The 531,313-nt window shown below is 46.5% G+C and overlaps 5 protein-coding genes, 1 long non-coding RNA gene and 3 other non-coding genes across 19 annotated transcripts; 2 read left to right on the forward strand and 7 right to left on the reverse strand.

Annotated features, from left to right (window-relative positions):
• Nucleotides 1-1,771: 1,771 nt before the first annotated feature.
• Nucleotides 1,772-221,904, reverse strand: C14H12orf49 (chromosome 14 C12orf49 homolog). Of its 8 annotated transcripts, none has more exons than XM_032603173.1 (6): nucleotides 221,651-221,892; nucleotides 212,245-212,401; nucleotides 208,232-208,383; nucleotides 207,726-207,839; nucleotides 96,679-96,736; nucleotides 1,772-1,812 (listed from the first exon to the last, which is right to left on the reverse strand). In XM_032603173.1, exons 1-6 carry the CDS (start codon nucleotides 221,759-221,761, stop codon nucleotides 1,787-1,789), a joined length of 618 nt encoding a protein of 205 aa, XP_032459064.1. In that variant the 5' UTR covers nucleotides 221,762-221,892; the 3' UTR covers nucleotides 1,772-1,786. The 8 variants fall into 8 exon arrangements, with proteins under 8 accessions (XP_032459064.1, XP_032459067.1, XP_032459069.1 ...); XM_032603176.1 differs by lacking the exon at nucleotides 1,772-1,812 and adding an exon at nucleotides 93,704-93,908 and having other exon boundaries at nucleotides 221,715-221,892; XM_032603178.1 differs by lacking the exon at nucleotides 1,772-1,812 and adding an exon at nucleotides 93,704-93,908 and having other exon boundaries at nucleotides 96,650-96,736; nucleotides 221,715-221,892.
• On the reverse strand, nucleotides 74,917-75,022 carry LOC116739400. Its single transcript, XR_004345574.1, has one exon. It is a non-coding gene; the product is annotated as a U6 spliceosomal RNA (small nuclear RNA).
• Nucleotides 221,905-222,021: 117 nt separating the features above from the next.
• On the forward strand, nucleotides 222,022-284,593 carry RNFT2 (ring finger protein, transmembrane 2). Its single transcript, XM_032603594.1, has 11 exons — nucleotides 222,022-222,206; nucleotides 223,849-224,019; nucleotides 224,533-224,591; nucleotides 229,674-230,152; nucleotides 232,181-232,257; nucleotides 235,645-235,745; nucleotides 238,907-239,060; nucleotides 273,826-273,975; nucleotides 275,301-275,366; nucleotides 275,503-275,604; nucleotides 281,633-284,593. Exons 3-11 carry the CDS (start codon nucleotides 224,545-224,547, stop codon nucleotides 281,765-281,767), a joined length of 1,311 nt encoding a protein of 436 aa, XP_032459485.1. The 5' UTR covers nucleotides 222,022-222,206; nucleotides 223,849-224,019; nucleotides 224,533-224,544; the 3' UTR covers nucleotides 281,768-284,593.
• A 22,658-nt stretch (nucleotides 284,594-307,251) lies between these two features.
• Nucleotides 307,252-307,527, reverse strand: HRK (harakiri, BCL2 interacting protein). Its single transcript, XM_032603193.1, has one exon. The coding sequence runs from the start codon at nucleotides 307,525-307,527 to the stop codon at nucleotides 307,252-307,254; it is 276 nt and encodes a 91-aa protein (XP_032459084.1).
• Nucleotides 307,528-327,336: 19,809 nt separating this feature from the next.
• On the forward strand, nucleotides 327,337-441,791 carry FBXW8 (F-box and WD repeat domain containing 8). The gene is made up of 11 exons (XM_032603687.1): nucleotides 327,337-327,744; nucleotides 342,379-342,483; nucleotides 355,215-355,379; nucleotides 359,112-359,200; nucleotides 372,486-372,643; nucleotides 393,408-393,604; nucleotides 396,999-397,205; nucleotides 422,393-422,520; nucleotides 435,643-435,816; nucleotides 438,068-438,178; nucleotides 438,885-441,791. The coding sequence occupies exons 1-11, from the start codon at nucleotides 327,424-327,426 to the stop codon at nucleotides 439,027-439,029; spliced, it is 1,800 nt and encodes a 599-aa protein (XP_032459578.1). The 5' UTR covers nucleotides 327,337-327,423; the 3' UTR covers nucleotides 439,030-441,791.
• LOC116739393 lies at nucleotides 337,289-337,391 on the reverse strand. Its single transcript, XR_004345569.1, has one exon. It is a non-coding gene; the product is annotated as a U6 spliceosomal RNA (small nuclear RNA).
• TRNAV-CAC lies at nucleotides 416,201-416,273 on the reverse strand. The gene has a single exon. It is a non-coding gene; the product is annotated as a tRNA-Val (tRNA).
• LOC116739340 lies at nucleotides 427,396-435,573 on the reverse strand. Of its 2 annotated transcripts, none has more exons than XR_004345538.1 (3): nucleotides 435,266-435,573; nucleotides 431,004-431,072; nucleotides 427,396-430,180 (listed from the first exon to the last, which is right to left on the reverse strand). It is a non-coding gene; the product is annotated as an uncharacterized LOC116739340 (long non-coding RNA). The 2 variants fall into 2 exon arrangements; XR_004345537.1 differs by having other exon boundaries at nucleotides 427,396-430,302.
• Nucleotides 440,467-509,510, reverse strand: TESC (tescalcin). Of its 3 annotated transcripts, none has more exons than XR_004345535.1 (11): nucleotides 509,306-509,510; nucleotides 482,312-482,381; nucleotides 460,904-460,984; nucleotides 454,992-455,131; nucleotides 453,377-453,438; nucleotides 453,173-453,280; nucleotides 449,279-449,326; nucleotides 446,841-446,994; nucleotides 445,484-445,669; nucleotides 442,953-444,003; nucleotides 440,467-441,644 (listed from the first exon to the last, which is right to left on the reverse strand). XR_004345535.1 is itself a non-coding variant. In XM_032603688.1 (8 exons), the coding sequence occupies exons 1-8, from the start codon at nucleotides 509,361-509,363 to the stop codon at nucleotides 446,917-446,919; spliced, it is 645 nt and encodes a 214-aa protein (XP_032459579.1). In that variant the 5' UTR covers nucleotides 509,364-509,510; the 3' UTR covers nucleotides 446,735-446,916. The 3 variants fall into 3 exon arrangements, 1 of the variants encoding a protein (XP_032459579.1); XR_004345536.1 differs by having other exon boundaries at nucleotides 445,484-445,673; XM_032603688.1 differs by lacking the exons at nucleotides 440,467-441,644; nucleotides 442,953-444,003; nucleotides 445,484-445,669 and having other exon boundaries at nucleotides 446,735-446,994.
• Between the last annotated feature and the right edge of the window lie 21,803 nt (nucleotides 509,511-531,313).

The raw sequence follows: 531,313 nt of genomic DNA on the forward strand, positions 1-531,313 counted from the left end.
CACATGGAGGAAAACCAAGCACCCCAGCTGACAGCCAACACCAACTACCAAACAGATGAGGGAGGACATCTTGGGTCTTTTAGCCCCAGCCAAGATCCCAGCGGAGTGCAGCCACATGAGATGAAGAAGTGGGCCCCAGCTGAATTCCTGATCCACAGAATCATAAGCAATACAATATCTGTTATTTTAAGCCACTGCGTCATGGGATGGTTTCTTACGCAGCAATAGATAACTGATACGTTAAGTTTTTTCTGAGTAAGCAAACAAATTGGTGGTGGGGGGTTTTGTGGCTTCTGAGCTGGGAGTTAGAGAGGGTATGACTAGAATTCAAGCTTTTCTATTTGTTTTTAGCTTTAAAATATAGAGGCACCCCTTACCCAGTGATCACAGTTAACCCCATCACCAGAATGGGGCAAATTGTTAAGGAGGCATTGAGGAGAATGCAGGACATTTCTGTGATCGTCCAGTTGAAAGTGTATAACCTGAAAGTAATCATGAAGAAATATCTGACAAACCAAAACTGAGGGGCGTTCTACAACTAACCGACCACTTCTCTTAAAAATCGTCAATGTCTTCAAAGACAGAAAAACGAAGGAACTCTTCTAGATTGAAAGAGGCTGAGAGATATGACAACCGAATGCCATATGGGGTTCAGAGTTTCCTTTTGTTATAAAGGACATTCTAGGGACAAATGGCAAGATCTGAATAAAGTTTGTAGATTAGATTATAATGCTGTCTCAGTGTTAATTACCTGATTTTGGTAATTACATTGTAAGATATCATATTGTAAGAGAATGTCATTTGTTTTTAGGAAATATGCGCTGAAGTATTTAGAGGTAAAAGAGGTGTTCTGTCTGCAGCTTACTGTGAAACGGTTCTGAAAAAAAATACATCTTTCTCTCCTATATATCTATCTAGAGAGAAACAGAAAAGAATAAAGCAAATGTGATAAAGCGTTTACATTTGGAGAATCCAGGTGAAGGGTATATGGGAATTCTTTGCACTGCTCTTGCAACTTTTTTGTAAGCCCAAAATTATATTCAAATAAAAAGTAATAAAGAAAAAGAAAGAAGCAAATTGTGGTGGGCGCATGGTTGCCCCCAAAGAGGAAAAAGTGATCCCCTCTGGGGGCAGAACTGTCCCTGGAAATGCCTGACTCCGAGCTGACTTCTGCTCCTTTCCCATCTCCCTCTCACGCAGGGGACAGGGAGCCACCGGCCAGCCTGGGCTACCGCTAAACTCATCCCCCCCACCCTCACTCACGCCCAGGGTTCTCTGAAGGCAAGGCTGGGTTTTGGACTGTTCACAGCGAGAATCCACAGGCTCTGAGGGGACTGCTAGGGAAAGCTTTCCCTGGGAGCTCCCGGGAGCCCACGGCCATGGAGTCACAGCTCCGCCTTCCTTGCCCATCTGGATTTGGAAGATTCCAATCAGAGCCACAAAGTAGAGGATAATGGAGATGAGGGGCTAGAGCAGCCGCCCTCTGTCAGGAAGCGTTATTGAGAGCACTACCTGGGGTGGTCTCGCTGTTTTACCTGCCAGGGCCAGGCAGGGGTGAGAGGATCTTTACGGCCCAGAAGAAGGGCAGCGTGGGTGGCATTGGGATCCGGACCAACCGAGGCTCCCAGGCTGAGCAATGCCAACCGGGCATGTTTCTGGGCAGAGCTTCCTTCCGGAGGGGAGCTGGCTGAGCAGGAAAGAGCCAGGAGTTTGGAATCCGAGAGAGCCGGGAGGGCAGCCTCTGACTCACCCCTTCCTGGTTGGCTGACACTGGCGGGGAGACATCTCATAGTGCTGGGTGAAGGCCCCCATCTGCAAGGGAAATGATCAAACACACATTGAGACGTGAATGAAGTGTTAAGACAGTGCCTGGCACAAAGGAGCATCAGAGCTTCAATTCCACCCACGCTTACAGAGCACAGACTCAGAGCCAGGCACAGTGGGGTGCTTGAGGGGCTGTGCTCTGCACCTCTGACCCCGAGAATGGACACAAGGCCCTCCCCTCTTGCCCCTTCACACTGATCTTCCCCCTCTTCCATGCCAGCATCACCACCAAAGCCCAGGTGCTAGAGGGTTTCTGGGTTCAAATATGAGCCTCTCCTCTGAGTGACTGAGGTTAAGTTATCTAACCTGTATGTGCCTTGGTTTCCCCACTTGGAACTGGGCACAGTAATAGCATCCACCTTTTAGATTCTTCTGGCTATCAGCTGAATCCATCCTTGCAAACTAAATAATAGCAGTGAATGCTCGTATAGCAGTTACTACGTGCCAGACACAGATCCACACTTTTTATTAGTATCTCCCCCATTTCAGAGATGAGGAAGGTGAGGCACGGAGATACTGCATAATTTGTCCACGATCACAGAGAGAAGAGGCAGAGCTGGGATCTGTGCTCCTAAGCCCTGCTGTCTCCTGCCATGGGCATACAGTAAGTGCTCAATTCACGCCTGCTGTTACTAATGCTCTGAGATGGGGCCAGCTTCACCGATGCACCACCCGCACAGTTCCACAGGGCCTGGCACTTAGAAGGGTGACGCTTGTTCATGCTCTGTCGCTGTCTTGAAATTCTCAATGACTGTAACAAGGGGCCCCACATCTTCATTTTGCACTGGACCCCGAAAACTCCGTAGCTGGTCTTGCTCAGAATCTTATAGGAGGTGACCACCTCCTCCTCTTTCTTCCTCCCCCACCTAGACTGTGAGGTACCTTATCTCTCCATCCACCCTACTCCATGTCTGGCAGGTAGCAGGTGCTCCCCTTCTGGCCGAGAGGGACAGAGGTGGCCAGAGTCACAGCTGTTGTCCCCACCCCTACTTCCTCTCAACACCCCAAAAAGAGCTTTCAGCCCAGGGAACCTCAGGAACTGTCAGGGAAGAAACTTTTCTTGAAGCGTGCAGGGACTCTGGCCAGCGGCCACCAGAACCAGGTCTTTCCTGAATGGCAGGGGGAGGGAGGTGCAGCCAGAAGACACTGTAGCTCACTGCAGCTGGGGAATCCCAGCCGGCCCGAAAGACCCTAATAAACAGTTAATTATGATGCTGGCTCTGTAAACAGTGGCAGTGAGACCCAGCATAATGTGTAATTATGCCGGTTGGAGCTGGAGCTGGGCAGCGTTTTCTCCGGCAATGCTGGAGGGAATGCAGATCTCAGGGCAGGCTTGTGGTCAGGGCACAAAGGTAAACAAGACCTTCCCTAAAGGCAGACAGGACTCAGTCCAAATGTTCAAGTACGGCAATGACGGTGGTTAAAAGAATTATTTTCCTTTTTATAAAGGGAGCAGGCAGTGGGGAGGGGGAGGGGAGGAACAGACATTTGTTCAGCACCTACTATGTGTGAGACTTGGTTTGGGGCCAGGCAGGAGGGGGCTTGGGCATTTCTGGGACTGGATGTCATGCCCCTCCCCTCCCCGCCTGCCTGCCCTCCCCTCCTCCACACACATTTCTAATAACTGATATTTTAAACATTGAGGTGAAATTCACATAACATAAAATTAACCATGTTAAAAGTGTACAATTCAGCGGCCTTTTGTACATGCACAACTTCTTCATTAAATTGAAACTAACACAGTTTAGTTAGTTTCAGATGTACAGCTAAGTGATTCAGTTATACATATATATAGTTTTTCCTATTCTTTTCCATTACAGGTTATTAGGAGACATTGAAAATAGTTCCCTGTGCTGCAAGGTAGGTCCTCATTGTTTAGTTTATATACAGTAGTGTAGTACATTCACAGTCTTCTGCAACCATTACCTCTATCAAGTTCCAAAACATTTTCATCACCCCAGGAGGAAACCCTGTACCTGTTACTCACTTACCCCCTGGCCACCACTAATTTCCTTTCTGTCCCTATGGATTTGCCTATTCTGGACATTTTATATAAACGGAATCGTATCACACGTGGCCTTTTGGGACTGGCTTCTTTCACATTGCCTCATGCTTTCAAGGTTCATCCACGTGGCGGCATGCATCAACACTTTATTACTTTTTATGGTCAAATAATATTCCATTGTCTGGATATGCCACATTTTGTTTATCCACTGGTAGATATTGGGTTGTTTCTACTTTTTGGCTTTTATAAATAATGCTATGAACATTTGTGGACAAGTTTTTGTATGGTCATGCTTTCAGTTCCCTTGGGTGTGTGTGTGTATATATATATATATATATATATATATATATCTCATTACCTAGGAGTGGGATTGCTGGGTCATAGGGTCACTCTATATTGAGCTTTTTGCTGCTTTCTATGGCACCTGTACCATTTTTCATTCCCATAAGTAATGCACAAACGTTCCGATACCGCCCCACCATTGCCAACACTTTTCTTTCTTTCATTTTTAAAATAATCACTGATTTCTCACGGGGGCTGAGGTAAGCTCCTGTCTGCCACTGGGGCTGAAACACAGAGCCATGTCTTCTGGAATTACAGGAAAGCCCTATAAAGGCCAGAGTGCAGGACGAACAATTTGGGTCCCCCCAGAAATAATTCATCACACAGAAAGAGACAGATAAAAACAGCAGCTCCAAGCTACACCAGTCCTACGGGGCCTGGTGATGATTTCAACATGGCAAGCTGCCCCCAGGTGCCATGTGGGTGCCATGGGGGGAAACGGCTGTGTGTGACTTGAGAGATAGCCTAGACCCTTGGAGCCCAGCCAGCTTTGCCACGGACACCTCTGCCTGACTGTCACTGAGGGAGGCGATGTTTTGCCAGCTCTGCCGGAGCACTGATGGCCTGAGGGACCTGGCACAGGGCAACGCTGACAAAATGAGGGGCCACTCGGGTACTGGCAGGTGGTGGGAACAGGGCCAGCTTGTGTGAACAGTCACATGACTTCTCCCACCCGCGAAGGAACCAAGAACAGCCATGCCTTGCTTCATTGTGTGTCGCAGATACTGCATTTTTTAACAAATGGAAGGTCTGTGGCAACCCTGTGTCAAGCAAGTCTATCGGCGCCATTTTTCCAACAGCATTTACTCACTTCCTGTCTCTGTCACATTTTGGTAATTCTCGTCATATTTCAAACTTTGTTATTATTATATATCTATTATGGTGATCAGTGATCTTTGATGTGACTAAAGGGAAAAGATTACAACTCACTGAAGGCTCAGATGATGGTTAGCATTTTTTAACAGTAAAGTATTTTTTAGTTAAGGTATGCACATTGCACACTTAATAGACTACAGTATAGTGTAAATGCAATTTTTATATGCACTGGGAAACCAAAAGATTTATGTGCCTCGCTTTATTTCAATATTCACCTTATTGTGGTGCTCTGGAACGAAACCCACAATATCTCAGAGGTCTGTACTACTGCATCATGCTTGCAAGGGAAGAGAACCAGAAACATTTGGCAAACAGCACTGGTGACTCCCATGTGTAACTGACTGCAAATAATGTATTGTTTATAACGTATTGATAAGTAGTAATTACAGTGGTGTTTACGAATGCTTTCTATGTACCATGGGCTGAGCTAAATGCATCATTTCATGAATTCTCACGGCAATCCTGGGGTGTAGGCATTATGATCTCTAATGATTCTCGTCTGTTATTTAGGATGCTTTAGGCTGCAAGTTACAGACAACACAACTTAGGCTCAAATGGCCTTAAACACTAAAAGTCATTATTTCACGTAATAAGAAATCCGAGGAAGGGCACACTCTGGGCGTGATGCTCATGGCTGCGTGATATCCTCAAGGTCACCATTTCTTCCCATCTCAGACTTGACATCCTCAGGGTTGACTTCGTCTCAGGCTGCAGGATTTGCAATGTCACCATGATTGTCCAGCATCACCTTCTTATGAGGGAGGAGGGGTTTTCCCAGAAGCCCCAACAGACTTTCCCGCGTGTCTCCTTGGCTGTCATTGGATCACATAACCACTGGGGAACCAATCACAGCAAGAGAAATGGGAGCCCCATGCCTGCCATCCTCACTTGGGTAGAACAGACTCTGGGGAGGTGGGAGGGGTGGGGTTAAGCACGGTGAACAGATCCAGGGTTTGAACCCGGAGCTGCCTTCCTCTTGACCTCCTGGATATTCAGGAAAGCAGCCCTGGCAAGGGTGGTCCTGAAACCTCCAGCCCAGTCACTTTCCACTCCTGATTTCCTTTTTAGCCATGGTTTCCAGCACCTGGGCAACATCCTCCTTCAGTCCCCCCTGCCCCCCACGCCCCAGTGTCCAGCCAACCAGTGACCCCACACGTCCATTCCAATCAGCCAGCCCAGCTCAGAGCCAGCCAGAGAACTTTCCGTCCTGCTCCTGATCATGTGTCCACCCGCATCAGCCTTTCCTGACTGCCCGCAGGGCTGAGGCGTCTCAGAACTGTTCCTGTGCAGTCAGACGTATCTGGCTGATCAGCAGCTCTGGGCGGAGGCCAGCAGGGGCAAGGGCCTTTTGGATCCTGCCTGTCCACATGCATCAGCTGTTCCCAGCCAGCGGCTCCAGCACTGTTGGGCAACACGGCTGGGCCTGGCCCCATCAGCCTCTCTCGTTTGGGAGGCTGAAGCCTGAGATTGGGCGAAGGCGATGGACAATGGCGGTAAGGGTTTGGGAGGAGTGAGAGGAAGGAAGTCAGAGGAAGAAAAAAAAGAAGAGAGAGAGAAACACCAGCAGATTCTGGGACAGCAGAGACCTCATCTTGGTCCGGTTTGCATCCACAACACCTAGCAGGGCGCCTGGTACAAAGCCGGGAAGAGTTGGTTCAACCGGCCTGCGAAACAGAAGAGAGAGACAAGATGCTGAGCGAGGAGGGGAGGGACGTGGAGAGAGACACAGAGAACAACAGAGCAGGGCAGGAAGGGGTGAGTACAACCCGTCTTGTTTGTCTTTCCATCCTGTCACTCTCACAGCCCCTGGTTTACTGTAGCTGCTCCACAAATGTTTATCTTGCTGAACCAAGCAAAGAGGAGGAGAGGGAACCCAGAGTCGGAGAGGAAAGGAGACAGAAGGAAGAAAAGCCTGGGGTAGGGGGCTCCGGGGGGAGAGACATTGAGAGAGAGAGGGAGAGGGGAGGGGAGGTTAGTAATCAGGAAAGAGAACAGGCAGGACCAACCCAGCAAAGGAATCGGAAGCAAAGAGGTGAGGCAGGCAATGGGAGCTGGGGCAGGCTCAGCCCTTTGATGAAAATGCGCATCAGCAAACGTGCTGGGATCGACAAGTGCCAACAGGTCCATCGCAGAGTTAAAAAGTGTCAGGGTTTCAATCTTTAAGTCAGCACTTTCTTTCTCCTTCTCCCAGAATGCTGGGATTCTGCAACTGTGGTCTTTCCCGCGCGTCTCCTGCAAGCATGTGGGGCTTGTCGTGGAGCCCTCAGACTTCCAGGGAGGCTGGGAGGATGGGGTGAGCATGTCAGGAGGCTCCATGGGTCTGCGGGGAGGGGGTGTGTGGCTGCCCCGATGGCAGCTGTTGCAGGGGTGTCCTGCGGAGGGAGGGCACGGGAATGCAGGTAAGGTTTTCAGCAGACACTGGGAGGACCCAATGCAATGAAGCTCTGTATGTACTGGGTTGAATAGGGTCCCCCCAAATTCATGTCCATTGGTAACCTCAGAGTGTGACCTTAGTTGGAAATATGGTCAAAGACCTGGAGATGAAATCATCCTGGGTTTATGCTGGGCCCTAAATCTGATGACTGGTGTCTTATAAGAAGAGGAGAGGATGCAGAGACAAAAAGAGAGGAAGGTGATGGGAAGACAGAGGCAGAGATTGGAGTGATGCAAACACAAGCCAAGAAATGCCAAGGATCGCCTGGAGCCACCAGGAGCTAAGAGAGAGGCAGGGAACCGACTCTCCCATAAAGCCTCCAAAAGGAACCAAAGCCTGCTGACACCCTGATTTTGGACTTCTGGTCTCCAGAACCGTGAGAGAATCCTTTCTGTTGTTTTACACCACTGAGTTCCTGGTAACTTGTTACAGCAGCCCCAGGAGACTAATACAACCGCCTGTCCTTGGGGGACCCATTTTGCCTGCTCTTGGGTCTGACGGGATGACGGCACAACTGTTACAGATAAGGAAGGGCTCCCGGCCCTCAAACCTGGTCCTGTCCAATCTCCAGAGCTGGAGAGTGACTTGTTTTCTCACCACCTGGGAATCATGTTTATTCTCTCCTCTCCAAAACAGGTCCCTGCTCTGGCAGCTGAAGGATCTGTCTCCGTTGGCTGGGACGGGGTGGGGGGCACTTTCATACAGCTGTGCATGCAGGGGCTAAGGGAGGCGAAGGAAACCACCAGACCTCAGAGGACCCGGGTGCCGGAGAGGGGCTACCTCTGGGTGCTCTTTAAGCAAAAGCTACGAAATCTGACAGTCCTGGGTTCCTATCCTGCGACTTCCTAGGTATGTGAGCTTACCTTGGTCTTGCCTTCAACTCTGGCCTTTGAAAACAGCCTCATCTGTAAAACGAGAAAGAAAATCCCTACTTCGTGCAGTCATTGGGAGAATTAAAGAAGAAAATGTACAAGAACAACTTAGACGAGGCCTTCGGAAATGGTGATGAGAAAGATGAAGACCTTTCCAAGCCTGTTTGTGTCTGGCCCTGAATGGTTATAGTGGGCCATAAAGAAAGATGGCCCCTGTCCTTTAGTAATATTGGAAGACTGCCACAAATGTGTGAAATTATTAGAAAGCCATTAAAATACACAACAGTAGCAAGTGACTGGGATTTAGTGCAGCCTGACTGGGATCAGGCCTTATAGGGGGTCACAGAGGCGGTAGGTAGAGTAGGATGACTAACTCATCCAAGTTTGCCTGGGACTTGCCCGGGTTAAGCACTGGAAGTTCCACATCCTGGGCCAATGGGGACGGCTGGTCACTCTGTGTGGAGGAGGTAACTTCACACAGGCCTTGAAGGAATCATTCATTTATTCTCTGAACATTTGTTGAGGCTCACCATAGGCCAGGCTCTTTGAGGCACCGGGCACACTGGACACAGCCCCTGCCTCCAGAGCGCTCGCATATGCATACTTGCACGCACACACCTGTCATTCAAGAGAGCATCTCCTGAGCACCTACTGGGTGCCAGGCACTCAGGTGCAGTAACAGCAAAGATAAGTGATGTCGTTTCTGATCTCAAGATGCTCACATCTACTTGGGGAGAGGATGGCAGGTAATTCCCTCCAGTGCGGGAAGGACTGCTGCAGAATTTGGTGGCTGGATAGGCCTCAGGAGAGAAAAGGGACTCCCAACCCTATTAGGGCAGGGTGGGGGGGGGGGGGTTTCAAGGAGTCTTCTGGAAAGAGGTGGCGCTGAGAGGTGGCAGGAGCTGGTCAGAGGAATAGGGAAGGGTGTTGAGGCAAAAGGATCGGCTGGAACACAGGTAGCCGGGCAGGGGCCCACAGGAAATACAAGTATGGTGCTTTGGTGCCGAGAGGAGGCTCGGGCCCGCGGCGGGGGGCGTCAGGATGAAGATGGGCAAGGAAAGGGCGGGGGAAGGAGGGCGTCTGTTTTGCAAAGGCACAGAGCATGGAGCTGGCAGGACCCGTGGATGGGTCTTGACTGAAGGGAGGTGTTTAGGGCCTGTACCCACTCTGGCTGGGGACGGGGCAGCTGCCCTGGCTGCTGGCGCAGAGCACTGTGGGAAGGTGCAGGGGAGGGAGGACATGCATCCTTGGCTTCAGGACCAACAACTGCTGGGAGAAATAAGCAGAAGAAAGAAAAGTCAGGACACACTGGACGCCATCCTATGCTTGGGCCCCGGTTTCGGGGATTGGACGGTGGCACTGCGTCTTCCTTGGAGTTTGGGTCAGAGATGCACATTGTCCCTACTTGTCCTATAATTGTTTCTATCCAATGAATAAACCCGTGTTGAGCATCTTGGAGCTGGGCCCCATTACTGAGGAAGCAAAACTGGATATTGTGAGGGAGAGAGACCTGAGGGTCTCACCTTGGGGCTCGAGGGGGCGTGGGTGGCCAGGGAAGGTCTCCCTGAGCCGACCCCCCAGTGATCCAAAAGTAATAGTCTTGGGAAGATGCAGGGAGAGGAGGAGTCTTCCAGGCAGAGTGAACGACAAGTGCAAATGCTCAGAGGTGGGAACAAGCAGCAATATGCAAGGAACAGAGAAGCCAGGACGGATGGAGCGGGAGACTGGGGGACGTGGGAGCTGATGCAGGTACAGAAGTGGGCCAGGGTCAGATCAAGGCTGGCAGAAGTGAAAGGTGAGTGAAAAGGCTCTCACTCTCATTGGACACTGAGGCCCAGACAAACAAGCTACCTCTTGTGACACAGCATGTTAGCATCAGAGCTGAGGTTAGGACCCAGGACCCCGACTTTCTGATTTCCTCTTGAGCTGATCCTGTTTCCTCCTCTGGAGAGGTGAAGACAGTGACTCAGCTGGCAGTGCTGGAGGAGACCTTTCAAGGCTCTGCTACCGCCCGCAAAAAGGCTTGGCTTGTCCGGGCAGTGGGGCACTGCCCCCAGAGCCCAAGAGCCAGCCTGTGTGCTCTGCTGCACAGCCTTTATGTCTGCCCCTTAATTTCCAGGCCTTTCAATTTACCAATCTCAGATAATTTTACAGACATGGTGTGTGTGGCTGGCTGTAATAACCGTCTGTTGAATAAATGACCCCTTCTGTCTTGACTCACAGGTAGTTAAACCTCATGCTGAGAGCAAAGGTGAAGTAGCTGGGGCTGGGGGCTGGGGGCGGTTTGCTTTGCCAGTGACCTGCAGGCTGTCTTCACTCTTGGGGGCTTCAATTTGTCATCGATAGAACATGACTAACAATGTTTATTTAACTCCTTTGGTGTTTTGGAACTACTCAAGCAAAAATATTTGGCGTAAGAAACACTTCCTGAATTCTGTTGTTGGGTCCCCCTGGTCTAGCTCCCCAATTTTCCTCTAGGGAGCCACCTCTCCCCTGCCACCCCTATGCACAACCCCTGGGCTTCAGGGATCATGTGACTCTGGACTGGCCAATCAGAACCCTGCATTTCCCGGACAAAGGGAGTGAATCAGAAATGGGCATGTGGCCCGATCAGAACCAACGGGACACAATGAGTTTTGTTACAGCCTTTGGAAAAGGCTACTCACTCTCTTCTGCTGGACTCGAACCTGGGAAAACTGACAGGAGCTGCGGGCAGCCATTTCATGGAAATTGAGAGTGGAAGCAATATGGAGTTCTGGCGACATTTGTACTCCTAGATCCAACAGTGCCTGAAGCGCACCTCTCCTCTAGGCTTTTCGGTTGTGTGCATCAAGAAATTCCTCATTTTGCTTAAATCAGCTTGAGTTGAGTTATAGCCTACTTGAAACCTGAAGAGTCCTGATATGATCATCATGTAGACTGGGGTCAGCAAAACACGGCTCATGGGCCAGTTCCAATTTGCTGCCTACTTTCCCCCCTCCATTAAGGACTTCAGTGAGATATAATTTACATAAATTTATTCACCCATTTTAAATGTAAAGTTTGATATATTTTTATGAATCTATACAGTCATGCAACTGGCACCAAAATCAATTTTGGGAACATTTCTATCCACTCCCAAGATTTCCCTCTTGCCCCCTCTTTTTTTGGCTTTATCAGTAAATGAAATTTTTTTTTTTTTTTCTAGGCTACGCCGGGCGGGTCTTAGTTGCAGCACGCGGAATCTTTAGTTGCGGCATGCGAACTCTTAGGCGCAGCATGAATGTGGGATCTAGTTCCCTGACCAGGGATCGAACCTGGCCCCCTGCATTCGGAGCACAGAGGCTTACCCACTGGACCACCAGGGAAGTCCCAGTAAATGAAATTTTTAATAGCAGCTTTACTGAGATATGATTCACATACCATAAACGTCGCTCATTTAAAGCGTACAATTCAAAGGCTTTTAGTACAGTCACAGATAGGTGCAACCATCACCACAGTCAATTTTAGAATATTTTCATCACTTCAGAAAGAAACCCCATATCTTTTAGCCATCAGCATCCCCCCCTCCCCCGCCCCCAGTTCCTTGATTCTCCCCACTCCAGTCCTAAGCAATTACTAATCTACTTTCTGTCTCTATGGATTTACCCATTCCTGACTCTTCGAATAAATGCAATCATACAATAGGAGCGTTTTGTGTCTGGCTTCTTTCACTTAGCGTAATTCAAGGTTCATCTGTGTTGTAGCATGTATCAGATGTACTACATTGCTTTTTATAACCAAATAATATTCCACTGTATGGACAGACCACATTTTGTTTATCGAGTCGTCAGTTGATGGACATTTGGGTTGTTTCCACTTTTTTTTTTTTTTGACTATTATTTCATGACTATTTTGCTGCTGTGAACATTAGTGTACAAGTTTTTGTGTAAACTTATGTTTTCAATTTTCTTGGGTATATACCTAGGAGTTGGATCGCTGAGTCATGTGATAACTCTATGTTTGACCTTTGAGGTACCATGTTTCCCAAAGTGCTATACCATTTGACATTCCCACCAGCAGTGTATGAGGATTCTGACTTCTCCACATCCTCACCAACTTTTCAATTATCGTCATCCTAGTGGGTGTAAAGTGCTGTCACCTGTTTTTGTAAATAGTGTTTTATTGGAACACAACCATGCTCATCTGTCATTTCCATATTGTCTATGGCTGATTTTATGCCACAAGGGCAGAATTGAACAGTTGAAAAAAGATGACGTGTCCTGCAAAGCCTAAAATATTTACTATTTCGCCTTTTACGGAAGAAGTTCACCAACCCCTGATGAAGACCCATCCTTCCACTTTTTTGTAACAGGAAACTTAGGCCCAGAGAAATGATATCTCTACCCTGGGGCACACAGCCAGGACTGGAATCTTTCTGGGCCTCAGTTCCTACATTTATAAATCGGGAAACAATATCACAAGATGTGGTGAGAATTAAATAAAGCAAGGTCAGTAAAGCGCTTAGCCCGGGGGTAGACATTCATTAAATGCGACACTTCCCTAGAAGCTGAGGTGCCTGACACCTAGTCTAATGGTCCACCCACCTCCTAATTTCCCAAATAGATGCTTTTTCAACTGGTTAGCTGGACTCAGCTGAGTTACTAGTGTGTGAACTGACACTTCGTTACCCTGATCTGGAGAAGCCTAAATGTGCATCGGACGTAAAAATCAGATTCACGCTTCTGGTAACATCACTCAGCATGAAGAATGGAGTCCTCTTTCCTCTCCCACGTCCTTTCTTCTCTGCTGTCCCGTGGGCCTCTGGCACGCCATTGCTCTTGCTGGCCTGCAAGCTGGCTCTCACAGCTCTGCAGCCTTCACTCCTTCCTAGTTCTGTGTCAAAGGGTCCCCTCTCTGGTCCCCATTGCCACCTCCTGCCTGCACGCAGCTATGTACCACGAAACAGGCCACTCTTCCGTGGTTGAGAACATGGGCTCCATCCGAAGTCAGTCAGGTCAGGGGTGGGATCTGGCCCCGGGACCTCGGATGCTACTCAGCCTCTCTTGGCCTCAGTTTCCTTAACTGCATAGTGGGGACAGCCGTGTCTACCTCTTAGGGCTTCCCTGAATATTAAAGGAGCTGAATGTATGAGAAGTACAAAGCACAGGGCCTGGCAGGGTTTAATAAATGTGTTCTTGGAAAAGTAGGGGTAGAAGACAGCAACCATGTTGCAGCTGTGCAAAGCCCTTTCTGTACATTCTTCCCATTTTACAATGGGGATGGGGGCTCAGAGGCATGAAGTGAGCTCCCCGAGGTTACAAAACAAGTGAGGGGCAGAGTTCTGTCCCAAACTTCCTGTGCCACCTCAGGCCAGGCCTTTCCCCTTTCTGGGCCTCATGTCCCCATCTGTCCCCATCACTGGACTGATGATCTAGAAGTCCTCATCCCGTTCTAGGTCTAGGGTCCTAGCTCCCTCAGAGTCCATCTCCTGGGAGGGGGGAATGGCTTACCCCTCATCTGGCCTCCTGACCAGCAGGCAGTGCCCACATCTCTCCCACTTGCTGCCCTCCCTTCCCCTGCCCTTCCTTCTCTCTTTTCTGCGGCTTAAGAGCATCCCCTGACTCAGCCAGGGAGGGCGGGTTTGGGGTCCTACAGGTGTTTCTACTCCTGGCTAACTTGTTTTCACTGACAGTTCTGCAAACCTCTCTTCGAGCTGGAAATGGGGGTTTAGTGGCACTGCTGCAGCCAGGGTCCAGAGAGAATCTTTTCTCAACTCGGATTCACGAAATGACTCCTCTTTACCAGCCCTCTCATCTGAGTCAGCTGTCCAGGATGCTGTAAAATATGTAGGAAGAGACCCCTGATGGGAACTTCAATCTTGACAGTCACTCTCCCTGGAGCTGCTGTCTCTGCTCACTTCCTGCCACCTGTTCCCACTCTTCATGGCTGACTCTTTCTCCTCCTTCAGGTCTTGTCTAAAATGTCACCTCCTCAGAGAGGCCCTCCCAGATTGCTGGTCTAAGTAGCCTCCTCCCTCCATTCTTCTCATCGTCATTTCCTGTTTGCTTCCTTCGGCACACTTAACCCAAGACAATTTTACACATTCTTGTTGATTTATCTGCATACTTGTTGAGTATTCCAGGTTCCGGGAGGGGGGTGGAGGGGGCAGCAGGGCCCGCATCTGGGTTTTTCATCTATCTATAAATAACCCAGCTCTGTCAGTGCCTAGCACATAGTAGGCGCTCAGTGCCTTTTGGGTGAATGAATGAAAACCTTGTTTGGAGCAGTGAGGGAAGTCCGGGGAAGCTGCTCTTTGGCAGTGAGAACACGCTGAGCCAGAGGGTCCTCCTGCAGGGAGCTGACTTCATCGCCAAACTTGTCCAGAGGCTACAGGGCTGCACGGAGGGTACTGTGTGTGTACAACTATTTTCACAGCTTTTCAGACTTCCGAACAAGCTGCCTTCCCAAGAAAACACATTACACAGAGCCTCCCCACCCCCTCCCGCTCAGCCAGCCAGTGTCCCAAGGATCAGCCCTTTGTTTATGATAATAAAGCAGGGCCATGGCAACGCACTGTGATGTCATGGGAGTGTGAGGTCATAAATCCTTCCAGAGGAAGAACAGGATGGAGTGGACACAATGGATTCCGAGCCTCCCCTGGCCTGGCTGGGGCTGTTGCTAGATACGTTTTTCTTATACCGAGTGGCTCGTTTCTTTTTTCTGTTTTTTTTTCATTCTCCCTCTTTTTTTTTAATCCCCCCAAAATTAAAATAAATAAAGTTTTAAAAGACTCTGAGTGGAAAGGTTTGTCCCAGGAATTTCCTGTTGGCTAATGTCCAGTTAGCAGGGAACACCGGCAGTAATGTGAACAATGCTTGCTCGTCCCGGACCTGCCACGGGAAAACTTCCCCAGTTCCCCAGTTTCATGGCTCAAATAGGGCAGAGCCTTGGAGAGTTACTGGGCTCAGGACCATGGGGTTTGCAAGGAAATCTTTCCCTTGCTCACTCTCTCCGTCTTCCCTTCCACTCAATCCTTCTCTCTCTGGCTCTTTCCCGGTCTGCTTCTCTTTTCGCTAACCTCAATCTGTCTTACCTTCTCTTAGTCTGGTTTCCTCTCTCTCTCTTTCCCCCACAACTCTCAGTATGTCTCCTTCCATCTCGGTCTCCATCTCTCAGTCTTGGTCTGTGTTTTTCTTTCTTGGGGGTTCTTTCTCCTGCTGAGTCTGTCTCTCCCAGTCTCTCTTGGTCAGCCTCACTGTTTTTTTGTGTTTTTTTTTTGACCGCACCATGCGGCACATGGGGTCTTAGTTCCCCGACCAGGGATCGAACCTGCACCCCTGCACTGGAAGTGTGGAGTCTTAGCCACTGGACCGCCAGGGAAGTCCCCCAGCCTCACTGTTTTTGACTCGCTGTCGATGTCGCTCTCTCTCTCTTGCTCACTTTCCTCTTGTCCTTCCCCTGTGCTCGTGTTACTAAAACAAATCAACATTTCTGACTCAGAGGACTGAAGGGGAGGCCCGCTGCCCAGGCTTTGTGATCTGCAAGCTGAGCGGTGAGGGGTCCAGGTTTCTGGCAGGGGGCTCCAAGTGGCAAGAGGCGCATGGATGTCGGACATCTGCACCCACTCAAGGAACTTGTTAGGCCTGTGACTTGGGAACTGCACGCGCAACTGGAGAGAGCGTAGCCTGCAGTCTGCCAGGGCCTACAGACCTTCTGGCGACATATACCTCCCCCAGCCAGCCCCTTCTCTGATGCTCATTTGGTGAGGGAAGGAGAGGATGGGAGGCAGCAGGGAGACTCTTCCAGTCGCTGGCCACCCCAGGGCCCTTGTCCTGCCCAGAGCCTCCTTCTGACTATCCATACTGTGTCCTGCAACAGCCCCCATCATATTTCACCTAAACTCAGGTTTTTCCACCTCAAACCTATTGACATGTGGGCTGGATAATTCTTTGGTGAGGGCTGTCCTATGCACTGTAGGATACTTAATGGCATCCCTGGCCTCTACCCACTAGATGCCAGTAGCACCCCTCCTCCCAAATTGTGACAACCAAAAATGTCACCAGACATGGCCAAATGTCCCCTGGGGTGGGGGTAAATAAATCACCCTGGCTGAGACTCACAGTTCTAAACCATCTCTGTGCCTTTCCTTCTACCCGAATTCCTCACTCTCATCTTTTCCGTTGCTAAAATCATCCACGGCTCCCTATTATAAGTATTATCACTATTACTATTTACTATTACTACCATGCAAACATCTATCTGGGACTGTCTATGTGGCCAGGAACTGGGCTAAGTGCTTTGTATATGTATGAACTAACTTCCCGGCACCTATCTCATAGGGCTGGTGAGGTTGGTCATGATAAAGCAACGCTTCTTAGCCCAGGGCTAAGCCAGTAGCTATTATTGCTACTGCATGTGGGTCTTAGTTTCCCTAAGCCCTTTCATGCCTCTGTGCTTTTGCACCTGCCCTTCCCTCTACTTGCATGGACCTCACCCCCTTTCTCCACCTGGCATCCTCCCCCTCTTCCCCCAGGACCTGGTTCTGATCTGATTGGTTCTCTAAAGACTTTCCTCAGGGCCTGGAGCACCCTTGGGCTCCTCCATTGGAGGCTCTTATCTCTTTTTCAGCAGTTCCCATAGTGGACCCCTGCCCACCCCCACCTCCGCAAGCTGGGAGCTGGGGGTGGGGGCAGAGGCGATGGCTCATTCATCTCTGTGTCCTGGTGGCAGACGCACTTGGGGCTTGGCGATCACTGAAAATTCTGATGAGAGTAGATCAAGTACCTTGGGTGGGAAGCCTATGATAGGGGCAGAAAAAAGAGGAGCCGGCCCAGCTCTAATTCTTCTCTCCCCATCTTGCTCCTCACTGCCCAGCCGCCCTCTCTTACTGACGCCAGAGGTGGCCACGTGAACCAGGCCTGCCCAATCAGGGGAAGTCCCACCCCCCAGCCACAACAATTGGCTCATGGATGGGCACATGACTCAACTCGGTCCAATGACATTTTTTGGAACAAAGAAGACTTAAAGGCAATCCTGAGGGTCCCTGAAGCCTTCATGGCACCTGGAGGGGAATCAAAATTGAGAGAGACAGGACTGAAAAATGGAGCGAGAGCCCGGATGTCACTATTTGAAGCCCTGGGGCAGGTGATGCCTGAAGTCTCCACCTTGAACTCCCCATTCTGGGGCTAAAAATTTGCCTATTTCCTTGAAGCTGTTTGGAGTGAACTGTCTGTCCCTTTATGTCACACCCCCTGACTTCCAAACCAGTGCCCTCTGAGCTTCAGTGCCTCCTACAGTGCTCTTCCAAGTCCTCCTTGCTAGAGAGCCCTTCATGCTTATGATCTCAGACCCAAGAGCTCCACAATTGATGAGGGACACTTGGGGGTTCCCTTAGCTCTGCACGCTGTTTGCTGCCTGCCCTCCCTCAGCAAACTCAAGGGGGTACTTAGATCAGGAACTGAAAACACATCCTTAGGTCCCCAGGGAGGAAGAGGGGACTGCCGAGTGGCTCTCACCTTGGCGTCTGTCTGATCAGCGTCAGATCAAGACACGAGGCCTCCCCACAGAACAACGGCAGGCCGGGCGTAGGGGCGAGCTCACCTGGCCCACAGCTGCACGCCTCCCCGCGAGAGATGCACAGAGCGCTCCGACTTCCGCCACAGCCCCACCATCTCCGTGCACAGCCCTGACCCCCCCACCCCCACGAGCTTGGGCAAAGGCAACTCACTGAGAAGTGAGCCGCGGAGGACGGGGGGGCAGGGCCCCAAAGTCACTGATGTGGGTGCAACTGCACCTTCCAAAATGAACCACAGATGGGCAAGTGTGCTCATGTGTGTGCGAGCCCAGTGCGTGAACCACCGTGCATAGCATGCCGCAGACCGCACGTTCATACTAACAGCATGGTTTGGGCGCGCTAGAGACAGGCCCGCATGTATACATGCACACATGCCTCTTGTGTTAAGCACTTTCAAGCGCCTCTCCACGCAGGATTCTGAAATCCTAAACCGGGAACAAACATGGGGCATGGCGCTTTTGGGCAGTGAGTGTAGGTAAAAACCAACAGACAGCCCTTCACGGTACCCAAGGTGTCCTCCAGGCTGTCCAAATGTAACCATCCCCCAGTATCTGGGGTTCTGGAAGGCACCCCAAACTCAGCTGCTTTCCTACCACTTCCCACCCTCCGGCCCAGATGGTGCCTGCAATATAATCGAGGTATAACCCCCTCAAGGCTGCGAGCCATGGAATAAATTTCAAGCCATGCTATAAACTGTGCTTTTGGATGTCATTGAGCGCTCCCGTGCCAATGACATCACTGTTTCCATGGCAACTAATGTAATTAACATGAGAGAAAGTGCAAGGAGAAAGAGAAAGGAAAGAGGGAAAACACCAAGTCTAACCCCAAACAGAGCAAATTACACGGTGTGGGAGAGGGAGGGGGAGCGAGGGGCCTATAAAATGTTTTACTGCCACTTGTTAGAAAGGCCCGACATAACTCTGTTCATGGCTGCAGGGGTAATGAGATCATGTGCAAACTGTATCTCTCGCAAAATACAGAAAGGGCTTTGTCGCCTTCACAGTTTATGGAGTTGAAACAGACGAGCCTGCTCCAGGTGAAGCAGGAACACCTCCGCCTCCCTCCCTGTTCAAGGTTCTTATTAAGCCAGAGTCTACTCCACCCAGGGCCCGGAGGGACTTAAACAGACAGCGGGTTTGGCCCTCTGGGCATTCACGTCCTCAAACAGGCAGCAGGGACACATTGAAATATATCCAAGTGTGAAGCAGAAATGGGCAAAATGATGCAGCAAACACTGTATACTTGCTGTATACGGTGACGACACCTCACATCCAAGTCACACTTTCCCGCACCTGAGACCCGCGTGCATTATCTTGATCAAGCTTAGTCCTAGGCACCTCGTGTTTTACACCCATTCTACAGATGGGCACATCAAGGCTCAGAGAGGAAAGCACACTTGCCTGAGCTGAGTCTAGAACCCAGCTCTGTCCAACTCCTGGCACAGCAATCTCTCTACCACCTCAGGGTCTTCCCAATGGTTCCACAGCTGGCAGCCAACTCTGGGTGGGGCTGGAAGAAACCCCTAGTCCAACCCTGGCTTTCATGCTGTGTGCAGAATAAGTTATTCTTCCTCACTGCGCCTCAGTTCCTCCAGTTATCCGTTACTTGGTGACGTTGGGCCTTGCATGACCCAGAAGGGCTGTGCCCTCTGGGTCCGTGGCCGGCCTCAGGTCAGAGTCAGCTGGGCCCACAAAAATGCCACCTGCAGGGCTCCATCCCATGGAGAGGTGGGGTTTCTCAGAAAGATTTGGGGTACAGTGTGGGGTGGGGACACTAAGGACAGTTAGGGCAGGACTGGCTATGTGTGGAGCCCAGCGCAAACTGAAAATGTGGGGCTCTTGTTCAAAACAGAGGAACAGGGCTGTTAAAAGTACTAAAATATAAAAAGCTTTCTCTTTCTCTCTTGACCTGAGTGTTTTTATTAGATATTCAATGTTGTGCTCTCTCAGGCATGGAGATACTTGGGGGCAAGTGCAGACCCGGGTGCCCAGGGCCCTGCCATGACTTGGCATGCACTCATGCGTGGCCCACTGGCTGCTGGATCCCCTCCCACCAGCCACCGGCCTAACCTGCTCTCCCCTGGGTAGGGTGGGGAAACTGACCAGGACTTCTTCCCTTCCCACAGGCCTGTCACCCTGGTTCCGGTGGGCAGGTGACCCCACGGGTATTGCAGTCTCCGTGCCAGACCCCGCTTAGCACCTGGACTGGGGTGTGTAATAGGTTTGCCCCCTCTGAGTTGCCTGCTGAATGCACCATGGCGCTGCCAGTCTAGGGTACAGATGGTTGCCACTCTGTCCCCACTCTGAGATGCCACGGGACACACACGCCCAACTCCAACTCTGCCTATACTGCCCATAGTCCTGCCAGGGACAGGGTGGCAGCAGTCACTGGGTGGGGCTGGGGAGCAGGCAGAGAGAATCCACTCTGGGGGGATGGGAAGGCAGCAGAAGCAAGACCCCAAGGTCAAGGCTCTACGCCCTCTGTGCACGTTGCATTGTCCCATCAACTTCCACTTACAAAAGACATCCAAAGATAAAAGTATTAAGAATTTCAAGATGGTGACAGCACAGCCTCAATCACCAAGTGCGTGCCCTGTGGGATGGCACCTGTCGCCTGCCCATGTAGCCGGCCCCAACCATGAGTCTTGTCAGCTGTGATTATAAGTAAGATTTCATACGGTGGAAACAAAGAAAGATTCCCTAGCTAGAAAGAATGTGAACTGTAAATGATAAAAAGATAACCCCCAGGAGGAAGAAAAGTAACTTTACAGGAGAGAAACCTGACAAACACTACCTCAGCCAGGTGATCAAGGTCAACCTCAAGTGTAAATCAAGTTGATGGTGTGTACTCTTCCTGTGATGTGAGAAACATGGCACTTTACCTCTGTGGTCTTCCTCCCTAATACCTACGACCCCAGTCTAATCAAGAGAAAAACATCAGACCAATTTTAATGGGGGGGGCATCCAGCAAAATCCCTGACCACTGCTCCTCAAAACTGCCAAGGTCATCAAAAACAAGGAAAGTCTGAGAAACTGCCACAGACCAGAGGAGGCTAAGGAAACACAATGACTAAATGTAATGTAGTAACCCAGATGGGATCCTGGGACAGAGAGTGGACCTTAGGGAAAAGCTAAGGAAATCTGAATAATGAAGTATGGGTTTTAGTTAATAATAATATATTAATATTGGTTCACTCATTGTGACAAATGTACCAGACTAATGTAAGATATTAATTATAGGGGAAACTGGGTATACGGTATATAGGAACTCTTGGTATTATCTTCATAATTTTTCTGTAAATCTAAAGCTGTCCTAAAAAATGAAGTCTATTAAAAAAAGATACTCCCCCAAACCCCCTCCCCAAATCCCCCTGACCTAGTCCAAGGCCTTCCTGGTATAGATGAAGGCAGTACAGTGAAGTGGTCACAATCATGGGCTCTGGAGGCAGGAAATCTGGGTTCAAATTCTGGCCCTGCCACTCTGCTGTGTGACCTGGGCAACTGACTTTACCTCTCTGAGCCTTAGTTTCCTCGTGTGTCAAAAGAGAGTGAGAGTGACAGGGATCAAAGTGGTAACTTCAGGTGAAGCTCAAAGTACGAAATCTGGCCAGGCTAGTGATGCTGCACCGAGGGTTGGGGACCCATCTATGGATACAAAGTAGCCAAGTCTTTTCCATCCACATCGGAGCAACCCTGGGACAGAACATGTCTTTTGAACATATCCACATACAGAAACGGCTTGATTTACATGATGGCCCTATTGAGTCAAGGTGACTCTTAATTGGAAATGCCAGTTTACACCTGGTCACTGCGTTGTATCACTGGACTTCAGAAAAGATGGTATGATTGCAATCTCTCTCTATGATGAAGCCACATTCAAAGAGGAAGGTGGGTAAATCCAGCCGGAGGGACTGCAGTATTGAGAGAAGTGGATTTCTTAAGAGTTTCACAAAAAGGGGAGTTCCTCTCCTCCCCTCCCCACCTCTGAACTCTTGATGATAATGCTGCAAGGTTGTCGTGAGGACTAAGTGAGACAGGGCATATAGACAGCAGAGACCAGAGGCTTGGCAGAGGGCAAGCATTCAGCTGATATGAACTATTATTTACTGACTTCCAACTAGGAGCTATGCCAGACTTCATGTTATTATCCCCATTTCACAGATGAGGAGACTGAGGCTCAGGGAGAATAAATGACTTAGTCAAGGTCAACTAGGGGGTGAGTGGGGGACTCAGTGGTGTCCTTTTGAAGGATGGGCATCCTTTCCTAATTCCCACAGTGGTGATGGATGGACCAGCAGCAGCTCTGTGAGCAGAGAGGGGATTCAAACTCACACTTATGTTTCTCCAGAGACTGCACTCTTAGCTGGATTATTCTGTAGTAAGGGAGCAGCTCTACCTTCTGTATTTTCTATGTCCTCGGAACAATTTACTAAATCATAGCCTTGGAGCTGCCCAGGGAAGAGGAGCTATTCAAATCCAAGGTGTTAATTTTCCTTCGCATGCAGAGTACAAGGTCTGCTGTTTGGGGCATTTGTACAAGGTGTGCAAACACTGCCAGCTGTAAATATAAATGTTGAGAGTCATAGCTGGGCCATTATCAGCGAGTTGACTCACAGGTGGCCATCTGAAGGATGCAAAAGGCACCACTTGGCCCCAGCCGTCCCTGCCGCTGCCTTCCCGCTGGCTGGCCTGCCGTGGCCTGAACTTCCTATATTTGACCTTCGTGGGCTCCGAGGCAGCCTGTTTCTGACTCCTGCAGGCTGCTGTGAAAATACGTTTCCTAGGAAGGACTCTGGTGCCAACCTTGCAGGCAGCTGGGATTGTTTTAAAAAGTTGCCCCGCCCACATTCCAAATTCGGAACCCAAAGGCTGGCAAGCTCCAGGCTTGGCCAGAGTGTTGTACTTCCCTTGCCCTCCACCGGAAAGTACTTTGTGCAATTATAGAACCCCAGAGGAAGAGAAGGAATTGTTATTCCGTTTGTGTTGGTTGGTGCGGCCTCCTTGATCACGTGTCTCAACTTCCCTGCCCCCCCACCCCATAGCATCTGCCTCATAAACATTTTCAAGTCACCATGGGAATAGCGCCCATCCATTTCTCAGCGGCTCTTCCTGCACCCCCCTTTCCCGTACATTTCCTCCAGCGCCCTGGGTCAGATCTCTGGCCCCTGGAAGACCTCCGTGACAAGCGCACTTTGCTAGGGCACACTGGGGATGGGGACAGGGAGGGAACTTTGGTGGTTGTGGGGCCGCCAGATAACTTTGAAGGAGGGAGGGGGGCATAAAGTTAGGGGCACATCCCCATTGAATCTTGGCCAGGATGATTTTTCCCAGGGCTGCCTTTATTGACTTCTATAACATAGCAGGACCTCTACTGGGCACTGTATGTGCCATACGTTTCTTGGTAAGATGGGAGGATTAAATAATGATGCATGTTGCTGTTGTTGTTTTGGTTAAAAATTTATGCCCTAATTTGTGCCAGAATGTGTCCTTTCCTCTCAATGCTCACCATCACCCACAAACATTTACAAAACCCCCATCTGGTACAAACCCATTATGTACCAGATGCAGGGGGTAACACGCATCTGTGGATGGGAACTTACTGACTGCTTACATAGGTACCAGGCACTTTACCTGCGTTACTTTGCTTAACTCCCCAAGAACCCTAACAGGGAGACAGAATGACCCCTATTTTATAGATTCGGAAACTGAGGTGCAGAGATGTTAATGTTTCTTGCCTAAAGGGCAGAACTGTGAGACCAGAGCCCAAGGGCTTTCCTCTGTGGCACAGAGTCCTCATGCAGAAACACAGTCTCTGCCTTCATGAAGCCATGGTCTGCGGTGGAGCAGAGAAATGAACATGTGGAAAAAGAACCACAGGTCAGGGTCAGTGACCCAAGTGAGCACCTGTACGGGCCATGTGAGCCCAGCAGAGGCAGACTTCACTGGGAACAGAAGGCTTTCAGGAGGCACTGCCTAGCAGACGCGGGAGGATTTTGGTAGAAGCGAGTAGACAGGACACAAAGAAAAAACTGGGAGAATTCAGGTTATCAGCTGGGCTTGGGGGTAAGAGGTGAGAGAGAGAGAGAGGTAATTCTGATGGAGGACCAATTGCAAAGCCCTTACTAACTAAACGAACAAGCTCAGACTTTGTTCTGCAGGCAATGGGAAAACTCGTTTGTTTTTAAGGAAGACAGTGATTAAACAAACAAACAAACAAACAGTGCCTTGGGAAAATCTATCCAGTTGTACACCATCACAGTATATGTACAAATACTTCTACTGCTACCTTTCACCAGTGCATTTCTTTATTAGTCACGCTCTGTGCTAAGCCTGTTAAGGACTTATTTTACTGTCCAAATGGCACTTGGTGAGAGGCTTTATAATCACCCCCATTTTCCAGTGTCCATCCCTCCATTTCCAGATGTTGGGATAGGGTGTAAGTATTCTGCATTATGGGGTAGATGTGAATTGTGCGGGTCCAGAGTGCGTAGTGGGTTTAATAGTGTCCCCCCAAAATTCATGTCTATCTGGCATCTCAGAATGTGACCTTATTTGGAAATAGAATCTTTGCAGACGTAATTAGTTAAGGATCTCAAGATTAAATCATCCTAGGTTTACGGTGGGCCCTAAATCCAATGACTGGCGTCTTATAAAAGAGAGGACACAGAGACAAAAGGAGAGGAAGGTGATGTGACTATGGAGGCAGTCTGGAGTGATTTGGTGACAAGACAGGGAGCGCCAAGGATTGCTGGCAGCCACCAGAAGCTACGAGAGAGATGTGGAACAGATTCTCCCTCAGAGCCTCCAGAAGGAACGCATCTTACTGACACCTTGATTTCAGATCTCCGGCCTCCAGAACTATGAGAGAATACATTTCTATTGCTTTAAGCCACCCAACTTGTGGCAGTTTGTTATGGGAGCTCTAGGAAAGTAATATGTATTTTGTTATGAGTGAGTGGCTTTCTCTGCTTTGGTCTGACAGAGCAGAAGAGGGGACGGTAGACTGGACCCCAGTTAGAAAGCCTGCTGTGGTTGAGAGTGGCAAACGGCTTCGTCCACAGGAATCTGTGCTCAGGGCTGTGCTCGGTGCCCGGCACACAGAAGGGGCTGCAGGTTTGCCTGCAAGAATGGGAACTGTCCGCCCTACTAGGTGCTGATCTATGAATGGGCACGTGACCACCTTGGAGCCGGATTGAGTGAAAGGAGGGAAGTGAGAGAAGATAAAGAGTCTGGGTCAAGGTTTGGGGGCCAGAAGAAAAGCAGAGACTTCCCCTCTTCTCTTTCCTTCGGCCATCAGACAGGGCTTGGCTAATTTGGAGGCTACAACTTCCATCACACATTTCAGAGGAATTTAAACCCGCCTTTCTCCAGCCCAGAGAACTAAGATGATCGGATTCCCAAACCCTCATCATTCACCAAAAGCATCCACACAAGTCTCACAGTAAAGAGTCCTAAATGGCCCCTGTGACTCTGAAAGGCCAGGAAGCATATTTGACTTTTGTGTTTTTTTTTTTTTATAATTCTCATCTCTCAGCATAAGGAGAGATAGCAGATAGTTTTCAGATAGGCTGATTTTTTTTTAATCAGAAGGAAATTAGAGAATAGGGAATGATGTATATTTCTTATGGGGATAGTGGGAGCCTTATTCCTTGCTTGCCTTAAAATAGCCTTACAGAACGCAGTATTGCATTATGCTCAGGGTCAGCTGCTCTGGGGACCACGGCCCAGCCTTGCCTGGAGTAGGGAGCAAGGGGCTGAGTTTCGAGATTTACTGCATTAATGCTTCTCCAGTTTCTGTGGAGTAGCCACTGGAGAGAGGCTTGGCTGCGCATGTAGTGAAAGAAACACATGCAGAAACACAGTATCAATAACTAAATATAACTCACATCTGAAATGCCTTTCACTGTACCCAGAGTGCTTTCCAGATATATTATCTCATTAAATCCATACAAAAGTGGAGGGAGGCGGGGTCCTCACTCCCTCCTCTTATGGAGGGATGGAGATTCAAAGCCCAGGCCCTGTGACTGCATGTGGTGTTTCCTTTCATCTGTACCTGTGGTTTTCCACATGGCTTCACAGAGGACCAAGAGTCCGTGGAGGTGCCCTGGGGGCAAACATCAGGGACGGGCTAAGGCAATGCCAGCTGCTGAAACAAACTGACACCCACCCCCCCCCGCAAAAAACTATGACTTAACACAACAGACATTTATTTTTTACTATGTGAAATCCAAGATGGATAGTTTTGATTGGCAGGCAGCCTTCCACACGATCCTTTGGGGACCCCAGTTCCTTCCAGCTTTTGACTCTGCCCATCTCTCAGCCTCAGAATCCTCTGCATTTAGCCTACAGATGGGGCAGCATTTTACGGGCCAGGCCTGGATATGCCCCATCACTTCCACTCCCATTCATTGGCTAGAGCTCACCTACTCACAAAGGAGGCTGGGAAATGTAGTCAGTTCTGTCACATGGCTACACCTACCTGCAAAGGGGGCTGGGAAATGCAGTCTGGCTCTGTTACAGGAGGAAGAGGAATGAGTGCGGTGAAGAGCCAGCCAGTCTCTTTCATGGGACCCTCCATTCCCACTTCCTGCTCCAAGCAGGGCAATTCCGATTTTATCTATTTTATATACAGCATTCTGCATAAGATTTAGTTTGGAAAAGGACCCCAGGACGTAAAAAAATATGTCAAGGCTCTAGATAACAGGGTCACTAGATTAGGGCCACTCGATTATCTGGACCACTAGGGGAGGTTATGAAAAACACAGATTCCTGGGCTGCTCCCTTGGCGATTCTGAGTCAGTAGATACAGGGTCCAGTGCAGGTACAGCCAGTGTATATGCTGGGCTCCTCCACTTGCCTTTGAAAATTTATGAACAGATTGGTGCAGGATAAAGATGGCAGATGATCATGGTGAAGAAAAGATAGGAGAGAGTAAAAAAAAAAATGCTGGTGAGGACTTGGAGGAACAGGAGCTCTTGCACAACCACTTTCTAGTACAGTTGAAATGCACACAGTCTACGACCCAGCAATTCCACTCCAAGTTTATGTTCTAGAAAAACTCTTAACTGTATGCACTCATAGACACATGTAACAATGCATCATTGTCATGATGGCCAAAAACTGGAAATGACCCAAATGTCCATCAACGGTCTACTGCACATTCGTACAATGGAGTACAACAAAGCAATGAAAACGAATGAACTACCGCTATGGACAAGAGTATGTCTGAATCTCCCATTTTGTTGAGCACGAAGAAGCCAGGGAAAAAAGGAATTTATGAGAATGATTCTATTTATATAAAGTTCTAAATCAGGAGAACAAAACGAAATAGTTTAGGCATGTAAACGTATGTGGCAAAACAATTAAAAATAAGTATCTAAAGAGTTTAGATGGTGGATACCTCTGGGAGAGACACACAGGGGCCCTTGAGACACTGGCTGTGTTCTATTTCTTTGCTTAGGTGGTTGATATATGAGTACTTATAATTGTATTTATAATTGATAAGTATTTTTATACTGACATATATGTTTCACGCAGGGAGGGAAGGGGGGCATCTGTTGGTCCATATGGCTCAGCAGAGCAGCACAGGATCAAGAGAACAGAAAGTCTCAAGATTCAGAAAGTCCCAAGTTCAAACCCTAGCTCTGTCCCCACTACCCGATTGCTTAGCCTTTGAGTCTCTTGGCTTCCTCATCTCTGTAATGGAGATGAAAAGCCTTCCTCGTGGGAGGAAATGTACAATGCGTTTAGTCTTCTCCTTGGAAAAAAATATAGAACGTGTTTAGCACAGGAATCAATACAGAGTAGGTGCTCAATAAATTGCAGCCCGCCTAGGCAAACAAACACCTAACGTGTTTGAGCCGACAGATGGCTGGCTGCGAGACAGCAAATGCCAAGGACGCTGTGGTCATCATCATTGTACCAGCCTCATTCCTGTCTCATTTTCTGTCTCCATCTCTGTCTGTCCCGCCTTGCCCCATTCATCTCCTTCCGTTAACGTCACTTGGCTGAATTTTTCAGCTGCCTTAGATGGTTGTGGAAGGAGGCGTGTAGACATACAGACACTAGACATCCCTGCTGCCATATTGCCTTGGGGTAGGTGACATTTGGTTCCTTTCATGCCATCAATGCCCATCTGGCATGATCTCAAGGAGCATTTCAGAGGCTCCTCACCTGAGTCCTAAGCTTGTGCACCGCTCCTGCAGGGCAACACCACTCCTTGTTTTCTTGGCTCCATCTTCATTCCCTGCTTGGGATCCTCCTCAGTTCAACCCAACACTATCCCCAAGGTCATACTCCCATCAATTTCAGCACCAGGCAACAATTCTGCCCCAGTTTAAAAATGGTTGGAAAATACTGACATATGCCAATGGTGAAACTGTATCTGACCTGACATGGGCAAGGGCATTCTTAAGGTCTGGGGGCCTTCAGGTTCAGAGACCTAGGGCATTTGTGAAACATAGGGAAGATTCCCCAGAAGCTGCCTTGCTATCCTGATCACCAAGCCCATCCTCCAATGATGGCTTCTGCTTCCTTTATCCCTGACTACAGGTCCTCTCTGCAAAAGTTTTTGGGACAACAGACACCATTTAAGTATCTCAAACACAGAATTACCAGAAGGGCATCCAGGGTGTGTTAAGGGATATGTACAATATTCTGCGGTCAAATAAGTTTTGGAACTATCTGGTTAATAACAATTAAAGAGATGCCTTTACTACAGGGCTTCTCAGAGTCTTTAATATGCCAATGTACATAAGAAAATCCAATGAAAGACTAGAGATGAGCATTTTCCAAGCTCCCCACAGAATTTCTTCTGAGACTAGTGTTCCCCAAAACACTACTTTTCCCCAAAAAAACTTTTGGGAAATTCTGCTGTAGCTGGAATTTCAGATTGACGGCATAGAAATATGATTCCTGCTTTCATTGAGCCCACTGGACAAGTCTCCCTGCTGGGGCAAGGTGAGCCAGGCCCCTGGTGTTTCTTTGCCTCACTCTAACCAGCAGCCAAATGGGTACAGGGCCATTAACACCAAGGCTTTCAGAAGAGTTTATTACATTTTGTTACATGACCCTGGAAGGAGACATTATTATTATCATCAAGGGTACCTAATAGTGGGCAGCTTTACAGCATCATATAATTTCTGGATGACAAAAATGTTTCCCATTAGATCATCTAGTTGGTTCCTTTGGTCAGAACAGGAAGATCCCGCCTGATCTAATCACACTCTTGGCTTTGCAGGCACCCCTTCCTCCAAGGAGCTCAAAGGGCTTAGCTTTTATTAGGGTCAAGAGTCCTTCTGGAGGTGAAGGAGGAAGGTAAGGGGTGATTTCCTCAACTCCAAAAAAAAAAAAAAAAAAAAAAAAATTCTTTTAAGTTACAAAAGAAGAATCATTCCCAGATGCCAAATGGCAACCCTACTGGTGTAAACAACTGACACAACCCTACAGCAGAAATTATTCCAACAACACTCAGAATCTTGGATTTGGATGCCCATAGCTCAGGAAATCCCAACCCCTGCCCCCTTGAAGACAAAAGCAAGGAGCCGTGGAGGCTGCATTTTTTACTTTTCACCTACTTGATTTGGAATCATGAAGGCAGAAATGTCAATCAGTAAACAAGAGCTGGTTACAGACATTTTCTTTACCCACTGGTACGCTTTTTATTGAAAAGCACTACAACTCAGGGTCAAATGCCCTCGCCATTCACTAACTGTGTAATGTGGGGCAAGTTATTTAAGCTTTGTGAGCTGAGCCTCAGTGTCTCCTCTGTGAAATGGGACAGTAATAGTGCCTTCCTCACAGAGTCAACGTGAGGATGCAGTGGGATGGACCGACGCCATGAGAAATGTTCAATAATGGCAGTTGACCTCACAGAAGAAGCCTGGGTGTGAGAGAGATTCTCTGCTGGAAAGATCTTTGTGATCACTGCAGGGCTCTTCAGGAGACCAGTGGTGTTAAATTTAAGGGAGGTTTTAGGTTCTCACGTCAGCACATAAGACATAAAGGATGGAGTCAATTTATCCTTGAAAATTCCCCGCCCATAAAGTAGGGTATATATAGTATTGTATATAAACCACTCAGGTTTGAGAACCACTGAGTCAGACCATAGGAGGGAATAAAAGGAATATTTGTCTAGAGCTGCCTGGGCATTGAAATCATTCTGTCTCTAAATAAGTGGGTCTATACTGGGGGTGACTTTTCCCCACCAGGGGACATTTGGCCATGTCTGGTTAAGGACACTCGCATGAACTTTTGGTGGGAAAGCAGACCTGCCAGCCAGCTGTTCTGGGGAGCACTTTGGCAATAAGTAGCAGTAGCCTTAAAATATGTGTGTCCCTTGACCAGCAATTCCACTCCTAGGGATTCATCCCAAGGAAATCAGAGAGTGTTCAATGTGTCACTTAGCTGTAATGATATTCACCACAGTTTTGGCAAAAACAGCAAAAGATGGGGACCTACTTGAACGCCCAACAATAAGGAACTGATTGAAAAGGGTGATACTGACGCATGATATAGGCACTACGAATGATGCAAAAGTGTGTGTGCTGACACAGAAAGACGTCCTTCCTGGAGAAAAAAGGCAGATTACAAGGAAGCAATGCAATACATCTAAAAAGTGTATATGGCTGCATATGTATAGAAAGAAGGCTGATGGCCAACAAACATGTGAAAAGATGCCTAGCTTCATAGTAACCAGGCAAATGCACATGAAGATGAGGTGTCTACCCAGGAAATTGACCAAAAAAGACTGATAGTTTCCAGTGTTGCCAAGGGCATGGGGGATCCTATTTTCTCACGCACTGTGAGGAGAGGTATAATTTGGGACAGTCATTTTGGAGAGGCACTTGATAATGTCTACCAAAATTTAAGTCAAGTGATCTATAATTTCATTTCTATGACTCTTTCCCACAAAAAAAATGCTTGCACAGGTGGACAAAGACATACACTTTGCATTAGTGACAAATTGGAAGCAACCTAAGTGCCCATCGGAGGGGAGTGGGGCTATAAATCATGGTTTGTGAATGCAATGGCATGTTATCCAGTTGTCAGAGAGAATAAGGAAGATCTGAATGAGTGGGTACGGAAAGCTCTCCAAGACACATTGTCAGGTGACAAAAAAAGCAAATCAGAGAAACATACACATTGCATGATCCTGTGTATGTTTTAAAAAATATTACGTATCTATCTATACATACATGCATGTCTACAAAAAACAAAACAGTGGACAAGTTCACACCAAACAGTTAATAGTAGTGACCTCTGTGGGGAGGAACTGGGGAAGAAGGAAAAGGGGTACTTTTTTATATCCTAACTCGTCTTCAATAGTTTGCATGCATTCATGCAATTGGCTGAACCTGAAAAACAAACAAAGAAGAACCATGGAAAGATGTTAACGCTGGGTCTTTCTGGGTAGAGGGATTATGGGTGATTTGTTTTTGTCTCTTGTGGCTTGTCAGGATTTTTCTGATTTTTCTACAATGAATATGGGTTCTCTGTGCAATTTTAAAACTTTTTCTTAATTGTAAGAGGAATGATATTGTTTGAATACCTTCCAAAGGCATTTTAGTAAAGAAAGCTACTGCAAGGTAGGATCTAGTTGGGACTCTCTTTCTCCTTCTGCACACACACACACATGACAAGACAGAACAGAGGCAGTTAGTTCTTCTAGAGGTCAAAGGATACCAAGAATGGTCTGCAGTGATGTGGCAGGGAGGGTATCCTGGGGGCTCTGGTAGTTAAACACTGCCTTGTAGAAACAGGAGGGCTTTAATAGACAAGAAACCCTCCAGTAATTGAAATTCTATTATCTGTGCTGGTGGCATCCTGCTCTGGGGATTAATGACCCTTGTTATCAATTAATTCTTCCTGGATTCCAAGCTAGATATCGGCTGCCACGACTTAAGCGGCTTTCTTTTGCTTCTGTCCTTTGTGGACACAGAGACCTTTCTGTACATCTCAACAGGAAAAATAAACTGTGTGTCCCATACATCTCCTAGATTAAGACCACAAACAAAGGAGAGGAAACTCTCCCTGATGTGGAAACACACCACTGCCACCCCTGGCTGGTCTTCTCTAGTAAAGAAATGTGCTCTATGAATCCTTTTCCTCTGCTAGGTTTGCTCGCCTGCTGTCTAATGCATGTCTTTATCATGAGCAAACTACTCAGGGTGCATCACCTCTGTCCTCAAAGTAACCCTGGGAGGTAGCTGTGATGATTGCCATTATACAGATGGGAAAACTGAGATTCTCAGAGTCAACTGACTTTGTGAACCACAGAGATCGGGTTTGAGACCTGGAGACAGGGTACCTTATTTGCATCATCCCTGCCTTAAACTGACGAGGTCAAGGATGTGGGTGACATGCTCTGAGCTAATGAGCTTCCAGCCTTCTTTGTGGTGACTACAGCCCACTGTACCTAACCTGGGCCAGACACACAAGCTTTCAATCTCTGCGGAACAGATTGACAGAGACGTGCACCAACACGCACTTTTCCATCCCAACAAAAGCTAAGCATGAACGCAGGGGCTGGGGTTAAAGACCTCTGCTCCTAAGGGCTCACAGGCAGGTGCAGGAGACAGACTCTTAAACACACAACTTCAGTACAAGGTGGGACACGCTGTGGGGGAGGAGAAATGTCCTGGATTTGGGAGAGGTTGAGAGGGGCTTCTTGGAGGAGCTGATGGGTGAGCTGAATCTTGAAGGACAAACACAGTTTGCTGGCCAACAGAAGGGGGAGAAAGGTGATGCCAGGAATACGGAACTAAACAAAGCAGGGCATACTAGCACCAGCCAGCGTTTACTACGTGCTGGCTGTGCAGCTGTTTTTCATGGATCACCTCATTTGACAGTCACCCAATACTACAAGAGAGGAACCATTTTGTCTTCATTTAAGGTGACTTGCCCAGTGCTGTGTAGCTCGGAGGGCAAAGGGGTAGATCCAGGCCTGTCTGGCTTGAGAGCGCATGGTCCTGGCCTTCTGTATATGCCTACAGAGCAGTGATTCTCAATGGCGGGGGGGGGGGGGAGGGGGGGGGTGATCGGGCCCCCTGGGAAATCTGGCAATATCTGGAGACATCTCTGGTTGCCACAACTGGGGTGGAGGGTGCTACTGGCATTTAGTAGGTGGAGGCCAGGGATGCTGCTCAGCACCTGATAATGCACAGGACGGCTCCCACCACAAAGCACAGAGGAGGCAGGGTGTCTGCTGCATGCTGCGCACTTGGTGCGTAGCTGGGGAAGGTAACGCAGGCAGTGACGCCATGGCGGTGGGCTGGGCAGTGAGGCCTGGAGACAGGAAGGGTTTGAAGTAGGGGCAGATTTGCACCTTAGGACCATCCCCCTAGCACTGCAAGGGAGGACGTCTCAGAGGAGAGAGGGACAGCCGTGTGGCAGGCTGGGGCAACAGACCAGGGTCCAGTGGAGATTCGTGGGCAGAGGTGGAGTGAAAGGGGTGGAGGAGACAGAAAAGCAGCTCCTTTGAGCGGCTGATGGGCTGACACTGCGTGTCCCACTATGAACGATGGTACATTAAACCCTCTAAATGAGAGTAGCGACCTGATTACAGATGGAGTCTAGGGGCTCCCCCATCGGGACGCACACAAATTAACACGGTTATTCAAGCAGCCGGGCGCTCCGAGCCGAGGGAGAAAGTGCTCAGCCCGGCAGTCACATCCGGCCTGTGGGCGCTAACGCTCCCCTCATCTGCCCTTAGTCTCCCTGCGCACTCCCCACCCCACACGCCCCAGTTCACCTGTCCTGTTCGTTCCCATCCCTTGCACCTGCCGATCTCCTCCCGCCCACCCCAGGAGTAAGGCAGGGGCTGGCGGAAGTGCACAGACCCAGGCCTCCTCCAGGTGAGGACTCATTGTCTGGTCCCGCCCCAGGGTGGACCAGATTGGGGGCCCAATTCCTGGGGTTGGGGTAGAATTTATTGGTGCTGCGGGTCCAGATGGAGCTGTTTGGTCTGAGCTTAATCTTTTTGCCTGATTCTTAAGACAGGAGGTCCTGGAAATGGATCCCTGAGGACTCCCCACCCTGGGTTAGGCTATTGGTTGCTTCCTTCAAAAAGGCTTGAGTATCTGAGCCCTGGGACTTGAGCTGCCGTTGCTGCTGGGGTGTGTGTGTGTGTGTGTGTGTGTGTGTGTGTGTGTGTGTGTGTAAAGACTTCTGGGCATAAGCACAGCCTCACTGCCTCTTAAATCAGTTAGCCCCCGGCTCAAAAGCCATGGCCACCCAAGGACCCCCATGATCCTATCCTTCCAGCACTCTGACCCCACCTACTATTTTTCTCCTGTAATGACCCTGCTGCTCCAGCCAGAACAGGTTCTTCAGCATCCCCCAAATGTACCCTGGTAACTCTCAGCCCCAAACCCTTCCTGGGAGGGGCTCCCTGTGCTCCTCCCCCAAGGCCCCACCCCCCACCCTCTCCCTCTCAGGGGACTATGTTACCTTTCCTTCATTCCCACCTCCTCTCCAAGGCTTCCTCCATACTCTCAGCCCACACTCCTCCAGTACCTCCTATGACACTCACAAGTTTGAGGACGTGCATTTCTACTCAATGGTTGTTTCTGGGGGCAAGTGTCTTGGTAAATGGGAGAGGGTGATGGACATGCAAAGTCAATATTTATCATTATTATTGCTGCTGCTGTTGTTATTTTAATTCTCCAACCCCGCTCTTCCCTGCCTTCATCTCTAAGTAACCACTGATCTACTCTCTGTCTCTATAGATTTCCCTATTCTGGACTTTTGTGTGAACAAAATCATACAATCCAGGATATTTTGGGACTGGCTTCTTTCACTTAGCATAATGTTTTCAAGGTTAATATTTGTGGTGGTGTGAATCGGTCCTTCCTTCCTTTTTATGATTGAGTAATATTCCATTGTATGGATAGACCACATCTGGTTTATCCATTCGTCCACTGATGGCCATTTGGGTTGTTTCCACCTTTTGGCTATCGTGAATAGTGCTGCTATGAACATTTGGGTACAAATTCTAATTGTGGACATTTATTTTCATCTCTTAGAGTGTGTATTGTTTTAATTGTTTTCTTTTTTCCTGGCCATGTTTCATTTATTTTGAAATTCCAAGTAACATTAAAACACGGAACGGTTGAATGTGTGAAGAGAGAAGGCACGGGTTTAAATAAAGTGTCTTCCCGATGCCACTCGAATAGTAACCCTCTGGAAGGGCAGCGATCCCATCTTATCTTTCTTTTGGATCCAAGAAATTGCTCAACAACCCCTTGCTGAGTGATGTGAATGACTAAATCCAGTTCCACAAACATTCACGGCACCAAGTCCCTCTACACGCCTGCTGGGTGTAGGATACTGTAGAATGCAAATATCAGGCCCATTTTACAGATAAGGAAACTGAGTGAGGGGCGACTGCCACAGCCCTGTGATCTGTGAGGAGCTCTAAAGACAGCTGGAGGTGTGGCCATTTGCCTTTTATTCTGCCGGCCTTCCCTGTGGGAATGAGATGCTGGGGGCTCTGCTTTAAACTGGAAAATCTGGATTGTCCCCACAAACACACGAGCTGGTATTACTTGTTTTAGAAAAGGATCCTTTATTGTACCAAAGAACTGAGGATCCCATTCTTGGCCGGGTCCCTGGGGGCCTGTGCTCTTTGCGGTGCCACAGAATGCATCATTTTACACACCAGCCGGGCTTCTAAAGGAGTAGTAAGTCAAAGTTTTATAAATTGGATCATATTTTAGAGAATAGATAAAAGAATAAGACTGAGAATCCTTGGGAAGAACCTTTGCATGAGGTGATAGTCAGAACCAGATTTATGATTTCTGGGAAGACAAGAATCTGAGATAAATGTCAACAATGCCTGGAATTCTGTGATGATTAATTAAGAGCCTCCTCGGGTAACAGACACTGTCCTAGCTTTAAAGATGTTTTCTCATTTAAATCTCGCCAAAAAAGAGAAAGAAAACAAAAAACTTTTGAGTTAGGTGTTATTTATCTCCAGTTTAAGAGGTGGGGAAACAGAGGCTTGGTGATATTATGTAAATTGCCCGATGATTCCAACCAGGTCCACCCTTCTGGGGAAGCTCCGCTTCTTTCCAGGAGGCAGTGCAACAGTTGCTTGTGGACTCTGAGGTCATCCTGCCCTGCTCGTACAGCCCGATGCCCCCTAAGCATCAGTGCTGTGATTGGATCATCTGTGTTCCATACCCACCCTGCCACTCACTCACGTGGGACTCAGCAAACTGCTTAACCTCTCTGGGCTTCAGACTTGGGGCCACAGATAGCACCACCCCAGAGGGTAACTGTGAGGAATAAATGAGCCACATAAAGTGCCTTAAACCAGGCATCACTCAACTGGTAGCTGTCGTTATTATCATATGCTAGGAGATTTACAGATGCTATTTCAAGTTGTCCACGATCCTGAGTGTTTTTTTACAGAGGAGCCGGCTGAGACCAGAGAGGTTAGTAACGCTCCAGGTCCTACACGAGCAGTCCAAGTGGGGCCGGGGTCTGTGCTCATCTGATACGGTGCACACCTGGCAGGCTACCTACCCGACAGCCACTCCTCGTTCCTGACTTTGTGTGTATACCATTTCATGTGTAGGGAATGAAGCCTATTTCTAGACCCAGGGGGCTATGTGGCAATTTGAGTCCCCTGGGAAGCAGACGTCAAGACAACAGACTGGCTCGAGAGACGTACTAGGGAGCCGCCTGTGAAGGACAGAGGGAGGGAGCACGAGGAAGCAGGGAGCTTTCAGATCACAACGCTGGTCTGACGCATGGGAAAGGATAGGGGGAAGGAAGGAAGGAGGATTGGTGAAGAGGAGCCTCAGATTGCAGCGCAGCTCCGAGGAAGTCTCAGCCGGGCTGATGTGGAGTTAGAGTCCCACATGGGACAGAAACGTCCCAGCTCTAGGGCCCCCACCGAATACAGTTACTATTCTGGAACAGCCTGGGGAGAGCAGGGTATCTGCATGAATGCTGCAGCAGGTCTGAAGGTGCAGCACCTGCAGGCTGTCAGGTAACTACCCTCATTGCATCAGGGAGATCTGAGTAGCATGCCTCCATGGCCACCACTGGTGCTTGGCTTTAGCCCAAGCCATTCGAAGTGATTCCATTGCCCTTGGCAGTGCCTGGTTTCGGCAGGAGTATGTGATGTGCCTGGACCAATAAGACATATGGAGAAGGCTATTGGTGCACTTGTGGGAAAAGTGTTTTTACCTCTTTCACTCAGTGCAGTTCTATAGGGATGTGGTGTCTGGAGCTGTGGCAGCCACTTTGAAATCATGAAGAGACAAACTTGAAGACAAAACCCAGCACATTCAAGATGGTAGAGTGAGGAGATTTAAAAAATGTGGGTCGTTGATGGTATCAATGTATCACTGAATTAACCACTCTAGAATATTCTCCCTCAAGAGGCTTGCTATGTGAGATAATAAATCCCTTATCACTTATCTATTGCTATTTAACAAATTACCACTAAATGTAGCAGCTTAAAACAACACACATTTATTATCTAACACAGTGTGGAGAGTCAGGAATCTAGGAGCAGCTTAGCTGGGCGGTTCTGGCTCAGGGTCTTTCATGAGTACAGTTAAGAGGCTGCCCTGGGTTGCAGCCATCTGAAGGTTCAACTGGGGCTGGAGGATCCTTTCCCAAGATGCTTCACTCACTTGGCTATTGGCAGGAGGTCTCAGCTCCTCACCACATGGGCGTTTCCATAGGACAGCTTGAGTGTCCTCGTGATATGGCGGCTGGCTTTCCCCAAGATTGGCGATCAAAAGAGAGAGAAAGGAAAAAGCCACAATGCTTTTTATGACCAAGTCTCTAAAATAACCCACTGTCACTTTTACCTTTTTCTATTCACTAGCTGCAAGTCATGTACACCAGCTTACACTCAACAGGAGAGAAATTAAGCTCCAGTTCTTAAAGGGGGGGGGTAGCAAAGAATTTTTGGATTTAAAGCCACTACAGTTACTTGTAGTTGGGTCTTCTTTACTTATAAAGATCCCAGAGACAATATTCTTTATACCCCTACGACATTAACGGTGGCGGAAACTGTGTGCCGGGATGGAGACCCAAACCCTCAGAAGATTTTCCAACCTGGAAACTCTGCAGCTCCGTGAGATTCCCACAGAGTGGGCCTCCCAAGTGCCACAACTAAGACCTGGCACAGCCTAAAGAAAGAAGTTTTTAAAAAAAAGATAGGCATACCTCTAAAATATGTCCTACCTAAAAATAAATGTAAACACAACACATTATGAGGAAATATGAAAAATATATTATGAAGTATAAAGAATAATTCAAAATTCCCATGAACAGCACCTAGCTTAAGAAATAAAACAACACCCATGTAATGGAAGTCCCACATGTTCACACGCCTGATCGAGCTGGTCTCCTCACCCGCAGTGGGAAGCATTACCCACATTTCAGTGTTTTCCATGCTCATCACTTTCTTTGTATTTTAACTGCACAGAGTGTAGCTCCGCGTAATCTATGGTATTATTTTGTATGTTTCTAAACTTTGTAGAAATGGGGTCATACTGAACAGATTCTTCGGCAACTTGTTTTTTGTCTACATTATGTCTGTCAGATTCAACCACACGAGGGTATGAAGAACTGGAACCCTCAGACATTGCTGGTAGGAACGTAAAATAGTGCGGCCACTTTGGAAAACAATCTGGCAGTCAAAAAGTTAAACGAGGAGTTGCCTTATAATCTAGCAATTCCACTCCAAGGTATATATTCAAGGTTATTAAAATAGGGACTTCCCTGGTGGTCCAGTGGGTAAGATTCCGCACTCCCAATGCAGGGGGCCCGGGTTTGATCCCTGTTCAGGGAGCCAGATCCCTCTTGCATGCCGCAACTATGAGTCCGCAGGCCGCAAATAAGAAGTCCACATGCTGCAACTAAGACCCAAAGCGGCCAAAATAATAAATAAATATTTTTTAAAAAGATTATTAAAACAAATGTCTATGCAAAAACTTGTATGTGAATGTTCATAGCAGCCTTACTCATAAGAGTGAAAATGTAGAAACAACCCAAATGTCCATCAACCGATGGATAAACAAAAGTGGTCTATCCGTACGATGGAATGTTATTCAGCCATAAAAAGGAATGAAGTACTGTTATGTGCTACAAAGTGGACAAACCCTGAAAACATTATGCTAAATGAAAAAAGCCAGTCCCCAAAGACCATATGTTGTATGATTTCATTTATATGAGAGGTCCAGAATAGGCAAATCCATAGAGGCAGGAAGCAGATTAGGGGTGGCCTCGGGTTGCAGGTGGGGAGGAATGGGGAGTGGCTGCTAATGGGTATGGGGTTTCTTTGGAGGTAATGAAAATATTCTGGACTTAGTGGTGATGGTTGCCCAATGTTGTGAATATCCTAAACACCACTGCATTGATGTGTGAATTACATCTCCATAAAAAAGACTCAACCGTAATACACAGCCCTGGTCATTCATTTTCACTCCTGGATCGTAGTAATCCATTAGTAGGAATATTCTAAATCCATCCATCCTCCCGTTAGGGACATTGGTGTGGTTTCTCTCTTTGTTGCTGTCGCAAGCGGTGCTGCCAGGAGCATTCCCTGCATATTTCTTTGTGCACGTGTGAGGGTTTCTTGGAGGTACATACCAAGGAGTGTGGTGGCTGCGGGGTAGGGTATAGTCATCTTTGACTCCACACCACCCCTTTCTAAAAATCCCTGTGAATCTGGGGAGAGGAGGCAAGGAAGCCAGCTCTGCCTCCACCCTTGGCCCCTGCAAACCACTTGAGGTCTCAGAAAATAGGGCAAATGAAATGGAAAACAAGTAACAGAAATCAAGTGGTGGGCGGCTTCCCTGCCACCATTCCAAGACCCGCCGGACGGGCAGCAGGGCCTCCCCCACCAGAAAATATTAACAGCATTTAATGAATATTCACAAGGATTCATTAAACATTTCCCCATGTGGCTGAACAAAACAGTGTTCAAATCCCCAAGCCATTAACAAAAAAGGAAGAAGAAATATTACAGGGATGATGTGCACAAGCTAGAAACGCCACAGGCAAGAAACAGCTGCTGCTTTTTTTTTTTTTTAACTCAACCTCATCTTCTTAATCTCACTGGTGTTTAAAATGTGCCCAGTGTCCTAAGCCTCTGTGACTTCTTTGAATAGGACAGTCCTGATTAATCGGACGATGGTTACATTTTTCTATTTCACGTACACAGCAAGCTGCCTTTGTCACAGCAATAGTATTTAAATGAGACAATCCTGTTGGAAAGGGCTTTTCTTTGAAACACCTCCTTAGACCCTCATAGCTAACTGATGTGTGGTCTAAGTTCTACTATCATCCGTCATTTGACAGACAAGGAAACAGGTCCATGTTCATTAGTGGACTCACCCAAGGGCACTACTTAGACAAGACCATTATGTCCTTGGTTCTTTCGGCATCTTCTGAGAAAAGTTGGCCTTGTGACCTCATGGCCTCGCTACCCTGACCACAGCCTCCTGGACCAGGCGTGGGCTTGATCCAAAGACTGAGGCTCAGACGTGGTCTTGGGTGAGAGCACTGCCCAACGGAGTTGTCTTCCACTGCACAGCAGCGAGAGAGCCGGGGAGAACTTCTCTCTGGGGGGATCTGAGGTCAAGACGTAGAACAGGCGGACAGACCCACAGCACACAGCATGACCTAGTCTTGGAAGTCACACACCGTCACTTAGCCACATTCCGTTCCCTCCAAGTGAGTCATTAAGTCTGGCTCACACTCAAGGGGAGAGGAATCAGGCTCTACCCTTGGACAGGGGGAGTATCAAAGAATTGGTGGGTATTTAAAACCACCCCAAGGCCCAAGTCATATTAAAAGGAAATGGTGAAAGTGGGATTTATCAATCCATTCACTCTGCAAATATGGGGATTTTGATATCTTTGCTTTCCAATATGGTAGCCGTTGCCACATGGGCGATGGGGCACTTGAAACATGGCTGGTGTGCCTGAGGCACTGTAGTTTTAATTTTACTTTACTTCAATTTAAAGTTAAAAGCCGTTCACTCCACTGGAAAACTTCTATGTACGTTCGGCACAACTTGGGTAAGCGAATGGACTCTCCCCATAAATTTGATATAATCCAAATAAGATTATTTCCCGTGAAAATTTAGCATCTTAATGGAGATGTGCTGTAATATAAAATATACACTGGAATTTGACTGCTTAGTATGGGAAAAAAGAATATAAAATATCTCATTAACAGTCTTTGTATTGACCACATGTTGAAATAATATTTTGGATTGTCGGGTTAAAGAAAATATATTATTAAAATTTGTTTTGCCTTTATCTTTTTTTTTTTTGGCCTCTCCCGTTGCGGAGCACAGGCTCCGGACGCGCAGGCTCAGCAGCCGTGGCTCACGGGCCCAGCCGCCCTGCAGGATGTGAGATCTTCCCGGATCGGGGCACGAACCCGCGTCCCCTGCATCGGCAGGCGGACTCTCAACCGCTGCGCCACCAGGGAAGCCCCTACCTTTCTTTGCTTATTGAATGTGGCTCTTAGGAAATTGTAAATTACATATGTGGCCCACACTATATTTCTATTGACAGCACTGTAGGATGTCCTAAACGTTATGGATTCATTGCTCCTGCCTTCCTGGAGCTTACAGTCAAAAGCGAAAGACAGATATTAAGTGATTAATGAAAAGGAAAATGAGTGTTACCAGGCAGAAATCAGGGAGCCATGCGAGTTTCACAGGGGACCTGATCCAGATTGGTCTGTCTCCAAAGCAAGCCTGTGATTTGAGGGAAGGAGAGAGTTACAAAGCCCAGGGCTGGGAGCCGTGGGTGCGAGGTGAGGGGTAGAGGCTCTGTGCTGGGGGGCGCAGTGCCAGCCCTCTGGGTTTGGGGCCAGAGGAAGTGGATGTGCCAGGAGCGTTGCCACTTTGATGTGCAGGTGGTGAGGCGGCAGGGAGGGGCTGGGCTGCCATCAGCTATCAGGTTGGCACTTGCTGGCTCTGCCCACACACTAGCCGGGCTCCGGAGGCCCCCGGGGATCTCTGGGTGTGGCTTCATGTGGCTGTGCTGGAAAGCACCTGGGAAAGCCAGAGCACTGAGCAGGGGCCTGGTGCCGGCTCTGATTCAGAGTGTACCCTGAGCTCTGGCTCTCGGGCTCCTTCCCAAGCACAGGCCAGAAGGTAACTTTGACAACTATGCTAGGACTGGACTTGAACAACTAGGACTCGTTGGTCTTTGCTTCTGGCCAAAGTGATGTTCACGGCAGTCTCAGATGATTCAAATTCCATTGCCCCCTACCTGGTCCCTTGCCACATCTTTCCTTCCCCAAACCTGCCCTTTGCATTGTCACCCAAATTCTTACTGTTCCTAAAGCATGTAAGCATGTTGCTGCCTCGGGGCCTTTGCACTTGCTGTATCCTTGTCCTAGAATACTTCCTCTCAGAATTTACATAGTTGGTGTCTTCTCATCACTTAAGTCTTAGCTCAAAGGTCACTTCTGTCCCTGACCACCCTTTCTAATATTGCCATGCCTCTGTGTCTCATTTCCCTATTGGATTTCTGTTCATATCATACTCCTCACAATCGGAGATTATCTTCTTCATTTATCAGTTTGTTGTTGTCTGTCCTCTCAACCAGAAAATAAGCTCCAGGAGAACAGGGGCCTTGTCCAGTGCCTGGAACAGTCCCTGGCATGTGCTCAGAAAACACCTGTTGAATGAATTCATTCATCTTCCGAAAACGTGGATCTGAAAACAATTACGGAGACCTCAAAGGAATGCGAACAAATGTTTGCGATGAAACGCTAAGTTAAAAAAGGAATAGAAAACGATACTCTCTGATAGTGCACATGCAAAATATATAAGTGCAGGGACAAAGAAGGAAATGTACAAGTGGTACATAGCTGTATGTTGGGGGTGTAGGACTAGAGGGGATTTCTATTTTTCAAACTTTTATTTAATATGGTTATACTGTTTTTTAATAACAGTTTTACTAAAATATAATTCATACACCATAAAGTTCACCCTTTAAAATCAGACAATTCAGCAATTTTATTTCTTTCGGTATTCTCAAAGTTGTGCATAGATCTAATTTCAGAGTATTTTCATCATCAGACCCCACGCCCATCAGACCCCACGCCCATCAGACCCCACGCCCTTCAGACCCCACGCCCATCAGACCCCACGCCCTTCAGACCCCACGCCCATCAGACCCCACGCCCATCAGACCCCACGCCCATCAGACCCCACGCCCATCAGACCCCACGCCCTTCAGACCCCACGCCCATCAGACCCCACGCCCATCAGACCCCACGCCCTTCAGACCCCACGCCCATCAGACCCCACGCCCTTCAGACCCCACGCCCATCAGACCCCACGCCCTTCAGACCCCACGCCCTTCAGACCCCACGCCCATCAGACCCCACGCCCATCAGACCCCACGCCCTTCAGACCCCACGCCCATCAGACCCCACGCCCTTCAGACCCCACGCCCATCAGACCCCACGCCCTTCAGACCCCACGCCCATCAGACCCCACGCCCTTCAGACCCCACGCCCATCAGACCCCACGCCCATCAGACCCCACGCCCTTCAGACCCCACGCCCTTCAGACCCCACACTCATGAGACCCCACACCCATCAGACCCCACACCCATCAGACCCCACACCCATCAGACCCCACACTCATCAGACCCCACACCCATTAGACCCCACACCCATCAGACCCCACGCCCATCAGACCCCACACTCATTAGACCCCACACTCATTAGTCTCATTCCCTCTGCCTACCCAGCCCCAGGCAATTGGTAATCTATTTTCTGTCTCTATGAATTTACCTATTCTGGACATTTCATGTAAGTGAAATGATATAGTACATGGCCTTTCATGCCTGACTTCTTTCACCTAGCATCATGTTTTCAAGGTCCATCCATGTGTTAGTACTCCATTACTTTTAATGGCTGAATACTATTCCATTGTAGAATCTCCAGTGTGTATATACCACATCTTGTTTATCTATGCAGCAGTTGATAGACATTTGGGGTGTTTGCATTATATTGTTTTTACCGCGCCACCCCTGACCCCACGCCAAAAACAAAAAGTGAAGTGGGATATTCTCTCTGTAGCTCTATGAGCATGACCTTGTCATTCTCCTTCAAAATTTTTGCAGGATAACCACGCAGCCTCCTTTGCCTACACCTGGCTATCTTCCCAGCATCTTCTTAAACTCCTTTCCCTGGATCCCTCTGCACTTCTTGACACAGTAGTCATGCCCCCTCTGCCACTAATGCCTTGGCCAATGCTGTCCCCTCTTCCACTTCCTGGGAAAAAAAATCATCCCCCTCTGCTCAGCCGTTACTTCCTTTGCAAAGACACCCCTCCTCGTGGTCCTCTGTCTGCAACTCGTTCCACTGCTAAAGGACACGGTATTTTGTTTCTGCCTGCCGTGGCCTGTGCTAGAAGTGCTCTCGGACTCCCATTCATCTTTGCCTCCCTGGTATCTGACTTGGTCCCTGGCACCCATCGGGTACTCACTCAAGTCTGACTGAATGTATGAATGGGGCTGTGAGCTGCTGTGATATACTGAATAGACATCCGATGATACGACCCTCGGGCAAACAAGACATCAAAACGTCGAGGTTGGGACTTCCCTGGTAGCGAAGTGGTTAAGAATCCGCCTGCTAATGCAGGGGACACGGGTTTGATACCTGGTCCGGGACAATCTCACATGCTGCAGAGCAACTAAGCCCGCGTGCCACAACTACTGAGCCTGCGTGCTGCAACTACTGAACCCCATGTGCCTAGAGCCCGTGCTCTGCAACAAGAGAAGCCACCGCAATGAGAAGCCTGCGCACTGCAACGAAGAGTAGCCCCCGCTCGCCACAACTACAGAAAGCACCCGCACAGCAACGAAGACCCAACACAGTTAAAAATAGATTTTTTAAAAATTAAAAAATATATATATTAAAAAAACAACAACAAAACGTCGAGGTTAAGAGAACAGGCTTTGGGGTCGGACAGACTCAGTTTGAATCCTGACTCAGCTACTTGCTAGCTGGGTGGCCGCTCAGAGATCACTTCCTCTTCTTTAAAATGGGGATAATTTCTCCCACCTAAAGAGTTGTGCAGATTAAGTGCAGGTAAACATTTAGCATAAAGCAGTTGCTCAATACGTTTTGTTTGAAATTTAGATAGACATGACATAAAATGTATCATTTTAACTGTTTTTAAGTGTATAGTTAGGTGGCATTAAGTACCTTCACATTATTGTGTCAATAAGTGTTTTGATGATGATGATGTCAGAAAACTTAATGGTATTTATTTTGCTCGAGACTAGACATGCTTTTCTGAATTAGTCAAGTACTCTAAGTCTCTGCTTTAACTAAATCATTTCACCTTCCCAAGAAGGTGGGAGATTTTATCATGCCCATTTATAGTGGAGGCTCTGAGTGCTCTAATGACACGTCCAAGGGCACTCAGCAGGCAGGTAGCAGAGCTGGAACAGCCCCCCAGATCCACTACCTCCCGACTACCTATCTACAGCCACCTGCTGGGTTATGATGACCTCCTTTTTGACAAGCCACTTAAATTGCTTCTCAGAGGTTTTGACTTTGGCAGTGAGAGGGCTGTAGCTGAATGGGAAAAGAGGTGATGCCATTCCAGGACCGGGTAAGTGAAGCCAGGGGCGTGTGGCATCCTCAGCTGGGACCATGCATTCCACATGTGGCGACAGGGCAGGGACTCAGCCCCGACGAGCTGCTGATGTCTTCATGCAGCTGGGATGGACTCTGCCGTGGCAGGCCCAGTGTGCATCGCCCCAGTGACAGATGATAAAGATCTCATTCAGCCTATGAGATCCACTCGAGGAACTGAATGGAGACAATTGAAAAGCCCTGCACACCAGCCACCGAAGCTGAAAGCTCACAGATTCTGCTGATTTAAGGTCTTCTGTGTGGATTTGCTGATCCTGGAGAATCTCAGCTATTTGGGATTTTTAATAGAGTCTCCGGGCCTCCTTGCAGGGAAACGGAGTGCCAGAACGCGAGGAGGACCTGTCTGGTTGAGTCTGCGGCATGGAGAAAGGATGAGCGTCTGACATTTGGCCCATCGTGTTTCATTTTGAAGACTAATTATGATTGCTTTTTAATTCCTCACTGCCTCCCGGGGAAACTCTTAAAGGGGCCCCTCTCCCCTATTCCCTTTGCCACAGGGACAGATATTTGCCCTTGCAATTGCAATGCTTCCTCCTGCCATCATTGCTATATTTCAGCAACTCCTGAGAGCCCAACAAATGCTAGTTAACCAGCTAATTGCAGCTACAACTGACCCCTTGAGTGTGTGAATGAACGTGACAAGTGGCTGGTGACATGCTCAAGTCACTCATTTGTGTCGCGGAGTTTATCATTTGACTGTGCTCTTTAAGTAAACGGGTCTCACACCAGGTGATTCCAATTCATAGCGCCTTTGGAAACAATCATGAAATTGGCTAAAAGATTTAATAGTCACGGCATTTACAGGGAGAGGATGCTGGATAAAACCCTATAGAGATCTGATCCACTGCCTTCTAGGTGCTTACGCTCCGGCCGCACCTGATCAGCAATATTCTAACCTTTCTTATAAAAAGCATTTTAAAATGAATGGGACTGGGCAAGTAAATCATGCTTCGTGCATAGAATGGGATGGCCTTTGGGCATTGAAAAGGGAGAGGCACATCTCCCACACCTGGCACCGCTCACCCGACTTCCCACCTGCACACCTTTGCATATGGTTGTCCCTCCATTTAAATACTTTTCCACCTTTCCCAATCCCCTAGCACACATGTGTATGGCATTCAGTAGATGTCCAACAAATGAGTGGACTTCTATGGCTTTTCCCTCCTCAGGGGTTCACAAAGTGAGGCACACAAGGGGTGTCTTGGGTCTTGGGAGTGGCTGGGAGTGGAGGGAGGTTGATCTTGTTGTGTTAGAAAGGTCTACAATGTATAGCGAAGTGGGAAAAAGTAGGTTACAAGCAGTGTCTTATGACCCCCTTTTTTTGTAAAAAGAAAACTCCATATTTACATGTTTGTTTCATGCACAGAAAAGTCTGGGATGGCATACAGTGCATTTACTGTGATTACTTCTAGGGAGTTAGGGGTGGCGGGGTAGAGAGCATGAACAGGGACCTTTTGCTTTTCATTTTCTTCTTTCTAAAGTGTTTATTTTTTTCCAAAAGGCATTGTATTCATTTTATAACTAAAAATCTAATAAAGATTTTTTAATGTGCTTGGGGAATAGAATAGCTATGCTTCCAAAATAGTTGCAATTGGCCTTTGTCACAGATGTGCCAAGCTGTTTTATCATGTTGAGTGCATGTGTTTTAATTATCCACCCAGTCTCTGAGCTCTACAAGGGCACGGACCAGGTCTAACAGCAGTGCAGATAACATAAATTCCGATACTAACTCCACCATTCCTCAGGCTAAACGTGCTACATACCGCACCTAGTTAATTTCATTTACTTTTAAGTCTTCAGAGCCCCTTACTGCCCTGGGCAGGCATAAGGGCCCAATAAATATTTTTGATTGGGGAGTGTGATTGGCAATACTCTGGGGAAATATACAGTTGGGGCTCCTTGTTCAACTGTGAACACTTTTCTGAGTGAGACTTTAAAACATCTCTCCTTACAAAAGGAGACAGTAGGTAGCAACTAAGAGGGCAAGCTCTACCCCCAATCAGGGACAGAATTCTAAAGGCATGAGTTCCAGAACACACTAGGTCATGTTTCCCAGAGTAGGTTCTGTGGAGCCCCTGTCCTGCACAATACTCTGTGAAAAAGAGCGTCCACGATTTGGAAAATGCTTCTTACAATGGACCCTCTTGGAGATCGCGTGCCTGAGTGTGTTAAAGGCTCTGAAAAGTCCTGCAGTAAAGAAGCAGGTTGAACTTTGCTCAACCCCAAATTTCCCCAAATCATTTGATCACAGAGCCTGTTGTTTCATGAACAATTCTGGACATGTTTCATATAATATACTTTGGAAAATGCTGTGCTAGAATGTTCTCAATCAGCTGCCACCAAGAAATGTTTGATCTCCCTTGGAGGCAGATCAAGGCTCCAGCCCAGGCTTGAAAAGAGGTCAGTACTGGGTGCTCTAAGTTTCCTCCAATCTGGTCCAAAAAAAAAAAAAAAAAAAAAAAAATTTTAAAAACAATCTGGCAAAGGCTTCATGGTGTGGAGGGAAGCAAATCATCCACCTCCCAACTGGTAGAAGGGCACAGCACACCAATTCTTGGTGCTTTTGGAACAGATGATCTAAAGACCATGAGATCTGGGGTCAGACAGCTCTGAGACAGTTCTACCATGGACTCACTGCGTGTCCTTGGGTAAGTCACTGTACTTCTCTGAACCTGTTTCCGCATCTAAAAATGAGGATTAAAGTGCCTCCCTTCAAGAATTTTTGGAGGAATGGACATACTATACAGAGGATGCTTGAGGAGGGAGAGTTGCTATTGGTATTTCCCTAAAGTTATTCATTCCACCGTTGCTCTGCTCACCTGTGGAACTGCTGGGATCTCTCTTTGCTTCTCTCGCTTTCTATCCCCCAAACACTAGGAGTGCTCTTTGGCACAGACCTACAGGGCCTGAAGAGAGTTAAGACTTCCAAGGACACTACAGGGAAATATGGCAGATATAAAATAAAATTCCTCAGATATAGTGAAAACCCAAATTGAAAAACCTTAAAAAGAAATGTCATCTTACAAAACCAACACATCATCAGTCTAAGGAGAATCTTGTAAGTGTTTTAAAGATAGATAAAAACAGAAATGTAACTACATGTACTGTTCGTGGCAGAAACACATACAACCATAGCCTCCGTAGTCGCCCTGTCTTGGGATGGAGGGTCAGTTACAAGGTGTCCTCATTGGATAACCCGGGGTAAGCAACTAAACCGCTCTGTGCTTCCGATTCCTCGTGGGTATAATGGAGAGAAAGAGGATTACCAAACCTCACATAAGTCACGATGTAAAACAGCAAAACGTGCCGGCAGAGGACCTGGCCCAGGGTCAGCGCCCAATATCACTCATATTACGACTACTATTAATAATTACGCGCTGGGTTCTCGGTTTCTTTTGCTGATAAATATTTTCCCTCTCCTGTCCTTTCCCCACGGCCATCCCCCCACACCCTTTTATTTTTTCCATCAACACAAACAAAAAGGCCAACCGTGGACGCTGCTCAGCCGCTCAGGCATTTTCTAGGAGCCGGGTCAACGTCAGGGGTGGGTGCTGAGTGTGGCTGCCCCGGCGCCAGGTCCCCTGCCCCGCAGCCGGCCGGTATTTGCGCATTCCCAGGCCATGCCCGGGTCCTCCGGGGGCGGGGCGGGCGCGCGGGCTGCACGGGCGGGAGAAGGGGCGCCGCCGGCAGAGGGGTCCCCGCGAGCCTGGGGCCTCCCGCCGGCGGGACGCCGCGTCCCCAGGGCTGCTGCGCTGCTCAGCCCCAGCGGGACCGCCGCGCCGCCGCCGCTCTCACTGCCGCGTGCGTGCCAATTAGGCCCTAATTTGATTTCTGTTCTATCTCTGCGAACCCCATTAAAACCCAATTCTTCTTATTACCAAGAGCTTTCTTGCATCGCAATGCCTCGCCCTCCCAGGGTTGCTCCGGCGCGGTAAGGATCGGGGCTCCGCACGCCCGGCGGGCTGTGACCCCCCCCTTCCCCGGGGCCGCGCCCGACCCTCCGCCCGCTGATGCGCCGGGGACTCTGCGTCCCCCACCCCGGTTATCCAGGCCGAGGCAGGGGCCCAAGCCCCAGCGCCGCCACCGAACCACGGGACCGTTTCTTCGGAAACAATGGGATCGTAGAAAGCTGGAACTGGGCGTTGTTGGGAACTCGGAGGTCATCAAGTCCCGCCTCCCACGCCCAGCAGGAATTCCCTACACGCCGGGCGATCCTCAGTTCTCCGTCTGTGCCTGGGCTGTTCCCAGTACCGGGAGCTCACTCCCACTCTCGAGGAAACCTGGCTGGGTTCAAGTTTCCGCCCCTCCGCTGTGTGACCTTAATCAGAGCTCTGGACCTCTCTGGTCCGAAGTAGCCTCATCTGTAAAACAGGCGCGATGATGCTTGCCTACCTAAGACGGTTGAGAGGATAAAATGAGACAAAGCACGATTATAGCGCCAGAGTGAGCGCTCAATAAAAGGCAACTGTGAGAAGCAGGACTCCAGGTCCCCGTCTAGGTACACAATTTAAGTGCCGGCCAAAACTCAGTAATCAAGATTAATATTTTAAAACAATATTTTTAAGAAAAGTAATGCTAGAAAATCAATGATGAACAAATTATGAAAATTTTAAATAAAGACAGGACTGGCGTTAGGGTGTTGTCGAACGAGGTCCTGCGAGTTCAGGGTGGAATCTTTCTTTAAAATTCTGATGTTTTGTTCATTGTGGAGTTTTTGGCACTCATTTTGAGTTTTAAAAAAATTCCATTAAAATAATATCATTCTTGATCAGTGACTTTTTTTGGTGCCCTTTTAACTTTTTCAGCCAATAGCCCCAGCCCCCAGCAGCAGACACAATAAAAACCTCTCAGAGCCTCAGGTTTATCTGCAAAATGGGGCTAAGAATGACTATCTATAGGGGTGTTTTGAGAGTTAAAAGGCAGGCAGCATAATTAAGAGCAACTGTTCTAGAATCTGGCAGGTTCAAACCCCTCTGCCACCTACTAGCTGGAAGAAGTCACAGCCTCTCTGTGCCTCTGTATACTCATCTGGATGATGGGGGTACTGGTAGTGTTCAGCCTGGAGATGTTGCTGGAGGTTTAACCCCAATAATGCTCACAAAGCACGCAGCACGTACGTGCCAAGTGACAAGAGATAATTCGTGTTCCTGCAATTATTAGTGGAAGTATATACTTGAACTTGATTGTCCCTGGCAGCATAAGCCCTCAATGAGTGTGGGTAGTGGGGATTATTTCACATTATTTTTGTAAGGGGCCTGGCACATAGTAGGTGCTCAACTGACTGAAAGTGCCAGAAGGGCAGAGATGACTTCTGACTTGTTCCCTACCTCAGCCCCTAAAGGCTCTGCACATAATGGGTTTGCAAAAATATTTGCAGAATGAATTAATGGTTAAGTGATATAAGTCCATTCCATCTTTGGTTTCTGCAACTCCTGGAAAACTCTGTCCTTTCATGGACCAAACATCCCCATCCCTGTATAATAGCAACAATGCTGATGACCAGGGGGAAGGGGCTTGTCCAACTTCAATTCTCAAAAAGCACACGGAAGGACCCTGGAAACTTTCATGTTTGGCCCCTTGGCCTCATGGAGAAAAATAAAAAGGATAGAAATGCACTCCTTCTATGGCACCTGCAGCCAATCTCCTGACATAACCCTGGGCCAGTAGCCCTCCCACCACAAAAATACTCTTTTTTGATGCTGTAAGAATTATAGAAATGGCTTTTGGAAGTGTGTTAAGGCTGTCCCAGTATTAGGCTGGGGGCAGCTGCTTTAGCTGCCCGGCTCCTGTGAGTATTTGAGTTGATAACCTCTGGTCCATCTGGAACCTCTAAACCCTGGATCTGGCTTTGTCTTCTTGCCTGCTGGCTCCAGACCCTTGACTTTCAGCAGGGTCCACAGACAGTGGGCTTCACAGCCTGGACTTGGCTTCTGATCTTTCTTTGACCTTGGTAACTTGCAGGCATGGGTCTGACCAATCTGTTCACTGGTCTGTGTTCCAGAGCTCTCCCCAGAATCTTTTCAGTGCTTTTGTGGGGACAGGTGATATCTCTGAGGCTACTTTCCAGGCATGGAAGAATGACGTACACAGACCGGTTCACCCTTGCTTGTCTTCCGTGCACCTAAGGCATGCAATTTCAAGATGACTAACTGGGATTAAATAGCTGAGATACACAGGTTCAAAGCCAGCCTTTTATTCTCTTGGCACTGAGGTCTAGTCAGCGAAGACAGTCAAAATATGTGACACTCAGAGGACAGCAGGGACCAGTCAGAACAGATCCTGGTTGTAGCACAGAAGCAGGATCCTGGAGGGGTCCACTGTACCGAGGTACCATTCTCCCCCTATTGCTGGATGGTGAAGAGGTCCATGGGGACCTGCAAGGAGAGGGGCTGGCACAGCCAAGGTGGCAGGTGGCACTTAGGGGTTCAGATCAACAGCTCATTACCAACTGCTCCAGACAGAAGCGTTCCACCATTTCAACAAACAGCGTTGCTGTATCAGTACATCCCAGTGAATGTCGGCGCTGCCTCTAAGCACGGGGGCTGACATCACTGCTTTCCCACCAGATTCTGAGCCCCACGGGGATGGGGATGGGGCTGTGTGGTACCCTCTTCAGAGCCTGGCACGGGGCCTCCCACATAGCGTGTGCGCGCGCACACACACGTTCCGTGTTTGTGGGAGAGGGAGGGATGGAGGCATTCTTGGACATTAATGAATAAACCTGGGGCTGATGACACCCTTCCCGTGAAGGTGCCTGGAGCAACTTGACTTCCTGTCTCTGTCTAATTACCCTGCTGACTTGTCAGCTGCCCTCTTTTACCAGCTGGAAGTTCGGGGGTGGAGGATTCCACTGCATTTGTTTTAGCGACTTTCCACGAAGAACTTGCCTGGTTGTTCTGACAGGGCATGAGAGGGTCTGGTCCACTGAATTTTAACATGTGCTGCCTGGGTCATCTTGCAACCAACACTTCTTTTTTTCCCTTCATTCTCAAAATTATCCCCTTTCAGGTTATATTCTTTTCCTGGGGCAGCCATGAAAAGTGACCACAATCTGGTAATCACTGACTTAAAACAACAGAAATTGATTCTCTCACAGTTCTGGAGGCCAGAGTTCCCAAATCAAGGTGTTGGCAGGGCCACGCCCCCTCCAAAAGCTCCTGGGGCGGATGTTTCATGGTCTCTTCCAACATCTCACGCTCCAGGCGTTCCTTGGCTTGTGGCTGCATCTCTCCAATGTCTGCCTCTGTCCTCACGTGGATGTCTCAAATCTCTCTTTGCCTTTCTCTTATGAGGACACTTGTCATTGGATTGAGGGATCCAGGATGGTCTTATCTTGAGATCCTTAACTTAATTACATCTGCAAAGACCTTATTTCTAAAAAAGGTCACATTCACAGGTATGGGGATTCAGAGGTGGACGTACCTCTTGTGTGGGGGGGGTTGGGTCACCATTCACCCCACTGCTTATCTACTCATTCACCTCTGTGCCCCACACTAGCACAACACCAGGCACATAGTAGGCCCTCAAGGACTACTATGTGTTGAATGAGCGAACAATCCGGACAGAACTCCCCTAGCAGGGAGACTGGTCATCTTTAGGATGCAGGCCTGTCCCTGAGCGCTCCACGTTTCCGCTCTAGCACTCTGTGCTCAAAACCTGACAAGCCTGCAGGCCTGGGCACCAGAGGAGGCAGCAGACGAAGGCAAGCCAGGGGCCCAGCATGCGACCTTGGCTCTACCGCCTACTGGCTGTGTGATCCTGACTGAGTCCCTGAAACTCTCCAATCCTCAGTCTTCTAACCAGCAAAACATGAGTGATAATAACCACCCCCACAGGACTGCCATTCCAGTAAAACAACACAACACCTACACAGGCTGTTCAGCGAGACACTGGATACGTGGGGAGTGGATTGTGGTAGGGGCGGATACCAACAAGGGTGGTTTTTCTGTCCAGGAAGCAACTGCAGTTGACCAGCTATGGCCACTGTCACCTCCCAGCAGTGCCCAGCAGTGCCCAGCAGCCCTTGAAAGGAGCAGCTGTCTCCAGGGTCTGGGTGGTGCAAGACAAATTCACCTGCTATACCTCATGTTAAATGTGCAGAATGCACACAGGCACCCAGCTACCCATGTGCGGTATTCATCTGGGGTTCCAGGATTGCTGTGAAAAAGCAGAGCTTCCTGTTTTCAATTCCCTGGCTTGACAGTTAACCGCCAGAATACCTGAAGGAATGTTTACACCTTTAGCCCCTCTCACTAAAGTTCCTATTCAAATGCAGCTTGGCATAGAAGGAAAAGCTTGAATTCTATGACAGGAAACCAGGATTCAGGTCCTTGGACTGTGTTTGAAACACCACGTGCCTTGGACAAGCCTCAGTTTCCTCATCTGAAAAATGGGGATGATAATAATAGCATATTGCTACCTGCCATGCCATCTTGCATCCAATTGTATAAATGACAACTTACAAAGTTAAAAATTCTAAAGCACATCCCAGGCATTTCGTATGACTGAAGTTGTAGTATAGAATGGTGCTTAAGAGCTCAGCTGCCTGAGTTTGAACCCTGGCTCAGTTCCTTAAAAGCTGTGTGACCTTGACCAAGTTCACTGACTTTCTCTGCCTTGGTGTCCTCATCTTGTAATACATTATTCCTGGTTACTCATAACATTTTACAATGGAATAATTTTATAGAGTTGCTAACAAGGATTTAAATGAGGTGACTGATTTAAAATCAGCATACAATAAATTGTTGTTACGATTGTTTTTACTTCCCATCCAGCAGAGGGGAAACAAGCAGTGGTGTAACAGGACAGTGAACTTTGAGATATCATGGGGGTGATGCTGCACAGAGGAAGCTTCTATCACCAGGAGAAAGGGAAACCAGGTGTGCACAGACCAGTGGGTCTCAAAGGGGGGTGATTTTGCCCTTCAGGGATATGTGGGCAATGTCTGGAGTCATTTCTGGTTGTCACGACAGGGTGGAGGGTGCCGCTAGCCAAGGACACTGCTAAATGCCCTACAATACACAGAACGGGGTCCCAAAGAATGCCCCACAGAATGGGGTCCCAAAGAATGCCCGGTCCCAGAGGTTGATCGGTCCCAAAGAATGCCCGGTCCCAGAGGTGCCTTGGTTCAGAGCCCCTGGGGTAGACAGACCCCTCATGCTTCAGTGTGGACCCCAGAATGGCACACAGCCGGCACATCCTGCAGAAAGCTGGGGACTGATGGGTGTCAGTCCCCATCAGCGAGGGGAAGCCCCTAGTGCAGCCCCGACAATGTGAGGTGTCATCAGCGCTCAGCTAAGACTCCAAAAAGTAAAGACTCCTTCCATCCAAAGCCTGCTCTGCTCCCCGATCCCACTGTGGCCACTCCTCTGTGAAACCCTGGGAACTAGAACCAGAAAATGCCATAACTTAAGCAGGAATTTCCCTCATCAGTGACTGGCTAACTGGGAAACTAGAAGTCAAGGCGCTGGTTTCTGTCAGTGCTGTGAAAATCTGCTCCGGGTCAGAAATTAATCTTTGGAGTTCTCTGAACATGAGAATATTCTCATGGGGAGAAGACTCACTCAGCACTGAGGGCCTTCCTTGCCAGATGGCAGGCAAGAACTGAACACAAACCACTGTCCCTCTGACACACCAAAAATCAGATCCAAGTACCCATCCTCCAAAAACACGTGGAGCTGAGCGCTGCGCTGGGAGGCCCAGGAGCACGGGATCCAGGTCAGGGCATGGAGGACACAGAGTTCTGCATCTCCAGGCATCTAGTTTGTAGCTAAGACCTATTCCTTTTCTTGCAGAGGACACTGCTAGGCAGCCGGCTTGGTCTCGGGGGTATTCTGTGGGTTCCAGCATCAGCTGGTTCATGAGATGCATTTTCTGCATGTGCAGTGGCCTCCGTCTGCCCTCTTTCTGTGCTACCAAAAGGAGCTGGTCTCGGCGGCTGTTGCTCTCTTCCCTTGACCCTGAACTTTGGAGATGGCCCTCTGGGTAACATATGGCTTCATTCCTCACCTCTCAAAGAGGCCAGGAGGGATGTGACATGACACATGCTGGATGCAGAGCCAGGACACCCGGTTCTACCATCAATAAAAGGTGGGAGTTTGCCCACCTCATGTATTAGTTTCCCAGGGCTGCTGTCAAAAACTTCCACAAACTTGGGTGGCTTAAAACAACAGAAATTTATTCTCTCACACTTCTGGAGGCTGTAAGTCCAAAATCAACGTGTCAGCAGGGCCATGTCCTCCCTCCCTCCCAAGGCTCTAGAGGAGGATCCTTCCTGATTCTTCCAGCTTCTGGTGGCTCCAGGTATTTCTTGGCTTGTGGCCGCATCACTCTTATCTCTGCCTCCATAGTCACAAGGCCTTCTCTTCTCTCTGCATGTCTAATTTATAAAGGTACATGTGATAACATTTAGGGCCTACCTGGATGATCCAGGATTATCTCATCTGAAGATCATTAACTTAATCACATCTGCAAAGACTTTTTTCCAAATAAGATCACATTCAGAGGTTCCAAGGATCTGATGGGACTATCTTTGTGGCAGGGGGGCATTTTTCACGTTACTACACTCACTTCCCATCTTTGGTCTCTTCTGGAAAAAGGACAGGCTGGTGAGCCTCAAGTTCCCCTCTGGCTCCAAAAATCTGTAGGTGATCCTCAGAGAACAGACTGCATCTGTCCTGATGTCCACGGCAGCAGCATCTCAACAGAATGTCTAGTTTTCTCAAAGCACTTTCACATCTGCCTGGCTTTGCGCTGCCAACCTCCTGGGTGAGGCACACAGGATGGCTAATATTAGACCCATTTAACTGATGAAGCAACCGAGGTCTGGAAACTTCCGACTCATTCTCTCCTTGGATGATTCAGATAATTAGAGCCAGGAGCAGGCCTCTCAGTTTCCCTGAGCCATGCTGTTTCCCACGGTATAGCCTCTCAGCACTGTGGGCTTTGTTCTGGAAGTGGAGGGAGGTGCTTACCGTGGAGATCCAAGCCCACTGAGGATCTCTAACTCACACTCTCTGGGGTGTGTTGGAGGGACTTCATCTGAATTCGAGGTGGTCCACACGGCAGCAGCGACCTGGTTCAGTGTCTGGCTGCAGCACCCTGTGCGGGACCTTTTCTTCCCTGTGGGGATCTTCCTAAGCAAGGGGTTTTCTCAAACTTCAGGAACTGAGAGAACATTAGGGACGTTAGCAGAATTAGAAAGATCTTCTTTGCTTCCAGGCAAAAAAGATTTTGGGAGTCTTAGATCAAATTCGGGGATGGGGACCTGGGGGGCAGGTTCCCCCTAGTTCCCCCTGCCTGTGACTTTCAGATCTGGGCAAAGTTCCTGTCCTAGGCCTCAGTTCCTTGAAATAACATCGATTTGGTGGGAGGGCATAGGGGTGGGTAGAATATCCCACCCCTGCCTTTTATTTTATTTTATTTATTTATTTATTTATTTATTTATTTATTTATTTATTTATTTATTTATTTATTTATTTTTGGCGGTACGCAGGCCTCTCACTGTTTTGGCCTCTCCCGTTGCGGAGCACAGGCTCCGGACGCGCAGGCTCAGCGGCCATGGCTCACGGGACCAGCCGCTCCGTGGCATGTGGGATCCTCCCGGACCAGGGCACGAACCCGTGTCCCCTGCATTGGCAGGCGGACTCTCAACCACTGCGCCACCAGGGAAGCCCCACCCCTGCCTTTTAAACCTAACTCAGAAATGAGGATAAAGAGCTAATAACAGTCGAGTTTTTGGAGTTCTTGAGAAGAAAGATGCATCATCTACACAAAGTATCATTAACTTTATTACTTCTCAGGAAGAGGTGGGGGAACCAGTTAGGAATCGGCTAGATGAGAAGTGAGGGTACTGCATTAAGATACCCAGAGGGTGTGGTGGGTAGATGGGCTGGAAATGACCATTATTTATTTATTGCTTTTGTTAAGTGCCTGTAATGTGCTGGGCACTATGTGGGATGTGTGTGGAACACAGACATAAACAAACTACCCAGGGTCAATCTTCTGTGGGGGAGGGAAGCTCTCACATCTCCTCTTCTCACAAACGGGAGCATCTTCCTCCTGGGCGGAACCTGGTGCCAGAAATCCCTGCCATTAGCTACCGCTCCTTGGGGGTAGCCTGCAGAGAATGTGTATCTGGGTTAAGGCATCTTATTACCTGGGAGGAGTAAGGCAATGCCTGGCTCAGGAACAGCACACTGATTTAGCTCATTTCACCCACTCTTGGCCACTGATGCAGCTGGGACCTGAGCCTCCTGTGTGCACAGTGGGGAGGGATTGGCCCTGGGCTGATGGATCGCTGCTGGGTGGGTCCATGGGAAGTCAGGGGTTAGCATGACTGGAAGGTGGGGAGGGAAGGGTCAGTGCAGGCAGCCGCTTGCCACCAATCGGCTTACAGACTCGAGGAAACAAGACATCAACAAGCAAATGTTTAACTAGATCTCAGAGCAGGAGAACAACTTCAAGGGCCAGTAGCAGTCCCAACTGCCAGGTGTGTAACACCATTTACCCTATGGTGGATCATGGGTCTCTGAGAAACCGAGAGTTTTGGAACCTCTCCTTTGAAAAACGCACTGACCTTCGTATGCAGATGTACACACATGATGCACACTTTGTATGCAATTTCAGGGGGTCCACCGAGCCCTGAAGCTCATTCTAGGACCCCAGTTAGTTACCCTTCTTTACCAAGTTCAAATGCTGTGCTTTCACTGCCTTAGCTTGAAAACTCTCAACAACCCCGGGAGGTAGGTGTGGCGTCATCTTCTTTCATGAAACCGAGGCCCAGAGGGAGCACGAAACTTGCCCAGGGTCGTGCAGCTAGTGAGTGTCCAAGCTGGGACCAGGACCTTGTGCTGCCCAAATCTAGGAGTCACTATTTCATCCAAGTCGATGCTGTGCTCCAGGAATGCATTTACAGAGAACACAATGAGAATGGTACCTTCTTGGAGTCAGCCGGTGCAGCTGCCCTGGTAAACCCATGCCTGGGTCTTCCCATAACCATGTCTTTAGAGCTCATTTATAGGCATATATGCAAATGGACCAACTGAATGATAGAAAAATGAGTCCTGCTGGAAATTCTGATAGGGATGCAATTGCTGAAGACTTTTGATGCCTAAGCCTCCAAATGGAAGGATATTTCTATATCATCCATTTATCCAACAAATTCATAATGTGGAGCATCTCCCACGTGAATTTTAGTCCCCAACCAACTTGAATAAAATCCAGACTCTTCACAATGGTCTCCACGGCCCCTTGCCTTTCTCTCTCCTCACCTCTTGCAACTCTCTTCCTTATATTCCAGCAACCCTGACCTGTCAATTCCTAGCTCTTGCCAAGCTTTTCCTACCCCAGGGCCTTTGCACTTGCTGTTCCTGCTGCCTTGGAATATTCTTGCCCTGGCTGTTCCCATGCCTGGCTCAGTCTCATCCCTCAGGTGTCAGCTTGAATGTCACTTCCTCCGAGAGATCTTCTTTGACTTTATCTAAGAATATCTCTCCACTATACTCCAGCCATCTGTTTCTGTCTTCTTAGCACTTTTAACAATCTGTAACTGTTTTATGTCTTTATTTGCTTATGTCCTCATTATCTCTCCCTCTCCCTTGACCATATAAATATAGCTCCATGGAAGTGGGAGCTGTGCTATCTTGTTCACCGTTATATCCCCGGCCCCTAGCACATAATAAGGGCCCAACGGTTAAAGAATGGACGGCTGAAAAGTATGTTTGGAAGCAGGAGCGCTCTTCAGCCACCACTTTATCCTACTTCGTGCAGCAATACAATCAAATTTGGCTCCAGGGTGTGACGGTGCCCTCATCTTGAGCTAGCGGGCGTATGACTCTCCAAGATGGTGGCCTCTGGAGCCAAGCGAGAAACCAAGTTGAAAAGATAAAGGTCCTATGACTTCAGCTTGGAGAAGCAAGAACAAATGCAGTGTAAGGCGAGGGTCGGGATGCTCCTAACTTAAGAAAGATGAGACAGTGATGCTGGCTTAAAAAAAAAAATGTCTTGCTAACCGGATCCATCATCAAAGGAAACCACCCTATGGACGGTTTTATGACACAGTCTGAAGCACAGGAAATGGGCTGCACGGGAGTGTTAGGGGACTTTTAGAAGTTGTATTGCTTTCTTAGGAAAATGCTGTTGGCTTCTGGAACTGCAGTTTAATTAAGTTCAGTTGGCTGGATACCTTCAAAGCCTGTTCCAGGTTCTTACCAGCCCTTGCAGACACAGACATCTTCCAAGCAAATGTGTGAGCATAAGAGTGGCAAGATAAGGTAGGCGTTCTCCAATCACGGATCATGCCACCCGGGCGTGTGGTGGGGCAGGAGGCCAAGGGACTTGACTGTCCAGTCCTGCCTCCCCTCCCCCACCCTGCCTCCTCGTGCGACAATGGAGGCGAGACAGTGCTTTCTTCATGGAGGTGTGTGGGGCGTCCAGGCTATCAGAGAGGCACCAAAAGGGACAGACAGACCCACATCAACTGATTTATCTGTCTTGAGCTCTGATGCAGACCCTCCAGGGTGACTCACCTCCACCCCAGGGGTGGAGCCTGTTGGGCAGGTTTCTCAAAGTTGATCTCCAACAGAAGAGAGCTTTGGGGGCCACAGGGGCTGCTGTCATTCTGAACTGACCCTTATGATGAGCCCAGAACCAGGCTAGGTACACGCACACCCTTCATCTTATTGGACCGTGTCAACAACGTTGAGAAAAAGGTTTTGCTAAGCCCCTCTTCCAAATGAGGAAATCAAGACAGAAAGGTCATCATCACTGGCCCGAGATCACTCAGCTTGTAAGCGGCGTAGGTTGAGAGGCTGAGCTTGTGCATTTGGCACTCTTTGCTAACGACCTATCACAACTGATTATCAGGCACTGTTTTGGGTGCTATGGATATAAGAATATATAGAGGGGCTTCCCTGGTGGTGCAGTGGTTGGGAATCTGCCTGCCAATGCAGGGCACACGGGTTCGAGCCCTCGTCTGGGAAGATCCCACATACCGCGGAGCAACTAGGCCCGTGCACCACAACTACTGAGCCTGCGCGTCTGGAGCCTGTGCTCCACAACGGGAAAGGCCGTGACAATGAGAGGCCCGCGCACCGCAATGAAGGGTGGCCCCCGCTCACTGCAACTGGAGAATGCCCTCGCACAGAAACGAAGACCCAACACAGACAAAAATAAATAAATAAATTGATAAAACAAAAAAAGAATATATAGGTATTTTACCCCACCCCTCAAGAGCATGTTTTTTAAAAAATGCAGTGCTTGCCCTCAAAGAGTTTACTCTTTTCTTTTACACTTAAGGTTGCATCTTAAATATTGGTATGTGTATCTGTCTCATTCTCCAATTAGACTGCATACTTTTTAAGAACAGGAGCCTCACCTCAGCTTCCCAGGCATAGGCTATGGATGCGTCCCCTGGGCAATTTGGTGAAGGCCAGGGACCCCTTTTCGGAATCAGGCTACATAAAATAAAGCACATAGGATTGCAAAGGAAACCAATTATACTATAATACAGACATCAGAATATGAAAACGCGAGTTTGTGAAACGGTACTATACGAGCTTCTTTATTATGCCTTAAGTATCGAGATCTAGATGCGGGCCTGTCTACTACTGCAATTTGTAAGTTGTGAGGAGCACAGACAATATTTTGATATCTTTGCAACAACTGTTAGTGACAGGAAAGTCTCTGTGATTTGCACGTGTGCTGAAGTCACAGGAACTGCTGATGCTACAGGGGTTTGTCACCTTCATTCTTCATAGGAGAAAATGCTGCCTTTCTACTAGAGGTTAGTGAAAGTAGAGATGTCATTTTTTTCCCCAGCTAAACTCATGGACCCCTGAATTGCACCCATGCACCTGCAAAGGCTCTGAGGATGCCAGGTTTCGAACCCGTGTTAATCCAGTGGCATTTCCACACACTGTGCTACTTTCCATAAGCGGCCAGGGCTACTGAGAACCTCAGTAACCAAGCTGGGAAGACGCCGCCTGGGGTCACTGTCCTATCTTGTCCTGTGATTGAGTGCACGCCTGTTCAGTTTTTCCATGTCATCCGAGAAGGTACGGTGATGACACGTGGCGATGAAGCAACAAATAAAGGCAGGAGGGCAGCGTGGTCAAGAGCATGACTGGGGGTGGGGCTGTCATAGGGGATCAGATTCACAATTGGATGTCCCCCACTCATTAGCTGTGTGTCCTTGGGTGGGTCAGTGACGGGTCAGGACTCAGCTCTCTCACCTGTGCAGTGGGACTGAAACATACGCCCCGGTGGAGTGGCTGTGAGGACCCAATGAGACAAGCGATGGGGAGTTCTGGTACAATGCTGGTGCGTGGAAAGCACGCAGTAAAAGACAACTGTTTGAGAGCCACATTGCACTTTCACTGTTTATCGAGTGCCTCTCTCCAAAGTCCACAGAGTTCAATGGATAGCATTTGAATCACAATGTTCCAGATTGCTGCTTCGCTCTGTCTCACCCAGGATCCCACTCTGGGAAGTGGAGGTTCACAGTTGGGAGAGGCTCCCCGTGGGAGGCTCAGAAAGTTTCTCTCTTCCTCCCAGCCCGGTCCAAGCTGATGAGTTTGGGGAGTGCATATCTAACCATTGGTTGCATGGCTTTTCTTTTCTTTTTTCTTTCTTTCTTTTTGTTAAAAAATTGTCCACCAAAGCTGAGTTGCCGAGTGAATCGTTAAGGGAGCAAATTCCAAGAGCATGAGCTTCTCTTGTTTCCCAGGACAGGTTTGGGCCAAGACAAACCTCAGTGATGCCAACAGCAGTTGCTTAAACAGTGGAGCTCAGAGCTGGCTTCCCGGCCTGGCTTGCGGGGCTCTGTTTGAACTTTCTCCTCTCTCCTTCCACCCAGTGATTAAAGGAACCACATGGAACTTTCTCCTTATGCCTCTTTCCCCTTCCTTCCCCATGCACCCCCGTGGAAAGGCTCCGCAAAGTCCCCATTTCTCAAAGATCCGGGAGCTGTGGCCTCTTGATTTATGTTCACTTGGCAATGTGAGGTTGCAATGGCCTGAGAAGCCTGAATAACTGGAAAAGGGAAATGGAGGAGGGTGGGGCTGATGGGAGGGTCTGATTGTGGCATGAGCTTGGCCCTCCCTCCAGCAGACCAGAGCCAAGGACCCCAGCACCAGTAACCAAAGGAAAATCAGACCAAGTGGCTGGAGTGTGAAAAAGAAGTCAAAGCTGTTCAAAGAAACAAACAACATCTGTCCTTTCTGGACGCTTGGTGATCCCTTGGTTTTTCACTTTCCACAGATCCTTCCTCCTGGCCATTTTGGGTTTCATGTGTAAACAGGGACAATCTTAATCCCTATCCCACTATAGGTGCTCCATAAATGCTATTTGAATTAAGTCCTCTTATAAAAGAAGAGGAAGTCGACCCTTTTTGGTTTGGTTCTGTTATGTATCTTGCCTGGGGCTGCAGTACATGAGTTCACATCTCCGTGAAAGCATGGCTTTCACCCGGCACGTAAGGTTCTGTTTCCTGAATTAGATCTTGTGTGACTTGAGGGCAGGAACTATTCTTTCCTTCCCTCCTTCCCTCCTTCCCTTCCACAAATATTTATTGAGCACCTACTATGTGCCATCATCATCTCCTCTCTACCCCAACTCTAACAATTAGCATGTCTGTCTCCTAATAGGTGCTTAATAAGTGTTGGATGGATGGATGGACAGATGAATGAATGAACAGATGGAGGTTTAGGTGGGACTCCAGAAAGTAAGCCAGGGTCTTTGGTTCTCCTAGAAAGTTGTACACATGGTTAACATCTCAGAATTGGGATCCCAGGCAGCAAAGAGGTGGGCTGGGACTGGAGCCGGGAATAAGGACCCCTAGTTGCCAGTCCCAACTTGGCCACCATCTTGCTGTGGATCTGGGAACAATTTATTTAACTCTTTGGGCTCAAGTTGTCATATCTGTAAAATGAAAACAATCTCAAGACTACTTTAGAGTTTCGCTATTCTCCAAAACACTTTACCTCCAAACCAATGAAATCACATCCTTCCATAAAAGATTTATGAGACCACCAGATTCACTCCTAGCTCATTCATTTCTTTGACTATCTCTCCTTGGTCTGACTTGGAATTGCCCATGTCTTTTCTTGTTCAAGAATCTACAGTGGCTCCCAAGTGCCTGTCACATCCAGTATACTTTCCTTTCCTTGGCTTTCAAAAGATTCACAGTCTGTCCACAACCCACAAACCCACCGCATTTCTCAGCATTCAGCATTTGGAATCTCCCACTGCAGTTCGGCTGCTTCCTCCCTGACACTGATTTACCTCTGGGCCTTTACTTATGTCCCTTCCTGTTCCATTTATGACTTCTAAATCTTAGTGATTTCATAAAGCTTCCAGTAGAGTCAACCAAATTTGAATAGATCACCCCAAAATAAGAGCTTACCACAGGAAAGGGAAAAATGACCCATATCTCCATACCCAAAGACAAGCTCTGTGGACATCTGGGTTTATTTCCTTCTAGTCTTTTTTTCTTTTTAAATCTGAGCAGGGTTTTAGGGGATGAACCACATGATTTACTTATCAATCACCTATAGTTGGTTGGCTATGGAGGCTGTTTGTAATCTTTTGCCATAGTCTATGTGTTGTGAGAAACATCCTGTCACTAAGTCTTTACACGTCTTTAATTATTTCCTTGGGCTACATTCCTAACAGTAGAATCACTGGGATTAAAGGCTTTTTGAGGATGGTGGTGGGCGTTGGGGGGGGGGAGGTGCATGGCGGGGGGAAGAGGAACCACGTTGAGATCCAAATCCCTCTGTGAGTCCAGGGAGCACACTGAATGAGAAATGGCCATCCCCATCTTTTCTTTGGGAACTGGCCAGTTTGACAGGCACCCTGGCACCCTTGCTTCCCTGCCTACTCATGTTCTGGCCCAACATCAAGCTTCTGAGACCTCGAGGAGGTTTTTTAAAGGCAATACGGTAAAGAGAAAACCGCCAGTGTACCTTTAGCTGGGACTGAGGATTCAGAGCTAAGTCTCTCCGGGGTCTCCCCCCACCCCCATCCTCGGTTGATGGAACTGTGCACTTGGACATGTGTGACTGACTGTGGTATTAAGGAAATATGTATGACACAATGTTTTTAAGCTTTTTCCAGCGATATTTATATCACACAAATGGCATGTTGGGTTTTTTTTCCCCTCTCAACCACCGAGAATGAATAAATCAGTTGTCTTAATCAAGCTAATGGAGAGGGCATGGGCTAGAAAGATGGGTGAGAGGCGGCTCTTTCCCTGAGCCTGTGGCTTCCGTATCAGGGGGGGCCCTGGCAGAGTCGCTTCACATCTCTGGGTCTCTGTTTCCCTGTCTTCAAGACGGGCATGGTGACATCCAAAGGCTGATGACTTCGCGGGATAAAGATCGTCTTCTAAGCATTTGGAATTCCTTGGAAGAGAGTAGCTGCATGAATTTTTTTTTTTTTTTTTTTTTTTTATGCGTTACGCGGGCCTCTCACTGTTGTGGCCTCTCCCGTTGCGGAGGACAGGCTCCGGACGCGCAGGCTCAGCGGCCATGGCTCACGGGCCCAGCTGCTCCGCGGCATGTGGGACCTTCCCAGACCGGGGCACGAACCCGTGTCCCCTGCATCGGCAGGCGGACTCTCAACCACTGCGCCACCAGGGAAGCCCCGCTGCATGAATTTTTAATCCTCTATTTTCAGCTCTTTGGACCTGCGTGTAGGAGCAGAGCTGTAAACACAGAGAACTCACCACTACAGTCTAGTTTATAAGGTTTTTGTCTCATACCATCCCATAGTTCTGACCTTAAGAATGACTCAGAATGTAGGGGAAATGCAGTGTGTTGTGGTGGCTGTTATTACTTAAAAATTAATGGCTTGGCAAACACAGGGATCACCCTGTCATGCCGAGGTCATGTTTACACCAAGCATATATATTTCAAGCTCCTAAACCTTCAGCAGCACTGAACAGCAAAATCAGCACAATTCCCATGCAAGACTCAGAATCCCGGGCCAGAATCACCATGGCTCTAAAGGGAGTTGTTAGCGAGTATGCATTCTGCAACCAGAACGTCATCAGCCTCCACATACCTTATGGATGGAGCAGGCTTTTCAGGTTCTAATTCATGGAGACCTACCAACTCCACGGAGAAGTGAAAAAAAGAAAAGAGAAATTCATAAGGATGCAGGACCCAAACTTGGATCTCATTCATTGTTCATCCATCCATCCAACAAGTATTTATTGAGCACCAAGAATCTACCTGGGACTGTGCTAAGTGCTGGGGATACAGAGGATGGCAAAAGCAGAATTGTCTGTGCCTGGGGGGAGGTTGTAGTCAAGTCAAGAAGACAGATGTTAATCAGTAATCACACAGGAAATGTAAATTCATAACCAAGTTGGGACCAATGAAAGGAAGGCTATGGCACTTAGATACATCATCACTGGGAAATCTGATCTAGCTTTGGAGACAAGGGAAGGCAGAAGTCACTGTATATACAAGCTCCCTTTTAAGAAAAAGTGGTATATTTGAGGATGTGAAAGGCCAGAGAAGTAAAAGTGAGGGGAAGAGAACTAAAAGATGGAGCTAGGCACACCCATTGGGATGGCCATTAAAAAAAAAAAAAGGAAAATAACAAATGTTGGCAAGGATGTGGAAAAATTGGAAGACTTGTACTCTGCTAGTGAGAATGTAAAATGGTGCAGTCACTGTGGAAAAGAGTTTTGGTGGTTACTCAACAAGTTAAACATAGAATTACCATATGACCCAGCAATTCCACTCTTAAGTATATACCCAAAAGAACTGAAAACAGATGTTCAAACAAAACCTGTACACAAGTATTCACAGAAGCACTATTCACAATAGCCAGAAGTTGGAAGCAACCCAAATGTTCATCAATGAATAAACAAAAGGTGGTCTATCCATACAATGAAATATTATTCAACCATCAAAAGGAATGAAGTTGCTACAACATGGATGGACATTGAAAACGTTATGCTAAGTGAAAGAAGTTATAAAAGACCACACATTGTAGGATTTCATTTATATGAAATTTCCAGAGTAGGGAAACCCGTAGAGATAGAAAGAAGATTGGTGGTTGTCAGAGGCTGAGGGAGGGCAGAATACGAAGTGACCTCTAATGGGTAAGGGGTTTCTGTTTGGGTGATGAAAAAGTTCTGGACTAGATAGTAGTGATGGCTGCCTAACAGTGTGAATCTACTTAATGTCACTGAGTCGCACACTTTAAAATCATTAAAACAGCAAATTTTATGTTATGTGTATTTTATAATAATAATAAAACATGGAGCTAAGGAGGTAGGCTGAGCCAGCTGGTGAAAGACCTGGATGGTGTTTTAATGCTCAGATCAATGAACAGATCATCCTGACTGCAGGTGCAAAATGGATGGGAGTGGGCAACAGTGTTAGGATGGGGACCCCTGAGGAGGTGGGAGCATGGTCCAGGAGCAAGATGGCTTGGACCAGAGGGCACAGTGGTGGTGGAGAGAAGGGGGCAAATTTGAGTGATACGTAGCAGGAGGGCTTGGCCATTCCAAACAGACCCAACTCTTCTCCCTCACATACATGTGTGCACTTATCATTCATGGGGCTTGAAGGGAGAAAGTCTGTGTCCTCACAGGGAGTCTGGAAAGCATGCAGGAAGAAGACCCTTGGATTCAATTTTTTATTCTTTTTGCTGCCAGATCTTAAGCAAGTAACTTCATTTCTTTGTGTCTCCATTTCTTCCCCTGTGAAAATCGGGACCCTAAGATCCATTTCATAAATTGTTATGTGGAGATGGGAAGAAGTAAGCGTATTGAGAAAACGGCACCTGCCCTAGCTTTCTTCCGGGATTCTTGGGAGACCCAAAGGAGCTGTTAATCTTTCAAAGACCACATAGATCACCCAGGGAAGGCAGCCCACACCGCTGGGGCTGATGTCACAGCTTTCAGAAGGCAGGTCTCTTGAACAGATTTTCCAAAAGCGGCGACTTTATAATAATCTCCAAAGTAACAGATTACAGTTGTTAAAGCTAGGGTAAAAAGACAGAGGACTGTAGGAAGCAGTGGGAGATGAGAAGCAAAGTCGCCGATCACGTTACTGTCTTTCTTCTGTACTCACCCCGCCCACTCCAGCGCGGGCTCCGCCCCTGGCTAAGCCCCTGGCTAAGCCCCACCCAGTCTCCGCCCCCTATTTTAGCGCTGGCCACGCCCCCTCAGCTCCCAGCTCCCAGGGTTGGAGGCTCCCACCTGCGCTAAGCATTTGGTACCCGAGAGGGGATGAGAGGGCATTTGATGGGTGAGGATGGGAGGGCTAGAAATTGACAGGGTGAGAATTGGGGAGACGAATCCCTCCCTGTCCCCTGTCTTCACTCACTCCCTTGTTGAGGGCCTTGGCTTTTGCATAATGTAAGTACTTATATAATGCGTGCGCTGCCTCGAGAGCTCTGCATTTGTCTTTCTGTCCTTCATATGCCAATGTGCTTCCGCCTCGGGTCTAGGTTGAAGCTCCTGGAAAGGAGGGTGCTACCTAACAGGTCCTGTTCGACCCCAGCCCCGGGCCAAGGGCCGAGAGAGGCTGGGGCTGGGGCGGGGTTGGGGGACGAGGGGGGAGGAGTGAGAGCCCCACATGACAGGCTTCTGGAACCAGATCCGGTGCCAACTTGGATTCTGTTTTTTCCTTCAATAAAAAGAACTTTTCACTTCTTTTTTCAAAAACGCTTTAAATTTTTTTATTAAAAAAAAAAAAACGGGTTCCCATCCATCTGATTGGAGGCATCACAGAGCAAAAGGCGAAGCTGAGTCCCGCACACACTCGCGCCACACACACACACACACACACACACACACACACCCTCCCAAGGTCTTCCCGAACACACACACACGCGCGCACCCTCCCGAGGTTTTCCCGCACACACACACACACACACACACACACACACGCACCCTCCCGAGGTTTTCCTGAACACACACACACACACGCACCCTCCCGAGGTTTTCCCGAACACACACACACACACACACGCACCCTCCCGAGGTTTTCCCGAACACACACACACACGCACGCACCCTCCCGAGGTTTTTCCGATATCTACTCCGTTACAACTAGACGCGGCCCCTCCCCCCACCTCGCCTTTCCCCTTTCTCTCCTCAATCTTGGGAGGAGCATTTTCTGTGTCTTCCCAAGTTCCCGAGGGGGACCTCCTGTGTTGGAGTGGGATGGGGGGGGGAGGGTCACATAACGAAGGCCAGAAAGAACAAATTAGATAATCAAAAGAATTATAGTAATTGCTTTCACTTTCCCCGAGCCCGCTCTACGGATTCTCTCCCCCGCCCCTTCCCTGGCTTTCTGTCTGTCGGGAATACTCCGTCTTTCCGACCCTCTCCCCTCCGCCAGGCTCCTCCTCTCCTCTGCCTTCGCTCGCGCGTTCCCTCTCTTCCTCCGTTTTCTGGTGTGCTGGAACGTTCAGCGGAATATGATGAATGATCACCTGTCACGGCTTGTTTATTATAATGCAGGCAATCAATTACACATCCCCAACGCTGGCCGGCCCGCAGGAAATTTATATGCTCAGCACAAACCAATGTGAAAATGGAATCTCATTTGCCAAATGTCTTTCTCCCCGTACAGCATGATGATTACAGTCTGTGTTTGTTTCAACAGTCGTGTACAACTGACAGTGCCATCATTTACTGCCTGGCTCAGGTCACGTTTCTCTCAGGGTTTATTTATTGTGTTACGAAGGCCAGCACAGGAAAAGGACAAGGGTGTCTGTCAGGGATGCCACTGTGTTAAAAAGTGGGCGGGCTAGGCTGCATTCCTGGGCAGCACTGCAGCCTCAACCCCTGGGCCCTGCCTCCGCAGGCCACCTCCTCCAGCATCCTGTTGCCAGGACTCCTAGGCCCCCAGAGAGAGGCAGCTCTGGGTATCAGAAGCTCTACAGGTCCCAGTATCAGAGGGACCACAGTTTACATTCTGGTTCTGCTACTGTCTAGTTGTGTGTGGTCAGGGTGTCAACCTCCTCATCTGGACAATGGGAGTTTTAATGTGCTCCTCGCAGGAATCCTGTGACGTCTGGGATATCAGAGGGGTCGCTAAGTGTTAGTTCCGGTGACTTCAGATCACGCTGTGGCCGCACGAAAACCCACTCATCAGGAGGCCGAGAGGAGAGGTCCCGTTCGAAGAGATGTGAGTTGGAATTCACGTCCTGTGTTATTATCTTCCTCAGTCTCTACTTTCTGAGACTCACCTGTCTCAGGATCTGTTCTCTTTCCAGGCAGAATTTTGCACTTATGTTCCCTCTGCTCTGACACATAGTGTGTCTTAGTGTGACTTTGGGAAAATAAAATGGCCACCTTGCTCTGCTTCCGCTTCTGTCATTGTAAAAATAGGCGTAGCATTCCTGGCCTTTCTAGCCGTGTGACCTCAGGCAGGCCAGTCCCTTTATCTCTCCAGGCCTCAGATTCCTCCCATGGGAAGTGGAGGGAATAACTCCTTAACAAGCCAGCCCAGTCTTGCTGGCAGGATCCAGAGTGCCCATGGTGTAAAAAGTGCCATGTAAACTGCAAAGTGCCACTGTCACCGCGGGTCCATCCTCTTTCTGTCAGGAGTTCTGGTTGGTCTTTGGGGTTTGCTGCACAGGCATTGATTCAAATTTGTGGCCCTCACAGCACGTGGCGTAGAGTGGGAGATCAGTAAATGAGGAGCACGAAGATTCTCATGGGTATTTGATTGTTCTTTATTGTACTGTATATTTCTTTATTATTCTACGTAGGTATTTGTTTAATGGCTGTCTGCCCCACTGGGATGGAAACTTTAAGAGGAAAGGCACCAGATTGACTGTGGGTCATCTCTGTGTCCCCAGCATATAGCCTCAAATTGGCACATCCTAAAGAAATCAGTAAATATCCGTGGCTTTAATGGACGAGTGAATGAATGGCTACATGAGTAAATTCATTACTAGGGTAATCTGTGCGGTGCAGAGGGGGGGCCCTGGTAAATGGATGTTTACAGGTATCTTCACTATCCCTGACCCTCACCGAATCAGCTTTGTGGGTGCCCAGGGTTGTGCATACTATGTGTACTCAGTGCCAGCTGGTGAGAGATCACAGACGTGTCTGCCTGGTTTCCTACCCACCCCTCAGACCAACATCCCCTGGATAAACTTCCCATTTATCACTCTCCACCCAATGTTGCCTTGAAATCTCTACACCTCCTTATGGTATTTGGGTCCCCCAAATGTCCAGCACACTGCCTGTCTAAAACAGATGTTTTCAATCAATAAAGATGGCCTTTTCTAAGCACTGATGTATGGAATACAACTTAGAATTCCATTAACACATGCTGGGTCAGGGAAAAAAATGATTCAAGTTCATATTTTAAAAGCAAAAAATTAACAGCTGCATTGTATATTTTGGTCAAGTGCTTTGGATTTGTGGAAGGGATTTCTTCCCATGAATATAATTATTAGTTGCCATGATTATACTAATAACCAGGGGGACGGCACAGAGCTGTGCCTCCCCAGCAGGCTGGGCTGGGTAGGGCCGGGTATTCCCTCTGCTGACTTGCTTCACTAGTTGACTAACAGACCTTATTCCCTGGCCGAGCCCATCACATCCTGCCAACGCCAGCTTCCCGATATGGAGGGGGGGCAAGAGCAAGCGCCGTGCGTGGGGTCCTGAGGGAAAAGCAGCCTGTGTTTGCTGCTGCTTTGACGGTTGAGGCTCCGAGAGGGGCTGGCAAACAATGGGAAATGAAACATTTGAGTGGTTGCAAAAAATTCCGTGGGAAATCCCCCCTGGTTGTATTTATGTGCGCCAGCAGTGACAAGGGGAGCTGGGGGCTTTCGATTTCAAAGGTTCCTGAGCAGACCACAATAGCGTTCTGAGCTGGCAGTCCCCAGAAACAGCTCTTATGGGCCACAAAAGGCTAGCCTGAGTCTGTCAGGGAAGGTTTGGCCACGTGCATGGCGTTGGCCACGAGCTGCAGTGGCTTGTTGGGAGCTCATCCACAGTTGTAGAGCTCAGGCCTCTGAACCTTCTGCTCTAAGACAAATCCCTCTCAACTCTTCCTCTAGATTTTCCCTGGCCTCAAGAGCCTGGGCGGGGTGGGGCGGGGCTGGGGGAGGTCTCCCTGGGGCTCAGCCCTACCTGCTTATACTGGTGGGGTCTCCCTGGGGCTCAGCCCTACCTGCATAATTGTAGGAGCCTTAGTCCCCTGCAGACCTCTTCCCCACCATCTAATTGAAAAAATCCGAAATTGAGGACTCACATGCATTCCCCTGGCATTTTCCCGTTAATATGGGGTCTGCTCCTGCTTTCTCCGTTCCCTTTTATAATGGACATTTATTTTTCTTTTGCTCCTCCCACTCTCTTTAGAGAACAAAGTGAACTGATATTAACCAACTCTTGTTTTGCTTTCCTTAGAACTAATAAATATTCAAAATACTTAACCACTCTTGCTAATGTCTTGCTACTGCTGCTGTGATAAAATACATGTGTTTATAGATCCCATTAAAGGTGAGGTTTATGGATTTTTAGAGACACTTAGTAGATGAGAAAACTGAAGCTTAACGGAGGTGAAAAGCTTGCCCATTGTAGTAGTCGGGAGGTTTCAGTTGCAAAATGACAAACTCCTAACTTGAATGGACTTAAGACAGATCAAAAATGAAGTTTTTAACCGAGAAGCAAAGGGCTTCTTGCTTCTTATTAACTTCAGGCATTGCAGGATCTAGGCTTCCTTTAAGTTTTCAGGAATCTGCCTCTCCCCATCTCTTCAGCTCTGCTTTTCCCTGTTTTGGTTTCATTTTGAGATTGGCTCTCTCCACCTGTTGTACATCGTCGCAGAGTCAAGTCAAGGCTTTCTCTTGCTTGCTTCTGTAAAAGTACGAGGGTCACGTCTGGTGGGTTCTGATAGGTTCAGCTGCCCACTGCTAAACCAATGACCAGGACAAGGGGGCTGGAATGATCTGAACACCCAGAGCCCAGTCAAGTGCTCACTGCCGAAGCCTAGCTAACCCACAGGGGCGGAGTGAGAGTGAGTGGTTCCCCCAAAGAATATCAGGGCTCCTACCAGGAGGAATGGATGATGGGCGGGCAGAAAGCCATGGTGTCCTACACTCCCATGTCATGCTGCCAAGTGTGACATGGGCAGGCAAGCCTGCACATAGATCTGCCCTCCACCTCCTCCACGCTGCTGGAGACTACCTCGGGGACCCCCTCATGCTCTATCCAGCCCTGGGACTCCAGCCCTGCCCCTACCCCATGAATTCATTCCAGTTGGCAGTTTTCAAAACATGTATCTTGGGCACTGCTGGAGGGAGGAAGACAGCAGGGGGAAGCAAGGAGGATGGGTGACAGAAGCTCAGCGTCTGGGACTATATAGGACCCCCGCCCCTATTCCAACCATGTGGCAACTCTTGTGTCCATTTGTATATTCAGTTCCCTTGAACAATTTTATTTTATCAGACAGCTCCTCATATTTTTACAGCTTGAAAATCAGTGATTTTTCTACAACCCTTGCCCTCTCCCTCATTCATAAATGAGGAGCAATAGCCAGAAAGAGGCAGGAGCCTGACCAAGGCCAGGCGGGCAGCAGCAACAAAATGCATAGTCTGGGAAATCACACCTTGGGATTCCCTTGTCCTGCCCTTCCCATGTGCAGCCTTGCGGGTAGATTCGGGAAAGAGATTACCACACGCACCTCTGCAGTACTTCACTGACTGCTTAGCCAAAAATGCAGAATGGAGCAGCTTCCCAGAGGACAGCAGAAAGAGGGAAACTTTGTGTGGCTTTCTCTCTGCTCTCCAGGTACAGGCAGCCGCTGGGGACTCTCTGTAGGTAAAATCCTACCAGAATGGAGAAAAACAGCCAGATTCTGCTACTCCTGCCTCATACTGGGAGCTTACGTACATCCCAGAAGAACTTACATGAGGAAGCCATGTGCTTCTGTTTAAGATATTTACAAACAACTTCTCTTCTTGTTCTCCCACGTCTCCAGGCACCAGCCCTGCCACATACTTCAAACCCACCTCTCTACAACGCTGGTCGCTGCTAATCATCATAGCTAACCTTCCTGAGTGCTTACAATGTTCCCAAAAGTGTATGCTAAGCGCTTGACAGATATTGTTTCATCAAATCCTCCCAAGAACCGCATACAGTAGGTACTATTATTAGCCTCGTTTTACAGGTGAGGAGACAAAGGTGCAGAGAGATGAATTAACTTCTCCAAGGTGCTCAGCCAGCTTCCAACTCAGGCAGGCAGAGTCAAGCACGAGCTGACGGTTAGGTAGTACGTAAGGTGCGTGATGAGTGTGGGGGTAGCCGTACCTGTACTCAGACAGAAAGTTCTCCACGTCCCCTTACCTCCTCTCCTACACTCTCTTGCCTGGTGTCTCCAGCAAACACACACAGGGGATTTCATGAAGAGAAGGCTCCTAAGGTGCCGGCACAACAGGGGTAAGCTGGGTAAGGAAAGGCGCGTGGGCTCGTTACTTAGACTACCTTGCAGCCGCTTATTGAATTAGTGTGATTCTTAACATCTTCAACTTGGATCTCCTCCAGGCCAGCCAGCTGGTGCATTCAGTACGACTCAGCTCGCCTTAACTCAATTAACTAAGCCAGGCTGCGCTGAACTCAACAAGTATTTCTTAAGCACTGAGCTGGCTGCAGGGGGAAAAAAAAACAAAGGAGGGCAAGACTCAGACTCTGCCAGACTTGGCCCTTAAGGAGAGATGCCTTGCGCTTTTAACGCATAACACGGTGCCGTATTTTCTAAGTACCACCTTCGCTCTCCCCTTGTGCTATGATTTACTTCATATTTTTCTTTAAATAAATTAATTTTTAAGGAAATTAATTTCCTTCTCTAAACTTAAATAAGTTAATTGTTTAATTATTGAGGTGAAATTGACATAACATAAAAGCAACCATTTTAAAGTGAACAATTCAATAGCATTTAGTACATTCGCAGTGTTGTGTAACCACTACCTCCGTCTAGTTCCAAAACATTTCCATCACTCCAACATAAAACCCCATACCCACCTCCCCTAAACCCCCTTACAAGCACTAATCTGCTTCCTGTTCCCATGGATTTGCCAATTCTGGACGGTTCACATAAACTGAATCATATAATATGTGATCTTTTGTGTCTGGCTCCTTTCACTTAGCATCACGTCTTTGAGGTCATCCATGTTGCAGCATGTGTCAGTGCTTCATTCCTTTTTATGGCCAAATAATACTTCGTTGTCTACATCCACCACAGTCTGTCCATTGTCTCATCTGTTGATAGATATTTGAGCTCTTTCTACCTTTAGGCTATTGCGAGTAGCGCTGCTAAATAAGTTTACTTCATTTGTTCATTCATTTCGATATAATTGACATATAATACTGTAAAAACATGAAACACTTCACATATTCGCATGTCATCCTTTCGCAGGGGCTGTTTAATCTTTTCTGTATGTTCCAATTTTTTGGATAGGTGGTGCCGCAGTGAGCACTGAATGTTTATTTTAAAAGGAAAATTTAATCACTACTATAAATAGGAACACTGTATTTTTCTAATAGGAAATAGAATAGATATATAACTATTATAAGTAAAAATTTCACCGGTGTAGCACATAAAATCACCCGATGTACTCTCAGATTCAGTAGTAAAAAGCCTGGACTCTGCATGTGGTCGGCCTTGACTTTGAATCCTGGTTTTGCCATCTGAACCTGGCCAATGTCCTGTCCTCCCCCAGCCCCCTGAATATTGCACAGGTTAGCAGCACGGACCCCTGCGCAGTCAAAAAATCTGAATATAACTTTACAGGCGGCCCTCATATCCATGGTTCCTCACGGAGGATTCAACCAACTATCGGTTGTGTAGTACCGTAGTATTTACTGAAAAAAACTGGTTGTGTAAGTGGACCCGCATTGTTCAAGGGTCAACAGTACTTGTAATTGCTTCCTCCTGAAGTTGTTGTGAGAATTAAAAACATGTAAGGTGCTCAGCGCTGTCAGGCACATAGTAAGCGCTCAGTGTGTGAAAGCTGGTAGGTAGGATCACAGGTCATAAACAGGAACAGTAACCGTACTAGTAGCTAACAAAGCAAGTATTTGCCATGTGCCACGAACCTGTGGAGCGTCTTGCATGTGCATTATCTCACATAATCCCCCCAAAGTTCAAATTATTAGTACCCCCATTTTGTAGGTTAGAAAACAGGCTAAGAGAGGTGGAGCCAGTAGTTGAAGGTCATACAGCAGACTTGAGCTCTGGGAAGGTTAAATGACACTATGAGAAGTAACTCCAAGTCCACTGGAATGTCAGGCTGACCCTGGGCACAAATGATTAATTGCAAAAGGGCTGCCTGGGCCTTTGAAATCCCAGACCTGGCAACTCACTGCGGACCCAGCCTGGAGGCACCTCCCAGCTGTGTCTTCACATTGAGTCACTCTTTCCCAGGTCTGCCAACAAGAGGCTCCTCACATCTTTTCTAGTTGACTTACCTCTCATAGTTCATGGGATTCACCTGCCCTCCCTGTACCCCATCATCCCTCAGTGTCCCTAAAATTGCCCCTTTCCTCTGCAATCTCTCCTCTTCCACGTTGCATGGAGCCCTCAAGACTGTCACGCAGCCTCTAACTAATCATCCAGCGTTGGTGCAGAAGTTAGCAGGTCTCGAGTTCACATGTATCCATTACGCCTTCATCAACAGGGATGTATCTGATTCACAGTTTCAGGCTGTGTGGAAATCCTGTCGCACCCAAGGGTGAGACTAGCATCGGCTTGTATTAATTTCCTGGGGCTGCCATCATGAATCAATACAAACTTGGTGGCTCAAAACAACAGGAATTTATTCTCCCACAGATCTGGAAGCCAGAAGTCTGAAGTCAAGGTGGCAGCAGGGCCATGCCACACTCCCTCCAAAGGCTCTAGGGGAGGATCCTTCCTCACCTCTTCCATTTTCTGGTGGTTCCTGGCGTTCCTCAGCTTGTGGCCACATCACTCCAATTTCTGCCTCTGTCTTCACATGGCCTTCTCCCTGTGTGCTTCTTTTCCATCTCTTATAAGGACACTCGTTGTTGGATTTAGGGCCCACCCTGATCTAGTATGATCATCACCTTAATTACCTCTGCAAAGACCTTATTTCCTAATAGGTTAACATTTCAAGACTCCAAGTAGACATGAATTTTGGTGGGATGCTACTCAACCCTATTCTTTATACCAGGTTATTGAACCCAATGGGTACAAACAGAAAAGGGTTGAATTTTCCTCCAAAGACAGTTATCAGCCATATTCTTACAAACCTCCCTTTCCCAGCCCTTAGTGGCAGCCTGGGCATATCCTATAGCTTTCTGGCCAGTTTCCAATATTAACAAGTCGCGTCCAGGTCTGGCCAGTATAAAACATCCAGCTTAGTCTCCCACCCTCCAACTCAGTTTTGCCCCAGGGCCTAAGAAACCCAGGGTGGGCCTGGCCACCTCTTGCCCTGCCCCTCCCCTGTGCTTCTGGCTGCCAGAGTGCACCAAACAGGGTGATTCCATGGGCAACCAAATTTGGTCAGTGCTGCATTAAACCAAGTTACCCAGGTGTCTTTACTTTAGACTCAGTTGACGTGTGAATACACATCCAAAAGCAGGTAGTTTCCAACCGTATTCCACCCAGGAAACTCTTGTTCCACAGAACACTCCGCCACCCTGGTGTTCCCCAGACCACGCTTTGGGAAATGCCACACTATATAAAATACTGCAAAATGCAAAGTACATTCACAACTATTATGTGTGCATAGCAAGAGAAGATGAGCTTTTGGGTAAATATACCAACTCTGGAGCATTTTTGTGATTTATTCAGAAAATTGGTTTCTGGATCACTGTGGACAAGACCCAACTTGGCTGGAAGACTGTAATCCCTCAGCAGAGCCACACGGACAGCTAAGCCGGCCAAATTTATTCTGAGAAAGGATAACTCTCATAGTGAAAGGCAAGAACTTTTAAGAAAAATTTATGCTATAGTCTAGTCCTACAATGTATGCAGTTGTGTTCTGTACATTCATTCAACAATAGGGACTCAGCAGAATAGTAATAATAACAATAATATGATAGCGAGAGAAAAGATAGAATAAATACGTGTAAGTGCCAGGCAAGGGTTCACCTGCCTTCTTTCTCTGGGGTCCATGCAGCGGTCTCAGCTCCAAGCCCCTCTCAGCCCTTAGCATGAGTCCAGTGCTTAAGTATCTGCGGTTTTCATATAATACAGCCTCTAAATTTTGGCCAGCTTCATCTGGTGCTCAACTGAGCAATCAACAACCTTCTCCAATTCGGTAGAAACCCAGCTATGCTGGACTGACTGCAAGAAACCACGACAGCCTCCAATGTAATGTCTCTCCAAGGGCTTTCAAGGTTAATTTCTGATCATGGTCTGAATTCTATTAACCGTAGAGCTGTACTATCACCTCCCATGTGACTCCCATGTAATCGCAAAGATGAATAGAAACTGGTTTTGTCCGTATTGTCAAGGCAAATATTTTCTGAAAGCCAGGACCAACCTTACAACTGGGTTCAGTAGGGGCCATCAAGGCAATAAGATTTGAAGAAAGTCAGTCACCATCACTCCATGCCCCATTTCCCATTCCCTCCCCACCCCATACTAAAAAGCCTAGAGAAAAAAAAAAAAACTTTTAAAATCTGATGATGTTGGGAATTCCCTGGTGGTCTGGTGGCTAGGACTCCCCACGTCCACTGCCGAGGGCCTGGGTTCAATCACTGATCAGGGAACTAAGATCCCACAAGCTGCGCGGCTCAGCCAAAAAAAAAAAAAAGTTAAAATCCGATGGTGTCACCTTAATGGGAAACTCTTTAATCCTCAGTAGTCTAGCAAGTTTATCAGTCTATCCACTTAGCCACCAGCTGCTAAAGGTCAGAAGGGGCAAGGATTCACAGTGGCCTGGGGAACACAGCCAGTTCTCACTCTCTCTCAATTTCGTCCCCTGCGTAAAATTTCCTACTGCCCACAGAATGATGTCCAAACTCAAGGACCTTCGTCTGCTGGACCTTGCCCACCTCATGAGCTGAGCACCAGGGCAGGGTCTGGTTCTCATTTACCTGCAGGTCTGCCCAGCACCTAGCACAGATTTTGGCAGATAAGCCAGAGCACAGGGAATAAAGAAATGTCAAACGAGTGAAGAAGTATCCTCTATAAAACACAGGTAACACATAAGCAAGTCTCGTCTTCATGTCATGTAAAATTTTTTCCTTAAAAAAAAAAAAAACTTAACTGGAGAGCAATTTAAATCTTTACCAAATTTCTCAGGGAACACCCAAAAAATCCTATTTATAATGAAAAGCAAAACTTCGGAACTTTTGTACTTCTCTTCCACAGCACCTGGCCCCCACATCTCTCTCAAATTCTCCCCAACTCTCTTTCAGATCTAACTTTTCTCATTTCTCCTCCCATCTCCCTTTCCAAATACAGCTCCCACACTTTTCCAGAAGTATAGGGTAGCTGGCTAAAAGCATGAGCTCTGGGGCTCACCTTGCCAGGTACAAACTCAGTTCTGTCACTCTAATTTGAGCAGGAACCTGGCATGTTAAGTGCCCCATAAATGCAACTTGTTATTTAAATCCTATTGGCTTCTCCATTATTCTTTTTTTTTTTTTTAACTTGGCCCGCTTTTCCATTAATGCAGTAAGAAATGTGTATGAGTTTCCTAGGGCTGCCAAAACAAATCACCATAAACTTCATGGCTTAAAACAATAAGAATTTATTCTCTCACAGTTCTGGAGGCCAGAAGTCCAGAATCAAGGTGGCAGTAAGGCTGTGCTCCCTCCAGAGGCTCCGGGGAAGATTTTTGCTCCTTGTCTCTTCCAGTTCCTGGTGGCTGTTAGCATTCCTGCGCTTGTGGCCACGCAACTCCACTTCCTACCTCTGTCTTCACATGGCCTTTGCCTGTGGGTCTGTCCTCTGTGTGTCTCGTGAGAACATTTGTCATAGGATTTAGGGCCAACCCAGATAAATCTGGGATTATCTCATTTCAAGATCCTTAATTTAATTACATATGCAAAGACACTTTTTCTAAATAAAGTCACATTCACAGGTTCTGGGGGGTCAGGATATGGACATACCTTTTGTGGGGGGCCAGCATTCACCCACTACAAAATGACACTGGGTCCTTCCTTTTGTGGGTGGTGGACGGGGACAAGGCTGCACACTCCTGTAATTTTTTTCTTTTTTTTCTTAACTTTTAAATTCTTGTAACGATGAATATATCAAGTCAGCAGCCAGCATCAGGTACTTGGCAATGTGGAAGGAAAGAGGCAGATGGCAGAAAGGCACCGTCAACTTTTCCTTTTCACTGACGTTCATCAACTCTTTCATCGATGCAAGTTTGCAGCCATTGCACACCTAATTGCAAGAGCTGCTGCATCTTGCAATTAGGTGTGCAATGCAGGAGGTGAATTGGGTGCAAGAAACAGTGAGTTTCAGCCACATGGTCAGACCCTCAAGCAGACACATCCTGCCGAAGGCCTAGGGACAGAGCATCTCGGCTTTCCCACAGGGGGTGGTGAGCTGCATGTGTTGCTGGCCGCAGTGGGTGGGAGGAGGTGCGGTTCAGGTTAGTTATTTATTGGTATTCTGTGTTAAGATTCCTTCCTCGGCTGCACCGAAGGGATCTAGGAGGCAGTGACTTCACGCGACTCAAACTGCAATCAGACAGCCTCTTGGCTCAATGTGTTTATCTACCCAGAACTATTTTTGGTGTGTGTTCATAGACAGCACACACTAAAGTATTTGGGATTTGAGATGCAAGCGTTAAAGAAGATTAAAGTTAGCTGCTAATGAGCATGCCCAGAATAGATATACTCTGTGTGTTTGTGTGTGTGCGTGCTCCATGTGTGTGCTCTGTTGTGTGTCTGCAAAGCAGATGTCTACAAGCCTGCCCTTAAGTGGCCTCACCAATGTCCCAGATAAGCTAAGATGTCCATGGATGGAAGACGGAAATGGATGAAAACTGGACTGTCTCAAAATACTGCCTTGCCAGACAGCCCGACCCCCTCAACTCTATTCTGCCTGCCCTTCGAAGCCCAGCCCACTCCGCCTTAGCAAAGAGCCTCGCTTGACCACTCTCTGAACTCCCAGACCACAGACAACAAACAGGTTTCATCTCCAGTACCAACCTGGATCAAACGGGCAGGGAACACCCAGAGCAGCATGCCGAGTGGGATGCTGAGAACATTCAGACCACACCATAGCTTAAAGCTTCTAAATGTCCCTGCTGTCTAGCCCAGGATCTAGATGGAGCAGGCACTTAATCCATACTTGTTCAGTAATTAATTTTCATTGTTTGGACTCTGAAGTTAGGTCAGAAGAAAGGTCTCTCTCTGAAGCACAATTCCCTAAGGACTTCTGAGAGTAAACTTGGATGCCCACTAAAGGGTTGAGTGCCCGGGCTTGCTGGCCTGCCCTCTGTCTTCCCAGCCCTTCCCTCCATTCTGCACATCTCGTCGACCAAATCCTACGTTGTACTGGGGAGTCCCCCTCTAAGAGGCTGGCCCTGTAATTGTTCAGTGAGATAGTAATGCCAGGCTCATCCATCAAGCCTGCCTCTAACAGTTTGGCTTTCCTAATGGAATGTAGTGTCCTTAAGAAGAAGAGAAGCACCATAATGTGAGGTTTTATGCAGGCTGGTTTCTAGCTGTGAGCTATGGACCTGAAATGATAGTTAAATCGATGAAGAGGCACTAAGCTATTGCCTCTGGATCTGGGTGTCCGTAAAACCCAAGTATTGACAGCCCTGAGTGGATGTGTTGCAGGCTGGCTCTTCCAGCCTTGATTGGGGCTCCCTTTCTCTCTCTCTCTCTCTCTCTCTCTGGACAGGAGCAGCCCAAGAGAAATGGAAATATGACGGCTCCCTGATAGTTTTCACAGTCTGCATGACAGACCACCCCCAGAACAAGACTCCAGGTCAAGTGCTCTTCTCCATTCTGGGAATACTCTCAGTGGTATTCCCACTTATGGAGAGAAGCAATTCCTCCCTGGTCTGGCTGTAAGGGGTCTGGCAATGGACCGAGAGGCAGGAAGCCTGTCTTCTTCCCCAACGTCTTTCCTCGTCTCGTGATGTGACCTTAGCAGGTAACTTAACCTCTCAACTCCTTCGCTGCCTCATCTGTAATGATCCACCTTTATCACTTCATAGTCCTGCTCTAGGATAAATGAGACAAGCCTCTAAAAGCCGTATTTTAGTCCCCAAGAAAGACCAGAACCAGGTAAATGCTAAGGGTAGCCATTTCCTTTGTTTTTGCTGTGTGCGTTACTAACCTGTGGGATTTTTAAAATAATGGCAAAAATGAATGGATTTATGCAATTGTTGTTTATGCAATTTATGCAATTGTTTATGCAAGGTGCCTTGAGGCATTTCTGGAGTACTGTTTCATTGCTCACCTCTTTTATGGAGTGGATATTGTTAAGCCCATTTCTTAGTCAGCAAACTAATAAGGGAGCTGGCTTTGAAGTGAGCCATGTGGACGGAAGTAATTCCTACTCCTAATCTACTGTGGGGCTCTTCCCTGCCGATGCACAAGTCCCTAGGGGACACTCAGGGATACTGGCTCAGCCAATTGTTGAGCCACATCTCAGGCATTTTCCCACCCTCCCTCCACTCCAGCTATGCTGACCTTCTTTTACTTCTTTACAAGCACCAAATGCTTTCCAATCTCAAACTATGCACACCTGTTCTCTGTGTGGGAGGCCCTTCCTGCCCATGTTTCCTCTGGCCAATCCCTACCCATCCTTCAGGCATCAGCTTCAATGTCACCTTTGCAGTGAAGTCTTCCATGACCCCCAGGCTTTGCCAAGTCCCCCCATTCTCTGCTCTCACAGGCACTATATTTGTCCTTTATAGAGCTTATCACACCTGTATCTAAGTAATTGTTAGTTTAATGTCTGTCTTCCCCACTAATGATGAGTTCCATGAGGGCAAAGAACTGTTTGTCTTGTTCGTTACTGTGAATCCAGAACTGAGCAGGCACCCAGTAAAAATCTGTGGCATGAGAGGATGGATGGATGATGGATAGACGGATGGATGAAGGGAGGGAGGGAGGGAGGGAGGGATGAATAATAGATAAATAGGTGGATGAATGGATGACAGACAGATGTATAGATAACGGATGGATGGATAGATGGATGGAGAAATAAATGGATGGATGGATAGATGGAGAAATAAATGGATGGATGGATAGATGGATGGATTAACAGACAGATGATGGATGGATGTACAGATAGTGGATGGATGGATGAATGGATGGATATAGTCTGTTTGTAAATGAGAGTGATCCAAATTACCAGTATTCATCATCAAGAGAAAGTTCTGAGTTCCAAATGTTCAGAGAAGCTTATGAATGCAGACCTAGGCTGTATGTCAGCAGGGTCACGCTCCCACTGACACTCTGACGATGGCTGCCAATCCTTGGTGCTCCCTGGCTTGCAGCTACATTACTTGAATTCCTGCCTTTGTCTTCTCACATTGTTTTCCCTCTTCTTATAAGGACACCAGTCATACTGGATTAAGGGTCCAGCCTACTGCAATGACTTCATCTTAGCTAATTACACCTGCAGCAACCTTGTTTCCAAACAAGGTCACATCCTGAGGTACTCTTGGTTAGGATTTCAAACGTACCTTTGTGGGGGGTACTCAGTTCAACCCATAACAATATATGAAACAGCAGTGCCTCTCCCAGGTGTGTATCCTAGAGACACCCCTGCCTAGGATGACAAGGAGACACGCATGAGGATGTTGGTGGAGGCCAGGTTTGTCAAAGCAAGGAGCCAGAGGTGACCTACCTGTCCATGACAGGCTAAATAGATAAACCACATCCGATAAATGCAGATCATGGAATAATATGCATCCGGCAGAAATAATACACTGGATTTGCATATATCACCATGGATAGATCTTAAAAACATAGCGTGAGATGAAAAAAGTAGGAACTAGACTGAGATTTATGATACAACCCCAGGGACATAAATTTAAAACATACACGCCCAAAGAACAACATTATGCATGTTTCATAAGCACTGGAAAGTGGGTTGGAAAGTTTATGTTGTGCACACTGGAGTCGCTGCCCGCGGAAAGCAGGGACAGTGGCGGCCCTAGATGAAGGCAGGCACGAGACGGGTCTGGGACGGACCAGCGCTGGGCCTGTGGCCTAAACCGGGACGTGTGAATCTATGCATGTGTGCATCGGGGTCCACACTTTACAAAGGGAAGAACTCCTGTAAGGGACAGATGAGTGATAATTGTGCTGAGGACCTGGGGGGAGTCCAGGGTCTTGCAAGGACACACAGCAGGGATACTTGATGTGCTCTGGAGCAGCAGGGAAGACTCTGGAGAAAACAGCGCTTACGCTATGACCCGGAGAAGGACCGGAGTTGGGCTGGGTGGGGAAGAGTAGGACAGAAAGTGCTAGGCAGAAGGACCACATGTGTATGAGCCCAGGAAGGCCCAGGCTGGCCTGGGTGCGTCAGCCTGGGAGAAGGGCACAGTCCTGGCGCCATCGCTCTGCCCTCCCCACCACCCCTAAGGAAGGACAGCAGACAGAGCTAGCTGTGGGTGTGTCACCCGCTCAGATGCCCACGGGGACCAGGTGGCAGAAATGAGTAAATGACACAGGCGCATATGAAACACTTCCACAGAGAATTGCGGGTCTTCCTCTACTTCAAAACAACAGGGCTTTCCAAGTCTCCTTTTCCTCACTTTTGATGGAGACATGGGTGCCGGTTTCTTCTTTAAGAAAAAGAGCGGTGGAGTGTGATGAGAAGCAGCAGCTGACTCAGAGTTGGGGGAACGCTAAGGCGGGCTGGAGCCTGTGGAGGACCCGGAAGGGACACCCCCGAAGGGGCAGCTGCCACTGAGCTTCAGACAATGCCTGCCTTCTCCCGAATGCAGTCCCAGTGTTGACAGCTCTTTCCTTTCTCAAGAGAAGGTGTTGCTCTGGATTTTCATGTGAAATCTTTTCCTTTTACCTGCTACTATCTAATCTGACCATAATGAAGTACCACATCACACCAACTAGGATGCTATCATAAAAGAAATAAAATGGGAAGTAACAAGTGTTGGGGAGGATGTGGAGAAATTGGAACACTCATACTTTGGTGGTGGGAATAAAAAGTGGCCCAGACACTGTGGAAAACAAAGTGGTGGTTTCTCAAAAAGTTAAACATAGAATTACCATGTGACCCGGCAATTCCACTCCTCATTATGTGCCCAAAACAACTGGAAGCAGGTGCTCAAACTAGCTCATCTACAAGCATGTTCATAGCAGCATTATTCACAAATAGCCAAAAGGTAGAAACAACCCAAAGTCCATGAAGGGCTAAGTGCATAAACAAAATGTGGTGTATCCGTACAATGGAATATTATTTGGCCATAAAAAGGAATGAAGTACTGACAGAGGCTACAACATGGATGACCTCAAGAACGTGATGCTAAATGAAAGAAGCCAGATACAAATGGTCACATAGTATATGATTCCATTTATATATAGTGTCCAAAATAGGCAAAACTACAGAGACAGAAAGCAGATTACTGGTTGCCAGGGGCTGGGGGGAGAGGGGAATGGGGACGAATGAATAATGGGTATGGGACTTCCTTTTGGGTGATGAAAGTTTTTTAGGACGAAATCAAGGCGGCAGCTGCACAAGACTGTGACTGTACTGAATGCCACCGAATTGCTCACTTTAAAATGGATAATTTCATATTATGTAAATTGCCCCTCAATTAAAAATACTAGAAAATATGTATTTCAAACATTTAAGAGAAAATATATAGGCCAAAAAATAAACAAGCCCACAGACTGAATCTCAGGTCTGTGGTGCCCAGGTGTAAGTCCGGTGCACTTAAGTAAGTCCCGACAGACGATCTCGTGAAGAGCTGGGAGTTAGGATCCCTGTTTTAACTGGGAGGAAACTGAGGCTCCAAGAGATAAAGGGACTGGATGAGGGTCAAGGGCAGGAGCTGGGGCTGGGGGCCAGAGTGTGGTCTCCAAGCAAACTGGTCCCATGTTCCGTGTGCTGGGGCTGAGGGCTGGGAAAAGCACAAGAGGGGTGACAGCTACTGAAGAAGGTGGTGGTGAGAGGCCCTGTCAGAGCTGCAAGTTCAGACAAGAACCACGCGTGTCGAGACTCCCTTGGAACTGTCACCTCCTCCCCACAAGGCTGCGCGCTCTCGTTCCGAATTTAAGGCAGTTCAGAAGACCCATGCTGAACACTTACTGTGCACAAGGTTTGCGCTACGTGTGAAAATCACACAAGTACCAAGTCTGACGCCTAAGGGTTCGCTCTGTGCAAAGCCCATTCTACACAAGGGCCTCTCAGATGCTCACAGCAACTCTATGAGGCAGAAGCAGGACTGGCACACCCTGCAAGCGTTGACTTACACCAATTCAGCCATGCACCGCTGGCCAAAAAAAAGAGGGAGAAATGCTCATTGAAAGGGTGTGGACAATGCCCCCTGTCTTGTTCGCATGTGGACTTGCCACACAGGAAGCATGGAAATGGAATATATGGACCTGCTCATCTGCAGTCTCCAATCCTGGGAGCCTTTCCTGTGATGAACAGCTGTCTGCGCTAAGTGTGATTCTAGAACAAGGTTTCTCAACCCTTCAGGGGGAGGGCAGTCTATCAGATTTTCAGGTGTTTTTTTTTTTTCCTGTTACGCGGGCCTCTCACTGTTGTAGCCTCTCCCACTGCGGAGCACAGGCTCCGGATGTGCAGGCTCAGCGGCCATGGCTCACGGGCCCAGCCGCTCCGTGGCATGTGGGATCTTCCTGGACCGCGGCACAAACCCATGTCCCCGGCATCGGCAGGCGGACTCTCAACCACTGCGCCACCAGGGAAGCCCTCAGGTATGTTTTTGCCTTCACCCTGGCTTTAGAATCTAGTACCCATACACACTGCAACTCACAAGTTATAGTATTATCCCATTCCACAGGTGAGAAGACAGAGGATCACAGGGAATAAGTTACTTGCCCAAGGTCTCTGAGCTAGTAAATGATGAAGAAGAGATTTGAGCTCAATCTGTTTTACCCTAAAACTCCTTCCTTTTTTCTACACTATACTGCCTCCCTATCTGCAAGAGAGGCCCAAAGGAAATCAGCATGCCAGCACACAGAGACTCTCACTCCTGGAGGTGGCAGTGAGCAGTCATCTGCATACCTCTTGGCTCTGGATGAGGCCACAAGTAAATTCAAACACAAAAAGTTACGTACTGAGCTGTGTAATACTTAGGAGTCATCAGATTGCAAGAGATAGAACCTAACTCAGACTGGCTTAAATCAAAAAAGGAAGGTGTTGACTCATATAACCGGAAAGATCATGGGATGACGGCTTCAGGCATGGCTGAATCAAGGGCCTCAAATGGTCAGAACAGTCTGTTTGTCGGTTTGTTTGCTTTCTTCTGTGTTGGCTTTATTCTCAGGGAGATTCTTCCTTCCTTTACATAAAGAGATCAACCACCATCACCATGTTTAAAATTTGACCCCTTAGAAATCCAGCAGAAAGATTTTCTCCATCCCAATAATTCCACCAATATCCCTGAATTTGGCTCTGATGATCTCAGCTTGGGTCCCGTGAACATCCAGGAACTAATCACTATGGCCAGGGGTGTGTGAGATTCTCCATGATCAGTCCTGGGCCACAAACTCACCTGCAGAGTTTGAGGGTAAGCTGAGCCCGAAATCTTTACGGAAAAGAGTCGGATGCTGTGGCCAGAAGGCAAGGGATCAGGCTCAGGCAGGTGAAGCGGACGGACTTGGTGCCATCCTGGAACACCAAGAACTGGGCTGGGCATGTTCAATACATGATGTCATGTCACGACAACCCTGTATCATTACTGCTGTTTCACGAGGCTCAGAGAAGCTCAACATCGTGGCCAACGCCTCACTCCCAGGTGAGGAGACAGCGCTCCCTGCCCAGAAGCATTCTGCTCTTAGGTAGTGGAGCTAGGACTTGAACCCAGATCTGTCTGACTCGAAGTCCACAGTTTGCTCCTGTCCCAGAGGATCCCCTCCAAGCTGAGGCCCCATTAAACCTCTTCAGCGCTTCGTTCCAGTCTCTTAACTTGCAAATCCAGTCAGCGAGTTCTTTATTTCCACAAATGGTGCTATTAAACTAATGGCTCTGGGAACTACAGGCTGGCCTCTGAGCAGTCAAGCCTTCCCCACGTTCTGCCTTGCAAAGAAATACATTAGGAAGTCCAGTAGCCGAGGCCCAGGTGGAAACATTTACCGGCCGCCATTTTGTTTCAGGATGGCAAAAGCACCTCAAACCCTGAACTTGAGCTCCTTGTACAGCCTCTAGTCGAGAGCTAAAGGCGGCGGGGGTCAGTCACCTCCTTGTAAAGGGCGGTGGCAGACCTCATCAGGCAAAAAAGCTGAGAAGCCAGGGTTGAAACAGAGGCCTGTTTCTGTTTGGTCAATAAGCAGCTGTGAAGGATGCGTAGGATGGAGCTAAATTTATTTGTTCCTTTCTTTCTCGGAACAGCAGCAACGAGGCTCAGAATGCAGCTGTCTCGCTCTCCCGTGAGCCTTCTGCAGGCACCAGCATGCACAGACGTTGGCTCTCCAGGACGCAAATTTTTTTTCCTGTTGGTTCCCTTCCTGCTGCAGGCAGGACTTCCAGGGCCTCTCTCCAGGGGTAAAACTTTGGAGCTGCCTCCCAGGCCCAGGGTGAAATCATTACCTTTTAAACAGAGAAGGGCTGCTGAATGTAGATACCCTGGCCCTTGTGGCCACACCCTGGAAAACCACAGAAGTCCCGCCAGCCTCTGCTTTCACTGCTCAGACCTGTGGGAAACTTGTAAGACACAGCCGTGTGGGGAGGGGGTGTGGGCATCTTGGGAGGGGCCTCCCACAAAAGCCAGGCTGCTTTGCCAGAGTCCTTTCTGGAATCCATCTGCCTTCGGAAAGCCTAGCTGAGGGCCACCTTCAGCCAGGCCTTGAGCATACTGGTGGAAGCGGGAGTTTTTTAAGAAGTGCTTTGTTGAGACTTTCGAAAGGTCCCCGCGGGTGGGGAAGTGAAAGGAGGAGGGGACGTGGGGGAAGAAACTGCTCCTTTATTTCTAGCCTTGCCTGAGCGGCTTCTTGACGGTTACTGCTACGGTTCTGCTGAGTCAGAAGCATCCCCAGCTGCTCGCCGGAAACACAGCTGTTAGGTGAAAATAACCACAGAGCCCAGCACTGAGCATCGTGCACCTTCCAGAAAAGAGGGCAGAAAACCTCAAAACAGAAAAGTACAAAACAATAAAAGAGGCACTGTCAAAAACCCACCACGGCTCACTCACTCAGCCAAGCCTGTGGCTCTCTCCACATCGGTCACAGCTCAGAGATGGAACAAAGTTTGGCAGCTTTTCCATAGTAGTAGGTTAAGTAGTGCCCCCTTCCCCCCAAGAGGGAGATGCCTGTATCCTAACCACTGGAACCTGTGTATGTGACCTTACTTGGAAAAGGAGTCTTTTCAGATGTAACAAACTTAAGGATCTCAAGGTGAGGTCATCCTGGATTACCTGGGTGGGCCCTACATTCAATGACAGGTATCCTTAGAAGAGTGAGGCAAAGGGAGATTAGACACTCAGAAGAGAACATACACACAGACACACAGAGGGGAAGGCCAGGGGAAGACAGGGGAAGATTGGACTTTATGCACTCCAAGCCAAGAAACACCAAGGATTTGGTATGGCAGCCACAGGAAACTAACAAAGCCACCATGGCTCCCATTTGCCAGGTCTTCTCCCCACCACCCCTTTCCCCTTGTCCAGACGGAAAACATTCAGAGTATCTTGGTTGCAAGGTGTCTTACATAAACATTGAGGTTCCCTTTCCTGTGGGCTTAGTAATTATCAGGAAGTAGGATGGTGCCTCAAGGACTCCAGGGTCTAGGGAGGAGCTGGGATCCCAAGGTCTAGGTAAGACTCTGCCACAGACAGAGACGCAGGTGTGTGACCTCATTAACCAGCCACCATTCGCTGATGTAGCAGAGCATGGTGCGTTAAAAAACGGGCTCTGGGGCTTCCCTGGTGGCGCGGTGGTTGGGGGTCCACCTGCCGGTGCAGGGGACACGGGTTCGTGCCCCGGTCCGGGAGGATCCCGCATGCCGCGGAGCGGCTAGGCCCGTGAGCCATGGCCGCTGGGCCTGTGCGTCCGGAGCCTGTGCTCCGCAACGGGAGAGGCCACAACAGTGAGAGGCCCATGTACCACAAAAAACAAAAAAAAAACAAAAAAAACAGGCTCTGGGTTTGAACACTGGTTCTGCTACTTACTAGCTGTGTTGCCTGGGGTAAGCTACTTAACTTCTCTGGGCCTCAGTTTCCTCACTGATACAATGGGGAGATGACCCATTATACATTGGGGATCCATCTGTACAATGGAGAGATGAGCTGAAAACCATCCTGCTATTAAACATATAGAGAGATGTTGAAAAGAATAATTAACCGTTAATGCATAACAAAGTTTCTAAGGAAACTGGGGTAATTCCCAGGGGCCAAAAATAAAGAAGGAAAGAAAGCCCGAAGTTGACAGTGCAGTACCTGAAGTGACTGGGGACAGGAGGCACCACCTTGGGTCACACAAGGCTGGGAGCTGGAACCAGAAAACCATCATAAAGCTCGGTCCTTCATGAGCTTCCATCCTGATACAGTTGTAAGGATTAAGTGAGTTGGTACATGCAAAGTTGTACTTGGATGAGGCTGTACTCGACAGCTCTTATTGTTTAGTGCTTTATGCAAGTGTAGTAACTGACTATTTTTTTTTGGCAGTTCAACATCTATGGCACCATATTTTGGTAACAGCGTCCCAATTTATCTTTGGGAGAGCATCTCTCTTCCACCCCCCGGAAGGAGGATATACAACTCAGACCTGGCCGATCAGAGTCAGGAATTACTCAGGGATGGGTGTGTGATCCTAAGTGGGTTAATCAGACTGAATAATGGTTGAAATATGGGGAAAGAGAAATTCACTTTCTCTTGGATCTGCATCTGTGTGGGATATGAGCCTGGAGCTGCTGGATGCTATCTCTGTCACTATCTGGGTACAGCCTGCCTGAGGATGAGGCCAAAACCAAGGAAAGCAAAGATGAGAGATAGAGAGATTCCCAATGACACTGTCTGAGTTCCTGGATCCAGCAGAGCCTGAAACCATCAGTACCTCCAAACTTCTGCCCTCCTTCCATACTGAGACTCCAATTACATGTAGGGTCAGCCATCTAATATTGTTTCAGAGTCTCTGATGCTGTGGTCATTTTTTTCCTAGTCTTTTTTCTCCCTGTGCTACAGTTTGAATAACTTCTATTATTGTGTCAACATGTGTACTAATTTTTTCTTATGCAACTTTTAATGTGCTGTTGTTTAATATGCTAAGAATATGTTGAATATGCTGTTTAATATGTAAACCTATCCAGTGAATTTTACATTTTAGATATTGTATATTTCCTTTCTAGAAGTTTCATTTGGTTCTTTAAAATTTTTTTCTTCCACTTCTCATTATGTTCATGTTTTCCTTTAAATCTTTGAACATATTTCTAATAGCTGTTTTAAAGTCCTTGTCTGTTAATTACACCATCTTTATCATTTTGAATCTGTTTATAGTGACTGATATTTCTCTTGGTAATGGTTCACATTTCTATGCTTCTTCTTTAGATGTCTAGTAATTTTTTATTAGATGCTAGATATTATTAATGTTATGAATTGAATGTCTAGATTTTGTTGTTGATTTTGGAGGGAAGTTAAGTTATTTACTGGTCAGCTTGATTTTTTGAGGCTTTTTGAAAAGCTTTGTTGGGGTGGATCTAGAGAAGCCTTTCTTCTAAGGCTAGTTTAGCCCTACTACTAAGGTCTGACTTCACTGTGGTCTCTAATGAATGCACTGGATGTTCAATAGGTTATTCCCATCCTGGCTTGCTGAAATTTGAATGTCCCCCAATCCCGTAAGAGCTCTGGGAATTATTCAGTGTATACTTCCACAGTAGTTGTTCTTTGCCAACTTTGTAGCATTTTATCCAAAGCCTGAGCAACTTAGTATTCAGCCAATGACTCAAAGGGCTCCTTATACAGATTTCTGGCACTGTTTATCTATGTAGTACCATCGTCTCTGGAACTTTGCCTCACAAGTTCCAGCCTCATCAACCTCTGCATATGATCATCTATGTCTCCTCAACTCAAAGAGGCCACTATGCTCTGCTTAGAATCATCCTTCCTGTGCTGCAATCTAAAAAGTACTTCCAGGCAGAAAGGTGATCACAGGCCCACTCATTTGCGTCCTTTCTTTCAGGCTCACAGTTCTGCACAGCCTGTTGCCCAATGTCTGAAACCAGTTGTTTCATATATTTTGTCCAGTTTTCTAGTTGTGTACAGCTGGAAAACAAGTCTGGTGCCAGTTACTTCATTATGGCCAGAGGCAGAAGCTTACTCTAACTAGCTTGAGAGAAAAAAAAGTATGCATTGGAAGGGCCTGGGAGATTCACAGAATAGATGTAATAGCCCAAGAACAGTCCTTAGAAGGCCACAGAAGCTCTGGAGGCCCAGGGGAACTAAGAGTCAGTCTCTTCTGGGCACAGATGCCTGGATGAATGAGCTCCGACCCTGTGGAGTCCTTCTAGACTCAAATTTCTGGGAGAATATATCTGGACAAGCCACAGTCATGGGCTTCTATCTTGGCCAGAGGAGAGTAAGGCACTCTGATTAATGACACTACCAAGACGACATCCAGGACTTCTCTGGTGGCACAGTGGTTGAGAATCAGCCTGCCAGTGCAGGGGACACAGGTTCGACCCCTGGTCCAGGAATATCCCACATGCTGTGGAGCAACTAAGCCTGTGCGCCACAACTACTGAGCCTGCACTCTAGAGCCCGTGAGCCACAACTACTGAGTCCATGTGCCACAACTACTGAAGCCCGTGCACCTAGAGCCCGTGCTCCACAACAGAAGCCACCGCAATGAGAAGCCCACATGCCACAACAAAGAGTAGCTCCTGCTCACTGCAACTAGAGAAAGCCCGCGAGCAGCAACGAAGACCCAACGCAGCCATAAATAAATAAATAAATAATCTGTACAATTGATTGTATTTAAACAAACAAAAAGACGACATCCAATGGGGGAATATGGATCACCAGAACAAAACTGGGTTGCTCTTTCCAGAAGAAAGGAGAATGGCTGATAGGCAAGCAAAAACAATAGACACAGTACCCAACGTCCACTAGAGAACATCTTTAAGAACGGTTGACTTTTAAACTCAGAGCCTTGGTGTTTATTTTTGCTGTTTCCACACTAGACTGCATAGCTGTCCTTCCCCTGATATCCCTACCTTCCCCTGCAACACAGAAAGACTTTCCCAGCGACAACTGCTCTTTATGGGCAACATATAGACAATATGAACTTCACATGAGGTTAGAAACACCAGTTTAGGGCTCATTGGTAACAGATTCTCTGAGTCTGCCAAGGTTCAGGGAAGACTTCCAGAGAATAAAACTCATGGGATGGGGGTGGGGGAAGCAAGCTTGAACCTGTGTCCTGGGAACAGCAAGGAACAGAACGTGTCCATTCCCCTTCCCCTACTCATAAGCAGCCAGAGCTGGAAGCTCTGTACCTGAAAGAGAATGTGTTGTGTTTCAAGATCAAGTATGAGGTGGCTGCAGGCTGGTTTATCCAGCGGCATAATTCAACCAAACATATAGACAAATGCATCAACAGGTAAGGGAACCACATGCTGTCTGCTGAGGTTGTCCTGAGGAAATTCTGCCACCCCCACTCTGCCTACATGTTAATCAGATACTCTGTGTGTATTTGTGAAAGTTCTACAAAACTCATCACCTGAGGTTCTTAAAATTTCCACAGACATTATTTTCTTGTATAATCATACCCATTTCGGAGATGGAAAATCAGAGGTACAGTACGTGGGAACGGTGAGTCAGTGATAAAACCAAGAATCAAGTTCACAACTGCAGTATAAATTTCTCCTGATGCCTTGAAAACAATTTTGAAAGCATGGGCAGTGGGGAGCAGGGAGGTAAGAGAGAGGGGAGAGAGAAAGATAAAAAGGAAAACAAGTCTTCCCAGTTGCGGGTTTTCAGTGTTGAGAGATGCTGTTTGTATACAATCAAGATTTAAATTGAAATCATAGTCAAGTAAAAGCACATCGAATCACGTGGCTACGTTTTTTTTCTCCAGCTTTCTTTATTAACTGCATCCATTGTCTGGTTCGATGTAGAAAGAAGTCTTTTCATTCCTTGTTGGGGCTTTTTCTTTCCCAAGAAAGAAATCGTGGTACGTTCCGGTGACTAAGCTCGCCTCCCAGGTCATTGGGAAAAAGATATGGGGATTAGGATAGCCTTCTGGGGAGGTTTCTGGAGCCTGCAAGGTCTGTAGAGGGACAAAAGATCATGTTCACTGTTGTATTTCTGAGCCAAGCACAATGCCCGATCCATGGTAGGTGTTCAGGAAATTATTTGTCAAACGAGAGAAGATGGAGTGAGTGTGAGTCTTCAGTCACTCCTACCCTACATATTCGCCAGAACAGACCCCAGGGCTTCCAGGGCTTCGCACATTTTTTCCATTCTTTGTTGTCCTGGCGATTGTCTCCTCACCCTTTTAAGGCAATGGATCTTAACCTTTTGTGGGTCATGAACTCTTCTGAGAATCTGATGAGAGCAGTGGAGCCTCTTCTCAAAAAATGCACAGACTCAGACACACGAATTTGCAGATCCTGTCCAGCTGTGAGCAAGTACCCTGAACCTCACCCACAGTCTCAGCCAAACAATCCCAACCCTCCTCTCCTTCTTCCCCACAAAGTTATTTGCTCCTTCTCTGGGTTCCCACAGCACTTTCTTTTTAGTTCGAAACAACAATAGTTTATTTTGGGACTTCCCTGATGGCACAGTGGTTAAGAATCCGCCTGCCAATGCAAGGGACACGGCTTCGAGCCCTGGTCTGGGAAGATCCCACATGCTGCGGAGCAACTAAGCCCGTGGGCCACAACTACTGAGCCTGCGCTCTAGAGCCCGCGAGCCACAACTACTGAAGCCTGTGCGCCCTAGAGCCTGCACGCCGCAGCTCCTGAGCCCATGCACCGCAACTACTGAAGCCCACGTGCCTAGAGTCTGTGCTGTGCAACAAGAGAAGCCACTGTATGAGAAGCCCACTCACCGCCAACGAAGATTAGCCCCTGCTGGCCGCAACTAGAGAAAGCCCACGTGCAGCAACGAAGACCCAGTGCAGCCAAAAAAACCCCACAATAGTTTATTTTGCTCATACATCTGTCATTTGGGCAGGGCTCAGAGGTACCCTCCACTCTGTTAGCTGGGGTGGCTTGAGACTGCAGCTGGAATCATCCAAAGACTCTCTCACCTACCTGTACCTGGAGGTTGATGCTGGAAAGGCCTAGACAGCCAGGAGCAGTAGCCAGGGGCCTGGGGCAGCTCTGCCTGTCTCTCTCTCTCTCTACTCAGTCTCTCTGGAACGTCCAGAGCACTTTACACCTACTTCTTTTACAATTTAACACACAATACTGTAGTGATTATTTATGCCTGTGGATGGTGGTAATTTACTTAGTCTGTTTCACCAACAACAGCACTGTAGGTCCACCGGGGACGACAACCACAACACGTTCATCTCTATTTCCCCAGGACCCTAATGGGTACCTTGCATATGGTAAGCATTTAATATACACTAGTTGGATTACACATGTAGGTATGTGCTTATCTTATTATTATGCTCCACTGCATTTCAGAAATAGGATTAGAAGGTAGCCTATTTACATACATCAATACAACATAATAAAAAATTTTAAACAAGGAAATGGGGACTCATTGAAAAGGTAGGAAAATATGTTGAAATAAAGGATAAGATCGGTACCCAAAATATATACCACAGATTTCTATACCATTATTGGCAGTGACCCAGAAATCTGGTTTGAGCATCCTGGCACTATGGGCAAAGAGGGAAACAAAACTGATGGTGTTGGATATAAGCAAACTGATTGCTTAGGAAAGCACAGCTTCTACTAGTAAACTTGCAACCACCTGGCATTAAAAATGATAGCAAGTTTATGCTCAATGCAGGTTAAGGGAAGTTCAATACAAGCCAACCTATAAGTGGCCAAAACAAAGGAATAAAAGGCTGCAATCCTCTGAGAGTCTGGTTTTATCCACGGAAAAATGTAAGGCTATCTAGTCCAGCTTTTCCTAAAGGACATATGATGGAATACCAGTCCTGGAGAAGTTCTGCCCACAAAGGGTTCTGCAGTCAAGGAAAGGTGGGAAACCCCCCATGGCTTCCTCTTGGAACCTCACAGCGAACACTAGCATTTTAAAGGCTCTGAGAAGTCCTGCAGTAAAGAAATCCAGCACTTCCCAAGCTCCTTTGCCCCCTGTCGTGCAAGAACCTAGGGACAGTCTCCAAATGGGACTTAGGTCCATTGATCCTACTTGTAAAGAGTGTTTCTTTCTCATAAGTACAGGTAAGATGAACAGACTGCCATTCTTTTTTTTTTTTTTTTTTTTTTTTTTTTTTTGCGGTACACGGGCCTCTCACTGTTGTGGCCTCTCCCGTCGCGGAGCACAGGCTCCGGACGCGCAGGCTCAGCGGCCATGGCTCACAGGCCTAGCCGCTCTGCGACATGTGGGATCTTCCCGGACCAGGGCATGAACCTGTGTCCCCTGCATCAGCAGGCGGACTCCCAACCAATGCGCCACCAGGGAAGCCCCAGACTGCCATTCTTAAGCAAGGTATGCCAATATGTCTTTCCTCTGTCCCTTCTTAAAAGGACCTAGGAAGGAAACAAAGTAGTATGTTCAAATCTCTTCCTTAAAGCACCTTTATTTAAACTCCTCTTTGCTCTTTTTTTCTAGGCATGACTTCAAATAAATAAATGATTTTTGGAAAAGAAATTGGTCACTCAAATTCCAAATAAGGCAGAAGAAAGGTGTGATGGACCGTCACTAAGAGTCCACAATTTCTGCCCCCGAGAAACTAAAAAGGGGTCAGCATACCCCTTTTCCTTGCTGGTCACCTCTGTAGATGTCAGATAAGACCCCTCAGTTACCCATAACCAATAGCCATGTCCTTGGCTACCCATAACTGAGCGCTAAATGAGCAGTACTTACTCAGACCAGTCAGAAAACAAGAGTCGCACCTTTGGCTGATGGCGGGGAGCAGCAAGGGCAATAACTGTCTGTTTGTTTTGGCATCGCCTATGAAAAGAAATTAAGGGTGTGTGTTACCCTTTGTCCAGTTTCTGTCTCTTGGTACACTAGCATTTCCATCTCAAAAGAATCCAAGTGTGAGCTAGTTCGAAAAGGGAAAGCGTGCCCGATTTTGGCAGGCCATGGAACAATCTCAGAGTCCTTTCTTCACAAAGCGCTTGTTAATATCCTACTTAATATGCTACGGAACACACGGTAGAAAACTAATGAAATGATGGAGGGACTGCAGAGCCTTTAAGATCGATTCTCAAATTCGGTTCCATGGAGCACCAGTGGTTCCCCCAGTGTCTCAGGGGCTGCTGGAAGAGAGGGGAAGAGGCCTCTCTCAGGCAGAGATCTGAGCCCCCAGACCCAATTCAACCACATCAGTTTCTCTTTTTTCAACCCAAGGACGTATTTGGAAAAAAAAAAGGGGGGGGGTCGGTTACTTAAATTAGAAAATGTTTGAGAAGCACTGCTTAAATAAAGCTCCACATATATTATTTCTCAGAGCTGAGATTCTGATAAGAATTGAAAAGTTAACGGTTTTAGTTATATTCTTAGCAAGAACCTAGTGGGCAGAAATTTAATTTTTTTTTAATCAAAAGCAGAGCCATGGCAAAACATATGATAAACAAAGAAAATATGTGCAGCCGTATAATTAATAAAGAGCTAATATGCTTAGGTTATAAAATGATCCTACAAATTAATAAGGAAAAGACCAATAACCCGGTAGAAACACGGGCCAAGGCTACAGAAATTCACAGAAGCAGAAATGCAAATATTCAATAAACATATGAAAAGATGCTCAGGCTCACTTGTCAGGGAAATGCAAATGAGAACAATGAGCTACTATATTTTACCCATCAGATTGGCAAAAATGGAAAATATGTGTAACATCCAGAGCTGGCGAGGGTGTAAGGAATCTAGTTCTCTCAAACACCATTGGGGGAGGACTGCAAATTATTATAAAGTGGTGGAAAATCAACTGTTGGTATTTTTGAAAATCTAAACTGTAGCCCGGCGCTCCCACTTCTGGGAATATATCCACCAGAAATGAAAATGCCATTGTATAAAGACATAAATATATGAAGAAGTATATTACAGCATAATTTGTAATAGTTAAAAAAAAAACCCAAAAAACCTGGAAGCAATCTGAATGTACATTAAGAGGAAAATGGTTGAAAAAAATCAGGAGGTATTTACATTAAGGAACACAGTACAGATATCAAAAATTATAAAATAAAATTGTACACATTGACTGGGAGATATGCCTGCGACACCTTGTTAAATAGAATAAAAGCGAATGTGATCCTATTTTTATTTTTAAAAAAAGAAGACCAAAAAAAGTCACACCCAGTAAGTGGGTTTCTATATGTTTTTATAAATAAAGAAAACAGTAGGGAAACATTTATACCTAATTGCTAACACTGATTGCACCGGGAGCTGGATTGGAGAGGAGTGGTGAGACTATTAATTTTATTTTAGATACTTTATTACTTGAAATGTCACAAAAGATATGTATTACTTTTGTAATTCAAATGACCAGAATTTTTAAAAACAGAATTAGGACAGGAAATTCAAAGCAAATCAAATTACTTTGACAATCACTGGAAGGCAGAGTGGGGCTGGCCATCTGGTATGGGGTCTTAAGCACTAAACCCAAGGAGATATACAGCTAATTGAAGGCACCCCAACTATGCAAGGGAGTAGACTGAAGGAGAGCCTTTTAATAGGGCTGACATTTTCCTTGAAAAACAGTCCTGACTCTTCTCTAATATAAGCAGAAGGACTGAATGAGACCCCAAAGTGATAGGCTATAGAAAAGGAGTCAGCAAATTTTTTTCTGTAAAAGACCAAATACTACGTATGTTAGGGTTTGTGGCCCATTTGGTCTCTGTCACAACTACTCAACTCTGTCATTGTAGCACATCAACAGCCATAGACAGTATGTAAATGAAATGGGCATGGCTGTGTCTCAATAAAACTTTATTTATAGGGACTTCCCTGGTGGTCCAGTGGGTAAGACTCCACGTTCCCAATGCAGGGGGCCTGGGTTCGATCCCTGGTCATGGAACTAGATCCCGCACGCATGCCACAGCTAAGAGTCTGCGTGCCAAAACTAAGAGTCCGCATGCCACAATTAAGAAGTCTGCACGCCGCAACTAAAGATCCCGCATGCCACAACTAAGACCCAGCACAACCACAATAAATAAATATTTTTTTAAAAACCTTTATTTATAAAACAGGTAATGGGTGGATTTAACCCAGGGGCTACAGTTTGCTGACCTCTGCTACAGAACAAGGACATAATTTTTATTTTTATTTTTTTTCGTTACGCGGGCCTCTCACTGTTGTGGCCTCTCCCGCTGCGGAGCACAGGCTCCGGACGCGCAGGCTCAGCGGCCATGGCTCACGGGCCCAGCCGCTCCGCAGCATGTGGGATCCTCCTGGACCAGGGCACGAACCCGTGTCCCCTGCATCGGCAGGTGGCCTCTCAACCACTGCGCCACCAGGGAAGCCCCTATATAATTATTTTTTAAAAGCAAACTATTTCATTTAAGTATACTTCAAGATATACTTAAAGTGATGAAAGAGAAAAACCTACAACCCAGATTACTCTACCCAGCAAGGATCTCATTCAGATTTGACAGAGAAATCAAATGCTTTTCAAACAAGCAAAAGCTAAGAGAATTCAGCACCACCAAACCAGCTTTACAACAAATGCTAAAGAAACTTCTCTAGGCGGGAAGCACAAGAGAAGAAAACTACCCAGAAAAACAAACCCCAAACAATTAAGAAAATGGTAATAGGAACATACATATTGATAATAACCTTGAATGTAAATGGACTAAATGCCCCAACCAAAAGACACAGACTGGCTGAATGGCTACAAAAACAAGACCCATATATATGCTGTCTACAAGAGACCCACTTCAGGCCTAGGGACACATACAGACTGAAAGTGAAGGAATGGAAAAAGATATTCCATGCAAATGGAAATCAAAAGAAATCTGGAGTAGCAATACCCGTATCAGATAAAATGGACTTTAAAATAAAGACTGTTACAAGAGATAAGGAAGGACACTACATAACAGTCAAGAGATCAATCCAAGAAGAAGGTATAACAATTATGAATCTTTATGCACCCAACATAGGAGCACCTCAATACATAAGGCAAATGCTAACAACCATGAAAAGGGAAATCGACAGTAATACAATAATAGTAGGGGATTTTAACACTCCACTTACACCAATGGACAGATCATCGAAACAGAAAATAAATATGGAAACACAAGCTTTTTTTTTTTTTTTAAAGAAGATGTTGGGGGTAGGAGTTTATTAATTAATTAATTTATTTTTGCTGTGTTGGGTCTTCGTTTCTGTGCGAGGGCTTTCTCTAGTTGTGGCAAGCGGGGGCCACTCTTCATCACGGTGCACGGGCCTCTCACTATCGTGGCCTCTCTTGTTGCGGAGCACAGGCTCCAGACGTGCAGGCTAAGTAGTTGTGGCTCATGGGCCTAGTTGCTCTGCGGCATGTGGGATCCTCCCAGACCAGGGCTTGAACCTGTGTCCCCTGCATTTGCAGGCAGATTCTCAACCACTGTGCCACCAGGGAAGCCCAGGAAACACAAGCTTTAAATGACACAATAGACCAGATAGATTTAAATGATGTTTATAGAACATTCCACCCAAACGTGGCAGAATACACTTTCAAGTGCACATGGAACATCCTCCAGGATAGATCACATCTTGCTTGGGTCACAAATCAAGCCTGGGAAAATTTAAGAAAATTGAAATCATATCAAGCATCTTTTGTGACCAAAATACTATGAGATTGGAAATCAATTATAGGAAAAAAACTGTAAAAACCACAAATACATAGAGGCTAAACAGTGCACTACTAAATAACCAAGAGATCACTGAAGAAATCAAAGAAGAAATAAAAAAATACATAGAGACAAATGACAACAAAAACACAATGACCCAAAACCTATGAGACGGAGCAAAAGCAGTTCTAAGAGGGAAGCTTATGGCAATTCAATCTCACCTCAAGAAACAAGAAAAATCTCAAATAAATAATTTAACCCTACACCTAAAGCTACTAGAGAAAGAAGAACAAAGAAAACCCAAAGTCAGCAGAAGGAAAGAAATCATAAAGATCAGAGCAGAAATAAATGAAATAGAAACAAAGAAAACAATAGCAAAGATCAATAAAACTAAAAGCTGGTTCTTTGAGAAGATAAAAAAAATTGATAAACCCTTAACCAGACTCATCAAGAAAAAAAGGGAGAGGACACAAATCGATAAAATTAGAAATGAAAAAGGAGAAATCACAACTGACACTGCAGAAATACAAAGGATTATAAGAGACTACTACAACCAACTATATGCCAATAAAATGGACAACCAGGAAGAAATGGACAAATTCTTGGAAAGGTACTATTTTCCAAAACTGAATCAGTAAGAATTAGAAAATATAAACAGACCTATCACAAATAATGAAATTGAAACTGTAATCAAAAATCTTCCAACAAACAAAAGTCCAGGACCAGATGGCTTCACAGGCGAATTCTATCAAACATTTAGAGAAGAGCTAACACTGATCCTTCTCAAACTCTTCCCAAAAATTGCAGAGGGAGGAACACTCCCAAATTCATTCTAGAAAGCCACAATCACCCTGATACCAAAACCAGAAAAAGATATCACAAAAAAAGAAAATTATAGACCAGTATCACTGATGAACATAGATGCAAAAATCCTGAACAAAATACTAGCAAACAGAATCCAACAACATATTAAAAGGACCATACACCATGATCAAGTGGGATTTATCCCAGGGATGCAAAGTTTCTTCAGTATACGCAAATCAACCAGTGTGATACACCACATTAACAAATTAAGGAATAAAAACCATATGATCATCTCAATAGATGCAGAAAAAGCTTCTGACAAAATTCAACAGCCATTTATGATAAAAACTCTCCAGAAAATGGGCATGGGGGAATCTACCTCAACATAATAAAGGCCATATATGACAAACCCACAGCAAACATCATACTCAATGGTGAAAAACTGAAACCATTTGCTCTAAAATCAGGAACAAGACAAGGATGCCCACTCTCGCTACTCTTATTTGACATAGTTTTGGAAGTCCTAGCCATGGCAATCAGAGAAGAAAGAGAAATACAAATTGGAAAAGAAGAAGTAAAACTGTCACTGTCTGCAGGTGACATGATACTATACACAGAAAATCCTAAAGATGCCACCAAAAAACTACTAGAACTAATCAATGAATTTGGTAATGTTGCAGGATACAAAAGTAATGCACAGAAATCTCTGGCAGTCCTATATACTAACAACGAAAAATCAGAAAGAGAAAATAAGGAAACAATCCCATTTACCATTGCAACAAAAATAATAAGTAGGAATAAACCTACCTAAGGAGGCGAAAGACTTGTACTCAGAAAACTATAAAACAGTGATGAAAGAAATCAAAGATGATATAAACAGATGGAGAAATATACCATGTTCTTGGATTGGAAGAATCAATATTGTGAAAATGACTAAACTACCCAAAGCAATTTACAAATTCTATACAATCCCTATCAAACTACCAATGGCATTTTCCACAGAATTAGAACAAAAAATTTTACAATTCATATGGAAAGACCCCGAATAGCCAAAGCAATGTTGAGAAAGAAAAACGGAGCTGGAGGAATCAGCTTCCCTGACTTCAAACTATACTACAAAGCTACAGTAATCAAGGGGCTTTCCTGGTGGCGCAGTAGTTAAGAATCTGCCTGCCAATGCAGGGGACACGGGTTCAAACCCTGGTCTCAGAAGGTCCCACATGTTGCGGAACAATTAAGCCCGTGCACCACAACTACTGAGCCTGCGCTCTAGAGCCTGCGATCCACAACTACTGAGCCCTCGTGCCACAACTACTGAAGCCCGCATGCCTAGAGCCTGTGCTCTGCAACAAGAGAAGCCACAACAATGAGAAGCCAGCACACCGCAACGAAGAGTAGCCCCCACTCACCGCAACTAGATAAAGCCCGCGCACAGCGACGAGGACCCCACGCAGCCATAAATAAATAAATTTATTTTAAAAAAGCTTTTGCACAGCAAAGGAAACCATAAATGAGACAACACTCAGAATGGGAGAAAATATTTGCAAATGAAACAACAGACAAAGGATTAATCTCCAAAATACACAAACAGCTCATGGAGCTCAATATCAAAAAAACAAACAATTCAATTAAAAAATGGTGGAAGACCTAAATAGACATTTCACCAAAGAAGACATACAGATGTCCAAGAAGCATGTGAAAAGATGCTCAACACCACTAATTATTAGAGAAATGCAAATCAAAACTACAATGAGGTATCACCTCACACTGGTCAGAATGGCCATTATCAAAAAATCCAGAAACAATAAATGCTGGAAAGGGTGTGGTGAAAAGGGAACCCTCCTGCACTGTTGGTGGGAATGTAAATTGATACAGCCACTATGGAGAACAGTATGGAGGTTCCTTAAAAAACTAAAAATAGAACTACTAACATGACCCAGCCATCCCACTACTGGGCATATACCCTGAGAAAACCGTAATTCAAAAAGAGATATGTACCCCAGTGTTCACTGCAGCACTATTTACAATAGCCAGGACATGGAACCAACCTAAATGTCAATCAACAGATGAATGGATAAAGAAGATGTGGCACATATATACAATGGAATATTACTCAGCCATAAAAAGAAATGAAACTGAGCTATTTGTAGTGAGGTGGATGGACCTACAGTGTCATACAGAGTGAAGTAAGTCAGAAAGAGAAAAACAAATACCGTATACTAACATATATATATGGAATTAAAAATATATATAGTACTGATGAACCTAGTGGCAAGGCAGGAATAACGATGTAGACATAGAGAATGGACTTGAGGACACAGTGGGGTGAGGGGGAAGCTGGGGTGAAGTGAGAGTAGCACTGACATATATACACTACCAAATGTAAAATAGATAGCTAGTGGGAAGCAGCAGCATAGCACAGGGAGATCAGCTCAGTGCTTTGCAATGACCTAGAGAGGTGGGTTAGGGAGGATGGGAGGGAGGCTCAAGAGCGAGGGGATATGGGGATATACGTATGCATATGGCTGATTCCCTTTGTTGTAAAACAGAAACTAACACAGTATTGTGAAGCAATTATACTCCAATAAAGATCTATTAAAAAAAAAAGCAACTATTTCATTGAAGTGTACGTAATATACATATGATAAAAGTACACCAATCTGATGAATTTTTACAAAGTGAACACATCTTTCTAACTACCACCCAGGCTAAGATGTAGAACATTACCAACACCCCAAAAGTGTTCCTTGTGCTCCTCCCAGTTATCCCCACCCCCCACCACCAAAGATAGCCACTAATTTTACTTCTGTCCTTATCATGTGTTTTGCTTGGTTGTAAACTTTAGGTAAATTGAATCATATAGCACGTTCTTTCACTCAGTGATATGTGAGAGAGATCCCTCCATGCTATTGTGTGGGTTTGTCCAATTTCATTGCTACACAGTATTCTATACACAGTGTTGCAATTATCATATTGTAAGAATATGTCACACTTTATATATCTGTTCTGCTATTGATGATACTTGGGTTGTTTGGGGTTTGGGTCCAGTTTGGGATTTGGGTCCAGTTTGGGGCTTGCTATAGACTGAATGTTTGTGTCCCTCAAAAATTCTTATGTTGAAACCTAATCCCCACTGTAATGGTATTAAGGGGTGGGGTTTGGGGGAGGTAATTGGGTCATAAGGGTAGAGCCCTCATGAATGGAATTAGTGCCCTTATAAAACAGACCTAGAGTGATCTCTGTCCCTTCCACCATGCGAGGACACAGTGAGAAGATGGCCATCTATGAACCAGGAAGTGGACCCTCACTGGACACTAACTTGACTGAAACTTTGATCTTGGACTTCCCAGCCTCCAGAACTGTGAGAAATAAATGCCTGTTTTTTATAAGACACTCAGTCTATGATATTCTGTTATAGCCGCCTGAATGGACTAAGACAGGGCTAATACAGATAATGCCACTATGAATATTCTTAGCCATGTCTTTTGGTGCACACATTTACTTATTGCTATTGAGCATATTCCTAGAGTACATGTGCTACAACCGGTTTTTGTAAATACTGAATAAGTAACTTCCCAAAGTGGGTGTCCTAATCTGCCCTCCTATCTTAAGTATATGAGTGTTCCAGCAGCTCCTAGCATTGTCAACACTTGATATTGACAGATTTCTTTCTTTGTAATTTTAGCCATTCTTGTATGTGTATGTGTAAAATTTATATACAGTAAAGTTAAAAAATGTTAGGTGTCCAGCTAAAAGCTTTTACTCATATAAAAATTCTTTGCGGTTTGAATCATATTCCCTTAATTACTAATGATGTTGACTCTTTGACAGGTTTATTGGCCCTTTGGATTCCTCTTTTATGAAAATCATATTCATATGTTTTGCTCATTTTAAAAAAATGGATTGTTTTTCTTTTCCTTATTGATTTACCGGAGTTCTTGAAATACTCTGAATATGAGTCCTCCATTGATATCTTTATTCCAACTATCTTCTCCCACTCTGTGGTTTGCATTTTCATTGTCTTAATGGAGTCCTTTGATGAACAGAAGTTCTTAATTTTTTTTTTTTGGGGGGGGGGTGGGTACGCGGGCCTCTCACTGCTGTGGCCTCTCCCGTTGCGGAGCACAGGCTCCGGACGCGCAGGCTCAGCGGCCATGGCTCACAGGCCCAGCCGCTCCGCGGCATGTGGGATCTTCCCGGACCGGGGCACGAACCCGTGTCCCCTGCATCGGCAGGCGGACTCTCAACCACTGTACCACTAGGGAAGCCCCAGAAGTTCTTAATTTTAATGAAGAACTGATCAATTGTGTTTTCTGGTTAGTTGTGTGTGTGCCCTGTTTCAGAAATATTTGTTAAAGGAAAACTGTTTCTATACTCACAACACTTCTGAACCAAATGTGTTGGATTTTTTTTCCCCCAAAACCAACCAATTTTCCAATTTTGGGACACAAACTGGGTGTCCTATAATTTAATTCAATTCTGACACCAACTACACGCATTTAGCATCAAACTCCACAGGTTAAGGGCTGAGTCCCAGAAGACTAATCCCAGTCAGACGCCTGTCACAAGTAACGGTTGCCCCAGGTACCCATAATTCTGTCTGACTTGGCTAAAAAGTCAGGAGTTCCCACTCCCCACATTTGATAATTTGCTGGAACAGCTCACAAAATTCAGGGAAACATTTACTTATAAAGGATATAGATGAACAACCAGATGAAGAGGTACATAGGGTGAGATCTAGAAGGGTCACAATCACAGAAGCTTCTATCCCCATGGAGTAGGGATGCTCCACTCCCTGAAATATGATGTGTTCATCCACTCAGAAGCTCTCCAGAACCCACAGTTTAGGGATTTTTATGGAGGCTTCATCATATAGGCATGATTGGCTTAAACTCAGTCTCCAGCTCCTCCCCTCTCCCCAGAGGATGTACAGTGGGTTTGAAAGTTCCAAGCCTCTAATCATGGCTTGATCTTTTTGATGACCAGGCCCCATCCTGAAGCTATCCAGGAGACCATGAAGAGTTGCTTCATTAGAACAAAAGAACCTACTATCACTCAGGAAATTCCAAGGGATTTAGGAGCTGTGTGTCAGGAAACAGACACAGAGTGCAATGCATGTGTCTTATTATGTCACATTTGCCTATCCTGAAGTCATGAAGACATTCTCCTATGTTATCTCCTAGAAATGTTCTTGTTGTCTTGTCCTTGCACATCTGGGTCTACAACCATCCTAATAATCTCAACCAGGAATGTTTAGGAGTAAACATTACCCACTGCAATATTTTCAGTCCCTCGTGTTCTTCCAGAATCTTGCCATTTGCCATCAAGAGGTAGAGTCTCTTTTTCCTTCTTTTCAACCTGGGCTGGCCCCTCTGACCACCTCAACCAACAGAAGGCAGCAGAAGTGACAGCATGACTTCCAAGGATAGGTCACAGAAAGTGATATGGTTTCCACCTGGTTCTCTCTGTCTCAGGACATCTGCTTTGGGTGCCTTGGCCACCATGTAAGATATCCAGCTGCCCTAAAGCCACCATGCTGGAGAGACCACATTGAGATGTAATATATACCCAAGGAGCCCAGCTGTTCCAGCCCCCAGCTGTACAAGTCTTCCCAATCCAGATGCCAGATATGAGCATGAAAACTTCGAGGTGACCCCCGCCCTAGCCATAGGAGATATCCTGAGCTAGAACTGCCCAGCCAAGGGACCCATCTTTCCAGGCTCTAGCTTAGCACTAGTTTTACTGGGAGAACTAACCTGTGGACCGGAGTAGGCTGGTTTCCACCCCTGCTGTTTATTTCAGGGGTGTGTTTTCAAACCCTAAAGACAAAGCAAGCTTTGACTTTCCTTTTTCAAACCTCATTTCAATCTACTTAGTGTCTACGCAAATGGAAGAGCCCATTCATGAAAGGAGAAAGACTCCTGGAGATCAAACAGATGGGAAAGATGAGATAAGACATCCCCCTTGGATACTCTTGAAGGGTAGTGAAGTCTTGGTGTTCATCCAGAGAGATTAGCTGGGGATCACTTCACGAGCTTTGTTCAGAGAGATAAGACCTAAAGCAGGGCTGGGGGAACCCCTACCCCATCCAAAACTGGAATATGGCCGATCTCACAAAGAGATCTCCTTGCTCCAGAGTCCCTGTCACTCAGCTTCTGTTTCCAGCCATCTAGCAGCTCACGTTAAAGAAAAAGCTCCTTCCAACTAGTACCCAGGGATTAAGCAGGCCTCTGGGATCCAAGCCCAAAGGAAACGGCCGGTTCTACTTCCTGGAGGTTTAAGTGTAGCAGGCAAATCAGCGTGATTGATTAATTAGCAGAACTGCATTTTTCACTTTTTAAACACATGTCTGACTTGCTAATAATGGCAATAACACCTACCTCTATGCACAATCATATCACTTACTTGTTTATTCCCCACCCCCACCCCACCATACAAGTTACAGGAGATCAGAGATCTGGGTCATCTGCTTCTCGCCACAGCCCCTGCACCCAGCCCAGTGGGCTCCAAGACTACTTCCTGAATGAATGGGAGAATGAACGAGTGAATGATAAATGATAATAGCAACCCTTCGGGGCACCTGCTCCAGGCAGGCACTGTCCATTATTTCACGTCCTCCTTCAGCTTCCCTTGAGGGAGGGGCGGTTGTTTTGGTTTTATAGAGGTTAGGAAATTTGCCCAAAATCTCAGACTCACTAAGGGGTGGAATCCAATTTCGAACCCAGCCCCTCTGACTCACACGCCATCCTCTTTAATACCAAGCACAATCTTGGCCACAGAGGGGCCTGGGAAAGACCGCCCACCCTTTTTCTCTTTCTCAGGATAAGAGTGTTTTCACAAGGGCCTTGGAGACCAGAGTCTAAAACTCTAACCTGCTCTGCTGAGCCCAGCCCCAGCCCCACAGCCCCGCCCGGAGCCTCTGGCTTAGACCAGGGTTCCTGTCCCACTTCTGTGGCCTGGGAACTCAGGGGAAAGGGCAATTAAATTAACGGGGTCACGGAAAGAGGAGGAGGGTGAGAAGCTGGTGGCCAAATCCAGAAAGGGCAGATTTCAATTTGCATAATAATTTTGTTAGCAACAATAGGCATCCAGGACATCTATTTAAAGGCTGTAATGTTAATTTAATGGGAAAAAAACTAATACAATTCCCCCAGAATTTTTCAATTAAATTAATGTGATGGGCTTTAATGGATAGCTTAAGTAGAGAGTGCGAATAGGAGAAATATTGCATAAATTATACATACATTTATATATATGCTACCCATATATATAATTTCTCTGCTCTGAGGTTTTGACATATGAGAGGCCCTGTGTTTAAATCTGGTAACCAGTTATAACTCTATTGCAAGTACAGTGACCCTTTTTTCATCCAAAGAAGGGGAGGGCTCCTCCCTGTGGGGTTTCTGCAAACCCCTTCCCTTCAACAACACACCAGGAGACTTGGGTCTTAAAGAAACAGAGGACTCAACAAACGATAGGCCACGGTAACACATACGTGCACAAAAAGTCAACGATATGAGAAATCTAGCAACGCAAAATCCTCTTCCTCGATCCCTGCTCCCTAAAGACATCTAATGGGACAGTAAATAAAATGGACTAGGTTTCAAGAACCACTTTACTTTCTCAAGCATGAGTTCATTCACACATCTCATTCAGTGAGTGTTTATTGAATAGCCACTAAATGCTGGACACTGTTGTAGGTGCTTCCAGGAATGTTATAGTGAACAATCAGATGTGACCCCTGACTCACAAAAAAATCCAGGATGTGTTCAGGTAAGCTCTTCATGCTTCCATTTTGTCACTTGTAAAATAAAGAGGATGACTGCAGAAGCCACGGGTCGGTGTCCAAGATGGTCCCCAATAATCTCACCACCTGGTTTTCACACCTTTGTGTGGGACTCTCCTGCAATGAATAGTGGAACCAGTAGGATATTGCAGAAATGGAGTGAGACTGCTAAGCCAAGGTCAAAGACATCGCCGCCTCCTCTTTCTTCTCTCTCTCTCTCCCTCTCTCAGCTCATTTGCTCTGAGGGAAGCCAGCCACCATGTTGTGAGGATGCTCAAGCAGCCCTAGGGGGACGTCAATGTGGAGAGGAACTGAGGCCTCCTGCCATTGGCCAGCATCATCTTGCCAACAGCCATGTGAGTGAGTCACTTGGAGCAGATCCTCCAGCCTCAGCCAAGCCTTCAGATGAGACTGCAGCCCCAGCTCCCACCCACTCTCTCTTGAGAGAGCAGGAGTCAGAACCACCTCACTAACCATCTTCAGATTTCTGACCCACAGAAACTGTATGCGATGATAAATGTTTATTGTTGCTTTAAGCTTCTAAGTGTCAGAATAATCTGTAATGCACCAATAAATAGCCAAGACAATATTCTCCCTTTTCAGCTGGCCTTGGGTGAAATCATGATGGAGGCAAAGTCGGTCCTCTTTTCAGGGTCTGCACCTGCTTCCCATTCACGTTTGTGCATCGTGTGCCCTTTCCTAAGGCCACACTCTCTGCTCCTTTGCTTAAGCTCTAAGCTGATGCACAGGCTCAAACCTTGACTGACCATTCTCAGAGGTATTGTCATTTTAATTAAAGTCTTTCAAAAATCAAAAAGGGGGCTTCCCTGGTGGCACAGTGGTTGAGAGTCTGCCTGCCGATGCAGGGGACACAGGTTCGTGCCCCAGTCTGGGAGGATCCCACATGCCACGGAGCGGCTGGGCCCATGAGCCATGGCCACTGAGCCTGCGCGTCCAGAGCCTGTGCTCCGCAACGGGAGAGGCCACAGCAGAGAGAGGCCCGCGTACCGCAAACAAAAACAAAAAAAAAAAAAAAATCCAAAAAGGATTTCAGACCCTAAGAAACGAAGGTCTCCAGGTGAAAATCTCAGGAAACCAAGGAGCTGTTAGGTGATGGAGCTCTTAGGGATCCTCACATCACTTCTCCCAGGGTCCCCATGCTTTTTACTCAATTTCAGCAGCCAAAACAGAAAGGGCACACAAGTGCTTAACAATGATTCATTTCCAGTTTTTAGCATCAATCTTTGTTTCCGTGGGCAACTTGTCTCCCTCACAGGCTATGATGCTTCATGAATTGCTGATACAAAAGATAAATAGCTAAGTGAGGTTTCCATTGATTCAACTCCAGAATGGACCAGCAGTGAGCATCATTGAAGTCCTGGCCACACCAGTCCACAGAGGTGGCTGTGAACTTGCAGGGGGCCCCAGATTGAGTCTTGGCTCGTGCATGAACACGAGTTAGTCCACGCATCTCTCTGAGCCCATTTTCTCTTTCGTAAAGTGGGGATATTAATAGCTGTCTCACGCGGGTAGGAGGGAGCCTGGCACGTAGGAGGAGCTGAATGCACACTGCTCCTGTACAGCGCCCCATGGACAGCGTGGCAGAGGCAGCGGGAAAGAGCCTTTCCGCTCAGCATCCAGCCAACTATTTCACTGAACCTCACAAGAGCTGACACCGAAGTGAGACGGGGGGTCTGCTGTGCTTGATGGTGAGCACTCTCTGACTGGCAAGCTGGACTCCAGAGGGCTGCCCAGCTACCAATAGCTCTGCTGCCCGCCAGTGCAGGTGGTCCCTCTGGGCTGCTTCCCAAGAGGGTTTCCCTCTGAGACTGACTGCTGAGTTGGCCCCTTTCCCGGGAGGCATGAGGGCAAGAGCAAGGGGAGTAGGGAAGCCAGAGTCCCACAGGGCAGAGTGCTATGCTCTCCCTGTTGGGATCGACTCCATCTGAAGCGGAGGCAGGCTGAGTCTCCAACGGGCAGCACATTTAGGAAAGTCACGGCAGGGCTGTCTCCAGAGCATCAGATCCAGGATGCCTGGGTCCTTCTCCTGGCTTGTACAAGCCAGGGTAAGAGAGCTGCCACTCTACAGAGCTGGAAGGATGTGATTTGAGGATTACCCCAGCCATCTCCACTACCGTATGGATAAAGTCTGTCTACAGGAAGAGAGAGGGGGGCACACAGCTCCTACTTAACGGTCTCCTTCTCTTTTTGAGCAGGCAGCTGGGTCCTTGTCCTCTGCAGCATGGTTCATTACTGTCCGTGATGATCAACAGTAGAACCAGGATGAAATTCACTAGGCAAATGAGCACTAACACCTTGTCTTGTAAATGAAAGTGACCAGGTTGTGTTACAGAAATCACACAGGTAGCCAGACAATGAAAGAATCAGTGAGTTTTCTGCCCTTGGTAGGAGTTGCTCTTTGCAGTGGAGGCTGTGACACAGTGATGATCATGAGAGCACCTGTCAACTCACCTCTCCAGCCATGCATCCATACATCGACTTGCTCACCTATCCATTCATCCATTCATGCATCCACCCATGCATCAATGCATCAGTCAATTGATCCAGCCAGCCAGCCACCCATCTATTCATCTATCCACCACCTATTCATGTGTCTATCCATCCATTTATCCATGTGTCCATCCACCTATGCATCCATCCATCCATCCTCACATCCATCCATCCATCCACAGAACCATACAATCATTCACTAATTCATTCAGCAAAATTTTATGGAGTACCTAGGACATCCGTAGACCTATGAGAGATTCCCAATTCAATGCGCATTTACTGAGAGCCTACTCTGTGCCTGCTGTACTACATACTGATTTGCAAAGGGGAATAAACCAGGGCCCTTCAAGGAGTTTACAGTCTGGTTATGGGTGGGGGATAGAAAAGTAAACATCCATTAGAGTGAAAAGAGTCAAGAGAAACACAGAGGAGACCAAAGAGCCCATGGTTCAAATTGGCCTGCAGCAGTGGGAATGGGGCTGCCCAGAGCCTTTTACTCTCCACCCAGTCACCACTGTAAGTAACTGTGTATTTGCTGAAGAGTCAGCAAAGGGGCAGCAGAGATAACCCACCACTGTGTTTCACCTGACTAACACCTTTGAGGAGAATGAGTACGGTCCCATTCTCAGACATCGTGGTTCAGGTGGAGCTGACCCCACTCACCTGCTCCAGGTCTGGCCAAGCAGAGAACCAAATACTCTTGGCTATAGGACTAGGTTCTGGGGTGTGGGCAGCAAGCCCTCCTAGGGACCTTGGTGGGAGCCTGGGGAAAGGGAAGACTCTCCTTTCAGCGCTGGTGAGTCTGGAGCTGCCAGAACCATGCTTCCCACCACAGAGCAAGTGTGTCTGAAAATGATGCCAACACAAGAGAAGAAGGACCGAGAGGAGGAGAGAGGGAGGATGAGGACAGCGTTGTTTGGCCTCCTGGATCCAGCTGTGTCTCCTCTGATACATGAGCCAATAAATTCTTCTTATGGCTTCAACAGTCTACGGTGGTTTCTATCACATACAACCTAGAGTCCCAGAGAACACACTTGGGAACATTCAGAAGTAAGACCCGTGTCCATAGGAGTAGGAACTGCTCCATCAGGTGCTTTGCTTGCATGTTGGGAGATAAAACAGTGGAATGGTAGGTGGGTGGATGAGTTGATGAATTGATGAATGCTGTCTTGATCACCAGTCAGTCTCAGCCTCATATATAAAGAGTAGCTCCTATCGAGGACAGACAGGGTTCACTGACTCTCTTCTCCAGGAGAGTGGTGACCTAGATTTTCGTTTTAGCCCTGTCCCTAATCTGCTGTGTGATCTTGAGCTAGTGACTGTCCCTCTCTGGGCCTCAGATGCCTCAACTGCAAAGTGAAGGAACTATATGAGACACATTACTTGAAACATAATCAGAAGAACAGTAGTCTTTTGAAATGAAACGGAAAAACTATTTACATATGTGTATGATTAGGAACTGTGATGAGTTAAATTGTGTCCCCCACCCACCCCCCAGCCAAAGAAACACTGAAGTCTTAACCGCAGACTTTCAGAGTGTTCCCTTATTTGGAAATAGAGTAATTGTAATTAGCTAAAATAAAGTCACAGTGGAGTAGGGGAGGCCCCTAGTCCAGTATGGCTGGTGTCCTTATAAGATGACCGCCATGTGAAGACAGACACACAGAAAGAAGGTCTTATGGTGATGAAGGCAGAGATCACAGGGACGTAGCTGCAGGCCAAGGAATGGCCAAAGACTGCCAGAGAGACTGCCGGAAGCTACAAAGAAGCAGGGAAGGGTCCATCCCTAGAGACTCCATGGCTCTTCTGCCATCCTGATTTCAAACTCCTAGCCTCCAGAACTGTAAGACAACAAACTTCTGTTGTTTTAAGCCCCCCAGTTCATGGTGCTTTGTTATGGCCGCCCTAGGGCCCTGCTAAAGGAGTCAGGACATCTGCTAATTCTGTACGGCGCACCCCCTCAGAGACCACCAGTCATACTCTTGCATTAAAAGCTCTAATAAGGGGCTCCCCTAGTGGCACAGTGGTTGGGAATCCACCTGCCAGTGCAGGGGACACAGGTTCGAGCCCTCGTCCGGGAAGATCCCACATGCTGCTGAGCAACTAAGCCCGTGCGCCACAACTACTGAGCCTGCGCTCTAGAGCCCGCAAGCCACAGCTGAGCCCATGCGCCACAACTACTGAAGCCCACGTGCCTGGAGCCTGTGCTCCACAACATGAGAAGCCACCGCAATGAGAAGCCCGCTCACCACAACGAAGAGTAGCCCCCACTCGCCGCAACTAGAGAAAGCTGGCGCGCAGCAACGAAGACCCAACGTAGCCAAAAATAAATAATAAAATTTTAAAAGAAAAAAATAGCTCTAAGAAGTCCTCCAGAAAAGACTCACTTAAACGCATCAAATCCAGCATTTCCACGACCTCTTTGATTACTGCTAAGATTTGATGATCTCTAAGATCAGTTCCAACTGTGACTTTGAGGGATTGCTCTTAAAGTTAATCATCTCAAAAGGAGAAGACATGGGTAGGAAGGGGTCAGACAGGGAATGTGGATAGGTCGAGTCAAACTTTCATCCTTTTTATATTTTAATTTTTTAAAGAATCCACGTATGTGGTTTAAAAATATTCAAACAGTAAAAAAAAAAAAAAAAAAAAGCTGTACAATGAAAATAAATCTCTCTTCCACACCTCTACCCCAGGCCGTCACAAGACACGGCTCCCCACTCTCTTATTTACTCATCCGGAAATAATCCTATGCATATATAAGCACATATATAGATATGCTCCTTGTTTTGCACAAGTGGTAGTCTACTATATTGATTGTTTTCCACAGTGCTTTTTTTTTAACTTAACATATCCTACAGATTTCTGCATCAGCAGATACAGAGCAGGGTTTCTCAGTCATGGCACCACTGGTACTGTGGGCTGCGTAACTCTCCACTGTGGGGTCTGTGCCATGCATTGTAGGATGTGTAGCAGCATCCTGGCCTCCACCCCTACATACCAGTAGTGCTGCCCCTCCCCTTCAGTTGTGACAACCAAAAATGTCTCCAGACTTGGACAAATGTCCTTCAGGGGGTAAAGCTGACCAGAGTGAGAACTACTGATATAAATCTACCTCATTCTTCCAATTGCCATCCAGTCTTCTGCTGCATAATTTACCCACCCAATCCCTTTCTGGAGGCCACTTAGGTTGTTTCTGGTCTTTGGTTAGTATAAACAACGTCATAATGAATACTCTTGCACATGTGTCTTTGGCCCAAAAACACAAGTTTAACTGTTGGCTAAATCTGTAAGACGTTGTCTTGTTCACCACTCAGTAAATATTGGTTAAGTAAACATATGAATAGAAGGAGAAGAATGGGAACTGGGAGCTTCCAATTCCCATCTTTTCCGCTAAGTGGGGTAAATGCTGCCTATGGTTGGAGGAAATGAGGCCAAGGCAGAGAGAGAAACAAGCACCAAGAGATGGAGTTCTCATCTAAGCCCCTTGATCCAGTCATGCCGGAAGCCAGAGCCTCCTGGATTTGCCCATTCTGTGAGTTAATGTATTTTCTTTACGGCTTAAGCCTGTTTGAGTTGGGGTTTTGTAACCTATAACTAAAAGACTCCTGGGTGTCAACAGAAGCAACAGGAGTACCTCCAAGAAGCCTGTCCTGACCCAACCCTCTTCTCTGGGCTCCTACAGACCCTGTGCTGTGTGCACTCAGTCAAGTACTTCCTCTGTGAGACTCACTGTCCCCTCACGGGTCTCCTCACCACTCTGTCCACAGCCCTTGCCCAGACTGGATGCTCAGAAGGCTCTGTTGGATGAATGAGTGTGAGTACCATATGACTTGCAGCCTCAACACCTCCGCTAAGTGAAGGGCTCAATAAATCCATGCAAGGAGCCTTCTGGCAGCAGAAAAATCCTCTTAACCTCGATTCTGGAAGCTCTGCCAATGGAGGCAAAACAATACCCACTCCAGGGCACGAGGCTGTGCAGGGAGGAAGGGGTACCTAGGGGTGAGGGGCTGCCTTCCGGGAATCTTTGCTGTCCCGAGCCACTCACTGGACGTCACTGGGCAAATGGCCCCTGAGGTCTCTGACTGCGCTTAAACTTTCCACTCACTTCCAGAACAGGTTTGGCTTCACTGGGAACCATCCTGCTTCGGCAAATCATGCCCCACCTGCTGCAAACAAAGTACACCATTTATGTCATCAATGTTTATAAAGTGCTCTGAGTGTCTTGGCCAAGAGTTTCCACACAAGCACAAAGCTTTACAGGCCAGCAGAAAGGACTAGAATCTCCTTCAACAGCTTCCAATCTGTAAAGTGGCCCAAACCCATGCCAGTTCACGCAAGAGGATCCCGAAAGATCGAAAGACTAAGGAGGGAGGAAAGCAACAAGCATGCGTGCTAAGTGTTAGATGCGTTCACACACATTCCATATTGTAAAATGAGCACCTACTGTGTGCAAGGCACTGATCTAAGCGTTGGTCTAAGTGTTCAGCAGTGAAAAGCATTCATTCTAGTGGGGGTGGGGCAGGCAAAGAAAGAATGGAGTCATTTCAACTACAAATAAATGTTATAAAGAAAAGAGAGGGCTTCCCTGGTGGCGCAGTGGTTGAGAGTCTGCCTGCCGATGCAGGGGACACAGGTTCATGTCCCGGTCCGGGAAGATCCCACATGCTGCGGAGCGGCTGGGCCCGTGAGCCATGGCCGCTGAGCCAGCGCGTCCGGAGCCTGTGCTCCACAACAGGAGACGCCACAGCAGTGAGAGGACCGCATACCACAAAAAAAAAAAGAAAAACAGGAAAAGAGAACAGGGACTTTCCTGGAGGTCCAGTGGTTAAGACGCCTTGCTTCCACTGCAGGGGTCATGGGTTCGATCCCTGGTCAGGGAACTAAGATTGCACAAGCCGTGTGGCATGGCCAAAATAAAAAAAAAGAGGGAGAGAGAACAGTGAGGATGGTATAAAGAAGGTCTCTGGAGAGGTGTTCCTTGAGGCTGGGAAATCACTTCTGTCAACTGCTCGATCCCCACAAGCACTGGACATCACTGTCCCCGTTTTATGAAAGAGGAGGCTGCAGGTAAGACAGCACAGTGACCTGCCACAGTCACACAGACAGTCAGAGCACGCTGTATTAAGGGTACCTGGGATTCGTTTTCAGCAGGTTTGATAAGACACTCAAGACACAGAAATGACTGTCATGAAGTAAGAAGTGTACTGTACTCATAGATCCCTAGAAACAGGAGGCAGGGCCCAACATGCAGGGTCACATGGGGAAGCACCAGGGTCAGTCAGGAGGCAGAGGCAGTAAGGGAAAAATACAGGCAAGAACTTTTATTGTGGTTTCTCCTGGAAGGAACGGGTGAGGCCGGGTAAACAGGCTCAAGAGGAGCTAGTCTGAATAATCTCAGCGAGATCCGGGGCATGGGGGCTGTGCCCAAGTTGTGTGTCCTGCGGTGATTAGGGCAGGTAGACAGTGGCTCAGAGGGTGAGAGCCCCATAAAGAAGAGGGTTGGAGATGTGAGCTTTGGATTGGTTGGTCTGCATTTGAAAGGCGTGCTTCCTGGCTAGTTGTTCACTATCTCTAGGAACTGGCTAAGCCCAGGAGGAGCAGTCCCTCCCTGGGTAGCAAGGTTCCAAGATGTTCAAGGCATCAGAATATAGAAAATAAGACACAGTTAATACATAGACTCAGCCTGGGGCTCAAGCTGTCCCCTTGGCTGCCCACAGTCACTGCAGGGACCAAGACCCTACTAAAAGGAACTCTCCACCTGGGGGAAGGATGCAACAGGTTGGGTTCAGCTACGTACGGAAAGAGCAGAGTTGCTCTTGTGTCACTTAGACACTATCTTGGCGTGGGCTCATTAATCCTCATAATCCTGCAGGCAGAAGGGCAAAACGAGATAGAGAGAGGCCCTTAAACTGTGAAGCTGATGGAAAGGAAAATGAGTCTGTGCTGGGATGCCCAAGATTGTTTTATTTTCTTATAAATTCTGCCCCATTTCAATTCAGAGCTTTTTGTCAAGAGCAAAGGACAGAGGAGGTGGTGTCCTTGATTAAAACAACACAAATACTGTTTTCAAAAAATGTAGTTGGCTGGTGCCCATGTTGTTTTAATTTGCTGAGACCAGATTGTCCAGCCCTCGTGGATTTGATCCCAGACAGGCTCGTTTGACTTATTCAGAGAAAAACTCTGTTTTCAGCCACAAACTGTACGCCTCACCCTGGCCAAATATGTTGCAATCCTTCCTAACAGTTCTTGTCCAGGAATCCCAAGCCCACCTTCTGGATCCCATTTCCAGATGTCACTCGTATGTCCTCCACATGCCACTGACCCCAGGAGGAGACCACAGAGCTGGTCTAGGTTTACCCTCAGAGTAAAAACAGGAAAAGGTACAAGCATATGGTAGGTACTCCATAATTGTTTGCTGAGTGAATGAGTGAGCAATTGGATGGATGGATGGATGAACAGATGGATGGATGAGTGGTAGATGGATGGATTCATGGATGGATGGATACATGGATGGGTAGATAGATGGATGCACGCATGAGTGGATGGATGTGTGGAAGCATGCATGCATTTTCTTTAGCCATTCATTCATTGATGGCTTTGGGCTTTAGGCTTGGTTCAAGTTCTACCAGGCTGGTAAAAAGAATTTTCTCTCTCTTTTCCAGTGAAAGGTTTCTCCCCATATTGATTAGAACAGCTCTCTCTCTTTTTTAAAGGGGCTACCTTCTTCCTCAAGAAAATAAAAATAGAGCTACCATATGACCCAGCAATCTCACTGCTGGTTATAAATCCAAAGGAAATGAACTCAGAATCTTGAAGAGATATCTGAACTTCCATGATCACTGAAGCATTATTCACAACAGCCATGATATGGAAACAACCTAAGTGTCCACTGACAGATCAATGTCTAACGAAAACGTGGCATATTTACACAAAGGAATATTATTAGGCCATAAAAAAGGAGATCCTGCCATTTGCAACAACAAGAAGACATTATGCTAAGTGAAGTAAGACAGACACAGAAGCACAAATATTGCATAGTATCACTTATGTGTGGTATCTAAAAACGTCGCTCTTGCAGAAGCAGAGAGTACGATGGTGGCTGCCGGGGCTGGCTGGGGAGTACAAGAAACGGGGAGGTGTTGGTCAAAGGGTACTAACTTACAGTTTGAAGATGAGTAAGTTCTGGGGAGCTATTTAATAATACTGCTGGTTAATAGTACTGAATTTCATACTTGAAATTTGCTAAGAATGTAGATCTTAAGTGTTCTCACCACACACGCAAAATCGTAACTATGGAAAATAGAAGAATCCACCTCTGTCTCTTTCATTTTATTCTTTTCCCTTACTTTATGCCTTCAAACAAGCCTGGCAGCACGGAGAACACAGGGAGCTCGTGAGGACAGTCTCTCCTTTAAAAATGACCATGATCTCACTCCTCCTCCCACCCCCGTGGAAACTGGAGCACGGCTCAAGGAGACCTGCTGTCACAGGATCCTGCTTATGGGCACAAAAGCCGGGAAATTTCAGAGCCAGTCTGGGCCAGGGGAGGCCAGAGCTCGTGAGCTGGGCTTAAATGATTCTTCCAGACTGCAGAGAAGAGAGTGGCCTGCCCGCCGGCCAGCCTGCCCAGCGGCAAACAGGAAATCTCAGAATTTATAGATGACCCCGTCACAAGGCAAATGTTTTGGAACAAATTGTTCTTCTTTCTAAATCCTTGTTTTCCACAAGTTTTTCTTTCTGGATTTCCCCCTCCTTTCCACCTCCCGCCGTCCTTGTTAAACCGGGGCCACAGCGCCACCTGCTGCCTGACATGGGCAGCAGGACTCCACTGGGCCCGGCCCTGGGTCCTGTCCCCAGCTCCCCTGCCCTACAATGAATGGGTGGGAGAGTGGCTTTCTGGCTCCTGTCCCGAGAGTTTGTGCTTAAGATCACATACCAAGCGCAAAAGAAGTGTTCTGTGGTTACTATGTGACCTGAAGACTTGCAGCAAACTCTCCCCACCGCACGTCCTTTGGGAGAGCCAAAACTGGCAGAAAAAGCAAGTCATGTGGCATCACTGTCCAAGGCCAGGTCTCCACTCCCCGCACACCAGCTGTGCCAGCTTTGGCCAATCACGTCAACCCAAGGAGCCTTGATTTCTTCTGGACTCAACTGCAGCTACTTCGCCAGGTGGTGTGGAAAACATAGGTGCACATGCCTGGCCCACAGAAGATGCTTCATTAACATTGGTCTCCTTTCTCTCCTATTTGGGAGTGTTGCTCACTGGGAGGGAACAGCCTGGAGAGTCTGAGAGGAAAAGGCTGGACCTCAGAAAACTGTTATGTCTCTCTCCTTACAAGAGTGAGAGCTCCACACAAGCACACCACACCAGGGAACACGATGAGCCTCAGCAGAGCCCCCACTTGTGAGCTGAGTGACCCTGGATGGGTTGCTTTTCCCTCTTCAGTCTGTTTCCTCCCCTGTATCTGGGACAGTAGTTGTACCCATACCACAAAGCTTGCTCCGAGCATTGAAATGAAGGCACATCCAAAATTTAGCAGAGGGACTTGCAGGTAGTAAAATCCCCCACGACCCTAGCTACAATCATCATTATGAGACGAACACGGTGCCTGACACATACTAAGCATTCAGTTAATGAATGAATGAAAACATCAGAGGATAGAAGGCAGAAGACTTTGGTTAGTTATAGACCAGGCACCAACGTGCCATGAGACACTAAACGTCACTGTGCCTGATCCTCCTAATCCAGAAACATTTCTTTATTGAGTATAGGACCCTCTGCCCGGGACCTCAGTTTTTCCACCTGTCAGATGGGCATGACATCCATCCTCTCTTTTTCTCAGAGATACAAAGGGGATCTGTCCAGGGCTGTGTGTGAAACTGCTTTGAAAAGTTTAAAGAGTGTAGGAAGGAAGGAAGGCTTTATTTTCATTTAGAGTGGTTCCATGTGCCTGGTGGCTTCACCCTCATCCTCCAAGGATTCCTGGGGTTCTCTGGGGTATGTGGGATTTCTCTTGACACAGAGTGGTAGCCATATCCCTGAGCCCTGACTCACTGTGGGGGCGGGGGGTTCAGGTGAGTTTTATACTATTTACAAAGGCTGGGCTAAGTAACTCTTTTGCTACTGACACAAGTTGAATACACTCCAAGAAGTGAGTTCCCTCTCTAGGAAAGCTCCTCCTCTAACCCAGAGAGAGAGAGAATAATACACAGCGCGTCTCCAATATGGCAACTAGTTGGAGTGATTCATGGCAGGTGGATCAGGTGACATCAGGAAGCAAGGCTGGGGACACCTTGGGCACCATGATGGAGAGTCCCAAGCTAGTTTGGAGGGCCCTAGGGAGCCACAGAGGATTCATAGGCAAGGGAGGAACATGTCCAGAAAGAGAATTCAGGCAGCTGCATGAGGGATAAATTACAGCAAGGACTACACAGTTCCTTCCATGCCATGTGGCCTAGAGGTAGGATAATCAACCATCCTGGATCACCCAGGACAGAGGGAATTCCTGGGACATGGGATCTTCAGTTTTAAAACTAGGAAAGTCCCTGGGACTTCCCCGTGGTCCAGTGATTAAGACTCTGCACTTCCAATGCAGGGGGCATGGGTTTGATCCCTGGTCCGGGAACTAAGATCCCACATGCCATGCAGCACAGCCAAAAAAATAATAAATAAATAAAATTAGTAAGTAAACATTAAAAAAAAAAAAACTAGGGAAGTCCCGGGACAAGTTGGTCACCCTAATTCAGTGTAAAAAGCACCTCCTGGAGTTGTGCAATACTGATTCCAACTCCTGCCCTGTAAGGCGTGCTTTCCCCCACCTCCTCACCTGCTCTCACAGATAACCTGTCTCCTGTCCCTCAGTTCTATTCTGCTGAGCAACGACTAGTTTATTGAATTAATACACAGGGATGGATTGCATGCTTATCCCTTCTAGGTAATCTCTGTGCATTTAAACAAAGGCCTCCTGGAAACAGTGTTTGATCCAGTGGAGTGACTCTAACCATAAACATTTTTAAACCAGGCGAGGTGGGGAAGACTTAGGGGCAGTAAGAGGGGGGTTGCCTGCATCACATGCCCCACATCCTGTCAGCGGCTATCTAGTTTACCTTGCACAGAGCCAGCTCTGTCGTCCTGGCTTTCCATTCACCCTCCTCCCCTGCCAAGCAAGCCTGCAGCAGCCTGGCCTGCTTAAATATTCTGTAAATAATGCTGACTACAGAACTTTATAGATAGACTCACAGAATCACAGCAATAGGATCACAGAATGTCAGAGTAGAAACAGATGCTAGACATCATAGAGTCCAGGGTCAGAAAATACACTGCACTCATGCTGCCACTTCCCCCTGCCAAGCCCATGGCAGACATCGCTAATCAATCATGACACTGTCTAGCTGAGCTTGTTTGTAGCCTTAGAATCCTTCAAGGCGTTCCAGGAAGCAACTACCAATTAACTCAGATCTACTAATAATAGCTAAGGTTTATTGAATACACTTACTGTATTCCTTTTCCCACACCCTTTCTCACAAGTACCACCTGAATCACTAATTGTTTGCCGGGCCCTTTATATCAGGGTTTCTCAATCACAGCATCACTGATATTTGGGCTGGATAATTCTTGGTTGTGCGGGGCTGCCCCGTGCATCCCTGGCCTCTATGCACTAGATACCAGTAGCACTGCCCCCCACCCCAGTCATGACAACCAAGACTGTCTCCAGGCATTGCCAAACGTCCCGGGGTGGGGGGGACGGGGGACAAAGTTGCTTCTGGTTGATAACTATTTGTTTATAGATTTTCTCTGATCTTCCTAACTCCTCTGGATTTTTATTTTACAGATGAAGAAACCAAGGCCAAGAAAGGGCCCAAGACTAGTTGGTGACAAAAGCAGGATGCAGGGCCCAAATTCTCCTCCAAGGGCTCTCCCTCCTCCAGCCATTCGGGAAATTCCGTTCAGCTCATTGTCTTTGGCTGCAAATTCCCGGGGGAAGGAATGGAACCTGCAAGGCTGAGAAAAACCAGATGCCTAATCGATGCTCCTGCATTTGACAAGGGGCTGGAGGTGGATGAGGCCTGATGCCGCATGGCAAACGTCTCAGGCTCTTCTCCCCTGAAAATGGCTCTGGGTGCAGAGGCAGCCCGGGGGAGAGGCTATCTGGGAGCCTGTGATGCTTGAAGTGGCACGGAGGCTGTTAGAGAAGAGGCAGCACTATTACTAATAATACCCTCCTTCCCGTGAACGTTGACAGGGCTCTCCCCACTTCATGGGAAGCACAAGAAATGTGGCTTTGCCCCCAGAGGTTTGGGATTGAAATCCTGACAGTTTGGACATACAGCCCGTGGGCAATGTTTCCCTTCTCCGGGGCCTGTGTCTGTGCCAAGAATTCTTAACAAAGGGGGGGAAATTAATTAATTTTAAAAACCCTTAAAAAAAAGGCTCATGCAACTGACTGGTAAGAAACTGTCCATTTTTCTCCTTGGTAGCGATCAAAATGTCGTGAGTTTCTACACACGTATTTTACAGACGTTCCATAAATCCTCTCCTTGTGCTTCTTCCCTATAAGTGAGGTCCCCTGGGAGGTCATTGAGTTTCTTCACTACATGTATTCAAGAGAAAATTGGATGTAACACTTAGAGAAGGCAGCAGTCGGGGGAGCAGGGGTGGGGGTCTGGTGGGGTGGTGGAGGGTGTCTGAGGAGAGAGTACAGACTGAAAGTTCAGGGCCAAGGACAGCGACACCCCTTGTCTTGGAAATTCCTGACATTTCCAGACCGTCTTTGGCTTCTAGTGCACAAATAATCTCTTTGTGCTATCTTTTTATCCCTTTTACGTATTTATTTCCAACTACAAAAGTAATACTTTTTTTGCACAAAATCTGAACAGGGAGAGGAAAGTAGAAAGAAACAAAACAGGTCTCCCCCCACCCCCACTCCCCAAAAAAAACCCCACCTCCGATCCCAAGGTTTCTTGCTTTGTTCTGTTTTGTTTTGAAGATTTTCCTGGGCAGTTTGATAGCATCATTTCAGCCACGGGGGTCCCACTTTCAGTGTGTGTGACAGTCACCCAGGGAGCTTGTTAAAACTGCAGAATCCCCAAGCCTGTACTCCCAAGGGTGGGGGGTTGTAGGTCAGGGGTGGGTCCCACAGACCTGTGTTTTAATAAAACCCTTGCTTGACTCTGATGGGGGCGGACATTGGACCACACTTTGAGAAATAATGAGTTTCAGGTTTTTCAGACCCTCGGCAAATCAGAGATGCGAAAATCCAGATTTAAAACAAAAATCGGGGTGGGGGGTGCTGAGGATTTGTTTTCTGGAAGGGCTTGGCTTAAATAGGCATTTCCCTTAGTGCCGTTAACATATGATTCCGTTCACACTCGGTGATTCAGCGACGCAGCCAGGACTTCATCTGCGGCACTCTGGGCCAATACGGCAAAACGCCACCTTTTTACAGAGCAGCGGTGACACCCATCTGCTCAAATAAATTAACGTTTCCATCTCAAATAACTCATTTGGCTGGATCATCAAGGTTACACGCCAACTCAGAGACAGGGGAGGAGGTGATGCAGGGGATGGGTGGGGGGCAGGAGAGGCATTTTGCAATGTATAAATTGCAACACCGCTGCATTTTTATAGCCAAAGGGTGCGGGGGGGGGGGGGTGAACACAGTTATAGTGTAAATCACAGGCACTCGGTTACTGTCTCCTTCCATAATTCCCACTGATGCCTCGGGGTAGGTCATAGCCAGGGCTGCATCAGCTGACGGGTGCAGAGAGCTGGGGCTGATGTTCCTGTGCACGACACCGTGTGGAGTGTGCGTGAGCATGTGTGTGTGCACACGTGTGTGCATGTGTGTGTGTTTTGGGGGGACAGTATCGCGAAGTGGGGATTGTTCTAGACAATAAGATCAAGAAGTTCAGTGAAGGGCACAGAGTACGTAGTGGAAAGGTATTTCTTTTCTTTTTTTTTTAACTTTGTACTTTGAAATAAATTTAGAGTTGAAGAAAAGTTTCAAAAATAGTACAGAGATTTCCCGTATGTGCTTCACCCAGCTTTCTCTACTGATAACATCTTACACAACTATCGCACAATGAGCCAAACCAGGAAACTGACATCGGCGCATCACTGTTACTAGCCTTCAGGTCCTATTCCCATTTCACTAGTTTTTCCACTCATGTCTTTCTTCTGGTGAGCAGGTACTTTCAAGTCAGAGAGATTTGGGTATGAATCCCAGCTCTGTCACCGTGAAATTGCCCAAGCCCTACCATCTCTCGGAGCCCTGGTTTCTTCCCCATAAAATGGGAGATGACCATCTCCACCTAATAGCATCCTGGTTACGACTGCATGCAAAACTGTGTGTCCAAAGCTCAGCACACAAGTAGGAACCCATGTTCCTTTTCCTTTCCCAACCTCTTTCAATGGAGCACACTCCATCCTCAAGGACAAACCCGGACATTTGCATAAATTCCTGTTGGACCAGCTTGACTTAATCTCAGCTGCTGGATCAAGTGGCTCTGTTTTGGAAAAGAAAAAAAGAAAAGACAGGAGGCGAGGAAATTAATTAGGAAGCCATTGCAATAACTCGTGTAAGCTAAGTCTGCTCAGTGGCAGCAGAGAGGGAGGGAGAGGAAAAGTTTAATAAACATTTCAAATGCAGAATAAAGAGGAGCTGATGACGGTTTGGATGTGGAGAGGGGAAGTGGGAGGAGCCTACGATGAACAGATTACACTTCTGAATGACTGCTAATCTCTTTCACTGAGATGAGCAAGAGGGAACCAGCTCAAGGGAGGAGAGAGGCCAGAAGCAATAGTAACCCTGACCAGCACTTGCTGAGTGCCTGCTGTATGCCTGCCAGGCACTGCACTTAGCGCTTTCCAAGACCGATGTCACTGAATTCTCTTAATAACCCAAGAAAATTGTCACACAGAGAAATTGAGTCACTTGCCCACATACTTTTTTGGGGAAGTATTAAAACAAAGTACCTGTAGGCAGCACCGGCTACGTAATTTGCAGGGCTCACTGCAAAATATAAATGAGAACACCTTGTTCAAAACGTATTAAGAACTTCAGGACGGTGAGAGGCAAACATTAAACCAAGCACGGAGTCCTTCTGAGAGTGGGGCCCGGTGTGACCGCACAGGTCTCAGGCCCTGCTGCAGGAAATCTATGTGAAGGCAGCCACGAAGAAATACTTTGAGACAAGAAGAAAGCTAAGAGAAAAAAAAAAGATAGAAGAAAGCTAAGGAAGAACACGGACCGCCACACTCACTGCAAGCCGCAAGAGAAACTCACAAGGAGTAGCCGGCAAGTAGAAGCAGGAAGAGGAAGACGCAGTCAGAGCCACCGGGGTTGAAGGAGCCCCTCTGTTTGCCAACTGGGACACTGCTGTTGGCTTCGGAAGCCCAGCTTCTCGGGAGGCGGGGAGGCAGAAGCCGACTGCATTACACAGTGGGCTGAATGGAAGTGCGGGAGCCGCAGGGCAGCCCTGGCATTCTTATCTCAAGAAGTTCTCCCCTTGCCAAGATCAGAGGGCAAGTTTGTGGCACCACAAAAGTGATTAAAAAAAAAAAAAATCAAACTGCTGAAAGACTGCTTCTCATTTGGGTCCCCTGGGCGCTAGGAAATGCCTTTTTCCTCCTTCTGCTCTTTCTCCTCCCGCTTAGCCTCACAAATGTTTGGCTGACTCCATCCTTAAATTGTGGCCGGGGACTGGAGCTGAAACGCCTTTGAGGATTCTTGCACAGCAACCACTAAAATCTCTTTCTGGGGACTCAAGTGCTGCCAAGGCTTCAGTGTGGCCAGGGGGGCTTAGATCCGGGAATGGGCTACTTTCCTTTGTTTGGACAAATGCAACCAGGAGGGACAAATCATCATGGGCTGTTTATTTATAGATATTGGCTGGGCTGTTGGTCTCATTCCGAATAAAGATACTAAAAGGAAAAGAGGCAGCTCGTAGCTCCTAGACTCAGCCTCACAAAAAGAAACTTGCCTTCCATTTCAAAGCCTCCTGTTTTCAGCGTTATCCTCCTGAATGTCTTCACTCCCCTTTTCCTTCCTAAGCCGTAGAGTCCCCAAACTATTGGAAGCTCCCCCAAATGACTGGCCTTCCACCCAAGGATGTAGATCAACACTGACATTGGCACTGAACCCCTAGACTTCCCATGACTGGTTAATTCCTGAGCCTGATAATAATCGGTGTTTTCAGGAATTTGTATGTTTCTAAAGCCACAGGACTTGTCCGTACCACAGCGAAAGTTTAACTTTTTAAAAAACAGACTTCATTTTTGGAGCAGTTTTAGGTTCACAGCACAACTGAGTGGACAGTATAGAGAGTTCCCATGTGCCCCGCCCCACCAACACACACAGCCTCCCCAGTATCCATGCCTCCCGTCACGGTGGGGTATTTCTTACAGTCGATGAACCTACACTGACTCACCATCATTGCCCAAGTCCATAGTTGACACGAGGGTCCTCGCCTGGTGTCGTACACTCTATGGGTCTGGACAAATGAAAATGACATGTATCCACCGTTACAGGATCATACAGACTATTTTCATTGCCCTGAAAAGTGCTTTGTGCTCCACCTATTCATCCCTCTCAATCCAACTGCTGGCAACCACTCATCTTTTTACTTTCTCCATAGTTCTGCCTTTTCCAGAATGTCATATTATAGACATTATATTATAGAATGTTGGAATCGTATAGTATGTAGCCTTTTCAGAGAAAAGTTTAATTTTAACTTTTAAAATGCATGCTTAATGTGGAAAAACCCAACTGCACAGAAGTAGATGCCATTTCTGGTGTGAACCGGTCTGTGCTATGCTATGTTGCAGCCCCCAAATCTCAGTCACTCCTAACGAGTCCATTTCTCAATTATACAAAGTCTGATGCAGGACAATGGGGATTCCCCCAGTCTCAGCCCATGGAATCAGAGTCACTGCAACAAAGGGGAGAGTAAAGTAAAAAAACTCCCACCTGCTTCTAAATACCTCCACCCAGAAGGGACACACAGACACACTCACTCCAATGGCCAGATGAGTCACTCAGCCCCTATCAGACCACATGGAGATGAGGAAACGGATGTGAACACAGGGCTATGCAGTGAGCATGACTATCTCTGCCACAGACTGAAAGTTATCTCCAAGCCCCGATCCCGCTCTGCAGAGGTAACTAGTTCCTGGTAACAGCTGGGTCAGTATCCTTCCAGATCGTCCTCTAATACATGCGTATTTATGTACGTTGCTCATAACCTACTCTACTACACAGTCACGTGTGATACGTAAAACTTCTTCTTTTACATAAATGGGACGGTACTTTGCCTGCATTCTTGCAATATACTTTTTTTTCATTTGACAGTGTATCTTGCGCATCCACTGCAGTAGAGATGAGTTTAAATGTGATTTAACAATAAAACAGTGACAGTAAACTGTTCTCTCTGGTGCTCTCTGCTCTGGTTGTGAGTTCCCGGGCCACAGGGATAGCATCTCATCACTGGTGCCATTAACTGGGGCTTTCCTGTTTACTAGGTGTGGTGCTAAGTGACTTACCCACTCCCAAAAATGCCAGAAGGTCGATGACATTATCAACTCCCTCCAATGTTCAGACGATGTACCTGTAGCTCAGAGAGGTAAAGAAATGTCCTATCCAAGGTCACACAGCTGGTGAGTGGCAGGAGGCAACCTACTGGACTCCAGAACTTGGGTTTTCTCCTCCTTCTTGCCTGTGGTGCATCTTCAAAGCCTCAGTGCCTACCCTAGTCTTAGTACTTGATAGGTGCTAAGTAGTATTTATTGAACAAATGGCTAAGAGGTGCGCAAAGACTGAATGGAATCCCCAAAACTATTTGGAAATGGCTGTAGGCACCTATAGACTTACTGCCACTATCAGTCTCCAGACTCTTAAATATAATGTGTACTTGTATTCGTATTCTGATGATACTACAAATTCCATGTGTTTCCTGCTAAGTACCTCCAACTCCCACCAGCACAGGGTGAGAGCATCTCACCGTCCTGCTGGGAACCCCCAGGCTCCCTCGCACTTACACTGAAACCCCCAGTCCCACCAGGCAGTGTGCCCCCACTCTGCTAACAGATTTCCTTTACTCCTCTGTGTCTCTGCTCAAATGTCCCTCTCCAGAGGCCTTCCCTGACCCCTACCTCGAAGAACACACTCTGTCTTCTCCAAGCTAGGGGTCCTCAGCCTCAGCACTAAAGACATTTGGGGCCAGACAATTCTTTGTGGTGAGGGCTGTCCTGTGCATTGTAGCATGTTGAGCAGCATCCCCGGGCCCTCCCCACCAGATGACAGTGGCACCCCTACACAAACACCCAGTTGTGACAACCAAAAATGTCTCCAGACATTGCCAACTGTCCCCTGGGGGCAAAGCCTCCCCCACTGAGAACTCCTGTTCTAAGTGATTAGCATGTACACAGCAAGCTCTCAAAAAAGGTCAAAAAGATGAACCTCTTCTAAGAGGCTAGCATAGCCCCTCTAAAGAGGCATTTCTCTGTGTCCTTCTGGAAACGACCCAGACCACTAAACATGGCAGCCCTAGAAGGAACCTACGACTGGTCTTCTGTTAAACAGAATTAGATCTTCTAAGCAAAGATCTTCTGTGAAAAGACTTTCTGGGATGTACAGGGGGGAAATGCTCAGGTTTTCTCTTTGCTTCCTAACTAGCCACAGAAGGGGAAATGAATAAGGGAAGCAAGCTCATTCTTCATTACAGCCTCCAAGAATTCCTGCCTGGACTTCTCACTCAGAAACCAGGTAGGGGCTGCTGACAGGAGCAGCTGGGCTAAAAGGCAGGGAGCCAAGGGCTGGCTTAAAACTCTTTCCAGGTCTACTCCAGAATAAAGTTGTCTCTCTCTATATAACTAACCCAATTCCATGGTTAAGAACACAAGTTTGGAGTGAGCCTGAGAAATTCATGCTGTAAATGAATAGCTGAGGCAAAAGCAATAAAATGCATTCCTTTGGGACACCCTCCCCCTGGGGTTTCTGGCTTCGAACGGACAATCCAAACCTGTGCTTCAGACCTTGCCATTTTCCTGCGGGTCTGACCTCCAAGGCAGGGCATGCCGTAAACCAACCAGGAACCTCCTACATGTGCCCCCAGGAAGCTTGGCTGGAGGCTAGCTGCTCTAAGAAGTACCTTCAGCCCCAAGCAGGGAAATGTGATAACTGTTTTGCTTCTTGGAATGATTTTCAGGTTCATTCATTCAAACATTCTGCAAATGCTGATGGGGCCCTAACCATGTTCCTCGTAGTCTATGAACAAGTGGTTAAGAGTGCTGCTGGCTCTGAAAACAGACAGCTCACTTAAATGCCAGCTCTGCCACTTACTAACTGTGTGACCACAGGAAAATTACTTAATTTCTCTGAGCCTAATTTTACTCATACATAAAAGAGGGGAAAAAAACATCTACCCTTGGGGCAGTGGTGATTAAATGAGATAATGCATATAAAGTGCTTAGCAGAGTAGCAACAAATGGGAAGCAGGTATTGGTATTATTATTACTAGTATTATTACTCTATATTCAGAAAAATGTAAATAGCTTTGTAATCCCTGGACACAGAGTGCAAAGGGACAGTGATGGACAACAAGGCTGGCTGGTAGGTAGAAAAGCATTGTTTCTGACTGGCAGAGGATATAGAAGCACACAATCTTAGAACAGAAAGGCGTATTCTTGATTATTCAGTTCAACACACTTTACAAGTAAGGAAGTAAAGTTGAAGTACTCGGATTTGGGGTGAAGTGACTTGTCCAAGGTCACAGAGAAAGTTAAGGGTAGGCCTGGGCTGGACAGAGCTCAGGTTTCCTGACGCCCAGAGGCTTTTCCATTGCTTTATCTACCACTGATGCGAGGGCGAAAGGGAAGTACCTCCTCCCTCAATGTAAACCAAGTCCATGGTCAGACAGATGTTCCAAAGACGTTGCTGGTGGAAAATTCAAGTTGACATATAGTATTTTTAAGGAATGTTTCCATAGAGATGCACAAATAATTAGAACAATAATCCCTTATACAGATAGAAAAGAACCATTCATTCGAACAGTATGGGTAGAGGGGGTGGGGGTGATGTGCTTGTTCTCCCGGAACGGTGGACAGAAAGGCCAGGCTGAACTCCAGAGATCTGGGTTTAAAAGCCAACATTCCAGATGGGGGTAGGGGGTGGGGAGGTGGACTGAAATCTTTTGACAGTCCTGCTCATGGATAACACCCAGCCGGCACATCTTCATTGAACAAGCATGTTTTTCTGTAAGCAGGGCCCTGGCTGAGGTGCTGACCACAGAATGTCAGCTCCTCTCTTGAAAAGCATTTCTGCCTTATGAGTCTCCTCTTGCTACTATAACATATGGCCACAAATCTAGTGGCTTATAGCAACACAAGTTTATGTTCTGGATGCCTGAAGCCTGAAATCAAGGTGTCAGCAGGGCTGGTTCCTTCTGGAGGCTTCAGGGGAGATGGGTTTCCTTGCCTTTTTCCACTTCTGGAGGCTGCCCATGTTCCTTGGCTTGTGGCGCATTCCTTGCATCCTTCCAGTCTCGTTTCCATCATCACATCTCCTACTGCTGACGGCAGCACAGGTGCAGGCGTGTACTAGTTGAGGGGTCTTTGGAAAGGTACTTAACTCCTTTGAGCCCCAGTTTCCTCTTCAGAAAGACAGAGGTGATGGGAACACATTGAATGAGGTATGTGTGAATGTTGAGCACCCGGCCTGGTACACAGTAAGGACTCAAGAAAGGCTGCAGTTTTTACGACAACAATGATTATTATTACAGCCACCGTCATCATCCAATACTCTCATTTCCATGACAGAGCTCAGGGGACACAGATGGAGAGGTGTGCCATCTGCCAGGGGTCTCAGGAAAGACTTCAGAAGAGTTAAGCCCAGAGCTGGCTTGATCAGAAAACTGTGAAGGAATCTGGCCAACAGACAAAAGGGAGAAGAGGCGTTCTGGACAGAGGAACCTGCACAGTGAAAGGCACAGGTGTTGGAAAGTATATGGGGCGTTTATAGAATCTGGAGGGCTCGGGTGGACAGAGTAGAGGGTCAAGGGTCAGTGTCAGGAGACAGGATGGATGGCAAAGAGCTCAAGAGTTCGGTCTTTGGAATCAGGGGGCCCTGGGCTCAAGCCCCAAGGCTCCACATAAGAGCTCTGTAACCTGGGGCATCTTCTTTCTCTCTCCCCATCCTCCTTTGTAAAAAGTGGGTGGTGACAGCACCTACCTCCCACGGTTGTTGCAATCAATGATCTGGGAGCGCTCAGGGGTCCCTTGGAAAGGGCTTTGCAGACCTGGCTGAGGAGCCACTTTCTCTCCTCTCATTTACCCTTCACTCTATGCCCTCTGTCCCTTCTCCTCCGCCAACAGGAAGTCTGAGCACTGACCTTCCTAAACTCATGTTTCTGTCATCGGCCTCTTGAACTTAAAAATAATAGTTTTTTCACAGGTGGAAAAGATGTTATGAGACCTTTGCTCGCCTATAAAACATGGGTAATGATAGCATCAGCCTCTTATGGTTGCTTTGAGGATTCGCAGAGACCGTGCGGAAGGTGTTTGAAATCGTATCGTGGGAGGTTAATGGCGTAGGCTCTGGAGTCGGATGGATTGAGCCCAGATTCTGGCTGTGTCAGTTACCAGCTCTGTGACTGTGGGCAAACCTCTTTCAGTCACAATCCCTAGTCTGCAAACTAAGGATGATAATGTCAATCACAGAGGACCTCTGGGAGGGGAGTACTAAGAGAGTGCCTAGGATATACTCGTTAACTATTATTATGATGATGCTCTTTTCTTTTACATATGAGGAAAATTATTCTCAGAGAGGGGAAGTGCCTTGCCCAAGGTCACACAGCAACTTGGTGGCGATCCATCACACAGGAGGCAGCTTCCTGTAGGATCAAAGGTCCAGGAGAGCTCTTGGCACAAGTTCCAGTGCCTGGAACCTGAGACTATGCAGAGCGCTCCCTCTTCGTAGGCTGTTTTCCTGTGTGAAGGGCAAGGTGGTATCCCCCAACCCACAGCCGACAAATCCGCTTCGGTGGCCACTGCATCCCAGGGCTGTGCAGCTCCGCCTGCTGAGGAATCAGATGGCACCAGCAGACGGTCTCTCCATGCTACTGGAGCCTGAATCGCTCCCATCATTTATTTTGGACAGGACACAAGATGGGATATCAAAGGAATCAGCTGCTGGTCAGAGGAAACGGCTAAGGGGCCAGACCTCCTCCTGAGGCTTCCAGGAGCAGAGTAAACACTCTGTGCGAGTGGGAATCTGGCTCCCCCATTTTAATCTGACTTTATAAATTGAAACTTAATCCATTCAAAGATATAAGAGGCAAACTGTCCTGGTATAAAGTTTTTTACTAAAAAAAAAAAAAAAGTTAGTTTTATATACTTTTTTAAAAACTGGAAGTATTTACAGAGTTCAAGTTAAGATTGAAGAGTTTCAAGCAACAGTTGGGGCCAATGAAAGGAAAGGGTTAGGACTCCTGGTTCCCCACATTCAAACAAGCCAAAGGATGACCTTTGGCTCGGGGTTGCATTTTTCCGTCGTGCTCTGCTGAATAAGTGAGCTTCTCAGACTTCTTGGGAGCAGATGCTGGTGTGAGTAATGCCTTCCTTTGCTCAAGGCACAACATAAACACCCCCTAATGCCCAGTCAGTGTGCACACAAGATTTCAACTACCATCCAGGCCAACAGGCACCACTGCCATTGAGAGGCGATTGCCACAGTCTGGCTTCAACAGCAAGAATGCTTGAGGAAGAGGTTCTGGGGAGGGTGGCTCATGGGGGCCACAGACGCTAGTGTTTGCGGCTTCCATTCTGAGTGTGGGCAACCAGGTCACGGATGGGGTGATGCTGACATTTTCCTTGGCAGATAGAGCATGGTGGAAAGGACAACGACCTCAAGGTCAGCAGATCTGGAATCAGATGCCTACTGCATGCCCAAGTCTACCCTCAGCTTTCCCATGTATAAACTGGAAATCTCCAGGAGACATACTCTAAGTTTTTTGTGTGTGTTGTTTTTAATAGACTTTAATTTTTGGAGCAGTTTTAGGTTCACAGCGATGTTAAACAGCAAGTACAGAGAGTTCCCATATACCTCCTACATACCCACACATGTGCAGCTTCCCTCATTCTCAACATCCCCCAGCAGAGTGGTACATCTGTTACAGTACAATCGATGAATCTACACTGACACATCACAATCACCCAAAGTCATAGTTTACATTCAGGTTCAGTCTTGGTGTTGTACGTTCTATGGGTTCTGACTAATGTGTAACGACATGCTTCAGCCATACATGTATCAAACAGAACAGTGTCACTGCCCTAAAAGTCCTCTGCACTCTGCCTGTTCTTCCCTGCTCCCACCCAACCGCTGGCAGCCACTATCTTTTCACCATCTCCTCAGCTCTGCCTTTTCCAGAATGTCATATAGTTGGAATCATACAGTATGTAGCCTTTTCAGATTGCTTTCTTTCACTTACTAATATGCATTTAATTTTCCTCCATGCCTTTTCATGGTTTGATAGCTCATTTCTTTTTAGTGCTATTAATAGACCACTGTCTGGATGGACCACAGCTTATTTATCCATTCACCTCGTGAAGGGCATCTTGGTTGCTTCCAACTTTTGGCAATTATGAATTAAGCTGCTATAAACATCTGTGTGCAGGGTTTTGTGTGGACATAAGTTTTTAACTCCCGAAGTCTGAAAAAGCAAACCAGCTGTGTCTCGGATATACAGCATCCTTCTGATAGTTTGCCGTCTAGAAGTAAGCCCAAAGGAATTTACTCTGCTGTGTCAGTCACATCGGCCACTAGAATCTGAAAAACTATAGCTAAGAATACCAGGGAAATGGCTGAAGTGACGATCAGAAGCTATGAATTATCTTTATACCCATGGGAATAACAACCTTTTGTTCAACCAGTTTTTCATAGCAGAATCAAAAGGTTATCAAGGAAATACTCCCTCCACCCCCACCCGGGCCCCGCCAATCAATTAAAGGCATACCTCATTTTATTATGCTTTGCAGATACTGCATTTTTTACAAATGGAAGGTTTGTGGCAACCCTGCGTCAAGCAAGTCTATCGGCACCATTTTTTCAACAGCATTTGCTCACCTCCGGTCTGTGTGTCACATTTTGGTAATTCTCGAAATATTTCAGACTTTTTCATTATTTTTATATTTGTTACAGTGATCTGTGATCGGTGACCTTTGATGAAGGCTCAGATGATGGTTAGCATTTTTGAGTAACAAAGGATTTTTAACTTAAGGTATGTACATTGTTTTAAGACATAATGCTAGTATACACTTAACAGACCACAGTATAGCGTAAACATAACTTTTATATGCACTGGGAAACAAAACAATTCATGTGATTTGCTTTACTGCGGTGGTCTGGAAGCAAACCCGCAATATCTCTGGGGTCTGCCTGTACTATCGTTAGGTTGAACAACAACAGAATTGCCCTCTGCTTCAGCCTGTCTCGGATTCAAAAGTGCTTTGGGAATGCCAATTCATTCATCTTCACAGTAACCCTGGGAGTGTTCCACTAAATAAAATCTGTATTACTTTTACCACTACAAAATACATAGTGCCGTTCTCTTGATGGAAAACATACGCTAGCTATGATCTGAAAGGAATAACGGTGAGAAAATGCTCTGGGTGGTCTGAGCTCACATGGACAGTCTGAATAACTCCCAGACGTAAGCACTGCACCCTGACCTCTGCACTGGTGAGGAAGCGTTGCTTCTGAAGGGTCAGGGCCGGGAAACACCTTCTGATGACCTGAGTAGCACGGGGCCCTGGGAAGCTCTTAGGTTCACTGAGTTTGAGTCTCCTGAAATAATATTATTTATTATTCTTGGCTCTGCAGCTCACTTACTGGGTGACTTTAGGGAATCATGTAACCTCTCCAACTTTACTCACTTGTAAATGGGTTCATTGTTTTTGCCCACCTCGTGGAGGTGTTATGCCCATAAAACAATTGAGGGCATACCAGTAAGGCCCTTTAATCATTTGGTGGGCTGCCTCAGAAATCCTAACTGTGCACAGTGAAAGAGCTTACAGAGATGACTGAGGTCCTGGCCAGCGATCATCAACTGGGGACAGACTTTGCAATCAGCAAACCAGAGCCCAGGCTGCGGGGACCTGGGGCAGTGCAGGTCTGGGGTAAATGCATGGACTTCTGAGTCGGAAAGACCTGGGCTCAAATCCCAGCTCTGCCACTTGCTGGTGGTGTGACCTTAGGTAAGTCAACTAACCTCTCTGAGCCTCCACTTCCTGTTCCATGAACTGAGAAAACCTAGTCTCTTAGGGTTGCTATAGGGATTAAATGAAGCATCTGACATTTAGTAGGTGCTTAATAAAGGGCAATGGTTGCAAGGGTCTATCATCTTCCATGAGGTCTTATGAATGTAATGCAGTGTTTCCAAAATGTGCAGTATTTTCACCACTTATGGGAAACAAGGAGAGGGTTTTAGGTGGGACACGGAAATTCTTAGATATGTGGAATTAGGAACAAATAGGGCACATCAGATTGTTACTGATTAGAATGGGGATACATTTTTAGAGAACGAGTCAATTTTAAAATGATAGTAAAGAAGTGATTATATAGTTGGACTTCGGGTAACAAAATTTGAAGGTGGTATACGAAAGCCTTAAACCACAAATGGCTGATGGCATAGCACAAAGGTGCTGGGCTAAGAGCAGGTTCTGAACTTAGATTTATACCCATCAGTCATTTGGCTGAGGCCAGGCTCCTAAGTCTCTATGAGCCTCAGTTTCCTCACCTATAAAATGTGATGATAATATCTAGGAAGGTAAAAATGAGGTAATAAAAATAAAAGCTCTTGGAAAACTGCAATAGCACCATCCAGCAAAAGGGAAACCTCTTTTTTGTTTTTCTTGTTTTTTGTTTGTTATTTGTTTGTTATCCCTAATGTGTGCTTTGACAGAGAAATAATCTACACTTAGCTGCCAGCTGAGAAGACTGCAACATAGATAAAGTTCAAAGTCAAGGATGGTTTCAATGCTCACCCTGCCATTTACCATCCCGCAGACTTGAGTAAACTGTTTTAAGGTTTCTGTGCTTCAACCTCCTCACCTGTAAAACGGGGTTAATAATAACAATACCATTTGCAATTCAACTCAAAGGCCAAAAAGGCCAACAACCCAAAGGAAGATGGGCAAAAGATGTGACAAGACAGAGGACCAAAGGTGAAATACAATGGCTCTTCAACATATAAATGTATTCTCTATCTCACTCATAAGATACATGCTAATTAAAACCACAATGGGTATGACTTTTTATCATCACATTTGCAAAGATCAGTTTGAGAAAGCTGTGCTGGTAAGGTATAAGAAATAGTTTTGCCTTTATAGTGATGGTGAGGAGGTAAATTGTTACCACATTTATGGAGAGCAATTTACATTTTGTCAAGAGTATAAAAGTACAGACCCTTTGAGGCTGAACGCTAGGGTCCACATTGTAATCCCCAGAACGTGTGTTACCTTATGTGGCGAAAAGGATTTAAGATTAAGTTAGGAATTCCGAGATGGGGAAATTATTCTAGGTTATCCAGGTGGGTCTGATGTAATCATAGGGGTCCTTATAAGAGGGAGGGAGGAGATCAGAGAGGAGGAGGTGATGTGCTGACAGAGCAGAGATTAGTGTCCTTTGGAAATGGAGGAAGGGGCCACAAGCCAAGGAAGACAGGTGGCCACCAGAAGCTGAAAAAGGCAAGGAAATGATTTTTCTGGAGCCTGCAGAAGGAATCTGACCTGCCAACACCTTAATTTTAGCCTGATGAAATTGATTTTGGACTTCTGACCCCCAGGACTGTGAGAGAATACATTCTGTGTTGTCCTGAGCCACTCGTTTGTGGCTAAGCAGCCAAAGGAAACTAACACACATTCTGCCACTCAGCAACCCCACTTCTAGGACTTCATCCTGTAGACACACCTGAGTAGGTACAAAATGATGATGCATGAGGTTATGCGTTGATCTCTGCAGGTCAGCCGTTCTGTCCACGAACAGGCTCAGGCTGGGATTTCATGCTGTCTGTAGGGCTCAGTCACACCCAGGTACGCCTCATCTTTCCCATTACACTGAAACTGGCAAAGCGACACCTCTCTGCCAACCCCGCGTCCAGTGTTGAAATTGCAGGCAGATCACCATTGCTGCAAGTTTCCAGCTCACACCCCCGGGGTCAAGTGCTAAGGAAGCCCCTCATTATCTAGTCCTGAGAAGCCTGCGGGTGAGCCCAAACGGAGCTCTCCTCTCTCTACAAACACAATACACCACTCTTTGTCTTCACTGCAGAGCGAGTCTTTTTCCTGACATTCGAGAAATACTCCTGCGTGAGTATTTCTCAAAGAGGGAGAAAGGGGAAAGCAAAATAAATCTATTTCCATGACTTCGAGTACAAGTCCCTGTGTGAGGCCTCGTGCCATCCTCAGAGCTGGGCTAGAGCTATTTTAAAACTAATGTTGTGCATGAGACGAACCTACTCGATTGAAAAGTCTTCTGTTACAGGATAGAGATGGGCAAGAAATCCGCGCTGGGGCTCTCCGAGTGCTGGATTGTGGCTGCATCAGCAAACCTGCTCCGAGTTGACCGTAAACCTTTCGTGGGGGACTCAGGAAGCAGGGCTGACAAGGTAAGTTGAAAACCTGAGCCCCTCTGACTAGCAGTCCTCCCAGGCTGCTAAAAATACCCAGCGATCTGCTCCAAGCAGGGGCAGGCCAGGGAAGCCTTTCTCCCTCACTCCTCCCCCACCTCCCTGTGTCGGGGAAGAAAAGGGGCCAGTTAAGGAGGTGGAGATGGTGGGGCAGAAGAATTCACCAAATACAAGGTAAAGCAACTCTTTTTTTTTTTTTTTTTCAAAATATAGCTATTTTTCAAAAAAGGTAAAGCAACTCTTGCCAGACCTGGTGCTGTGTGCCAGAGACGCAGAGGTGTCTCCCTAGACTCAAAGAGCTTAGATGGAGGTGAGGGCAAAGCACAGACTTCAGAGCCAGAGAGATCTGGGTTCGGATCACAGCTCTGCCATTTATACTTGTTTGTACGGTCCTGTGCCCAAAGCATGTGGCGTTATAAGCCTCAGTTTTCCCATCTGCAAAGTGCAGCTAATAATCCGAACTTGTGGACTGCAAGCTTTAGGGATAATGTATGGCAAGTGCCTGGCACAGAGTGGGTTCTTTACAAATGGTAGCTGCTATTATTGCTCTGACAGTCTAGTGAAGAAAGATCTTTAAAAACAAGGGGAAATCAAACAAGGAGGAAAATTGCATACAATTCCAGGGTTGTATGGTTTGGGTAGCAAGTATCAGAAAAATTCTCAGGAAGGAAAGGTTCTTGCTGAGACCTCAACCAATCTCTAGTCATAGAAATCTCTCCCAAGCTTCTGAAGCCGATAAATGCTGCATTTCTTCCAGCCTGCCCCGATCTGCCAAGGCTTTGTCCTTTTTTTGGAATGCCATTGCAATATTCACCCATTTAGTGTTTGTAGCACTGACTGGCATCATTCCTTCTCTGACACCCAGGGAACCGGAAAACGACAAGTGTGTGATAAAAGAGTAGAGCAGAGGGTCTGGGTGGATAGCAAAGAATACCCTGGGTAGAGGAGGCAGGGAGCACTAGCAGACGAGGCATGTGTATCACCCAGAGGCCAATCAGAAAGCCTGGGCCACTAGACACACCTGCCCCCACTTCAGACACCAGCCCCAAGTGGGGTCCCCAGGCCACCTGCACGTCTGGCCACAAAACCAAGGGGTTCCCATGACCCACTTTGGTTTGATTATTCCCTAGAACAACTCACAGAACTCAGGAAAGTGCTAAACTTATGATTACGGTTTTGTTGTAAAGGACACAGATCAGGACCAGCCAAAGGAAGAGACACGTAGGGTGAGGTTTGGGAGGGTCCCGAACATGGAGCCTCCCTGCCCTCTCCCCGGGAATCAGGGCATCATCTATGTGTTCCATCATCAACGTGAATTCTGGCAGAGCTATGTTTTCACCAACGAGGAAGCTCTACCAGGCTTTTCTGTGCAGAGATTTGGGATTTCATCACATAGGCATGACTGACTGAATCATCGGGAACATACAGGGATGGGGATTCTGGGAAACGTGGGTGAGCCCAGTCAAGGTGACGTGGTAAAGCCACCATGTACATGAGATTGGTGAGAAGCCAACCCCAAAGCAAGCCCAACCCTCATGGTGGGGGGCAGGGGAGGAGACACCCATCTCCACAGTGTGAATTAATGGGTAGTAACAAAGATGTTTCCAGAACAACCCTGGAGCCCCAGGACTCTGGGACAACACTGACTGTTCCTTTGGTCTTTTTAAGACTGCAGACACCCTGAGAGAAGAAGTCATCAAGACACAAGCCCAGACTCACTAGAGTCTAGGGGATTTCTGGTCCTTTCTCTGCGTCTAACTTGTTTTCTCATCCTTGACTGACTCAAACCTCCGATGCAGCAAAGCAGACTTTGTTTACCCATGGTGTGTAGGATTGAGTTACTCTTTGGACTGTGTTTCTATATGAGCCAAAGGCAGACCCAGGAGCCCTCAAGCTGATGGCTTTGCATGGCCCTCACCAAATCCATGCACCATCGTCCCCATTAAGGGTTATGTACAAAGGACCTGACACGGGCCACAGGCTGGGTGAGCCCGTGAGTCCCACTTCCTGCAGGAAGGATGGGGTCTCTCCTGCCACCTCCTTCAGCCTGCCTCTCAACCGTTTCACAGCCTGTTAGCACTTCTGTCACAGAGGAGCTGAAACTCAAATCAGTCCATTTCACCACCTGGAAGCCCACTTAGAGGAGACAATGGAGGGGAGGGGGGAGCTCAAGAGCTAACATGATGACCCAGGTTATCAGTTCCTTCCAGATACTCATTCACAAGGTATCTGGAGAAAATTGAAACATACAAAGAAAGTAGATGCAGAAGAATATTCTGGATAACAGATCCACTTCTGAGGAGCAGGCCGATAGATCTGATAATGTCCTCAGTTTCCCAGGAATTGTTTAATTTCAAAACCCCATCTTGTTGCTCCCAGCAACAAGAAAAATATGGTCAAAATATCTATAGACTAGAGACCGGCACCTCAACATTCATCCTTGAATTTTCCCTCCCTCTTCCCCCACATCCAAGCCATTAATAAGTCCTACAGCCGTGACCTCCAAATCACTTCTCAAGACCACCTGCTGCTCCTTGCCTAGCTCCAGGCACCGAGCTAGTCCCAACTCCATTGGCTCTTGCCCTCGTGACTGCAACTGCTTCCCAGCCAGATCCAAGTATCCTGCCCTGCCAACATGGGCTGCTGTCGTGTTCTGGCAATATGACGTGTTCTTGGCTGCCCTCTTGGACTAAAGAATTGCCCTCACATGAGTCCCAGCTGCTCAATGTTTTAGACTATAGAATGCAGATTCCCAGGCCCCCTTGTGGGCGTGTGACCCAGAACCCACGCATCGGCCGCTCCTCACGATGAGGAGTGAGTCCCAAAGGTCTGGGTTTGCTGGTGTACATGGCAGAGACCCCCGACTGCCTGTGGCCAGAACAGCAGCAGCGGTGGCCCAGAGGCTGCCAGTCGAGTGGGACCCTGGTGGAAAGCCGTGCTCAGAGCATGTGGCGCCCGGCATCAGCTGCACAGGGGTTTAAGCGACAGGCCCCTTTGCAGGCATCATTTTGGGGGCTGCTCTTGGAAGCTTAGCTTCAAGTCTGGTCCTCTCCAATAACTCTGAGAGTGACCTCACATCGTTTTAAAAAATCTCTTTTCTGCTTAAACCAGAGTGGATTCTGCTGTTACCCTAAGAACTGCCTGATAGACCCCTCTGCAGTCTGTTCTCCAGGCGACAGCCAAAATGAGCTTTTTTAAAGCTGAAATCAAATCGCACCCCTTGCCTCCTCAAGAACCCCTGTGTGACGGGATCTCGCTCAGCTCTCCAACCTCATCCGACCCCACATTCATCCTCTTGTCCGCTCTGCTCCAGCCACACTGGCTCTGACACAAGTACCTTCCCAGCTCCGACTCTGCACCAGTGATTCCCTCTGCCAGGCAAGTTTTCCCTTCGGCCCCGTCCATGCTTGACCCATGGATCGCAGGTCAATGTCACCTCTTCAAAAAGGCTTGCCTGAACCACGCAGTAGCTGAAGAGCACACCTCCCTCATTATTCTCCATCTGACCACACTGTTGATTCCTTCAGAGGATCTACCCCAATTTGTAATTATTTCACCTGTTTACTTGTTTATTGTCATGTTATTGTTTATTGTATTACTTGTATTGTTTATGGGCTACCTCTAGATGGTAAACTCTATGAGGGCAGAGATCAGTTTTCTCATGAATGCAAGGCCCCCAGACCTAGCACACTCCCTGCTCCATTGTAATAACTCAGTAGGTCTTAGGTGAACGAATGAATTAGCATTGACTGAGCTAGAATTGTTATAGAACCTGTGCTATACATACATATTAACCCACTGAATCCTCAAACTAACCCTATGATGTAGGTACTATTATTCTCCCTATTTCACAGATGAGAAAATTGAGTATAGAAAGGTTAGGTCATTTGCCCAAGGGCACACAGCTAGTAAATGGAGAGTGGAGTTTATACCTAGATAGACTAGCTTGGGAATCCATAGTGTCAACTAGAGCTGCCTTGAAGGAAGGAAGGAAGGAAGAGAGGGAGGGAGGAAGGGAAAGTAATGAGTGAAAAAATGAGTGAAAATTATATAAGTCCAGTATTTCCAGAAGCAGGGCAACCTTTAAGGATCCCTTCGAGTCCTAGGACTCTATTATTTGAATAGAAGCTGACTAGGGCTGCTGTACGTAATGAGCATTTGCACTCACAGAGCATGTGGGTATTTTACCAACCCCCCTGCCAGACACCAGGAAACATTACGTCCACATCTCACAAGGGAATTGGGGTTTCAAACTCAGAATCACAGATCTTTTACTGTGTGCTGATTCATAGACCCTCCTGTGAAACTCAGAGATCTCCAGGAAGAGAAGAGTTTGAGCTTCCCAATTTAAACCCTGCAGGAATAACTGAGCTGGTCAATAGGTTTAGATATTAGCCAAGGTGAGCCCTCCAAGACATCTCATTTCACACCCTGAGCACAGTCAAATTCACACATTCAGGTAATGATTCTCTTAGCTGCCCCCCCCCCACCCCAAACACTTTTTGGACTAAATTCTGAACAAGCCGAAGTGCATTTTTCATTAGCAATGGTAGAAAATACCATTTTGTCATGATTATGATGATATTTACCATTAACTGTTCTGTTATGATGTTATAATATACCATTACAGATGATGTTATGAACAATAGAATCTCCATATCTGGGTCTCTTCTGAGTATCTAGAATAATCACGAAGGAGATACAGTGGAAACCACAGTCATATTTTCCCCAGGCCATTAAAAAGTGAATGAATTAAATAGGATACGACCAGAAGATTTGAGACTTCCTTGTTTTAAAGATTAATAAACAGGTCTGGGCTTCCCTGGTGGCGCAGTGGTTGAGAGTCCGCCTGCCGATGCAGGGGACGCGGGTTCGTGCCCTGGTCCGGGAGGATCCCACGTGCCGCGGAGCGGCTGCGCCCGTGAGCCGTGGCCACTGAGCCTGCGCGTCCGGAGCCTGTTGCTCCGCAACGGGAGAGGCCACAACAGTGAGAGGCCCGCGTACCGAAAAAACAAAAAACAAAACAAAACAAAAAATAATTTTAAAAAAAGTAAAGAAAAATAAACAGGTCTGCACAAAGATACTGATGGTATTTCCCCCAAGAGCTGAGATTCAAGTGATCTCTGTTTTGCTCTATTTATAGTCTCTGTATATTTATATTCTCTTTATTTTTTCTGCATTTTCTGAGTTTGTTGGTATTCTTTTTTAATTAATTAATTTTAAATCGAAGGGTAGCTGATTTACAATGTTATGTCAGTTTCAGGTGTACAACAAAGTGATTCAGTTATATATATACATATATAATATATATACTTTTTTTTCAGATTCTTTTCCATTATAGGTTATTACAAGGTATTGAATATAGTTCCCTGTGCTATACAGTCGGTCTTAGTTGTTTACCTCTTTTATATATACTGATGTGTATCTGCTAATCCCAAACTCCTAATTTATCCCTTCCCCACCCCAGGTATTCTCTGTTGGTAAGGATGTTTTAGTTGTTTTTATAATCAAATAAAAATAATAATAAACCTATTTTTGAACAAGTAGCCAAAGGAACGCATTTGATAAGTCACTGTGGACATCCATCAATGCGGGAACCTTGACATTCTATAAGTTCTACAGGGCAATGAGGCTAAAGGATGGGGTGTGGGGGGAGGGAGAGCATTGCCAAAGAGGTTGGAGGGGAGACTGGCAAATGCCTGGAGCCCAAAGGAGGCAGGAAATGGAAAGAATGGATCTAGAGGGTTTAGGGCTCAGATAGGGCATGAGGCTGTCCCATCTTTAGTACTGAAAATCCTGTGTCCCGGGAAACCCTCAGTCCCCGGCACAAGGGGACAGTTGGTCAGCCTACTGGGGAGTGAGGCCGTTCTGTAAAGAGACAGCAAACTTAGAAGGCAGCTGTTGCCACCTTATGACTTTATCTGTCACCTCCATGAACATTCAGAATCCTTTAATTGAATGGCTTGTCCGAGAGGTCTGCTCTTTCTCAGTCCCCAAGAGGCCCCCTTCATTTCCTGAGAGATGACTTTATTCTCTATTTGTGTTCACAGTGGTCTCTTTAAAGTCTCAGCTGTTCCAGGGAGAGTAAATAGGTTTTAAAATTAATTATCAATTAAAGGGAGGTTAATCGGCACTGGGCTGGCCATCTATTTTGTCTATAACTGAGGCAGCCCCCCTCCCCCCGCCCCGAATCCAAAGACCTACACGAAGGCCAATAAACCCTGGCAGCAGAGGCTGTTCACATGTGATCTGTGGACTAATGAAAACAATCCTCAGTATTTACCTTTCCCCTGTTGGAAGGTGAATTCTGTGGTCATTTTGATTTTCCAGCTCATCAGTATGTATGCCAGCGTTCCAGGTGGGCTTACCAAATTAAAAAAAAAAAAAAAGTAGCTTACAAATATTTTATTGGCATAAAGATTTTTCACCAGCCCCCGCTGCACTTAGGGAAATTGCCACGATAGAGGAAATGAGGGCAGCAAGGCCTAGAAGAACAGCGCATTTGTCACCGGGAGTGTATTTCCCCCTGTAATTAACATCTGGCGCATCTTCTCATGTCCTGATTTCATTTAAACTCAGTCTGATTTCTTCTAAGCTCTTGACATGTGATCCTGTGCCTTCCTTGCTCCTACTGGAAGGCCCAGGGTCCCTTCAGATGGGGAGAAGGCTGTGATTTGTGTCAATGATGATCCTTTGTTGAATTCCACAGCTTCATCTGACCTTATCATTAATGAATATTTATAGGGAGCATTTGCAAATTCGGCTCAGGCCAGACAGGTGAGCACTTGCAACCAAGACGATTACGTCACCTGGTGTTATGATGGGCACACATATGGAAATACACCAAATTACAAACAGGACCCGAGAGGACGGGGCAGGCTCTCCTCTGCATTCTGTCACTAACCTAGAATGCCTTAAAATGAAGAAAACAGTATTTTCAAAAGACATGCATCATCTGGTTATTCTGGGAATGTCAATTGATGATCTGAAACCCAGGGAGTCTCTTGGGAGTCAGTCAGTGGAGTGTGAGAGTCCGTAGGTAGCATTAGGCGAAGACGCGTGTGGGAACTGCCCTGTGACCACAGTGATGCTTTCTCCCTACTCTCTCAGCTCCTGCCCCTCCGTTAGGCTCAGAAGGGTCAAACCTACGAATCTACGCTGGTGGGTGACATGGGTGCCATCAAAGGCCCCGGAGGTCAAGCACGTTCAACCCCTGGCAGTACCTTGCAAAGTCACTCTCAGTCACTATGTCAGGCACAGGGGGCTGGCGTTAGCCCCACTAAGCAGAGGAAGATACTGAGGTAGAGGAAAAAAAGGGACTCAGTGATTAGGGAAGGGGACCAGGCTTACTGGAGAGGCGGGAAGAAAAGCCCAATTCGTTTTCCGACTCCCAGGCTGCAGTTCTGGCTCTGGCTCCCTGCGGTAAATGTGTCCACTCCTGTTTCTTTCTCTCCATCCTCCCTTCTCCGGGTCAACGTCCATTTCTTTTCCTTCCTCTTCCTTCTTCCTTGTATCTCTTAAACTGGGGTTTCTCAATCTTGGCACTACTGACAGGGCCAGGTAATTCTTGGTCTTTGGGGGCTGTGCTGTGCCCTGCAGGATGTTTAATAGCATCCCTGGCCTCTACCTACCAGATGCCCGTAGCACCCCAACCAAGTTGTGACAACAAAACATGTCAAATTCACAGAGACAGAAAGTGGAATGGTGGTTACCAGGGCTGGAGGGTGTAAGGAAAGGAGAGTTAGTATTTAACGGGTATGGGGCTTCAGTTTTGCAAAATGAAAAGCGGTCTGTGAATGGCTGGTGGTGATGGTTGTACAATAATGTGGATGTACTCAATGCCACTGAACTGTACACTGAAAAGTGTAGGTTAGGATGGTAAATTTTATGTATGTACATCTACTACAGCTAAAAATAATAGTGAAATAAATGATTTAAGGAAAAAAGGAACTAGAGCTGAGTTCAATAGGGAAATGCCAGGGATGTGGCAAAAGCACTGGAGTTGGATATTTGACTTCTTGTCTCTGTCATGAGTTTTGTTCTCCCCCAGCAGAGAGGAAGGAGAGGATATGGACACAGCTGCACTTGTCCCAAGAGAGAAGCTATGCTGCCTGAGGCTTGAGAGACCCCGTTAGCAGAAAGAATCTTGGAGAGCATTCTCTGTTTCTCAAATCCTACTGCTCTCCCCTTGCCCCCCGCCCCACATTAAAGAAAAAAAAAAACCACTCATCATCTTAACCCAAGCAGCCAACAGAAATAGCAATAACCTCCTTGTGTATCTCTGTGTAACATCCCTGCAATCTCTTGTTTGCAACGATTTTCTTGAGACACTATTTTAAAAGCCCCTATTGGCAAAAAGGGAGACTGCATCTTCTCCACTGTCAGATTGCCCACTCCACCCTGCTCAACCCATTGACTCCCCCAAATGTAAAAAACTGAGGACAATTTGTTCCGATCTGCCACCGTGAGTGACGAGGGGGGAGGCTCCGCTGTCACCGTCTCAGTGGGCCTTCTGCAAAGCACTCCCTCTGGGACTGTGCAGTTCACTGGTCAGACCGGCTCCCACCTGGTCTCTGAGTGGAATTTGCTGTGAATGGGGTTAATCTATACGATCCAAAAGGTGACCACCAGAGGACTCAAAAGCAAAAGGGTACAAGGTTGGAAAACCTTGCCGCTCCAGTCGGCGAGAGGCGAAGCTGACCCAGGTCAGTGATTAGGAGCTGCTTTGAAGCAGCTTGAGGGGCAGCATGGAATGGGTTATGCGGTGTGTACACAGTGGGTACAAGATCATTTAACAGGGTGGAAAGGTGGCGAGTTTTCCAGATTGCTTTAGCACTCTTTATTTACCCTACAAAAGGAGGTATGAGTGAACTGGACAGCTGACGATTCTAAACAGGAAGACTATGGTGTGCGTGTGCGTGTGTGTGTGTGCGTGTGCGTGTGTGTGTGCATGCGCGTGTGTGCGTGTGTGTGTATGGTGGGGTCTAGAGTCAACCTAAGATTTCAGGCAGAAGTGAGACGCCCTGCTGCTCTCTCTGCTGAGCCATGAAAGTCTGTCTCAAACAGCCGAAAGGCAGAGCTGGTGAGTCTGGGGGACAAATATTGGCATAGCTTTTATTTTGAGCAGTCAGGCTATTTCATCTTCCACTGGGCTCCTTGGGAAAATATTTTCCAGGAGCCGAACTGCGTCCAGACACAAAACAAAACCTTTTCATGCCGTTGGGAGTTAAATATGCAGGGAAATAGAGTTTAGCATGTTTCTGTAAATATTCACTGATTCAGCAAAATGATCTTAGCACGGGCAAGGCGCTGTGCTCTCTAGGTCTGTGGATATCAAGATAAGAGCATTTTTAAATGACATATGTTTAAGTAAAAATACCTTGTGCTTAAACACCAATGTATCTTCCTCAATTTAGGACAGAGATCAGGTAGGGGCCCAGTGTGGCAAACAGGGGACATCCCTTTCCCTGGATGATGGGAACAGCCTTCTTGTTTCACGTTACTTCTGCTAACTACACTTCTCAGAGTGAAGGTAAACATGAAGGAGCTTCACAAATATTTGCTCTTTGGTTAATATTAATGTATGTTCATGTTTGCTCGAATTTTCAAGTATACCCTGAATTGGTACCAACTGGCCGTAAATGAACTAGTAGCAAAACCAGTAAGAGCAACAGGGGGAACAGGTGCTAGTTTCTTCGTAACTACTTTCAGAGCCCTTAAATGGTGTCCTGGCTTTTTTTTTTTTCCTGTTTTTCATCTTTATCACCAAATTAAGCCCTGATATTGAGGAAGAAGAGAAGTTAACATTTTTCTCAGCACCCCTATGAAAGCGCTTTAAATTGTCCCGTTTCACGAACTTAGTCCTCATCTAGCCTCTGAGAGTGAGTTACCGTCCCCATTTTACAGACTGAGGAAACAGGCAGAGAAACAGTCATTTGCCAAAGGTCAAATGATTTGAGCCTGAGTCTGTCTGGCTGTAGGCTTTCTATAACTATGCAAATAAATGAAAAATACGCTCCCCTCGTAGCACAGAAGTATGGAAAATAAATGAAATCAGAATTTGTTTTCCCTAGTACATTATAAAAGCTTGTTTTTCAGATCATTAATCGCTTGATAGAGAATAGGGAAGGGATGGGGAAACTGAGAACTCAAATATATACCCCAAACCACTGGTGGTTGCAGATGAAGCACCACTGAAATCATAATGCTGATCAGTGGGAAAATACAACTCGATTTGAAATGTCTGATCTACACCCAGCTTTTAGCAAGCTCATTTATAGCATAAATTAAAATAGATCAGCAACAAGGGCAGAGAAGCAGGGGGGTGTATTGAGAAGAGGAGGGGCTTTGGAGTCAGACCATCCTAGACCCCAAATCTGAATGCCCTCTGCTACTTCTAAGCTGTGTGACCTTAGGCAAACTGCCTAACCTCTCTGAGTTTCAGTGTCCTCATTTATGCACTGAAGGTAATAACACTCACTTCAGCAGGGTTATGGTGAAGTTTAAGTAGGACAAAGTATACAAAGTATACAAAGCACCCAACCCACTGGGGATAATCAATAAATATAATCAATAAATATAAATATAATCAATAAATATTCATTTCCTTCTCTTCTCCATTCACTAGATATAAAATTGTAACAAGTGTCTGAGGCGACTTCTAAGGCTAGATTGAGAACAGTATTAATAGACTATTAAGGAATTAGGAAATAATTATACTGGGAAATTTATTTGAGGCAGAAAAAATTGCTATCTTTATGATCTTTATGATCCAGATGTATGCATCTATGGCCCACATACATGTACTTGTGACATAAATGTGGAGACGTGTCCATTTCTGGGTTGGTGCCACAAAGATGCTAACACACATAGTCCTGCTTTCCAAGTCAGAGAATTTGTTCAACACAATCCTTCCCAAAGCATGCTCTTTAAAGCTCCAGTCTCATAAATATTTCCTAAATGGAAAACCAAAATGAGCATTCAACCTCTAAGTCTGGAAATCACAACATACTGTATCTCTCCCTCAGAAATTTTAATACACTTTAATGGCAAACCTATTTGACCACAGAACCCTTTTTCACTTAACATCTATTATTCATCTTATGAAACTCGTGTCCCAATAACACATGCTGGAAAATGCTGTTTTTAGACTAGTTGAAACCTACTTCATTTCAACAGTATTAAAAGAATTTCTAGTCACTTCTGACTTGACCTCTGTTCCCACTGGCTTTCTCTTTCAAAGTCATTTCTGCTTTCACATGTGCCCACTGTGGTTTATTTACTTCATATAATAAGAGGCAATTTTTTCCCGTTTCAGAATGTGAGAGGTAGACTCTCATACAGGGGAGGGAAGTGACATTGCTGAGGATGAGGAGTTTCCTAAATCTAATGTCCACCATAAGGAATAAACATAAAGTGGTACTTGCATCAATGTGGGCCAATACTAATTTTTTGTGCTTAAAATTCCTTAAAAGTTCAACTGTCCATATTTGGCACATCAAAGAGGATTTTATTGGGCACATCAGAAGGGTATTCCTTTCAAAAGAGCCACAGAATCAAACAAGGACGTAAAAGTGCGATTTATCACTTTGTCAAGGTACAGCAAGGTCCCAGTCCACATGTTAAGAGTCCCTGAAGCCAACAGGAGCCATCAATTCAACAACAAGCCAACAGTAATCAACAACAAGAGTCAGTAGAGACAATATCAACGAATTTGCAGAATACTGTCATACTTTAAACGGTTGTTGGCCAATATCCACTGTAAAGCTGGAACTTCTTGCATGGCTGGTGCATTAAAACATTTTGAAGCTGTGGTAAACAAAAGACCTATTTTAATGTTTGTGTCAAAAGCCTTGTGGGAAGCAGAATTCTAAAGTGGTCCCCAAGATGCCCAGCTCTTGCTGTATATACACCTTTCCCAGTTCTTCAAACACTAATCTAGGTACTGCTAAGAAGGAATTCTGCAAAAGTAACTAAGGTTGCAAATCAGTTGACCTTAAGAGACAGAGATTTTCCAGGTGGGCCTCACCTACTCACATGAGCCCTATAAAGCTGAATCTAAATGTCAGAGACAGAAAAGTCAAGAGATTTGAAGAATGAGGATGCTATACGCCATTGTTGGCTTAACGATGGAGGGGGCCACATGCCAAGGAATGTGGAGAGCCTCTAGGAGCTGAAAGTGGCTCCCAGCTGACAGTCAGCAAATTCTAGAGTCATGAGAAACTGAATTCCACCACCAACCAGAACAATCTTGGAAACTGAATTTTCCCCAGAGCCTCCAGTTGAGAACTCAGCCCAGATGACACCTGATTACAGCCTGGTGATACCCTGAGCAGAGACCCCAGCTCCCCCATGCTGGACCTCCACCCTTATAGAACTGTGAGATGGTAACACTTTGGGTGTTATTTTAACCCACTGAGCTTGTGGTAACTTGTTAGACAGCAACAGAAAAACCAATACAAGATTCAATCAACTCCAGGGTAGTCTGCAGAGCACGAGGAGATGATTCTAAGTAAGGGCAGAATGCAATTGCTGTTAGGATCCCCTATTGCTTTTCTCAGTCCGGTTTCTCAGCTAAAAGTCAGCCATCAGAATTAAAATAAAAAACAGAAGTGGTGGAAATCAAAACCACCAAGTCAAAACCACAATGAGATATCACTTCACACTCAATAGGATGGCTATTAAAAAAAGAAAAAGGACAATAACAAGTGTTGGTGACGATGTGGGGAAACTGGAGCCCTCATACACTGCTGGTGAGAATGTCAAATGGTGCAGCACTTTGGAAGACAATCTGGCAGGTCCTCAAAAGGTAAAATATAGAGTTATCATATGACCCAGCAATTATGCTCCTAGGTATATATCCAAGAGAATTAAAGACGTATGTCCACACAAAAACTTGAACATGAACATTCATAGTAGCATCATTCATAATGGCCAAAAAGTAGAATCGACCCCAATTTCCATCAATGGATGAATGGGTAAATAAAATGTTATATATCCATACAATGGAATATTATCCAGACACCAAAAGGTGGATGAACCTTGGAAACATTATGCTAAGTGAAAGAAGCCAGACACAAAGGGCCATATACTGTATCAATCCATTTATATGAAATGTCCAGAATAGGCAAATCAGTCGAGACAGAAAGTAGTGTATTAGTGGTTGCCAGGGCGATAGGGGAGGGGAAAATAGAGACTAATTGCTTGTAAGTACGGGGTTCCTCTTTGGAGTGATGGAAGCGTTCTGGAATTAGATCGTGGTAATTATTGTATAATATAGCAAATACACAGAAAAAACCCACTGAAATATATACTTTAAAGGGGTGAATTTATGTTATGTGTTAACTATATTTCAATAAAAATTAAAAAAATAAAACCAGAAGTGACAAAAAGCTCATAAATGAAGAGGGGTTTTTTTCCAAATACATCTTTCTCTGTATTTTATTCCATCCCCAACTTTTTATTGTGAAAAGTTCCAAACATAAAGTTGAAAGAATGAATTCCTGAATATCTTCCACCCACATTCAACAACTGGCAACATCTTGTCATATTTGCTTCAATGCCCTCTCACTTTCTTTCCACACATGCACACACAATTTGGTTTTTGATTTTTTTTAACTGGATCACACTATAAGTTTTTTGAGGGTAAACAACACCTTTTGCATTCCCAAAGCCATCTAACAATAAACACTGGAGAATAAATGCAGAGCAATGTCTCACTCATCTCCAGAAACACTACTCTCTAGAGCAGTAATCTTCAAATACTGTGTGAGCAATAGAACCCTTCCTTTGATTGACATCATATTCAGATGTGCTTTGGTTACCTAGAAAACACTTGTGAGGATTAAATGTAGCATGCTTGGTACACAGTGAGTGATGAGTAGTTGGTATTATTGGGTCGCAAGGAAAACAGGTTTTACTAAAATAGTAAACGAGCTGCTTAAGCTTGGGTATAAACAACAGGTTAAAGACTTCTGAATTAGGGAAGTTAATGCAGTAAAATTTGTGTCCTAGGCTCATCATCTAGTACAGAGGCAAAAACTAGGGTTCATTGACTGGTAGGGGCCTCCTGGAACGCTGGTTTGCTGTGATTGATTAGCATGGTCTGCCATGGCACTGGACATGCTCTATTCTAAGGGGACATGTTTTCCACGTCTGATCTAGATTTATAAATATAGCATGAATGCAGAGTAGAGGTCTGACCAGTCAAAGATCAATTTTGATAAAGACGTCTAGGTTCTTACTAAATGTTCTTCACCGTGCCTGACTTTTTCTTGCGGGTGTCATTTTACTGCTTACCTATGCAACCTCCCACCCACACTTTTCTCCCACCATCCTTTCTCTATTACCCAGATGACAGCACCACAGAGAGTTAACAGACAAAACAGCATGTGGTACGATTGCAACCAAATTCTAACACACTGGTTTATCAATGCCTGGAAGCATGAAGAGACAAATAAGCGTCAGAAGGGGTAAAACTTCCCTTCCCTTCCCCCCTCAACTTGAAATAATTCAGCATTTCTTCCTGTCCTTCTCCAGGTATAATTCCTCAAACAGGGAAGATTTGTAAATGTATCTACATCAGAACCTTATTCACTATCTTAAGTGAAGACTCAGCACTCCAAGCCAGGGTGATGATAACTATGAATGTTTTGGCATTTCATTCATGGTACTCAGTTAAGTCATCTCTTTTCTCTTATATGAAGACTTTCTTTTGACCCACTCTAGATAATAATAACCCCTTGAATCTATATAACATAATATTTTTCAAAGAATTTCCCCCCCAAAATTATCTAATTGATTCTCATTTTACAGATGAAAATTCAGATACTGAAGTATCTGAGAAACTAAGTGAACTCCCTGAAGTCACATAGGATGGTACAGCATGATCCAGTATCTCTCCCATGAACATTCTCTGGCGGTAGCGGGAAGAGGCTGGCCCACTTACCAGCTGCATGACAAATACTGGCAAGATAGTAAACCTCACTGAGCCTCGATTTCCTCATCTGTAAAACTTCAGAAGTTATAGCTACCTTTTAGGCTTGATATGAGAGATAAAGATGTATAAAGTGCCTATCCCCTTGTGGTACGCTGAAAAATGGCCCTCGAAAGATAAATATTTACTTCCTAATTCCCAGAACCTGTGAATATTAAGTCATATGGCAAAAGATGTGATTAAGTTGAGGATATTGAGATGGGAAGATCATCCTGGATTAACCTGGACAAGCCCTAAATACAATCACATGTATCTACAAGAGACAGGCAGGGGGAGTTTTGACACTGAAACAGAGGAAAGAACACGAAGTGAAGGCAGAGGCAGAGATTGGAGTGATGTGGACACAAGCCAAGGAAAGCCAGCAGCCACCAGAAGCTGGAAGAGGCTTAGTGGATTCCCCTTAGAACCTCCGGAGGGAATGTGGTCCTGCCGACACCTTGATTCTGGGCCCACACTTATGCACACATACATACTGTATAAATATGCATGCACACGTGCATGCACACAATCACACACACACACACACACACACACAATAAGGTAATGATGGTGCCTGTCTAGTAGTGTCACTGGGAGGATGAAATGGGATGACATCTGTTCCAAGTCTGGCACAGTTCCTGGCACATCACTCACACAGCAGTTGTCAGATATTATCTCAATAAGGAAAAGCCGTCATCTCAAAGTAAAACTCAAACTGAAGGTGGAAATCTAGATGAGTTTCCTATTGCTGCTGTAGCAAATTACCGCAGACTGAGTCGCTTAAAACCCCAATTATCATCTCACCATCCTGGAGGTCAGAAGTCTGAAATGCGTCGTGAGGGCTGCCTTCCTTCCGGATAATCTGCTTCCTTGCCTTTTCCGGCTTCTAGAGGCCACTTGTGTTCCATGACTCTTGGCCCTGCCTCACTCCCACCTCCACTTCCATGGTCACATCATCTGTCACTCTGACCCTCCTGCCTCCCTCTGATAAGAACCCTTATGATTACACTGAGCCCACCTGGATAATCCACGCTAATTCCCCCCCATCTCCAGATTCTTAACCACATCTGCGAAGTTCCCTTTGCCACACAAGGCAGCATATTCACAGGGTCCTGGGATTAGGCTGTAGACATTTTTGGGGGGCCATTATTCTGCTTCCCAAGGAAACCCTCAGTGCTCTGCTTCACCCATTAGAGGGGGAAGAAGTCCTCTAAATGGACCTGTTTTTTCTTTTTTACTGAACATAGTGGAAAAAAATGGAAATCTGCATTTCAATACAATATTTATACTCAGACATGTTTACATGTTCAGGAGTCTATTAAATTAGGAGATTTAGAATCCAAAAGGCAGATCACTTACCTCATACACATAACAATGGGGGATGGAAAGAGGATCTTGGATAATGTTCGTCACTTTCTTTTAAAATGTCGCACACGGATCACACAGCAGCATTTCTGCTGCAGCTCCTCAGCAGCTCATGTAATCAGTGGGAACATTCATCCCAACAATATTCCCAGCCACCTAATTTCCATGACATCACTGTTTCTTTCGATAGAAAAGAACTCTGCACTTTCCCAAAGGAATACGTTTTGGCTCTCTCTCTATTTATTTCTCTGCATCTTCTATTGAGTTGGCCAAAAAGTTCGCTCGGTTCTAAGTTAAAATAAATGACATTTTTCATTTTCACTAAGAACTTTATTGAACAACGTATTCACTAACCGAACGAACTTTTTGGCCAAACCAATACTTTCTTTCCTACGAATCTTCTAAGCCAGACGGTCCCAGTTTCATATATATATGCTGCCTCTGTGCCCCAGAGTGCCTGTCCCCTCCTTCCTTCTTCGCTCTGATAACCCTTCCTCTCATCTGACTAGAAAAATCTTCTCACTAACTTGGATGTTCAAACCTGATGCAAAGGGGAGGGAGGGTGTCTAATGCCCAGAGTATTTAAGACTCAGTCTGAGAAAGGAGAGAAGCGGCTGCCTAGGGTGGGGTGGGGGAGCGAGGAGCACGGGAAGTGGCTGCCAACGGATACGCAGTTCTTATCGTGAGAGTTGTGCAACTTTGTGAATATATTAAAAACCACGGAGCTGCATGCTTTACATGGGTAAATTATATCTCAATAAAGCTATTTTTTTAAAAAAAAAGATTCAATCTAACTGGCTCAATAAATAAGAGTAGGTCTTCTTTCCTTAGGAAGTGTGCCTATTTTCAGTAGAGGTAGTAGGCTATGTGTCCACTAGAGGAGACCGTCAGATGAACAGACTGTGACACAATGACAAGATGAGAGCTGTGACAGAGAGAAGCAGAGAGAGCTTCAGGAACACAACAGGAACCAGCAGACCTGGGATGCATTTAGCCCATCCGTCCCATCGAAGCCAGAAAACCACCCCTAGTAAAACTGTCCCTGACCCCCCAACACCTTTCACAATGCCCCCTTACCTCACTGCACCATACCCTCCACCGCCCTACTAGTTCACCAGTGCCTGGGTTCCTGGGTCCATTCCTGGTCTCTGCCTGGCTACTCTGCCTAAGCCGGCAAGGTATGCTGGGCTAGGGAACTCTTCCCAGCAAAGGCGACACTTCATCCCAGCCTTGAAGGACGCTTAAGAGAGAGGTACCCAGGTGGAGAAGGTACAGAAGATGCGTTCCAAGCCAAGGATGTGCCTGTACAAAGACACAGGAGTTGGAAGCATATTTAGTCAAACTCCAGGAATCCTAAGTAGTTCGTGTGGCCAGGCCGTAAGGAGGGTGCACGCCAGGAAAGGGGAATAAAAGGGGCCTCACGATGGGTGTCATGCTGAGGAGTTAGGAGGACATTATGCTAAGGGTTATGGGCACTCTTTAAATGCCTGTGAGAGACATGACTATTCACAGCAGCACTATGCACAACAGCCAAAAGGGAAAGCAACCCAAATGTCCATCAACAGCTGAAAGGATAAACAAAATGTGGTGTGTCCTTGCAATGGGGTATTTATCCAGCCACAAAAAGGAATAAAGCACTAACGCATGCTATAATGTGGATGAACTTTGAAGACATTATGCTAAGTGAAAGAAGCCAGAAGCAACAAACAAATATTGTACTATTCCATTTGTATGAATTATCTTGACTAGGCAAATTCACAGAGATGGAAAGTACATTAGTGATTACCAGAGGCTAGGGTTGAGGTGGGGGGTTAGGGAGTTACTGCTTCCTGGGTAAGGGGTCTCCTTTAGGGGTGATGGAAAAGATTGGGAAGCAGACTATGGTGATGGTTGCACAACATTATAAACGTAATTAGTACCACTGGACTGTACACTTTAAAATGGTTAAAACGGCATATTTTACCACAATTTCAAAAAAAAATTGGGACTTCCCTGGTGGCGCAGTGGTTAAGAATCTGCCTGCCAATGCAAGGGACACAGGTTGGAGCCCTGGCTGGGGAAGATCCCACATGCCGCGGAGCAACTAAGCCCATGAGCCACAACTACTGAGCCCGCGTGCCACAAATACTGAAGGCTGCGCACCTAGAGCCCATGATCCGCAACAAGAGAAGCCACTGTAATGAGAAGCCCTAGCACCACAACGAAGAGGAGCCCCCGCTCACCACAACTAGAGAAAGCCTGGGTGCAGCAAAGAAGACCCAACACAGCCAAAAATAAATAAAAATTTAAAAAAATAATAATAAAAAAAATTTTTAATTTAAGTATGAAAACCACAAATGTTCATATAGCATTATTCACAATAGCCAAAATGTGGAAGCAACCCAAATGTCCATCAGTAGATGGGTAAACAAAATGTGGCATATGTATACAATGGAATATTATTCAGCCATTAAAAGGAAGGAAGGGCTGACACCTGCTACAACATGGATGAACCTCCAAAACATACGTTAGGTGTAAGAAGCCACATACAAAAAGTCACATACTGTATAATTTCATTTATATGAAATGTCCAGAATAGGCAAATCCATAGAGACAGAAAGTAGATTCATAGCTGTAAGGCTGGGGAAGGAGGAATGGGTATTCATACCTAATGGGTATGAAGTGTCCTTTGGGGGCGATGAAAATATTTTGGAACTAGATAGAGATGATGGTTGTACAACACTGTGAATGTACTAAATATAAGTGAAATATATACTCTAAAAAATGGTTAATTTTATGTAACGTGAATTTTACCTCATTTTTTTTTTTTTTAAAAGCATGAGTGGAACAGCTTTCTCGTTCAGTAAAAATCTGTCCCACAATTTGAAGGGTTTATATTACTGAGCAGAGCCCCACACCCAAGGCGGGGTCTCCACTCTGATGAAACATTCTCCTAATTCCTCGGGAACACCTGCCAGCCAGTCAAAAGAGGGGGGCCTTCGCACCCCATCCTGCAATGCAGCAGCGTCCAAACTGAAACCAAAGTGTTGAGAAAAGTGGGCAGATTCAAGGTCATTTCCTAACAGTAAGCCCCGCCCTCTCCCTCTGAACCACAAAACAGAAATTACACTTAAAAGGGTCGCGATCTGGCCTGCCTGGGAATGAGGGCGGCCAGGTCTGTGTTTGGAAACCGCTGCAGGAAATACCTCTAGTTCTGGACAGCTCGGGGCCACTGACAGAATTCTTTTCCCAGTCCTCCTGTCCACGTATACACTATTTTAAAAAATTTCCTCCAGATGATTTCCACCCCTTGTTTTTGGTCTTTCTTCTAAAACCACAATCTTACTCCTTCTAGTTCAATAAGTTGAGGAGGAACTCAGCGAGTGCTTTAGAAGATTCTGAGGTGAGAGTGAAGTTAACAGGTTCGGCACGCCGGGGCACTGACTTGGTTCCTTATGTTCCTTGAGTCCTTGAGTCTTTATGATAAGCAGGGGCATTAATTTTTCCCTCTGTGTGAATGAGGCCACCCACGGGACCCAGATGTACAGAGGCAGCAGCAAGGGAAAGCTGAGCCATGCAATTTACTCACAACGCCAGTGGCCTCAGTGCAGAGCAGCTTTACAGGCCGAGGAGAGTATTAACAAGAAAGCAGAATGATGAGAAATTTGCCTTATGATTCTCTACAGTGGCTCTCAACTGGGGGATTCTTGGCTACGTGACATTTGTGGTTGTCATAACTGGGAAAGAAGGTGCTACTGGCATCTATTAGATGGAGGTTGGGATGCTGCTCAACCTCCTACAATGCACAGGACGGCCCCCTACAGTAAATAATCCAACCCAGAATATCGATAGTGCCAAGGTTGAGAAACTCAGTTATATTGTATTTACATTACAAGACTATTTTTATTTTCTATTTTGAACATACAGTAGTCAATAAGAAAAGCGAATTTTACATATGAAGACATATAAATAGGACCTCAGATGTTTATCCAGAGTATTTCCCAATGATAAAATTCCTAAAATAAAAAATTAAATAACACAGAATCTTGAAAGCTTCCTCATTTTTCTTCCTTAATCTACAGACTAGGGATTGTTTGAATATGCGCCTGAAATGCCCACATAAGGAAGAGCTACGCCATTGAGGAAGTCTAAATGGGATTCTGGGACTTCGAGCTCTATTTCCAGATGAATAAGACGGCTTCTGTTCCCAGGTGGCACACAATGTGAGAAATTTTCTAACAGTCATTCAAAAATGCTTATAAAGATAGGCAAAGAGGCGATTCACTTCTCCTGGGGTATTCAGGAAAAATAACCAAGAAGGTGGATTTTGAACAAGGTCCTCTAGTAATTCTTCAAGAGAATAAAATGAGGAAGAACATTTGAGACAAAAAGAGCTAAGACATTGTTATATATTGAACTGTATTCCCCCAAAGGAGATGTTAAAGTCCTAATCTCCATATCTGAGAAAGTAACCTTATTTGGAAATAGGGTCATTACAGATGTAATGATTAGGTCGTACTGGAGTATGCAGACCCTTAATCCAATATGACTGGTGTCTTTATAAGAAGAGAAGAAGAAACACAGTCACACACAGGGAGAATGCCATGTGAAGATGGAAGTGGAAATTGAGGTATGCAGTTGCAAGCCAGGTAATGCCAAGGACTGCTGAGAACCACCAGAAGCTGGAAGAGGCAAGGAAGGATTCTCCCCTACAGATGTCAGAGGGAGTATAGCCCTGCCAACTCCTTGATTTTAGACTGCAGCCTCCAGAACAGTGAGAAAATAAATTTCTATTGGTTTAAGCCACTCAGTTTGTGGTACCTTGTTACAGCACCCCAAAGAAACTAACACAGGCATACAACAGTTAAATAACATAAAATTCCTTCATTTTGAACAACTGGATAATTGTTTCAATCAATGTAGTGGTGAGTAACGGAAGATTCAATGTTGAAAAGATACCAGAGAACCTGTCACATTTTTCTTGAAGGCTATATGGAGGAGGTGTGACTGTGGGAGCTGTGAAAAAGAATGAAAGTGATAAAAGGGAGATGGTTTGATAAGCTGAGAATTATGCTAAGAAAAGCTGTAAATTCTAAGATGTAGGGTAGCATCAATGCCAATTTTTAACTAAACCATCAACTGGGAAATTTTCGAACCCTGGATATCAGTAGTGTCAATGATAAGAAGATATATTTAAGGCTTTAATGTCAGGTTAGAATCAAAAAGAAAGAGATAACTGAAAAAGAAGGAAGGAAGGAGAGGAGGAGGAGGTAATGAAAAATGGAAACAAAGAAATACAATTCCATATTTGTAACACAAAAAAATGAAATAAATGTAAAAAATATGTACAATGAAAACTACAAAACATTGCTGAAAGAAATTTTAAAAGACTAAAATAAATGGAATGATATACCATGTTCATGGATGGGTAGAGTCATATTGTTAAGATGCTGATTCTCCCCAAATAGATTCAACATGACTCCGACCAAAATTCCAGCAGTCTTTAATAGAAACAAGCTGATCCTAAAATTTATGTGGAAATGCAAATGACCTAGAACAGACAAAGCAACTTTTTAAAAAGCGAAAGAGCGTTGGAGTACTAACCTGACTATGTGGTATTGGTTGAAAAGATAGACATATAGATCAATGGAACAGAACAGAGAGTTCAGAAATATACCCACAGGTATACGGCCAATTGATTTTTTGATACAGACATCAAGGTAATTCAGTGAGAAAAAAAAAGTTTTACAACAAATGAAGGGACAACTGAATATCTGCATGGAAGAAGTAAAATTCAAATCCTACTACATATGGATCATAAATATAAGTATTAAAGCTAAAACTATAAAACTTCTAGAAGAAAACACAGGAGAAAAACTATGTGATCTTGGGATGGGTAAAGGTTTCTAAGATAAGACACAAAAAACAAAGACCATAAAAAAAATGATGAATTAAACTTTGTCAAAATTTAAAACTTGGCTCTGCGAAAGACAATTAAGAAAATGAAAGAAAAAAAATGCCAAGCAACAGACTGGGAGAAAATATATATATTTGACAAAGAACTTGTAGAGAGAATCTAAAAAGAATGCTTACAATTTATTCATAATTCAAACAATCTCATTTTTTTATGTTTATTTAATTAATTTATTTATTATTTTTGGCTGCATCAGGTCTAGTTGTGGCACGTGGGCTCTTCACTGCAGCACACAGGCTTCTCTCTAGTTGTGGCATGTGGGTTTGCTCTCTCTAGTTGCAGCGCACAGGCTCCAGAGCACATGGCCTCTGTAGTTTGCGGCACGCGGGCTCTCTATTTGAGGCGCTTGGGCTCAGTAGTTGTGGCATGCAGGCTTAGTTGCCCTGCAGCATGTAGGATCTTAGTTCCCCGACCAGGGATCAAACCTGCGTCCCCTGCATTGGAAGGCAGATTCTTTACCACTGGACCAGCAGGGAAGTCCCAATCTCATTTTTTTTAATGAACAAAAGATTTAAAAAGAGAGTCCTAAAAGAAGGTATATAATGTCCAAAAAACACATAAAAAAGTGCCTGACACTTGTCATCAAGGAAATGCAAATAATAACCACAATGAGACACCACCACACCCATTAGAATGGATAACATTAAAAAGACTGACAATATCAATTGTTGCTGAGGATGTGGAGCACCTGGAACTCAGATATTGTTGGTGGGAATGTGAAAATGGCACATCTACTTTGGATAATAGGTCTGGAAGTTTCTTAAGAAGTAAATATACACCTACTATACAACTCAGCTACTCTTAGGTATTTATCTTATCCAAGAGAAATGAAAACATATGTCCATACAATCTTATACACAAATGTTTATAAGACCTTTATTCATAATATCCCAAACCTGGAAACAACCCAAATGCCCATCAACCAGGTAAATCTATAAACAAACTGTGAAATGCTACTCAACAGTAAAAGGAAATGAACTACTGATATATGTAACAATGTGGCTGAATCTCATAAACCAGTAAAAGAAGCCAGACACAAGAGTACATACTGTCTGATTCCATTACATGAAATTATACAAATTGTAAAAGTGGAGTGACAGAAAGCAGATAAGTAGTTGCCTGAGGGCAGAGGTGGAAGGGGGACTGACTTCTTCTAAGAGGCTGGAAGGAATTTGCAGGGATGGGGGGTGTTGGAAATATTCTATACTTCGATTGAAGTGATGGTTATCCGGGTGTAGACATTTGTCAAAACATCAACCCATACACTTAAAATGGGTTTATTGTGTGTAAATTATACCTCAATAAAGTTGATTAAAAGAATAATGAAGGCAGCACGAAGATCTCTTTGATACTTTGGGAACCTAAGGAGGCTTGGCTGGGTCGTGGTTTGATTCTGCTTTGTGTTGCAGCAGGCGATGTTATTCAGGCGTTCTGTTGACATGCAGCTAGAGACCACGACTCTTGAGTTTTTCTCTGCTGACTTATGTGTGTGTCTTTCCAGTACTCAGTAAATGATGACAGTCAAAGTTTTAAGTCAATTCTCATCCTGTGTGCTCTGTGGCAGGGAGCTCTGATTGTGATTCGCAACGTTCCCTCTCTGTCAGCTTCTCTTTGAAAACGCAGAGAGAGTGAAAACTGTGTCCTCTACTTGAAAGACGGCGGCCAGTTTGAGTAAGCACCAGCCTTAAATCAAAAGCCACTTAGCACAGGCTCTGATTGGGAAGAGTTGTGACCCTTGGCTCCTCCTTGCCCATTTGCAAACCAGGAGCCCTGGTGGGGTCTCCTGGACCCCTATGAGGAGCCTGACCTATTGGAGGTGGCAGTCTCATTGATTCCCTACCATCTAAGCTCATGTCACAGACTTGTAGGGCCCATCAGCACAGACAGAATGCCTGAAAGGTTCACCCCATTCTCAGGCCTGATGTTACCTAAGCCATCCTGGACAGGTGAGAGGGTACTTTGCCCTACACCTTGGATAACCAACTGCTGTGTTGACAGTGAGAGACTGTGTGAGATGTTAAAGGAGAAAGGGACGCTCTGAGGCCCAAGATGTGGACAATCCAAGGCTCAATCCACCTATCATTCTGGGGTCCAGGAGGCCACCACATGAGGGCCTAGATGACCAGGGAGAATCCAGGAGGTGCCACAGGACCGGTCAATAAGGTAAGGAGTTAGTCTACCCGGTGCTGCTGGCAGGGAAGCAAAGGACGAGGAAGCAGTGTGGACTTCTGCCTCGGCTGCCCAGGTGTTCTGTCCACCTCCCCCCACCCCGCAATCCTATTGCACTCAATACCTATCCAAGAGGCAGAACAACATCTTTAAGATGAACTGCATCATTTTTCTTTTCCAAACCCTTTCGTGGCTTCCCTTTTCATTTGGGATAAAACCCAGAAAGCCTTCCTGTGGACCATGAACCCCTGTGCATAGAACAATGTCCCAGTGCACTTGCTTATAAAGCAGATTCCAGATTCCTTGTCCAGAGATGCTGATTCCAGAAGTCTGAGATGGGCCCAAGCATCTCAACTGGCAGCAAGTCCCTGAGGAAATCCTGATGTCGGTGACCCATGGATTCCCCTTCAGAAATTCTGTTCTCCAGATCTGGCCTCCTCAACCTCTCCTCTCATTCCATGTTGCTCACTCTCCCCGGCTAATGATCCCCAAGTGCACGAGTCCCCTTCCTTTCCTCTGAAGGCAGCGAGTCCTTTCCCAATGGCGGGGTCCAGGAGGGCCCTTGTCTAGGCTTTAGCTATGGGCACCGGTCTCCATCAGCTCCTCCCACATGCATTCTTTGATTCAGACAATTCTCATTGCCTCAAAGTCATGTAAAGTGCTATTTCTTTGAGTTAAAGGTCTAGCTCCCTACAAGTCTGAAAGCCCTCTGAGGGCAAGAGCTTTCTCTCTCTTCTTTGCTGTACACCAGAGCTGAGCACACTGCCTGGTATATAATCAACACTCAGAGGCCTGCCCTCCACCATATTCCCTGCTGGGGGGCAGTGCCAAGCCCTCCCCATGCTATTTGGGGAAGCAAGCACCTTGGGTACCAGCGGCAGAGAAGGGCTCAGTCCTTAATACCAATTAACACTTGCAAATGGCCCCAGGACTCTTCCCAACCTTTTAAATCCTATGCCAGCTGTCATAGCTCAGTTCTGACTCAGGAACCACCTGCATCTGTGGGACCCTGGGCGCCCTTGCTCACCCCACTCCCCAGGGACAGCAGTGACACAACCTCAGAGTCCCATAACCTTCACCAGCCTCACTCCACCTCCAAGACCTCGGAGACCAGATTCAACTCACCTGAAATCAGAGTTTCCTTATGTGTCTTTGCAGGGGTGGGGCAGAATCCTAAAGGAGATGCTCTAATGAAATTATTTTCCTTCATTTAAGGGTAGGGAGGCTTTAGGTCATTTTAAAGATTACTTCTCCTTTTACTAAAGCTTTGTTTATTTGTCTGTTTTCCCAGCAGGTCTACTATGATATTAACCAAGATCCCTAGACTCCTCATGGGAGGGGCATGGTTTTAGTAGGTCATGTACCCCTTGTGGATATTCACGGCTTTTGATCCTTTTTTAAAAGATTGAAAATCATTGATACAGAAGAAGCAGCAGCATCTTTGTAAGCAAAATGACTGTGTTCAAATCCCAGCTCCACACCTTCAAAATGAAGTAACTCTAGGCAGACCATTGTCATGGTATAAGTTCTGCAGAGGGCTGTCAAGGGGTCTTTCTACATGGAAGCCCTCCTGGGCTACCAGGTCAGAGTGCACGTGTGTTCTCTGAAAACCCCAGCCAGACACCCTTAGGCAATTGATATCCACTTTCTTCACCCACACCGTGCAGGTGATTCCCATCCTACAGACGAGGAAACAGGCCAAGGGAGGTTACTGAAGGTCCCTGATAACGACTGAAAGGAGCTGAATCTTGCAAGCAGAAGGGAAGAGAAAAAGAAAAAAACCCAAACCCAAAACCAAAATCATGCTTCTTTGTTCGCCTTCTGGAACTCAGACTCCCGACTTGCCAGAACGAGCATTACGTTGAGTCCTGGAATGTTTTTCAAGACGAAGATAGCTTTCCCATCCTGTCGTGTTTTTCGCTCTCCCCTGATTCCCACCTGCTTGTTGCTGTCTGCTGGTGTCACACCTTCTGCACACTCGGAGCTCAGAGCAGAGTCGGGCTGGGTGAAACCGGGGCTCCATCTGCCCGCGTGCCTGCTGGGGGGTGTCTGAAGGTAACTTTGTGCCGGCACCCTTTGCCAGGAGGCTGAGAAGCCTTCTGCAGTGCCACCCGGCTCCCATCCACTCTCGGCAGAAGAAGCCGGTACCAAATCCAGCCGCTGGTGCCACTCAGCCAGATGGCAGGGGAAGCAAAACAAAAGTGACCTTGTTAGCAGACTGTGTCTTCCCCGGGAGAAGCTATTTTTGTTGTGGTTGTGAACTGAAGTTGTCTCGGCTGAGTTCTCCTTCCCTGCAAGGGCTGTGGAATGTTAATTTGTTCCAAAGTTCAGTATTTTGATTAGAACCAGGAGTGCCAGATTTTGTCAGAAGCATTTTGGGATGGGGTAGGCTCATGCGCACTTACTCGTGCTGGCTCGCCTGCTCTCGCTCTCTCTCTCTCTCTCTCTCACTCTCTCTTGGCCGCTGTACAAAGTAAATGTTGCTGCAGCAGCTGCTCTGGGGGAACAGCCCATCACAAATCGAAGCTGAGGGGTAAACCGGTTCCTCCCTGTATATGGCCATGACCTCATCGCCACAGAGGCACCCAGACTGGGGACAGACATGAGACAGTACCACCAGGACACACCCTGGGTTTGCGTGGAAAGAGCTGAGAGCCCAACCCAGAGCCTGGAATATAGGGGTCCTCAGTAAATAAAGGTGTGCTGAGAAAAGCATGAGCTCCCCCAAGGCTCAAAGCCATCAGAGTTTCTGCAGCCAAGAGGTCACATTCAAAGGCAGTTCTAGATTCTGAAAACCCTCCATCTATCTTTGGCTCTGTCTCCTGACCATCTTCACTTCTTTCTCTCTCTCTCTCTAATGAGTTATGAACCCAAGCCATGTGCAACTATATTCTGCATTGCAAAATAAACACAGATAAGATGAAAGTGCCCACCAACCTCAAGCCCCAATCCTAGCCCTCCAGGCCTTCCTGGATGTAATTAGGTGCAGGCCCTTCACCACTGCCTCCTCGCGACTGATTGTATCAAACCTATTATTTGTCGTCAGTCTGGTGGGTGAAAAATAGCTTTTGGTCTTTGGTTTGTTTTTGTTTGTTTGTTTTGTAGCATAGAACAGTGGTTAAAAACATGGACTTTACACCCAGCTTCCCTGAAATCTGATGCTGGCCCAGTAGTAGTAGTAGTAGCAGCAGCTGTGTGGATGGGTTAATCCTGGCTGAGAGTCCGTTTCCTCATGTGTGGAATAGGAAAGGTTTCGGGGGTTAGTTCCACGGTGATTGGGGGCATTGAATGAACTTACACGTGCAGAGTGTTCAGATCAGGCTGGCCCATGCAGGCGCGCTGAGTGGGGCTTTTATCATCTCCCTGGTCGCTCATAATGTTGGACACACATACCCCTGCCTCATCCCTTCCCTTTCAATTTGGTGTAGATGATTTCCCACACTTCCCAGGTTCCACACCACACAGAACTCGGGAGCAGGGATTTCTGGGCTTCTGTTCCAGCTGCCGTGCAAAGAGAACAAATACTTGGGGTGGAGTAACTTTCCTGTTTCTTCCAGCTGGGACAATGAAGGTCTCCAGGGTGTAAGGACTCCTCCAGAGGCAAAGAGGCCACTGAGGCAGAACCAGGATCAGTACCCTACAAGACAGGTCTCCCTCTCCCTCTCCAGGGCCAATGCCAACTGGCCAGTGGTAGCTTCCTGAAGAGCTGTGTTGAGGAGGATTCTGAAGTACAGTAGAGATGCTGATGGGGAAGCTATGTTTTGCTGTGAACACAGAGTGGTGGTGCCTGCTTTTCCCTGCTGCCCCCACTCATCTCCTGCCCATTCCACCTCCCACCACCACTGGGTTGCCTGCCAGAGAACAATGCCTTCACTGAGAGTAACGGATATAAGCTTTGCTGCACCCAGGCTGCTCAGGCTTTGTTTCTGGACTTCTTTCTTCCTCCGCCTGATCTAAAGTTACAGGGTTCTGAAGGGCTGAGCAGCCTGTGAATGGCCTTCTCCAGCAGGAAAAGCTGGATGCGTGGGCCACTCCCTCATCCACTTAGCGGCCAAAGTGGAGGTGTTCAGAAATGCAGCAGCACAGCTTCTGGGCTACAATTGTTTAGAAGCACTAGTAAGCCTGCAGCTAAGACCTGGCTCTCTGAGACGCCTGTGTACTCCTGGCCTTGGATCGATACTCGGAGGGGAGGAGCAGATGTGCATGCTATATCCACTGAGGTGGGCATTGCCGCTCCAGGCTGCAGCCCCAGAGGAGCCTGGCTGGCCTCCCCTCCCTCTCATTTCCCCTTGCGGGGACAGGGGGTCCAAGGAGGGCTCTGCTGCAGGCTGCCATCTGCTGCTGCAAACACCTGTGCTCGCTGCCTTCCATGCAGATGAACTGTCTGTCCTTCTTCCCCTCTTCCCTCCAGCTGCTCCTCCTTCCCCTTCTCCCAAGGAGACTTTCAAATGCATGTGCAGACTGCAGATGCTCGGGATGCTTCCCGGACTGGCCAGGTACAGGGCAGCCAGCACTCCTCCCTCAGTACCTGGGCAGCCAGATCCACGATCCTCTAGAGAGCTCACAGGTGCACCCTGCTTTGAGAAAACCCAGCAGGAACAAAGTCCACATTTGCGAAGCAGACTCCTATGGGGCAAAGTGTCTCTACCCTGCACAGAGACCCTTCTAGCCAATTTAATGATTTCTTTCCTCTGTTGGTTCTAGGCTCTTAACCAGAAGAAGAGGGGCATATGTACTGGATCACCTGGAGCTTCTTCAACATTCACCTGGCCAGTCCCCATGCTTCCCACTCCCAGGGGACGGGAGTTAGTTGAAAGATGTCCCTAGGGCCCAGGTAATGCTAATAGACCATCCTCTACCACTACCACTGCTATCCTGGTCCATTTAAGGTCTGATTTAAAAAATCAGCAGTTACTGACACAGTGGGCGAAAGGACAGTCTCTTCAACAAATGGTGTTGGGAAAACGGGATATTCACACGCAAAAGAACGAAGCTGTACCCTTAGCTTACACCAGACACAAAAACTAACTCAAAATGGATTAAAGACCTAAATGTAGGACCTTAAACTATAGAACTTCTAGAAGAAAACATAGGGTAAGAGCTCCAGGACACTGCAGTTGGCGATGATTTCATGGATATGACACCAAAAGCGTAGACGACAAATGCAAATACAGACAAATTAGACTATATCAAACGTAAAAACTTCTGTGCTTCAAGGGAAACAATCAACAGAGTGAAAAGGAAATCTACAGAAGAAAATATTTACAAACCATATATCCGATAAGGGTTTAATATCCAGTGTATGTAAGGAACTTCTACAACTCAACAATAAAAAGACACATGACCTAATTAAAAAATGGGCAAAGGACTTGAATAGACAATTCCTCAAAGAAGATATACAAATGGGCAACAAGCATATGAAAAGATGCTCAACATCACGAGAAATGCAAATAAAAACCACAATGAAATATCACCTCACACCTGTCAGGATGCTACTGTCAAAAGAACAGAAAGTAACAAGTGATGGTGAGGATGGAGGAGCTGGACTCCTAGTGTGCTGTCGGTGGGAACGTAAAATGGTGCAGCCATTACGGCAAACGGTATGGAAGTTCCTCAAAAATTTAAAAATAGAACTACCATATGATCTGGCAATCCCACTTCTGGGCATATATCCAAAAGAATTCAAAGCAGGATCTTGAAGAGATATTTGCACATCCACGTTCATTGCAGCATTATTCGTCATAGCCAAGAGGTGGAAGCAACCCAAGTATCCATCGACACATGAATGGATAAAGGAAATGTGCTATATCCATACAATGGAATATTATGCAGCCTTAAAAAAGGAAATCCTGTCACATGCTTCGACATGGATGAGCCTGGATGACATTATGCTTAGTGAAATGAGCCAGACACAAAAGGGCAAATAATGTATGACTTCACTCATATGAAGCACCTATCTAAAACAGTCAAAATCAAAGAAAGAGAAAGGAGAAAGGAGAAAGGTGGTTATCAAGGGCTGGGGGGGAAGGGGGCAAGAGGAATAAGTGTTTAGTGAGCACAGAGTTTCCGTTTGGCAGGGTCAAAAATTCTAGAGATTTGTTGCACACAATGTAAATATAGTTAACACTACGTACATTTAAAAATGGTTAAGATGGTAAATTTAATGTTATGTGTTTTTGTTTTACCACAATAAAAAAAAATTAGCAATTACCTATGATGGAGGAGGGTAGACTTCAATACTGAACTGTTCCCGTATCACTGTGATCATTAGCTCAATTAGAAATGAGGTTTAAACATCTCAGAAAGAAAATGTACATTTATTAGATAATGGGATTATACTTTTTTTTTTTTTTTTTTGTGGTACGCGGGCCTCTCACTGTTGTGGCCTCTCCCGCTGTGGAGCACAGGCTCCAGACGTGCAGGCCCAGTGGCCATGGCTCACGGGCCCAGCTGCTCCGCAGCATGTGGGATCCTCCCGGACCGGGGCACGAACCCATGTCCCCTGCATCGGCAGGCGGACTCTCAACCACTGCGCCACCAGGGAAGACCCCGGGATTATACTTTTAACAAATTTTTATTTATACAAATTAAATCCAGAACACATTGTTTATATAAAATGAGCATCTGAGGCACACTCTTGCCTTCACAGAAATCATCATATTCCATAGAACAATCTATTTGTGAGCAGGAAGGGATCTTTAAAGATTCCAACAGTCTCCTTTAATTGAAGGATAAGGACTCTGGGGGGGAAGGCCTGCTTCTCCCAATACCTGTTGGGAGGCACAGTTTTATCAGTTTATTTCTTTATATCCACATCCGCTGCTCAGGGACTATGTCTGCTTTGCTCGCTATTACATCCCCAGCGGCCAGAGTAGAGCCTGTCCCAAAATGGGCTTTCATTAAGTGTCTGTTGAATGAATAAACGAGCATGGGAACGGATATACCAGTGAATGTTGCGTCACGGGGATCCATGAGAATGCATCACTACGTACATCTGTGTCATTTCAATACGTTCACTTCTGTGCATGTCTGCATTGCTAATGCGTGCTTCTGTGGACTGACCATTTATTCTTAGAAATGACCTAACAGACAATCAGGGGCTGCCAGTGAAGATAATTCTATTGAGGCATCAGGCATTGTATTACTGTATTCTATAAATAAGAATACCAGGTGTACAAATTAACCTCTTAAGTTATGGAAGACTAGTTGTGGGAGATTCTCTGAGAACAAGAGATCCAGGGTCAAATGAGTTTGGGAAATTTGGGATTAAACGGAGCTAAGGAGGTGTCTAAATGTGGGATGTCTCTGAGGCTTTAAATGCCAAAGTGCAGGGTCAGTCTTGAAATATGGAAAGAGGAGGCAGCAGTGCTCAGACTCATTTGATGTTGGGCCCCTTCTGGATCCCTCCTTTGAGGAGGATTTTGCAATATATGCTGGTAGACTCTGAATCAGAAGATTTTGCTTGGAGTCAGAAGAATTCATCCTGGCTGGGATTAGAGCGAGCTGGAGGCAGGCAGAGGCATGCAGAGTTAAAGAGGTTCCTCCTTTTCATTCATTCATTCATTCATTCATTCACTCACTCACTCAGCACACACTGTTAAATGTGCACTAAGAGCTGGGCTTTGTGATAGACAAGGAAGATTTGAAGATGGATGAGAAATGGGCCCCCTTCACCCTCACACAGTCCAGGAAAATCTGAATATCAGGGCTCCCTGCTGCCCCACCAAACAGACTTAGGTCAAAAAGTGGAAGTTATAGGCTCAAATATTTGAACCATCCAGAGAATGGGGCAGGGCAGGGAGGTGAAATAAGAAATTATTATAAAAGCCCAAGAAACAGAGGTGGCAGAGGGAGGGTGGGATCCAGGAAAGAGTCCACCTGTGGAATACCAGAATTGTCCCGCCAACCAATAGGCGACCCTAGAAGGCTATTTTATTCCAGGCACTGCAGAGATACAGGAAAATAAACACAAGACATGATCCTGAGCCTGCAGGAGTTTATATCTAATTGATCCACTAGTAACTATCCATTAACTATTCTCAACAAGGCTAATAGACTTTGTCAGAAGAAAACACATCCCAGGACTAAAGGGACAGAAATGAAAATGGCACTTGGACCCAGGCATACAGAACGCAGAAAGGGAACAGAAAGACTGGCCAGCTCCTTCAGCGCCAGTTGTCACAGATGTGCTGCCTTTGAGGACCCAGACAACCACTGGGTGACAGATGGAAACGCTGTACCTTTTTCCTTCCCCGAGAACCAGAATAATTCCAGAGGAAGAGAGGAAGGAAATCGAACAGAACAAGAACAAGGGTGGGGTGCAAGTGAACAAGCTAAATGGGACAACAAATGGCAAGACGCAGCAGCAGCGGCCAAGTCGCGCTGTGCCGGAAGCAGAGAACCGGCCCCAGGGTCAGGTGTGACTACAGACACTCAGAAGGGCCGATGACTTCTGCAACACGTTTTGGGAGCTGTGGCTCCCTAAAATGGCCTTCTGCTCCCTCCCAATCACTTCCTGACCCCTAAATCAAACAGCAGCCGACAATGATGTGAACTACGAGTGCAGGTTGAGGGGCACACGCACCTGTAGAGGAAAGAGGTCGAGACAGGGGTGAAATTCAGGGTTGATGTTCTATTAGTTTCCTCTTGCAATCTGTGGGTCTTAGGGTCACTAACCCAGACCAAATGCTCCCTCGGAGCCTTCTGGGCTGTGTACTGGTTATCTGCGCTCGCTTGTGTGGGGCTGGGGAGAGGAGGCTGCCGGAGAGACTGTGTCCTTTCATCCGTAAGCAGAGGCCTCCTGCAGGCAGCTTTGGAAAGCCAGTCCCACAGACTGCAGCCTATGTTAGGACACTCACAAGGGCTGCTAATGCACAGGACTGTGAAAGGGTGAGAAGTGAAGGCAGGGGAGGGAGGGGGGTGGGGAAAGTGGATTGCTGATCCCTCCAGAAAGAGAAACAGGAAAGGAAATCGTCTGGTTTGGGTTTGGGCCCCAAGTGACTTTCATGCTGGGGAGAACTCCCCCAAATCCTCAACCAGCCATGGCTCTGTTTCCCTCTTGTACACTTTTAGGATGTCACCAGCTTCCTTATCAGACACACCCACCTTCTTTAGACTCACGCATGGCTCGGGCCTGAGGGGCGGTACTGATGGCAAAATGCACCCACGGTACTCAATATTCTGAATGTGGTTCACGACTGCTTTAACAGAGTCTGCCCCCGCCCCCAGCCCCATTCGACCACAATCTCGGGAGCCTGGGTTTCAGAGTTACTCCTATTTTACTGACAAGAAAGCTGAAGGTAGAAGGGAAAAGTCCCCTGTCAACCAGCCTACAGCTGACAACTCAAACATCAAAGATTCCAACTCCTGTATCTCCTAAATCCCTCTAGGCCAGGGGTTGTCAAACTACAGCCCGCAGGCCAAACCTGGTCCAAGGCCTGCAAGCTAAGAACAGTTTTTACACTTTTTAAATGACTGGGGAAAAAAGCAAAAGAAGAATATTTTGTGAGACATGAAAATCATATGAAATTTAAAATTTCTGTCCATAAAAAGTTTTATTGGCCAACAGCCATGCCAACTCATGACGTAGCGTCTACGGCTGCTTTTGTGCCTTAACCGCAGAGCTGAGTAGTTGCAACAGAGATTGTATGGCCCAAAAAGCTGAAAATATTTACAATCAGGCCCTTTATAGAAAAAGTGCATCCCCCAGGGGCCAGTGGTGTTGGCTGCTGGACATTGAGACCCTCCACGGGAACTGCCCTCAGAGCTGCTCGCCCGAGATTCTCCGCCGCCCCTGTGGCAGCCCTCATCTGGCAGTTGCAAAGGCCCTGCTCCCTGGCCTCCACTGGTGATGTTTCTCCAGGGAGCCCCATGGGAATGCCTGACACATCTGCTCGGTCCTGCCCTCACTTCCTTACAGATGCTTTTCCCTAGAGCACACCCCCATAAATCTACACGCAATCTCTGTCTCAGAATCTGTTTCCTGAGGACTCAATCCAGGATGGGGGAGCCTAACAAAATTTGGGGGCAAATATTTTCTTTTCTTCTCCACTAACCACAGACCAGCAGCCATGTCTCAATTTCTTCTTAATATGAGTATCACTGATGCCTGACCAATTCCAGACCGGTTCTCATTCTGTTGATTAGATTTAAGAGAGAGAATTTGGGGGTGGGGAGCATTATGGTTTTCTAGTCAGCTTTCCCTATTGATATCTTCAGAAGTCATTCAAACCCCCCTGCTTGAAACTTTTTTTTTTAATATTTATTTATTTATTTGGCTGCACCGGGTCTTAGTTGCAGCATGTGGGATCTTCCTTGAGGCATGCAAGATCTTTGTTGTGGTATACGGGATCTTTAGTTGCGGCATGTGAGATCTTTTTTTAGTTGTGGCATGAGGGATCTTTTTTCAGTTGTGGCATGCCAGGGATCGAACCCGGGGCCCCTACATTGGGAGTTCGGAGTCTTAACCACTGAATCACCAGGAAAGTTCTCCCCTGCTTGAAACTTATCGATGATTTCCCACTCTCCTGGGGTAAAGATCACAATGACATTCATGGCCCACATGGTCCTGCCTTCTCTCTAGCTTCACTTTATCCCTGCGTCCCCTTGTTCTCTGCACTACACGTCACTGACACTCTCCAAGGGTTAGTTCCTCAGCCACAGGGCCTTTGCATATGCTGTCTCCATTGCCTGGTTCACTGAATTAACTCCTGTTTATTCCTTGGGTCTCAATTCAGTTGTCTCTTCCTCAGGGCAGCTTTTCCTGGGCTAATTTCTCCATCAAACACAGCTGAGGACCCACAATACCGTTAGGGGCCCATGAGAAAAATGCTTAATTTCTTTTAAAATCAGAAGAACAAACTGATTATAATAACAACTATATATTGATGAATCTAGCCTGGGTTTATACTAACTCCATTGTAAAATGTAATTTTTAAAATGAGAACGGGGTCCACCAAGGCCTGAATAATGCAGTGTGGGCCTTTTCTGACCTCCTCAACCTCCCAGTACCACTAGGTCAGGTCTCCCCATTAAACACTTGCAAGGTGCCCTGAACTCTTCCATCAGAGCACTTACTGCAGTTCTCGTCTTGCATCTGTCCCCTAAACCACAGGCTTGACGAGGGCAGGAACCACATCAGACATGCTCCGACAGCATCGTGTCTGACATGGCACCTGGCTCATCTTATAAGTTCAAGAGATGCACGCTGCAGGTCTGAGGGAAGGCAATCCACCTGCACAACTCAAGCCTACTTTTTAAGCAAGAACACTCACTCGACCTGCTTTTAACTGCCCGCCTTGCTGGCGGGTCCGAGGGGAGGGGAGAGGAGAGGACGGAAACCAAGAGGAAAGGCTCACAATGGACTTGGGGGAATGGACCTTGCCAAACTTCTCCCCTTGCGGGGGTTGTGCCTGTGGGGAGGGATGACAGAGATGGAGTGTAAACAAACATTTCCTTGTCTGGTAGGTCATTTTGTAATTATGTGCAGGTCAAGCACTTTAGACTCCCGGAAGTCAGACAATATCTGCTTCCAGAGGCCATTAATGCTTAAGGGCCCCCCGGAGTGAAGGGGGACTTTCATTAGCAGGTCTTGGCCTATTCGGGCAGGAAGCGTGCTAAGTGACAGTCCGGAGTGAAACACCGGAGCAAGCAAAAAAGCAATAGGAAGGGGCACTGACCTCAGAGTTCAGAGAAGAGGAGAGGGAACAACACAAATATATTATGAACTCGGGGAACTGGCCAAGCCAGCTTGAATCACTGGGCAAGGTGCTCTGGGGGAAAGTGGTGAGACTTGGCAAGAGGACTGGAGAGTGGTGCCTGGACCCCCAGGACAGTCTGCATGGCCACTCGTGCTCTCTGCTGGTGGGAAATGTGTGGAGCCGGCTGGAGGACAACAGGAGACCGTTTAGAGAAAGCAGATGAGGCTGTTGCCAGATGTGGCACTTGGTTCTTGCCACCTGGTTGCCCTCATTCATTTCCACTCAGCAGAGGTGGAGGGGACTGTCCAGTTCACCTTCACTGGTGGGGTTACATGGATGGGGTTGGAGGGTGAAGAGGATAAAGGGGAGGCCTGACTGGCAGCCAAAAGGAAAACATAACCACACCCCACACACACACACACACAACCCCCAAGTGGTAGCAAACAGGATGGACCGGTGGCCACGAGCCAAGACCTCTGGGTTCACACTTGACTCTGGGTTGGTGGCAAAGCAGTCAGGCTTCCCTTTGCCGGAACGAGGCAGATTATGGGAAGAGGCACCAGCATTCTTAAAATTCCCCTGTCCTCACAGACCTAAAATTAGCAAGACTGTTTACACTGCTGGATATGGATTCTGAACTTCATGTTAGTAAATAATATAATAATGATCCAGGGCTCCAATGTCTGAACTGCAGTTACCTTTGCCTATGGCAACTAACTGCCAATGCATTTAATAGGCTGTAATTATCACTAATTAGGTCACTGTCCTTTGTATTCAGGGATGGCTGATATCGTACCTGTACCTGGCAAAAAGCACCAAAGAATGAATCATATAATCTTTTTCTTTAAACAACTTTTTGAGATATCATTCGCATACCATACAACTCAGTGGTTTTTGGTACATTCACAGGGTTGTGCAACTATCACCACAATCTAATTTTAGAACATTTTTGCCTCCCCTAAAAGAAACCCTGTACCAAGAGCAGTTAGTCCTGAGTTCCCCTTCCCTCCACCCCCTGGAAACCACGAATCTCCTTTCTGTTTCTACAGCTTGCTTATTCTATACCTTTCATATAAATAGAATCATACAATGTTATCTTTCGGGATTGGCTTTCACTTGGCATCATATTTTCAAGGTTCATCCACATTGGAGCATCTACCTGTGCCACGTCATTCATTTTCATTGCCAAATATTATTCCATTGTATGGATATGTTGCATTTTGTTTATTGATTCATCAGCTGATGGACATTTGAGCTGTTTCCACCTTTGAGCTATTATGAATAATGCTGCTGTGAATGTTGGCACGCTCAACCAAGTAACGTCTAAAATTGCAATTGCACTGATTATCCCACAACTTCAAACCCTGCATATCTTTCTTCTAACCTAACAGTGTATGAAAACACACTATGCTTTCCATCTTATCTTTTCCTAAAAGGCAGTTTTGTGTGAAGGGATCATGGCAGCCTATGAGTTGGAACAGTGGAATCTGTGAAGAGACAACACCTGAATGATTTGGAAAAGCAAAATTGCTTAGCTAGGCAATGCTTCCTATGTGACAACTTTGCAATGTGCGTGAATTTGCACATCTGTACGCTTATGAGACAGGCCATATGCAAAAGGTGCAAACCTGGGGCCCCGAGGCCAAATTCATCCCCACAGGCATGCTGTGTTGGATAAAATTATTGTATCCAACATTTTAAAAATATGATTAAAATCTTGATTTCTGCTTTCTCTTGAAAATGTAGGACCTCTAGCCTCACAAGTACTTGCCCTTTCAGATGGGGTCACCCTATTGCAGTTGCCAAGACCCCACGGTTCCCTTTCGTCTCCCTGGCTCTGAGGCCAGGCTCAGCTGTCATGGATCATTTACATGCACTGTTGTTTTTATGATGCTAGAGAACCATCTCTCTGCAGCCAGGCCTCCACCAAACATGAGAAAATCTAGCTGAGCAAACTTCAAGACAAATGGAGAAAGCATATTTCTTTATGGAGAAAAAGATTATTCCTTTGTGATTTAATATGCACAATCATATATGTATGATTTATATAGATAGTATGTATCACTCCTGTTTGATGCCTGTCTGTCCTCTATAGGCGCTAGAGTCTGCAACCCTAAGCCTGCAGTCTTTTTTTTTTTTTTTTTAATTTATTTTTCGCTGTGCTGGGTCTTTGTTGCTGCACGCGGGCTACTCTTCGTTGCAGTGTGCAGGCTTCTCATTGTGGTGGCTTCTCTTGTTGCAGAGCACGGGCTCTAGGCATGCGGGCTTCAGTAGTTGTGGCACACGGGCTCAGCAGTTGTGGCTCATGGGCTCTAGAGTGCAGGCTCAGTAGTTGTGGCGCACGGGCTTAGCTGCTCCGTGGCAGGTGGGATCTTCCCGGACCAGGGCTTGAACCCTTGTCCCCTGCATTGGCCAGTGGATTCTTAACCACTGCGCCACCAGGGAAGTCCCAAGCCTACAGTCTTTTCATATGTGTTTGTGGCATCTCTCCTATCTGAGCGTATCTCCTAGGTTCTCTGAGGACCATCCCTCTAATTTCTTTTTGTATCCACCGCCCCTGAGACTATCAACCTCGTATGGGACTATCAACCAAAGATGACTTGATATATAACAGGCTGCCAATTCCAATGATATCTTTGAAGATGATAACAGGTGCATTCATTAAGCACTTGCTGTATGCCTGGCTCTGCTCTAAGCTCCTTAGGTACTCAGGTACACAGGTTTTCACCTACCCCATGACAAACAAGGTAAGTGAGTTGTCCAAAGTCAACCAGTAAATGGTGGAGCTGGGATTTGAAGTTAGGCAGTCAGATTCTGGAACCTACCCTCTTGACTACTAGTCTAGATGGCTATTCTAGATTGATTTTTCTTGGGTGTGAGGTCTCTTTTTTAACCAGGTGAGAGAAACTGAAGCACGGAAGTGGCCCAAGTCTCACCCAGGATCAAATCAAGCCTGAGTGCCCAGGACTTTCTTCCACGTGAACCATAAGTGAATTCCCTGGTCAGTTGCTTGTAGGTACCTGATTCTGCTTTATAGAGACCTTCCCGTTCTGAGCTCATCTTTACTTTCTCAAATGTCAGAGGTTTGGGGATAGTGGTAGATAACTTTTTGGCAGGTATAAGAACGCATTCAGAAAAAAAAAGTTTAGAAGCTGCCTTTTCTCATTAAGAGTTAAAAAATAAAAAAGCCATGTCTCACAAGGAGATGAATTGTAATTTTTACAACTTCAACTGATTACAGGCTAAGGCATATGAATAGCAGCAGAGAGTGGCTGAGAGTTTCAACTTTCCATCCACAGAGCTCGTTGGGGTTCATCAAGTGCAATCACACCCATTTCTCCCTTTACTCTAGAAACCTCTTGAAATAGCTCCTGGGTTAAGTATTGTGATCACCCATCTTCTCTTCACAGATGGGGACAGTGTGGCTCAGAGACATGGAGGGATGCACTCAACAACCCAAGGTCACAATGCACCAAATGAGCAGCAGCTTGGGGGTCAGAATTAGTTGATTCCATACAATGTGACAATTATCAAGCTTGTGCCAGGGCCTCAGAGCAGCACTGAGAATACACGGAGACAGATAAGATGCACTTCTCTCCCTATGACGATAAGGCCTCTGTGTTTGGTTCAGATATGCACCCCAGAGGAGTCCCTGTTCCTCCAGGTGCCCAGAGGGCTGGGCACTCTGGGTTTCCGGCAGCCCCTGGGGGCTGAGGCCCCAGCGTGCTGTGGCGCTGGCCCGCCCTTTGGAAATTCTCCCACCCGATCCAGCCTTCTGCTAGTGGTCCCCCCGCAATCCGGTGAAGCCTGGTCACCAAGGAGTCCAAACAGGTTCCCCCCAAAGCCAAAAATTGAGCCAGACCCCTATATCACTCCTTACACCAAAATAAATTCCAAACACACTAGCGTTCAATTTAAAAATTAAAGCCATAAAAAGGCTAAGGAGAAAAAAATTGGTCATTAAAAAAATATATAATTGTGGAGAGGAAAAGGCAAACACAAAACCCAATAGCCATAAAGAAAAGATTAATATACCTAACTACATAAAAATTAAAATCTCCTCCATGGTGGAAAAAAAATACAAACGCAAACAATAAACTAGAAAAATATACGTAACACATTTATTTAGTATTCAAAGAGCTCTTATATATCTCTATTAAAAAAGACAAAGTCAAAACACAAGATGTGCAAAGGACACGGAAAACCAGTTCATAAAAGAAATATAAATGGCCAAATAAACACATGAAAAAAGGTGCTCATAATGCACACACGTTCCAATGAGCCAATTTTTCAGCAGGAATATTGTCAAAGATGAAACAGGTTGATAATGCCCAGGGAGGGTGAGGATATGGGGCTGGTACTTTCACACATCCTTGGGGAGAGTAAACCGGTGCAGATATTTGGAGCACAATTTAACAGTATCTCTGAAATGTAAAGTGTGCATGCCTGGTGACTAGCAAGCCCACTTTAGTAATTTATTCTACGGTGCATTGGCTCTAGCACTGCAAGGTGTACATACAAGGAAGTTCCAGCAGCAGCACTATCTGGAGGTGAACATTGGACAAAACCCAAACATCTATCAACAGGCAAATGATGAAGTAACTGAAGTTAAGCATCCAGCCTTGTAAAATAACTAAGTCTATATGTGTTGATCTGGAAAGATCTCCAAGGTATGCTGATAGCCCCAAAAAAGCAAGACTCGAACACCTTCAGACTGGCCCTGACTAACAGTGGTATCGCCTCTCTTGCATTATTTCAATTCCAGCCCAACGGTCAGGGCTAATTTACTAACTGAACGACCCTGGGTGAGTCACTCAATCTCTCTGTGCCCCAGTTTCCTCCAAGTGAATGGGGACTGTAAGCACTTGCCCCTGTCAAGGGATTCAGTGGGATCATACATGAAGCACTTAGATGAATTTGGGGCAGTTGGTAAGCACTATCCAAATATTGGAATTTTTAAAATTACCATGAAGCGAAAGAGCAAGAGATAGAACGGTGCAGATAGCACTCTTCGTAGCTTTTGTACTTACGGGAAAAGTAGACATCACACGTGCGAAGTATGAGCTTGCACATGCGTAAACACAAGAAGATGGTGACATTGGAAGAAAACAGAGAAACGGGGGACAGCAGTGGGAGAGGGACTTTTCACAGTAAAACCCTTTTTAATGTTGAACCATGTACATGTATCAGCTGTTCAGAAATAGACAAAATTAAAAATTAAAAAAGGTTACATGTAAATACATATCCTTATACCTGAATAGAAAATTTCAGGAAAGCTATACAAGAAATTGTTAACAGTGCTTACATCTGGGGAATGAGATGAGCTGGAAGACGACTTTTACTTTCATTTCTCTTTTTATACCACATTATTATATTTTTTAATCTCAGATGCCTATGTGAGCTTTATAGCAAAGAACAAAAAGACAAACCCAAGCCAAAAAACATAAAGAACAGAAAAAGGCTCTCTTTTCACATCACTTATGAGACTCGTCCTCCCCAATGGTCTAGTTCTTTCAACTGAGCAGCCAGCCATCCCGGAGGCTGGGCAAGAAGCTGGATGGGCAGGACTTGAATCTGACGGCCGGTCAAGGTTCTGGGCACAGTCTGGCATAGGGTATTTCACCCATCCCATCTCCCATTGGTAACGGAATCAATATCCACTTAAAAACCCGTGGTGGCTTCCCACTGCCTACAGGAAAAAGTCCAAACTCTATAACACAGCATGAAAAGTCCTTTGCAATCCGTCCCCCTAACCTCTCCAGCTTCATCCTTCACGTTCGAGTCATACCACGCAGTGCCGCACTGGGGGAAAGCATGGCGGGCACGAGCGACAGGCAGGGCTGGGGAGAAGTCTTAGTTTTCCACACATTAGCCTTAACCTCTGCTGAGCAATACAGTCTCCCCCCAGCATCATCTGAAACACAGGGATAATACCACCTACTCCGTGCAGGACGTTGGAGGATTTAACAAGAAAGCAGTTAGCATACTGTTCGGTATATAATCGAATGATGCTATTTGATGGCTTTAGCACTTTTTTTGTTACCACTTCTGGTTTTGGTAGAAGCTCTGCCTTCTATCCCCTGATCTCCTTCCTCCTCTTCTGCCTGGCAAACTTCTCATGAAGCCTTTCCTGACTCCCTCTCTGACTTCCCTTAGTATTAATTCACTTGCCCATGGTGATACTCACCACTTTGTATTATAATTATGTTACCTAGGGCATGAGCGGTGTCTTATGTATCACTTAGTACAGATCTGGGCAGAGTAGGTACTCAGTAAATATCTTCTGAATGAATACATTTCATCACCTACCCTCAGTGAACCTCTGGACACCACCTTTACCACATTCATCTTAAGAAGGGGATTAACTGAGAAAAGGAAAATAGGCTTCCAATTCAAGAAAGCAGACAAGGGCTGCAGTCATCTCCCCATGGCCGGTCTTTTGTCTCAAAGAAAGTTGCACAGACCTTTACCATGGGTTTCTTAATGCTTTGCCATTTCTCACTTCTCAGACTTCCCTTTAATGTTTACCTGTTTGCATACAATGGGACCCCTGGGCACCATAACACTGCCTTCTCTTTCAAATGAAATGTTTATGACAAATGGAGAAGCAACCCAACCATTCTGATTTCCAATTACAGATGCACTAGCGCACCAGCACCTGAGAAATATCAACCTTGTTCTCTTCCTGTCTTCGACCCCGGAAAATGTCAGAACAGATGTTTCTAAACTGTGTATAAAAATAAACAAAGCCACAATGAAGGGTCCCTGGCTGGCTCCCACATGCCCAGCGTCAGCCTGGAGTGCGGTTCAATGGCTGTGGTAGAAATGCAAGAAAGGAAAAGAGAGCTGGGTGGAGAGAGGGGGGTCTCAGCGCCCTGAGCTGAGGGGTGGACACTCTCTGATGCCTGCCTGGGGGGGCAGGGGCGCAGGGGGAGGCTTGGCAGGATTTGGATCTTTGCGTGACTCTGGGATCTGAGTCCCCTCTCTCAAATCGAGTACTTTGTAGCACAGATTCTAGGGCTGGTGAAAGGAATGAGAGAATGGGGGAGTGGAGGAAGGAGGGTGCAGGTGAGAACAAAGAAGCTGCATTTATCCAGCAGCTCCTATGTGCCTAGTGCCATGCTGGGGACGTTTGTATATACGATCTCATTTCATCCTGATGTCCCTTCTGGGAGATGGGCATTCCCATTCTTCAGATAAGGAAACTGAGTCCAGAGAGGGGCACTCAGTCAGAATTCCACCCAGCTCCATGGGGCTCCAATCCCAGCCCTTGCACTACCCCCAGCAACAGACTGGGGCAGGCCCTCGCCCTCTACAAGGAGGGAGCACTTGCCCTTTGGGTGCCCATGAGCTTTAGCTGGTGGAAGCCAGTGACTCCCTCTTTCCTCTGCCCAGGCAGCCCTGGCCTTCCTTCAGGCAAGAGGAAAGCCGCCTAGAGAAGCCACATCCTAGGGTAGGGGAGAAGGCTGTACTGCCCTCTAGCATTCGACGGACCACACACACCTCTGCATCTCTTATGGCAGCTCTTTCCCTTTAAAGCTGCCCCAGATATCCATTTTAATCAGATTTTGACTTAATAATAATGGAGAAGCACCCTTGTCATCCACCCTGTCACCCATCCAGAATTGTAGGGGTGGCCCTGGCCCAGCAGTGATAATGCACATAAAGAGGTCACGTGTGCAGATACCCAGGGAAGTCCTTAACGGCCCTGGGCACTCAGAGTCACTGGAATTAGATTCCAGGGCTCTCTTTCTTTTAAATGGCACATCCATCAACTTTAGTACAGCAGAGGCTCTGATCCCAAGCACATCTTTGCTGAAACACAGTGTTCTGAGCAGGTAAACACTGCCGCTAACCTTTAAAGACACAATGACTCACCCACAAAACACGGACAGGAATTCCACGTTTGCTTGGGGCAGGGAGTGGGGGTGGGTGGAGGAAGGGGAGTCCTCTGATGGGGAAAAACCAAGGTTTATGCATAATTGATGCAAGATGTCAGTTTTTGGATCAGATGAAAGATTTTCTGGTCTTTATCCTGCTTAAGAGAATTTATAAATTTCTTTTTATCGAGTAAGTGCTCAGCAATCAGAAAAGAGTCCAATTCCAGATAAGCCCATGCTTTAAAACAGAATCTTAGGCACCTCCTCTCCCCCCACCCCAACAAGGGATGGATCCCAGTTTCAGAACACTCATATTGGCTCTGCAACTTTCTGGAAATTTCCCTGACCCTTGTTTGCCTCAGTTTCTCCTACTGTAAAATGGAGCCATGCGAGCTCCCGTTAGTGATGAGGTTTGAGATATAAGGCTCTTAAAGGTTTCAAGAATCCTGGACTTATAATTCTCATTACAAAAGCTCGTTTCACCTTCAAAGCACTAGAGCATTAACTAGATCTGCCTAATTACATTGCAGAGGAATGCCCTGCATTTATTTCGCCTGAATGTGACAGAAATTGGGGTGGTCACCTGTCAAAAATGTTCCTGTGACCGAGAGATAGATACATAAACTTTCAATCTTACCTGATTATCAATGAAGGTTTTGTGTGGGTTTTTTTTTTAAGGTCTAAATATTGGGTGCATGATAAAAGAACAGTTCCTTTTTGCAATATGCCAGCTGTCAAGGGTTTCCAGGCAAGATATTATTTCTTATAAATAGATATGGACAATAGATAATGTCTCTATTAATATCACTGAAATGTGGTCCTCTCCTGCAGCTCACCCGAGACGGGACAACAGTGTATTAAGAGGCAGATGCCAGACGAGAGACTTTTTTCTTGTGACAGTTTGAGCTCCCGTGCCGCAATTAACTTTTTCTCCCCCTCCCTCTCTTCCTTTATCTCATGCAATGCGGTTCAGTAAAAGAGGGCCTGTATTTTCCTCTTGCTGATGGAAGTTGATTAGCAGTCAGGAGGAGTGATGCTCAGGGGACAACACAGCGGATTAATCAAATCACTTCTACTGGCTAAGTGGTGACACTTTGATTTATAGCAGAGCTCACTCAACCAGACAGCAGCTTTTCTTGCATGCCGAAGGAGAGAAGGGCCACACTGGCCACTGGTTGGAGGCCAAGGGCTTTGCAAACTTTAAAGACAAGCATCCTAGTCATTAAAGCAGAGGCCCCCCGCTGGGCTCTTTTCTCCAGGGCAGGGGGACCTGCAGGCTCAGGAGAGGAGCTGGAAAGAATGGAGCTGCCGAGGCAGGCCAGCAACCTAACAAAAAGCCAGGGGATCCGTTTTAGAACACGAAGAACTCTATCACACCCCTGCAGAAAGCAGGTTTGAAATGGCTCAGTGCAGTCTTCTCTAGGTCTGTCTCTACCAGAAGGGTTCGTTAGCATCGCACCTCAGTTTGCCCTAAAGACACAGCCCTACGACAGTTCTGTCAAACTGATTCAGGGAGGCTTATGACTATTTTCCATCACAGCACGGGGTCTTCTCAGTGAGGAGCCCTCAGACCAAATGCACACAATAGCTGTGCTCCTGGTGGTATGTTTTATGTTGTGAGCTGGATACATCTTGTGGCTAATCTTGTTTCACTCCTTGCTTGGGCTGCTAGGAAGCTCAGAGGTGACAATGCAGCCCAAACCGCAGCCCCTCACACATGCCCCTGTGTATGAATGCCTTATGGACTGCATGCAGAAGTCTCTCCCAACTCTCCCTTTACGCAGAACACTTCTGTTTATCTTAAAATGTTTGGGGGAAAGCTGCCTCCAATTCCCTTAGGAACAAGGTCATATAGGATAGTTGTCAAAACCCTAGACTTCACACATATTAAGCAGACTCTAGTTCTCTGATAACCTGTATTGGAGAAGGGTGCCTGTTAAGACACAAAGTCCTGGGTCCTACTGCAGACTTTCTGAACCGGAATAGGTCAAGACAGGGCCCAGGAACCTCCTAAGCAATCCTGGAATGTTTGAGAACTATAGTTTTAGAGTGAGACATTCCCCAAACCAAATCTCAGCCCCACCAATTAACAGCAAGTCACCTCAAGCAAGCCCCTTCATCTCTCCAGGCTCCCTTTCCTCAACTATAAAATGGCATTGGTGAGAATTAAATTCGATGTCTGTAGGTAGGCAAACACCTCACGTGGCCGGCTGGAAACTGTAAGATTCAATACGTGGGAGGCGACCCAAGTGGCCGTCAACTGATGAATGGATAAGCAAATGTAGTATATGAAGAAATGAAATATTATTCAGTTATGAAAAGAAAGTTCTGAAACCTGCCACAACAGGGATGAATCTTGACGACAATATGCTCAGTGAAAGAAATCAGACACTAAGGAATAAATATTGCATGATTCCACTTACATGAGGTACCTAGAGAAGTCAAAGCCATAGAGACAGAAAGTAGAAAGGTGGTTGCCAAGGGCTGGTGGGGAGGGGAGTGAGTGTTTAATGGGTACAGTTTCAGTTTGGGAAAATGCAAAGAGTTCAGGAGCTGGATGGTGGTGAAAACTGCACAATGATATGAATGTACTTCATTACACTGAACTGTGCATTGAGAAATGGTTAAAATGGTAAATTCTATATTAGGTATATTTTATCACAATAAAAAAATAAAATAAATGATAGATATTGTTACCACTCCCACCACCAACAAACCAAATGTATTTTGGACCCCTCCCCCATTTCCTGCCTTGCTCCCTCGGATCCTCTACAATCAATTTAGAAACAAAGCATCTGGCTGAGGGGTGGGAGGAAGGAGAGCCAATGAGGAATGGGAAAGAAATGACAGTATCCAGCCTCTCATTGCTTTTTCTTTAACCCAGGAGTCCCAAAAGTCTCCAAGATGCCAGAGAACGCTTATCCCAACTGTGAAGGAAGCTGATGCAACATCAAATATTAAAAGGGTAGAGGAACTGGCATAGCTTTCCATATAAATGAATCTACTAACATATATGAAGATTGCTTTTAAAATTCAAATATAATTATTTTTTAAAAGGCATCCTGTGAGCTCTGTCTCTCTCCCAACGCTGACACTTCTGGGCCCCTGTCATGCTCCAGTGAGGCGCCTGTTGGCAGCCATCCCAAAGCACTTTGTAACATGCCCTCCAGATCCTAAGTGAAAACTGATCAAAGAATTGGCACCGGCAAAGACAAGACTGAAATCAGCTCTCAAAGGGGTGGGGCTGAGCTATTGTCCCTCTTTGTGGGAACAGCTGCTTAACGGGGAATTGGAGCGGCGTGATTATAATATGCAGACGGGCCCCTCTGTTAACAGAAGCCGGCTTAAAGTACTCCGGGGGCCTCCACCTTGCGTTTTGGCAAAGGGCTCTGCGAGGATGCTGTGTCAAACCTTTTTGAAAATGTCTCCTTGACACGGAGGGTGAGTGAGGGCGCCGGTGAATCTCATTACAGCCCCACGCCTCCCTCTGCTGTTCCCCTGCTCCCTTTTCTTGGCTGATGCCGAGGGGGAGCTGCACGGCGGGGGCGGGGGGAGTCATCCTGGCCCCAGTTTTAATCAGGACAGAGGAAATGCGGGAAAGGAGAGGACCTAGGAGCCCAGCTCCTGAGCCCCATGAGGGAGGGTATTTGTCAGTCTGTGGATTTGCAGATTCCCCGGGGCAGGGGGCAGGAAGATGGAGTGACTTTCACCCCAGTTCTTATAAATAATACGTCACTGAGAAATTCATCTTCATCGTGCTCAGCACCACCCCAACACTGGGGACCTCAAGGAGCCCCGTGGACACCCCTGACCTCTGGTTTCGCAGGCCAGGGGAGGGGAGGAAAGCGATCCTTGAGGCGTTAGGCTCTTCCACATTCCTCATCTGACATAATCCTCCCCTTCACCAGAGGAGGAAACTGCACTTCAGGAAGGTTAAACCAATTTTACAGAGGTCTCCTAGGAGAAAGTGGCAAGACGAGGACACACCCCCAGTCTGTTTCACTCTAAGGCCTTTTGTTTGTGGGTTGGTTTTGTTTTTAATTGCACCCACCCTAAGAAAACCAATGCGTTTCTTTTCTAGGGGGAAAAGTTGGCTGCTCCCAAAATCCTGCCTGCCCCGGTTCGGAAAGATTTCACTGCCCCCTCCACCCATTGGCAGCTAAAAGGCCCCCTGGCCTCCGTCTCTGCAGTGACTGAGGAGGAGATGTGGAGGGAGGGGTGGGGAGCCAGGGAACAGTTTTAAAATGAATATATGCATGTGTCTCTCCTGCTAATCACTGGAATGCATTTTCAGGAGAGGTGAGCAGAGGGATTAGCTGCAGGACTCCTGTTAATGTTAACTTTATTTCAGTAATGAGGTGCCAAGGCATGGAACAATCACAGTGGCTAATACGGTGTAATCACAGTGATGAGATACGCATGCTGGGAAGGGAGGGAGAGGGGGTGAGAGTCAGGAGGGGGAAGCTGCTTGCTAGTGGGGACGATGACACCAAAGAGGCAACAGGAGCCAAAATCGAGAGGAAAAGGGAAGAGGCAGGTGAACCCTGCTGAGGGCTGAGCTGGCTGAAGGAAGGCACCGCTGGTAGGCAGGAAATAACAACAGCAACTCCTCAGTGAGGACTTACATTAGCCAGGCCAGGTGAGGAACCCTGCTCATTTCATGGCATCCTCAGGAGGAAAAAGAGAGCTGGGTATTATCCCCACTGTAGAGATGGGCAAACCGAGTTTTTAAAAAGTTAAGTCAGTTGCCAAAGTCACGTGGCCAGTGGAAGGGTCTCAGTTTGAAGTCAGATTTCTCATAATTGCTACACTTTACAGTATGTCCCCTCCACTATGAATAGAGGGTGGGAGAAGTAACATGCAAACACCAGAAGCTAGAAGAGTAGCACCAGAAGGAGGAAGAAGTGGCTTTGCACATGGCCAACCCCCCCACGACACTGGTGCATGGCTGTGTTCGTAGGGCTCACCACACCCAACCAGAGCCAACCATCTGGATGTCTTGGTGATGCTGAGAGAGGGAGATGAAGGAAAGGAGGAGAATCGCTCTCATCAGCCAAGTTCCAGGTACCACCTGTAGCCAGGAAAGAAATCCTCAACGCACCCACGAACAGAAGCTAGAATGTTCGCTGGCTCTCCAGACCACACAAACCCTTCAGTTCGAGAAATGTCTGCTGGCCAGAAACCATTTACTCTCAACAGAGCCTAGTGTCTCTTCAAGTGTGGTCTGCAGGCTCATCTGGGTGCCCCTGGAAAACGCACCTTATCCCCGGAATAAGCACTTCCAGGGAGGGTCTCTGTAGCTGCCCTTCCACCAGAGCCCTGGCTTAGGGTTCCCAAAGATTTCTCTGTGCTTTAAAGAGCTTGCAGATGTCCAAGGCACAGCATTTCGATGTCTATAACCAGTAAGACACACTCTGCCGGTCAGTCCTGCCCCAATCCATGACCCCATCACCTCACAGGTTGCTTTAGAAGCATGCAGTTCATAACATTCAACACAATTACGGAGCACCTACTATGTCCCAAGCTCTATTCTATGCCCTGAGAATATAGAAGGGGAAAAATCTAAGTCCTGTCTTCCTAAAGCTTGCATTCCAGTGAAGAAGACAAACAGGATGCCCTGTCGGAGAGCGCCGTGAAGAAAAACACTTGCAGGACAGCAGTGATTCTCAACCAGGGTGATGCTGCCTCTAGGGGACAGTGGGCAATGTCTGGAGACATTGTTGGTTGTCACAATTGGGTGGGGGGGGTCCACTGTCATCTGGTGGGGAAGGGAGATGGATGCTGTTCAACATCTTATAATGCCCATGACAGCCCCCACTGCAAAGAATCGTCTGGCCCCAAATGTCACTAGTGCTGAGGCTGAGGACCCCTAGCGCAGAGAAGACAGAGATGTGCTCTTCAGGATAGGGGTGCGGGAAGGCCCCTGGAGAGGGACATTTGAGCAGAGACCCAGGGGAGTGAAGGATGTCTATGGGCAGGGGGAGGCGCGCACAGGGCACAGCACCTGGTTGGACTAGGGATTTCAGTGTAAGTGCGAGGGAACCTGGGGGTTCCTGGCAAGATGCTGAGACGCTCTCGCTTACCTTTCCGGAGGGTCCCTCTGCCTATGGGGAGCAAAGGGGCACAGGAGGACCAGCTGGGAGGCGGCTAGCATCATGTAGGCCAGAAACGCAGGGGCTTGAACAAGAGCAGGAGAGGCAGGGTGGCAAGAAGTGGTCTGGTGCAGAACACGTCGTCAAGGTAGAGCCTTTGGGACTTGCTCATGGATTGGATGAGGGTGTGACAGAGGAGTCAAGAGTGATGCTTGGAGCCCACTTTCCACTAGGTCCCTGGTCCAAGTGCATCCCTGGAAAACATGACTCCATGCCCCCCTCCTCCCCTTAACCCAGTGTTTCTCAACTAGGATGACTGTCCCCTCCAGGGAACATTAGGCCGTGTCTGGAGACATTGTGGGCTGTCGCCACTGGGAATGAGGGCTGCTACTGGCAGTGGGTAGAGACCACGGATGCTACTCAACGTCCTACCGTGCACAGCAGAGCCTCCCCATCTCCCACCTCAAAGAATCATCTGGCCCCAAATGTCAACAGTGGTGAGGCTGAGGAATCCCTCCCCATCCCTGCCCCCTGCCACATCCTCTCACACAGGGCCCGGCCCCACCAATTTAGCAGGACTTCATCAGAGACTGGAGATTCCGAATCAATGCATGTCCGTGGCTAAGGTCCATATTAACTACATCTCACTTGCTTCTGATGGTGACACAGATCAGATGCTGCTGCTGTCGCCGCTGCCACCACATGAAACAAGAGTGTTGGAGAGCAAATTCATTATCCAGCTGTTAAGAGCGACAGCATATACATGTCTCTCTCAGACTGGGGGACAGGGAGCCAGCCCTGCTGTATGACTAAGTGGCTGCCAGCCTCCTCCTCCCTGTAACCTTGACACACCAGGGCAGGGCCTCCAACGCACAAGCTAAAAATCCAAAAGGCAACATCGGCGGCAACAAATGGATGGGTTAATTTGTTTCATGCCCCTGTCGCTAGCAGACTTTCATGGTTTAATATCCCAGCTGCTAGGAATCAGATTCGGCAGAAGGAAGAAAATGTGACGTCAATGTAGAGATCCGATTGTATTCAGTTGTGTTTGCTTAAAAACCGGTTTTGGGTCCGCAGGTTATTCTTGCTGGCTTGGACCTCTAGCAATAAGCTATCACACTTCCAGGTGGTATCTTTAAGGAAAGCTAATTAGGATTCTTGGCACTTGTAGCACGATCGTTTTACAATCTTCTTCAAAGCAATTTGCCAACATTAGCTAATTAAAACACCCAGCCTTCCGTTGAGGGACAATGGGAAGAAAGTAGAATCTTCATTTCTGAGCATCTGCTGGAGGGTAAAAGCTCTGAATTACTGTTGCTTTCACTCGATGGAGGTCTTTCTCTGAAGGTGGCCTTTCATGGTTGTTAGCAACCTTCTAGGGATCACTGAAAAGGCTCCATCTTGTCTAGCACTTTGTCTCAAAAATAAAGGACAATACTAAGAAGGGAGTTTGACCAATTAAGATTGGTTCGCTAAGCCAGAGGTCAGTACACTATAGCCTGCAGGCTGAATCTGGCCCCCCGACCTGTGTAAATAAAGTTTTATTGTAACACAGCCAAGCCCATTTGTGTACATAGTGTCTTTGGTCGCACTCAAGCTACGACAGCAAAGTTAAACATTTAAAACAGAGCCCGTATAACTTCAAAACTGGAAATACTTACCTTCAGGCCCCTTACAGAGAAAGTTTGTTGACTCCTGCACTTCACATCTGCCTTGACCGTGATCTTCCACCTGGGAGAGTCAAACTGTCCCTGGCCCTGACCAGGCTTATCTCATGCATCCATCTCCAAGTGTCTATGTCATCAATAGGGCTTCTGAGATTCTGCACTCTAGGCCGAAACAAGAACCAGCACACCCATGTGGGGAGAAAACCTTGGTATAGGACAAGGGGCTCAGCCTAGACATGGGCATGCTGTTGGCAGAAGGGCAGAGAGGGCCCGGGAAAGAGCACAGACGGCCTTCATTTTAAGTCACTTCTTGCCTAAGGCCACTGCATCGCATCAAAATGCAGGGCTGGGTCTGAGCCCCACTTCCTGGCTCCTCGGGCCTGGTAAACTGCATCCCCTCTCACAGATCGTTTCCCCCTGTGTAAAGTGGGAAACATTACCTGCTCTGCAGGGATGCTGTGCTGTGTTTCACTACGTCTTTCAAGACTCCGTTGTCAATGCTGCCACACAACGCTCCCTCTACTGAGGGCCAGAAGGGAGGACCGACCCCCGTTAACCGGTGTTCCCCCTATTCAAACCCCCCCATTCTGGTCCTGGCCCCACAGCTCTCCTCTCAGAGTCTCCTTACGGTTATTAGCACAAGACCCCAAATGAAGGCCTCTGAATAAGTGTCCTTGGACAGGAGAAAGGTTATGTAATTTTAAAAAGAGGGCAATTTGAATTTACTCCCCCAGTGTAAAAGTGACAATTAGGAAATGCCAAAACCCAATAGACTCTCTCTCCCTTTTATTTCATTTTCATAAGAATCGCAGGACCTGCCTTCCCCTGCAATTCATCCCCAACATCTCTCCCTCCCCAGGCCCCACCACCCAATCTGAAAATTCCGTGTTCAGAATTCGCTCCCCTGTGTTGCGCACCGCCCACTGGGTGAGGCCTCTAGTTCAAGGAAGAGCACAAGGATGGAGCTCGCCAGGTCCCGGGGTTGCCTAGGATTGTTGGGAGGGGTCAGGGGCCACCAATGGAGTCAATTCCTCTGGTCCCGAGGTGTCCGACAGCAGGACTGATGTGACTTGTCGGCTTGGGGGTGGCAGAGACATTCTGGACACCCCCTTCCACTTTTCCCCCAGCCTCACTGGTACATGCTTATCTGCCTTTGTGTGGAGGAGCTTGAAGGGTCCTTATTCATCCAGAACAAAACTGCTTTACGAAGGTAAAGAAAAACTCTGCTGTTGGAAACACTCCCAGCATCCCCCTTACAACAAGGCCCCTCTGCCAATCGGCCCCTTGAAGAAGGAACTGGGGAGGCAGAGCTGGGGGTGACCAGCAGACAGGAGAAGGGCCCTGCCTACAGATGCTGCACAGGCCTTTCAGAATCAGAGGACAATGCGTGTGTGTCCCACAGACTCACAAACCGCCACGGGCAGGACTGGGGTCCTGCAGTGTAGACCACAGAGGGCTCAAGCAGACCGCTAACTTAGGGCATCTAAACAAGGAAACCACAGACTCCTGCAAGTGGCCAGGCTTTTAGCTTAGTCCAAACCCCTCATTTCACATTTTGGATCCACTCAGCTGCACTGCCCACTAGAAGCTTCTGAAGATAAAGGGGCTTAACAGCCCGTTCACAGCCTGAAAGTCACAGAATCACAGCAACTCAGGGTTGGAAGACGGAAATGAATATTTGCTGAACGTGGCATGTGCAAGAAACTTTACATACATAATCTATTTAAGCCAAAAAGAGCCTGTGAGGAGGGTACTGTCATGCCTGTCTTACAAATAAGAAAACCAAACTCCAGAGCAACTAAGTATTAGGGTAAAATGACACTACTTGTCAGGGGCAGAATTGGAGTTTAAGCTCAGGTCCTTCTGGCTGAGCCTGGCTCTCCACTCTGGGTTCCACTTCTTCCGTGGGGGTCCCAAGCACAACACCTCTCCCCAACACCCACACCAGCCCTTTGCAGAGCTTCTTGTACACATTTTAGAAACAGCTTTATTGGGCCATAATATAAATATAAAATGCACACCTATTTCAAGTGTATTCTTAGTGTATTCAGAATTCTGCAGCCACCCCAACATGTGTTGCAATGGAATTATACAACATGTGGTCTTTGGGGACTGGCTTCTTTCACTCAGCATCATGTTTTCAAGGGTCGTCCATGCTGTAGCTTGTGTCAGTACCTCACATTCCTTTCTGGCTGAATCATATTCCATCGTATGGATAGTCCACATTTTTGTTTACCCATTCATCTTCTGACAGGCATTTGGATTATTTCCACTTTTTGGCTGTTGTGAACAACACTGGTATGAATATCTGTGTGTTTTTCTGCACGTTTTTTTAAAAATCACATTTTTACTTTTATTAAAGGCTGAAAGTTATAAACACCTGTTCTCTCATTGAACAACACTGCAAATATTTGCTAAAATGACGAGGCATTTACGACAGGAGAAGCAGCTGGATGCGGTGAAAAGAAAGTAGGTCAGGAGTCAGGGCACAGAATTTACTTTTTTCATTCATTCAATAAAGACCTATTAAAATACAGTATAAGGCATTATACTGGATACTAATGATTTCACCTCCTGACCATTCTATCATTCGTTAAAAAAAAAAGCTTTTGCCCATTCTGTCCTAGAAAACAAAGGTCAGTCATTTATCTTTCCAAGGCCTCACTCTCATCAGCAAAGTAGGGACAATACATACACCTGGGTATACCTGGGAGGGCTGGGAGAAGAAGGTATAATGATACACCTGAGAGCCCTAGACTATCAGGCACTCAACAAATATGATGATATGACCCATATGACAAGAGAAATGACTTGCATTCATTTTCCTTTCCTCACCTAAGGTAAAGCAGTGCTTTCTACTCAATGATGAAATGTTTCACATACCAGGAACTGCCTGTAGAATGAGAAACACACAAGCTTCCCTGCCTTATAGAAAACAGATTTGGTTTTCATAAGTGGTTGAATCTTTAAACGCTACCTCCGAAGGTGGAAAAACCTTTTAAAGCAACAGAAGTAGGTCAGAATGAAAACAATTAGTTGGTACCTGACAATCTACCACGGAGAAGGGAAAAAAGGAAAAGACCTTCCACAGAACGTTCAAGTTCCTGGCATTGCACTTTCCCATCTTTGCCAGAAGATGGCGACGTGGTCCCACAAGGTTGCATTAGTGCAACGTTGGCGACGGAATCACAGGGATAAAGGGCACCTGAAGTTGTGCTGCTTGGAGACTTCTGCACCTTGTCAATTGCACTGCGGAGGTCTGGGCATTGCTAAGCACATTCCAGGGGAGAAAAAGAGACACGAGGAACAATGATGTGTTTATAAAGGCTACAGGGATCTGACAAAATTTGCAAATGGCTTGAGGTCTAACTCCAGATATCACCAGAATAAAGTTATTGGGGGTGGAGGTAGGGATAAGGGCATTAAAACATTATGCAAGTTAGTATCAAATAATTATCCCATTATGTTACATCTATTCCAAGGAATATTATCATTCATTAAAAATCAAGTGGTATTAGACATGACACCAAAAGCACAAGCAACCAAAGAAAAACTAGTTAAATTGAACTCCATCAAAATTACAACTTTTATGCTTTAAAGAACACCATCAAGAAAGTGAAATGTCAACCCAGAGAATGGGAGAAATGTTTGCAAATCATGAACCCGATAAGGGGCTCATATCCAAAATATATAAAGAACTCGAACAATTCAAGAATAAAAAGACAACCCAATTTTAAAATGGGCAAAGAATTAGGATAGACATCTCTCTAAAGAATATGTCCACGTGGCCACTAAGTACATGAAGAGATGTTCAACATCATTAGGCATCAGGGATATGCTAAGTCAAAAGTCACAATGAGATACCACTTCATCATCACTAGGATGGCTGCAATCAAAAGGACAGACAATGACAAGTCTTAGCAAGGACATGGAGTAACTGGAATCCTCATACACTGCTGGTGGGAATGTGAAATGGTACAATTGTTTTGGAAAACAGTCTGGCAGTTCCTCAAAAGATGAAGCATAGAGTTACCATATAACCCAGTAATTCCACTTCTAGGTATATGCCTAGAACAGAAAGTGTATGTCTGCACAAAACTTATACACAAATGTTCACAGCAACGTTATCCACAATAACCAAAAAGTGGAAACAACCAAAATGCCCATCAACTGATGAATGGATGAGCAAATGTGGTCTATTCATATGATGGTATACTCTTTAGCCATAAAAAGGAATGAAGTACTGAGACTTGCTACAACATGAGTGAACTTTGAAAACATGCTAAGTGAAAGAAGTTAGTAACAAGAGACTACATACTGTATGATCCTATTTATATGAAATATCCATAATAGGTCTATCCGCAGAGACAGAAGGTAAATTAATTGTTGCCACAGGCTGGCAGGGAGGAAGAATGAGGAGTGGACTGCCAACAGGTATGGGGTTTCTTTTGGGGAGATGAAAATGTTCTGGAATTAGTGGTAGTGTCTGCATAACTTTGTGAATAGGAAAAATTACTGAACTGTATACTTAAAAAGGGTGAACTGTATGGTGTATGAATATTTCAACTAAAAAATAAATTTTTAAAAAAGAACAAAGTACTGATACACGCTATAATTGGACAAACCATGAAAACATGGTGCTTTCGTGTTTGTGAAAGGAGCCAGTCACAAAAGATCACGTATTGTATGATTACATTTATATGAAATGTCCAGAATAGGCAAATCTACAGACAGAAAGTAGATTAGTGGTCATCTAGGGCTGGAAGGACTGGGGGGAAATGGGAAGGCAATAGCTAACGGGTATGGGACTTCCTTCTGGGGTGATGAAAATGTTCTAAAATTGATTGTGGTGATGGCTGCACAATTCCGTGAATACACTAAAATCACTGAGTTGTACACTTTAGATGGGTGAACTGCATGGTAAGTGAATTGTATTCTCAACAAAGCTGCTACCAAAAATAGAGTTCCAGGGCTGCTGGGTCACGCAATGGGGGAGGGGCAAGGGGTGGCATGGAACACACCATTCTCTTTGTTACCAAATGAATGATGCCCCCTGGAATTGTGAAATGAAATGTGGGCCTTCACCCACCTCCCTGAATCAATGCATTCTTGGTGGGCAGTGACCTTGGTTCTGTAACTCCACAGCCAGCCTGGCATGCAGGCCACTTTCTCTGTCTTGTGATCACCAAATCAGATGTCAAAGCCCCATTCGAGGGTCATTCATTTGGTTGCAAAATGGTAAAATAGGATCACAATTTTCTTTTTTGTTAAATATATTAATATATGTGCATGTATATGAAAAGAGATACATACCAAATAGTGGTTATCTACAAATGGAAGGATTATGAAAGCTTTTATTCTCTTCTCTAATTTTCTATAATGCAACATGTCACTTTATAATTCGGAAAAATTAGAAAAATGCATATAGTGTATACGCATCAACTGTGTTGCTGTCTCACAACTGCATGTTGGCATTCTATTTTAAACTGGTTCTAATTTAATTTGCTTTACTAATCAGTACTACATACAAATACACAGAGTTTCCTCAAATCCTTTTTGAAAAGAAACAAGCTATACTAGTGTAGGTCCATGAATGAGGTGGGACTAAATAAATGGTTCCTGGATGTCCAAGCATAAAAGACTTTCTCTGGAAACCCAAAGTGACAGTTTATCCTAAGGCAGACAGTAGCATCGACACCTAAGAATGTTTAGGTACTATGTTCCCAAAACCAGAGGCTCAGGATCAACTCGATTTTAAATTCCAGAAGACTGTCTTCCAGTTCTCTGTACTCCCTAGCACAGAGCTAAGCACACAGTAAATGCCAAGTAAATATGTGCTGAATGAATGACTGGGGCTGGCAATTCCACGTCATCACCAGTCAAGGGGCAACGAAGTTTAACCCAGGGTTTCTCCACCTCAACACACAGTGGGGGCTGTGCCTCAATTAGAGGCCCACAGTACTTCTATACACACACTTCGTGACAATCAAAACTGTCTTCACACATTGGCTTATGTCCCCTGGGGGGCAAAATCTCCCTGCAGTTAAACACCACAGGTTTAAAGCAGCACTTTCCAGGTCTTGAAGCTACCAACTAGAATCCTGGAATGCCAGGGCTGGAAGGACCCTCATACGTGCTCCCCTGTACACTTTCACAGATGGGCAAACAGGCCCAGAAAAGAAGAGACACACTGGAGCCAAGATGGCTTCAGCAACGCAGCTCAGTGTTGCTCCCTACCCCGTGCTGTCCTTCGGGTTTGCGTAGAACTCAGCATCGTTTCCTTCAAGGATTTTATCAGTCAGTGAGGCTGTCATAACAAAATACCACAGTCTGGGGAGCTTAAATGGCAGGAACTTATTCTCTCGCAGTTCTGGAGGCTGGAAGTCCGAGATGAAGGTGTCAGTAGGTTTGTTTCTCCTGAGGCCCTCCTTGGCTTGCAGACGGCTGCCTTCCTGAAGCCCTGGTGTCTCTCCCTCTTCTTAGAAGGGCACAGTACTATTAGATTAGAAGCCACCCTCACAGCTTCACTTTAACTTAATCACCTCTTCAAAGGCCTTTTCTCTAAATAGGTTACATTCTGATGGACTGGGGTTGGGAATTCAGCATACGGATTTTGGAAGGAGACAATTCAGCCCATTATAAGGACTCTGCTCAGTGGGAAAAAGAATGTTAAGATAGAGCCCTCTCACCTGGGTTGTGCTGAAAGGCTAAGATCCCCTTTCAATGCATTATTCAAAAACCCTTCCTGGCAGGACTAGCAGCAAGGTGAAACATTCTGCTTAAATCAAGGATGATCCAAACACAAGGTCAAACAGCAAGCTTCAGAGCAAATAACCCCTCCTCCATCTAGGACCTCCTTCTCACCGCTCAAGAGCCCAGTATGGCACTTACTACATCACAGGGGCTAAAAGTCCAGGTCCAAGAGCAAAAAAAGATCTGGGTTCCGTCACTATCCTGGTTTAAACCACTAAGACAGTGTTCTCCTATGCGAAGAAATTAATCTGAGTTCGTTTCTTTAGAATGAGGATAAAAAGACCTACTATCACATAAGCGTGGTTGTTAGGATTAAATAAGAGGCCTTTAGCGCCAGAAATGATAGGAAGACAGTCGCTGCTATCACAGTGTTCCTAGGCTGGGTCCGCATGCACCTTCCAGGGCTCTGAAGTTGGCATCTAACAGTATAACCTGGAGCAAAATTTAACCTGAGCATCAGAGCCTTGTTCTTAAAATGAAGATGAAAAAGAATACCAGCCTCAGAAGACAGTGCCGTGTGAAAGTGATGGTGCAAATGTTTTTTGTCTGGGTAGGAATGGTCAAGAGACTATTGTACATTTTGCCTCGGTGAACGGGAGAGGAGGAAGAAGGGGGCAGTCACGGGCACTGAGTTAAGCCTGGTGTCTTCGAGGGCACCAGCAGCAGATCTATTTCCTTCTCCTTGCAATGGATACTCCCCTGAGTCCCTGTGCACAAAATCGACGGGCCCTGGAAAGAGTCTTGGTTTGTCGTCACTACCAGATGGTCCTTCATTGTCTTAAGGTGAGGGAATCCACTCAGGCACAGGTCCCAGTCTCCCGACAAGGACTATGCTGAGGACAGAAAACCTAAGGAATTGGTGCCACCAAGTGGCACAGACAGCAACTGCTCTTTGTGCCCCTGGCACCTCCGTCTTCTCTCCTCTCCCCTTCCTCTTCCTCCCATCTAACTCTCTTCCTCCTTCTTTCCTTGAAAGAGTGCCCACGACCATGGTTTAATTCAGTGGCCATCCTTGAAGGTCTGAAAAGGCTGCAGTGAAAAGACAGGGCTTTAAGATCATACTGGACTTGACTCCGTAGTTCCTCCCTGCGCTAAATCAGGTCAATGAGCTTATTTGTGTCAAATAAATGAGCCCGGCTGATGGCTAAGCAGCTGCAAGACTATTTATCTCAGGCCTCCAAGCTGGCACTCAGCAGGCTGCAGGCAAAGCTCAGGAGGGGCACGGGTGTCAGGGCCTGAGCTCTCGGAGCACGCCCTGGACTGCTGCCCAGACAAAAACCTCCCGAGAGAAACTGAGTCCAGCATGTGCGGGGGGGGGGGGGGGGGGGTGCGGGGGGGGGGGTGCGGGGGGGGGAACTCTAGGCCTCTGAGACTATGGAGGTGAGCAGAGAATATTCCAGCTCCAAATAGCAGCCCACAGAGCATCTGGGAACATCTTTAGAAAATGACATCCCTCCTGCCCTCAAAAACCATCATATGCGCCACAAACTTGACAAAGCAGAGTTGACTTTTGGGGAAACTTGGCTGCTTTGAGCTCAGCTCATCCTTTCCCCAAACTAGACATCCAGAAAGACAGTCCCCATGTGTCCTTCCCAGCCATTTTATATATTTTTTTATTTTTTTAATTCTGTAGTGATTCACTGAAATGAATGACGTACTTCAGAGATTTGGAGTGGGGCTCCCCCCCCCATCTTTTTCTCTTAGCTCTCTCAGGAAAGTGCGATTCTGCCATGACAGGCTTTGACCTCAGCACATTTCCTGCAGGTCAACTCTGGCTGAAATAGAAGTCTGTAACTTGTTTGTGAAGAACACAAAGACTTGTCTCCCCACTGTGTAAAAATCAGAAAAGGGATGCAGAAATGCAATGACAAACTTGTATGCATTTCTAAAAGGGCTTTCAATCCTACCCTGGCTTTATTTTAGAGGCCAGATGACACAATTAAAATGTGTACTTTTAAAAAAACAAATAAATAAAAATTTTAAAATAAATAAAAATTTAAAAAATAAAATGTGTACTTTTCCCACTCTGTAAATTAATTAGCTATAGTTGGGTTAAGCCAACACAACAAGAACTTTTAAAATATTATGTACAGCAGGATTCTACCTTTATTTATGTACTAACACAAAATACACATTCATGTACGAAAAAAGATAACTTTACATAAAACCTTTAATTAGTGGTTATCTTTGGGGGCTGGGGATCTGACTATTGTGGCACAATTTAGTATCTTTCTAATTTTCTATATTTTAAAATGTAATTCCCTACATTTTCAGGTTTCTGCCTAGTAATCACGAAAGAAATGAAAGGGAAACCTTTTACTGAGCGATGACTACAGAAGCCCTTAATAGGAATTCCAAGATGCTCTGAGCATCTCAGGTTAAGCATGCCTAAATAATTTAGCACTGTATTAAGGTATAGCTACATAGCACATTCTGGGCTTCCCTGCCAAAAGGCAGCTGTTTTTATGATGGAAAACACAGCAGCTGTCTTCACAGGTGCAGAGCAGCAATACATAATAAGTTGGTCCCAGCAGAGACGAATATGGTCTCTATTGAAAATCTGAGGAGAAAAAGGCAAAAAGTGGTGAGCCCCACTTGAAATCTTCAAGAGAGAAGGGGAAGCCCTGATTTGAAGAAAACAGGCTCCAGATGACTGGTCTCCACTTACCCAGTGAAAATCAAAGCCAAGGACCAAGTCGCTGGGCTCTGGTCTTGCTTTAACACGCGGCAGGATCTTTGGCACAAAAATCAGAATTTTGGATCTGCAAGATACCTTAGCAATCACCCTCCTCTGACAAATGAGGAAACCAAAGCCAGAAGAGGTTAATTTACTCAAGGTCATTAATGCCTGTGCTCTCATCAGTAAAATTAGGATGCTACTCACAGACTTCATTCTGCTGTTACACTTATAAACACACACACTCCTCCCTCAGTAATAGTGACATGTGACCAACATAGTCTGAAATCTTGAATTTAACTGATAGCCAACACCACTTTTTCTCATTTAGCAAACACTTCTGATTTGATAACCGGATGTAAGCTGACGAGAGCTTGCCTACTCTATGCTGCATAAAAAAATGTATGAATTTAGAAAGTCCAAAGACCTGAGGAACTACTGACCCTACCAAAAACTTGGAAAGTACCCACTTAGAAATAAAATGCATTTCTAGCAGTGATATGTTTTGGTTCCTCCGAGCCCACAGACTGTACCGTCCTGAGAAACAACACAGCTGGACCCCTATCCAAACATTTGACTGACTGCAGGGCCCACTGGTTGTAAATGGCCAGTTGTTTTATTATAATATTAAAGGCTGTACTTCTATTTTTAAAAAGTCCAGCAGTTCAGCTCTAACAGCAGACATGAATCGAGTTGTACAATTGAAGGTACGCGGCGAGGGGCTGCCGGGACACGGAGTCGGCCGCACAAACACAACCGCTGTTGTTCCCCACTCAGGCCCTCGGGGGCCACCTCTTCCTCTTCATGTCTGTGTAAGCTGACTGGACGCTGAATGTTGCAGACATGTGACTGAGTGAAAACAGGGATCCTGGTACCCAAAACTGTCCTCACACCATGACGACACACTATGCAACAAGAGTCCACACAGGCAAAGGGCCCGGAAGGCAATGCACTGATGCCACAGAGTCAGGAAAAGTGCTGTGTAGGAAAGAACTCTCACAATCCCACTGGATTCTTTTTTCTTTTAATTATTACTACTTACTTATGTGGTGCCTTTTTAGAGTAGAATGACCAGTTTTCCGAATGGAATCTGTAGTGACTCATTTCCCCTCGCCCCACCCCCAAAGGCCCTCCTTGCAAAGAGCCACCGTAGGGGGATGGAGAGGGCAGATCTGCCGGGGTGGGGGAGGGGGCTCTCTGTAAACCTGGTCATTCTGCCCACAGGAGTTGTCTGCACTTGGATTGTGACAGCGCGCGAGGGATGCCGCCAGAGTAACAATGCCATTCCTGGAGGCAGCACTGGGCTGGTAGAGACCAAGGAGGAAGCAGCACGTCCTATGGGATTCCAGGGTAATTTAATCAGCAGCACTTGCGTGCGGCAGAAGGCAAGGGCAGCGAAATAATCAAGTCTGCTCTCAGCTCCTGGTAGTTTTTCTGTTTAACCAAAGGGGGTAAAATGTGACCCAAGAGAAGGGCCTCTCTGCCTCGCCCGGAACTGCTGATGCGTGGAGCTGGATGACTCTGTGTCATGGGGGCAGTGGTGGGCTCCACCCACTACACACACCGCCTGCCCTCAGTTGTGATAAGAATGTCTCAGACGTTGCCAACTGTTCCCTGGGGGCAAAACTGCCCCCATTTGCTGCCCTAGATCAACTGGAAAAGCTAGTCAACAAGTGAGCCACTTGATTCTGAGTAATGCAGGGTTGAAAAAAATAAGAAAAGGGGTTTAAGGCCTCCTTCAGTGAGGAACGCTCTGTAAGGAAAAGACCAAAAAAAGTAAAACTGGCCAAGGTCAAGAAGAGCAGTTTACCACATGTGAAAGATAAACACCCAATCAAAATATGGGAAGAAATTAAATATCAATTAGAACATAGAGATCCATTAGCAAAAAGAGTTAAAAAATGATACCAAGGGGTTTGTAGGTATATGACAAAAGACACTCCTCACATACTTTATTTATTTTATTTATTTTTGGCTGTGTCAGGTCTTAGTTGTGGCACATGGGATCTTTTGTTGTGGTGCGCGGGCTTCTCTCTAGTAGTGGCGTGCGGGTTTTCACTTCTCTAGTTGTGGCACATGGGATCTTTCGTTGTGGTGGGCGGGCTTCTCTCTAGCAGTGGCGTGCAGGTTTTCTCTTCTCTAGTTGTGGCGCGCAGGCTCCAGAGCGTGTGGGCTCTGTAGTTTGCGGCACGCAGGCTCTTTAGTTGAGGCTTGCGAGCTCAGTAGTTGTGGCGCGCGGGCTTAGTTGCCCCACGGCATGTGGGATCTTAGTTCCCTGACCAGGGATCAAGCCTGCGTCCCCTGCATTGTAAGGCGGATCCTTTACCACTGGACCACCGGGGAAGTCCCACTCCCCACATAGTTTAGGTGGGAGTATAAATTGGTGAAAATCATTCTCAAATAAACATACAAACATGTATGTGAAAGCATATCATCAGTGCATTATTTGTAGCAGTCAAAAGAAAAAAAAAAACAGTAATAAGCTAAATGACCTCAGCAGGGATTAATAACATTACAGTATATCCATGAAACTGACACCAGGTGGTCACTAAAAATTATTAGGTAGGCCTATATGTCACATAGAAGGATGTCCATCAGAGGATTGCTTTCAAGAAGAAAAAGTATTATCATATCTGCCTAGAAAGTCATGAGGGAAAGAGAAAAAAACGGGCTGATCTCTAGGTTGCGTGATTTTAGGTCATTATTACTTTCATCTTTGACACATTTCTGAATAACCTGCATTTTAAAAATTATCTTTAGCATGAGTTCTTCTAAAAACAGTAGTAAAAATAATACCTAGAACTCTGTAGTTGCCACCCTTCCACCCAAGGGGCCCACCCATCCTCACCTTGCCAACTATGTGATGTCAGACCCCGACTGGACTGCAGATGTGGACTTCATGCCCAGCACTGGGCCTTTACTCACTCCAACACCTCACAACAGCCCCACAAGGAGCAGATGCAATCCCATATCACAGAGCAGGGCCTGGGACTCAGAAGAGGAAAGACTACCCAAGGCCATGCCTTAATAAGTAGGAGTTACTGACTGCGAGGCCGAATTCTCTCCAGCCTGTGAAGAGCAGACTAAATAACAGTAGAAACTAACACAACAGAGTAAAGCAACTATACTCCAATAAACATTAAAAAAGAAAAAAGAGCAGACTAAATAAGCAACATCTCTGTTCACTTACAATCTACCTGCAAATCCCAACTATGGGAACAGCTTGCTCGGAACCTTGCACACAGCTCCCACAGCGCCTTTGCAGCCTCACCAACTGAGGCACCCCCTGGACAGCCTCCAAGTCAGCTCCGGGAGCAGGCCAAAAACTGCAAACCCTGCTCTAAAATCCTATCACCCGCTTTTCCAAGAGCTGCTGAGCTCGCCCTTGGATGCCAGCCCCAGCGTCACCAGGGCCACCCCAAGTCCCAGGCCCTGTGGAGACAGTGCCTTTTTCTACAGAATGCTTCTTTCCCTGTTAGAACATACCTTATCTTTATTGCTCCAGCAATGAGCATGGCAATTAAGATTCAGAATTGAGGGAAATGCTTTGCATTACCCAATTACCTTTCACCCCAAACGTAACAATTTAAAATTTTTTCTTCTAAACTAAAGGTGTTTTCATTCCTTCTCTGATCTTCTCTTAAAATCCAATGTGTATCACGCACTTTGCTAAGTTCTGGGCATACAAAACTACAACAAGGTCCCTAATTCTGAAAACCTTCAGTCGAAGGAACCAGAAACAAACCAGAGAGGGGAGCAGCGAGGGGTCCAGGCTAGAAGCCTGGAGAGGCCCATGATGTTCCACGTCCTTGGGTGGCTTCGTTACAGAGTCTGCAGTACCGTGACATTCCAAAACAGCGAACATGCCTCTTAGGAGTATAGAAAAACATATTCCAGGGCTGAATGAAAATGACCTTTGGATTATTGACCCAATTTGGCTACTTATACCATCTCTCCCCTCTGCTGGCCTGGACAACCGAGATCTGTATACTCTCAGAGGAGTGTTTACAGATGAGTCAGCGTTGGAGCTGGCGAGGGGTGGTGGGAAGAACAGTGGACCCAGCGCTGGAGATGAAGGTCGTGTTTTGGTTCCGTCATGGGACCCAGGGAAGTCACTTCACTCCATTTCCTCATCTACGAGGTGGGAACAAACGAGCTTAATTCTCTACCTAAGTTGCAAAGGCTGTGAAAGCAGTGAAAATGCAAAACGTGCTCACCGATATTCAAATACAGAATAAACAGGTATGGCTGACCTCTGATATAAACTGTTTTCACAGTAAATCTACGTTATTGCCCAAGGGTTCAAATAAGCTCAAAGGAGAGGCTGGTCAGTGACAACTACCAAGAGACTGAGTTACCACAAGCAATGAGCTGGTGAAACATGCAGACGTGTCCATCACTTTCACACACAGTCTGATTTAGCACCAGTGAACACACACAGAATCTGAAAAACCTGATGCAAACTGAATAGATTTCCTGGGATCTAACATTAAAAACAACTGCCAGACAGTTCACCCTCTAAGAAAGTTGACTTAGGAGGACAAACTACTTTGGGAAGATAAGTGTAAGTAACAGGAGGGAGTTAAGGGAAATTATTCCATTGACTAGACTGCAGAAACATACAGGAAGGCAAACATGGCCCAAGGAAAAAGCTCCACTGAAATAAAAATGCTGAAAGCGGGCTGTAAAGCTCGTGCTCTGCTCTGAGGGCAACCGCTGAACAACCGAAAAAGAACAAGGAAGACCCTGCCCAATACCAGGGTTAGTGAGGGGCTCTGGGAAAGAACAGTGTGCGGTAATGTGACTCTGGAGAGGAAAAAGGGGCATGACGTCTTGATCTGAGGACCAAATACTCTCAGCCTTGACCAGAGAGGGTTAGTGTCATATTAGAAACAGGACGCCTCCATCATGCGGACCAGCAGCCTGCACATCCAATGTCCACGGAGGGTAGATGTGAGTCTCTTAGGGAACCCTGACAGAAGCTTGAGTTTTGTTCTTCTTTGTAAATCACAGGGAAACCAAATGTCTGTACCTATTACATCTCCCGAAGCTGAAAGCGATAAAGGACGACCACTTACAGTCAGTTGCGAGATGTATCTCCACTGAGGAATCGCCTTAAGGTGGGGTTTCCATGACAGAAGAGGAGGAGGCCGCCCAGCAGATGACTTTCCTGAGGCTCCCACTGTCCCACGGCTGAGAAGACCAGTCATTTCAACAGGGGCAGTGGAAACAAGAACAGAACCCTCCAGGACAACAAGGCAGAATTTCTGGTTAAAACGGTGCATGCACATAGGTAAACAAGCATATCCAAATACCACTAGGAAAAAACCTGAGAGCACATGGTGCCAGCTGCTAGAAAGTTGGCACAGGATGAGAAGGGAACAGCATCTGAGTTTCTAGACAATTTTAGATGTCAGGACACGGTGTTCAGGGCCCACTCTTGAAGATGCTGTTAAAACAAAACCAAGAACAAACCACCGCGAGAGAACATGCATGTTCTAAGAGACCAAACAATTTTATCTGGGTGAAGGGTCGATCTCATTCTTGAAACTCAAGAACACAAGAAAACAACAAGAACAATCTCCTTGAATATACTCAACTATCAAGGAATTTTCCTATAGGAAACATGAGAATTTTCCCACTACTCTAAAGAAGTCCAATAAATAACTTTACAGTGAAGGGCCCGGGGAGAACACACACAGATGCCCACAGGTCCCCGAGCAGCCGCAGAGGAGAGGCGCTCAGAGTGCTGATGCCTTCACCAGGTCGCCCACAGTCTTGTCTTTCTTGAATGTAACCCGCTGGCTGGCATTTCCAACTGCTTTACGGAACAAGTCCATCTGGTAAGCCCGGGGGCGAGTGAGGCCAAAGAGCACAACACAAGAAGTGGTCAAGGTCAAGTCTTCTCCTGAAGACCAGAGAAGGGCTTCAGGCTACAAGTTCTTCAGCAGCGCATCCTCCCAGTGGGTTGAGTCTCCCTCACCGTCACGCGGGGAAGAGCTCGGGAGGGCTCTCTCCGTAGCAGTACTTTGCTATGGGATCCCTATAGGTGTTCTCATGCTGCACGCTCTGTTGGCAAAAGGGAAGAGAAGAGCGCCGTGAGAGAGAGCAGGACGGCGTCCGGCAGACGCTCCCTGCAGGAGCCCGGGTGAGTCCACCTCCAAATGTCACCAAAAGGGTCCAGGGTACTTTCTGGAGCAAACGCAGATGCTCAGCACAGAATGCCAATGAAGGGCATGAAAATGGACATAGTGTCACCACAGGACTGTTTCTTTTATGCACACTAGTGAGGTTTTTTTTTAACAACCTAGCTGTGACTAGGATAACTTGAGACAAAAAATCTTCCTCGAAGTATTTTAAGTCAGATTAAGATCCAGTGGGTGTTTTGCACCTGACTCCGTGCTTCAAAGGAATTCAGTCCCCGGCACTGAACCCTGCAGAGATGAAGGAGATGCACTTCAAATTGCTTTCGTCAAGTTTTAGGTACCTAAGGGCTGGTACACAAGCCGAATCCCACAGTACCACACAAGCTTCATCTGGCCAAGCAAAGTGTGATTTAACACAGACAATCAGCCGTGGTGGCTAATTTTTCAGCAATTTGTTTTCATACAAGCAACTTGAGTTTTTGGCTAGTCTAGAATTCATTAATTAGCCTAAAACCAAGGCTAAACATCTAAATTGTAAGTATTAATCCAATTTACAGACATGCAGCCAAATCTTCTCTTTCTTGGGACACTTATAAAGGCAAATTGCCAACTGGTAAATTTCTCTTTACAATGAAAATGCAAAGTCTGAAATTTTAGCATCTTCACTCAAGTTTGGAAATAACTCCTGGGTTTTATCAGTTAAAGAAAGAAAATACTTGGCCTTTTCTAACATTTCTCAGAATGACAGTATGAATCAAAGTAAGTCATGGGTTCAGCCATCCTCCACATTTCCTTTAAAGCCCATTCAAATGGAAAGCTCTTCCAGCAAAACAAGGACATCAGGAATTTCTTCATGTTTCAAATGCTCATTATAATCCCTGAAACATTTACCCAGTGATGCTGAATGCTCTAAGAGCAGACCAGAGACATAAAGAGTGGCATAAAACCCAAAGGCAGACTACAGCAATCTGGCAAAGGGTACAAGAGCTCCAGAGAATGACAAATGAGTCATTCATCTCAGACGGAGCCAGGACAGTCTTGCAGACACCATGAATGGAAGCCAGAGGAAGAGCACCCTTATGACAAACACGTCTGGTGATTTTACAAAGAGAGCTCCAACAACCGCCCGATCACAAAGGCTGAGAGCAGAGGATGCGGAATGATGGAAAGGCAAAGACGTCAGACGCTTTCAGCAGCTGGTGCCGTGTTTAGTGCCCAAGAGCAAAGCATTTAATGACAACGTGCTGAAAAGTACTGAGAGCTTGGCAACCTACAGATTTACCTGTGTATTTTTCAACACCCACCTGCCCCATCCCCTTGAATCCTAAAATAAACCACAACTTTGTCCCAGAATAAATGAGTACCCACTCTAAATGAGTGGTTGCTGGAAAGCCTTAAATTTCAAAGACGGAGGAGAGAACTTCTCTCAGGAATTGGACTATTAGGACTCCACCCAGACTTTAAAATAATTTTAAGCTTCCAGTTAAAATACAGACAAGCTAATCAGATAGGGAAGATGCAAGTCAGTCAGACCTTGATTTGATATAAATATTTTACATCCCTAACTTGTATAAATCTCATGTTCACATTCTAAATACAGTCAGCCCTCCATACCACGGGTTCAACATCCATGGATTCAACCAACCACGGGTCAAAAGTATTTGAAAAAACTCCAAGAAATTCCAAAAAGCAAAACATGGTATTTACATTGTATTAGTTATTTTAAGTAATCTAGAGATGATTTAAAGCATACGGGAGGATTTAAGTAGGTAATAGGCAAATATTATGCCATTTTATATGAACATTTAGGGATTTGGGGTCCTGGAACCAATCACCCTCGGATACCAAGGGATGATGTACTATCAATCCACCAAAGCACCACACAACGTCGTTTAAATCTCTTCTCCATTATCACCCCACCAAAAGCCCCCAGTGCGTATTTTCGAGTTTTCCTGCAGACCCTGACTCCCACCAGCAAATACCCCAGCTAGAGGCATCACAGCTTCTGACCTGGGATGAGGTCCTGCATTTAGCCAAACACAATTCAAAGTGATCTTCGACTGCCATGAAGAGGTTCTGGAATGCCACAGCTGCCCGGTTGAGGAAGCGCTCCAGGAGAAGTTGCTATGGAAACAAAAGTCAGTACCTGTAATAAATTTCAAACTCAGAAGCACAAGGTAACCTTGGAAATTTCTCCTAAACTAACAGACTGCTGATACGGGGAAGAAGAGGGGAAGGAGAGAGAGAGGGGAGCTCAAGTGAGCAGGAGGGCTGATGTTTTATTCTTTAGATATCTGATTAGGAATACAATGGCCCATTCTGCCAAAGAACCACTGGAGGAACTGGGAACCACCTCCTTTCCTTGTAGACAAAGGCTACCTCACAGCAGCCATTTCTGACACCGACAAGGTTCCCTTCTATTTCCAGAAGAATCTCACAAGAAGATTCTAATGCTCCTCGTGAAATGCAGGCAGAAAAAATAAAGGAGATGCAGCACAAGGAGCAACTCTCCATACCTTGTTGGGCTGCAGGCAGCAGGAGACACAGTACTCATAGGCGCTGCAGCAGCCATTGGACAAGCAGCCATCGCAGCAGTACTGCTTTGTGCCAGGGACGTTGACGTTACAGCAGCCATTTACCAGCAAATCTTTCCTCTCACAAACGTAACCTGAAAGTCAGAGACTAACCTGAGTATAAACCCAGCAGTCCCCCCACCTGCCCACCAGGGGCGATCACGAGGCAGCAATGAAAGTCCTGCATGCAAAGAACATAAAGATAGAGTCTGGAGTCAGGGGCACCCTAAGGACCACAGAAGCTGGAATCAGAGAGTGTCTTAATCAGAGCTTGCTTCCTGCATGCAGCAGTTTACAGGAAACATGGACTCCCATCTTGTAAGTAGGCTATATATATCCTAATCTACCTAAAATTACCTTTTAGTCTGCTGTCACATATTTGATGCAATCATCACATCGCCTATGTTTTCCTGTGCTAACCTATGCAAGTCAATTTTTCATCTATGCCTGGGAAAAAATGTCATTATTTTTCAAAGAAAAATCTGAAAAGAGGAAAAAACCAAGGTTTTCACTCCTGAAAGTGAGATCCTTCTAGATTTAAAACAAACAAAAAACCTCCACATATACTTTTTACATTTAAATACCTTTTAAATACTTACCATTTATTTAGTAGTTTGAAGGATTTTTTTAAATAGTAGTCACACCTAACCTTTATAAACTGATTTAGGCTCCTTTTAAGTGTACATTGCAGGGATTCAACTACCCCTCAGAATTAGGGAATGAGAGTACTCTAATAACCAAGGAAGAAAAATCCTCCCAATTCCCTCCATTCATCATCTAAACACACCCCCTCCAACCTAGTTCATTCATTCATACTCAACTTTAAGAATCTCCTCACAAAAGCTAATTTATTGTTCATAGCTGCTAAATACACATTTCTCTATATCCTTCTGGGAGTGGGACAGAAAAATGTAAGAACAAGTCCATTAGGGACACCACGTGGCCCATGGGAAACTCCCAGGTGCAGGCCCAGGCCCACAGGTACACACACGGGCCCACGGGTGCACACAGGTGCAGAGCAGCTGTTCCTCACATCATTCCATTCTAAATGCCCCAGCTTCTTAATCCTCAGAGAATGAGACGTCGTGAAGCATGAGGTTGTTTTCAGAAACTACTCTGGAAAATGAAGTCTGTGCAAAAGCAGGAGGCACCATTAAAGTAAGAGTGGAAGGGACCAGAATGGCCCTCACGTCACACGGGGGAAACTGAGGCCTACGAGAACCAGATCGCTGCTGCTGTGGTTTTAACTATGCCTTCTGTCTTCTAAATTAAGACAGGATGATTCTAATGCCACATTAAATGTTTCTGGGATTCTTCCTAACTATTCTTACTCACTTCCTTCAGAAGGGTTATAAATTAAAAATCTGAATAAGCCAGCATGTTCCTCAAAATTCTACCCCAAATGATACAGAGCATCTTATCACATGATCTGTGTCAGAAAGATGTAAAACATTACACTTGTTGAAATGATCTTTCTGCCCTTTTCTCTTTTCCATGTTATAAGTGTTAGCATCTCAGGCCTTCTGTTTTTCCCCAGTACAAACTGCAAGTATTTAGCTTTGAAACCAGGCGGGTCTTTCTAACTCCTGGTGAAAGTCCATCAAGATTTTTCCTTTTGCATCAGAAATGTACTCCTGCAAACATTATTTCCAATGAGGAGTCCTGTGAGATCACAACCTCAGAGTGTGCTGCTACTGACTGGGAAACCAACTTCTAACCTTTGAAAAGTTTGTAACTCTGCTGGTTGTCTTACTGAATAAGGTGTCACCCTGGCAACACTCGTGGGGGTGGCATCTGCTTGCTAAAAGGCAAAAATTCCTGCAAGTTTTCTTTATTACACTGCTTATCTCCTCTCCTGCATTCATGGAGGTAAAATAAAACCTATGGTTCTTGGATTTTTTTTGATTGGTTCTTGGAACTTAAGAAATCTGAGAGTCTTTGTCTCACCTGAATTAAGCAGAGGGAAATCATTCTTTTGCTAGCTATGACAAAAGAAAAGGACAAACTGTCATTCATAACTAATATTAAAGTCAAGTCATAAGATTTCACACTTTCTCACTGAGTACCATACAAACAAAAGCCTATAAGAAAAAAGCACTGAACTCCAAGTTCAGTCCTGGTCTTAGTCCTAGGTCTGCCCCTGACTGACTAGCTGGGTCATCTTATGGAAGTAACTTTCCTTCGCTAAACTTTACTGTTAAAACAAAGCAAAACAAATGTTACTTGCAATTTAATCTGCTTTTGCAATGTGATCTTAAAAACAGAGCTGGGCACTGTTGAGTCAGCAGTGCATTTTTGTGCAAAATTTTCCAGCTCTTCTAATCTAGGTGGGAGGTTTTCCTGATTCCTTCCTTCAATCCCAAATAATCTCATCTGCTCTGATTCCTTTGAGATCTTTTTGGAAAAGTTTTTTTTTTAAGTTATTTTGCTGGGGTTGCAAACTTTAAATATAGATATATAAAAAGCACTATAGTTTCATTTTGAAGATAGCACATGTCTTCATTTTGTTAGGCTCCATCAGGTATCGATGAAGATTCTAATTCAAGGTTACCTGTATCAATTTCAGTATTGAGACATTCATAACCCATTTGTTCTGAGACTCTCTAAGAGAGAGCCAATTTTACTCTTGCAAACTAACCAAATTATTGCAAACCACCAGGTGAAAAGGGAATAAACAATCTGTAAACCAATCGGGGAACTCTGACCACTGTTTGGATAGCTGACATTAAGGAAAAGTGGTACTCTCGGCGTGATAATGGTATCCCGTTTATGGTTTGTAAAAGAGCCCCTGCCACCTTGGGCAGGTTCCTGAACCGCTTGGTGCCTGTATCTTCAACTACAAAGTGAAGACAGAAACACCTACACCTCACAGGACTGCTACAACAATCAAATGAGATGTTATTCAAGGAGAGCTTTTAGCCCAGTGCCCAGCATGTAGTAAGGGCTAAATTAATGCAGGCAGAACATTACCAGGAGTCTCTCCTTGGGGGACTGGGCCAGTCTTAAGAGTGGTTAGAGCTCTAGCGGCTGTCTAATCCAAACGCCTCGCCAGCACAGGAATCGTCTTTCTTATACACTAAAACTCTGGGAGAAGGCACCAAAACAGACAGATTGTTTTTTTAATTGAGGTATCATTGATTTACAATATTACATAAGTTTTAGGTGACAACTTAGTGATTCATAATTTTTAAGAGTTATACTCCATTTATAGTTATTATAAAATATTGGCTATATTCCCTGTGCTGTTTGATATACCTCAGTAGCTTATATTTTATACACAGTAGTTTGTACCTCTTAATCCCCTAGCCCTATCTTGCCGCTATAAAAAGAAATTTTGCCATTCGCAACAACATGGATGGATTTGGAGGGTATTACACTTAGTGCAGTAAGTCAGACAGAGGAAGACAAATACTTTGATGTTGTATGATATCACTTATACGTGGAACCTAAAAATAAAACTAGTGAATATAACAAAAAAGAAACAGACTGATGTTTTATAGTAACAGTAAAACATTTTGGAAGTGTTTATAATTCACTTGAGATTATACAGTCAACAAGTGCATTCATTCTCTTCCTAAATGCCAACACTATGTGGATACGATTCACGTCACCAAGAAGGAAAACTGTTTATCTTGTAGAGTTCACCATCAAAATGAGAAAAAAACGACTGTTAAGATCTGAAAGTACTGGGGCTGGGAAGAGACTGGCAGGAAGTAGTCAAGGGGCTGACGCATGATAAAATGCTAAAACCGTAATTCTAACTCTGGAGAGTGTCTCTTATCAAACCAAGCTTCTCTGATGTTGAGGGGAACCTTGAATGATGAGTCAGATATAAAAGACAAAGACGCGAGAAGTGTTGGAAATGGGCAAGAGGGGGAAAGACAGCATATAAAATCCCTATTTAAAAACCTACGAATGGCCCAGGGACTGCAGGAGAGGAAGGGAGCCAGACTAACCAAGTTCATCCGTGATGAGGTGCTTCCCTTGAATGGAGTTCCGGCACTGGTTGCTGGGCCGACTGCTGTTGCCCAAGTTAAACTGCACTTTCCATGGGATGGGCTGATCGTGGTCGTGAATCTGGAGGAGATTCCGATCTCTCACTGCCCTCTCCTCCTACAAAGACACCATAAATGACAAGGTTAAAGTATCACTTCTTGCATTTTCACCAATTTTTTCATAGAAACTACAGTAATAGGAAAGAAACACTAAAAACAGCTTGCACAACAGGAATCTGCACTCCCCTGGTATGAGCAAAGTCTGAGCCAAAGTCATGAAAAAAAAAATGCAGGGCTTCCCTGGTGGCACCGTGGTTAAGAATCCACCCATCAAGACTTCCCTGGTGGCACAGTGGTTGAGAATCTGCCTGCCAATGCAGGGGACATGGGTTCGAGCCCTGGTCCGGGAAGATCCCATATGCTGCGGAGCAACTAAGCCCATGTGCCACAACTACTGAGTCTGCACTCTAGAGCCTGTGAGCCACAACTACTGAGCCTGCGTGCCACAACTACTGAAGCCCATGTGCCTAGAGCCCGTGCTCAGCAACAAGAGAAGCCACTGCAATGAGAAGCCCGCGCACCACAAGGAAGAGTAGCCCCCGCTCGCCGCAACCAGAGAAAGACCGCGCGCAGCAATGAAGACCCAATGCAGCCAAGAATAAATAAATGTATTTCTTTTAAAAAATGCAAAATAAACCTGCAGGAAGAAGTAATAAATTAGGGCTATGCTTCAAAACTGGCAGACTTACATAAATGCCCTTGGACTACGTGCATGTTATGAATGTGTACAAAAGCATTAATTTTGTCAAAAAAATTTGGAGGGAAAAGTTTTGAAATTTTTCTGATGGCAAATCATTTAAAATATTTTTTATATTAAAACAAATACATTGTGGAATAGAATGTAAAATCTGAATACACGTTTAAAATAGAAGAGGAAACTTCAAAGAAACTTTCCAACTGTCATTTCAGACAATACCTGGACAGGTCTAGGGCACAAGGTTACTTTCATTTGCAGTAAGGAGTTTAGTGGTAAACTAAGGGGAACGCTGAATTGGGAGGTTGATTTCAGGGGCAAGAAGACGCATGTCAACTTGCAAATTTCTTCTATGAAAAAATACTAAGTATGTGACCCTCAGAACATACCTTTCTTTATAAAAGACACCCATGCCAGTCAGCCCTTTACTGAGACATGCAAAGTGAGGAGTTGCTCTAGAGGCAAGAGTTTAGATCTTTTCTCCTAGCCCCCAAGGCACAGTCGGGCTTTCCAAATTGCCTTTGTTATACTCTTAAAGAAACTAAGTAAGGTGCCTGAGCGCCAAAAAAACAAGCCATGCAAGAAAGAGCCATCTTCTCAGAGGATTCTTCAACCTATCACTGGAAAACAAAACAATGATAAGACTCCCTCTAAGAGGATTTTTATACATAATAGTTTAACCATTCTACCATTTTAATAGAGCTCTGTGGCTTTTGCCATTAAGAATGATCTGTCATGTGTCACTGTTTGAGAAAAAGGGACTAACCTTGAAAGTTGATGGCAAAGGTTATACTTTAAGACAATGGGAAAGAGCTATACAGTTACTAAGATATCTCTAGGAAAGCTATGTGGGAAGAGCTATTAATACTTAAGACATGCAAATCCACATCTACTTTGGCACAGCAAACACATGTTTGAGGCCTAGCCTCTGGAAAGTACAGATGTGTAAGGGTGCACTAGGATGTCTACTACAGCACCGTTTATGTGGTGGAAAAAACCTGGAACCCCAACCACAGAGAAATGAGTGAATAAACACTGGATAGCCATAGCTATTACCTAAAAATTATGTGTGACTGATGTGTATTTATCTAGAGCAGGAGTCCTTAAACCTGACTTGCACATCAGATTATGTAAGGACTTCAAATTCTGATTCCTGAGCCCAACTCCAGACTGAGTAAAAAGCTCTATGGATGGGACCTGGGAATCAATATTTTTAAAGCACTCAGATAATTTTAATACAGAGGGCTGCAGATCCCTGGTGGATGTCCATAGTATATTAAGGAAAAAAACAAGTTACAAAATAATGTGCATATTATCACACATTGTATTATGATAACTGTATTAATACACACATATGGGTTTATAAGAGCTGAGATAAATGCATGCAAAGATACTACAAACCATTAACGTGGAAAGGACATAGGTGATTATTAACATTTTTCATCATCGTTGGAATAGTTTCATTTTTAATTTAAAATAAAATGATAAAAAATTATTAAAAACATGATGACCATTAACAACAGGAGACACTAAATGAGGAATCTACAGGAACTCTGTACTATCCTTGAAACTTTTCTGTAAATCCATAATTACTCCAAAATTAAAAGTTTATTTAAAAAAAAATGACTGCCAACATGAAAGACATAAATTGCCCACAATCCCATCACTTGAATAAAGCTGTATCTATTTCTGCATATTAACTTCTAGCCTTTGACCCCAGCATTTATACTACAAATTAGTATGCTTCGCATTCAGCTCCTCTTGACACTAATTGGATGGTAAACCATTCAAGTACCTACATTATCTTGATAATCACATTTTCAAGGCTATATAATAATCCATCACCTTGATGTGCTGTAATTTAGTAAAAACATCCTCTACAGATCAACGTTTAAGCCCACCCCAGGTGTCTGTTATCATAAATAGCACTGCAATAAAAATGTAGACCTTTTGCTTATTCTCTTGAGTAATTTGTGGTAGGAATTATTATTAGTACAGTCAATGCTAAATAGTGGCAAATATTGATAATTTCCCAAAAGTTATATATGCCATTTGTAACATTACCAGAATTTAAATAACAGTGTGCCACTCCACTATTGAATTTTTTTCCTTAATTTACTAAAGGTAAAACAGTCCTTCAAGGTGGCTTTCATTTCTATTCTGCCCCCTCTCTTTTGTTTCTTTTATAGGAAAGAACTGGCACCAGCAGGAACAGGATGGGTTATATCAATACAAAAACAACATCTGTATTCCTTGGTTGGGGCAAGAAAAGGACTTAAATGCAGAAGTCTTGAGAATATGGGAAAAATCACTTAGGTGCACAATGCTTAACCACCTGTAAGTTCACGAGTTCTGCTGGGACCATGTCAATTAACGGCATAATCAAGCTATGTGCAAACTAAAGTGCACTTGAAATGCTACCCTAGATAAATTAACAGCCATAAAGACTTAAGAAGCTGGTCAAAGTACAGTAAACTGGATCTCACAACAAGGTTGAAAGTGCTCTTGACATCACTCTCAAACTTTCCTGTTATTCCTTCTGAAAGAAAATGAAGAGTTCACGGACAAGGGCATCCCAGAAGGACCTCTTTCACATTACTGTGTTCCTGGTAAATAGGATGGCAATTCTCCCAGCACTTGTACTTGTTTTCAAACATGAATATTTAAGACCTTTCCAAAAGAACTGGTAAGAGTTGTACAACCAGAAAAGACCATACAAGAGATTGTGTAAGACATAATGGCAAATGTAATGAATTAGCACGTGATCGCTTTCCTGAAGGTCCAGTCTTGCAAGGGTGTGGTGAAGGGGCACTGAGTTGATTCCTTCATTGGATAGGTGGCTTTAAACCTTTCCGAAACTACCCTACTAGGCTGTCTCAATTTTAAGCACCCCCTCCCGTGTGTGTGTGTGTGTGTGTGTGTGTGTGTGTGTGTGTGTATTTTTTAATTCAAGATTCATTCAAAGGTATCAAGTTCTTACAATGTGTTAAAGATACAGAGACAAAGATAGGCAGGTTCTCTATTCTCAAAGAGCCTCCAGGGACTTCCCTGGTGGCGCATTGGTTAATAATCCACCTGCCAATGCAGGAGACACGGGTTCGAGCCCTGGTCCGGGAAGATCCCACATACTGGTGGAGCAACTAAGCCCATGTGCCACAACTACTGAGCCTGCACTCTAGAGTCCACAAGCCACAACTACTAAGCCCACATGCCACAACTACTGAAGTCCATGCGCCTAGAGCCCGTGCTCTGCAGCAAAAGAAGTCACCGCACTGAGAAGCCGGCGCACAACAAAGAGTAGCCCCCGCTCACGTCAACTAGAGGAAGCCCACACGCAGCAACGAAGACCCAATGCAGCCATAAATAAATAAATTAAATTAAAAAAAAAAAAAAAAAAGAGCATCCAGAATTTTCTTCATAAACTACAAGGCGCTAGAGAAATGTTTTTATTACTAATGTATATTACTTAACCTCTGATTTAAAAAGGGGTATTTTAATAACTGTCCTGTCTCTTTTTCGGGGGTTATCATTAGGGTCAAATGAGATGTGTCCCATGTAAGCAGTAAAGCACTTAAACATAAGGCACTGTCACTAAAAGAATCGCTTATGATTCTCAAAAGTAAAAGAAAAAGGGGGATAAAGGCCAGACGGAATCCCAATGTCTAATATTTGGGGAATAGCTAATAAATATAGCCTGATCATGGAAATTTTTAGTTATAAAAACTTACACCCAGAAAGAGCTTTTAAAGATGAGGAAAATGCATATATGTGAAGAAACAGTAGGCCCTAATTATATTTTTAAAATATGAAGAAAGAAAATATGCCCAAATATCATCAGTAAATCCCTCTGTTTGGTGAGATTAAAGATAATTGCTTTCCTCCTCTACCCTGTGCAGCATTTTACAGACTCTGACAGGTATATGTACCTTGGTGATACGGTGAAAAACAGAGCAGAAAAACAGATTAGCAACTCTCTCTTATGATTTATTACACTTTATATAGTGTCTAACTTGAAACCAATTTACCTACTTAATCACGTTAAAGCTAAAGATATTCATATATTTTCAAGGAGTTATGCAAATAGCCCTGACACTGGAACTGCACCACTTGAACAACTATGAGAACAGTTATTTACATGAGAGGACCTCTAAGGACCCTTCTGACTCCAAGACGGATTTCTCTAATCTCAGCTCAAATGCCCCACAGAGTTAGGCCCACCTTGCCGCTCTATCACAGTACCTTGTTTTGTATTCTTTGTATCACAAATTATTATCTGAAATAATTCTGCTCATTTGCCATTTCTACCCCTCACCCCCTACAGAATATAGGCTCTGCGAGAGTAAGACTGTATCTGCTTTGCCCCTCACTGTATCTCCATCATCTAGCAGACAGTGCCTGGTGCAGCTGGTGTTCACTAAACATTTGTTAAATCAATGTGCCCAAGTCACCTAGCACCCAGTCCTCACCCCAATGGCATCCCCACCAAGGTCACTAATTTCTCCTGTGCTCCCATCCCTACAATTTAAACTATCCCCCAAAGCATTAATTAACATGAAAATCAAGACAGGAATTCAAAGCTGTAGAGAATAATCAACTATTCTCTAGGCAAAAAGTGGCCACATCTGCTCCACAAGTTCACAGTCTCACTGAAGCAGAACTAAGGATCATATGAAAAACTCCAAAGCTTTCGAGTTTTTCACAGCCTCTTCTCAATTAATTCTAACCACACCCAACCCACCTTCCCGTCCAATAGACAGGCAGCTGTGCTACAGCACAGCTCCTTACAGATGGAGCCTGAGGCTAGGCAAAATGCAGCAGACTCCCTCAAGCCACACAGCTCAGGAGTGCTGGAAGACCGAAACTGCAGCAGAGAATAGAGCAGAGGAGCAAACTCACAGGCACGCAGGAGGGGCATCAGTCAGAATAGGCTCCAAGGATCCTTTACAGTTTTAAAAATTATTGAGGACTTCAGTATGTGAGTTAATGAGGGTTATGGCTACTGATATTTATCATACTGGAAATTAAAACCAATTCTTAAAACATTTAAATAAGTTATTTATTCGTTTAAAAATAACAATCATGAGGTCTTCCCTGGTGGCCCAGTGGTTGAGAGTCAGCCTGCCGATGCAAGGGACATGGGTTCCTGCCCCAGTCCGGGAAGATCCCACATGCCGCGGAGCGGCTGGGCCCGTGAGCCATGGCCGCTGAGCCTGCGCGTCCGGAGCCTGTGCTCCGCAACAGGAGAGGCCGTAACAGTGAGAGAGGCCCGCGTACCGCAAAAAATAATAATAATAAATAACAATAATGAGCCCATTACATGTCAACAGTTTTTCATGTGTGTGGAGGGAAAAATGTTTTTCAAAACAAAAAAATATACTTGGTGAGATGAGAAAATGTCTTTACATTTCTGCAAATGTTTTTAATGTCTGGCTTGACGTAAAACAGCTGGATTCTCACAACTGCCTCTAAATCCAATTTATTGCAATACATTGTTCAGGTTGAAGCTTATGAAGAAAACCTACCTCACACAAATGTGCAGTTGGAAATAGGAGTATTTTAGTGGCTCTTCCAGATAATTATGGATAATCTTCTTTGATACTACTTCAAAACTTGACAAGTATAGTTTCTTAAAAGTTCACTGCAAATGGTGCAGCCACTTTGGAAAACAGCCTGGCAGTTCTTCAAAAAGTTAAACACAGAGTTACCAAGTGACCCATAAATTCCACTCCTAGGACAATACTCAAGAGAACTGAAAACATATTTCCAAACAAAACCTTGTACACCAATGTCCATGGCAGCCCTAGTCATAATAGCCAAAAGGCAGATACAAGCCAAGCCTCCATCAAACGATGATGGCTAAACAAAATGTTAGATGCCTACAACGGCATATTATTCAGACATAAAAATGAAGTACTAACACATGCTACAACATGGATGAGACTTGAAGACTGGCTTTTAACTGAAAGAAGACAGACAAAGAAGACCACATACTGTATGTTTCCATTTATATGAAATGTCCAGAATACGTAAATCCATGGAGACAGAAAGTTGACTAGTGGTTGCCAGGGGCTTGATGGGCAGGGATAGAGAGGTTATAGCTAATGCGTTTCTTAGGCAGTGGGGGGAATCAGATCCAGAAATATCTGCAAAACAAAACTGTTGCTGAAAGTTTCAGGGGATTCACGATCACCCCCCCACACACACACACACATACACACATACACACACCCCTAGGACTGTAGTCACAGATCACAAGTTTAAAAAAAAAAAAAAGACACACGGGGAAAAATAAAAAAAGAACAAGGTACACCAGAATACCTAAAAGGCATTTGTAGGAGGAATTCCCTGGTGGTCCAGTGGTTAGGACTCTGCACTTTCACTGCTGAGGGTCCGGGTTCGATCCCTGGTCAGGGAACTAAGACCCCACAAGCCCCGCGGTGCAGCCAAAAAAAAAGTGGTTGTAGGGAAAGTCACAGTGTAGACAGCATCCGAGTCAGACAGGAAAAATTAGTAGGAGTGTGCCAAGCTGGGAAGAAAGGAAGAGTCACCCCAATTAAAAAGATGTGATTGTTTGTTCAACCAATATTTGAATACCCATGAAGTGCCTGGTACTATTCTAGGGACTGAGATTCTATGAACAACACAGACAAGGTCCCTGGTGTCCAAAAAAATTACGTTCTAGAAGGGAGAGTGAGGGAAGACAGATAAACAAGTAAATGATCCAGAAATGCTCAGTAAGTGATGCTTACCGCAGAGAAAATAAAGCAGGACTATGGGCAAGGAACTGAAATCACTGAGATTGTGTCACCTGGTGTGACCTGGAGCAGTAATAGTTAGCCTCACCTGAACTGACAAAAAAAAAAAAAAAAAACACTCACAATGCAGAGATCCTGGAACAGGCGTCTGGAGTTTTAGCTGAGTGCAACAGGAACCCAAAGAAGAACTATACACAAGGGAGTGCTGGGATTTTTTTTTTTTCTTTTCAGATTATCACTCCTCCTGCTGGTTAGAGAATAGACTGTAGGATAAGAAAGGAAGCAGGGCTTCCCCGGTGGCGCAGTGGTTGAGAGTCCGCCTGCCGATGCAGGGGACGGGGGTTCATGCCCCAGTCCGGGAAGATCCCACATGCCGCGGAGCGGCTGGGCCCGTGAGCCATGGCCGCTGAGCCTGCACGTCCGGAGTCTGTGCCCCGCAGCGGGAAAGGCCACAACGGGGAGAGGCCCGCGTACCGCAAAAAAAAAAAAAAAGAAAGGAAGCAGAGACCTGTTGGTGGGCTACTATAGCAGTCCAGGCAGGGAAAAGCAGAAGGTATCTGTGGCTGGGGAATGGTAGTGCCACTCAGTGAGGCTGGGAAGACTGGAGAGGAAGTGGTGGTGGAGAATCAGGAGTTCTGTTTTGGCCAAGTATGAGAAGCCGACAACGCACGCAAAAAGGGACGTCAAGCAAGCAACGGGATAGAAGAACCTTGGGGTTTCTGGATAGGTCAAGGCTGGAGTTAGAAACAGCAACAGCATACAGCTGGTATTTAAACCAATGGTGCTAGAGATGAGCTGGGTCAGCTGGGAGGAAGGTAGAGGGCTGAGTCCGGGGTCACTACAGCACCCACCTGACAGGGAAGGAACAACACGTGGCCATGAGCAGGTGTCTGCGAAGTTGTGAAAACACAAGTGCAAGCACTTAGTCTGCATGAATGTCACCGACGCATCCCAGTCACCAGAAGAGGCTTACAACACTCAGCCTCTCTGTTAGCCTGAGGTGAGAGGTGGGCTACAGTTCCCTAACTTTTAGGAGTTTTACAATCTCCTAAAACTAAGGTGACCATATCACTTAGTATTTCTTTTCTATTCACTGACAACTTTTATACGAATATGACCCTTGAGAATGAAAAGGGGAGCTTTTCTAACTGCATCAGCGCAAGAGTATAAACCAGGGTTGTCCCGGGTACACCCTGGCATTTGCTCACCCTTTCTAAAAACCTAAACGCCTGAACTGGACTTCTAAACGAAGGGACAGTGCTCTAGGTAACATTTCCCACCAAAGCATCCTGCTTTTTCTCCCACAAATTCGCACAGAAAAGAAAAACTAAGCGGATGGGGAGGTGAAAAAAAATTCCACTCAATCACGTTATGCACAGAAAGAGCACCTCGTGGGTCCTGAGACGTCTCCCTGCCGGACAACCGAGCTCCTAAATTAAATGAAAACCAGGCACACCAGCGCTGGCTTCGTAGCTCAGCTGGGCATCTTACTGGCCCAGGCATCTCCACCTTTCCCAGTCTCGAGTTACCCTGCTGGAACCCGGGGACACCGCCCCCCAGAACGGCCGCGAGGAGAAGGGAGAAATGCTCGCCCCTGCTCAGCACTCGGCCTGGCAGGCAGGAGGTAAGGAGACGGCCCTCAGGGTGATAACAAGCACAGCGTAAGGGCCCACAGCACCGGGTTCGAGTCCCAGCTCTGCCCCTGGCCTACCAACGAAATGGGCGGGTCCCTTCGCCCGTCCTCAGCCCCGGGACACGAACGCCCACCTCTCCGGAGGCGGCCCGGCGCACCGGACACTCGGGCAGCGCGGCTGCAGAGGCAGCTTCCCTCACCCGGGGAGGGAGGGCGGCCACTGACCTGCTTGAAGGTGCTGGTGAGAAAGTAGACGAGCGAGAGCCCGAAGACCAGGGCGAGCACCCACCTCTTCCGCAGGAGCCGCCGCCACACCATGGCCGCCAGGTTCACCATCCCGGCGCGGAGCGGGACAGGCCCGGGGCCCGGGCGGCATGGCCCCTACGCGGCCGGCAGCCCCATGGCTCGCAGCTGGCGCCGGCCCCGCAGCCCTCAGCCCAGCCAGCTCCCGTCAGCCACCCCGCGCCTCCCCACGTGACCTCGCCCCACACACCGCCTGCACACCTCGTGCGTCACCCGCCCGCCTCGCTCGGCCTCCTCCTCATTGGTCCCTGCATAGCGGCGGCTTCCTATTGGCTGAATTCCGGGAAGGGGGCGGGCAATCGTGTGCGTGCGGCCGGTGGAGTTGTTGCCCGGGTCTCGGCGCCGGGCGCCGCGACCTGAGAAAGAACCTGGGGAGAGGCCGGAAGCACTCAGAAGTCAGGTGCTCCCCGGGCCGAGCGAGTGATTGGCTTGGAAGCACGAGAATGATGCCACTGAGATTGCCGAATCGTCTGGGCAGGTAAAAAGATAACGTTATTTTTTTTCCCCCAGGTATGGTCAGCGTAATCTCCTGCCCTTTCAGTCCTGGGGCGTTTCGCGGTAAACTTTGGTTGCAGGAATGAAAAACGCTTGCAGCATTGTATACGGAGCGCACCTGCCTGCTTCCAGTGCAAGTGATGCAGGAGATGCTCTCTTGCGTGCATTTCGGTGCAGTCATATAACGGCTCGGGGGTGCAACCTAAAACCTCTCATACATTGAAAACTCTGGTGAAATCCTCCTTAGGGATGAAGCGCGATGTATGGAGCAGAGGGTAAAAAGGCATTTCATTCAGTCATTCAGATGCATCCCACGTGCAAACGTTTTATTACAGAATTCGATGTTGGAATAATTATGTACGGCCTGCTGCCAACACAGGACCTGAAGCCCCTTCGAAAGCAAGCATCTGAAAGTGAAATCTTGGTTATTTTATTTAGGGGGCTGTGTCAAATTTACGGATGGAAACTTGAGATTCTGTATTTTATTTTCTCCAAGGATTTTCTGGTGATGAGGAATCATTGCGGGGGGAGGGGGCATTAAGGCGAGATTGCAAGTTCTTGAAACAGATTTAGGGGATGAGCTTTCCTTCATGTATGAAGATGGTGCTACTGACCCATCTTTTGGCTGATTTTCCAAATGAGAAAGGAGGCTTAGCTGGTGGGTTGTCTCGCTCATCAGTGGCCCTGGTAATACCAGTGCTGTCCCCTGAAGAAGACTGGTCAGGATCAGGAAGTCACTCAACAACCCGTATGGCACCCTGAACTAAGAGCGCCATCTTTGGTCCTGCTACAAAAACAAATATTCAAGGAAACTAAACCAACTCATGAAAAGTCTCTGGCCTTTATTTCTTCTCTAGAGTGAGAGGTCAGGGAGGGAACAAGGGACGTAGAAAAAGGTAAGTGAGAGACCCATTGATGTTTTGTTCATTGAGTAAATACTTGTTGAGTGCTACTCTGTGCCAGGCAGCGTTCTAGATGTGGAAGCAGAAGGGCAAACCAGACAGGCCGATCGTGTCTTTTGTGGCATTCGCATTCTAATGGAGGACAGGCCATAAATGAATAGGCAAATATGTAAATAAATGATAAGTGCTATGAAGAAGGTAAAACGGGGCAATGTATGTTGGGTCAGGAGGGTGAGAGGAGAAGGCCTCTGGAAGGAGGTGACATTTGTCCTGAGGGAGCTAGCCAGAAGGAAAAGCATTCTAGGGAGAGGGAACAGCAAGTATAAAGGCCCGGAGGCAGGGACAAGCTGGCACGTTTGAAAAACGAAAAGGCCAGTGTGGTTGGAGGAGAGTGGAGGCAAATGAGGTTAGGAACAGGTGAGGCCTGCAGGCCAGGAACAGAGCTTGAATTTTATTCTGATTGCAGTGGGTAGCCTGCGGAGGGCCTTAAACATATTTTCTGTATTCCCCAATCACGACTCAGAGTTTGACAATAGGACAAGATATTAATACATTCAGATCATAACGGTCCTCAGGAGTCCCAACAAGGTATCAGTGGAAGGCTAACAAGGGACAAGGAGGCAACAGAACCATCTGCTTATAACTACCCATGAAGCCCTAAGACTTATTCTCAGGTTCAAGGCATCCCATGGACTATTCACTTAAGTGTTCTATTCCATCCAGGGTTTGGAGCCTCTGATAAGCTCCTGTGACCCGTGCATCCCTTTGGAGAGGAAGAAGAGGGAGAGGCCTGCTTTCTCTGGAATCCAGTGGTCACATCCCCACCTGAATGCCCACCTCAGGTGTCGTCAACATGGAGTTCTGAAGTCCCTGTGGTTCCTCACAGTGAACCAGGTGACGTGTCTCCATGAGAATTCAGATCTTCGTTACCACTGTATTAAATGTGAGGGCTGGAAGGAAGCTTTGGGTTCGGACACTTCACCCCTCTCCCATTTAACCTATGGGGAGTCTGAGGCCACAGAGAGGTTACCAATTTGTCCAGGGTCACACAGCAAATTAGGGGTGGCATCAGTCCAGGATCCATGTTTCCTAACTGTCTGCAGCTCACTTGACCTCCTCCAGCACCTCTTTGCTTTACAGTTCACTTCTTTTTCCTCTGACATGAGAACTTCCTCCACCTCCGGTCTCATCCTTCTCATCCATGAAATGGGCTGATGACACTTTCTTCATGGGACAGGGTGTTGATTTGAGGGTTGAATGGCATAACAGACTGAAACACAGTTTGCAAAATGTCAGAGAGCTCTAGGGAAGTAAGATACAAGTAGTACTTGTTTATGGTTACCATGGTGATCTGACAGGCACTGAGAATATTGGGAGACTCTGGCTCATGCATGTGTTGACTTTTAGGTCTTAAGGAAAATGCAGAGACGCCACAGCAGCAACACGGATAACGTTCCACCTGAAAGGTAGGCATCCCCTCATTCCATCTGAGGCTCTGAGCTTCAGGTGGTCAAGGGCAACCCAAAACTGGATGGAGTAATACCTGCCCCTCAGGGCTCCTCATTGGAAGAGCAGAGGAGATCTGATTGGACACTGCTTTGCACGGCAATGGCCTCATATCCTCAACACGTGACAGCTTGCTGTTGCTCTTATGGTAATTCTCAAAGCCTGTGCAAACAGTGATCCACTTGACTCATTGTATCAGTGGTTGTACCCAGGGGATTTTAATTTATAGAGGTGTCTGAGTGGCAACATGGAGAGGCGGATGACATTGAAAGAAGATTTTTATTACTTGCATTTTCCAAGATAAGGAGGCATGTCACCCTATGCAGGGCCACATGGGGAAGCACCGGGGTTAGCCAGGAGGCAGAAAGGAGCAAAGGGAAAGCATAGGTCACAGCTTTTATTGTGTTTTCCACACACAGTAAGGCAGGGGAGGGGAAACAACTTAGGATTGACTAGTTTGAATAATGTTGGTGGACTCTAGGCTGTAGGAGTGGTCTCTAGTTGTCTGTACCTGGCCCTGAGTGATTTGGGGCAGAGGAAATGTTGACTGAGAATGGGAACTAGATAAAGGAGGTGGTTAGGGATGTGAGCTCTGGATCACAGGGGAGTTGTAAACAACTTTGGCCATTAGTTTGACCCTATAATGTGCAGATGCCAAATAGACAAGTACAGAATCTAAGAAAACGCAGTTAAAACACTAATAAGCTAGAACTTCCATCTACTTAAGCCAAAGAGAGTACAGACCATGGGGACCTGTTCTCAGGTTGTGACAGTCTCCCAGCCACAACCCCCTCACCATGCTGGACCGTACATCCAAGGAACAGGCAGCCAAGCTTTTCCCCCCTTGCAGCCCATTTCAAGTCCCGTGCAATTCTTGAGATTGGCCACACAATCACGAAGTACCCACCAGTCCAGTATTGAGTTTTCCATCAAGCCTGCCTGTTCTGCAGGGAAGGGCACTGGCCTTAAGTCAGACAACCCTTGGCCAAAATCCCAGCTCAGCCACTTCCCCCTTTGCTGCCTTTGGCAAGCACTTTCACCTCTAGGCCTCAGTTTCCCCATCTATAAATGGCAGATAGCAAAACTCAGGTTTGCTTATGAATGAGTGAATGAGTGAAGATGCACAAACACGGAACCCAGCATCTAATAAGCATGGCTGTTGGAGCTTTTCCAGCTTCTGAAGACAGAATTACTCTTTGCTCTCAAATGAACGGTGAGGTCTTTGAGGACAGAGACCATGCTGGAGAAATAATGGCCACTGTGTATTGTGTGCTTATTTGTGTCACCCTCACATTAGCCTGTGGACGTGAGGACTGTTTTTATCACCATTTTATCGATGAGGAAACTGGGGCTCAGAGAGGGTAAGTTACCTGAAGTCACAAAGCCAGGAAGTGGCAGGACTGAGATTCAGGCCCTGGTCCATTTGACCCCTGCAAAGTCTGTGCTTTGAGATACCACATTTCATCTGCCTCCTATCTGGGTGGATTCACTCTTCTCCCGGGCTACCTCACGTTCTAGCCTTTAAGTGGTTAAGTTGGAAGCTCAGCCTCTGCCCCTCAAGGAATATTCTTTCCCATTTAGGCCCAGAGAAGAGAGGCCAGCTATAAAAAGGTCCTTGGTGGGTTGAGTCTTCCCTGGTTGTTGTACTGGAGGCCCCCTGAGCCCAGTGGACTCAGAGTGCTGGCAAGCTCAAGGCAGACAGGAGGCTTTCCAGGTCCCTGTGGGACGGTGGGGGAGAGAGGGCGGCCACTGTGGGCACCTTCCAGGACTCCTGCTTTCTGAGCTCAGCTTCTTGAAGTGCAGAAAAAGCTCAAGTCCCCTTGACGATCATAGCCATGGTGTTAGTTGTTGTTATCATTATTAATACTATCTTTATCATTATCCCAAACCCAAGAGAATAGGACCACTCATTTCCTGGGCTTTTGGAGCCAGGAGGGATGGGCCATGGGTGGTAGGGGGGTGGGTAACCATCTTCAAGTTCCCTCCCTTGCTTGGGTGTAAACCTGGTGGTTTATGATAACTTACCCCCAGCTCAAGTTTGTAAGGCCAGCGAAGCCAACCCCAAGATTTCTCCAGACCGGCATCTCCCCTGCTGGGTTTCACAGGTATTCTACAAGATTGAATAGGTTTTCCATGGAAGAAAATAATCCCATGGTCAAATAAGTCTGGGAAACACTAGGTTTAACAAAGTTAATTTTTTCAGTTGCAGGCCTTCTCAGAGCCTTTAGTATGCTTATTCATTCACTCTTTCAAATAATATTGATCATGTTCTGTGCGTGAGGTGCATTGTGCTGGGTAGTGGTAATCCAGTGGGGAGCAAACAGTCATGGTCTTTGACCTTATGGAGCAGGGCCCAGTCTCAAGTGCCATTCTCAGTGCTGACTGCATGTTAGAATCACCCAGAAGGCTCTGAAGAAATAGGGGTGCTGAGGCCCAACCCCAAAGATTTTGATTCAGTTGGTCAACATTGGGTCCAGGGCACTGTATTTTTCAAAAGCTTCCTCGAGTTATTATAATGTACACCCAGGGTTGAGAGTCACAGGTAAGGAGTAAAACAATATGATCAGTCATGTGCAGGGGAAGGTAGAGTGCAGTGAGGACAAAGAGCAAGGAGACTGTCGTTGTCCAGGAGGTAGGCAAGGCTCCACCAAGCAAGAGAGATTTTTAGCCAGAATCTGAGGGATGAGCGTAAGTTACCTAGGTGGGACAGGGTGGGGCAGGGGGACAGCCCATGAAGGGGATGGCCTGGGCAAAGGCCCTGGAAGCCCTTGGGCAGTAAGAAACGGGCACATGGTGAGATTGGAGTTCAGGGCAAGATAATCCAAGATATCTGGCAAGTTCATCTCTCTAAGCCTCAGTTTCTTTATCTGTAAAATGGAAATGATATTAGTCCCTATCTTTAGGGTTTATCTGAGACTGCAGGAAGGAGTTTAGAATGGGAAGCCCTTTTAGTGGGTTAGTGAAATAATCAAATACATGTTTTTTTTTGTTTTTTTTTTTTAATGCACCCTTGTCTCTGAGTGGAGAATAGATTACATAAGATCAAGTGTGAAAGCAGTGTAAAACCTCCCCTGCAGCCTCCCTCTGGGGCCATTTTGTGCCTGGATGGTAACTAGCATACTTTTTAAATTATTATTATTAATTTATTTATTTATGGCTGCATTGCATCGTCGTTGCTGCGTGCAGGGTTTCCTTAGGTGTGGAGAGCAGGGGCTACTCTTTGTTGCAGTGTGCGGGCTTCTCATTGCGGTGGCTTCTCGTTGTGGAGCACGGGCTCTAGGCGCACAGGCTTCAGTAGTTGTGGCACGCAGGCTTCATTCAGTAGTTGTGGCTCGCGGGCTCTAGAGCGCAGGCTCAGTAGTTGTGGCACGTGGGCTTAGTTGCTCTGCGGCATGTGGGATCTTCCCGGACCAGGGCTCAAACCCGTGTCCCCTGCATTGGCAGGCAGATTCTAAACCACTGCGCCACCAGAGAAGCCCGATAACTAGCATACTTTTATTAAGCACCTGGGTTGTATGCCCTGGGTTGTGGGGTCCACAGGATGAGTGGAACTCAGCACTCACTTTCAGTAAACTCAGGATGTATTTAGAGTACCATAGGGATCTGTGGAGGTTCCTTGGGAACCCTACTCTGGGGTGAGATAAGGAGGGGAGGGTGGCTCTTTGCCCCTCCCACTGACACAGCGCATTGAGCTAATCAGTTCCACCTGTTGTGTAGACTGATTGCATTCGAAAAGGACAAGCCCAAGAGAAGACACATGACATCCAGAACTCTGGGGCATGGTGTTCATGGGAAAGGGCACCCAGTTTGGGGCTCACCATTCTCGGAAGGGTAACTCTAGGCTCTCTGCTCCTCCAGCAATGGCTCTGAAAGAGCATCAGCGTCCTTTACCTGATTCCAGTACAACAGGCCTGTGCTTGGAACTAGAAATGGCAGTTAGCCCTGGAGGTTTTCCATAGGGATTAGAGATAATAGTTCCCACTAAGTGCCAGGTACACTGAAAGGGGTATTCTAAATTTGATCCCCAGGAATTCTATGCATGAATGGTGTTTATGCCCATTTTCCAGGTGAGAAAACTGAGTGTAGGATTGTTAAGACCCCTGGGAAGGGTGGAGCTAGGGTTCATATGTGGGCTTCTCCAATTAAATCTTCTTCCCATTACTTTCTGCTGCCCTCCAAATACCAGTTGTGACCAAGGTGGATCCTCTTGGGAACTGGGAATCATTGAACTTGGAGATTACAGAACCAGGGGTACCTGAGCTTCTGAGGTTATTCTAGAATCAGAGGACTCTGTGCTCCCTTTTCAGTAAAGTATAGTGGTTAAGAAAGCAGGCTCCAGAGGTAGCCTTGCTGGGTTTGACTCTTCCCTGTTCCATACCTTACCAGCTGTGTGATCCTGGACAAGTTGCTTTGTTCTGTGCCTCAGTTTCTTGATCTGTAAGATGGTATTATTAGTACCTAGTTCACAGGGTTGATAGGAAGATTTAATGAGTTAATTAATGGAAAGCACTTAGAAAAGTATCTGGCACATAGTAAAATTTCAGTAAAGATTATGACCCTATTGCTATTATTACTTATATTAGTTTGCTAGGGCTGCAGGGTGACAAGGTATCACAGTCTAGGTGGCTTAAACTACACAAATTTATTTTCTACAATTCGGGAGGCTGGAGGTCCAAGATCAAGGCATCGGCAGGGTTGGTTTGTTCTGAGGCCTCTCTTCTTGGCTCACAGATGGGCACCTTCTCTCTGTGTCTTCACATCGTCTTCCCTCCTGCGTGTCTGTGTCCAAATTTCCTCCTCTTATAAGGACACCAGTCATATTGGATTAAGGCTGGCCCTAATGATCTCATTTTCACTTACCTCTGCAAAAGCCCTGTCTTCAAAAACTGTCACAGGCTGAGGTACTGGGGGTTAGGGTCTCAACATATGATTTTCCTGGGGCAGGGGCCCCAATTCGGCCCCTAACATCACTGATAGGGTCCTTTGCCCCCCATCCTCCACTGCCTGACTTGGTGGCGGCTTTCTCCTCCCTTCTGGCCCAGAAATCGCAGTCAAGCGCTCAGCTCTGAGGCGAGTGTGGACGAAGGCGGAGTCTTTGAGAGTCTGAAGGCAGAAGCGGCCTCCCCGCCAGCACTCTTCTCCGGCTTATCGGGCCTCCCGACAGGCAGCCTCCCCGCCACCCCTTTCCCGTCCAGCCTGGTGCTGGGGGCCGCGGCGGGCGGCGGGGACGTGTTCCTCCAGATGCCCACATCCAGGGAGGAAGGTGGGGGCCGCGGTGAGGGGGGCGCCTACCACCACCGCCAGCCCCACCACCACTTCCACCACGGCGGCCACCGCGGGGGCTCCCTGCTGCAGCACGTGGGCGGGGACCACCGCGCGCACTCCGACGAAGCGGGCGACGAGCAGCCGGGGACGCCCGCCCCGGCCCTGTCCGAGCTGAAGGCCGTGATCTGCTGGCTCCAGAAAGGGCTGCCCTTCATCCTCATCCTGCTGGCCAAAGTGTGCTTCCAACATAAGCTTGGTGAGTGTGGAGGGATGCAGGGCGCAAAGACTGCCGCCTCACCCATTGGGTAGGGGGATGGCGTCTCCATCCCAAGTGCCAAGGGAAGGCAGTAGAGGTCCTTATGGTGCAAAGTCCTTAAGAGTCCAGGATTCTGAGTCAGACCTGGGTTCAAATCCTGGCCGACTAGCTGTGTGACTTGGGGCAAGCCACTCATATTCTTTGAGTCTCAGATTCGTCATCTCTCCAGCGGGGTTGTGGTAGAAACTCCCACAGCTGGTTGGGTGACGTGAAGGAATAGAGTGTACTACCCAGGAGTTCAGACTGCTTGGGTCTGAACCTGGGCTCTGCCCCCTTCCTAGCTGTGTGACGCTGGGTACATTATTTAACCTCTCTGTGCCTCAATCCAATCATCCATAAAATGGGGGTTAAAATAGTATATGTACTATTACAAATACTATTACATATGTATTATAGCTATACATAGACTCTAATAGTATGTTACAGATACTATTATAGTATATGAACAGCATCTGCCTTCGTGAGATTGAGTGAGGTTAAATGAGTAAACATATGTAAAGCACTTAGGACAGTGCCTGGCAGAAAGTAAGTGCTGTGCAAGTGTAGATTATTATTTTTATTATATTCATTATTAATACATGTAAGATACTTAACATAGAACCCTGCACATAGCAAGTGCTCAGTAAATACTACCTAATATTATTATTAGGAAGTAAGATAATGATTCATAAGTGCTTAGCCTAGCACCTGACACACACTTAACAGTCAGTAAACGTGGTTTCTGGTCCACTGTTGTTATTATCTGTTACGTACTGTTATTAGATCATGATGTTGCTGTGTCCTGGAGAGTTTAGGCTATTGTTTTTATCTTATGGTAGAAATTACGGTACTAATTACTGTCTCATGGCTTATTACATCCCACAAGAAATATCTAGAGGAGCTTAGGCCATCGTTTGTGTCTCATTTGCCCCTTTCTGGTGGGTTCCAGCTGACTCAGATCACTCCTTCATTTTTGGGGTGCTACCATGTCAGTCCCTCCCTTTTTATTCCTAGAAATGGAACCTGGCGTGTTCTCCCTTACCCTGAATTCCAGCAAACTCACCACTAATTTTTATTCTCAAGTTTGGTCATTTTGTTTCTCAGTTGGCAGGTTTTTTGTTTGATCAAAGAGAATAGTACAAGAAGAGATTGTGGGGTTACTGGTTTTGATTTTATATGTTTTTAATGAAGAAACACGTCTTTTACAAAGAAGATCTGGAAGAATGCCTGGAATACACGTACTATTTAAAAAGTAAAAGTGAACTCCAAGCTTGGGAACTGTGCATGTCATGTGAAAGCAGAATCCTTTCCACAGGGAACAAAAAGTAGGATTCGAAAATCCCTATTTAGGGAGAATTCCAAGATAGTAGCTTGCTAAATTGTGGAATAAAATTCAGTTCTTTTTCCCTACTCTGCAAGGGTCATGTTTTCCTATCAGCTAGGAATTCTTTCCCCTTTAACATGAAACTTCAATTTCTTATGGTGTTGTGGTCTTTTTCTACATATGCTTTTATTACAAATAACACGCCTCAGATTCTTTTTGGAAGTAGAAATAATAATAGGCACCACTTCCTAACTTCTAGAGATTGTACACTGTAAGCAGTATCCCTCCTTGAGTTAAGTACTGTTATTATTCTGTCTGTTTTACAGAGGAGGAAACTGGGGCTCAGAGAGGTGCAGTGATTAGTCCAAGCCAAGATTTGAACACAGGTCTTACCAGACTGCACAGCCCATGCTTCTAACTGGTTCTATAAAATACGCCCACAGTGGCGGGCCTCAATCCCATCCCTAAGTCAGAGGCCTCTTCTCAGAGTGGCTTGGGGTTCCCAGTGATATACATGGCAGCCCAAATGCCCCAGAAATGGGATTTTTCTCTCTCCTCTATGGTTAGCGTGTCAACCCCGAGGGGACCAGGGATTGTCCATAGTAAGCCCAGGCCAGGTCTGACGAGTCTAAGTGGGTGGTCTCGGCCCCTCCTCTGTCCTGCAGGCATTGCTGTGTGCATCGGGATGGCCAGCACCTTCGCCTACGCCAACTCCACGCTCCGGGAACAGGTCTCTCTAAAGGTGAGTCACCTGGTAAATTACTCTCCTGGGGCTGCTGTAACAAATGACCACAAACTTGGTGGCTTAAAACAACACAAAGGGATTACTCACAGTTCTGTAGATCAAAGCCTGAAGTGGGTCCCTCTAGCCTAAGATCAGAGTGTCAACAGGACTGTGTTCCTTCTGAAGGGTTCAGAGGACAGTCTCTTTCCTCGCCTTTTCCAGGTTCTAGAAGTCACCCACATTCGTTGGCTCATAGCCCCTTCCTCCTTCTTCGAGCCAGCAACGTTGTATCTCTGTGACCATCCCTCCATAGACACATCTCCCTCTGACTCTCCTCTTCTGTCTCCCTCTTCCACTTTTACGGACTCTTGTGATTACATTGGACCCTCCTGGATAATCCAGGAGACTGTCCCTCACACAGGGTCAGCTGATTAGCAAACTTAATTCCACCTGCAACCTTTATTGCCCTTTGCCGTGTAACCTAACATATTCACAGGTTGCAGGGATTAGGACAGGAACACCTTTGGGAGGCCATTCTTCTGCCTCCCACCCTGGGCAGATCCCCGGATGTGCCATCCTTCTCCTTCCAACAGCAGCCTCTCCCCATGTGCCCCTGGCCCATTCCCCTTATCCTCCCGGCATTCAATCAGTTAGCTCACTTCCAACCCACACCCATGGTTAAGGCCGCCCCACGGGCACTGCTGGGTGGCCGTACGGCTTCACCACCATCATCCCGAATGCCCTTTGGTATCAGCCGAGCACTAACCATGTCCAGCACGGTGCTGGACCCATTACACAGCTCCTCTTGCAGTTTCATCCCAGCAACCTGGGAGGGAGGCAAAATCATTCTGAACTCATTTTCCCAGTGAGGAAATAGTGGCCCAGAATTTCTTGGCTAAGACATAAGTTTCTTGCCTAAGGCCACACAGCCAGCGTGAAGGGTGGCATCAGGATATGAACCCAGGCATTGAGCCCAGAGCCTGTACTACCCCCCAGATTCAAATTCCAGCTCCTCCACCCTCCTGCAAGCCCTTGGATGGGTTACATCACTGATCGCAGCCTCAGGTGCCACCTCTGGAAAAGGAACTGCCACACCAACTTCATACACCCATTGAGAGGATTAAATGAGATGGTGCATGGAAGGTGTTTAGTGCAGTGCCTGGCTCATAGGAACAACTTAATTGAGCTATTTTTAACAAGCCTGTTTTCTGCTGCACATGTGACCCTATAATAGCCACCATCCTCTCTGACCTTGCTCTGGGGTCATCTGCTTTCTCAGAAGCACCTAGGCATCCATGAGGCACAGATGCCAGCTCAGTTTTTATTTGATACATGAGCACATTGAAGTCTGGAGTTGGGCATGGAGCCAGAGATTCTTCTTGACCCTCAGTCTCATCTTCTTCATGCAGACCCCTTTTTGCTGCTATTAGAACAGCAGGTTGCTCAGTGTCATAGTGGAGGCTATTGGGACTGTGGCTCTTTCTCAGATGCAGTAACATCCGCGTGGTGCCTTGACTTGAATTTTAGGGGCAAGGGGATGCCTGTATCCATGGACAGGCTTCTAGGGGTCTTTGAACCCTATGAAGACACAGGTGATGATTTGCCTGTCTGTGTATATTTCAGTGGAAGAGAGCCTGCATGACTCTTAGTAAGTTTAGGAATCTCAACTTACTACTGGAGAAGTACCCCATTTGTCCTTCAGAGTCTGGCTTCTCGGAGCATTGCTAATTCCCTTTCTCTTCCACTTTTGGTTTGGATTTACGGGGGATTAAACCGGAATCTATTATTTATTGGCATAAAAAGGGCTGCCGAGTGGATTAATCACATTGATAAGAGCAGTTGGTTGGTTGGAGGTGGTTTCTCAGGCCGTTAACCTTGACCCCTCCTGGAATAATGGGTGGATGGAGATGCATTTATTTTGTCTACACTATGGAAATGTGTGTTGTAACAGTGTGTCGAGCACTGAGCTGTGTCTGGAGACAGTGGAGCATTTACCGAAACCACAGGCAAGGTTACACTGGGAAAGTTATGACCTCATCTTATTCCAGCAATGCAGCCGCCCTGGTCCAGGAAAAGACAAGCTTTTCAGCTTGTCAGCAGCACGGGGGTCTGATTATGTATCCCAGGGTACACAGGCAGGAATGCCCTGCTCTACGCCTCGTCTAGAAATTTCCTTAGGTTGCTGTCAGGCTGAGAGACTACTGAGAAACAGCCAACTGAGAAGGTTTCCCAGCTTGTCTTCCTGGGGACTAATCAGAAACAAGGCTGGAGAAAGAGAAACGGGGCTAGATTGCAAAGGGCTTTGACATCCATGTGTACAAGTTTGAATTTAATCCTATAAATGTGGCCCTATGTTGAATGGTCAGTCCAGGGCAGTAGCCCAAAGGTCCATGCCGGAAAAAGTTAGAACAGAAGTTTCCAACCTGTCGATCTGAATCTACTGCTGCGTTGTAAAGTCAGAACAACAAGTCCTACCATTTAGTGAGCCTGAAATGTGAGCCTGTACCAGACTGAATGTTTACATTTATCAAGTTTACTTAATCCTTAACAAAACCTCATTTTAAAAAAAATTTTTATTTATTTATTTTTGGCTGCGTTGGGTCTTCGTTGCTGCACGCGGGCTTTCTCTAGTTGTGGCGAGCGGGGGCTACTCTTCGTTGCGGTGCACGGGCTTCTCATTGCAGTGGCTTCTCGTTGTGGAGCACGGGCTCTGGCACATGGGCTTCAGTAGTTGTGGCACACAGGCTTAGCTGCTCCACAGCATGTGGGGTCTTCCCGGACCAGGGCTCAAACCCATGTCCCCTGCATTGGCAGGCGGATTCTTAACCACTGCACCACCTGGAAGTCCCAAAACCTCATTTTTTAATGAGGGCACTGGAGCTTAAAACATGTGCCCTTGAGCCAGAGTTACTTAGTTTCTCTGTGCCTCAGTTCCTAACAGTAAATGTAAACTAACATTTCTTACATGCCAGGTACTGTTCTAAGCAGTTCATGTACATTAATTCTCAGACTCTAGAAGAGAGATACAATGTATACCCATTTTACAGAGAAATGTAGCAAGTTTAAGTAATTGCCCAGGGTTGGACAGCCTCCAGATAATAGACCAAGGATTTGAACCCAGGCCACCCAGCTCCAGAGTCTGATTTGCTAACCATGGTGCCCTCCTGACTCTCTGGATTGTTCTCCTAGCAGGTTCACACATTTCTGTTACCTTCTCTGTAACCATCCCTTAGGTTCCAGTGGGATGGAAAGATGCCAACGCCCTTCCTTTCACCATTAGCCCCACTTCCTCCAAACCTTTGAGAAAGGGAAAAGTTGCCCTTTGTCGGGGAACATTCTGGAATATCCTGCCAGGTGCAGCTTTGGCGTTTCAGCATCTCCACAGATCTCTTGCTTTGTCTCTAGGAGAAGAGGTCGGTGCTGGTCATTTTGTGGATCTTAGCCTTTCTGGCGGGGAACACCCTGTATGTGCTCTACACGTTCAGTTCCCAGCAGCTGTATAACAGGTGAGCAGGGGAGTCTGACCCCCAGTGAGAAAGTGGGGGGCTTTGTTGGACTCAGGACCCACAGCCCCTTCATTTGAGAACAATGCAGTAGCTCTAGGTCATGTTGTAACTTTCACATCCCACCCTGTTGTCATATACACGTGCCTAGAGCATGATTCTTTATAGAAATATAATGCAAGCCGCATGTGTCATTTTGCATTTTCTAGTAGCCACATAGTGCGTGGTGGGGGAGGACTGGCCAGTAGTGGTCTCTGGCACAGGGTTGAAACTCAAGCCAAGCTTTCAGATCATGTCCATCTGTTTTAAAAATGGACTTTGAGGAGTGACCCATTTCACCACTTTCTGGGGCCACCCGAAGTTGCATGAAAGCAATTTGGGAAGTTAGTTCCAAGGCATCAACATGCCTCCCGCACACTGCATTAGTTGCCTGGCCCAGAAGATCAAGGTCCTGGGGGAGGGTAAAGGAGATGGAGTCTCTCAGAACCTTGGAGGAATTTCCAGCTCATGCCATTCTCTGGGCATGATCACATTCACAGGCTCAGACCTCTGTGCCCTCATCAAACCAGTGCTGAGGCAAACTGGCAGCACACAAAGAGAAAGAGAGTGACCTCGGAGAAAAGCAACAGAGCTGAGCCTCCTTCCTTATTGATGTCAGTGGTCTAGAGTGTGTTTGTAAATGCTACCAATAGCCATTATCTTATTTTGCCCTCCCACTCAGCAGGGTATTGGTGTCCCTGTTTTACAGGTGAGGAAACTTTGGCTTAATGAAACCCTTTCTAATAAGCCTTAGTCCCAGTAGGTAACAGAGACTTTGAATCATCCCAGGATTTGAAGTCTGATGACCAGTGTCAGAGGTTCTTAGTCTTGCCACGTACCAGCTTTGTGCCCTTCGGCAAACAGTGGAACCTCTTCAAACCTCGCCTAGTTTCTGCATTTGTGAAACCGAGAGTAAGTTAATTTCTGCCTTACCCACCTGAAGGTCATTACCCACCCGCAGGCTAATTATTAGAGAGGCCAAATGTTAATAATATGTGAAAAGTACTGGGCAAACTGTGAAACATTTGATATGTCATAATCATATAATAATATTATTCTTTTATGATAAATTACTTTGTCTATTGGGGGTGATGGCTAATGGGACACAAAACTGACAATCAAATGTATCCATCCATTAAAGTTCATAGTGTACGTTAGAAATAAGTGGACTTAGTGATCAATCTGCGGAAAAACACTTGGGCATCTTTCTGGCTCCAAAAGCCAAAACAGAAAAAACTCTAAGACAATGAACTAAAACCTACGTGGGTGAATTTAACAGATCGGTGTCTCTGAGATCAAATGGAAAGTGGAGGGCAGATCTTCATTTCTTTTGCGATCAGAGATGCATAATAGAGAAGCAGGGCATGGAAGTCAACCAGCCAGCCTGGGTTGTGCCCAGGGAGGGACAAGAGCAAAGACAGAAAGGGGAGCTCAGGGCTGCCAGCCTCTCCCCATATCGTAACTTGGATGCCACTCAGACTTGCAGACAAGGCATCCCACAGAGACAGGGCTCAGATGTGGAAGGACACCAAAGGTATCATGAGAGATTGCAAAAATAGATTATTTTCATTGATTTAACCCTACTCTTGCTCTTCAAAATAGAAATTGACTTTTAAAAATAAAAGTACAAAAACAGACCAGTTCATTCCTAGGATGCTCTCCTCAGGGGGCCTCAGTTTGCACTGTTTTCCACCAGCCCAGCAGAGTATGTAGGAAGCGTTTAGAAAGCATTCACTCTGGGCTGTGCGCACTGTCCCCTGCTTTTTGGTGGACAGGCAGGACTCGGAGTGGCCTTTGCTTGGAGCCTCTAATCTGGCGGGAGGAAAAGCGAGGGGACCAGCACAGTTTGGGTGCTGGTTCCAATCCTAGCTCCACATTCTAGCTGAGATGCCGTGGGCGGTGACTCCACGTCGAAGCGCTCCAGATTCCCCAGCTCAAGATGCGATAATCATAGTGCCTACGACATAGAGCCTTTGGGAAGATGAAATGACTTGAGACATGTAAAGCATGTAGACTAGGGCCAGCATGATGTAGAAAGCCAAGATATTATCAATTCGATTAACATCATCGTCCACAGAGGTGATGGAGAGCAGTGCTACTCAGCATGTGGTCTATGGCTCAGTGCCAATTCGAGAATGACTTGTTGTCTGTCCCCAGTGAGGGAAGTACAGAAATTGAGTGTGAGGTTGACTTACCTGGTCACGGATGGGTAAAATGGGTTTACACACTCCGAGTAGTACTGCTGTGGAATAAGGACTGAGAGCAGTAACTGTAGCCGGGACACCTGGGTTCGAATCCACCACCGTTCCATCATATTTGTAGGACCTTGTGCATGTTCATTTACCTTTCTGTGCCTCTTTTTTCTCATCTGAAAAATGGGTGGATAACAGTGCCTGCCCCGTAGAGATGTTGTTATCGTTGTCACTGCTGCGTGACAGAGTCAGTAGTATACCTATTATCTCATTGAATCCCACCAGTAACGCTGAGGGAGGGAACGATTCCCATTTTATCGATGAGAACACTGAGGCTTACAGAGAGAACATTATCTGCCTAGGGTCCAGTAATGGAGAGGCCTGGATTCAAATTCAAGTCTGTCTGATACTGATGCCCATATGCTTATCATGCAGTGTGACCTTGGGCAACTTAACTTCACATCTCCAAGCTTCAGTGCCTCATTTATAAAGTGGGGATGAGCAGTGCTCACTCTGCAGGACAATGAGATACAGTGAGTAACTTGCTTAGCACAGCGTCTGCACACCAAATCCCTCCTCTCTCCTTCTCTCTCTCTCCCTCCTTCATGTTATTGGTCGGCCTTCCTTCCTTCCTTTTGTTTCCTCTTGTGAAGCCTTTTGTGGCCCATAAAACTGGAGGGGACCTTAACTAATGATGCTCTAGGCCAGTCTCATCATTTAACTCTCAGGGGAACTGAGGCTCAGAGAGGTTAAGATACCCACCTGAGGTCACACAGCAAGTTAATAGCAGATTCAGGAACAGGGCACAGATACCTGACTCCCAGCTTAGTGCTCTTTCTACAGGTAATATTTACAAGGCTCCTAGAATGAGTAGAAGGGCCCCTAAGGGCCAGTGACCCTAAGTGCATCCTGACTTTCTGACTCCTCCCCCAGCCTCATATTCCTGAAGCCCAACCTGGAGACGCTGGACTTCTTTGACCTGCTGTGGATCGTGGGCATCGCAGACTTTGTGCTCAAGTACATCACCATCGCCCTCAAGTGCCTTGTCGTGGCCCTGCCCAAGATCATCCTGGCCGTCAAGTCCAAGGTAGGCCCATCACGCCAATCATGCAGGGCTTTCAGGATGCCTTCTGGAGAAGGAAAGGTTGGACTTGGGCAGAGCTAATGTCAGTGCATCAAATGAACAGAGCCTGAGCTAGTAGATCCTGTCTCCCACCTCTTGTCATCCCTTGAAGCTGAGCATCATTCTTTACTGTCACGACCTTTTTGTCACGCCTCTGCTCTCCAAGTGCATTTACTAAGTTTTGTTGTTCAGAGCTGGCCTTGATGCAATTTTCATCTAAATTTCACCCAAGGAAGGAAAAAAAGCACATTGACATGCCCTGGGTCCTGCTTCTCCCAGGGAAGGATGGCTCTCAAAGGTTTTTGACTCTCTGTGGTTTCTGGGGCACGTTATATAGAGGGTACCGAGGCTCAGAAGAAAAGGACTCTGTGATCCATGAGTGACGCCTGCCATGGACACAGGAAGCAGACTGGTGACAATGATTCTTTGGAGTGTACCTTAGGGAGAGGCCTGCAGGAGGTGTTGGGATGAAGAGGTCTTGGGGGATAATCACTGTAATTCAGAGGACTGAGCAGTGTGAGGAAAAGACATCACGGTTAGGTCAGAAAGCTCGGAATTTGTGCCAGGCATTGGTTGGCAGAAGAGCAGGTTGGAATTGACCATCTGTCTTGAGTGACAACTGATCAAATCACTGGCCAGGTGTATAAGAAAAACACACTCCTGTGTTTCTTCTGTACACACACACGCTCAATACCTCTGACACCAGATGTGTGGGTTTTCCACACATCATGTAATTCTCTGACACCGGCTGGGTATCCTTCAGTTTAACACAGTTCTGACACTGTCCACCTCGAGATAGTGTCAGATCCCACAGGATAAGGTCTCAGTCCCGCAAGACTGCCCCTGTCACTTCAGATGCCAGTCACCAGCCCCAAGTTGGCACCTGTACTTCTGACCAACCAGCTACAAATCAGGGTTCCCATGACCCCCTCCTTGGGTTCAGTGCCCCTTGGGTTCTAGATGCCCCGAACCTTTTCCTTCATAGCAGTTGTGGCACTTGGTTGAAGGCAGGAGACGTGAATCCAGGCATGTGAGGAAGCTGGCTCCGCACTGACTGCCTGGAATAATAATGGCTCGCAGTTATTGAGCACCGACTGTGTACCTGAGACTGTTCTAAGAGCACTTCATGTATGAATTACCTTACGTAGCCTCTTGCTATTCCTCTCAGGGAGGTACAGTTCCTGTCATTCACGAGGAGGAGACGGAAGGTTGAGCAGGCAGACAGCTATTAAGTGGTAGAGTTGGGACTCCAGCCCAGGGCTTCAGCTTCGGGGCCCAAGCTGTACCTCGCAGTGGGTATGGGAGAAAGATAAGGAAAACAGAGAATGGTTACTCATTGCCTAGTGCATTCTGGTTCTTGCTAGATTCTTTCCCATGTCTTGACTCATATAAGGCTCTCAACACCCCTCTGAGTGAGAGAGAGATTATTATCACCACTTTCTAGATGAAAAGCTGAGTACCGTCATCCCTCGGTATCTGCGAGGGATTGGTTCCAAGATCTTCCTCGGATACCAAAATCCGTGGACGCTCAAGTCCCTTACATTTGGTCCTTCACATCTGCGGTTCCGCATCCTCAGATTTTCTATGTGAGATTGGTTGAATCCACAGACGAGGAACCTACGGATACAGAGGGCCCGCTGTATTCATTTCCTGTGGCTGCTATAATAAATAACCACATGCCTGGGGCTGAAAACAATAGAAATTTGTTCTCTCACAGTCCTGGAGGTCAGAAGTCCAAAATCAGTGTCACTGAAATGAAATCTAGGTGTCAGAGGTGTGTGTGGGGGTGCTGGATGTTAGGGGAGGATCCTTCCTTGCGTCTTCCAGCTTCTGGTAGCTGGCAGCATTCCTTAGCTCATGGCAGCATCACTCCAGTCTGCCTCTGCGGTCACCTGGCCTCTGCTGTGTATGACGTCTCCTTCTATCTGTCTCATACAGATACATGTGACTGCATTTGGGCCCCACCCAGACAATCCAGGATACTCTTCCCGTGCCAAGAGCCTTAACTTAATTGTGTCTTCAAATACCCTTTTTCCAGATGAGGTCACATTCACAGCTTCCAGGGTTTGGGACCTGGTATCTTTGGGTGGCCATTTTTTCACTTACCCTGTACTGTGGCTGAAAGAGGGGTGAGATATTTTGTCCAAAAAACACCCAGCTGGTCAGTTATAGAATCAGAATTCACATCTTCCAACTCCCAAGGCCATGGCCACGTCAGGAGATCATCTGCCCAGCACTGAATGGATGTCAGAATTCCTGGGCCATTCCTGACCCTGCCACTTTCCAGCCACGGGGCCTTGGGTGAGTCACTACGTGTGCCTGAACATGTTTCTTCCCTTAGAAAATTGAGATGTTTACAAAACCCCGTTTGAGATGCTGCAAACATAAAAAGACTTTATGTATGTGGGTGAAATGAGGGGTGGGTTGTCATTGCCTGGAGAGGAAGCAGGTGAGGCTTTGCAGCCCACCTGCCTATCCAGCATCCTTAGTCTTCCTCTCACTCTCTCCTGCCCCTCTTCCCTCTGTTCCCTGTGCTTCAGCCAGACCCTTCTTCTTTCATTTCCTTCCATACACCAACTAGTGCCAATCTGACATGTGGTAGATGTTCTAACCCCATTTTCCAGATGAGAAAACTGAGACTGAGTAACTAACCCTTACAGCTTCCAGAGTCAGCTGTGTGCTGCCCTTCTACCTCAAAGACCCTTTTCCTTTCTTGTGTCTTAACCACCTCCTGCTCCTCCTGCAGATCACAGCCTCTTAGAAACCTCCCCTGCCCCTTCAGGTGAGGTATGGTGCCCCTACTGGGGACTCTCACAGCATCCTGTACTTCCCCTGTTCTAGCACTCACCACCCTGAGTGTAATTGCTTGTTTAATTGTCTGCCTGCTCTGCTCGACTGTAACCTCTGTGACAGCAGGAAATGAATGCATCTGGTTTCTTTGTTGATGGATCACCAGCATCTGATATGCACTCGGAAGCATTCATTGTATATATGTATATATGTTTGGGTGGGTAGATGGATGGGTGAATGGATATATAGGTAGATGGATGCATTGGATGGCTAGATGGGAAAGTTGGTGGATATGTGGACAGATGGATAGTCCAGTTATTGTGTGGATAGATGGATGGGTAGATGGATGGATGGATATTTAGATAGATGATGGATGGGTACTTGGATGGATGGATGGATGGATGGATGGATATTTAGATGGGTAGATGGATATTTAGAAGGATGGACAGACAGGTTGGTAGATGGACGGGTGAGTGGATGAGTTGATAGTCTAGACAGCTACACTAACTCTCATCACCTCCTCTTGTAACCTCAGTGAGAGCTTAGACTCCATTGTCAGCTCAGCTCAAACCTCTCATATATGGTAGGTGTCCAGATACCTCTGTCATGAAGACACCAAAATCTACAAGGCAAAGTAGTACTCACTTCCCTGTGCTAGAAAGGAACATGCAGCAAACCTTCAAAGAAATGCAGCAACCAGACCAATAGTAATAAATGCAAGTAAACCTTGCTGAACAATTACCAGGAGTCAGGCAGTGTGTTAAGCACTGCCATTTGTTCAAGAAATAGTTACTAAATGCCAGAGGTGTGCTAGGCACTGTTCTAGGCACAGGGATACATCAGTATCAAAGTACAAAGTAGACAAAAATTTACATACTCATGGAGTTTATAGTCTACTGAAGACATCGTCTTGTTTAATCTTAGCAATCCTGGGAGGTAGGTACTGTTGATATCTCTCTGCACAGAGCAGAAACTGAGTTAAATAACCTGCCAGAGATTGCAAACCTCAGAGTAACAACGCTGATGGCAATAGGAACAGCTGATGTGGAGTCAGCCCTTCACGTGGGCCAGGCCCTGCTCTAACCCTTTTCCCTCTGACATCTGTCTCACAAGGCAAGTGCTGTTGTTTTGTGGGTTTTTTAAAAATTGAGGTAAAATTCACATAACATAAAATTAACCAGCAATCATTTTATTTTATTTTATTTTATTTTATTTTTATGAATTAGAACTGACATTTATTTGTTTATTTTGGCTTCGGTGGGTCTTCAGGAACTGACATTTATTTATTTATTTGTCTGTTTGTTTATTTATTGAGGCTGTGCTGGGTCTTCATTGTGGCCTGTGGGCTTCTCTAGTTGTGGTGCACGGACTTAGTTGTGGTATGTGGGATCTTAGCTCCCTGACCAGGGGTCGAACCCGGGCCTCCGGCATTGGGAGCGTGGAGTCTTCCACCGGACCACCAGGTAAGTCCCAGCAATCATTTTAAAGTATACAATTCAGTGCCATTCAGTACATTTACGGTTCTGTGCAACCATCACCTCTATCTAGTCCTAAGAGATTTTCATCACCCCAAAAGGAAACCCCGTACCCATTCAGTCACTCCCCCTTCCCTCTGGCCACCACCAATCTGCTTTCTACCTCTATGGATTTACCTATTCTGGGCATTTCATATAAATGGAATCATACATTATGTGACCTTTTGTGTCTGGCTTATTTCACTTAGCATCGTATTTTCAAGATTTATCCACATTGTAGCAGAAATCAGCACTTCATTCAATTTTAATGGCTGAATAATATTCCATTGTGTGGATAGACCACCCTCTGTTTATCCATTCATCCATTGATGGACATTTGGATTGCTTCCACTTTTTAGCTATTGGGAATAGCAGTGCTTTGAACATTTGTGTAGAAGTATCTGTTTGAACACAGTTTTTCTGGGTAAATACTTAGGAGTGGAATGGCTGGGTCATATGGTAATTCTATTTTTAACTTTTTGAGGAACCACCAAACTGTTTCCCACAGCAGCTACACCATTTTACACTCCCAGCAGTTGCTGGTTTTATCCCTGTTTTCCAGAGGAAAACACAAACGCAGTGAGAGGTTAAGAAGTAGCCCAAGGTCACACAGTGTATGAGTGGCTGAGTGGGGATTTGAACTCAGGCAGTCTGATTCCAGAACCCCTGCTCTGGGAGGGAGTTACTAGACCACACTCCCTCCCACGGAAGTTCTCTGGATGTGCTTGGAAAATTCATCAGAGTTGACTGAGGAGCGATGTCCCCATACACCATCTCTATAAAATTCCCCCAAGTTCGGGCAATGCCTACCTCACTTCCTTCCCTTTCGACGGGCACCGCTGGGGGCCAGGGGGCGGGGATGGGAGGTGGCACCCCTTCCCTGCACCTCCGAGGTGTGAGCGACAGTTATTAATGCCTCCCTGGCAACTGTCCAGCTCCCTTTTTCTGATTATTATTATTTTATTCGGCGAGATTAATGTGCCAGGTCAGAGCATAATCCAGCCTGTAAAAAGTGATGTGAATAGTCTCCTCAAGATAAATTGCAGGCTTGGAAAAGGTTCACAGCCTTTCCTTGCCTGTCTGAGTGCTCTCCCGAATCCTCATCAATCCTTGTCCGGGCAGAAGAAAAGGATGGGTCTTCATTTGCAGCTGGTGGGGGAGGGGGGAGAGGAGCACATCTGTCAGGGACCCCTAATGGCTCACAGCACAGATGCTCTTTCCTGCACCTCCATGCCATCCACTGAGAGGGTGGGTTGGTTTTTAATATTATAATTATACTGGAAGGGCTTCTGGTATTTGGGTTTGCTTGATGGCCCCACGGTCCCTGATGTGTGAGGCTGGGTGAGCCGCTGATTCCCACGTGCCTCTGGACACCAGAGGGTCTGTCCGGGATCTTCTCATACCTGGGCCTCCCAGGACAGCCATGCTCATTGGCCGGCCAAGAAGGGGGTGGGTTAACAATGACGGCCACCGATCTATAACCTCAGTCCCAAACCATCACACTGGCCGGGTGTCTAGAGCAGCCACTTGTCATCATAAATCCAGATAACTTATACAGTTCATACATCTTGGCCCTGCCTGATCAGGCTCCTACCCACTTCTCCAACCTCATCACCCAGGACTTGTCCTCTCCCTTGGCTCACTCTGGACCAGCCAGCACCTTCCTTCTCAGGCCCTTCGCACTTACCGCTCCCTCCGCCTGGGGAGGTTTTTCTCTATGTTCCCACGGCTGTCCCCTTCCCATCATTCAAGTGTCACTTCCTCTGAGACTCTGTCGCCTCCCTGACCACCCTGTTCAGAGTGGTGGTCCCCAGTTTGCATTACCCCATCACCATTTTATTTCCCTCCTCGCGTGTGCCAATATCTGAAATGATTGGATTGTCTTGCGTTTATTTTCTGTCCCCACGATTCAAGTATAGACTCATAAGAACAAGGACTGTTAGGTCTGTCTTGACACATGGATATTACGGGCTGAATGAAGAGCCTCGTGTTCATTTCCTGTTAGGGGGTTAAAACTAGGCCTGCTGCTACCCCACCACGTAGAGTTCTTCTCAGACACATCCCCTTTCTCTCCTCGATCCAGTGGACATTATTTGGGACTTATTTGCTTACAAAGGCAATGCTAGGCCCTGAGAATATAAAAACGAGTAAGACGCCCTCCTCACCTTTGTGTACTCCCTGATTCTCTGCGAGTGAAACTTTTGTTTTAACCTAACCCGAACCTAGTTAAGAAAGCAAATTTTCTTGTCCTGGAAAATTTTCTTGACGCTCCAACTCCTAGCATTAATAGTAGTGATAATTTAAAACTTGACTTGTCCACTTTGCTCCTTCCTTTTGTTAAAATGAAATCCTCTTGCCTAAAGATTCTAGAAATGCACTGTCCAGTATGATAGCCACAAGCCACAGTGACTATTTACATTTAAATTAATTAAATTTAAAATTCAGTCTCTCCGTTGCACTGCTCTATAGCCACAGTGTTGAGCAAAGCAGATGGAGAACATTCCGGTGGACAGCATTGTTCTAGAACATTCTTAGGCCAGGGTTCGTTCAACCTCTCACTAGCATAGGTAGCAGGCAGCTGCCATTCTGCCCATTTTTCAGATGGAGAAATATAAAAGCAGCTACTTCTCTAAAAACTCTCAGTAGCGGGTGTGTCATGAGTAAACACTGCACAGCAGGAAGAAAACTGGCCTTGAGTCAGCAAAACTGGGTTCAAATCCTGGTTCTTGGACTTACTACCTATGTGACCTTGGACAGGTGACCTCACTCTTTGGAGCCCTTGGCTTCCTCATCTCTTAAATGGTTGTTTTTATCCCATTAAGGTTATCAGAAGGTAGAATGCTGGGTATCCAGTTGCTGAGTGGATACTAGGACCAGCTGTATCAGAAACAAGGAAACGTTTAGCTGACCTGTTTCTCCAAAAAACACAGCATGTGACCAACTTCCTGTCTTTTCCCATAAGAACGGGAAGGAGGAAGCCCTTCCCATGTCTGAAATCATCTTAGCTGACCCCTAGTGCAGCCTGCACAGCCAGCCCCTGGATGAGAGGTTTCCACAGGACGCAATTCCACGAGCTTTCAGCCCCAATGGTTCGTCTCTTAAGTACAGGGGGAAGCAGACAAGAGCAAGAAAGGTGGTTGTCTTGGGTGTGAGAGCCAAGAGGATTCATGAGGCTTTTTGTGCCATTAAAATCCCTCTCTTTCCTGGGCCCTGAACCCAGCACTTTTGCTCTCAAAGTGGTTTCCCATTGATTGAGTCATGTTCTCTCCTGGGGGTCAGTCATTCCTCTCTCTCTCCCCTCCCCTCCTGAGCAGAGGCAGGTCTCCACCAGGGCAGGTCTGAGTTTGCTAGGTCTCAGCTGTGGTTCTCACAGTAGATCATTCTGTGTATAAAAGTGCAGAACTTCTGGAGGAGCCGGTTGTACTTGCTGCAGCTTCCCACACAGCAGGGCTAGAAGGGGTTAAAGCAGTGGTTCCCAGCTAGGGGGATGTTTGGCCATTTCTGGAGACATTTTTGATTGTCATAATGGGATGGGGGGTGGTGCTGGTATTTAATGGGTAGAGACCAATGATGCTGCTAAACATCCTACAGTGCACAGGACAGTCCCCTGAGACCAAGAATTACCCAGTCCCAAATGTCAGTAGTGCCAAGGTTGAGAAACCCTGGATTAAATGTTCGTTTTATGGGCTGAATTGTGTCCCCCGCAAAAATTCATATGTTGAAGGCCTAACCCCGTAGTGCATCAGAATGTGGCTATATTTGGAGAAAGAGTCTTTAAACAGGTAATTAAGTCAAAGTGAAGTCATTAGGGTGGGACCTAATCTAATATGACTGGTGTCCTTATAAAAAGAAAATTAGGACACAGTCACACCACACAGGGAAGACCACGTAAAGACACAGGGAGATAACAGTCATCTGTAAGCCAAGGAGTGAGGCGTGGAGCAGATATTTCCCTTACAGCTCCCAGAAGGGACTTACACCCTGCTCTCAGACTGCTAGTCTCCAGAACTGTAAGAAAATTAATTTCTGTTGTATAAGCTCCCCAGTCTGTGGTACTTTGTTATGACAGCCCTAGCAAATTAATATACCCACAAACCAGTTTACCTACAGTACTGGGCCCTTTTGAGAGTGTTTTTCCACCTATTCATATGTCTCCCAAGTATTCCCCATTCCTCTCATTATTGAGGATACTTCATTTTTTTAATGCGTTATACAATCACAGGGTTCAGAAGTCAAAACACCAAAAACAATATATGGTGAAAACTCTCCTTCCCTGTCCTGCCCCCAGATACCCATTTCCCCCTCCCCGGGAAATAATCATATCATCCTTGTCTCTTTTCATAGCTACCATGCACATATACAAGCAGACCCATGTATATATTCTCCCTATTCATCTTCATGTAATCAAACAGTAATATTCTATACACAGCTCCCACCTTGCTTTTTTTTTAACTTAACCATCTATGTTGGAGATTGTTGCAGACAAATACATATGTAAAACACAGCGTAACAGTAAAAAGCCAGACTGCCTGGGTTCAACTCCTGTTTGAGAAACCCTTTGCCATTTACCAGCTGTGTCACCCTGCGGGTTCCTTCACCTCTGCGGGCTTTCACTTCCTCGTCTATAAAATGAGATCACAATAGTATGGACCCGTGTTAGTTTTCAATTGCTGCCTGTCAAATTACCACCAGCTCAATGGCTGAAAGACACGCCCGTTTATTAGTTCAGAGTTCTGTAGGTCAAAAGCCAGGTGGGCTTGCCCGTGTTGTCTGTGTAGGGTCACGTAAGGTCAAAATTAAAGTGTCAGCTAGGCTGGGCTCCTACTGAAGGTTCTTGAGGAGAACTGACTTTCAGGCTTATTCAGGTTGGCAGAGTTCAGTTCTGTGTGGTTGTAGGACTGAGATCCCCGCTTTCTTGCTGGCTGTTGGCCAGGGGTCACTGTCGCCTCCCAGAAACCACATTCTGGTGTGTTCACGTGGCCTCCTCTATCTTCAAGCCAGAATGTGCTTCACATCTCCCTGACTTCCCCTTCTGCTTTTAAAGGGCTCATGTGATTAGATTAGGCCCGTAAGATATTCACCCTCTGGGACCCTGATTAACCTCACTGAGCCTCAGTTTCCCCATCCTTAAAATGGGAATATTAGGACTCACAGCATTGTTGTGAGGATTAAGATAACACAAGTCAAATGATGGCTGGTTAGTTATGCTTTGTTTTTTTTTAGTATAATTGATTTACAGTATTGTGTTAGTTTCAGGTGTACAGCAAAGTGATTTGGTTATACATATATATGTATATATCCATTTTTCATTCTTTCCATTATAGTTAATTATAAGATATTGAATATAGTTCCCTGTGCTATACAGTAAATCCTTGTTGTTTATTAGGTACTGTTATTCTAAAGAAAGTAGAGAGCATTTGCAGTTACCCATTTATAGTTCAAGGAGAGCAAGAAAGTCAGAATCTAACCAAAAGCAGATGGAAGAAAATACCATTTACTAAACTATGATTCTGGGGCCTTGGGGAGATGTTGATAGGCATTTTGTTAAAAGGTGTTCCATGGTCAGAGGACTTTGGGAAATGCTTTAAACTTTATCCTCCACTTGCCACAGTAAAGGCTCTGAGAAGTCCTGCAGCCAAGAAAATTGTTTCACTTTGTTTTCCCTGACATTTTCTCAACTTATTAACCATGGAACCTTGTATTAAGGAGCACAATATGCTGCAAAACCTACTTCAGAGATAGACTACAACTTATGGACCCAGTGCTTGTTTTTATAAATAAAGATTTATTGGAACATAGTCATGCTCATTCATGTATTGTCTGTGGCTGCTTTCATGCTACAATGGCAGGGTTGAGTAGTGGTGACAATCTCTGTGGCCCACAAAGCCTAATCTATTTACCATCTGGCCCTTTAAGAAAAATGTTGCTAACCCTGGTCAGGAGTTTGAATTCATTTGCATTCCTAATTCCTTCTAGTTTGGCCTTTGCAGGAAAGTTTTGTCTGAGTGGGGGACTCAGTATTCTGCAGCACACAGATACTTTGGGAAATAGAAGACCCCAAGGAGTGAAATGTGGCCAGGAGTCTGTGCTGGAAGCCATCAGAAGTGAATTTGGCCAACTTAACTCTTTGAAATCAGGAGGCTAATTTTAGTTTTACCCCAAAGCATCAGATGTTCACACACAACCCTAGGATTTGTCCTTTCTTTGCTCTGCTTGACGTTTGTAGCGCAGGTGCCCACTAATCCCTAGAGCAGCGCTGAATCCGGAGATGGCAAACACCCTAGGAGGTACCATTTGCCAACCTGTGCTTGTGTCAGGAATCACTAAACAATCATGACCCTGCTTTACCCAGATACAGCTTTCTCAGTGCAGCAATCCAGACAGCCTCTACCAATCAATGTCAGCACAAAAGATGAAGCCTAAGCCTTTACCTTCAGTTCTTCCTTGTTAAAGAAAGTGGAATATTCTGACCTCTGCAGAGCTCTGTGGCTTCTCAGCTGTTTGGATGAGGCCCAAGGGCTACATTCTGCCTCCAAGGGACACAGCAGGGACAGTCTCCTCAAGACTATTGAGGAGAATCTTCTTAAAGTCAGCTGATTGTAGATGTTTCTCAGACTTACAAAATACCTTCACAGCAACATCTAGATCAGTGTTTGACTGCATAACTAGATACCATAGCCTAAATTGAAACATTAAACTAACCATCACAATCCCCCATAAAACAAGATATAGACTTTGGGACTGAGGCCAATGCTTTATTGTGTCAAGGAATTATCCATAAAGTCCAGTTTATTAAAATTTTGAAAGTAAAAACTGATTGTTGAATTTGATCAAAAATCATGTGATTTTTCTCCTTAGATCTGTTAATATGAAGAATGGCATTAGTAGGTTTCCTATTAAGCCCTGTTTTCTTAGAACAAACCCCATGTGGTCATAATAGATTATCTTTTTTATATGCTTCTGGATTCTGCATGCTACCATCTTACATGGGGTTTTTGCATCAGCTGTCACTAGTGTTCCTCTCCCTTCATTGGTGAGCATTTCCAATTCCTGGAAATTGCTCCTGTCACTTTCACTTACATCTCATTGGCCACCACTCAGGCACGATCACTGCATGGGAGCTGGGGAGCATCTTCTTGCAGCTGGGTGCCAGTAGACTTAAGCAAAAATCAGGATTCTTATTTTGAAGGAGGAAGGGAAGAACGGACCTTGGGAGGCACCAGCACCCTCTGTCCCAGGATGATTGTTCCTGGTTTGTAGATGAGGAACCCGAGACTCAGCAAGGTGTGTTCACTTACCCAGGGTCATACAGCAAGTCTGTGGGGCAGAGCTATGGCTTATGGCTAGGTCTTCAGATGCCAAGGGAGATGCCCCCAGGGACCAACAGTAATAACATAATCAATATTCTGTGATAAGATATAGCAGTAACAAGTAGCCAGTGTGCTTAGTGCTGTTCTAAATGCTTCATAGGCATGAACTAATTTAATCATCGCAACAACCCTATGAGATAGATATTTATTACTCCCAATTTGCAGATGTGGAAACGGAGGCACAGAGAGGGTAAGTGACTTGCCAAGGGCACATAGCTGGTAAGTGGCAGGGCTAGGATTTCAACTCAGGCAGTCTAGTTCCAGGACCCCCACTCTTAACCGCTCCCCAGTCCTCTCTGCCCATCTTTCCCCACCCCTGCCCTCCTGACTCACTTACCCCAGCTCGGATGGCCGCAGCAGCCTTGCTTCGTGCAGCTGAGGGACAGCCAGAATCGCTCCCTACCATCCAGGTGCCAGAGTCCCCCCTCTCCCAGCCCCTCTGGTCCATAATCTCCTCCCTCAGCCAGCCTGACCCCCCTTCTGTCTCAGAGGCCTGTGTATCATCTTTTGTTCTTATTTGTTTCCCTTCCCTCCGTTCCCTGGGAGACTCTCAAGGGCTACATTCTGCCTCCAAGGGACACAAGACGGACAGGGCCCAAGCGGGCACCCAGGACTTCCCGCACCCCAGCCTCCGCCCCTGGGAGGGAGGGGGGTCTTTTGCGTTATTTGTTTATCTATCTAGCCCTGCTCAGCTCCACACCCCCCCAAGCTGGTGCTCCCCACTGGGGAAGATGAAAAACGGCTTCAGACAGTGGGGGACAGGGCTTGTCGCATGGCCCCCGCCGTTTAATTCCCTTTAATTCATTTTCTATTGAACCAAATGATACTGTCTGTTTTTAATGGCAAACACCCAACATGGAGGAGGGGCGGCCAGGCCTCCTCCTGGGGAAATTAGGAGCACAGCTGCTATTTAAACTCCCCTCCACCTGCCCCCCTAGCACTGGGCCCTTGGAAATCACTTTCCAGGTTGAAAGATGATACCTTTCACCAGCTCAGATGGTCACTGGGTACGCAGGGAGCTGGTGCGGCTCGCGCAGCGGTAGTCAACCCGTCTTAGGGTGGCCGGCCCATCCCTAGGCCCACGCTTCTCTGGGAATAACTGGATACTTGGGAACAGGGCTGGGGCCGTGGCTGTTGTTGGCGCCTCTACAGTGGGTGTTGCTGGTGCCCGGCCCACCGCTGGAAATTTGGGGCAGGCACCTGGCCCGAGCAGGACCCATCCAGTGCCCTCTTCCAGGGAAAGAGGAACACAGAGGCTGGTTACATTCATTCACTCAACACTTGGGAGCAGTGTCATGAATCAGTCTGTGTTTCAACCAGATCCCCAGGTAGTTCGTGTGCATGGGAAAGTTGGAAAAACACCGGCCAAGAGGAGAGGTTTTTCCACTTTGGCTGTGAGGTGGCCTGGTGATCCGGCACTCCCTTGAAGCCTGAGAGAACCCAGAATCCTTCCGGAGTCCCTTTTGGCTTTGGTGGGTCAGAGTCAGTTTCAGTTCCTTGCAGGCAGAGAGAACTTTAACATATACACCACTTCCCTTGGCAGAGGCTGGAGGGATTCAGAGGCTTTGGCGTGCTTGTGGCTTTGGCAGGGGGCAAACCACCATGATTAATGCCCAGTTTGGACATTCCAGAAGCCCCCCCAATCCCTCAGAGGCTGGGCTATACTCCTGCCCTCCTGTTCACAGACTGTTAGACCCAGAAAGACCTTCTTATTCTACACGTGAGGAAACCAAGGCCCAAAAGTTGCTGCTTCCAGATCACATGATTTGTCCTCTCATATATTCATTCTACAAGTATTTATTAGCCATCAACAGAGTGCCAGGCACCCTGCTAGGCACGGGAGCTACCCAGACCTAGCACTTTCAACCTCAGAGCTCACAGTCTGATGGGGTGATAGGCAGGGAAGCAGAGCCCTCTTGGAAAACAGAGATGGTACCTAAACCAGCCCCCAGCAGAGTCTTTTTTGATAAGGTGACCTTGGAACTGAGTTTTAAAGGATGGGTAGTAGTTAGCCAGGCAAAAGCAAACCAAAAGGGCAGGCCAGGGAGAGGGGACAGCCAGAGCCACGGTACCAAAATGGAAAGCAGTTTGGCGAATGCATTTTCCCAGGTAACTGTTGAATATCTCCTCCCTACCAGACTCTAAGCTCCAGGAGGGCAGGGGTGACGTCTACCGTGCTCGTGATGAGGCGATGTGTGGTAGGTGTGTAGTGACTCTCAAACGAACAGATGAGTGATGCAAATGGCTGGTGTGAATTTGCATTCAGGGCGAGCAGGGAGGCCCACCCTGTACCTTTCTACACCACATTATGGCTATGCAGGAGCAACCCCTGCTCTGGGGTGCTGCGGGGATTAATTAGCCAGCTAAGTGGTGATTATTTTGCTCTTCTGCAGCTAAATGATGAGGGAGGCAGCCAGACTCCCTGAGGTGGCCTCGGAGGCATCCCCTTTACCTCCTCCCTCCCTCCGGGTGGGGGCCTGGAGTCGCGCTGGGGGGGCCGCCGCTCTGCTGGTTTTCTGGGGTTGGCTTCCACTGCTGTGGGTAGGGCTGCCCTGCTCTCACATCTCCTCCAGGTACCCCCAGGGGCAAGAAAGGAGTTTAGAGCTGAGATTTGGTCCGAGGAGCCCACCACTTCCACTTCTCAGCTTCCAGCTTGTCCAAAAACATTCCAGAGTCATTTGGAAAGACCTTGGGCTCTTGAGGGAGGTGAATCCCAGTTGGAACCCTAGTTCTGCCATTTCCATCAGTATCACGTCTGGCCAGTCACCTCCCTGCTCCGTGCCTGAGTTTCCCCATCTGTAAAAGAGATAATGCTGTTTTCCTCAGGTTTTAGGGGAGATTTGAGATAAGCTAAAAAATAAATTGAGACAACGCAGGTGGAGGTGATTTCAGCAACTCCTGACACGTAGTAGGTTCTCAATACGTGTGTATATGTTTCTCTTTTTGTGCGTTCTCCCCTGTGGCACCCACGGGTCAGGACTCTGCTGGAGCTTAGAGATTGGAGGTAAACACCAGGCCTACTGCCCAGCGGCTGAGAGCCCACTAAGGCTTGACGGACCCCTGCCTCTTCTCCTCAGGGCTTAGGAGTGCTAAGGTCAGACCTTGAATGGGCCAGAGAAGGAAAGAAATGTTACACTTCCTACCCTGGCTGGGTCTTGGAACAGCCTGGCTTTGAATCTGGCTTTGCCACTAGCTGTGTACCTGAGGGCTTTGAGCTTCCACTGCCTCCTCTGTGTATGGGGCTAATAGACGATATTACCCATGTCAGAGAGGAGCCCAGTGAGGAGAGAATGAGCTCATGGATTTAGAAGGCTTAGCACAGAGTTTTCAGTGCCTGCAAAATCTTTGCTGTGAGGATAAGAGCTGGTCCTGCCTTCAAGGGGCCGACAGAGACAGGGAGGGAGATACACACAAAAGAACAAGGACAGGGCAGAGGGAGAGGCACCCGGATCACAGAGACTTATTCTCTGCCGTGTCCTTGTTCAAGGTCCCTGGCACATTTCGTCCCTGCATAAATACGTGCTGAGTGATGGCAGCAGGGGCAGCGGGATGGCTGAGGAGGGGAGGGGAGAGTGCTCTGTTCCTTGATGAACTTGACCAGGTTGCTGCAGGCCTCTGGGGCTTGGTATTACCCAGAGCAGACTTGTCCCCACGCTAGGTGAGGCGGAGGCTTCCCTGCAGCCACCTTCTGTGTCCAGGGCTGCTCTTATTTGAAGAGGGGGAACCATCATCATCCCCATGGTTTCAGCGCACTGGAGTCCTTTTCAGCGCACCTGCCTGTTCCTTGCCTCTCTCTCCAACCTAACATCCCATCCGTCACTTGCCAGATGTTTTGAACTTCTCTTGGTCCCTCCCCCCACCCCCATGATTGCTCCTGTTCTCTCACCTCCAGGCCTTTGCAGTGGCTGTTCCCTCTGCTGGGAAGACTGTCTCCCTGGCCCCAGGTGGGCCTGGACCACTCCCCTTTGTGCTCCCACGTATTCATCGTGTGCCGTTGTGACTGCTGGCTTGTCTCCCCAGCTAGACTGCAAGCTTCGTGAGACCAGGGACCAGGTCTCCCATACGTTTCATTTTTTCCCTAGTATGGTGTCTGGCATGTAGTAGGCACTCAAAAACACAGACATTGACTAAGTAATTAGTTAATGAGAATGTTGCAAAGGCAAACTGAGTGCGCAGTGAATTGAGTGGGTCTCCTGGACTTGGAATCAAACAAGCAGGCTCCATCTCAGTTGCTCCACTTATTAGCCATGGGACCTTGGGTGAGTCAGTAGACATCTCCAAGCCTCAGTTTCCTCATCTGTAAAATGAGGATGGTAATCATACTGGTGTGAAGAGTAAACAAGATTATGCTTACGAATGAAGCCGTCTAATCACTGCAGCTCAGTAATTTATTATCACTGTAGCCACAATATACTATTTACTGAAAATACAAGGTAAGCAGAGGAAAGGGGGCCCTGGAAGGCATGACACCACCCCTACCCCTGTTATTACCTAGGAACAAATGAGGATAAGAATTGTCATTGCAAAAGCCAATCACAGCACACGTACTACGTGCCAAGCACCATCCTAGTCTCTTTACACCCATCCATCCACCCATTCATTCGTTGAACCAGTATTTTTTTGAGCACCTACTCTGTGCCAGGCCCTATACCAGGTCCTAGGTATAAAGCAGTGAATAAACACAGTATCTGCTTTCAAGGGGCTTACGTAAACAAACGGCTGAAATAAATAAGCCATATATCGGGTAGAGAAAAGTAAAACCAGGAGTGTCGTGGTGGCGGATGCTCTTTTAGATAGGGTAGCTAGGGAGGCCTCACTGGGAAGGTGACATTCGTGCCAAGACTTGAAAGGAGCAAGAGAATATGCCATGCCGATATCTGGGCAAGGGAAATAGCATGTGCAAAAGCCCTGAGGTGGAAGAATGCTTAGCAAGTTCAAGGAGCAGCAGGTCAGTACGGGTGGAGCAGAATGCAGAGCAGGACCAGACTCATGGGTGTGCGACCTGTGCAGAAGGGCCCCACACTTGTTTTAATGATCTGCTGTCACCGTCTTGAAATTCTGAACTTTTTTTTAAACAAGAGGCCCAGCATTTTCATTTTCCACCGAGCATTGCAAATTAGGTAGCCAGTCCTGGTCATAGGAGATACAGTCAGAGAGGCAGTAGGGGACCACAGCACCAGACGCCACTCCCAGCCCCAAGCGTGATTTCTGACCTCCTCCCATCCTGCCCTAGATCCAACCCTTCAGGGAGAGGCCTTAAACTAAGATTCTCTGACCATTTGGTCCTGACACTATCCTCATGACAGTGGGAACTAATACAGGGTGTATTAGTTTCCTCTTGCTACTGTAACAATTACCAAAAACTTAGCGGCTTAAAACAACATAATTTATTCTCTTACAGCTCTGGAGGTTAGAAGTCCAGACTCAGTCTCATGGGGCTAAAGTCAAAGTGTTCGTAGGGCTGGTTACGTCTGGAGGCTCTAGGGGAGAATCTGTTCCTTTGCCTCTTCCAGCTTCTGGAAGCTGCCTGTGATCCTTGGCTTGTGGCCCCTTCCTCTGTCTTCAAAGCACATCTCTCCAACCTCTGCTTCCTTCACTCTGACCCTCCATCCTCCCAGATAAGGACCTTTGTAATGGCATTGCCCCCACCCCACCCCTGATAATCCAGGATAACCTCCCCTTTTCAAAATCCTTAAAACTAAATCACATCTGCACATGCACAAAATTTCTTTTGCCATGCAAGGTAACATTCACAGGTTCTAGGGATTAGGATGTGGGCGTATCGGGGGAGCCATTACTCAGCCTGTACCACCTCCCGCACTTTATAGAAAACTGAGGCCTAGAGAGGTGCTGTAACTTGGGCAAAATCACCCTCCCAGAAAAGGGACAGACCTGCAGTTGGGTCCCATGTCTGTCTAGTTCCTGTCATGATCTCTAGACCACCAGGAAGGAGGCACCTTCTGCCCATCGTGGCCTCCCTCTCCCCATGCACCCAACCCCCAGTGCTTTAGGAGATAGACAGGCTTGGGAAGTTGTGGCCCAGAGCATTTGTGCCTAAGATTATAGCTGACATGGGGACAGATAAGCACATCCATCCACCTGGGACTGGGACAGAGGGAAGAGGCCGCCTTTCTGCAGCTAACAGGGTCCCAGGCCACTTCGGGCTTAATCATCAACACCTTATAATTAGGCCTCTCCTGGGTCCCAAGAAGCAGGGCCCTGTTTGTAAGGAAGCTCCTGATATGCGTGTTGCTGGGACACGTGGCCTGGGCCCTTCCTGTTCATGGGGCGGAGGCTTTTAAATCAGGCGAACCAGAGCCAATGAAGTTGGGCGCCTGACTGCTGCTGTTGAGGGGCAGATTTCTCCTCACAGCCTAGAGACTCCTATGTGGCCTCAGCCCAGCCCCAAGGGCTCTCTGTCAGTTGGCCCCTGGGGCCACAGCACAGAGGCCAATCCCAGCCATTGGCATGGAAGCCAGAAGAGCAGAGAGAGGACCAATGTAGGAAATTGGAGGTCGGAGGGAGATGGTAGCAGGTGTTTTCACCGGCTCTGGTCTTTAATAACAAGTCTCTAGTTATCAGAAGGTAGGATGTAGTGGTGGGTAAGAGCATCCATGCTGACATCAGACAGACCTGGATTCAAATCCCACCTCTGCCACTTATTAGCTCTGTGACCTTAGGCAAAATGACAACCTTCTCTGACACCGAGCCTCAGTTTCTCCCAAGATTTGGTGGTTCAGGCTAGTGGGCAAACCCAGGTTCATTTGAGCATAAAGCTGGGGTTTATTTTGTACCTTCTAGGAAATTGGGGGTACTGATTTGCCCCCTGCCTTACGGGGTTGTTATAGTCAGTTTAAAAAGCAAGCAAGCAAATGTTCTGCTTGTGGTTTTTTTTAAGATAACATGTGTAAGGTGTATACACACACACACACACACACACACACAAACTTCTTTCGTCTAGCTTATGAGAGACACATACATTTACTAAATGGGAAACAAGCCTTTCCATGCAGTCTGAAAGGCTTTCACTCTTATTTGGGCTTTGAACACAGTTTCATACAGCTTTCAGTTAAACTTTGGAAAAAGTAGGTTTGCAGGTTTTTCAAACATTTCACTGGCTACTCCAAATCCTGTGTACAAGTTCCATACATTGAAAAAACAATCTGTACAAAACTTCGTTCACCTAGCTTGTAAGAAACATACACATTTTCTGTACGGGAAACAAGCTTCCTTCCTACTCTGTGAACGGCCTTCATCTTACTCACCTTTAGAACACAGAGATTCATGCAGCTTAAAGTACCTTAGATTCTAAGGCTTAGAAGAGCAGTATTACAGATCTCTTAAACAATATACTACATGCATCACACTTCAAATATATCTTCCATTCTATGAAAGAACACGGTGCATAGTATTTCTTTCTTTTAACAAGAAACAATGTGTTCTGTATGTCTGTAAACAATAAGTACTCATGTATCCAGCTTAAAAAGCAGAAAATTAATTGTGGCTTAGAAACTCCCTGTGCCTACCCCCTGGGTTCCATCCATCTCCTTTCCTCCCTTCGCACATAAGAAACCACAGAGTTTTGTGGTTACCACTCCCTCATTTTCCTTGTGTCTGCTTCTCTGTAGTTTTTATGTCTCCTTCCTTGCTGAGCTATTAGTAAAGATCCGAGCAGGCATAAGCATGTATAACTTCCTCCCTTCCACACCTAATTTCCTACCAACTTCCTCCTCCTGCCCTCTCCTCTCTGTTACCAAGCAAGGACACTGCTGGCTGGGAAACCAGAACACCAAGCTTGTCAGTACCGTGAGTAAACTTACAATTAATAGGCTGTGAGTGAGCACTAAAGGGACTTTGCTGTGAATAAAGCACATGTACAAAGAGGCTTGGACTTCCTAGAAAGTACAAAATAAGCCCATGCCTTATGCTCAAATGAGCCTTGGTTTGAATATCAGCACTACCCACCAGTCTGAGCTAACAGTTCTTTGCACCCACTCTAAAAACATTTCTTGAGTGTCTGTTGTATGACAGGCACTACATAGGTGTGGGGATGCAGTGGTGGATGAAACAGACAGGGTCCCTGCTTTCATTGAGTTGGGGAGATCACCATTAAACAAACACACAAACATAAAGCTACAAAGTGTAATAAGCACTAAGAAGAAAATAAACACAGAATTCATGGAGGATTTGGGAAGATGGGAAGGCCTTTCTCTGTGGAAATGATATTGGAGCTGAGACTTGTACTTCCTTGCCATCTATCTGCCTTTAGTTAAAATAAATTCAGGGGAATTCCATGGCAGTCCAGTGGTTAGGACTTTGCACTTCCACTGCAGGGGCCACAGGTTCGATCCCTGGCTGGGGAACTAAGATCCTGCAAGCAGTGCGGCACGGCCAAAAAATAATGGTAAAATAAAACTTCATTCAAAAAAACAAATTCAGTTTTCTCATCTGCAGACTGAAGCTGGAAATGACCCTCTCACAGCTCTGCTCTTGGTAATGGCCGTGACTCAGTGTCTGGCTCAGCCACTCAGTAAATGTCATCCCCCTCCCTCCCTGTTGACCTGAGCAGTGAATATTGCTGGAGATTGAATGAGGAGCTGTGTTAGTGAGCAGTAGGTGATGGAAAACCTGCTGCTGGCAAAGGAGTTGGGACGCCCTCTAAGAGGGTCTCACTGGCCCCTCTTTGACTTCCTTTGATGGCTGACCCCAGGAGGGAGGGAGAGAGGTGAGAGGGTATATTGTCCGCTGTCAACAGGAAAGCTCCATCTTTTGCTGGGGAATGTGGTATACAGTAATACAAAGACTGTGCTGTAGAATCAAACCCTAGCTCTGCCACAAGTCATTTCACCCCTCTGACTAAGCCTTCTGGTTCTCATCCACAAACTAGTCCATAATATACCTCTCCTGTGGGTTTGGCATGTGGAGCAGTGACTTTTAATATAAAGTGCCCAGCACATCATGGACACCCAGCAAGCGTGGCCATGATCACTGTTTCCACCAGAGCAAGGAGGAACTGGGACAAAGGAGCAGAGGTTTGGGGTGCAGCAAGGGAGAGGAAAGGGAGAGCCACCCTTTCCTAGCTGGGTAACCTGGGGCAGGGCCTTTACCCCTCTGAGCCTTCAGTTCCCTAGACTGTCAGACAGCTAAGAATAGAACTTCTTTCACTGGGCGGCTGTGAAATCATGCGTGCAAGTCGCCTCGCACTGCGCCTGACCTCAAGTCCTGGAGAGCTGGTGCGGTCACTCCCTGATAGACACGTGGCCTGAGGGGTGAAATGTTCAAATAAAGTGGGCGGGGAAAGATGCAGCAAAAGAGTGGAGACGGCAGCTTTGCCTTTCGCAAACAGCCACCTCCTTTGTCCCTGAAGGCTGAAGAGCCGGGGGCTGGGGGCTTGCTTGGTACTGATGCTGGGCGCCCAGAGGTCCCGGCCCGGAGCCGGTGCGCAGACCCGGACGGGCCCGGGTCGCGGGGCTGTGACCTCATCGCCCGGCGCCGTCCCGCGGGACCATGAGATCATGAGATGCTGGCTCTCGCCGAGGAGTCGATTTGTTGGTAGCGCGGGGACAGCCTGCCGCCCGTTGCGGTGATCTCATCGGGGCCAGGGGGAGGAGGAGGCAGGAGGCCTGGCCCGCCCGCCCAACCCGGAGGGGGACTGACGGGCCGCTGGCCGGTGACGTCACCTGCAGTGCCCGTTGCCAGGTAACGTGCGGCCGCCTGCCTCTGGCCCCGCCCCCTCCGACCCCGCCTCCCACCTGCCGCGCTCTCAGCCTGTACCCAACCTGGCTCACTCTTCTTTCCTTTTTTATTTATTGAGGCATAAATTGCATATTGTAAAGTGATCTAATTATAAGTATACAAGCTCGATGAGTTTTTACATATGTATGTATCCATATGTAAAATATGTACATGTATATCCATATGTGTCAAGATATCACCAGCGCTCTCCAATAGAAATATAATACGAGCCACATAAGCAATTTACAGTTTTCAAGTAGTCACATTAAGCAAGCAAAAAGGAACAAGTAACATTAATTCTAATAATATATTTTATTTATCCCAGAATGTCCAAACTATTATCACTTAAACATGTCATCAATATAAAAATTTTTAATGAGCTATTTTACCTTTTTTTTGTTTTTCTAAGACTTTGAAATTTCCTGTGTATTCCATACTTTCAGTACATCTCAGTGCAGATTTAACCACATTTGAAGTGCTCAATAGACACATGTGACTACTACAGTACTATCTGTACTGTATTGGGCAGCACAGATATAAAACATTTCCAGCACCCGAAAGGCTCCTTCGTTTCCGCTCTGGTCAGTACCCCTGCCAAGGTGCCCATTATCCTGAATCTTATCCTCCCTCTTCAGTTCTCCACCCTCCCACACACCTTGTATCTTTTCTTTCTCTCTCCCCACATCTCACTTTAACTCCTACTAGAGTCTACCTTTCTTCGCTCCTCATAGCACTCAAAGCACGAAATGGCACGAGACAGGAAGTCAGACTGGATTTAAACCTGGCTCTACCCCTGTCTAGCACTTGGACAACCTCTTAGAGCCTCTGTTTTCTCACCTGTTAACTGGCCCTAGTTCTTCTCTTTTGCTGCTAGTTTCTTGTCTCTTTCCCCTTGTACTTATCTCATTAGCTCAGTCTCCCACGATTTTTTCCTGCCTCCCGTGCCTATGTTGAGCTTTCTCATCTGAGAAATGGGACTGGGTCATAACTACCCCACCAGGGGAGCATTTGATGCACAATTCCTGGCCCATGGTAGGTGCTTAATAATGAGATTACTTTCTCCTCCTTGGCCCCCTCTTTGCCTGGTCTCTCACTCCTGGGTGCCCTTTTCCTTCTGTCCTCTAACTCATTTCTCCCCTCTCTTCTTTTGCCCACATCCCCTAGCTCCTCTCCGGTGTCCCTCTCCTCCCCCACCCCCTACATTTCTCTCTAGCCTTTCTTCTAGTCCCAGTGCCCTCAACACCTGTTGCCCCCAGCACTCCTGGCCGTTGTTCTGAGGTCAGTTACCAAGCTTTTCCCCACCCGCCAAGCCTTCTCAAGTCTGAGAAGTCCTAGACGGGCCCGCCTGCTCCTCAGCGGGTCGATGTTGCGGCTGTTCTATTCTGAAGGGCTCTTTCAGCCGCGGTCCCCCGTGCAGCCTGCAGTCATAACAGACCTGCAGGCCGCCTTCCCAAGAAAAGAAGTCTTTGTTTTCAGCTCTTTGCGCGGGCCCAGCCCGCCCACTTCGGAAGCGTGGCCCTGCCCCCTGTGGCGGCCGGGAGCTAACCAGCGGTTCAGGGCAAGAAAAGCAAACGAGGGAAAGCACCCGGGAAGCTGGACGCAGTTCCTGCTTATTTTCCCCACATTAGGGGAGGGCTCTGCAATGAGGAGTCCCTTTGGCCCAGAACTCGGAGAAGCTTTCCGGCCTCTTTTCCTGACACCCCTCTCTGTGGGGAACCGCCTCTCCCTCTCCCTGTGGTCCTGATGCGGCTGTCAGTCACGGCGCCCCGCGCACCCCCTGCCCCATCTGACCAATCCATCCAAGGCTCGCTGTCCTGGTTGGCAAATGCCCCCTCCCCCCCACCCCGCCGGAGAAACAAGGCCCCTCTCTCTCTCTGTTGGAGTTAAGCTGTGAGAGTGTTGGCCTGGGGCTACTAGTGGCCATCTTTCCTACCAGGTAGAGGTGTCCAGAACTTTCTATTAGCTGTGTCCCCTGGGGCTATCCTCTCCTTCTCACTTTCCTTATCTGTGAAATGGGAGCATTAATAGCACCTACCTCTCAGTGTTGTGCAGAGAGTAGGTGCCTAGCACATAGTAAGAGCCAAGTCATCGTCCTTTCTTCTACACTGCATACCTTTCTCATGGTGTTCTGTGCTGAACCCAGCAGTCACTAGACAGCCCCTTTTCCTCTCTCCTAGCCTCATCTTTTTTATAAACCCTTCCTTATACACCGACCCTTGCTTCCTAGCACCTTTGGCATCAGGGTTCTCTATGAGCCACACCTGTGGAAAACCTAGCTATTTGAACTACAAGGTCATTTAGCCCACCTGTTCATTTGTTCATTCATTCACTCAAAAAACATTTTTTGATCACCTACTCAGTGCCAAATCCTTTGCATTAGTTAGAATTGGGTAAGCCAGTAACAGCAAAAATAATAATTGCTTAAATTTAAGAAGGGTTTATTTCTTCCCATGTAAAGTCCAAAGGTAAGCAGTCCAAACCTGGTAGTGTGACACCTTCCAGGTTACTACTTCACCAATCCTAGGGTGTGGGACTCCTCCTCATAGTCCAAGATGGCAGCTAGAGCACTAGCCATCACATCTAAGTTCCAGATAGCAGGAAGGAGGACAGGGGGAAGAATAAGGTGAAAGTTTCTCTGAAGTTGTCACATGACACTTCTACTATAGCTTAGTGCCACTGAAGTGCCACTAAAATGGCACCGGTTGCAAGAGAAGCTGGGAGATGTAGTCTCTGTTTAAGATATCATCCAGCTAAAATACTGAGGACTCTAGTGCTAAGGAAGAAGGAGAGAAAGAATGTAAGCTGACAGCAACTAGGGACACACCCTGACTAAGCATAGGGGAAAGATGGTGAACAAGATATGGTTCTCTGCATTCATGAAGCTCACAGCCTATCAAAGAAATAGATAATAATAATAATATAAAATAGATAACCAACAAGGACCTACTGAGTAGCACAGGGACACTGCTTGATATTCTTAATAACCTAAATGGGAAAAGAATTTGAAAAAAATAGATACATATATATGTATAACTGAATCACTTTACTATACACCTGAAACTATACACCTGAAACTAACACAACATTGTTAATCAACTATGCTTCAACACAAAATAAAAATTTTTTTAAATAAAAATAAATTTTTAAAAATAAAATGCTGGGACTTCCCTGACGGTCCAGTGGTTAAGACTCCACGCTTCCAAGGCAAGGGGTGCAGGTTCAATCCCTGGTCAGGGAACAAAGATTCCACATGCCACACAGCACGGCCAATAAATAAATAAATAAATAAACATTTTAAAAAAATAAATAAATAAATAAAAATAAAATGCTTTCGGGCTTCCCTGGTGGCACAGTGGTTGAGAGTCCGCCTGCCGATGCAGGGGACACGGGTTCGTGCCCCGGTCCGGGAATGATCCCACATGCCACGGAGCAGCTAGGCTCGTGAGCCATGGCTGCTGAGCCTGCGTGTCCGGAGCCTGTGCTCCGCAACGGGATAGGCCACAACAGTGAGAGGCCCGCGTACCGCAAAAAAAGGAAAATAAAAAAGCTTTCTTAAAAAAAATAATAATAGTCAAAATTATTGAATACTTACTCTATTCCACATGCTTCTCAGGGATTCGCAAACATTTTAGACTTAGGGCCTCTTTACACTTTTAGAAAGTATTGAAGACCCTAAAGAACTTGCTTACATGGGTTATTGCTATGACCCATGTAACCATAATAGAAATTAAAATCAATTCACCACAATTGAAATTAAAACCAAGAACTTTTTACAGTACTCACTAATTAACTTAAAATAATAATCAACCCATTATGTGTTAAAATAAATAACATTTTAAAGAGACATAACTATTTTTTAATTAATGAGAAAAGGGACTTGTTTTTACACTTTTATAAATTAATATCTGGCTTGATAGAAGATACTTGCATTCTCATTTGTTGCAAATCATGTCATATAGCCTCAGGAAAAACTCAACTGTATACTTGTTAGAGAATAAAAATGTCAGTTAATGTCTGAGAATTACGATGAAAATAGTTTTGACTTCACAGACCTTCTGGAAGGGTTTTGGGGACCCTCAGCGTCCTGGACCACACTTGGAGAAATGCTGATTTAGATGCTTACAGTATCCCTATGTAGTAGTCACGATCAAGGTGACAAATTTTCCCCAGAATGTGGCACATGCATGGAGCCTCCATAGTGCCCTATGGCTCCACTGTAGACGGCCAGGTCGAGAGGGCTTGGTAAGTAGTTTAGCCTTTGCCCTGGGGGTAGTGGGGAGCCAGGGAGGGTTATAAGCAGGGGTCCGCAATGATCAGATTTGTATTCTTCAAAGAACATTCTAGAAAGAAGCACAGGTATTGCTCTCCTCGTGGCAGTGTGGCTGGCTTTTTGGCACAGGGTCTTGGAGTGCTAACCCAACAAGCCAGCCTTGAGAAGCACTGGCAAACATCACCAGCCATCCACACATCAGACCCACCCAAGAGACTTGCCTTATGGGACAGTCAGCACCCAGGATGGCTATGACTTATCTCTCCTTAGCCCTTAGTCCAAAATGAGCTTCCTTTAACAGGCAGCAAGTAGTAGTGATAATAATAATAGCCAACATTTAATAGTATGGTATGTCACACCTTGTTTTTTTTTCCCTCCTTTTATTTATTTATTTTTTATTTATTTTTTAACATCTTTATTGGAGTATAATTGCTTTACATTGTTGTGTTAGTTTCTGCTGTATAACAAAGTGAATCAGCTATATGTATACATATATCCCCATATCCCCTCCCTATTGCGTCTCCCTCCCACCCTCCTTATCCCACCCCACTAGGTGGTCACAAAGCACTGATCTGGTCTCCCTGTGCTGTGCGGCCCCTTCCCACTAGCTGTCTGTTTTACATTTGGTAGCGTATATATGTCAATGCCACTCTCTCATTTCATCCCAGCTTACCCTTCCCCCTCCCCCATCCTCAAGTCCATTCTCTACGCCTGCGTCTTTATTCCTGTCCTGCCCCTAGGTTCCTCAGAACCATTTGTTTTGTTTTGTTAGATTCCATATATATGTGTTAGCATACAGTATTTGTTTTTCTCTTTCTGACTTATTTCACTCTGTATGACAGACTCTAGATCCATCCACCTCACTACAAATAACTCAATTTCATTTCTTTTTATGGCTGAGAAATATTCCATTGTATATATGTGCCACATCTTCTTTATCCATTCATCTGTCGACAGTTAGGTTGCTTCCATGTCCTGGCTATTGTAAATAGTGCTGCAATAAAAAATTAAAAAAAAATAGTGCTGGGCTTCCCTGGTGGCGCAGTGGTTGAGAGTCCGCCTGCCGATGCAGGGGACACGGGTTCGTGCCCCGGTCCGGGAAGATCCCACATGCCGCGGAGCGGCTGGGCCTGTGAGCCATGGCCGCTGAGCCTGCGCGTCCGGAGCCTGTGCTCCGCAACGGGAGAGGCCACAACAGTGAGAGGCCCGCGTACTGAAAAAAAAAAAAAAAAAAAAAAAAAAAAAAAAAAAAAAAAAAATAGTGCTGCAATGAACATTGTCACACCTTGTTTTAAGATCTTTACACGTTATTTCTCTGATGAGAGAGGATTTATAAAGTGGCTTCTGGAACCAGCCTGCCTGGATTCAAATTCTATCTCTGCCACGTACCAGCTGTATGACTTTGAGCAAGTGACTTAACCTCCCTGTGCCTCAGTTTACTCTTCTGTAAAATGGGGATGATGATAGCTCCTATCTCATAGGTTGTTGTGAGGGTTAAATTAATACAAAGTGCTTAGAACAGCACTTGGCAAGTAATAAGCCTTCAGTGTATGTATTTGCTGTTATTAACATCACAACTCTTTGAGGGACATACTATTATTACCTGAAGTCTACAGATGAAGAGACTGAGGCCCACTTATTCATTCGGCTGAGCACCCTGTTTGGTGCCAAGCACTCCTCTAGATTCTGCAAACAGAAATGGTAATGCCAAAAAGACACAGAGCCCCTGTATTTCAGGAGCATAACAAAGAAATATAGTCCATGTTAGGGGTGAATGCAAAAAAGAAAAATGAAAGCTGAATACAGAGGCTGGGGAGGATGGGGGGAAGTAGGAAGTGCAGGGGTGCTATTTTATGTACATTGTTCAGTGATCCTTCCTGATGAGATGACATGCGTGCCAAGACCCAAGGGAAGTGAGGGAGCCAGCTGGCAGACATCAGGAGGAAGAGTGCTCCAGGAAGAGGGAGGAGCAAGTGCAAAGACCCTGAGGTAGAACTGTGCTTGTTTTTTTTGTTTGTTTATTTGTTTTTGAGAATCAGGCACATCAGACATGTGGGCAGGGGACAGATCTTATAGGATCTGGAAGATAGGGTGAGAGTTTCAGATGTCACTCTGAGGGAGATAGAAGACATTGGCAGGTTTGAGCCCTGGGATGATTTGTTCTGCCTTGTATTTTGAGAAGCTCATTTTGGATACCGTGTCAGGAATAAATCATAGGGGGACGACAACAGAAGTTGTTAGGGAGCTGTTTCCAGCAGAATTTGTAGATGAATTGGATGTTGGTTCTGAGAGAAAGGAGAGTCAAGAATGATTGCAGGGGTTTAGGAGAGACAGACAGACAGACAGACATGGAAGGAGGGAGGATGCTCTCATGTCTCTTCTTATAAGGGCACTAATCCCATTCATGAGGGCTCCACCCTCATAACCTGATTACCTCCCAAAGGCCCCCTGGCCTAGGGTAATAAGCAGGGGTCCGCAATGATCAGATTTGTGTTCTTCAAAGAACATTCTAGAAAGAAGCACAGATATCGCTCTCCTCATGGCAGTGTGGCTGGCTTTTTGGCACAGGATCTTGGAGTGCTGACCCAACAAGCCAGCCTTAAGAAGCACTGGCAAACATCACCATCACCTCCTTAGATGAGTACTTTAGTTCATTTTTCTCTTTTTTTCTTTCTTTTGGCTTAAAACAGCCACCATTTTATTTCCCATGATTCTGTGGGTCAGGAGTTCAGCCAGGGTACACTGGGGACAGCTGGTCTCCATGTGATGTCCACTGAGGCTGGACCATCCACAATGGCTTTTTTGCTCACAGGTCTAATGCCTCAGCTGACATGGGTAGGAAGACTTGCTCAGGTCCTATATCTGGGGCCTCGGTTCTCCCTGTTGGCTGGGTTCCTTGCTTCTCCCCTGTGTAGTGTTGCTCAGAACCTCTCCCTCTGCACCTGGCCTCTGCACGTGGTCTCCCCTTGTCCCTTGGGTTTCTCACAACGTGAGAAAGGAGGAAGGAAGGGGAGGAAGGGCAAGCAAGAGGGAGGCAGTGACAGCTGCCAGGTCTCGTGCAGCCTGGGCCTGGGAGTCCCAGATAGCACCTCTGCCTCATTCTCGTTCATTCCTTAGTTCTTTTGAACCTGAGGTGTCCTATCTCTAAAAGAACGTGAGTGACAGTAATAATGCCCACATCCCCAGATCATCGTGAGGGTCTTTACTAGCTCTTATCATGCACTGGGCCCTTCCTGGGTACCTATGTTTTAGGTGCATTTGCTCACTCAATCCTCACAATCACCTTGGCCTGTTGGAGCAAGTTTGCGTGGGCTTGTGAAAGCCAGTGGTTACATTTTCAGGAAATTTGCAAGCAGTCTTTAAACCCTAGGAAGCTTGAAATTGGCCCTGTGGGAGTACTTAGACCACAGAAATTGGAAGCACACATATCAGGGCCATTTTTTTTTTTGGTTGTTTTCTGGAGAACTGATTTGCCAGCACACCACTGTGTGTGTGTGTGTGTGTGTGTGTCTCTGTGTGTGTGTCTGTGTGTATGTGTTTTCAACCCCATTTACAGATGAGGAAACTGAGGCTCAGAGAAGTTAAATTTTTGTCCAAAATCAACCAATTTAGTAGGTAGTGGATTTGACTTTGGAGGCCCAATTCCCATGCCCTTAACTGCTGTGCTGTCCTACTTCTGTCGGTGAGAAAATGTGTATGAAAGAGATTTATAAACAGGTAAAGCCGTATAAATATTCATTATTAATTTTGATGCAGAAAAAAACTTTTATCCCTGTTTATCCATTCTTTTTATCTTTGTACATTTACGCTGCTAACAGCTCTGATTATGTCTCCCTCCCCTTCCTGTTCATCCCCATGATCCTTCACATCACCTTTCCCAGGTAGGTACGTTCTTCGAAAGTCTCCTAACCTGTTCCTTTCTTCGGCTTTCAGCATCCTGCTCGCCATCATTTCCCACTCCCTTCCAGTCAGCCCTCTGTCGTTTCCTTGCTTCCCACTTCACTTTTGGTCCCTCCCCCATCCTCACAGTAAAAGTCAGAACAGAACCTGCCTTCCCCTCCTTGACTGCTCCCAACCCCCTTTATCAGAATCCCAGCAGCGAGCTCTCTGTGCCTAAGTTCTGCACCAATTGCTACTGTTCCCCTTTTATGGGTGGCAGGGAGGGCAGACGGGTCATAATCTGATCGCTTTCCTTGTTGTCTGACACCCCGGAGAAACCATATGTTCCGTTCGGTGGTCGTCAGAAATAACATGCTTAAGCAACCTGGAATTATAAAACTGCTTAATTAGAGAGAGGTGGTTTCACTGGGATATGCCCGGTTTTTCCCGGTGGTTTTACCTCCTCTCCAAGTGGCCGGCCCCCCAGCAGCTGATTGCTGCCTTTAGCACTCTCTCCCTTTATTTTATTTTCTGTGACATCAGGGCTTGCCTATGAAGAGAAGTACTCTCTTCCATGTTCCAACTCTCCTCCATCAGCAAACTCTAGATGTTGACCTGAGTAATAAGGGTGGAAAATCTTACGCTTCAGAGGTCTCTAGCTCTTAAATAAGCACCTGCTGTGTGCTGCGTGCTGGGAATATGACCAGGAACCAAATTATCTTCATGCTAATGGGGCTTACGGTCCAGTGGGAGAGAGAGATACTGAAGTACTTTTTTTAATATTGTGAGAAGTGCTCTAAGGTGATTTAAAGGGTGTAACAGGAGCCCTTAATTTAATTAAGGAGTTGGGGAAGGCTTCTTATAGGAGGTGACAGTTAGCTGAGACCCAGAAGATGAACAGGTGTTAGCTCGGCAGAGAGTAGGGGACTACTAGTCCATCTACAGAGGAAGAGCTTGGTCTACATAGCAGGGCACCTGAAAGAAGGGCCAAGAAGCTGGTCCCCGAGTCTTCTCTGAAATTCTGGGGATGTATTGGAGTCCCCATCATGACTTGACTTATCTAGGTTCTGATGTTATAGACCAGGGGTTGTTAAACCACAAGCTGCAGATCAAATATGCCTCGCAGCATCTGTGTTTGTAAGTAAAGTTTTATTGGAACACAGCCATGCCCATTTGTTTACCTGTTGTCGATAGCTGAGGGGAATGGTGGTGACAGAGGCTGTATGACCTCAAAGCCAAAGTATTCACTATCCGGCCCTTTGCAGAAAAAGACTGCTGACCTCTGTTCCAGACCCACGCGTTAGGTGAGTGGGAAGCTTGGGGTCTGGACCAGGAGACCAGCCTGCAGCTAGTGGAGCCTGAGAACTGGGGGATCCAAAGACAGTGACCAAGGATCAGTAATAGCAAGGTGGTTGGCAACAGGATCTGACACCAGGCTGTCTGGTTCCCGAGCTACACTCTTAACCACCAAGCCAGGCTGGTTGTGCAAGATTAGCCTGAGAGGGGACAGCAGGGTCTGTCTCCAGAGTCAACCAGATGCCAGCATGCAGGGGTTTCAAGAGACACAGGGACATAGGACCTTTCATGAGGTGGTCATGGCCTCAACCACCATGAGGCCAGGAGGACAAAGCAGGAGGCTGCCCAGCAAGATGGCCAAAGATTGACCATCCTTTCCATCACCTCTGGGCTGCTGGAATACCCTTCTTTCCTCATCCTGCCCATATTCCTTCACTGCCCTTGTTCCACTTATCCATTGAAATAGTGGTCCCCAAACTTGAACGTGCACACACGTCACCTGGGAACCTTGTTAAGTTGCAGGTTCTGATTCAGCAGGTCTCGGGTGACGTTCCAGTTCTGCAAGGTCAGATACTGGGGTGAGTGGATGACCGGATGCCTTTCCTTGGTCCTTAGCAGATGTGGATACATCTGCCTCAATGAGTCCTCTTCCAAGCGACCTGTGCTCAGCCCATCAAGACAGAATATAATGGGGTAGATATAAAGTCTCTGTCCACATTCTGTACATCATCCATTTGATGGATACACAACACTTTTTTTTGTTTTATAAATTTATTTATTTGGGTTTTTTTTTTTTTTTTTTGGCTGCGTTCGGTCTTCGTTGCTGCGCGTGGGCTACTCTTCACTGCGGTGCGCAGGCTGCTCATTGCGGCGGCCTCTCCTGCTGCGGAGCACGGGCTCCAGGCACGCAGGCCTCAGTAGCTGTGGCACGCGGGCTCAGTAGCTGTGGCTTGCGGGCTCTTGAGCGCAAGCTCAGTAGTTGTGGCGCACGGCCCCAGTTGCTCCATGGCATGTGGGACCTTCCCGGGCCAGGGCTCGAACCCGCGTCCCCTGCATTGGCAGGCGGACTCCCAACCACTGCGCCACCAGGGAAGCCCCACAATGCATTTTTATAACTTTTTTCTCCCTCTAGTTTAAGCACTATGCTCACCACAAAAAAAAAAAAAAAAAAGAGGAAAAGGCAGAAAACCACAACGAAGATGAGTAGTCTCTGCATTCTGTATCTTTTCCACTTGGAACTATAATATGAGCACTTCCCTGAATCAATAGATATTCTTAACCATTTCTTTTCTAACTTTTATTTCTTTTCTAACTTTTTCTTTTGAAATAATTTTAGACTTAGAGAAAAGTTGCAAAAATAATACAGAGAGTTCCCATATATCCATCACCCAGCTTCCCCTAATATTAACATCTAATATAACCATAGTGCAATTAGCAAAGCCAGGAAATTCACATTCACAGACCTTATCACATTTTGCCAGTTGTTCCACAAACGTCTTTTTCCTGGTCTAGGATCGAATCTAAGATCCCACGTTGCATTTATTTGTCATGTCTCCTTAGTCCTCTCTAATCTAACAATTCCTTGGTCTTTTCTTTGTCTTTCATGACCTTCACACTTTTGAAGAATGCTGGACCGTTATTTTGTAGAATGTTCCTTAGCTTGGCTGTCTCGTTTTCTTATGATTCAATTGAGCTTGTAAGTTTTTGACCAGAATACACAGGATGATGCTATATTTTTCTCAGGGCATCTTATCAGGGGTTTAGGCTTCAATATGACTTATTACTGGGGATGTTAACCTTGATCACTTGGTTAAGGCAGTATGTAGTGGATTTCTTCACTGCAAAGTCACTCCTTTTCAGGATGATATTTGATTGGCTGTATGGCTTTGCATTATCGATCCCTACCATAACCAGACCCTCTTTTTGCACATTTAGTTGTTACGTGTTTTTGTTTGTACTGTTTCAAAGAATGCTACAGTGGCCATTCCTACTGGCATATCTATTAGCACATATCCCTGATTGTTAGGATAAATTCCTAGAAGTAGAATTGCTGGAGCCAAGATTATTCACATCTTTAAGGCTATGTATGCTTGGGGCGGAACTATTTGTTTCTATGTTTATTTGTTTCAATCAACTTTATTGAGGTGTATAACATTGTATATCTGTACAAGAAAATGCATAGATTTGAAGCACACATTTCAGTGAGTTTTGGCAAATGTATACCTACGTGTAACCACCACCCCCATCACTATATAAAATATAAAATTTACATATACAATCTACAGTTTCTTTCATCCCCCAAAATTCCTTGACGCCCCCTTGCAGTCATTCCTCCCCCAGCTCACCCCAGGCAACCACTGATCTTATTTCCATCAGTGCAGTTTATTTTTTTTAACTTTATTTTTGGCTGCGTTGGATCTTGGTTGCTGCACGCGGGCTTTCTCTAGTTGGGGCGAGCGGGGGCTACTCTTCGTTGCGGTGCGCAGGTTTCTCGTTGCCGTGGCTTCTCGTTGCGGAGCACGGGCTCTAGGCGCACGGGCTTCAGTAGTTGTGGCATGCAGGCCCAGTAGTTGTGGCTCGTGGGCTCTAGAGCGCAGGCTCAGTAGTTGTGGCACACGGCTTAGTTGCTCCGTGGCATGTGGGACCGTCCCGGGCCAGGGCTCGAACCCGTGTCCCCTGCATTGGCAGGCAGATTCTTAACCACTGCACCACCAGGGAAGTCTTCAGTGCAGTTTTATGTTACCTATTCTAGGACTTCATATTAATCGGAATTACCCACTATGTACTCTTTTGTATCTGTCTCCTTTGACAGGAGAGAATGTTTGAGATTCATTCATGTTGCTGTGTATTGCAAACATTTGTTCCCTTTTTATTGCTGAGTAATGTCCTATTATATAAATATACCACAATTTGTTTATCCATTCTTCCATTGATGGACATTTGGGCTCTTTCCAGTTTGAAGATATTATGAATAAAGCTGCTGTGAACATTCGCCTACAGATGGACATATGTTTTCATTTCTCTCAGGTGCACATCTGGGAGTGGAATTACTGAGTCCTAAGCAGGTGTCTGTTTAACTTTATTAGACACGACAGGGTGGGTTATTTTCTTCTCCATTTTATAGCACAGGCCCCAGAAAGCTTGAGGGACTTGAATAAAAGCCAAAAGAGGAAGAGAAAGAGAACGCTAGATGCTTCTCCTGTTTATTTCCTTTAATCTTCAGAGCCACCCTAGAAGGTAGCAGCTGTGATTCCCATTCTGTAGATGAGCGCAGTGAGGCAAGATAGGTTCTGAGTCCCCCGGGTCTGAGAGCCCAAGTCCGTGTTCTTTCACCAGATAGGATCCTGCCTCCTTGGAGACAGTAGGTGGGGCAGCTGGGGACGAGAACACGTCTTCCCCCCTCTCCTCTTCTCTGCCTGTCCTTCCTGCATCCTGTGGTCCGCCCTGCCCACGCCGCTGAGGGCAGTCGCCCTCGGTGCCTGGGTCAGCCCCCGAGAGATGAGAGTGATCCGAGTGCAGGGCCAGGGACTGTGCCCCCATGATTGGCTTTGAGCCCCCAACGCCACAGCACGCACCAGGGAGTGACCCACACTCCAACCGTCGGCCAGAGGTGTCCAGTTTCTCCCTCCCTGAGACGCGATCCCCAGAGTGTTGATCTACTGGGCTGGTGGGCAGCGGGCGAGGGCAGCGGGCAGGGGCCGTGTCTCCCCGGCCACATTGCAGGCCCATTAGAAGCAGGCCTGAGTGCTTTACAAAGCTGATTAATGGGCTGCCTGTGACCTGGAAGGTCATTACTCCCTGGGCTGGGGGTCCCCCAGCTGGGTCCTCTGGGTCTTTACTGCTAATCATAATTGATGCTTTCTGTGTGGTTGCAGGGAAAGTTCTATCTGGTCATCGAGGAGTTGAGCCAGCTGTTCCGATCACTCGTTCCCATCCAGCTGTGGTATAAATACATCATGGGTGACGATGCCTCCAACAGCTACTTCCTCGGAGGGGTCCTGATCGTTCTCTACAGCCTCTGCAAGGTGAGGTGGCCTGGGAGAGGCTGGAGGGCTGGCCTGAGGAAGACCCATTCACTAGCTGGGCCTGGCAGCGAGGGCAAGTGGGGAGCCTGGAATAACACCCTCATCTCTTTGTTTAATTGAAAAATTAAATTCACACAACACAAAATTAACCACTAACCATTTTATAGTGAACAATTCAGTGGCATTTAGCAGATTCTCAGTGTCGTGCCACTGCCACCTCTGTCTAGTTCCAAGACACGTTCATCACCCCAAAAAGAAACCCTGTACCCATGAAGCAATCACTCTTCATTCCTCCACCAGTGCCTGGCCACCACTAGTCTTCTTTCTGAAGACTCTGTGGATTTACCTTTTCTGGACATTTCCTATAAATGGAATCATTCACTATGTAACCTTTGGTGTCTGGCTTCTTTCACTTAGCGTCATTTCCGAGGTTCCTCCACGTTACAGCATACATCAGTACTTCACTCCTTTTTATGGTTACAGCCATCCTAACTTCTTGCCCGTAAACCTCACCATATGCCATCATTTCATGTCGTCCTCTTCACAGCAACCCTTCAAAATACATACCATTATCACTCCTGGATGATGGGCGAGGGTCCTGAGGCTCAGAGAGAAGTAACTCGCCCAGCATCACTCAGCTGGTGATGACAGAACAAGCGTCCAAGTCTGGAGCTCTCAACCCACCGACAACACTGCCACAGAATTTGTTTTCTGTTCCTCTGAAATCACATACCCTCAGCTCTGCGAATCAGTATGCAGTGCTTCTCTTCTCATCATTAGTACAAATCAGGTTTTCCTCCCGAACAGCACACACATCCTCCTCTTTCTTTTCCCTTATCTATTTAAGGCTTTAGAGAATTCTGGAGGAATGCATGCGTTCCCTTTCCTTCCTCCAAGCAGGACTAGCCAGGCAACCCATGCACTGTCAACCACTGGGGCTTATTTTGCCTCTGCTGATTCTGATCTGCTGGCAGTGGCTGACTGGAGTGCTGGACAGAGAAGAACGATTATGCCCTGACTCAGAAGAAGAGTGCTGTGATCAATTAGCAATGCCTGCCTGGGGCTTGGGAGGGGAAAAAGACAGTAGGCATGCCATATATTCGCTATCCTGGCCCCACTGGCAGGGGAGACTGCTGATGGAAGGCAGCAAGACAAAAGCCAAGCAAAACTGATGGGAATGAGGAGTTTCAAATGGGAGGATGTGCCCTGAAAATGTCTGGAGTCACAGATGAGGAGGGTCCATGGTGGTTGTTCAGGAATGGTGAGAGAGATCCCGAACAATCCTTGGATAATATTTTTCAGCCATCACCTCGCTCTCCTTTCAGTCTTTCGACATTTGTGGCCGCGTGGGTGGAGTTAGGAAAGCCCTGAAGCTTCTCTGCACCTCTCAGGTGAGTTGGCTTCCAATGGTCCTGACCGAGGTCACAGGAGCCAGGAGCCGGAAACAGACCTTGCTGTGCTTCTGAGGGTGTCTCTCCAGCGAGGGACCACAGCTGTGTCTGTGTCTCTCTCCCTTCCATCAAACAGAATTATGGAGTCCGGGCCACTGGGCAGCAGTGCACAGAAGCTGGTGATATCTGTGCTATCTGCCAGGCTGAGTTCCGAGAGCCTCTGATCCTTATGTGCCAGGTGAGCAGGGCTGGGCGGGGCCGTTGGAGACGGAGGTTGGGGGACCGCAGGGCCCTGCCCCATGCAGAAGTCCCAAGTGCCTGCATGGGACGCTTGACCAAAACCAAATGACCAAACCTTGGGGCTCTGGGATGGGTCTTTGGGAACAGTGTAGTCAAGCCCGGAGTCCCTCAGACCCAAGGTCAAATCTCAGTTCTGCCTTTTACTAGCTGGCTGCCCTTGGGCAGGTTTACTTCACCTCTCTGAGCTTTGATTTCAGTGGTAAAACGTAGAAAATGAAAATTTCAGTAGGGTAGAGCGTCAGAATATCCTGAGTTTGAATCTCAGCAGCAGTGTGGACCCCGAGTGGCTCAGCCCATCTCCCTGAGCCTTGGTCGTTTTCATTTATAAAATGGGCATCATAATAATGCCTACTTTATAGTTATTATTATGATTGAATGAGATCATCTCTGGAAAGAGCTAAATTTTAATTATTCAGCCCTAAAACTGACGATTATTACGGTTATTGGTATCATTATAATTATTATTACCGTTTGTTTTCGTTATCAGTTGTGGGTCACCAACCCATAGTAGTCAGCACTGGTCAGTTACCTTTAACTGCCTAAATGTATCCCTTTGCCTCCTCCCTGCTCTCCCCCTCCCCCTCCTCCCCGCATAAGGGGCTAAGATGTCAATTCAGCAAATGTGTATGAGTCAAAGCATCCTATCAGATACCGGGGAGGGGAGGCAGGCAGAGGGCACATAGACCCTGTCCCCTTCTCTAGAACACACGGTCTCCTTGGGGAAACAGACGCATACATAAATAACTATGAAACAAGGCAGGCAGTGATAAGTGCTGTGTAAGAGAGAGTCATGCAGTGTCCCAGGGGACCAGGCCAGAGAGCGATGAGTTGGAGGCTGAGAAGACTTTGGGGGAGGCGTAGCCTGCAGACTAGAAGGAATGGGAGAGCATAGGGCTTCCCCGCACCTTCCAGGGGTAGGAGGACAGGAGGTGGGTTCCTCTTTTGGCATCAGCAAAATTTTTTTGGTTTTGCTGTTTGGGGGTGTTTAGGAGGTTCGTTTTTAATCTTTAACTGTACTTATTTTTAAGTTGAGAGTAAATTTGCTTGACTCAAAAATTCAAAAAGGAGATGAAGAAGTCATGATGACCAAATGCAGTGTGGGACCTGTAACAGAGAGAACAGGAGAGAAAAACTAGCCTTATGAAATCTGAAGAAAGTCTGGAGTTTAGTCCATGGTCATGCATCTATGTGGATTTCTTAGCTTTGACAAATGTCCCGCGGTGATGCAAGAGGATAATACTAGGGGATACTGACACTGGGTGAGGGGTAATGCAAGAATTGTCTGTACTACCTTTGCAACTTTTCTGTAAGTCTAAAATTATTCCAAAATAAAAAGCTCATTAAAAAAATATTTTAAAGATACAAAAAGGGAAGTGGTGACAGGGTTCCTACCCTTATCCCCAGCTCCCTAGGCCCCTAAATACCCACATGGGCACCTGGGGAAGTTTCCTTTGTATCTTCCCAGAGATGCTTTGCAGAATTTAAATATATATACACACACGTATACATATCTTTGGAAAACATATCTTTTCCAAAAAGACATAAGTTGTGGCACATTCCACCCAAACTGCATTCTGCATCTTTTCTTTTTGCTTGAAACTCTGCCTGAAGAGATTGTTCCTTATTTGTGTAACAGCCTATTTTATGGATAGACCGTAATTTGTTTAACCATTCTCCTATTGATGGGCGTTTAGCAGTTCAGAATCTTTTGTTATGACAAATATGGCTGTTATGAGAGATCAGGAATAGGGAGATCTATAGTACCTACCTGGACTCATCGTGTTGATTAAATGAGTTAATTCAGGTGAAGCATTTAGAACCATGCCTGGTGAGTGGTCAGGGTTCCATAAATATTAGATCTCATTGGCACGTATACCATTTCACATGTGTGCAAGCTCTTAGTAGGATAGATTCCTAGTGGTGGAATTACTGGGTCAGAGGGTGTGCAGTTCTGACAGATGTGGCTAAATCGCCCTCCATAAAGAGTGTATCCGTTTGCAACCCCAGCGCGGAGCATGACGCACCCTCTTGGCCCTCCTCCCTCACCAACATACCGTGTTATGAAGCCTTTTTTGAGCGTCGCCAATCTGACAGGTGACAAACACTCTCTTGGTGCAGTTTTCATTTGCATTTGCCTAATTATGAGAGCAGACGAGCATCTTCTCATATGCTTCAGAGCATCTGTATTTCCTTTTTGGTAGCAGCAATCCTTTGAACAGGATGTCAAGGTGAAAGCTTTTCTTCTTCCTTGCTGGCAGTCTCTCCAAGCCTTAGTCTGTTTGCCTCTCTCCCGTTCTTCTCCCGGTACCACTACGTCTTCCCGCAGCTGGATTAGAATTAGTGGGTGGGGGTGGACAAGACACCGTCACTCCAGATCCAGGAGCAGGGGCCACATCCAGTGGTGGTTGAAGCCCACATACGTGGCCAGGCATAGCACACGTCTCAGTCTTCCTCTGCTGCTGTGAGCCGGGCTTAGAAGGGCACTTCCACAGGTGGAAAGGACCTTGTTAATTCCTAAATGCCCTGAACGAATGAACAAATGAATGAATGAGTCAGTAATGAGCCTTTACATCCTCAATAAAGGCTTCTCTGATTCTGTTTCCCCGGTCTCGTCAGTGCCCCCAGCTACATGTCCTTGCAGATCCTGTGTTTTTCCTTCATAGCACTTACCTCAGTTGTCAGCTAGATGATTAATTGGGCAACTGGTTGTGTAAGGTCTGTCTCCTCTTTGCCAAATTATAAGCCACTTGAGAGTGGTGACCATGTCTGTCTTTTCTTAGTAATGGAATCACAGTACTGACTCAGTAAACATTGGATGGATGGATGGATGGATGGATGGATGGATGGATGGATGGATGGATGGGTGGATGGATGGGTGGATGGATGGTTGGATGGATGGGATAGAGGAGATGGATGGATGGTTGGGATGGAGATGGATGGTAGCCAAGTGGAGGGGTGTGTGGGTGAGTGCAAAGGTGGGTGGATAAAGATAAATGTGTGGGTGACTGGGTGGATGGGCAAATGGATTGACAGATGGGTGGGTGAATAGATGGGTAGATGGGGGAATGGATGGGTGGATGAATGGATAGTTGGATTGATGAATAGAAGGGCAGATGCATGCATGCATAGATGAAGAGCCCACTGGGCTAAAGGAACATCCTATCTCGCCTTCAAAGGGCCATCAAATTAAGCTCAGTGGGTCACTCACACCCACCACCTCCCACCGCCTCCCAGAGCTGGGGCCTGAGAAGCAGACGGTCAGTTGGAGCTAGTCAGGCAGCCACTGAGCATGTCCAGAGGTTAGAACTCCCGCTCAGACGGAGCACCCTCGCCTGATGGGTCACTCCACAGTATTTATGGCATGCCTCCTGCCAGCCTACAGGGGGTCAGGGAAAGGGCATTTTGAACACGAAGTCAGAAATCTGCCGTATTTAAAGCCCTCCTTGCCAAAGAGAAGGGTCAGAGTATGTTCCAGAACAAACTGCCCTCTGGTTCTTGGTCACTACCAGGAGTTTGGTTTCAGAGGGCTGGTGATGCAAAGGAAAGAGGGCAAGACTATAACGACCCCCGTTGATTTGTTCCTTACACGTGCCTCACACTTGATGCTTTATGATGGGCTTTACCTGTTTGCGTCCTTACAGATACCGTGTGGGGGAAATAGTAGCCCTCTTTTACAGAGAAGGAGACGGGCTCCGAGAGCCTGCTCTTAATCTTTGAGCAAGACATGCGGAGTCTGGATAGAACTTGGGATCAGGGTGGGGCAGCCTGTCCCACCCTAGGGACACCTCTCCCGACTCCGTGCTCCAGGAGACACAGCCAGGGAACTGTTAACAATCCAGCGCCACCTGCATTCCCCACTGACCACAAACCCACCCAGCTTGGAAGGACCCCTCCTCCCCTTCCCTCTGTAGGGTCTCATTCCTTTCTCCAAATGCTAGAGGCAGTCCTGGGTCATGAACTCCTCCAGCCCAGCCCCTGGGTGGTCCTGTATTCTTTGAATCTCTTAATTTGGCACCAGATTTGGTCCTGCCTGATTATCTGAGAAGGAAACTGTGAGCTCCTGGAGGCCAGGGACCGGGTCTTCATCATCCTAGTATCTCAAGAATCTCCCACCTAACCTGCCTGGAAAGGCATTGTTTGTCAGAACCCCTGCTCTGTGCAGGCTCAGGGCTGGGCAGTGGGAAGACAACAGCAGCAGTCACTGCCCTCATGGGGCCCGCTGGGTCTGCTGACCCCTGGGTCCTGCCCTTCAGCCCATGGTGAGAATTTGGGCATGGGCATCCAGACTCTGTGTGGCCTGCTCACCTCCTCTCCCACACTCCCCTACACCCACCTCACTGTAGCCACATTGGCCATCCTTGGGAGCTTTGCACATCTGTTCCCTTCAGCCTGGAATGCTCTAGCCCCCACCCCCGCTTGTCACCTAGTTAACTCCCGAACATCCTTCAGGCTTCAACACAAGTGTCACCACCTCCAAGAAGCCTTCCTCGACTACCCCCTAGATCAGACTAGTCCCCCTGTAACATACTTCTGTAGCATCATGGAGCGCTTCTTTAGAACACTTTCTACAATTAGGCACCTACTGCATACTGTACCAGAATGGGTTTATAAGAAGCTTACAGTCTGCCATGGAGAGACAGATGATAAACAATAAACAGATATAATGTAATAATAACTATTACTGTATAACAGCCAAGCCAACACTTATAGAAAACTTATTATTTGCCAGGCATTCATTGGTCTGAGTGCCTTTTTTTAAAAAACATTTTTTTGGATTTTTATATTATCAATTTTATTTTTAAAAATCTCAAACCTACAGAAAAGTTGAAGGATAGTAGAATGAACACCCTTTTATCCTTTATCTAGATTCACTAATCGTGAACGTTTTACCACATTGCCTTTTCTTAGTATAGATTTTTCCCCCTAAACCTGTTGAGAATAAGTGGCTGACATTTCGATTCTATCATCCCTAAATATTTCAGCAGACATTTCCCAAGAACAAGGACATTCTCTCCCATAGCCACAATTCTACTATCACAGTATCAAATTTTTAATTGATATAAAATACTAATATTCAAATATATATTCAGATTTCTCTAATCGTCTTCAACATCCTTCATAGCTAGGGTTTTTCCCCACATCCAGGATCCAATCAAGAATCATATAGTGCATTTGATTGTCGTGTGAAAGTACTTTAATGTTAGTTAATCTTCCTATGAAGGCAGTAGTAGTATCCCCATTTTACAGGTGAGAAAAAAGAGGCACAGGGAGGTTAAATCACTTGTCCAAGTTATGTAGCCAGAGGGTAGTGGAACCCGTTAATGTTTCCAGTCTCCCCATGTTTCTCTTGACCCCTGTGGTCTGTTCTCAACCCAGCTGCCAAAGGGATCTTTTTAAAATACAAATCATATCAAGTCAGACCTCTACTCAAAACCCTGCCATGGCTCCCTGCTTCTCTCAAAATAAAAGCCAACGCCCTCCCAAGGCCCTACACAACTCTCTGACCTCATCCCGCCCTCTATCCCCAGGCTCAGCCCCACTCTCCTTGCTGTTCCTCCAGCACACCAGGCACACTCCTGCCTCGGGGCCTTGGCACGTGCTATTCCCTCTGCCTGGAGCACTCTTTTCCCAGATATCACCAGGGCTCACTCCTCACCCTCCTTCAAGTTTTACCTAAATATCAGTATCTCAGGAACATCCTTCCAGGCCACCCCATTCACCATCACAGGCCTCCCAAGCCCTCTTATCCCCCCTTCCCTGCTTTTCCATCTTAGCACTTACCACTGGCAAACTCTGCCTCTTAGAGATTCCTCTTGCTATGTGTCTCCCCAGCTAGAATACAAGTTCCGTGAGGGCAGGAATTGTCTGTTTTGCTCACTACTGACTTCCAGCTCCTAGGACCGAGGCGGGCACAGGGTGGATGCTTGGGAAAGTGACCCCAATGGTCCTGATTGCTGTCCCCGCAGCACGTGTTCTGTGAGGAGTGCCTCTGCCTCTGGCTGGACCGTGAGCGCACCTGCCCACTCTGCCGCTCGGTTGCCGTGGATACCCTGCGCTGCTGGAAGGACGGGGCCACTTCAGCACACTTCCAGGTGTACTAGGGCTGAAGACTGCAGCATCGGTGCTCCCAGGCACACCAGGGAGATGACGGAGGGTCAGCGGTGTTGGGTCCAACTCCGGGGGCTTCCTGGGAAAAAGTCCTCAAGCACTGACTGTCCTCCTTCCTGCCTCTCTCCATCTCTTCCTCTAAAGCCAGGCCCCTGTCCCCTTCCCCACCTTCACCTTCTTCTCTTGCTCTGATCATGGTGTGTGCATCCTACCCCTACACATGGGGACGCCTTCTCACTCAGACTCGGTCTCCACCTATGTAGGTCTCCCACTTCCCTCCAAGTCAAGGAACTGGTAATGGACCAAGTCCCACCTATTGATTATTTTAACTCGTGGTGACCTAATACCTGATGCTGCAAACTAGAGAGGAGCCTGGAGATAGTCTCCCCCTAAATGGCCCAAGTCCGCAGGTGAGAATCACTGTGAAGTATTTTCCAAATACAAATGCTGAGCCCCACCTTATACCTACAGTAACTTTGTGTACCAGACACTTAGTGTGAGCCGGGCACAGCATTGAGCCTCCTGCCCGGACGACCCCCTGTAATCCTCACGAGCCCTATGGCGGAGGTACTGTTGTGTCCTTTGTTTCACAGATGAGGAAGCTGAGGCATAGAGCTCCATGTGGAAACTTTCCCAGGGTCACCCAGTGAGCAACGATGAACCAAGTTTCCAGCCCGGGCCTGTCTGGCTTCAGAGCCTGACTCTTAACCACATGCTGACCCACTGCTCAGACACTTCAGGTGTGGGGCCTCCCAGACATGTTTCTTTAAAAGCACAAGAGGTGATTCTGACGCCCGTCAGTGGCTCAGGTGCATAGCACGTTCGATTTGGACAGCACTGAGAACGCTAAGAGTGAACACTGGCTCCTGAAATCTAGTCGTGGTTGGGTCCATGGAAAGACTTGGTCCTTAAAATTGCTGTTTAGCTGGACTCTGGCGGGGATGCTCAATCGTGATTGGCTATCAAGAAAGGCCAGCTCTGGTGCAGGTGCAGATGTCATGGGGTGTCCACTCCCGTCTTTATTTCTCTCCTCCTCCTTTTGTCCTGTCCCTCACTTAAGACTCAGGCTTGTCAACAGCTCCTGTGGCCATTGCCTTCTCTCCTGGTAGCCTTCAGAGCAAAAGGCATGATCCATGTTATGGATTTTTCCACAAGCCAGGGTGGTGGTGTAGAGCACAGCAGTGATCAGTGTTTCTGGAATCTCTATACCAGAGCTACTAATCTCTGTAACACAAGTTCTCCACCCATGAGACCCTCCCTGCCCTGAAATCTGGGAGGAGAAGGCACAGGTGATCCCTTAGAAGCCACTGGAATCTTGTCTGCCCTACCCGCCTCCCAACTCTATTCTCTCATTGTCAACCTCAGCACAACAGGCTAGCGCCAACGGCATTACAGAGAAAGCAATCTGTGTGGCTACTGAGCAGGTTAGCGAGAAAGCCCCAGGAGAAATGGTGGGAGCCTTGCTGCCACCTCACTCTCAGCCAGTATTCACATGCCCATCCTGTCCCCAAGAGATTCAGAGCATTCACCCCTGTGTGCTGTCAAGCCAGGACCTTTTCCTTTGCCTGACATCCCTGGCTATTTCCTGATACCCAGCAAGACATCCCTTCCAGGACAGCGTGGCATCTTTCAAGCTCTGTTACTATGGCAATGGCCACGATGTTACAATCCCACTTGCCTGGATAATCAGCTCGGAAGGGGAAGTGGAGGGAAATGGGGCCAGGCAGATTCGGCTGCTCTGTACCCCCTGCCTTGAGGAAGAACTGAAGGGAAGCAACAGGGGCTTCTGCAATTGGTTCTTATCAGAAAGATCGCCCTGCCTGCAGATGCCATCAAAGAAGCATGAGAAATTGCAGCTGGAGAAGACTTACTTATTAAAGTGGCAGCATGTGACACAGCAGATAGATCGGTCTGTGGGGAGTCAGGGCTGGAATTCTGATTCCAGACTCTGCACGACTTTGAGAAGTCACTTCACCTCCCTGGAGCCATCTCCAGGGTGACAAAGCCTAGTGTATTGTCTACTGGAACCAGGGAAACTAACAATGTAGATTACTGGTGACTACCCGACGGTTTTGTCAATTACACTCATGCCACCAAAAAAAAAACCTCTTAACATTCCACAAATAATGAGCCATGTCTCTGACACTCTAAAGAGTGTCCCATGTGGGGAACACTTGGGGGCAGGTGGGATGATTTAGTTTAGGATTTTATTTATTCATTCCCTACCCTCTGGGGGGAAAGTCATGTCTGGAGGTTTTCTTTTGGGTGGGAGGATTTAACTTCTGCTTTAGGGAGGAACAGTGGCCAGGGCAGAGGTTTCCAAACATAAAGCAGCATGTTTTCCCTAGCATGAGTTTTTAGTAGAAGCAGCCAAGAGCCACCGTTGGAAGGGAAGAGCAATGCCACCCTCGTTTACCTGTCTGGGCTCTGCAACTCATTTGTTAGAAGCAGGGTTAATCGAGTGTCAGGTTGCAGAATCCTGTTCTTAATATTTTATGACTCACTGACTCAAGTTCCAAGAAGTCTTTGTAAATGACCCTCCTAACGTAAAAGGTCTTGACCATAATAAATATGAGATGAAAAAAAGCAAGCTCTGGACCTGGATGTAATAGGTTCATTACCTTCCTTAGGGGAACGTGTGAGAGGCATTGGGAGACTTCCAGGCTGCCAAGACTTGGGGTTGGAAAGAGAAAATGTAAAAAGGGAGCCCTGGAATCTTTTAGTACTTTTGCTCTGGGCCAAACAGAGCTGCCTTCGGTGTTTTTAATGTCCCCTTAAGTTCCATTCTGCCAATAAATATGATCTGTCATTGAAAGTTACATCCACGGTCTTGAGTCTCCATTTGCCCCTTAAAGCCAGGTGGACCCGTTTTAGGACAAATTCGAAGACACACTTCATGCAGGGGGTGGTCATCTGATGGCAGTTTTTCCCCAAAGTAGATCCCGTTGAGTTGGCGCTTGATTTATTAAGGAAGTGCTCCCAGGGGAAACTAGTAAGGGAATGAGTGAAACAGAAGAGGGAGGGGATGAAGCCCATCAAGAGAGCGACTCTCAGAGAAGTCCCAGCTCAGCTTGGTCCTGCCGGGAGTTCCGGAGCATCAGCTGCATCTCAGTTTGTCCCACCCTGAGGTTTCTGTGCTCCCAGCTGTGGGCCAACGTGGGGGGTGGGAGACCTCTCAGGCACTCCATTGAGGAGGCCCAGGCCTCTGAAGGTGTCGGGTGCCACAAAGCACACAAAGGTGCAGGATGGCACCCAGAACTGGTAGAAGGGATCTTGAGGTGGCAGCTACAGAGCCCACTGTGGCCATTAACTATAGGTTGATTGGACCCCAGATGCATGGGCTGATTCGAGAAGGGTTTTCTCAGATGACGATGGATATTTAAAACGTAAACAGCATTAGGTGACAATTGGTGCCTCTCAGGGCAACGTTATGAAGCCAGCCACAAAAGCATCATCAAGCAGAACTTTCTGGTTGAAATTATTTGTGAGCCAAGCCAAATACAGCTTAAGTAAAAGAAGGACTTTATTTGGTTCATGTAACAGTGTGGGCTTTAGGTCCAGCTGGATTCAGGGGCTCCAGGGGTGATAGTAGAATCATGTCTTTCCATCCCTCAAGTGTTTTCCTTTGAGATGGTTTAGTCTTCAGGCAGTCGGATCCCACGTGGTGGGAAGAGAGCCTCCAGAAGCTTATGTTCTACCAGCTTCACAACCCCAGCAAAGAGAGCCCCTGCTTCCCCAAAGCTCCAGCAGGAGTTTTGAGGTTGATTCTCATTAGTTTGCCCCCAAACCAATCACTTTAGCCTTGGGGACTCAGCGCTGGACAAGCTTCGGTCGGCTGTTGAGCTCTGGACGTGGGAACGGAGGTGGGTGGGAAATGAAGTCCATCCCTCCAAGTCGCATGGACTGAGAGTGGGAAAGGGGTGGGTCCCCAAAGAAGAAAAAAGGATCTATTATCTAGAAAAACCACCTGTCCTCAACCTACCATTCTTAGGAATAAACTAGAACTTGGTCTCTTGGTACAACTCAGACCAGGTAAATGCAGGTGAAAGTACCCCACCCTGAGCGGTCCATTCACCCATAGTTGGAGACATCAGTCTGCAGGCTCACTTGCGTATCTGCGTCATGTCATGCATAAACGATGCTATTGTGCACTGACCTTGAACTGTTGGACCAGTTCCCCCAACGTGTTGCTCAACCCAAGGGTACCGCTTAGGCCAAGCCTCCCCTTGGGGTGTTCCCAGGAACACAACAGGGACAGGAGATGAGTGTGTGGCCTTCTGTCCCAGGGAAGGTTGGCGTGTGTAGCCAGATCCTCCCGTAGTCTTTGGAGACCAACCTTCCAAAAGGAAATGAAAACGCAGAGGCCTTTGGCTGGAAGCACACAACCAGTTTTGTTTTGTTTTTTTTTAATAACGTCATTACAAATATGTACAAAGCGTCTCCAAGGTATGAAATTCCTCTTACAAAAGAGCACAGCGAACCAGCAAGGGTAGAAACCAGAACGGAATGTCCCCAAGCGTATCGCCTCTCCAGCTGAGTCAGAGGGCTCACTGAGGTTCCAGACAGCCCCACAGCCATCTCCACCGCGCACAGGCGTTCCTGGGCGCTTAGAGTGCAGAAGACCTTGAGGGGAGGAAACAGGCGTTCGGGTGGGGGAGGGGACAGGAAGGAGATGAGAAAGACTTCCCGTGTCCTAGGAAGTAGGTCAGACAGGCCTTGTTTGCAAATGAGATGCTTGTCCCAGGGACCTTACAGAAGTCAGGAACACAAAGGGCAGGGAACAAATACATAAAATCTCCAACTGAACCATCCAGGCTGTGCTAGTGTCCCCGAATGCAACCTAAGTTAGGCTCCCCTGCTCCTTGCTGGGCCCCAGGCACGTGCTTGCCCTTGAACTAGCAATGCCAGTGGGACCAGCTCAGGAAGGAACCCAGTGGAGCAGGAAGCTTAGCTGGGGGGCTTGGAGGGAAGTGGGGCCAGGGTGGGGGTGGGGTCCACGCACACCTGAGTCCACATCTCGGCTCAGCCACTTCACTCCTCGCGTGCAACTTTGGCCAAGTTGCATAACCTCGCTGAGCCTCAGCTTCCTCGACTGTAAAATGGGAATAATCACAGCACTGTCTTCCAGAGTGGGCGTGAGGAATCGCTCAGGGGCAAACATGTAAAGCTCTTAGGCACAGTGCTGCTTTACTGTGGGAAGCAGCAAGAACCAGCCTTTCCGTGCTGGGGATGAGTTGAGGTCGTCGGCTTCTGAATTGCCTTCATGATAGCGTAGATCTCAGTACATATAAATTCTATAGAACGATCTGCCAGCAAGGCTTGGGGTCACAGTGATGACGCGACAAATCTGTGAACCATAACGGAAAGGGACATTTGAGCAACATCTGCTGCCGAGCAGGTCTACCCCTCCACGATCGATACGTAAGTCTCTTCCCAGAGGAGAGTCTACAACCTGGAACACTGTAGGTGCTCGGTAAGTAGGTGCTGAATGAATTAATTAAACTTTAAAAATAAGGTTACGGGGCTTCCCTGGTGGCGCAGCGGTTGAGAGTCCGCCTGCTGATGCAGGGGACACGGGTTCATGCCCCGGTGTGGGAAGATCCCACATGCTGCAGAGTGGCTGTGCTCCGCAGCGGGAGAGGCCACAATAGTGAGAGGCCCACATACCGCAAAAAAATAAAAAAAAATAACAAAAAAATAAAAAAATAAGGTTACGATTTATACTTCAAAATGACACTTTTGGTATCAGCTTCCTCCATCAGCTCCCGTGGGACTAGGCCTGTCCCCTCACCCCCGCCCCCAAACCAGCTTCTGACCCTGTGATGGGCCCAGGTGGACTTAAGGGGACATTCAGAAAAGGAAATGGTATCCACACGGAAGAACAAAACCTGTGTTCTGGTCACTGCAACTTCTAATACCAGGTGGACACTCAACAAGTCCACAGTGGCAAGCCAGTGTCCCCAAAAGACACGTGGGTAGCATCAGAGGAGGACTCCCTCAATTTCCCAAGCAAGGGCAAGTGGTATTTTGTCACTGTCAGAAACAGGATAATAAAGCTAGGAGTACATGAGATCAGACATAGAAATTGTGAAACCAAAGTCACAGCTCCATTGTACTGCGACCGTATTGTTTAAATCACCCTTTTCCCCTCATCAAAACAGAAAAGAATTAAAAAATGAGATCACTGGGGCTTCCCTGGTGGCGCAGTGGTTGAGAGTCCGCCTGCCGATGCAGGGGACACGGGTTCGTGCCCCGGTCCGGGAAGATCCCACATGCCGCGGAGCGGCTGGGCCCATGAGCCATGGCTGCTGAGCCTGCGCGTCCGGAGCCTGTGCTCCGCAACGGGAGAGGCCACAACAGTGAGAAGCCCGCGTACCAAAAAAAAAAAAAAAAAAAAAAAAAATGAGATCACTGGAAGAAGTGGAAAAAACATCTCCAGGATCCCAATGAAAGAGGAACAAAATGGGAATTGGGTTCTAGGAGACGTACAGCCTAGGACCATGGACAGCAGCAAGAGAGGTGCAGGGCTCCTCCAAAGAAACCGTTAATCGAGCTATGCTCAAGGGACTATGAAATGGAACCCAAAATTGAAAAGGGGAAAAGAGATCTTACTTGCTCGTGGGCATTGGGGTAAGGGAGAGAACCTTCCAGAAGGTAATGGATCTAATTTGGAATGTTGAGGTCCCAAGAGCTTCCAATCCCTGTGGCTCCTGTACCCTCACCCTCTGAGAGCAACCAGAAAGAAGGAGGCCCTTCTGTTTGCTTCTCACCTCATTATGCAGCAAGCTACCTAAACGATGATCTCAGAAGCCTCCCTCTGCTTTGCACACACACAGACACACACACACACTGCTGTCTGCTGAAACCTGATATGAGGTCTTTTTTAAAATTTATTTCAAAGCCTCCCTCCCTCTCTCTCTCTCTCTCTCTTCACAGACGCTCTGCAGTGAAGCTAATCAAAATCAATGACTCCTTGGCAGCCAGAGAAAAGCCGGGGAGGGGGGGGAATGGTGCCAGCACTTTGCACACTGTGGAATTTTTTTTTTTTTTTAAAAACCACCACCCCACTATCTCATGCAATCCAAGTAATGCAACAGGAGAGACGGTGGAGACAATATATACATATATATCATGCTTCAATTTCCTAATACAAATGTCCATCAAGAAGTCAAATCTCATATAAAAACAAGCATTAAAAACAACCCCTTGTCAAAAATCGGGGCATTTGAGAAATGCACTCAAATTAATGATGTGCAAGAAAAAGCCAGGGTTAGATAAATACACAGTTTCTAATAATATAAGAGAATATGTACAAGGGACTTGGCTGTAAAGCTCCATGAGGAGGGTCCTGGGTGCCCAGTTCTCTCAAGCGATGTGGCTTCATTGAAATCAAAATTGCCTGAAACCCCAGCATTTGGAGTTTGGATCCTCCAGCGGGAATGTCATAAGCTAGTCAGGGTCGAAAAAAAGGATCCTCTGACCTTTAACCTGTGTCTAGGTAGTCAGCACGTCCCCACTGTGGTCTTGAAGGTTCAGCCTTAAAGCAGCAGAGAGCTACGATCGCGTACAACTACAGTAATGAAAACCCCCTCCCCAGAAAATGGGGTCAGCTGGAAAGTCTAGCGTCTGGCTAGGAAAGTGACTAAATAAAAGCAGAGACTGTATTTCATATCATTCTAATGAATTTGCCTTCTCTGAGTTCACGGCTTGGCGGGGATGTCACCTGCTGCTCCCTGACGACCTTGCCTACACACTCATCCCCTGTAAACATAACTGCAGGAAGGGCTCCAGCCATGAAGGGAAACAAATTCTCTATAAACAAGCTTTCCTTTTGGCTTTGCCGAGTTCCAAGCTGTCGGGGGCGGGGCGGGGGGGGGGGGGGCCCGGGGGAGGGGGGGGTGGGAAGCTGCCCTCACATTCAGCAGTTCTGGGTTGCATTTTTCTTTAAAGGGCTACTTAGGAAAACATAAGGCATGGATTTATTTTTCTTTTTAAACAAAGACAGCTCTCAGCTTGCAGCAGCCCTGAAAGCCCCTGCATTCTAAAGGACCTGGTAATTTTCAGCAACGCCCATGAGAAAGAATTGCCGTTTCAGACCCATATCAACCTGAAAACGGCTGGTCCCTCTGCTGGTTTCTTAGAACTGGAAGAGTGTCTGCAGACCAGCCCAGCAGACCCCCTCTCCACAGGTACCGCGTGGTGACCTGCAAATCCAGCCTTGTAGAATGACTGAACCTTCTGCCTCGTGCCTCACCGTCTCAGCTTTGAAAAGGGCAGCGTGAGCCCTGCACAGAGGAATAATACCTGTTGTTGGATATTTTTTTTAATGAAAGCAAAACATAATCATCACTCCCTGAAGAGTCTCTGCAGCCAAGTCTCAGTCCAGCACACATCTTTTTTTAGCCCTTCTAGAAACTTCTGAAAATAGTAGCTTATCCTGGGGAAAAAGAAAAAAAATCAGACCCTCAGAAAGTGAGATGCTGGTGCATTTCATTGAAATGACCCTCTCCCTCCCCCAACGTCCCTGGCTTATAAATCACCCTTGACCAGAAGGTAGCCATTTCTTGGCTCTTCAATCCATAAAACCTAAGCCCTGAAATCCCCTTGGGGAGTCGGGGAGGCTGTGGTCTGAACTCACAGGGTACTTGCGGGCGGAGGAGGCAGCAAACAAGTCACACGTGAGGTCAGTTTTCCACCCCCGTAACCAGCAAGCCACTCAGTGCCATCACCCACCCTTCCTCCCTCCCAGAGCCCAAGGTTTGCTCCAAAACACCTCTGTATATTCATCCCCACACAGAGAAAGAGAAAAGACTCTCAAGTGGCACTTTTGTGACTGATTCCTTTAAAATAAGAATCTGAAACAGCAAAATAGAAACCTCTCTCGTCCCCTGGCCTTGCAGGTCTGGCAACAGCATACCATGACAGCACCAGCAAGAACACACTTAGCACCAGCAAAATTTAAGCGAAGCACCAGAGACACCAGATTGGTGGTGGGGGGGTGAATGCCATTTGTCTTGATGACAGTGGGACTAGCCATCTATCTAGGTAGGTAGAGACAGAGAGGCTAGGACTTGTCAAGACTTAGAAATGGAGGTATCCCAGACTGCCCCTACAAAATTGGCCCTGAGTCCTCACTTTTTGTTTTCTATTTTGCTTTTTGCACTTTCACCTCCTCCTCCACCGGCATCCCTTCCCAGGCAGTTGGTCGCCTCGGAGGCTAATTCCCACCAGTCTTTGCAAAATTTCTAGGTACACAGTAAGCATCTCTCTTCCAGTGCCCCAGACATGAAAGAGCATCAAAGTTCACATCGGAAGGTGCAGAAAAGGGAGGGGACCACGTCCTCGACAAGGCATGCACTGAAGAATAATATTCATATTTTCTTTTTCTATATATATAGAGCTGTATGTAAATAGCGTTGGGGTGTCTGTTTCTGCAGCTGGATATCAAAGAGGGCTTCCCCAGTCCCATTCCGCGTTGCTACTATTGCTCCAGGCGCCGTCTTTATTCTCCACTTCCTTCTCGAAGTGCCAACTGCGGCCTTTCAAGCTCTGGGCTCCCCCCTCAGGAAAATGGGAACCGGCTTTCTCCAAGGACACAGGGTTTTCACCAACCTGCAGAAATAAAGATTTGTATTTCAGTCAGTAGGCACGTGCAGACAGCCACTGGGGATGACGTCAGCGCCTTGGGCCGCTGCACAGCCAGCTCCGCTTGTCGGGAGGGGGAGGGGGATAGGCGAGAGCTGCTAGATACCAAAGCTTTGATTTGAAAGGAAAGGTTCCCCCAAAGCTCTGTCCATATAGCAGCCTTCCTTAAACATATATGTGCACGTGCACACACACCCCTCTTGTTTTCAGACCTACATGTTTACATAGGCATCTTCTGCGATTTAAAAAGACGATGTAGAGACACATTACATTTTTTGCTCCTCCGTGTCAGGAACGGGACCATCATCTATTCATTTCATAGATCCATACTCAAGGCAGACTTGTAGGACAGTCTCTGCTGTCATCCATCCACCCACCCATCCATCCATTCACTCATTCATTGACGAACATGCCAAGCACCATACTAGGTGTTACAGATCCAATGACACAGTTCTTACCCTTAAGGGGCTCAAAAGCCAACAAAGGGAGATGAGATGAAATCAATAATGACAGTGTCATGGGAAGAGCCTGCAATCTGGGTAGACACGGGCTATGGGAGCCCACCGGAGAGGGAGGAGGGGAAGTCAGAGAAAGAGGAAGACCCCTGCTGAGTACTGAATGATGCCAGTGAATTCGCCAGGATAAGGGGAGGTATTCCAGCACGGCAGAGAAAAACTGCATACCCAAGAGAATGGAAACTATATGTCCATGCAAAAGCTTGTACACAAATGTTCAGAGCAGCATTATCTATAATGGCCCCAAAGTGGAAACAACCCAAATGCCCATCACCTGATGAATGCATAAATAAGTAGGGTATTTCCATACAATGGAATATTATTTGACCATAAAATGGAATGAATCACTGACACATGCTACAACACGGAGGAACCTTGAAGACATGCTGCTAAATGAAAGAAGCCAGACACGAAAGGGACAAATGTTGTATGATTCCATTTACAGGAAATGTCTAGAAAAAACAAATCTATAAAGCAAGCAAGCGGATTTGTGGTTGCCCAGGGCTGGGGAGGAATGTAAGCAATTGGGGACTAAATGCTAATGGGTACGAGGCTTCTGTTGGGGAACTGAAAATGCTCTAAAATTGATTGCGGGGATGGCTGCACAACTCTGGAAATATAATAAACACCACTGACTTGTGCTTGGGCTTCTCCACAACATGGCAGCCTCACGGTAGATGGATTCTGACCTGGTATCTTAGAGCTCCGAAGGCAAGTGTCTCGGAGGGTCAGATGGAAGCTGCTTTGCCTCTTTTGACCGAGCTTCAGAAACCACTTTGGTTCAAAGCAGATCACAAGCCAGCCCAGATTTAAGGGGAGTGGAATTAGACGCTACCCCATGGGGGAGTGGCAAGGTTCTAGAATAGCAAATGGGAGAGAAGATATTGTTGTGGCCATCTTTGGATTACGCAGTCTAACACAGAATTTCAGAAAGTGTTCAGGGCTCTAAAGGTAACACACAAGGATAATGTAAAAGGATGTGAAGTCTATCAGGAGGAGGAGAGGAAGAGGGAGAGGAGGAGAGGGAGGGAGTACAGGAAGGGGATGAAGAGAGGAGGGGAGGAAGGGAGAAGAAACAGGACACAGAGGAAGGACATACCATGACTAGGTCAGGGAGCTAGATGAGCCTCAAGCAAAGACTGGGCCCTGGGGCCAGGGGGGAGATGAGGTTGGAGAGTCAGCAGAGGAGATAAACACAATTCGTACATTACTCTAAAGCAGGTGGTGGGAAAACTGCCATGTGCGTGATACAAACCACATGGTGTAGGAGAGAGATGACTTTATGACCTTCAAGTGGACAAAAGTCCGGGATATTGACTTGTATGAACTGCACCAACAGCCTCCCTTGGCCTCTGGCCTCCTCCGGGGTCTGGTTCACAGAAGGCGGCAATGGCATGGCGAGACAGGGCCACAGGTCGGCCGGAGTACCTGCCAGGAAGCTCTCTGGCGCAGCTCCAAGCCCCTCTCCAGGCTCTGGGTCCTGTCCCCTCGCCTTGCCTTTAGGCCCGGGGCGGGGGGCTGCCAACCTGGGAGTGGGGCTGCAGGATCCCTCACTGATTTCCTAAACCCTGCGCACACTTTGCCATCGAACCTAAGTTCTCCTCTGATTACTAAGTTTGGAGGTGCTCTCTGCCTCTTACTTGGACCCTGACCGATAGATACATACAACTGCATCCATAATCACATGGACCCCACAATCGACCTTAGCTGCTGGTCACAAGGATCTGAATCAGCAACTTCAAACCTTTTGCTTTTGACCTGCTCAGGTGGAGGGAGAAGACCCCTGCAGCCCGCCAACCACCAACACCCACCCCGTTCTCCTCCTGTCCCATCAGGGCACAAGCGAAGAAGGCATTCTGCTTTACTGTGTAGCTGCTAGATGTTTTCACGGAGTACTGACTCAGAGTCACCGTCAACTCAACTGAGAAGCACACTCAATTAGTTCATGGAAACCAGCTTCTGTAACCCCTAAAAATCTCACTTTGTTGGTGTCTAGTCATACTGACCTATAGAGTCAAAGTCAGTGGAACCCTGCAGCATTAGCCTGAGGTGATTATGTGCCTTAAGCATGGGTACAAAAAAGGAACGATGGAGGGCGAGAAAGAAACCACGTTTATTAAGCACCTACTGTGTGCTATGGAGTGTGCTGACTTCGTGCTAAGCATTGTTCTCTGCACAAGATAAAGCTCAGTGCCTGCCCTCAACTGGCCTCCAGTCTTACTGGGGAAGACATGAAATGCCAGAGGCCAGGACTGTAAAAGACCATTGTCTGCAGACAACGAGTGTGCAGACACATTGGTCTGGGTGTGTTTAGAGCCCAGAAGTCGATATGCGGTTACACTCACCAGGAAAGCTTCAGAGAGGAAGCAGGATTTGAACTGGGCCTTGAAGATACACAGACAATTTTTTTTTTAATTAAATTGTTTGTTTGTTTATTTAATTTTATTTATTTATTTTTGGCTGTGTTGGGTCTTCCATTTCTGTGCGTGGGCTTTCTCTAGTTGCGGCGAGCGGGGGCCACTCTTCATCGCAGTTCGTGGGCCTCTCACTGTCGTGGCCTCTCTTGTTGTGGAGCACAAGCTCCAGACGCGCAGGCTCAGTAGCTGTGGCTCACGGGCCTAGTTGCTCCGCGGCATGTGGGATCTTCCCAGACCAGGGCTCGAACCCGTGTCCCCTGCATTGGCAGGCAGATTCTCAACCACTGCGCCACCAGGGAAGCCCCAGACAATGTTTTTGCCATATTTGGAAGAAGGCAGGATCGTTTAGGTGGGGAAAGGCCCTAAGCAAGGCGCAAGGGCAGTGACAAGTATGGCTCAAACAGGGGACCCTGACGAGCAGGGAACTGCATCTGAAAGTTGTGACAATTGAGGCTGTGTCGATACCTGAGTTGAATGGAGATGATGAAGGGAAAATAACAGTGGCATCAGGCAAGAAACTGTATTGTTTCCTTGCAAAACTAGGACCAGCAACTGATTTTCACTTTCCCTACCTGTAAATCATTGAGCCTATAATGAGTCTTTCTAAGGGTTTCCCAGGGCTGCTAAATGGACAAATTCCTGTGCCCGTTTGTGTACTGATTACCGGTTGGCGTCCACAGTGAAGGATGAACATTAGAAGCACACCTCTGCACGGCATCAACCAGCCAGTGGACACCATGACAGCACGCTCCACAATCAGAGGGTGGGCCTAAGTTACACTTCTGGAGGATTTGTTTGTTTGTTTGTTTTTTAGTTAGCATTTTTTTCACTTCAGGATACGTTATGTCAGTAAGTATAACTCATTTTTGTTTGTTTCTTCTGGGGGACTTTACATTGGACACCCTCCAATAGCCCACAGGAGCAGTCAGATAAATGTGCGCAAGGATGTTCCCTCCAGCTTTATTTGTAATAAATTTGGAATTTATTACAAATCTGTAGTTTGGAAACAACCCATGTGTTTATTGACAGGAGACTGGATTAACAAATTAAGCCACCTGCCTATTAGAAAGAGGTAAATCTAAATGTAGTGAGACAGAAAGATGGCTATGATTTTTAATTGAAAAGAGCAAATGCCCCAGATTTTTTTCCTTTAATGAATATGTGTGTGTGCGTACACAGATAGCTATATCTATCTATATATCCATATAAAAAGTATGGCAGAGAGGCAAAATAGTATAATGGTTAAGAGCCCAGACTCTGGAGCTCGACACCTGAGTTGGAATCCTGATTCAGACACTTAAAAGCTGTGTGACCTTGGGCCAGTTATTAACCTCTCTGGGTCTCAGTTTCCTTATACGGAAAAGGTGGGGGAGTATATCGAATCTTACTGTGTTGCTGTAAGGACTGAAAGTATTAACATATGTGAGGACTTAAAAGTCCAGCACATAGTAAGGTCTGCACTTGTTATTTATTGTTATTGTTGTTATATACTCCAGACTGAAAGTTACCCCAGGGGAGTGGCTTTGGGGGTGGAGTAAAAGAACAACTACAGCGCTCTACTTTATACACTTTACTTCTGTATTGTTTATGTTATTTTTTTCTTTTCTTTTTTTTGAAAGGAGTAAGGAGTCATTGTACAATTTCAAACTAGTTTAAAAACATAAAGTCCACAGCTCCCTATGAACCACTTGAACTGCCCCTGGGATGTTTTTCCTCAAACTTGGCTCATAAAGCACTTTCTCAAATGCTGACTCACAACCAAAGCTCACAACTGAAGAGATTCATGAAATGCCTGTTCTTAAATGTCCCTATTTCCACTTTGCGCCCACAGAGTGGAGGGGCGGGGGACAGAGGGGGAGAAGCCTCAAGAGACCGGCTGCCTGGGCTGGGGCGCTGCAGGTGGAGAGCTGTGAGCTGTGAATCCCGCTGCAGCGTTACAGCAGGAGCCGCACCCCCTTTTCCCTACATCTGAGAAGAGTTAGGACTCTCAGGTTCCCTCCTAAGAGGTCCCAATTTTTAATTGAAAAAAATATCTTTTTTGCTCTTGCCGTTTGCATATGTGATAAGTTAGAAGTTCAAAGCAGAGAAGGATATAGAAATAAAAGGAAAGCCACCTTCACTCCACTCCTAAGCCTCCCAAAATACTTTCTGTGCATTTACACACACCTTGTCTCTTCCCTTGACCCACCATTTCATCCTCAGGGCTCAGCACCATGCCCTGCACAGAGCAGGTGTTCAATTCAACCTGTTGAGTGACAGTGGCTAAGTGAGCACGTGAATAATGGTGGTAACTTCCCCACTCTTCCATCTTTGTTTTTTTTTAATTAATTTTTATTGGAGTATAGTTGATTTACAATGTCGTGTTAGTTTCACAGCAAAGTGAATCCGTTACACATGTACATATATCCACTCTTTTTTATTCTATTCCCATATAGGTCATTACAGAGTATTGAGTAGAGTTTCCTGTGCTAGACAGTAGGTTCTTATTACCCACTCTTCCATCTTTGGTTTCAGCGGGTTGATTTTGACCATGGAGTTCAAATGGTACCAGTGGTCGGTCCTGATGTCTAAGAATCATGGGTACAAAGCTCTCCATGTGGAATCCTCCTAGAGGGAAGATGCTCTGGTCCATGTTAGCATTTAAATCTCTGTCCATGTAGCTCATGCTGGCCAGTTAGGACACTGGGCTCTGAGGAGACGGTGGCTGAGGGGACTAAAAGAGCAGAAGGCTAGGTGTGGGGTGTATGAGAAAGGAAGAGGCCATTGGCAGCTCCTGGAAGATGTGCTTCCTTCTCTCTGCCTATCTATCTATTGCCCCTGTTAACTGGGAATAGTTATCAATGCTATCAGTGAAGAGTTATTGATTATATGAAGTCTGTGGAGACAGCCCAGAGACCTCAGAACTCTGCCCACTATGAAGTTCTGGCAGGTGGGCCTTGAATGCCAAACTAACTTGATGTCCAAAAGAATAAGCACTGAGAAGTTGGGGGTAGCACAGCACACAATCGACACCAAACCAAATGGACAGACCCTTCTTAAAGCAATCTCGCCTTATGTATCACATGTTACAACACACATATTTTTTCACCCAACAAGTTCACCTCTAGGAACTTCAGTTTTTTGGGGCTTTTTTTTTGGTTTTTTGGGGTTTTTTTTGCGGTACGCGGGACTCTCACTGATGTGGCCTCTCCCGCCACGGAGCACAGGCTCCGGACGCGCAGGCCCAGCGGCCATGGCCCACGGGCCCACCCGCTCCGCGGCATGTGGGATCTTCCCGGACCGGAGCATGAACCCGCGTCCCCTGCATTGGCAGGCGGACTCTCAACCACTGTGCCACCAGGGAAGCCCGGAACTTCAGTTTTTTGTGGTTTTTTTTTTGCAAAGTTGTCCAAACAAGAATGTTCACTAAACCTCACTTACGAACTATCAGAAAATGGGGAACAGCGTAAGTATCCCTGGGGATGTGACCAAATAAGGAAATCGTGGTCCATCCAAGCAACGGAACACCATGCAGCCATAAAAAAAGATGATGAAAACCTCTGCTGACGTGGGAACATCTCAGCAACCTATTTTTATCGGGGAAGAAACAGATTACAAAAGAGCATGAACAGTATGATCTCATTTACTTAAAATAGCATACAAGTGTGGGTGTGTCTACGCATCAAGGGAAGTCTGGCAGGGTGGTCTCCAAAACCAGAGGTCATAAACTTAAATGCATTGGCCCCAGTAACATGTGCCCAGGAGGGGCCAGGGTCACTGAAGAGTTTGTGTCCCATCTAAAGAGGTTTCTGCCACTCATCTCCAGCTTTTTGCTGCCACATGGGACTTGGTATTGTTAGATCTTTCTTTTTCTTTCCAGTTTTTTCAATAAAAACTGGAAACCTGGACTTCAATATGAAAGTGCCTAATTTTTTTTTTTTTTTGCGGTACGTGGGACTCTCACTGATGTGGCCTTTCCCGCCACGGAGCACAGGCTCCGGACGCGCAGGCCCAGTGGCCATGGCTCACGGGCCCAGCCGCTCCGCGGCATGTGGGATCCTCCCGGACCGGGGCACGAACCCGCGTCCCCTGCATCGGCAGGCGGACTCTCAACCACTGCGCCACCAGGGGAGCCCAAAGTGCTTGATTTTTAAGCGTGTGGCAGAAGACATACAAGTCAAATAAAGCTAAAAGGCAGGCCAATTACAGCCAGGAAACTACCAGGTTTCGACTTCTGCCTAGACGCTAAGACATTCTTCGACAGAGACAGCTGGCACGTAAGCCCACCTCATTTTCACCTTCAGAAGCCATCTCTGTGCCTTGGTTTCCCCATCTATAAGGTGAGGGAGTTGCGTTAGGTGGTTTCTAAAGTCCTGTCTATTTCTGGCTGTGTTTTTAGAACAGTGATCTCTTTGGGTCATAGATCTTTTGAGGTCAAAGCAATGATTTCTCTCTGAAGTCGGGGGGCGGGGGCGGCGAACAGAGGAGTATGAAGTCAGCCAATTTTATGTCTCATTTCTGGGGGGGTGTCCCCAATTCCCTGAGCCTCTCCCAAATTCATTCATTCATTTACTCATTCATCCATCCACTCATTCAGTAGTTAGTGAATGCCTATTCTGCACTGGTCACCATGCCAGGTGCTGGGATACAGTGATGGACAAAAAGCCAGGACTGGGGCCCTCACGGGACCTGGAGGCTAGTGTCCCCCAGGTTGGGGAGTCCTGTCCTGGAGGTTCCCCCAGCCCCGGCGCAGTGACTTAAGAAGGCTGTTGGTGATCCACAGAGTTGGGGGCGGGGGCAGGATGAGCAACTGCTTTGTACAAAAAGCTCAGAAAAGTCCCCTAAGAGTTCCCACCATACTCTGAATATGGGCCCGCGGACTGAAATTTACACCAAATAAGAATAACACATATCCTGCACTATCATTTACCCTTTTCTGAACAGCAGTGATATGCCTTATACTGCTCAGAAGGTAGAGGGACATGCCTAAGGTCACATAACTGGGAAATGGCTGATCAGGACCGGATCTGAAAGTCAGCCTGACTCCAAAGTTCATGTCACCGTCCATCAAGCTGTCCTCCCTCGGCATAAAATCCAGGTGAATTAGAGAAACAGTTTCCAGCAGTTAAATTTTCCGAGTCAAGAATGAGGCCCCATGGTGCGCCAACAGGCTGAAACATTATAAATCTGGGCTGTCTTTGAAAACGCCACCTCTTCTTAAATCTATCCCGTGGCCCTCGATACATTCCCACCCTCTGAAGACCCCTCCAAACTCACTTTGTCTAAGTTTCCCCACCATCAATATGTTAGCATCCTACAGTATTTATTAAGTGCCATGCACCAGATCCAAGTACAGCCAGGCAGGCAGAGAAGCTCTTCAAACTCTTAGTGACACTGCTATGACCTGCAGCCTTTCCCTGGAGTTGGAATGGGCATGTCAGCAGTCATCTCACTCACGCACTCCAACAACGGCTACAGATGCGGTCCGTGAAGGATATTCCATAAAAAGATAACACAGATTTAGCTGGGGATGGTAACAGCCTGCTCCACAGCCAAGCCAATGACCACATTATGGATAGTGGCCAGGGACGTAAATGAGAAAAGGGAACTAGCAGCGGAGTTTATTTAGAAACTACAAGATTTTGTACTCTTTTAGACGACCTTTAGAATAAAAGAATGTTTACCTACACTTTTGATATCAAAGTTCCACTTGTGGGCATTCTTCAGAAAATCATCTGTGGTGTACCCAAAGAGTTACACCCAAGGATATTCTGCATCACACTGGAAACTGTCTAAATGTCCAATAATAGCTGCACGAGGAGGTAAATGGTGGAGGGGTCAAACAGAAATACTAAGCAACCTCTAAGAAGCGTGTTGTAGGGCTTCCCTGGTGGCGCAGTGGTTGAGAGTCCGCCTGCCGATGCAGGGGTCATGGGTTCGTGCCCCGGTCCGGGAAGATCCCACATGCCTGGAGCGGCTGGGCCCGTGAGCCTGTGCTCTGCAACGGGAGAGGCCACAACAGTGAGAGGCCCGCATACCGCCAAAAAAAAAAAAAGCGTGTCGTAGAAAATATTATAAAGCATGGAGAAACGTCCATGATATAATGACAAAGTCAAATTACAGAGAATGCATTTAGAGGGATTCTATTTGTTAAAGTACCTCTCAGTGCATTTTTTTTTAAATGGAAAGAAACCTCTCAAAATGTTAACAATGGGTAGTGAGATAAAAACAATCGATTAAATCTTTCTTTTTTTCAGTATTTTCCAAGTATTTGATAACGTGCTTGTAATATTTTTCGTAATCGAGAAAAAGCTATTTTTTTCTTAAAAAAAGGAATATTACATAAAGTTTCCCAAAACAATTTAATTCCATCTTGCCCAAGTCCATGGCCTGTGGGGCAAAAGTTCAAAGATGGCAACACTCTGTGGGGCAGCCAATTTTCTCTCCACAGGGCAGGGAAAGGAGCTTTCTCTCTTCCTGGGTATCCAGCAGTACTGAAAGGACACATCTCACTGATGTGGCCTAAAACAGAGATCCCTCACCCAACTGCAGGGGCACCAGTTTAAAGCAGGAAGGAGGGTGGGGAGGCAATACGGAATTGAATGGAAATCCAGCCAGTATCCACAACCTTCTGAGGGCACTGAGGGCTGGGCAGAGCTGGCACAGGGGCCAGAATCTCTCAGACCTTGGTGGGAGGTCTCCTCCAGTGAGAGTAGGCTAGGGTGGGGGTCAGAGCCGGGGTCTCCCGCCCCTGAGGTCTAGGAGCATCTGAGGCCAGGTTCTGGGACTTACTCATCTCTGCATCCCTGCATCCTGGTGCCTAGCCCTGAGCTGGTGCTCACTTCATATTTGCAAATGCATGAGGATGGGTAGTTCACTGCATCACATCTAATTCTCCTCTTATAAAGCACCTCTTCATGTACTGTCAGCACTTGTGAATCCCTTGACAACAAAACTCAACGTCCCTACCATGGCCTGATCTGGCCCCTGCCTGCCCTCTGTCTTCCTCTCCCCCAAGTTCATGTGGTCTTAGCCCACTGCTCGTTTTCCTCCTCCTCAAGCACACGGTGCAAAGTCTCACCTCCCCAGAACACCTTTCTTCCAGGTACTCACGTGGTTGGCTCCTTTTCGTCACTCACAGCATTGGTTCCTTGGTACCTCCTCAAAGTGACCATCTCCAACCAGTGCAGGTAAGGAGCGCCCCAGGCTCTCGCTATGAAAGGCAGACCTCGGAGATGTTTGCATATTTTACAAATCGAAGGTTTGTGGCAACCCTGTGTGGAGGAAGTCTATTGATGCCATCTTTCTTTCCAACAGCATTTGCTCACTTCGTGTCTCTGTGTCACATTTGGATAATTCTCGCAATATTTCAAATCTTTCATCATTATTAATTTGTTACAGTGATCTGTGATATTTGATGTGATTGTTGCAAAAAGATTATGACTTATGGAAGGTTTAGGTGATGGTTAGCATTTTTTAGCAATAAAGTATTTTTTAATGGAGGTGTGTACATCGTTTTTAAAGACGTAATACTACTGCACACTTAACAGACTACAGTATCATGTAGACATAACTTTTATATGCACTGGGAAACCAAAACATTGTGACTCGCCGTATTGCAGTGGTCTGAACCAAACCCACAATGTCTCCGAGGTATGCCTGTACGTTATCTTCGTGTGTTACCTTCAGGGCTCTGGAACACTTTCCGAAATTCTGTGTTAGACTGCATAATCCAAAGATGGCCACAACAATATCTTCTCTCCCATTTGCTATTCTAGAACCTTGCCACTCCCCCATGGGGTAGCGTCTAATTCCACTCCCCTCAAATCTGGGCTGGCTTGTGATCTGCTTTGAACCAAAGTGATTTCTGAAGCTGGGTCAAAAAAGGCAAAGCAGCTTCCATCTGACCCTCCGAGACACTTGCCTTCGGAGCTCTAAGATACCAGGTCAGAATCCATCTACTGTGAGGCTGCCATGCTGTGGGGAAGCCCAAGCCACAAGAGGAGACTGAGTGTAGATGCTCTGACTGGCAGTCCCAGCTGGCACCCAGCATCAACAGCCAGGCCTATAAATGAAGATCCCATCACCATGACTCCAGCCCCCAGTCAGCCTGGAACTGAGACAAGTCACTCCTGCTATGCTTTGTCTGAATTTCTAACCCACAGAATGTATGAGCCTAATTGAATAGTTGTTTTAAGCCACTAAGTTTTGGAGTAATTGGTTACACAGCAGCTGTAACCAGAACAATCTTTACTGATTTATCATCTGTCTCTTCCCACTAAAATGTAGGCTCCATGAGAGCAGGGGCTTCTATGTCTTGGTCCTTCCTGTGTCCACCATGCCCTGCACACAGTAGGAACTCAATAATTAATAGGAGAAAAAGTGAAAGAAGCCGAATTTAGGAAACACTGATGCTCATCGTGCACAGTTTCTGAATGATTCATGTATTCATCATAGTTATTTTGTACCTACTATGTGACAAGCTAAGCTGCCGTGGGCTAGGGACAGTGTGGGGGCAGCTCACCGTTACCATGAAATCCTGTCACACACAGTGATGACCAGAAGGGCGACAGAAGCCCCCACTCCACTCCTCCCACCCCCAATGTAGGTCTGAAAAGCTGACTTTTCAAAACCCAGAGGTGTGGTTGCCAAATCCACCCAGCCCGTATCTGCGGGTGTATTTAATTATTCCCGGGTGGGGCTGTTTTTACATCCACAGCTCAGTCACTTGAGTCCTGGCCTCTCAGGAGGCAAGAGAGTGACTCCAGACAGCGACCATGTGGCAGGAAGGCTGCCACCGTCCTGCACATCTGGCCGCTTCCCGGGGGGGCAGCGGCAGGGGTTTCCTCCCCAACAGCTGTCTCCTCCTCCGCTCACTCCTTTCCTTCCTTGCCTAGGCTTTCAAGCTCTAAAAGTAATCCTGGCAGGGGTGCAGCAGTCTGGGAGGGAGGCCTGAGGGATGCGCCTCCAGGTTTAACCACTTAATCCCCAAAATACCTGCCAAGAACCAGTTAGCATGTCTGGCGGGCAGGCCAGACCGTCATTAATTCATTAAAGCAGGCTCCTGCTGGCCCATTATCTTCCTTGCTGCTGACTACGTCGCCTCTTGTGTGCACAGAGTACCCTTTCTCCCCTCTCCTTAGTCCTAAGGCAAGGTTCTGCCCACCCCAGCCCGAATCCTCCTCCTTCTCTTTCCCTCCCCCCCACCCCCACCCAAGGCAAGTGACACTTCTCCCTCCCACGCTTCCACCAGCCAGCGCTCACCATAAAGCATCTTTTGTTCCCTCTCCTGTATCTTGGAGCAGTGACTGGTTAAATCACACTCATTCTCCGCCAGGCCTCCCCAGCCTCCAAGGAGCCTTCCCCCGAGGCTCCCTCAGAAAGGGAATCTCTCTAGTGCAGGAATTCGAGGCTCACCACCCCTTCTGCTTGCCTCCCTGGTATCATCTCCTCCCCTGCATCCCTCAAGTCATCCAACAGGCTGTGTGCTGCAGGCCTTCAAAGGCAGAAGCTCCAATGCCAGTTCTGACTTTGCCATTGATCGATCCTTTGGGACAACTCAGGTGGACTCTCTCTGCCTCAGTTTCCCCTTTGAATGGCATTAACCATTTCATAGCATCCTCTGACAACTGAACTAAGTGCCAGGCACTGCACTGGGCACGTGAAATAGATGCTCTCCTGTCAACCTCCCAACAGTCCTGATAGAGATACAGCTCCGGTTTACAGATAAAGGCTCAGAGAGGTTACGGTTCTTACCCAAAGTCACACTGCCAGAAAGTTCTTGGGCTGGGACTTAAATCCAGTTTCATCTGATCCCTAAACCCATGCTCTTAACCCCTATACTATCCTGGCCCATGTGGCCTTGATTCCCCAAAATGGCAAGTAAGAATGGTGTGGAATCACCAGAAATGACAATGGCAAAGTGTTGTCTGCTTTCGGAAAGAAAGATATTAAATGCACAATCATAGTTGTGATAGCTCACATTTATATTCACTTCTTATGTGCCAGGCAGTGTTCTAGAGCTCTCTGTAAATGACTTCATTTTACCCTCTTGACAACAGCTGTGCATTCAAGTACTATTATTGTCCCCATTTTACATATGGGAAAACTGAGTCTCAAAGGGGAGGTTGGATTTTTGTTTGTTTGTTTAATGATGACTTCTAAGAAAACTGTTGCTGGCTCACAGTAGAGGCTCAAAACAAGCTTGTTGAAACTGCTGTCATGCATATAGCTAAGCTCACCTTTAACCTAAGAGAATGGTCTGCTCTAGATGGCTGATTCAGGCCTCCCTGAAACCAATAAGGCACCCTGTGAGCATTCCCATTTCTCTTCTGGGGTAGGAAATGTGGAGAGGACCACACACAACTCAACAAACTGTCTTTCTCCAGGGGATTTCCTTTCACGTCTTGCTAACTTACCGAAGGCTGGGGAAAGATGGGTTTCCCCCGGTTAAGCCAAAAGCACAAGAAAGCCCCGAGATGGAGGTAGCAGCGAGAGAAGCCAAGTCCTTGTGATAGGGGCCGAGCCTGGGAGACCCAGCAAGGCGAACCCCGGGATGGTAGTGGTATACGTTCTGTTCAATACCATTCTACCGGCGATTCGAGGGAGTGAGGTGCAGCGCGGCAGGAAAGCCGTGCCGGGCATCCTGGGGTCAGGGCACCCGGGGCGGGAGGACTCTAGAGGGTGTGCCTGCTGGGGACGCCCGGACGGGACACAGCAGGATGGAGGAGAACCCGGGGGTATGCTGAGGAGGTGGCCTGGAGTCGGGACGTAGCACGGGTCTCTGGGGCAGAAGCAGAGTCAGGAAGGGGAAATAAACTCTGCGACAATTATCCGCTGACGCCGCACCGGCGAAAACTCCTTCCCGTCCCCCTTCCTTGTCGCGTGGGTCCTTCCCCGCGCCCGAGCTCAGAGAGACGCGCTGCGTTCGCCCCGCGCGCCCTCGCGGAGGTTTCGGGCCACCTCCAAGGCGGCAGTCTCCTCCTGAGGGCCCCGGGAGCACCCCCGGCCCGACGCGCGCCAGTCGGGCTCTGGTGGGCGCTCTCCGCCCCCTAGGTGGGACGCCCAGCATCCTGCACCGTCTAGTCCCGGGAAGGCAGCGCCTCCCCGGCCTCGCCTGGTCTCCAAGACTGCAGGAAGCGGTGTCCTAGCCCTCCTCCCCATTTCTACTGGATTCCCCTCGCTTCCCATCTTTCTAATCCACGTTCCCACTATCTTGTTCTCCAGGAACTCTCTCTTTCTCCAGCTCCCCCGCCTTTCTTTCCTCGTCTCGCCGCCCGTTTTTTCTTTGCCTCCTTTCCCACCTTCATTCCGCCTTTCCCTAAATTAAACACTTTGAGCTTCGCGTCTCTTGCTTGGCTCCCTTTTTCTGCCCCACCTCCCCGTGCCCCATCCAAAATTCTGTTCCTGCCTCTAGGATTCGGCGGCCCCAGCCTGGGCTTCTGCGGTCGAGGGCAGCCCCGGGCCTCTCCTCCGGGAGGAGGGGAATCGGATGTGACCCCCGAGCCGGGCAGAGAGCGTCCCGAAGCGCGCACCTCTCTTCTCCAGCGCCCGGCCTGCGCCGGCCCACGAGACATCTGTCGCCCGCGCTCCCGGCTCACACCCCGCGCACCCCCGCATCTCCCCGGGCGCTGCCACCCCCCACGCTCCGGCTGCCGCCTCTCACTGCGGGCGCCGCGCCAGCTTCCCAGGGTGTTGGCGCACCGCGGGGCTCAGCCGCGACCCGAGAGCTCGGTTTCTGTGGGCCATGGCATCCCGAGGCTGGCTTTCTCACCTTCGACCTTCACCTTCCGGCCCTAGACCCAACTTTGGTGGGCTCGGCCAGATTCTCTCCACTCGCACTCACTGCAGCTCTCCTCTCTATTCCAGAATCTGAAAAGACGATTCTTACACGTTTGCTACCCTAAAGCGCCTAGCACAGTGCCAGGCGCACAGCTGGTGCTCAGTAATTCCCCAATCCCAAGGGCCTAGCGCACAGTAGGTGCTCAGTACCTTTCTCCTACTGGTACCACACTAGCTCCATACTCACTCCCCACCCCCGCCGCGCAGTGCCTAGCATACTGCAGGCTCTCAAACACCTCCTCCCTCAACAAGGCCTAGCACCCAGATAGAGCTCAGCTGATGCTCTTTCATTAAGGCTTCCCCTTGGAGTTTCCCTGAGAGCCTCCGATCCCAGCTCACTTGGGGGCATCTCCTTCATCTCAGTTCCTCCGTTTGGTGAAGAGGAGGCCAAGCTCCTCAAACGGGACACCTCGCTGGAGGGGAGAAGAAGTTGCCAGAGCCGAGGAAAACTGCAAAGTTTTAGGTAGGGAGAAAGACGGAGCCGGCCAGAAACCAGGAAGGGGAGGAAGTCGCGAGAAGTGCTCGGGGCGCCGGGAGACGGGCAACAGAAACTGGAGAAGTGACACTTAAGGAGAAGGGGGTTTGGAGCGGCGGTGATGGAAACGGTGGCGACTCTGGAGTGGCAGGCGTCTGAAAGAGGACTGAGGGCTCGTCTTGAAACCGCGATAGATTATAATTCTTTGGCTTGGCCTTTAACTGTTCTCAGAGCAAGCCCAGTTTTTACTTGCACTGTGTGTTTGCTTGAGCCGCTGGTGGGGCTTACGGAGGCTAAAGTCCTCCCAAAGCCACCCCGATGGAGAGAGTGGCAAGATGCGCTTAAGGACTCGGAGAGAAGGGGCAGAAACGGTGGAGCCGGTACTTGGAAGGAGAGATGGGGACTGCCTAGGAGGGGGACCGAGATCCTTGCGGCGGAAGAAGGAGATGGGAAGAGAAGAACGCCAAACTTGAGGCTCTCCCGCTCCCAAGCCAGCCGCAAGTCTCCAGTCCCCAGACACCGCGCGCTGGCGCTCGCTCGCTAGCGTACCTGTTGCTCGCTCCGGCTGGGTCTCGGCTTCGGCCCCACCAAGAAGCCCCGCGTTCCTACAAGTTCCGCCTGCCGAGCAGCCAGGCCGCCAGCGCCGCCACCTGCGCGGCCGCGCACAGCCAGGGCCAGTAGGTGGGGAGCGCGCTGGGCGCCGGCGCCCTCCGGCTCCGCGCGCGGCGCCGCCACATGGTGCGCTGGTGCAGCTCGTCGCCGAGCGCCTTGAGCCGGGCGGCCGTGAGCTGCGCGGCGGACGAGCGCAGACCCAGGCGGCCCGCGCTGCAGGCGCACACCGCCGGCGGGCCGCGGCCGCGGTGCAGGGGGCACGGGCACATGACCGCTCGCCTCGCTCCCTCCCCGCGTCGGGCCGCCCCTCGCCTCCTCTGCCTCGGCCTCTGCGCCTGCCTCCGCCGCGCTCCAGTCGCCGGGGGCCTCCCCTGGACACCAAGTTTCTCCTTGTGTTGTGCGTTTGTTGTGCTGACGGCGCTATTATTAATTAAAGTGTCACATGGTGGAGGGGGCGGGGAGGGCGCGGGGAGGGGGGTTACATCATCCGGCCCCGGGGGGGGGGTGCAGGCAGAAGAAACCGAGAGGTAACTTTTAACCCTAGCGGCGCCGGCAGTGAGGGGGCGCGCGGGTTGGGAGAAAAGGAGCGCGGGGCGCTGGGACGCCTGAAGGCGACCGGCCGCTTGAGTCTCTGGCTTCAGGGGTCGCGGGAGACCCTCGCGGAGGCGTGGAGCGCCGGGGGAGGTTTTCTCCGTCTCTTTTTCCTGAATTCAGATCCAATTCCGATTTGGCGAGGGGGGCAGGCTTATTTGCCGTTTTGGATGAAGCCGATATCGAATTCGGCTGCATTATTGAAAAAATGTTCCGAAGCTATTGTTTGGTTTGGGGGAGGTGGGTCGATTCAAAATCTCATGAGAGGGCCGGATTCAACCCAACTTGCCTACTTTCAGGTCTGACTCCGCACCTGTAGGCTGCGGATATGAGCACACCCGACGCACAACCCCACCCCCATCTGAGATAGGCCTCCAGACCCTTAAACGCCCACAGCGCCGCTAGAAACCTTGATGGAGGCGGGGAGAGGATTAGGGGGTCGGCCCTTAGTCTCGGCTGTTCCCGGCACACCGCGCCTCCGCCCGAAAGACCCTCACAAGGGGTTTTCCAGAAGGAAACTTATTTTTGTCTGCTTCCTTTGTCAAGATTACTTTCCTACAGGGGTTAGTTTCTAGCAGTGATCCCGATTTAACGCGCAATGGCGACGCTAAGGGGTCGGCGGGGTCGGGGATGGGGGCCGCCGGCAGGGAATTCTAGCTCCTTTTTTTTTTTTCCAATCCGAGAACTGCCCCTATGACCCTCCAGACTAGAAAATCTGGAACTGTCCATGCTGGTGAAGGTGCAGATGAGTGAAGGGACTCTCAGGATTCTTTGGAGGAGAATGAGACCTTCACCCATCTTGAATCCATGGGGATTCAGAAAACTGGGGGAGCCTGGAGGTGGCTCCAAGCCAGCCTTCTAGGTCCCGATTGAGGCAGCTCGGATCCTCTTCTTCCCACCGGCAGGGTGTTGCCAAGGCCTGAGGAGTCCTTTGGTCACTTGGGAAAGATTCTTCAAGACTATGAATTTAGTTTGGGTCTGGATTTATCATGGAGAGATTTCCCCTTGACCTGCAGCACAGTCAGGGCTCAGACCCCAGCTGTGCTCTGTGATCTTGGTGGTTCTTGAGATCCACCCAACCCCAATTCTCCTATTTAATAATGGTCAACACTTACTGAGTGCCTTCTGTGTAGGTTACTGGGCTAAGGCCCCTGTCTACACTGCCTAAAGTGAGTTTCCACATTCTAGGGTGGTGAGAGTGTGCTGTTACTGTCCTGTTTTACAGATGGGGAAACAGGCACAGGGAGGTAAGGTCTCTTGCCGGGAGATCACAGAGTTAATGAGGAATAAACCTGGATCTAAATTAGGGCAGTCTGCCGCAGACTTTAAACTCTTAACCATGGTTTTATACTGCCCCCTGTAATCTGGGAATAATAATACCTCCCTCCTAGGATCGGGGCAGAGATTAAATGAGAGAAATGTCTGCCAAGCACCTGGCATGCAGCAGGCCCTGGATAAACCTTGGTTCCCTTTGCTTCTGGCCAGAAACCACTTCCCCATTCTCCTGGGACTCACCTCCTTAATCCCCCCTAGTCTTCGCAGAGGGGACCTGATCCATTGCCCAGGGTAGTGTTCCAAGAATGAAGATACAGTGTCTATTTAAAAAGCCCTTTGGATTTAAATTGAACAGTTCCCTCCCCCCCACCCCCATTTTAATCTGCACGCTTTTAACGGCTCACTTCATGGACATTAATTTTAATGGGACGATTATTACCCTGTTTGGAAGCCTGCCCCTCAAAATGCTGGGCTCGTGAGGTGCCGCTGGGTCGGGTCCCGGCAGCTTGGATGTTTTCTGTAGCGGAGAGAGTGCAGCTTTGGCCGTGGGCACTGGGGACGTGTCCTTCAGCAGAGGGAGAAGAGGGGGTGATGGAAAAGTGGGGGAGAAGAGGAGACCTCCTTCTCTCCCCCCAATGCTCTGCAGGTGACAGTCAGTCCCTAAACTGGCTCACCTTAGAGTGGGCCCACCAAGTTCCTCATTCACTAACTGGGGAACTTGGCCTTGAGATGAGGCTTTTTGGAGCCTCCATTTCCTCAACTGTAAATTGGGAATAATAGTACCTACTTCAATAGTACCTACCTCATAAATAAGATCATACCAGGAAGCCCTGAGCACGGTGCCCAGCACACCCGTGAGCATTTAATAAATGTTGGCTACTGTTACTATTTTATAGTAGATCATGTGCTCGCTAAGCAGTGCGTTTTGAAGAATGTTGGAAGGCCCGCACCCTCAAATATATATGGTTCCACTATTGTGAACCAGCGATTCTGTCACTGATGTTGAGTATTGTCTAGAAAAAGCAAATTCTTTGGGAGAGTGACATGTAACACTCTCCTAACGCTTTAGTAAAAATGCATTTTTGATTTTCACGTTTAATAAACGCTTACACGGTGCTTACGCTGTGCCAGACACTGCTCTAAGTTCCTTAGATGTATCAACTCATTTAACGACCCTATGTAATAGGACAGGTGTGATTATTAGTCCTTTATTTTGGATGAGCAAACTGAGGCAGAGCATTTAAATAATTTTTTTAACATCTTTATTGGAGTATAATTGCTTTACAATGGTGTGTTAGTTTCTGCTTTATAACAAAGTGAATCAGTTATACATATACCTATGTTCCTGTATCTCTTCCCTCTTGCATCTCCCTCCCTCCCACCCTCCCTATCCCAGCATGTAAATAATTTGACCAAAGGTCATACAGCTGTCGGGCCCCAGAGTTAATGCTCTTTGGCATTATGTCACCACTGGGGACTTAGGAAGAGGGAGGGAGGGCGGCTGTTATGGGCTGAACTGCATCCCCCTAAAATTCCTGTGCTGAAGTCCTAAGCCCCAGGACCTCAGAATGTGACTGTATTTGGAGACAAGGCCTTTAAAGAGGTAATTAAGTTAAAATGAGGTCATTAGAGCTGGGCCCCAATCCAATATGACTGGTCTTCTTATAAGAAGAGGGAGAGACACCACAGGTACATGGCTATGTGCAAGCCAAGAAGAGAGGCCTCAGATAAAACCCACCCTGCTGACACCTTGATCTTGGACTTCTGGCCTTCAGAGCTGTGAGAAAATAACTTTTGATGTTTAGGCCCCCCAGTCTGTAGTGCTTTGTTGTGGCAGCCCTAATACAGAGGGAGTGAGAGGGGAAAAATGCCCTAAAAGGGAAGCTAGAAGCAGATATTCACCAGACTATGGCCACTTTTTTTTTCTTTTCTTTTTCCTCGCCATCCCCCATTATTTTTTCTCTTTTAGGTTGCTTTATTTGCTTTCAGGCCTTACTGATTCTGAAACTGTGCACCTCAGATTGGGACTTGAACCCACGTGCCAGGACTCAAACCCGGCCAAAACCCATGGTTTTCCAACTGAGATCACACACCTGGTTTCAGGACTTAATGAAGCTCATGTTCTTGATGTCTCACCGCAGAAAGAATTCAGTGAGAAACAAAGTGATAGGTAAGAAGTGGATTTATTTAGAGAGAAACACACTCCCCGGACAGAGTGTGGGCCATCTCAGAAGGTGAGAAAGGCCTATGGCCACTTTTACTGCCGAGCACTATTTTTCTAGGACTGTTCATCCGTTTCCCTTCCTCCTCCTTCGTGTCCTGTTGGAGATTTTTAAGGGAGGAGGAGTTTAAGGGGATTATTTTGAGAAATAGTTCATGAAATCCAGTTGATACTTTTATTCAGAGAAAACTTTCCATACCAATTGCAAGGATGTGCAGCCTCTCTCTTATAAAGAAATAAGATAGATTTTTCTAGTCCATGAAGACTTCCTATGGTACCCCAGTGCTTAAAACTGGGCTTAGCCCATGGCAAGTGTTCGGTAAATGTTTGTCAAAAGGAAGAAAGAAAGAAAGGAAGGGAAGAAGAAAGAAAGAGGGAGGGAAGAAAAGAAGGAAAGAACGAGTGAATGGCAAGCATCCTGATTTGTCTTTCCCACTTTCAGACGTGCATGGTGACGTACATAGAATTGTTATTATCAATAACATTAAAAAAAATGTTGCCGCAAATCATTCCTTTACCTCTACAGAAATCAAAACTCAAGTGTTTCTAGCAGGAAGTGTATGTGTATTGGGGGGGGTGGGTAGTATTTCTTTTCTTTAATTAAATCAATAATAACCTATCCTGGTGTTGGAGACCAACTGAGCTTTACCTTACGGTGTTTTAATTCATGTGGCTTCATGAAGTGATAAATGAATGAACAGCTGTTGCCTCCTCCAAACAGCTGTGTTTCCTGAAGCCATGTATTAATGCCAGGGCCAGATTTGATGCCAGGTGTTAGCCTGGTGAACAACAGAGTTCTTGAATCTAAATCAGAGTTATAGCACAGTGGTTTGACACTCTGTGCCAGAGAAACCTGTCTTTGAACTCTAGCCCCATCATGCAATGTTGGGCCCTGCCTTGGGCATAATTTTCATCTCTCTGAGCCCCCACTTTCCCATCTGTAAAATGGGAATAATAAAACACCTACCTCACTGGGTTGTTGTGAGGATTAAAAGAAAGAATGTTATCAAGCGTTCAGCATAGTGCTTGGCACTCAGTAAATATGTGTTATGGCCCTTGTTGATGTATCAGGATTATTAAGCATCCACTTAAGAAACAGAACAGGGACCATGACCCAAACCCACTGGGAAAACAAGAGGATTAATATTTCAGTGAGTCCAATATTCAATTACATCACAGTTATTCCTAGGAAAGTCCCTTGCATTCAATAGAGCCAGAGCAGCATGGAGCTCATCTCTCACGTTTATCCTATTTAACCCTCTGATACCTGGAAAGATGGGGTAATTCCTCTAGGGCTCTCCTAATTATTCATTTGCTACTTCTCCCTTAAGGATATTTTTGTTGTAAGTAAAGAGAAAACAGCAGACGAATGTCCACAGCAGGAGAGAAAAGATTAACCAGCCCATAATTAGAGTCTCATCAATACTTTAAGTGTAAACGGTGAAGCTCACTTAAATAAAACCTAATTCCTTGATTACTGGAGTCAAAGGAGATAAGGCTGATTAAACTTGTACCCCCATGGGGCTTCCCTAGTGGTGCAGTAGTTAAGAATCTGCCTGCCAATGCAGGGGACATGGGCTCGAGCCCTGGTCCAGGAAGATCCCACATGCGGCACAGCAACTAAGTCCGTGTGCCACAACTGCTGAGCCTGCGCTCTAGAGCCCGCGAGCCACAACTACTGAAGCCCACATGCCTAGAACCTGTGCTCCGCAACAAAGAGAAGCCACCGCAATGAGAAGCCCGTGCACCGCAACAAAGAGTAGCCCCCGCTCGCCTCAACTAGAGAAAGCCCACACGCAGCAACGAAGACCCAATGCAGGCAAAAAACAAATAAAATATAAATTTAAACTTGTACTCGTGCTGTGAAAATTCAGACATATTGTCCTTTGCTCAGGCAATAATCACTTTATTGTAGGCAACTGAGCTTACTTTAAACAAGTGAATCACCAGACTTGAAATTATACTGATGAGAGGATAAATACTAGAGAACAATTTGGCAGACCTGGAAAAATTGGAAATTCACATGCCCTATGACCTGCTGATTGCATTTCTAGCTATTTACTCTAGATCGGTGGTCCTCAACTAAGGGCAGTTTTGCTCCCCAGGAGATATTTGGCAAAGTCTGGAGGTGTTTTCTGGTCGTCAAAACTGAAGGGTGCTACTAGCATCTAATGGGTAGAAACTTGGGATGCTACTTAACAGCCTACAATGCACAGACAGCAAAGAATTATTTAGCCCAAAACGTCAATAGTTCCAAGTGTGGGAAACCCTGTCCTAGATATAGCAGGTGGTATACATTTGGTAGAGGCTCAATCATAAGAGTTTTTACTATTTACTTGACAATGAGTCCAGAGCAGAAATTGGCAAACTATGGTATGTGAGCCAATCGGTCTGCTGCCTGTTTTTGTAATAATTTTATTGGAATACAGTCATGCTCATTCATTTACATATTATTTCTGGCTGCATTTCTGCTGCAACAGCAGAGTTGAATAGTTGCAACAGAAATCATATGGCCTGCAAATGGTAAAATATTCTTATCTTGCCCTTTACAGAAAATGTATGTCAACCCCTGGTATGGAGGAAGACAAGCTCAGGGTTGGGTTTGTGGTACAATTATTTCATGAAGAATCAGGCTATGTCTTTGCTTCTGCTCCACAGTCCTCAGTATTTTGGTTTTGGTCCTCAGGCTTATTGCCTCATGGCTGCAAGATGGCTGCCACAGCTCCAGATATCACATGTGTACTGGGTTGAATAGTGTCCTCCAAAGTTTGTCTCCATCTGGAAGCTGTGAATGTGACCTTATTTGAAGATAGAGTCTTTGCACATATAAACAAGTTAAGACAAGGTCATACAGGATTAGGGTGTGTCCAAATCCAATGACTGATGTCCTGGTAAGAGGAGGAAAATTTGGACATAGACGTAAACAGAGGGAAAATGACTAAGGTACAGAGCTGTCTGTCATGGGGACCACATCATAGTTCAACTTCTCCCTGTGCCCAGTCCTGCTTCTTTCTCCTCCCTTCCCTGGGTGGCAATCCCAAGGGTGTCCCTCACAAACCCCTGTATGCTAATCTCCATCTCAGATTGGCTTCCTGGGAAACCCTACAATAACCATGTTAAATCTTCCACCTTTGTTGAAATGAAAGTCCTGACACATAGTAAAGACAGCTATACTATGGATGGATGGCTGAACGGGTAAACAAAATGTGGTCTATCCATACAAAGAAATATTATTCAGCCTTGAAGAGGAAGGAAATTCTGATACATGCTGCAAAGTGAATGAGTCTTGAAAACATGCTAAGTGAAATAAGCCAGACCCAGAAGGACAAGTACTGTATGATTCCACTTATATGAGGTTTCAAGAGTAGTCAAACCCACAGAGGCAGACAGTAGAATGGTGGTTGCCAGGGGCTGGGGGGAGGGGAGATGGGTATTTAGTGTTTCATGGATACAGAGTTTCATTTGGGGATGATGAAAAAGTTCTGAAGATGCACGGTGGTCATGGTTACAACAGTGTGAATGTACTTAATGCCACTAAATTGTACACTTAAAAATGGTTAAGATGGGGGAATTCCCTGGCGGTCCAGTGGTTAAGACTCGGCACTCTCACTGCTGGGGGCTGAGGTCCCCAGTCAGGGAATTAAGATCCTGCAAGCCATGTGGCTCAGCCAAAAAAAAATGGTTAAGGTGGTAAATTTTATGTTATTTATATATATATATATATATATATATTTTTTTTTTTTTTTTTTTTGCCTGTTTTGGGTCTTCGTTGCTGCGCGCAGGCTTTATCTACTTGCTGCGAGCTGGGGCTACTCTTCATTGAAGTGCGTGGGCTTCTCATTGCGGTGGCTTCTCTCGTTGTGGAGCATGGGCTCTAGGCGCATGGACTTCAGTAGTTGCAGCATGCAGGCTCAGTAGTTGTGGTGCCCAGGCTTAGATGTTCCTCGGCATGTGGGATCTTCCCGGACCAGGGATCGAACCTGTGTCCCCTACAGTGGCAGGCGGATTCTTAAGCACTGCGCTACCAGGGAAGTCCCAATGTTATATATATTTTAGCACAGTAAAAAAAAAATCAAATCAACAGCAACAGAGCACCCTCATACAATCATGATTCCAAATCTAAAAACCTTTTATCGTTCTTAATCTTTTCCTTTGCTTATCCCCACGGCTTTTAGATCCATAGAATCTCAGATTTGGAAAGTCCCCAGAAATCATCTCAAAGTGTGTGTCCCTGGACCAGCAGCAATAGGATCATCTGAAAATTTATTGGCAGTGCAAATTCTCCAGCTTTAACCAGACCAGTCAGTCAGGCACTGTGGCGTAGGGTCCCAACCCCTGTGTTTCTGATGCTCGTTAAAGTGTGAAAACTGATGGCCTAGGTTATTTTTTATATTTTGCTGATGAGGAAAGTGGGAATGATAGAGGTCAGGTGACTTGCCCAAGATCACAGAGCTAGCTCCTGGATGTGTTAGAACAGCAGCCAATGTCTTTGGGCTTCTTCTTTCCTCAACACTGCCTACCAGTTGTCCCCAGATTCCGTACTCGATGGAGTCAGGGATTGTAGTACATGTGTTAAGTTAATTCTCTTTCCTTTATGCCACCTGATGTTCCAGGAATGCTTATCCCCAACTGCAGCAGAAGAAAGTGAGCCCAACAGAGAAAAAGAGGGAGAGAGAAGGAGGAAGAGAGAGAGAGAGAAGGAGGAAGGTGGGGGAGGAAGGCGGGGGAGTAAGAGAGATCTGAAGCCTGAGTTTGCTTTACCCTTGAACTTCCCAGAGCAAAAATAGATTCTCTTTTTAGCTAAAGTCATTTTAAGTTGGGTTTCTGTTTCTGTCAACCTAAGAATCTTCCAGTATGATGAAAAGGAGTGGTAAGAGGGGATATCTTTGCCTTGTTCCTAATCTTAGTTGGAAAGCTTCTAGGTTCTCACCATTAAGTCTGAAGTTAGCTATAGGTTTTTTGGGTAGATATTCTTTATCAACTTGAGGAAGTTCCCCTCTTTTCTTATTGTACTGAGAGGTTTTATCATGAATGGGTGCTGGATTTTGTCAAATGCTTTTTCTGCATCTATTGACATAATCATTCGATTTTTCTTTTTTAGCCTGCTGATGTGATGAATTGCCTTAATTGATTTTTGAGTATTGAACCAGCCTTGCATAGCTGGGATAAATCCTACTTAGTCATTCTTTTGGGTTCCTGGATCCAGTTCTAACATTGGTGGGGAGGGTTCCAGACACCAGCAGCGTGTCCTGCGATTCAAATCAACTCTTATGCTCTCTACCTGGAGAGAGCATCAGAGTCTACAGGTTAAGGGTTCAGTCCTACAAAACTGCCCCCCACCTTAGTTTAGATGCCAGTCGAAAGCCTGGGTTGTTACCTGTACTTCTGACTCACTGGGCTTTAAATCAGAGGTTCCCACGACCTCCTCCTCAGGTTTGATTAATTTGCCAGAGTGGCTCACAGAACTCAGAAACATGTTACTGGTTTATTACGAAAGGATATAACTCAGGACCAGCCAGGTGGAAGAGATGCATAGGGCAAGGTATGAGGGGAGAGAGTGTGCCCTCTCCAGGCTCATCACTCTCCCCACATCTCCACATGTTCACCAATCCAGAAGGTCTCCAAACCCCATCCTTTTGGATTTTTATGGAGGCTCGGTTGCACGGTCATGATTGGTGAAATCATTGGCCATTGGTGATCGAATCAAATCTCCAGACCATCTCCCTAACCTAGAGGTCAGGGGGGTAGGACTGAAAGTTCCAACCCTCTAATCACATGGTTGGTTCAATGGGCAGCCAGCCCATCCTTAGGTGCCTTCCAAAAGTCACCTCATTAGCGTAACAAAAGGTAACTTGGCCATTCTCAAAACTTAGGAAATTCCAAAGGTTTCAGGAACTGTGAGCCAGGAAACAAAGAGGAAAACCAAATACGTGTGAGAAATATATTTGGTCATCCGAATGACCAATTATATTGATATGTCTTTCTTAAAAGTCACAATATCACAGTCATGGTATGTAATCCTTTTTATTCATTGGTGGATTTGATTTGCTAATATTTTGCTGAGACTATTTGCATCTATGTTCATCTATCTTCATGAAAGATATTAGTCTGTAGTTTTCTGATAATGTCTTTGTCAGGGTACTAGGGTAATGCAGGCCTCATAGAATGAGTTAGGAAGTATTCCCTCTGCTTCTATCCTCTGAAATAGATTGTGGAGAATTTGTATAATTTATTCCTTAAATGCTTGATCGAAGTCACTAGTGAACCCATCTGGGCCTGGTGCTTTCTGTTTAGAAGGTTATTAACTACTGATTCCATTTCTTCAGTAGATGTAAGCCTATTCAGATCATCTATTTCTTCTTGTGTGGGTTCTCATCCAAGTTATCAAATTTGTGGGCATAGAGTTGTTTATAATATTCTTTTATTATCCTTTTAATGTCCATGGGATCTGTAGTGCTATCCCCCCTTTCATTTCTGATATTAGTAATTTACATCCGTTTTCCTTTTTTCCCTTCTCCCATGTGGAGGCTGGAGCTGCTGGATTTGGACATTTCCCTTCCTCCAAGTCAGTTAGGTTCTGATAATACCCTAGCAGGTTACCCTGTGGTTAACTAGTTTCTCCTAAGGGCAGGCCTGGTTAAGAAGAACAGACTACTCTGGTGTATTTCAAAATGGTTCATTTCCTGTCTCCCTGCTGGAACTATGAGGGGACTTTTCTCTGATATTTACTGTGAGACCTTGGTGGAGCTTCTGGAGGAAAACCTCAGAAAAGTGTGGAGCCCCACTGTGACTGGATCCCCTGGAGCTTTTAACTCTCAGACTTGTGCACACTGAACCTCGGGCAATTCATCAACTACAGCTCCGATTTTCCTTCCCCAGCACTGTTCTGCTTGTGAGCCTCTGCTTCAGTAAGATGGACTCCCTGTATTCACCTGTTTCACCAACCTTGGGGGCAGTGGTTTGCTCTGTCTTCACCTGTCTTATGGATCCGAGAAGAGTTGATGATTTTTCAGTCTGTTCAGCTTTTCACTTGTCGTTAGGACAGAGTGGAGACTTCAAAGCTTTTTACATGCAGAATCAGAAGTCAACCTAAGACTCTGAACTAATACAGAATCTAACCCAGCCTGGAGAAGGAAAAAGGAAAGGAAGGTTTCTTGGAGGAGGTGACCTCTAAAATGAAACCTGGTAGGAGTTAGGCAGATGCAGGTGAGAGGGGATAGGAGCATGATGGGGCGGAAAGCTCTAAGAGATTGAGATGATTAGAGCTTAGAGACTGAGGGACGGTGTTGAGAAATCAGACTACAGAGGTGAGCTAGAGACAGACTTCAGAAAGTCTTACGTGGCATTGACCTTGGAGAAATATTGTGAAAATGGACATTAAGATTCACAGCACTGACATGTCACCAAGGAACTCAGGCACATTTTAGACATTCTCGACTTCATTCTCACGACACCTCCTGTGACGTCCATCTGCAAAGTGCTCTGAGGAAATTCTGAGTGGCTTAGGGCATTTTTCTGCTATTAAGTGCCCACATAAATTGCAACTCATTGGCTCAATTGTTTGATTTCCTATTTTTCTTTCCATTTGTGTGTCACATGTAATTAGAGTTCCAAAGTGCTCAGTGCACCGAAGTGCTCAGAGTGATTTTTCTATAAAACAGAGAGGAGAGGAGATGCATGTCTTCAGCAGATTGCAAAGTGGAATAGACCAAGCAACCCTTTCTATCTCCTATATGAGCACTCGTGTTGAGATTTATGACTTTCAGTGACATCCCTCACTTCTTTCTTAAAGGAGTGAATTCATCTTTCTCTTACGTTTTGTGTGTGTGTGTGTGTGTGTGTAGTTGTGCATATCTTTATTACTTACCGCCTCATCAGTGACACAAATATTTATTGAGCATCTACTATGCGTGGTCACAAACCTCAGAAACACCTTCTTCCTTCTCTTAGCGTCATCACCCATGGATTCATTCATTTCGTCGTTCATTCATTCATCCAACCAACCAACAAACCAACTAACTAACAGTTGTCTAGCACATCCTAGGAACCAAGCCGAGAACACAAGGGTGAACAAGACAGAGATGGTCCCACCCTCAGGGAGGCTACATTCTAATGGAGGAGACACACAAACAAGTAAATAATAATGAAAACAAGGTAACTGTTAAGGTAAGGGTCAGTTTCAGTGATGGAGAAAATTGTGTGTGGGTGCATTACTTAGATAAGGCACTTAGGGATGGCTTGTCTGAGGAGGTCCCACGTAAGCCGAGAACTAAAGGGTGGATGGGGTCAGCTGCACTGAGGAATGACATGGGAAGAGTATTTTAGCACAACAGAAGTGTGTGCAAAGGCCCCCAAAGGTAGAAAACGTCTTGCTTCTTCAGACCACAGATAGGTTTGAATGGGAAGGTGTAAAATATACATTGGACCCTCATACACTGCTGGTGGGGATGTAAAATGACATAGCCAATTTGAAAAAATCATGTGGCAGTTCCTCAAATGATTCAGCATGATTAAAAATGATGTAATCCAGCAATTCCACTCTTCAGTATATACCCCAGAGAAATAAAAGCACAACTACATAAAAACCTGTACATGAATGTCCATAACAGTGTTATTCGTAAGAGCCAAAAGGTGGAAACAACCCAAATGCCCATCAGTGGATGAATGGATAATCAAAATGTGTTCCATTCATACAATGGAATGTTATTCAGCCATAAAAACGAATGAGTACTGACACGTGCTACAATATGAATGAACCTTTAAAACACTATGCTAAGTGAAAGAAGCCAGTCACATATGAGCATATATCATATTCCATTTCTATGAACTGTGCAGAATAGAGAAATCTATACAGAAAACAGAATTGTGGTTGCCCAGGAGAGGATTAGGGGTGATGGTTAAAGGGAGTGGGGTATTTTTTTTGGGTGGTGATGTTCTAAAATGTGGTGATGGTTACGTGTATCTGTGAGTATTCTAAAAGCCATCAAATTGTGCACTTACTTTATTTTATTATTATTTTTTGGCCACGCCGCTCAGCTTGTGGGATCTTAGTTCCCTGATCAGGGACTGAACCTGGGCCCCATCAGTGAAAGCACCGAGTCCTAACCATTGGACCACCAGGGAATTCCCGAATTGTGCATTTTAAATGCGTGAATTGTACAGTATGTGAATTTTATCTCAATAAAGCTGTTTTTAAAAATGGATTGGTTATTTCAAGAACAGGTGAGGCACCTTGAGGTGTTTTCAACAGGGGAGTGTGCTGATCTGATTCACTTTTTCTTTTTCTTTTTTTTGGCCTCACTGCAGGGCATGGGGGATCTTAGTTCTCCAACCAGGTATCAAACCCACGCCCCCTGCATCGGAAGTATGGAGTCTTAAGCACTGGACCGCCAGGGAAGTCCATGATTCACTTTTTCAAAAGCGCTCTGTCGGTTTTTCTTCATTGCCAGGAGCCAGAGTGGAGGTAGGGAGACCAGTGAGGAGATACTACAGGTGTGATGATGATGCCTTGGACCTTGGGCTGTCAGATTTAACAGATAAAAACAAAGGGCACCTAGTTAAATTGGAATTTCAGATAAGCAAATAATTTTTTTTTAAATATAAGTATGTCCCACAGATTGCATAGGACATATTTATGCTAAAAATTTATTCTTTGCTTATCTGAAATTCAAATTTAACTGGGCATCAGTATTTTATCTGGCAACCCTACTTGGACCAGGATGGTGGCAGGGGAGGCGGAGAGAAGCAGACAGATTCAAGATATATTGTGAAGGTAGAATTGTCAGGACTTGCTGATGTGAGAAGAAGGGGAGAGGGACAACCAGCTTCTTGGCTGCAGTGTCAGGGCAGTGGCGTCATTTGCTGAGATAGGAAACACTTGGTCGGGGTTGCAGAGAAACAAGTTGGGAGGGAGGATTTGGAATTGAAGAAACGATGTCAGCGTTCCCGTCTTAACGGAGTCAGGGTCAAAGTCATGCTAACAAGGATCTGTTCCTGTGAACACAGACGGGGACGGCTCCAGGAAAAACCCAAGCTTGCCTTGGTGTGTTGCTTCTTAAGTAGGCAGGCAAGGAAATCAGCTCTTGGAGTCTCAGAGTCGAAGCAGGAGTGAGAGCCCCCAAACTATGGCCACCTCCATGAACAGAGCGTCTCTGATGAGCTCAGGTGGAGCTGAATTTTCAAGACAAATAAAAGGGACCCAGGATAGAACCCTGGGGAGAGTAACACCTACGGAGGGGGTGGTTTTGGAACCGGGCTGGGGAGATGAAAGGGGTGAGGGCTTCAATAAAAACGAGAGGAGACTGAGGAGAGAGAAACAGATATGGGGACTGGTGTCCATATGGGACAACCTCCTTTTAAGTGATTAAGTCTGTAACTGGCAGCTGACACTGAATTCCGTCTGTGCAACATTTTTAAAAATGGAATTATTGATGGGAGAATTCTCAAGAACAAGCAAATTGTTTCTTGCTATAGATAGTTTTTCTTTAAGACCAGAGTTGTTCCCCAAGGAATTTTATATTTTGCTATTTATGAAGGCATAAAACAGCAACAAAGGGCAATAATGCCTATAGCAACGAATACATCAGGGTCATGTTGATATGCGAAATGGCTGCTTGTAAAATTCTGATGTTTTTGTTAATGTTTCTAAACACTATACTTTGAAGTCACAATGATTTCTTTCTATTAGTTTCATGTTAGTCTCCTGGTGTCCTTCACTCATTAGTGGCCCCAAATGAGGTGTCTTTCCTCAATCCTGCTCACAAGAGCTAAAGAGGTATCTTAATGGTAAGTGGAAGGGAGCTTTGTCCTAATTGATGGGTTGCTCAAGAATGAACTACCGTTGGAGGCTACTGAATGCAATTTACACTTTTAATAAAAATCTTTATTCTTTAAAAATCAAAATTTGTTGCTAGTCATTAAAAATCAAGATACTGGGATTTGGAAGATTCCGATTAAGATCCAACGGCGGCTGGAGCAGAGTTTCGGTTTCCCCTCTAGATGGGCGTCCACACTCCATTTGCCGCTGTCCACACCTGCTCTACTTGCCTCATTTTGATTTCGTGGAGTCACCTGAAGGCATTTGACTCTGTGGTCACTGAAGGCCTTCTGTGGTAGGCCCAACAATGGCCCCCAAAGATAGCCAGGTCCTAATCTCTGGCACCTTGGAATGCCACCTTAGATGGCAAAAAGGGTTTTGCCGATGTGACTAAATTAAGGGTCTTGAGGGACTTCCCTGGCGGGCCAGTGGTTAAGACTCTTCGCTTCCACTGCAGGGGGCACAGGTTCCATCCCTGGTTGGGGAATTAGTAAATTAGGATCTTGAGATGGGGAGGAGCCTGGATTCCCCAGGTGGGCCTTATGTAATCACAGGAATCCTTACAAGAGGGAGGCAGAGGGAGATCTGAACACAGAGATGGAAGGCAGTGTGATGGCGGAAGGAAGACGCTACCCTGCCGGCTTTGAAGATGGAGCCACGAGCCAAGCAACGCAAGGAGTGCACGTTCTAGAAGCTGGAAAAGGTAAGAAAACAGATTCTCCTCTCAAGGGGCTGAGGAAGCAGGGCCCTGCCAGCACCTTGATTTCAGCCCCGTGCAATGGATCTTAGACGTCTGGCTTCTAGAACTGTAAAAGAATAATTGTGTGTTGTTTTTAAGTCACTTAGTTTGTGTGTTATGAATTTTTTACAGCAGCTATGGAAACTGATAAACCCTCTTACCTTGTACATGAGAACATCTTTGCTCCTGTCTCCCACTGTAACTACTTTTTTGAGACCTCCCTGACTGCAGTGAAGAAGTTCTTGAACCCTTGTAGTCCAGCATATGAGTGGTCTGAGGAGGAGGTGTGAGGCAGGAGGTACTTGGGGAAGGGTGATGGCCATTTTTCAGCCATCTTTCTGGGGCTCGGGCAGAGCTGGGGTTTGGAGGGGAGCGTACAACGTCTCGACCATGGGCAGAGGAGGTGTGCAGGCATGGGAAGCACTAAGACCGACTTCCCAGAGCCTCCTTCCTATGACAGCCTTGCAGATGTTTTAGCCTGGTCCAGTATCCCTTCCCCCTTCTGCTGTTTTGGGGAACTCTGCTGCCTCACTTCATACGGTCCTGGAAATCCACCCCACTGTAGTCCCCGCTCCGTAGTCAGGGCCTGGAATGTGACCCAAACTAGGCCATTCCAGTGATCCTCTGGGATGGTGGTTCTCAAACTGGACTGCGTATCAGAGTCACCTGGAGGGACTGTTAAAGCACGGGTTGCTCGGGTTGCATCAGAGTATCTTATTCAGTAGTCTGGCCTGAGGGTTTGCATTCCTAAGGAGTCCCCAGGTGATGCTGGTCCAAGGGCCACACTCTGAGAGCTCCTGCTCTGGGATTTTGAATCCCAGAATGTGAGACAGGTGGTGAGTGTAACCAAAATGGATGGTTCAGGATTTCCTATGATGACATCTCTGAATCTGATCTGGTTCTGGGCATTCCAAGGGCCTAGGCATTCCTCTTTCCCTTTATTTCTCCGAGTTCCATTACTTTACGCTTGAGGTATCGAGATTTGATATCTGTTGCTTGTAACCAAAGATCTCTAATGGATTGGACTTGCAAGGAACACTCTTGATAGGGGAAAAGGTGGGGCTCATGGAACACTAGACGTACAGAGGATAGGTTAGACATAATCTAACTGCCAAGACCGTATTAATGTGGATCATAACGATTATTCACAGAACGCCTGCTATGTGCCTTATGGATGCTAGCATATGGCACATCTTATGGCATCTTACCAGCCTTACTCTGAAGGGAAGATATCTTTACCTTTATTGTTTTTTTAATAAATTTATTTATTTTACTTATTTACTTTTGGCTGCGTTGGGTCTTTGTTGCTGCGTGTGGTCTTTCTCCAGTTGCGGTGAGCAGGGGCTACTCTCCGTTGCGGTGCACGGGCTTCTCATTGCGGTGCCTTTTCTTGTTGCAGAGCGCGGGCTCTAGGCGCGTGGGCTTCAGTAGTTGTGGCATGCGTGCTCAGTAGCTGTGGGTCGCGGGCTCTAGAGCGCAGGCTCAGTAGTTGTGGCACATGGGCTTAGTGGCTCCGCAGCATGTGGGATCTCCCCGGACCAGGGCTCGAACCCATGTCCCCTGCATTGGCAGGAGGATTCTTAACCACTGCACCACCAGGGAAGCCCTTTACCTTTATTTTTCATTTGAGGATATGGAGGCCCAGGAATTTGCTATTTTATTGGCAAGATATAAAATCAACATGATATTCTTAGTGAATGGTAGGTAATACTGAGAAAAGGACAGTATTTCCCTTCCTCTTAGCATTTTTCTCCCCTCTTTCTTCATTTTCCCCCCCTCTTTCTTCATTTTCCCTGGGTGACTAATTGCCCCATTAGCCTGCCCCCTCTGCCCCTTAAAATTCTTTTAAAGGGGCAAGAGGAAAGTGACTTTTTGACCATCAAAATTAGGCATTTAAAACTTTTTCTAGTTTGCTTTTCAAGTATTAGATGCTCCATAAGTCCTAGAGATATAAAAAGAGCCTTATTTGCCTTCTGACCCACAAGCAGATAAATAAAAACAAGTTTGATCTTTGGAATTCATATGGAAAGCATCTAGAATGAAGTGGGATGTTAGCTGAGTGTTTTGGGGGAAAATAGCGCATTTTATCTTTATAACTAAAAATACTTATTGGGCACTTCTAATGCCCTACACTACATCCTCTTGATTTGCCATTTACTTTAGCCCTGGCTGTAGCAACTGACTTGTGCCTGACAGTCCCTCCTGTTAGCTGTGTAGAGTATCTCTTGCTTTTTGCCCCAGTGTCTCTTCACTGCCTTGGTGTGGGACATCCATGGGAATCTGTTTACTTATATTCAACCTGGAAGTGAAAGATTATGTAAAACCCACGGTTTAACCTTTCTCTAACAGAGGATGAGCCAGTGGATAAATGTTCCCTTCCAGCTCTTACTTCTTGGGAGGACAATCTTCAAGGCTCCTTAGAAGGTCCCAGTGAGATTGAGTGTAAGTTGCCCAGAACAGGACCAACTCAAGAATGCTCTTTGGATTAGCTGTCCCTCCTTCCCTGTTTCAGTCTTCTCAGTCCCCCACGCTTCTTCTCTGGAATCACTCCTACAAATAACTAGCTGCCTGCAAGCCTAGGTCTCGGGCTCTGCTTTCTGGAGGAACTCAGGCTGGGACAACATTTATTGTAGCAAATTATAATATACAGATAAAGAAAAAGAACACTAAAACACCCATAATTCTGTTCTCTCTAGAGATCTCTTTCGGTAAGATTTGGGTGTATATTCTTCTTAATGCATACACTCTCTTTAAGAGACACCACTGGGATCATGTCATACCTACAGTTATGTATCCTGACTTTGCTATATTGTGAATAACTTTCACATAGTTAAGTTTTCTTCTCCAATGTAACTTAATAGTTGCACAGTTCTTCAATAGCTGCACAGTTTTTCATTTACTCATTCATTATTTGTAGTACTATGTGCCAGACACTGTTTTGAGCGCTGAAGACATAGCAAAGAACAAATAGATCAGGTCTCTGCTCTCATGAAGCTGACAAGCCAGTTAGGATCTTTCTCACATTCTAATGGAGCATAACTTAATTAACCAACGCCCTATTGTCAACTACTTAGATTGCTTCTGATATTTAGCACTATAAACAACGCTTCAGTGAACCTCCTTGAAGGTATTCTTTGAACTCCTCAATTTTCTTCTCTTGGATAAATTCCTAGAAGTGGAATTGCTGGAAGAAAGAGGATGTGAGTAAATGAAGGTGCTGGGATTCCCACCTAGATCCAACTCTGGCACTGAGGCTGTCAACAACCATGCTGGTGATATCACTGAATTTGAAAATAGACACACACACACACACACACACACACACACACACACACACACACACACACGCATGGTAACCAGAGGTGCCGCCAAGTGCTTCCTAGCTGGTTTAGATGTGTGGGCTCTATGATTCTGATAATTAATAGGTCAGGTATGGAGTAAGAAAGAGGATTAGAATCCTGGGTCTGCAAATTACCAGCTGCGTGATCTGTGGCTATTTATCTGTAAAGTGGAGACAGGAGTTCTCACTTTAAGGGTTGTTATTAAGTAAATATTTATTGAGCTCCTATTAATCACTGGCCTCCAAGCTAAGAACTGACAGTCCAGTAGGGAAGGGAGATGTTAGTAAGACATCACACAGATATAAAATTACAAATTGTGTTCTGTGCTATAAGTATGGGATGCTGTTAAGAATGAATAGCAGGGAGACCTGATTTGCGGGGGTGGGGTTTGGGAGGAGAACTGAGATACGAAAGATGTGTAAGAGTTAACCAGGTCAAGGTGGGGATAAAAGTCCCTGAGGAGCGAACAACAGATACAAAGCCCTTAGAAGTTGGTATGCTATTGTATGCCTCTTTCTTTTCAATCTCATAGCCCTCTCACTTGCAGTTCCTTCTGGAAAGATCTCTTCTGAGATCTGATCTTCTCATGGCTGGTTTCTCTCCTCATTTAGCTTTTGGTTCACATGACGTATCAGACAGTCCATTCTCTGACCATCCTTCTAAAAGTAATTCTCCCATCCCCATCCCTCGCCTTGTTTTATTACCTTACCTTGTTTTAGCTTCTTCATAACGCCTCCCACGGATTCAAACGTTCATATTCGTTTGTTTGAACGCCTCCTCCTTCCCACCCTCTCACTTGAACGCAAACCCCAAGAGGGAAGAGATTATTTTTGTTGCTGCAGATTCAAATACTGAATTCTCAGCATCTGACATAGTAGTTGCTCAATGCATGTTTGAATGAAACAACAGGGCTTGGCGCACAGTCTGCGCTTGGCAAAAGCCACAAGCGGAAAGTTGAGAAGCTGGGGCGGGGGCAGGGCACAGACCTCGGCCTGGGTTGCCGCAAGCCACAGCGCCAGGGACAGCCGGAGGGGAGCACTGGGGGCGGGGCCGGGCAGGCTACCCGGAACCCAAGCGCGGCAGCGGCGGCGGTTTCCGGTGGCGGCGGACACTTCCCGCGGAGGGACCGTCCCGTGGCACCTGGTGGGCTGAGGGGGACGCGGCGGGCCGGGAGCGGCGGCGATGGCCGACCACAGTCTTGACGAGTTCCGCCGGCACTGGCAGGAGGAGCTGGCGCAGGCCCAGGCTCTGAGGAAGCGGCGGCGGCCCGAGGCTGCCGAGCGACGGCCGTGGCGGCCCGAGGTGGTCCCTGGGCGCGGCGAGCAGCAGGCCTCGGGGTACCTGGCGCTGGCCCAGGGCCTTTTGGAGGGCGCGGGGCGGCCCCCGGCGGCGCGGGCGACCCGGGCCGAGAGGCAGGAGGCGGCGAGCCGTTCCCGCTCCCCTCCGGCCCGCGAGGCTGCCGGCGGCGGGGAGCAGCTGGTGGATCAGCTCATCCGGGACCTGGTGAGTGGCCGTCGCCTCCCGCCGAGGCATGGGCTGGCCGTCGCCCCGGTACAGATGGCCTAATGAGTTGGAAAGTAACTGTGTGCCACCGGTGTGGGGGTGGGGAAATGAGTAGAGGTACACACCCCTGTGTTTGTGCGTGCATTGAGTATCTCTGGAAGGTGTGGTTCCCAGCTGGGGGCGATTTTGTCCCCCGTTTTGGCAGTGTCTGCAGACATTTTTAGATGCCACAATTGGGGCGGGGGTTTGTTCGCTGCAGGCGTCTAGTGGGAAGAGGCCAGAAATGCTCATGAACATTCTGCAATGCACAGGACAGCACCCACAAAAAATATCTGGTCTAAAATGTCAGCAAGTATGAGACCGAGAAATCCTGATCTAGAAGGGTTCCTAAACTTTTAACAAGGTTGCCTTTGTGGAGGAGAACTCACGACGTGGATAGGAAGGAATTTTAACTTTTGTCTATACAGTGTTTGTACAGTTCGAGTTTTTCTAACTGTTCATGTATTACTTCAGTTAAAGCAGAAAAAAAACTTTTGATAAGAACCTCCATGCTAATCATAGTGCACATTTTGTGGGGCATGAATCCCTTCCAGAATCTGGAGTAAGCTAGGAACCCTCTCTCTTTAAAAAAAAAAAGCCCCTTTTCCAAAGTTGTCACAATCAAGATCACCTGAAACACATTCATGTTTAAGAGTTGGAAAAAGGCAGCAGGTTCTAGTGACTTAAATTGGGCTCAAAGGTAGCGTCTATAGCTTCTCAATAGGGAGTAATTCTGTAATTGCTAAGCTGTTTCCAGAAGAAATGGCTTGTTCAACGTAATATGTAGTTATATTCAAATAACATTAGTAGCTATAAGATTTCACAGAGTTTCTGGTTCTGTGCTCTGCCTGTCTCTAAGGTTAGATATCAACTTTGTGTGTGTGTGTGTGTTATAAGCATTCTCATTTAATGTGTTAATTCTTATATGTGAAAATTCATATTGACATGCGTGCTTGTGTAAGAAGCGGGTCGTCACTGAAGAAGTCTGACATGTAAAAATTAAATTTGTCAATGCCTTGGGAAGGTGACTTAGCACCTGATAAGTCGTTCAGGCTAGTCCAGATCTACACACAAGTTATCCCCATAAAAGTCAACTTGTAGGCTGAGGCAAGACCAGCTTTGGGGGTAAAGAGAAACAGGAATGTGGATTATTAGGACAAAGGCACATTTGGGGCCTCGCAAATCCTCCCCACTGAATGTGGCATTGTATTCAGGAGTCACAACAATCCTGGGAGGTAGGTATTGTCAGTCTCATTTTACAAATGAGGAAATGCAGGTTTTCTGTAATTTGCCCAGGGTTACCCAGCTGCAAGTTCTTGGGATTGAATTTGGATTCAGATCTGTTGGACTTTAAATTTCACCAGGTAGGAGTTCCCTAAACTTGACTTGCTGTAACAGTCACGTTAAGCCTTATTAAAATATAGGTTCTGGCCCTTCCCAGCCCTGCTGCATCAGTTTCCAGAGGAGGGGCCCAGAAACCTGGTGATTGGGATGATCAGGTGTGTTTGAGACATTGTTCTCAGCTGTACAGCTTATTTTGGTTTGAGGTCTGGATTCCCTAGTCTTTCTAGTCCTAACATTCCTGAGGCACAGGCGTTGATATCAAAAATAGTGGAGCCCTAACTGAAGTATCCTAAAAATGGAAGCGGCCTGCCTGCTGGAGGATCCAAGGGACTTCAGAATGTTTCATTTATAGTTAGAAAAAGCCTGCCCTGGAGTATATGCCCTTGATCCCTTCTGCTCCCTTTGGAATCACCACATTAGGCTCTGCTAGGCTCTAGGCTACTGTGAGGAGCATCCACACTTTGGGGCACTGCTAGTGGTTTTGTTTTTTTGTTTGTTTTTTGTACTTAGCAATCATCAGTAACACTGCTATAAATAAAAAAGTAATCATAATTCATTGCGTGCTTACTTGTTTGTCTCCTGGGTATTGTCTTGTCAGGGTTTAGAGACGTTGTCTTCTTCAGTTCTCCCAATGGCCCTCACCAGTGGACAGCATTAGCCCCATATGACAGATGAGGTTTAGGAAAGTAATTGTTTTAAGGGACCCACCCAGTATCTTCAGTCTGAGAAATGATGGCAGCCTTTATAGAAAAGGTATTTCAGGGGTTGTAAGTCCCAAAGCCCACAGAGGGCAGGGAAAAAATGCAAATGAGTGAAGTAGGCTACATGTTACTCATTTGATCCTTTTTTTCCTAGTTCATCGGGTGTTGTGTCTTCAGATTCCAGCCATACTTTTGTAATAATTTGTTTCATAATGGCTACCGTTCTTTTTGTCACATTAAGTAGTAAACATAACGGTGTAGATATTGTCTTCACAATACCCCTAAAGAAAAATACTTAACCATTTTTTCTTGAAGCACAGCCCTCCTCTTGGTCTTGTTTCCCCACTTTTTAAAAATTAAAAAGGCAACCTCTGTTGAAGTGTACCAACCATAAATGTACATCTTGATGTATTTCCAAGAGTGTACACACGAATGTAAATAGCACCCAGGTTACAGAACAGCATTACCAGCCTTTCAGAACCCTTATGCGTGCCATTCCACCCAAGGGTAACCAGTCACCTGACTTCTAACGTCTTATTTTAATTTTATCTGATTTTGAACTATATAAGTAGAATCATACAACACATACTTTTGGGTTCTTGTGCACAGCATTATGTATGAGATTTATCCCTATGAATATGCCACATCTTACTAATTCTACTGTTGATGGGCATTATTATTTTTTTTTATTTTTTATTTTTTGCTGTATGCGGGCCTCTCACTGTTGTGGCCTCTCCTGTTGTGGAGCACAGGCTCCGGACGCACAAGCTCAGCTGCCATGGCTCACAGGCCCAGCCGCTCCGCGGCATGTGGGATCTTCCCGGACTGGGGCACGAACCCGCGTCCCTTGTATCCGCAGGCAGACTCTCAACCACTGCGCCACCAGGGAAGCCCTGATGGGCATTATTGATAACTAGTTTGTTAATAGCCAGTTTGGGGCTGTCAGGAATAGTGCTGCTGTGAACATTTTGTACATCTTTTGGAACATATGTACACACTCTTCTTGGGTATTTGCTTAGGAGTGGAATTGCTGGGTTACAAGATATGTGTATGTTCAGCCTTAGTAGATAATGACCGTTTTCCAAAGTGGTTGTACTTTTTTTTTTCACTTTTCATAGTAACTGGAGTATGTGGAATATAGTATTTCACTTTCTTCTTTGCCATAAATATACCACCACCCAACTGAGACGACATATGGCAACTGAACGTGACCCTAGCATGGATGAGATGATAGTGACGAATTGGAAAATGTTAAGCTGTGGCTGAGCTAAAAGCGAGAGCCTCTGCCCAGGTCAGCTGCTTGTTGCCGTGTAGGAATGTGGTCCTGGTGTTGCAGAGTCTTTTTTCCCCCCAAATTGCGATTATGTAATTTTATGTGGGCTCTATCAGTTTTTGCTACCAAAAAACCCCCAAAACTTTGGTTTAAGACAACCAAGATTTATTTAGCTCACCATCTTGCAGAGTGACAGTTGAGCTGGGCGTGAGTGGGCTCATGTACCTGTCTGAGGTTAACTCCTGTCAGCGAGGCAGGTCCACTTCTGGTTGTGTGTGTGTCTGGATTATGTGTCTCATCTTCCAGCACGTTAGTCCTGGGTGGACCTTACCAGAGTTATGAGAGCAGCAAAAAGGCAAGTCCCAACGCCCAAGTGCTTTTGAAGTCTCTGCCTAGGTCATGTTTGTTATTGTCTCATTGACCAATGCAATTCATATGGCCTCACCCAGAGTCAGATACCCAAATGCTTGAACACAGAGAGGCATGAACAAATTAGGGGGCTAGTTAATATAACTATCTACCACAAAAACTCTTCCCGCTTTTAGTTTTTGTTAACATATGTACACGATCGAAAACGACGCCTCTCCTTCGACTAGATTTGCCTTGGGCCATGAGTTTGTGATCTTTGCCTTATGTCTTCCCAAGAATCCTTTGATCTGTGGGTGACTCCTGAAAAGGAAAATTTAGTTCATTTGGGACTCCCCAGAAACTCTGACAGGCTCATCCAGTTGACATGAAAGGGAAATAAAAAGCCGGTACCATCTCCTAACAGCCCCTCTCCCCTTTTTTCCCCACCTTTGGAGCACTCTGTTATACCAGCACATCCTGTTGTATTTTTGGTGCAGTCTCTTTCACTTCAGTTTTCAGTATCATCACTAGAGCAAGAACAACTAGTACGTTAGCAGTCAGGCGTGACATTGCCTCTTGATGGGCACATGAACAGCGTCACCTTACAGTGTCACATGGCCGGGTACAGGCAAGACCTTTGATGGACAAGCCCAGCTGAAACGAAAACTTAGAAACGACTCCCATTAAGCCTCATCTTCTCTTGTGAAGCTTTTAGTAATAGTGCTTAGAAACCATCTGTTTCAGGCGGTGAGTTAGGGACACCTAAATTGTCTTCTTGGTATATGGTTGCGTTAGTGAAAGAAATGATACAGCCCTGCATAGAATTTTAGAGGCACTAGGCACTTTGTCTTTTTTGTCTTTTTTCCCTTTCTCAGTAAATTCAGGCTTCTCACAGATAGTGGAGTATAATTGCAAGTATGCTGCTGCTTTCTTCACTGTGGTGGTTATGAAATCCAGTTGCTCGGTCCCGTCTCTATTTAGGTGATGTGTCAGGACTCTGGGCTGCAAGCAGTCAGCACCCAACTCAAACTGGCTTTAAAAAAACCAAACTGGAATCTGTTGATTCATGTAACTGAAAATTCCAGGTGTGGTCCTTGTTCTGGGTGGTTTTATGATGTAACTAGAAGTCTCTCCATCTCTCTTTTATTTGTCCTCCCCCCACCCCAGTTTTCCTGAGATATAATTGACATAGAGCACTAACAGGTACAGCACGGTAACTTGACATATGTATATGTTACAAGATGATTACCACAGTAAGTTTAGTTAACATCAGTTACCTCAATAGTTACAAAATTTTTTTTCTCTGTAGAAATCTCTCCATCTCTCAGTCCTGCTTTCCTTTTGTTGGCTTTATTCATAGCCTTGGCTTTATTCATAGAATTGGCTTTATCCCAATTTGGGATAAAACGGCTGCCAGCAACTCCAGTCTTATATTCTGTCAGCTTATCAACCCGGGGGAAAGAGAGCATCTGTTTTATGCAGCAGAAGTTATGAACTTAAATTCCCATTGATCCAGACTGGGTCATGGAGCCATCCTCAAACCAGTCACTGACGCAAATTGGCCAGGCTCATATCCACTGCCCACTCCTGAAGATAAGAGTGGGGTCAGCCCCACCTAAGCCATGTTGACCAAGAGTGGGGTGGTTTCCTAAAAGAAAAGAGGGGATGGATGTTGGGCAGAAACGACAGATGACCACTTTAAGTGGGTCACTGTTTGAAGCGGCACTAACTGTAGCAATGTAGGTGTTTTCCGTTCATCCAACACATTTATGGATCACCTGGGTGCTGGGGAATCAGTAGTAAGCAGAATGGACACAGTCGCTGACCTCAGAAGCCCAGTCTTGCTTCTTTTAACTGAAAGGGTAACATTAATGGAGCAGGCTGGTTTTGGTTACAAGTCCAGGCTCAGAATCGGGTGGACCTGAGTTCAGGTGCAGTCTCTGCTGCTGACTTGTTGTCTGACCTTGGGCAGGTCACTTACCCTGCCTTACTTATCAAATGAGGACCAGGCTAGTATGATCTTGTGTAGAGGCTGGGACATTCTTAGCGCACCAAGCTGGCTTACAATAAGTAGACAGTAAATTAAAGCTGGTGCTGTTATTATCATTAGTATTGCAGAAGAGTTCATTATACTATCTCACTTCCTCTCTGCTAAAGCTCATCCCTGGTGAGCCTCTTGCTTCAGGCCGCCCCCTGGAATCCCTGGAGGACTGCGTCTCTTGTCTTCCTCTTGTAACCCCGCCTATGGTACTCAGTGCAGTGGGGGCCCCGTTGGCATGTGTGGAATTGAAATAGCATGGGCAGAGCTGCTGCTTCCAGCAACAGCCTCATAAGGAGGCTCTGTGATGGTTAGAACCCCTGTGAACATTCAGAGTGTTAGGATTTGGGTTTTCAGGCCTGATGAAAGTTTTAATACTGTCGGCCAGTATTTATTGCTCACTTTGTCAATATTTAATTTGTCAGAGCCTACATCTATGTTGTCAGCAGGTCAATTTGATGACTTGACGTTCCTCTTTTTTTTAAAGTTAGAAACAAGTAGGGGAACTGACTGATACAAAGTGAGAAGGCATCCGAGTCAAATGTGAACTCACGCACTGGCTTACCTGGAGTGACTTTCCTTCCTCTTTCTGTCCTTCGCCTTCCTTCCTTTTAAGGCTTAACTTGATTCTTGTTCCTATGTTAACTCTCCCCTGATCCCTCCAGCCCAAGGTTCTCTGCCTTTTCCTTTACTGCAACTAAAACGTTTTCTTGTCAGTGCCATGTATTTTTTTCCTGTTACGAGTGAGCACATGTCTACTTGGACATGTTTTGTAATGGTCTCTGTGTACACTAGAACAACTTGTAACTTAGGACGTCTGTTTGTTGAAAGGTTCTGCTGCTTGAAGCAGCCTGGGCTCCATTCATTCTCTCCTCAAGGACTCATTAGGTGGCTTCCTGGTACCAGGTACTCTTCTAGGCACTGAGGCTACAGCAGTGAACAAGTCAGAAAAAATTCATGCTCTTATAAAGCCCACATTCTGGGCAAGAGGGAGATGGACAATGAACAAATAATTGTCAGGTAATAGACACCCTGGAGAAGAAGAAAGCAGGTGGAAGGGACAGTGTGTATGTGTTGGGGATAGTGCTAGCCAAGAGGCCTTCCTAGGAAGGTCATGCTTATGGAAGAGGTGAAGGAGCAGGTGTGCAGAGATTTGGGCTGGGGGGGGGCATTCTAGGCAGAGAATGGCAAGTGCAAAGGTTCTGTGGTGGCCAGGGCCAGCTGGCCTCATGGGCACGTGTGACCTGTGTGGTCACATAGGGCCCCAGGCTTAGAAGCACCCTGTGCTTGGTCTGTTGTTGCCATCTTGACATTCTTAATATTAAACAAGGGGCCCCGCATTTCCATTTTCCACTGGGCTCTACAAATTATATAGCCAATTTTGATGGTACGAATGTGTTTGGAGTGTTTGGGACCCTTGACGTGAAACTCTTCCCACAAACAAACCATACCCACACAGGCCCCTCTGGGACCGGAAGCTTTTGATAAGGGAGCTCCCCCTCCCCCTCCCCTGCTGACTTCTTTCTGGAGAGAAAAACTGTATCCGACTAAAAGGGGGCTTTGAAAGCACAGGTCGTGTGTCCTCTGCCTCCCTAGCTTTCTCCACTGCCCAGCCTCCTGGGGTCGCCCCAGCCCTCGCTGCCCAATCGTTTAGATTGCTCTCTGTGTCCACCCCTTGCCAGAGTGCCCAGGGGAATCATACCAGTAGGTGGTGAATGATAATGGCTCTTGAAGTTGGGAAGCCCATTAAAAAAAATCAAATCCCATGGACGTTTAACGTGCATCTACTGTATGCAGTGCAATGTACCTGTTAGATATTGTAGGGTTAAAGTTCAGCTATATCATCCATGTATGCTGTCAACAAAAATTTATTGAATACCTTTTGCTCTTTCTCATAGCGAGGCAAGGGATTAGGTTAAATGTTAAAAGTTGGCTTTTTGTGGACTACTTGGGAGCTTAACCACTCTTTACAGCATTGTTGCTTCGGAGAAGTGATTTCCAGGTTCTAAATAGCTGGCTTCCTGATGAACTTGGGAATACCTTGGGGGGCTATCTCTATTGCCTTTTGTAGACTCCAGTTTTTATTCCATTTTATGTGACAGTGATTTAGCTCTATAAAAGATTTTAGCTCTTTGGGTGTTGATATCATTTCTTATACATTTGCTAACAGTACCTCCCTCCCCCCAGCACCTGGCATGGACCTGAATTCAGATAGTGTTTTGAACATAAAACACCTTATCTTACAAGTGTATTGTTTTTCTTTGTGAAACATGGTTATTGTAAAAATATTGAGGAAATTCAGAAGAATAGGAAGACAAAAACAAAAATCTCTTGTAATGTTATTGCTCAGTGGCTACAGCTGTTAACATTTTGGTGGACTTTTGTCATTTTTTTTGTATAAATAAGAACGTGTTTTGAGACACATTTGGGAATGTAAATGAATGGCTGTTTATCTTGACAGTGTTTCAGACCTTTTTTCCCCCTAATCAACTAATTTTATTTTTCTCAAAGAAAATGCGGGTGAAACTGGAACTCATCTGTTCCTTCTGATGGAGATTGTGTGCGTCTACTCCTTAGCAGTATGTAGAAAGTTGAGATAAATTCATGTAGAAAACAGGCTCCTTTCAGTGACAGATTCAGCAGAAATGCTATGTATCTATTGTTTGAACTCAGGTGCTTTTCTTAGTTTCTTAAAACACCATCTAGAGAGATCTTTCCTGTTGTTTGCCCTGGAGATTACACTGGGAACAAACTTAAAGTCAATTTCTTCACTTTTTACTGATTTGGCTCTTAGTAATTATCCCTCCTTCTACTAAACAAGAGAAGACAGATTAAATTTCTAACAGTAAGGCACAAAACCAGTCCATTTACAGACTTAGTCTTACATTAGCACATAAGAGTACAAATCAGCCTCCCTGGGGATGGATCTATTTGCAATTTCTCTTAGCGTTTTTTGGAGTAAGTCCAGTAGACTTTGGGAAAATCTAGTATTCACTGACTTTGAATTAACAAAGTAACATGACCCCTTTGTGGTGGCTTTTTTTGTTTTTTGTTTTTTTTTTTGGCTTGATTGGGAAAGGATTGATTCTTAAGTCTTTTGGTAAGTTAGGGTTGTGGTTCTCAACTTTTGGTTTGTATGAGGATTCCTGAGGAAGAGTTGCTTGAGCCCCATCCCTGGGAATTTGGGATATTAGGTCTGAGGGAGACCCTGGGCTTTTGGTTTAAAACACACACACACACACACACACACACACACACACACACACACACACACACACACACACACACACACACCTCCACAGATGATTTTGATGTATAATACAGGACAAGAGTCACCAATATTGGAGAGAGAATCAATATCTCAACCATTAAAAAAAAAAATTAAAACGCAAGTTGTATGTTGTCCAAAGGGTGTCCTTCTTTAAATTTGAAGGAATGTTAATACTTTAAATTTACTGGTCTTCTGTATGGTCTTCTGTAGCATAAATTTGTCCATTCTAAATTATTCTCTAAACATTGTAGTCATACTGACTTTTTAATAGTACGACCACGTTTCCTATATTTCAAGTGTCTCTTTTCTCCTTGGAATATCTTAGTTTCTGAACTGCCAACTTGTCCGTTTCCATATTTAAGTTACTATAGATATAGTTGGTTAATGTGGCCCATAACTTTTAGGGTGGCTGTATGCTTCAAAATAGCCTAGATGGAAGTCTGATAGCACCTTTTATTATTTTGTATTTTTCTTCTATTTAGAGACTGCAGTTAAATTCTTTTTAACATCTTTACTGGAGTATAATTGCTAAACATAGGGGGCGCGTCACGAATTTGCGTGTCATCCTTGCGCGGGGGCCGTGCTAATCCCCTCTGTATCGTTCCAGTTTTAGTATACGTGCTGCTGAAGCGCCGACAGCACCTTGTAGGTGGCAGGGTGTTTCTCTGCACACTAGTAGCAAGTAGTAGTAGTTTTTTTTTTAATTTTGTGAACCAGGGTAGTACCAAATGGGAGTGCTGAGGACCTTCTTGCTGCTGCCATTAAGGTATATGTGGTTACTGGGCTGCAGCCTCTGTCCAGGATGTGGCTCCACATCCTTGTCAAATTATGCTGTACCTATAAAAGAATTGGATTTTTAACCACAGGATCAAGCATGCTGGTGACTCTCAGTCTTGTGTAAGGTGTTCCCCAAGTGATATGTTACTAATAATAAGAGAGAGAAGTTTATGAGTGATTTACTTAACCCTGAAGCTGCTCTAGTTTTTTGTTTTTTCGGTATAATAACATCACTCTAACTTGCCTGCATTCCACTGTTGCCTCCTTAGTAGAAAGGGAAGTAGGTTACCTAATGTCTCTGGAGTCGTGCATAAGAGCCCTTGTGAATGTGCTGATCACAGGACTATTTGGGAATAAAGATTAGAATTTCCGTGAAACAGGCTCTGAGATAGAGATTTGCATGCAGGTGGTTTCATGGGTTGGCCTTTCTGAGGGGTCCCACATAGAGGTCTTTATATTCAGCTGTTGAGTAGTCATTGGATGCACACTGCCCTCGAGGAGGGAGTGTAACCTGGAATGAGGCAGCTTTTTGGCCAAGGGCAGTGCCTGGGAAGGGACACAGCTATGAGCCAGTGGCAGGCAGCATTCTGGGCATCTGGGGGGAAGGTGTCATGGATCCAGAGGGGGAACCTGAGTGACCCACCACAGCCTCCACTACAAGAGCCAATGATAGAGTGTCTTGCCAGAAGGATGCTAAGGGTGCAACATGAAACTTCAGCATTTGGTCTCCTGACCTTGTGGGTCTACATATTTCTTAAGATGTGGAGATGTGGACCTTCCTTTAGTATGCTGGTTTCTTTTTTTTTTTCCTGCCATTCCCAGCCAGTGGTAGCAACAGGGAAGTTCATTTACATAAGAGTCTGGGACTTGATCTGTTTGGGATTGACTATCATTTTGGAGTTTAGATGCAATTCTAAGAGCACAGTGATTTTTTTTTTCCCACTCTTCACACCTTTTATTTTACTATTATTTTAAACATTTATTGGAGTATAATTGCTTTACATTGTTGTGTTAGTTGCTGCTGTATAACAAAGTGAATCAGCTATATGTATACATATATCCCCGTATCCCCTCCCTTTTGTGTCTCCCTCCCACCCTCCCTATCCCACCCCTCTAGGTGGTCACAAAGCACTGAGCTGATCTCCCTGTGCTATGCAGCTGCTTCCCACTAGCTATCTGTTTTACATTTGGTAGTGTATATATGTCCATGCCATTCTCTCACTTCGTCCCAGCTTACCCTTCCCCTCCCCGTGTCCTTAAGTCCACTCTCTACGTCTGCTTCTTTATTCCTATCCTGCCCCTAAGTTCTTCAGAACCTTTTTTTTTTTTTTTTTTTTTTTTTTTTTTTGCGGTACGCGGGCCTCTCACTGTTGTGGCCTCTCCCGTTGCGGAGCACAGGCTCCGGATGCGCAGGCTCAGCAGCCATGGCTCACGGGCCCAGCCGCTCCGCGGCATGTGGGATCCTCCCATACCGGAGCACGAACCCGTGTCTCCTGCATCGGCAGGCGGATTCTCAACCACTGCACCACCAGGGAAGCCCCCTTTTTTTTTTTTTAAGATTCCATATATATGTGTTAGCATACGGTATTTGTTTTTCTCTTTCTCTTACTTCACTCTGTATGACAGATTCCAAGTCCATCCACCTCACTACAAATAACTCAAATTCGTTTCTTTTTATGGCTGAGTAATATTCCATTGTATATATGTGCCACATCTTCTTTATCCATTCATCTGTCAGTGGACGTTTAGGTTGCTTCCATGTCCTGGCTATTGTAAATAGTGCTGCAGTGAACATTGTGGTACATGACTCTTTGAATTATGGTTTTCTCAGGATGTATGCCCTATAGTGGGATTGCTGGGTCATATGGTAGTTCTATTTTTAGTTTTTGAAGGAACCACCATACTGTTCTCCATAGTGGTGGTATCCATTTACATTTCCACCAACAGTGTAGGAGAGTTCCCTTTGCTAAGAGCACAGTGATTTAAAAAAAAAGTTTGGCTTTGTGATGTTGGTGTTTACATAATTATAATTCAGTGCTTTGAAGCAGTTGTTGCTCTCCAGAACTTATAAATGATCAAGAACAATAACACCGTGTGTTAGCAGTGAGACCAGCATGGAGCCTCTGACTGTTGGTGTGGGAGCCCTAATACCCCGGACTGGTCATTCACACCCTGCTGGCTACCTCCTTCTCATCCTCTGTGCACTAGAGCAGATCTGTCTGTAGTTATTACTGTGGTATAACCTTTTAAAATTGATGATTCTTTTTTTAAAGCCCTCTTGGAAAAGCCCTTGTTGTGTGGATACTTTCAGTATTCATACTTCTGAATGACAGCTTCTGCTGTACCATCCCCTTTCCACTGTCGTCGACTATCATGTGCTTATCGTGACAAGGGGAGACAACTTTCTGTGTAAACAACAAGCTGACGTGGGGGCTACGCGGAATGTGGACCTAGTCAAAAGTATGTGTTGAAGGAAAAAAGGGACCTGGAATGCCACTCAAGGAAAGAAAATAGTACTCTTAGCAATCAGTTATTGCATGCTGAGCCTGGGTACTTGTGCCAGGCCCTTTCCATGCATTATTTCATTTTATTCTCATAACTGCCCCATGAATAACTTATTAGGTGTGTTAATATCTGTTTCATAGATGAGGAAGCTAAGAATCAGATGCATTTAGCCTGGTCTCGTGGCTAGTCAGATGCAGAACTAGGATGATCAGTTGGAATCTGTGCTCTAACCCTCCATGCTCTGCTGCATCCCAGAGGTCATGGGGGCTGGCATGAAGGAGGATGGTGGCAGAGTTTGGAGTATGCTAAGGCAGAGGCGGTATTTTCTAGGATGAGAATAGAGAACTGGCCAACTGAACAGGCAAAAGGGAGAAGGCACCTGCCACCAGAATTGTGACTTTTCTGCACCAGCAAAACTAAAAACAGAGATGACTTCTCATGCTTCATCGCAGTAGTGTCAAGTACAGACATCAGTTTATAGGGAGTCCCGAAGGGACCAATTGAAGAAAGCAATGCCTCTGGCAGCGGGGAGGAAAAAAAAAAAAGCTAATTATGAGTTCAGTTTGCATGAGTGCAGACTTTTCTTTGCCTTTATTCTGCTTGTATGAGGATAGGGAACATTTTTCTCTTGTTTCTTTACTGAGTGGATAAGGTAGACTTCTCCACCTCACCATAGTCAAAAAATCCAAAAGAGAAAGCAGAAGGAAGTCCAGGGCTGTGAAGGATAGTCTTGTACTGTGTGCAGCTGTCCTCGATTCCCTCCATAGTTATGATAAGGAGTCTCAAGTTGGATCTGGGCATAGAGAAACTGATGCCTCTCTCTCTTGATGAGTAAAGTTGATTAGCTGTAGGAGGGGACCTAGCATGACATTAGACAAATGACTTTCCATTATTTTTTTAGGCAAGGACCCCTTTGTCTTCCAATTACACTTGCAGATTTTTTTCTGTTGTTTTCTGTAAAGCCAACACTTCTGTCCTGATTTAACATGCCGTTCCTTCTTTACCCGCCGAGAACTGTCGACTCTTCCTCTTTTTTCCTCTAGAGATCGTTCTTGGCCTTCGTGCTTAGCCTTGCGCTGTTTTTGCAGTTGAATACATTACCTCCTTATGCCCTGGATTATCTTTTAGCCCTGAGACTCCTAGATGAATGGAAACATGATTCCAGAAAAATCTTCACCCTGAATCGTGGTAGGGTTTGAGTCGGTGCTCACACTCCCTTAAAAATGCTGAGACTCTTTTCATGCAGCCTTGCAATATACAACTGTTGTATTTGAGTGGTGGATTAATAATTTGCTTGCTCACACACACAAAAAAATAATAATTTGCTTGCAACCAGTAAGTCACCGAGGTCAGCCAAAGCTTATTAAACATGAATTTTATTAAGCGAGTTTTGTTGGGATGCAGAGCTCTGCTTTCCCCTGCTTTACAGGAGCACACACCAAAGTGAGCTTTGGCAGGTGGAGTCGGGAACAGGCGGAGGGATCCATGTGCACACTTGGCCTTTTTTCTGTTTCACCCTCGTATTTCTTTGTGCTACCAGGATCGTCATGACAGCCTTATCTCTCAAAGAAAGCCTGTTACCTCATCCCTAATTGCTTATCCAAAGGCAGGCGAGCTCTAATTTCTCCACATTAATAAATGACACCGAAGAAGAACTGCTCTGTTTGCACTGCCTCACTCAGATTAAGCAGCACAAGCCCCCGGGTGCATTAGGAAACTTTGTGCTTCTCCTGTGGACACGGGGAGACGGACTCACCTTACTCAAGAGCAGCACTTCATTTGTTTACTTTTTGCTCACATTCACAGCCCTATCCCCCTCTTCCTGATGAAGACACTGCAGTGACCTAGGTCAGCATTTATTCACTGTGGGCATTCACCCCCCTCCAAGTTGGGGGCTAGTAGTAGTTGTCCTGGAAGGACCAGTGGCCTCCCTGATTCCAAGGCTCTTTCATGACTGCCTACCACTCACCTTTCCTTAGAAGCTGAGAGGTTTTCCACAAACCTTTGCATTGATTCCTGTGGCACACCCCAGGTTGTGAGATGGCACCCCTGCTTCTCCTTTTTGAAGCATTACGGGAAATGGTCTTGTGGAGTTCATAAGTGAATGTAAGGAGGGTAAGTTTGTGGGGGTCGGAGAATTGAGAGTAGCTGTCAAGCTCTGAATTAGTTCTATGACTGTGCTCTGCAGAATAGTGAGAACGCTTTGCTCCTCCGGGAATCAGCATCATCTCTCTTGTCACCACTTAAGGCTATTGCTGGTCATTTAAAGGGCCTATAAATATGAACATTTTCATATCTCAGAATCTTAAGCTTGTTTCTTTTCTTTTTTCCTCCTCAGAATGAAATGGATGACGTGCCCTTCTTTGATATCCAACTGCCTTACGAGTTGGCAATCAATATATTTCAGTATCTGGACAGAAAAGAACTAGGAAGGTGTGCGCAGGTAAGCTGTCATTAATGGATGGTCAGGATTTACCTACATGTGTAATTCAAGTATGGGAAGCTCTTCTATAGCAGAAATTTACTTTACAGAATGACAAACTTTAAAGAAATACTGAGTTGGATAGCAGCTTTACTTGAAGGAAAGCAACCTTGAACATAAAGGATTATGTTCCATATCACCGTGTCATGTTTATCTTTTTGTGACCGTCTGTCCCAGAGCTGTGTTCCTCCTGCAGTCTGAGTTATGGCTGACCTGTGGCAGCGTGCTCAAGGCTGACAAGGTTGTACTTGCCTTTACTGAGATCGCCAGACCTGTTAATGTCCTCACCGTTTCTAATGCAAAGATGCAAGGCCTTGGTTCAGTCACGCCAGTCGTTAGGTTGGGAGCTGAGGGTCAGCCTCGGGACAAAACAGTGAAGTCATGTTCCACTGTATGATCCAAATTACCCTTCAAACACCAGAATTCCACTCAGTGAGGCGAGAGGCATGTGAGAGCTGAGATCCACCGAGGGAACTGCAGATCGGCGTCACCCGTCTCATGCCTACTCTGGGGCACGTGCCCATGGCGTGGAATGGTGGGAGATAGTCTAGGCTGGACTTTATTGTGTGCATGAATCACAGGGGATCTTGATAAAATGCTAATTCGGATTCAGGAGGTCTGGGGTGTGGCCCAATGATCTGCATTTCTACCAGGTGATGCCAAGTGTGGCTTTGGCCATGCTTTAAGAGGCAAGCATTTATATCATATCATCAAGCATTTATATCATTAAAGCATTTATATCATTAAAGCATTATATCATTAGTCTGTTATTCTCTTTCTTTTGAAGAAGAATGTCTAATTTCTCATAAGTTAAATGTGTATGTGATTGACCATTTGGCTTTTCATGGACAACTGTGTTCCCAGAAGGCACTGGAGTATCCATTGCCAAAGAAGTAATTTGTTTAGTGGTTACTGTTCCCCATCCCTGAATCCTATAATGCATTTGATACAAGTTTCTGTACCTTCAGGAGAAAGAGTTTGGTGAAATTGAGTGGTAGAGAACTATACAATAAAAATCCGAAACACCACCATGAATATGCAGGTAAAAATATTAAGGCAGTTTGAGGGTGGTGAAAACTGTAGACAGACTCTAGAGCTGTCTAACTCCATGGCAGTTCAGTGAAATGACACAAAATACAGGACAATTTAGAGAGTTTCTGGTTTTACTTTATTCCCCTATTATGGTTTTACCCTATTGTGAAGCATTTTGCTTAATCAAAACTATTTTTCTACTTAAATACGAATTTGAGAAAGTGTTCAGTATTTTTGATTGCCACAGCATCAGTTAAGGGGGGTATTGGCAAATATTTTTTGATGCAGGGTGTGGAAATCTTTCGGAAGAAACTATGCAGAGGCTAAATTCACAAAATAAAAATGTTTGAAGTGTAAACCATGCTCAGAGCCTATTGACTGCATTAAGTAAGAGTACCTACATTGTCTTCTTCTTTGCCTTGGAAGTTGGATTTGTTATATTCTAACTTTACACATTGGCCCTGTTCCCAAGAGTTGAAAACAAGGGTGTAGCTAAACGAGTCCAGCTCCTGGATTTCAGCCTGATGCTGTTAGCCAAAGTCTTGGAACAGGGTCTATCTAATAGCTAGCTTTCCACAAAGTCAGCCTTGGATGATAAAATCTTCATTCTTGATAGGGAGCTGCTGTTCAAGGAATCATTTCTTTTTACGTTGCTTTTGCTCTCCTGCTTTGTAGAGGGCCATGTGGCTTTCACATCTGCTGGTTTTCTCATCCAAAGAGTTTATCAGTGAAAGATAGGATCTGGTGGAAGAAGAAATCCCCCTTTTGGTGGGGCTGCATTCCAGGGTAGATTGGTTATGCTGGTGAGATTATTCTGCAGGTGTGAACAGTTTAATTTGCAACACAGTAGTCCAATTGTGCACCAGAATTCCTCCCTCTTGGGCCAGTTGGATTTGGGTTTTTGTGGTTGAACCTAATTTTTAGAGCACATGTATAAGATTAGAAAATATACTTAAACAGAACCCCTGAGGTGGCTCTGATCTTCTAAGCCAGGATTTTTTTCGTAGAGCTTTTGCACAAAGGTGACGATGGATGGCCAGTAGTTTGTGACTTGGCTTTGTTTTTTTCAAGCATTAAAAGAAAACCACAAAGTAATAAAAATAAGTAGCATTTTCATTTGTTTCTCGTGGTGTTTTTATTTTTGAAACAGGAAAAGGGGCTTCTGTTGAATGGAATGTCCTGCTGCTTTATGATTTTATTTTAGAGGGGGCTCGCTGTCTCCGTCTCGCTCTTTCTCTCTGGTTCTCTTTTAATCTAGCCGCCTTGGGATTTCAGTGAAAGTGGTTGGGCCAGTTATGTGGAATTGGCACCATAAACTATATGTGTGCCCTTGGAGAAAACCTGTTTGCTTAGATCCTTATGCCAAATTGGTAACTGACTAACAGTAAGGAACCCTGATTGGGGCGGGCTTCTGAGATTTCATTATGCCACAGACTGTACTGGGGAATTGATTTGGCTCTTGACTTTGTCTCCTTTCTGCATCCCCTCTCTTTTCTGCTTTGTGAGGCTTTACGCTTCAAAACTAAAGCCCCCTTACGTTAGTTTGTGGTCCTGTGTACCCTGAATGCTGACCTTCCTAGCTCCTTGGTATCCATACTTGTCCCTCGAGGGATTTAGTATCTCTGTGGGAGAGTATCATGCTGGGATGTCTCAAACAGTGTGGGTTTTAGTAAGCAGTTATGCTTGGGGCAGTTCATTGAGCAGTTTATCATTTCGCTACTTAGAATTTTTTGTTCTTTTGTGTGTGTGTGTGTCCACAGGATTTCCAAACACTTTAAAGGGTAATATTTTAAAATGGACAACAATGACAAAATTGTCGATTTCGAAATTACAAAATTGTTTGGTTTTTATGAGAAAAGTGAGTGTGCTGTTATATTACAACATGAGTAATTCTGAGGAGTAAAGGTTTTTAAGTATTTGCCAATGTTCATTTAATAAACTTTAAAAGTAATTAAAAATTCATAAGTTGCAAAAAATAGTGCAGAGAAGTTCTGTGTACCCTTCCCCCAGTTTCCTCCATTGGTAATGTCTTGCAGACTGTAGCCCAATATCAAAACCAGGAATTGACATTTGCAAAGTCCATGGAGCTTACTCAGATTTCACCAGTTTAATACACACTTACTTGTGTGTATTTAAGTCTACGCAGTTTTATCACGTGTGTAGATTTGAGTGACCACAGGGTCAAGATACAGAATTTTCATCACAAGAGTCCTGCTACTCTTTTATAGCCATGCCCTTCCCTAACCCCTGGCAACCTCGAATTTGTTCTCCATCTCTATAACTTTATTTTTTCATTTTCAGTTTTAGCATATATTTTAGTTATGTGTATTTCCTAATGTGTAAGTTTAGAAATAGAGCTGCAAAGGCAACAGGGCCATGATTTTCAAGTAAAAGGTAGAAAAACATCCTTGAAGAATGTAATAAAGAAAAAGAAGGAAGATGGGAGAGGTTAAAAACTTAAGATTTATGTTAAAATTGGCAAGCAAGAAGTAGGTGTTACCAAAATAAATAAGGAGCTCTGGAACTAAAGCCCAGTGTATTAGATTATGATATTTCAAGTTTCAAGGCAAATGTGATCTTATGATCGTCCCATATGTCCAAATAGGAGAAACTAAAATTTGAGTTTTTCTAGCTACAGATCTTAATGACATTTTTTTTTTTTTTTTTTTTTTTCTTGCGGTACACGGGCCTCACTGTTGTGGCCTCTCCCGTTGCGGAGCACAGGCTCCGGACGCGCAGGCTCAGCGGCCATGGCTCACGGGCCCAGCCGCTCCACAGCATGTGGGATCTTCCCGCACCGGGGCACGAACCCGAGTCCCCTGCATCGGCAGGCGGACTCTCAACCACTAGCGCCACCAGGGAAGCCCTTAATGACATTTTTAAAGGTTGGAAATTTAGAGCCAAGTGTGCCTGGTTGATTTTCAGAGCAGAAATTATTCTGAGGACCTGTAGTTGCTGGCAGGGTTCCCTTAGTTCTTAATTTCCACTTTGCCCCCAGACTTCTGTCAGGGAGTCATGTGCATGCCTGACACCCAGGCATCCACAGGAGTTTCCTTTTAATTCCCCAGGTTGCAGTGGCTGCTCCCTCTAAAAGGGGTTAGGGAGAACCAAAGCAACTCCAGAAAAAAAGATGGGGAACTAGATGAAACAAGAATGGCAAAATATTGATAGTCATTTGAACAGAGTGGGGGTGACTTATTACGCTGTTCACTTTACTTTTGTGTGGTTGAAAATTTTTCATATTAAAACGTAAAAGAGGAAAAAAATCAGAAAGCCAGAGATTATATTTGAATAAGAAAGTCAAAGCCTTCTGAGAGCAGCACATGCCAGGAGCTGACCTTTGAAAATAAAAACAATCCAGTTTTTTCGTAATTTTTGAATTTTATTTTATTTTTTATACAGCAGGTTCTTATCTATTTTATACATATTAGTGTATACATGTCAATCCCAACCTCCCAATTCATCACACCACCACCACCCCCCGCCACCGCTTTTCCCCCTTGGTGTCCATACATTTGTTCTCTACATCTGTGTCTCTATTTGTGCCTTGCAGACTGGTTCATCTGTACCATTTTTCTAGGTTCCACATATATGCGTTAATATGCGATATTTGTTTTTCTATTTCTGACTTACTTCACTCTGTATGACAGTCTCTAGATCCATCCATGTCTCTACAAATGATCCAATTTCATTCCTTTCTATGGCTGAGTAACATTCCATTGTATATATGTACCACATCTTCTTTATCCATTTGTCTGTCGATGGGCATTTAGGTTGCATCCATGCATGACCTGGCTATTGTAAATAGTGCTGCAGTGAACACTGGGGTGTGTGTGTCTTGAATTATGGTTTTCTCTGGGTATATGCCCAGCAATCCAGTTTTTTTAGGTGTTGAACTTAAAAAAAAAAAATTGGACTTCTCATTTGGTTATTTACAGAGGGCCTACTGTGTGCCATGTACCATTCTAGACGGTGAACGAAACATAAAAACCCCTGCCTTTTGGAAAGCTTTACATTATGTTCAGTAAATATATCATTAAATATAGAATATATCTGATGGTGGTAAGTGCTATGGAGAAAAATGAGACACAGAGATGATGTTGGGGGTTGCATCATCTGGGATGGCCAGGGAAGACTTCATAGAGAAGGTGACCTTTCAGCAGAGACCTGAAGGAGGGAAGAAGGAAGCTGGGCTGGTCTCTGGCAGAGGGGAATAGCAGGTGCAGAGGCTTTGAGGTGAGTGTACCTGTTGTGTGAGGAACAGCAGGAAGGTCAGACTGGCTAGGCTGTGGCAACTGAGTAATGGCCTCCCTGAGATGTTCATGCCCTAATCCTCAGGCCTGTGACTACGTTATCTTTTATGGTAAAAAGACCTTTGCAGATGTAAGTTAAGGATCTCCACATGGAGTGATCTTGGATTATCCAGGTGGGTTCATTGTGACTATAGAGCTCCTTAGAGGGAGGCAGGAGGTCAGAGAGGAGAGGAGATGCTATGTTGCTGGCTTTGAAAATGGAGGAAGGGGCTGCAAGCCAAGGAATGTACGTGGCCCCTCAAAGCTGGAAAAGGTAAAGAAACAGATCGTCCCCTGAAGCCTCCAGGAGGAATGCAACCCTGCTGCCAACACCTTGATTTTATTTTATTTTATTTTTGGCCACACTGTGCAGCTTATGGGGTCTTAGTTCCCCGACCTGGGATTGAACCCGTGCCTCCTGCAGTGGAAACGTGGACCGCCAGGGAGTTCCCCCAACACCTTGATTTTAGACTTCTGGCCCCCAGAACTGTAAGAGAATAAATGTGTGTCATTTAAAGCCATAAGTTTGTGATAAGTTGTTAGAATATCAATAGGAAACTAACACAGGGATGTAGTGAGCAGACAGGGCTAAGAGAAGGAGAGATGGTCCAAATTCAAAAGGCACTTAATCTGTTAACAGAACTGGAACTTTTATTCTGAATGAGATGGGAAGCCATTGAAGTGTTTTAATCAGAGGATTGACAAGGTCTGACTTATATGTTAAAAGGGATCATTTTCCCTGCCATGTGAAGAATATGCCGGGGAACAAGGCCGGCAGCAGGGAGACCAGTTTGAAGGCTACATGGTGGTTTGGACCAGGACTGTGCTGGTAGAAGTGGGTGGAGTCAGGGTTGCTGATGGGTTGGGTATGGGGAGAGGAGGAAGAGTCAACAGGACTCCAGGGTGTTTGGCCTGAGGAACTGGGTGGATGAGGTTACCATCACTAATGAGGGGAAAATGGTGGGATGAGCAAGTTTGGGGGGAAGATAAGTACTTGAATGTGAGGCTGCAGATGAGTTCTGGGTTGAACTCAGGGTTGACGATGTCAGTTTGGAAGCAGTCGGCACATGGATGGTATTTAAAGCCAGGAAACTGAACGAGATCATCAGGAAAGTGAGTGTAGATAGAGGAGGAGATTAGGGGTTGGGCCCTGGCACAGACAGTGAGTAGACGATAAGCAGACTGAGAAGGCGGTACCTGTGAGCTGGGAAGAAACCTAGCGTGCACAGTCCTCTGAACCAAGGGCGAGCAATTTTCAAGGAGGTGAAAGTGACCAAAGGTAATAAGCGGTCAAGTGAGAGGAAGACTGAGAAGAGACTGCTGGGTTTAGCAATGGGAGGTCAGTGGTGTGTCCTCCCCAGGTAGACTTCATTATGTCATTGTGTGACTGGAACAGTGACACTTTTTCCCCTGTTGTGGGCCTCACTGGTAACCTTAATCCAGGCAGAGTTAATAAAGCTAGTTTTTGAGTCAAGGGCTTTTTTCTTTTTTTTTCTTTTAATGCTGCAATTCATAGTGGTGCTGTAAAGCAAAACGCTGGGGACACTTTTATTAGCAAATTCTTGCAGCTGAGGCTCACTCAGTGGGGCTTTTACTGGGCAGGGCCAGTCCAATCCTGGTGTATTAAAGAAAGACCATCAGGCCTTTGGAAAATTCAGGCTCGTAAACTTTCTAGATTTAATGTAATTTAAGAAATCAAAACAATTAGATTTCCTTTTGGCGAGACTCTTTAAAATTTACTTGTGAAGGTTTGACTAGGTGTTTTTCTTGTTGATTTTTCCCCCTTCAGGATTAAAAGAAATTCTTAAAGCCTGTCATTTTTGTTCTCCTTTAAAAGAAGAATAAAAAGGCAACCCTCTCTTTATCATTTGCTAAAGAAATTGTTGGCACATTTCTGTGTTCAATACCTGATCGTAGATACAATCCTGATCCCTTTTTGGAAGTAATTCTCACCTCTAGCTTTTATAAACCCCTCAAAGAGCTTTATTGTTTGTTTTCCAGGATTAAACTTTATCCTGAATATTATTTTCTACAGAAGAGGCCCTGTGGTCTAGGGGTTAGTGGTGGGGATGATGCACCGAAACATCAATGTTTTGTTCTCAGGTTTTTATCCCATAACCCTGTTGTACAAATTTCAGATTGTGTTATTTAAGACAATTTGACATTTTCTTCGAAGCTGATATAAAAAAATGTTTTCGGCTTCCAAGATTTTTAAGGTCTGACGTGTATTTGAGAGTTCTTGAAAGTCTCTGAAAAGTTTCTCTGCTTTAAAGTGGCTGGAGTTTGTACAGTTTAGTGCTCATTAAAACTCATCCAGAACGTTTAATTGGGATATTCTAGTTTGTAGTCGCTGAGCATTGAATTTGGAGTCTCCTGAAATGGTGATGATTCACTGGCTTCATCTAACAAAGTGCAGCCTCGTAGCTAATTTTTGGACTGCAGAATTACAAAGATTACCCGCCGTTGGGGGCCAGTCTTGTGATCCAACTCGACTGTAAGAGCAGAGACCAGAACTTTTCCCTCTAGCTTCCCCAGCCATGGGCAGGCGGCCCCAATCTGGTCATGTCCGTGGGGTGTCACCCACCTGCAAAGGTGTCAGTTTGGCAGGTTGAGGTGGAAAGTAGGTAAGAGTTGCTGGCCTTAGTGCCCGCATACAGTTGGTGCCCAACATATGTTTTAATTGCCTGACTGATACCCATATCAGTGTTCTGTAAGGTGTCTTCTGGAGGACACTGGGCTTTTGAGACACTCCTTGTAAGAAGAGTTCAGGAGCCAGATAAGTTCAAGGAATGCAGCCTCTTATATTTCCTTCTTAGAGATATGCAACACGTGTCAGTCTGTTAAAAGCTCTGAGAAGTTCTGCGGTCAAGAGTCCTGCTTAGTTTTGTTTAAACCAGTGTTCTCCAAACTCGTGTGACCGTGGAATCCTTTTTTAAAATAACTTATTAATACCCTAAGGAGCTGCTATTCTATTGAATATGCTTTAGGAAGTGCTGGTGTGTGTAGTGAAATAATGAGTCTGGGTCTTTCACCTAGTAGTTACATTTCATAAATCCTACAAAATTTTACATTTTATAATTTTTACAAAAAAGGGCTGATGTATCCCAGGGATCAGAGTAAACTGCCGTGTGGTTAGCTAGCACTTTGTGCCTTTGAGAAGCCATGAGGGTGTCTGTGTGTTCACCTTTATACTTCATTTAACCCTGAATTGCAGGGGCCTGTGGGAGAAACACTCTGCTCTGGAGCTATTTGAGCTGTAGCCTGGCTCCGTCACGGCTGATGTTGGTCTGTCCCTGTCTGTGCTTCATGATTGCCTAGTGCTGAGACTCACTTTGGCACAGACAGATGGACAGACACCACCCAGTGTCATGGACAGGCTCAGCTGTGGACCAAACATGCCATAAATAAAACCATGGTGTTCTGTCTAGTTGAAACTGGAACTCCAGTGTTACTGAGTCATTATCCCATTCTTTATTTCCTGACCACTTGTGATCAGATGAGGGTTTGTTTCCCCGATGCCCTTATGGCTAAGATGGAGAAGTGTGGGATGACAGTGTGGTTAAGTGGATCTGTAACTGACGCTGTGGCCGTGCCTGGGGTGGGCTGCTTAATGGATCCATGTCAGCCTTGAGGGAGGGCTCTAGTGGTTTGCCACGGGCTCCGTGCTCAGCCCTATCCTGGTTAATTTTTTAAAATAATTAAGACATGAAGCCCCACAGACTGTACTTTGCTGATGACTTATGTAAAGGAAAAGTAGCATACCTACAATGGATGACAGAATTGAGATACAAAAATGATATAAAATGCTGGCGGTGGGTATGTGTGATGAGCTGGGATTTAAAATGGATAGAAGGTTTAGAAAGTTAAGAATTTAAGTTTAAGACATAATAGTGTGAGAGTAAGAAATGGGGAATTTATTTTTCTTTAATTGCAACTTGTATTTAAAAAGACTCTGAAGATTGATAAATACCAAACTGAGGTTACTGTTGGCGAGAAAAGGATGTGGACACTGGGAGATGCATAGGAGTTTTAAGCTTATTGGCAATATTTCTTAAGCAGGGTGGTGTATCCATGGGTGTCTGTAATATATACCTTTTTGTCTGCCTTAAATATTTAATAAAATAAACAGACTCCAGAAGCTCTGGACCATACGTTCTGTAACCATGAGGATGTATCTTCAAGTGAAGTAGCAAATTAGTATCTGATAAAATCCTTCTGTTCATGGCACTTGACAGTCTATATCTGGGGTATTGTTTAGTCCTGAGTATCACTTTTGAAGAGGGACACCAGAGATGCATAAATACTAGGGTACATTTCAGAGATAATGGGTAGGGGAGCTAGTCCTATGACAATTAGTTGGAGAAAATGGGTGTGTTTAGACCAGTGAAGAAGTGACTAAGGGGAAATGTGATGGCTGCCTTCAGCCATTTAAGGAGCTGTCAGTATGTTTTTTTTGTTCCTCTTTTCCTATATCACTATCTTCTTTTTTTTTTTTTAAAGTTTATTTATTTAAGTATGTTGGGTCTTTGTTGCTGCATGCAGGCTTTCTCTAGTTGTGGCGAGTGGGGGCTACTCTTTGTTGTGGTGCACGGGCTTCTCATTGTGGTGGCTTCTCTTGTGGAGCACGGGCTCTAGGCGTGTGGGCTCTAGAGCGCAGGCTCACTAGTTGTGGCACACGGGCTTAGTTGCTCCGTGGCGTGTGGGATCTTCCCGGACCAGGGCTCGAACCCGTGTTCCCTGCATTGGCAGGTGGATTCTTAACCACTGTGCCATCAGGGAAGCCCTGTTTTGGTTCTTTTAAAAAAAATAAAATATTGTTTCTTTGTCAATATTCTCTACTTTGTGAGACATTGTGCTCATAAGTTTATTTCTTTAGATATGTTTTCCTTTAGTATTTTGAATATATTTATAATGGGGTATCCCACTCCCCAGGTTTTCCTTTTAAGGCTTTCGATTAGCCTCCTTTTAGCCCTACTTGGTAGTGCCATGTCAGGCAGCTGCACTGTTAAACAGTTGTCCCTTATTTTTTTCTGACAAATGCCCTGGATATAGGACAGAGTTAGATCTAAGTCAGATTAGATAAAGACAAGCCTCGAGAACAGAGCTTTCTAGCAAGCTGCCAGACGGGCCAAATAGTGACGGTTCTCTGGGGATGGTACTTTTGGAGAGCTATAAACCCATTTGGCCTCTCTGGGAGCTGCTAGACTGCTGGGTTTTACAGCTGCTATAGTTGGAGGCTGTTGGTTTTCAAGGCTACCATGGAGCTAGAGGATGAGGATGGGATCAATGCAAGTGAAAACAATACAAAGGTTGGTATTCTTACCAAGATTCAGCTGTTTTTCTTGAATAGATGCTTCTCAGAACGTTGCAAGCCTTTAGTTAATTTCTAGAGTTCTGAAAAAGTTCATTTTGACAATTTTTGGCAGTATTCTTGTTGGTTTTGTGGAGGAGCAGATTTTCGGAGATCTTCAACTCTGTAGTCCTGGAAGCTAACTCCCTATTGGTATTTCTCAAATGAGGCACCCTTGTGTAATGAGAGTCTGCCGTGCACATGCTGTGTGCTCTCTCTTTGTCTCATGTTCTCTCGTCTGAGTATTTGATGTCTTGAAGTGGCCCCAAGGGAGTGTTAAGGAGCACAAGTTACCATGAACCACTGGTCATGACTCTTACTTTCTTAGAAGTGAGGCTCGGCCTTTGGGTGGACAGCAAGCAGAATGTGTTGCAGACCCCAGATCATGTTGATCTGCTGGATCAGTTTCTCATTTTGCGAGCAGAGTCCATCTTTTGCAGTCTGCCCAGCTTTGTACATTATCCCATGATGAAGTAAATCCATCCTTCCTCAAAGTTAGGGTTGGAAGACAAAGCACTAATAGCTAGGGTGTGGAGAAAAGGGAACACTGTTGCACTGCTGGTGGGAATGTGAATTGGTACAGCCACTATGGAGAACAGTATGGAGGTTCCTCAAAAAACTGCAAATAGAAGTATCATATGACCCAGCAATCCCACTACTGGTCATATACCCTGAGAAAACCATAATTCAAAAAGAGTCATGTACCACAATGTTCGTTGCAGCTCTATTTACAATAGCCAGGAGATGGAAACAACCTAAGTGTCCATCATCGGATGAATGGATAAAGAAGATGTGGCACATATATACAATGGAATATTACTCAGCCATAAAAAGAACGAAATTGAGCTATTTGTAATGAGGTGGATAGACCTGGAGTCTGTCATACAGAGTGAAGTAAGTCAGAAAGAGAAAGACAAATACCATACGCTAACACATATATATGGAATTTAAGGGGAAAAAATGTCATGAAGAACCTAGGGGTAAGACAGGAATAAAGACACAGACCTACTGGAGAATGGACTTGAGGATATGGGGAGGGGGAAGGGTAAGCTGGGACAAAGTGAGAGAGTGGACATATATATATACTACCAAATGTAAAATAGGTAGCTAGTGGGAAGCAGCCGCATAGCACAGGGAGATCAGCTCGGGGCTTTGTGACCACCTAGAGGGGTGGGATAGGGAGGGTGGGAGGGAGGGAGACGCAAGAGGGAAGAGATATGGGAACATATGTATAACTGATACACTGTGTTATAAAGCAGAAACTAACACACCATTGTAAAGCAATTATACTCCAAAAAAGATGTAAAAAAAAAAAAAAAGACATTGGTGGTAAAACAAACAAACAAACAAACACTAATAGCTAAAATGGCCATTTCCTCTGGATACTGTTGGGATTTGAAATTCAGTCCAGTCATAATATTAGTTTCTCTATATCAGATCTTACCATCCTAGATAATTGCTTGAGTTTTCTGTTAAATAATTTTTTTAACCTACACATTTAAAATCTAAGTTTTTGCACATAGTATAAATCTGAATTTCTCATATGACCAGAAGTTTTGGGTTATGGATATTTTATTACAGCTCTTTACTTCAGAGGTCATTGGTCTGTAGCTCTATAAGATGGAAAGACAAGTGCTTATTGGTGAAAAGTAAAGAGATTCTGTTCTGAAAAGCTGTGTATGATTTTATATCTATTAACGTGTTACAGTGTGTATTTTATGCCTTTTATGTATTTGTGTATTTTTTTCTCTTTATATTTTATACATATATATATAAAATAATTTAACCAAGTAGTTTAAAATGTGATATTAGATGGTAGTACAACAATTTTGAAATCTTGAAAGATAAAACGGGAAACATTTGCTTGTATTTTTTTTTTGCCTCAGAGTGTTTTGTTAATGAGACATTTTATACTGCCATAAACCCAGGGCAGTAATAAAGGTGTTGATTGATTTTTGGATGACAAGGGACTTCTCTAATTGCAGAATTTGACATTTGTGTCACTTCTGCTGTTTTAGGTGAGCAAGACGTGGAAGGTGATTGCAGAAGATGAAGTACTCTGGTACCGGCTGTGCCAGCAGGAAGGGCACCTTCCCGAGAGCAGCATCTCCGATTATTCTTGCTGGAAGCTCATCTTCCAAGAGTGCCGAGCCAAGGAACACATGTTAAGAACCAACTGGAAGGTAGGCAGTGGCCAATATCGTTACCTGTAGGGGAATAGCCTGCAAGGACACAGGAATCCAAGCCTGGGATTAAACACCCGAGTCCTTCCAATTTCATCCTGAGATTAACTGCCAAAAACAAGGAGAGGAGGAGGATGGTGAGCGTCCCTCCAGCTGTTGGTGACTTGTTGCCCCTTTTGTTGCCCAATAGAGTATCTGCCCTTGTTTTCAAGCACACTCTTTGGGAGCGTCCTGTTGTCCTCTAGGAGAGGAGGGGCGAGACTGAGGATCCAGTCCCCTCGCCTCTGGTGGTCGGGGTCTTTAGGCTAGTGCTCAGTGCAGCCCCTTTTCACTGCCACCGTCTCCCTGGATGGACCAAGAAAGCACCACCTGAATACAAAAGAGGGGCTGAAAATGCTATCTCCAGTAAATTCTAAGAGGGAGATCATTAAGCATCTCTAAGTACTGTCTTCTCTTCCCTCACATAACCTATTGGCTTGCTTCCATAACATTTATCACTTCAAAATTTCTACAGAAATATTAGATCACAGCTATGAATTTGCACAGAACAGTGTTTCTGTAGAAAATAACTGTCAAGAACAGTGTTACATAAAGCTGTTTAAGGCATGACGAGACAGCAGTGTGGTGCCGTTTCTTCCCACCTGGGTAGCTGGATATTCAGTTGGAAGGAAGGGACAGAACTGTATCCTTTCCCCTCCTGTAAAGGTCAATCCTAATAGACTTTGAGATTAACAAGCTTTTGCTCATTACTGATAGTGACATATTGCCTATGTGCATGTCTGTCCCCAGTCACCTCATAACCTGATTAGTGACCGATACTCTTGATCTGGGCAGCGTCACAGTTCCTAGCAAAGTTAATAAGAGGTAGTGTTCCTCTAACTCGGGTTTCTCAACCCCAGCACTAGTGCCATCTGGGACCAGTACTTTGCGGTGAGGCCTGTCCTGGGCGTTGCAGGATCTTCCGCAGCATGTCCGGCCTCTCCCCAGTGTATGCCAGAAGCATTCTCTTCCTCCCCACAGCTCTGACAACCAAAAAGTCTTCAGACCAGTCCGATGTCCCCTGAGGGCAAAATCAGCCCTGGGTGAGAACCATCCTTCTAAAGAGGATTAGCATAGCCATCCTTGGCCCTGAAGACCCACCACTAAGTACAGATTCCTCTGGCCCCCGCTCTGTGTATCCACTCCAGGTAATAAACTCGCGTGGAGGGCCCCCCTCGCCCTCTTGCCCATTTGCTTGGTTATGTCTGTGTGAAGGACATAAGTGAGAGCAGGCATTGGGTTTGCCAAAGCTGCTTAGACAGGCTGGGGGCCGGAAAGCAGAGGGTCTGACCCTGGCAGGAGGAGCCATAATTTAAGGAAAGCTAGAGAGTGAGGCATTTACTAGGGCCTTTCTGTCTGGGAAGGAGGGATACTTTTGAGATTCGTGAGTATGAGAGCTGGAGATATTCCATGTACCCTGGCTTGAATTCATAAATGTCAGATTCTAAGAGAAAGCAGCAGCTGAGTTCTTTGTTTTCTCTTTGGTATTAGAAAGCTAGGGAGGGAAGCAGGTACCCGCTCCTCATCCAGGCTGGAGGGGGCCGAAGTGAAGGGGTTTAAAGACCCGCCTCATAGCATCTGGCATTTAATGCCAGTATACAGATTACGTACAATCCAACTGAACGTCTGTTCTGTTGTTTTTCTCCAACAAACCCGAAGCCATGTGTTTGTTAAGTGCTCAGTAAGAGGTCGTTGCTTAAATGACCTGGAGTCAAACTGCAGGGAGACCGGAGGGAGGCTTCTCTGTGGAGTGTCTCAGGCCCATTTCCTGCACTGTTACCTGTGAGGACTACAGAAGTAAAATGTCAAATGATGACTCTTGCATTAACTGTAGTGATAGGATTCTTGTGATTCTAGAATGAAAGGAATTCTTATGAAAACATGAAAGGTAGTGCAGAGCAAGAATGTTTCCCTTTGTGTGCCTCTGATTTCTCATCTCTGATGTGGAGCTGAGAGTAGCTGCGCTCTTTGTGCCGTCGTGAGGATGACTGTCTAATGATATATCTAACACTCCTCCCACAGCGCGTGGCCTGTGTCTGCTGCTCAGTTAGCATTGGCCTTGGCACGCAGATACTGTGGTTTGGTGCTATTCATGGTCAACCTCAGGATGGGTTGGGAAGGTGATTTGGTTTGGCATCTCCTAGGTTGGTGTTTGAGGAAGCTGAGAAGGGACCCCAGGGTTCTCAGTACTTCCACACAGGGGATGACCTGTGAATGCAGGAACTTACCTGGACCTGCAGGAACTTACCTGGACCTGCAGTTCAGAGCCAGCGTGCAAATGATCTTCCTTTCCCTGGTGTTTGCATACACTCATTTCACTGTAGCATTCTAGGATCTCTCTAATCCATAATGCCAGTGTGGGGTTGGAGCCCTTGATGGGGAGGAAGCCACGTGATGAAACTTAGTGGAGGACGTGAGCACACAGGCCCTCTCCTTTTCTTTCAATAGCTTGTCCCTCAAAAGAGCTTTGCTGTTCTTGTCATTTTGGCTGTGGCCCTCGAACAGATGATTCTCAAGTCCTTCCATCCCCATGTCTCCACTAGCAGGACAGCCCCACTTGGATGTGTCCAGTTGTGTCCCTCAGCCTTGGACTTGGTCCTCGAGTTCAGTGAGATCACCATGTAGATCGTCTTGCACAGTGCCTGGAGTACAGCTGCTTAATAAACGTTGGTTTTAATGGAATGGATGTCATCATCTGTCTCCTAATATTATAAATAGTAACTACCATTTATTGAAAACCTGCTGTGTGCTAAGAACTGTGCTTGCCACTTACACTATTTCTAATCCTTGTGCTGGTACAGCAAAGTTGAAATTATGGATGGCTTGGTATTTTTTTTTAATTGAAGTATATAGTTGACTTACAATATTGTTTCAGGTGTACAGCAAAGCAATTCAGTTATGTGTATATATTTTTTGATGGCTTGGTATTCTTGAATACCTTTTATTCACGCTTTTTGGCTTAACTGTCCTGCCCTGCCCTTTCCAACATCCCACATGTAAATACTTTCTATTCTTCAAGATTCCCTTTATTTTAAAAATAATTATTTTATTTATACATATTTTGAATCAGTAAATAAACAATCATGATGCAGTAAATCAAAAGTCATAAAAGGGCATATACTGGAAAATACATCTCTTTCTCACCTCTCTCCACCTACCACCTAGTTTCCTCCTCAGGAGCAGCTGTGTTATGGGTTTTAGGGTTTCCTTTAAATACCCTTTCCATGAACCTCTGACCTCTCAATCAGAAACAATGTCTTTTCTTTTCCCCATCCTGATTTTTATCTTGTTGTATATACTTTTTCATTTTATTCTGAGAGCATTTATAAGGGGTGTTAAAAGGTAAAATACCATTAACTACTTTCTCTCATCTGAACTGAACTTTTTAAAGACACTTTATACATTTCTTCACTAGCAGCCCACTGCAGAGTGGAGTGGTTAACATCCTGTAATCCCCTCAAGGACAGGGCCAGAGTCTCGCGCATCCCGTGCCCAGTAGTTTCATTCAGTGTGTTTGTAACTCATAAATACATAGCTTAACATGTTAGTCATCTCTGTCCTTTTGAATGTCTTGATAACTATGGACACAGTCCATGCTGTAAAAAAACTGCCGTGAATGTAGTTGAGAGCGAAATGCTTTGTCTCCTGGCTATCCAGAGAGTAGTATAAACTGCACCCCCTTTTCTTATGCAGAATCGCAAAGGCGCCGTGAGTGAGCTGGAACACATTCCTGACGCGGTTTTATGTGACGTGCATTCTCACGATGGTGTTGTCATTGCTGGGTAAGCGAAAACAGTTTTTCAGTTAATATTCTTCATCCTAAGGTCTTTCACTTTTCATGGACCACCCTCTGCGTCCCAGCCACCTGATTCTCCCTTGGGAGTGCGTGCCTTCCCACTTATAGCCCTCGTGGAGATGGGCCGTCTCCATGACTCTATATCCTCCAGTAGTTAAGAGCTCTGAACCTAGTGGTGTGGAGCGGCTCTGTAATCCATTTGTGTCCATGCATCTTTTGAGCTTTTAAATCACTCTTATGGCATGTTCTGTTAGATTTTCATTAAGGCAAACAGTTTGTATTTTATGAAGACATAAAAAAGTCAAGCAATAATAATAAGTGTTGGCAGAAACAGGTGCTATTCTTTTTTTTTTTTTTTTTTTGGCGGTATGTGGGCCTCTCACTGCTGTGGCCTCTCCCGTTGCGGAACACAGGTTCCGGACGCGCAGGCTCAACGGCCATGGCTCACGGGCCCAGCCACCCCGCGGCATGTGGGATCTTCCCAGACCAGGGCACGAACCCGTGTCCCCTGCATTGGCAGGCGGACTCTCAACCACTGCGCCACCAGGGAAGCCCCAGGTGCTATTCTTGATCTCTTGTTCTGAAGCCTTTATTATGAGGAAGGGCTGTGGCCACAGGTAATCTTCCTTCCCCACCACACAGTTCGTATTTGCAGTTAACTTGTCCTGAAATAGGCTTTTTGTCTGTCTCCATTGCCGAGAAATTTAATTCTAACTTCTGTGAATTCCTTTGGCTTCTGTTCCAAAAACCACTTTCATGAATTCTTCATATTTTATTACAGAGATGTTTTTATGTGTTTCTTTAATAATAAGAAGATAACTTTCTTCTTGGATTAACAAGTTGTCTTGAACTAGAGTCTCACATTGTGTACTTAATGCCATAGAGACCAGGACACTTAAACTTCTGAGTCTGGATTGACTTCGGAGTGAGACACCCAAAAGAGCTTTCTACCTGGAGGAGCAAACAAAAACAAACCTTGGACTTAACAGCTTAGTAGTAGGAGAGCCTTTTTCTTTAAAGAAAACCCTTTCCTTCAGAAGCATTCCTTAATTGAAATTTCCAAGAGTCAGATTATTTTAATATTTTGCGGTCCGTAGTACCTACGTAAAAGTATTTTGCTTCAAACAAGATAAGCCTTAGGAGGAACACTTTCCATTACCTTGTGTTTTACTGGCCATGATTTCGAGGCCAGTAAATACCCTTCTTGGGAGTGCTATAGAACTATTACTTTTAGAAAAACTAATGGACCAGAAATCTAGAATTTTATCCCTTCAGTTATCAGTGTGGCTCTAGGCTTCTGCCCCTCATTGCTCAAGTATGGGCCTGAGAGCTCATGCTAGGTAAGATCCTTTTCACCTGCTAATTCTGAGATTCCTCAATAACTCCCAAAGGGACTGGGATCATTCTAGCTTAGAGAAGTCTCCTGGTGTGTCAGGGGCCTTTGAGGACAGACTATTGAGATTGAACTGAAAGAGTCATAAAAGGAATTAGAAATGAGACGATTCTCGAAAGCCAATTATGAATTTCTTATCTGGACACTAGTCCAGATGCCAGTCCTTCTTTTCCTGCCTCTCGTTCCCTCGAGGCCTGCTCAGCATTACAGATTATGCCAGCACAAAGCAAAGCGATGGCAGAGTTTAGTGGATCGATAAGGTGAAACTTGATCTGTGGGTCAGAGAGGCTCCTCATGGCCCCTCTTTCTAAGAGAACCTTACGTTTATGGCCTAGCATCAGATACTTCAATCTTGCTTGTATATAGAGCATTTTGTGTTTATCATTAAAATTTTATCTGGTGGTTACGATGCTTGTTTTCTGGGTCAGATCTTGAATCCCTTTTCATTTGAGACAGCGGTGTTTGTGGTTACCTCATTCCCAATCAATGTTGTGTTCACCAGGCTTTCTGCAGTTATGTATCTCCAAGAAGCTTCTTAAAGAGACAGTGGCCATCTCACCCTTTCCTTCTCTTTTACTTCTCTTTCATTTCTCCTATTTTTCTTCTTCCCTTCCTTCTTCTCTATTTTTTTACACAAGTAGAATCTGTTCAGACGCTTAGTTTTTTTATATCTGCAGCTAACCGATGTGACATTTTTGCATTTAAACCTGTAAAATGTATTTTATATAATTGATGAAGATTATGTTGCAGAATCTTGCCCCAGCTTCTTCCCAGCCTTTCAGTCCTTTTGTGCAAATGTTCCTGGATTGGAACTTCATTGCTTAGGCTTAGACTAATTTGTGTCACACTTAAGCTTAGAGCGAACCCAGTCTCGGCTCTGCCTTACTCTTCTTTGCGCGCAGAACCAGGGCACCCTTCAGATGCGCATTCACTCGGAAACGCGGAGACACTCGAGTCCCTGTCCAGTGAAAGGACCGGGACGCCTCTTACCTGAGGCTTGTTTTTCCAGCAGAGGAAACAGACGTTATTCTCAAAGCTTTTGATCTTTTACTCTTGAGTGTTTGCTTCCTTTCCTGTCTCATGGGTGATAGTTTTCCAGTTACCTTTTCCTGATGTTTGGAGCCTTTGAAATTTGTTTCCAACCTCCCTTTTTCCTCATTACTCTTCCCAGGGCACCTTTGGTTCCCCCCCACCCACCCCGCCACACTGTCCTAGTCACCTCTGACCATGTCTTTTTTTTAACTTGAGATGCTGTTTCCATACCATAAAATCCACCCTTTTAAATTGTGTAAGTCAGTGATTTTTAGTATATTCACAAGGTTGTGTAACTGCCCACCACTATCTAATTCTAGAACGTTTTCATTACCCCCAAAAGAAACCCAGTCCCTGTTTTTTCGCGCCCAGCTCAAGCCTTGCCTCCTCCCACAGGTTCCATGGGGCGCTAGCCTATTAGCGCCCCACTGCTGCTCTGCCCCAGCGTCTACCCTCCTCACACCTCCGGAGGGGTGATTATCTGCAGCTTATAGGACAGCTAATCACATGACCTTGAGGCTTCGCCTAAGCATTTTTGTCTTAACTTTACAGCCATGTATTTTTTTTTCAGTTAATTTGTAAGCGTCTTTTAAAACTAGAGGTGATATATAATATTTCATTAAATGCTCTGTAGTACTAATACATTTTTGTTAGTCTGAAAAAAAGCATTAACATTTGATAGACTCCCTTCCCCCCACCTGTATACTCCATGTTACGTGGGAAGCTGGAGGAATTCCTAATTTCTTTTGTCTGTTCTCCGATCTCTTAGTTTTTTTCAACTTAGAATCATACAGCTTGAAACCCGGAAGGAACTTAGAGATTCTCTTCCAAAACGCTCATTCTGGGTAAGGTAGCTGAGGCTCGGCAAGGTCCGGGGAGTGAGGCTGGCACCCGTGCCCTGCCTGCCCCGCTGTGCTTCTGCAGGGGGCGTGTGGAGAGCTGGGCCCCAGCGCTGCCTTCTGCAGCCCTCGCTCGCTACTCTGATGGCTTGGCTATTATAGCGTCACTTTGGTTTCTTTCATGGCATGTGTGGACCTTTCCTTTCTGTTAAAAATGAAAACAGTAATAAAACCACATTGTCTTTGCAAAACTATTAGAAAGTGGAGAAGAGAAATCCACCTAAATCCCAGCATGCTACCACAATTCCCGTTGTGGCTTTTGGTGTGTACAGTTTAGTTTTCTGCCTGTTTTTTTTTTTTTTTTTTTTTTTTTTTTTTGCTGTGCGCGGGCCTCTCACCGCTGTGGCCTCTCCCGTTGTGGAGCACAGGCTCCGGACGCACAAGCCCAGCGGCCATGGCTCACGGGCCCAGCCGCTCCGCGGCATGTGGGATCCTCCCGGACCGGGGCACGAACCCGTGTCCCCTGCATCGGCAGGCGGACTCTCAACCACTGCGCCACCAGGGAAGCCCTCTGCCTGTTTTTTAATACATATTTTAATTACTGGATTTAGGTGGATGGATTTTTATTTTTTCCAGATTAAGAAATTATTTTAGGGACTTCCCTGGCAGTCCAGTGGTTAAGACTCTGCACTTCCACTGCAGGGGGCACGGGTTCAATCCGTGGGTGGGGAACTAGGATCCTGAATAACGTGTGGCACAGCCAAAAAATTTTAAAAAAGAAATTATTTTAAAATGCCTTCATAATCCTCAACTTCTTTCCCATATAACTTTTTGCCTTGAAGTCTCTAAACCATCCCTCAAACCCAGTCTCCTGAGTACATCTTCCTTTTTTTCGGTCAGTGCCATAAATAAAGATAAAGATCAAGAGTTTTATCTTGTTGACTGTACCGTTTTCAAATGGTGGGGGCCATGTATTAAGCATGTTTGTAACCTCAGAGCCTAACACCAGTCCCAGCACCGAGGAAACTTTGGGGAAGGTATGTATAGAAGGAAAACTGCTTGCACTTCTGAGACCCTGCACTCTCTGAGCCTCCTTACCGCATCTTTGACTTACCAAGCTCTTAACTCTGGCCCTTCCTCGTGCCTCTCTGTGGTGTCATGTGGCCACCTAGCAGTGATATGCAGCATCCCAGAAAATACCAGAAACAGTGGTTTTCTTTGCTGGTCAGGTAAGTGGAAGTTCCTTCAACGGTGACTATGTAATTCAAATACAACCTTTACTTTGATTTTTTCTGGCTAAAATTTCCCATTTCTTTAACCTGAGAATAATTTGTGCTGAGAAGCCACCAATCTCTGCGATAAGCCACCTGTCTCTTTCTCTTAGAGCTCAGCCTCTGTCTGTGTTTTCTTTGTGATCTGGTAGCGTTCCTGAAATGCGGTGAGGTTTAGTGTGTGTCTTCCTTGGATTTAGAAGAAGAGATGTTATCTAGAAAGTTGGTTGATAATAAGTGATTAGGAAGCATGGTGTTTGTTTTTGTTTGTTTGTGGTGAGAGCTCCGAGGATTTTAGAATGTCTCTCAAATTATACGTTTATCATTGAGGGAAAAGACTAGAAGGGACGAGGCTATGACGGCATCCCAGTCCTGTTTTGTGAGGCCTAGACCGTCCTCTTTCTCCACAGTTGCACTCTGGGAGTTAAGGGTGTTGAAAACAGATGACATCATGAGTTCAGAAGGGTCACATTATAACCTGAGATGTAGGTCTAGGTATAATTTGCCAGGAATATATTCGCTTTACTGCCATCTAGTGAAGGAGAGCATCTCGGGTAAAACTTGCCAGAGAAAGTCAAGCGGGGGGCTCACTGGGAGCCTTGTGCCAGCTCTGCTAACCATTAAGCTATTAGCTCACGAGAAGCTTTTATCAGATGCCCAGGAGTATGGTGGTGTTTTGCAGTGAAGTCCCTCCTCACTGTTACTTAAGATTCATAAGTCTGAAGCGCTTCAGTTTGCGTAAGAAAGCATACTATTCACATTACAGGACCATTTCCCGCCCCCCCCGCCCCCGTTTTGGTTTTAAAAAACATCAAGCCCCCTCTTTGCGTCAACGTTTTTCTCAACACTCCTAAATGCCTCTCCTTCCGTTTTCTACTGTGGTGATCTGCCTTTTTAGGGTGCAACTCCTGCCTTGACTGGAAGGAACAGTGACTGTGTATCCATGTTTCTTCTCTGTCAAGTGTGGTTGGAGGGAAAACTGGATCGTCTGATGTCACCAAGTGCTAGGTGTCTTCTTTCCCTGAAAAGTACTCAGTTGTCCTGTTTGGTCTCCTGCACTTCCTCCATATCCATTCCCTCTGAGGCAAGTGACACCAAGCAAAACCACACCCACGTCTCTAGCAGCCAAGTGGCCTCTGGCTGTCGTTCTGGCTTTCATCCTTCCTAGAGCTCTGTCTGTCACAACCTGGACGGAGTCGAGAGGGTTGCCAGTCTTATGTAGACATGAAGCAACATTTTGAGCTTCCAGTTTATATATGTAAAATTTGGTGTCTGAATCTCTTTGGTTCACTTTGCCTATTGACACTTTATTGGAATGTTATCATTGTTTATAATTAAGAACTGTTGGAAAATAATAGTTCAGACATAGGCACGTGTCTAAGGTAACTTGAAATATCTTGCTTTTAGCCATTTTTTCTCCACGTTTCCCACTAATTAAAAATGTGCCTTTGTATTGACCATGTACCATGCCAAAATATGGCTTTGATCTGAAATAGTGTGTATTTGCCCTGAATTTTACAACACTTGCTATTCAGGAGCTGAGGACCTCAAGGATGGTGTTTATAATACTCTAGCTTCATGTGAATGTATAAAAATGGATAATACATAGGATTAGCTTGAGGCTCTTGAGATGATAACAGATGCTTTGTAAATACAGATTGGTGATAAAAATTGCATTAGATAAATGTCACCCCATATTTATACTTACTAAGGACTTGCTTTCTGTCTTTTTAAAAAACTGTTTCTCTTGGCAGTTCCTTTCAACCTTGCGTTTTATAGACTTTGTGCTGCCGCTTATTATGACATTGGATTGTTTCCCATAAGGAATTCGATCATTACCCATTAGGGACCTCTTTTTATAAATACTTTTATTTATTTTCTGCTGAGAGGTATACATGCTTTTCTGGTAAGTCTGAGGTAAGATATTGATAAGAGACCAGAGGAGAGCTTTACATTTATTATATCCTTAATGAAGGAGCTCCAGAATATCCTTAATAAATACTGGTGAACTCATGACTGCATTTATCCATCTCTGGTTCTCCAAGGAATAATGGGAAGGGCCACAGCTACAGTAACTCTGCATAATCATCATTGACTCTCACTCTATTGATTGTGATTAACCAAGATGCATGGAAAACAGTTTTAAGTGTGTAGTGCGTGGATCTCGTAAGGTCCATTAAGATGTTCATTATTTTTCAATTGATGCATCTTAAGCTGCACTTGATGTTTGTAGTAGAGCATTTCCACAGAAAGACTGCGCCGTGGGATCGAGCTCATTTTGTTAATTGCATAATACAACACAGTCATGTTTCATAGAAAACAGTAAATACTCTTGCTTTCATTGATTTGTAATCTTTGGTATTACTAAAGAAAGTATGGAGTATGTGTGACTAGCTCCTAAAACCTCTGCATGTTAAGGGCATAATGAACATTTCTTGAAATGTGGGTACTGCACTTGTAGGGGCCTCTGCCTAATTGCTTTGTAGGCTTTAAACCACTTCCATCTTCTGAGTTTAAGTCAGAATCGTTCATTCAGTATGTACTAAGCACAGATGAATACTGCAGACACATTCCTTGTTGAGGGGAGGGGTACACATCCCTTGCTTTCCTTGCTGAGGGGAGGGGTACACATCCCTTGCTCATAGGCCAAAGGGATCCAGTTACAGGTGGTTACAGGACAGTGTGAGAGAGGTTAGGGTAGGGGAAGAGCGGGCACCCTAACACACTGGGGAGAGGCACCTAGTGTAGGCTCCAAGTCAGGCAGGGTTTCTCCTGAGAAGTGACTTCTCAGTTGAGTCTGGAAGGGATGACTAGGAGTTGGCCAGGCAGAGTTTTTATTTATTTATTTGGCTGCACCAGGTCTTAGTTGCGGCACGCAGCCTCCTTTAGCTGTGGCATTCGGCACCTAGTTCCCCGACCAGGGATCGAACCCGGGCCCCCTGCGTTGGGAGCGTGGAGTCTTACCCACTGGGCCACCAGGGAAGTCCCCAGGCAGAGTTTTGTATGGAGTAAGGACGCAAGTAACTTGCATAGATTCCGTGGCTCCTCACTCCCAAACCAATGGTGGGCATGAAAAATCCGTTACAGCATTTATTTTTCTGGTGAGTTGGATGGAATACAGCTTCAGAATCCTTCTCAACACAGGGCTGTAGGCAGCCACTACAGATTTATTGGATTTGACACACAAATGAAACCATTTGCTGTTCCTGGCCTGAGGCCTCATAACAAGGCTCCTTTTGGCTGCTGTGAGTACTTGATCAGAATAGACTTGTGACTTTGGGGGTGGCTGTGTGACTGTGGTCCTGTAGAGGGTGAAGTTTTACCAGCCATCCCACATGTGCTCCCACATCACCTGTGAAGCATGTGTAGGCGGCACCTTTGCATCTGCCCAGTCCCACGCCCCTTGCCAGCATACTGAGCTTTTTTGTTGTTGGCTTCTTGCCTTCCAGTTGAGCTGTAGTGGTAGAATTGATGAGTTAGGGTCAGGGGCTATGTCCGGCAAGCCTGAGTCACAGTATTGAAAACAGTAAATTCCTTATATTGCACTTAAATGGGGATGGTTCTTAAAAGCCGTATGTGTTTACAGACACTCATCGGAGGAGGCAGAGTGACTTGTTGGCTAAAGCAGCAGTTAGAGAAAAGCCTGGGGACCCGGTTTGACCCCAGCTGTGCCATTAAAATGTTTCTTGTGACCTTGGGTAAGTCACTTAACCTGACTACCAGATTCTTAAAACAGTGCCCCAGGTTGTTGTGAAGAGCCTTGAAAAAAATTTTTTTAGCAAATCACTGGCAGCTGGAAGCAAAATGGAACCATCCCCCCCACAGCTCCCACCTGCTTGGCTCCTTAGAGGAGGAGAAAGGTTCAAGGTTGTTTACAGCTGTACAGCACTTCTTCCATTTTCTTCAGGTCTCCTAGTCCAAATAAGCAGTCTGCTTATTGGAAATGTACTAGTTAATGAAAGCTCTTCCGTGGTAAATCATTTTAAATTGGCAGTTGCTCTGGTGTGCAGAGCTTGAAAGAGGCTCTATTCCCATTCTTTCAACAAAAAATCAGCTGTGGTCTCTGACCTATTTATTTGGAGGTAAACTCAATGTTGCCAAGCATAAAAAAAGACTGGGAAAAGCATACAGCTTCACTGGTCCGTGCCGTGGCCCGGGATGTCCTTACTTGTTTGGAAAAGGCTTCTTTCTTCCTTAGTTTTTCTTTAGTGTTCTTACATCAGCTAATATATTAGTCGCAGTTGTACTTTGCACAGACACTAATTAGAGAGCCATCAACATTGGGGTCCAAAGGCTTACTGACAATGCAACTGTCATAGTGGTGTCTTAATTGGTTGAGTGTAATTGTCATTAGGCAGCCATAAAGACATCTGGAGCTCTGGAGAAAAATCAGCCCTTTTCCCTACCTCCCTTTCCTATCTGTTCTTGCTTCTCCTGGCCAACGTTATTAAGTGCTTTTAGATCACATTTAGAGTTTGGTCCAGGTCCCTCTGCCCCAACCAGTGTTCTACCCTCATGAAAATGTCTGTTTCTTTAGCGCGAGTTCATTAACACAGTCTGAGCACCACTGCTGTGGTTGCTTTCATGTGTTAGATTTTAGAGCCTGTTGCCGAGTCATCGTGTAGTACCTGCTGAAATGGGATATTTATTCTCTTTTCCCATCATAAAGGAGACACCGAGTCTTTTATATTTGCCTTGTGAGTTGTTTTGCAGCATTTATGCTATTATCATGCTTTTTGGCCATGAAGAATGGAGTTGATTTAAATGGATATATATGGAAAATTTCATGTTTACCAAAATAATTTAGCTTCTTCCGTGTTGTATAGAGAGGTTTTAATCAGTTTGGAAGTAAATGCAAGAAGTCTGATGCATCTCAATGCACGCATTCCGGGTGTTTCACTGATCATTAGCACTAGAAGGTGGGCAGCAGAAAGGAGATGCCACTCAAAGCAGCTGGGGACCCCCTTCTTTCAGCTGTGTGTAAGGCACTGTGATGGAGGCTGTGGCATTGAGGTAGGGTGTTCACGAGGACTTCACGGTCAGGGTGAGGAGACGTGGGATATAGCAGTGAACGCCATTTCTTCAGGTCCAAGGGCGCAGTAGTTGAGTCAGAGAGGCTTCATGGAGGAGGAGGGCCTGGGCTAGGCCTTGAGATGTTGGTGGGCTTGAGTGAGGTAGGTTGTTCTCAATCTTGGTGGCACGTTGGGAAACACTGTTGTCTGGTTCCACCCCTAGAGATTCAGATTTCATTGATCTGGTGTGCCCTTGGGTATTGGGAGTTTTAAAAGCATCCCAGGTGACTCTAATGTGTAGCCAAGGTTGACCCACCCAGCTGGTTCATGGGGAGGGAAGGAGCTCCAGAAAGGTGGAGCCAAGGTGCAGAGACACCTATGGTGTGGAAGCCAGTGAACGGCAGGCCTGGCTAGAGGCCAGCTCATGCTAAGGAAGAGGAGAAAGTGAGGCTGGAAGAGGGGTGGAGGCCAGTTTGTGGAGAGTTCTCAGTGCCTGCCCGGTAGTTAAAGCTTCATTCAGTGTGGATTTACAGCCTCAGGATTTACAGAGGGCTCCCTAGGTGTTAAGTACTATCGTAGTTCTACTGTTCTGGTCACTGGATCAACATCAGTGAGCAAGACCCAACCCCTGACCTTAGAAGCCTGTGGGTTCGTAGGGGAGACGAACAGTCAGATGACTACACACGTACTCACACAGTTGCCACTCGAGGAAAGTCTAGGCTGCTGTCATGGTAGATGATAAGGCTCGGGGTCTAGTGTGGAGGGAGAGGGAGAGAGGGAGAGAGATCCGCGTAGTCAGGTATTTTTGAGGGCTTGGCTGGTGCGGGGCTGGTTGCAGGTGGGCGAGGCTCAGGAGTGAGGAGGCTGCCGTGGGGCGGCCGGGAGCTGATGCGGGAGCGGGACCCGGTGGCAGACGGGGAACGAGAAGGGCAGGAAGGGCGTGCTGACCGCATGTATAGCAGTGTGGGTGGCCGGGGAAGGGAGGTATGGAGGAGCCCCTCGGTTTTGTACCAGTGACCTGGGATGGATGCTGTCACCGACAGAATCAGGAACTTGCAACAGGCCAGTCTGGTTGTGGGCTGAGGCTTTTTGAGGAGAGCACGTGTTTAATTTTAGGTGGGTGGAATTGCAGTGGGAAGGGGACAACCTCATGGAAGAAGAGGCTGGTCAGGAGCCTTTTAGATGTTAAAAGATGCTCCTCTCTGTGTGATCTCTGCCCTCCGTCTTTCCTCTTCCCCGAAAGAGAGAGACACATTGTATTTCATAGCTCACGGTTGTGTGGTTCAGCAGTTTTTCAAGTTTTGGTTTGGTTGTTGTTGCTTTACCTTGGAACTCCTTGTGTAAAGGGAGCTTGCGGATGGTGGCGCTCAGGCCACCCAAATCCTGTCCTCTGTATCCACTAAGGGGGCACCTCAGAGGACCACGTGAAGACGGCTGGTGTGGTCCCATATGCAGGTCATAAGAAACAGAGTGACCGAGACTGATGGAAAGGACATACGTTTTCCTGGTTTGTATACTTCTTTCTCTCAAAGTTCCTGAGTCCTCTGATCTCCTGAGTTCCCTCTGTCTTTCACTTACCTTCTCTGTATTTCTGAAAGATGTTGCCATCCTTCTTACCCTTCTTTTCTGAATTGGCCGGTTCCTTTCACATAGAATTTAACCTTAAGAATTTAATAATCATACACAGCCTAGAAATTCAACCATGTTATCTCTGTTGAGTGTCTCTGTTGCTAAGCATGTGGCCTTATTGCAGGGAATGCTTGAGTCATTTTTAGGGTGTCAGGGTGAGCCTGGTAGCTTTGGTGCAGTGCGGTGTGTGTTCTTATGGAGGTTTCCTCATTGAAGGTGATATGGAGCTCTGCCTGGAGGGTCTGGGAGCCAGCGGCCGTGGCGATATCGATAGATGCCTTTGCTTGTGCATCGCCAGGTGTAATGACACTCACGGAGTGAGCGGTTCTGTTTACTGGAGGATCAGTGGTCAAACAGAGGCCCATCAGTCCAGTTTTAGAAAGCACGTCTCTCCTATTTGCCTCTTTACACTACGCATACACTCTCCAGTCACTGTCCTACAGGGAGAGAGTCCAGTGCTCCAACCTAGAGAATGTGTGTGACAGAATGGCCTTTGAATTCATAATGTACGTATTTGCTGTCAACTAATAATTTGAGGGAAACACTGCTACGTTTAGTAAATGAAGCATTCCTGAATCAGAATATTCCCAGTTTCTTTATTAAGAAACCTCGCATGAGAAATTCATCTATAAGCACTTCATAGATGCATCATGTCATAGACTTAAGTAATTAAATAAATCTTGGAGTTATCTTGTTCGATTCTACACTTGTAATGTGAGATCAAAGAAAACTATGGCTTGGCCTCAGGAAGACTGAACACCTTTACGGTTGTCTGCCTGTCTCTGTGTTTGTGGGGGTTCATCATGAGACTCACCCCGTTTCTTTTTTTTTTTTAATCTTTATTGGAGTATAATTGCTTCACAATGCTATGTTAGTTTCTGTTGTACAACAGAGTGAATCAGCCATATGCATACATATATCCCCATATCCCCTCCCTCTTGAGCCTCCCTCTAGGTCGTCACAAAGCACCGAGCTGATCTCCCTGTACTCAGCCATCAAAAGAAAGAAAATTGAGTTATTTGTAGTGAGGTGGATGGACCTAGAGTCTGTCATGCAGAGTGAAATAAGAGAAAGAGAAAAACAAATACCGTACGCTAACGCATATATATGAAATCTAAAAAAAAAAAAGGTACTGATGAACCTAGTGGCAGGGCGGGAATAAAGACGTAGACATAGAGAATGGACTTGAGGACATGGGACCGGAGGGGGGAGGTGGAAGCTGGGGTGAAGTGAGAGGAGCATCGATATACATACATTACCCCGTTTCTAACGTGCTTTCCCACCGTTGCTTTACATGTTGAATCAGACCCCCTGTAGCAGATGTGAAGAACTTAGTGTAGACACCTCAGTGGCAGCCAGCGCACCACCTCATCATCTGGCCGTTCCATTATCTTCGGGGCCTGGTGTCTGCGCAGGTTCCGGCCCTGCCTTGGCGTTGATGGAGTGAGGCATTTGCTGCGGTGGCAGGTGTAATCGGAGAGAGTGAGCGCTCCTGTCCTCTAAGCGGGCGAAACCAGGGTGTGTCATACATGTTGGCAAGAGCTTTTCATGAGAAGGCAGCACTGTCTGGCTGCTAAAGGCAAGATTTAATTGTTTCAGCAAATCAATTAGTCTTTAGGGACTTTAATCAGTCAAATCTGATGCATGGATGAAGTACTAGAAAGCTTGTGCCTGTAAGACCATTAGTCCTTAGCAGTTCCCTTTCTGTCTTTCACGTGTGTGCGTCTGTGTATAAATAGCGTGGCTTCTACACATTTCTGCTAGTGATCCCTTTACTGGGAGGACTTAAGGTAGCAGATTGGTTATAATAGTCAAAAAGGAAAAACAAGGAGATCTTGCTACCCAATTGTTTATTACAGTATTCTCACTTGAAATTGTCCCCATTGTGCTACGAGAACAGGAAACGTGCTCTTGGCCTTTCTGTTACGGAGTTGCCATTTCCTCTTGTTGGAGTGACTCATGTAAACAGTGTTGCAGCAGTGGCTCCACACCGGCTAGATCTGACTCCTCTGTCGTTTTAAGGCTTCCCCATTCTCTCCACGGTGGCCCTGCTCTTCACTCCCCATTTGGAACCAAGCGTGTCCTTCTTTTCCAGATATACATCAGGGGACGTGAGGGTGTGGGACACCCGCACCTGGGACTACACAGCCCCCTTCCTGGAATCAGACTACGAGGAGGATGAGCCTGGAATGCAGCCATATGTCTCCTTTGTGAGGATAAACAGCTCGCTGGCGGTAGCGGCTTATGAGGATGGTAAGTAACCACAAGCCTCCTCCCTGTTAAGGAAAAAAAAAGCTTGACAGAAATTAAGCAGCTGTGGCCGGCTCCACCCATAATCCCTCCGTACATACATGTGGGAACACACATGTTCACACACACACCCTTATTCTTGCCTTTATGTGAAGAAGTTGGCCAATAACCCTCAATGCATTAGTAGGCATTGGAACACAGCGCCCTTTCAAACTGGTGTTTAATTCCTACTGGAACTGTAGGGCTAGGTTTTAGAGCCAGACAAGGCTGGCCAAGCCATCTTAAGCAAATAACTTGTTTGGTGTTAAATATACTTGGCCTACTTTTCCTTTCGTCTCTGCTTGATCCAAAGGAAAGAGTGAAAAGAGGATAGACATAGATAATCTATTGACAAATATGGAAATAGAAAAATAAAGGTAGGCAGGGCCTACCTTTTCCTGGCACTTACATACCATACGAGATAATTTATGGTAATACGTTGTCTCTCTGGGACCAAAAGAATTCTTTTTGTGTGTGGGCAGCTGTAGATTTACAGAACTAGGTGAGAAGAGTCTAATAATTGTGATGGCTGTGATATTGTATACTACCTCTCATGCGCCTAACTTCCATTATGTTGTAAAGTTTGAGTCTCCAAAAGCTTTGCCTCCCCACTTGCCGGAAAGCCGGATCACAAGATATTGCAGGATGTTAGCGTTCCTGTCACGGCGTGGTTGCAGATCTTCAAAGGTAGCTCAGAGGGACAAAACTGTAGTAAAGGACCTAATGGGGAATTTTATTTCCATATGCCATTTAAGAAATAAAAATTAGAGCTGAAATATTAAATATTTTCATTTTATTACTTTAACATGAACTCTGTTTTTTTGGTTTGACATTAGTTGGGCACCATTGATGGATTTTCCTTTCAGCCTCTAGAAATTCAGCTAAGCTGTTTCTGGGGTATGTCATAGTTCGTGTATGTTTGTTAACATCCTGGATAGATAACATAAGAGCAGCTTGAGTGTGATTCCTATGTGCCGAATTATCAATGAGGTTTTTTTCAAACAACTATGCAGAAGTTGTAATACTTTTAAGTTAGAATCATATACAGTTTTAGAACCATCCAGTAGCCTCTTCCTGCCACACACACATTCTTCTTCAGATCGGGAAACTGAGGTCCAGAGAAGCCGACTAAGTTATTTCCTTGAGGTTGAATCATTCATCAGTCGCAAATCGAGAACTTTGGTTGTGTCTTCTGGGCCATGCCAGGGATGTAGTGCTGTTTATGTAATAACTCCACAGAGACACTTATAAAGAGGTGCATCTCAGTTTTTTGCACCCTCACATCTCATATCTTGTGAGCTTGAAAATAGAGTTTTTGGTGATGTGCAAGTGTGCTGCCGGTTTTAGTTTGTTGGTTAGAATTGTAGTTGTCACCCTTATCCCTGTCGTTGCACAGAAATAATAGGAAGCCTTGTAGATAGGCTAGAGAAACTTCTTTTTTCAGTAAATACTTGGCAAATAATTGTCATAATGTATTTTAAATACTTGGTTTAAAAAAATTTCGTAGTTAAAATTCAAAGCACGAAAGGATAATATATTAAAAAAAATGTATACAAAAAGAAGTTGAAGTGTTCCTCCCTGCTCCCCTACTCCTAGTTCCTCTCACGTTTCACACGTATGTCCCACTCTGTGTACTCTTCTGCATGTTGATTTTTCACCTAATGACACATCTTGGGATCTTTCCATATTAGCACTTATAGGTAAACCTGTTCTTTTTCAGCTTGTGTAGTATTGCACTATGTGGCTGTACTATAATTTATTTATTAGGGCCCTTAACGATGCACATTTGGATTGGTTGTTGTTGTTGTTGTTATGAAAAGCAGTGCTGCAAAACAATATCCTTGAACAAGTATCGTGATGGACTTACGCAAGTGTAGTCACAGAGTAAATTACCAGTAATACCGGATTGGAGGCTACAGATGCTTTACGTTTTGATAAATGCTGCCAGATTGCCCTCCAAAAAGGTTTCACTAGTTTATAGTCTCACTAAAAGTATATGAGAATGACTGCTTCCTCATGCTTGTCTGATAGGTGGACATGGTATTTCACTGTTGTTTTTGTTTACCTTTCTTTATATAAGTATATATGAACATCTTTTCATTGTGTTTTTAGGTGTTTGTATTTCTTTCTCTGCAAATTGTTTCCCCATTTTCTTTGGGTTGTTACCTTCTGCAGTTGAAAATAAAGGGCTAAGGAAATAACCCTTGTCATTGATTTTAAATATTTTTTCAATTTGTCCCTTATTCTTCAATGGACTTTGTTTATGGTTTATTTTTCTAGACAGTCGTTATTTATGTATGTGAATTTAATTTTTTAATCCATAAATGAGTGGGTTTTATTTTGTAATTTAATGCATTTGACTAAGTAATACATTTTAAGGGATGTAAGGTCAAGCTAATATATAAAGTTATGCATTGCAAAGTCTTGCTTCTACCCATTTTTGTCCACTCCATTCTAAAGCAACCATATTTTTTAGTTTGTTTTCTATCCTTCCAGTATTTCTTTATTGTAAATACAAGTAAGTATTAGTATCTATTCACATTCTCTCCCCGCCCCCCTTTTTTTCTTTTTTTGGCTGCTTTGGGTCATCTTTGCTGCGCGTGGGCTTTCTCTAGTTTTGGTGAATGGGGGCTACTCTTCGTTGTGGTGTGCAGGCTTGTCATTGCGGTGGTTTCTCTTGTTGCAGAGCACGGGCTCTAGGGGCGTGGGTTTCAGTAGTTGTGGCGCACGGGCTTAGTTGCTCCGCAGCATGTGGGATCTTCCTGGACCAGGGAACGAACCTGTGTCCCCTGCATTGGCAGGCGGATTCTTAACCACTTCGCCACCAGGGAAGTCCCTCCCCAACCTTTTTAAACAAAAGATAGCGTACTACTTTATATCATGCCATACCTTGGTTTTTTTTCACTTAATGGCGTATCTTTTTTAATTGTATAAATTTGACATGTAACATTTTGTAAGTTTAAGGTGTACACTGTGTTACTTTGATACATTTATATACTGTAATATGACTGCCATTGTAGTGATATTTATCACATTACATAATTATAGTACAATATTGTTATCTGTATTCATTATACTATACATTAGAACCCTGTGGTTTATTCACCACTTGTTACAAGTTTGTACCTTTAAACACCATCAGTCTTATCCCGCCTGTTCCTGCCCCCCCCCCCCCCCCATCCCGTAACCACCGTTTTACTCCGTTTTTTTAAACAGGTTTGACTTTTTTAGATTTCACATGTAGGTGATACCATACAGTTCTTGTCTTTCTCTGTCTGACTTATCTCACTTAGCATAATATGCTCAAAGTCCATCCGCGTTGTTGAAAATGGCAGGATTTCCTTCTTTCTCATGGCTGAATAATGTTTTATTGTGTCTGTATACCACGTCTTTTTTATCCATTCATCCACTGATGGGCATTTGGCTTGTATCCATATCTTGGCTATTGTAAATAATGCTGTAATAAACCTGGGAATGCTTACATCTCGTTAATGACACAGTTTGAAACGTTGTCCACGTCAGTTTATGGAGAAGATGCTCCTTTTTCATGGTATTCCATTGTGTACACACACTGTGGTTTATTTACACAGTCCTTTATTGAGGAACAGTTATGTTATGCTTTTGCTATTACAGTGTGATAGTGAAAAGCCTTGTACGTAAGACATTTCATGTGAATGCAGGAAGGATTATTTCCTACAAAAATGTCTGGGTCAAAAGGTCGATGCGAATGGGCTTATATTATTTTGCACTCGAACCAGCAGGGTATGAAGTTGTGCCCATTTTCTCAGCAAAGTATGTTTCAAACTGTTCAGTATTTGTCACTTTGATAGATAAGAAATGGTATCCAAATGTTTCAACTTACATTTCTCTTAGTGTGAGAGAGGTTGAATTTTTTCACATGTGTACCTGCTACTTGTAATTCTTTTTTCTTCTGTTACTGTTAGGGCTTTAATAAAAATTTTTTTTTATTGAGATGATACTATATAAATTTCAGGTGTACAACATAGTGATTCACAATTTTTAAAGGTTGTACTCCATTTATAGTTATTATAAAATATTGACTGTATTCCCTGTGCTGTACAATATATCCTGGTAGCTTATTTATTTTATACATAGTAGTTTGTGCCTCTTAAACCCCTACTCCCGGTAGTAACCACTAGTTTATTCTCTGTATCTGTGAGTCTGCTTTTTTGTTGTATTTGCTAGTTTGTTGTATTTTTAAGATTCCACATATAAGTGAGATCATACAGTATCTGTCTTTCTCTGTCTGACTTATTTCACTTACCATAATGCCCTCTAAGTCCATCCGTGTTGTTGCAAATGGCAAAATTCCATTCTTTTTTATGGCTGAGAAGTATTCCAGTGTGTGTGTGTGTGTGTGTGTGTGTGTGTGTGTACACCACATCTTCTTTACCCATTCATCTGTTAATGGGCAATTAGGTTGCTTCCATATCTTGGCTATTGTAAGTAATGCTGCTATGAAGATTGGAGTGCATGTATCTTTTCAAATTAACGTTTTCATTTTTTTCAAATATATACCCAGGAGTGGAATTGCTTAGTCATATGGTAGTTATAATTTTAGTTTTTTGAGGAACCTCCATACTGTTTTCCACAGTGGCTGCACCAATTTACATTCCCACCAGCAGTGTATAAGGGTTCCCTTTTCTCCACATCCTCGCCAACATTTGTTATTTGTGTTCTTTTGGATGATAGCGTTATGGCTTATCTTTATATTTGAATCTTGACCAGTATAGAGTTCATCCTAGAATAGTATATGAATCTGATTGTATCTTTCCAGCATCTCTTATTAGAAAGCCCATCTCTACTTCACTGGTTTGAGGTGCTGCCTTTACAAGTTTTTGCATATGAAACTCTTACTATTTCTGTCTGTTTCTGGATGTTACATTCTGTTCAGTTGATCTGTCTAGTTGTTTACACTTACATCATCACATTTGTCTGTCTTATTATTTTGGGTTTCATTTTGCCCTTCTGTGGGTAAAATCTATAGTACTTCCTTGGCTGCATCATTTACACTGAAATCTTTGCTTTGTCTTGAATTTCTTTTGGTATTTGGATTGTTTCTTTGATAAAAGCTCTTGTGTTTTCTTGCTCCTCTCTCACTCAGCTTGTTTTACCAGTCTGATGGGAATTGTTACTTTCTGAGATAAGCAACAGCTTCTCATTCCCCCCTCCAACCTTACCCCAGACCTCAGGTAGCATTGTCTTTGGTCTTACTTCAGTTTAACAGATTGTCACTGTGCTATCTGTACCAACATACTCCTGAGTAACTACTTCTGGCCAAAGACAGGTTGAAGTAATCAAACACACATTTTGTATTGCTTCTTTCTAGGAGCAGGGAACATGCGCTTCTTAGGCAGTGCCATAGCTAGCACAAAGGAAATTCACCTCATGAGGTCTGAAATTCGTGACTGTGCCCCACAGAAAAGAAGAATAAGATAATAAAATGAGCCAGTGAACTTCAGCTCCCTGTTTGTGCCAAAGGGAAGATCTGTAGCCATTGAGACCCCCTTGATGGTCTGTCTGTACACATATTCTCCGCAGAAGGAGTCAGGTCCAGAGGGGGAGATAGAAACTGCTTTGGGAAAAAGTTAGTCATCCCCACGTCCTTCTTAGCCTCCTGGCCCTGCAGGAACACTGTACCACCCACCTGGGGTGTTGAGATTTGGCAAGATGATCCACAGTTGTGAGTTTTTGAATTCCAACCCACTGGCCTCATATTTCTTCTGCCTTGTTTCCGATTGTCAGCACTGGCCGTCCTCCAGTTTGATTTTACCACTAATTGTGTTGCACGTTACCGTACCGAAATGAATCAAATCAAAATGCTTTTCCTGGAGCATTAGATAAAGCAGGCGAAGGTTCTGAGTAATGAGCAGATGCTACTAATGCAGGGACAGTGCAGACCTTGCCAGGACTCCATCTGCTCCATGCTTGCCTGCCTTTGGCCTGGAGCCACAGCATTGGGGAATGGCAGCATACTCGAAACCCGCTCCCTGTTCAGAGTTTGTCACGAAAACTCACTCTTCGGTGAGAAATGAGATTACACACTTCTTAGGTGCAAAGAAGTTCTTATTTGTGCCCCTCTGCGGAGAGAGGAGAGACAAGACCTAGTGCACATTAGCATGTGGAAGCCTAGATAGGACAGCCAACAGTCGTCTTTCTGTGGTGCCATCAAGCAAGGCAAAGTGGCTTATCCACTCCTGCAGCACTCCTAGTGCAATTGTCTGAATGCACGCATGCTCCATTGTCCAGGGCTGTGCCTGACCTGGGCTGAAGTGACTGATTTCTCATTTACTCTCGTGCACACAGTGGATGGGAGTGGGTCTCTCCAAGCTTCTTTTTAGCAGTGAACAGTAGGACCATATTTTAGATGGCTATAGAGACTAGGTGCTTCTAAAGTTTTATTTGTAACTTTATGTTTAATAAAAAATCAGTTCTTCAATAGTTTTGTTTATGTCTCTCATTTGTATGTTGATGATGACATTTCAATTTAATAACATAACCTTTGAATGTAATATTCAATCTCCTCCTCTCCCCTGGTGTTTCAGAAGTGGATTATTAACATACTAATGCATTGCTTGGGAGATGGCTAGGACACCTGACTGTGGATTGTGGAGAATTTTGTGTTTTGTCAAGGCCTGCCTTTTCTGGTCATTTTTCTCTTAAAAGTTTCAATAAGTAATTCTTGCCTGAAACCGTTACCTACCCTTAGGTCTTAGGAGTCTTATTCAGACACTTGGTGGATAAAACAATATGAAACAACTTTCTGATAAAAACCAAAAAAATACCAGATGGAGTCCTTTTTTCTTAACAGTAAGAGTGCTCACATTTTAAAGATATTCAGAGTGGATTTAAAAATTGAAATGTAGAGTTTTGAACTGAGGTGGTTCTTTCAGTACTGAGGAAGTATTTCTTACGGCATTGAACTTTAAAGTTGACTGCCACCTGGAATGGTCTAGGGTGTTAGATTTTGTTTCATAGAAAAGCCATAGAGACTATGTTTATGTGATGGAGGAAGTTGCTGAATAAAAATGCTTTTTTAAAGTTTTTCTATTCTTCAGTGAGGGGAGTTTGAAGTTATATTTGTTTTACACTTGCTTATATGTGCTTTGGACTGAATATGCATTGTAACTAAATAATAGTTCAGTGTTCCTTAAGTAGCATTCCACAGATAAAATCGTGGGTGGGAGTTGTGAGATCTTTAGGAAATTTTTTCTTTTTTAGTAGAGGGAAGGATTGATTATTTATTTATTTATTTTTGGCTGTGTTGGGTCTTCGTTTCGTGTGAGGGCTTTCTCCGTGGCAAGCGGGGGCCACTCTTCATCGCGGTGCGGGGGCCTTTCACTGTCGCGGCCTCTCTTGTTGCGGGGCACAGGCTCCAGATGCTCAGGCTCAGCAGTTGTGGCTCACGGGCCCAGTTGCTCTGTGGCATGTGGGATCCTCCCAGGCCAGGGCTCGAACCCGTGTCCCCTGCATTGGCTCAACCACTGCGCCACCAGGGAAGCCCAGAAAGTTTTTTTAAATCTGTGTATTTTTATGGTAATTTTAAAAAGGAATCTGGATCTTTTGACCTTGTAACTAAACCATACTGTGAGATCTCATTTGAATTTGCATTTTATAGTCATAGGCTGTTGGCACCAAGTGATTACCTGTGTGCCTTGTAATGCTTTGTTTTTCACACTGACTGATTCATAGATGAATTCTTAGAGGTCTGCAAACTCTCAAATTTAAGAAACACTGGAGAGGGAAGTTCTCATGCTTTAGGCACACATTAGCAGATGATCAATTTCTAGGATAACTACAAAATTTTGAAGTTACTAGTGAAAATAATTTGAAATAGTTTTATCATGCAGGAAACAGTGGCACATTGCATTTATGGTACAAGGTTTGGTGTTAATCCTTTGGTTAATTGGGGGGTGGTTTTACTGAACATTGATTTTTTTTTTAATACATCTTTATTGGAGTATAATCGCTTTACAATGTTGTGTTAGTTTCTGCTGTGCAAGAAGGTGAATCAGCTATATGCATACATATATCCCCATATCCCTCCCTCTTGAGCCTCCCTCCCACCCTCCCTATCCCACCCCTCTAGGTCATCACAAAGCACCGAGCTGATCTCCCTCTGCTATGCAGTAGCGTCCCACTAGGTATCTATTTTACATTTGGTAGTGTATATATGTCAGTGCTACTCTCTCGTTGTGTCCCAGCCTCCCCTTCCCCCACTGTATCCTCAAGTCCATTCTCAACGTCTGCATCTTTATTCCTGCCCTACCACTAGGTTCATCAGTACCAGTTTTCCAGATTCCATATATATGCGTTAGCATACGGTATTTGTTTTTCTCTTCGTGACTTACTTCACTCTGTATGAGACTCTAGGTCCATCCACCTCACTAAAAATAACTCATTTTCGTTCCTTTTTATGGCTAATATTCCATAGTATATATTGAACACTGATTTTTTTTTTTAACGTCTTTACTGGAGTATAATCGCTTTACAATGTTGTGTTTCTGCTGTATAACGAAGTGAATCAGCTATATGTATACATATGTCCCCATATCCCTCCCTCTTGCATCTCCCTCCCACCCTCCTTATCCCACCCGTCTTGGTGGTCACACAGCACCGAGCTGATCTCCCTATATGTTGCAGCTGCTTCCCACTAGCTGTACATTTTACATTTGGTATTGTATATATGTCAGTGCTACTCTCTCACTTCGTCCCAGCTTACCCTTCCCCCTCCGTGTCCTCAAGTCCATTCTCTATGTCTGCGTCTTTACTACTGTCCTGCCCCAGGTTCATTAGAACCATTTTTTTAGATTCCGTATATATTGAACACTGATTTTTAATGACAGCACGATGCATAAATTTTGAACTGAATGAAAATTAGAAACAGTATATCAGTATATGGGATGTAGCTAAGGCAATGCTTAGAGGGAAATTTATAGCATTAAGCGCTTATATTAGAAAAGAGAAAGTCTCAAATTAACAATATAGCTTTTCACCTTAAACTAGAAACAGAAGAGAAAGTTAAACAAAATAAGTGGAAGGACTAAAGTAATAAAGATAAGGGCAGAAATCAATGAAATAGAATAGAGAAAAAAACAATAGAGGAAAATCAATGAAATGGGCAGTTGTTCCTTTGAAAATTTTGATCAAATTGACAAACCCTAACCAGATTGATCAGGACAAAAAGAGAAAAGAAATGAATTACCAACATCAGGAATGTAAGAGGGGACATCACTACAGATCCTATAGATATTAAAAAGTTGCAGTGAACTCTTTTGAACAACTTTATGCCAGTAAATTCAACCAGTTAGATAAAATGGATAAATTGATTTTTTGAAAAACAAACTACCTAAGTTCACTTAATAAGAACTGTAAAACATGAATAGCTATATTTCCATTAAAGAAATTGAATTTGTAATTTAGAAGTTTCCACAAAGAAGACTGCAAGCCAAATGGCTTTACTGGTGAATTCTACCAGACACTTAAGGAAGAAATAATACCTATTCTACACACTTCCATAAAATAGACGAAGAGGAACACTTCTCAACTCAGCTTGTGAGGCCAGCAGTACCTATCAAGACTAAAGAAAAAATAATAACTAATATATGATAACAAGTATACTACAGATTGATAGTCCTCATGAACATAGATGTAAAAATCCTCTAGTGTTATCATTAGAAGTTTCATTGTAAATCCATCCTAATTGAGAAGTCACTTAGTTTTCAGGGCAGCTACTGAAAACATTTGTAAGATACAAGTTAATATGTTTTTACTTTTGTTAGGGATAGCCTTTCAAATTATTTTTTAAAACCGTTTTATTATGGAAAATTCAAAATATGCAAAAGTGGAAAGAATAGTCTGATGAGCCCCCATATCCCTGTCCCTCAGCTTCAGTAGTTACCAGCACTGCTTTTAAATTACACAGGTTTCTAAATATTATACAGTTATATCACTCAACATGTGAGTGGAGCTATTTTTGAAGACAGACATATTTTCCTGTTAGCAGTAAACAGTAGTTTTAAAAAGAAAAAGAACAAGGAGGCTAAGACTTACTGAATGCTAGTCCTAGCCCAGGCCCTGTGCCGGCCTGATCCAGGAGAAGTGGTGGTGATGTTACGGATTCCTTTGGAGTTCTTGGTTTTTTTTAAAATTTATTTTATTTATTCATTTTTGGCTGCATTGGGTCTTCCCTGCTGCGCCTGGGCTCCCTTTAGTTGCGGCGAGCGGGGGCCACTCCTTGCGGCGGTGTGCGGGCTTCTCATTGTGGTGGCCTCTCCTGTTGCAGAACACGGGCTCTAGGCACACGGGCTTCAGTAGTTGTGGCATGCGGGCTCAGCAGTTGAGGCTCGCGGGCTCTAGAGAGCAGGCTCAGTAGTTGTGGCGCTCAGGCTTAGTTGCTCCTTGGCATGTGAAATCTTCCAGGACCAGGGCTCGAACCTATGTCCCCTGCATTGGCAGGCGGACTCCTAACCGCTGCGCCACGAGGGAAGCCCTTTCCTTTGGAGTTTAATTCACTTTAACCCATCAATGAATTGGAAGTAGAATTTGAGTTTTTAATTTAATTTTGTATATCCGTGTTAAATATTAATTATAAAATGTGGATTGTGATTGGGAAAAATAATAAAAAAGATATCTCATCACTGATAAAATTAATATTTATAAATATATGTGTACAAATTATAACAAATTGTTTGATGTAGTATTACATGTAGAAAAAACATGTAGTAAAAAAGTGTTCTTTCTCTCCCTACCACTACTGGGTCCTGGTTCCCCCCAGTCACCCCCTCTCTTCTCTAGAGATGTTGACCACTCCCAGTGTCTGATATAGTTTTCCAGATATACTCTATATTGTTCACATCACTTAGTTGTAGTGCAGGAGAAAATTGGCTGGAGTTAGTGGCTGTGTGCACGATGATGTCTTCCTTGCACTGTCTGCCTTCTCTGCACTTCCCCTTATAGAAGAGCTGGTCCAAATTCTTCCCCATCGATCTGTTTTTCCTTTGACTTTGCTAACTGTAAATGCTTCTATTTAGTCACATTGTCATATTCCTACACTATATCACTTGCCTCCTTTTTAATTTACTGTCTCTTTGTTCTTGATTCTTCTTTTTAGAATGTTCTTTCTTTCTGCTTTGAACTTGAGACCACTAAATATATTCATCTTTCCTCCTTCTTGACTCAGTTTCTGCTTTGGTGATCTTATGTCTTGTCATTCCTTTGCTTATGCACTAACCAGTCACTTCATTGGTCCACAAGCCCATTCACATTCCCTTGTCAGTCTGGAATGCAGCTTCCAGAATACTTCATATGTATTGTTTTTCTGCTATAAGCAAGAGAGTTCAGCTTTAGAGCTCTGTTCAGCTGGGATGTTGAGGATGACATGCACGGTGGATGCAGCATCTAGGTGAGAGATAAATTTCATTTAGTTTTTTCTGTTTCAAGACCCTCCATGATTTAGCCCTTCTTTTATGTCCCTTGTTTACACTGATTTTAATGTCCTACTGGCCTCTTCTCCCATGAAAGCAGAATTTGTTTTGTCCTCTCAAACTTCACGCCACTTACATCTCTGGCTTACATTTCATAGTGATGTTGTGTAGACTTAATGAGTGAAGAGGTACACGTTCAGTGAGTGCTATGGGTATATTTATTTATTTATTCTAAATGCCCGATTTAATACATGAATCAAACATGAAGAAGCCCAAAGAAATAACCCTTGAAGCATCCTTGAAAATCTCTTAACGACTGGTTTCTCTCTCTCTCTCTCTCTCTCTCTCTCTCTCTCTCTCTCTCACTCACACACACACACACACACACACACACACACACACACCCCAGGCCCCCCACAGTAGGCACTCCCATGGCTGCCGTGGGCCAAGGAGAAACTCAGCAGGCAAACCTCCAAGTATTTGGGCTGAGAGCAGTGCCTAAAGGGCAAATATCAGGGCCCCTGGACTGGGTGGGGCCCAACTCCATCCTCACCCCATCCTGGGTCAGAAGCATCCCCCCCGTGCACACATGCACAGATGCACTTGGCCAGCCTCCTCAGGGCTGGGAGGTGGCCTGCCCTGGGCCCCTGTTTGCTCCACGTTTACACTGTAGTAAAAATATGCCTTTTCTCTGTCGGCCAGAGATCTGCAGGGTTGGCTTTCTTGCATGGCTCCTCCTCTGACATACAGGGAAGAGCAAGGAACATTTACTGATCACCTACGACCTGTATGGGTGTATTTTAAATTTCTGTTAAGATGCTTTTTCTCATTGCAGAATTTCCTTTGACTCCTCCTTAATTTCTTATAGGCAAGTGTTTATTTACACTTGCCTTGGTGGAAATTGAGATTGCCAGCTGTCTTTATGAATAGTCAACGTCACTAAGTGTCTCTGAACTGCAGTTAGTTGATCTTGTCTACTTAGTTATTATGAAGCTGAGACCAAGCCTCAGAGTCAGGTGTTTATTGTGCAAGCTCAAGTGAACCGGAGCTCATGGCTAAAATAAGTTCTGATCTAGAAAGCGCGATGCGACTTCCCTGGTGGCCAGTGGTTCAGAATCCGCCTGCCAATGCAGGGGACATGGGTTCGAGCCCTGGTCTGGGAAGATCCCACATGCTGCAGAGCAACTAAGCCCGTGCGCCACAACTACTGAAGCCCGCGCACCTAGGGCCCGAGCTCCACAACAAGGGAAGCCACGGCAATGAGAAGCCTGCGCACCGCAAGGAAGAGTAGCGCCCACTCGCCACAACTAGGGAAAGCCCGCGCACAGCAGGGAAGACCCAACTCAGCCAAAAATAAATAATTAATTTAAAGAAAGAAAAAAGCGCGAAAGACCACAAGACAAATTGTGCAGTTCAGTAAGTGACCAGTCTATGACTTTCTAAACTGTTAACCTGTTTTAAATTTAATGGTGCATGAAAAAGATCAGAGGGGAGGGATAATACCAATTGTCTTTTTCTAAAACCAGTTCAGCAGTTATTTACCTTTCAAGCAATTAACATAATTACCATTATGCTAAAAAGCAATTTTGGGAAGTTCTGCCCTGAGCTCTTATGATTCCACTGGGACAGTTTTAGTTGGGACTTATCTTTTTGATGGAAGCCTAATTGCAGTTTTGGCTTTGTGCATGCAAACAGAAGCAGCTAATTGTTTAGGCAAATAGCAGATTAATTTAAATATGCATCCCTAATAAAACAAAAATGGTATCCATTATGGTCCTTGTTCCTATGATGAGGAATATAAATATTCTGTGCAAGTACCATTAGGTGGAGGTCTTAAGGATTGTTGACATTATTTCACGGTGGTAGCACTTTCCTGATATCGAGTAATCTTTACAAAAGCTAACATAAATCAGTTTAAACTCATTTAGATCCCATTTCCACTATGTGCAGTTTCATTACCACACTCTGGCTGGCCTCCTTTGGGAGGTGGAAGGGGCATGCTGCAAACTGGTATGGGTGCCCATCCACAGCTGCTGAGCAGACTTTATGTCTCCTCCAAAGACTGGCCATCGTTACTCATCTCCCCCTTAATGACTGTTCCTAGGCTAGGGTGAACTCAGAGTTCCTGCAGCCCTGGTGCTGCTTGTCAAGGTGGAGGGCCCAGAGAGCAGTGGGACTGCCAAGCCCTACTCCTGTCTACTTTATTGGGCTGATGGCCCTCACTCATTGTGGTCTTCCGCAGTTTTTGAGAGACCCTTGTTTTTTGTTTTTTTTTTTGCCTGTGTCCTTTTCATTTTTCTCATGAATGAAACAGTATTGTGATCCCAGCACTAGCTCAGAGGTCAGCATCTTTCATGCAGCTATTGAGGTTTTGTCATGGAGAAAGACAGACACCTGGTCTCCTTTCAGCTTTCCCGGTGTGGGTGTCAGCTCCAGCTCTGAGGGTTATTTATGCCTGGTTCAGGGAATGATGGCAATGACCTGTTTACTAAGTCACTACTGAGGAGCCACACAGAAGCTCCCTTTGCATTTGCTGAGAAGTTTTCTCTTGTTTCACCTTGGCCTAGCATACAGGATAAGGGTGGTAGATACCTTTTGGAGTGTCTCCTTGCTCTGAAGCCCCTCTAGAGGTAGACATATTCATAGAATTTGAGTTGGTCTTTTGACATCAGCTGAGTAGACAAGGATGGGGACCCCAGGCCTGGGGGCAGCTGATTCATGTTCTTGGCTGAACCATTTGGGCTGCAGACTTTCAGTCTCAGTTGTGTGCTTGGAGTAGAAGACCTGGTGAAGTGGGGGATAGAGAAGGTTGCTTTGTGTAGAGAGGGAGGGATGCACAGTTACAGAGAGAAGCAGAGGCAAGATGTATGGTGCAACAAGAAATGTACTACCTTGATCTGAATGTTTTCCTACTTCCGGTTCTGATCCCTTTTACTGTCCAGCTGTATTTCCTGCCCTTGGGTTCCATGAAATAGCCTTGTTCCTTTTCAGCCTGTTTCCTTTTGTATTTAAACCAGTTTCAGTGGATTTGTTTCTTACAACCAAATGTTCCATTGCTAAAACATAAGACAAACATTCAGCAAACCTTTATTGATGTTCAGCCACTTTCAGTACTGTGAAGTCACTCTGTAGGAAATGTAGCAGAAAAAGGACACAATCCTGCCACTTCAGAAATCCACCCAGTACTAGGAGCCAAATCCATATTAGTGCTGTGTCTGCAATATGATAAAACTTGGCCTTTCAAATGAATTTACATCAAATTTTTAAAATCATCACCTGCTTGGGAAGGAAATTTATTTGGCTCTGATAGGTATTAACTAATATTGTGCAATGTATGTGGACCCAGTTCAACTTGAAATGTCTGCGTAAGTTAGCTGCTCCTTTTTGGGAATCTTAAAATAGTTTGACAATAGGACTTATCCATTTTTAAGCTTAGCCATTGTCCCATTGCAGTTTGTGTATATATCTTTTATATTTTTGTTATATTTTCGTGACTATAACATGTCTTTCTGCAGTGAGAATTTTGTGAGAACAGAGATCATATCCCTCCTGTATGCTCCCAAACAAGATGCTTGGTGATGCCACTAGAATGTCAGCTCCATGCGGTCAGGGACTTTTTTGTTTTATTTTGTCTTGTTCACTGCAGTTTCCCCAGTGCTTAGAAAGGCAGGGGCTCAAATACATGTTGAATGTATTGTTGCATTAACTCCTTTTTGGCTAAATATTGGTTAACATGGATAATAATCCTCTACAATATTATAAAACATTCTTATAATTCAAGTATTCACTGTTCAAGCCCCTGCAGTTTTGAGGTTGTAAAAGTAGTATGATATAAACTATATTAACTAATAAAATGACCTTTTATAAAATTAGCTTTCACTCAAGCATCCGTCCTGTTAGCTGCTGTGTCTGTTCCTGCTCACCTTGCCCATGTGTCTTGGGGTCAAATATCCAACAACACAGCTGCAAAGTGAAATTGCACATCTTGCAAAAGCTGCAGGATTTAATAATGTTAAAAGTGGTAAGGGGAAGAGCAGTAGAAGTGGTAATTACATGGGTAAATATAAAGGGCTTTTTTTGTTATTTCTCTTTAAAAGACAATTGCCTGCTTATGCAAAAATAATAACTATGTGGGGTTTATAACATACATTAGAAATAAAAAGTGGCAGCAGTAGCAGAGAGGCTGGGAGGGAGGAGATGGAGTACGCTGCTTCACCGTATGTGAAGTGGTGTAATATCGCTCGAAGGTAGACTGGTGGTTACAGATGCGCCAAAACCTAAAGCAACAACCAAAATAAACACAAAGAGTTTTGGCTAATAAACCAACAAAGGAATTAAAATGAAATAAACACATAGTTAATCCAAATACTCAGTCCTAAAGAAGGCAGAAAAAGGGGGAAAGGAAGCAAAGAACAAATGGGACAGATAGAAAACAAGCGGCAAAATGGTAGATTAAACCCATCCTTACCTATAATCACATTAAAGATAAGTAGTCTAAATACCCCAGTTAAAAGCAAGATCAGTTAAATGCCATCTACAAGAGACCCACTTTAGATATAAAGACAACACAAAGTGAAAGGACAGAAAAACACATAGCATGCTAACACTAACCGAAAGGAAGTTGGAGTGACTATATCAATATTAAAGTGGATTTCAGAGCAAAGAACATAACACAAAGAGGGACATTTCATGTAATACAGGGTCACTTCATCAAGAGGACACAACAATCCTAAATGTTAATGCACCTAAAGGTGATCTTGGAGGACTGTGCAAACGATAGTGGCACTGATGACAAGTGAGGATCTGGCCGAGTTACACACTTAATAGCTGCAGTAGAGAAAACAGACAAAGATCATGACACAACAGGCGTTCAGAAGAGAAGGATGTGATCATTAAATAGATGGCACCCAGAATATATTTTCTAAAAAGACCCTTCTTAGAATAGCTCTGCAACCTTGTGGTAAAGGGTATTTTGTTGCATACAATTCTGTTGGGGAAATGAAGCCAACAAAACCAGTACTTGATTAGTAATGAAAAATGTGTTTATAGATAAACTCCATGTGTGCTTCGAGTGAGCTGTGGTTGAATAACTTCCACACTTGGCAGAACACAGGTTAAGTTTATGTCAATTACTCATGGACTCATGGTTACTTCATGCACTTGTAAATGCAGCCACTCATCCTGCACTTTCTTTTTTTTTTTTTTTTTTTTGCGGTACGCGGGCCTCTCACCGTTGTGGCCTGTCCTGTTGCGGAGCACAGGCTCCGGACGCGCAGGCTCAGCGGCCGTGGCTCACGGGTGCAGCCGCTCCGCAGCACGTGGGATCTTCCCGGACCGGGGCACGTACCCGTGTTCCCTGTATCGGCAGGCGGACTCTCAACCACTGTGCCACCAGGGAAGCCCTCATCCTGCACTTTCTAGCTAACTTCCAGCCCAGCCACTTCACGTACCAAGTGTCTTTGGACCAGTTGTTGAACCACTCAGAGCTTCTGTTTCTTCTGTTTTGTCAAACGAAGATAATGATGCTCTTCCCAAGATGGAAGTTAGCGCTGAAGGAGAGGCGACAAGTGATTGAACACTCAGAGGCTTCGTGCAGTAGTGGTTGCTTTACTGTTTTATTGTAATGTCTGCAAACAAATGCAGTGCAGGCCTATTTGGAAGAGGCACATCCTGGAATGTGCCTGTCTCCTATTTAATGTGTAGAGTCATTGGCATTTTTTGCAGTGTATCTGCTTCTTCTGAGTCAAAATGGAAAGAATTAGCTAAAATATTTGCCAGAGGAATGTGTTGTGGAGCCTTCTGCAATCTGCTTATCCCTCAAGTTTATCATAATTCTCAGAAGAGTGCACTGTTTTACATCTGAAGCAACATTTAACTTGAAGAAAGCTCTGCTTTTGTTTGTAATCACCTACTTAGCCTACTGACAGTTTGAAAGGCTTGCAAAGCAGCCCACAAGTATTGTTTTCTTCTGACTCGATATATTTATTTAGCGATGAATGATACCTTATGGTAAGATCCTAAGTTCAAAGCATTTACTGTTTAAGGACAAAGTACAAGACAAGAAAAACGGGAAGAGGGATTGCAAAAAGATGAGAAGTGAAAGCTTTATTTTAGAAAGTTGTAGGAAATAGGACTGGATTTATGGATGGGCAGTAGAGAGGAGATTAGTGTTACTAATAGATTAAATATGTTCTATAACATGGTAGGCACTATAGAATACATAAAAATGTAGAAATGCTTGGTCTGTCTCCAGTATTTTGTGTGGTTTATCTCCTTTAATCTGCCCAACAGTCCTGTGTAATGGGTAATGTTACCTTCAGTTTTACAGGTGAAAAAACAGGCTCTCAGCTTTAAGTAACTTGCCCAAGGCCTTCAGCTAGCAAGCAGCGGAGCTGGATTTGAACTCAAACAACCACAGACTGTGTTATCTGCACACAATTATTTTCAGTGATTTTTGAAAAATAAAATCAGTTGGAATTGGAACAGGACATTATCCAGCATGATGCAGAAAGTAATTATTTTCTTGAATAAAGCTTTGTGGGTAAAAAGGTAGCTTAGTGGATGGGAGTGGTAAAAAGAAATTATTTGGCAAGAAAAGAATAAGTGGCCCTCCAAATACAGAAAAATTTATATTGCTGATAGAAAAGTGTAAGTTCCTGCAGACAGCTGGTTCTCAAACTTGGGCATATATCCCAGAGTTTGCTGCCCGAGAACCTGCATTTCTAATAAGCCCCCAAGTGTTGCTGATGCTGCTTGTCCAGGGTCTACACTTGGATATCATTGCTGTAGACAGTTTGAGAAGGGTGGAGACACAGCCAGTGTGTGGAAGAGGAATTCATCTGGGGAGCAGCATTCAGGGGGCTGGGGAGAAGGGTGTATAGTATGTGGGTAAATCGTGGTGTTTTTTTTTTTTTTTTTTTTTTTTGACTGTTCCAACCCATGCATCTTGCAGGATCTTAGTTCCCCGACCGGGGATTGAACCCGGGCCCCTGGCAGTGGAAGCATGGAGTCCTAACCACTGGACTGCCAGGGAATTCCTTAAATCATGGTTTTTAACAAGTCTGGGATAGTCAAGCTCGTGTTTTAGACTATGCAAAATAAAACATCTCTGCTGGGCTTCCCTGGTGGCGCAGTGGTTGAGAGTCTGCCTGCCGATGCAGGGGACACGGGTTCGTGCCCCAGTCCGGGAAGAGGCACAACAGTGAGAGGCCCGCGTACCACAAAAAAAAAAAAAAACATCTCTGCTAACTGTGGCTAAAAGAAGGTGGTGGTGAGGAGGGATGTAAAATACTTATAAGAACCTCTTAGAATGTGGGTTAGTGGCTGTTTTCAGATGTTGCTAGTGCCTAGGTCAGTGCCTGGCATATAAAAAGTGCTCAATAATAATTTCTGGCATGTTACTTCATCTCTTAGAATGGCTATCATCAAAGACAAGAGATAGCAAATGGTGAGGATGTGGAGAAAAGGGAGCCCTCATGCAGTGTTAGTGGGCATGTAAACTGGTGCAGCCACTGTGGAAAACAGTATGGAGTTTCCTCAAAGAATTAACAATAGAACTACCATGTGATCCAGCGATTTGACTTCTGGGTATATATCTGAAAGAAATGAAATCACTATGTTGAAGAGATATCTGCACCCTCGTGTTCACTCACAATAGCCAAGACATGGAAATAACCTAAGTGTCCGTTGACAGATGAGTGGATAAAGAAGATGTGGTGTATGTATACAGTGGAACACTACTCAGCCATAACCAAGGAGGAAATCCTGCTATTTGCAGCAACATAGATGGATCTTGAGGGCATTATGCTAAGTGAGATAAGAGAAAAAAACAAATGCTGTATGATCTCATTTATATGTGGAATCTTAAAAAAAAGAAGAACCTCATAGAAACAGATCAGATTTGTGGTTGCCAGGGGTACAGGAATTGGTTGAAGGTGGTCAAAAGGTACAAACTTCCAGTTATAAAATAAATAAGTTCTGGGGATGTAATGTACAGCATGATGACTATAGGTAATAATACTGTATTGTATATTTGAAAGTTGCTGAGAGAATAGATCTTAAAAGTTCTCATTATAAGGAAAAGGACATTTGTAACTATGTGAGGTGATGTTAACTAAACTTATTGTGGTAATCATTTCACAGTATATACATATATCAAATCATTCTGTTGTACACCTTAAGCTTATATAATGTTCTGTGTCAATTATATTTTAACAAAACTAGAAAAAAATTATGTGTTGCATAGACAAATAAGGGAATGAATTAAGAACTCCATATGTTAAAACTACTGAACAATTATGTCCTCCCATTCTTCTTAGATCTCTCATGAAAGCATTTTTTAAAAAGTTACCTTTTGGCAAGGATAATTTTGGGGAAATTTTTCAGAATATACAAGGGGATGTTATAGTAAATTTCTCTCCTACTCTTGTCCCTTTTCCCTGGTTTCTTTCCTTAGAGGCCTTAACAATTCTTAACAATTTCTTTTTCATTGTTAAGTTTCTTAAGTATCCTTCCAGGATACTCTGTGTATACATTTGTGTGTATGTGTGCTTGTACATTTTTAAAAATGCAAAAGTAACATAGCATACTATACCACTATTCTGTCCTTCCTTTTTTCATTTAACAGTATATTTTGTTGATCATTTTATATAGCTCATGTATAAGGCTGACTCTTTTAATTACTCATTTTATTTAAATTCCAAACTATGGAGATACCATTATTTAAGTATTTCTCTATTGGTGGACATTTAGGTAGCTTCCAATCTTTTGACATAATTTAAAACGTAGTAACTATCTTATATACATTTGTGATTTGGTAGATATTATCAAATTGCCTCCAGAGTTAGTTGAAATAGTTCACATTCCTATGAACAATTTAAGAGAAAGCCTGTTTCCCCATATCCTCAAAAACAAAACGTTTTATGAAATTTTTTGTCTTTGTCAATTTGATTGGTGAAAAATAGTATCCTATTTTAGTTTTTATTTTTCTAATTGTGAGTGAATTTTTATATTTTTTAAATGTTTATATGTCAACTGCATTTCTTTTTCTATGAACACCATAGCACACTCATGTCCTTTGCTCACTTTTCAGTTGCTTTTTTCTTATTGAATCTTAGAAGCTCTTTATATATTAAGGAAATAGGCTCTTTGTTATATGTAATGCAGATTTTTTAACCAATTTATTATTTATCTTTTATATTTTCTTTATGTTGCATGATTATTTTATAATTGTGCATACTAAATGAATTTAAAATTGTTACCTGAATTTTTTTTCTACACAGGATTTCTTAATATTTGGGATCTAAGGACTGGAAGGTATCCTATTCATCGTTTTGAGCACGATGCAAGAATACAAGCACTAGCCCTCAGCCAGGAAGATGCAACTGTTGCCACAGCTTCTGCTTTTGATGTCGTAATGTTACGCCCCAATGAGGAGGGATATTGGCAAATAGCTGCAGAATTTGAAGTTCAGAAACTGGTGAGCTTTTAGTCTGGTCATTTTATTTTTCATTCTTAGAATCTCTGGGTCTGATATAAACAGATAGTAATGATGTTGGCTGTGCTCATTCACTCAGGGCTTCCTGTGGGCCTCATGTCCATAAATCTCACAACAGCCTTGCAGAGTAAGTAGTTGTATTTTCCTCATTTACCAAGCAGCCAATAAAATCTTAGAGCAGTGAATTGACTTGCCCCTGATAAGAAGTTGATTCTGACCTCAAGGCTGACATCGGGGTTGCAGTTTCTCATCACTGTGGTCCTCAGCCTCCTTCACATTAACAGAACGTTCACCCCTGGAAATCTGAGATCAGGATCTGGCCTGATACATAAGTGAAGATGAGTTCAGTGGTACCATCGCAGGCTATATGGGAAAGAAAGTTTCCATCCTACACTTTCTCCATCCGAAGATTTTCTCACTTGGCATTAAGGGTAACTCTTGAGTGAGTATAGATTCAAGTCAGTGTTAATCGGGTAGCCGTGTTCCATGACGTCATGTGTGAAGCTCAGTTAACCTTACTAGTTCATTACATAGAGCCTATTTCTGAGTTCACTTGTACATGAGCCTCAACATTTGCATGGTGGGAGATGATTTGGTGGTAAGAAGGAAGAGCTGAAATCTGTCTATGCTGAATTTGGATTTAATTTAAAGCAAACTTGATTTTGGCACTGGTGGGGGAGTGAACAGAAAAGCCAACACTGAATAATGAATTGATGGCCTGACGTGGAACAAATCCTGTTCCTGTCCCTTTTCCCCTGGTGAAAATCTTGTTAGACATGAATAACTAAAAAGCCATGGCATCACTGCTTCACCTCTGTAAGCTGCTTGTGCCTCTAATGCTCAGCCTCTGCGGTTCTAGTGTAGTGTTCTCAAAACTGCCTGATGCTGTCTTCTTCTCTTGGGGTTTTATTAGAAAAATGTGAAAGTACCATATTTCTGTCTGTTCTCAAAACTACATAGTGCTTGTTATTTGGTTTCTGCCTAAAGAACACTGTAGATCAACAATAGCTATATGAATTCAGACAACTACTTGAGACGTGAGTCCCTTCAGAAAGTGCAAATCCGGCCTTGGCAATAAGGTGGCATCCTGGCATCGACCGGAAGCTTTCTGAAGTTGTTTACAGTTCCCAGAAGATGGCACAACCGCAGTCAGTCTGAGCCTCTTGGTCTATCACACATCCAGCATGAAGGTGAATTAAATGGCTAGACTGAGGATGTTGATTTTAGGAAAGCAAGAAGTGATTTTTAGGATAGGGGAGAGAGGAATGAAGCGGCCATTGCTGGAGCCCTGTGTTATAACGCTCTTTATGTGTTATTTCTCACCCTGGATGAGGGCTGGCCACAGAATGTACTGTCTCTGGAAAAGGCAGCCCCTGGCCCGGGCTGCTGGGCCATCTTTGTCTTCCTCAGATAGGCTCCCTGAATCACAGTGGCAGTGTTCCCAGGTTGGTAATACTGGCCTAGAACAGCTGTCCTTCGCGATGGGCCCTCGGCTGGGGATGTGGGGCCACTACTCACACTGTGGGTCCTCAGGGCTAGCAGAGCCACCCAGATGTTTACTCTCTCGAGCGCTTCTGGACAGTTCTCAGGATTCAGGTCTTTGAACTCGTTTGGCTTCTTGTCAGGGACCATGGATTTTCATAATCACATAGGTGGCTTACCTTCTGCTTCTGTACTCTCAGAATTCACTCAGGGAGGTGAAAACCTGATGTAAACTGCACTCGGGGGAAGCATGCCACTTAACGAACATAGGAAAGCAAGTTACTCTTTTTTTTTTTTTTTTTTGCGGTACGCGGGCCTCTCGCTGTTGTGGCCTCTCCCGTTGCGGAGCACAGGCTCCGGACGCGCAAGCTCAGCGGCCATGGCTCACGGGCCCAGCCGCTCCGCGGCATGTGGGATCTTCCCGGACTGGGGCACGAACCCGTGCCCCCTGCATCGGCAGGCGGGCTCTCAACCACTGCACCACCAGGGAAGCCCAGCAAGTTACTCTTAAAGGCAGCTCCTCATACCTACGCAGATTAGAGAAAGTAGTAGCAGTGATGCGGCCGGAGGGCTGTGTGGCATAAAAGTGCTTGCAGTGGCCTTCCTACCCTAGGATGGCACTGAAACCGGGAGAAAGTAGATAACTCGGGTGCTTTTAACCTTTTAGGAACACATTTTTGCTATTTGCACAAATGTTAAAATGTGATTTCGGGGCTTCCCTGGTGGCGCAGTGGTTGAGAGTCCGCCTGCTGATGCAGGGGACGCGGGTTCGTGCCCCGGTCCGGGAAGATCCCACATGTCGCTGAGCGGCTAGGCCCATAAGCCATGGCCGCTGAGCCCGCGCATCCGGAGCCTGTGCTCCGCAACGGGAGAGGTCACAACAGTGAGAGGCCTGCGTACCGCAAAAATAAATAAATAAAATGTGATTTTGGCTAATTTGGGAACTGAGTGAATTTTATGTTATTTATTCAGTTTCTTGTGAAAAAAATAAAAACTTTTATTTTTGAATAGTTATTCTAGCCTTGTGGTTCAGAATTTAAAAAACACAATAAGGTTTACAGTAAGAATCTCCTTTCCACTCTGTCCCACAACTCTTTTCCCTCCCTGAAGGCAGCCGTTGTTAGTTAGATTTGTGCACGTATAAGACAAGCGTGTCACAGACTTCCTCTGCCCCACCTTTACACATAGTAGCACACTGTGAATCCTGTTACCTTGTTTTTTTCCCCCAAATTTATCTTAGAGGTGACCCCGTTAGTATGAGTTTATAAAGGTTGTCTTCCTGCTTTTTTCTGTGACCACATGGTATTCCAATACATGGATGTACTGTAAGTTATTTAATTAGTCCCTTAGTAAGGCATGTTTAGGGTTTTCTAGTTTTTAGCTATGACCAAATAGTGCTACAGCAAATAATGTTGTACACAGTCGTTTTGCATAAATGTGCGTTTATTTGTAAATAAATTCCTAGAAGTGACTTGCTGTGTCAGAGCCTATGCTCATCTGACATTGTGTTAAGTGTTCCCAGATTTTGGACCAGATTACATCCCACCAGCCTTAATGGGATCCATAAATGTGGTTGTCCCCTCTCCACTTCCAGCCCAATGTCTTATCAGACTAATTGATCTTTACTGATAAGACAGATGAAAATGCTATCTTGGTGAATTTTCACCTTTTATTTCTCTTGTTAGGAGTGTGTTGTGTTTCTTTTACGATGAGCATCTTTTCATTTGTGTAGGAGCTGTGTTTCACTTCCTGTGAACTGGCCCTTGGCCCGTCTTTTTCTGTTGGGTTGCTGGTCTTCTCATTGATGTGTAGGAGGAATTGTGTATTTTTGAGCAAGTCAGGATGAATTGTAGGCGAGACCTGAAGGACTAAAATGACTCTTATTCTTTAACAGGTTGACTACCTTGAAATAGTTCCAGGTACTGGAAGGTATCCTGTGGCCGTAGCCACTGCTGGAGATCTGGTATACCTGCTAAAAGCCGAAGACTCTGCCAGAACCCTCCATTATGTCTACGGGCAGCCTGTCACATGTCTAGATGTCTCCTCCAACCAGGCTGCTTTTGGTGTGAAGAGTCTGGGATGGGTGTACGAAGGAAACAAGGTACAAAAATAGCAAGATGTGCAATTAACAAAAAAGAACATGGATTTTATTTTTTTAAAGGCAATTTAAAAATTAAAGATCTCTAATATATTTTTAAAAGATATGTTCAGGTAATATATATCAGCCTGGTTAAAAAAAATTCAGGTAGTTCAAAATGATATAAGTAATTGTTTTCTTTCTCTTCCCTTCCCCCAGCCCTACTCCACAGAAGAAACTATTAACAGTTTTTAGGTATCCATCTAGAAAATTTTAATGCATATATAGGTACATTTATACACTAAAAAACATACCTTTGTTGAAATGAGATCATAGTGTACATACTGTTCTGTGCCCAACGTTTTTATTCAGTAATGTACCCTGGAGAGCATTCCGTGTGAGCTCCCTCTCCCTAGAATTCCAGCGATGCTTACAACCCGTAGTCTGCTTAACCAGTCTCCTCACTAGTGGGCATTTAGGTTGCTTTCTCTGTTTGGGCTGTTACAGACAGCGCTACAGTGTGTGTTGCAACTTGTAAATCTCTAGGATAAATTGCTAGCAATTATGTTGCTTGGTCAGAGGGTTGATGGACATTGCCAAGTTGCCTTCGAAAAAGGTTGCATCAAAATTTACATTCTTATCTTTGTAAAAGTGCCTCTGATACTCTTTCAGCCAGAAACAAGGAGATAAGTTTTTAATTGAAATTCTTTGCATGATGACTCAATTTTATCACTACTTAGTATTTTACCATCCTGACTGTAGGCCAAGTACTTAGTCTTAAAGCTGACTTACAGAACTCTTTCTCTTCCAGTGGAATCGGGGGAGAGGGATAAAGGTTCGTTTTATTTTGCTTTTCCTCCACTTTGCTGGGTCTTGACCCTGCTGGCAGTGGGTGTAACCCTGGGAAGGAACTTCTCTGAGCCAGCAGCTCCTCTGACGACGTCCTTCTCCCAAGGAAGGAGGCCCTTTTCACGTAGCAGTGTTGTGAACTGGAAAAGAGCCAGTCTCTGGATGCACACCGTCTGCGTTCCAGCTGCAGGCCTACCACCTGCTACTCTGTGTGACCTTAAACAGGTTGCTTAACCCTCGTTATGCCTCAGTTCCCTCATTTGTAAAAGGGAGTTCATAATGGTACCTACTTCACAGAATTGTAGGATTAAATGAAAACATATGTGTAAAGCTTTAAGCATAGTACCTGGCATTGGAGTTAACGATCACTGTGTGCTTCCTGTTCTTTCTAGCTCTCATAGTTTGAGTCTAGCCTCTGGTTGTGATTTTTACATCTTGTTTCTCCTATGCAGTCACCTGTAAGGTCAAATCTCACCTATCTAGGTGTTCACTGGTTTTGCAACATGGACTCCAATTATATGTGCTTCACCCAGGAAGCTAGATAAAGCCGTAGAAACTACATGTGGCTTAGTTTAGTCTCACTGTGAGAAGGGACCCCTTTGTGCTCAAGCTGGCCTGCTTCGCTGGAGCATAGTCAGCATATCTTAGCTGGAAAGTCTGTGATGAAGTCATTCCTGTGTTTTGTCTTCCCAGGACGTGGGGGGAAAGGGACAGCAGTTGGTTTCCTAAGGCAGTTCCTTTCTTGGCCTTCGAAAACACTTTCTTTTCTGATCCCTGGTGAGCTCATTTGATGAGAGGAGAGAGACTGTTTGCTTTCTAATTTTTCATCCATCATGCTTTCAAGTTTCAGTTATCTCACTTATTTCTCGAGTTCTCAGTGTAGTGAGGTGATAGTTTATTTAATCCTAGCCTGGTTTAAATTTTTCATATTTTTAATAAACTTTTCACCTAACAGGTTCTATTTCTCTGACTTACCTGAGTGGATCTGTTTCTATAGTGATACAGTTGCAGTGGATATATTTGAGAAACCAGTTAAAGGGATAGCTCAGCACAAAATTAGATTGGAAAAAAAAAAAATAGACTGGGAGCATCCTTTAGGTGTTGATGTAAGTAAGCACTTCTTTGGATGCCTCTCAGTATTTCCAACCCAATTAAAAACCATTAGTTATAAGAATTAGCTGATTCTTATGTTAATTTGATAAAAATTCATTATTAAAAGTTTATAGTCCCTCTAATAACTTGTTAGCAGGTAGTTTTCATTGGTGTTTTAAAATTAAGAGTGGAAGTAAATTTGCTACAAGAATGTGTTTAAGTGCCTCTTTGAAATCTGACAGTAGCATTTAGTCATGCAAGTATTTTGAGTACACCACCAAACCTTCAAACACTTGTGTGGGTGGATGGGTTGTTGTTAGTAGTGCTGGTGGTAACTGCATTGAGATGCTTTTCCAACATGAACGCCACCCACTTGAACGTGAGGGAAGCCAAGCTTTAACTGTGAAACTTTCCTTATTTTTTGCAGAGGTAGGACTTTCTGTCTGATTATGTTTAATGGATTTTCTGCTTCCTCAGAAAAACCAACATTTCTGTGTGAATTAAGCCATGTAATGGGTGGCTCTGTGAGATTTTAGTAGCATCCTGCCACCCCATAATGTACTGTCATAATTCTTAAGTCTTATGTGCAGGCTCTGTGTCACCTTGCTTGTGAGCTCCACGCTTTGGTCCTGTCGGTCTCCATCCGGCCTGGCGGCACGTTTTACTAGGTTGGTATGCGACTGGGAGCAGTAGAGTTTGCCTGGAGCTGTGTCCACGTGAGGGTTTGTGTCTGTGCCTCTGGGCCTGTATGTTTAGGACTCAGATGAAGGCTTTATGAGAACACAGAGTCTGGTTTATCTTCCTTTATACCTGATACAGAACTGGGGGTTAGCTAAAGTCCACTGTTGATTAACTGTGATAAAAGCAGACATGAAGTTCAAATGTTGGTAATAGAATTTTAGTCAGGAACTGAAATTTCCCTGACCTGTAGGAGTATTTCAGCAGTGTTACTTTTGTTTACTTGGAAAATGTCTTTACACCATATGATGGTCACATTAGCATTTTATAGACACCACAGCTGTCTGAGCATCAGTCATAATGGTTCAGACGCATCCATTCGCGTATCTGCTAGCCAGCCCGTCATGTATTTATCGCGGAGAGTTACAGAGCACCAGTTGTGTCCTGGCGTCGGAGCATCAAAACAACATTGTGCACAGGTTTCCGCAGACGGGTACTTGTCAAGTAACTTAGCTCTGTTAGGAAACATACTTAGTTTTCTAAGGAAATGAAACCAAGTAACTTAGCAGAAGTTTACCCATTTAATCTTAAGAAAAGGCTTGTGAATACAGCTGGTTCAGTCATTGCCAGCTCTGGTAGGAAGGCTTAGAGAAGGTGTTAGTGCTCTAACATTAGGGGCCACGCTTGGGTTTGCCAGCATGTTCTTTCTTTGGCCACGTAAAGTTGTAGGGAAAAAAAAGGCTATTATCTATTTGCACTCTTTCTTAAAAGAGCAGATCTTTAAACATCTTTAAAAAAAAAAAGTATTTTTTGACTAGGTAATGCATTCACCTGATTCAGAAATCAAAAGACATGAAAGGAAAGGTGTGCAGTGGGATGACTCCTTCCCACTCTTTTCAACCTGCCACCCAGTTTCTCTTCCTGGAGCAGCTAAATCAGTGTTGCCAGTGTCTCGCACATCCTTCCAGAGATTTTTTATGCATATGTAAGCAAATTGTCCATACATGCCCTCAATCCCCTCTTTCTAAAAAATATAAATAGTAAAATACTCTATTTTTGTCCTGCCTCTTGCTTTTTTGTGCAACAGAATCTCTTAGAGATCATTTCATCATTTCTTATAACATAATAAAGAACTTCCTGGTAGGTTTTATTTTTTGCAATTTTATGATATTACACCTTGTAGTTGTACCTTAAGTAATTCTGCAACCCCACCCCCTATTGATGGATGTTAGCTTGCTCCCAGTCTTTTGCTATTGTGAACAACACTTGGTCCACATGAATGTATTTGTAGGATTAGTTCCTCAAAGTAAAGACTTGCTGGGTCAGAGGGTGCTGTGCCTTCATGATTTTGATAGCTGTTGCCCTCTATAGTAGGTGTTCCTTGGAAAGTGGAGGATGGCAGTGCATCCCATTCTCCTAGCAGTTCCTTAACATCTTTCCTCTCACAGGCTTTACAGAAGGGTCACAACAAAATGAGGCCAGAAGGAATAAACAGAGCTCTGTCTGGTCCTGCCTTCATTTAAGTTATTTTGTAGCTCTTTGCTTTGAGGATGAATGACCTCATCTAGAATCACATGCTTTACCTAGAATCAGTGCAGTGGGACTGACAGCCTTATCAGACCACCATTAGGGTGGACAGAGCTACAGCACACACTGATATGTGCCCCTTCTCGGCTTGTTTGCTACCATTTGAGGGAGAACCCATGGTTCTTTAAAGACAGTAGGCTCATCTGCCTCTTTTTTGTAAAATGAGGAGGGTTGGACATGTGACTTTTGGTCTCCTGTCCAGCACCCACGTTCCTTGATTCTTTTTTTTAAATTAATTAATTAATTTATTGGCTACGTTGGGTCTTCGTTGCTGTGTGCAGACTTTCTCTAGTTGGGGTGAGTGGGGGCTACTCCTTGTTGTGGTGCGCGGGCTTCTCATTGTCGTGGCTTCTCTTGCTGCGGAGCATGGGCTCTAGGCACGTAGGCTTCAGTAGTTGTGGCACGTGGGCTCAGTAGTTGTGGCTTGCGGGCTCTAGAGCTCAGGCTCAGTAGTTGTGGCGCATGGGCTTAGTTGCTCCGTGGCATGTGGGATCTTCCTCAGGCCAGGGCTCGAACCTGTGTCCCTTGCATTGGCAGGCAGATTCTTAACCACTGCGCCACCAGGGAAGCCCCCTTGATTCTTTAAGCAGTTAGGTGGTTTAAACTTTTCCCTTTACCTGTGGAGTCGTGTTGAGCTGGTCTGTCCTTGGAGGCTATTTGGGAGCTGAGGGTTTCTGAAATGGATTGAGGAACCCATTGCTCTCCTGTTACTTCTCTAACGGGATCTCCTAAGGGCCATGCTTATTGCTGGCAGGAATGATTGGGCAGGAAATTGTTTGGTACTTTTTCATCAATTCCTGTGTCTTTCTGGGCAGGGGGTATGTGGTGAGAAGGGCTGCTTGAACGTCTTTTACTTTTAGGTGAAAATGGACTCTTGAGTGTTGACGTTGCATTCTTGGGTTCTCACACTTCAGTGGCATAAATGATCTTAAAGGTAGTCGTTGCTAAGTGGCACATGATTGTAAAAGAAAACAAATGGAATAGCAGTTACTCTGGCCTCATCTCTTCATCATGTTGCAGGGCAAAGATCAGTGTCAACTCTCTTAATGTGGCCCTTTGTGCCCAAATAGCCCTTTAAAATTTGTTTTTAGTCTCATACTTCCTGAATCTGTCAAAAATACTTCCACCCATGAAAACGTTTTTATGATGCTAATCATCTTTATTAATTCTTTTGCTGCCTGAATTAAATTTTGCTCTCAGAGGTGGAGGGTTAGGAGATAGAATTGCCTCATTTAAGAGCATTATGTTGACGATGAATCTCATGCCTCATAAAGGAAGAGAGAGACCCACTTACAGCTCTCAGCATCATTTTGTGTATTTGGACATATTTCCTAATTTAGTTCTGAAGTGCTTGGCATTCGGTGGCAGATTGTATTTAGCAGCACGCGGCACGCATCCTAATCAGGGTGACGTGAGTGAAGTAATCCAGGAGGCTGGGGTGTGTTTGACAAGGACACTGGCTTGGCGCTGCTGCCTCAGCTTACATCACGCTGGAAAATAATTGCTAACGTCTCTTAGGATAATCATTCCCTGTACGCGGACGTGAAAAGACTCTGGATTGGTTATTGCACTCGTCACAAGTTGAAATACCTGCCTGGAAGAGCCTTTGGGATCAAAGGCTCATGGATTCTGGCACCATTCTCCATACCTACACCAGAGTATGAAATCCATCTTTCCTTTTGTTCAAGGTTCCATTCCAGAGGAGAACTAAAAACTGTATTTTACAAGCAGGATGAATAATTTGAAATTGAAAGTTCACAAAGTAAATAAGTATCTCATTTCCTCTTCACTTTCACCTTAAACCTTTAACATTTTTCATATTTATTTACTTTCTGCTTGGAAAAGTTTAAGAAAATAGCTCTTGGAGACCAGTTTTCTGGGTTGCTGAGTGATGTTGACTACCAGAGGGTCCACTTTTGTTGCTAACGTTGCTGTCATTGTGAACGACTGCTTACTGAACACACACTATTTGCTGGATATCTGACCGTGCTGCAAACAGGGATGTCTCAAACGTGACATCCACGTCGGGGCTTACCTCCTCGTGGGCTTTAACTGCAACTTAGTGATACAGAGGTGGTTTTCTCCATGTTGAGATGGACATGAGGTCGTAGGGAGACCTTCATGGTTAATTTGCTGAATTCCAAAGTACTGAAAAGTTATACAGGTAAATACGTAGATGAGGATTGAATATTCATATGCATTTTGTACATGTTTTAATATTAAAATGTATCGGTGGTAAGAGATTGGCTCAAGGTGGCGGAGTAGAAGGACGTGCGCTCACTCCCTCTTGGGAGAGCACCGGAATCACAACTAACTGCTGAAGAGTCGACAGGAAGACACTGGAACTCACCAAAAAGATACCCCACATCCAAAGACAAAGGAGAAGCTGCATTGAGATGGTAGGAGGGGCGCAATCACAATAAAATCAAGTCCCATAACCGCTGGGGGGGGTGACTCACAAACTGGAGAACACTTATACCACAGAAGTCCACCCACTGCAGTGAAGGTTCTGAGGCCCACGTCAGGCCTCCCAACCTGGGGGTCCGGCAACGGGAGGAGGAATTCCCAGAGAATCAGACTGTGAAGGCTAGCAGGATTTGATTGCAGGACTTCGACATGACTGGGGGAAACAGAGACTGCACTCTTGGAGGGCACACACAAAATAGTGTGTGTGTCAGGACCCAGGGGAAGGGAGCAGTGACCCCCATAGGAGACTGAACCAGACCCACCTGCTGGTATTGGAGGGTCTCCTGCAGAGTTGGGGGGCGGCTGTGGCTCACCACGGGGACAAGGACACTGGCAGCAGAAGTTCTGGAAAGTACTCCTTGCCATGAGCCCTCCTGCAGTCTGCCATTAACCCCACCAAAGAGCCTGTAGGCTCCATTGCTGGGTCATCTCAGGCCAAACAACCAGCAGGGAGGGAACTCAGCCCCACCCATCCGCAAACAATCAGATTGAAGTTTTACTGAGCTCTTCCCACCAGAGCAACACCCGGCTCTACCCACCACCACTCTCTCCCATCAGGAAGCTGGCAGAAGCCTCTTAGATAGCCTCATCCACCAGAGGGCAGACAGCAGAAGCAAGAAGAACTACAATCCTGTAGCCTGTGGAACGAAAACTGCATTCACAGAAAGATAGACAAGATGAAAAGGCAGAGGGCTATGTACCAGATGAAGGAACAAGATAAAACCCCAGAAAAACAACTAAATGAAGCAGAGATAGGCAACCTTCCAGAAAAAGAAGTGAGAATAATGATAGTGAAGATGATCCAGGACCTCAGAAAAAGAATGGAGGCAAAGATCAAGAAGATGCAAGAAATGTTTAACAAAGACCTAGAAGAATTAAAGAACAAACAAACAGAGATGAACAATACAATAATTGAAATGAAAAATACACTGGAAAGAATCAGTAGCAGAATAACTGAGGCAGAAGAACGGATAAGTGACCTGGAAGGCAGAATGGTGAAATTTACTGCCGTGAAACAGAATAAAGAGAAAAGAATGAAAAGACAGCCTAAGAGACCTCTGAGACAAAATTAAATACACCAACATTCGCATTATAGGGGTTCCGGAAGGAGAAGAGAGAGAGAAAGGACTCGAGAAAGTATTTGAAGAGATTACAGTCGAAAACTTCCCTAACGTGGGAAAGGAAATAGCCACCCAAGTCCAGGAAGCAAAACCCAAGGAGAAACACACCAAGACACATAGTAATCAAGTTGACAAAAAGCCAAAGAAAAATTATTAAAAGCAACAAGGGAAAAATGACAAGTAACATACAAGGGAACTCCCATAAGGTTAACAGCTGATTTCTCAGCAGAAACTGTACAAGCCAGAAGCGAGTGGCATGACATATTTAAAGTGATGAAAGGGAAGAACCTACAACCAAGATTACTCTACCCAGCAAGGATTTCATTCAGATTCGAGGGAGAAATCAAAAGCTTTACAGATAAGCAAAAGCTAAGAGAATTCAGCACCACCAAACCAGCTCTACAGCAAACGCTAAAGGAACTTCTCTAAGTGGGAAACACAGGAGAAGAAAAGACCTACAAAAACAAACCCAAAACAATTAAGAAAATGGTCATAGGAACATACATATCGATAATTACCTTAAACGTGAATGGATTAAATGCTCCAACCAAAAGACACAGGCTTGCTGAATGGATACAAAACCAAGACCCATATATATGCTGTCTACAAGAGACCCACTTCAGACTTAGGGACACATACAGACTTAAAGTGAGGGGATGGGAAAACATATTCCATGCAAATGGAAATCAAAAGAAAGCTGGAGTAGCAATGCTCATATCACATAAAATAGACTTGAAAATAAAGAATGTCACAAGAGACAAGGAAGGACACTACATAATGATCAAGGGATCAATCCAAGAAGATAATTATAAATATATATGCACCCAACATAGGTGCACCTCAATGCATAAGGCAACTGCTAACAGCTATAAAAGAGGAAACTGACAGTAACACAATAACAGTGGGGGACTTTAACACCTCACTTTTACACCAATGGACAGATCATCCAGACAGAAAATAAGGAAACACAAGCTTTAAATGACACAATAGAGCAGATAGATTTAATTGGTATTTATAGGACATTCCATCTGAAAACAGCAGATTACACTTTCTTCTCAAGTGCACACGGAACATTCTCCAGGATAGGTCACATCTTGGGTCACAAATCAAGCCTTGGTAAATTTAGGAAAATTGAAATCATATCAAGCATCTTTTCTGACTACAATGCTATGAGATTAAAAATCAATTACAGGAGGAAAAAATGTAGAAAACACAAACACATGGAGGCTAAACAATATGTTACTAAATAACCAAGAGGTCACTGAAGAAATCAAAGAGGAAATCAAAAGATACTGAGAGGCAAATGACAACAAAAACACAACGATCCAAAGCCTATGGGATGCAGCAAAAGCAGTTCTAAGAGGGAAGTTTATAGCAATACAACCTCACGAAAGAAGAAAAATGTCAAACAATCTCCACTCACACCTAAAGGAACTAGGGAAAGAAAAACAAACAAAACCCAAAGTTAGTAGGAGGAAAGAAATCATAAAGATCAGAGCAGAAATAAATGAAATAGAACAAAGAAAACAATAGCAAAGATCCATAAAACTAAAAGCTGGTTCTTTGAGAAGATAAACAAAATTGATAAAGCATTAGCCAGACTCATCAAGAAAAAGAGGGAGAGGACTCAAATCAATAAAATTAGAAATGAAAATTACAACAGACACTGCAGAAATACAAAGCATCCTAAGAGACTACTACCAGCAAGTCTATGCCAATAAAATGGACAACCTGGAAGAAATGGACAAATTCTTCCAAGACTAAACTAGGAAGAAACAGAAAATATGAACAGACCAATCACAAGTAATGAAATTGAAACTGTGACTAAAAATCTTCCAGCAAACAAAAGTCCAGGACCAGATGGCTTCACAGGTGAATTCTATCAAACATTTAGAGAAGAACTAACACCCATCTTTCTCAAACTCTTTCAAAAAATTGCAGAGGAAGGAACACTCCCAAACTCATTCTATGAGGCCACCATCACCCTGTTACCAAAACCAGAGATACTACAAAAAGAGAAAATTACAGACCAATACCACCGATGAACATAGATGCAAAAATCCTCAACAAAATCCTAGCAAACAGAATCCAACAACACATTAAAAGGATCATACACCATGATCAAGTGGGATTTATCCCAGGGATGCAAGGATTCTTCAACATATGCAAATCAGTGTGATACACCACATTAACAGATTGAAGAAGAAAAACCATATGATAATCTCAATAGATGTAGAAAAGCTTTTGACAAAATTCAACACCCATTCATGATAAAAACTCTCCAGAAAGTGGGCGTAGAGGGAACCTACCTCAAAATAATAAAGGCTATATACGACAAACCCACAGCAAACATCCTTCTCAATGGTGAAAAACTGAAATCATTTCCTCTAAGATCAGAAACAGGACAAGGATGTGCACTCTGGCCACTATTATTCAACATAGTTTTGGAAGTCCTAGCCATGGCAATCAGAGAAGAAAAAGAAATAAGAGGAATACAAATTGGAAAAGAAGAAGTAAAACTGTCACTGTTTGCAGATGACATGATACTATACATAGAGAAGCCTAAAGATGCCACCAGAGAACTACGAGAGCTAATCAATGAATTTGGTAAAGTAGTAGGATACAAAATTAATCCACAGAAATCTCTTGCATTCCTATATACTACCATGAAAGATCAGAAAGAGAAATTAAGGAAACAATCCCATTCGCCATTGCAACAAAAAGAATAAAATACCTAGGAATAAACCCACCTAAGGAGGTAAAAGACCTGTACTCAGAAAACTATAAGACACCGATGAAAGAAATCAAAGATGACACAAACAAATGGAGAGATGTACCATGTTCTTGGATTGGAACAATCAATATTGTGAAAATGACTATACTACCCAAAGCAATCTACAGATTCAACGCAATCCCTATCAAATTACCAATGGCAGTTTTTACAGAACTAGAACAAAAAATCTTAAAATTTGTATGGAGACACAAAAGACCCCAAATAGCCAAAGCAGTCTTGAGGGAAAAAAACGGAGCTGAAGGAATCAGACTCCCTGACCTTAGACTGTACTACAAAGCTACAGTAATGAAGACAATATGGTCCTGGCACGAAAACAGAAATATAGATCAGTGGAACAGGATAGAAAGCCCAGAGATAAACCCATACACCTATAGTGAACTAATCTATGACACAAAGGAGGCAAGGATATACAATGGAGAAAAGACAGTGTCTTCAATAAGTGGTGCTGGGAAAACTGGACAGCTACGTATAAAAGAATGAAATTAGAACACTCCCTAACACCATACACAAAAATAAACTCAGAATGGATTAAAGACCTAAATGTAAGGCCAGACACTATCAAACTCTTAGAGGAAAACATAGGCAGAACACTGTATGACATAAATCACAGCAAGATCCTTTTTGACCCACCTGCTAGAGAAATGGAAATAAAAACAAAAGTAAACAAATGGGACCTAATGAAACTTAAAAGCTTTTGCACAGTAAAGGAAACTATAAACAAGTTGAAAAGAGAACCCTCAGAATGGGAGAAAATGTTTGCAAACGAATCAATGGACAAAGGATTAATCTCCAAATATACAAACAGCTCATGAAGCTCAATATTAAAAAAAGAAACAACCCAATGAAAAAATGGGCAGAAGACCTAAATAGACATTTCTCCAAAGAAGACATACAGATGGCCAAGAGGCACACTGAAAACTGCTCAACATCACTAACTATTAGAGGAATGTAAATCAAAACTGCAATGAGGTATCACCTCACACTGGTTAGAATGGGCATCTTCAGAAAATCTGCAAACAACAAATGCTGGAGAGGGTGTGGAGAAAAGGGAACCCTCTTGCACTGTTAGTCGGAATGTAAATCGATAACAGCCACTATGGAGAACAGTCTGGAGGTTCCTTAAAAAAGTAAAAATAGAAGATACCATATGACCCAGCAGTCCCACTACTGGGCATATACCCAGAGAAAACCATAATTCAAAAAGACACATGCACCCCAGTGTTCACTGCAGCAGTGTTTACAATAGCTAGGTCATGGAAGCAACCTATATGCCCATTGACAGACAAACAGATAAAGAAGATGTGGTACATGTATACAATGGAATATTACTCAGCCATTAAAAGGAACGAAATTGGATCATTTGTAGAGACATGGATGGACCTAGAGACTGCCATACAGACTGAAGTAAGTCAGGGAGAGAAACACACATGTCATATATTAATGCATATATGTGGAATCTGGAAAAATGGTACAGATGAACCGGTTTGCAGGGCAGAAATAGAGACACAGATGTAGAGAACAAACGTACGGACACCAAAGGGGAAAGTGGAGGGGTGGCAGTGGTGGGATGATTTGAGAGGTTGGGATTGACATGTATACACTGATGTGTATAAAATGGATGACTAATAAGGACCTGCTGTATAAAAAAAATAAATAGAATGTATCAATAATTGATATAATTGTTAGTGTATTGTTGATAATGAATAGTTTTCACATGTTGTGAAAACCCTGAAATGCCTCCATAGAGCCCCAAGGGCTTCTCAAGACAATGTCTCTGACTTAGAGACCTTTGAGGACCCGACCACCTCTGATATTCTCTACAACCACGATGGGTGATTCTGCAAAAACTATTTCTTAGAACACTGCCACTTCTTGTAGAAGCGAAGAGTGCTTCAGGATCTCCAGTGATCCTGAGCTACTCCTGGGAGGGAGTGATGGAAGTTATAGAAAGTGAATACAGGGAAAAGTATTTTCAGCTAAGTCAGGTAGTGGTATAACCATTGGGGACTTGGAGTCAGATAAGCCCTAGGCAAGCTGCTTACGTGCCTCAGGCTTCCCATTTGGAAATGGGAGAATACTTGGGGAAAGGAGGTAATGTGCTTATGGATGGTGCTCAAGACTTGTTAGGCACCTCCTTCACCTCCCCATCCCCACCAGCTTTGGGGTCAGGTCAGAGTTCATCAGAAATCCTGGGCAAGGGAGCAGTCCAGGCAGAGGCACCAGGCCTGGAGGAGGGTTTCTGGGGGGGCCAGGAAGTATTGCTGGGGTGGTCCTGGCGGGCTGGAGCACAGGTGCCGTGGGCTGGTGTGGGAGCTGTGCTAAAGCCATACCTGCTAGGAGTCATTTTCCTGAGAGTTGTTTTACAAGAATACATTTAGAATAGGAAGGGCTGGGGGAATTCAACTTTTTGCAGGATGAATGCAGTTAAATTAATGTGAATGCTGAGTCACTTCGTGTATGGTCACTTTGAGATGTGGAGCCTCATTGGAGAGGGCCGGCACTGTGTCTTAAGTATCTTTTGTCTTCACTCACACTGGTGTAGTTTTTGTATATCATGACACGTGTATCGTTTTCTAATTTCTAAAAACATTGATCAGAATTCTAGAAGCACTGAGCAAGTTTTTACAAGACCATTACATTGACATATATGATGATCATTTCCTTTTTTCTCATGTGCCTTTTTAAAAAAAAATTAATTTATTTTTGGCTGCATTGGGTCTTCGTTGCTGCACGCGGGCTTTCTCTAGTTGCGGCAAGCAGGGCCTACTCTTTGTTGCAGTGTGCAGGCTTCTCGTTGCGGTGGCTTCTCTTGTTGCGGAGCACGGGCTGTAGGTGCGTGGGCTTCAGTAGTTGTGGCTCGTGGGCTGCAGAGCGCAGGCTCAGTAGCTGTGGCGCCTGGGCTTAGTTGCTCCGTGGCATGTGGGATCTTCCCGGACCAGTGCTTGAACCCGTATTCCCTGAGTTGGCAGGTGGATTCTTAACCACCGTGCCACCAGGGAAGCCCTCATTTGTCTTTTGAATTAAGTTTAGAATTTTATATAGGGCCTAATTTTTCTAATGGCTTTCCTGATTACTTATGTGGGATTTCCATCCAGGTTTACCGTTCCATACCCATGGGAGAGTGTGAACTTGGAATTGATCTTGGCGTTTATTTCACTCTTTGAATAGGTGGCTTTGGCTTCTTTGTGCCAGATGAGCAGCAACTAGTTTGTTAGGGTTAAAAATCAGCTCGTTTTTCAGATCAGTGGGGCCTATTGGAAATGTTTACCTTTGCTCTATAATCAGTAACAGTAACACTGTAGAATAGGCTGCAGGCTTTCCGTGTGTATATATCCAGACAGTTGAGACAGATGGTGTTGGTTTGATAGAGGGTAGGAGAAGAGGGCACACAGAAAATGGCCTGAATGAGTTTGAATTTCACAATATTTAAGACATTTTATTGTTTTCAAGTACACGTAGCAGCTTAAACTAACAAAAATTACAAAGTAGAGGGCTTCTGCTTTTTATTCAATATGTAGATGAATATGATTTTTTAATTTACCCGGCACTTCAGTCTATAAGGCACTGTGTTAGAGAGTGAGTTTATAATTAACTTATCAGTTACTGAGTTGCAGATGAGTTCTTCTAATGGGCGCAAAGTTAACTCTCTTAAGCATCCTCTCAGTGTGTTATTAATTTACAGGGTAAATCCAGTTTTGTAGATAGTCAAAGGAAAACCCCAGCTCAGTCCACATTTGAACAATCACACTCCAGATTAAGGGACTCGGGAGGTTTTCAGTGGGTCACAGTGAGGCCAGGAATCGCCACGTAGGGGAAGCAGTTCTGCCGTGAGCTGGGTTCTGACCGTCTCCTGCTGCAGGTGGTCCATTGATATGGGACTGACCAACTGGACCAGGACCGAATTCAATACCCACATTTCTTTGGATCTTTCTAGGTTAGGACCTCTGGCCCAGGCTCTGCCTGTTCCCCTAGGTGGCCTCTCTGGACTGCGGAGTTTCCTTAGGGTGTGAACTCCTATCTCATGTTCCACAATAAGTTTTAAAGCATATGTTGAAAATGACATGAGAATACTTCTTCCCCAGCACTCCCCTCCTTCACCTGCCCCTGCCCTTTCCCCACCTTTGGTCTCTTGTGCCACCTGTCAGTGTCCCTCCTCATGGTCCCTTTCACATTTTGTCGGAGCAGTGGCTGCGTGCCAAGGACTGTGGGTGACTCGCTGGTGCGCACCTTCTGCCTGGCCTTCCAGACCCTGGAGAGTCAGCCTGCCACTCTCCACCCTGCACCTGCAAAAGGAGCCTGTGCAGTCCAGAATATGCCATGTTTATCCCGGACTAGCAACAGCATTCCCTCTTCCCCTCCTGTCCCTCCGTGTCCTTTCAGGAAAGGTCCATCCAGGGTCCCACTTATCAGAAGAAGCCTTCCCAACTGTTGTGGCTCTCAGTGAACACCTCCCTTCCCTTACACTTACAGTACACAGGGTCTGCATCTCACCTTGCCTTACTGTTACTACCCAGCGCTATTCTTAACCAGATTGCCGTCAGCTGGGAGGCAGGAAGTGAGCATTTAGAGCTGAGTACCACTGCTTTAATGTTTCCGATTCTTTTTTGGCTTGGGAGGCAGTCAGTGTCAGTGTAGTGCGGGGGTTCTCAAATGCCAGGGAGTATCAGAAAAATACAGATCTTGGGCCTCCACCCCGAAGGCTTCTGACTCACCGTTTCTGGGTCGGGGCCTGAGGGTCTGTTGTGCCCAGTGCTGCCGATGCTGCTAGTCCAGAGCCGCACTTTGAGCACCCGGGGGTAGTTGGAGGTCCACCCACCCAGCTTTGAATTCTGGTTCCAAACCTTCAGTTCTGTGTAAGTGATTTGGCCTCTCTACACCTCTGCTTCCTCATATACAAAGTGAGTAAAATCATGGTAGCCACTGCATGGCATGGTGGGGATCAGGTGAGAGGACGTGTAGTCACAGTGTTTTGCACGTAAGAGGACACTATAAGTCTTAGGCATTACTAACCATTTTTGCCAGGACTCAGGAGAAGGCTTGTCATATGGTGGCAAACACTGACCCAGAAATGAGATTAGCGGGGCTCAGCCTAGTGCGTCCTCAGCTGCTCTTGTTACCTGTGTAATTTGGAGTAAGTTATTTCAATTATTTTAAGCCTCAGTGTCTTTATGCATAAAATGTGTATGGTAGTGTTTGTCTTCCTGTGCTGGTTGTGAGAGTCAGATGGAATGATATTCTGAGAGGATTTGTGTGAAAGGGATATCATGATTACTAACAGCTGCTACTTGCGGTGCACTTCGAGTGCAAGACGCTGCTGATCACGTTTGTGCCGGCACTGTCGTGTACCACGTAGTACCATATAGTGAAAGGTTGTTATGCCCTTAAGCGTGTGAAGGGGACTGGGGTGGACTGTGTGCCCTACACCAAAGGCGCCAGTAGTTCACTGCAGTTTTTCATGCTCCTGCATCAGCTGTCATTTGTCTCGGCGATGTGATTGTAGCCACATTCTGCCTGTCTACCCACTTCTAAGCCTTTGTCCAGTCTAACTTGGGGCCAAATGAGAAGTTGCCAGGCAGGTTGCAAACTGACGCGCAAGCACCGTAATATCCTGAATTGCGTGTACGGTGTGACGTCTACAGGCTCACGAGTGTTGTTACACGACCAGCTCTCACTTGCAGTCTTCCTATGTAAAAAAATCATGTCCAGGTTGTCTTTAATTTTGAAGAATTCATTTCGTAGTTTGCAGCCTCAGTTATCCTCCCTACATAACACAGATTTAATGATAACTTTCTTTCTCGTGGGGACTTTGGTTAGTTACACGTAGTTAATATTTGTGAAGTGCTCAAAACTGTCTGTGCTCTTTATTATGATGAGGCCTGCTGGGAACCTGAAAGGAGTATGAGGATTTTCAGCTTTGAGTTATATATTTGCATACTAATTATAATCTCTTCATTGTGCTAAATGCTCTGACAGTGAGCGCTTCCTATTCATTTTATGTACCCCATCAACCCGTTCTTTGTTAGTCGTACCTCTTGTCCTTCTTCTAGCACTAGGACAGAGACTGTCTAAAGACATCCCTGAAGCAAAGCAGAGAACCATATTCTGGTCACTACCTTCCTTCATTATTTCCAGCACCTGTGGGTGTGGGGGGAGAGAGAGATTGGGTCATATTGGCCTGCATTTTCACCCAAGTGCACTCCTGCTCTCTGGGTTCTTTTCAGGCCTAGGTCACAATAGGTGTTGGTTTGGCCTCTCTCTGGTCCTTTGTAGGCATCTGCCCACATCACAAAGCCCCATGTTTGGCACAGTCTGCGGTGATTGGCAGTGCCTTCCCGGGCAGAGTCCAGTCCTGGAACAGCAGGGGTTGCAGGTGCATTGGCACGTGGTGGTGGGGAGTGCACACGGGCCTGCCTGCCCGGTGCCTGGCGAGGCTCAGCAACACCGTCCCATCCCTGAAATATCCTGTCCTCGTGGGCTTGTCCCTCTCATTAAAACTTAAACATGAAAGCAGTTCAGGCTGCTTCTCCCTTTGTGCCGCGTTTGAGGGTGGACTGTGCCAGAAGCATGTCATGGAAACTGTTGCGGGGCTGCTGAGTTTCAGGGAGCTGTGCTCATGTCAGGGGTCCATTTCTTCGGCTCTGCATCTTGCTGTTTGCTGCTGCTAAAAGCACCTGAGAGGCAAGTTTTTGTTTGCCAGCAGAGTCACCTTTGGGATGGTGGTGAAAGTCATTTTCCACATGTTCACAGATACGCCGTGTTACCAAGCCTCTTGCGCTGACTTATCTCTGGCAAGGACTTACAAAATAGTCTCTCTGGCTGATTGTCAAAAATTACATCATATCAGAGTAAACTGCTTTTAAATCAGACATCCATTATTCATGTATATTAACTGCTTTTTTATTTTTTTATAGGCTGTTTTTTGTATGATTTACTCTTTTCTCACTAGCTTGCCTTCCCTCCCCAACTGTCTTTCTCATCGTTTTTTACAATCTTAGCTCATCTGTGAATTTATAGAGACTGTTCACTTAGCTTTGTATGTGAACATCAATATGCAGACCCTGCATTTTTCGTAGTAAAATTTTTGAGCACGTTTTTGTGGGTCATATTTATGTTGGGTCAGAAGAGCAACTTGGGTCGTTTACATGAGTAAATTCTACCCCAAAGACTGAGAGGTCTTTTTCTTGTCTTTTTTTTTTTTTTAAGTTGAGCATTACTAGTCTTGTACTTTAAGTTCTGTATGGAATAAAACTGTACCTCCCACTTATGAACCAGCTAAATACGCTGCTGTTGGTGGAAAGCAAATTGACTTAATACGTTCATCGTGGGGGGGGCATATCTTTAATGTAAGGCTGGTGTGTCGTTCACCTGTAATCGACACAGGCAGAGGTATGCAGCACTTATTCGTTCTTTCAGCAAACAGATACTGAGTCCTTCCTTTGTGCCAAACATGGTACAGGTATCCAAGAAAGTATCTGTTCACTCCAAACCATGATGCTGGAGGCCCCCCGTGCACCTGGCATCTTTGTGCTCCTGGTACTTTGCCCTGATGCATGGCACGTGACTGTTTGGCATAATAGTGACTAGATAGAGTTTATTCTATTTATTTAACCCCAAATCAGCATTGTTGTTCTGTATAGTCAACATTTGCATATACTCGTGCACATTTACCTGAATCTTCTCTCACTGTTCTTGCCAGCATTTCAGACCTTTTATTCTGGAATGATTTTATATCTTCCAAAAGTATGTTGTGTAGTGAGGGTCTCTTGGCCACAAGTGCTCTCTGCTCTCGGTATTTTTATCCCAGAACATCTTTATTTCATACTCATTCCTGAAAGGTGGTTTTACTAGTCCTTTATCATTCCAGGATGACAGGTGTTTTCTCTCAGACCTTTGAAGAGGTGATTGGTTTGACTTCCACTGTTATTACTGAGAAGTTGTTTAAAGGACTTTTTCTCTTCTTTTGGCTGGTTTTTCCTTGTCTTTAATTTTCTGTGGTTTCACTCTGCTGTCTCTAGGTGTGGATTTAGTTTTATTTTCCCTGTTTGGGGTTCTCTTGCACTTCTTTCCTTTCAGTTGCAGAAAGTCTCAGCCATTGCCTTGTTGAAATTTCCCCTCATTCTCTCTATTCTTTCTATCTAGAACTCAGGTTAGATGTGTGTTAGACCAACTTGTTCTCCCTTCTGTGCTCTTCCTCACTCACTCATCTTTTCCATCTCCATCTCTCTGTGTTGTGTCCTGAATAATTTCTTCATCTTTGTCTTCCAGTTCACAGATTCTCTCTTGGACTCCGTTTAACTCATCCATTGATTTTTTTTTTTTCCTTTGGTTGCACTGGGTCTTAGTTGCGGCACGCGGGCTCCTTAGTTGCGGCACGCGGGCTCCTTAGTTGCGGCATGCACGCTCCTTAGTTGCGGCAGGCACGTGGGAGCTAGTTCCCTGACCAGGGATCGAACCAGGGCCCCCTGCATTGTGAGTGCAGAGTCTTATCCACTGCACCACCAGGGAAGTCCCCTGATTTTTTTTTTTAACTTCTAGAAATTCTATTTGTTTTGTTTTTCAAAGCTACTTAATCAGTTTTGCTGCTTTTGACCCCTCACCCTCTTTTATTTCTGTAAACATTTCCAGCATGCATATTTTTCTTCATCTGATAAACATCTGATATCCTTGGAAGCCTGTTTTCTGTCTCTCACTTATGATGAGCTGTTTCTGTGTTGGGAAAAAAACTTTTTTTTAATTGTGAGCTCACATTTGGCTGATCTTGATTTGTAGATCTCCTGTGGGGCCTGGGTTGAGAGGATCTTCCTCCTGAGAAGATTCTGCAAGGTACCAGGAAGCATGTCACCAACATGAAAGTACTTTTATTACTAGACCTGGGGTCTTTTGGCCTTGCAGGTAGTATAACTTCAAACTCCCAACCTGCGTGAGGCTTGCAGGCCGAGGGCAAACATTTTCCGTCCTGAGCTGAACCTGAGACAGGCAAGGTGCCACGTAGGCTCTCTTCACCAGTGGATAGATTTTTTTTCCTATCTTGCTTTTTGCTGAGTGTACATAGCTGTCCAAGGGGCCCAGCCTTAGGCAGACTTATCAGTTCTGGTTCCGCCTGGCACTGGCTGGAAACCTTGCCTCCTATTTCCCCAGTTTTCCAGGCTCTGACGCCGGCAGACGCCCCCAGAGCAGCCCCTGATGTGAGTGCTGCGTCCCTTTCGGGTTGTAGTGCTCTCTTCATTTTTGCCTCCTCGGACTTTCTCGGGTTTCGGAGGAGTTAAACAGAATGTTTACAGGAATGTTTACTAGACTGAATCTTCAGTGTTTTTTAAACAGGATGGTTTCCCAGACATTCTAGACATTCATAGTGTGCTGTGTTGTCAGAGGTGGAACCTTGGGCCTGGATACAGTTTGGGAGTTCTGGAATCTGGAGACTGTGGAGGGAGATCTGTGGAACTTTATGTTTTGAGTACAAGGAAGTGGTTCCTTTGTACAAGCTGGCAGCAAGATTAGGCATCCAGAAATGGGGGAATGTGTTAAGCAAAACAAGGACTATCTGAGTACTTATTATGTACCAGACCATGGTAAGCCCTGGGTTTGCCTGATAAATGTGTACCAGTCAGTTAATCTACAAGCACTTACTGAGTACCTGGCACGTGCTGGCCCTTAGTCAGTGCTACAGGAATGAATGATAGGATTGCTGCCCCAAGGAACTTACAGTCTAAGTCTAGGACAGTGTTTTACAACATGTGGCATGGCGCTTGGCAACAGTGCCTTAGCTGGCTTGCTAAAATCACAGTCTCCTCGGTGACCCTCCTACCCTCCAGTGTTTGAGAACCATGGGTCTGGGGAAGAGTTGAAGGAAGCAAATGTACAGTTCAAGATGGCCCCTTGGGGACACCAGATGGGGTGCGTAGATGGTGAATACCTTCAGCGCTGACAAGAGGGAATAAACTCTGCTAAGGGCTCAAAGAGAACACACGGTAAGCTTAATTGGCATGGAAGAGGAGAGAGCATGAGGATTATTTCCTTTACTCTCTAGAATTTGGCTTCTTATCATGACTTTACCCCCTCAGAAGGGCAAAATATATGTGGTAGTGATGGAGGTGGGTTGTTAGAGATCAGAAAAGAAAGTAGGTAGACTTTGTTATCTCCAGGAATTTCAGTCAAATCTTCCTCCCCATGCCTTTTTTAATCTTTTACTTCGCTGCAATCCAGCACAGCGTCTCCTAACCTTTTCTCTCTCTGTCGCTTCTCTTTTTTTTAGATGGTGGCAGACAAATTATCTTTAATTCACAACGCCTTTTAAAAAGCTATAGTCTTGTAAGGAAGCCTTCTGACAACTCCTCACCCCTTTGGAAAGGCAGTGCCTGGGGTCCTGAGGTGGTGAGCCCGCTGCTCAGGTTGACGTTGGTGGTGGTGTAATGCCTTTGGCAGATGACACATAGGAGTGTGAGGAAGACTCACTATTTTTGTAAACTTAAAGAAAACACAAATGGAATTCCTTTTTTCAGTCATTAGCACACAGCCAAAAGTCTGGGACTGCAAGGCTCTGTAATCTCTTCATAGCTATTTCTGTATGCAGTGGTTCCTGTTTCATTATGAGGCTAATGGCAGTCCCAGATTTAGGAAATGTTTGTATTGCTAAATCCAGTTCTTAATGGGTGAAGGAGGAAGTTGGCCTGCCTTGAGCTCACCCTACTGCAGGGGCAGTAGCCATTTCTTATCCCTTTCCTCATGGTTTGGTTGGAAAGCCAGTCCTAGGCACACTAAATGGTCCGGGTCACACCTGGAAGGGGCGGGGCCTGCCTGCACCGGGGCGTTGCCGATGTTTCCCAGATGTCAGGCCTGTGGCCACCACCTCCATCCTGACTCTACACTGCTGCCCCTACTGTTACACCACCACCTGCTAGGACATGGCTGTAAGGTGGGTCTCCTTAGAGAGGCGAGCCCCACAAATGGCGGACCAGGACAGTTGGTGGCTGTGCACTAGCTGGTGAAGAGGTGGATTGTTTCAGCTGGCAGCCGGCCGAGGCTCCTGCACATTATCCACCCTCCCTGTTCATTCCAGTGCCTGCTGCACAGAGAAGAGTCATAAACATTTGTTTACTGGCTGTTGAAAGAATTACAGCATTATTTATTTTGTCTAAAAAATTAGAAACAACCCAAATATCCATCAATATGGAATCATATATCCATAGACAAGTTCTATGCAGCCTTTAAAAAGAACAAGATCTATGTATAGGTACTGACGAGGAAAGAACTCTCATGTTATTTAGTAGGAAAAACAAGTTGTAGAACGACAGTCCCATCGAGAGAAAAAAATAATTTTATACACAGAGAGAGAGAGTGTGCACGCAACAGACAAGACAGACGTGTATAGAAGAAGTCTAGCAGTACATAGCCCTCCACATCCACAGGTTGCGAATCCACGGATTCAACCAACCTCGGCTCGAAAATGTTCCCCCCAAAATTCTAGAAAGTTCCAAAAAAGCAAAACTTGAATTTGCTGAGCACCAGCAACTATTTACATAGCATTTACATCGTATTAGGTGTTGTAAGTAATCTAGAAATGATTTAAAGTAGATGAGAAGATGTAGGTTATATGCAAATAGTACACCATTTTATATAAGGGACTTACTTGAGCGTGGGCAGATTTTGGTATCCGGGGGGTCCCGGCAGTAAACCCCCATGGATACCAAGGGACAACTGTATACACTAAACTGTTAAGTGGTTATTTCTGAGAGATGGCTATCCAGAAGGTTACACAAGATATATTATGTTTGAAATCAGAAAAAAACAGATTCCTTAGAAATTTCAGAGAAATCTGAATAATTGACAAAAATGAAAGTTAGGATTCTAAGACTAGGATTTGTGAAAATACCTTAACATCTCTAAGAAGGAAAAAACAGAAAGTTCTTTTTAAACAATGCTTGCTTCCACCAGGTGCCCTCTAGATCTCCCTGGAAGCCAAAGAGAAAGGAGTAGGCCCTGCAGTGTCCGAGACTACACACTGCATCTCCTGCAGTTACCTTTGTCAAATATACAACATGGTTCAGTCATTTTAGATAATTCTTAAAGAAACATCCAACTTCTATACAAATTTGCGCCTTTATCACTGTTTAAACCCTTTTGTAATATACATGTGGTACTTAAGAAAAATATCCCCAGCAACATCTATTGATTTGGCGGTCACATCAGTGCAGAACATTTTCTCCAAGATTTTAGCTATGGGTCGTTTTTTCCTTCTTTCCAGCATATCCATACACTTCTAAGAGTGAGTCAAGTGGCCATGGGTTGAGACTCACCCAACTAGGGCAATAAAGAGAAAAATTAGTCTAATGCATGGTCTTAACAAGAGGGAGAGTGTGAGCATGAATAATTAATCTCACTAGTCTGTGGCAATCAGATAAAATGAAGTCCCATTTGCTCAACCTTATTAAAAGAGAGAGAGCGCGGAGGGGAGAGAGAGATGCTAAAGGTTGTTGAGGGACTCGTAACGTGGGAAGAACCGCCTCTGAGATGGGTAATGTGTTTTCTAATCTCTGCGGTCTTTAACTAAACGTAATGGTCAGGGTACTCTTTGGATAGTTCTGATTCATTGAATTATTAAACATTTTAGAAAATACTTGACTCCTGACTACTAACTTATACGATGAATTTGCAGTCTTTCTGAAGAGGGATTAGATCCCGCTGTTTCATTCAGAAATGATCTATCCTTGTCAAAAAAGAACTTCTAAAAAAAAGTATAAAGACATAGGAACAGACTCAATATCAGATTTTAATTCTTATACTTATCGTGGAACATTTCTTCCTGCTATATATGTTGAAGTATTTTAAAAAGAAGAAGAGATTGGGTCCAAAAGCCCTCTTGAAAGCTGTATAGTGATATATAAGCGCAGAATGTTACTTTCAGGGTAGACCATGACATTGCTGGTGTTTTTTTTTTTTTTTCTCCCTCCAGGAACCGATTTTTATGTAATTTTTAGGGTATTTACTGTAGATAGAAGATTTGATTTATTTCTGTGTCCATACTTGGAAGAAGAATCTTATTTTGGATATTTTACAGTTGAAATTTTCTCAGAAACTTTTATTTTCAACTGCATGAAAATAAAAATAAAATTTAGCTTGTTCTCTATGGTCTTTAGGGATTAAGAAGGCATTTTACGGGCTTCCCTGGTGGCGCAGTGGTTGAGAGTCCGCCTGCCGATGCAGGGGACACGGGTTCGTGCCCCGGTCCGGGAAGATCCCACATGTCGCAGAGCGGCTGGGCCCGTGAGCCATGGCCGCTGAGCCTGCGTGTCCAGAGCCTGTGCTCCGCAACGGGAGAGGCCGCAGCGCTGAGATGCCTGCGTAACGCAAAAAAAAAAAAAAAAAAAAAAAGAAGGCGTTTTACATTTTGAAATTGCTCTTTCCTTTCAGATACCATGAGCAATTTTACTTAATATTATAGTGTTGTTTTGACTATTAGGAATTTCCAAAGATTCAATTGTTAGAAATATGTGTCAACAATGAGATCAATGGTTTTCAAGGTGGAGTCAATTTATTAACCTCTCAGTACTAAAATAGGAATCTGTACACTGATAATTGATAAATGTATAGGTTAATAAGAAAAAATAGCACATCATTTTCATGTGTGGACTAAGAGAGGAGACACTACAAAATATTAACATTAAAACTTTTGAGTTCAGTGATTAATTTTAACCACATGATCAACAGAATATAATGTATGCTCACGTGTGTGTGTGTGTAAAATGAGGAGGCTTTTGAACAGTGAATTTGGGTGCAAGGACTAACTATGTCTTCAGTACATAAAACAATTACTGACCCATGGCAAGCACTTAATGTTAATTGAATTACTAAGATCTTTTTAGTAAAAGACTTAAATAATCTTCAGAAAGATTCCTTATGAATCATCCTTGTTTCCCCATTTGCTGGAGAAAAGGCAGTGTTCAAATGTAATGAATACATTGTCTAGAGATCAAGGATACTCTCTTACTTGCCTCCATACCTTATGGAACAGAGCTTACTATAATTAGCTAGTGGAGAGTGACTGAAGAGAGAGATGTTGGGGAATATCAGTTATACCTCAATTAAAAAAATTTTTTTTAATGTTTGGGAATAAGACTATGTTTTGATTTGTAGTTTAAAGGAATCATCTAGTGGTTAACTGTACAAGCTTCATCATCCTGGATGCTTATACTGTTTGTTCTTTTTACCTTCTGTGGTATAAATACAGAGTGGGAAAAGAGAGAGAGAACCCTGTTCACAGACTTCTTGTTAGCCTCCCCCATTAACTAATCAGAAGCAGTCAGTGACCCTTAGTTTCCATGCTTCTTTTTCTGTGTTAAGAAATTGGGATACCGAATTTCCCCATTTGGCATTTTTTTGTGTCCTATGAGTTTGTTTGCACCTTGGCCTGGAATTCTTTGGATTTTTTCTCTTATGTTTCCTTTTGTCGTTCTAAGAGCCATCCTTATACTGTCATTACCTGGAAGGGGTCAGGAAATGGAGTATTAGAGCCTCTTCTCTAATGGGAGCTGGTGCTGTGACCGTGCCCCGGGGCGACGCTGGGTGGAAATTGTTTGTGGGGGCCTGCTGCCCCTAACGCACACCCACGTGTTTTTCCTCCTCCCCAGATCCTGGTGTATAGCCTGGAAGCAGAACGCTGCCTCTCGAAGCTGGGCAACGCGCTTGGCGACTTCACCTGCGTCAACCTCCGGGACAGTCCTCCCAATCTCATGGTCAGTGGCAACATGGACAGGAGGTAGGTGTCAGTAGAGTCGCATCTTAGAGCCACAGGCAGCTTCTCTTGAGGCCTGACCGCTCGGCCTCCACTGAGCTCACTGATTTCCTCCCTGGCTCACCCTCCTCACTTCTCACTCACATCTCTGCCCACCTGAGTTCAGCCCTGATCCCATAAATACCATCCCTGTGAACTTGGAGAACAAAGTCTTGTATTAGGTAATAGTTGGATGGAGTTGCGTCTCTGCCTCATTTCCGAAACACCACGGGAAGGTTGTCTTTTAGGCCATTTGGTGGACGCAGTTGGTGGAAGGTCCAGTGAGACCACTTGGAATATCTTTTGTCCCCCTGCTGTAAAATTTGTTTGGCATTTAAAAGCTCACTTTCTAATATTAAAAACAACCACCTAAGGGATGAATCACGTTCAGCAGAATAGGTTTGCTGCCAGACGATGTCAGGAGTGTGTTTCAGACCACTGTGGCGTCCCTCCGGTGATGGGGGAAAAAAGAGACTTCATGTGAACAGACTCCAGTTTCTATTTAGCTGATTAGCAGTCTTCCCTTTAACGTATTGGCTTAGGGAGTCGGATTTTCCCAGTACAGGGTCCAGTGCCAGCTCCGGCCGCTCCAGGACCCATCAGCATGGAAGGATTAAAGTGTTTGAAAAGGCTGTCTGAGTCCAAATTTTAGGCTTTTTTCCTTTCTCTTCCCTCTCCCCCTTGTCTTTTCCTTTTCTTTCTTCTTCTTCTTCCTTTTTTTTTTTTTTTTTTTTCTTCTTTTTTTGACTGGTTATCTGTCATGTCTGATCCAGTGCCCTGAAGAGAGGTAGCATGGCTGGAGGCCAGGTTCAGCTGGCGCCCCCTCCCCTGGCCAGCCCCAGGCTGCAGGTGGCGGGCCACTTGGTGGGGTATCAGATCGTGAGGCGGGTCCTCCTTTGTGCCAAATCCCAGACCTCTGTCGTACCAGTGCAGCAGCTTGCAAAAATAATTATTTTGTCAGATAATATTTTCAACTTCTGACCTTCACTACTACTATCTCCCTCCCAGAGAGCAAAAAGATGTGAGTATGCTTTATTGAAAGAAGATACCTGATCTTTTTTTCCTCGAGCCCTCCTAAAACAGCTGATACTTCTCATGCTTGAGAAAACTGAACTCCTCAGTGTATGTCCAGGCAGTTTTTCTCTTAAAAAAAAAAAGAAAACAGGCTTGATAAGTGGCCCCACTTGTGGCACAGCAAATGAAACACATCAGTTTATAGTTTTACTCTCCCATTTTCATTTCTGACTGAGCTGTACAAAGGCTCCAAGCTTATCTGATAGGATCTACCCGCAGGGATCTAATAGCTCTTCGCTTTCCAGGAGAGCAAATGCAGAGGGCTCTGTGGGGCATCCAAATGGAAGGGTTTGGGATTGTAGGTTATGCTTCAGAGTTTGTTGACAGCATGACCATTTAGGTGTTCAACCACAGCTAGGCTCCCAGGAAACCAAAATGGTGTTCCAGAGAAGAGACCTCTGCTTTCTATATAACGTAGCCTCATTAGCTCCAGAAGCACAGTTACAGCCAGATTGTCATGACCATTGTCAGCTGCACGTCCTGCTGTCAGTGAGGAGGCCTGTACATACTCGGTAAAGCTGATGTTTTCCTCTGGAGCAGGGCTGCCTGACCATGCTCCCCGTTGCCAGAGGAGAAGCCACATGCGCTGTGTAAAAGGGCTCTCTGGTCATTTTGAAGGCCAAATCTGACCATGTTAAAATCCATTTTATTAGTAAACCTAGTAAACCAAAGTTACGTTTTTTGTGGGGTTTTTTTTTAACACCCTTTGTCTTTTTGGATGAAAAGAATAGACTTGGGACTTGGAGTTGGGGAGGGGGCTATCCAAAGTGGCATTTAATCAGGGCCACTTCTAGCTCTGTGTGCCAGCTATTTGACCACTACCGGCACCGCAGAGGCTCGCCATCATATGTAAGATTGTCTTTATGGGTCACACTAACGGTGTTAGCGATATGAATGTCAAACATGGGGCTTAAAAGCACTATACATCTGGAAAAAGGAAGGAATAAGGACTCTAGACTTTAAGTGATAGAGGTATGTCTTGTGGGGTTTTTCCCAGAGACTTAATAGCTATGAGTAGGAACTCATCAGAGATGCACACCCAGGCTGGTACAGCTTATGTTTTATTTCAGAAGTGGGACGGAGGGGGCAAATACTATGAAGAGAGCTAGGTGGCTATCACTTCATGACAGATGCAGTTTAAAAACCTTGGAACCTCCATTTTTATTTAAAAAACTGAACTTCTATTGCATTCTCTTAGTACTTTATAAATAACTTGAGAATGAAATGGACTCGAAAGGTACATAAAACTGTCCAAGGTTAAAACAAAAATAATGTTTCTTTAAAGTAAGGAAATCAGCTTGAGTAACTTTGCTAATAACATGGGTGGACTTTTCTAAGGAGTTGGTTTTTTTGGGGGGGTGGGTATAAGCTGAAATAAAAAACGAAACAAATAGCTCACCCAGCTTGTCACTAGAGGTTAAGTAGAGTCTGATAAAGATTAAGAGAATGATCAGGGTGGGAACTGAGTTATGGTTGGATTGTACTTTTCCCTCGCTGGGAGGGAAGGTTTATAAAGTGGGGTTATATAGGTGGGGCTCTGCACAAGAGTTTTAACACTACAGATCAATGAGGTTTTTTTAATGCATATTTTGTCCTTTCCTGCTAAGCCAAGAAGAAAGAGTGGTAAGTAACATTAGAGGAGGGAGCGGTGTGCATCCGGTGTTAGGACAGGATGCTTGTGTCTTACCACAGTGTCTGTCTAGTGCTCAGAGAGGGCTTAACTCTGTATGTTTTGCATTTATTCTAAGATGCACTTTTTTTTCTTTACATTTTCACATCTGTGAAAATCAAGATGTGTCTTTTATAATAACATCTTACAAATGGCAGCATGTTAAAATATTACATAAAGTAATGGTGCTTCTTGAATTGGATGGTGTTTTCAATTAAATAAAAGTCTGTATTTGTTCAGTGAAGGCAAAAATAAATCTTAGGACTTAGAACAGTTATGAGAAACTTGAATGGGTTACCAAGATAAAGTCTGCAGGAAATAGACCACTGTGAGTTTTTTTGTTTTGTTTCTTTAGTTTAACCTTTGGGGTTCACTGAACATTTAGAATCTGTAAATTTATGTCTTCCACCAAATTTGGGATGTTTTTGGCCATTATTTCTTCAGATATTTTTTTCCACACTGATCCCTTTCCCCTCTCCTCTGGGACTTCAGTGATGTGAAGAACAGACTTTTTGATATTATCCCACAGGTCACTGAAGCTCTTATTCATTTTCTCTCCTAAGCCTTACATTCTTCAAGTTGCAAATATCTACTGATTTAACTTTGGGTTCATGAACTGTTTCCTCTGTCACCTCCATTCTGCTGTTGAACCCATCTAGTGAATTTTTTATTTCAGATTTTATACTTTTTTGGTTCAAAATTTCCATCGTTTCTGTTTCTCTGCTCAGAATTTCATTCATTCTTATCATTGTACCTTAACCTCGTGGAATATAGTTACAATAGCTGCTTTAAAGTCACTGATGATTCCAAAAGTCTGGGTTATTTTAGGGTTGACATTTTCCCTTGAGAATGGGTCACATTTTCCTGGGGCTTTTGGGGTGGGGGTATGTCAAGTAATTTTGGATGTATCCTGGACATTTTGTGTCCACTTTCGATCCTGTTACATAATCCTCTGGAGGACGTTGAGTTTTGTTTTTGTTTTAAACAGGCAGTCCCCCTGGTTAGGTTCAGACTGCAAGTTGTGTCTTGCCTTCCGTGGGTGGTGATTCCAGTGTCAGTTCAATTTCCAAAACCTTTGCTGTGCTTCTCTGACTGCCCTGCACATGTGCCACCCAGAGGTTAGTCTGAGCTGGCAGTGGTTGAAATCTTACCTGAGCCTTTGCTGTACTGCTTTGGGTCTGCGCCTGCGCCACGCGCGGGGTCGCACGCGGTGTCACGGGCTCCCCGTCTCCAGTTCCTCCCTCTCTTCATCCCTGTGATTCCTAGCTTTCAGGGCCCTTGTCCACTGGGCCTCTGACGAGAAGATGGGGTTTCTCTCAGGGTTTCACCTGCTGGCATCCCTACCACCATGCAGCTCTGTGAATAGGGACTGCCTTGGGGCAAAACCAGACAGAAAAGAGATGCCACACCCACGTTCTTTGGACTTAGGGGCTTCTCTCCTTGGTTCTTCAGAAAGAGGGTGTTTCTGTTAGCGTTTTAGCTACCACACAGCTGTGCTACAGGAGCTCACACTCGGGGTGAGGCTGTGAGAGAGAAACTCCTTTCCCCACGGACCCTTCCTCTGTGGCCACTTCACCCACAATCCACTGTAGTGAGTCAACCCCCCAGGGTCCTCAGGTGTTTGCTTTTTGTGTTTTGTCCAGAGGTTTGGGTTGTAGCAGCAGAAGACAGAGGCAGTAGTGGGCTTACTTTAGGTCAGATGCAGAACTCCTACTCTCTTTAAATAATTTAAATAAACTGTTTAGTTGGCAGTAGAGGGCTGTATTAAAGGGGGTCCCTTCCCATTCTGTTGCTCTCAGTCTTCTCATCTGGGATCTGCTCATTTCTAACGAATGAAATCAGGGATCTAGACCAGAGAATGCTCTGCTGGGGAGAATCAAAATAAGAGTTGGTGATAAGGGTGGGACTTCCCTGGCAGTCCAGTGGTTAGGACTCTGCGCTTTCACTGCCACGGCCCAGGTTCAATCCCTGGTCGGGGAACTAAGATCCTGCAGGCGGCACGGCGGGGCCAAAAAGAAGAGCTGGTGGTAAGGGCATACATCAGGTTGTTAGTGGGCTGCCAAAGCAACGTGCACCGAGCCGACAAATCCCACTGCTTTTCCTCCTGTAATCTTAAATTGATTTAAAAAATTTTTAGCTTTATTGAGATAGAATTCACATACCTACAATTCACTAATTTAAATTATACAATCCAGTGTAAAGTTCACAAGGTTGTGCAGTCATCACCAAGTCAGGTTTAGAACATTTTCATCACCCCAGATAGAAACCTTGTGCCCATTAGCAGTCACTCTCCATGTCCCCCCAACTTCTCTAGCTCTAGGCAACCACTAATCACTTCCTGCCTCTACGGACCTGTTTTAGATACTTCATATAAATGGAATCACAGAACGTGTGACTTTTTGTGACTGGCTTCTTCCACTTAGCATAATGTTTCCAAGATAAACCTGTGTTGTAGCTTGAATCACCACTTAATTCCTTTTTATGGCTAAGTAATATTCCATTGTATGAGTATACCACATTTACTTATTCATTCACCAGTTAACATTTGGGTTGTTTCCATTTTTTGGTTATTATGAATAATGCTGCTGTTACCATTCAACTACAGATTTTTGTGTAGACATATGTTTTCAGTTCTCTTGGATATATACCTAGGAGTGGCGTTGCTGGCTTATATAACCCTATGTTTAACTGTCTGAGGAACTGCTAGACTCTTTTCCAAAGTGACTGTACCATCTTACAGTTCCCACCAGCAGTGTATGGGGGTTCCAGTTTCTCCACATCCTTACCAGTACTTGCTATGGTCTCTGATTATAGCTGTCCTAAAGGTATGATGCTGTTGAACATCCTTTCATGTGCTTTTTGGCCTCTTTGGATAAATGTCTATTCAAATCCTTGGCCCATTTTTTAATTAGGTTGTCTTTTTGTTTATTGAGTTGCAAGAGTTCTTTATATAGTCTGGATGCCAACCTCTTATCAGATATGACTTGTAAATATTTCTCCCCATTCTGTGGGTTGTCTTTTCACACTTGATAATGTCCTTTGAAGCACAGAAGTTTTTAATTTTGATGAAATTCCATTTATCCAGTTTTTCTTTGTCATTTGTGCTATTGGTATCATATTGAAGAAGCCATTTCCTAGCCTAGCCCAAAGTCACAAAGATTTACTCCTATGTTTACTTAAAAGAATTTTTATGATTTTGGCTCCTACACTGAGGTCTGTCGTTTTTGGAGTTAATTTTTGTATATGGTGTGAGGTAGGAGTCCAGCCTCATTCTTTTTTGCATGTAGATATCCATTGTCCTAGCATCATCTGTTGAAAAGACTATTTTTTCCCCATTGAATTGTCTTGGCACCACTGTTGAAAATCAGTTGACCATAAAATAGAGAGCTTATTCTAGGTACACTCACCTGATTGAAATTTAAAAGGATTTATTAAAGTAAGCTAAATGTTTCTATGTTTCCATACATCATTTTTGTCCACTGGTGGTATTATGGGCTGGCTTGTAAGGGTTGCAGAATTTTTGGTCTAGCGGAGCTCTTTAAGACCATCTAATAGCTGGCCCAGCTAAGGAAACAGGTCCAGAAAGGTCGAGTGATCAGTCCAAGGGGCTTATTTACTCTCTATGGGCAATAAACAAAGAACTCTAAACTTTAGAGATACAGCTTTACAATACATAAAGCTCTAACCATAGCCTACTTGGATTAAACTGGGCAGTTCTACCTGAAAATACATGTCTTTCTAGTTGCTATTAAAAATGAATCATTCACCAAAGGCCATCATTGGTGCTATATGTATGTTATAGCTACTAATTTGGGCATATAACGTTGTTTTAAAAAATCCTCTTTAATATAGGTTCGATGAGACAAAACAATCATGTTATTGATTTCTTTTAAAAAATGAGTTTTCTTGATTAATTTGGTCATTTAAAAGAAGAGAGACTGTTTTAATGCCGTCTTGCTTGTTCCCTTTATTTTCTGGATAGAAATATAGCTGACGGTCAGGTCCTTCTTAATGAAACTGCTGAGCCAGCGTCCGAACAGGCTTCATCTTTGCCGTCAAATACAGTTTGCCTTATTATTTTATGGGACTATTTTATCCAAACCAATGGGAAGCAAGCTCTGAGTTGTGACCCCTAATTAGAGAGTGTCGGAGCTTCTCGCCTTGACAAATGCAGAGTTGTGGTGGCTTCTGGTGCTGCTGCTGGCCGTTAGGGAGAGTGAGTGGGGCGTAAATGTTACATTTGCTCCATCTGCAAGTGTTGTAATAAGTTATTCAAAGCTCTTAGCACAGGACCAGCCAGAGCGTGCCTCCCTCTCAGTTCCAGCACGTTTTCCTGCCCATCAGATGGATGCTCCTCTGTTGGAGTCTTTGGAAGGTTCCGGTGTCTTTTGTTTTAATTGGCGGGCTTGAGCTGACTCCTATGGTGTGATTTTCATTAGAGAGGGGCTGGAGAGAGGAAGTGTTGGAACAGCCCTCCAAACCCAACCATGAATATTAAACATAATACAATTACAGCTTTCAGACCAATTATTTTTTTTCTTTTCAACGGGCAAAGTTGATGAAACACAACGCTGGATAGGGATTCACAGTGTCTACCATTGGCTTCTTTTTGTCCCTGGAATCAGTTGTCTTGGCATGTTTGTGCCCATTTGCTGTGCTACCTGTTTCCCCACGTCAGGAATTTGATTTGAGCGCTGAGGGTATGGGCTCTGCCAGGGAACGCTGCTGTGCACGCTGGGGCCGCGCCGTCAGGTGTGTGAAGCAGAGATGCATTTCATGATGTGAACTCGAAGGGTTCGCGTGGACTTCGCACCCCGCGCTGTGTGCTCTCTCTTTCTGTCAGCCAGAAACCAGAGCAGTGCCTTTTTGAGGAGATGTCTTCTAAGTGCTTCTCCTTTTTCCCTGTGGGGAGAAGTTCGAGTCTGTTTTTTGGCCCATTTTTGTTTTCCTTAGTGATAAAATACACGAATGCTGTATCTTTTGGTGTATTTGTGTATTTTGTTTGGAGCCATCCATGCCGGTATCTAAATACAATAGGAAAACAGATGGCAAACTTTGAACTTCTGGACCAAATTTGTGTTTGCCTTTGTCTCCTTAACAGCCAAACTGTAAATTATGGAGTATAAATATTCAACAGAGGAGCTCTTTATGAAAATCACTAGAGCAAAACAGACCCGTATTAAACCAAATACGCACCGAAAAGTACTCAAGCTAAAAATCTCTCCCCCCTCCCCTTTCCTTTTCAAGTTCCCATTAGTAAGCAGTGCAGCTGTAGCCTCCAGGCAGAGTTCCTTTCACAGCAACTTTACCTTTTCTCCCTTCTCTAACCCACAAATGCCTAGAGATTAGTGTCTGCAAATGCTGACTGCGGGAGCTCTGGAGCTCTTTGTCTTCTGTGTGTTTCCTGCTCACTCCGCATCTCTCTGGTCACAGACCCCTCCCTGGGAAGAGGGCAGGCGGGGTGGGGGGCCTGGCCTCCCCTCTGTTGACTGGCCTGCTGTACTAAGGGAGCTCTCAGTCAGCCTCGCCGCCAGCAGGGAAGAAGCCATGGACCTCACTCACCCCCGTGTCATAAGACTATAGATTTCTAAAACCCTGTTTTATTTGAAACAAAACATCCACATGGGAGTGTATACAAGGTACGCTGTGTACAATTTAAAGAACGGAACACCTGAGCATTCCCGCCACCCACCCACCCACTTAAGAAACAGAGTGTGACCAGTACTTGTGAAGGCCTCTGGGTGCCCCTCCCAGTCACGAACGAGTTCTTGTTCCTTAAACAACATGGCAGCATCTAGAATAAAAAGTAAAAGCCGCATTTATTCCCCTCGTTCTTCCATTGAGACTCTTCCCCAAGGTAACTGTTGTTACCAGCTCCAGTATGTCCTTCCAGAATTTTATCTTTAAATTTTTTCAACTTAAGCAGGTAACCTTTTGAATTCAAAAGCACAAAAAAGTATATATAGGGAGAAGTTGTCTCCTGGGAGCTTCTCTTTCCTCAGCGGAGGCTGTGCAGCGGCGTTCTCTAGAGGGTGCCTGCGCACAGATGCGCGCCTCCCTCCCCCGCCCCCCCAGCTGCCGTCATGCAGCTGGGCCTGGTGCGCCCGGTGTGTGACTGTTCGGGCGACGGCTGTCCTCAGTATGTGTAGCTCTGCCTCATTCTCTGATGCCCGTGCAGGTCTCCACTGTACCGGATGTACCGTCACGGCTTTACCTGGCATCTGCTGATGGAGCTAGGTTACGTGCCTTCCCCGTTGAGTCACTCAAATTCATGACAGTGTAGATACTGTTTCTGATTTTTCCTGTTGGTCTGATTATCAGAAGTCTTTTTGTCTCAGGTTGCTTTTGGGACCCCTTGTGTCTTTTGCGGTTCCCCCACTTTATTATGATACTCTGTAATACGTATTTCTTTTCATTTATTCTGATTAGAGCTCATGAGTGTGAGTACGCCTATCTTTCATTTTGGAAAAACATCGGCCATTAACACTTTGAATATCGCTTCTTTGCCACACACTAGATTTTTTTCCTCCTGGGATTTCTTTTGGGCGTAAGCTGGAACCGTCATCCCCTTCTATCCTTCCTGTCTCTTAACGCTTCATTCACATTTTTTATCTGTTTCTCTCTTTGTGGTCCATTCTAGGTAACTTCAGATTTATTTTCTAATTTACAAATGCTTTGTCTAATCTGTTTCTAGCCTATCTAATGAGTTTAATTGCAGGGATTATGTTTTCGTGTCTAGAAGTTCTATACTTTTTTATAAAGCAAGGTCTCAATACTCCCCTTTGAGTGGACCCCAGTCTTACAGCCTTGCCCCCGTGGTACAGTAAGAGCCAGTCCTGTTGCTTCCTGAGACTGGCACCTGCCAATAGCCTCACCCCCACCGCACATGCATAGAGGCAACCAAAATTGCAACTCGAGCTCTCCAGCCTGGTTTTCTGCACGGGCCCTAGAGAGGTCATTTACTCTGTGAGCTCAGCAGTGCACTTAAAAGGATGTAGTTAACGTCTTATCCAGCAGTATGAAGTGATTTTCAGTGGGAGGGTCAACAGGGGGCCTGAAACAGAAGCCTCATCTTTGCTACTGAAAAAGTACTGTGGCTAATGGCCTTGTATGTATATATGTGGATGCGCATGTATGTTAGATATAGCCTATATAAAACCCTAGAAGCAGAACTGCTAAGTCAAAGTGAAGTTTATTTTTTATTTTGTTGGATATTGCCAAGTCACTTTCTTTGGGCTTGTGTTCACATCAGCCGTACAGAAGTACCTCTCTATCCAGGGCTCACCAGCGTGGACGGGGTCTCGGAGTACTACCAGACTTTACCTTTGCTGGGTAGGCAGGTTGAGTGGTATTACTGCATTGTAGTTTTAGCGCACTCTCATTACCAGTGAACTTGAACGTCTTACAGTGTTTAAAAGCCATTAGTATTTCTTTTCCTGTGAACTATTTTTTCTTAAACTTTAATCCTGGGTTATCCTCTTTACTATAAATTTGAAGGAATTTTTTTATAAGAAATTAGTCCTCTGGTGCAAACATTTTTCCCAGTTTACCATTTGCCTTGACTTTCTTTTTTTTTTGTAATGTTTAGAAAGGCCTTCCTATCCTGAATATTTGTTTCAACTCTCTGAGCCCTCTGTATTAATGTTGGTGTAATGCATATGGTAGAGCTCCAAGTTGAGAAAGTTGTTACAGGGTATTTTGCTTATAATTGCAAATTTAAGTGGGATCTTTTCTTCAATTACATTTTTAAAACTAGTGGTTGTACAAAGGATAGTTATTGATTTTGACATATTAAAATACATTTGATTCTGAATTACCTTGGATTGTCAACCCTAATGATACATTTGTCCACTTCTCTTTTATCTAATTGTATCTAATTTTTTTAAAACAATGCGAAATAATATTGGTAAAAGTAGATTACTATTTTTTAAAGACTTTTCATTAGGAATAAGTGTTCTGTGTCATCAAATCTCTCTTCAGTGTCCACGGAAGTGACCCTCTCTATGGGTTTCTTGTTGTCAGAGAGGCATGGTGGACCACAGGAATGGACATTCTAGACAGAGTCCACTTGCTGGTTAACGTGTTGCTGTGAGTTCTGTTGGTTGATACTTTATTCAGGTCTTAGCACTGGTGCAGATCTGTCGTCTCTGTCATGCTTGTGGTGTCAGGTTTTGCGTAATAACAACGCTGGCTCCATGTAAAGAGTCAGAGCTTTCCTCCCTTTGCTGTGCTGTGGAACAGTAGATGTAGCCCAGGGTTTGGGGAATGCGGGGGGGCGGTCTGTTCCTTCCAGGTTGGACCCATTTTGCTTGTTCTTGTTTTGCAGGGACAGCTTGCTCCTCGACAGCTTTCCCAGCTTGCTCTGTGTTCCTTGATCTATTTGGATTTTCTGTCTCCTGGGGGTTAGTTTTGATAATTCTTATTTTCCTACAATGTCATTTATTCATCTAGGCCTTCAAATATGGAGATTCAAAAAATGAACTCAAGAAATAGAAAACCCGAATAGATTATAATGATGAAAGAAACTGAATTACTAAAAAGGGGGGAAAAGCAACCTACAGAAATGAGGTCCATGTGTGGTTTTTTAATTGAAATATAGTTGATTTACAGTTTTATATTAGTTTCGGGTATCGTGGGTTTTTTTGTTTCTTTCCTGGCAAGTTTTATCAAACATTTAGTAAACTGTATCCTTCTCATCATTTTGAAGTACTCTCAGGCTAATGCTTTTTGCTCCGAAATCTACCTTTTCAGGTATTAAAATTGTCACCTCTTCCTTGTCACATGCAAATGTGCCTTTCGTGTGTAGCATATATTGAGGGGTTTTTTTTAAATCTTTTTTTTTTTTAAAGTAAAGTACTATTTGGTTCTTTTTCAAACCTGCTTTTTAAAATTATTTATTTATTTATTTGGTTGTGCTGCATCTTAGTTGTGGCAGGCAGGCGCCTTAGTTGCGGCATGCATGTGGGATCTAGTTCCCTGACTAGAGTCTTAACCACTGTGCCACCAGGGAAGTCCCTATATTGAGTTTTGCTTTGTGACTTGAGGCTCTTCAGAGGTGGGTTTGTCCTGTGTGCGTCTGCCCACCCAGCTGACACGATAGGGCTTTCTAAGCTGTCTGCTAACATTCAGTGTTTGTTTCATACATCCCTCCGTGGCGTGTGTGTCGGCTCCTCATGGCCCTTCTACATCACTTTCTTTCAGAGAGTATCCATGCGTAGCTCACATTGAGTCCTTTCATGTTTAAAAAAAAAAAAAAAAGTCTTCATTATGCCCTCAAACTTGGTAGGTGAGCTAGGTATCGAATTTCCGGTTCAAATAATTTCCCCTCACGCAGAGATACTTTGTGTCTGTGCGTGCTCATGTACCTGTAAGAGTTTAGGACCTAGGACGTGTTTGAGATGATCCCTTCTCCCCACATTATTTGTGTCAGACATGTTTGTCCAGCTCCCCTGCTAGCTAGCTAGTGGCATCTTTTCAGGGCAGCGACTGTCTTTTCCTTTGTGACTTGCAGCATAGGGGCTGTTAATTTCACCTGTACTGAAATGTTGCCACATTCAGTTTTGGCTCTTGTGGCTTATTTCAGGAACTGTTGGTACTTCTAGTGGATAAGAGATTTCTGTCTCATCTAATTTATCCTTATGTGGAAATTCAGCATATACTTGTATAGAAAGTAGTTTTTGAAGATGTTCTTAAAGAAATTCAGATTATTACAAGGTAAGTAATTATCTCAAGACTTTAGATAAGTGACTGCCAAGTCCACATACTCTTATCACGATTCTGTTACGCTTAGTCAACTGTAGATGCATCGCCTTTCCAAATTTCAACAAGATGGTGATGAACTTAAAAGTTGAGTTAAATTACCCGAAAAGTGTTATTTTCCCAACCAGGTAAGGGTTCAGGTTTCAGACAAATGTAGCTGTTTTACAGCTTGCTCTTAACAGACTTTTATATGAACAGCAAAACTGCCATGCTGGGCAGTATACTTACCCTCTGGACAGCCTTCTCAGGCCGACGTCCCCGTGGCACTCAGGTCAGCCTCCATCGCAATGGGCTTGTGCCCAGGGCAGGCGTCTCCCCTGAAGTGAGCAGCAGGGCAGCTAGTGTATCTGTTCTGAGTCCTCCTTATTCCGTGCTTTGAACGGTGGGGAGTGCTCTAAACTAGTTCATTGCTAGTGCCTCTTGGCCTCCTCTGAGAGTACACTAAGGAGGTGGTGAAAGTTTAGTATCAGTGTTTAGATGTTCGTAACTGAGGGGTTTCATACTCTGTTTTCATAGTGTTGCTGTACACAGACCAGGATGGCTGAGGAGGAATTCGTCATTTCAGGCTCTAATGCTAATCTCTGCGCTCGTCTCTGGCCCTGCAGGGTGAGGATCCACGACCTCCGCACTGACACGATCGCCCTGTCCATCTCTGCCCACCAGCTCGGAGTCTCTTCAGTCCAGATGGACGACTGGAAGATTGTCAGCGGGGGCGAGGAGGGCCTGGTCTCCGTGTGGGATTATCGGATGAACCAGAAGCTGTGGGAGGTGCACTCCAGGTAAGGTGGGTCCTCAGGTGCTTCCAGTAACCACAGTAGCAGCAATGATGGCATCAGTCAGCCCCTGAGCCGGGTACTGTGCGAGTGCTGTCCACACGTTACCACGTGGTCCTCACTGCAAGTCAGCTGCTGCGAAATGGGCTCAGAAATGGCGCTGGTCACTGTTCAGACTGCCACAGCTCCCAGCTCAGGTAGAGACCACGGTGGGGCAGGCCAGACGGCAGGCAGAGGCACTGCAGGCAGCCCATCTGCCCCCAGGTGGGGCGGGCCCAGGGCCCCCCCCCCCCCCCACTCCCCTCCACTCCAGGAAGTCTTGATCTTCCTTACTGTTTACAAGGGCGCTTCAGACAAAGTATTCAGGCTTCAACTAAGGAGGAATTTGTAACTTTAACCTTTAGCTCTAAAATTCAAGAGCTGTTCTCCCAAGTTCAGCAGAGGGCTGTATGGATGTAGGTAAATGAATACTAAGGTGGCCCAGCTGGTTAAACGTTGCGCACTGGCGTCTGACCTTTAAAGCAGAGGCGGCCTTGCCTGGAGCGGACCCGAGGCTCTCCCCTGTTGCCCATATCCATCCAGCCCCCGTGCCTGTGTGAGACGGGCACCGAGCTCCCCTGGAATGAGACGTGTTCCCACTAACTGCGGAGAGTGACAAAATGAAGACTGCTCACAAGTCTAGCTTAAGTATGAGGTCAAAAGAGGAACTGGTTTCTTCCTTGGAAGGTGGCCATAACCGGTGCTTGGGCCTGCATCTTTCTCAGAGCACGGTGGCCTCCACGCTTCTTGGTTGGCTCTGTCCCTCCCTGCCTGCTGTGGTGACGCACTGAGTTGCCACCAGGTGGTGCCAAAAGGCAACTCTCACGCTTGGGAGGCCCAGAACTGTCTGCCTTTAAGGACACCCTTCTGTTTTAAAGAGCTGACTCGACCTGGCCTCCAGGACAGCCTCCTCGGCAGTCCAGGCCCCCAGGGACTGCCGCCAGCAGCTCCGTTTAGTTCACTAGGCCTGCACTCCAGCAGATCTCATTTCTCTCTCCCTGAAAAGCTGCACTCCCTCGGATGGGTCATTCAGGGGAAGCCAGGCTAAGCGAGGTCGTGCCCAGAACTGTCGTCCCGTCCCAGCCTTCCTAACTCATTTGTAAGTGCACATGCAGTTCTCACCAGTGCTTAGTGGCTTGTCCCGGAGAAGGCCACCAAGGCAAGGCTGCTGCCTCGTCCGGCTCCCGCCCGGGGTTCTCGTACTCACTCGTGTCCTCGCGACACAGCTTGCTGCTGCTGGGCCTGATTCCCTCTCAAGCTCTGGTCCCGCTGTTGCTCGGTCTCCTGCCCCACTGGGCCCTGAGCGAAGTCCTCCAGCCACACTTTCTCCAGTTGGTGCCGCAAACCCTGGACTCAGGCACTCCTCTTGAGAGAGTCCTCTGCTGTGGCCAAGACGCCTGTCCCTGCCTCTGGCACAGCCGTGGCTCAGCCTGAAGGGACCTCCCCCTCAGCCCTTCTGCAGCGGTCTCCTGTTCCTGCTGCCAAGTGCTGAATTCTGTGTCTCCTCTTGTGCTCTAGAAACACTGGTTATTTTTTGTGGGAATGGATCTCACCTTCTTAACAGTTGGGAATCCCTCTGATGGCAGGCATCTGCTTGCATTAGACATCTTTCTTATCCTGTGTCTCCTGGCTCAGTGCTCCGCTGGAAAAAAGTTTTTAGAATGAACAAAAGCCTTTTGCTACATAGGTTTCAAGCCATTTTGTTCCAAAACTTTCTGAATGGCTTTCACAACCCAGAGTACACGTATCATTTGTAGCCCTCTGACTTCAGGACTGGCGGGCCTTTGTAGGGCACCACTCAACACAGCCTGCCGCTGGGGAACCTGGCTCAGAGAGCTGGAGTGACTCGCCCAGGGCCAGCCGGGGGGGGGCAGAAATGGTGCTGTTCTCCACTGCGTGTGTCCGAATTGTCTCAGGTTGTTTGTCCTCTGTGTCCCAACGCACCAAGGTGTTAGGGCGTCAGCCACTGAGCACAGGGATGTTGAGACGTGTTTACAGAGCAGGCTTGGCGTGGGGCCTTCTCCAGCTAGCTTTGGGAACTGAGGCAGACACTGCCCCTCTGGGGGCCCGGTTTCCTCCTCTGTAAAAGAAAAAGCTGGCTTAGGTGGTTCTAGAGTCCCTTGCAGCTCCAGACTTCCGAGACCAAAGCAGCAAAGGTGGGATGTGCTGAGCGCCAGTGGACTTAACCTTGACGAGCGTTCTCTCCCGTCTGTTCCAGACACCCCGTGCGGCACATCTCCTTCAACTGCCACCGCCTCATCACGGCCCACGTGCCCTACGAGAGGGTGGTGCGCAACGCCGACCTGGACAACTTCGTCACCCACCGGAGGTCAGTGCTTGGGCTGGGTTGGTCCAGGTTTGTAGGAGTTCAGACGAGACACTCTTAGCTTGATTTTATTAACAGAACATCCCAGGCCACGGTGGTCCGTACAGGATGGTCCCCTCAGGCTTAGCCGCTCGTCAGGAGCATACACGTACATGTGGCCAGGGTGGGATTAGCCAACAACACGTGCTGAGTGCGTTTCAGGCACTTCAGCAGGACGCTACAGGGGGGTGGGATGGGAGCGGGAAGGAGGCCACATGTGCCAAGAGCCCAAGACAAAAGGCTTAGGGACCTGTGGTATTGAATACTAGTGACAGAGGCAAAGCGGACCGGGGCACGAACCCGTGTCCCCTGCATCGGCAGGCGGGCTCTCAACCGCTGTGCCACCAGGGAAGCCGGGACCCTTTCTGATTACTACTGGCCTGGCTTGCGAGCAGCCTCGTGTGAGGCCTTCCCTGAGGCTGACCCTTCCTGCCTCCCTGTTCAGCCAGATGCCTCCCAGCACTCAGTTCCCTCCATCAAACTTGTCTGCTCACCGGTTCGTCTCTAGTCCCGGGATCTGGAGCGTCCATAACACACTGTGGGGCCGAAGCAGACATGTGTCACGATGACTCGCTCTCCTGTCTCCAGCACGTGCCTGCTGCAAAGACAGAAGTCATTGGGGGGCTGGGGACCAGGACTGACCCTGCCGCTGTCTCTGTGCTTTCTCTAGACACCGGGGGCTGATCCAGGCCTACGAGTTTGCAGTGGAGCGGCTGGCCTTTCAGAGCACTGTGCCCATCTGCCGTTCGTCCTGTGACACCATACCGGGTTACAACTATGACCTGGCGCTTGCTTTTCCCTGTGACGACATCTAGAGAATTGTCTCATTTGGGAGCTGGGAGAAACATGGGAAGAACCAATTCTGTGTATTTTAGAACTACAGAGGAGCACCTCACTAGGTTTTAAGTGTTGGGGGGAAAAAAGCAACTGCAGGGCGCACTTATGTGACCCCCACATCTTCCTCTACTGCCTTTGCTTTTCTCCAGGCTCGTTTCATCTTACTCTGTTCTCACTCTCTCTCTCATGGCTTTCAGTACCACACACTGATGGCTCAGATTTATACCTCCTTCCCCCACGCTCCTCCACCGCAGCCCTGCATCTGCTCCCCACCTGTCTCAAGAGTGTCGCCCGGGCCCAAGCTGGGACCTCCCCACATCATTCTGTACACTACACACAGCCCTTGCTCCAGCTCTGAGAGAAGGCCCTTCTGCACCCCTGCTCATCCTCTTTCCAGTCTCCAAACCCTTGCTTCTTTGGGGGCCTTTGGACATGCTGGTCTCTGAGCCCTTGGATCTGAGACCAAGAATTCATCTCTGGGTCGTCTTCTCTGACACCACCACCCAACCTGGGAGAGAGCGCTTTTCCCCGGTAGATTTTAACGTGGTTAGAATTATATATTTATACAACTACTTCATTAATAACTGTTTTGCTGACTATTGTGTCTGCAATGCACGATACAAAGTAGACACTTTCTACGTACTGTAAACACCCATCCTCCGCGTGGGGTGGAAGGTGATGGGTTCTGGAGTAGAGACTGAGAAGGGGAGAACGCGGAGGGACCATTACGTTCAACCACTGAGCTAACACGGGGCAGCACGAGAGGTCGCTTCCGTGTGATAACTAGCTTCCATTTCCAAGGATTAAGAGGACAAAGCCTTGCGTTACTCACGATTTAGACTGTTGTGAGCAGCAGCCGCCGTCCGCTGTACCTTCAAAACAGCAAAGCAGAAAACTGACAGAACTACTCAGAGAAACAAAATCCATGCTGGTGATGCGGAGGAGTTACTTAATTTATAAGCGTGACGTGATGGATGTAGGATTCCGTCCCTTTTCAAATACCCACAAAACATGCATAAAAAATGACCATGTATGAAGGCCACAAGGAAGATCTCAGATTACACAAAAAGCAATACCAGACAGGTCCAATCCAGTGCCCCCAGTCCCAATGTGGTACGATTAGAAATCAACAAAAAGCTAAACAAAAACATATACCTGGAAGCCCTAGGCACTCCTGAATTAACTTGGTTTTAAACAGGGAAAGAAAAATGGAAAATAGAAACACTCCAGACCAGGGTGATGATTGATAGTGGAAGCACTGAACACCAAGACCCAGGGGACGAGGCCCGAATAGGCGGGGAGACGTCATGACTTTATAGAAAATAAGACAGAAAAACAAAGTAGAAAGAAGGAGTTAAATCCTTCTTTAAAGGAGTTAAAAAAGGATAAAAATACACTTCAATGAACTAGAAAACCAACAAATAGTGAAGCTGACCATAAAGCGGAAAGCAGGTTTTTGGAAAGACAAAATATACAACTCTTGATGAAGGAAAAAAAAGGCACAAGGGACTATCAAACCGAGTATTTTCAGCATGGGGATCAATCACTTCCCACCGATCCAAGAGCAAAGTGAAGCTTTCCTGTTCACAAGCGTGCGCGGTTGGGAAATGCACCACTACGCGGAGTCCTACAACTTTTTGAGTCGTGAGGGTTTTGGAAGGTTTTTCAAATTAAGATCCTCAGTCATAAAAAAAATCCACATCCAACTAGACAGAGCCACATAGAGAGCCGCGACTGGGAACCATCCCCTCAGTCCCGAGAGCACTGCTTTCCTTCAGGCTGCCTTCCCGGGAAGGCATCAGTGCTTCCACTATCATCACCCTGGTCAGGAGGGTTTTCTGCTTCCTTTCAGAAAACCCAGTTACTTCATAAACGAAGCCAATGTGCAGTGGGCAAATGAAGTACGTACTTTATTTACGCTCGCTGCCTTGTGGTGCTCTGACCCCCCTAGTGACCTCGCTTTATACGGTTTTCACCTCTCACAGTCTTAATGCAACTGGACCACTGCGGAAAGTTTATTTTTCCTTTTAAGAAGCAGCCCCTTCCAGTCTCATTTCACAGTTCATTTTGCAGATACATTCTCCCTCCTAGCTTTGCAGGAATTAAGGGTAATGGAAGAGTTCAAAAGAAATTCGACCCAGAAAATTTTACTGAAAGTAAAAACAGTTTTAAACTACTTTCATTCACTGCCAACTGCTGGTCCAGTGTAAATGTTACGAGCATGGGGTTTTTCCTCCCAGCCTGTTGATAACATCTCCCATTCACGGAAACCACCTGGGTTTTGTGAAGGAGGTTTATTGGACCCAAATAATCTCCAAGCACACCAAGTTCAGTGTTTTTTGCTTTAAACCTTACATTCTGGAAGAAGTAGCCTGATGGGGAAAGGATCAAAGTTCCTTTAGGAACCAACATTTACCAGTGGCTTAAAGAAATCTTGGCCCATGTCCACCCCCATCTGCTCATCCCATCTTACCTTTGTCTCCGTTGGCTATTTTGTGGGAGCTTCTTTGCAAGTTCTGAATTCTTAGTTGACTTAGTGTCTCCTTTTCTTCTGTATCTCTTCTGCTTTTCAGACTCGGGCCCCATGTCTCCCCTAAAGACAGAAGAGACTCAGATACGCCGCTGGGGGAGCCAGAGGGCCAAACACCAGAAATCTCTGCCCTGTCTTAAAACATTGTATGACTGTTTTCTGCTTTATAACATGTCCATGTTGGTTCTAGTATTAAATTTTTAAAATGTATTTACTGCTGAAATTACTTGTCACCCTGGCAAGGTGCGTGGTGACAGTCCCCTGGCATACCACTTTACCAGCTTCCCCCCACCCCGGAAATCTCACCTGACATGTTGAATAGTTTTTCCCAGAACCACTATTAGAGGGGCTCCTAGCCCAGGATCCAAGAAACCCACACAACCATATGTGAAATTGTGCATAAGGGCATTTTCTGGGAGGAAGTATGGCTCTGTCATCAGGTTCTCCAAGGGAACCACAGTCCTGAGGGTTTTACCTGCGGCCGCTAGGCTGTGCTTTGCAGTCTCAGCCGTGTGCTGCCACGGTGCTGCTGCCGCCCAGGCAATAATCCATTTGCAGAGACACCCCAGGGCCAGCAACACCTCCCCTACCAAGGCTGCCCAGATTCAGCTGATTCGAGGAAAAACTGAATGTCCCCAACAGTGGAGTTTTGGTCCTTTCTGTGCACGAGAGCTGACCACACCAGGATGAAGTCCTCCGTACCCCTCCTCGGAACCAGAGGCCCCACGTTTGAGGGGACCACGCGTCCCACTCTGCATTCAAATGACAGGGCACAGCCTTCTCCTTAAGGCCGTCCACGGCCTGTCAGGACGGGCAGGTCTACAACAATGGCTGAGGCGGGGGCCGGCTGGCTCTCCCGACTCGGACCTTTGCTCTGGGCAGCAGCTGTGGCAGCCGGGAGCGTGTGGTGCTGGCCGCCCGTCTGTAGCGCCCTGGGCCTCGCAGACCTGCCCACGTCACCAGCGGCCAGGCCAGATGGCTCCCTGGCTGCTGCAGTGGGCAGTGCAGCGATTTGGACGGAGGCTGCCTGGGATGGGCAATGGCACAGCCCCTCTCGCCGGGCTCCGGCCTGTGCCATGCGGGTGCCAGCCTGCTCTCTGCCTCTGGTGGTGGGCAAGGGCTTCCGGGCAGAAGCTCTGTGCCGGGGACCTTTTCATCCCCTAGGAAGGGAGGGCAGGCTGCCCCCCGCCCCACCACTGTGTCTCCTGTCCCCTCGCCCGGTGCCAGCACTAATGCAGCCGCCTCGTGTCTCTAAGATGGAGGCGGCCATAAACTGCTTCTCGGTACATCCTCCAGCCTTACTGCTGCCCCTTGGGCCACTCCCGGGGTAAAGACCAGAAACCTAGCCCCTTGCTGACTTGGTCAACATACAGAGGAGAAGGAAGAGCAGCCGCCGTGTGGCCGTCAGAGTCCTCAGTGCTGCTGGGGCCAAGTTCATCCACTACCGAATCCCTGTGGCACTTGTTCACTGATTCCAGAAGAGCCTGGAGACAAAGGCAACACTGACGCCCTGGGAAGTCATGGTGAAAACCCCGGCCCCTCCCACGCAACTCTCCAAGGCCTTCCCAAGGTCACTGTGTGGGAGGACAGCTTGCAAAGCAGGTGTTTGCAGAACCCTTGCCAAGGCAACTTGTATCTTTAACTCTCCATCAGCCTGCGTAAGTCACTGTGCCGCCTGCAGTTCAGCTCCGGCCTGGTGAACCACAGGCAGTGGAGACAGGTTCAACTGCTCAGGGACAAGGGTCCGATCCATACGTGACGCACATCGAGAACTTGCCAGTGCCTGGGATCAGAAAAAAATGGAATGGTTTTGTTAAAGTCTAGCAGTAATTCATCCCCTCAGAGGATGCTTGGCCAAAATTGGAAGCTGTTGTCATCTTACTGCATTCCCTTATCCATAATTCATGTTTAACGTGGCTGCAGAAGCTCTCCCCTGAGCTTCTCATAGTAGATTTCCATTACACAGCCCTTTTGTAAACCTACCAAATTGGCGTGTTTGTGTCAAACTGCCGTATTCTTTTAACAGCCAAAAGCCCAGTTCTGGTAACTTTTCCCCTTGGTAATATGCTTTCAACCCAATTCCTGGGAAATGGGTGGAGAACATGGAGAGAGGTGACCTCACCCACCCTCATCCCGCAGGCTGCAGACACTGTCCCTGCTCCCCGTGTCCTCCACCCACACACACAGCCTGAGGCCCTCGAAGCACTGACTTCAGCTATTTGACTTAGCACTGATTAGTCACAGGGGTATAATTCCTAATAAAAGGAAAAGCGGGACTTCCCTGGTGGCGCAGTGGTTGAGAGCCCGCCTGCCGAAGAAGGGGACACGGGTTCATGTCCCGGTCCGGGAAGGTCCCACATGCCGCGGAGCGGCTGGGCCCGTGAGCCATGGCCGCTGAGCCTGCGCATCCGGAGCCTGTGCTCTGCAACGGGAGAGGCCGCAACAGTGAGAGGCCCGCGTACCACGCAAAAAAAAAAAAAACCTGTAAAACAAGTGCATTTGTTAATTTCTCAACTTTTAGAACAAACATCACCTACTTCAGGCTGCTTCAGATGGGGGGAGGGTGCTACACTCCCTCAGGGTCTCTGCAGCCAGAAAGCCCCTCCTGGGCTTACCAGTCCGGCTGGTAAGGGGCCATTTCGGAGCTTCCAGCCTCCAGCCTCTGCAGACCGCACTGCCCAGACAGCCGTCCTGAGATGCGTACCCAGAGCAGTGACCCTCGTTCTTTCTAATCAAAGGCCAGCAGACTGTGGGGAATAACCACCCTTCCTAGGAGCAGGTCCGCACCAACTAATAGCTGACCCCATCACTCCCGAAACCACCAAATGAGTGCAAACACGTCATGCACACAGTGCCCTGGGAGCCGGCGGGGGAGCCCCAGGCGGACTCTGGCACGCCCTCTGGTGGAAATGAGCCCCAACTCTGCCGATTAGATGACATCCTCAGTGACGGTGAACAAACAGCTTGGTTTTCAGCAGTATGGACTGGGCTCAGGCTGAATAAATCTCATTTTAATTAGTTTAGGTAAGCGGAGGCTCAAAGCTTCAAAGACACGAGGCCAGCCCTCGGTGGTCTGAACAAGGGCAAACGCTTGCCTGTGCCCACAGTGGCCATGTCTCCCAAACGCAGGCTCTGCAGGGGGGCTGATGGAAGATCTGTTATTTATAAAAACACTTTACATTAATGAACTGCCTTTGTTGAGAAGAAAATGGAAGCAAATTGGGAGAATCCCAGAAAATCCAGCCTACGGTGGCCACACCAGCAGTCCGTGCTGCTCTGTAACTCCACGGGTCCCTGGCAGTAGTGCGGGGCAGGGGAGGGCACGGGGACGCACGCTTCTGCCAGGCTGCAGGGGTCTCACTGGAGACCCGTCCTGGACGATAGCTAACTAGCACCTAAATAGGACCAGATCTCTCCACACCAGTCCTTTCTAGATTTCTTCTGTGGGCAGCCAGGCACCCAGGGGTGTGAGCAACTGATCCCAGCAGCAGGAGAAGGGGGGGAGTGGGGAGGGCGATCACATCCCACTTTCCCACCCCATTGCCGGCACCTGGAGGGTAAGAAGCACAGCCTTGGCCCTGACCTACTGCTTTGAAAACGTCAAAATATTTGTGGAATTAAGCACAAGTCTAAATAAGAAGCAGATTCTACTGTGTAGCACAGGGAACTACATCCAATCTCCGGGGATAAACCATAATGGAAAATATTTAAAAAGGAATATATATATATATATATATATATATATATATATATATATATATGTATAACTGAGTCACTTTGCTGTACAGCAGAAATTAGCACAACATTGTAAATCAACTATACTTCGATTTAAAAAATAAAAATTTTTAAAAAGTTAAAAAAAGCAGAGCTCTAGAAGTGACTTCAGACCGCTCTCTACTTACCAGAGATGGGGCCGCGCTGCCCCTGGCCGCCTGTCAGGCGCATCATGGAGACTGGCGTTCCTCAGGCATGGCTGGGGTCGGAGGCCCAGCCTGGTCCACCGCAGGCTCACTAGGGCAGGATGCCCGCGCCAGCTCTGTCTAAATGATGAGGGTTTCTCAGCTCCACTGCCGCCCTCGGGACGCCTGCTGGCTTTTAAAAACTGACGTTAATCCCGTCCTAAGCAACGTGTGCACAACACAGCTGGGGGGTGGGGGCCGATGTCAGAGGAAGGACCACCATGACTGCCTCAGGGAAGGGAAGACCAGGCGCTGGGCATCGGATGAAGACTCCAGGGGGCGCCTGTTACATTCTGAACCCCACACCATGTGGGTATAAGACAGATAAAGCACACTTAACATCAAAACTGAATTACAGATTCAAGAACGCAAATAATAGCAATAGCTAATTATCAGGGGAACTTTTCTGGAAGGCTAGGAAGGTGCCTCCCAGCGAGTGTTGATGAAAGCAATGAGCCTGGAATGTAAACAGTGACCAGTGACCACGGTGATGGCAGCTCTCCCGAGTGAGTCAGCAGGTCACCAGGGCACCACCGACTGCCAGCCCTCTGCTGACTCATGGGCTACTGCCACCAACCGAGATGAATGACCTTTGTTTCTTCCTCCCCTCAAACCCCGCTGCTGGAAGGTGACAACCGGAGTTGTGGGAGATGCTACCTGGGGCAGTCACCTCCCCTGCTGCTGCTGCGCTGGGGACAGTGGAGTCCAGACCATGCAGCCGGCCCCCATCCTGAGGAAGGGCCGCAGGGCACACCCAGCCTGTTCCCGCCAGGCCCGGACCGCTGGCGGCCCCAGCACCGTGGGGCGAGCTCGGGCGCTCACTGCAGCTGGCCCAGGCTCAGCTCCACTTGTCTCCTCCTTGGGTCTGAATATCCGGTTGTGGCGCCAAGGCAGCCCCCCCCCCCCCCGCCGCCCCCCCCAAGTCCCGGCCCCCATGGAGTGAGGAGCTGCTTCTCCTTACTTTCCTGCCTAGGCTTGCGAAGGCAGGTGAATTCCCAGCACTCATGCGGGGAAAACAGCAAATATTTAACCCACAGTAAACCAGAAAGGAAGGGAAAAATAAATCCGCTTGCAAACCAGCATCTGAAGACTTGCTGCTGCGGCTTGCCCCTCGCTCCTCATATAGTCAGCCAGCCTCGGGCCGCCAAACGGCCAGGCCACGTGCATGGACGTGGGGAACAGACAGGAGCCAGGTTCATTAACAAACCCTTTTTCTATTTTATTGGAGATAAAAACAGCAAAGCCCCATGTACCATACCCTGCGGGAAAAAGAGATGAGTGAGGGATGTTGACTATTTACAAGAGCTGTAGCAAAAGGGCCCCCGTGGGCCTCGCTGCCCGGGTCCAAGTGCGGGTTCTCCATGGGGGAGGGGCGGTCAGTGGCACAGGGCGATGGTTTCCATGTTAAGGAAGCGGACGTGCATCTTTGTCTCGATGTCTATCCCCTGCCAGATCTGGAACAGACGGAGCAGTGTGAGCGGGCATCCCCACCGGAGTCCTCGGCCACCTTCCCAGCCGCCCTCCTCCGCCACCCACTGAGAAGCTCCCGCAGGTGGAATCCACTGCGAAGCGTGGAAGAGAAACTTCCATCTGCCTTTTTGCTGGTTAATTGGGCTCTGACATTTGGATTCTTTATGGATTGTCACAGCAAGTTATTATTAAGTACTGAATCCAAGCTCTTAGCTGAAGTCACTTGAATCCCACCCACCACTTCAGGCTCTATGATTTTCATGCAAATTCCTTAAGCCCACTAAACCTCCTTTCCACCAGAAAAACGTCGAGACCACCACCTGTGCTGCCCGTTCACGGAATGTTTTGGGGGCTCCAGGGGAATCATGCACGGAAGCGGTTTATAAACTGTTAAGGGCTGTGCAATTATAAGGTTTCATTAAGCCATCATTATAAATTAAAAGGTCACAACAGTTAGGTCTTCACAACCTCCCAGGGATAGGAGGTCACCGTGTTCCAGACAGACAAGGCTCATGCCCAGGAAAGGTAATTTCTGCCAAAGCCCACATCCATCACCACGTACCTGCTACTGGCACTGCCATCACGGTCCATCCTGGCTAGGGCCCTAGCGGACACTCAGGCCACCAGACCCTGTATCTGCCACACTAGGAAGCCCCAACGCGGGCGGGACTGTGCGCCCGCCAGCTCCTTGGCCACTCGGGGCCCAGGAGGACCACAGATCTGAGAGATGGCGGGCAGGATGCAAACAGGAACGGAGGGACGTGGTGGGCAGTGACTTGTCACTGTCTCCCTGCTTATGTAAGAACTTCAAACTCTCAAGCTGTCGCCCTCAGCATCTCCAGGGACAGCCTTGAGGCTGGGGAAAGCAGAGCCCTGTGGGCACCCAAGTGGCAGGGAGGCCTCAGCACATTTCCTGCCACTGTCACATGCCTACGGTCCGCCAGGTGCTTTCCTTGTTAGGTGAACAAGATGTTCCCAGGAGAAGATACCTGGATGCCAGGGTGGGTGGTTTCTGCCAAAGGCCGGGTGATGCCAGGTGTCAAGAGGCTAGTGGTGGGGCTCAGAGAATGGGATGGGCCGGCTGGTCATGAAAAACTCCCACGGTGCAGAGGCAGCGGCCTTGGGAACACTAGAGGCGGGGCAGCGGCGGGGGCGGCCTTCTGGGGAAGAAGCTTGGTTTCTGAGGCCAAAATTGGATTTCATCCTATCTTCTGGCTTAAAGCAGCCATCCCTCCTCCCTAACCTTCCCTGGCCTCCCTGATCTTCTAACTCCTTATTCTGGTTCTTGCTTGGGTGTCATCACTTTTCTGGAGCGCAGACCTCAGAACAAGCCAAGGTGGCCTGTGGCACCAATGGCAACTCAGCCTCTCCCAGTCTGCCTGCCCTGCCCAGCCCTGGGGGCGGCGGGGGGGTGGGGCGCCTGTCCTCCTCCGGCCCAGTAGGCCCTTCAGGTCTCTCCCTCAGGCCCAGGTCTGTGCCCCCCGCCCCCTTCCTCTTGCCATGACTGGCCAGGTTGGTGGCGCAGACTTTGGGGGAGTGCCCAGCCCCTCAGCTCACCAGAATCCCTGGCCCCAGCCCAGGGACAGGCCCGTTTCCCTCGGGGCCGCCCGGAGAGTTGGCGGTTGGCCAGGGGGCCACCCTGGGTATCGTCCCCCTGACTTCCCATCTTCCTCGCCTCCTGGAAGGGGCTCGGGGACACCGCTGTTGGGATGCTCAGGGCCAAAGCACGGGCAGAGCACGGGGGACTCGACTCCTTGCCACAGGGATCTGCCTGTCAGAGCAGCGAGGGGCCCCAGTTCCCAGCCTGCGAGCAGGTTTGTAGCAGTGAAGGCTGGGGGAGGCCTGAATGTCCACTAACAAGGGTGGAAGGTAGGAAGCCAGACAAGCAGCATGGGCTGCAAGCCCCAGGGCAGAAGCACACGCGGTCAACACCAGTGTGTGCTTCTGTGAAGGGCAGGTCTCCGTACAGGCACAGAACATTCCAGAACCCTGGCTCCAACTGTCAACAGGGTGCTTCTGGGGGCGGGGGGGGGGGGGGGAGAAAAATGGAGTTTTCCTCACAGGCCCTTTTGCACTCACTTAGCTGTTCTGACCGTGTATACCTATCATCACCCTTCCAATAAAAATAAGTAAAACCAGTTTAAACTATTTTAAAGGCCACACCCAGGCTTGACCCCTTTCCACAGAGACGCCCATCTCCTGACCAGCAGGGGTCCCCTCAAGCCCCCAGCACAGCCCCCGTGCCCACCCCCACCCCCAGGTACCCACCTTCAGGAAGTCATCGAAAGTGATGCCCTCGTACACCTGATCAGGCTCCTGGGGACAGAGCACAGGGTGCAGTGAGAGGCTTCTGCCTGTACACTCTCCATCTTCCCCCCACCCTGCAACACAGAAGGCTGGGGCCATTTAGGTAGAATCATGAGAATGGGGAGAACATTCTGGATTGTTCGCCTCCAGCTCGAGGCTGGTCGCCCTGAACTCTGGCGTCTCCTTCACTGGCTGGATGGTGGGACGGAAGGTGGTGCAGGCTCACCAGGGCCACCCCCCACGCCCCCGAGGGAGGACAGGTCAGACGAGGGTGGGAAAGGAAGAGGGTGGGCACAGAGGCAGGGCTCGCTCCACCCGGCACAGCCACCTCCCGCCACTTCCCAACAGTACGGCCAGCAGCAGACACCTCCTGCCATTTCTTGGTCCTGCCTCCTCAAACCAGCCTTGGTAAGACCAGTTCTGGGCCGACCTGCACTCCAGACACTGGGGAAAGGGCCAAGTGAGTCACCCTGATAACATCTGGCCCAGGAGCCTCCCACCTGCCAAGTCACTGGCAGTGCCAGTCTCTGCACACACACGAGATGATAAATGGGGCTCCTGCCCGTGGTGCTAAGACCAAGTCCCCACGGCGCCCTCTGTGACAGTGAAAGCTGGGCTGACACCCCACTGCCCGTCAATAACACACCAGCCAAATAAATCGTGGTCGCCCTGGCTATTGGTTACCACGAAGAAGGGGTCGATCTAGACCTGCTGATATGGAAGAGGCTCCAAGATACATACACGGGGGAAAAAAACAAACAAGGAGCAGAAAGATGGCTGCAGGTTCTGTCCTACATCACTAAGCAGACGGCTGCCACCTACTCCGTGGACCTGTGGCGTCAGCACGAGGGAGAGCGAGCCGCGGCAGTTCAGCACCACTTTGTGTGAGTCAGAACCGAAAGACACACGTGTACACGTCGGTCTGTGTCAGGAATAACACCATCAAGGGCAGTTCCCTTTAGGGAAAAGGACCAGGGCCGATGGAAGGAGGGCCAATAAAGACGCACTTCTCTTTCTGTACCGCTCGGAAATTTGTTCCTACGTGTATTTAAGAAAACATCGGCAGGTGCTCTCTGAGCGTTTGCTGTGTGTACTTTACAAACGTTATCACCGTGAACTGATGCAAACCTCACAACAGTTCCCAGAGGTGGGTTCTGTTCTTAATCTAATTTTGGATATACTTTTTTTTTTTTTGGATGTGGACCATTTTTAAAGTCTTTATTGAATTTGTTACAACATTCCTTCTGTTTTATGTTTTAGTTTTTTGGCCGAGAGGCATGTGGGATCTTAGCTCCCCGAGCAGGGATCTAACCTGCACCCCCTGCACTGGAAGGCGAGGTCTTAACCACTGGACCGCCAGGGGAGTCCCCTGGATATACTTTTTAATTTTATGAAAAACACCATTTTTTTTAGAAGGCCTGGGCCAGCCCTGTCCCTAGGGCTGTCCGCTCTTCCTGCCCAGGGGCACAGACAGAAGCGGTCGCCCACTCCCTGCCAGAGACTCCGGATTCCTAGGGCAGCGAGGGGAGCTAATTACAGATAAGGTCCCCCCGGCCCAAGACCCGGGCTGGAGGGCGGGCACCGGGTGGAGGGGCTGCAGGGGCAGGGCAGCGCCCTAGGCTGAGACCCCAGCACAGCTGCCCCAGCCTCCAGCCACAACAAGGCTTTCCAGGGAAACACCCTGGAAAGAGCTCACTGCCGCAGTCGACAGCCGGCTTCGGAGGTCCGTTACAGTGAGGTGATGCGTCATTTGTCTTTGGTGAGAGGTGCGGGCAGAAATGTTAAGCGTCCTCAGGGGCCACAGGGTGTGAACTGACTCGGCCAGCCCTCACCCTGCGCCTCTGTGTGTATGTGGTCGACGATCACACAAGAAAACCCTCTGAGAGCACACAGAGGATCCGTACATAAAGAAAGATACACACGGTGAGCGGGACGCGCACCCGGGAAGCCGGCACGGACTCCCGGAAAGCCCCGGCTTCTAAGGCTGTGCAGCTTTTATGCAGATCAGTAGCTGCCAGCAATTTTACTACAGCAAATTAAGAAAACTGTCGCCAGTTGAAACTGGAGTGGGGCGGGGAGCAATTTAACGGAGGAGAGTGTCGTTAAATCAAATGGGAATCTGGCTCAGGCAACCCGGCAGGGGAATCCCCGCGCTCCCCACCGAGGTCACCGGCCTTTTCCGCGGCAGTTAACTGTCTGAGTGGGGTGGCTTCGCCAAAGCCAGAAGCCTCTCCCTGGGTCCCCGAAGCAGACAAATGAAATACAGGCTGAGAAAGTGACCTCAGCCCCCTGCCCGCCATCTCCTGATGACAGGCCTGGGCACAGACAGCAGGTTTCAGCAGGAAAACACCCTTCCATCTGGGCTGGGGTCGCCCCCAAGCCATGATGGTGTCTGGGGCTGCAGCCACTATAAATACACAGGAGCCAAAGGGGACGGCCCCAGGGGGACCACCCGAAACCCTCAGGGAACAAAATCCATGGAGATGGTCACGTGCCTGCCCGCACGGCTCCCGGGGGGCTCGGAGCCCCTGCGTCAGGGGCTGTCTGGAGTGGACCTGGCCCTGCAAGAGCGAGTTCACCGAGCGCAGCAAAAAGGTCACTGCCCCCAAAGTCCAGAAAATTCTTTATGTCCCCACCAGTGAAGCAAGGTTACAAATCTATGAAGTGATGCACGTGAAGAAGCCAGCACGGTGCCTGCACACGCTGTGTGGTCACCCTCCAGGTGACCCTGGGGGCACCTGGCTGCCTGGAGCCTCCAGGGGGCGCCTGCCAGAGTCCGTGCCTCCCCACCCTGACGACGGCGCTATCAGAGCACGTAAAAGCCGGCAGTGACCGCTCATACGACGTGCCAGTTACCACTGCCCTGACCATTCGCTCCCGTGCCCCTCTGCGCCAACGGTTCTGCACTGGGGGGTGCCTTCGCCCCCCGCCCCAGGGACGGTGGGCCGTGTCTGGAGACATGTTGGTTGTCACGACTTGGAGGGTGACTGGCATCTAGTGGGTGGAAGCCAGGGAGGCTGCTCAAGCCCCTGCAACCCCAGGACAACCCCACGTGTCAACAAGGCCGGGCGGAGAAACCCTGCTCTAACCCACCGACATCACTGGAGGCCCGACAGCACGGTTCCAAGAAATGATCCAGCCACTTCTACGCCAGTGGGACCCTGACAAGCCTCAGCTGTGCCCCATCTCCTGATCACGTGGTCCCACCCGCCTTCCTCCCCATCAGAGCTCGAGCCCGGCCCTCCGCCTGGGCCATCGTAGCAGTCTTGCAAGTGCCTCTGGTAGAATCCTCTCTCGCCTCTGTCAGCACGGAGCCTCCCACCCTCATCAGCACACAAGCCCTGATGGCCCAGCCCCTCTCCTGTCTCATCTACACGTCACCCCCCCTCGCCCCCCCCCCCCCCGCTGCTCCCAGCTCCTCGCTGGACCCCCGACTGTGGGCCCTCAAGAGAGCTCCCTGCTGACCCCTGCCCTCCAGGCCACAAATCCCCTCATTAATAATTAAATGAGAGCAAGCCCGGGCTATGCGCCAACCGGGCCTGGCACTGTGCCAGGCACTGCCTGTGGGCCCGAGGAAGCTATGTAGTGGGGTCTACGGCCCCCAAAGCCCAGACTCCCCTGCTTGGCCTGACCCCCCAGGGGTTGGGACATGGGGCCGGTGTCTGGGGGGACAGGAAAGCAGCGAGAAGCCTGTGAGCTGTGGTCTGCGCCAGGCCCGGTTAAAGCGGCGAGCAGGACACGCACAGTCTCTGCCCGCTGGGGCCTCCCACAAACACAGACTAGTACCAGGGCACGGCACGGCGGGGTCAGCAGGGGCAGGGAGGGATCTGGGGGTCCGGCCCCGGCAGCTCTCACCATCCGCCCCACGCAGACGCTGGCCGCCTCCATCATGGCCCCGTCGGCAATGGAGCGCGCAGATTCCTTCTCGATGTGGGGGTTTCCGGAGAGCAGCTCCTCGACCACCTGCCGGTGGAGCAGAGACGCCGTGAACTTGGGCCTCCATCCCGGCCGCAGGGCAGGGGAGGCGCTGGGGCCCGCCGGCGCGGGAGCATACTTTACATTTCGATACTCTTCCAGGGTGATGCGGCCGTCGCTGTCTGAGTCATACATGTGGAACAGAACTGGGGGGTGGCAGGGGGAGAGAGCGGCTGAGTCAGGCAAGGCGGAGGGGAGCCCGGGTCGCCCCGCCCCCCAACCTTCCCCTACCTCAAACTGAGCAAAAGACCCCAGTAACGGAAACCTGCCAAAGCCATAGAGGGCAAGGGCAAAGGCCATGGGGCCAGACCGACCACTTCCTGGTGGGTGACCTTGGGCAAGTGACCTAACTTTTCTGAGCCTCAGCTTCCCCATCTGTAAAATGGGAGTAACCACACATCTGCCTCATGGTGTTGCCAGGTGAGCTAAGGCTGGTGGACCAGGGCCAGCGACCGCCTGGCACACTGTGGGTGATGATGTGACAGTCTCATTAACAGGAAGCCAGCTCAGCGTTATTTCAAAGTGTCATTCCTGACAGACCCAAGAGGGCGGCTGTCATCCCAGGCCTGTGGCAGATCATGGACCCGGCTGCCTATATCCTGCCCCTGGCTGATCTGAGCCGGTCCCTGATGGTACGAGGGGCATTCACACCTGCTCCGGTTATTTCACTCTTAGTGACATCACTCAGCATCCCGCAGCCCAACAGAGCCAGGAGCTAAAGGGGAGGTGACCTCTCTGCCCCCTAGCTGAGCCTCAGAATCACAGAGTCCTCGGTCCTGGCATTTATCCAGCCCGACGCTGTGCAAACATCTCTTCCTCTCATCCTCACATGACCCCGTGAGGCCAGGGCTGCCCTGAGCCCATTTCACAGACTGGGCTGCCAAGCTCCCAGAAGCTAAGGCATTTGCCCACAGCCACCCCATTAAGGGAGGGGCAGCCGGGGTTTGAACCAGAGTCTGTCCCATCCCACAGCCCTCACACCCCTTGACCTGGTCCTTGGAACAGTGTGGAAGCCGGGCGGACACCAGGCATCACCGCCCTGCCCCCAACAACCCTCAGTACACATCCAGAGCTAAGTATAGCCGGAGCCCCGTGGTGTTTACATGTCCCTGCGGACGCTGCTGCCTCGGGTGGGATGGAGAGGGATGCTGGAGGCGTGGGAAAGTGCACGGGAAAGGGAGGTGTGACGCAAGCCACCCTGGGACTCTGTGCCATCCCCCACCAAGGCCGACCCCAGCTAAACTTGCTCCGGGACGGACGAGCCCCACAGAGGCCGCCCCGTGAAACTGCGTATGGTGGCCAGGGGAGGGAAGAAAGGAACTTTCAGGAAGCACCCGAGATCCCACCCAGCCTCAGAATCACCCTTATGCTCAGTCCTCATCCCCACCGTCAGGTTCAGGGTCACACAGCTGCTTAGTGAAGGGGCTGGATTGAACCAGTTCTGTCCAAACCAAGGGCCTTAACCTTTTCTAATCACTGACACCTCCTTCTGTTCCCAGAAAACCACCAGCTGCTGAGAAGTGCCAACAAGGAGGCTGCCATGCAACAGCCTCGGAGGAGAGGGAGGTGCAAACCCCACCCTCTGTGTGTGAAAATCGGGACCAACCTCCCCAAGGCTGGTGCAACCTGACCCGACCCTCCCCAACCCCCCCTTGGGGGCGGCCAGGTGCGCACCGGGGAGGGGCCCCAGGACACCCACATCTTAGCTTCTCTTTCCGGCACAGCTGCACCCGCTCCTCATCCATGGTGGTGTCGATAGGCCGGAAGTAGGACATGATGGTCAGAAAGTCCTCGAAGTTGATCTCGTCAGCCAGGCCGCTGGGCCCCTTGCGCAGGTTCCTACGGGAGCCACGAGGGGGTGTCGGAAATGCATTAAGAACAGAATCTTGTCCTGCTACCAACAGCCCTCGAGAACCCGGCCCTTCTGTGCACACACTTCACCTACGATGGCTGTCCCAGCCTTGGGTTCTGTTTCCCAACAACCTGCTCGTGGGGGCCCCGGGCACCAGGGCAGTTCAGTCCAGCCCCTCCCCGGAGCCCCCCCCGCCAGAAATCACCATCTGAGGGCCTGGGGGGAGACACGGGCAACTGCACAGTTGCTGGGATGGAGGGCTTCCCGGGCATGCTGCGGTGCACAGAGCTGGGCACTTACACACGGGGAAAGTGAGGCAGTAATTCCCCCAGGTACATCTCCTGACCCTTACCTTTAGATCGGGGTCAGCGAACTGCTGCCTGGGGGCCAAATCCCACATGCTGCCTATTTTTATACAGCCCATAAACTAAGAGGGGTTTTAATATGGTTGGAAAAAATGCCGGGGAAAAAAAGAATAGCATCTCATGACAAGTGAAAACTCCATGAAATTCAAATTTCGGCGTCCATAAATAAAGTTTTATTGGCACACGGCCAGGCCCATTGATTTGCATAGTATCCGTGGCTGCTTACAAGCTACAGAGGCAGAGTTGAGCAGCTGCGACAGAGACCATGTGGCCCGCAAAACCTAAAATATTTACTCCCTGGCCTTGTAGAGAAAGTTTGCCAATTCCTGCTATCAGCTGTTTAAAACTCCAGCACAACGATCAAAGCAGGCAGCTCTGAGTGACGTTTCCTACCAAAGTGCAAAACTCGCCGATGACGGCAGGTTTTCTGATAGATCATGGCACAGAGTCCCAGGGGGGCCTGCGTCACACCTCCCTTCCCCGCGCACTTTCCCACCACTCCAACATCCCTATGGATGTGCTTTTCTGCAGGGGGCAAGAAAAGGGCTTGTGTTCCAGGCGGGGCTCAGGGAGCGAACCCAAGGCTGGGTCTGCCCTGTGCCTAGCACACGGCGGATACTCAGCAAACGCGTGAGTGCACTGAAAAGCCACTGGGTGAGGGTCCTGGCAGAGAAGAAGAGTTGAGAAAACAGCTTGGAGATGACGCCAACCAAACACGGGCTCCTGGCCCACTGCTGCCAAACCCTCATCGCTAACCGACCTCCGCTGGTGCAGGTGGCCATCGGGCTGATGGGCAGAGGGTCCCTCTGCCCTCACTGTGCATCCTTTCAAAGAGACAGTTCTCAGCTGGCCCGGGATAACAGTCAAGGGCTAGTGCTTGTCAAATGCATTTGGGTCCCACCTGCGGTTAGGACCATATCTCGGTTTAAAGGAATACATTCGAGGTTCTCGCTCTAGGGGCCCATCTACTCCTTTTCAAATACTGCCCCTGAAGTACCACACTTCACAGTTTAGAGATCTCGCTATTCCCAATCTTCCATGCCAGGACATCTTCCAGAAAGAGGTGGCTCCCAAGCCTGGAACAGGGAAGGTGGATCATGAAACAACAAATCTGAGAGGTAAGGCGAGATCTTCTGGACTCAGGAAGCCTAGTCTTTGAGTAAAAACTCTCAATCTTCCCGGAAATCTTCTCTTACAAAGTTTTTCCACTGCTACTCCAGGCAGATTTTTAATAATCTCAGAGTTCTTGCTGTCAGGGGCACAGTCCAAATTTACAGGGCGTAAAAATAGCCCCAGGATGTACTGGGCTCCTCAGAGGTACTTTTCACTGTGTTTGGGTTGCATGTCCCTCTCAAGGGGTTCAGGCTGCAGCGAGAGGGATGACAATGAGCTCGGGGGACATGTGATCAACCCCGGGGCAGGCTGGCCACGAATGGGTCCTTCTCAGGGAAGGTCGAGACCCGGCTGCTTCAGCATCCGTACCTGATTCAGGGGCTAGGCATCCCTTCTCCTCCTAGCGTCCCCGGGAGGTCCACATAGGCCGGCATCATGGTCTCTAAAGGTGACCACAATGCAGAGACCGAGGAAACCCAGACACAGCACCTAGAGCCAGACCCACGTGCACTCCGGTCCACTTCCACAACGGAGCACCCGAGACCTGGGTCGGGGGACAGAAGAACAGGGGCTACATCCAAATCTGCAACCCAGCACGAGAGCATTCTTTCTGCAAGGATGCCTGATTTAGAGCAGTCTTTTTGCTTCCTTAACCCTCCGATGACCCTGTAAGGATCAGAGCCCTTGGAGGTGGGGACAGACCTGGCTCAAACTGCCCTCCAAGACCAGCTTCTTGGTTCAAAACGTCTTAGGAAGCAAGGTGGACGCTGGTATTCCTTGAAAGCAAAATCCCGTCTCCAGCCTCTCCTCTTGAGTCCTCCCCCACCTCCTTGCTGGAACAGGATGAGATGTGAAGGATACACAGGCGCTGAGCTGCTCTGGGTCCAGGCTAGGGAAGCCTTTCCTTAATCCTCCCCTATTTGGTGACCTCTGGGCTGCCCGCCGACTCACCCGGGGCCTCCCTTTCTCCACACCGTGTCTCTAAGCAGCCGCCCCAGGCTGAGGCCCCAGGACCCACAGGGGAGGCTCTCACCATCCCCTACTGGCCACTGCCCTCCCTCTCCTGCTGTCATGCGTCATCGTCAGATAGCAATTCCCTAGAGCAGGTGCCTCGTGAGCTGCCCGCAATGCAGAACTGCAGACCCGGGAATCCCTCGACTCCGTCCCCATCATATCCAGCCCATCTCCAGTTTCACTCCTCTGATCTCTCTGGGATCCCTCCTCGTCTCTCCTGGGATAGCCTGGTCCAGCCTCCACCATCTCAGCGGGCACACCACATGCAGACAGAATGAGTTTTGCAAAAAGCAAATCAGACTCTGTCGCTCCCCTGCTCGATGCCCTCTGGGAAGCTCCTCCAGCTCTTGGGGTGACCCCCAAGCCCCCAACCTGGTCTCCCAGGCCCAAGAGGTTTGGTCCCAGCCGCCCAGCTCTCACCACCCCTTCCCACCACACTCTCCTCCCCAGGGGCCCAAAAGCTTGTTTCAATGCCCACCTTCTGGGCACTCAACGTTCCCTGATCGACTAAGGCCCCTTCCTCCACCCTTTAGGTGCCACTGCACCTGCGCCGCCCTTAAGAGCTCTGTCCTAACCTCAGATGCCCCAAGTACGGTAGCGGGTCTCTCCTGCCTCTGACTATGGACTGTGGACTCAGGGCACGCCTTCTTGTCCTCTGGCCCCTGCCCACGCACTGCCCCCTCAGCAGAGGCAGCGCTCATGGACAGAAGCCCGGCAACGCCTAAATTCCACTCTAAGAGCTGAAAACGCAACTCCCGGATCTGTTCTGGTTCCCACAGGGGACAGCTGAGCACCAAGCCACCTCGGGCCAGATTTGTTTTTTTGTTTTATAAATTTCTTTCTTTTTATTTACTTTTTATTTATTTTTGGCTGCATTGGTCTTCGTTGCTGCATGCGGGCTTTCTCTAGTTGTGGTGGGGGGGGCTGCTCTTCGTTGCAGTGCGCAGGCTTCTCACTGCAGTGGCTTCTCTTGTTATGGCGCACGGGCTCTAGGCGTGCGGGCTTCAGTAGTTACGGCACGTGGGCTCAGTAGTTGTGGCACACGGGCTTAGTTGCTCCGCAGCATGTGGGATCTTCCCGGACCAGGGCTCGAACCCGTGTCCCCTGCATTGGTAGGCGGATTCTTAACCACTGTGCCACCAGCGAAGTCCCCAGATTTGTTTTAAGGAATAATTACATACAGTAAAAGGCACATATCTTACATTTGGACCAATGTGTGCACCTGAGAAACCCACCCCCCAATCAGGATACCAGAGGTTTCCCTCGGGCCCCTCTCCAGCCCAACCTGTCTCCTCCTGGGCTGGCGGTGAGGATGGAAGAACCAAGCCCTTGGCCCTGGGTGGGCTCCACAGGCTCGGGGGAAGCAGGGTTTGCCAGGACCTCTGGCGTGTCATCCTCTCTTCACCTTAGCACACCTAGGGCCAGGAGACACCAGCCCCTCTAGCTCCAACCCACGGAAGGCTGGGTCCCTGGGGCCCGGCCAACTTCACAACTGGCCCAGTCTCATCCAGCCGTTTGGAAACAAGCCTCACAGACACATACATGCAGGCGTGTGTATATACAGACATGTTAGGTGTCACTAGGCTCTGGTCACCCTGCACCCTCTTCCTGTGAGGCCTCCAACTCCAGGCCCTGACAAGCGTGTCGTCTCCACGTTTGGGGGCCGCATCACCGCTCCCCCTGCCACCTCCCCTCTCCAGTAGCTGCCAGCCCCCAATGCTGCTCTGCCTTACTGCCCACCCAGGCCTCCCTCTGGGATTCCGCAGGCAGAACGAGATTAAAAAGCAGCTGAGGGCCCTGCCCACCCCACACCTCTCACCATGCTTGGCCTCTCTGTGCTCCAGCCAGGCCCCCTCTGCCACTCGCACCACTCCCTGTGCCACGGGGTCTTTGCACGTGCAGTTCTGGTCTCTCTCTGCTTTGCCTAGTTAACTCCTGGGCACTCTCTCCTCAGGTCTCACCCCACAGGTCCGGGAGGAAGGCCTCTGCATTTTCTGGGGCAGCCTGAGGACCCCGTAGCCCCAACCCATAAATAGGTGAGGCCTAGGAGTCTTCCTCAGGGTCCTGCAGCCCTGGCAGAACCAGAGCTGGGCGGTTCAGGCTCGTACAACTTGAAACCCATCCAGGAGTCCCCACCCATGATACGACCTCAAGGAAGAGACATGCCTATTCCCTTCCTTCCTCTTTCTGCCAGTTCTCTCTGCTTCTCAGCGATCTTTGCAGACACAGGGTGTCAGGCCTGGGCCCCTGGTGTGTTTGTCCACAGGTTCTGGCAGCCTGGAGAGGGTGTGACCCCCTCACCCCCCCACCAAGCCTCAGACACAGTGATCTCCATGAGGATATGTGAGTCTTTCAACTCCAACGACACTAGACATTCGGGGACATGAGCTCTGGTGTCAGCCTCAGCTTTGGGATACTGTCCATGGTGCCTCTCTCTGCCTCAGTCTGTAAGCCAGGGTGCTGTGCGTAACGACAGCTACCCTGGCTCTTTAACATACCTCATCTCAGCACAGCCTCACAGCAACCCTGAGAGGCAGGTGCTATTATTACCTCCGTTCTATATGTGAGAAAACCGAGGCAGCCTCCAAGAGGGGCCCCAGTGACCCTGCCTCCTGGTATTCACGCCCCATGTAGTCCCCTTTCCAAGTGCGAGGTGACCCAGTGACTTCTGATGAGGACAATACAGCAAAAGTCATGGCATGTTATCTGCAAGATGAAGTTACCAAAAGATGGTCTTTTCCCTCTCAGGTGCCCAATCTCTCTCTCTCTCTCATTGGAACAGCTTACTCTGGAGGAAGCCAGCTGCCAGGTGTGGTAGCCCTGGTGACAGGTCCATGAGATGCCTCCAGCCAATAGCCAGGACAGTGAGCTCGGAAGCAGAGCCTCCCCCAATCGAGCCTTCAGGTGAATGTAGCCCCAGCTGACCCACCCTGAGCCTGAGAACCCAGATCCCTGACTCTCAAAGATGGTTAGCCAATAAATATATATTGTTTCAAACTGCTAAGTTTGGGGGTAATTTGTTTCACAGCCACAGCTAACTAATACAGAGGCCTAGAGAGATTGAGTGAGCTGTCCCAAGTCACCCAGCCATGAATCCAGGACTGCCAGACCCTGGACCTGTGGCTTGTAGCTCCTACCTGACAAAGCCCCCTCTTCTCTGCGTCAGCTTAAGGGGCTGTTCCGAGCACACGAGTCATGCAAGAAGTCACAAGGGCAAATGCTCCCCCAAAGTCACCCACCATCGGCAGCTCCAGGAGAAAGGCCCACCTGTTGTCGAAGAAGGCACGGACGATTTTGGATCTGATCGGGTTGAGCTCCAGGTCAGGGATGTTGTTGAAGTTCTCCTTGCTGGGTACCAAGGAGGGGGCGCACCGGGGAAAGAGTGAGAAAAGAAAGCAGACGTCAGAGAGCATGTTCATCACTTCTCAAGCTGTGTTTTTTTTATCCTGAGCAGACTCCACACGAACAGTCCAGAATGAGACAGGACTGGAATATGCTCCACTGGTCTGTCTCCTCCTCTGACCTCTGGACTGCCAGGACCACAGAGGGTCTGGAGGCTCAGAGATGCCCCTGTGAAGCTGATAAACGTCCTAGACATCCACCCCCAGGAAGATGCAGCAACACAAGATCTGCACCCCATTCCGAGGGGTCAGAGAACCCAGGTAGGGAAACCCTCAGTTGGCCCTTCTGGAATCAGAGAAGCAGGATGCTGGCTTGCAGCTTTGGAAGACAGTGTGGCAGGTCCTCAACAAGTGAGAAACATGGAGTTACCATGTCACCCAGGGATTCCACTCCTAGGTATATACCTGGGTATGTCCCTAGAGAAATGAAAACACTCATCCACATAAAAATCTGCCCATGACTATTCATAGAAGCAGTCTTCCTAACAGCCATAAAGTAGAAACACCCCAAATGTCTATCAACAGATAACTGGATAAATGTGGTCTATCCATATAAGAGAATATTATTCAGCCATAGAAAGGAACGAAATACAGATACAGGCTACAACACGGACGGACCTTAAAGACACAGTGCTAAGTGAAAGAAGGCAGACACAAAAGACCACAGAGTGTATGATTTCATTCATATGAAATGTTCAGAATAAATCAATCCGTAGAGACAGAAAGTAGCTTAGTGACTGCCAGGCGCTGGGGGATTGGGAGATGGGGAATGGGGATGGTGTCTAAAGGTATGGGGATTCTTCTGGGGATGATGAAAATGTTGTAAAGTTGACTGTGGTGATGGATGCATAACTCTGTAAACATACTAAAAGCCATTGCACTGCACATCTTAGTGGGTGAATTGTAGGATATGTGAACTGTATTTCAGTAAAGCTGTTTAAAAAAAGAGAGAGAGGGACCTCCCTGGTCGTCCAGTGGTTAAGACTCCACACTTCCACCGCAGGGGGTGTGGGTTCCATCCCTGGTGTCCCTGCTCTGGGAACAGGATCCTGCATGCCAAACAGTAGCACGGCCAGAAAAAAGAGAGAGGGAGGAGAAATGCTTGCAGGAGAGGGTGAACTTCAAACACAGACACTCTGTTGCTGCGCACAGGTGTTGCTGGGTCCTAGAGGCTGTGGGTTTGCAGGCGTGGAGGCAGGCAAGTCCCTCATCTACCTGACCTTCCCGCATAAGGCCATCCTTTGTTCTCGGCATCTGCTTCCAGCTCCCTGGACTTCAACGGGGCAGTGGCCTTGGAAGGGACCCAGGGCACAAGCTGGTAATTCCGGTGAACAAGGGGGCACGCCCAGCGGGGGGAGGAGGAAGGATATTAGCCACTTAAAACGAGGATGTCCAGGAGCCCTCAGATTCAGAACTTGAAACTAGAACTAACCCGTGCTGGGAAGGAGGAAGTGCCACGTACATGGAGAATTCAGCACCGTCAGAGTTGGAAGGTTCTGTAACGACACAGCTGACCCCTGTCCTGCCCCCACCTCACAGATGGGGATGCTGAGGCTCAGGGAGGAGAAGCAGGACCTGCCTGGGGCCCCGACGCCTCCGTGTTCTCTCCATCTCTGTGTGTCTCCGCCTCTCCCCATCCCCCAGCGCTCCCAGCTTGGCTTGCTTGCAGCACTTGGCCAAACTCAGGAGCCGGTGTCAGTGGACACCAACATCTTAGATTCCTGAGAGCCCAGTTGTAAAGGGGGCGACACAACGCAGCTGGCCTGCAGCAATGGAATATTATTTGGCCATAAAAAAGGAATGCAGTACTGACTCACGCCACAACACAGATGAACCTTACAAGCATGAACCTTATTTCACCGCTCAGCAGTGAAAGAAGACACACAAAAGGCCACACAGTGTATGATTCCATTTATATGAAATGTCCAGAATGAGCAAATCCATAGAGACGGAAAGCAGACTGGTGGGTGCCAGGGGCCAGGGGATAGTTAATGGCTCGTAGGCACAGGTTTTCTTTTGGGGGTGATGAAAACATTCTAAAATTGACTGTAGACTTCAAGTGGGCGAAGCGTGTCGCATGTGAATTACATCTCAATGAGGCTGTTTTAAAATATCCCTAAGCTATTTTTAAAAACCAAAAAGCAAAGAACCACTGCACTATCGCTCCATCGATATAAAGAACAAAAAGTGAGGCGCTAACCTGTGCAGGTTCACGGTCAGCTATCGCCGGGAATGCTGACTAGGAAGGAGCAGCAGGGAGCTCTTGGGGCTGAGGATGTTCTGCCCTTGCTCTGGGTTTGGGGTCACGGGTGTGTTCAGTCTGTGAAAGACCGTCTCACCGCCCCCGTCCCTTTTCCCCATGCACATGATAGTCGCCCCACACTGGCACAGGCCCCCACCCTGCCCTCCTTCCTCATGAGTGGGAAGCAGCCACAGGAGGAAACAGAAAACCCAGAGCCCCCAGGATGGGAACAGGTCAAGTTAAAGGGGCCACGTGGAGCTTGAGAGGGGATCTGGGGAGAAGGGAAAGGAAGCGAGCAGCTGCTAGTTGGCAGGAGACCCCCAAGCCCTCTCTGGCTTTCACTGGCCAGGGGTCTTGGCTACTGCTATCTCTTCCTCAGCCTTAGTCTCCTCATCTGTGAAGTGGGCACAGCCTCTGGAGTCGGACTTGGGTTCTACCAGCTCTGATACCTGGGACAAGTGACTTAGCCTCTCTGAGCCTCCGTCTGCTCCTCTACACACAGGAGCCTCGGGCGGCTGTCGCTCTCAGCACGGTGCCTGGCGAAGAGCAAGGGCTCCACGGATGGAGGCCTTCAGGCATCCGAGAGCACGGGGACAGGACTCTCGTCTCCACGGCACCACAGCCTCAAGGCCTCGCACGACTGAGGGCTGCGCAGGGGCTCAAAACACGGCGTGTGGGCCGAACAGCTGAGCAGAAGGGACGGCGGGTGTGGGCAGGGCACCTGGCCCCCAGGCTCTGCTCCTTCCCCAGCCGTCCACACCCTTTGGTGCCCCCAGGAGTCAGTCTGCAGATCCTTGGAGAGCATCCCGCTCTGCCTTGCCGAGCCCTGGACGGGGCTCTCAGAGGGGCTTTGTCCCAGGGCTGCTGGAAGGACCACATCTGGGGACAACAAAAAAGAGGTCTGACCTCCCAGAGGTGAGGCAGGTGCCAGGAATCCAGCTGGGGACACAGTGTCTTTGGGTCCTGGCCGCACAGCCCCTGGCAGGTCTGTGCAGGTGTCTTTGAGGCCTAGCTGCCTTTCTCCAGAAGCTAGAACCACACTGCCCCTCACCACGGGCACCTTACTGACTCTCCAAGGCTCAGTTTCCTCATCTGTGGATTGCGTACAGACCAAGCACCACCCCCCAATATCAAAGGGGAAGTGAAGTCAAGTACACCTGGGGGCCGGTCCAGGCTCTGCTCCTGACCAGGCATGTGGCCCTGGGTGAGCCACTGCATGTCCCAGAGCCTTGATTTCTCATCTGTAAAATGGGGATTGTGGGAATATCCCAGCAGGATCATGGGGTTAATGAAATGACTGAGTGAGATAAACACAGGTGAGGCGCTTAGCATAATGCCTGACACGTAGTGAGATCGTCATTTTAAAATGTTGATGGTGATAATTGTAACAGCAGCAGCAGCTGACCTTCTATGTACTCCCAAGGTGTCAGGTACTGTTCTGAGAGCTCTATAGTATTATCCTACAAGGTAAGAACATATTTCCACCTTACAGATGAGGAAACCGAGGCAGAGAGGTGAAGAAATGTCTTACTGCTAAGAACAATACCCCTGACGTCGGTGGCACACGGAAGCTCTAGCCCGGGAGCAGCTTCTCCTAAGGGGCGTGGGGAGGGGACCAAGACCTTCCTGCCAGGATTTTTTGTGCAAAGGCATGGGGATGGGAGAACCACCTGGTGCCAAGTAGGGAATTCTTGGGAATTCCCTGGCCGTCCAGTGGTTAGGACTCAGCGCTTTCACTATCATGGCCTGGGTTCAATCCCTGGTTGAGGAACTAAGATCCTGCAAGCCACGTGGTACAGCCCAAAAAAAAAAAAAAAAAAAAAAAAAATGCAGGGAGAGAGAAGCAAGAAGAACTACAATCCTGCAGCCTGTGGAACAAAAACCACATTCACAGGAAGACAGACAAGATGGAAAGGCAGAGGACTATGTACCAGATGAAGGAACAAGATAAAACCCCAGAAAAACAGCTAAATGAAGTGGAGATAGGCAATCTTCCAGAAAAAGAATTCAGAGTAATGGTAGTGAAAATGACCCAGGACCTTGGAAAAACAATGGAGGCAAAGATCGAGAAGATGCAAGAGATGTTTAACAAAGACCTAGAAGAAATAAAGAACAAACAAACAGAGACGAACAATACAATAACTGAAATGAAAACTACACTAGAAGGAATCAATAGCAGAATAACTGAGGCAGAAGAACAGATAAGTGACCTGGAAGACAGAATGGTGGAATTCACTGCTGCGGAACAGAAAAAGAAAAAAAGAATGAAAAGAAATGAAGACAGCCTAAGAGACCTCTGGGACAACATTAAATGCAACAACATTCGCGTTATAGGGGTCCCAGAAGGTGAAGGGAGAGAGAAAGGACCCGAGAAAATATTTGAAGAGATTATAGTCAAAAACTTCCCCAACATGGGAAAGTTTTTAGCCACCCAAGTCCAGGAAGTGCAGAGGGAGTCCCATACAGGATAAACCCAAGGAGAAATACGCTGAGACATACAGTAATCAAATTTTCAAAAATTAAAGACAAAGAAAAGTTATTGAAAGCAGCAAGGGAAAAATGACAAGTAACATACAAGGGAACTCCCATAAGGTAAACAGCTGATTTCTCAGCAGAAACTCTACAAGCCAGAAGGGAGTGGCATGATATACTTAAAGTGATGAAAGGAAAGAATCAACAACCAATATTACCCTACCCGGCAAGGATTTCATTCAGATTCGATGGAGAAATCAAAAGCTTTACAGACAAGCAAAAGCTAAGAGAATTCAGCACCCCCAAACCAGCTCTACAACAAATGCTAAAGGAACTTCTCTAAGTGGGAAACACAGGAGAAGAAAAGGACCTACAAAAACAAACCCAAAACATTAAGAAAATGGTCATAGGAACATACATATCAATAATTACCTTAAACATGAATGGATTAAATGCTCCAACCAAAAGACACTGAAGGCTCGCTGAATGGATACAAAAACAAGACCCATATATGTGCTGTCTACAAGAGACCCACTTCAGACCTAGGGACACATACAGACTTAAAGTAAGGGGATGGAAAAATATATTCCATGCAAATGGAAATCACAAGAAAGCTGAAGTAGCAATGCTCATATCACATAAAATAGACTTTAAAATAAAGAATGTCACAAGAGACAAGGAAGGACACTACATAATGATCAAGGGATCAATCCAAGAAGAAGATATAACAATTATAAATATATATGCACCCAACATAGGTGCACCTCAATGCATAAGGCAACTGCTAACAGCTATAAAAGAGGAAATTGACAGTAACACAATAATAGTGGGGGACTTTAACACCTCACTTACACCAATGGACAGATCATCCAGACAGAAAATTAATACGGAAACACAAGCTTTAAATGACACAATAGGCCAGATAGATTTAATTGGTATTTATAGGACATTCCATCCGAAAACAGCAGATTACACTTTCTCCTCAAGTGCACACGGAACATTCTCCAGGATAGGTCACATCTTGGGTCACAAATCAAGCCTCAGTAAATTTAAGAAAATTGAAATCATATCAAGCATCTTTTCTGACCACAACATTATGAGATTAGAAATCAATTACAGGGAAAAAAATGTACAAAACACAAACACATGGAGGCGAAACAATGTTACTAAATAACCAAGAGATCACTGAAGAAATCAAAGAAGAAATCAAAAAATACCTAGAGACAAATGACAATGAAAACGCGATGATCCAAAGCCTATGGGATGCAGCAAAAGCAGTTCTAAGAGGGCAGTTTATAGCTATACAAGCCTACCTCAAGAAACAAGAAAAATCTCAAATAAACAATCTAACCTTACACCTAAAGGAGCCAGAGAAAGAAGAACAAACAAAACCCAAAGTTAGCAGAAGGAAACAAATCATAAAGACCAGAGCAGAAATAAATGAAATAGAAACAAAGAAAACAATAGCAAAGATCAATAAAACTAAAAGCTGGTTCTTTGAGGAGATAAACAAAATTGCTAAACCATTAGCCAGACTCATCAAGAAAAAGAGGGAGAGGACTCAAATCAACAAAATTAGCAATGAAAAAGGAGAAGTTACAACAGACACCGCAGAAATACAAAGCATCCTAAGAGACTACTACAAGCAACTCTATGCCAATAAAATGGACAACCTGGAAGAAATGGACAAATTCTTAGAAAGGTATAACCTTCCAAGACGGAACCAGGAAGAAATAGAAAATATGAACGGACCGATCACAAGTAATGAAATTGAAACTGTGATTAAAAATCTTCCAACAAACAAAAGTCCAGGACCAGATGCCTTCACAGGTGAATTCTATCAAACATTTAGAGAAGAGCTAACAGCCATCCTTCTCAAACTCTTCCAAAAAACTGCAGAGGAAGGAACACTTCCAAACTCATTCTAAGAGGCCACCATCACCCTGATACCAAAACCAGACACAGATACTACAAAAAAAGAAAATTACAGACCAATATCACTGATGAATATAGATGCAAAAATCCTCAACAGAATCCTAGCAAACAGAATCCAACACCACATTAAAAGGATCATACACCATGATCAAGTGGGATTTATCCCAGGGATGCAAGGATTCTTCAATATACACAAATCAATCAATGTAATACACCATATTAACAAATTGAAGGAGAAAAACCATATTATCATCTCAATAGATGCAGAAGAAGCTTTTGACAAAATTCAACACCCATTTATGATAAAAACTCTCCAGAAAGTGGGCATAGAGGGAACCTACCTCAACATAATAAAGGCCATATACAACAAACCCACAGCAAACATCCTTCTAAATGGTGAAAAACTGAAAGCATTTCCTCTAAGATCAGGAACAGGACAAGGATGTCCACTCTCACCACTATTACTCAACATAGTTTTGGAAGTCCTAGCCACGGCAATCAAGAAGAAAAATAAAAGGAATCCAAATTGGAAAACAGGAAGTAAAACTGTCACTGTTTGCAGATGACATGATACTATACATAGAGAATCCTAAAGATGCCACCAGAAAACTACTAGAGCTAATCAATGAATCTGGTAAAGTTGCAGGATACAAAATTAATGCACAGAAAAGTTGCCAGATACAAAATTAATGCACAGAAATCTCTTGCATTCTTATACACTAATGATAAAAAATCTGAAAGAGAAATTAAGGAAACGCTCTCATTTACCACTGCAGCAAAAAGAATAAACTTCCTAGGAATAAACCTACCTAGGGAGACAAAAGAACTGTATGCAGAAAACTATAAGACACTGATGAAAGAAATTAAAGATGATACCAACGGATGGAGAGATATACCATGTTCTTGGATTGGAAGAATCAATATTCTGAAAATGACTACCAAAATACTACCCAAAGCAATCTACAGATTCAATACAATCCCTATCAAATTACCAATAGCATTTTTTACAGAGCTAGAACAAAAAGTCTTAAAATTTGTATGGAGACACAAAAGACCAAGAATAGCCAAAACAGTCTTGAGGGAAAAAAACGGAGCTGGAGGAATCAGACTCCCTGACTTTAGACTATACTACAAAGCTACAGTAATCAAGACAATATGGCCCTGGCACAAAAACAGAAATATAGATCAGTGGAACAAGATAGAAAGCCCAGAGATAAACCCACGAACCTATGGTCAACTAATCTATGACAAAGGAGGAAAGGATATACAATGGAGAAAAGACAGTGTCTTCAATAAGTGGTGCTGGGAAAACTGGACAGCTACACGTAAAAGAATGAAATTAGAACACTCCCTAACACCATACACAAAAATAAACTCAAAATGGATTAAAGACCTAAAAATAGGACAGGACACTATAAAACTCTTAGAGGAAAACATAGGAAAAACACTCTGACATAAAACACAGCAAGATCTTTTCTGACCCACCTCCTAGAGCAATGGAAATAAAAGTGAACAAATGGGACCTAATGAAACTTAAAAGCTTTTGTACAGCAAAGGAAACCATAAACAAGATGAAAAGACAACCCTCAGAATGGGAGAAAATATTTGCAAACAATTCAGTGGACAAAGGATTAATCTCCAAAGTATATAAACAGCTCACTCAGCTCAATATTAAAAAAAAAACCCAATCAAAAAATGGGCAGAAGACCTAAATAGACATTTCTCTAAAGAAGACACACAGATGGCGGAGAAGCACATGAAAAGCTGCTCAACATCACTTATCATGAGAGAAATGCAAATCAAAACTACAATGAGGTATCACCTCACACCAGTCCGAATGGGCATCATCAGAAAATCTACAAACAACAAATGCTGGAGAGGGTGTGGAGAAAAGGGAACCCTCTTGCACTGTTGGTGGGAATGTAAATTGATACAGCTACTATGGAGAACAGTATGGAGGTTCCTCCAAAAACTACAAATAGAACTACCATATGACCCAGCAATCCCACTACTGGGCATATACCCGGAGAAAACCATAATTCAAAAAGACACACGTGGGCTTCCCTGGTGGCACAGTGGTTGGGAGTCTGCCTGCTGATGCGGGGGACGCGGGTTCGTGCCCCGGTCCGGGAGGATCCCACGTGCCGTGGAGCAGCTGGGCCCGTGGGCCATGGCCGCTGAGCCTGCACGTCCGGAGCCTGTGCTCCGCAACGGGAGGGGCCGCAGCAGTGAGAGGCCCGTGTACCACAAAAAAAAAAAAAAAAAAGACACATGCACCCCAATATTTATTACAGCCCTATTTACAATAACCAGGTCATGGAAGCAACCTAAATGCCCATCAACAGATGAATGGATAAAGAGGATGTGGTACATATATACAGTGGAATACTACTCAGCCATAAAAAGGAATGAAATTGGGTCATTTGTAGAGACGTGGATGGATCTAGAGACTGTCATACAGAGTGAAGTCAGAAAGAGAAAAACAAATATCGTATATTAACGCATATATGTGAAACCTAAAAAATGGTACAGATGAACCAGTTTGCAGGGCAGAAATTGAGACACAGATGTAGAGAACAAACGTATGGACACCAAGGGGGGAAAGCGGCGGGGCGGGTGGGGATGGTGGTGTGATGAATTGGGTGATTGGGATTGACATGTATACACTAATATGTGTAAAATGGATAACTATTAAGAGCCTGCTGTATAAAGAAAGAAATAAAAGAATACAAAAAGAAAGCAGGGAACTCTTGGCGCTTCTCAAACATGAACTTGTACACGAATCCTGGGGATGGTGGTAAAATGCAGGTTCTGATTCAACAGTCCTGTAAAGGCCAGTTTCAGTCTCATTTTTCCTTCTTCCCCTCCCACCCCCAGGTGCCCATGGGGCTGGTTGAACCAGCTCAGCCAAAGGCCTCCCTGCCACCCGTGGGAACAGCTCTGCTTCACCCTGAGCCCAGGGCTGGGGCCGGAGCTGATACACGGTGGCCAGTGGTCCAGCGATGCTGCCCCAGTGACCAGCGGGGAGGGGTCTGCCCATGAGGGGTCCAGGGGCACACAGCTTCTGTGGGTTTACAACTTTCCCCCTCGAGTCCCCCTCGTGTTTCCTGTGCCAGGCTGAGTACTCTGTGAGCTCAGCCATGTTTAATCACCCTCACATCCCAATGATGGGTGACGCCAATGACCCCCCCATTTTACAGGCAAGAAAATGAGGCCCAGAGAAGTGAAGTGACTAAGCCATCGTCACACAGCTAGTAGAAGAGCTTTGAATCCGGCTCTCACCACCCCCATGCACTTCCTCACACTTGCTATTTCCTTCAAGTTGTGGTTTTTAATTTAAAGAGAGAGAACAAGAGAGATCTTCATGAGGCATCTGATCCCGCCCAGCCCCGAGAGGCCCCATCGGGGACCCAGAAAGAGGGCAAGACAAGTGTCCAGCCCACAAAGGAAGGAAAGACTAAAAAACCACGAAGGAGGGTGGGCCGGGCACTTCCTCCTGCCTTGCGGTGTGGGTTGGTTTCCGGCGGCTTTGAGGCTCAGCTCAACTGCAAAGTTCTCTCTGCAAGTCTGGGGAGGATTCTCAGCCTGGAGCCCCGGCCTCCCTGCTCTCTGCTGATCCAGGGCTTCACACCTCAAGGAAAGACACGGGGCTCTCTCCTCTGCGGGCCGCATGCCCGACCCTCCCGGACCCCCTCCCTGCACTTAGTGTTGAACTTGTGATGGTTAAACAGCAGGGCAAAGGGGGGCCCACAGGGGCTCATGAAGGAAGGAGCACGTCTCATCTAGCCCGTGTCTTGGCAGGCAGTGCCGAGCCGCTCAAAGGGCAGTGCCTGGACAGCAGTGGCAGCAGCACCAGGGAGCTTGTGAGAAGTGGAGGGTCTTGGCTGGGCCCAACCAGCTGACCCAGAACCTGCATTTCACCTCGATCCCCAGGATCTGTACGCAAGTGTGTGCTTGAGAAGCTCTGAGAATTCCCTACTTGCACCAGGCGGTTCTCCCATCCACATGCCTTTGCACAACAGATTCCGGCAGGAAAGCCCCGCTCCCCCCGCCCCCGGACAAATGCCTCTTCCAAAAGCTGAGGCAGCATCAGCGCTTCCCGCCCCGCCCCCCACTGCTGCTCCATGCCCGGCCCGGCCGCACCCCAATACCGGTCATGTACTCATGACAGGGGGAGTGACGGGTATTGTAGCACCTTCCAGGTGGCAGACCCTGTTCTGCGTGCTGGCTTCAGCAGCGATGCGAAAGACATGATCCTTCCTGGGGTTCCAGTGGGGGAAATGATAGAGACAGAAAACGGAGGGACTTCCTCGGTGGTCCAGGGGTTAAGACTCTGCCTTCCAGAGCAGGAGGCGTGGGTTCGGTCCCTGGTTGGGGAACTCAGATCCCACATGCCGTGGGGTGTGGCCAAAAACTTAAGAAAGAAAATGACACTTAAGAGTTGATGGTATCAAAGTCACACTGGCTAAAGAAGGTAAACAACAAACTTAAAAAATAAAAAAAATAAAAGAAAACGGAGCATCTCAGGCAGTGAGAAGCACTTCGCAGACACATCGAGCACATTGGGGATGGATGAGACTGCAGGCGGCTGGTGCCAGTCTCCGTGGGCTGGTCTGGGAAAGGCCTCATGGTGAAGGTGACACGTGAGCACAGACCCGCAGGAGGCGAGTGCTCAACCCCAGGGGACACCTGGCAACGTCTGGAGACATTTCTGGCTGTCGCACTGGGAAAAGGTGCTACAGGCAGCCAGGGATGCGGTTCAACATCCTACAACATACATGACAGGCCCCCCCCCCCCCCACAACAAGAATGATCCAGCTCCAAGCGCCAGTGGAAAGCCTACTCCGGCTTCTAAAAGCATTTTAGAAAGAAGGAACGGTGCGTGCTAGGGCCCTGAGGCAGGAACAGTAAGAAAGTCCACGCGGCTGGAACAGAAGGAGTAAAAGGCAGATGGTCAGGAGATCGGAGGGGTGGTGGGCACAGGGATCTGCAGGACACGCACTGACCAGGCGGCCCTGACTTTCTTCTCCTCGGCGAGATGGAACAGTCTTAGCAGAGAAGTGCCATTTTCAGAGTCTCCCCCCACCATGCATCACTTTGGGTCTATACGAGGGCGGGGCAGGGAGAACAGGAGCAGGAGGTCTTGGGGGTGTGCGGCTGCTACGATAACTAACCCAGGTGAGAGCTGATGGCAGCCTGGATGGGAGGCGATGGGGGGGTTTGCCCTGGGACGCGTTAAGCGCGAGATGCCTTTGGGACATCAAGGTGACAGGCAGGGGCTAGGTGAGTCTGGAGTTCAGAGGAGATGGCCCGGCCGGAGATACAAATTAGACAGTTAATATCCAGGTGGCATTTTGAGCCAGCACTGAGTCTTTTATTTCGGGTCCTTCCTACGGCCAAGGAGGGCCTCCGTGATCTGCCCCCAACTCTCCCGTCCTCTCGTCACTCGGACTGACGGAGCTCGGTCCCACCTCCGCCCGGAGGATCCTTCCCTCTTCCCTCCACACACCGGCCCCTTCTCTCATTCTGCTCTCAGCCCCAGGGCAGCCACCTCAGAGGGGCCTTCGCGACCACCTGTCCCAAAGTCCTTCTCCACGTGGCGGTCCCAAGGGATGCACCCTCTCTGCCCCGTTTCCTTCATCACTGTATATAACGAGCTGGCTTATATGCTAGTTACCTCGCTCACACTCACGCGCACACACCTGAAGAGAAGCCCCCCCCCCCGAGGGGCAGAGGGAGCCTCACTTCTCATTCGGTCTCCTCGGCACTAGAACCCGCCATGGAAGGTCTTAACACCTGCTTCTGTAAAGCAAGGACTGAGTCAAGTATTAATAGTCCTGGGAAAAGAATCTGTTAAAAAAATTTTTTTTATGTGAGTGCCCTAAATCTAGGACCATTTAGGGAGCTTCTTCCTGATCTGGGGGACACCTGGGCACACTTTCACACCAAGCTGATGCCTTCATGGGTCCCCTTCTCACATCTGACCTCACACGGTCCCCTGAGCAGGTGTGAGAACCCCGGGGCCACTCTCACCTGCTGTTTCCTGGGCAGTTTTACAAGTAACTGCGGGTTTTTCTTTTTAAGTGAACGTGTATCATCCTAGCTGAGGCTTTAAAGGGAGTCCTGGTAAACTCCTGGAATACGTTAAATACTGACAGTGAAACAGCCTCACCATCTAGGTGGGGCCTCAGTTCTTTCACTGTTGTGAGTACTTCTTAAAAAAAGAAAAAGTAAATCCTCAGTTATTTGACAGGTTAAAAAACAAAGCGACTGGGTTAAAAAGTGACTTCACTTGGGGAAAAGCGATGTGATCACAGTGGTTCAGGGCTCTGGCTATTCCAACAGCCAGCCCTGCTGTGGGACCTTAACCTTCTTAGCCTCAGTTTCTTCATCTGACAAATGGGGTAATGGTGTGAACTTCACACCGAGACCCTCAAGACCACACAGCTAACAGCTAACCTCTCACTGGATAAAGCCGTGCGAGGCACGGCCGAGGGATGCAAAACAAGCCCTGGAGTCAGGACTTCTGCTGACATCTGGCCCATCACAATGCTGCTCGGCACTTTGGTGGCGCTGGACAGTGGGCAACTGCGTCCTTTTTCTTCCCCGTGTACATCTATGGTTGCGTTCATCCCGGGAATCACTCCACGTGTGGTGGCTCGATGCAACTAAAAATATTTTTGTAATGCAGCTCTATCTAATCAGGCACCCTCCTGGCCCCCATCACTAGATTTGAAGGATTCCATCGCATCTATTTCTGGGGGTTGGAGAGCCTGCCAGGGCACTATCAGGAAGTCAAAGCTGCTGTTTAAAACATTTGATGCTCAAGGGACCCCATTAAAGAAAGAAAAAGTGCAAGAAACCAGTACTGTATCTTCTTCACTGTCTAAAATCAGCATCGTTTAACAAGCTTATTTATGGAAGGTCTTCCCTGTTAGAAGAAAAGCTTTTGAGGACAGAAGTCTCTGCATATTAGATGCTCAATTAATGAGTCAGATGAACATTTTCTATACAAGCATTTTTCATCAAGAGGCCTCAGAACAGAGTGCTTTGTGATCAGGGTGGATTCAGGTTTGGGGGGTCCAGAAACACATATAATCTGGGGGGCTCTCTTAAAGAAAAAGAATTCAGCATTAGGAATTCTTCAAAAAGTCAGTTGCTGGGGCTTGTAAGGAATCCATACAAAGTGGGGCCCTGACGCACTGGCTTTGAAAGCCTCAGGGTAAACTCACCCCTGGATGTCCTTACGTGATTTTTCAGAAAAAGAGGGGATATGGGTAGGAAGTGGTGGGTTAAAATTAAAAACAATTTTCGCAATTTTTACCCCATAGAATTTTTTTAAAAGCTATATTCAACTTATTAAAGTCATAAATTCAGAAACCTGGGCTTCCCTGGTGGCTCAGTGGTTAAGAATCCGCCTGCCAATGCAGGGGACACGGGTTCGAGCCCTGGTCCGGGAAGATCCCACATGCCGTGGAGCAACTAAGCCCATGCGCCACAACTACTGAGCCTGTGCTCTAGAGCCCGTGAGCAACAACTACTGAGCCCGTGTGCCACAACTACTGAAGCCCGTGTGCCTAGAGCCTGTGCTCTGCAACAAGAGAGGCCACTGCAGTGAGACGCCCACGCACCACAACGAAGAGTAGCTCCCGCTCGCCGCAACTGGAGAAAGCCCACGCACAGCAACGAAGACCCAATGCAGCCAAAAATAAATAAATAAAATAAATAAATTCTTCATTAAACTTTTAAACGCAACGTACATGTCCTACTAGTCTATGTATAAATGCTGCAGGTGTAAATCGTCACTTTTAAGGGGCTTTCTGCACTGGAAGTATTCCAAAGTGCCCCCATGGGACCCTAGTAACCTCTCGGGCACCTTTGTTCTCTGACAGGGGGCAGAGGGGGCCACATCCCACACCCCTCCCAGACTGGGGTACTGGGGACCTTGCTCAGGGGACCCCAGTCAACGACTTTCACAAATCTTGACACTAAAGAAACAAAGCTCTTTTCTATGCTCCAAAACCCCAGCGTGGCCCAGAGCCTCCTGGATGTACCCATGGACATGCCCAGGGATCAGAGAGGTTGAAGGCCCAGCCTGGGGTCACACAGGAAACCCTTGGCAGAACGAGGACCAGATCACAGTCCAGGGCCGCTCATCCCTTCTGCCCAGGGAGAACGTGCAGGAAAGCCTAGGAGGACTGGAAAAACTGCCCCATCGCCCTTCTCCAGGCCCTGGAGGGTGGACTAGAATTAGGCAATGCAGTTCCAGGGCACTGGGAAGGGACCCTTCCTGCAGGCCTGTCTGCATAAGCGCTGCAGTCGAGTGGTGTTACCTCCTTCCTGCACGCTGGGCTGGGCTATCACTGTGTATAGCTGACGCTACCCGCCCAGCAGAGACTGCAGCAGGCGCTGTGGTGTTGGGAATGATACCCCCCTCCCAGGACGGTAAGGGCGGAGGGCCCTCAGAGAGCAGAACAGGGAGACTGAGGCCCTCACGGGACACTCGCAAGTCAAAGCCATGCCCCCAGCTTCCTTACAGAGGGATCTCAGCACCGGGTTCAAATCAGCTCCTCCACTTATGAACTGTGTTGACCAGGAGCCAGGTACGTGACCTCCCCGAGCCTCACCTTCACATGTGTCCAACGGGGAGAACAGGTGTTCCTACCACTACCTGTGGGGTTGTATAAGGCAGAAGTAACAGGCTGTGCAGCACAAAACATGCTGAAACAATAGCTTCTACCTGTGAACAGTCCCCATGTGCCGGGCCCCCAGATAAATTCTTCTACCGGGAATATATAAACCCTGTGAGGAAAAGACTATTAATAACAACAGGTCTCATCTATACCATGCTCGATGGATTACAGAGAACTCCTCTAGTCAATATGCTCACTCACTTGTTCCTCACTCCTTTGCTCTCTCATTCATTCATTCATTCAATTAATCAACTACTCCTAGAGCATCCACCCTGTTACAAGCCCTGGACTCAGCACTAGAGCCAGGCGAACAGACCCAGTTCCTGCCCCGCAAGGGGCCGATAGTCTGCTGCAAGGGATGGGTGGCTGGAAGGGGAGCAGTTACAACTCTGGGCTGGGGCACCCCCAGGAGGAATCTGTGGGGGTTAGGAGGCAGGAGGGTGTCTTGGAGGAAGTGGTGTCCACACTGAGACCTCAGCAAAGCAAAACCCAGCAGCTGAAGACCCTGGTGGACCCCAGCTAAAGGGCATGGACATGACATTCACTGGGGAGCCCCTGAGGGCTCGGGAGCAGGGGCTGCTCCCTGGATCCAGGTAGATATAATCAGGGCTTGCTTGAGGGCAGGGGTGGAAAGGGCAATGCATATGGTGCTCCCAGGGGTGGGTGTGCAGGAGATACGTAAGTGGGGTGCAGGGTGGCGGGCACAGTCACCAGCTCAAACCTTCCCAAGTCCTGGCTTGACCTGCGAGGCATGGGAAAAAGGAGGCTGCACATGGACCTCTCAGCACCTGGGGGTGGATAGCACCACCTATCCAAGCCTGGAGGGCAAACAGGGTGCCATCCCCAGATTCCAGGCACCTCACCAAGACTGCCCATGACAGGTAAAAATGCAGAGTCCCAGGCCCCACTACGTTCCTGTGAATCAAAACCTGCGTTTTAGCAAGATACCCGGGTGATTTGCACGTACACTCATGCTGGGAAAGAACCAGTGTAGACTATTCACAATAGCAAGACATGGAAACAGCCTAAATGTCCATCAACGATGAACGGATAAGGAAGATGTAGAACATATACACAATGGAATACTACTCAACCATAAAAATGAATGAAATAATGCCATTTGCAGCAACATGGGTGGACCTAGAGATTATCATATTAAGCGAAGTAAGTCAGAAAAAGACAAATACCATATGATATCACTTATACGTGGAATCTAAAACATGACACAAATATACCTATCTACCAAACAGAAACAGACACACAGATGTAGAGCACAGACTCGTGGTTGCCAAGGGGGAGGGGGTTGGGAGAGGGAGGGATTGGGAGTTTGGGATTAGCAGATGTAAACTATTATATACAGAATGATTGGAAGGGAAGAGGTAAAGCTGTCACTATATGCAGATGACATGATACTATATATAGAAAACCCTAAGGACGCCACACAAAAATTAGTAGATCTGATAAGTGAATTCAGCAAACTGGCAGGATACAAGATTAACATTCAGAAATCAGTTGCATTTCTTTACACTAACAATGAAATATCATTAGAAAGGGAATGTAAAAAAATAATACCTTTTAAAATCACACCAAAAACAACAAACAAACAAAAAAAACCTAGGAATAAACCTGACCAAGGAGGTGGAAAGACTTATACGCTGAGAACTATAAAACATTAATAAAAGAAATTAAGGAAGATTCAAAGAAATGGAAAGACAGCCCATGCTCTTGGAGTGGAAGAATTAATATTGTTAAAAGACCAATACTACCCAAAGCAATCTACAGGTTTAATGTAATCCCTATCAAATTACCCATGACATTTTTCACAGAACTAGAATAATCCAAAAATTTACTTGGAACCATAAAAGACACAGAATTGCCAAAGCAATCCTGAGAGAGAGAAAAAAAAAAAACAGGAGGCATAACTCTCGCAGACTTCAGACAATACTACAAAGCTACAGTAATCAAAACAGTTTGGTATTGATACAAATACAGACAAACAGATCAACAGAACAGAGAATCAGAAATAAACCCACATGCCTATGGTCAATTAATCTTCAACAAAGGATGCAAGAATATAAAATGGGAAAAAGTCTCTTCAGCAAGTGGTGCTGGAGAAGTTGGACAGCTGCATGTAAATCAATGACGTTAGAACACACCCTCACACCATGCACAAAAATAAACTAAAAACTGGCCTGAAGACTTAAACGTAAGACATGACACCATAAGACTAGAAGAGAGCATAGGCAAAACATTCTCTGACATAAACCATACCAATGTTTTCTTAGGTCAGTCTCCCAATGCAGTAGAAATAAAACAAAAATAAACAAATAGGATCTAATCAAACTTACAAACTTTTGCACAGCAAAGAAAACCATTTAAAAAAAAAATGAAAAGACAACCTATGGAATGGGAGAAAATACTTGCAAATGATGTGACCGACAAGGGCTTAATCTTAAAATATACAAACAGCTCATACAACTCAACAACAAAAAACCAAACAACCCACTCCAAAAATGGGCAGAAGACCTAAACAGACATTTCTCCAAAGAAGACATACACATGGCTAGTAGTTACATGAAAAGCTGCTCAACATCACTAATTATTAGAGAATGCAAATCAAAAGTACAATGAGGTATCACCTCACACCAGTTAGAATGGGCATCATCAGAAAATATACAAACAACAAATGCTGGAGAGGGTGTGGAGAAAAGGGAACCCTCCTACACTGTTGGCAGGAATGTAAGTGGGTGCAGCCACTACGGAAAACAGTATGGAGGTTTCTCAGAAAACTAAAAACAGAATTACTATATGATCCAGCAATCCCACTACTGGGCATGTACCTGGACAAAACTATAATTCAAAAAGATACATACACCCCTATGTTCATAGCAGCACTGTGCATAATAGCCAAGACATGGAAACAACCTAAATGTCCATCAACAGATGAATGCATAAAGAAGATGTGGTACATATATACACTGGGATATTACTCAGCCATATAGAAGAATGAAATGATGCCATTTGCAGCAACATGGATGGACCTAGAGATTACCATAATAAGTGAAGTCAGTCAGAAAGAGAAAGACAAATACCATACAATATCACTTATATGTGGAATCTAAAATATGACACAAATGAACCTATCTACAAAACAGAAACTGACTCACAGACATAGAGAACAGACTTGTGGTTGCCGAGGGAGAGGGAAGGATTGCGAGTTTGGGGTTAGCAGATGCAAACTAGTATATACAGGATGGATAAACAACAAGATCCTACTGTATAGCACAGGGAACTATATCCAATCTCCTGGATAAACCATAATGGAAAAGAATATGAAAAAGAATGTAGGGACTTCCCTGGTGGCGCAGTGGTTAACACTCCACGATCCCAATGCAGGGGGCCCGGGTCTGATCCTGGTCAGGGAACTAGATCCCACATATATGCTGCAACTAGGAGTTCACATGCCACAGCTAAGGAGCCTGTGGGTCACAACTATGGATCCCTCCTGTGCAACCAAATAATAAAATAAAAAATTAAAAAGATCAGAAAATAACTTTAAAAAAAGTCTGTATATATGTGTATCATTGGGTCACTTTGCCATACAGCAGAAATTAACACAACTTTGTAAACCAACTACTTCAATTAAAAAAATAATGGATAAACAACAAGGTCCTACTGTATAGCACAGGGAACTACATTCAATACCCTGTAATAAACCATAATGAAAAAGAATATATATATGTACAACTGAATCACTTTGCTGTACAGCAGAAATTAACAGAACATTGTAAATCAACTATACTTCAATAACATTAAAAAAAAAAGAACCAGTGTAGAGCTCAACGTTTCAGTACATCCTTGCAAAAGCCCATGAGGGGCCACTGGGCGACACAGTCAGGGCTCGGATGCTGGAATCTCAAAGTGGGAGGGACCTCCACCAGCACTGCCACCTCCTGCTCACACAGCACCTGTGCTCCCCACCTCCACTCCAGCCCTATAATCAACGGCCACTGCTTGGACATCTCAAGGTGTGTCCTCATGACCTCACCAACGGTCGAATAATGACAGTCCTGTTTGCCAAATGCCAAGGAACCCAGCTCAGAGCAGAAGCATCCTACATCTGCTCATCTTTAATGCTTAAATCAAATCCCAAATGACCACATTCCCTTTACGGAGGAGACAGGCTCAGAGAACCAGAACAAATAACCCAAAGTCACGCAGCCAGGGATATGGATGATCCAAATATGCTATGTTTCCCAAGTCTGGGTTTTGCTTCTGCTTCCCCCAAGTCTGAAAACACATGTGGAATTTGAACCCGAGACCTCTCACCAAGCCAAGACCCACGGACCCCAGACCCATAATAATGAGAAGCCCAAGGCAGCTTACGATAGGGCTGGGGGCACAGCTTGGTGGAAAATTATCTTGAGAAAGGGGGCCCCGCTTTCACACACCCCCAATTGCGAGCTGCGTGGTGGCCCCGCCTGCCAGCACGGATATTGCCCACCTGGCACAGAGCATGTACCCATGAATTTCTAAAGGAATGAAGGCTGCCCTTGACACTTCCATATTCCAAAATCCAGGTGCACATGTGTCACCTCCCCTGAGACCTGCACCCATTCCTCAGCCCCTGGTCCAAGGAAGCCCTTGGAAATCACTCCACCCTCCACCCCTGCCCTTGGCAGAAGACCCAGCCCTGCTCACTCACAGCTCTGGGAAAAAAAACAATTTGCGTTTCTAACCCCTGGCTATGGTGATTGGCTCAGCGCTGGGCAGGTGACCCCATCAGAGCCAACGAGAAGCCAGAGGAACTTTTTGCTGGGCTCTTCACTGGGCTGAGTGAGTGAGATGTGTAGAATTCAAGAAGTCAGTCCTGATTTAATTTACTCCCGCCCTGGATATAATCAAATTGAGACCAGAGGCCATCAGAACCTTGAGCCCACCAGACTCTGAGCTTTGGAAACGGATGCTCTGAGAATATAACACACTGGATTAACAACATGCCTTTGTTTAGACAGACGAGAGAAAGTGGACAGTTTTTACATGTTGCTTTCCACAAAAATTTGGTTAAATTTTAAGTCCATTTACTAAGAAAAAAAAACATGCTTCCCTGGACTATTTAAAGGTTTATTTTAAAGTTCCAAGACTGTAACCTTGAGACTCTGAATGTCTATTTTAGGAAACTACATCTGTTAGAAAGTTTGTGGTAGAACAGCACTCATTTTACATTGGAAACTGCTTGCTTTAGTCCAACCCGAAGCTTCCTCATCAACGTTGTGCTCGACTCACTGACTCGGACTTCTCACTAACTTAGTTCTAAATAACAACCACCACCTAAGACTGAACACACTCTCGTAGAAGGCGGCAAACAGTCCAAGGCGTTCCTCCTCACAAAAAGGTAACCCACCCACTTCTACAAGATTCACATTAAATAACACAATGTGAAATGGATTTTCCCTGACAGAAATCTGAGGCTGGAGCTATCAACCAGAGGAAGCGGGGTCAACAGCCGGGGCCTCGTGACAGCATTCAAGCCCCTGAACTGAGCCACACCACAACTGATCATCTTTGGGGTACCCAGCGCTGGGAGTGATCCTGGCACTCAACAGACCTGTCATGTGTGTCTGGGGTTCCAGGGAAGGCAAGGTGAGGTAGGGGTGGCTGACCAGCTCTTTGTCCCCAACCCCTTGTTTACACTCCAGTTATAATTTTCTGATCCCAGTAGAAGCAGATGAGATTCTTTTCCTCCCGGGTGAGGACATCTTGTCTAGAAGGAACCAAAAGCATTACGACAACTACAGCTTTGTCTCAGGAAATGGGGCTACCCAGGGGCTCTGGGAGAGCCAGCCAGCACTCAGGGGAAGAGATAAATGGAAAAGGACATCCCCAAAGGTCATGGCCCTGTCCGACACCCAAACCCAGCTGCTGATCTTACCGAATGGTGGGCTGGTCTCCACTCAGGTGCTTAAATCTCCGGTGGAGCTGCTCGATCTGGTCAGACGAGACTAAGAAGTAGGAGAAAAAAAGAAAAAAAGAACGTGAGAAAGGCATCATTGACCTTTGAACTCGGAGCTACGGGAGGGAGGCTGGAGTCTCACCCTCACCCTCCTGTTCCATTCATCCTCTCGCCATCTCCTACCAAGGCAAAACGAAGCTCAGGATGAAGAAGCAGAGAACGGGTTTGCCATTCCTCCTGGTAACACAGCTCTGGGGTTATTATTATTAGCTCTGCCCCTTTAGCAATAAGACAATTACTACTAATAACAGCTCGTGGGACAGGACAAACGTGAACCAGGTCACTCTCTCTTTCCTCAGCTCATTAAAGAGATGGTACCTGCTTGTCTGACTTCCTCCCCTCCCACTCCTGGAGATGGGCATTTTCCCCACTGAAAAAGGGGCTTCCTATGTCACATTAAAAGAGACAGAGGAGGAGGGAAGGGGGAAAGTGGTTCAGGCTGGTGCCGGAAGTGATTTGGGAGACCCGTAGTAAGAAGTGTACAGAGAATCTGGTAAAGCAAGAGAAGTGGAAGGAAAAGAAATAGAATTTTGATCATTGCTGTTGTGGGCAATGTATTTAGATAACCTCAATTGTTTCATTTTCTTCCTTCCAGTTTGATTGAGATATAATTGATGTGTAGCACTGTATAAGTTTAAGGTGTACCACATGATTTGAGTCACATACACTGTGAAAAGATGACCACGGTAAGTTTAGTGAATGCCCATCATCTCACATGCAAAATTTAATAAATCACTGAAGAAATCAAAGAGGAGCCAAAAAAAAAATACCTAGAGGCAAATGACAATGAAAACACAATGATCCAAAACCTATGGGATGCAGCAAAAGCAGTTCTAAAAGGGAAGTTTATAGCAATACAATCTTACCTCAGGAAACAAGAAAAATCTCAAATAAACAACCTAACCTTATACCTAAAGCAACAAGAGAAAGAAGAACAAACAGAACCCAATGTTAGTAGAATGAAAGAAATCATAATGATCAGAGCAGAAAAAAATGAAATAGAGACGAAGAAAACAACAGAAAAGATCAATGAAACTAAAAGCTGGTTCTTTGTAAAGATAAACAAAAGTAATAAACCTTTAGCCAGACTCATCAAGAAAAAAAGGGAGAGGACTCGAATCAATCAAATTCGAAATGATAAAAGGAGAAGTTAAACAGACACCACAGAAATATAAAGGATCATAAGAGACTACTACAAACAACTACACGTCAATAAAATGGAGAACCTAGGAGAAATGGACAAATTCTCAGAAAGGTACAGCCTTCCAAGACTGAACCAGGAAGAAATAGAAAATATGAACACCAATTACAAGTACTGAAATTGAAACAGTGATTAAAAAACTTCCAACAAACAAAAGTCCAGAACCAGATGGCTTCACAGGTGAATTCTATCGAACATTTAGAGAAGAGTTATTAACACCTATCCTTCTTAAACTCTTCCAAAAATTGCAGAGGAAGGAACACTTTCAAACTCATTCTATGAGGCCACCATCACCCTGATATGAAAACCAGACAAAGATACCACACAAAAAAAGAAAATTACAGACCAATAAAACTGATCAACATAGATGCAAAAATCCTAAACAAAATACTAGCAAACCAAATCCAACAATACATTAAAAGGCTCATACACCATGATCAAGTGGGATTTATCCCAGGGATGCAAGGATTCTTCAATATCTGCAAATCAATCGGTGTGATAAACCACAGTAACAAACTGAAGAATAGAAACCATATAATCATCTCAACAGATGCAGGAAAAGCTTTTGACAAAATTCAACACCCATTTATGATAAAAACTCTCCAGAAAGTGAGTATAGAGAGAACTTACCTCAAAATAATAAAGGCCACATATGACAAACCCACAGCTAACATCATTCTCAACGGTGAAAAGCTGAAAGTATTCCCTCTAAGATCAGGAACAAGACAAGGATGTCCAATGTCACCACTTATATGCAACACAGTTTTGGAAATTCTAGCCACGGCAAACAGAGAAGAAGAAGAAACAAAAGGAACCCAAATTGGAAAAGAAGTAAAACTGTCACTGTTTGCAGATGACATGACACTATACACAGAAAATCCTAAAGATGCTACCAGGAGGCTACTAGAGCTCATCAATGAATTCAGTAAAGTTGTAGGATACAAAATTAATACACAGAAATCTCTTCATTCCTATACACTAACAACGAAAGATCAGAAAGAGAAATCAAGGAAATAATCTCATTTACCGTCGCAGCAAAAAGAATAAAACACCTAGGAATAAACCTACCTAAGGAGGCAAAAGACTTGTACTTAGGAAACTATAAGATATGATGAAAGAAATAAAAGACACAAACAGATGGAGACATATACCACGTTATTGAACTGGAAGAATCAATACTGTCAAAAAGACTATACTACCCAAGGCAACCTACAGATTCAATGCAATCCCTATCAAGTTACCAATGGCGTTTTTCACAGAACTAGAACAAAAAAATTTTTTAAATTTGTATGGAAATACAAAAGACCTCAAATAGCCAAAGCAATCCTGAGAAAGAAAAATGGAGCTGGAGGAATCAGGCTCCCTGACTTCAGACTATACTACAAAGCTACAGTAATTGAAGCAGTATGGTACTGGCACAAAAACAGAAATATAGATCAATGGAACAGGAGAGAAAGCCCAGAAATAAACCCACAAAGCTATGGTCAATGAATCTATGACAAAGGAGGCAAGAATATACAATGGAGAAAAGACAGTCTCTTCGATAAGTGGTGCTGGGGAAAACTGGACAGCTACATGTAGAAGAATGAAATTAGAACACTAACATCATACACAAAAATAAACAAAATGGATTAATGGGGACTACGCTGGTGGTGCAGTGGTTAAGAATCTGCCTGCCAATGCGGATTTGAGCCCTGGTCTGGGAAGATCCCACATGCTGTGGAGCAACTAAGCCCGTGCGCCACAGCTACTGAGCCTGCGCTCTAGAGCCTGCGAGCCACAACTACTGAGCTTGCGTGCCTAGAGCCCGTGCTCCGCAACAAGAGAAGCCACTGCAATGAGAAGCCCATGCCCCACAAAAAAGAGTAGCCCCCACTCGCCGCAACTAGAGAAAGCCTGCGCGCAGCAACGAAGACCCAATGCAGCCAAATAAATAAATTTTAAAAAATGGATTAATGACCTAAATGTAAGGCCAGACACTATAAAACTCTTAGAGGAAAACATAGGCAGAACACTCTCTGACATAAATTGCAGCAATAACTTCTTTGATTCACCTCCTAGAGTAATGAAAATAAAAACAAAAATAAACAAATGAGACCAAATTAAACTTAAAAGCTTCTGCACAGCAAAGAAAACCATAAACAAAACAAAGAGACAACTCACAGAATGGCAGAAAATGTTTGCAAACGAAGCAATCAACAAGGGATTGATTAATCTCCAAAATATACAAACAGCTCATGCAGCTCTTATATCAAAAAACAAACAACCCAATCAAAAAATGGGCAGAAGATCTAAGTAGACATTTCTCCAAAAAAGTCATAAAGATAGCCTAAAGCACATGAAGACATGCTTGACATCACTAATTATCAGAGAAATGCAAATCAAAACTACAGTGAGGTATCACCTCACACCAGTCAGAATGGCCATCATCAAAAAGTCTACGAACAATAAATGCTGGAGAGGGTGTGGAGAAAAGGGAACTCTCCTACACTGTTTGTGGGAATGTAAATTGGTACAGCCGCTACAGAGAACAGTATGGAGGTTCCTTAAAAAGCTAAAAACAGAACTACCATATGATCTAGCAATCCTACTCCTGGGCACATATCTGGAGAAAACTATAATTTAAAAAGATACATGCACCTCAATGTTCACTGCAGCGCTATTACAATAGCCAGGACATGGAAGCAACCTAAATGTCCACTGACCGAGGAATGGATAAAGAAGATGTGGTACATGTATACAATGGAATATTACTTAGCCATAAAAAAGAAGAAAATCATGCCATTTGCAGCAACGTGGATGCAACTAGAAATTATACTAAGTGAAGTCAGACAAAGACAAATATCATATCATTCATATGTGGAATCTAATTTTAAAAAATGATACAAATGAACTTATTTACCAAACGGAAACAGACTTACAGGTGTCAAAAACAAACTTATGATTACCAAGGGGGAAAAGCTGGGGGGAGGGATAAATCAGGAGTTTGGGATTGACACACACACCCTACTGTATATAAGATAGATAACAAACAAGGACCTACTATACAGCTCAGGGAACTCTACTCAATACTCTGTGATAACCCATATGAGAAAAGGATCTGAAAACGAATGAAAATATGTATATGCATAACTGATCTCTTCGCTGTACACCCGAAATGAACACGACATTGGAAATCAACTGTACTCCAATAAAAGTTAATAAAAAAAAGAAAAAACGATTTTTTTCCGTGTGATGAGAACTGTTAGGACTTACTTTTCTAACAACTTTCACGCATAACATACGGCAACGTTCGTTCTATTTATCACGTGGTACATCACATCCCTGGTACCGATTTATCTTACAAGTGCAAGATCGTACCCTCTGACTGCCATCATCCAATTCCCCCCTCTCCCCACCCCCAACTGTTTTAGACAACCTACGTACAGTTGGTTTTTTTTAATTACCATTTTTGGTGGGTAGGCCCTGTTTATTCCACAGCTAAGACTGGGCCTGGTGGGTTCCAGGCTTTAGAAGGCTTCCACCCACGTGTCGGTGCTTATTTTATGAAAGGCACAATATTAAACCCTTATGTGTACCTTCTCACTTCCTCCTCAAAACAACCCTGTGAATAGATACTTTTTCCCTCTGTTGTATCACTGGAAAAGTTCAGCTCAGAGGGTGCTATGATCACACAACTGTGATCGGTAGAACTGGGATTCAACCTCAAATCTCCCCAGCTGCACAGCCCATCCTTAACCGCTACACAACATCACCTCCTTTCCCAGAATATCCTAGTGTTTGAGGCCCTTAGGCCTGGTGCCTGGGGACTATGGACAGTTCTGGCAAAACTTTCTGAAATGGGGCTTCCCTGGTGGCACAGTGGTTAAGAATCCGCCTGCCAATGCAGGGGGCACAGGTTCAAGCCCTGGTCGGGGAAGATCCCACATGCTGCAGAGCAACTAACCCCATGCGTCACAACTACTGAGCCTGCACTCTAGAGCCCGCGAGCCACAACTACTGAAGCCCGCGTGGCTGAGGCCCATGCTCCGCAACGAGAAGCCACCGCAACGAGAAGCCTGCACACTGCAATGCAGAGTAGCCCCCGCTCGCCACAACTAGAGAAAGTCTGCGTGCAGCAACGAAGACCCAATGCACCCCCCCCCCAAAAAAATTAACATAAAATAAATAAATTTTAAAAAACTTTCCGAAATGGTGGCTGGGCTGGGGAAGGGCTCTCTCCCCGCACCAGACTCTTGGCATTTCTCATCCCTTAAGCATCTTTTCTCTTCCTGTTCCAGAGGTAGCTAATTTCTGGGGCCAACTGGTCACCTTACTTTACTTCATGTTTTTTTTAGCCTCAGGCTCAAACTGTGATCTCTTCAAGAATCTGCAACTCAGGGGACTCCCCTGGTGGTCCGGTGGGTAAGACTCCACGCTACGAATGCAGGGGGCCTGGGTTCGATCCCTGGTCTGGGAACTAGATCCCGCGTGTACGCCGTAACTAAGAAGTCCGCATGCCACAACTAAGAGATCCTGCATGCCAGCAACTAAAAAAAAAAAGACCCCGCATACCGCAATGAACATCCCGTGTGCAGCAACTAAGACCCGGTGCAGCCAAAGTAAATAAATAAATAATAAATAAATATTCGAAATAAAAAAGCATATGCAACTCAGAATTCTCAAGCCTTTCTAGAAGCTGTTGTTGGCTAGAAAATACTCTTTACGATGACCAACCCATCCCGAAGGCCTGCTATGTGCTGGGGGAATGGGGCTCATCTCCACACATTAGCTCATCTGTTCCTCATGACGCCCTGGCAGGAGGCTGCATCCCATGTTACAGATGTAGAAACCGACACTCGGAAAGGTCAGGTAACCCTTGGGGACAGTTATCACCTTTCTGGAGGAAAATACAGCCATTTACATCATATGTATGTTAGCACGGACATTCGTGTATTCCATGGTCTGGCCATTCCACTCTTAAATTAAGTACATACCCAACAGAAATGCGTACCTGCACACATCAGAAGATGTGTAGAAGGATTTCATGGCAGTACGATCTGAAGAGCCCTAAACTGGAAATTATCCAAATGCCCTGCAATGGCAGAATGAAGTGTGTGGTATATGCAAGTAATGGAATAGGATACAGCAGTGAAAATGAACAAACAGTATGGACAATAACTTGGGTGAGTTCCAAAACATATAACAACAAGCAGAAGAAGCCAGATGTGGAAGAGTACCTACTTTATGACTCCATTTACACAAAGCTCAGAAACGGGCAACACCCATCTGCAGTGTTACGTCAGGACAGGAAGGCTACATACGGTACGATCCCAACTACCTGACATTCCGGAAGAGGCAAAACCACCGAGACGGCAACGAGGTCAGCGGTTACCGGGGGAGCGGTGAGTTGGCGAAGCACAGAGAATTTTTAAGGCAGTGAACCTACTCTGCATGGTGCTATAATTATGGATACATGTCATTATACATTTGTCCAAACCCACGGGGTGTAGGACGCCAAGAGGGAACCCTCATGTAAACCGTGGACTCTGGGTGATGAGGTATCAATGGAGGTCCATCAATTGTAACAAATGTCCTCTCCGGTGGGGGATGCTGACAGTGGGCGAGGCTGTGCGTGGCGGGGGGGGGCAGGGGGCCATGAGTAATCTCTGTACCTTCCCCTGAATTTTGCTGTTCACCTAAAATGGCTCATAATAACGTCTTAATTTTTTTAAAAGTTAGGATAGAAGTTGCCCTTGATGGGGCAGTAATTTGAATGGGGCATGAGAGGGTTTCTGGGAACTGGAAGCGTTTAATTCTTGATCCAGCTGCAGGTTACACAGATGTGTTCTCAGCAAGTTTGGGGATCTGCATGCTCACTAGTGATGCACTCTTCTGTATGTGATGTCGCAATAAAACATTTACTTAAGAAGCTCAGCAGTTCTACTTGGCGGGGATTTATCCTGAAAGAATAAATCCAACGGGTGCAACAAGATGAGTACATAACTGTTCACCGTGGCATTCTCTACAACAGTGTAAAAACTGGACTCAACCTCAGGGCCCACCAAGAGCAGATCAGTTAAATACTTTATGGTAGATTCAGCCAATTTTTAAAAAAAGATGCTGCGTTTAAAAGTGACAGTTGTGTACTGAATATGAACATACATTCCAACATAATGTTGTCTAAAAACAACTGCTATGAAAACAGCATGAACCCCCATTGGGAAGACATCTAAATAGATACAAATGTATATAAGTAAGGAAAGAAAATCAACCTGTTTTCCCCAAATAATAATAGCAATTATCTCTCAATGCTGGGATTAAAGACTATGTTTGTTTTGCTTTGATTCATCTATATTTTCCAAACCGTCTCTTATACAATATATATTTATTAGTCGTGTAATGAATATTTTAAGCACACAATATGGTCCCATATGGGACAGTCGAGGGATCTCAAAAATATTGTTAGTGGTGAATCATTCATTGGCAAGTACTGCATCCTGGGCACGTGTGTGCTTATTTAATCATCTCCGTGACCCACTGACCAAAAGACAGACGATTCCCATCTTACAGACACACAGATCAGTAACCTGCTCAAGGTCACTAAACTTCAAAGAGGCAGACCCAGGATTTTAACTTAGTCTGTCTGGCAGAACATGTGTGGTTTAGTTTAGGTTTTCTTTCTAACTGACACCCCACACTGCCTCGCTTTAGGTGATCAGATTACACGGCCAATTAGAGTTCTCAGCTCTAACTCACAGATCAAAAAAAATTACGCTGATGCCATCTGCAGCAACATGGATGGACCTAGAGATTGTCACACTAAGTGAAGTAAGTCGGAGAAAGACAAATTATCGTATGATATCGCTTATATGTGGAATCTTAAAAAATGATACAAATGAACTTATTTACAAAGCAGAAATAGACTTACAGACATAGGAAACAAACTTATGGTTACCAAAGGGGAAAGGGGGGAGGGAGGGATAAATGAGGCGTTTGGGATTAACATACACACACTACTATATATAAAATAGATGAACAACAAGGGGCTACTGTATAACAGAGAACTATACTCAATATCTTATAATGACCTATAATGGAAAAGAATCTAAAAAAGAATCTATATATGTATAACTGAGTCATTTTGCTATATACCTGAAACTAACACATCGTAAATCAACTATATTTCAGTAATTTTTTTTAAATACACTGATCTGTTGCGAAATAATGATCAGAAATTAAAGCCAACCACACGCTCCTAAACCACCTCCATGAAAAATAAGTGAGAGAGGCCCGTCATAAAGCCACGCCTGGCGGGGTTCCATTTATACAAAACACTCGGAGGGGCAAAGCCATAGAGACAGAAAGTAGACCAGTGGTTGCCTGGGGCTGTGGAAAGAGAGAGGGAATCATTGTTAATAGCAAAGGAGTTTCTTTGACGGGGATGAAAATGTTCCAAAATTAGACTGTTACACAACCCTGTGATTATACTACAAACTGAGGACACTTTATTTTTTTTATTTTTTGCGGTACACGGGCCTCTCACTGTTGTGGTCTCTCCTGTTGCGGAGCACAGGCTCCGGACGTGCAGGCTCAGCGGCCATGGCTCACGGGCCCAGCCGCTCCGCGGCATGTGGGATCTTCCGGGACCGGGGCACGAACCCGTGTCCCCTGCGTCGGCGGGCGGACTCTCAACCACCGTGCCACCAGGGAAGCCCTCAACTGTGGACACTTTAAATGGGTGAAATGCAGGGGATGTGAGTTATATCTCAATAAAGACATTAAGAAAGAAGTTAGTGCATAAACATGACAATAGCCGTTAATTAACAATAGGCATTCATCGAGCTGTGTCCTGGGCACTGTGTTCGACTTTACTCTTGACAAGCCTTGGCTCACATAACTCTCAATCAATCCTATCAGGTAGGCACAGTTTTCTCCCCAACCTAGAGATGGGAACACTGAGACCTGCCCAAGGTCACACAGACAGGAGGCACTGTGTAAACCATAAACCATCTCAGACCAGATTTCTCTAATGAAGAGTTTGCAGCTAATTGCATCCAAAGTGCGTGCACACATGACACACGCACCTTTCTGTCCTGCTTGACTGAAAGCAGAGGAATTAGGAGGACAAACTCCCCAATTCTGGTTCCCTCTTTTTGGCACTCAAATCCTCAGAGCCAAGAGCTCAGCCCTCAGCTAAGCTCCTGTGCCCTCAACTCCGGCCCCCCAGGCTGACCCTGGGCCCCCTATAAGGTCTGTCCCATGAGCGCCTGATACACATGTGCCCATGTCACACCATGGAAGGCCCTGTCTGCTGTCCTCTCAAGGGTTCCCGGGACAGAAGCTTTTCCAGTTTCCCTGCTCCTTACTCTGAGCCCTCTCTCCAGGCCCCCGTGAGGTCACAGCTGCCATGGGAACGAGAGGCAGAGACACCTTGAGCCTGGCATCTCACCTCATTATTTTGGGTATTCGATTTCAACCTGAGGGAAATATACACCCTTCCATGGGGCTGGTGGGAGTTTAATCTGCCCAATTTTGTGGGGGGGGGGGGGGGGGGGGGCAGGGCAGAGTGACTTGTCATTTTGTATCAAAAGTTTAAACAAGTATATGCCTGTACTGTCCAATACAGAGCCACATGTGGCTACTGAAATGTGCTGAAGTGTAAAAAAAAAATACCGGCTTTTAAAGACTTAGTACGAAAAAAACGTAAACTGTCTTAATAATTTTTATATTAATTACATTTGAAATAATATTTTCGTTATAATGGGTTAAATATATTATTAAACTAACTTTACCTGTTTCTTTACTTTTTTTTTTTTTTAATGTGGCTACTAGAAAATCGGGAATTACATTCCATCTATTGCTCTTTGAAAATTTAGAATTATTCCACCTCGCATTGTATTTGTGCTGGAGAGTGCTTGGTATACATGCTCTGAAGCAGCAACTTGATCCCTAGGAATGAATCCCGAGTAACCGAGACATATGTACAAAGATAAACAGATAAGAATAATCATCGTTGCCTGTTTCAAACAGGAAAAAATCGGGGCAATGCCGGGCCACGGGAAACGGGTTAAATAAATCCTGGTGCATCCTAGACGGCCTGAGAAAATATGTTTAAAATATCGTGGGACATCAGAAAATGTTCATGGAATACCATGACATGGGAAAACCAACAGGCAACAAAGATCTCATTTACATCCAAGTTCACATTGTTATACAAGTGTGTACACAAGAAAAATTACGAAAGGTTCACAACGAAATAGTAAATTGTTCCGGAAGGTAGAATGACAGGACATTTCCCTCCTCTCGCTCCTTATCTTTGCTTACCTGTCCTTTAACTTTTCTGCAATTCATAGGGATTACGTGTGTAATCTTATTTAAATTCAACAATTTTTAACTTCAACAGCTATAATGAAAAGTAAAACAGAAAGTACCTAGCGCTGGTGACACTGTGGAGAAACTGGACCCCTCGGACATTGCTGGTGGGAGTGGGAAATTGCACAGCTGCTGTGGAAAAGAGTTTGGTGATTCCTCAATAAATTAAACACAGATTTACCACACAATCCAGAAATTCTGCTCCTAAGTATATAACCAAGATAAATGAAAACATACGCTCACAGAAAAGCCCATACATGAATGTTCACGGCACTACAGTGCATAACAGCCAAAAGGTAGAAACAACCCAGATGTCCATCAACAGGTGGATGGATGAAGAAAGCAGCTCATGCAACTCAATATCAAAAAGACAACCCAATCAAAAAACGGGTGGAAGATCTAAACAGACATTTCTCCAAAGAAGACATACGGATGGTCAAAAAGCACGTGAAAAGACGCTCAACATCACTAATTATCAGAGAAATGCAAATCAAAACTACAATGAGGTATCACCTCATACTGGTCAGAATGGCCGTCATCAAAAAGTCTACAAACAGAGCTGCAGTGAACATCTTGGTACCTGACTCTTTTTGAATTTTGGTTTTCTCAGGGTATATGTCCAGTAGTGGGATTGCTGGGTTGTATGGTAGTTCTATTTTTAGTTTTTGAAGGAACCCCCATACTGTTTTCCATAGTGGCTGTATCAATTTACATTCCCACTAACAGTGCAAGAGGGTTCCCTTTTCTCCACATCCTCTCCAGCATGTACTGTTTGTAGATTCTTTGATGATGACCATTCTGACCATGTGAGATGATATCTCACTGTAGTTTTGATTTGCATTTCTCTAATGATTAATGATGTTGAGCATTCTTACATGGAAGCAACCTAAGTGTCCATCAACAGATGAATGGATAAAGAAGATGTGGCAGATATATACAATGGAATATTACTCAGCCATAAAAAGGAACGAAACTGAGTTATTTGTAGTGAGGTGGATAGACCTAGAGTCTGTCATACAGAGTGAAGTAAGTCAGAAAAAGAAAAACAAATACTGTATGCTAACACATATATATGGAATCTAAAAAAAGAAGAAAAAAAAAGGTCAGAAGAACCTAGGGGCAAGATGGGAATAAAGATGCAGACCTACTAGAGAATGGACTTGAGGATATGGGGAGGAGGAAGGGTAAGCTGGGACAAAGTAAGAGAGTGGCATGGACATATATACACTACCAAATGTAAAATAGATAGCTAGTGGGAAGCAGCCGCATAGCCCAGGGAGATCAGCTCTGTGCTTTGTGACCACCTAGAGGGGTGGGATAGGGAGGGTGGGAGGGAGGAAGACGCAAGAGGGAAGAGCATATGGGAACGTATGTATATGTATAACTGATTCACTTTGCTATAAAGCAGAAACTAACATACCATTGTAAAGCAATTATACTCTAATAAAGATGTTCAAAAAAAAAGTCTACAAACAAATGCTGGGGAGGGTGTGGAGAAAAGGGGACCCTCTTGCACTGTTGGTGGAAATGTAAATGCGTACAGCCACTGTGGAGAACAGTATGGAGGTTCCTTAAAAAACTAAAAGTAGTACTACCATACGATCCAGCAATCCCACTACTGGGCATGTATCTGGAGAAAACTAATTTGAAAGATACATGCACCCCAATGTTCACTGAAGCACTCTTACAATAGCCAGGACATGGAAGCAACCTAAATGTCCACCGAAAGAGGTATGGATAAAGAAGATGGGGTACATATATACAATGGAATATTGCTCAGCCATAAAAAAGAATGAAATAATGCCATTTGCAGCAACATGGATGGACCTAGAGATTGTCTTACTGAGTGAAGTAAGTCAGAAAGAGAAAGATAAATATCATATGATATCACTTATAAGTGGAATTTTTAAAAATGATACAAATGGACTTATTTACAAAACAGAAACAGACTCACAGACTTCAAAAACAAACTTACGGTTACCAAAGGGGAACGATGGAGGGGAGGGATAAATCAGGAGTTAGGGATGAACATAAACAAACTATTACATATAAAACCGATAACCAACAATGACCTACCGTAAAGCACAGGGGACTCTACTCAATGTTCTGTAATAACCTGTTGGGAAAAGAATCTGAAAAAAAATGGATATATGTATACGTATAACTGAATCACTTTGCTGTACACCTGAAACTAACACAACATCGTAAATCGACTATACTCCAATAGAAATTTAAAATTAAATTTAAAAAAATAAGTACTGGGGTGTAATGTACATGGTAAATATAATTAACACTGCCGTATGTTATATATGAAAGTTACTGAGAGAAAATCCTAAGAGTTCTCATCACAAGAAAAAAAAGGTTTTCTTCGATTTCTTTAATTTTGTATCTATGTGAAATGATGGATATTCACTAAACTTACTGCGATCATCACTTCGTGATGTATGTAAATCAAATCATCATGCTGCACACCTTAAACTTATATACTGCTGTATGTCAATTATATCTCAGTAAAACTGGAAGAAGAAAAAAGGCCGGCAGCACAAATAGTTATTTCCTCCCATATTCAGTTTGCTTGTTTACTAAAAACTACATATTTAAGGAAACAAAGAACAATATTTGATTAAAAATTGATTTAATAAAAAAGTGTTCTATCCATACAACGGAATATTATTTGGCCATAAAAAAGGATGGAGTGGGCTTCCCTGGTGGCGCAGTGGTTGAGAGTCCGCCTGCCGATGCAGGGGACACGGGTTTGTGCCCCGGTACGGGAAGATCCCACATGCCGCGGAGCGGCTGGGCCCGTGAGCCATGGCCGCTGAGCCTGCGCGTCCGGAGTCTGTGCTCCGCAACGGGAGAGGCCAAGGCATTGGGAGGCCCGTGTACCGCAAAAAAAAAAAAAAAAAAAAAAAAAGGATGGAGTACTGACACCTGCTACGACGTGGATGAACCTGGAACATATTCTGCTGAGGCAAAGAAACCAGACACAAAAGGCCATATAGTGTGTGATTCCACTGATGTGAGATGCCCAGAGTAGGCAAATCTACGGACACAGAAAGTGTGTGAGTGGGGTGCTAATGGATATGGGGTCTCTGCCTGGCCCTGGCCCCAACGGTCAGGCTGCCGCCCTGGTATGCTAAGCAAGGAGTCACTGGGGAAGGAGAGTCGTACAGACCAGGGGTCAGAGACAACACTCAGGAAGGAGGGCGGGAGGAGACTAGGCGCCGAGAAACAGGCCCGAAATCTCCCACAAGGTCCGGCCTCCCTCACGTGACTTGCAAGGAAACCGAAGATCCCCATTTACCCACGTCCGCTACGGGGCGGTCAGGACTATTTGAGCCTGGTGGTGAGGGGCATATAGAATACCACTTGCTTCTTCCTCCCAGAATCTGGGCTGCCCTCAGGGGTGTGAGGGCCTGACGGACTCCTCCGTGGCACACCTGTATCTGCTCAACCCTCTGACAGGTGCCCCCACCACTCATTAAGAGAGATTTACTGAGTGCCTCTGGTTTGCTGGGCACCTGCCAGATGCCAAGGATGCAGACACAAAAGGCAGAGCCCTCACCTCGCTGGGATCCAGGGTCCTAAGTGCAGTGTCCGCTTGCCAAGGAGCACCAAAGTTGGAGTAGGGCTTCCAGTCCACGGGGATGGGGTGGGAGGTGATGCCCAGTGGGATCCCAGGGGCTGAGGGCTGGCGCAGGCAGAGTGGGAAGAACTCGGGAAGCTCCAAGCCCTTTAGCACGGGTGGGAGGCAGACTAGGAACAGGGGCACAGGAGTGGGGGGTGCACACGTCACACTAAGGCACTTAGACTTCACCCTGAGTTTCCGGAGGATGCTAAGCCACAGAACAAGATCCCATGTGCCCGGCAACCGAACGGAGGGCTGATGCAGATGATGGGGCTGGGTACCCACTGAGAGGTGGGCAGGTGGAGCAGTCCAGGTAGGGAAGGGCGCTCAAGACACAGCTGAGAGAAGCAAGGGTGGTTGAGAGCACGCAGGCTGCTTTCTCCAGGGGCACGCCAGAGCCACCCTGCCTCCCTCCGTTTCCCCCTGCAGTGCCAGCCTGGATGCAGGCTCTGGGACTCCAAGTGGCATCACTGGGAAGGGCTTGGTGGCTTCCAGGACCCCCAAAGCTCTCCTGCTGGCTGTGTCCCGAGAGACTGGCCAGTACTCAACCCAGGCATTGGCCGAGGTCCTGCAACACAGAGGTGCGCCCAGCCAGACAGAAAGGTGAGCTAACCCCATCGCTTCCAAGAGCTGCAGGTTCAACCCCCAGCTTCTCGTCTTACTAAACCTTCTTCCCAAGACTGTTAACTCCCTCCTCCGAAATTCAGAGATAATAATAGCACTGCCTACATGTGGCTGTTCCTACCACGAAAAACAATCAAATCACATACACAACATGCGTAATCGTCAAAGCGTGGGAACCCAAACGTCCATCTACTTGTGAACAGATGAACAAAATGCGGCATCTCCAACCAATGGAACATTATTCCACCAGGAGACAGAATGAAGCAGTGACGCTTGATACAACCTGGATGAGCCTTGAAAACATGACATGAAGAAGCCAGACATGCAAGGCCACTACTGTAGGCTTCCTTTTATATGAATCTCCCAAAGTAAGCAAATCCATAGAGACAGAAAGTAGGTTAGTGGTTGCCAGGGGCTACGAGTTGGGAGATTAGAGTGACTGCTGACGCTTCTTTCTGGGGTGATGAAGATGGTCGGGAAATACAGTGGCGATGGCGGCACATCATTGTCAATGTGCTTAATGCCACTGAATTGTATGCTTCTCTGTTGGCCCAGTGGTTAGGACTCCACGCTTCCACGGTTGGGGGCCCAGGTTCAACCCCTGGTTGGGAAACTAAGATCCTGCAAGCCGCACGGTGCGGCCACAATAAATAAATAAATAATAAAAATAAAATAAAATGGTTAGGACGGTAAATTTCGTGTTATGTGAATTTTGCCCCCATTGAAAAAAATAATGATATACACACTGAGCACTGAACCTGGCCGGAAGAGCGTAAGATCCTGGAGCCGCCATGCTTGCTAGTATTATGTCCCCAAAGCAATAATCTCATGGTACCCATGCGGCTCTTCAGCTGCCTCCAGGATCCCAGGGGAGAGAGAACTTGTGCACCTCCTGGAATTACAGCCCAAGCCATGACTAAGCCGGGGCCTGGGCAGGGAGAGCGAGGGACCGGCCTCCACAGCCTGGAAGGGACCCTCCCCCACATGCCTGGCACCCACACGATGCTTCACGGTGCCGGATGCCCTGTTCCTCTCCTCCACCTGCCTGCCCCTTGGAAGCCATGTGCCGGGAGTGTACACATGCCAGACCACACCTCACTGCTGGGAATTTAAAGTAATCCAAAGAGGCACCTGGGTGCCCTCGGTCTTGAGAATGAAGTTATCAAACTCAATTCTATTCCAAAGCAGAAGCAACGACAAGAAGATTAGTTGCTGGCCTTCCTCCAGCAGCTTTCAACCCTTTGCTCGAAAACGTCAACCCGCTTTGTAAGGGCAAAAGCTGAGGGGTTCCCAGGAAGAGCCGCCCCAGGCCCGTGCCAGCCTGAGGACGGCAGTTATTTTAGGTACCGAGGGTCTTGTTAGGCTATTTCCTTTTGTTTTGTTTTCTGCACAGAATGAATCCTCCAGATCTCAGGACTGGAGGGGACTCTGGGACAGACTGAAGGGACATGATTTTAGAAAACATTCTCCCCTCATGAGCAACGAGACAACTCAGAAAGCTGTCAGAGTGGGTGAGCATGACTCAAAGTCACACAGACCATGCTCTGCTCACCCGTGCTCACCTTCCTACGGCTAGCCTCTGTTCTTTCCCATTTGCCTTAGAGCAGCAATAACCACCACCAAGTGTCAGCATTTACTCAGAGGCAGGAACTAAGCCAAACACTTGACACACACGATCTTATTTAGTCCCCATCACAGTGTCTGCCTCTCCTGGGGGTATCACACCCATTTTACAGATATGGAAACTGACTCTCAGAGAGGGTAAGTCACTCGCTGAAGGTCACACGGATATAAGTGGCAGAACTGGGATTTGAACCCAGGTCTGTGACTCCAGAATCTGTCCTCCTGACCATCTGCTGTGCTGTCTGCCAAAACTAAGAAGTGACTGGGACAATGAATACATAACTAAACAAAGAGAGAGGTCTCCATTTTAATAAAAAGACTAAAGACGAGGAAGGGAGAAAAGCAACAGCTAATCGGCGGAGATTTGGGCACTTTTCAGAGTCTCTAGGAAACTGGTTTTCACATTCTTCCAGAATCTTCAGCTCCAGATTTACCAAAAGCATGAGGGCTTATTATGGTAGGACATTTAGGTAAAGAACTCCAGTATCAGGACTTCCCTGGTGGTCCAGTGGTTAAGACTCCACGCTTCCAAAGCAGGGGGTGTTGGGTAGATCCCTGACTGGGGAACTAAGATCCCACATGCCACACAGCATGGCCAAAAAATACTAAAAAAAAAAAAAAAAAAAAAAAAAAAAAAAAAAAAAGAACTCCAGTTCCTTCTACAAGGAGCTAACACAGACTTTGCATTCCACTACAAACCTGTGAAGCACTGGACAAAATTAGAAAAAAATTTTAGACATCACTAAGCTTGAAAGAAAGGGAAATCCCCAGGTGCCAGAAGCAAGGAGGGGACTCAGACCCAGCAAGTGAGGTGGCCCAGGGGTACCAGGATATTTCCGGGCTCTCACAGCAAAGGTGTGGCTTCTAGCCCACTGAGTGACAGCAGTGGCCTTGGGTCCATACGAGTTAGAAGTGAGACTCCTATCAAAAGCTAGAGCACAAAGGGCTGCCTCTCCATATAAGGTGGGACAGAAAAATGTTCCCTGCTGGCCCAGAGAATCAACAAGGAAGCTGACTCTGCAGAAGAGGTGGCAGGGTGCAGAGGAGATGAGGGGGACTCTATGATGAATCAAAACTCCAGGCCTGTGTCATTCACAAGAGAAAAATCCAAACCTCTGTGGCACAGGAAAGCCAAATTGAGGAATTAATGTAAAAAGTGTTTCCAGACCAGCGAAAGCCCTAAGGTACCCAGAACAACAAATGCAAAGCACTGTGTGAGGTACTTCTATAGCCCAGGGCACAGGGTACTCTCATGGGAGAGGTACTTCAGCTAAGCCCATCTCTACTTGGTGTGGCCTCAGCATGAATCTGGAGATGACTGAAAACCAGGGGGGAGCCAGCCCAAAGATGAGCTCAGAATCAAAAACCAAACTACACAGCAAATGACCACCATATGGGATAATCAGCAGACACAGTTAATAAATGGAATGGACCCCCAAGAAGATGAGACAGCAGAGACTATACAGTAAGCTTCAAATTATTACAAATAATGTAAGAACAGTGCCCTATGACAAAAGCAGTGAATCTGAAAACCTTATAGAACTTACAAAATGTTTTTTTTTTAAGTCTATGGAATTTAAAAAACTAAGTTGGGTTAAGGCAGCAAAGCTGTAATAGCTAAAGAGAGAATTAGTGAATTGGAAGACAGACCTAAGGAAACAAATCAAGATACAGCACAGAGCAACAAAAAGATAGGAAATATGCAAGAAAAGTAAAGAGGCATTCAGGACAGAATGACACGGTTCATCCCCTTCCAAAGTAATTACTGAGGAAAAAGATTAGGAGAAAGGGGAGAGGTAATATCTTCATTATGGAAGATATCAGTCAATTTTAGAATAATACAGCATAAACCATTCCCAGGCAGGATAAATTAAATCCACACCTACACAAAGCACCTAAAAAAACACCACCAACAAATATTTTTAAACAGAGGGGAAGAAGCAGATTTCTACAAAGAAATATCAATCAGACAAAAGAGACGACTTTTCAACAGCAAGAAGAGACCAAAAACTCAGTGCTGAGAGAAAACATGCAGCAACCTCAAATTTTATACCCAGCCGAATGATCATTCCTGTAGCCTGGCAAAATAAAGACATTTTCAGACAAAGCTGACAACTCACAGGGACTCGTTGCAAACTCCATGGAAAGGTGTGTTACATAAGAAGAAACTGAATTTGGGGACTTCCCTGGTGGTCCAGTGGGTAGGACTCTGTGCTCCCAAGGCAGGGGGCCCGGGTTCGATCCGTTTGGGGAAACTAGATCCCATATGCATGCTGTGACTAAGAGTTTGCATGTAACAACTAAGAAGCTCGCACACCCCAACTAAAAAAGGATCCTGCATGCCGCAACAAAGATCCTGCGTGCCACGACTAAGACCTCGTACAGCCAAAGTAAATACTTAAAAAACCCCTGAATCTGTAAGGAAGAATGGCTGCAAAAATTAATAGAGTCTGCATAAAACAAAAACCAGTTATGTAGGTTTTTAAATTAAAGAAAAAATACTACAGAGTGATACAAATTAAAGTATGCTAAGGTCCCTGATCATTAGCACATCAAGAAAATGACAAACTTGACGCATGTCAAAGATGGCAGGCGTGTCACAAGTGATATGAATTACTGAAGGAAGTTACAGAATACCCTTAAAAAGGAGATATATGGCCAGCTTCTGAAAGGTTTACAATCGAAACGATCTGTACCTGCCAACAACTATTGAACACTTACGACGTGTGAAGAGCTTTACTCAAATTCTCATTCAATCCTCACAGCAGCCCCGGGACACATTCGCATCATACAGATGAGGAAACTAAGACTCAGGGAGGCGAAGTTTCTTGCTTAGACAGTAAACAGCAGCGTCGTGATTCAAACCCACATCTACCTGCTGCTAAAGGTCAAGGTGGTGGAAGGCTAGTCTGTGTCCACGTGGGACCCTGGCTGAGGCCTTGGAGATGCAGGAGAGGACAAGATAAGGGAACTCCCGAGAACTACCAGGTGGGTGAGGCCTGTGAAGTGCTGGGTGCTCACCTGGGGTTCTCTGATCACTGAGACCCTGGCATGGGTGCTCAGGAGCTGGGAAGGGCCCCCCTCCCTTTCTCTTTCCGTCGCTGTATAACTCAGCCACACCAACCGTGCTGCTGTCTCCTGCCTGGCCACCTGCCCTCCCTCCCAGAGGTACCTGGGCCCTGAGACCTAACTGCTCCCTTTCACCTCCCAGGGAGCTGTGCTGAGAACAGAAGGCCCACTTCTGACAGCCTGCCCGTCCACAAAGGTCACACTGTTGGGACAACAAAGGGCCTTTTTGTCCTCACGCTTAAGGTGATTTCCACCACTGGCAGAAATCACCCACTTGACCTTCTGGTTTTATGAATTAATAACAAAGATGGAGCCGGCGACAGGATGGCTGGCAGGACCAGGGTGCCAGCCTCCTCCTCGTCACCTTGCCCAGCCTCTCCAGGCTGGGAAAAGGAGGCCCTGCCTTATCTTCCCAAAGCAGTGGGCACTCCTGAGCCAAAAACGCCTTGTTCCCTGGGCTTGAGATAGCAGATACTAAAGTGCTTTGCAAAAGTGGAAGCATCTTATCGCGGCATTTTTTTCTGTAGGATTGGGCCGTATGGCATATCTGAGCAGTGATTAAATTCCATGTTGCATTCTGGGGACCATTAACTCACAGAAAAATTACCCTGCCAGCGTGGGGATGGGGGAGGCGAGAAAGAAAGATGCATGAGGGATCTAATTACTACCAATCCGTGGAGCTGAGAAGTCTTGGAGTGGATTGCCGGTTGCCTTCACGCAGAGAAAACACAACTTCTGAAACAGACGTGAGCCACACAGTCAGACCCAGGAAATGGAGGGGGTCTCTTCTTCTTAGCCCTCCCCACACCCCTCACACTGCTCATCACCAAGCTTGCCTTCCCGGGGGGTTGGGGGGGGGGGGGGCACAGCCCACACTTCTAGAACTTTCCACATCACCCAGAGCTAATCCTATCTGCCTTGAGGTCCGATTCTCCCCTTGCCAGCTGGGTAAACAAGTGTGTGGAACACTGTTAACAAGGTCATGGGGCAGCAGTGTTGCCTCTCACAGATAATACGACTTGGGGTCACTCACACTCTCCATCTATGTTATGTCACGTGGGAGAGGTAGTTTCTCCTTGCACCCAAAAAACAGTGTTTTTTTTTTTACAGTGTATTCCTAAATTTATTTTTATTTATTTAATTTTTATTGAGTATGGTTGCTTTACAATGATGTGTTAGCCCCCACTGCACAACGAAATGAATCAGCCATACATACACATACAGATACCCCCTCCCTTTTGGACTTCCCTCCCATTTAGGCTACCACAGGGCATTAGGTGAGTTCCCTGTCCTATACAGCATGTTCCCATCAGCTGTCCATTTTATACAGAGTATCAATAATATATATGTGTCAATCCCAGCCTCCCAATTCCTCCCACCCCACCCCTTTCCCCCTTGGTATCCATACATTTGTTCTCTACCCGTCTCTACTTGTGCTTTGCAAGTAAGATCGTCTATACCATTAAAGAGGTCTTGTTTTGAATTTGGGTTCCACACACAACATCTAAGTGACCTTTATTTTAATTATATTTTGTTTTTATTGAATTATAATCAATTTATAATATCAAAATCATGTTAGCTGCCGGTGTACAGCACAGTGATTCAGTTATACGTATGCATCTAAGTGACCTTGAGCAGTCACCTGCGTGTCTGAGCCTCAGTTTCCTCATCTGTAAACGGGTAACAAAAGTCCCACTGGGCTCTTAGGAGGATGAGATGATGGATGGAAAAGGCCCAAGAAAGAGCAGCTGTTACCTCATCCACAGCTCTAGACCGTCTCATTGACTGCCACGTCTTCAAAGGGGTGGAGACGGCGGCTCAGAGAGGGCTGCGGCCTGGAGCAGGCGTCCCAGCACTGCCGCATGGGGCAAGCCTGATGATCGCCGGCCTCCGAGCCCTATTCTGCAGCTACTGCTAACATGGGATGACCGGATCCAGGTGCACAGAGTGCAAAATGGGCCAGGGCAGGGGGTGCTTCTGGGTGCCCAGGAATTAGTTCACTTGCTACCCAGCTCTTTCCCGCACGTTTCCACACTGGGAGCACCCAGGGAGTGGGCAGAGGTCTGGACAACCCACCCGACCAAGGCAGAAAAGGTTCCAGAGGGCTGGGGTCACTTGGCCCTCCCTGCTGTAGTTATGACCACTGCTCCCAGGGCCCCTGAGAGCTCAGCCTTTGGGGACCAGTCCTCCCAGATATGTTTGTTCCTCCCTCAGCAGGGAGCCACCATTTTTCATTCTTCTAAAAAAATATAAGTGCTCTTATTATTACTTTCTTATTGGGATCTGATTTACATACTGTGGCATGTATCTTCACTGTTTTAAGAATCTCAGGAAAGTTGAGGGTCCACATCTCCCAGAGCCCCACGGACACAATTCTGCACCCCACTTTATGGGTTTCAGAGACTCCCCAAGGATCCCAAGTTAAAACCACAGTCCACCCCAGAGGAAACGGAAAGGGAGCCAATAGGTCTTGTTGGCCATTTAGCTCCACAAGCCTTGGTGACAACAGGGTGAACACAGTGGTACCGGCCGGTCTGCCCTTACCCCTCAAGGCCCCGAGCTTCAGGAAGGCAGGGGAGGTGTCATGCCACCAGGGCACGTGGCAATGTGGTGAAGGGGCTGAGGCTGTGGTCTGGGGCTGCTTGAAGACTTTATAACCCAGGAGTACTGCCCAGCCAGGAGATTCCAGTGGAAAATGCAGTGCCACCCCTAGAAGCCAGCCCAGGCCACACAGGCCTCCCGCATCTCTGGTTCCCTCCCCAAAGGATGAGGTCCGGGGGTCAGACCAGGACTTGAATCCCGCCTCTGCTTCTCAGTGGCCTGTGGCAGTCACGTCCTCTCTTCAACCTTGACTTCCCCATCTCTGGAATGGGAAGGCCACAGTGTTCCTGGGAGGATTCCATGAGCCACCGCGGGGAAACTTCATAGCTCAGCAGTGTCTGGTAGATGACAGGCGCCCAATAAACATTAGCTGTGGAGCTGTCCTGGAGCCCGAAGGAAAAAACAGACCCCTCCACTCTTCCCAGATCCCTCCTCGTATTCTTTCCTTTCCAATTCCAGAAGCAGACACGGGGTTGGGGGGACAGGAAGCGGGGGCCACCTCCAGGCCAGCTCAAGGTGGGGACAGGGAACACGCTACAGTGAGTGATTCCTTTCTTCCTGTCCAGCGTCCACGTCACACCTTGGGACACACATTGGGCTTGACACCACGCCTGCCACGGAGAAAGGCCAGCTCACCACTCGGACACACAACCAGAATGCCTTCGCTCGGGTTTTTAATATGCATTTTAACAGTCTAGGTAGTCAGCTTTCCTGGCACAGAAAAGATGTTTGGGAGTACTTGTCCATGTTTTAAATCAGTCGATGAGACTCTGACAGGCAAGGCGAGGTGGGCGTGCAGACCCAAGGATGCCCTGCGTGAGCGAGCTTGCGCTCAGGCCTATTTTTGGCAGGGCTGACGTGGCCAAGGCCAGCTGCTGGTGTGGCACTAGATTTTATACCGGACACTGGCTCCTGGGCAATACTCCCTGGGTTATAAAGTCCCCAGGGCCTTCACCCCTTCAACGTGAACCTCTTGTGTTCTCACTGAGTACAAAGGTACTGAGTACACTCCCCACTCTCAGGGAGCTCCAAGTTTCAAGGGGGTGGCAGGCGACAAAGCTGACAATTATAACAGGGTGTGATGTGAGCTATTACGGGAGGGAATGCAGGGGCTGCAGGAGTGCTGACGATGGGCATTTAACACACAAAGGTAGGAAGGAGGGTAGCCAGGGATGGCTTTCTGGAAGGAAACAATAGCTAAGCTGAGCTCTGAACGAGGAAGAGCATGAGTTTCATAAAGAGACGAGGCAGGGCTTCCCTGGTGGCGCAGTGGTTGAGAGTCCACCTCCCGATGCAGGGGACGTGGGTTCGTGCCCCGGTCCGGGAGGATCCCACGTGCCGCGGAGCGGCTGGGCCCGTGAGCCATGGCCACTGAGCCTGCGCGTCCGGAGCCTGTGCTCCGCAACGGGAGAGGCCACAGCAGTGAGAGGCCCGCGTACCGCAAAAAAAAAAAAGAGAGAGAGAGAGACGGGGCAAAGAGGAAACGTGCGCGATCTTCACCTGGGTGGTGGTTACAGAAGTATGGCCATATGCAAACGCCGCATTATGTGAGATGGGAAGAGTGCTCCAGGCACAGGGAACCGATTGTACAAAGGCCTGGTGGTGAGAAAAATATACGGGCAGGCTGTTCCTACCCCTTCTGGGTTCCTAGAAATCTGAGGGGCAACGAAACACAGTGAAAGCACAGCAGTAGCAGGACAGTGAGCCTGGGGATCCTGAGATCCCTACTCCTCCGCTTATGAGCTGCGGGACAGGAGGCAAGTTGCTTGACTCCTCTGAGCCTCTGTAAAATGGCCACAGTACCACCTTCCCTGGAGGACTAGCATGAGGATTCCAAGAGAGTGCATGCAAAGGGATCACCCTGGTCCTCAGAGAGGCGGGGGAAGCCTAGCAACCCTGTGGGCACAGCCTGTTCTCTGGCTGCCCTGGACCTAGGGCTCTTCCCCCTTCTCAGGGATGCTTCCCAAGGGTTCTTATAGGAACACTCCACCCAGCCCGCAGGATGCTGGGAGCTGACGTTCCCACACCAAGTCAAGCACTGCCACCCACACATACACCCTCTTGTTGAATCTACACCGCCACCCCACGATCCAGGCGGGAGCACTAACGCTCAGAGAGGTAAAATGACTTGCTTAAGGTCATGCAGCTGTGAAGAAGTGGCACCAAGACTTAACTCTTACTTGTGGCTCAGAGCAACCAGGACCTATCAAGGTATTTAAAGCATGGCTGATAATACTAAACACTTGTGCTTGTTCTAAATACTTCAGGTGAATTCACTCACTTAATCCTTCCCAAGAACTCAGAGGAAGGTACCACTTTTATCCCGATTTTATAGTGCATGAAACTGAGGCATTCAGAGCATAAATGACTTGCCCAAGGCTGCATACCTATCAAGACCCCTTAAATCAGGTTCCCATCCCAACCTGAGCCCCACGTCCACGTCCTCATCTCATACAAACCTCATTCATTGTCCTCAACTTGTTCCTGCCAAAGGACCTTTGCATTCGCTGTGCCCTCTGCTCCAAATGCACTTCCGACTGGTCTTCATGCAGCTGGCTCCTTCTTACTTGGGTCTATTCCATTATCACCTCCCCCGAGAAGCCCTCCTGGTCCCCTCGAAAGAAATGTTTCCTTGCCCCTCCCCCAACTCTCATGCCGTCGGATTGTATCTTCTTCACGGAACTTGACACCAGTGGGTTGATCTGTTTATGCTGTGCATCTCCCCTCAGGAAATCAACCTCTCCGGGTCTGAATGGATAAAAGTGCTCAGACTGTGCCAACCCCTTTCACAGAACTAGGGGGAAGTCTACTTGAAGTTCAGATAACGGAAGGCATTATCCTCCCCTCTAGTCTGACCTCAGAACTCCTTCCCTGACCTCCTCTGTCTCCCCTCCCTCTTTGGGGTGTGAAATCTGAGTTCTGAGCAGCAAAAAGGGAAGTCACATCAGCCACCTCTAGGAAAGCAACAAAGCACGGAACCCTCAGCTTCTATCATCCGGGTCGGAGGCTGGGCCCAGGAAACTGACAAGATTCCCAGCATGCTCTGCAGCCCCGTCACCTGTCAAACCCACAACCAGATGGAATTCCCCCAGACTGCCTGCCACGAGGGGCTGCCTGAGAGACTGCGGCCAGCCCACCCTTCCTGCAGAGATACCAGCCTCAGAGAACCCCCATTTCTAACCAGCCAGATTTAAGGCAGCCAGAGGGCACTCAAGAAATAATAAAAACAGGGGAAATCCAAGAAACTCAGGTGACAGGAATCCTACCTCCTCTCTCACGTGCGCCTTGTTGAACTAGACTTTATAAAACTTTTTGAATAAGTGAGTCACACATGGTTCAAGATGAAAACATAAAAAAGTTAACAGTGAAAAGCTCACCCTCCCTTCATCTTTTCTACCAAATCCCCCAATAAGTATTATTCTTAATTCCTTGATGCAAATAAAAGTTACAAAAATATACTCTTACTCCCCCTCTTTAAAAAAAAAGGGGTTCCATATGATATATATGCACCACAACTTTTTTTTTCTCCGGTTGAAGATAGCTCTATATTTGTAAACAGGAAGGTGTCCGCGTACATGTCTGTGTATGTATGCATGTGTAGACGCAGACACCAATTATTAAGGGCTTTCTGTAATTTTCACCCAATTCTCCTGGAAAGAGGTGTTTAGATTGGGAATCAGGTGTTTAGATGGGGAGTCAGGAGTCATTTTTCAGCTCACGCACAAATGGCGGGGCCGCTCCCTCCAGCTGATCCACCATGGCCGCTGACTGTCTGCACTAAACTCGAAGCAGGCACCAGGAGCCAGCTCCTGACTGGAAATAACGCTGCAGCTACCGTTTTCTTGAGCATTTATCTACAAAATACTAGCAGAAATCCCATTCTAGAAGGAAGAAAACAGAGACAGAGAGAGGTAAAGTGACTAGCCCAAGGACACACAGCCAGGAAGTAGCGCTGGCGGGGTTGACACCCGGTCTGCCCATTGCCAAAGCCAGTCTGCCCACTCACCTGGCCTCTCTCGGTCTTCAGTCCACACCCCCTTCACAGCCCGTAATAGAACCGGGTGCCAGGGTCAAGTTCCCAGCCCGGCTGGACTTGGGCGGTCAGGCGCTTCCGCCATCACTTCCCTGCGGTCAGCTCGGCCCGCAGCCCGGCCTCCCGGTGCGGTGCGCCCTGCCCCAGGCGGATACGGGGCGCACAGCCTCTGCAGGCCCGGGAGTCCGGGCGAGCTCCACGAAGGTCGCCAGGCTCCAGCAAAGTGCTCTTCGGGCGCTGCCTCGCTTAATCCTCCCAGTTACCCATGGTGGGGTAGCGGGGGACCCGCCTGAAACCATTTTACAGACGGGAGGCTCAGAGACCCGCTCACCCGCGCTAAGGTCGCGGGGCCGGGCTCCCACCCAGCTCCCGCCGACTGAAAAACTTTCCTCCCCCTGCGTAATCCTGAATCCAAACGACTTTCAGGTGCGGGTCGCGTACAACAGCTGAGCGTCCACGGGCGCCAGCTCTCCCGGCCCGGGAGCCCGGACACTGCTCCCTCCCGGGTCCGCAGTCCCAGGTTCAGGGGTTCCCAGCCAACTCCGAGAGCACCGAGGGAGAGCTGCCGCGACACTTACTCAGCATCACCGCAGCCTGCAAAGTGGCCGGCGGGGACCCATTTGAAGGAGGGGGAGACTGAGGCGCAGAGAGAGCCAGCTACTAGTCCAAGGTCACACAGCGCGGTGGCCCGAAGCCCAGCGGGTGGCCGTGGGCTGGGAGCCCCCGTGCCAGCCGGCCGGCGGTCGTGGTCCCCGTCACCGTCCCCCGCGGGATACTCACAGCCTGTCTTGCCCTCGAGCTCCCGCACCTCCTCGGACGCGGAGTGGGTAGCGCCCATGGTGCCCGCGGCGGGGGCCCGGGGGCGCTCGTCCCTCCCAGGCCCTGGGCTGGCGTCGGCTGCGCAGCGGCGGGTCCGGCCTCGGGTCCGACACAGGTCGGGACGCCAGGAACTGGTCTGAGCCGCGGGTTCCGCGTGGGGTGCGAGAGCGCGGCCTCTTATAGCGGCGGCGGGCGGAGCGCCACGGTCCTAGTGCGCTCCGGCTTCGCGCATTGCCGGGAGTGGGGAGCGCCCCGCCCCGGGCCGGAAACGGCGGGGAGAGAGGTGAGGAGAGGAGGGGGACCCAGGTTCCCCATTCCCCACAACCGCGGCCGTGCTCGTCGCGCCTCACCCCTTCTGCACCCCTGCCGGCTGTGGGAAGAAGGTGTGAGCAGAGTTGGGGTTATAGGTAGGAGGTATCAGACCCCACGGAGGTTCCATGCCCTCCGCCACCCCTGTTCCACTACACATCCTCCCAGATGTCAGGAGGGAAACTGCCTGGGAACAATGGAGAAGGACAGCATTAATTATCTCTATGGTGAACAGCAATAAAGATAATATAATCATAATCCAACCTGAATGCGCAAGTGGGGGGGATTTCTTTGGTTTATTCCAGGAAAGCCCACCCTGATGAAGTGGGCACACCCACGTACAAGACTGGCCTGTCCTAGCTACTCAGCCTAGTTGCTTAGGATGGGGACGTTCTCAGTCTTTAGGTTCAGGGATTCTGACTCAGGCAGGGCCCAGGAGGCTGCATTTCAAACTACCAGAGAGAATGCCATCCTTCTGGGAGAAGTTTTGCCTGAAGCTGACTGAAGGAGTTGGGTTCCGTAACCAGGTTGGGTGACCCCGGCCAGTCCTGCCACCTATCTAACCATTATTCCTTCTCCTTAAGATGGGGATAATAATAGTTAATGAGACATAGATCAGAAAGGCCTGGCCTGGGACACAGCGCAAGACAGCCGCTGTGGAATCATGTCCACTTTACAACAGAGGAACTGGTTCTCAGAAGGGTCACATAGCCAGGGCATCAATTCAAAGTCAACACTTTCCCTGTCTCAAGCCCAGGCAATTGTGCTCCACGTGCCTGGTGACGTGGCCATCAAGGATTGGCATGTATTCAGGGTCTGTCCTGGGTGCCAGGCTCCGCTGACAGCGCTGGGGGGCGGCGGTCATGGAGACTTGATCCGGCTCACCTACATCCACATCACAGAGCGCTGGGGAGGGAGTGCTGAGAACCAGGTGCCCATACCTGCAGGCCACAGGTCCAAGCTGAGGGTTATAGCCCTTTCCAGGGACAAGGATGGCGTTCAGAGTCACCAGGGGCCTCCTGAAACCTGCCAGAGCAGCAGAGTCAGCCCCTCCTGGTTGAAAATCCAGCTCCCCTTTACACTCTGTCAGGACACTCACAGAGCTGGGGCGGCACCTGGAATGTGCATTTGCAAAGCTCACGGGCGGTTCTGAGACCTCGCCAAGCCGGGGAAATGTTGGCTGTGGGGGCATCAGCTGGTCCAAGCAAACTGGAAAGCCGCCTGGGAGACTGCATGTCAGGTCAGAAGGAATCTAGAAACCCAAACTGGCCTCTGGATCAAGAAATGGGGCCCTGGGCCCCTTGGGAATTACCCACAACTGCTGGACACAATTTTGTTCCGACTTAAGATATCTGTGCCTGGAATTTTATTATATTAAATTATCCAAGGATTAAATGCTGGGGATTTTTGCTGGGGAGATAGAAAATGATGTTCTCATGGCTACATCTCCTCCCCTTTGGCATGGTTGCTCTCAGAGCTGGTACAGTACAGGTGGGCAGGGGTAAAAGCCCTGGGACAGTGCCCTGGGGCAGGCAGGGGGCACGTGGCCTGGCTCTGCCCCTCGGGTGATCGCGGAGAGACTCCCAGCGTATGGGGTGAAGGGAGGTGGTCTTTGCTCCATCGTCTGTCTACCCAGTGAACTTCATCTCAAGCTCCTCTGGCCACGGTCAGTTTCTAGACTAGCATTTGTGCTGGTCCCTTCTGCCAGGAACTCCGCTGCTCTCCATTTTCCCGTGATCGGGGCTCCTCAGATCTCAGCATAAACATCACCTCCTTGGAGAGTCCTTCTCAGGGCCCCCATCCGCTCTCCTGGGTCTGCTGCCATACAGGCCACCTTTTCCAGCCAGCGGGAGCTGGAAGGCTGGGTGTGATGAGCACAGGGAGTTTGTTCCTGGTGGCAGGGCTTGGAGAAAGAAGCGGGAGCTCCTTGTGACGGCAGGAATATGCGGGCTTGCTCGCTCATTCATTGATTCATCGCCCATTTATCGAAGGTCTGCTGCGTACAGGGGCCTGCCTGGGGCCTGGAGCCACACTTCTGCTCTTAAGGGAGTCCTGGAGGAGTGGGAGACAGACACACAGGAGGTGACAACGCAGCGGGGTCAACAAGGCCCCGCAGAGATCTGGAATGTCCAAGCTGGAATGGCCGCTGGAGAGACTGTTAACCCTTAAGCTGAGCTTTGGGGAGTCCATGACTGTCCCAAACTGTGATCCCAAAGGGACATGCCAGAGGCAACTACTGGCTGGACAGAAGTACCTGTGAGGTTTGGGGGCCCTGCGGTCACCCACCCTCTGCCTGGGCTTTGCCTCCTTCTCTGGCAATGATGCACACACACGGCAGGGCTCTCTGCACACAAAGCCTGCTGCCACTGTTCCAGGACATCAGGCCTTTAATTCAATCCTGCTAATGGCGTCAGAGCACCAAGGAGGTCTGGAGCGCTGCGTGGGGTCTGGCTGGGCTGATTGGATCTGTTGTCTGGAGCCCTGGAAGAGGGGGCACCCTGTGTGGTGATCTTTATCCTCCCCCTCACTCAGTGTGACCTTCGGAGAGCTAGGGAACACTTTGGTCACCAGGCAACTGCCTCTCTTCTCCCAGAGGAGCTGATTACAAACAGTGGCTGCAGTGAGAATGGCTGGTACCTGTGAGGCCACCAAGGGCAGCTGAGCCCAGAGATGGTGAGGATGGTCTTCATTCGTCTAAGGGAAACAGACTACCGAACCACACTTGGGCAAGTGGCTTTGCCTCCCTGGGCCTCAGTTTCCCATCTGTAAAGTGGGAATAACAATGGTGCCTTCTTCATGATGTTTATGAGGGTTAAATGTGGATTCACATATCTAAAGGGCTTAAAACAGTGCCTGACACAGGAAGTGCTATCCAGTGGGGTGCAGGTAAACAGGCCCTGAGAAAACAGAGGAAAAGCTCTACTTTGCAACATTGCCCATTTCCCTGTCGTAAATACTCCCACCGTGGTCAATTTCAAGGTACCAATAATTGAACAATGGGCGAATGTTTAATAATTTGTTCTTGCAAGCTGGTCTGAGACAACTCAGCACACCACTACCCAGTAGGCTGTTACTATGATTCATATGTTCATTTGTCCACTCACTCATCTATTCACTCATCCACTACTGAGTGCCGGGAATTCAGATACTACAGTGAGGTAGTCTCTGACCTCAGAGTCTGGAAGGAAAAAGATAGGAACAGACCATCATTAGTGCGTACACTACTGGGTACCCAATACATGCCCATTTTATATTTTTTAATTTTTAAAATAAATTTATTTATTTATTTTTGGCTGCATTGGGTCTTCATTGCTGCACGTGGGCTTTCTCTAGTTGCGGCGAGCGGGGGCTACTCTTCGTTGCGGTGTGCAGGCTTCTCATTGCGGTGGCTTCTCCTGCCGCGGAGCAGGGCACGCGGACTTCAGTAGTTGTGACTTGCAGGCTCCAGAGCGCAGGCTCAGCAGTTGTGGCACACAGGCCCAGCTGCTCTGTAGCATGTGGGATCCTCCAGGACCAGGGTTCGAACCTGTGTCACCCGCACTGGCAGGTGGACTCCTAACCACTGTGCCCTGGACCAGGGAAGTCCTGCCCATTTTATTGATGGGAAAACCAAGGTGTTCAGAATGGATGGTAAACCAGAATCAGAGTACACATATGCAGTTGTGTAAATGGCAGTTCACCCGTATTGCTCTCCTGGCCCTCTGATCACTTAGCTTGGGGGGGGGGGGGTCTCCAAAGGGTTGGCAATGTTCTGAGAGCAACAAAACACTTTTCTTAATTTGGGGACCACTGACCCTATGAAAGTTACAGGGATTCCAAGTGCCATCTTGCTTGGCCTTTGACTTAGAGCAGACCACACCTAACCACTTCAAACAGGTGAGGATCAGTGCTGCTCTTGTAAATAACGTCCAGGGAGGGAAGCCCCAGAAATGGCTACACCAGTGTCTTGACTCTGAAACAGCTTTTCTCTTAAGCTCACTTAAGCTCCTTATGCTGGTCTCATATGTCTTGGTCTCTTGGTTTCAGTGTGAATGGAATCAGAGAAGAATCATCCCCAATTTGAATTTTGAATTAAAGGTGTCCTTTTGGTTATCTTTTATTTGTTTTATTTATTTTTTTGTTGCTAATATATTTTTTAACATCTTTATTGGAGTATAATTGCTTTACAATGTTGTGTTAGTTTCTGCTGTATAACATATGGAATCAGCTACACGTATACATATATCCCCATATCCCCTCCCTCTTGCGTCTCCCTCCCACCCTCCCTATCCCACCCCTCTAGGCGGTCACAAAGCACCTCCCTGTGCTATGCGGCTGCTTCCCACTAGCTATCTGTTTTACATTTGGTAGTGTATATATGTCCATGCCACTCTCTCACTTCGTCCCAGTTTACCCTTCCCCCTCCCTGTGTCCTCAAGTCCATTCTCTACGTCTGTGTCTTTATTCCTGCCCTGCCCCTAGGTTCTTCAAAACCATTTTTTTTCACATTTCATATATATGTTAGCATATGGTATTTGTCTTTCTCTTTCTGACTTACTTCACTCTGTACAACAGACTCTAGGTCCGGCCACCTCACTACAAATAACTCAGTTTCGTTTCTTTTTATGGCTGAGTAATATTCCATTGTATACATGTGCCACATCTTCTTTATCCATTCATCTGCCAATGGACACTTAGGTTGCGTCCATGTCCTGGCTATTGTAAATAGTGCTGCAGTGAACGTTGTGGTACACGACTCTTTCTGAATTGTGGTTTTCTCAGGGTATATGCCCAGTAGTGGGATTGCTGGGTCGTATGGTAGTTCTATTTTTAGTTTTTTACGGAACCTCCATACTGTTCTCCATAGTGGCTGTATCAATTTACATTCCCACCAACAGTGCAAGAGGGTTCCCTTTTCTCCACACCCTCTCCAGCATTTATCGTTTATAGATTTTTTGATGATGGCCATTCTGACTGAGGTGAGGTGATGCCTCATTGTGGTTTTGATTTGCATTTCTCTAATGATTAGTGATGTTGAGCAACCTTTCATGTGTTTGTTGGCAGTCTGTATATCTTCTTTGGAGAAATGTCTATTTAGATCTTCTGCCCATGTTTGGATTGGGTTGTTTTTTTGATATTGAGCTGCGTGAGCTGCTTGTAAATTTTGGAGATTAATTCTTTGTCAGCTGCTTCGTTTGCAAATATTTTCTCCCATTCTGAGGGTTGCCTTTTCGTCTTGTTTATGGTTTCCTTTGCTGTGCAAAAGCTTTGAAGTTTCATTAGGTCCCATTTGTTTATTTTTGTTTTTATTTCCATTCCTCTAGGAGGTGGGTCAAAAAGGATCTTGCTGTGATTTATGTCGTAGAGTGTTCTGCCTACATTTTCCTCTAAGAGTTTTATAGTGTCCGGTCTTACATTTAGGTCTCTAGTCCATTTTGAGTTTATTTTTGTGTACGGTGTTAGGAGTGTTCTAATTTCATTCTTTTACATGTAGCTGTCCAGTCTTCCCAGAACCACTTATTGAAGAGACTGTCTTTTCTCCATTGTATATTCTTGCCTCCTTTATCAAAGGTAAGGTGACCACATGTGTATGGGTTTATCTCTGGGTTTTCTATACTGCTTTTGGTTATCTTTTAAACAATCCTTTCTCACCCGAGGCACCCTGATCTTTGAAGCTAACCTTGGGTGATGGTGTGCTGCAGGAGACGGATTCAGATCTAAGTTGCATCCCAGCTCTGCCACTCCCCGGGTGGTGTGGCTTGGGCTGGTTCCTTTGAAGCTCTGAACTTTGATGTCCTCATCTGTATAATGGGTCCATAATCCCATCTTTACAGAGATGATTCAGCAAGGGTGAAATGGCTAGGAGGTGACAGGGCTGGGATTGGATGCTGAGCCGGCCACCTGCAGGACCATGAACTACCCAGCAGGGCAGTACCACTGGCTGGGATCCTGCCACCTGGTTCATCTTAGCACCTCCGCAGCCAGGGGGTGGGAGTGGGGGCAGGCACAGCCACCTCCTCCCTCCCTCCCTGCCTCCTCTCCCTCCTGCAAGTACCAGCGGGACCCGGCTGAGGGCCTGGGAGGCAGGGGGATAGATATGTGCTGGGGTTCAGAGTCAGCACAGCCGATAATTTGGGGCTTATTTGTGACAGGATGCAGCAGGCACGTACCATCTGGGCCAGCTGGGGCAGACGGAGGGCAAAGGCAGGCTGGGGCGGGGTGGGGGTGAGGGCGGAGGTAAGAGGTGGGCCCAGGTGCCCCACCGCGCACCCCCCTCCCGAGGCTGTGCTGACTTGGTAGTGCCCAGGCCGCTCCCGCTGACTGGGCACGCTTCCCAGATGTCCACCCTCAGCTGTCTCCGCAACCCTCCCAGGGCTGGCTATGGACAGCCGAGTTGGGAACCAGATCCAGCTCTACCCTTCATGGAGAAAGATGTGGATGTGAAGGAATGACAGGCTCCCAGCTGCTCTTTCAAGGCTCTTTACACAGAGGAAACATGCCCTCTGCCCAAGAGACTCCAGCGTGGGGTGGGGGGAGAGAAAGGTGCTTTGGGGCTTCTGGGTCCTCCACTGCATGTAGAGGCAGGTGAAAATCCTGGACAGGGTTTAGTGTTTTGACCTGGCAGAGGGGCTGCTGGGGGGAGAAACCGGGGAAGAGGAGCCCCCCTCCCTCCCCACATTGCAGTGGGCGGGAGCCAAGTTGGGGGGCTCGGGGAGGGATTAAAGAGCCCCTTGAAATTGGCAGGCTAGACCCTCTCATTTTCACCAGGGAGGAAGCTCAGAGGGTCAAGGTCACATAGGTCTAAACCCCAAAGAGGGAGGGAGCATAAAGAGGGCCCTGGACCTCAAGCCCAGCCACCAGATGTCACAGGGTGAGGGGAGGCCTGTGGATTTCTGGGGAGAGGGAGGCAGGTGGGGACAGGAGAGTCTGTGCTGGGGGCGGGGCTCAGGAGCAGGGGCTTCCAGAAGGAGGCATCCCTCCCAGGGGACCCGGGAGGCCAGGGCAGAAGGCGAGGGCACAAGTGAGACAGCACTGGGGCTGCCCTGAAATCCACGGGGAGCCGCGCGGGCTCAGCTCCTGCGCTACGCACTCCAGGGCTGAGTCGTCAGGACCCTCGGGAGGTGCGTGGTGAGGCCTGAGGGCTGCCTGACAGCACAGGCCCCTCCCCTCCTGGGGGGCTGTCTCGTGGAGCCAGGGTGCAAGGTCAACATCACGCGCAGCCACAGTCATCCTCAAAAATCCCCTAGTGACCATAAAGTCTGGTCCTTACAGGTTTACGCACACAACCCTGTGCAGGACATACGCATAACGTCTAAAGATGCAAACGTCCAGTAACAGACCGCGCACGAGCGCCTGAGTATGGCAAGACATAATTTTAAAGAGTATTTTAAGCTTAAACTGTTCCTTTTCCTTTTCTTTCTCCTCCCCTCGCCCCAATCCCTCTAATACTTCCACTAAAAGCTCACAGCTCCTGGCGGGGAACCATAATTCAACCTTAGGTTGACCTAATCTTTGTACTTAATCTCTCCCCAGAAATTTATTAATTTCAGAAAAACTCAGCAGTTACCTGCCGGGACTCGGAGCAAGTTCTGGACCGGAGTTCTGCTTCCCTTAAACGGCAGGAGTTCCCACACTCAGGTGTGTATAAGAGTCCCCCAGAGCGACTGGTGCAGTGGGCTGGGGTCTGCATGTGTCAGAGGCCCCTCAGGTGCCGGTGAGGCCGGGGCCAGCAGGACGGAGGCACCTGTGGCCTCTCACTGCCCGGGAGCATCTAAATCCAGAGCTGGCCAGGGACCGTCTGCCCTCTCCCCTGCTGACCCCTGCTCTCTATCCCCATCTTACTGGTCCGGCGTCCAGCGTCCAGAAAACTGGGGGTGGTGAGGCGGTGGAGAAGTAACAGATCAGAAACCCCACCTTGGGGGTCACCTGGCCCCGTTCCTACACCTTCAACGAATTCCGTCGGTTCAGTGCATCCCTCTGAGGGGGAAAGGCGGTGACGCTGTACCGGCAGCTGTTACCAAGCTGGAGAAAACCCACATCCCCCCAAGCTGCTCTGCTCTTATGTCACCAGAAAGCATCTCCCGTCAGGCCTCAGCAGCTATTCTTAGTCTGGAGAACACACCTCCGCCTGTTAGAAGTCTCTAGACTTCAGCAGGCTTTTTATAAATCACTTATAAACTCACAGACTGCCGGACGCTGGTTAACTACTTCTTTCTTGTAGGCAGAATGTTCGAAGAGTCTCTGGGGTGGGCGCACCTTCCGCCCCAGGGAAACTTGTAGATAATGTTGTAATATCAGCAATGATCACTTCCATCGACTGAACCTGCGCGCAGCCCTTCAGTACTAACAGCAAACAGGGGCGTGCATTGTGTGTGTCGAGCTGTGTGTGAGTGATTTCGGAGGCAGGTACAGTGCCGTGGTCACAGTGCAGCTGAAAGACCTGGGTTCAAATCCTGCCTCTGCCGCTTACAGGTCACGTGACCACGAGGAAGTCACTCTGCTTCTCTTTGCCTCTGGGTAACCAGGATACCCACAGATTCGAGGATGCTGCGCTGCTATGAAGGTGACTAGACCTTAAACAGAGTCTTGGAGCGGCGCAGATGAGCCTTCCAGGGTCTGCGCTGCTCCTGACGTAGTGATGAGCAGGCACGCTCCGCGGAGGTCCTCGTCTCTCCGTCCAACCACAGGAAACGGAGGCCCCCGCCTCCGGGTTAAATGACCAGCCCCCGCTGGTTAGTAACAGAAGCTTAGCTTGAACCTGAGTCTGGTCCGCTGCAACGCGCGGGCAGTTATGACGCTCTGCTGCCCCCTAGGGCATGCGGGGGTGGAATCAGACACCATCCAGGCCCGTGGGGCTCCCAGCCTCTCTGAACCTGTGACCCAACGAAAATCAGCCCACTCCATCCCCTCCGGTGGGGGGGATGGCCATCTTCCTCTGCCATCTGTTTCTTTCCCCCTTGAGACCTGGAGTGCCCCGTCGCTGAGCCTCAGTTTCTTCACCTGTAAAGCGGGTTGATAACAGCGGCATCCACTCTGAAGAGTAGCATGAGGATTAAATGACATGGCTTTTCTGAAGGCACGGTCCCTCACCTTCTCCTACTGGCCCCACCAGGGTGGGGGGCCATCTTCAGCCCCCTGGATGAGGCAGCCCCCTCCAAGACCAAGTGATGTCCAAGATGTGCCAAGGCTGGGAACGCTCACATCTTTTCCTGGGTCTCCCCACCGACCTCCTGGGGTATCATCTTCGGCACAGATCCTCTGGGGACTCATGCTGGTTGTTTGGTTGCATGAGCGTCTCCCTCGGACGCTGAGGCTCGGCTGATGTCCTCACCAGGAGGAGGTGTCCAGGAGAATCAGAATGACGCTGACCTCCACCTACTCCCCTAGCCCCCAACCCCATATGGGAATAACCCAACCAGCGTGGTAAAGCACCATCTGAGGACTTGATCCAGGCGTTTCCCACATTTTTTCCACATCTGCGAGGGGAGACCACACTTGGTTGAACTCACTGCAGGGCCAGTGCCTATTGCTGGCTCCAGGAGGGAGTGAGGACCAGAGAAAGCACAGAGACACGACCCCCGGGGTGCAGCCTCTTCCCGGCCCCTCCGGTCTGGCGGTTCCCAGTTATCAAGGGGGCTCCTCACTCCATTTCTGGCCTCATCACACCCTGCAAAGATGATGGAAGCAGAGCGTCCCAAAGGTGATGCTCCCAATAGGGGTTGAAGCTGCTCAGGGGGTTGGGGGAGAGGGAACAGTGTGCCCAGCTGCTAGTTTGCTTACTGGACTAGAACGAACTCCCCTCACCTCACAAGTTTTCCCATCTCCTGCTGGTGCATCATCCAGCGACCAGTCCTAATCTCTCCTTTCTGGGAAGTCCTCCTTCCCTGTCCCCACCTCGCACTGCCCACTTCCCTCTCTGGAAAGCTACAGGGTGAGGGTAACAGGAGCCGGGATGCAGAACCAGTGGGGTGCACTGAAAGTTCTCTCAAGAGCCTTGAGCCTGGCAGGTAGCAAGAATTCAGCCAGGCAGGAAGCAGTGCAGACAGATGACACAGGTCAGTGTGCAGCTCTGAGAAAACCTGGGGCTGGAGACTCACACTGGGGACGAATTAGGATATTTGTCATCAGACCCAGGGAATCTGGGCTTTGAGACCACTACCCAGTGTTGGGGGTGAAGGGGACTTGGAATCTTCCGTCAGCAGAGTGACTACAATTAGGGTTCAGCTGAGGTCCCTGGAAAAATCAATTCCTGGCCAAAGAGCAATTTGCGGCACTCTGCACTTGGAGGTGGGGGAGCACAGGCTCGCTTGGGTGGCACAATACTCACCCCTTAGTATTTAGTACAGAGATGATGAAGTAAAGCAAAGTTATGTGTTTTTATCTGCTTTGATCCTGTATCATATTGGAAAGTAATCCACGTATAGTTTGTGTTTTAAGCCTTTGAAACGTTTGCAAGAATTTGAAATCATCTAAGAGAAAGGCTTCGTGATTCCATTTTATATGAACTGGGTAATCAGTTACTGCCAGATTATTTTTCCAATTGTGGTAAAATACACATAACATAGAACTGACCATCTCTAACCAGTTTCAAATGCACCGTTGAGTACAAGTGCATTCACGTTGCTGTACTGGATAGATCTTCACCTTGAAAGTTATAAGAGAGTTTTATTGCATCTGCAAACAGTATGCTACTGTGAAGTTAAGACTTACCATATTTTTTTTTTTTTGCGGTACGCGGGCCTCTCACTGTCGAGGCCTCTCCCGTTGCGGAGCACAGGCTCCGGACGCGCAGGCCCAGCGGCCATGGCTCACGGGCCCAGCCGCTCCGCGGCATGTGGGATCTTCCCGGACCGGGGCACGAACCCATGTCCCCTGCATCGGCAGGCAGACTCTCAACCACTGTGCCACCAGGCAAGCCCCAAGACTTGCCATATTTAAAAGTTCAACTTTGTAGATGTATGAGAATTTATGGTACACTTGGGAAGGTTTTGAAAAGTGCTTAAGGAGAAATCAAATTTATTAAATGCATTGGTGCACTTAAAATACCTAAGGGAATTTAAGTGGCTTTTTACAGAAACAAAAGTTATTGTAAAATATAGTCAATTTATAAGCAAAATAGTAAGATTCAAAAATTCTACGCAAAATCTTAAGAACCGGTGTTTCAAATCTGTATTTGTCATAGATAGAACATTAACTGGAAAAAACCAACAGAGTTCCCTGAATAATCTTACACAAAAAGCCTTTCAGGCACCAAAAAAAACCCTGCTGACAAATAAGTGCTTTACAGCCTTCAAACCATTTATACATAAAATACCTCACGACTCAGTGGTTCCCAAATTTGAAGCCTGGAGGACTTGTTCAAATACAGATCGTGGGCTCCTCCCCAGAGGTCCTGATTCCACGGGTCTGGGGCCCAAGAGCCTGCATTTCTAACGAGTTCCCAGGTGATGCTGATGCTGGGGGACCGGGGACCAGACTTTGACACCCGCTGCACTAGACACACAGAGGCCAGGCGTTACCATCGTCAGCTGTGTGGCCTTCGCTGGTTATCACTGTCATTTGGACCTTAATTCCCCTGGCTCCAGCACAAGAATAACAAAAGGGCACTTACCCTGCAGGGTTGCCGTGAGGGTCAGAGAGACGTGCGTGCAGGGCTGGCCCACGGTGGGCTCGCAGTGTGTGGGAGAGATGATTGTATTATACTGCTCAAATCCCGACATGGCCTCACAGCCCGGGTGCCTTTTATGGCCTCCATCCTCCCAGCATAGGGCCGTGCACATAGTAGGTGCTCAAGAAATACTGATGGCAACTATGGGGACTGCCCCTTCCCCATTTACGGCGGACAACCAAAGCTTGGTCGTTATTGCTCCAGGCAGCCTCACCAGAAGCACCTGGCTCTCGGGGTTTGCTTTCTCCACGAAGGTGGGGCAACTGAAGATGCTCACTGGCAGAAGGCGGCAGGGCTGTCTTGTCTGTGCTGCTGGTGCCCGCAGCTGTGGCTTGTAGGCATGTGAGATGCTCTCTGTTGAATTTTGAGTGAACTGAAAGGCAATGAAGGATTCAGAGCACAGCCGTTGGTGGGTTCAGAGCACGAGCCCCTGCTGCAGGACGGGGATAATCAGACCCGCCGTACTGGGAGGCTGCAAGGGGCAACGAGATGGGCCATGTGTGCATGCTGGCCAGAGGGCACAATGTCAAGGCAACACTGGAGTTTTCTTCCTTGACTGTTCTTGTGTTAAGAAGCTTCTGCCATTTCACCCCTCACTCATGCTGTGCTGTGTCCAGCTAGTTCTTGGGTCTAAAATGCAGAAGACAGCACATGGGCTTCTCCAAGATGGATGTGACGAGACAGATGACGCTCCCCAGCTGGGGTTCTTCAGACCCCCGGTTCCCTGGAGTCTAGGTTTTTACTACAAAACTTCTCCTCGAGGATTCTGCACATTTGGTTGGAAAGCGAACAGGGAAGACTGGGAAGCCACAGCAGGAGGAAACGTATTAAGCTGCCTTCTCTTTGTGCTAATGAGCGTTTATTTATATGATAATGTAATAATACAGCATTATTTAGGTTATTTAGGATCTGTTAGACTGTGAGTGAAGAATGCTTGTTGTAAATATCACAGACAGGTCTTCTCCCTTTTATCCAGAAGTTGGAGATGAGCATTTCCAAGGTTGGCACAGGAGCTCAGCAAAGTTGGACTCTGGGCTGGCATTTCTATAATTCTTTGGGCCTTCCCCTCATGGCTGCAATGTCTTTTGATAGTATTCAGTATGCAGAGCTGAGTAGTTGCAACAGAGGCTGGCCTGCAAAGCCCAAAATATTTACTATCTGGCTCTTTATAGAAAAAGTTTTTCTATCTCGGCCTTACCGTGATAAGCCTCACTATTTAAAAGACAGAGGGGGGTCTGCTCTCAGGTTGGCAATACTCTGGCTGGGAAGATGACATGCACAAAAAAGAGAAGACAATAGATACACCCATGATAGAGTCTGTATGTGTGGAACAGTTTGGGGGTCAGCTCTTGAACTGGATGGCTATTTCTCTTTTCCTTCTAAAATGATTTCTTCTACCCAGTGCTGCCTGAGGACACTTTCCACTGAGTTTGGCAAATGCCAGGCACCACGCTAGGTGCAGGAAGTACACACATCACGGTGATCCAGCCCCTGAATCTGCCCTTAAGTTGCTCGAAGTGTTCTGGGGGACACAGGCAAGAAATGAACATCCCAAGCGGCAAGTGCTCTGACAGGGTTAAGCTTAAGATGCTAAGGGAGCGGGGTCAGGCTGGCGAAAGTGAGGAGGTTGAAGCTGCAGAGGGCATGGCCGCGATGTGGGAGGTAGGGTGTCCCTGCAGAGGGAACAGCCCATACGGTGGCCCAGAGGTGGGCGTGTGTGGAGAAATGAGGGAGCCTGTGATCCAGGGCTGATGCAGAGTCTGTGTGCTAGAGGGCGGAAAGCTGCCCTCAGGAGTGTCGGCTTTATCCTTGCAACTCCCATCGAGCAAGGGATTAACTGGAAGAGATATGTACTTTAGAAAGATCACCTTGGATGCAGCTGAACTTTCAAGGCAGGAGGCAGCAGGGGCCTGGACCAGGGTGGTGGCAGCGGGGATGCACCCAGGTACCCTCTGCAGGACCTGGTGATGGATGAAACATGAGGAGTAAAAGAAGGGGTGGTGAGCCTTTCATTCAATTTCGGGATTCAGCAGACCCCTCCCGAGGGGGGGGGGGGGTCCCCGTTTCCCTCCGGATACTTCCCCAGCACAGGGTGGGAGGCCACACAGCCGATTTCCCTCCTAAGACACCTCTGATTCACCCAGTGAGTCTACTGTCTCCTCTTTGGCCTGACACTGCCGCCGATGGGGAGATGGCAGGGCGTTCCCGAGACCTGGATGGTTCTAGGCCCAAGGGAGGCATAGCCTGTCCTGGTCTGTGCAGGCGAGGAACCATGTCCTCGTTCTCTGAGTCACTTACTGGAGCCAAGGAAGACCAGGTGTGTTCAGCAAACACTATCCCAAAGAGAGCATGTCGGAAGACACAGCCTCTCTCCCGTGACTTTCCCAGCCTGTACTGTTCTGGTGGATTTGTGGCACATTCCACAAGGCAGCAATGTATGGCCGAATCCGAGCCGTCTGAACCCCGCCCATCCCTGGGCCACCGGGGGGGGGGGGGGGGGGAGGGGCCCGTCCATTTAAAATAAAACGATGACAGCGAGGCAGCGTCTCCAGGCAAACAGGCAGGTCCCCCGCAGATGCGAGGCTTCTGCAGGTGGAGAGAGAAGCTGATCGCAGAAAGATCTCCGGATCAGGAGGTGCAGTGGGTGTGGACAAATCTCCCCCAGCCTTCAATCTGTGCTGCTCCGCAAGAGAAATGACAGTAGTAGTAAAACAAGCTGGGAATGGATTTTGCTTTCTTCTGAGTCACCCGGGGGAGGAAAGTGGAAAATTACCTCTCTCTCTTTCCCAAATGGGACACGAGTTCCTTGGAGGGGACAGCTGAGCCTGGGGCGTGCAGCCAGCTGGCAGGATCCCTGGGCCATCTTGCGCAGCGGCCGCTCTATTCTGGCTCTCTGCGTGCGCCCATTCTGCGTCTCCTCCTGGCAGGTCACACGGTGCCGGAGCCTAATGAGCTCTTAAGGCCAGTGATGCAGCTGGTTTTGGGGAGCTGTGCAGCCTGACCGGGGGTGACATGCTGAACGGACCTTGCCCAGACAGTGACACTTAGCAGAGTCTGTCACTCCCAGAGGAAACTACAGAACATTTGCCCCAGCCCCCTCACCCCAGAACCATCTCTTTGTCTCTATTACCACATGACTATGCTACCGGGAGGGAGATTTCCGCCTCCTCTCCTACGGGGCTCAGTGCGGGGGAACTGCAGCTCCACACATCAGAATATGCATCTCAGCCCTGGAACCAGCTCTCTGTCCCCCCCTTCCACCCCCCGCCCAGCTCCAAGCAGAGGGCCAAACCAAAGTAGAATAAGCAACAAATGATAAACGGTGCTTGGACGCTTTCTAATTAAGAGAAAAGTTAGGGGGAAGACTTAACACACATGGAGGAAATGGAGCTGTTGATAAATAACACATCCACATAAACGTGTGACCGAGTCACCATCCTGAGAAACCAAGGACTCAACAGGTGGTCCTCTGAACATCTCTGGCTGGCAGCTGCTAATCCCTGGAAAGGGAAAAGGACGATGATCACACGAAGAAATCACGCTTTGCCAGGGGGTCACAAAGCGTGTGCCCTGAGTCTACCCTCCTGACATTCACTAACTCCACCCACGTGTTCTCACTGAAACTTTCTCACAAGCAACATCACTGAAAACCGTCAACCTCTTTAATGGGAGGGGTGCCTTATTCTGTCTCCAGGAGGATAAGGAGGTAAACTCCACCGGGAGACTTGTTATCTTAGTTTGGGCCGCTTTAGCAAAAACACCGTAGACTGGCTGGCTTAAACAACAAATGCATATTTCTCACTGTTCTGGAGGCTGGGAAGGCCAAGATCTGGTGCTGGCAGATCTGGTGTCTGGTGAAGGGCATGTGTCCTGGTTTGTAGGTAGCCAGCTTCTTGCTGTGTCCTCACATGATGGAGGGGGTGAGGGAACAGTCTGAGGTCTCTTTTATAAGGGCACTAATCCTATCACGAAGGCTCCACCCTCATGACCTAATCACCTCCCAAAGGCCCCACCTCCTAATACCATCACCTAGGGGGTTAGGTTTCAACACATGAATTGTAGGTGCAGGGGTGGGGGGGGGGGTGACATGCCAAGAGTCAGTCTATAGCGGCTATAAAGAGCAGCTTGGAGTCAGGCAGAGATGGGCTCTGGGATCTGGGCCCTGTTCCTTCGTAGCTGTGTCATCTTGGGCAAGCTACTCAACTTCTCTGAGCCTTAGTTTCCCCGTGTAAAACTGGGAATATTCCTAATACCCCCAGGACTAGCAGAGAATAAAGGCTCAGCATAGTGTGAGCTCTGACCCAGTGTGGAATGTTTGTGCTTTTTGGGAGCGTGTCCTATCACAGGAAGGTGCAATGACTCCATCTAACATTCTAGAAGCATTTGTCTGCCTCTTCTGTGTCAGCCCCTGTGAACCCAGACAGGAGCAGGTGCGAACACTGACCTTGTAAGGTCTCCCTGAAAGTGGAAGGAAAATCTGCCTTGTTGCACAACGGAACGGAAGATGCCAGCCAGCCTGGGGCGCACGAGCTCCTGCTCACACCTGGGGCTAAAGAGCCACGACATTACACCTATGGCCGCCTCGGGTGTCAATCACCCACACATGGAACTGGGCTAACCAAGGCTTGAGAGGACAGTCCCGTTTGGGTCTAAGTCTTGGCTGACTACGTTTTCCATATTATGAGGTCCAGGTCCTGAAAGCAGAGGGTGAACGGATTCGCCAGGATGGAGCACCTCAGCCCCAGGTGCTAACAGACAACCTGCCCAACTGGATTCAAATGTGTGTAACCGAGCAGGACGCTATGGGGCCTTCCCGGGTCAGACCCCTCCCCCATCCTGCTGAAGCTCCTCTCTGAAGTACCTGGATAACAGTATCTGATGCACATTCCCTGAGCTGTTTTACAGATGCTAAAACTCCCACCAGATGGAAGATGTGAACTACTTGACGACCGTGAGCACGGAGCCCCCAGGTCTCCTGGAGCCTAAGGACTGATAGTTAAAACTCCTGTGACATCGCCCCATTACCTCACCATCACCCAATCAGAGAATTGGGCACGAGCTGATCACAGACCCTGGGACGCCCCTCCATCACCTGGCCTTTATAAATAGTTTCCTGAACCCCATCAGAGAGTTTGGGGTTTGGGGGCATTAGCTGTCCTGAAGTCCTTGCTTGGTGCCTACAAATAAACACTGCACTTTCCTTCACCACAACCTGCTGTCTGCAGATGGGCTTTACTGCGTGGGCGAGTGGACCCGAGTGTGGTTCAGTAACATGCATATGAGCAAAGCTGACGTTTTGGGGAACAAAAACCTAAAACCCCAAAGGGACACAGGGAAACTTTTGGAAATGGATACGTTTATCACCTGGATTGTGGTGAGGGGAACACAAGTCTATGCATATATCCAAACTCACCAAGTTGTATACATGAATTATACGCAGTTTTTATTTATTTATTTACTTTTGGCTGCACTGGGTCTTCACTGCTGCACGCGGGCTTTCTCTAGTTGGGGCGAACAGGGGTTACTCTTCATTGTGGTGCACGGGCTTCTCATTGCGTTGTCTTCTCTTATTGTGGAGCACAGGCTCTAGGCATACAGGCTTCAGTAGTTGCAGCACGCAGGCTCAGTAGTTGTGGCTTGTGGGCTCTAGAGCACAGGCTCAGTAGTTGTGGCGCATGGGCTTAGTTGCTCCGTGGCATGTGGGACCTTCCCGGACCAGGGCTTGAACCCGTGTCCCCTGCATTGGCAGGTGGATTCTTAACCACTGCACCACCAGGGAAGCCCTACACGCAGTTTTTAATATATACCGATTATACCTCAATAAAGCTAGAGGAGGGAAAAGCAACTTCCTTTCAAAAGTCTTTGCAGCCCTCGGGCTTCCCTGGTGGCACAGTGGTTAAGAATCCGCCTGCCAATGCAGGCGACACGGGTTCGACCCCTGGCCCGGGAAGATCCCACATGCTGTGGAGCAACTAAGCCTGTGAGCCACAACTACTGAGCCCGCATGCTGCAACTAATGAAGCCCACGTGCCTAGAGCCCGTGCTCCGCAACAAGAGAAGCCACTGCAATGAGAAGCCCACACACCTCAATGAAGAGCAGCCCCTGCTCACTGCAGCTACAAAAAGCCCGCGCGTCGAAGACCCAACACAGGCAAAAATAAATAAATAAATAAATTAAAAGTCTTTGCAGCCTTGGAATAGGGTTTCCCCAAACTTCAAGAGTGCAAACTGCTGGGATGGGGAGGGATAACACGTCCTCATTTTCCCTCAACAAAGTCAATGTGAGTGAAATAGAGTGGCTGAAGGTGGTCAGGTGGTTGTCACAGCACAGTCAGTGAAGAAATAACGTTCTAAATCCCAAATAATGAGGGATGATATTATTAGCAAGATATTTTCTGAGGTCAAGTCCAAAGGCTCAGGCTCTAGTCTCTGCTCTGAGACCCATGCCAGATCAAGTCACTTTAACCTCGATGGGCCTCATTATTTCTCTTTGTAAAATAACAGGAACCAGGGCTCTAGCAGCTGATTCTTAAGGGGTCTGTTAGCTTTCAAATTCTCTGTGGAAACGGTTTCATACGAAGGTAGCCACTACCCAGAAAGTCTTATAACCACACTTTAAAAAAATCCTACTTTTATAAGAGGTAAGTAACTCTCTAATCAGGTTTTTTTTTTTCTTTAAAGGAACAGGTTCTAGGAGATTCTGGGGTCAAGTCAATAAACTAAGGGAAGACAAAGCAACACCCATCTAAACAGGTCTTTGGAGTAACATTTTAGCACCTGCAGGTGACAAAAGTGTACTTATGTATTCACTACAGCTCCTGGCACAAAGGTGGGCACGTTAAAAGACACTCCAAGATAGGACAGCAGTGGTCAACCAGTAGGAAGGAAAAGACAGCATCTCCTTCCAAAGCTGCCTCCCAGGTGGGGCTTGAATTCTCAGTGGGGCAAAACTAATTGTTGGGGGGAGTGAAAAAACGATTACTCTTTTGATATGTAAGGCACAGATACACATACAATGCCTCAGTGGATATACAGTGAGGTATTAAAATTTCACGGCAGTTCGCGGCACCTCTATTCACAAGTGCTACAAGGTGAAAACAACGTAAATGTCCATCAATAGCTGAATGGATAAACGAAATGTGGTCTATGCATAAATTGTTACTTGGCCATAGAAAGGAATTAGGTACTGATTCATACTACAAAGTGAACGGACCTTGAAGACATGATGCTAAGTGAAAGCAGCCAGTCCCCAAATGCCATATATTGTATGATTCCCTTTACATGAAATGTCTAGAATAGACAAACCCACAGAGATAGAAAGCAGACTGGGACGGGGGGGCAGGGAGGCTTGAAATGAGGAGCGACTGCTTCCTGCTTCATGGGGACAGGGTTTTATTTGGGGGCAGTAAAACGTTTTCATCTAGATAAAGGCAGTGGTTGCCCAATATTGTGAATGAGCTAAATGCCGCTGACTGTACACTTTAAAACGATGAATTTTATGTTCTATGAATTTCACCTCAATTGAAAAAAAAGATCACAACAATTTCATGGGGGGAGGGCTATTAGGAAAAAATTATCTTAAAAGGGTCCTGGAGGCGGGGGGTGGGTGTTACTGGAAAAAAGGCTGAGAAGGACCGGGGTGGAGACAGGTAAAAGATACTGTGGGAAAAGCCTTCTGCACGGGAACAGCCAGGACAGACCATCAGCACATTGTGACGGTAGATTATGAAAGATTTCCACAACCCTGAGAAGATGGTCTTCTAGAAATAGGAGAAACTCAAAACTCTCACTCAAAGTGCTTTCTTAATCTTCCCCAGATTCGACGACTTCAATAAGAACATTTCCATTAAGAATTCTGTCATTTTCACATAGTGTTTTGGGGCAGGAGCCCACTGTGGTCCCCTTTGCCTGGCAAAGCAATAAAGCTATTCTTTACTACTTCCCTCAAAAAAAAAAAAAAAAAAGAATTCTGTCATTTTAAGAGAAGTAGATGGAAATTCGATCTAACCACACAAGGAGTCTAGAACGAACTGGTTTTCCCTTCCACATTTTTCTTGATTCTGTACAACTTCTTTTCCTAAGTTCAGGAAACAACCTGCTTTAGCTCCTTCTACTCCCCGGAAGACACTGACATCACTGTCCCCAGTTTTTGTTCGGTTTGTTTTTTTGTACAGCGAAACAGGAAATGGCGCTTCCTATGGAAAAATCAGCCCACTTTGAACTTAAAAACGAAACCAAAAAAACCCCCCAAAACAAAACAACCACCCCTGCAAGAACTGCTGTGACAAACCCTAAACTCTACGATGTCAGCTTAGCAGGCGGGTGGCTAGGAGGTTGGAGGGTGTTTGGGGTTATACTTGGTTAAACTGCTGCTTATAATTTGCAAGGTGGAGCCTCAGGCACTGTAGCGAGCCTAGAAGCTGTCAAAGATACAGAACACAGGGTACTGGCTGCTCTTTGCAGCAGCTGATAGCAAGATACCTGAGAGACGGACACTCAGGCAAAAACGTGCTGGTTTAGAGCTAAAACAGCAGAGTCAGAAATGCCAGGCTTCCTATGTTGGGAAAGGCACTGCTTCTGGACACCACGGCAAGAGACAAGGATGGAAATCAGTTTGAGCAACGAAGGCCCCTTAGACACTTGCCCGTTCAACAGTGAGACTCGGCTTTGACTAATAGCAGAGTCGGGCAGCCGCCACTAGGTCAGGAAGGGACACGCACCAGGCAGAGAAGCTAGGAAATAAAGTGGACTTGGGAGTTCCGGAAAAGAACTCTGGGTATGATTACCTGTGCAGGTAGTAGCCTGCTAAGTTTCTGAGGGAATTGTTGCCAGAGGGATCAAAAGCATGAAAAACGAAACAAAGTCTTGGACTGGGGCTGTGAAAGCTACACGGCTTGCAGGGAGGGTGCACCCGCAGCACCCACTTGTGAGGCGACCAGAATGGGCCCTAGAGGGCCGGATGGGGTGCGAGGAGCAGTGGACGAGGGAGTCCCTCCCACAGAGCACACTCAACCTCCCCCGTGCCCCGCAGGGAGGCGGCTTCACGACGCCCACCTGCCCCGCAGTATTTCATCAGCCAGCGCCCAGGGCCTACTGTGTGTCTCGTTCTTTTTCCAAGCGGGAGTTTTCATTGCATTTCCCTGCCTCACCAGTGAATGGGAACTGGGAGGGGCGTTATGGACTGATGGGGAGGACGGCCCAGCTGGGCAGGAAGTGGGTGAGAGGCACAGACAAGGTGGGGACCCCAAACCTTTCACTTTCCCCACCTGGCACACAGGAGGCCACCGCCCAGCCTCCTCTGGAGTTAGGGTGCGAGTCAGTGACTTGAGTTCCGGCTACTGAGGCAGAAGTACCTACGGGTGCGGCTCACCCCTGTGAGGTCTCCGCGCCAACCCCCCGCCCCCCACCAAGGCCATCTGTTGCGGGGAGAACCGGTTTCAGTGGCAGTGTGGCCTGCAGGGACCCCCGCTGCTGGTGGTCGTGCTGTGGCAGGAGCCAGCAAGACGTTTCTGGACTGAGCTGACCACAGCCTGGTGCCTGGAAGCCCCGTCAGCCTGACTTCAGACGCCGGCTCCCTGGGAGGGAGCGTGCCCTGCAGGAGAAAGGCACACTGCCTGACCCCCTCTGCCCCCTCTCCTCCACCCTGGCCTCCCTGGAGGAAGGTGAGGGGAAGTGGGGAGCGCTGCCCCCAGCCCCAGCTCAAGAGCCCTCCAGACATGCCCCTCCACGCTCCTGCCCTCCTGCTGCACAGCAGGTGGCCCACGGTGCTCTGGGAAGCCACACCCGGTGGGCCTGGGTCTCCAGGTGACTGCGTGAGGGCCGCCCGCCAGCCCACTCCCCTGCCCTGTGTTACGTGAACAAGAAAATTCTTCTGTGTTCAAGCCATCGTACATTTCTGGGTCTATTTATTACAGAACTAACATTACCCTAATACAATCATTGCTAAATGGCCGTGATACATTTCTTCTGTAATTGCACATAAGTTTTAGTCACCAAAGGAATGTTCTTTTCTC

Source organism: Phocoena sinus, chromosome 14, assembly GCF_008692025.1.
Source record: "Phocoena sinus isolate mPhoSin1 chromosome 14, mPhoSin1.pri, whole genome shotgun sequence".
Lineage (NCBI taxonomy): Eukaryota > Metazoa > Chordata > Mammalia > Artiodactyla > Phocoenidae > Phocoena > Phocoena sinus.

Bases quoted from the DNA above. Each gene is read 5' to 3' on its own strand.
- C14H12orf49 (XM_032603171.1), bottom strand. From the start codon at position 221,761: ATGGTGAACCTGGCGGCCATGGTGTGGCGGCGGCTCCTGCGGAAGAGG. The intron at 207,840-208,231 runs GTATGGAGAGTT...TTGTTTCCATAG, and splicing joins GCTGCCTGCAGCCCAACAAG to CAACTTCTCCTGGAGCGCTT. The intron at 96,737-207,725 runs GTCAGAAGCTGT...TTCTTTTCATAG, and splicing joins AATGCAGGACCTCATCCCAG to GCGATGCCAAAACAAACAGA.
- RNFT2 (XM_032603594.1), top strand. From the start codon at position 224,545: ATGCAGAGACGCCACAGCAGCAACACGGATAACGTTCCACCTGAAAG. The intron at 230,153-232,180 runs GTGAGTGTGGAG...TCTGTCCTGCAG, and splicing joins GTGCTTCCAACATAAGCTTG to GCATTGCTGTGTGCATCGGG. The intron at 273,976-275,300 runs GTGAGGTGGCCT...CTCTCCTTTCAG, and splicing joins TTCTCTACAGCCTCTGCAAG to TCTTTCGACATTTGTGGCCG.
- HRK (XM_032603193.1), bottom strand. From the start codon at position 307,527: ATGTGCCCGTGCCCCCTGCACCGCGGCCGCGGCCCGCCGGCGGTGTGC.
- FBXW8 (XM_032603687.1), top strand. From the start codon at position 327,424: ATGGCCGACCACAGTCTTGACGAGTTCCGCCGGCACTGGCAGGAGGAG. The intron at 327,745-342,378 runs GTGAGTGGCCGT...TTTCCTCCTCAG, and splicing joins ATCAGCTCATCCGGGACCTG to AATGAAATGGATGACGTGCC. The intron at 355,380-359,111 runs GTAGGCAGTGGC...TTTCTTATGCAG, and splicing joins TGTTAAGAACCAACTGGAAG to AATCGCAAAGGCGCCGTGAG.
- TESC (XM_032603688.1), bottom strand. From the start codon at position 509,363: ATGGGCGCTACCCACTCCGCGTCCGAGGAGGTGCGGGAGCTCGAGGGC. The intron at 453,439-454,991 runs GTGGGTGTCCTG...GCCACCCCCCAG, and splicing joins CCGGAAAGAGAAGCTAAGAT to TTCTGTTCCACATGTATGAC. The intron at 449,327-453,172 runs GTGAGAGCTGCC...CTCTGTCCCCAG, and splicing joins GCGTCTGCGTGGGGCGGATG to GAGCCTGATCAGGTGTACGA.